This window comes from Takifugu flavidus, chromosome 12, assembly GCF_003711565.1.
Source record: "Takifugu flavidus isolate HTHZ2018 chromosome 12, ASM371156v2, whole genome shotgun sequence".
Taxonomy (NCBI): Eukaryota; Metazoa; Chordata; class Actinopteri; order Tetraodontiformes; family Tetraodontidae; genus Takifugu; species Takifugu flavidus.
In genome coordinates this window covers 3,765,489-4,228,235 of record NC_079531.1, presented here as the reverse complement: position 1 = coordinate 4,228,235, position 462,747 = coordinate 3,765,489, and the positions used below count along the sequence as shown (strand labels likewise).

At 43.1% G+C, this 462,747-nt stretch overlaps 29 protein-coding genes, 2 long non-coding RNA genes and 2 pseudogenes across 60 annotated transcripts; 17 read left to right on the top strand and 16 right to left on the bottom strand.

Annotated features, from left to right (window-relative positions):
- Window positions 1-10,288: 10,288 nt before the first annotated feature.
- LOC130535215 (uncharacterized) lies at window positions 10,289-12,490 on the bottom strand. The gene is made up of 3 exons (XR_008953062.1): window positions 12,162-12,490; window positions 11,890-11,982; window positions 10,289-10,969 (listed from the first exon to the last, which is right to left on the bottom strand). It is a non-coding gene; the product is annotated as an uncharacterized LOC130535215 (long non-coding RNA).
- Window positions 12,491-13,055: 565 nt separating this feature from the next.
- Window positions 13,056-18,271, bottom strand: LOC130534842 (protein sel-1 homolog 3). Its single transcript, XM_057049435.1, has 23 exons — window positions 18,098-18,271; window positions 17,551-18,016; window positions 17,307-17,433; window positions 17,098-17,219; window positions 16,906-17,018; window positions 16,770-16,831; window positions 16,567-16,696; window positions 16,317-16,449; window positions 16,079-16,216; window positions 15,754-15,956; window positions 15,481-15,660; window positions 15,261-15,380; window positions 15,032-15,172; window positions 14,882-14,944; window positions 14,625-14,798; window positions 14,420-14,547; window positions 14,263-14,346; window positions 14,095-14,185; window positions 13,923-14,010; window positions 13,754-13,851; window positions 13,537-13,664; window positions 13,346-13,448; window positions 13,056-13,264 (listed from the first exon to the last, which is right to left on the bottom strand). The coding sequence occupies exons 1-23, from the start codon at window positions 18,269-18,271 to the stop codon at window positions 13,187-13,189; spliced, it is 3,144 nt and encodes a 1,047-aa protein (XP_056905415.1). The 3' UTR covers window positions 13,056-13,186.
- A 142-nt stretch (window positions 18,272-18,413) lies between these two features.
- Window positions 18,414-36,710, bottom strand: stim1a (stromal interaction molecule 1a). 4 transcript variants are annotated; one of them, XM_057049436.1, is made up of 13 exons: window positions 36,504-36,710; window positions 35,686-35,818; window positions 33,373-33,503; window positions 30,959-31,073; window positions 30,243-30,354; window positions 29,807-29,922; window positions 27,455-27,632; window positions 24,424-24,601; window positions 23,388-23,555; window positions 23,153-23,253; window positions 22,727-22,956; window positions 21,081-21,492; window positions 18,414-20,673 (listed from the first exon to the last, which is right to left on the bottom strand). In XM_057049436.1, the coding sequence occupies exons 2-13, from the start codon at window positions 35,804-35,806 to the stop codon at window positions 20,172-20,174; spliced, it is 2,364 nt and encodes a 787-aa protein (XP_056905416.1). In that variant the 5' UTR covers window positions 35,807-35,818; window positions 36,504-36,710; the 3' UTR covers window positions 18,414-20,171. The 4 variants fall into 4 exon arrangements, with proteins under 4 accessions (XP_056905416.1, XP_056905418.1, XP_056905417.1 ...); XM_057049438.1 differs by having other exon boundaries at window positions 21,429-21,492; XM_057049437.1 differs by lacking the exon at window positions 36,504-36,710 and adding an exon at window positions 36,229-36,476.
- Window positions 36,711-37,597: 887 nt separating this feature from the next.
- Window positions 37,598-39,119, bottom strand: LOC130535213 (post-GPI attachment to proteins factor 2-like). Of its 4 annotated transcripts, none has more exons than XM_057050133.1 (5): window positions 38,678-39,113; window positions 38,422-38,617; window positions 38,170-38,276; window positions 37,993-38,101; window positions 37,742-37,907 (listed from the first exon to the last, which is right to left on the bottom strand). In XM_057050133.1, exons 1-5 carry the CDS (start codon window positions 38,840-38,842, stop codon window positions 37,777-37,779), a joined length of 708 nt encoding a protein of 235 aa, XP_056906113.1. In that variant the 5' UTR covers window positions 38,843-39,113; the 3' UTR covers window positions 37,742-37,776. The 4 variants fall into 4 exon arrangements, with proteins under 4 accessions (XP_056906115.1, XP_056906112.1, XP_056906113.1 ...); XM_057050131.1 differs by having other exon boundaries at window positions 38,368-38,617; window positions 38,678-39,110; XM_057050135.1 differs by lacking the exon at window positions 37,993-38,101 and having other exon boundaries at window positions 37,598-37,907; window positions 38,678-39,119.
- chrna10a (cholinergic receptor, nicotinic, alpha 10a) lies at window positions 39,012-42,929 on the top strand. Of its 2 annotated transcripts, none has more exons than XM_057050129.1 (5): window positions 39,012-39,130; window positions 39,351-40,617; window positions 40,882-41,036; window positions 41,379-41,911; window positions 41,989-42,929. In XM_057050129.1, exons 2-5 carry the CDS (start codon window positions 40,402-40,404, stop codon window positions 42,684-42,686), a joined length of 1,602 nt encoding a protein of 533 aa, XP_056906109.1. In that variant the 5' UTR covers window positions 39,012-39,130; window positions 39,351-40,401; the 3' UTR covers window positions 42,687-42,929. The 2 variants fall into 2 exon arrangements, with proteins under 2 accessions (XP_056906109.1, XP_056906110.1); XM_057050130.1 differs by lacking the exon at window positions 39,012-39,130 and having other exon boundaries at window positions 39,150-39,667; window positions 40,472-40,617.
- A 2,338-nt stretch (window positions 42,930-45,267) lies between these two features.
- LOC130535319 (olfactory receptor 52J3-like) lies at window positions 45,268-46,080 on the top strand. Its single transcript, XM_057050312.1, has 2 exons — window positions 45,268-45,549; window positions 45,631-46,080. The coding sequence occupies exons 1-2, from the start codon at window positions 45,268-45,270 to the stop codon at window positions 46,078-46,080; spliced, it is 732 nt and encodes a 243-aa protein (XP_056906292.1).
- Window positions 46,081-47,278: 1,198 nt separating this feature from the next.
- On the top strand, window positions 47,279-50,501 carry LOC130535060 (olfactory receptor 1-like; annotated as a pseudogene).
- Window positions 50,502-51,380: 879 nt separating this feature from the next.
- Window positions 51,381-52,318, top strand: LOC130534932 (olfactory receptor 24-like; annotated as a pseudogene).
- A 2,700-nt stretch (window positions 52,319-55,018) lies between these two features.
- Window positions 55,019-55,966, top strand: LOC130534931 (olfactory receptor 52D1-like). The gene has a single exon (XM_057049617.1). The coding sequence runs from the start codon at window positions 55,019-55,021 to the stop codon at window positions 55,964-55,966; it is 948 nt and encodes a 315-aa protein (XP_056905597.1).
- A 5,100-nt stretch (window positions 55,967-61,066) lies between these two features.
- LOC130534930 (olfactory receptor 52E8-like) lies at window positions 61,067-62,032 on the top strand. Its single transcript, XM_057049615.1, has one exon. It carries the CDS (start codon window positions 61,067-61,069, stop codon window positions 62,030-62,032), a length of 966 nt encoding a protein of 321 aa, XP_056905595.1.
- A 547-nt stretch (window positions 62,033-62,579) lies between these two features.
- On the top strand, window positions 62,580-63,998 carry LOC130535061 (olfactory receptor 52E8-like). Its single transcript, XM_057049881.1, has one exon. The coding sequence runs from the start codon at window positions 63,039-63,041 to the stop codon at window positions 63,996-63,998; it is 960 nt and encodes a 319-aa protein (XP_056905861.1). The 5' UTR covers window positions 62,580-63,038.
- A 2,038-nt stretch (window positions 63,999-66,036) lies between these two features.
- On the bottom strand, window positions 66,037-68,891 carry LOC130535318 (protocadherin Fat 4-like). The gene is made up of 7 exons (XM_057050311.1): window positions 68,637-68,891; window positions 68,482-68,561; window positions 68,213-68,389; window positions 67,979-68,106; window positions 67,682-67,899; window positions 67,349-67,604; window positions 66,037-67,247 (listed from the first exon to the last, which is right to left on the bottom strand). The coding sequence occupies exons 1-7, from the start codon at window positions 68,889-68,891 to the stop codon at window positions 66,037-66,039; spliced, it is 2,325 nt and encodes a 774-aa protein (XP_056906291.1).
- A 334-nt stretch (window positions 68,892-69,225) lies between these two features.
- On the bottom strand, window positions 69,226-73,564 carry LOC130535317 (protocadherin Fat 4). Its single transcript, XM_057050310.1, has one exon. It carries the CDS (start codon window positions 73,093-73,095, stop codon window positions 69,226-69,228), a length of 3,870 nt encoding a protein of 1,289 aa, XP_056906290.1. The 5' UTR covers window positions 73,096-73,564.
- A 4,395-nt stretch (window positions 73,565-77,959) lies between these two features.
- Window positions 77,960-80,615, bottom strand: hmgb1b (high mobility group box 1b). 2 transcript variants are annotated; one of them, XM_057049382.1, is made up of 5 exons: window positions 80,307-80,615; window positions 79,108-79,263; window positions 78,873-79,018; window positions 78,610-78,784; window positions 77,960-78,526 (listed from the first exon to the last, which is right to left on the bottom strand). In XM_057049382.1, the coding sequence occupies exons 2-5, from the start codon at window positions 79,252-79,254 to the stop codon at window positions 78,404-78,406; spliced, it is 591 nt and encodes a 196-aa protein (XP_056905362.1). In that variant the 5' UTR covers window positions 79,255-79,263; window positions 80,307-80,615; the 3' UTR covers window positions 77,960-78,403. The 2 variants fall into 2 exon arrangements, with proteins under 2 accessions (XP_056905362.1, XP_056905363.1); XM_057049383.1 differs by lacking the exon at window positions 80,307-80,615 and adding an exon at window positions 79,967-80,234.
- Window positions 80,616-81,179: 564 nt separating this feature from the next.
- Window positions 81,180-91,506, top strand: wdr95 (WD40 repeat domain 95). 2 transcript variants are annotated; one of them, XM_057049381.1, is made up of 30 exons: window positions 81,180-82,300; window positions 82,506-82,698; window positions 83,321-83,344; window positions 83,455-83,508; window positions 83,582-83,659; window positions 83,757-83,822; window positions 83,931-84,161; window positions 84,332-84,417; window positions 84,492-84,584; window positions 84,676-84,721; window positions 84,819-84,865; window positions 85,054-85,171; window positions 85,242-85,311; window positions 85,395-85,635; window positions 85,719-85,824; window positions 85,992-86,143; window positions 86,329-86,428; window positions 86,512-86,609; window positions 86,683-86,762; window positions 86,829-86,883; window positions 86,977-87,022; window positions 87,235-87,294; window positions 88,792-88,951; window positions 89,049-89,144; window positions 89,222-89,280; window positions 89,467-89,599; window positions 89,682-89,727; window positions 89,929-90,017; window positions 90,674-90,846; window positions 90,914-91,506. In XM_057049381.1, exons 1-30 carry the CDS (start codon window positions 82,233-82,235, stop codon window positions 90,929-90,931), a joined length of 2,886 nt encoding a protein of 961 aa, XP_056905361.1. In that variant the 5' UTR covers window positions 81,180-82,232; the 3' UTR covers window positions 90,932-91,506. The 2 variants fall into 2 exon arrangements, with proteins under 2 accessions (XP_056905361.1, XP_056905360.1); XM_057049380.1 differs by having other exon boundaries at window positions 88,789-88,951.
- Window positions 91,507-92,506: 1,000 nt separating this feature from the next.
- Window positions 92,507-126,374, top strand: b3glcta (beta 3-glucosyltransferase a). Of its 2 annotated transcripts, XM_057049378.1 has the most exons (15): window positions 92,508-92,734; window positions 97,495-97,538; window positions 103,512-103,551; window positions 109,277-109,386; window positions 112,318-112,394; window positions 112,724-112,835; window positions 113,708-113,844; window positions 113,933-113,996; window positions 114,575-114,709; window positions 116,608-116,677; window positions 117,409-117,522; window positions 121,363-121,462; window positions 121,704-121,823; window positions 122,404-122,548; window positions 123,434-126,374. In XM_057049378.1, exons 1-15 carry the CDS (start codon window positions 92,671-92,673, stop codon window positions 123,590-123,592), a joined length of 1,491 nt encoding a protein of 496 aa, XP_056905358.1. In that variant the 5' UTR covers window positions 92,508-92,670; the 3' UTR covers window positions 123,593-126,374. The 2 variants fall into 2 exon arrangements, with proteins under 2 accessions (XP_056905359.1, XP_056905358.1); XM_057049379.1 differs by lacking the exons at window positions 113,708-113,844; window positions 113,933-113,996 and having other exon boundaries at window positions 92,507-92,734.
- A 9,028-nt stretch (window positions 126,375-135,402) lies between these two features.
- Window positions 135,403-167,054, top strand: frya (furry homolog a (Drosophila)). Of its 3 annotated transcripts, none has more exons than XM_057049357.1 (62): window positions 135,403-135,771; window positions 141,792-141,991; window positions 143,902-143,955; window positions 144,689-144,828; window positions 145,343-145,433; window positions 145,667-145,746; window positions 145,825-145,905; window positions 146,474-146,642; window positions 146,921-147,013; window positions 147,098-147,196; window positions 147,560-147,661; window positions 147,910-148,013; window positions 148,219-148,327; window positions 148,411-148,497; window positions 148,629-148,800; window positions 148,912-149,044; window positions 149,154-149,261; window positions 149,379-149,634; window positions 149,783-149,965; window positions 150,048-150,134; window positions 150,258-150,517; window positions 150,599-150,785; window positions 151,005-151,129; window positions 151,208-151,265; window positions 151,384-151,475; window positions 151,592-151,764; window positions 152,091-152,251; window positions 152,579-152,689; window positions 153,072-153,226; window positions 153,313-153,412; window positions 153,489-153,660; window positions 153,791-154,047; window positions 154,118-154,264; window positions 154,347-154,515; window positions 154,603-154,693; window positions 154,777-154,859; window positions 155,158-155,308; window positions 155,434-155,537; window positions 155,715-155,900; window positions 156,343-156,544; window positions 156,699-156,820; window positions 156,899-157,086; window positions 157,183-157,277; window positions 157,363-157,943; window positions 158,028-158,125; window positions 158,207-158,377; window positions 158,476-158,616; window positions 159,190-159,369; window positions 160,141-160,305; window positions 160,443-160,517; window positions 160,610-160,780; window positions 161,477-161,677; window positions 162,539-162,679; window positions 163,447-163,607; window positions 163,679-163,886; window positions 163,980-164,129; window positions 164,211-164,309; window positions 164,399-164,482; window positions 165,144-165,161; window positions 165,379-165,489; window positions 165,575-165,780; window positions 165,870-167,054. In XM_057049357.1, exons 1-62 carry the CDS (start codon window positions 135,555-135,557, stop codon window positions 166,126-166,128), a joined length of 9,174 nt encoding a protein of 3,057 aa, XP_056905337.1. In that variant the 5' UTR covers window positions 135,403-135,554; the 3' UTR covers window positions 166,129-167,054. The 3 variants fall into 3 exon arrangements, with proteins under 3 accessions (XP_056905337.1, XP_056905336.1, XP_056905338.1); XM_057049356.1 differs by having other exon boundaries at window positions 153,310-153,412; XM_057049358.1 differs by lacking the exon at window positions 135,403-135,771 and adding an exon at window positions 137,969-138,343.
- Window positions 167,055-167,392: 338 nt separating this feature from the next.
- Window positions 167,393-178,023, top strand: brca2 (BRCA2 DNA repair associated). Its single transcript, XM_057050139.1, has 25 exons — window positions 167,393-167,537; window positions 167,695-167,790; window positions 167,977-168,195; window positions 168,360-168,417; window positions 168,497-168,548; window positions 168,657-168,762; window positions 168,840-168,895; window positions 169,005-169,095; window positions 169,175-173,413; window positions 173,493-173,588; window positions 173,664-173,733; window positions 173,817-174,274; window positions 174,357-174,547; window positions 174,620-174,807; window positions 174,881-175,051; window positions 175,132-175,501; window positions 175,573-175,728; window positions 175,809-175,956; window positions 176,035-176,144; window positions 176,223-176,421; window positions 176,522-176,688; window positions 176,805-176,943; window positions 177,031-177,287; window positions 177,368-177,505; window positions 177,601-178,023. The coding sequence occupies exons 1-25, from the start codon at window positions 167,510-167,512 to the stop codon at window positions 177,943-177,945; spliced, it is 8,148 nt and encodes a 2,715-aa protein (XP_056906119.1). The 5' UTR covers window positions 167,393-167,509; the 3' UTR covers window positions 177,946-178,023.
- Window positions 178,024-178,403: 380 nt separating this feature from the next.
- n4bp2l2 (NEDD4 binding protein 2-like 2) lies at window positions 178,404-181,208 on the top strand. 2 transcript variants are annotated; one of them, XM_057050138.1, is made up of 7 exons: window positions 178,404-178,522; window positions 179,034-179,334; window positions 179,368-180,019; window positions 180,129-180,253; window positions 180,419-180,507; window positions 180,575-180,651; window positions 180,838-181,208. In XM_057050138.1, the coding sequence occupies exons 2-7, from the start codon at window positions 179,034-179,036 to the stop codon at window positions 180,983-180,985; spliced, it is 1,392 nt and encodes a 463-aa protein (XP_056906118.1). In that variant the 5' UTR covers window positions 178,404-178,522; the 3' UTR covers window positions 180,986-181,208. The 2 variants fall into 2 exon arrangements, with proteins under 2 accessions (XP_056906118.1, XP_056906117.1); XM_057050137.1 differs by having other exon boundaries at window positions 179,034-180,019.
- A 2,220-nt stretch (window positions 181,209-183,428) lies between these two features.
- trmt9b (tRNA methyltransferase 9B) lies at window positions 183,429-188,611 on the top strand. Its single transcript, XM_057049389.1, has 4 exons — window positions 183,429-183,718; window positions 185,853-186,045; window positions 186,162-186,335; window positions 186,710-188,611. The coding sequence occupies exons 2-4, from the start codon at window positions 185,889-185,891 to the stop codon at window positions 187,636-187,638; spliced, it is 1,260 nt and encodes a 419-aa protein (XP_056905369.1). The 5' UTR covers window positions 183,429-183,718; window positions 185,853-185,888; the 3' UTR covers window positions 187,639-188,611.
- A 2-nt stretch (window positions 188,612-188,613) lies between these two features.
- hdac12 (histone deacetylase 12) lies at window positions 188,614-190,434 on the bottom strand. Its single transcript, XM_057049390.1, has 8 exons — window positions 190,239-190,434; window positions 190,015-190,158; window positions 189,687-189,846; window positions 189,429-189,619; window positions 189,197-189,347; window positions 188,983-189,099; window positions 188,779-188,921; window positions 188,614-188,706 (listed from the first exon to the last, which is right to left on the bottom strand). The coding sequence occupies exons 1-8, from the start codon at window positions 190,326-190,328 to the stop codon at window positions 188,683-188,685; spliced, it is 1,020 nt and encodes a 339-aa protein (XP_056905370.1). The 5' UTR covers window positions 190,329-190,434; the 3' UTR covers window positions 188,614-188,682.
- A 5,117-nt stretch (window positions 190,435-195,551) lies between these two features.
- On the top strand, window positions 195,552-237,512 carry stard13b (StAR-related lipid transfer (START) domain containing 13b). 5 transcript variants are annotated; one of them, XR_008952973.1, is made up of 18 exons: window positions 195,552-195,825; window positions 196,849-197,765; window positions 201,144-201,275; window positions 202,251-202,397; window positions 205,537-205,570; window positions 229,508-229,579; window positions 230,476-230,557; window positions 231,975-232,038; window positions 232,708-234,023; window positions 234,118-234,288; window positions 234,368-234,527; window positions 234,635-234,833; window positions 234,912-235,125; window positions 235,503-235,617; window positions 235,702-235,915; window positions 236,056-236,273; window positions 236,352-236,528; window positions 236,628-237,512. XR_008952973.1 is itself a non-coding variant. In XM_057049384.1 (18 exons), the coding sequence occupies exons 2-18, from the start codon at window positions 196,971-196,973 to the stop codon at window positions 236,743-236,745; spliced, it is 4,236 nt and encodes a 1,411-aa protein (XP_056905364.1). In that variant the 5' UTR covers window positions 195,553-195,825; window positions 196,849-196,970; the 3' UTR covers window positions 236,746-237,512. The 5 variants fall into 5 exon arrangements, 4 of the variants coding, with proteins under 4 accessions (XP_056905364.1, XP_056905365.1, XP_056905366.1 ...); XM_057049384.1 differs by having other exon boundaries at window positions 195,553-195,825; window positions 235,702-235,923; XM_057049385.1 differs by lacking the exons at window positions 195,552-195,825; window positions 196,849-197,765; window positions 201,144-201,275; window positions 202,251-202,397 and adding an exon at window positions 214,660-214,817 and having other exon boundaries at window positions 205,553-205,570; window positions 235,702-235,923.
- Window positions 237,513-238,680: 1,168 nt separating this feature from the next.
- On the top strand, window positions 238,681-355,233 carry LOC130534511 (neurobeachin-like). Of its 3 annotated transcripts, none has more exons than XM_057048673.1 (58): window positions 238,681-238,984; window positions 239,227-239,450; window positions 239,600-239,933; window positions 257,311-257,542; window positions 257,619-257,719; window positions 257,848-257,943; window positions 258,416-258,537; window positions 259,611-259,737; window positions 260,766-260,885; window positions 261,692-261,838; window positions 264,383-264,580; window positions 264,688-264,821; window positions 265,933-266,041; window positions 267,036-267,188; window positions 268,159-268,327; window positions 271,245-271,324; window positions 271,985-272,047; window positions 272,294-272,391; window positions 272,796-272,888; window positions 273,405-273,513; window positions 273,592-273,673; window positions 273,764-273,887; window positions 274,408-274,600; window positions 274,709-275,629; window positions 276,544-276,761; window positions 276,924-277,074; window positions 277,278-277,458; window positions 277,621-277,748; window positions 278,004-278,114; window positions 278,296-278,464; window positions 279,674-280,061; window positions 282,993-283,147; window positions 283,858-283,981; window positions 285,086-285,213; window positions 286,949-287,010; window positions 289,980-290,044; window positions 291,651-291,759; window positions 293,430-293,596; window positions 300,895-301,019; window positions 306,405-306,551; window positions 310,725-310,861; window positions 327,948-328,065; window positions 328,152-328,254; window positions 328,662-328,777; window positions 331,439-331,551; window positions 335,823-335,963; window positions 336,914-337,033; window positions 340,326-340,478; window positions 342,769-342,936; window positions 346,649-346,738; window positions 347,960-348,137; window positions 349,073-349,144; window positions 349,235-349,390; window positions 349,697-349,867; window positions 351,673-351,774; window positions 351,858-352,054; window positions 352,149-352,300; window positions 353,525-355,233. In XM_057048673.1, the coding sequence occupies exons 3-58, from the start codon at window positions 239,658-239,660 to the stop codon at window positions 353,613-353,615; spliced, it is 8,553 nt and encodes a 2,850-aa protein (XP_056904653.1). In that variant the 5' UTR covers window positions 238,681-238,984; window positions 239,227-239,450; window positions 239,600-239,657; the 3' UTR covers window positions 353,616-355,233. The 3 variants fall into 3 exon arrangements, with proteins under 3 accessions (XP_056904653.1, XP_056904652.1, XP_056904654.1); XM_057048672.1 differs by having other exon boundaries at window positions 239,224-239,450; XM_057048674.1 differs by lacking the exons at window positions 238,681-238,984; window positions 239,227-239,450; window positions 239,600-239,933 and adding an exon at window positions 253,861-254,013.
- On the bottom strand, window positions 311,307-313,623 carry mab21l1 (mab-21-like 1). Its single transcript, XM_057048681.1, has one exon. The coding sequence runs from the start codon at window positions 313,185-313,187 to the stop codon at window positions 312,108-312,110; it is 1,080 nt and encodes a 359-aa protein (XP_056904661.1). The 5' UTR covers window positions 313,188-313,623; the 3' UTR covers window positions 311,307-312,107.
- Window positions 355,217-367,288, bottom strand: dclk1b (doublecortin-like kinase 1b). The gene is given in 18 exon segments (XM_057048677.1): window positions 355,217-356,995; window positions 357,365-357,438; window positions 358,042-358,155; window positions 358,235-358,315; window positions 358,424-358,520; window positions 358,606-358,683; window positions 358,773-358,906; window positions 359,412-359,558; window positions 359,642-359,761; window positions 359,861-360,030; window positions 360,104-360,191; window positions 361,080-361,174; window positions 361,524-361,640; window positions 362,036-362,135; window positions 365,918-366,264; window positions 366,351-366,448; window positions 366,450-366,722; window positions 367,074-367,288. Coding segments are annotated over 18 exon segments (2,265 nt in total). The 5' UTR covers window positions 367,148-367,288; the 3' UTR covers window positions 355,217-356,937.
- Window positions 367,289-367,539: 251 nt separating this feature from the next.
- Window positions 367,540-368,197, top strand: LOC130534515 (uncharacterized). The gene is made up of 2 exons (XR_008952919.1): window positions 367,540-367,673; window positions 367,821-368,197. It is a non-coding gene; the product is annotated as an uncharacterized LOC130534515 (long non-coding RNA).
- Window positions 368,198-368,338: 141 nt separating this feature from the next.
- On the bottom strand, window positions 368,339-373,498 carry spartb (spartin b). 3 transcript variants are annotated; one of them, XM_057048680.1, is made up of 9 exons: window positions 373,296-373,498; window positions 372,112-372,930; window positions 371,078-371,272; window positions 369,979-370,135; window positions 369,691-369,885; window positions 369,454-369,612; window positions 369,283-369,373; window positions 369,094-369,140; window positions 368,339-368,729 (listed from the first exon to the last, which is right to left on the bottom strand). In XM_057048680.1, the coding sequence occupies exons 2-9, from the start codon at window positions 372,925-372,927 to the stop codon at window positions 368,623-368,625; spliced, it is 1,767 nt and encodes a 588-aa protein (XP_056904660.1). In that variant the 5' UTR covers window positions 372,928-372,930; window positions 373,296-373,498; the 3' UTR covers window positions 368,339-368,622. The 3 variants fall into 3 exon arrangements, with proteins under 3 accessions (XP_056904660.1, XP_056904658.1, XP_056904659.1); XM_057048678.1 differs by lacking the exon at window positions 369,094-369,140; XM_057048679.1 differs by lacking the exon at window positions 369,094-369,140 and having other exon boundaries at window positions 373,271-373,495.
- A 5,132-nt stretch (window positions 373,499-378,630) lies between these two features.
- postnb (periostin, osteoblast specific factor b) lies at window positions 378,631-386,378 on the bottom strand. The gene is made up of 21 exons (XM_057048789.1): window positions 386,240-386,378; window positions 385,965-386,060; window positions 384,225-384,289; window positions 383,912-384,069; window positions 383,671-383,835; window positions 383,443-383,589; window positions 383,173-383,314; window positions 382,365-382,577; window positions 382,142-382,276; window positions 381,763-381,911; window positions 381,474-381,610; window positions 381,222-381,352; window positions 381,013-381,143; window positions 380,753-380,855; window positions 380,606-380,673; window positions 380,330-380,375; window positions 380,195-380,224; window positions 379,988-380,107; window positions 379,860-379,907; window positions 379,721-379,754; window positions 378,631-379,263 (listed from the first exon to the last, which is right to left on the bottom strand). Exons 1-21 carry the CDS (start codon window positions 386,356-386,358, stop codon window positions 379,257-379,259), a joined length of 2,244 nt encoding a protein of 747 aa, XP_056904769.1. The 5' UTR covers window positions 386,359-386,378; the 3' UTR covers window positions 378,631-379,256.
- Window positions 386,379-388,485: 2,107 nt separating this feature from the next.
- trpc4b (transient receptor potential cation channel, subfamily C, member 4b) lies at window positions 388,486-394,634 on the bottom strand. Its single transcript, XM_057048781.1, has 11 exons — window positions 393,849-394,634; window positions 393,370-393,752; window positions 392,771-393,289; window positions 391,040-391,376; window positions 390,665-390,804; window positions 390,255-390,568; window positions 389,958-390,153; window positions 389,686-389,880; window positions 389,569-389,610; window positions 389,405-389,494; window positions 388,486-389,318 (listed from the first exon to the last, which is right to left on the bottom strand). The coding sequence occupies exons 2-11, from the start codon at window positions 393,745-393,747 to the stop codon at window positions 388,782-388,784; spliced, it is 2,748 nt and encodes a 915-aa protein (XP_056904761.1). The 5' UTR covers window positions 393,748-393,752; window positions 393,849-394,634; the 3' UTR covers window positions 388,486-388,781.
- A 6,271-nt stretch (window positions 394,635-400,905) lies between these two features.
- On the top strand, window positions 400,906-435,477 carry frem2b (FRAS1 related extracellular matrix 2b). Its single transcript, XM_057048780.1, has 24 exons — window positions 400,906-406,246; window positions 406,881-406,970; window positions 417,533-417,679; window positions 419,356-419,586; window positions 420,693-420,818; window positions 421,528-421,779; window positions 426,057-426,206; window positions 427,009-427,218; window positions 427,298-427,495; window positions 427,599-427,763; window positions 427,943-428,125; window positions 428,202-428,332; window positions 428,443-428,598; window positions 428,693-428,996; window positions 429,183-429,314; window positions 429,402-429,733; window positions 431,492-431,684; window positions 431,806-431,910; window positions 432,036-432,163; window positions 432,243-432,377; window positions 432,467-432,593; window positions 432,915-433,102; window positions 433,182-433,328; window positions 433,457-435,477. Exons 1-24 carry the CDS (start codon window positions 401,236-401,238, stop codon window positions 433,961-433,963), a joined length of 9,348 nt encoding a protein of 3,115 aa, XP_056904760.1. The 5' UTR covers window positions 400,906-401,235; the 3' UTR covers window positions 433,964-435,477.
- A 434-nt stretch (window positions 435,478-435,911) lies between these two features.
- LOC130534550 (tripartite motif-containing protein 3-like) lies at window positions 435,912-447,225 on the bottom strand. Of its 3 annotated transcripts, none has more exons than XM_057048786.1 (13): window positions 447,067-447,225; window positions 441,338-441,501; window positions 440,711-440,951; window positions 440,423-440,574; window positions 440,169-440,349; window positions 439,359-440,088; window positions 439,170-439,273; window positions 438,934-439,101; window positions 438,667-438,835; window positions 438,348-438,407; window positions 438,026-438,096; window positions 437,626-437,766; window positions 435,912-437,541 (listed from the first exon to the last, which is right to left on the bottom strand). In XM_057048786.1, the coding sequence occupies exons 2-13, from the start codon at window positions 441,481-441,483 to the stop codon at window positions 437,389-437,391; spliced, it is 2,316 nt and encodes a 771-aa protein (XP_056904766.1). In that variant the 5' UTR covers window positions 441,484-441,501; window positions 447,067-447,225; the 3' UTR covers window positions 435,912-437,388. The 3 variants fall into 3 exon arrangements, with proteins under 3 accessions (XP_056904766.1, XP_056904767.1, XP_056904768.1); XM_057048787.1 differs by lacking the exon at window positions 447,067-447,225 and adding an exon at window positions 442,828-443,163; XM_057048788.1 differs by lacking the exon at window positions 438,348-438,407.
- Window positions 447,226-448,510: 1,285 nt separating this feature from the next.
- LOC130534548 (FH2 domain-containing protein 1-like) lies at window positions 448,511-453,446 on the bottom strand. 4 transcript variants are annotated; one of them, XM_057048784.1, is made up of 13 exons: window positions 453,268-453,446; window positions 452,778-452,838; window positions 452,327-452,695; window positions 452,101-452,162; window positions 451,655-451,757; window positions 451,369-451,454; window positions 451,188-451,288; window positions 451,023-451,093; window positions 450,837-450,944; window positions 450,666-450,736; window positions 450,462-450,579; window positions 450,220-450,384; window positions 448,511-450,126 (listed from the first exon to the last, which is right to left on the bottom strand). In XM_057048784.1, exons 3-13 carry the CDS (start codon window positions 452,675-452,677, stop codon window positions 448,873-448,875), a joined length of 2,490 nt encoding a protein of 829 aa, XP_056904764.1. In that variant the 5' UTR covers window positions 452,678-452,695; window positions 452,778-452,838; window positions 453,268-453,446; the 3' UTR covers window positions 448,511-448,872. The 4 variants fall into 4 exon arrangements, with proteins under 4 accessions (XP_056904764.1, XP_056904765.1, XP_056904762.1 ...); XM_057048785.1 differs by having other exon boundaries at window positions 452,778-452,869; window positions 453,268-453,414; XM_057048782.1 differs by having other exon boundaries at window positions 452,327-452,838.
- A 512-nt stretch (window positions 453,447-453,958) lies between these two features.
- On the bottom strand, window positions 453,959-458,735 carry LOC130535197 (arfaptin-2-like). Of its 4 annotated transcripts, XM_057050106.1 has the most exons (10): window positions 458,446-458,735; window positions 458,229-458,349; window positions 457,746-457,854; window positions 457,269-457,331; window positions 456,711-456,797; window positions 456,491-456,594; window positions 455,988-456,209; window positions 455,759-455,916; window positions 455,506-455,680; window positions 453,959-455,279 (listed from the first exon to the last, which is right to left on the bottom strand). In XM_057050106.1, the coding sequence occupies exons 2-10, from the start codon at window positions 458,322-458,324 to the stop codon at window positions 455,124-455,126; spliced, it is 1,170 nt and encodes a 389-aa protein (XP_056906086.1). In that variant the 5' UTR covers window positions 458,325-458,349; window positions 458,446-458,735; the 3' UTR covers window positions 453,959-455,123. The 4 variants fall into 4 exon arrangements, with proteins under 4 accessions (XP_056906086.1, XP_056906088.1, XP_056906087.1 ...); XM_057050108.1 differs by lacking the exon at window positions 456,711-456,797 and having other exon boundaries at window positions 458,446-458,733; XM_057050107.1 differs by lacking the exon at window positions 457,269-457,331 and having other exon boundaries at window positions 458,446-458,733.
- Window positions 458,736-462,747: the final 4,012 nt, after the last annotated feature.

Genomic DNA, 462,747 nt, shown 5'->3' with positions numbered 1-462,747 from the left:
TTCCAAAAAGTGCCAATCTGACCCGTTCATTGTTAGAAAGGAAGGATAAACGACAAAAGGCAGGATAAATATTTAGAAATAAACTACCACAGTGGCCAATTCTTGCATAGCCTTCGCTCGCTGATGGGGACAAACAGAGTTCTAGGAGGAGGAATCTGGAGTCCCTGGACAAAATAAGTCCAGCCTTCAACAATCTCCACATGGAACATGTAACCAGAATATTCACGCTATGAGGCACCTGTGCTGACCATCACTTTGATAGCCTGCGAGCGCCAAAATGGCAGCAAAGCTCAAATGCATTGATTAATTAGCTAATCTGTAAACCCAAAAAGCAGAGACGAGGTGGATAGGAAGGTTTGCCAGCTGAAGGAACTTTCCCTGAAGGTTAGCCAAATTATTAATGGAAATATACTGGCACATCGATGGACAGAAGCATAACTTTGAACAATAGTACTTCCTTTGATTAACAAGGCAACCAGATGTGATTAAGACACTTTGATTGTGCTGTCAGTCTTCTAAATGGACAGGCCCTCAGTGCTCCCCTCTCCCACACTGCGGTCCAAATGGGTGGGCGTGGAGACGCGTCTCCCCTTTCCCAGCACTCAATCATTTAAAAGGCCGCTTCACTTATCACTAAATCTCCCTCGTCCCGTCTCCAGACAGGGTTTTATACGGGACAGAAGTCCACTTGGGCTAGCCATCACCTTTACGGCCTCTGCGGATACGCCGCGCCATTAGCATTAAAAACTACAAGCTCCAGGATCGAAGATGAGCCGACAATTCCAGATACAGCAGATATGGAAGATGGAGGCGGGGCGCTTTACTTGGCAAGCACGCCGTATTTTTAGGAAGTTCCCGTTGTGCCGTTCATTTCAGATTTTTTTTTTTTTCCCCATTTCAGTTTTCCAGTTGGAAATCTGATCCGCGCTGTCGAATTCAGCACAGCTGCCGACTGGACCGAGATCAAATCTGGCCGTCTTTTGCGCTTGAGAGGATATTTGAAGAAGATAAAGATGGCGGATTTGTTAATCGGCGCTTGTTTGTCCTCTGGGCAGATGTGTGGCGAGAGCAAACAGAGGCGGATCAATGTCGCCTCACACTTCAAAGCTGCTGCTTCAGATTTATAAGAAAGTGTGTGTTTGCTAAGACGGTAATCTTTTTATTACCAGATGTGGTTTTATTTTACGTCCCACCTTGACTTATAGGCAGGTGAATGTGATGTGGCCTGTTTTTAGAGGAGATTACAAAGCTGTAGTGAACAATTAAGGCGTGCTACTGCTAACAGCCCAGTGAAACCAACATATTGTCCAGTTATATACTTGACCCTGTGAAATATTTGCACTTTTCCACTAAAACCCGATCCCGGAATCTCAGAGAAAAGAAATTTGATGATTATGGATGCTACATGCATTAACGGAAACTCCCACAGCAGGCTAGCCCGGCTGTGTGATTGACATATTAGCACTGCGGCTGGTGACGGAGGCCTATAAGTAATCGAGAAGGGAAAAGTCGAAAGAGTGACAGCGGCGGAGCGAGGAGCGGGACAGAGGAAGTGTCAGCACAGCTTTGGAAGGCGAACAGAAAGCAGGGCTGACAGGTGAACCCGTGAGGATTGACCGGCCTACATCCAGCTGTCAGCGAGAACTCATCTGGCACCAGCAGAGCTTATATGTCAAACAGGGGAAAGGACAAGAGGATCCCCGCGTACAGTCGCAGGCGTGCAGCTGCATCCACGCCGTCCACGCCGGGCGGCTCTAATGAGCAACGCGCGACAACAACCGAGGACGCAGAGGTGATTATCGGCTCTGGTTCGCTAATGTTCGCGAGGCGGTTACGAGGCCACGGTGAATCATTTTTGACAGTGAGGTCCGCTTCAAACCGGCGTGCAATTCCAATTAACTGAGCTGCAGATTTAAAGGGCTGTTTGACATTTGGAGGGTTGATTATTAAAATACACTGGGATTAAATTTTAAATGCTCCATTTAGGAGTCATTCGGATTTGATGGTGTTATGCACGTGAGACGCGGCGAATCAGAACTTTACTCCTCACACGTGTGAAGGTCTGCGTCTGCCAGGGTCTCAGCCAGTGTTAATCGAACTCTCGAGGTGCAACGCTGCAGAGGCGGAATCGTAATCAACCGTTTCCTGTTTAGCTTCCTCTCTGACGCCAACAGAGGTGAAAGGACCACTGTCATCCGTTGGAGACGGACGGTTGGAAGAGCTTCATGCCACCATCAGACCTAAAGACTGTGGTGTTTAGAGTCGTCTTCGTGACGCTCCATTTGACAACGCACGGAAGCTAATCGGTTAGCCTGTTGTTCTGCTACCAGAGTGTCCAGCAGCCACCATCTCTGCTGCTCTTCCAGAGGCCGCGGTTGTGTTGCAGGATCAGCAACGCTAAGCTAAACTAAGCACAGCTCAGGGACCAGTGAGGGGGAGGAGGAGGTCCAGCACCACGCCGCTCCCTCCTAATGGGGAGAGTCCAGTTGTTCTCATAAGAATAACACAATTTAAATCCCTGGAAAACCAATTTAAAAGCAAAACTGTATGGAGAGCTAACATTAGCTCCTGTGTGATAAAGATGGATGGGCTGTTTTCAGAGAGCAGGTGGAGATCTGCCCTGTTGGTCAGTCTGCCATAATCAGAAACACAGACAGCCGGGAAGTAATTAGGCGACTAATGAGCAATGAAAATGGGCGATTCTCTGAGTATTTAGGCCGCGGTAGGATTCCCTGAGTGAATGCTATAGGACAGTATTTACAGTAAACACAGCAGCAGCGGGGAGGTGAAGCAGCTCCTGACTTCTGGGCTGATGTCATGCATGTCGGGAAGATTTAAATAATTAAGTTTCACAAGTGAACGAGCAGGTGCTGCGGGTCTGACCGGGAATACGCAGACGGAGAGGAAAACACACCTCTTCATCCCGTCGTCCCTTCATCTGTCATCTCTGCACATCCAGTCTCAAATAACCGCTTTTTCCATTTCCTGCCACTCTCAGCAAATCTGTTTACTTTGCTAAATTCGCCATCTGGCATTTAGTTTTAGATGCAGCAGGAGATGCTAGCGTGCTCATTTTAGGATAATCCATCAGTCAATTGTGGTAAATGTGGTTTTACTGTAAACAAACCAACGCCAAAGGCAGAAATTCTGAGTTTGACAGTGGCACCGTGTTGGTCCTTGACCCTGTGGTCTGACTGTCGTCCTCCCCTTCGGGCAAAAAGTCCAGAATATCCAAAATCCCATTCAGCTGAATGAATCTGCTGCACGTTTCAGATTTGGAGGAGCGTTTTGGCTGCTGGAGCTGAAGGGGAGCAGCAGGAGTGAGCTGGAACACATCAAAGTGGGTTTGTGATGCAAATCAGGCTTCTTTTTGTTTTGCTTTCGCAGGTTTTAATATGACATTCTCCCTACAGAACGGCAAGAACTGTAAAAATATCTCCACTGATCTTTTAATAGCCGCATCCATGATGTACCTGATGTGTCCCTGTTATCTGCAGCGCCGAAAATCCTGCCTGTCATGCTACATTTGGACCCGTCATGTGAAGTTGGGCGCAGACATTTTCAAGGTTCGGCTAAAATGCACGAAGGCGCAAACTCTTCAGCGCATCCTGGACTTTTAACGGGGGATTTAACCGCCAGAATTAATAAATATAACAAGAAAATTGGATTGCGTGAATTCTGCTGGAGTATGATTTCAGTCCAAATGAAAAAAGAATATGGTTTCATGGTAGCCGGCGTGCACATTAGACACAATTACATTTTTATTCCTCGCCTCGCTTCAGATTTCCCTTTGCGAATGACAGCGTATGCAAATGATGTAGAAGGGGGGATGAGTGACCATAACTGTCAGACTGTCAAGAGAATAATGCCGTTTGGGTCGCAGCCCGACCGGCCTCTGTGGCGGCGGGGGAGGAGGTCGCTAATTACAACACGGCCCTCAGACAAACGCATAAACCTGTGACACTGGGTTCTTATTGGGGGCACAAGTTATGACTTCTATAGGAAAACATGACACCGTTCATCACCGTTTTTCCTCATATTGAAATTTCAATAAGGCTGCGGCGATGCTCTCACGCCGTCACACTTCAAATGGCCGTTATCAGCTTAGCCGCCGGCTAGTCGGGCGATGGAAATGGCGGTGATATTGCGCATACCGGCCGCCTTATCGGGCCTCAAAAGCACTTACATGAGGAAATAATGCATTGAGTTTAGGACAAAAAAAAAAAACAAGAAGTAATATCTTCTGTTTGTTTCCAAGCAGAATCCATATGAAAAATGTAATATTCTGGATGCCATGAGGGTAAAAATAGCATGTACAAAAGCCCAAATTAATTCAAAAGGAAGCAGACGACAACATTTCCCAGCACTATTTTCACTTTCCTTATGTTTCAGAACGGAAGCTCTTTCCACTGCTGGCTGTGTAAAACGGTGAAAAGAGGCCATAAATGACACAACCTGGTAAAAGGAAGGTTACAAGAAGGACTTTTGGAGTGTTTAATCCTCTTTTAACCTGATGTGAAGGCTGGCTGCCACTGTGAGGCGAGTGTGTGTGGGTGGAGGCGCAGCTCTGACAACAGCCAGGTGTATCAGCTGCAGCTACAGTCATAATCCCTCTCACACTGCTGGGAGCCACTGCAGTTGTCAGAATACTGCTCCGCGTGCACTGGATTACTCGAGTGTACCCGGCAACAGCAAACAGATGTCACAGAACGCTGCACCGACTATTTTTGAGATGTGTGGAGACAAGGCTGGGGAGCGCCTTCTGCGGGATCCTCGGCTGAGCTGGACACATACGAGTCACGCTGGTACAAGATGTGACTGAAATATAGCCTGGACCCCCATTTCTGCACATTAGGAACTCTAAAGCGTGACACGATTGGTGCAGCTCTGCACCGTCGCAACGAGACAGGAGAGAAAACGGGGTTTGTTTCGGCTTGGAGAGCAAGCGAAAACATGGCCTGTCAGGCAGCTGATGCTAGCTGGAGCTAGCCTACGTTATACGTTTAGAGAATCAATGCTATTGACAAAAGTGAAGTGACTCAATACTGGACAACTCTGGACATTGATGGTGAAGAGACTGTAGATAAAGTGAATGGTTTTTTTTGTTGTCAGTTTTTTGACATTAAATGGAGAATATTGGAATTCTACACATGGAAAATCTTCCAAACCAAATATCCACATATCCTTAGTTGCATAAGAGCGTCAACTGCAGTGTGACGCAGAAAGCAATGATTCTTTATTCTAGTAATAACAACAAACCAGCACTGCAGTCAGCCTTCTGCAAACTTGATCACAGATATTCATATATAATTTAAAAACATGTGTAAAATGATGTATTTTGGTCCAACCTTCAGCTAATTAATCTCTTTCTCATTATACATGCAAATAAATAAAGTAGACTAAATCAATGTAAAAGTGGGACAAACTATTTAATGGCACGTGTGTTGTTTTGTGTGTGTATATGTGTGTAGCAATGGTTTTGGAACAGAAGTGCACACTCCTCAAACACATCACTATCAGCAACTACACAGAATCGCACGAGCCAATCAGAATCTGCGACAATGAGTTCTTGGCAAAAAATGTCGAGCTATTTTCCTTTCAATCCCCTTCTCTACCCCCCTTTTTATTTGGCTTGGCAGAGCATGAAATAAAGTCTAATTAAACAATCAAACTAAAGCAGCCCCCCAACCCCACCCCCACCCCCACCCCCACCCCACCGTGGTCACGGCACTCATCCTCTCCCCACTATCAACTCCCGTGTCTGAAGGCAGCCTGGGAGAAGGGGAACCGCCGTCACAGGCCGTTTGTTCCTCATCTCTCCCTTCATTTCTCCGAGCACACAAGTCGGCATCAAAGCAGCCGGCCTGCTGAGTTCTGAGAGAGACAAAAGCAAAGCTCTCAGAGTTTAGTCGGAGCTAAACTGCTGAGCACAAACACGAGTGAAGCCGGACTGGAGACGGCCTCTCACAAAAGTTTCTCAGAGGACTTTTGCTTGCGGTAAAAGTCACAAACGAACCATTCCAAGGATGCTCTTGAAGGCGTCAGGCTGGATGCTCAACCCTCCGTGAAGCATTCCAAGACACGGAAAGTCGAACCTCAAACACACCTTCGTAAAGCTTTTCACTGCTTCCTATTGTTTGTGCCTTTCTGTGAGCAAGTGTCAATCTTTTTTTCTTTAAGCTTTAGTAGCATTAGCATGGTCAAGCCTTTGCTTTTGTTTATTCCTGAGAAAAATATCACTATAAATATAGATGCAGGTGCCCGTTCATGGGCACTGGAATGCACCATTTTACTGTAGCCTGCATGAACTTGAATATGAACTCTAGTGTTTATCAATACTGTCTTTCAGCTATAGCCAATCACGTATTAGACCAAAGTTAAATTCCAGCTATGACTCCAGCAAACGTTTGTGAAGTCAATACAAGATTAATTTATTTATTATGGAAGGGGTGATGACAGGTGCAATTCGCAATGTCACCACGAGAGGCCGCCACATCGCACCAACGAATACAATTGTCAGTGGGTGACTTTTAAAGAAAATGAATTGATTTAGGAATTAATATTTACTTCCAACCCCATGATAGTTATACCTAGATAATTAGTAAATTAATGAAGTCTAGTGCACAGCTTGTGCTAGCTAGTTTTTCCTTGAATGATTGACGCTTGTGTGAAACACAGGTTGCATCTCATCAGGCAACGTTGCATCATCAGGTTTCCCAGTTCCAGCACATTTCTGCACTGGTGTTCTGTGCTGAACACATAGCTCTGTCACACGGCGTCTGCCTCAGCACACACAGGACCACACCCTCCCTTCCTCAGCTTGTGCGTGCCAGCCCCGGGCATCGGCAGAGAGACGATAGAGAAGCCTGAGCACAAAGTCATACCACTCAGGATGGATGTTTCCCATCAAGCAGCTCAATCAGCCACCCAGTGATTCATTTCACAGACACTTGGGTAATTATAGGAGTCTGCTCTTCACCTCTGGGGACCGAAACGCAGGGTGGGGAGGGGGAGCTGGGGGCTTTTTGGCTGGGAACAGGAAGTGAGGGAATGCAAAACAAAGCGACAGGAGTGACGAGAGTGAAGATGAAGGAGGGGATGTAATGAACTTAATTTAACTGCTGTCAGTGGTCTTGTTCAGGAGAGGCTACACTTTCATTGAGCCTATAAATCATCGGCGAGCGTGCGCGTAAACAGTGGCGGATAATGTGGGAAAACAAACGGAGCCGGTGAAAAGGCACGGGCACGTGACCTTTCAAGGAGTGGAGTAAAAGGAAATGTATCAAAAGCAGGATGCAGATGCATGATGGAGGGCTGAAGGGAGATGGCGTGCGTGCAGGCGCCCCCTAGCGGTGAACTAGAAACGGCGTTTCACACATATTCCAGAAATGATGGACTTGCAGCAAATGCTGGATCTATTTATCATCGATTAAACAAAAGTGCAGCATTTCTGGCAGTCAAAAAAGCTGCACACTCAATAGTTTTAGCTCCTTCAATTCATGAATGTTCTCTGATATTTATTGCGACAAGAAAAATCACGCACAAGAGGTGGAAAACTGATTACGGTAACAGAGCAAAGCAACGACGGGCTTTTCACTGCTGTAGGATAATCAGATCTTTGAATCCACAACTATTATGTTTATTTACCGTGTTTTCACATGTGTTCTCCAATGTAAAATGACACGTCCAGTAACGTGCTGGGGAGATGAATCCATTCCCCACGCGTAGGTTGGGTATTCCAACACAGTAAAATGCCTCTGTGGTAGCAGTTCCAATCAAATGACTTGCACTTTGAGTTGTAATTTGTGAAAATAGAGCTATAATTTGAACGTGTAGCGTCTGCCAACCGCTGTCACTGTACTCTCATCTGCTGTAATCATTGACTACAGCAGGATGGGCTAATAATGTTGTTAGCGGCGAGGCTGCTGGGCTCGCTGCCTGGATCATTGGAGCAGGCAGGGGAGCCCGCGCACTGCTGGAAACCAAGTTGGCTGCAGACGTGCCCCCCCAGGGACCACTGCAGGCCACTTCCACATCAGAGGATGCAAGACAGAGGTGATTCACAGCAGCGGAGTGGACGAGGAGACAGAAAGACAAGAGAAGAGGGGCGAAAATCAGACCTGGAATTGAATCGAAAGGAACCTTGAATTTATAGGGCACATTTGGGATGGAGGCAGGTGAAGCACATTGACTAAAGGAGGTTGTAAAACCTCAAATTTTCTTGTTTATCCCCAAGATCGATGGCGTGTCATCGCTGTTATGAGCGACGAAGCTGAAATTGCAGAGTGAGCTGCGAAATCAGACGATGTCGCTCACTTCCAACCCTTCCTGCTGCAGAGAGACAGTTCAAATCTTAGTTTTCCTTCCTGGTATATAGGAGGAAGGCTCATTGGCAGGCAGGGAGAGCAGCAGGCAGTTAGACATGATGTACAGCCCTGCATAATGAGCTATCTGCCCCATTAATCTGGGCAGACTACAACACTTGATCAGACTGCCACACATTCGGCGGAAGGCCCCTCCCTCAGATGTCACTTTGAAGAAGAGTGTCAAAGCTGCGGCCAGAGCGCGAGCCCGGCGACTCGGCCACGCCCCCTCCAGCACAACAGCATCACGCTCAGAGGACAAACACTCCAAGGACACTCTCCCCACTCCATCAGCACAGCTGCATCTATAATCACAGCGCTGAGCAACGAGGGGAAAAAAAAAACACTCCCCTGCACAGTCAGCATCGCCCAGCGGAAGCACGGGCGCTCATTACAAAAATGGAAAAATGAGAAAAAAAAAGAGCCTTTAATGATGGTGAGGCGCCTGCATCCAATCATGAAAGGACGGGGTGAGTGTGGAGGGTGATGGACGGCACTGGACGCGTCCCCCTCCTCAGGGCAGGTCACCTCACACGAGCACGCACCATTATAGTGACTTCTGTTAATCTCTCAAGCTTCAAATTAAACACGTGCTGCATTGCATTGTGGGTATGCAGGATCCTTTGTTGTCAGTGAGTCTGCAGCTACAATTCATATTCTGATCTCTTTACACTAATTTCTCCCACCTTGATGGTAGAATTGTAGGCCATGGAGTGTCAGCTAATGATGCTAACGGAAATTTTAGCTCTGAATTTTTTGGTTTTTCTTTGTGAAAGGAAATATCACAATATGTGGAGGAGGAGGAAAAATGCATTTCTCACCACTGTGGTGAACCCCCCAATGATGACAATCGAGACGATGCTCCTTGTTATATGAAGAGTTGTAAATGTGACAGATTAGCCGTTTTGTCCTGGGTGACAAATGTGCTGGAGTGTGTAATTGCTTTTATGGTCCTATAACATTTAATGACATGCATTGCTTACTGTATATCGGCCATTCCAAGGGAATTTTCTGAAAGCCGTGTAACGTGTAAAGTCTTTGCTTGTCGTAAGTCTGTTTAAATGTGAAGGGGCGAGAAAACAGTTTCCAGGATGATGAAAGTTGATCCAGAAAGTTGATCAAAGCAATGCAAACATTATAGATTATCTTGCAATTATCTTGTAATGAGAATATATCCTGCTGGTTTTTTTGTTTTGTTTTTTTAAAAGCCGACTGCAACAACAGGTTTAAGCTAATGAACCCTAAATGAGTTTTTCTCCCAACCTCCATTAGAAATGGAGCCAGAGAAGCCTCTGTGGAGGACATAAAAACACCCTCCTCCAAACAAGAATGTCTTGGAAATATTTTGTTGCAGAGTTAAATCAACATAATTTCACTGAAATTAATTATTATTTAGAAATGGAAAAAAGCCAAAGCTCACATGTGTCCCAGATTTATATACAAGCAAAACTGATTAGATCACATATCAATTAAATCCTTCTCTAAACCATGTGTTATGTTATTAAAATCCGAGTAAGAAAAAACAACACTGCCATCTAGCGGATAATACAGGACCGTAAAATAATCAGGCCGTTGTTTTGGCTTTACACATACATAAACACAAATCTGTTTGAGAAGATTCCTTGCGTTCAGCCTATATTTACATTACATTGAATAATACTGAGTCTCCTGTTTAAAATGATGGTTCATGCATTTCTCCAATCATTATCTCCACCACAATTGAATGCCTTCATAGATCACACTCGTTTGTATAGATTAGATTTTAGCGGAACTGCAGTGCAGATGCAGATTTTATACGATCGTAAAGGTTCTCTCTGAGGTCAACTTGGCAGTGACAACATGTCACATGTTGGCTGAGAATGGATAAATGCTTACAGAGGGTAAGTCAGGAATTATGGCAAGAAAAGGTGGGAATATCTCACTATAGTTTTTTCTTTATTGTGGTTGAGATGAAGAAACATGATGTCAGGTGTGGCAGGTTTTATATACTTTATAATAAACAGTCTTAAGCTTCACTTCACAACCTTTACACCTTCTTCCTCTATCGTGCCGCGTTCAATAACCCCAAACATAACTCACAAGCGCCGCCTTGTGGCCTCATGTGATAACAAACTGACTATCAGTACAATATGCGCTGTTAATTGATAAGAATGTTCTCCATGTTGTGTTTATTGGACCCTAATAGAATCAGCCTGCACTGTCAGACTGTACTTTCCCCACACTGGACTTAAAGCTACGCTTGTCTTGATTGCCAGGTCACTCTGTTGCTCTCCGATTCCATCTCCATCTATTCTGGGTAATAAACGTGGACGCTTGCTGGCAGCCTTCCACGGCTGCTGATAAAGCAAAGCCGTCTTTTGGCACAATACACTCTCCGGCTCTGTCGCCAGACTTGTGCACAAATTACACGGCCATCATTCACGTTGATTGTTTACTCAAAGATCCGCCGCTGGCGCACTGGCCGTAAACACAACGCGGGGAAGGTGCGTGGCAGCTTAAAACGACGCGCACATCACATGACGGGCCCTCAACGGCGCCGTTTATGGCAATTTTAGGCTGCTGTGTCTCCACCTGTAATATTCACACGATCAAAGGTAGCAAGAAACCTGAAAGAAATATAGAAATTTCAGTTTTCTATAGGAGTATGTCGAGAAATAGTTCGATAATTTGCGTTAAATGCTTTAAAAGGTGGAATTATAAAATACTTTTTTCAGCCTTAAGAGGCCTGAGGTTGCGTTTTGGACATGACATTTGCAGAATCATCATCATGGATTATTGGGTTTGTTCTTTACCATCTGCAACGTCCTCGTCTGGCACCAACCGTCTGCTGACATCTTGCACATTTCCAAGGCTGAGGCTCATTCATCAGAGCAGAGGCCAAACATGCTCACACTTCTGTATTAACCTTGGAGCCGCTCCCCCACCACCACCTTTGGAGTTTGGCACATGTGCTCTGTGTGTGTGGTGATGGTGTGTGTGACCCTGTCGCTTGTTCGTTACCTGCGTGCTATAAATAAAGGCCGTCACAGGCAGGGATGGGAGCCAGTGGCGTGCTCTGACAGCAGAGGGCACCTCGGCCTTGTGTCTACAGGAAATGAGTATTAAGTACAATCAGGATTTACCTGTCCTGTCCCAGAGGTCCTGTCCTCTTCTGTCCATTTAACGCCAACACAAAGTTTCTGTTCTATCAGCGACTGCTGAACGTCTTCGTCCTGTTTCACTGCTGTCAGAGTCTGACTTATTCTGTGACCTCCTCCTTTTTCTTCTTTAATTTCTTCATATTTCTCAGCGACTCTGTTTTTTAGCCTCTGTTAGTTGATTTGGCTTCTCATCATTCTCCATCCAGTTCGATACAGAAGCTGTTTATTGTTTTTAACTTTATTGATTTCTTCTCATTTTAGTGTTTGCCATGTCTTGTGGATTAATATTGTTTTCTACCTGAGCGTGGCTGCTGTGCTTTTCTGAAGAAGGTGAACATTTAAATGACTTAAATTTAAGAAGTCCTATCACATAACACCAAACATACCTGCAGCGTGTCTCTTCCCACGGCTGATTCCAGCTGCCTGAGCTTCTTTGCACTCACAAATGCCTGAATATCCACTTTCTGCTGCCAAACTGCCTGTTGGCCAATACAAAATGAAGCAAAATGAGGGAAACTGGGAAGGCAAAGCACATCATTTAGAAATAAAACATGCAGGCGTTGTCCTTTTCTGTTAGCAACATTTTCAAACACTGGTTCTTCCTCTGTATTTCTTCATCTTCCCGAGCAGCAAGCATCCTTCGGCTCTAACTTCTCACCTTGTTAATTGGTTTATCCAACTGCTGATCTTGTCGTTTGCACAGGATGGGATTGACCCCCCTTCAACAACCACATCCATTTAGTCTCTGAAGGTTCTCAGTCATCCAGGTCCTGCTAATTCTGGTAGTAGGATCACAGCAACTGGACTGTTTGAGTTCCATGAAGACATTCCACCTCTCATCCAAGAGGCTTCATCGGTTCTAACTGGTTGTTGGGGAGTTCCAGATACTTCCACTCCTCAGCAGACATGAGCACATTTGGAGCTCCAGTCACCTGGTTGTTGGTTGCTCCGCCCCTCCTTATGCAGGTGGTTGAAACCTCCCCTGACACAGTGGGGTTCGTTAGTAGCCATGTGTGAATGGCTTCTTCTCTTATGGTCTTTCCAGTTTGACATAGATGGCTTCTTTCACTCCTCCCTTGAACCATCTATCATCCCTGGTCAAAACCTGGATGTGATTATCCTCAAACGAGAGTCCTTTGTCCGTCAGATGCAGGTGAACTGCTGAGTCTTAGCCTGAGAAGTTCGGGCTCTGAAGAGGTGAAACGTCTCCATGAAACTCATACAGTCCAGTTGTTGTGATCCTACGACCAGAACTCCTTCATTAAGGTCACAAAGTTCCCCTACCATCACTTCCTGTGACCGTGTCCTCCCAGGTTCTGTCTTAATGTTCTTTATCCCAAATTAGAATAAGAAATGTTTTATGAAATTATAGTCGTATTTCTTATACCTGCAGAAATGTGATCATTTTGAGTGGATGTTGCTGTTTTCTGGTGATTTTTAGAGGATTAGAAAGAAGCCTCAGCACAGTGATGAGCACTGGCAGCAATCTTGGAAACTTTTGTTCTTTAATTAAACTTTAATTGTAACCTCACACTCAAAAATTAAACATATGTGATAAGCACAGCTCTTACAGTTGATTTATTAGAATTTATATAAAATCCATTTCAGAAAAAGATGAATTTCTTTTAAAAATCATAAATTATATTCACAATAAAAATATTATTTTACACTCAGTTTTCACAGTTAGCTGCGGGAAATGACGGATCTCCTTATGGCACCAAAGCTGCATAAAACTGCAACCACAGCGACAGCAACCGAGAACTGTGGGAGATATAAAGACAAACACATCAGCAACCTGACGCCACGCTTGCTGGCTGCTGTGTGCTGCATTCCCACACTGACCTTCATGGCAGCACCGTATTCCCTTTGAAAAGACTGAAGGTGCACGTTGAAAAGGGCGAGGCTGCAGGGCAAGTAGGAATCGGTATTTTCGGAGTCTCTGCATCTGTCAGGGCAATTGAGAGGGTTTTCTCCCAGACATTTTTGTGTTGAAAACAGTATTGTGCACTCACAAGGCTACATGAGGGACACACCTGGAGTACAAAGTGCTCAGGAGCAAACTCCTGTCTGCCAGATACAGCTCAGAGAGGCCGAGTTCAAGCAGGATTGACAACGGCAGGCTAAAGCCGTCTTCGATGAGGAGGCCGAGGCTGTACCACCCCTGAGGAAGAGCGAGATGATTCACACGTGCACACAAACACAAACAGCGGGGTGCGGAAACACACAGGCTGAAACAAGTGTGTAACAGACCTGTGGATCGTTCCTGAGCGCTGCCTTCGTGTACATCTCTGCAGCGGTAAAAGGGTCTTTGTGCCCCTCGTGCAGGAGGTCACCCATCCGGATCAGAGCTGGAGGCAGAAGAAAACGCCTCTCAGCTGTGAACATTCAACCTCCAGAACTCAAAGGACTTTATTTTTACCGTAAGTGTTGGGGTTTTGACCCTGGATGGTCAGGTTGTAATAGCGCCGCATGCAGCGGGATGCAGAGTCGTGATCCAGGAGTCCTCGCTGGACAGACGGGACACGGGAATGAATCTCCTCAGAATGAAAGAGCGACAGCAGCGCAGAGCCGTGGCTGCAGGGTGGACTCACCGCGTGTTGTTCGCACAGGTAGGCCGCGTTGAACTGGGCCGCCGCGTACCCCGACTCAGCCGCCATCATGTAAAATAACAACGACGGGAAGCTGTTGAACCATCGATGGCCAAATGGTTAAATTGCGAAACCACAGTGGCCCGATTGGTAAAATGGAATGTAAATTACATGTCACGCTCAAGATAGGAATTCAAGGCTTTACGCAGGAGGCCGCCGAGGTGCCCGTTGTGCTCTGCTGCCCACTTCACCCATCTGCAGGCAAAAGAAGGCATATTTCAGCCATGACGCGAGGGAGAATCGTGGCTTTTGGAGAAAATGAACTTACAAAACAGCGTCTGCTGGGTGTCTGCCGACACGTCCAGGGATGCCTGTGGTCCACACCTCAGCCAGGCTGATGGCTCCCCTGATGTGCCCCCTCTCTGCAGCTTTCTCGTAGTACTTGTACGCCATATACTGTCACAGAGACAAATTATTTGCCCGGAGGTGCTTGGAGAACACCTGACGGCGCGTCAGCGAGCACGTGAACGTACCTGGTCGGCAGCTTTCCCCGGATACAGACCCTGCGAGTGCACGACGCCCAGATTCAGGGCGGCATCTGGGGAGAGGAGGAGGTCGGCTTGCTCCCACAGCTCCACCGCACGCTTGTAGTCCTGCTCGAACTGCTCATAGTACCACGCGAGTGCATTGATGGCGGGAACAAAACCCTGCAGGAGGAGAGAAAAACAGAAGGAAAGTTCCACAGCAGCAGCTTGTTCATCGAGGAGTTATCAACGTGTCCCATTCAAACCTGGTCCATTGCTTTCTGCAGGAACGTGACAGCTTTTGGGATGTCCTTTTCAACTCCTTGTCCCTGCAGAACAGGGAATTAGAGGGCGTGAACTTGAATCCCTGTAGTAGGGAATGAGAACCGATCCAGCAAGGTGAGCAGAGCGTGTACCTGTAGGAGGACAATGCCGTAGTCATACATGGACACCGGGTCCTCCAGCTGGACGGCTCCTCTCTCATAGTGCCTGACAGCTTTCCGGATGTTTGGAGTCACTCCCTGGTAGCCCCAGTACAGCATGCGGGCAAGCGCTTGCTGCAAAATACAGGAAATCCTGTGATGTGCTTTCTGTTTTTGGAAGTGACTCTATGTTTCTTCTCATATGTCCTCTGCTTCTGGGTACCTCGGCTTCCACCGTACCCCGTCGCGCCTGAAGCCTGAGCCACTGGAAGATATGGTGCTTCTCATTGGTCTGCTGGTTCAGCGTCTCGTCATCGTTGAGGTAAACGGCCTCAACATATGTCTAAAAAAGAAAATAAAGAGTAGGCCCGCTCTTGGAGTACACACACATATAAACAACGGTATGATAGAAAACTACAGCAACAGTAGTAAGTCATACACACCTGCTCTGGGGTGGGATTTTGACGATCTAAAATTGTCTGTTGAGCAATATTTGCATAATATGCGTAGGCCAGGTCCGGATCCACAGTGAGGCCGTGGACCCCCCGGTGGTGCATGTGTCCAAGTTGCAGGAGTGCTAATCGATCATCTCTCTGGGCTGCCAGCAGGGCCAGAAGCCAAACCTAGGTCACACACAATGACACCAGAGAAGGGAAAAGAACATTGAGAACTGGTGTATAGTTTTACTATAGCTTACACGGACATATAAGCTGTACCTTCCAGGGCTGTTTCTTGACCCCAAGATCTGTGCTGTAGAGCACTGATGACATGTACAGAGCTTTGGATTCTCCTAAACAGCCAGCTTGTAGCAGCAGCGGTAATGTTCTGCAGATGGCAGCAATAGTGCCTGCTTCCTCCAGCTTCTGGCAGGATAAGGAGTACAATGCCCTCCCCACAGCTGGCAGGCTGGTTCGTCTCCCTGCAAGTCACAAAGTCAAATAAAGGATCATCAGTGAAAAACCTTTTTTTTCCCTAAAAAAATATTAGGTAGGTAAATACAATTAACTTGAAATTTTGTACTAAACGAGGATTTTGGCCTACCATGTTTAAGAGTCAGAAACTTGGCCAGTTTTGCAGCTTTCTTTCGCCGAGGTGCAGTTTCCTCCCACAAACCACACTGGGAGTTGAATGTCTGCCTGTCTTTCACCATCCACTCATGGAAGACGTCCAAACAAGAGTCTGAAAACATGAAAATAACGTTCCAGCTTTCCTCCCTTAACGCCACGGCAGAGCGCAGCTGATGTAGCTTTGGCGTCATCTAGTGGCCATTTGGACTTACTACCAGCCTCGTATTCGGCCATGAGGAAATAGCCACCGATCTTCACAGTCATCTCCAGCTGAAATGCTTGACAGCTCTGCACCCATCCTGTCAGGTTCACGATCCTAATCACATCTGGAATCACAGCTTCAGACTGTACACGAGGGAGTGTAAAGATATACATGTGGAATAAAAATTAACTACTGCGGTAATTATGTCGCTCTTTACTAATGCAAATAATGTGGATACTTGTTGAGGTGCAGTACAGTACCAGAGTGTCAGGTGGTATTCTGTTGCGGTAGTAAACCAATGGTCCAAAATAACCTTCCATGCCGTGTATATATTTCCCTCCACCAATCACAAAGTATCCCTCTGTGTCATCCAGGGTAACATGATCAAACCTGGAAGGTGTAAATCCTTAAGATGCAGGTTTATCCTGGATTCTGACCGGATTAGTTGGCTTTTCACACTTACGTGTGTTCCATAGAATGAAACGTTCTTTGAGTCTCATCCACACACAGCATGGAGACTGTCGCCTGCCAAACAGTGAAAATGATGGTTTTACCACCTGTGAGGATCCCGGACGTCTTATCAACACGCAGCCACTCACCGTGGCACCTTGCATCATCACACTGATCTGGCACCACCTGCTTAAAGGAACCCGGAAGGTTGAGGTAAATGCAGATTCTCCAGATTTCCCTTTCATCTGGACGTGCAGCTGACCTGCACACGTGGGGCACTTTCTGTGAGACCTTTTGACCTTTTCATAAGAGCATCGATGGAATTTGAACCATAAGCCCACCTGAAGCTGTAAGGAAGAGCGCTGGCGTGGCATAGTTATCCTCTGAATCTAGATGGTAAAACAATCCACACAGCCGATGCTGGCAGTGTCTGGTCATTAATACCCACACGGAGAACGTGCACCTGCAGACACAGCAATATTTGGTAGTTTCAAAAGCATGGATCGATGAATAAATCCCATATCAATCCAGCATGTCTGCCTGGGTTTACCATGGAAAAGTGACAGCTTTTAAACGGGTGTGCTCCAGATACGGGCTGGTGTAGGCCTCCAGAGTCTTTGTGATTCCAAAGCCTTCTCCAGTTGAAGCATATATTGAAGACAGCAAATGCACCGTTTCTGGGTGACAGGATTTGGGGATTTATCACAGTATTCAAAGCCAGGGTGATTTATTTTTGATACTTTTCCCAGCTCTGCTTGAGTGATCTCTGGTTTCAGGTTGCATTGCGCGCTTACCTCTCTCCACAGGGCAAAGTTTAATCCAATACCGATGAGTTAATCGAAGCATCTGGGTGCTCCAGGAAAAGCACAGCGGATGCTCTTTCACAGGTCGATCAAAATGAGACTGGAGCTGCAAACTCGCCACATCCTGAGCAGCGACAGACTCCTCCAATCCTCCGCGTCTGATCGATGCCAGCAGGATACAACTGAGCACCTCCTGGGAGGCAGGAACAATCCCATCAGCTCGATACACCAACCAATCAGGAAGCTTCAGCTCCAAAATGTGTATTTTAGGGTCGCTGGGGAGACACCGCCATCGTCTTAAGGTGTGGGTGGCGGTAACTCCAGTGTCAAAGGTCACCATACAGTCCAGCTGAACTGAAGCGGGCTTGTCACAAGAGAACAGGATTTTTAAGAAATGACCAGGGACCGGCTGCTGTGGTGGATTCAGGAGCTTCACCTGGTCGAGACCCCAAACCACCTGAAGGAGGCAGAGAACGTGTACGCTCAACACATACATGAAGAACCAGGGAAGCAGTGATGGGAAGAAACCTGATCCTACCTGCACACACAGGAAATACAGGAAAGAAAGAATTCTCACTGGTATCTCCATAATAAAGACGTTCAGGCTGGGAGAAAGATGTCTTGTGATCCGGATATGATCCTGCTCCACCTCACGTTGCTGCAGGTAAATATTTAAAGGCCTGCAGACTCCACCCAATGACAGCACACACATCTGTTAGGGTGGGGCTTTATAAACTGGTTATTTTCCACACAATATACAGCGCACCTGATGTGAGCAGGAGCAAAAAGGATGTGTCTTCTTTTAATTTAATAAATAACCCAACATGCAGTAAAGCCTGTCAAATCAGCCCAGCTTTCATTCAAAATAGTTTATTGCCATCATGCAGGAGTGCCATAAAAGTTTAGACCATCACAGAAGATGCAAAAGTATCACTTTCTCCGTACAAATATATGTGTTCAGATTAGAAGCCCAAAATAAAGTGATAAGGAGGGAAAAAAAGGTCAGGAGTAAAGATCTTGACCCAATGTAGGTTTCATCAGAGCAGTTGACATGCATCAACATTACAGTGCGTTATATGGACACGCGGCGTCGAACACGCTCAAACACACGCACGCTCGGATGGCATAGTCCATTTACAACTGTGTCGTGCAAAGAAGTACAAATGACACTTAAAAACAAGTAGGAAATCGACAGCTTTCTTTAAAAGTTGTGTTCTACATTAAACATGTCTTATTGAGCCAAACCACTTGTGATATCTTGAGGCTGGAGGCCAACTGTGTCTTTTGCAGCACTTTTTTGGTTGCTTGCCACGTCAACTTTGAATTCCTACGACTTTAACCGCCTACAACTACTGATGCATAGATTGTAGCTCACAGGAAGCTTCCAAAATACATTAAAACGGGACATTGTCCTTTGTCGCAGTAATCAGAGGGTGCGAATCCCCTGTGACACGTGTAAACATACTCAAGGGACTGTTTGTGTATCCATATCTTTGGACATTCTGCGTTTACACTGAAGATATCTGGGATTTGCGTCCCGTGGAAAGGGGGCCCTAAAGGTCAGACATGCTACGAATACAAAGGCCTCTGGCAGAAGCAGGAAATTGGCACTTTGATATAATTCATCGTCTGCTTCTGGGTTGCAACGGGAATATTTTTGCCTTATAGACAGCCGATTCTGCATCGGAACTATAGCCCTTACCCATTCAACACCGTCTGTTCAGCGCTAACTAAGCGTTAAAACACAAACAAGATCGGGGACATCAGGAGCCAAATTCAAATTAAAAGCCACGTGCACCTCATCTATCAAAGCCACCATCGGTAGAGGCTGTTGGATCAAAGTAAGATGCTAAAAAATAACAGATTCTGTGCGTTTAGCTCACATTTTACCTGTAAACGTGTTGAAAGTCAGAATAGATGATCAATTTGATAACTTTTTAAATGAATGATTTGTCATAAGTTCTGATTTGTAATATGCTAAATAAAGCCATGTTGAATCTAGCTGGTCATATATTCGGTTTTCTTTGAAAATATGCAAAACAAACTAAATATTTCTGGTGCTACTTGTTTTTTTCTGTCAAATTTGTAAAAACTGCCTACGAATGGAATCAGAAGTCAAGATACTGAGTGAACAAGGAATTGAGCATTTGCTTCGGACGTGTAGGATCGGCGGCTGGGTGGCAATTAAAGAATCAGGTGTTGTCAGAGATGTTTAACAACAGGAACCGAGCAAACACTAAGAGCATTCAGGTAACAGTCAAATGAAAGTGAAGACATGCAAAATGCTATCTTGTAGAACAATAAAGAAAAGTAAACTACAGGGAGACACGTCTCTCTCGGAGACTGGCACAATTTCCTGCAGAATAAATAATACTTTACAATCCAAATGTACAATCTGACCCTTTTCCCCACATATTCATGGTTGCCCATATAAGCAGATGAAACCAAAAGGAAAGTTGCTCCCAATAATCCAGTTCTTCAGATTTTGTACCTACAAAAAGATGCACTGGAGACGACGTGTGCCGCCGTTTTACAGAAACTCCTCGATTCTCCCCCCAAACAGAACGAAGCAGTAAAGTCAGAGACCTGGGACAGCCTGCAGGTCGGAGCCCTTATTTCTTCTGCTTCTTGAAGATCTTGAAGGTGTGTTTCTTGCGGCTAGCAGTGGAATCCGTGTCATCCCCTGTAGAGGCGCTGTCCTCCTCCAGGGGGCTCTTCTTGTAGGACAGCTGTGGGATGCGGCTGCTCTTCCCCCCCGGTTGCCCTCCTCCTGTAGGCGACGGTGTGTCCGGTTCGGTGGAATTCAGGCTGACCGAGCGTGACAATTCCGTCAGGCTGTTAATCTCTCCCAGGCTGGGCGACGTCTGCAGGCTCTGCATGTTCTTCGTGAGGATGGGGCCGTCGTCCACCAGCTCCATGGGACTGGACTCGTGAATGCGGTTCCCTCCGTTGGGGGTGTGACTGTGCAGCGACATGACATCTTCAGCGCGCCCGGGCAGGCCGTGCACCAGAGAGGTGGGCTTGATCAGGTGACCTTTGGAGCTGTAGGCAGACAGTCGGTCACCGACTTGAGAGAGTGACAGCGAAGAGTCGGAATCGGATCGGTTTAGGTCCCTGAGGTGGAAACACACCCAAAAGAGAAGTCAGAATAGACAACAATTAAAGCGCCAGATTCAAGCACAAGCCTCGCATGCAAAGGTTTATCTGCACAAAAGCCACAACAAGCAACTCCACACTGGTTAGTTGAGCAGAAAAGCCAAAGAAGGAAGAATTTCTCTAATATTTCTCTCCTGCTAGACATCTTGTTTTGGCTAAATATCTGTTTATACAGAGAGCAGCTTCATCAAATCCAGGGCCATAAAATCCAAACAAAACGGTGAAAAAAAAACCTGATGCATGATGATAAAAAAAATAATTGTGAGGGAAAGAACTCATAAGCACGTAGAACGGTGATATGAAATGGGTGCCAAAAACACACTCCACACGTGATGCGTGTGAGTAACTGAAAAGAAAATGGATACCCAAGACTGTCGCTGTGTGAGAGCTGGGAGACATCTGAGAAGGAAAAATCAGGTATGGGGTCCATAGGCTGGAAAGAATGATGATGCATATGTGAAGAATGAGGGACACCACCCACAGAGCTGGGCAAGCAGGAGGAAGAGTACGACAAATGGGAGACGGGCAGAGGGCTGGGGTTGGAGGAACAGATGATGGAGGGATGAGATACAGCCGAGGAAAGAGGAGGCAGGGAAAGACAGTCGAGATGCCCGAACGACTGGCTGCGCGTCGGCCTGAAGGCAGCCCTCGACCTGGGCTGGTGCGGGGTCCCCTCCCCCTGCTGCCCAGCCAGCAGGCAGCTCTCTACCAACCTCTGGGAGCCGATGGCCAGCTGGGGGTCAATATGGCGTTGGCGCAGTGACATCATACTGGGAGCTGTGGACACACACAGGAGGAATAAGGTAATCAACAACTCTTCCTGACAGAGTGAAGGACACACGGAGACCAACTGAGGGGGTTGGTAGAAAGATAATGAAGCGCTGGGATTTTCACAATTAAGTATCCAAATCAAACCCGTTGACTCCATATTTGAGACAATCCCAACAAGCTTTATCTTTCTGTACAGGCTAAAACAAATAATCACACAGAATGATATTCAAGAGATTAGATGCAGTAATTAAGAACCTGGCCGGTAAAAGTGAAAGTTAAAAAAAGTGATAACGAGGGGAAGGAAATGTGACAAGCAAGCATCTACGATGATTTTCCCATGAATGCGGTTTTGTTATCATAGAAGTGTTAATTTGCAGCACGCTGTCTGATATTTTAGCTCTGTGGAGCCTTGAGTCAAAGGGAAGTATGGGGAGGCCAAACTGAGGGCTGGACTGGGACAATGATAAACGGCCAACCAGGGTATTTCCGCAGGGGCTGACAGTCAGAAGTGATGGACCACAGGTCGCTGGCTCGCCGTTCCAACAGTCGAATGCCGTCTGCAGACGAGGCCAGTAAGGCAGCGGTGGAAAGCCAAATATCAGAGAGGTGGTGTTGGGGGGGTGGGGGAGAGAGAAAGTGAGATGGGGAGTGTAGTTAATGTTATGAGAATTACTCACTATTGCAGCCGGAAAGGGACTGAAGCAGCCTTCAGTGAGTCAAACCTGAACCTTACATGAGTTTTGCCATGAATAACAGGTCAAGTACAGAACCTATAAAAACATGGCTGCAGATTATGGTCACAAGAACGGCGTTAGTTTGCTGTTGATGAGATGCATTTACCTACAAACTGCTCATGAAAACTGGCTCCGAAGCATTTGCTGCACATTACAAACAGGTCAGCACAAAGGGTATTCTCTTTAAAAAGTATATTTTTTCTGGACAGTTCAGAGGAAACACAAGTCTTCAGTCTCCAAAAACTATGTGCTAATTTAGAAAAGGCATTAAACTGGAGCTGAATGTAGAACAAGACAATTATGAGAACAGGATACAAATGTAGACAATCAATCACAGTCATGACCAACACTTCTGACAAGACCAGAGCGGACACGAAGAAGCTTCCTTAAATGTAGCAGAAAAGGTCCAAATTCTCATGTGGGTGAATTTTTGGATTTTCCTGGTTGGGCCTTGGTGTGCTTAGCAGGTCGTTTGCTAATCCCAACGGACTCGGAGGAAGTCTTACATTGCAGAGTCCCGGGGACGATATCCTCGTCCAAGTCGTCCATGTCGTCAGACATGATGAAGTGCTGAGGCGTAGCTCTGCCGCCCATGAAGGTGGGGTCCAGGTTGAGGGAGGAGGCCAGGGATGGCAGGCCTGGGTTATTGACGATGGTAAAACCTGTGAGCAGCTCAATCTGCTGCCAGCGATTGAGCCTCTCCCGTAGGGCTGCTGTCACCTCGCCTAGGGCTTGTCTGTCAAAAAAGAGGTTATTAACACACCACAACAGTGGGCAACTGAGTACCAAAACAGGGGTAACTGGGTAACATAAGACATGGGGCATTTCCGACCACTAGATCAAAAACTACAATTAGCTCACTATTTATATCCCTGGTGCTTTTGTACTCAAAATTACAGAGACAACAGTTCCGATTACTATGTCTGACTTACTTGGCGGCTAGTATTTTGTGGTCCACATCATCCAAGGAACTACTGTGAGCCACGTGGAAGGTCCCAAACAGAGTGTTTCGCTTTTTCTTTATCTTCTCTGCCTGGAAACACCAAACATTTGCTTGTTGCTACGACACGATTATGATCATTCAATTAGGCTGACCTGAAAAAATGTCAATGCCGAAACAGTTTCCATAAATACCGCACAATTGTTTTCTTTCCTTTTCATACATACCCCTTCTTTAGCCACCAGGAGCTGGCGTTCAGCGTTCTGCTTCTTGATGTTGTAATACTGCACTTCCACCTCATGGGTGAGCTGCAACCACTTCTGCAGAGACTCTGGAGGTGACCAGCTACTTCGGGACTCCAGCTCCTTCTCAGCTTTCTTCAACGCCATCCGCACCTGCATGAAATGTCAAACAGTATGAGATGAATTAACAGAAAGGACAAACACACAGTGAAGGTATGAAGAGTAATACATTTTTGTGTGCGTGTCTTTTAGTGAATCTCACTGTCTGAAGTCCCTGACTTATTGTCTTTTGGTCTTTAGCGATTGTTGTAAAGTGTCCATTTCTAATTATCAAATTCACACCCTTTACTTATAAGTATGATGTCAGTTGTTGTTTTCCCCAAATTTGGCGCCGACACACACAGCATTGACTTCTACCCTGAAGGGACAGTATGGTAATGAGGGAGCCTGCAAAAAACTGAGCAGGTTAACATGCTGGAGTATTAAAAAAGACACTGTCCAAAAATAGTTGTGTTATGTGAGAGTGAGTTGCGACTGAAAGCCTTGCATAAATATAAGGAAACTCAAACAATAAAAGTCGGTTAGATAAATATAGAAATGATAAATACGGAAAATACTGATGATGCGTAGAATGCGATGACTATTGATTACCAAAATACTCTGCCTTGCAGTTGCTGATTTTGGCCTCTAGACAGCAGCATGATGTCATGTTGAAATACATTCTTTGTCAAGCGTTTTCTTCAAAGGCATTATAAATTATAACCAGATCACTGATACTGTAGATGTTCGGTGCTTGTGCCATCTGTATCAGGCTGTTTTCTTACAGTGGGTAATAAACCAGCCACGGACCTTCCACCGTGTAACCAGTCAGAATTTATTCCATTAATTGCTTTTAGACGGTATCCAAAATGGTGCCCCACAAATAAATGAATAATATAGGAAATGTGTGCACTGTAAGATTTAGAATGTCGGCTGAGCAACAATCGTGCAACTGCGTTTATTTAGTAAATATTTAAATCACCTGTTCGAGCTCTTCTTCAGCATACTTCTGTCGACTTAGTTCATTGACCGTGCCTTCACGAAGCTCCCTGAGCCGTTGGGCTTCCTGCTTGGCTGTGTTGATTTCGTCCCTCAGCTTTTGCTCGAGGTTCACCTTCTCCGATTCGACTGTTCGGTGCTCCTCCTGGGCGATTTGCAGCCTGCGAACAACAACAAGCATTGCAAGAGGAATCTTAAATCAGTCTTGGCAATCAGTCACCAGCTCAATATCATCATCAAAAGTCGGCTCTGGCGCCTGGGCAGGCCTGAGGTGGACATCCTGTGACTTTCAGGTATGTGCATTATTTGAGCATGACAGGAAATAATGGCTAATGTGTAGAGGCCAACGAGCTACAGTCAGCTGCTAGAACTCACAAACTGAGGAGCAGCGAGTTGAGAACAAGCACAGCTGCCAGAGGGCAGCTTCAGATCAGTACAGTCAACATTTCTGCAGTGTCCAGAACACATGTGTCGCATATTTTTAGAACAGTCTTTCACACAAAGTCTTCCAGAAAAGAAGCTTCGCACCTATGACATAATCGTTTGTGCCAAGACGTGCTCCCCTTAAGCAGCAGAGAAATGAAAGGTGATCCAAAAATTTGGTGATGGAAAATGTGTCTAGTGGGCCGTCCTGCTAATGTTTCGACCCTGACCTCTACCAGACTCTCGGTTTTGATCCAGAAGCAAAGGCAGAATTCCCAGGAAGAAGACGCCAAATGCCATTCCAGATTGACCTACACTGTAGGTCAGGTAGGGACACAGACACACCGTCTCTGGAACAAGACAATGACAATCTAATAGACTTTACAGAATACTCTTATACTAGTTGTATTTTAAATTAAATTTGTGTGGATATAAATTTGTGTGGACAGAAAGCTAAAGCTATCATGTGTTGACGCCACAATGTCATCATTCCTCTCCAGGCCCTTCCAGAGTGTCTGCACACTACAGCCCAGTCTAAATGTAGCTGAATTAACACCAGAGCCGACATGTTAATCAGTCATGCTTTACACCACCTCCCGACCAGTGAGGTAGAAGCTGGCTCAAACCACACTGTTAAAACAGGTTCTCCGGAAATCCAGATACAGTCGAAGCCTCCTCCCACTGCCTCCTAAAAAGGAAGCCACGGCTGAGGCCGGATACCTGACACCAGCGCAGGGTCTGCTCGAAGGTATGGAAAAAGAGCAGCTGGCTTTAGAGATCAGGAAGAAACGGAACGGCTAAAGCGAGAGGACACGCTCCCTCCTCCCCAACTCTTTAAAAACATGCACTGTACGAGCCTCGACCTGGTCACACTGACCTACAAACGCTAAATACAATCCTACAGTCAGTATGTATGAGTGCAGCAAGTATGACGAACCATTTCAATCAATCACGGGGTCACAAATATTCAGCTCATCAACAACAGAAACAATCCTCACATATTAAATTTATTTACAGATATTCGAGGCTAGATATGCAAAAGCCAGGTTGTAGAAAGAGAAAACTGCTGTGGGCAACGTTGGTATTAAAGTTGACTCCCACTTCAACAAACAGCTCATCTCTCCTTGGCTAATGTCCCTGAGCATCAAGGCAGGAATGACGGGCGGTCATGTGTCAGCGCCTGTCACTGCTCTGTGTTCTGGCTGGTGAATGGGACCGAGTTGGACCCTGGTTGCTAAACAAAACACTGTGTCCACTGAGGCAAAACACTTCCACTCTAAACACTCCGTGTGGTCTTCTTTTACCAGCAGCCCTGATGGCGTGAATGACTTCAAGACAGCAATCATCCATCCTTTATTGTGACTGCGCATAAACTGACAGCTGTATTTTCTGTAAACCTGACATGAGAAGATGATTTCAGAATCCTTTAAAGGATAAAGACAAGTCAGCCTGTTTAAAAAAGCACATTCTAAACATTCTTGAACGTATTAACCGTACCAAAATAGATTTATCCTTACAGATTACTTTTTTTGATGCCCTCTCACATTTGCTTGTTCAGTCTATTTAAGGTCCTTTATCAAAACAAAAAGGTTTAATAGAATATGAAAACTGCACGTGATGTACTGGGCTCTCATTCTTCTGCATGTTTGCAACACTGGTCATTAATGCGAACTGTCCTGCTGGGGCCTTTTTTGTGCTCTCCTCAAGGGACATCTAGGAAATATTTCAGGTAGGACAGAAAGGCAAGGAGGCAACACAACCCACCGAATATTATTGTCTATGTTTCTCTTGTCTGAGGGACAAAGAGTCAAAGTGCCCGATGCTTAACAGCAGTCAACGTTTTAATAGACTCCACATGACCTTTCTGGTTGATCGAACAAAGAATGCAGTCCTTCAAATCATTTCCAAGCACTTCACAGTTGCTCACTGTGGACTCTCTTTTTTTGAGTTTTAGAATAATGGGTGCTTCAAAACAGCCAACCAGGAAAAGGCCACAGCCGTCATTCGAATTTGTTTGCGTTCTCCAGAAAATTCATCATGGTTTCTTCACAGTGCCCAATTTCATGGTCAGTTTTAGTGTGTTCCGCTTGTTAGATCACACAAAACCAACAACCGAAAGGGGAAATTATATCTATGGTCTGTACATAAACTTTAAAGTGTGAACAAAATCTATCTTATGACTGAAACACCACGCTACATTATCTATTCAAGCAAAGTGCTAAAATCTGATAAAAATGACATCACAAGGTGCAGGCCAAATAGTTGTCAGTAGTTTAAATGTCATTTCAGCTGTTCAAACTATAACTTTATACTCTTATATAGATGCTACAAATCATTTTTAATTTGATGACTGATTTACTTTACTTGTTTAATGTTCTACAATCATTTATATAAAGCTGCTGACAGTTATTGCATCAGCGAGTTTTAAAGGGTCTGGTGAAGGCACTAGGTGCCAACCTGTTTCAGCTTGCACAAAAGAAATAAACTTTGACCTGAAGAGCAAGAGCTAATTTTATTAGAGAGTCAAATTAACAAGAAAGAAGGTGCCGCCAAACCACCTGTGAATGGGTCCAATGGGTGAGAGCCCTTACTTTTGTTGTAAGTCATGTAGACTCTGCTCAGCTCTCTGCAACCCCTCCAGGTCCTTCATCATCTTCTTCATGTGGTCCTTGGAGTAACGGTTCTGGATATAGGCGAACCAGCAGCCACCCATGCCGATGACGATGGACACGACCAGCATGAAGTCTTTCAAGTGGTTATGACGGTTCACTGTGAGGAGGAGCAAAGCACAGGGAACACGGCGATAACAGGTTACAACAGATCAGCACAATACAAGATTTATGCTTCTGATCTGCTACAGTTGTTTTCACATCTGTGGGTGAGGCCTGGGAAAAACTGCCACATAAAGACTGTTTGATCTGTACTGTTTTAGTTGTTCAACTAACCAAAAGACTGACTACTAAAACATGGCATACATTATGTAGCAGCCATCTAGGAAACATGAAGGGGTGTTAATCCCAGCATATAGTTCAGTGAATCACTCTTGTCAATGTCATTTATTCAACTATAAAGGTCACTGTACACGTCACATTTGTTCAGCCTTAGTTTAGATTCACTTTCAAGGGGGGAAAATCTTTTCAAGGCCATTTTAAAATGATTGTATTTGGAAATCTAGGTTCTAACAGTGTTTTTATATGCAGTGCAGGGATGGAGTAGAGGCCTAAATGTCTGCCTTAAAACCTCTATTATGGAAAGTTTATCTTGCAAAACTTGCACACATGAGCACAGTTCAAAAAAATGACTTCCTTCCTGGAGAGACAGAGCAGAGAGACAAGTGAAACTCACTGCAACCAACGTGTCAGAGCAAGAAATGAGAGTCAGTGCTCATTGACTAGACAAGAACATACACCTACCATTACAACAGTTTTATTTAAAGATCAAAAGATAAACAGGTTAAACTTGTGCTAAACTATCCCTCAAGATGGCTGTGAATATGTGTCTGACCTATGAAAGCTAATGGGGCGAGCTACTATCTTAACAACAGGTTTAAGTAAATCCTCCAACCTTTTAAGATCAATGTATTAAATTAAATACCCCTCAGGTACGTGGGCTCCAGTTTGATCGCCTGGGGTCAAATACAGAGAGATAATTGCCAATATAGATGATAACCACTGAGGGGAGCTTAATCTTGTAAATCCTTATCTGTCTGAAACAGACCTCTCCTTCTGGCCTTGATCAATAAAAGATAAAAAAAAGAACAATATATGGTCTTAGGAAAACACTTCATAACAGCATAAAGTGACATTTAATTAACATCTAAGCAGGGAATGACTGAACCCAATTGTCCTTGGGTTAATTATTATACAACTATTGGCTGAAACGTGTCTTCAAACGCTGCTGCTAGGCTTCAGCCTGACTGAACGGCCACTGTGGCTTTGAGAGGCTGTCAAAGCCAGACAGCACTCACTTCCTTTGGGTGTGACTGTGACTTTAACAAAACACGTCCATGATGACACATGCCAGACACAGACCTCAACACCAATGCCTTCCGTGGAGGTTAAAAAGACTGTCTCATTCGTGCAAGCATGAACTTTTCCAATTTAAGGCTACTTCATATTTGGTTGAAAATAACCGTCTGAAATCTGGAGTCTATGAGCATCAAATATCGAGTTCCGAGGTCATCGCACCTTCAATTGCATATTACCGGGTCTTTAGGTTTTATGTTCAGTAACTGAACAGCTGTTGGGTGGAGATCAGGTGACTTACTTGACCACTGAATTGTACCAGTGGTGTGCACCTTGTTGTAAATCCTCAGTATTTATAGTCATGCAGGCATGTCTCGACTGGAGTTTTGACAATGACACAGTTCTCAGTGGAGCAAACACTAACTCAACTTTGTCTCAGAGTTCCTGAGCTCACAAGGAACGACTATCTCAAGGATTAGAAGAATCTGAGAGCTTCTAATTTGAAGTGGCGACACTTGACAAGCAGGCGAGAATAGTTGGTGTTCTTGTTTCTGCTTCAATGCAGAGGGTGTGTGCTGCACTCTAGAATACAAAACGCTGTAGTCAAACCTAAGCCCACCTCTGTCTCTGAAGGAGATACACATGGGTAACACAAGTACACCTCAGGGACTCAACCCCAGAACCACTATTGTCTACGTCTGTGAGCTCAGCCTCGCCTATCTAACAAAGGTTTCCACTGACCCCACACTGATCAGGGAAAAATAACAGTTTTGTGTTTTGGGTTGCCTTTTCTTCTTCAAACTCTTTCAATTCTAACAGTGAAAATTAGCATTAATTTAATTAAAAGGACTACAACAAGTTTTTCATGCACTGTTGTCATCATTGTACTGTCAAACCCGCCTCCTGCTTGAGTTGACAGTCTACATCAGGTAACTTTGACATGAGTTACACACACTTTTAAAAACAAAGGTAACATACTGAGAGGTGCGCCAAAAAGCACAGTGTCCAAAGACTTGAGTTGCAACTTCTGAACGTGGCTGCGATCCTGAATCTTCAGAATAGACAGAGTGAAAGTGGTATTCTTCACAGCCAGCCTGAGAAACAGCAGACACAGTTGTTTTAAAAGAGGAAGGACAAGGTGACATGTTAATCTGGTTGAATTCCACCTGATAAGATCTAAAATTAAATATGAATCTTTGCATCAATTGAGCCATTTGAATAAGTGACCAGATAAAAGCTAAAATTTGGAACTAAAAACAAAAGAACAATACAATATTATACCCACCCAGAAGTAACAGTACATGGCTAGATTGGATTTGTGCTTTAAAAAGCATGTGACTCATTTTTTTTGTTCGCAGCAAATCCTTTTTACACTTTTTACATATGCTCATTTAATGGTTACTGGATCCAGTACCTTGGCATGACAGTTCCATTAAAATTCATTTTGCGAAACACCTCCGCATACTGTGGCAGTTCCACGTAAGTGATGAGCCATTCTACCACCTCGTCCACGGTCCAGTTATACACTAAAGGAAAGAAGGAATTGACATAGTAGGGTGAGATATTCAATAAATAAAACAGACCAGGATAAATACAATTGTCACTGTAGCAAATTTTAAACAATACAGAACCCATGAATATTCTACGAGCATTTAAACTGCATAAGATACCTACGTAGTTCCAAAGCATCGTCTATTAAAGCTTCTGCTTCAACACATTTTTGGTCGAATAAAGACCAACTTCCTGCCTCAACGCTACAGGATAAACCTCACGAAAACAGCAGGAAGGGGTGTGAAAAGGCCTCTGTGCCAGCACAACACAGCACCCAGAGAGCGCTCTCAGAGATTACTCAAGAGCAAACGAGCAAGAAGAGGTGAGGCTGTGGGGGCTCTTTAGTGTTGACAGACGAGACGATGTGAGTGAATAGAACTGATAACTGGGACCGCTGTTCAGCAACAAACAGTGCCAGCTGACTAAATGTTAAGTGAGTAATTGAACTGTTCAGACAGGGAAGGCGTGGGACGTGAAGGTGGTTAATCTGAAGCACAACATCGCACGGACCGGTTTATTCATGATCAATTCTGCAGCGTGTTGAACTAGATTTACAACCAGCACGCCTCAGTGGCGTACCTTCAGAGCCCTTCCATGCGTTCCACAGGTCCTCCACGCTGATTAACTGGTCGTCTCCATGGAAGCTGTTGTGCTTTGCCTTGGGATCGTGGTAATTTAGGTCTTCTCGAAGAAACTGCAGAACAAGAATGTCTTTTAATTTGAAGGCAAGAATCAGTCGTGCTGGTGTGTTAACCAAGTGATTCAATCTTACAGCTAATCTAATTTAACTGTCTTTGCTTATTCATGCAGTGGTTTGAAGGATTTCTTCTCAAATCACTGTACATTATTACACATTAGAAAACAAATGGACACACATTAAACAGGAGTCCGATATCTTGGTTCATGTGATGACATAAAATGTTGGACAAAAAGTAGTTGGACAAAGGAAACCTCTGGTGTTGCTGCCATTAAGGGGGATGTTGTTTAGTGAAAAGGCTGAGGCCAGGTTCTCTTTAGGTTTTATGATCCCAATAAAGGAAGAAAATGCAGTTCTTGTGGCTGGTGTGTGGTTGCATCACTCATGGCCAAAGGAACATTAAACACTCAACCATACGGACCTAAAAATTCAACTCTACAGCATTTAAAGGGCCAGAGGGCCAGATTTCCCCTCAGACATGTTGATTCCAAAGTTATTTGGATCATCAGTCATTACACCCTAGTGTGGAATGAACATTTTAAAAATGACACCAAATACAGATGAAATCCTTGAGTGAATTAATCGCAGACTTCTTCAAAATGCAATATCCTTATTGAGAAATGCTTCTACTGAATGTATGAAATAATTGGGGACTTTTTTGCAACGAGTTGCAAAATTCCAGTGTATTTGCTCAGAGTTTTGCTTCAGCTGCTTGTGTAAAGGTCTCGGCACAAAGAATTGCTTCCTCAATGAGGTCAGCAACCAACCACCCTGATAGCAGAAACTTTTGGATCTAAATATTCAACTTGGACTCCACGAAAAGTAACAAAACCATAATCAAAATCAAATAAATGTACTGCTTCACTACCTGCTAAAGAAAACACATACGGTAAGTTGCAGGTGCCTATAAACTGAAATCCTTCTGTTATGAGACTGGTGGAGGAAGATGAGTGAGGTCACAGTGCCTCTCTTTTTGACAGATTTGCTCGGTTTAAGTTAACACAAGAAAAGAGAATGTCTGGAGAGCAGACAGTCCTGAAAAGGAAGCAAACCCCCTCTGTCATTAAAGCCAGATGGAGACATAACTCTTGGTCATAAATGAATCAACCTCATCCCAGAATCTTCATCTTGTACAATAACAGGCCAGAGAGCTACATTGAAGTGTTATTAATCGTTATGGCCTTTGCATTTACTGGCACGGAGCCACAACAGTTGCGATGTGCATATTTAATGAACTGCAATGACTTCTGTGCCTCCGCCTGTTAGTTTGCAATATCCTCTTTAAAAAGAAAACTGTCGGTCTGACGGCAGGATGAATAAAGCCAAAGTGACTTTCTTAAGGGCACAAGTGTGTAATGTAGATATGCCATCTGCATTCATCACATCAGCAAAGGGGGGAAAACATCTAACAACACAGTGATGAATTGGTTACAAAACACACAGAAATATTCCATTAAGACGGGACAACTTTATGTGAGGTTCCTTTGTTGTAGCATGCGTACACACGCAGTCATGCTGCTCTCCAGTAAAAAAAAAAAAGCTGTCAGCTGATGTGAAATGTTGCATGTTTAAACGGCTGTCCTTCATTTCTTGTACTCTGCTGTTGCCTTATTTGAGAAATGTAGCCACACTCCATCATTTCCACATCTGGGGCGTGCACAAACTGGTTGCATGACAGCCTCATGTGCGAGCCACATGGCTGAGCATAAAAACCACATCCCTGCTTTTCCTGAATCCATCTACTGTCGCCAATATCTTCACAAACTACACACATTAGACCACTAGTGTATATCAGACACTGGTGGGCCACAGGAAGAAAATTTGGCATGAAAACGACTTTATGACCATTCGTGGTACAGATATGCAAACATTTTAGGGATTTTTAGGGTTTCTGCATTATATTGTTTCATACTGTGCTCCTATTCTATCACGAGGATTTTGATAGTCGTTTGCAATCAACTTCGCTCTTGCTTCGAACATCTCCGTGCACTCTGTGGTGGCATTAACGGTGGTTTGCCAGCTTTGGAGATGCTACGTGGCTTGCAGGCAGGATGCATGAGCGCATTCTCATGATATAACCATATAAACGGTTTGAAAAGAGCCAGGATTTAAAGTCTTTTCCAGAAGAAAAAGGAAAGAAACTCCTCCTTTCAAAAGACTCCCACAGCAACAGATCATGTTTTTGGAAACCCCAAACAATGCCACAGAGAGGGGCCTTAAAGAGTTGTGCTCGAAAGAAATCAGTTAAAAAGGGATTTTTCAAACCACTGTTGATGGTTCTTTTGCTTCTACTCACCCCATCTGTCTCAGCCACATCCACGTTGCCATTTGCATCATCATCCATCTGCTTGTGGATACTACGGATGGCTTCAAAGCTGAGAATGGCATTCTCATCGTTGCATAGCAGCTTATCGATGCGGCAGAAGTCTGGCAGAGACAGAGAGTCATGTGAAGATGATGTAAACCTGCAACTTTGTAAGTCGGAATGACTAAATTATACATCACAGCTGCTACAGAGTAGAAAGATGATAATTATAATATGCAAATATTGCAATTAGTCAGGCTGCAATTACGCATACAAAGATCACAAGTTTATTGTCTTCAGCTTTAGCCATTTTAACTTAATGTAGAATGTAAAGTCCTGTGTCACAAGACAGAAGCCATTCTCTTGTACGCTGGACTTATGTAAGGTCTTTCCCGCAATGTGGGGATGTTAACAGACACCAGACACTATGCAATGACTAAAAACAGGCCATATCATCAGGTCAATTTACATTTCATAGAATACATGTCATTATGGCCACTTTTATGTTATCCTATCCAGCTGACTGTTTGAACCGAAGTGCAACATTGTGCAGAACTTAAGATGGACATCTTTCAGACAAGTGCATTTCCTTGGCCAATGATTATGTAACTAAGGTCTAGTACCCTTGGTGTTTCCTCTGCTTCCTGAGGGATCAGAACTCTTCTGCCACAGCTCAGAGATAAAACCACCACTCCCTCAAAGAGGAAACCTCCTTTGACTGTTACTACAGATACTCCAAATTATAGAGAATTTGCACAGTGTAATTCATTTACAACTTGAAGGCAATATTATAATTATGTTAAAACTGTTATGACAAAATAAATAAGAAGAAGAACAATATTGACAGTGCAGGTGAGGAACCACATGTTATGACAAGTAGAGAGTGAATTGAGAGTTCATAATTGTTGTCTTTGGTATTTGGAAATTGTACCACATATGAAACAATAAGCCTTGATGATCAAGAACATGACAAACTTCTTTGCTCACCGGAAGGCGAGCATTTCCCATTAGACGACCCGCAAAACAACTGTTTCCTCTGCTGTACATGATAAACCCCTTAAACCTTCACTCCAGCAAAATCCCACCACCTGCAATGCTCTCATACGCCACACAAGACCCTCTTTCTCATTTGGATTGCAAACCTGCAGAGACGCCAGATAAGATATTTACATACCAGTCAGCCGGGCTTTTTTTAAGAGCTCCTGTTACACAAGTCATTCTGTGCTGCTGCATGTACATGAAAATACCTTTGTCACTTCGTAAGTAGGGCAGTTAACGCCATTAGGACTACCTGTTACGCATTGAAAAACCACTATCAAGAGCAAATTCTTTTCTTGGCACTGATAAGGCTCAGCACACATTAGAAAACATGTGTGCTAATTGGCAACATCATATAGTTCCTGTCAAACCACAACTTTAATGAGCACAAAGCACGGAATCACAAGCTCAATTGTGATGTGGTGTTCGGCAAGTCATTCCTTAAAATACCGAGGATAAAACAAACTGAAAGTGTGACGATGTAAATCATGTCAGTACTTTAAAATCCACACGTCACATGCTCTGGTACGTAGGTTTGGCCTTAGATACTGGCTAAAACGTGAAATATAGAATATTACTATATAAACCTGAGTTCACAGATATATATTTAACTACACTGCAATCGATGTGAACAAAAGACTGGTAAAGTAGGGGGAATGCTGAAAATTTCTGTTTCTGGCATTCCACAGGTGACGGGCAATAGTATCATAAATTGGAATGATAAAAGGTGTCAGAAATGTTTAGTAGTCCACGTGCCTGGGGGGGTCAAGGTTCACCGCGTGACACTATAAAGCGTGCTGCCTTGAGTTGAGAAGACTTTGTAAAATAGTTACTGAATAGTATCGCAGGTTGGAAATGAAGCCATTTTTCAACACATCTTTATTTGGCTTTATTCAACTACCTCTGGATTAAGGTAGTCTGAAACGTACAGCAGGAAAAGTTACAGGTCTGCAAACGTAGCTGCTAAATCAAGAGGTTTGCAGACACAGATGCTGCTACAATCAACATAACACAAATGATGAATCATCTACAGTAAGTTTGGGGGGTTAGGGTTAGGGTTAGGGTTAGGGTTAGGTTAGGGTTAGGGTTAGGGGGGGGGGAGCCAGCTGGACTATTCTCAGCAGGGCTACATATAGTGCCTGCACCATCAGAGATGTGGCACAAACATTCCCTGCCAAACTGTGGTGCGCCTGTGCTGAACTCAACAGGTGGATGAACCAAATACAACAGTAGGCTCTCACAGGACCAGAAAAATCAATAACTCACCTGAGACTCCATTTCCAGCAACCTGGATTTCGGGGCTGGATGAACTTGTTTTGTCAGTCCGACTTTTGTCAACGAGGCACAGGGAAAATATCCACAAGGTCATGAATTTGTTAAGCTCCATGTCTGGTGTGAACTAGAAGGAAGACAGATACAAAAAAAACCCTCAATACCCCACCATTGTGCAATTTTTGACAAGGCTAATGATTTAATCTTTGCTTATTAGTGGTGCAAGCAACTACCGAGGTAGCATAACATATTAATAAAGTAAGAAAACGGGGGGGGGGGGGGGGGGGGGGGGGGGGGGGGGGGGGTTGGGGCATGTTTAGAAATAATTAACTTTCATTCCAGACTTAATTGCTGACGCAATCCTGTATCTTCTCTGAATGAATGAATGTACACTTTCGTTAGCGGGCTTAAGCTAAGAAAGCCTTTAAAGCCTTATTAGGTGTGTTTAGCTGTGATGTGATGCACTGCTAACAGCATGCACACAAGCTCATGCGTCTTACAGGAGAAACATAACAAGATTAACTAATAGCTACGTACCTTAAAAGCGGACAGACCCCGATTAGCTGGCTAAACACCTCGGCTAAGTCGGAAATGAAGTGAAATACGCCAACAGAGGGGGAGTTGGGTTATAGAGCCTTCACTCTAACGCTTCCGTGTTTTATGTCTGCCGACAGCTTTTTTTGTCCGCAAGTCACTGAAGACGTCAAGTTAACAATACACCCCAACACACACGGGGCAATTAATAAAGTCGAGTTTCGGCTAAGCTTGAACGTCACCGCGTCGGGTTACTGCAAACTAAACCACAAAAATACCTGTCATGTGTCAGTGCCAGCAGATACGTAGCTTCAGCTCTGTGTGAGCATCGCACCAGAGAGCTTGTCACCTGGAGAGAGAGACCAGAGAGCCCCGCGTCCAGCAAAGACGTCGCGGTCTGTCCCTCGACCGACTGAACCTAAAAAAAAGCTCCGCAGAATGTGGACAGCTAGCGGGTCGATCTTCCTCTACACCAAATAAACCATTTTGGCATATTCTCACAGCGCCCCCTAACGCATGGAGTGTATATACAACGTATCACTTAATATATAACTTAAGCCGGACATCTAGTGGTCGTTATATGCCACTACACCAGGCGGCCCCCGATCTTCAAAATACATTTTTTGGAAGAAATATTAAATATTACTATATAATATTACATCCACCACATTCATTTAATGCAAGCTATAAACATCCAATAATGCATGGCCTATTGACGGTTTCATTGGACATTGACGGTTTCATTGGACATAATTATAGAGTTTGTGTTTAATGATTAATTTGCCCCAAAGACTGAGGTCGCAATCTAAACATTTGTCAAACAGTGTTGGAAGAAAAGGTGCAGGATATTGAAATTTGCATATTGGAGCATCCTATAGATAGTGTTGATCACTGAAATTCAATGTCTTGCAATGACTGAAGATTTTCATGAAAAAATAGAACCATTAGGAAAATATTCTAGAGGTTATGATTTCATTTGTCTTTTTAAATTTATGTTCACCACATGTGCACAGCTGTCATTAAGAACTCTGTAATTCTAAGAAGATATATTGTGTTCTTCCTTAGGAATGACCAAAGTGTTGTAGTGATTGAAACTGAAGAGGTAAAGAGAAAGACCCAGGTTTGAGAAGTTTTGGAATTAGAAATGCTGTGTTTGTTAAGTTAAGGGACACACTTTTAAAATAATTTAGCGTACATATAGAACTCATTATCATTATATCCTATTTTTATACTATACATTGTATTCTAATAGAATGAATTGCTTTAATTAGGAGTGTCTTTTGTTCATGTTTTATTTTTGATTAATGGGAAAAAGGTGACAACATTTTTTTAAAAAGTGAATGACAAATGTAGGACAAATTAAGAAAGTAGGTTCATAAATAAATAGGAAGTTTAAAATCATAAACTCCTGGCCTTATTTATTTGATCATTTAATGGATACATTTGCTCAGACTGACACCAACGCTGAAGCAATTACAAATATATTTTAAAAATCATCAAAGAAAAGAATCAAGGATGACACGACTGACTATTTTTATTTGTTTGTGGGTGTCAGAAGTTTTTGTCTTCGAAGGCTGAAGTGACCATGATTTCCCGGCTCCTAAAATCCCACACGGATGTGAGGTGGAAGGCCATGTTGGAGAAAACCACAAGATACTCGAACAGAGCAAAAAATGTGTAACCTGTGAGAAGAAGTGACTCTGATGAACAACACAACAAAAACACAGCCTGGACCAAAAAAAGTGACATTAATGATATAATACTTACTCCCTGGCTCACAGTACATGTTATGCTTCCAGAAAAATAATGCTGCTAACAGGCAGAACGATACATTAAGAAGTAAAAAGTGCACTTTCCAACGGTAGGACTTGGCATCCTGTCAAAAGTGGAGAAATTAACTATTATAGTGACATTTATTCAAGCGCCTGATTTGATATTTCTCACCTTTGGACTTAGAGAATGCTTTTTAATACTCTTCCATAAACGGCAGGTGGTCAGCATGTAGATGAAGGAGCTGATGATGAAGAGAACGAAACCTTCCTTATGAACAACTGAAAGGCAGAAGGACACAAAACAGGGGGAGAACTTTAAAATGGAAACAGTTTTAACAAATTTTTAAAAAAGAGCTTAAAATCCACCGACAGTATGTTTCGCTGGACGACACATATGTGAGGAGCAGCAGGCCCAGGTTCTCACAGACAGAGAAGGCCAGGGTCACACAGCTGAGGGGGCTCTCCGGGAACCTCGACGGAAAACACGCCTTGTAGAATCTGAAGTACGTAAATGCCACCAGGATCCTGGGAGCTGAGTGCAGTCCGATGCAGAACCTCCATATGTGGGACTCGGGGCTCAGGCTGATGGAGGCGCTGATGGATGGCAGGTAGTTGGGAACCTGGAGACAGATGAGCTTGATTTCACACCTTTGCAGGTTTATTTCAAATAAGCACATTACCTGGCAGTGAGTGCCGGTGGCGTCTTCAAAGTGAAAAACAGAAGAAATAAAGACACATGCGACCAGTCCAAAGAGGGGCAGGGAGAGAGTCCCCAGGATGTAGGTGGTGAACGACACCCTGACGAGCAGCGGCCTCTCATGGCTTGAATCTGGAAGCATCTTCATCCAAAACAGACTTTTAAAAAAGCTTTAATTTAAAATGGATCTAAGCGGCCAGTTTTTCCCAAACGCGCTTTAACGAATGATGCGCGTTGGGCTCAGAAATAACAAGAACATCGAGCGTAGCAACGATGATGCGCAAGAAGCTGGGGCGCATCCTGGAACCTTAGAATCCCTCTGATCATCAGAGGGTGATCATCCCTCTGTTGACCACCAGAAAAGAAGGCTGAGGTGAAGCATCGCTGCATCCTGCAGATGCGGGGCTAAAGGGACATCACCACCCGGAAGAGAAAAGTACGCGCATGCATGGTGTTCCTGTGGAGCTACATATTTAAATATATATATATATATATATTTAAGTTTTGCAGTATATTTAATGCCCATTTACGCATAGTGTGATTAACGACAATGGGAACATTATAAAATTGGATGCGTCCATTTGCGTGTGAAAAGTGTTTCAGCTCTCTTTGGTGTTACACATTTTCTATTATTAATATTATTATCTATGTTTTAGGAGCATCTATTTCCTGTACACGGAGCAGTTCCACCAAATGCCGTCTGTCAGATGCGTAAATGCAGCCTGACGCGGCTGCTCCGCCTCCATTGCGTCATCAGCTCTCGGGCGATCAGCTGCTTTCGCAAATATCCTCTCTCCTATTTTTTGCATTTCTTTTCGTTATTTTACTGTTTTCCCCCCTCGAATTAAATTTAACTAGTTTGGTGGTCTTTTGCACCGATGCACTTTGGATCGAAATAATATTTGAGGCAAAATGAAACGATGGACACGTGAAACTGTATTTCTCTTGACTTTGTGTCTCAGTGTTTTACCACGTAAGTTTTTATTTCTGTTGATTTTCTTTTCTTTTTTTAAATTAATTTATCTGTCTGATGTGGTCTAATATATTGCTGTGAGGAAAGCCGTCCCTTCTTTCTTCTGGAGATTTTATGAAATAGCCAAATCAGTCCACACTTGCACTTTAAACATCCAATCATTTATCGGTGTTTCGTATAACATTATTCATTATATTTCAAGCTGTTTACCAACGCTTGCCGTTGCTCCCATTGTAATCCAAACCTTTCTTTGCATCTGAGGCTTTAGTGACTGTGAAACAGCTTAAGGGTTAACATCTCCAAATCCATCACTGACACAAGAAGCTTGCAGATTAAATTGTTGCACTTTGATTTTTGAAAGTATGATCTCAAATTTAGGACAGTCGAAAGATGAGGAGAGAGCCCATGTTGCTGACCAAATGAAAGAATCCTAATTTCCAAAATGAATTTTTGGAGAATTTTTACAGAGAATTTTCCCCTCTTTGATTCATTTTGAGTCTCATGTGTTGTTTGTTCGAGGATTAATCTTTCCCCGTACTGTACGCTCACAGTCTGAACAGAGAATCACTGGTACATTACGGCCGATTTAGCTGATCTCTTTACATAGAAAGGGAATCTAGGCCTGACTCTGCCCTGTGCCATCTGTCATGCTTTTATATGTCACAAGAGAGATTTATGTCCAATTCCCTCTTTTCCATATTGTTGCGTAAGAATGTCAAATGGGAGCACTCTAAATGTGTTACTGCATGAAAAAGCTAAGCTCAACATCAATGTGGGTCTCTAAAATTCCCCTCTCTGTTGTAGCCTGTTGGACTGCTCATGGGAAATATGCTCAAAAGCTGCTGACTGACTTGTTTGCCAACTACACGAGTGCGCTGAGGCCTGTGGAGGACACAAACAACATTCTGAATGTGACCCTGCAGGTTACACTGTCGCAAATCATCGACATGGTAAAACAATGCAAAGTCTGTGCCTTTACCACACAGTGGTATTCTATAACTTACAGAAAGAAAAGAAATCTGCGTCAAGTGCGACCTCTAGCGGCCGCAAATGATATTACAATAACAGGTTACAGGCACAACTCGAAAATCTAACTAAAGAAAATGAATTTTTCAAAACGTATGTGGTTTTTTTTTTTGTTTTGGGGTGGGTTTGGGGGGGTCAGTGAAGGTGTTGCCACCAGTTATCATTTGCAATTTCCAATTTTGTTTCAGGATGAGAGAAACCAAATTTTGACAGCATATTTATGGATACGTCAAGTGTGGGTTGATGCATACTTAAAATGGAATAAGGATGAATACGATGGACTCGATACCATCCGCATACCTAGTAGTTATGTATGGAGACCCGATATAGTCCTATATAACAAGTAGGTCGGACTGGTATTGAGTGGCTGGTACCTGCTGGTCAGGGTTAAAGGCACAAGCTGAACATTCCTGGATGCCATTTTTCACAGGAGTGTCCAGACCTCCTTCTGCATTTCATCCAGCGGTTATAGACAGAATAAAAAGTGTTTTGATTTGAACTACTGGTAGAGAGACAGATGAAAGGCAGAGAGAAGAGAGAAGGATGAGTAACCTCTGCCGAAGGCGTTAACTCTTCTTCTCTTAACTGGTGTACTTGTGCCTTTATATTCTGACCAACTTCCTTCCTCCCATCTTTGTTTCTTGTGTACACATCTGCAGCTATACTCATATCTTTTATAATTTAGCGCCGATGACCATTTCACCGGCCCCATGGACACCAATGTGGTGATCCGACACGATGGCCAGATCACCTGGGACTCCCCGGCCATCACCAAGAGCTCCTGCAGGGTGGATGTGTCTTTCTTCCCCTTCGACGCTCAGCAGTGCAGGTTCACATATGGCTCCTGGACCTACAACGGCAACCAGCTGGACATCCTGAACGCTTTAGAGAGTGCTGACCTCGCTGACCTGGTGGAAAACGTGGAGTGGGAGATCCTAGGCATGCCTGCAAAGAAGAACATGATCCAGTACGGCTGCTGCGCCGACCCTTACCCCGATGTGACGTACACGCTGAAATTGAAGAGAAGAGCGTCCTTTTACGTCTTCAACTTGCTCATACCATGCGTGATGATCTCCTTCCTTGCGCCACTGGGCTTCTACTTGCCCGCTGACTCTGGAGAGAAGGTGTCATTGGGCGTCACTGTGATGCTGGCGCTCACCGTCTTCCAGCTGCTGGTTGCAGAGATCATGCCGCCCTCTGAGAATGTCCCACTTATCGGTAAAGGAGGTAAAATGGCTTCCTGTCTTAGCATGTGTTGTGTGATGCTGAGGTCTCTGTCTTGTTTTCTGCCGCAGGAAAATATTACATCGCAACCATGACGATGATCACTGCCTCCACTGCCCTGACCATCTTCATCATGAACATACACCACTGCGGCCCAGATGCCAAGCCTGTTCCCAAGTGGGCCAAAACGGTCATCCTGCAGTACATGGCCAGAATGTGCTTCGTTTATGAGGTCGGGGACAACTGCATGTCCCCACAGCCGGAGAAACCAGAGCCTCCCTATGTGAAGAACAGCAACTGCACCATGAATGGCCGGGCTGGACCATGCAGAGAGGACTGTGTCTTCAGGGTGGAGAAAGGACACGACCCAGCGGGCCCGGCGACGGCAGAAGAGAGGGAAGAGATGGATCAGATGATGAGCCCGATCGGCTCGATGGGGAAGAACCCGACGAATCGCTACAGCACGTGGAAGAACGGTGTGTTCCTCAGCACAGATGGTGGAGACGTGGGGGATCAAAGGAGGTGCAGGAAAGGAGGAGTGAGCGACGGCGAGAGAACAGGCCAGGCTCCCTGCAGCAGCCAGAGCAGCGAGAGGCAGCTGCTCCGCAACATCGAGTACATCGCAAACTGTTACAGAGACCAGAGGGCCACGCAGAAAAGGACCGGAGAGTGGAAGAAAGTGGCCAAAGTCTTAGACCGATTCTTCATGTGGATGTTTTTCATCATGGTGTTTTTCATGAGCCTGCTCATCATGGGAAAAGCCATATAACTGAAATAAGCCACAATGTGTATAAAAATACTATTATTTGTACAGAAAAATGAGGTAATGAAACAGAAATAAGAGAAAACTGCAATAAGGATAGAGGTGGTAATGCAGTGAGAGTTTTAAAAAAGTATCTCAATCTACACCAGCAGGGCAAAATGTATTTATTTATTCCGGAAATCTGTGTGTGAGCAATGTCCTCCTGGCATTTTTTACTGATAAAGTGATAATAAAGATTTTTCATTCAGATATTATGTCCATCAGGATATTTCTTTTAATATTCTTTTATTTGCCTTGTGTAATGTGACCCAGTTGTGCCCGGCGGAAGTAAAAGAGCAGCACAGTCTGAATGACCAGAAGCTGATGGCCACCAGTGTTACAGCTAAAATGTGCAGTCACGTTTGAGCCGTACATCACCACATATCTGTCTGTGGCATCATGTGGCGTGAAAAGACAGCTGGCAACACCAACAGTGGTCCAACAGTAGCAATACCAAGAGTGGCCGACCGGCCACATGGTGATGGGCCGCTCAGGTTTACTGGTTACTGTGGGGAGGGAAGGCTGGTCCGAGTGACCTCATTCATGGAGAAACCCAAACCCATAACTAACAGGACATAAGTGATCTGCTGCTAGCACCTTCAGTGTAAGAGTCCAGACCTCAATGGGGCAGGGCTGTTTTGGTAGCAAAGGCAGAACCACAAATTTTGGGCCAGTGGTCATAATGTTGTGCCTGATGGGTGTAAATGATCACAATATTTAAGGTACAAAATAAAGAAATATGATGTAAATACAAATCTACATGAAGCAAAATTTCCAATTATTCCACAAAAGAAATGCTGAAATCAATTATGGGTCCGACCGAAGGGTCCACTGTGTCCATTTCTCTTGGGTGAGATTAGTCCTGGCTGATGTCCTAATGTCCTGATGCCTCTTTTGTACGCACAAGTAAGTTCTTGGTTCCCAAAGGCTCAACATGACCACTTCATTACTTCATTAATTTCACTTAATCTTTTTCTACAGGGACTCTGAAACAAAAAGTAAGAGTGTTTCTACAGTTCCTGTTTGTTAAAGTGATTGGACTTTGATTAAAAAATGGTTTTAATTGATTAAAAATATTGAAAACTAGAAAGAATGTAACGATTGTTACTACAACTAAAACGTCTTTATCATTATATATTTTTTAGATGTTTATGACAGAGACACAGGATATCTGAGTCTTAATCTAAATGTTGTGAAATAACTGTTTATTTGTAATATCACATTTTAAGCCCCCCTTGGGTGTTATTAAGCGTTGTAACAAATAAGGCACAATCCGATTATCACCTGGAGGTTCATAGATCATCGGGGATTAATTACACTGTGACACACAACAACATTCACTCACATCTCAACGGGCCTCATTAATAAATGTGTTTTGACGAAGTATCGACGTGTGATGCAACTCTGCAATCTCTAGTACATTTTTGGATTATTCTTTTATCATGAATTTGAGTGCAGCCATGGTAACAGAGTACATTAATCAGACATAATCGATCTAAGTTAAGGGTATACCTGTTTACTAAAAATTACTGTCTATGCTATATTTGAAGATTTATTACGGGCATACATTGAATTTAATTTGCAGTTTCAGCCACTGCTGTAAAAACACTGTGTTATTTAAGAACTCTTATTATTTAATGTTATTTTTTGATGGTTTAGGGTCTCCATAAATCTGAGATAAAGAGCTTTAGTTTAATGTTAAAAGTTCCGCCTTTTTAGGTTGATTTTTAGACAGAAATAGAGGATTTTTTTCAATAACCACTAAACTTTGCATCTAAAAGTTAAGCATGGCTAACAACATAAACAAGTTTTATATTTTTTTATGTTTATGTTACTACAATTTGTCTTTATATCTACATTTGTCAATATTTAGTCTCTCTCTGGTGGTCGTAATGTTGCCTGATCAGCATAAATGATGGAGTATGACAAATATTTCATATAAAATTATGTTTCCGTGGGGGTCATATGTCAGATACTTCAATTGTTCACATATTTTTATTCATTGTTATCAAAAAAAATCCAACTCTGTGTGTCGTTGTGGAATGTTACTATAAATTATGGTGGAATCAAAAGTTTAGCTTTAATTTTCACTTTCATTTGTCCTTTCTCACATTATCTTTCCTCTTTCTTCAAAACTGTAGCCAGTTTATTTTCATCCATTGAAAAAATAAGTGAAACTCGTCACAGAAGAGGTCAAACTTTTGAGCCATCATCTCCTAATCAACTGTGCGGAACCAGTGATGGACCCAGGGGGCAAAAGGTGACATCACTGGGTTATTGTTACCGGTTATGGTACCAATAAATACAGCGTGTGGCCAGTCGCCACTCCACCCTCTCTGGGTGGTCCTGTGTGTGTTTAAGATCTTGACTGAAGTTCCAACAGTTATGTTTCAGCCTCTCTTCTCCTCTCATATGAGACAGAATGGAAAACAGATCGTTCGGCCTGAGCTCTGAGTTAACGCTGGACACATTTCTGATCCCGCCGCAAGGGAAGTATCTCATCTTTTTTCTCGGCGTGACCATTTATTGTTTTGGAGTTTTTTGCAACATGACCTTGCTGACCTTGATCATTCTGCAGAGGAATCTCCACAAGCCCATGTACTTCATCCTGTTCAGTCTGCCCCTCAATGACCTGATCGGCATCACCGCGATGCTGCCCAAAGTGCTGTCAGACATCGTTATGGAGACCAACAGGGTTCACTATGGACTCTGTGTCTTCCAAGCCTTCATACTCCACATGTACGGAGGGGGGATTCTCTTTATTCTCGCAGCCATGTCCTTCGATCGTTATGTTGCCATCTGCATGCCGTTGCACTACAACACCATCATGGTACCTAGAGTTGTTGTCTTCATCATTTCCTTAGTCTGGGGGGTGGATTTCAGCCTGATTCTGTTATTGTTCGTTTTGCAGATGAGGCTCCCCCGCTGCAAATCTGTCATTATGAATGTCTTCTGTGATAACCCGTCGCTGCTGAAGCTCACATGCGCGAACACTACTATCAATAATGTCGTGGGGTTGTTTAACACGGCTGTCATTCAGGCCGTCAGCCTGTCCGTGCAGGCCTTTTCCTACGTGAAGATACTGATCGCGTGCATGGTCTCACGCAGGTCAGAGGCCAAGATGAAGGCCATCAACACATGCCTCGCCCAGCTGATGATTCTGGCCATCTTTGAGTTTGTCGGCACCTTCACTATTTTATCCCACAGGTTCAACACCGTGTCGACCGACCTGCAGAAGATCATGGGCATGCTGATATTTCTCATACCGCCGCTGCTCAATCCCATAGTTTATGGACTGTACACGGGTGAAATCCGAAACGCTCTCCTGAGGATCATCAAAAAGAGGAGCATTTCTGTCTGAATGTTTCACGCGCTATCACACTTCACCCACCCTCGCGTGTTGGTGCGCATTTGTGTCTTTGTACGGCAGAAAAATAATGAAATGATTTCCCTGTCAGAGATTTGTTGTACCCAAGATTTGTCGCTGTCAAACACATCTGGATTGAGCTGTAGATACAGCTGTTGTGATACTCGGCTTGTTTTTCTCTGTCTCCACAAACACGTCACGTTCAGGCCAACACAAATGCGTACATGTGCTCCTTCCATCCTGAACTCATTGTCACGACTGTTTTCTGTGCTTTCCCCACTTTCTGAAGCTGCCAGGACCTGCGGCCTGTAACTCGCCCATAATAATCTGGTTTTCTGCAGATTTCTGGTTTCATTCCTGCGATGTGATTTTATATGTTCCTGTTTGAAATATATCCAAAAATACCATATCTTCAGATATACCACGTATGTGTGTGTTTTATAGAAACAAATCAAATATTAATAAATTGGGATTGTAACTGAACGTTCTGTGACTCTGATCCCCCAATTTTAGCTGCAAGAATTAAATGCTGACATGAAAAGGGTCCCGTATAATGATGGTCTGGTGTTGATGTGCCTGTTCATCTGTTGTTCATTAAAGACCATTGAATGAAAAAACAGCCCTTTGATTGATTTTTTTCTACACTATTTTGGTATGAAACTTTTTGAGGTTTATATCTGAATATCTGACACATTTAATCAGCTGAATCAGACCAAGGAGACAAAGTTAGTTTCAATGTGTAAAAATATATTAAAAATATGAACCCATCTTTTTCTCTCTTTTTGTTGGTGCTATTCAAATTGAGAGAACTGCTCGTGTCATCACTCTGTGATGTTTGTGAGAGTCAAACCTCTAAAAATAAGACTGAATAAACTGGAGCTGTATTAGGTTAGTAATGCAGATATTGTTATAGCATCAAAGACAAGAGACTGACATCAATGTTAATTTACTGTTATGTTCATTTAGTTTTGGAAATCAGGCCGACGCATTGGCATTTATCACTGAAGTTTTTTTTGGATGCAACTGTGGAATTTAGTTGGCTCAGCAGAGAGCCCTGCGTAGATGATTTATTTCATCTATTTTATTTGTGCTGTGGTTTCACAGTCGGCCGTTGTTTCTTAAGCTCCCGATTGGTGATTAAAAGAAAAGTTCAGTTCATTCTTTGAGGTGTTACAGGCTGTGTCATGACATCACACTGAATGTCAGTGCACTCTTGGGCAATGCCACAGGGTGCCCTGGTGCCTATATAAGGCAGAGTCATTTGCATTGTGTCTTATAGGAAGTGTCACCATAGTTGAGGTGAGATATGCAACACTGTTGATTCACTGAAGTTGTGATTTCATTTTTTCTTTTTTTTTCCCCAGCTCGCTGCTCTTTGGATGACATTAGTTGGCAGCCTGCGGAACGGAGGATTCAAAAGTGTGCCGTGCAGCATTATAGTGTGCGGTACTGAGAAGTGATGTATGCAAATATCTCGTTGCCTGTTAGCATGGTGCAGCTGGAAAATCTGAACCTCCCGCATATTTACGTCTACCCAACGCTCATCATTACAACTCTGTTATATATGGTGACGATGTTCTGTAATATGATGGTTTTGTTGGCTATTGCCTGTTGCAAAGAGCTGCACCAGCCCATGTTCATCCTGCTGTTCAGCCTTCCCATCAGTGACATGATAGGCACCACAGCTTTTTTGCCACAGCTTCTTTGGAGCATCGTGACACAGTACAGGAGCATCCCCTACACTGCATGCATCACTCAGGCTTTCCTCATCCACATGTATGGCACGGGCAACCTGTTGATCTTGAGCGTCATGGCGTATGACAGATATATTGCCATCTGTTTTCCTTTGAGGTACAATGAAATTATGAGTCCTTTAACCTTGGTTAAAATGATTCTTTCGGTGTGGATAGTAACTATCTCAGTCATTGCGACAATATTTTTATTGCACAGACAGTACGAAATCTGCAGGACAAACATTGTGGATTTTTACTGTAACAATCCATCATTGCTAAAAATAATGTGTGGGGAAACCACCGTGAGCAGCTACTATGGATTAGTGTTCATATTCCTAATCCAAGGAGTACCTCTGGTAATAATGATGTACACATACGCACAGATCTTGTATGTATGTATTATGACCAATAACGCTGATGCACGACAAAAAGCCATTCAAACATGCAGCTCACATTTGGTCGTTTACCTGTTCCTGCAAGTCAATACCTTGGTTACACTGATGGCTCACCGCAATGGCAAAGTGTCCCCTACTATAAGGAGGGCTCTCGGTGTGTCAATTTTAATATTCCCACCACTCTTGGACCCAATTATATATGGCCTTAGAGTCCAGAAACTCAAAATGGGCATTAAAATGCTTCTAAAAAGAAATGTCTTCCTCCAGTAGGGGTCTGTTCTGTAGTGGCTGTACTTTACTTTACAGTTTGCTTTAATGTTTTTTAAATATAGAAACCTGTTTATCTTGACTGTAATTTACTGTAATTTTCTGTACTGCTCAAATATAAACATGCTTTAAACTGATGAATAAAATAGTAATAAAGGAAAATGTGCTTATTATTGTATTTTTATGGGCTATCATGACATTGTTGTTGCCTGTATCAGGCCAGTGGCAACAGTTGCTATGTAATATTTGGCTCCTTTTTCTTTCTGTCTGTGATAATGAGAAACTCAGTGAAGGATGACAGAGATGTTGTGGAGAATAAGCTGGAGTGAGCCTGGGCTGAGAACATTTTAAACTCTTTTCATTTTTATGTGTTTATATATGGGATTCATCTCACCTGTCATTTTCCTGTTTGCATTAACACATACAGGTGATGCATTTAGTGAAGCGATGGTGTTATTTCTGGGGGATTTTACTCATGATGGCTCACAGCAATGATGCAATCTCAAGTTTAAAAAAAACACTTTCAGCAGTTTATGCAGGTTTGCTGGTTCTCCCTTCCTGACAGGAACCAGGAACTCGGGAGCTTCCTGGATCCAGTGAAAACAAACGAAAGCTTTTGCCCAGAATTCATCAGAGTCAGGAGACATTAAACCATCATCCTGAATGGAAGAATTCCAACAGGTTGTGTTTTGACCACTTCTTCACGCCTCTTCATGCTTACTCCACAACATGCTCGTATTGGGTTGAACCTCTTTTGCCTCTGCAGCTGCCTCAGTTTTTATGTGGCATAGATTCAACGGAGATTTTGGTTCATTTTGACCCGATAACTGTCACAGCTGCGGGCAACCCCGCCCAAGTCCTAGTTTGCCCCGCGCACCTGTGGCACATCTGCACCGTGACGAGCCCCCTTCTTAGTTCCCGGAGTTACGCTGCCTCCCTGCCAGATTGACCTCAGTGATTCTCATGACTCTCCAGCGTTGTCCTGCTCACCTGTCTGCCTGGTCTCGACCCTGCCTGTCCCCAACGATTCGATCCTGCCTGCTTGTTATTGTTCGTTTTGCAGATGAGGCTCCCCCGCTGCAAATCTGTCATTATGAATGTCTTCTGTGATAACCCATCGCTGCTGAAGCTCACATGCGTGAACACGACTATCAATAATGTCGTGGGGTTGTTTAACACGGCTGTCATTCAGGCCGTCAGCCTGTCCGTGCAGGCCTTTTCCTACGTGAAGATACTGATCGCGTGCATGGTCTCACGCAGGTCAGAGGCCAAGATGAAGGCCATCAACACATGCGCTCGCCCAGCTGATGATTCTGGCCATCTTTGAGTTTGTCGCCACCTTCACTATTTTATCCCACAGGTTCAACACCGTGTCGGCCGACCTGCAGAAGATCATGGGCATGCTGATATTTCTCATACCGCCGCTGCTCAATCCCATAGTTTATGGGCTGTACACGGGTGAAATCCGAAACGCTCCCCTGAGGATCATCAAAAAGAGGAGCATTTCTGTCTGAATGTTTCACGCTCTATCACACTTCACCCACCCTCGCGTGTCGTGCGCATTTGTGTCTTTGTACGGCAGAAAAATAATGAAATGATTTCCCTGTCAGAGATTTGTTATACCCAAGATTTGTCGCTGTCAAACACATCTGGATTGAGCTGTAGATACAGCTGTTGTGATACTCGGCTTGTTTTTCTCTGTCTCCACAAACACGTCACGTTCAGGCCAACACAAATGCGTACATGTGCTCCTTCCATCTTTAACTCATTGTCACGACTGTTTTCTGTGCTTTCCCCACTTTCTGAAGCTGCCAGGACCTGCGGCCTGTAACTCGCCCATAATAATCTGGTTTTCTGCAGATTTCTGGTTTCATTCCTGCGATGTGATTTTATATGTTGAAATATATCCAAAAATACTGTATCTTTGTGTGTATGTTTTATAGAAATGAATCAAATATTAAAGTTGGGATTATAACTGAACGTTCTGTGAATCTGATCCCCCGATTTTAGCTGCAAGAATTAAATGCTGACATGAAAATGGTCCCGTATAATGATGGTCTGGTGTTGATGTGCCTGTTCATCTGTTGTTCATTAAAGACCATTGAATGAAAAAACAGCCCTTTGATTGATTTTTTTCTACACTATTTTGGTATGAAACTTTTTGAGGTTTATATCTGAATATCTGACACATTTAATCAGCTGAATCAGACCAAGGAGACAAAGTTAGTTTCAATGTGTAAAAATATATTAAAAATATGAACCCATCTTTTTCTCTCTTTTTGTTGTTGCTATTCAAATTGAGAGAACTGCTCGTGTCATCACTCTGTGATGTTTGTGAGAGCCAAACCTCTAAAAATAAGACTGAATAAACTGGAGCTGTATTAAGTTAGTAATGCAGATATTGTTATAGCATCAAAGACAAGAGACTGATATCAATGTTAATTTACTGTTATGTTCATTTAGTTTGGCATTTAGTTAGGCATTTATCACTGAAGTTTTTTCTGGATGCAACTGTGGAACTTAGTTGGCTCAGCAGAGGGCCCTGAGGCCGTTGTTTCTTAAGTTCCCGATTGGTGATTAAAAGAAAAGTTCAGTTCATTCTTTGAGGTGTTACAGGCTGTGTCATGACATCACACTGAATGTCAGTGCACTCTTGGGCAATGCCACAGGGTGCCCTGGTGCCTATATAAGGCAGAGTCATTTGCATTGTGTCTTATAGGAAGTGTCACCATAGTTGAGGTGAGATATGCAACACTGTTGATTCACTGAAGTTGTGATTTCATTTTTTCTTTTTTTTTCCCCAGCTCGCTTCTCTTTGGATGACCTTAGTTGGCAGCCTGTGGAACGGGGTATTCAAAAATGTGTCGTGCAGCATTATAGTGTGCGGTACTGAGAAGTGATGTATGCAAATATCTCGTTGCCTGTTAGCATGGTGCAGCTGGAAAATCTGAACCTCCCGCATATTTACGTCTACCCAACGCTCATCATTGCAATCTGTTATATATGGTGACGATGTTCTGTAATATGATGGTTTTGTTGGCTATTGCCTGTTGCAAAGAGCTGCACCAGCCCATGTTCATCCTGCTGTTCAACCTTCCCATCAGTGACATGATAGGCACCACAGCTTTTTTGCCACAGCTTCTTTGGAGCATCGTGACACAGTACAGGAGCATCCCCTACACTGCATGCATCACTCAGGCTTTCCTCATCCACATGTATGGCACGGGCAACCTGTTGATCTTGAGCATCATGGCGTATGACAGATATATTGCCATCTGTTTTCCTTTGAGGTACAATGAAATTATGAGTCCTTTAACCTTGGTTAAAATGATTCTTTTGGTGTGGATAGTAACTATCTCAGTCATTGCGACAATATTTTTATTGCACAGACAGTACGAAATCTGCAGGACAAACATTGTGGATTTTTACTGTAACAATCCATCATTGCTAAAAATAATGTGTGGGGAAACCACCGTGAGCAGCAACTATGGATTAATGACCATATTCCTAATCCAAGGAGTACCTCTGGTAATAATGATGTACACATACGCACAGATCTTGTATGTATGTATTGTGACCAATAACGCCGATGCACGACAAAAAGCCATTCAAACATGCAGCTCACATTTGTTCGTTTACCTGTTCCTGCAAGTCAATACCTTGGTTACACTGATGGCTCACCGCAATGGCAAAGTGTCCCCTACTATAAGGAGGGCTCTCGGTGTGTCAATTTTAATATTCCCACCACTCTTGGACCCAATTATATATGGCCTTAGAGTCCAGAAACTCAAAATGGGCATTAAAATGCTTCTAAAAAGAAATGTCTTCCTCAAGTAGGGGTATGTTCTGTAGTGGCTGTACTTTACTTGACAGTTTGCTTTAATGTTTTTTAAATATAGAAACCTGTTTATCTTGACTGTAATTTTCTGTACCACATAAACATGCTTTAAACTGGATGAATAAAATAGTAAAAAATAAATAATAAAGGAAAATGTGCTTATTATTGCATTTTTATGGGCTATCATGACATTGTTGTTGCCTGTATCAGGCCAGTGGCAACAGTTGCTATGTAATATTTGGCTCCTTTTTCTTTCTGTCTGTGATAATGAGAAACTCAGTGAAGGATGACAGAGATGTTGTGGAGAATAAGCTGGAGTGAGCCTGGGCTGAGAACATTTTAAACTCTTTTTATTTTTATGTGTTTATATATGGGATTCATCTCACCTGTCATTTTCCTGTTTGCATTAACACATACAGGTGATGCATTTAGTGAAGCAATGGTGTTTTCTGGGGGATTTTACTCATGATGGCTCACAGCAATGATGCAATCTCAAGTTTAAAAAAAACACTTTCAGCAGTTTATGCAGGTTTGCTGGTTCTCCCTTCCTGACAGGAACCGGGAACTCGGGAGCTTCCTGGATCCAGTGAAAACAAACAAAAGTCAGGAGACATTAAACCATCATCCTGAATGGAAGAATTCCAACAGGTTGTGTTTTGACCACTTCTTCACGCCTCTTCATGCTTGGCAAATCTGCACCGTAACGAGCCCCCTTCTTAGTTCCCGGAGTTACGCTGCCTCCCTGCCAGATTGACCTCAGTGATTCTCATGACTCTCCAGCGTTTTCCTGCTTGCCTGTCTGCCTGGTCTCGATGGTTCAATCCTGCCCGCTTCCCTGGGAATCCTGTCTGCCTTCTGTTCCTGTAAATAAAACTGTGTTCAACCGAACTCTGGTGTCACTCTGGGGTTCTCATCTGGTCCCTGACAGATAACATTAAGATTAAGATTAAGATTAAGATTAAGATTAAGATGTACTTTATTCATCCCCGTAGGGAAATTGAATTGTAGTAGCAACCTATGCAAAGTATAGAAACAATAAATAAATACAACTAAGATTAGAACGTTATAAGCATATATACAGCATATATTATAAGTATATATATATACATATTATAAGCATTATATGCATATATATGCTTTTAAGCATTATAAGCATATATACATAAATATAGAATAAAATAGAATAAAATTACAAGATAAACATTACACAATTATTGTTGAGTAGGTTTGGGTGAATTATAGAGTTTAATGGCAGACGGCAGGAATGACTTCCTGTAGCGTTCCTTAGAGCAGCGAGGCTGCAGGAGTCTGCTGCTGAAGCTGCTCCTCAGTTTGTCCACTGTGTTATGGAGGGGGTGGGAGGGATTGTCCATGATTGTCCGCAGTTTCAACACCATCCTGTCCCTCACCACCTCGTCCAAGTTTGCAAGTATAAATCCAACAACAGACCCTGCCTTTTTAATGAGTTTGTTGAGTCTGTTGGCATCCTTTGCTTTAATGCCTGCACCCCAGCACACCACAGCAAAGAAGATGGTGCTAGCCATGACAGACTGGTAGAACATGTGGAGCATCCTGCTGCAAACACTGAAGGACCTGAGTCTCCTGAGGAAATAGTCTGCTCATGGCCTTCTTGTCATTAAACATCACACAGTAGCTGCCAAAGTCCATGATGCAAATCTGTCTGTCAAGTTGATCGGTTGGTTTGAGGTGTGTTTTGAGATCCTGTTCAAGAAACTTCTTTGAGAAGATTTGATACACAACTACTGGAAGTAGCCATCTGAAAACCTGCACACTATGGAAGGATGGGCATAGTCAGTAACGTGGCGACCCACGGAGAGGGATGGGGAGCACATTCAGTGTTTCCTGGTCCTGGTAAATGGCAAAGGCAGCGCTTGGTGGGGTCTTCTGCTGCTCTCGCCCATCTGTTGGTATTGTGTGTTCGCTGGTGCTCTTCTGTTAATCACCGTTCGCTGTTTTATCAGCTCAAAACCAGTCTGCTCAGTCTCCTCTGACCTCTGATGTCCTTGGTTTACATTTTCCCATCATCCTCTGTAAACCCTGGAGATGGCCCGGCAGAGCGAGTGGAGCAAAGTCAGATAAATCACTCTGGCGCTCGGTTCGAAGGGCAGCAGGTCGCCCTGATTATGTCTCTGTGCCTAATTGGCTGATTAGATATTTGCATTAACCCACATGTGTGCCTAATAAAGTGGCAGCTGAACACAATTGAGATCTTACTAGACAATCTTTTTATAGTATAAAATACAAAAAAACAAACAAACAAATCAACAGGAACCCACAGACACGCCTGAGTTTAATTCTAATTCTTCCATGTGTTTAATGATCAATACAAACGTTAACGGGTGGGTCCCACGAGAGCCTGCTGTGAACTTTTTGACAAGACCGCAGGGAGAATCCGTGCAAAAAAATCTGTAGTATAAATCTGCCAGTCCTTCTCCACAGCTTACCAGGTTTGTTCAGACGCATCATTGATCTGGTCCATTTGCTGGTTTTTTTAATATATTGACTCAGTTTCTTGATTAAATTTTCACATTTCCTGAACTTGAATGGACGCGGGCACGCTTTAAATTGGTAAGTGCTGCCAGTCAGCTCTGAAGATTCAATGATACTGTAATGTCGTCTCTTTAAAGCTGACCTCTCACTTATTTTTCAACAGTTCAGCACTGAAGAGCAGGAAAGAAATGGATGACCTGTACAACATCTCATCTGTTCTGGAGCTGAGAAGCTTTAATTTGCCTCCTGAAGCCGTCTTTCCTGCGTTTCTATTTGCCACATTGAGCTACATGGTCATCCTCTTCTGCAACCTTGTCCTGATTTCTGTGATTGTACTGAACAAATCGTTGCATCAGCCCATGTATATGATCCTGCTGAACCTCCCTGTCAATGACCTTATAGGCTCCTCAGCACTCTTCCTGCAGGTCATTAAGGACATCCTGACCAAAAGCCGGACCATCCACTACTCATCTTGTGTCACTCAGGCTTTTTTTATTCACATTTATGCAGGCGGGACGGTCTTCATTTTGACCGCCATGGCCTATGACAGGTACATTGCCATATGTAACCCCTTAAAATACAACACAATCATGACTCACGCTCATATTTTCAGAATAATCACATGTCTGTGGCTGACTAATGTAGCACTCATGAGCGTGCTCTTCTTTCTGCTGCTGCGTTTACCTCGCTGTCGGTCTGTGCTGACACACCCCTACTGCGACCAGCCGAGTCTGCTGGCTCTGGTCTGCGCCGATGTAACCGTCAACAACATTTACGGCCTTCTCACGGTTGCCCTCACACAAGTCATAGCCAACGTCATCATCATGTACACCTATCTGCAGATCCTGGTGGCCTGTTTTAGGTCCAAGCAGCCCGACACCAAACACAAAGCTCTCCAGACATGTGCCACGCATCTGATAGTCTTCCTCCTCTTAGAGTGCCTTGGCCTTTTCACCATCATATCGTACAGGCTGAAGGACATTTCTCCTCATTTGCGAAAATTCATGGGGATGTCGACGTTAATTTTCCCCCCAACGCTAAATCCAATCATTTACGGTCTGAAAACAAAAGAAATCAGAGATAAACTTGAAAGCTTTTGTAGAAACAAATGCAATTTATCAATTTCCAGTAGATAGTTAGTTTCCAGTAGTTTTTCTCCCGCAGTTTCATTTGCTCTGAAAGCTTTTCTTTAATCATGTGTATGAAATGTCCACATGCTCACACATTATTGAATGAGTGCTTCCCGAATTTGTGATGCACCGTGCATGAAAATCAAGTCATTTCCATTTTTAGTCTTTGAATACATCTGTCACTGTTTGTTTAAGAGTTTTTGTTTCAGAAGCTCTGCCATCTGGTTTTCACAAACAAGTAACCTTTTTTTTAAAGAAAAATATTGTCTGTTTGCATCTCTGTAGGAAAATGTGAATAAATGACTGATTAAATTATGGATGATCTAAATTTTTGTACATTTTGTAAAATGTCACCTATTTGATATATGATCATTTTTATGCCCTAATGTTTCACTGTCAGTGAGACAGTAAAAAGAAGCCAAGATGGAGATAATGCTCCTCTTATTTCATGTATGTAAATATCTAAACTTGCTGGAAATTTAAATACACTCATGATAAGATCATACTCATTTATCACTATTATATTACCATTATTATAGGAAAAAAATAGGATTGCCCTTTATTTTTCCTTAATTTCTTTCTGTATTCACAGCCTAAAGGCAACAGGGGGAGCCTTTGGAACACAGTTAAACAATCTTCGACAAAGGAAACAAATTTATTGACTATTTTCTCAACACAGTTCATGTTCATGATCATGTGCGCTTTACTGCCCTCATGTGGCTGCTCACTATAAAAGGATATTGTAATAGCGCTACGCAAAACTAAGACAACTTTATATAATAAAATATTTAGCTCTGCTTATCTTTATCTATTTATGTCGTGGCTATTCAAACCTACAGATCTGTAATGTAATCTCTGTATAAATGGCACAGACACAGAGTGAGTTTATAACACTAAATTTAAATAAATTTTATATGTGCTGGGTGTTTTACATTCAATTTGCATCCAAATTCCCTTCAGTATTGATAAAAAAAATAATAGTTTAGACGGTGCTTTCACTGTGTTAAAATATTACTTTTAACACAGTTTAATGACAATAAAAGTGAGGAAAATATTTTAGGGAACAGTTAAAGGTTAAAGGTGAGTTCACCATGTGATCCAACCTCTGTAAATTCCCTCCTTATCATGTCTTTCGGTGTGTTTGACCTCCAAAAGCTTGGATTCACTCCTACCACATCTGTGGTGAGATGATCTAATCCTGGACAGTGTTAAGTGTTGATCCAACAGATACGGGATGTCCCAGAGGTGCCTGAATGGTTTCACGTCTAGGGAACAGATGGGCCTGGCAATAGATCTGCGTCTTTGTTATCCAGGAACTGCTGACCCACTCCAGCCACCTGAGGTCAGGCGCTGACATGCAGCTGGAGGAGACTGCAGACTGCATGAGGGCCGTGTGCTCCTCCAGGGATGTCCCTCTTCATGCTGGAGGATGTTGCAGACAGACCTGTCAATTCTGGTGTTCTCCATGAGCACACGCAACATTTGTGTGTGTGTGTGTGTGTGTGTGTGTGTGTGTGTGTGTGTGTGTGTGTGTGTGTGTGGTGGGCCCTCATGCCGCCATCATGGAGTCTGCTTGGACAGAAAGATGCACATGGTGTCCTGCTGGAAACAATCAAGTCGGAGCCGATAGCGCCACTGCTGCTGGTTTGGTGGCCTCCTATCCCCCTATCACCTGTCTCCTGTTATTTCCACCACACTCTTTGCCCCATTCTTTTTTGAAACAGCGTATGATCAGACCTTTTATTTCAATGGGAAATGACTAAATCTGAAGATGAGTAAATATTTGCTCAGTACTAAAGTGCTCAACTTCACCAAGCAACTATAACTCTAAATTTTCTGAGAGCTGCACCCCTCATGGACGTCATGTAAGCCCTTTTACTTGATGGCTATTGATGTTGAAATGTCATTTTAAGTAAATCATTGTTGTCATTCATGCTGGTGATGTGCGTGTTGTTTTGATTGTTTTATGTTGATGATGCAAGACAGAAAGGTTCAAGCCATCAGGGCCAGTTCTCCCACTGAGCCTTGCTGCTCTAACCAAGGGATGACAATTCGCTGTTGTCATCCATTATATCAGAAACGTTTGGCTACTGTTTCCCTCATTAGTGTAACGACTTGTTTGTTTTCAGAGTGCGACGAATGAGTGACGTACCGCCCTCGTTTCCCTGGAGAGACCCCTTCCTCAGTGCTGCCTCCTGTAATGAACCTCACAGGGTTTGGCAACAGCGCAGTAAACAACCAATATGGCCATTTTCTTTTGTAATCTTTGAGTTTGTGAAAGTCTTCAGTCACTCAAAAAGTCTCTTTGAATGCCAAACGGCCTCGTTTTTCACTTTTTCACAGGATATCGCTGAGTATAAATGACATCGTTTGAATAAATCAGTGATTTGGAAGAGTTGGAAACTGATTAAGTAAATAGAGCCAAAGAAACAAGCATAACACAGAAAAGGGAAACTAATTCTCAGTTAAAAAGAGTCAAATCTCAGCATCAACAGGAAACACTGAGGCTTAAGTTTAAAATCCCAACCTGGACTGAGGGTCCGACGGGCCTCCTTCATCATCAGGTTCAGCCAAATCTGTTTTTAATTTTGGGGTGAGATGTGCGTATGTGGGGTCATTGTGTGTGTTCATGCATCATGAGGACCAAAATACACTTTTCATCAGCAAAGGGAGGACATTTTTGCTGGTCCTCACAGCATCGAAGGGCTGTTTGAGGGTTGACTTGTTTTTAGGTTTGAGGTTAAAGTTGGTTGTTAGAGTGATGGTCAGTGTTAGCGTTGCTGTGTGGCAATCAGTTGTGTTGCTTAGGATGAGGATAATGGTAAGGAGAGAGTCCTCATAAATGTGTGTGTGTGATTTTCCTTTTTTCTTCTATTTTTATAGATGCTAAATTATGAGGACCAAATAAAGAGAACTGCAACTGAGGATAGTTGCTGAACGTAAGGATATTTTGGCTGGACCTCACTCCTAAGGGCAATTAAAACAGAAATCAAAAAAATCAAATCAACTTTATTTATATAGCATCTGTTACAATCCAAATTGTCTATAGGCACTTTACAGGGGGAGGGGGGGGGGGGGGGGGGGCAGATAGAGAAGAGAATAGATTGAAGATTTAGATTTAAGTGATGCAAATGCATTAATTACAAGCTATCAATATAAGAGCTGAAGTGATAAAGAAGAAGTGATAAATGCGTTGTTTTCACACACACACACACACACACACACACACACACACACACACACACACAATAAATATTTAAAATAAATATGTCAATTGGGATGTTTGCTTAGTTTAAGCAGCGACAGGTATTTTTAGCTTTTGTAAAGAAACATATGGTAATGTCGTTTGTAGAATTATTGGCCACATTTGGATTTTATCTAACATTTTTAATCTCTTTCTCCTTCTACTTCTCTGGGCGAAAGAGGGGGCTGTTACATTTTACCGGTAGGCGGCAGCATTGGTATTATTACAAACTTTGATAGCGTATTTCTCAATGGGAGACCTGGTTCTTTTACCCCATTTATATCTTAACCATCCAAATGTTAGTGCTTAAGATGAAAATACAATACTTATGGAGAAAAGAATGAAAAATCTGTATTTAATTGGACGTTTTCCTTCTTTTTACTAGTTTCATTTGTTCCCCTGTATATTTAAATTCAATGATAAACGCAACCACAACTGCAGGTAAGATTTGTTTCAGCTTTAGTGTCTTCCTGGATTTTTTCCATTACTCTCATTGTCACAGACAGAGTAAATAACATTAAAAGAACAGATCTTACAAGAACAGGTTAAAACACAGACAAAACAACAATTAAAAAGTTTTCCATCAGAGACAAAGATCGTTGTTTGTTTTCAGTGACCGAAGAAGCACTAATGAGTTCCAAGAGGTTGATGGTAAAAGTCTCTTGTCAATAAGTCTCACATGTGTGATTAAGACATGCAGGTGATGAAAAACCTCCCTGTGCTCCTCTGTGAATTGTCCCCACAAATAAGCTTTATAGAAGTTGGTTTAAAATGTTACATATTACAGTTTTCAGTGGTATCTGTCACTTTTTTGTTGCACTAAACCACAAAATCCAGAGTTTTTTTTGTTTTGTTTTTTTTAATTTGCTTATTTGTAACATCATACAGATTAATATAGTATTAAAATAATAATAAAATGAAACATTTTGGAAATACTAAACAATCTTTATTATTGATTTTGATTCAAACATTTGAAAATCTATGAATTGCATGCATCAAATCATGGAAATTCAGCAAATACTCCTGATTACAAATTAACATTAATACTCCTGCCAGGAACAGAGAAACTCTGAGGGCAGGAAAAAGGAAATTTAGTGGTTTTGCTGTTTAAAATGCTGGTGCATGCTCACATTCAAGATTCCATGATTAAACACCAGGGATATTAACACACCTTTCCAAGTATCAGTTGTACGCTTCAGGGATTTATTGTTGATGTGACTCCCAGAAGGTTTATAATGCATTAGCATTATTAAATTATTGAATCCTCACCTGTTGTTCTTTATGCAGCCTGATAATATACAAATATTATTCTGTCTTTCCTTAAAACAGGGTGCAGAATAAGGGATCCCCATTACTGGCAAGGCTGGAGGCCTTCTCTCTCCCAGGATCCTCTGTATTATCTTGGTTTTCCTTCACTGTGCAACTCAAAAGTCCTTTATTGTGTTTAGATGAGTATTTTGTTATCTGATTTTTAAAAAGTTGTTATAAAAAAAAAAAAAGTTGAAAAAGTTTTAAAAAGTTCCATGTATTTTTTTGAGATTGATAAAGCTGTAATCAGATGACGTGACGTGACACGTTTGCCCCTTGTTGGGGACGATCCCTGGAGGTTGTGCGGGGTCAAGCGTGACGCTGTAGCTGATATTAAGAGCTGCTGCAACCGGCTTTTAATCAGTGCGATGATCGTAAGCCCTCGCCTGCAGCTGCTTTGTTGTGTGTGTTGTTGGCGTCTTATTTTATCAGGTTTCTAGTTGTAACGTGAACTGAGCAACTGATATACTGAAATGAAAGAATGCGTTTAATTCAAAGGCACTGGAGCAATAATTAATCTAATTCTTTTTTGCCGATTTTGCCTGAAACTGATCATGATCGACAATGTCACAGGGACAGAAAGCTTCTTTATTCTGGGCTTCCCCGGACTTGCCCCCGAGTACTACAGGCCTGTGTCAGCTCTCTTCCTGATCATCTACCTTGTTATAGCGTTCGGGAACGTTTTCATTTTAACCTTCGTCATGTGTCAGAAGTCCCTCCAGAAGCCCATGTATCTGGTCTTTTGCCACCTGGCTCTGATCGACCTGACGTTCAGCACCGTGACCATCCCGAAGATCATATCGAAATATTGGTTCAGCGGCGGCGACATTTCGTTTTACGGCTGTTTTGCTCAAATGTTCTTTGTCCATTATTTAGGATCGGTGACCTCTTTCATCCTGCTCGTAATGGCCCTGGACCGATTCATTTCAATCTGTTTTCCGCTGCGCTACACAGCCCTCGTCTCCAAAAAGGTCATATCGGCACTCTGCGGCATCGCCTGGTTCATACCCGTGTCTCTGCTGGTGGCTGTTATCGTCCAAGCCCTCGCTTTGCCTTACTGCAAGTCAAACGTCATCGTTCAGTGCTTCTGTGACCACATCTCCATTACTAACCTAGCGTGTGGCGAGGGGGTTCAAAGCGTCCGGGTCGGCACTCTCTGCATCGCCCTCTTATGTCTTCTGCTTCCTCTCACATTCATTGTGTTTTCTTATGTCACCATCATCGTGGTCATTGCGAAGATGTCCAGCACCGCGGGGCGCAGGAAGACCTTGTCGACCTGCACGCCGCAGTTGTTCGTCACCTGTCTCTTCTACCTGCCCAGGTGCTTCGTTTATGTGGCGAACACGGTGGGTTTCTACTTCAGCATAGACGTTCGCATTTTACTGACCCTGCTCTACAGTCTGGTCCCTCCGGCCGTCAACCCCTTCATTTATTGCTTCAAAACTCAGGACATCAAGAAGATCTTGATGAAAAAGCTGAGAAACACTGGATTTGGGATGAAGGTGAACATTTACTCCTAGGAATATACTGACAATTCCAGTCTGGATTCGTCTGCAGCCTCTTTGTTTCCTAATGAGCCTGAAGAATCTGTGACATTTTGTCAATTTCACTTATTATTGGGGGTTTTTTAATGGTGGTTTTAAACATTGTTTTTTATCCTCTGCAAGAGTGTTTTATATCTACTGGAAGTGAAGCAGATCAGTGAGGTGTGATCACATACTGCACATGTGTCCCTCTGTCATGTTTAATGTGTGTTTTCCCTTTAAGTTCCATAATACACAATAAACCAATGGTTCAACATCTGTAATGACATGAACGTACGTGATGATTTGAGGGGTCAAAGGTCACGATGAAAACTTCACACGTACTTTTAATAAGTATAAGTCAGTGGACTAATTTGTGACATTAATTAAGAGTAGTCTAAAGTATCAATCATGTAAAATCCCACAGCCATCCCAAATATCTTCCCCATGAACAGTATCAGTCTGTCAATCTCTCATCTCTCGTTCTAAACTCAAATCAAATTCTAATTCTCAAAATGACAGAGGTGCTGGGCTCGCTCACACACACACACACACACCTTTATGTAAAATATGAATTAATACAGATTCAATTAATATGTTAATTAATAACAGGTTATTAATTTAAATACATGAGTTAAAGGAGGTTCTCTCTGATGATTTGTAGACATGGACAACATTTCATCATTTAATGAGAACTGCTATAAAATATTATTAATGCCATCGTCCCATCTAAAGAGCAGCTCCAAGAAAATATATGTAGAACATTTTAATGAGTCCAGGAAGTGCTCCTACACAGATGTGATATGATGTTGCTGTAAGTTGGCCTCTTTTGGGACTGTAAGCATCAGGGATTTACCCATAAAAATATAAGATGAAGGCGATGGGCTTACATTAGGAGGTGCTAGGATCATTCCGTTCGATTGGTCCGAAGCATCATTTTACGGTTTCCTGAGTCAGGTTTTTAAGCTTTATGCAGTAAAGTCTGTTTTGTATTCAGGCGGTCATGTCGCTCACGAATGTAACCAGGATACAATATTTCTACATCGTCGGATTTCCGGGACTGTCACCAGACTATTACGGTCATGTTTCTGCCGCGCTTTTCCTAGTTTTATCCGCCATCGTTGTGGGGAATGTTTTCATCTTAGTCTTCGTTAAATGTGAGCGGTCGCTCCACAAGCCCACCTACCTGATCTTTTGCCACTTGGCGTCGACAGACTTGCTGTTCGGTTTGGTGACCCTGCCCAAAATAATATCCAAGTACTGGTTCGGCGACAGCCTTATCTCATTCGGCGGCTGCTTCGTGCAGATGTATTTTGTTCACTTTTTAGGAGCGACGCACTCGTTCGTCCTGATGGTGATGGCGCTGGATCGCTTCATTGCCGTCTGCGCGCCGCTGCGTTACACAGTTTTCATCACCAGCACCACTGTTTCGGTGCTTTGCGGGATATCTTGGTTTATGCCGATGTCGTGGATGGTGGGTATCGTCTTACACGCTCTCAGCCTCCCGTACTGCCGTTCTAACATCATTGTACAGTGCTACTGCGACCACATAGCCATAACGGCACTTGGATGTGAAAACGTCCGGGATGTTCAGGTGGTTGCCTTCGGTCTGGCTATGTTCAGTTTGCTGGTGCCGCTGAGTTGCATCATCCTCTCTTACCTGCTAATCATCGCAGTCGTGATCCGAATGTCTGACTCCAGCAGCCGCATCAGGACTCTGTCCACGTGCACGCCTCAGCTTCTGATCACGTGTCTGTATTACATGCCTCGATGCTTCGTGTACCTGGCAAACAACTTGGGCTTCACCTTCAGCGTCCCCATTCGCATCGTAGTTGTCATGATGTACAGTCTTATACCCGCCGCCATCAACCCACTCATATACTGTTTCAAAACCAAGGACATCAAGGAGAGTCTGAAAAAGAAAATTTTCAGCAGGATTAGTACAAACCTGAAACCTGGATAAGATGCAAAATCAGCACCGAATGCAGGGAAAAGTCTTCTGATGAGATCAAAAGTTCTCTTTGGCTGCTCTAAATGTGTGAAAACTGCCCGTTTTAGACATCACCTGCTGATAATGTGGTAACTGTCAGTACCCCCAGAATGACTTTAGGTCAAATTGTCTCTTTTTATTTTTACAAAATGAATATGTAATTAAAGTAAAAACTAAAAATCTAACATTTTAAATAGGTGATGCAGAAATATATATGTACCTAAAGAATTATTGTGAGGGAGGTAAATAATTAAGCATTTACTTATGTATGTACTGTTATGTGAAGAGACATTACTGTGTAAGGGTTTCATCGTTGTGATTGTTTCCATTTATTCATTTTCCTGGGATCTATTCCAGCATTCACTGGGAGAGAGGCAGGATGACATCCTGGATGGATGGAAACAACTGTTACGTCCCAAAGAAAATGCAAATCGGCCCAAAAATGATGTTTCACAACTGCTGCAGAGGCCTGCATTCACTGAGACACACACTGACTCGGGGGAACACACTGATGCCACCATGCTCACCCGCTGTTCCACAGGACAGTGAGATGAAGATTTCACCTCAACAGCTTCAACTACTGCAGTTAAATTGTGAAGAATGTTAGCTAGTGTCCCTGCAAATTACTGCTCTTTCTTAAAGACATCTCTGTAATAAACTCTCAACCACATAAAAGTCATATAATTTGGTATCTAATGTCTGTGGCAGCAAGTTTTATGTGTCCTATTCAACCCAATAATGGATTTTAAGTCTCTTATCATTCTTTATCCTCAGTGTAATGTTCAGCTTTTTATTTGTAAATTATTTAAGTTTCTTTTGGCATCTAATAAAACTAAACTACACAGAAAGACATTGCCTGACTTGATTTATTAAATAATTATTGAAACCTAAGATTTTAAAGAATGTGCATAATGAAAGACAAATTTAACCATTACTGAAATGTAACTGAGGCCTAAAGGACTGCTTTTTTCTTCCCACTGAAGATAAATTCTAGAATATCTTGGTTTGGGTTTTATTACGATTTATGACACATGAGCATGGGCGGAGAGAGTCGCATATGTCAGAAGGGTCACACTTTGGTCTCTCTCTTGGTTCCATTGATATTGATCATTTTTTCATACCCCTCCATACCGCTCTCTCATTACGACAGGCGTCACAAAGTTCCGTCCACGTGCGTGCCGCAGATCACGGACATTTGCCTCTGTTACGTGCCTAAGTGTTTCATTTACGTCACCTCTAACATGGGCGAGGCCTGCACCATCATCACCACCGTGTACAGTCTGATCCCCGCCATGCTCGATCCGCTCATATACTGTTAAGATGAAGGAGATCAAAGAAATGTTGATGAGGAGATTCTGAATGGGGAAATACATTTTTGGTAAATACTTGTGTTTATCACGCATTTAAAGTTGATCATCATTGCATTACAAATGAATTAGAAACTATATCGGCCTCTAAAATTCAGAGGCCTTTTACTGTGAGGCATCTGATTCGTGTTTGTGCCTTTTTTTGCAACTCACATATACATTCTTAAATCTTGTTGATGGATCTATTTATTTATCACAGTTGATTAATTTCTGTTCATTCCTGAGTGCTAATAAGCAAACTGGATGTGAAAAGTTTAAAGTTAACATGTTTACAAATGCGTCCCGAACTCTGTAAGCAAGACTTTTTATTGAATTTAGTGAATATCAACATGTATTGAGTCTCACTGCATGTAATTTCATGTAAATAGTGTTCTCCATTCATAATATTACATTTGAAGAGTTAAATGTGAAGAGACACAAGGAATAAAACTTGTCCTACATTCTGGTTAGATTTTTATAATGAACATAATTAAATAAAAAGACAAAGCTAGATATTTAGATACACCGTATGTAACCATATCCTTGCATTGAATGATTTCATCATTTCTATGTCTTAAGAAACTACTGAAAATATGTAAGCAAAATAATAAAAAAATTCTAGTAGCTGCATCTTGTTCATATGACCAAGCTTTAACCTTAGACTATTAAATTATTTCTTCGATGTCATTTTGAACATCACAGCTGAGACTGTTTTTTTCAGGTAAACCTGCAATATCCTCAAAAAGTGGGAGATAGCTTTTAAAGGGCAGGGGTGTGTTTAAAATACTGCCCCAGCCGTGCTCCTTAAAGGCAGCATTCTCTGCTTTCTCCTGACCTGATACAGAGACGTGCTCTGAAAATGAGCCGGCAAGCTGAAATGGTGCGAAGCCTGACGACACTGAGAGCTCATCGTATCTGTCCTTGATCGAAAACAGTTGAGGCTCAGCACTGGTTAGCATCTCCTTGTTGGATGACGGATGAGTGGCGCGCTCAGCATTTCCCAAGAACTGCACGGAAGTGCTTAATTTGAGAATTTCTTCAAAAGTGAGGTGCTGTGCAGGTCCCAGGAACCCTACCCGGAGCTGGGACTTCTCTGCATCAACATGTCCGTCTGCCTTCTCTTCACTCAAACATTCTTTTTTCAGTCCTGTCAAAAGCACCCTCAAATCTCCCCAGTTTAGGTTAGGTGTAGCTCTAATGAACCTTGTGGCGCGCCAACTGAGCTGCACTGAGGCAGCGTCTGAAAAAGACCCACTTGAGATCTCACAGTAGTCCAGTTCGCTGTTTGTTACAGGCTCAACATTGGATGGTCGGGCATCACAATAGCACTCCATGTTTGCACTACATTGATCAACTCCCACGGGGTCATAGTGGGTCCCTTTTTTCCCCTCATCATCAAAACAAATGCCTACATCGTCTCTTTCTGGCTCTTTCTGGGGGGAGCCTTCTCTCTGGGATTTTAAATTATGTCTCTTTATTCTATTAAACGCAACAAGCATTCCTGTTATCATCAGGATGGAGGTAAGAGGAAGTAACAGAGCTACAAGCCACAGTAACGCGCCGCCGCGAGACTCAGAGCATCGACCACGGCTGTCTGTAGCAGAAATACAGATGTCGCACGTGTGGCGGGACACGTTAAGGAAACAGAGGCAGGAGCTGTCCTCTGGAGTGGCCTCACACATCCTTTGGTTCTGACAGGGGGTGGGGGGGAGACAGCCGTAAGCATCAGTGCAGAACGATGAGAAGCAGACATCTGGAGAGATGCAGCTCGACTGGACAAGAGCAGAACCCAGCCGGACGTTTACCATTGCGCTGTGTCCGTTAACAGGCAGCGTGTAGCTGGACATGTTGAAATACTGCAGGCATCCAGTAAATCCTGTCAAATTCAGATGTATTTAGTCAACACATCCCTCAATTTGATGGCGCTTATAGAGATTTATTTATCATGCTCAGATAGTGTTTAGTCTGTGTATTCACCTAAATGCTGGAACAGTGGATCATCTGTCAGAGAAGCTCCGAAAACAATCTTTTTGACACCACCGGGGGTGAGATTGAGACTTTGGTGAGTGACGTTCAGGGCCGCCACACCATCCACGTTCAGGTAAGTGTCCTGTCCGTTGCTGAACAAGTCCAGGACATGCCAGTCTCCATCAGCCACAGGAGAGTCCACAGTCATCTCAAACAATCCCGAAGCTGCGGATTTGGTCATGTACACGAGCTTCCCGTCATTTACCTGAAAAAACAAAACAAAACAATGACTCCATTTGACTATAATCATTCTATATCAGGACACAAGCAAACAGTACCAACCTTGAGCAGAAGATATTGTGTATGTCCAGCAACAGAGACCAAGGCGCCATTATTTTGGGTCTTAAACTTGATGCTAATCCCAATTTGTTCTCTGTATCCATTTTCTTTTTTACCGTCCAGCAAGTCTTTCAACAAGAAGTCTCTTCTGGCTCGTTCCTTCACAATATACTCAATATATTCATCACCAGAGAAATGCAAAATAAGCTCTTCTGCCATTTCTATTTAAAGGGAAATAGCAAAGGAAGACATGTTATAGAAACACTGCAATGTCATCGGACCAGGACATTATTATGTTACCTTGAGAACACGTCTTTCCTGCAAAAGGGGTTTTGCATTCACAGATATAGTAAAACCAAAGGTCGTGGCAAATGCCGCCATTCTTGCAAGGGTTGCGGAGACAGGGTGACGTTGCTGCCCGAGGACAGCTTTATGATAAAGGTGAAGAGAGGATGTTCAAAAATGCGGGATTTAAAACACATATTGAGGATTACTCAGGGATTGAGGGGTGGGTTTGTGTTTTTAAAGACTCACCCATCAATGATGTTATACGCGGCGAGGGCCGTCGACGGCCTCAGAGGAATGCCGTTCACGCGAAGGTTTCGCATGCATCCGACGAAGTTGTGAGTATTTATTTGAACTGGAGGCCATAACGTTGCATCAAAGTTCCTCAGTCCTCCGACTGTCATGTTATGCCCTACATCTAATGTCCTGAACGTTAAAGATAGAAGGAAAATCTTCAGCTTCAACATATAAACAATTACACACAGAGACATAATTAAGTAGTGACAAAGTAGCAATACCTCTCTAAACTTTTGCCTTCTGCAAAACAAAATCCGTTGTTGTCAGTGTCTGTGCAGTTGTCCACACGCAGAGACCCCATCTATGGAGTTCATAAGTAATTATATCCAAATATACTCTATCTAAATTTGATCTGTGAACTTGGTTTTGAACTCACGTAACCAATCCTTCTGATAGTGACAGTATGAAAGTCTCCATCTGACACCTGGATGTTTGTCTGCAGCCTCTCAGGCCCTGAGCCCAGGTCATAAGAAAGATGCACAGCCCCATCTAGGATCTCCAGTGCCAAGAACTCCCTGCTGGAAGGTCCTCCAGGATTGTACAAAAGGAGAGAGTTCTTCTGCAATGTTGCAAACTCCAGAGAGACTAGGTTTATCCTGCGGTCCAGAGGGGGAAATTCGATGAAGGACATCTCTTGAAAGCCATAGCTGAGCTCATCGCAGTGGACTCCACTGACTCCTGAAATAACACATGTGAACAGGTGGAATGCTAGCGTAGCTTTGCTTAGCTTAATCAAGCTTAGCATAAAGGTGAAACCTTGCCAAATTGAATCTGCTGGCAAGAACGAATAATAATGTTCTCCTAAATTGTTGGTCATCGTACCAAAAGGACAATCACAAGAAAATCCTGTTTGGGAATTGATGCAGCTACCCTGGATGCAGGGCGAGGATCTACAGTGGTCTATGAACCGCTCACACATTTCCCCTGGAGAAAACCAAGCAGATTTCAGAGTACCGGTATAGTATCTAAAAGTAGCATTTGTGAATATACAAAATTGTACCTTCAAATCCAGAAACACACTGGCAGTGCTGTCCACCTGGACGGACCACACACGTTCCTCCATTTTGACAGATCAGATTTGTGCATCCATCGGTGGAGCAGACAGAGCCAGAGAATCCTCCGTGACACTCGCAGGAGAACCCTCCTACAGTATTCACACATGTTCCTTCGTCGCCACACGGGTTTACATCGCATTCATCGACATCACCCTCACAAAGCGTCCCAGTAAAAGCTGCGGGGCAGCTGCAGCTGAAAACCTCTGTCTGTGGCGACACGAAAATAACCAATTTGCTCTCCAGGACAGCGAAAGTGTGGCCGACAGAAAGGTTTTGGCTGCACATCGCCCCGTTTTGACAGGGACCCATCAGACATGAATCGCCACTGATTTGAGAAATTGTCACATTACTCTGAGTCTCCAGTAATTTCCTATGGGCTGCGGAGACACTCACGGCCACCTCTCTGCTCAAATATTGGCCATTGTAGTTCTTAGCAGCAGCCAACAGGAGGATTTCACTGCCCAGGTGTTTGATTCCAAACACATGTGTCTTCGAGGCCTGCAGGTTAAACAGACTGTCCAGAGCTTTTACAAATCTCAGATATTTATAAGACAGAAACTCCTCCCTTGAGGATGATGACACGTAGAAGAATATGCAGCTATTTACTGAGGCATTCGTGAAACCTTTGTAGTTAACATACACACTGTTGTTCACTGGGAGATGGAGTCGGTCTGTCACTTCGACTGTGAGATTAAAGGTCGCCTCGCCATGGAAAGGGGATGACCACAGCTCGCAGGTGTCATTAGCTGTGGTAAACATATTTAGAGGTCCACTTTTGATTAAGCAACTGAAGGTATCTGATTCGTCTGGATCTTCTGGATGGACGTTGCCTATCATGCCTCCAGGAAAGGAAGCGCCAAAATATTTTACCTCTATGGTGATATTTCTGGGCAGGGAGGGGTTATCGTTTTCATCCACAATCCTGATGTAAAGCATGGCTGTGGATGACAACTGAGGCATCCCTGCGTCCCTGACAACCACCAAGACTTGATACGCGGAAGTGTCCTCTCGATCAAGAGCGCGTGTGGTGGACAACTCTCCGTCAGGTGTTAGAGAGAAATCAGTGGGGGGATTTACCAGCCAGTAGGCGAAAGGTCCCTGGTTTGGGGGTAAATCAGGATCCAGTGCTGTTAATTTGGCAACTATGGTGCCTTGAGGCTGATTTTCTCTCACTTGAACTTCAGTGTACAAGAGTTGGGGAGGGTTGTCGTTAACGTCGACAACAGTCACAATCACGTTAGCGGTCTCAGCGTCCAGAGGAGAACCGCTAGGAGCAGCTTTGAGGGTCAAATTATAAAAAGACAATAGTTCTCTGTCCAGCTCAGAGTTTACTGAGATAACTCCACTGGATGGATCAACAACAAAAGCCAGGTCTGTGTTTCCGTTCTCAATACTGAAGATGACAGGAGATGAGTCCTGATCTAGAACACCCACGGTGATAACAGAGGACCCAGCACGACTGTCCTCTGTAATATTTGCAGAATAAATAGAAGAAGTAAAAACTGGTGCGTTAAATTCGGTCACACTAATGTGAACTGAAGTTTCATCCACATCCACGCCTGTGACAACACCCAGGTTTCTGGCTAGAACCTTTAAAAGGATGCGACTGTCGGCTTGTTCTCTCAAGCTGCCGCTAGTGTATATTTCACCAGAAATGTTATCAATTTCGAAGCCCTTTGTTTTGCTTTGTCCAAACATCGTGTAAAACACCTGACCTGCAGGGCCGCTGTCACCATCTGTAGCGGTTACTCTTCCGACCCGAGTTCCGATCCTCGCGTTTCGGAACACAATAAAGTGGTATTGATTTTTGTCGAATGTCGGCGTGAACTCATTGACATCCGTGATCTGAATGACAACACGCGCCACACTGAACAGCGGATGAGCACCGGCATTCATGGCTCTGACCGTCACCTCAAATACCCGCTCCTGCTCATAATCAAAGATGTCCGAGGTGGTGATCGTACCACTTCCTGGATCAATTGCAAATTTATCCATCCTGCCAGAAAAGAGAGAGTAGAGCATCTGTGCGTTTGAGCTTGAATCGGCATCATCGGCCTTCACGTCCAGGATGCTTGTTCCGATTTCTGAGTTTTCGGGCACTGAGATGGTGTACGAGGAGGATAAAAACACCGGGGGGTTGTCGTTCACATCCAGAACTATCACTGTGACATTTAAAGGGCTGCTTTTAGAGAACCAAGCACCGTCCTTGGCTTCCATTTGGAGATGATAAATGCGATCTGTTTCAAAGTCAAGCTCTTTGATCAGCGTTAGGATCCCAGAATGTTCTCCCACAGACAATGGTGAATCTTGATTTTCATGGGTAAAGCCATATGATATAGCACCATTGGTACCATAATCCCTGTCTTCTGCGTGTATTCTCCCAATAGGAGATCCCACCACCAAATCCTCGGGGACAGAGAAAGTCACATCTGGTTCTTGGAAGACCGGGGGGAATTGATTCCTTCCAGTAATTTCAAAGGTGACTTCAGTCAGTGAGAATAAAGGGGGGTAACCCTGATCAACTGCCTGAAGTGATAACGTGAAAAAAGAATTAATACTGCCCTCCACACTTTGTTCTAATATTACTTTACCACTTTCTTCCTGGAGCAAGAAGAAACTAGATGCATTACCCCCAATTAGAATGTATTTAATAGCAGAACTGCTGTTGTTTGTGTCCTGATCAATGGCTGTAAACTTGACCACCTCGGTTCCTACAGCCATGTGATACGGTGTTGGAATCAGACGCCGGTGAGGTAAAAAAGACGGTGGGTGAAAATTAATTGGTTCCAGTCTCACTGTCACAGTGGTGTTGCTGCGGAGCGGAGCATCACCACAATCAAAAGCAAAGACTGTAAACTGGTAGAGTTCAAAGGAAGAATTAGGTAATGTCAGCGGCTTCTTCGAAAAGATTTCCCCAGAGGGAGAGTTCACCCAAAACTCCTCATTTGATGGATCGATGACATAGAAAATCTGGCTATTTTGTCCCAGATCTGCGTCTGTGGCAACAAGCTGCACCACAAACACATCTTTATCTTTTGTTTCAGAGAGGACAGCGGAATAAACACTGTGGGAAAATAGGGGACTATTATCATTGGCATCTGTAACAACAACAGTAACATCCGTGCTTACGCTCCACGCGGAGTCATTTGCGCTCACTTTCAAGATGTACTGATCTCGAGTTTCCCTGTCCAGAGGTCTTTTGACAGTGATGAAACCGGTGATGAAGTTGATGGTAAATGGAACATTGCTGAGTTGGTCAATTATAAAGTAATTAATTACCGCGTTGGTGCCCAGATCGTCATCAGAGGAACTGATCTGAATAGCCGAGTGTCCAACAGGGGAATCCTCTGGTACTTCTATAGAGAAAATCTGAGAAAAACGAGGTGCATTGTCGTTTCTGTCCAACACAGAGACAATGACAGTTGCTCTGTCTCGATGTGAGGGGTTGTTTAGCTCTGCCGCCTCGATTGTCAGATTGAACGTGGAAATATCTTCCCTATCTAAAGCTGCAGTGGTGCTCAGCAAGCCGTTTTCATGGTCAAGCATGAAGTAATTATTGACATTTCCATCTATGATGTTATACAGGACCAGGCTCATATTGTCAAAATCGGCATCAACAGCGAGAACATCACAGATCCAGGAGGGTGGGTGGTTTTCAAAGACCTCACATCTGTACTCAGCCTGAGTAAACTGAGGGTAGTTGTCATTTATATCACTGATGCTTATGTGAATTTCTTCAAATGATGAGAAAGGGGGTGAGGCAGAGTCTCGCGCTTCCATCAATAAAGCAAACCCCTTCTTGTCCTCATAATCCAGAGGGTTGTCCACCGTCAGAGCTCCGCTCACTTGATCTACATGAAACTTGTTGTCAAGGTTCCCAGAAGCGAGATAAAAAGAAACGGGTTCGGCTCTGGTGCTAGCTGCAGAGACAACCGCCACTAATGTTCCAACTGGCACATTCTCAGGAATGGAACCATTTAGAATTTCTACGCTAATTTGAGGAAACTCTGCAATGTTCTGAAACCTGATACTAATGGTGCTGGTGTCAGATTTGGGAGTCTCTCCAGCATCCTCCACGTGCACGTTCAGTACAAGATCTTCTGCCCACTGGAGGACACCAGTCGTGTACACATTGCCACTGCGTGGATCGATGGAGAACAAATCAGAACCATGCCCATATAATGAATAATGCAGTTCTGCATTCAAGTCTATGTCTTCGTCTACGGCTCCTACAGCACAAACGACCGAACCTGCAGGAATTAAATACAATAAATATCAACAGAATGAAATTTCAAAGTTCGACCAATTAAATGGCAGTTAAAAATGCTCACCTGCAACCATCCCAGTGGGCACATAAGCCACGTAAGGGCCGTTCATAAACTGTGGCCAGTGGTCATTGACATCTCCAATGAGCACAGTAACAATCACAGAACTCGACAGAGGCCAAGTCAGATGTTTGTCGCTGCCAATCACCACCAGCCTGTAAATGGCTACCGTCTCCCTGTCCAGGAGATCGGTCGTAAAAAGCTCACCAGATGTTTCGTCAATGGCAAACGGCATGTCAAGACCCGCCAAGCGATAGCTAAAGACGTGTGAAAAGGTGAATAAACCTAGCACTAGACCTTCAAGAGTTACATCGAACCTTTAAAACTGTACCTCAGCTCTCCGTTCACACCCTCATCGATATCAGACGCTGTTACCATGGCAAAGACAGTGCCTGCAGGGCTGTCCTCAGATACAATAGTGTTGTAGGCTTCTCCAGTAAATGCAGGTCGATTATCATTGATGTCACCCACGATGATCTGGAGCGTTTGTGTTCCTGTTAGAGGAGGGGATCCTTAAAATGTTAAAGTAAGTCAGAAATGGTCAAATAGCTTGAAGTAAAACCAGCAGCAAAGCCTTTGCAAAACAAAATACTGTCAACTTGCTCGGAGACACCTGAATCAATAGCAATAATGGTAACGAAGTGCACTGCTTGGACTTCTCGGTCCAGGCTGTGTAAAATCTGAAAGGTGCCATTGAGAGTAATGGAGAAGTGACCATTATTTCCACTGAGAATAAAGTACTGAAGCTGGCTGTTGGTGCCAAAATCTTCATCCAAAGCTGAAACCTAAGTAAGAACATGAAAACAGAGTTATACAAATGAACGATGAAACTGAGCATCCATGAATTATTGGTAAAAAGGAGCACCTGATATGTGAGTTTAGAGAAATCCTCCTCATTCTCCATGACGTGTAAGGTCAGCAATTCAGGATTAAAGCTGGGAACAAAGTCATTGATATCCATCACTGTGATGTTGATAACAGCTATAGTGGATCTGGGTGGTTCCCCCAAATCTACAGCCGTTAGGGTTAAGGTGTACTCCGCATCACTCTCCCTGTCCAGTCGCTCCATGACCATAACAACCCCACGCACGGCATCCACGGAGAAAGGACGGGCCTTGTCCAGCATGTACCGCACTTCTCCGTTCATCCCGATGTCCCGGTCCAGAGCTGAAACCTGAAGCAGGCTTGTTCCTCCTCGGACATCCTCTCTGACCGCCACCTTATAGAGGTCTGTTGAGAACTCGGGGTCGTGATTGTTCACATCCTCGATAAGCACAGTGAGAGAGGAGCTGGTGGTCATCCTGGGTGAGCCCTCATCGATGGCGGTGACTGTCAGGATCAGGCTGTCGTGCAACTCTCTGTTCAACGTCTCCATCAGGCGTATTTCCCCACTGCTGCTATCAATGCTAAAAGTACCCTCAGCAGTGGTATTTAAATAGTATAAAACCAGAGCGTTGGATCCCTCGTCGTCATCCTCCGTGCGTATGGTCATTATGACTGAATGGAGGGCGGCGTCCTCTGTAATTTTGACCGTGTTGGCCGACACAAAGCGTGGAGCGTTGTCATTGACATCACCAACCGTCACATAAACCTGTGCTGTGCTGGTGAGCTGCAGCGCTGCCGGCTGGACGCGGTCGCTGGCGGTCACAGTCACATTGTAAAAGTTCTGCATCTCTCTGTCTAACTCTGCTTTTAGGCACAAACTGCTGGATGGGTTAATGAAAAAGACTTGATCTTCATCCTCACCATCCACGCTCAGTTTGACATCTCCGTTATCACCTGGCATTAAGGGGGGAAAAATAGACGACTGACTTTGCAATAATATCATAAATTATGTATTGGAATATTCTTAATGCTTCTGCACCCTATTCTTTAAAGATCCTTGTTAATATTTCAGTTCATTATAGGAGTACATAAACTATAAAACATGCATCTTAATCCTCAAACTATCATGAGGTCTTCAAATTGTATTTCCAGCTGAACAAAGTAATTATTATTAATTAGATTTTTTTTCCCATGTAATGTGATATATTGAACTGAATTTTAATGATCTGTGCAAAAATGGACTTCCTGGTGAATAGTTGAGGCTGATGTTCTCAGCTTACCACTCACCACATAAAAATAAATAATAAATATTTGAACAATAATTATGTTGGGACTCAAAGAGTAGAGTAGCATCTGCTGGCTGTTGGACGAAGGTTGTCATTCAGTTGTGTTTCTGTTCTTACCGCTGTCTTTATCTGACACATTCAAGGACAGGAAGCAAGTGCCAACCCTTGTGTCCTCCAGTAGAAAGGCAGAAAAGGTACCTCTGCTGAAAACGGGGGGGTTGTCGTTCACATCCAGCACATTGAAGTACACGCTGACACTGGATACCTGGGAATCCCCCTGCTGCACCATCACAGTGAGTATGTACAAGCTTTGTACTTCAAAATCCAGGCTGCGGGATAATAAGAACTCCCCTGAGAGGGGACTCAGGAGGAACAAGCTCTCCCCATCATCCTCCAGCACCGAGTACGTGATAGGCGTGGGAGTCTCTAGCACTGTGTCCACTTTTCCCACACATGTTCCTGTAAACACGTGGACAGAGCAAAATAATATTAATATGAAAAAGAGGAAAATGCTGAAAAAGGTTTTGCTGCTCTTTCTGACCTGGCGGCGTGTCTTCTTTCACTACAAACGAATGAACAGTTTTGGAGATGAAGGATATACTTGATTGCCATCTGGCACCAGGGGGTGAGCTGACTGTAGCATGTTGGGGTGCATCGTCAGTGAATGCATAACACCATAAAGGGTGCCTATGCTGCCCTGAGTCAGTACGTTTAAAGTGGCTTTTAGCGCTCACATTCATGCTATGTCCAGATAAAGCTTCATGAGAGCATGCACTGTTGAACATCTGAAGTTATAAAAAAAAGAAAAGAAAATATGATACATAACATACAATGCATAACATACAAAAAAAATATTTTTGGTCATTTTCCCATCAACAAATGTTGAATTCTACCCATCTCCCTGTAGTAGCACATAATAGAACTTACCAGGAATGCAAGCAACAACAGCGCACACTTTGTCCAGTGTCCACTGGAGTCCATTATAAAGTGCCTTTACTCTATCACAACTGGAAGAAAAATTGGGGGGGGGGAAAGTCCTGAAAAGTCTCTCTACACAACTGCAACAAGAAGACAAGTCAAACCCCTGCATCCACAGTGATTGCTGAGGGTTCTCAGGTTGTAATCCTGCCTGACACACCTCTTTGACTCCCCTCCAGAGTCCACACAAATGCTGCTGCCAAAGGGCCAAAAGCTGTGGACCTCCATGCAATGATGGGGTTTACTTAGTTTTGACAGTAAAAATAAAATTAATTAAATAAAAAACATGCTCTATAACCCTCTTATAAGTTTACAATAATTTATGTAATAACAATATTTGTGGTAGTTCTTCAAAGGAAGAAAATAGCAACAGGGAAAGTTTTGTTAGGTTTTATCAGCTCCTTTTACATTTTCTCCACAAATGCTCCTGTTGAGGGCCCATGAAGGCTGAAATTGAAAACTTGCTTGAAGCAACAGATCCAAAAGGAAGCTATTTGTAGGACTTGTAAATAGGACTTGCTGTCCTATTTAGAGACATTTTAATGAAAAGAGAAAGAACACTGTGGAATGCAACCCCATGCATACAGCATAGCATCTAGCTAGCACTGGCTAATGAACCTATTTTTATTTTATTTTATTTTAAATTAACTATTGATTTTGTGAGTATATGCCGAATTTTTGCTTTCTAAAAACATATTTTAAAAGGACACCAGTTACTATTCTTTCTTAAATGCTGTTTTAGTTCGAGGGCATTCTGGCTTGAGTTTAATTGTAGCTTCAGGGTGGATCTTTAAGAGGTCGAGTGCGTCACTAAATACAGACGCAGGAAACAGTAGCCAGAAAAGGAAAAAACACAAAATTAAAAGGTCCTGGATCCTTCTCACTGGGAGGACAAACATCACTTTCAGGACATTGGAAAAACACAAGAATATATGATTATTTAAAAATCAAATTGGATATTAATAAACCGATGACATGTTGATCTCCCGGAACCAAAAAGGTTACGGTATTTGTTTTTTCCGAAAGTATTTTGATTTGGACGTTTGTGTAGCCGCTTGGTGAACTACAGCGCCACCTGGTGGATCATTTAACAGCCTGGAAATATAAACGTCACAGCAGTTAAACCTGCCAACGTGGGAGCTGTCTAACCATACCCGGCAATAATTTTTATTATGCGTTTTTATTTTTAGATTTCAGAATAAATCTTCAGACCGAGAAGAAATCAAACACTTTAAGAAAAACGACCTTTATTGAAGACATTCTTGAATGTCGACAGCTGCATTTGATATTAGAGTGGTATTCAAAGAATAAAAAGACATTGGGACATCACATAAAAAAATATTTTTCAACATAATAGAAAACAAAATGCACTACCAACTCAGAAATCTCATTTTTGAGTTGTAACACCTAAAGACAAATTACTTCCATACTGATTTTTCAGTCCTAAATTGGTACATAATTATATGGCGAGGATAAAGAACTACCACTAGAAAAATCTCAAACTTAAGATATGTAGTGTTAACTTTACAAAAAAAGAGAATAACACTGTACATCTTAAAAACATTAAATATACACATGTTCTCGTTTAGTCTTACTTCGGTTTCAAGATGGTGAATTGAGTATATTAGGGTTATATGGCATAAACAAAACTTCCGGTTTCAACTCCTTTACAGTTTACTCATCATCCTCGTCGTCATCGTCTTCCTCCTCCTCTTCATCGTCTTCCTCCTCATCGTCATCTGCCGTGGCAGCTGATTCAGAGTCCACTTTGCCCTTCGTGCGGTACGCAACGATGTCCTGAGGATGACAGATGGGGGGTTTTTTGGTGCAAATAAAGAAAAGGATTATTTTTTTCTGGCGTTTGGACGGCGTGTTATTACCTTGTCGTACTTCTCCTTCAGCTTGGCGGCCTTCTTCTCGTATGGCTGCTTGTCCTCTGCAGTTTTGCTGTTCCACATCTCGCCCAGTTTCTTGGCCGTGTCGCCAATCGTGAGTCCGGGATTCTCACTCTTCACCTTGGGGCGTAATTCAGCGCAGAAGAGGAAGAATGCGGACCTGCAGGGGCCACACGTCAGGTATTTTATGCTGGGATGTAATTGTTGTGTTGCAAAAACACACTTTATAGTCATTATTTCAGACATACGGCGGTCTCTTCGGGGCATTGGGGTCCTTGAATCGCTTCTTCTTGTGGCCTTTCGGGGGCACGTAATTCTTCATTTCCCTCTCATAGCGCACCTTGTCTTGTTTTGCCATGTCTTCAAATTTGCCTTTCTCTTTTGGCGACATCGTCTAGTGGCGAGGGGGGAAATACAAGGAACCAGGGTTACGCAATATAATTGGTAAATATGTAAAAATGTGCAGACAGCAACAGATTTTACCTTCCAGCGCTCTGAGCATTTCTTGGAAAACTCTGCGAAGTTCACAGAAGCATCTGGGTGTTTCTTCTTATGCTCCTCTCGGCATGTTTGCACAAAGTAGGCATATGAGGACATTTTGCCTCTGGGCTTCTTTGGATCCTTACCCATCTTGTATTACTAAAACAGGAGAAAGGGAATTGTGCAATCTCAGGCGAATGCTTTGCATTCACATTGCTAATAGCCGTACTTTTTGCCATCCGTGTCTTTGTCAGTTGCATCTATTGTTTAAAATCGGGTGGTGGGGGGTGGGGGTAGTGATTGATAATTCACTGTACAAAGCAACATGATGCTCTTGTATAATACTCCCCAGCAGATGACTCTTACTTCTTGAAACTGCACTTCCACTTATTCACTTTGGAGCAGCAACATTCCAGAAAACAAATAAACCCCGTTCGATTTATCCTGGTCATATTTGCCTCCAAATGTAATGCATGGGGGGGGGGGTTCTGCTTGTATTAAAGCTACATGCATATATTAGCATTAGCCTCCATCGTCGGATAGTCCGCTAACAGTTAGCCAGTATGGCTCCTTTTTGCTTTGTGTCCCCTTCATTTAGCAGAGACGTGCTAGCCAGTTCTAGCTAGCCGGCACGCCACGGTTGTCTTTTCGTGGTGACGATTATTAAAATGGCTGATTAGACTGCTAACAAAGGGAGGTCGGACGCGCACACCAGTGGCTTTTAACGGCCTCCTGTGCGTTAATAAAAGCCCGCCTGGTTGCGTTTCGGTTTTACGGTGTGGATGGAAGAGACGCGGTCAGCCCCCGCGTCACTCCGCCGGGTCAAGCGCACAAAGTTGTCAGTTCGCAGCCCCACTCTCACCTTCTAGCCGCTAACGTTAGCTTTGATGACAGCAACATGGCCAGTCGAGGCTCCCACCATTGTCGGATTAACGCAGCAGCTTTAAACAGATGCCTCTGCGGGAACCGAGAGCTGGATTTAATTCCAGGCCGCTGCTTTTCAGCGATCGGGAATCGCTTAACGGAGTGAGCGGCGTTAAATGTCAGCAGAACCATTATGGTGTTAACGTCCTACCGCGCAGTCACGCCACCAAACAAGCGCAAACACGCGTAAAACCACTGCTCCCGATAAAGCAGCTTTTTCGTGCACGGTCGGTGCGCAACAGCCGCCCGGAGAGCGCGCTGCTGTGATGGATGCTTACCTCTACAACGCTACAAAAGGCCGGTTCTACGTCGGTGCGTCTCAAACAATGGGACGAGGAGCGCCGTCGGTGCGCGCTCTTTTGGCTATGAGGGTCCCTCCGTGTTTACCCCAGCGGTGGGCTCCGGCTGGCGGACATTGGCTGCCGGCGGCTCCTTGGAGGATCTAATTGGATATTGCGGGCCTCAGTCACGCTGGTTGTGCAGTTGGTTGTCCGAAAAGATTGTACGGGTGGATGGCGCTAAAATTGAATCGAGGGGAGAGGATGAAGAGAGGGCGATGAAGAGCTAAATGCTGCAGGGGAACGCTGAAAGAGTGTGACGGAAAGATTTCAAATTATCCACGCATGTGCGGGACAAATCGGGATTTATTTAGAATTGCGGTATGTTGTTAGTGGGTGCAGGGATAGGATGCAAATGGAATGTGTGTCTTGAATAAATGTACCGTATTTAACCAGCTTTTTTGGTAATTATTATAATTCCTTTCAGTTGAAATCATGAATATTTATACTTTGGAAAAAAAATGCACATTTTGCTAAAATATACAACAGAAGGGCCGCACGTATTAAAATAGATATTTATAGAACACTGGACTGGCAGCACTTTATGCATATTTCATAATTCTTTCATAACGCTTCTGCAGCTCACAAAATCCATCAAATCCCAGAATAAAAACTGCTTGCATGAGAGGAAGGTCTGTGTATTTGTATGCGTAATTGAAAACAGCTTGTTTATGAATCAATTTTACATTTATTGCACATTTGTGGTGCAATTAGCTGCATGAACAGCAAAATTTCATTAAGTAAATATGTTGAATCTTGTAAATAAGCTCTTTTTTTCTACTCCTAAAACACCTCTCAGTTTATCAGATTAGATTTGAACAGTGTCACTTTCTCCTGCAGCTCACTCATTAGTTTGAAAACCAGACTCGCATCTAAGAGATTTTAATGAAGTTAAAATATTCTGTTAAACACTGACAGTCGTTTCCTCTGAGATCATTATCTAGCATATTATTTTGTCTGAAACTCCAGAAGGGTCTCCCACTCTTCTCCCACTCTCCTGTCTTTAATCAAGGTTTTTTCCTGAAAACCTAAATCTTTTCAGGTTTACGTATGTGCTACTTTATACTTGCTCCAGCACTCTGCTCCACTCCGCTGTGGAAGTGTGGGACCTCACAGTCAACCTGCTTCCTCCCAGTCTGTCATGATGGGATGGTGAAGCAAACAGCTCCGACTGCCTCAACCAGTCCAATCGGTGTGAGGAGGCCGATAAACTGCACCGACACAGATGAGCAGGCTGCTTCCAGGATGTTTCCAGGCTGCTTCAAGGCAGGTTCCAGGCTGCTTCCAGGATGTTTCCAGTTTGCTTCCAGGATGTTTCCAGGTTGTTTCCAGTCTGCTTCCAGGTTGTTTCAAGGCTGCTTCCAGGCTTCTTCCATAATGTTTCCAGGTTGCTTCCAGGCTGCTGCCAGGCTGTTTCCAGGCAAACACTTGTGTCAAACACAAGGTTTAATGACACAAGCCACAATTTATGATTTCTGGTGACATCATAAAGTAAATGACACTGTGAGTGTGCCGTAAATCCCCTGAAATAACTAATCTTCATGTGTCATTTTTATGAGCAACCTGGGTGTTGTTTTGTTTATGTTTATTCTTTCTGGCTGTTCTTCAGACTTCATTTCATTATTTTTTCTGTGTTGTGGAAGTCTGGGATAACATCGTAGAATTAATAAGATAATAAAAAAGTGATTGAAAGCTGCAGCTACCTGTTTTACTGTAAACAAATAAAAGTTTTTACTGTCTGTATCTCGGTTGCCACGGGAGCACCTGCCCAGCTCAGGTGTGCTGCTGGTGTCAGGTGGAGCGTCGGTAGTCAGACGCACTGAAATCTGATTCATAGCTCAGCCTGTGAGACCGTCCAGCACCAGCATGCCTTCTGGAATGAAGGGCCGCTCTTCTTCAGCTTCGGGGAGGTTGGAACACCAGTCGGGGTCCAGGTAAAGTGCTTCTCAGTCCTCAGTTTATCAAATACGGAATGAGCTGTTGTCATGGTGACTGTGTTGCTGTCTTTCAGCTGGATGAAGCAGATGTTTGTGGTTTCATTTGTCTCTTCCTCTTGTGCACCTATTGGTCACATTTCCACACCCTGACAACATTTAAAAACAGCATATATCCGGGCTAAATTTACCTTCATCCCTTCAGCATCCTCTCTGAGCTGGGCCGGAACTGGTCTGGGGCTGGTCCAGGTGGTCGAGGTCAAAAGGTCATGCCAGAGTGGCTGGTCCGAGAGTTGCTTAAACGGGACAAGAGACGGCACTCAATCACGCTGGGAGATGAGCTTCAGGTCATCAGGCAACAAAGGCAACATGTTGCCGAGTCTGTCCGCAGCTTCCAGGTAGTTTTGACAACATCGCAGTACCGCTTGATTCCTCAAGAGGTCACTAGATCGCCGCCTTTCAGCTCTCTCCAGAGTGAATTATTGTACTGTCATCTTAAAATGCCCCCATAAATTAATCTGAAGATCGATTCATTTGTGACCAAGCAGTGCAGAACGTTGTATCCCTGAGCGGGAGGCCCCAGCCAAAGGAGAGCAAACACAGCTGAGGAGGCAACAATTTCAAAGCAGGCCTTTGTGTTTTCCTCCATGGCTGCAGTCCTGCAGGATTGTCGTCCCTGCAGCAACATCTCCATCACATATAAACCCTCTCCTGCTGTCAGGAGTGATGGAATGATCCAATATCAGGCACACTTGGAGAAGTTCTCTCCTGATCATCTCTCCTGATTCAGCAGGACCTCTGCGTTAGGAGACCCCGGTCTTCGCTTACATCCTGAAGCAATTAAGTTGTTATACATTAATGCAACAGAACAGCAGGACACGTGCAGCAGGGAAACCATGGAAACATGTCAGATCTGACCTGTAATTAGCACAGTTCTTGGTGGCGACCCTTCGATTGGGCTTTAATAACTGATCTTTACTGTTAATCTGCTGTCTCTCTAACCTCGGTTTGTATTTTTAGCAGTTGGACTCTATCAGCTGTCTGGTGAGTGCATTCAACTGGAATTTAAAAAAAATGAAATCTGCCACAGGGCGGCTTTTTTCCCTTTTTTTTGCTGATAATTGCTCAAGACAATCATTTCTTTTCCTCGTCAGACCGAAGAGACAGTTTCGCTTGACAGCCTGCAGAAGCTGAAATCAGCCTTTGAGGTGCCGTATGAGAGAGCACAAAGAGGAATATTCATTTTTAGCAGATGCAATTGTGCTGTTCTCTTTTTTTAAGGAATCTCGATGCTCGAGACCCATTAACGTGACGGAATTTGGACAAATACTCAGGAGGTGTTTGGATCTACCTAAAATAGTGAGACAGTGACTTTCAATTGTTTGCTTTTTGTCTTTCTTGATCCTTTAGACCTGCATTCATCACATTTTTGTTTCTTATTCTTTGAATTTCACAGAAAAGTTCACAAATTCAGGGTTTATTTAAGAAGATTGACTGTTTGGGCAAAGGGAGGATTTCATGGGTGAGCTGCACTGCACAGTTGTTTCTCTTGGAGTGTAAAATCTATTGAATTCATCTTTCCAGACTTGTACGACGTCTTCTCAGGCTAATCTGGCTTTTTGTGATGAAGGGCGACCTGTGCGCATACATGCTGCAAGAGTCCAGAGCCCGGGAAGACACCGCGCGCCGCAGGAAGCAGACGGCCTTTGCTCTGCCGGCTACACTGCACGTGCTAGTTCACGGCGTTCCGGTCGTCGGCGTCCATCCCATCCATGACAGCACCGCGGTCACGGTGGGAGAGGACGGGGTCATTTGCTGTTGGAGCTCTGAACTGAAGCCACAGAAGACCAAAGATGCATTTGTAGGTTTTCAGAGTCAAAGAACAGCTTAAAACAAGCAGAAAATACACAAAAGTTAGCCTATAGGATGCCCTCATGCAGAAATAGTTATTCTGGGTTAACAAACGTTTGGTTTGTTTGCTTTGTTCAAACTTTTTAACCGAATATCAAATTCCTGCTGATGTCCCTGCAGGACGGAGGGTCATTAAACAGGAAGTCAAAGTGGGCGAGCTGCTGCACGCTGATGACAGAGTGCAACAAACTGATGATTGGAACAGGGTAAAAGAAGAAACATGTAATAAAGGGACAAAGTCTAAAATGCCTACCGGTAATTGTTTTAAATGTGCTTGCAGAGACAGAGAGATCCAGTTTTATGACCTGTCCACTCTGGACCCCTACTGTCAGATCAATGCGCTGGAAACAATACCTTTGACTTTAAGTCACAGGTGGGCCCTACGTCTTTTATCCTTTATTGTAATTTGTACTTTGAGCTGAAAAAGAACGCCAGCAGGTGACAGTTTGTGCGTTTTCTCTCAGCTGCCTCAGTCTTGATAAATATTGTATTCTGTACGGCGACGCCGAGGTAAAGAGAGCATCAAACAGAATCCTTCATTAAAATGCAGTTTAGTGAATCCAGCAGGTTTTTTTTTTTTAAATATGTAATTTTTTTTACCTTTCAGGGATGCGTGACTGTCATTTTAATTTCTTGCTTTGGAGACACCCTCAGGTACGCTTCTGCTTCCTTCCCTTGTAGATTATGATAAGAACCGGCGGCCTCGGGAGAACGCCATCAAACGGTTGACGCGCAGCTTTGCATTGAGAAAAGCTGAAGCAGTAAAAGCCAGAAGACCGTGCACTCCCGTCTGACCGTCTCTCCGCTTTCCCGCCTGATATTTACCTTCTATTGTTTCACAGATTATGGAACAAGCTCCCAAAGATTGCAGGTGTTCCCAGCGTTCCGATGGACAGAGCGGTGATTTCTCCCAACGTGACGTTTGTCAGATGGAAAGTTCATCAGGACTGGGTGACGCACGTGAGGAGTGATCTGCTTTTGCTGTCCGTGCTGCGACAAATCCAGGCAGAACTAACCTTTGTCTCTTTAGGTCAAATATTACGCAGACTTTCAGGCGGTTGTCTCTTCATCCAATGAGGAGTCCTCCTCAGTTGTTTTAGGTAGTTTTTCTTTCCTAGTTTGCTCTTATCTCTCTTATTATTGTGATTAAAACATGTATTTAAGTCTCGCTCGCCCTCCGCAGGACGTGTGCTGCCTCTAACGGACCCGGAGCAGCGACTGACTGAGATCTGGGAGGCTTGTTACGGAGGGAAGATCAAAAAGGTTCAGCTGACCTGGACGCCGCAGCTGCGGGCGTCACATGACCAGACGGCATTCAGCATTAACAAAGGAGTCAAGACGTTTGACCTTTGCGGGAAGCACAGCTTGTTGGTCACCGGAGGCCTGGACAGTCTCGTGCGCATGTGGAACCCACATTTCTCAGGGTGGGGAATCGCACTAAATTCCTCAGGTTTGCCTCGAGCTCCCGGGAATGTCCAACGCTTTAATTTCCTTTTGCGTTCTCCAGGAAACCAGCTGGAATTTTGAGAGGCCACCAGGCTCCCGTCAGCTACCTCTGCATCTCCTCCGAGGACAGTCAGATCTTCTCCGTCTCCGTGGACAACGCCGTGAAAGTGACCCCCTCCTCATTTTATAAATCAGTCCTTAATGTTATTAACTCACTGTTGCCCATGTGTGTCAAAGTCAATGCCTAGATTTATATTTAAACAGGAAATTAAAGAATTATGAGCCTTTACGCTCCCCAAAAGCCTCCATCGTGGTTCACCTGTGCATGTTTCAGGTCTGGGACATTCAGGAGCAGCATTGCTTGCTAACGGTGGACTCCAAGGAAAGCGGGATCCGCGGTGACATAACCGCGTGCTCGTACTCCTCCTCCATGAAATCCCTTTATGTTGCCGCCGACAACATGGCTGTGCTCTCCCAGAAGACAAGGTCGGCGGCTGCGCCTCTGTGTTCTCTTCCTGAAAGAACCTTTCTCCTGTTCTCTGAATACATCTAAGAAAACCTCCCGATTGATCTATTTCTGTTCCCGTGTGATCATTTCCATAATAACCCGCCGCGGCGATCATTTTCACCGAGGTTTGCTCAAACCTCCGTTTTTCCGTCTCTTCTGAAAGGCCGCGCCGTCGCGGCCGACTCGTCTCTCACGAGGAGCCCGTGAAGTGCTGCGGCTACTGCGAGGAATTTCGTCAGGTTGTCAGCTGCAGCGAGGAATCGGTGCGTAACCCCCCCCCCCCCCCCCCCCCCGACGAGACCCGCAATATCATTTCAGCTATTTAATTAACTCCAAATGAGCGCAGGTTGTCAGAGTCTGGGACTTCGACACCGGACGGCTGGTTTTTGAGTTTGGCAGCACGCATGCCGTCACATGCATGACCTTTGACCTCTCGGGGAGAAGGTAGAGGCACAGCACAGAGGCTGCAGGTACATGTTGCTTTTGTTCAAACATCCAGTAAAGCTCGCCTTTACAGGCTCATCACGGGCGGGAGGGATGGTTGTTTAAGGATCTGGAACTACAGCAACGGCCAGTGTCTAAAGACGTTAAAGAAAGGTGAGTTTTTCTGTTTAAGTACAGACCCATAAGATCCAGAGTTGATGTCTGTGGTGCTTCCTGCAGAGGGCGAGTGCCGCGCCGTCCTTGACTGCATCTTTCTGAGAGTTCACAGTAACTTGTGAGTAAGGAGGGGGGCTTGGGCGGGGGGGTTCTTTTTTTGCAGGGTTTAAATCCGAACTCACACTAACTTTTTGAGTTTGCTTCCCCAAAGCTACGTGATGTCAGTCGGGCAGGACCGCAATGTCAGCATTTATTCAGTGAGTACAAAAGCAGAGACATTTATTGTTGGCCGAGCTTCAAAAAGTCCTTCGCTCAACTTCTGTTGTGTTCCTTTATGTTGCTGTTTCAAGCTAAAATTGCTCGAAAATTTGAAAAGAAGGGAAAAAAAGATTTCAGCTGCATAAATGTTTCTTTTTTGCTTGGCGCGGAGCGTTTATGAAAGGTTACCTTCTGCCTTTTGAATTCTCAGGACGTCCCCGCAGACTTCCGTCATGTCCAGAAGCCGAAGCCTTCATGGCAGGACGATCAGGTGAAACATGAACCAATAAAACAAACCGCTGTGAAGAAACAACAGAAGGCCACTGACCTGGAAGCTTAAATCCCTCATAAATCATTCCTGTCTACGCCGGTAGAAGCGTTCAGCCTTTAAAGAATTCCGGCCTCTTTTTAAACGCGATTATTTCAAATAAATGAAAATCATTGGAGGAGAGCAGAGTGCATTATGCAAGAGGGAGATCTGGCCAGTTTCCAGCCGCTGCCTGAGCTGATGGTGCAGATAAGCCTCGCCTGCTGGTTTGTGCATTCATTTTATATGCAGACACACAGGACTCGCTTTGGCCCTTCACTCCTTTGTATTCTTTTACTGGCAGGCTTTTAAAGCTCGGGAGGAAAATGGAAGAAAAGCATCTGGGCTTTTTAACCCGCTGCGTAGCATCGTCTTCAGTCCGGAAAATCCTCCCGTCCGCTTCATTCCAATTATTATTTAACCCATTTTCTCTTAATTTGCGGTTGTTCAAACACAAAGATTGGATTTCAGCAAACTGGTTTTGAAAACAGCTCTCACGTGGAGAGGTCAAAGGTCATGAAACTCAGCAGGATTCGTATTCGAAAGCCCGACACGTCTCGTTTCACATCCCATCACCATCTTAAGGTAAAAATTCCTAGTATAGTAATTAATGCGCCCTCATACCCAGCCTGGAGAAATGTATTGCACTTTCAGCATGTGACCTTATCTGGGAAAATCGATCATCAGACAGCGCCGCAGTCTCCCCACTGCGCCTTCTCTCTCCGACGGGCGCTCTCCTTCCCACCAACGTCGAGGATCTGAGGGCACAAGTGGCGCTCGGGGTGTTTCCTTTCATGTCTTTCATGGCAGCTGGTGGCTCCGTTCACTAAAGAGGCCCATTAAGCAGGAAGATTGAAAACAGTAGGAAAAAGACCCATTTGATTATCTCCAGAGACCCCTATTGGAGCTTTTTTATGGAGGAGATGGATGGCTTATTGCTCTCTGAGCCCCAGGTTCGCTCAGATTCTTTGTTGTTTTTCTTCGTGCGGATTGTTTTGGGACTCATAAAACATTTAAAAATGGCCACATACAGTTTAATATTTCTCTCTGCACTAAGTGGCAATCAAGTTAAAACCTTACAAACCCATCTGGAGTCACAAATGGCATTTTTTCCTTCAGGGTGTACGCCGTTTCGCACCGGCAGCGGCGCTCTGAGCAAAATTGCTGTTGAGCACAATAAATAAGATAAATTGCTTTGAATCTGTGTGAGGCACCATGGCAGCAGTCATTTTTGGCTTCGCTGCTTACTCAGGAGTTTGACGTCAATATTAAAAAAAGTGTTGCCCTCTTCTGAAATACTGCAAGCAAACAATGGTTTAATGACTTCTACTTAAATGAGCTCAGCCCTGTCTGACAGACCAATGCTAAGGTTCAACCGGTTAGCTTAAATAGCTAAAATGACGCTCAACACTCAAGTCCTTTTTTGATCATGCAGTATGTAACCGCGTCTCTTCTCAGAAGAAGGGACATAAGGAGGAAATTCTTTGCGTGGCTCACTGCCCCCCGTCCCTCCTGGCCACCGGCAGCTGTGATGGCGAGGTCATCGTGTGGGACGTGGTTTCTGGGCGTATGCAGTGTCGCTTCACCAGCCCTCCACCAGATGAGCAGCAACACACTGATGGTGATGTCAGCCCTTGAAAGTTAGCAACAGGTCTTTGGCTTGTTGTGCGATCAGCTCATTCACTCTTATTATTTCTTTATTTATTGTGGATGAACAGGAATTGACGCAAGTGTCACGAGCGCCATATTCCTAAAGAGCAGCGAGCTGCAGCAGTTCTCCATGGCGACGGCTCTTGTGACGTCTGGGGCCATGGGTTAGTGTGAGGTGGAGAGATTCTTTTACTATCATGGATGATTTCCACAGAATGCTTGATTCTACTCTCTTTTAAAGGTTACATTAACCTGTGGAGTGTGCACAGTGGAGGAGAACACGTGGGCGCTCTCAAAGCTGTGAGCTAAAGAAAATCCATTCTTGTTTCCCTCCCGTTCACATGAAGAACACTTTAAAATGTCTGAAAACGCCCCACTGTCCCGTCCGTTTCTTTGATTAGACGCAAATCTGATGCAGCTTTTTGCTTTCTAATGAGTTAGAGGATTAAATGACCGTTTGTTGCTTGTTTTCTTTCCTTTTTACAGTCTAGGACTCAAGGAAAGATTACAAAACTGGCCAAAACAGAGAAGACCTCCCGATTGTACGCTGCTGATCAGATGGGATACATCTACATTCATGACATTAAGAAATTTGCCCCCAGTCAAAAGTCACAGAAAGGTAAGTTTCTGCAGGTTTGTAGTTTTAAAATTAAAGAAAAGGTGTTTGTTTGAAGTGATTAAAGTGGGTTTTTTTTATATAGACTCAGCAGAAAACTTTTGGCGTGCTCACACCAGCAGGGTAACGGGGTACGTCACGTACACGTCACACCAAAAAAGTAGGATTTTTCTATTTCCTCATTTATTTTTACCTTTTCAAAGGGTACAAGGGGGAGGGGGGTTCTAAAGAGGATAGATCAGTAGAGCTGAAATGTTGGTTGCTGGGGTGCTCCGATGATTGAGGGCGCTCCTGCCAGGAACGCGGTCCTTCATCTCTTCATTCCCATCCAGCCTGCAGGTTGTTGCCGATGATCAAGTGGTGCTCACCTCATCCACCGACTGCAGCGTGCGCCTCTGGAGCGACCGCGGAGAATTTATAGGTGAATGTCAGGTTCATCCTTTTGATCTATATGAAATCAACATTAGCTGCCATTTGCCTCGTCACCTGTCGAGCGCAGAGCCTGAAACCTTTGAAAAGAATGCTTTGCAATATTCCAGGCTGCTTTAATGATAGCAGGAATCTTCTTTCTCTGCCAGGACTCCCCTCCTGGCATCTGATTCAGACTCATTAAACACTCCAGCCTGTCTCTCAGCCATCATCCAGCTGCACAACATGTCAACCACATTTATCAACACGAGCATTTCAGTATAAAAGGTTGTGCCGGGTGAATCTCAGCAAAAGAGCTCAGTCAATAAATAGTCTTGAATATTTGGTGTCTATTTTTCATTCGGCTCATGTGTTTGATAGAGAAAGCATAAAAAGTTCACTCCTACACATGTTGGCTCACCTACAGCGGGTTAATAAAAAGATCATTAAACCCCCTGAAATAAGGATTGCTTCACCCTGATTCCTCATATGTTGAGCAATAAAGATGAAATTCCTCTGTGGCTCTGCAGGAAGTGGCTGCGGCACCGCTGCAGAGGAGTGACTTCCAATGGAGTCCGACGTTGTGACATTTTAATAAGACGCGGTGTCACGTCCCCTCAGCGCAATTTGGCAAAAGATTAAAACGAAGAATTTGGTCTTGGTTGGCAGGGACCTTTGGGCAGAATGAGATCTGGAGCACCCGCCTGTCCTCTTCCTGGAAGCATCCTGCCGTTCCCTATGAGGTCCTGATTGATCCTCCGAGCGTGCCGAATCCGAAGATTTTGAATATGGAGACAAATGCAAATAATTCTGGAGAGACTCATCACAGAGGAGGCGTAAAGGTTAGCTGGTTGTGAGGCCTTGAGTTTCCAGATGCTGAACTAAATTGTTCCTGTGGTATATTTGCAGGCGCAGATGCTCAGTTAGTGTCGATGTCCCCCAACTCCATGAACCAGCGGGTGAGTCAGATCCTCCACAGCAGCACCACGAATCTGCAGACACAAAGTGCGACACCAGACTGGGCTGAAAACACCACAGAGTTACATTCAGGGCCGCTGAATCTGTCCTGCGTTCCAGGCTCTGCCAGGCTAACAGGTTATCGACCTCTGCTTCTCTCTGCTTTTCGATACTTGAGATTCACCAAACACCAGGAGTCTCGTCCGTATTGATTCGTCCCAGGAACTCTGAAGAAGTGAAGTCAGCTGACAAAGTTGAAACCGTATCGATCACCGTGGGGAATCTGGGTCAATGCAGCATCCACGGTGATGAAGAACTGGGAAAATGACTTATACGAGATAACTCCATCTGCACCCATCTGGCCTTTTTTAATACCAAACAACAGATAATCCAATCGGACAAATCTGAACCTGGAAGGGATTTTTCAGGCAAAAAAACCAACGGAATAACCTGCGTTGCAAAGCTGAATCACAAAATTACTGTGATTTGCATTCTGTACATCGTGGGCTCAGCGAAATAAACACAGCCTGTTTTGACCATAAGAAGAGATATGGCTTTTCTTTAGGTGGAATGACAACGTGCAAGTGCGAGAATGACCCGTGGAAGGAGATGTGATGAATATTTTCACAGTCCCTGAAGGGAATAGATAAACAGAATAAAATACACTCAATTCAGCAGCTCGCAGCAGCTATTAGCGCCTAACCCAGGATAATTATCCAGACACACTCCAAGAGCAGCACCTGTAAATTATTTACAGATCACCTTTAGCAAAATAAGTGAAGGCAGAAGAAAGATAGTCCACAAATACCACAAAATTGTGTTCACCCAGATCACCTAAAAGAAACAAATACCAGAGGGTTTAAATGGAAATCTACACAGGGATGTTAAAACCACAGAGCAGCAGGCTGCCAGCGAAGTGGCAGAGACATGCCAGCAGCCTGGAGTCAGTCAGTAAACCTGAGTCTGCCTTATATATATAAATCTTCTTGATTTCTACCTTTCTACCAAGACAGTGTTGGCAAGGGTAGTGTAAGACATCAGTTATAGCCTGCAGCTGTGACATTTATGGATCTGAGCACAAATCTCACACCAGCAGTTCAATTCTTTTGTTTTCTATAACTTATATTGTGCAGAGGTGTTTTCAACAAATGACAGTTTTTGCTGTGTCCTGTGTTGTGGCGTTCGACTTTTATTTTGCATTCTCTATATTTCTATGGAACCACTAATATTTTACCATGGGTGTCGTTCTATACAGTAAACAACCCCTGGGGTTTCTAATATGACCTCAAAGCTGCTCACTCGCCCCCTCTGGGTGTAGTTTATTTGTTTATTTGATATTTATTTTAGGTAAACTCCGGCAATACAAATGCATCTTTACCAGTAATTCTTTATCTTTAAGATACCACAAGCACAGGAATGATCAAAAGCATTTCCTCCATTTAAAAATGAAGAATTAAATTAGATTTTAAGTAACTTAGATGTTGGCTGCAAGCTTTCTTTATACATTCCCTACTTCCCAATCCGGCCCGCAGAGGGCGCCCGTGCGCCTCACAGCTGCGGATGCCTCCTCTCGGGGCTGGAACCCACTCCCCGTTCACTGACAATCTGAAGGAAGGGGAAGCCCTGTTGTGTGTTTTCCTCAACATTGTCAGAAAGCTCATGCTCTGCGAGCTCTCCGCGCCACCCTGACCGCCGGCTGGAGTCTCAGGATGCTGTCGGACAGACGTCTCCTCGGCGCTAAAGTGGCAGGCTGCTGGATTCTGCTCTCGCTGCGTAAGTACGCGCCTGACTTGGATCTTCCTGTGAGGGCAGCTGCGCGGAACAGTAAACAGTTTGTGCTGCTTTGCTGCGCTCGCTTCTGTGTTTGAGAAGAAGCGCAAAAAGCCGGTTCAAGCGCAGAAAGGCGAGCTGTTTCTCCCCCTAAAAAGTGCTGCAGAAGTGCGCAGCAGCGACACGCTTCAACTTCCTGAAGAGTTGAAACGCGACGTGTGCGGGTTCTTTGCTGACGTGTGAATTGGTGCAATTTAAAAACCGCAACTTTGCGTGGCAATAAGTCGTTGAATGAAGACTTGCATGCGTTCCTCGTTGGGAATTAAAGCGGCATTTCTATCGGGTATGTTCCCTTCCCGAAGAAGCGAGTCTTCCAACGCGCAAGTCAACGTTGCAGTCGGTGCCCCGGGGTGAACGCACCCCAGGCTGCCGGAGCTGAACGCAGCCCGGGCTCAGAAGAGCCCCGGGGGTCCCCCCCCCTCCCTTTTCCTACACCTGCACTGAGATTTAGGCAATAAAATAATCCAAACACAGGCGAAAAACCTCCAGATATTCACACATTTGTGAAATCTGTTGCAGATTATTGCAAAAAAGGGAAAAAAAGCTAAAGCTAAACAGTGCCCAGGACTTAAACTGCACAAGAAAGTCAGACTCAAATTGCTGTTCATGCTGCATAAAAGAGCAGAATGTGACTTGTTCACGTTTAAGACCTTGAGAAACAGGTCAGAGGTTATCTTTGATCCGTAATGCTGCACTAAATTATCCTTAGTCCTCTAATTTGCATGTTAATTGAATTGACCTCAGAACAGTTTTAGTCTGCTGGATTAAACGGACCTGCGCTGATGTGGTTTGATGAATTCTGTCACCTCAGAATCACGGTTAAAGTCCAGCAACAGCGGAGTCCGAGTGTGCCGCCGCCCCGGTCCTGATCCATGAACAAGTTGTGGCATTTGCCGTTGAGTGGAACACGTTAAGTTGTTATTCGGAGGCTGGCGTGACAGCCCGTCTACGGCTCCTCTATGTAATATTCATGGACCTCACATCAAGGTGACGCTGAGGTCCAGAGCTTGTCCACCTAGGTAAAGACAGGCCACCACTGCCGCTGGGTTTCAGTGGAGATCTCTGTGAGAGTCCTTCAAACAAACTCCCAAGCTCAAGGGAGGTGTGTGTGTGTATGTATGTGTGTGTGTATTTTGTGGGGGGAGGGGGTGGTGGCTGGAACAGTTGGTGGGATGACAAGCAGCAGATCCAGGCTCAGGATTGTGGCTGCAGCCCTGTTTGAGGGGCCCATTTCAGCTCGGCCATCAAATTGTGAAAGTTTTGGTTGCATTGCTTCAACTCAATTCCCGTTTTAGAGCAGAGGAACTTTTTCCACAGCTCTGAGAACTGTTCTTCCTGCTTCCTACTCTTCCCGCTGTGTTCAGAGGGACAATAAAAAGATGCGAGCTTCTGGATGGTGGTAGATACGTTTATGGTCCGTAAGTCTATTATAGAGCTCCTAAAGACAATTACAGCCACCACACTGAGCTCTAATTCTCAACCCATGGATGGAGATAAGTGCTTCTTCTGTACCTAATGCTTAGCAACATATAAGTAAAACTTATTCTGACTTTTATTAGCACAAATGAAGGTTGTCAGGGAACCTTTTGAGCCTCTACAGTTGCTCCATTGTTGCCTGGGGCGCCCCCTCGTGGCCACTCTTACTGTGTCGTTTCAAGTACTCTGTACAAGAGAAATGTAAATATGTTTGTATGTAATTTGTAAGCAATTACATCCGTCTTTGTTAGATAACATGAGAGCGTGGCTTTGCCTGGGCTCAAGGATGTCTAAACAAAAGCCATAGATGGTTGCTGATGGCCGGAATGAAAAGGTTAAATGACACAATGCCAGACGAAGCCGTGCTTCCTGCAGAGCTGTTTTTATAAAATACAAATGAGTTACATTATTACAGCTCTATGAGGAGAAGAGTGCGCCATCTGCGCCTCTTCTTTCAGGAACTTCTTTATTTATGATGCTGTTTACTGCCTCTGCCCATGTAATGTTATATATTTTTCATTTCTTTCAATTAGAGAAAAGGCAGGAGACCTTGTTAGGGATTGTTTTCCCCTCCCAAAAGGCTGGTTATTATTCCAGATAAAGAGTGAAATATGTTACTGCGTCTTCAACACACATCTGTGTGATGTCATTTTGAGTTTGGGGGGAAAACTTTGGAAACACAGTAGCCTCATCATGACGACCCATCCGACCTCTACATTTGGTAGTGTATACACGCACACACAAGCGCACATGAACAGCCCAGTAGCTGCAGCTAGCCAAGCTGGGTAGAATCTGGTCTTTGTTTATGCCTCCGTAGGTGTAGCCAGCGAAAAAACCTTCATCTAATATGTATGAACCAACCCAAATGACCTCCATGTTAAATTTTAACAAACCTTAATAGCAGCGGCTCGGCACCATGGCAATTTGGCTGCTCGCCGTTTCATTTAGATTTTTTTTCATTTGAATTGTTAAGGTAACTTTTTAGCTTTTATGAGACTAAATAACATTGATCGTGATCACATCTGCATTGTGGTCTCTTTGATAGTCTTTTTGCTGAGGCCTTCATTTAAGTTGAATAATCACATGTGGACAGCGAGATTACCGGACCGCTGAAAATAGACGTTAATAAACCAAGGAAAAAAGCTGCTCGGCCGTCATTTTTAAAAGCTGTCTTCATCGTATGTTTACCTGTCGTCTTCCTTCACCCACCTCTGCCTGTTAAACTCAGGATGAAATATAAAACCCCAACAGGCTGCTACTTAATTGCAGTGCTGTGTTTGCATCAAAGTATATTATAGCAAATGGTGAAATAAAAGAAAGAAAAAGGAATTCAGTTATTTCACTTAACATGACAAGTTAAATTACAGTAGGGAAAAAAACACTGAAGCAGCTCTGCATTTATTGAACTTCACTTGTACAGCAGAGCACCAGCATCAAGGCCGGAAACAAAGGAAAAGAGCTGAATAACTCCTACTTATTCCTGGCCAAATGTGAGACATGGTGTGATGATCAATGGGAGATGACGCATGTTACTTTGGACGCCACAGTAATTCATGGGGAACGGGAGATGAGATAGTAATTCAGAGCATATTTGTGAGTTTTTACAGCATCTATTAGCCTCGTTTACGCCACACCTGATCGAAGCAGACGTGTGGAATCAGACGGCGACGGTGTGATTTAGGTGCTTGTTGAAGATTCAGCTCTTGCGTGTCGCTCGGAGCTTTCTGCTGATGAAACCAGTCGCTTGGGAACGAGCAAAATCAGGGTCGGAGAGATCGTGCTTGATTGCGGAGGCCGAGCAGGTGGTAAGACAGGGTTCCTCCCATCAGCGGCGCCCTCCGCTCTCCTCCATCCTCCTCCTTCCTCTGCAAGTTGAGCAGATGTAGGGAAATGTGTCAGGGACTCAAACATATTCCTGCAGGAAGCTGCTTTCCTAGCCAAACGTTGCATCTTTAATGGCGACAGAAAGAGGGATGCAACACTTCCTCCTGCTCTCTCAGGATCAGACTTGATGTTTGCGACATGTACGAACGACTCTGGGCCATTGAAGCTCATGCAAATATGCCAATAATTTAGTTGTTTTTTTTGGGGGGGGGGGGGTGCTGATTAAAGATGAATACGCCACCAAACCGCATATCCCATTTTTGATTGTGACGCTGTTACTAGAGACGGAGGACAAATATCCCGTGTTTAGGGAGCAGCAGATAAAGAAGAAATAAAGCCAGGCGAGATTTATTTTTGGAAGTTTTGGAAACAAAGGATCCGTGTTTTCGTGTGGGGGGAAAAAGCTTGAGTGTCTACATGAGAGTTTGAAGGTATTTTAAACTTTAACGCGCAGATTCGTCTGAAATTCGTAATGATAGTAAGGCACAATTTAATCAGCATGAACAACGGCTGCAGTGTGTGTTACAGCTGACCTGTTTCTGTTGGACTGGCACATGCAGAAGCACCCTGGCTGTGGTTCAGTGCATGTGTCTGTGTCTGTGGAGCTGTTTCATCATGTGTTTATCATTCAAATATACGCACTTTATCGGATTTCTCTGCATAGTGCAAAAGATGGAACCTGAATGGAAACAAACTCGCTTCTCGGGTCTTCATTTTGCCTGAACCCAGCTGAAGTTGAAAACATGTGAAAAGAAAGCAATATTATTTGGTGCCGTCGTTACAGTTTCTCCATTTTTCATTTGGCCTTCATACCTTATAGATCATTTTTATTTTCTTTCCGTCATATTTTCTATATCAGCTGTCATTTTCTAACACGTGTCCCATGAAATCATTCTCAGCCTTTTTACATTTTTTAATAGCCTTTTAATAGCCTTTACTTCTCTTTTGGCTGATTGATCGCGCTCTTCTCCGATCTAAACTTTCATAAATCCGCCCGGTGACATTGTTCTGTTCTTTATGTATTGATCTGAAATAAGCGGGAATCTCGGCAAAGACTTTCTTACCTCAGAATCAATAGAAACGTGATTGGAGAGAAGGGTCTCCTGACTCTAATTAAAAACTTGGATGGATGAATAGCGCTCTCAGAAATCCAATATAAACGCCGCATGAAAGAGTTTGCTCCAGGTTTATCTTTTAAATATTTCATTACAGAACTTATGGGATCCCTTCAAAATCAAGCAGCCTGGATGGTGGCGCAGAGAATTACTATTTCTACCTGGGGAGAATGAGAAATGAAGTGTAAAGGCACTGTAATATTTTCTTCTATTTCTTTTTTTTTACAGTTTATATCAACTTTCCTGCTGGAAACTCAGGGGAAAGCACACAGGTAAGAAAACAAACTTTACAATCTGCATGCAAATTTACATTTCTCGACAATTTGGACAGCCACCCTAACCCAAAAGCGAAACTTTATATTTGCACTAATTACATACTTGTTGACTTCAGGAATTGATGAAGTCTAATTTGCACTTTATTGCAAACCCCATTTATCCTTCCTCATACACACACTTTCTCCTACCCCAGTTGCCGCCCGATAAAAGATTAACGTGCCCCGTTGCTCCACTTTGTCCCGGTGTGTGAAGATGTTGACAGTTGCCTCCTGGCAAAGATGCTTACCATCACACAAATGGGAAATAAACGCCTCCAGTTTCACTGATGTCAGCCACTTCAGAGTCGCTAATTTCAGCAAAAGCATGTGGGGCCAGAAAGAACAGAGGTTACAGTCACAAAAACCTTGACATGGAACCGTGTCTTTGGGAGCAGACACTAATTTACCATCCTTTTATTCCTGATTCCAGAGCGCGATTAGATAAAGCCTGGAATTAAATTAGCCAGCGACACACTTGACGTTAATAAAAAGAGGAGTGTTTACAAAAGATGCTGCGACATGCAACTGTTGCACCATAAATTTCAACCTTTTTTTCTCCCTCTACTGCAATGTGTCCAGGTTGTTGCAGCTTAAGCAAAGAAAAGTACAATTTTTTCAGTTCACCGACTGATTCAGACGCTTAACAAACGTGTTGCCTCTCCTATCGTCATTGTTGCTCAGAGCCGTTTTAAACATTTCCTCCATCCATCTTCTGCCGGTTTTCCCTCCGTGTCACATGGGCGGCCCCGGTGTCACGCTGAGAATGAACTCTGAGGATCTCGGCAGGTTCACCGGAGTTCAGCACGGTTTTTCTTGCCTGTTGCCGACCAAAATGACGATCGCCTCAGCCATTAATAGTCGTCTGGCTTATCTGACTCCAGAGAAGCTTTAAAAAATGGATTAAGAAGCCTCAGAAGGCGCACTATGCTAAACTGTTGACAGTGACGCCTGATGCATTATACATCTTTTAGATTTGAATGTAGTAAAACCAGCAGCCTAATCCTTTGATCCGGAGCTTATTTAACATGACTGCTGTGCCCATGATCAACATGGATGATCTTGCGGTGGATTCCAGTGGCTTTAAGCAGCTCCCTCCAGCTCCGCATATTCAGGCTAAATCTGCAGGAGCTGCAGCTTCTGATCTTCAGGTTTTATTAAAGTGACACAACCCGTCGCTCGTAACCTTGCAAGAACGGATTTGTTTCCGGTTTTTCTTACACCAGCTGCAACACTCAAACGGCTAGTAATGGTCCACAGCGTGATAGGTGTTATTTAGAGCAACTGTCTCGCCCGTATCTTTCATCCTTAGCATGGGTGAGCTTTGAAGATGGGTCGCGGCCTCGGAGGGCCAGCATCAGTTTGGATTGTAGGTACGGTGGCTCTCTGCAGCTATTGGCCGGGGGGCAGACAGTCCACAAGTCTGCACTGGGTCTGTAGTTAAGGGGCTATTTGCCTTTATAAAATGTACTGGAGTAGGAAGAGAGCCCATGAGAACTTCAAAATAGTCTGGAAATTTGCTGCTGAGGGTCTTCCAGGTCACTTCGGGTTCTGCCGGCATCGTCATTCAAAGACTGTAAACACTCAGTGTTGGAGTTTTGCCTGCAGGTCATCCTCTCCGCTCAAGAGACATACCCGTCTGATAAGATACTGCTATTGTTTTTTTTAGCCGTGATGTGGTCGGAAGCCATGGATTGAAAACATGTCAACGTTACCAACCTAAAAGGCCACTCTCCCTCTCGCTCTCTCCACTATTTACTGTGAATTTACTGAAACTAGTTTAGAAATCTAATTTTCTACTATGTTGAATGCATTCACAAAAAAAAACAAGTCAGAAATCCTGCACATCGATGGGCGCACACACACCTGCTAGCGTTTCAGTTGTCCTTTAAAAGCTGCACTCGGCAGTGGCTGGAGGTTGTTCCACCGCCTGAGGGGGCCACATTTGGACCACTGTCAACAGTTTTGCGCAGTCAGATCAGCTCAGTAGGCTAAAGTTGGGTTTTTTTTGTGTTGTTTTACTTTTCCTGTGCCAGAAAAACGACCCCACCATGTGAAATAATGGAGTCTGTCCCTCTGGAGCCCCCCAGCTGTACAAGAAATGAGAAACAAGCAGAAATATCTATGTCTTTGGTTTAGTGGTAATGGGGGAAGGGGGGGGGGGGGGGGGCGTCACTGTTGCCTTGATCAAGTAGGCCTACTTCCTGTACCTCACGCCCACATGTCACCGCTCTCATTCCCTGGATTGCCGACGTACTATGGCGCCACTCATGGGAAGCGTGAAGCTCTTGCCACTCCACGAGAGCCCGAGAGGGTTCTGACATAAATTAAACTGAAATTGATCTGATGGTGGGTGCAGTGGGTCCGCTCATGCTTGTGGGATACAGATCGGAAGTCAGATGTTAGCACAAATACTGTAGTATTCCCACCCCTTGACATCCAACCTTAACACATTTTTGTCGAATCTTGAATATCTATAGAATAGAATGTAAAGTAATCACGTTATAGATAGTGTATGTATGGAATCTACGGTCAGTTCCTTGAGACTGTCAGTCCTGTCCTTATTTTATTTTACATAGTTCTGCTGAAAAGAGGTGGTGGTAGCTCAGTCTGCTGAGAAGCGGCAGGTTCTTGGTTCGCGCCCCGGTGTGGGCAAACATGGAAGATGTTCTGGTTGTAGGGAAAAGTGCCTCAACACATTCAGAGCACTACCAAGGTACCCTTGAGCAAGGTACTAAAACCCCAAAGGCTGCAATGAGCTGGCCACTCATCCAGGGGAGGACCCTGTCTTCACCCATATGCAGCTGGGATAGGCTCCAGCATCTTCCCATGACCTCCAACGGGATTAAGCGCTCAAGAAAACAAAAGAAAAGTTCTGCTGGAACAGTTTTAATCATCATCTGATGTCTTTTATGGAATTAAGATGCATCATCGCCATAAATGATCATAGTCTTTGTTTCAGCACTGGCCGCTGGATTTATGACGACGCTTGTGGCTGAAGAGAAAACATTTAAATGCTGCAATAAATGAAACATGTCGTCTGATTGTCATTTTCAGGTCATGAAATGCTGATTTATTTTCAAGGAAACGGCATTCTGATGTCACGTCTCCCCCGAATTTGCTGCGTTTCGGAAGAAAAGCAGGTTTTCGGTGATAACTGACAAGTCGGAAATGAGAATTTGCCCTCGCAAATTGAAGCAATTCCGAAGAAACCTAAATACAACCATCAACTGTAGCAATCCTCTGGGATCACAAAAAAAAGTTGATTCACATTTAATGAAAGACGGCAGGAAGGAATTTATAAATGTTGTGTCTTCCACCTCCACAATTGAACCTTTTTCGTTAACTTGATATACCACATATACATTTTCTTCCCCTAAACTTATGCTAATGTGATTAGATGCTGTTTTTAATGAAACATGACGTGGGTTCACTTGTACGAGTGCAACTCCACGCTGTTTTGTGAGTCTCTACACGCCAGTAAGTATAAAAACCCCGTCTCTCTCCCACATGTCAGAACTCCTGCAACCTTGAATCATTCTTGCCATCAGTGGGGGCAGAGCTAATGCGAGCTGACGGGGCCCTCACTTCAGTGGAGAGCGTGCGCTTTCGGGGATTGCGAGGTATCGTCTGGGGGGAGGCATCATGTGTGCATGTGCACTGCTTCCAAATTAAAGGCAGATATCAAAGGATTGTCTTTGTAGTCGTCCTTGATTGCGTAACAATCTCATTAAGGGGTTCAGCGTCGTCCCAAAGGAGGCAGCAGCGCGTTCCCCCAGTCTGGATGGGTCGCTCCACGGTTCTGCCATTATTCTTCTGCAGCGGGCACAATCTTTGTCTGCCCGCATCAGTGATGTGGTGATCAAAAGCGCTCGGGGAGGGGGGGATGGAGTTGTGGAAACTAAGCCCTTCACACGGACAGTGTAGGTTTATTGCAGATTTATTTTTAACACCTATGGAAGGCTGATTCCAACCGCAAGTGGCTGACAGCCGGCTGTCAGGCGGGGTTAGGAGCATCACCTGCATGCTGACGCTTTGGAGGTCATAAAGTGACAGGTTCCATTGAGAAGATGGTAATTAGAGCTCAACCTGCTGCAGGATAATAGATCATTTAGTAGAAAACAATGAACCTTTATAGCATTAAATTGTAGAATAGTGGCAGCAGGCCAGTGTATGTATCTATTTTTTTAAATGGCAGAAGACTGCACACTCTAGTTGTTGTTTTTTTTCTAGTCTTTAATCGAATAAATGTAAAACATATAAAACCTGTTCATTGTTTATGCAGCCAGAATCTGATTAGAATAACACTTCAGAGCAAATATAGTGTGTTGTCAAACAATAGACTTAAAACATCTTTTACCTCCAAAACATGCCAAATATCCAAATTCTCTCCAGAGTGATTTAATATAAAGTGTCGGTGAAGCACGTTGCTGCAGACAGAAGCTACAGACGTGCTGGAAGATGAATCAATCCGTTCTTTTTAACTCTTCATCGTAACAGGGTTTTGCTCGTAATCACGTAGATCCCAATTTACTTCTGGAGAGGTGCTGGATTCAGGAATAAATCATGTGGCATGATGTTAGCATGATGCCCCACAAAACGTGTCCCGGCATACAATCAATGTAATTGGGAGCGTTGTACCGAGTCCTTTATTTCTGTGATTTATTTGATATTGAAGGAGTGCTGATTTACTGCCCCTCTCCCCTCTGCTCAAGTGCCAGTGAAGAACCTTCACAGGCTCTCAGGCACAGAGACAAGACTAGATTTGTTTCCTAGTTCCTTCTCAACATCAACCGCCCCCCCCACCGTTATGTAATACATTTTTATCTGATAACATGTCAGATTCCGCTGATTTAGGCAATGCGGATTTTCCTCGAGGTGTCTTCTCCGTTGGGTTAAGGAAACGATCTCAGAAGAGCAGCGTTTGATAAGATGAGATGAGATGCAAACAGTTTTTGGCATGACTAACGTGCTATTGAGTCCAATTAAGACGATGTCTCGTGCCCACTGAATTAAGTCACCCTGATATGATTTTGCTTGTCTGTGCATATATTTGCTTCCCCCTCTGATCGGCCCCGCCATCCACGTAACATTATTGTGCAGCTCCGTGTAAACTTTTTCTATTTTTATTTCTCCATCTGCAAACGCGGCCGCCCGATACTTGTCAGGAAGACTCCAGTCGCAGGTTTGTTGAACTGGAAAACCAGAGCGCGGAAAACAACCAAAATAATACTAATGACGATAACGATATCCAGGCCTGACAGCTGCAAAAACCCCTTCATGTGGAATGAACTCATTTGTTCAGACGATGAGGAGTGCACACTGTGCGGTCTGGTTTTTTCCCCCCCGGTCGCCACCAAACTGTTGCAGCTCGGTGTGAGCTTTTTACGACTTTGTTAAACTCTCTAAAGGCTGCAACGGCTTCCCTGGGTAGAGCAAAACCAAAACAGAAAGATTGTTAGTGTGGAGGAAGTCATCAATCGAAACGTCTGGATTTGTCGTTATCTATTAATAAGCTGCTGTGCTGGCAGCAGACAGGACCCTCGCAGTTTGCTAACTTCTTCTAAAGGATGGTGGAAACATGCAGCTTTTCAGAGTTTCAACCCTCCGTGCTCTGCCTCATGCATTGACAGCTCCGCAGTTGCATTGGAAGCCTTAACGGGGTCGAACGTGCAATGACGAAATCCTGCAGGCGGCAAACTCGCACGATCGGGAAGCACTAATAAAGTGGCACATTGCCCATTACTACTCCGAATAACCCGCAGGACTCCTCAGATGGAGCAGCGCTGCCTTAATTGGCTGGAAAACAGTGTGTTTAGTCAAACCTCAGCATCTTTGCTCAAGCAACAAAGGCCGTTTCTGCAATTTAGACACCTTAGGATGTGCAGTTGGGGTGTTTGAACAATAACGAGAAACTTTTCTGTCTGTTTGCAGAGCCGAAATGACGTGCACGCGATCCACCACAATGAGCTGGGTGAGTTTGAGGACATTTTCTCCCAGCATGCGTGAGCACGTGAGGGTCGGCTAAGGTGCCCTCATTTCCAGGGTGCGGGAGCCTAACGACCCCCGATCGTGCCGCCCGTGCGGAACACGGACCTATGTACAACAACACAATCATAAGTCGTCTCTCTCCTTAATGTTAGTCTATAAGTATGCTAATTAGCATAGACTTTGCTATCTTGATTAAATGCTGCTGGATCAGATACCACCTGTGATTGTTTGATATTTAAATCAGCCGGCATCAGCGTGACTTATTTACAGCTGGATGTCATTCAGAGGGGCGAACTGGGGCTTCAAACATCATCAAGGCATTATCACAGGACGCAATCATGAATTGTAAATTTCTCTTGGCTCGTGTGAAGTTCACATGGCAAAGATATGCGATGCGAATAATGAACAGGCTCTTGTCTGATGCCGTGGCTCTGATTTCTCCCTTTAATATTGTCCCCATCTGTTTTTCTGATGGGAGACCGATGAGGAATTTCATAAAGGGCGCAAATAATAAAAGAAAAACAGACCCCATGCATGCCTTTTATGCTTCAGGGCGCCGATACAATCACAGTCAGAGAGTGTTTTTCAGGCTGCTGCGGCGTTTCCAGCCAGTTTTCTGGACCTCTGCCTGTTGTTCATTCAACTGGGTCACCGTAGACACAAAAGCCCACAAAAGCAACTTCATAACCCTCTCATTTGGCACCTCAACACAGAGGGGAAACATATACAGACAGCTATCTGAAAAATGGAGCTCCGCTATCTGGCACAAACAGAGTAACTCCCTTTGTCATGGCAGCAAAGCTGCCCCTGTGTGCAGGGCACATCACATTTGTGCAGGAACTCAAGAGAGGAGCCGAGGCAGCTGACTTTCTGTTGTTTTATTAAAACATGAAACAAAGGTATTAGTATTAACTATTTAAGCTGTGTTTTCCAGGGCAATATGGACATCTGTAATAAATCATTTATTAAAAGAGAGCAGCACTATATCTGTCAGTCAAGCCGAAGGCAAAGCGTGTCGCCGGGATGTAGCGGTGCTTGTTTTGTAAATGGAGCATGCAGCAGTAACCCGTATGATCAGGAGATGTAAATGAGACCTGAACGTTTGCTGCTGTGGTTAAATGTTGGAGCAAAAATGGCGCTCGTGGCCACCAGGCCCCAGCGAAAATAACCTTTCATCGAGCGGTCGTTAAATCCAAAAAAAAGGTTCTTTTTTTCCCCTCCGCTTTTTTAAGAGATTGCTTGTGATTTGTCAACGCGTCTTTCCACAACTCCTGATTTACATGATTTGAAATGTGACTTAAAACCCAGCCTCCCTCTTCTGCTTTTATCTCAATCAGAGGGCTCACCTCAAACCCAGAATTATAATCAAAAAATGAATAAAACGAAATAATAAAGAAGCAGCCCGATGTTTAATATGCAGAATGTAACAGTGGAAGAGTGTCAGTTTTGAATACTAATGCCTGTGCATTTGGATTTGGGGGGGTAGAGCTTTTTTTAAGCGGTTTTGCAGAAAATTGTGGCTTTGCCTCCGTTTGCCGCAGCGTTTAAGCTTATGATCTATATGCACATGTGAGAATTCTGTGGAAAAACCAGTCGTGAGTCTGATGACTGGCAGCCATATGTAACCCTGTTATGGCGTTGCCATATACGCCTCCACGCTGTGACACATAAAGCCCTTTAGACTGAGCTTTCCTCTTCTTAGTTAGGGTTTTTCTCTGATTTTATGAATGCATCAGACTGTTGACTTGTTGGTTTAGCTGTCTTTATCTGACAGATTGGCATATTTGCCTCTTTACTTTTTTTGCCATTGTCAATAGCCTAATTCCACCTCATAAAGTCAACTTCAGACTTGTGTTAGATTGTGGAAAAAAGACAAATTTATAAACTCTAAAGAGCAACCTCATGAAAAGCTAACTCCAGTTTCTGTTTTATCGCAACATCTTTGTTCCATTTCATTATTATTTCATTATTCTTAACACGATTGATGATTATAACAAGGCGTTAAGTCTCAGAGGTGCCGTCAACACTGCTGGCGTGTTATGATTTAAAAGTATAAAGTACATATTATAAAGGGGAGTTCAACTTTTATGAAATTGGGGAGGAAAATTAAATTTCAATGGGTTTATTGTCCATTATCATAGATAATGTATGAGTTTAATAAGAAAAACCTGGAATCTGTTCTCCATTAATTGCCTCGACATCCTGAATTATTGATGCTAAGTGAGGTTTAAGGCTGGAGTTCAGCCCTCATTAGTCTTTGGCGGAGTTGTTCCACGGAGTGGTGAACTCCAGAGGAGCTCTAATGGCCGTGATTATCATAGCGCAACCTTTCTCATCTCTCGTCCTGCTTCCAGTCCATTGTTGTCCATCGCTTGTTGATATTTGCTTCCCAGTTTTACTTGGCGGCATTTACGAGAGCAACGTTTTCAGGAGTCCGGGAGATAAATATGCTCCAAAAAAAAAGCTGTGGTGATATAAGAACTAGACTGATCGGTGATCAGCGGCACTGTGGCCTCTGCCACACAGGATGTCGAGAATTTGAATTGCTTTGAGGCGATCCAATCAAACAGCCAACAGGCTTAAGAAAGTTGGGCCCATTGAATTTGCACTTCAAGATTAAAAATCATTGGGTGCCTGCAGATCTGCTATTAAAATCCGCGGGCTGTGTAGCGTGACGGTCATGCTTGGGTTCTTCTAACCCACTTCTCTTAGTATCCGGACGTGTGTGTGTGTGTATGCGTGTGTGAGAGCGAGAGGAGATTTTAGAGGGATGAGTCCAGGCCTCCAATGATGTGAGGTATTAGAGTGCAGCAGCAGTATAATCAGCTGCTCGATGGGACGCTGGGCTTTGCAGATATGGAAATGAGCTATTGACATCATCTGTCATCTCTGAATCCGTGGTGAAGATGAAGAGGACTGGATCTGTCACGACGGTTGCATTGTTCCTGCAGCAGCCTAATGGCCCCACTTAGAGACTCTTATCTCACCAGTCTTATGCGGCCATTCGTCACTGGGATTACACTATTGATCCGCCCTCCGTCCGCGTTCCCATCCCCCTTTTCTTCCCGAGCTGTGTTTAAAAGCTCAGTCCTCCCAAACGTATTGGCGCGTCCATCTCCGCCGTTTCGGCGATGGCGCACACCTGCTCCGTGACACTGATGGCGATGACGGGGACGCGGGAGCACCTGGAGGTCGCGGCGCTCGCAGTCCCTCTGCCACTTGGTGACGTCGGACATCCGAGCTCCGAGGAAGTGTCGCTGTCGATTTGTGCCACCGAGATGACGCGGCCGCGGGGCCAGACCTCTCCCAAAACACAATCTATGTGCATTCACGAACAGATGATAACCGCAACCTGTTCTCCGCCTGTAATTACCAGGATTTATGACTGCCCGTTTAATCTTCGACTCTTTAATCAGTCTCATTATCTACATTCTTCCTCATAACAGTGGCACCAAATATTGGAAGGAGCACAAGATCAGAGGGAGGGAAGGACTATTCTCTTGTGCCTCCTTTTATCCAATATATTCCAAGACTGCCACAATCTTTTCTTTTTCTCTATGGGGTGACCTCCATGGAATGCTGAATGAGCGTGGGGAGATAAACACCAGACTCCCGCTTTCTGGTCGCTCAGCCAGCAAAATAAATCTGTTCCGAGGTGACCGGAGCTTTTGCCTCATCTCCCCGGGACCCTGAAAATCTCTCTGCTTTTGAGTTCTTTTATTAGCAGGCAAAAGGCAGCCTTTGTATTTCAACTTAACCACAGCAGATGAAGACAAACACAGGGTAAAAGGAGCGCCAGCGTGCTCCAAACTCTGCTCAGCCATTAAAAATCTTAATAGATTACTCCAATTTCCAGGGTTACCAACATTTGCTCAACTGGAGCAGAGATTTCTGTCAAGACCCAGCCTGCAACCTGTATTTTCACCTGGCAACAGCAGGGTGATGGAATCCTGTGTAAACATAATGAAGGAGAGGCTATGGTGCCATTCTGCTGCCTACCACCAGATGGTGCTAGTGATACATCGGTTACATTTTCATGTAGCCCATAACAATAATTAAATGTAATTATAAAAATGATATGTTATGCTAATTATCATTTGAACAATGCTTGAAATTAAACATTTTCCTTAAATTTTTTAAACGCATTCCAGAGATTCCAGGCATTTGTTCACAACAAATAAAACCTCGCAGTTCCAACCAGCCTCATTTCGCTTGTCTTTTTCCCCCTGAAAATTCTGTTTTCATGTTGAGCTTTTCGAGAAAATGTTACTATCGTGCGCCGGACAAAACCAGTGACTTCTGCGTGTGTTTCTGAGCTAGTAGCAACGTTTTCCACACACCCACGCTGAAGAAGGCACCACTGCTGCTGGAGGCCACTGAGGCTTTGACGCCCTGGTTGTGTTGCTGGTGTAATTTTTAAAATCTTGATTTTGGTCACGTATTTTTAAACGATCTCGAGCGTTAGCACGTGTGTGTTTTTGGCAGGGAAGGACGACGCTGTTAAAGACGGCACTGTAACAGCATTTTTTTCTTAGTCGCCTTTACTTTCTGTTGTCTCATGATTAATCCAAACCCATTGATGTGAAGACAAGCCGCCTGAATTCAGTCTTAATTAGTTTCTTTTTTTATCCCATCATTGTCCTTCGCTTTGGCACGGGTTACGCATTATCTGCACCGCCACGGATCAGAAAGGCGCTTATCTAATTCCGCCGTTAAATTCAGCCTGCTGCTGTTATTGCTGCATCGTGCAGTCTTGCCGCTCTGCGACATCAGTGCCTTACCTGAGGCTGAGGAAAGCACGGCTTCATGGATAAAATGGGATGCACACGCACGTTCACAGCCGTTCATTGAGCTAACTCAGCAGAAGGACATGCCGAGGTGTGATAGCCTAACTACCTTCATGAGCTTTGACGGCGATGCCATTTAATCGGTGCATGCTCCTCTCAGCTGGACCCTAGTATCAACAGAATCTTTATTTTGGGCAGCAGCGTCCAGCAACGACCTAACTTTATTTAAAAGTGCTACTACTTGTAATCTGTCCGCCACACCCTCGCTGCCCTCGCGTGATCTTGCGGTCCACTCGCAATCCTCACTTTTGTTGAAATCGCATTTACTCCTTGACTTTAAGGTTGTAGTCCCTTCAAATCCTGCAAATGGCAAGTAGAAGTGTGTGTGTGTGTGTGTGTGTGTGTGTGTGTGTGTGTGTGTGGGTCTGTTCGAACACTGAAGAAGCTGCATTTCTGCTGGCCTCGACTGTCTCCTTCACGTCTCAGCTCTTGATGTCAACGATTTTGCTGTTGCCTCTCCAGCCAGCTGTGACAGATATCTCTCTGGTTTGGAGCGATTGCACGACATAGAAGAATGTTTTTAATACAAATATTTCACCCCATTTGCTTGGATTTAATTGTACCGGCAGTCTGAGAGACAGGTTTGCATCTGCAGCTAATATCGCGCTGTCACACTTGATTTCACGTGAAGGCGTGCTGCTGCTAGTTTCACGCACATGAGAAGATGTGCACTTTTTTAATCATGAACAACAACGACTGTTTTTGAAGCTAATTATGCTTCTAATTACCTGGGATTTATAACCAGGCTGGTAATGGAGCTTCCAAACCCACTTAATAGCACGCTATTGCATCACCCATCGCTATAATCCTCTTTCAGGGGTCGTGAGAAGTCTTACGTCTTTGTCCTTTGTGCTCCTCCAGACCTGCGGGAGATAGTGTTTGTCCTCCAGAGTCAGAGCAACTCCCACCATGCGAAGCAGGCCGAGCGGAAGAGGGCGGATCTGCTGGCGCAGGCGCGCGCCGTCACAGAGGTACGGTTCCAGAAGGTGCCAATCAAAACACTGATTTCTGAAATGAAAACTCGAGAACGGACGGAAACGCATTCGGGATTTTGTAGACAAAGATGGGAAGTAGGACTTGCTGGATTCTCATGGTTTTAAATATTCAGCGATTTTGTAGTATGAGGAATTATTCATGGCTTCCTCCAAATGAAGCTTTTTCAAAACAGACCAAGTCCGTAATCTGAAAGTGCGTCCTAAAGCCAATCACACGCTGGCTTTTCCCTGCGTGCATTTATTGAATAAAGACATTCCTGCAGCTTTAATGTTTCAATAACAAATCTTTTTTCTTTCCCGTATCTGGCCTCGTTTCTGTGTTGAGATCGTCCAAAGGCAGATATTCATATTAATGAACACTGTAACTTCTGGTTAGAATTCAGTTATACCACAAAAAGAGCTCCAGAAAAGGAAAGAGAGAGGAACCGATGTTTTCTTCTGGGACTCTAGCTCGTTTTTTTGACGTAATTTGTAAAGTTCCACAAAGCACGTCACCCCGATGTCAGGACGCGGAGCACATTTCCAAGTTTACATGCATTTCCCTGTTTTTTTCAATGTCTCCAGAGTCAATTTCTTTTTTTTTGCATTTAGTTTTTCATAATTTCAGCGGTTTGCTCTTGCTCAATTGCTTCTGACGTGTCTAACACATAGATCTTGCCTCCAACTCCGCATCTCATTTGACGTAATTTAATTTTAAACCTTCTACGTTTCTTTACTGCCAATGAAAGTTTAAAATTGAGGCTTCTATCGGTGAAAGTACCTCATGAGTAACAATCACATCAGTATTCCTGTATCCGAGCCTTGACTGACCTCAGTAAATGATTCTATTTTAATGTTCTCGAACATTTTTGACACGCACAGACACACTGTGTTAATGTTCCTGCTGTCTGGCAACATCTCCTCCGGGAAGAGTTAAATTAATTAGAGTAAAAATGAACTCCAAAGCCTCCATCGGGTTTTATTTACGTTCTCGTCTCAAACACCTCTGGAGCGGACTTTCTCTCCGGTTAGATGTTTCGCTCTCACTTAATTGACCAATCAAACGCTCAACCTTTCACTGCAGCTCCTCGCTGAATCGGCTTTGACAGGTGGCTGCTCTGAACTCCAGTCGCCCCTTCCAGCTTCTCCCCTGGTGAACTGGTGGCTTCCTGTCCTTCCGTGAAAACCAGGTCAGGCCCCCCTCCTCCGTCTCCTCTAGAGTCCCCGAGCAATCAGCGTCCTGTTGAGGTCAAACAGGTCGAAGAATCGCTCTCATCGCGTGATTAGCCACCCCCTCCTCCTGCCGCCGGTTCCCTTCTACAAAATCTTCTTCTGCTCCATCACATGAATGTTAGTAGAGCTCTGATTTACCTTTGGAGAAGCCAGTCGCCAGCGTGTGAAAGTCCAGTCGGCTTGCAATTAAGTGAACCAGTGCACGTTGATCGAGATGTTACGAGCTTAAATGTGAGTTCGCTGTACGACAGAACGGCTCCAGAGGGTGTTGTTCCCCCTGACTTCCAGCGTGATGACTGTGTAGCACTAAACCGCAGGGTTTTTATGCTCTGCTGCCTTGTTTTACTCTCACAGACTCTCACAGAATCCCAACACAAAATTCTTTGTGTCTGGATTCTCCAAACAAAGCCCAACCTGAGAAAAGGGTCATATAAATATTCATCTTCAGCAAACTTTTGACACAACCGAAGCCCCTTTCACACTCCCGGATTGTCCCACAACCCTGCAAGCGACCTGGGGAATATGCGGCTCGCCTCACATCACCTACAAATACGAAAAACATCCCATGTCGGTCCTCCAAAACACCTGATGCCGTTAATATACCTGCCCGTCGCGTCCTGACTTTGTCAGTGGGCAGTCTGTCAACAGGCTGCCATTGTGGAAGCTCCAGGGATGCCAGAGTGTAGAGCTGCCGCCCGTCCATTAAAATAAGGAATGAGAAATGATACTAAACTGATAAGGGATGCACTTTGTTCTGTATTTTTGAAAGTCCATGTTGGTATTCTAATGGAAAAGGGAAGTTCTTGACTGCTGTTGCTGATTCTGCCTGTCTGGAATCAGCAACAGCAGAATGATTTCCCATTGACCAGTGAGACACGGTTGTGTTGCTGTGTCACTGTTGCTATGAGAATGCGGATCTCTTGCCTAATAGAATGCACTGTCAGTGTTGCTAAGATATGCCCCCGACGCTGCTCACTCACGAGTTACGTGCCCAGCGTCACTGCATTAGCGGTCGGACGGTGTTCAGGCTGCGCCGAGCTTGTAAACTTTACAAAAAGTACAAAAGTGTAAAGTACATAACGTCCATTCTGTCCATTGCTCACCTCACAGTGTTCTAGCCCACTGAAACGTGTGATCATGACATCCGTGCGATGACGTACGACGGCGGGTCGATCCGCGTTCCAAAATCAACGTGCTATTTCAGTGTGGCACAAGTGGCACAAGTAGAAAAAGCTGAGTAACCGTTTGAATGTCACCGTCTGGTGATGAGTAATGACATGATGCAAGACTCCTCGTCTTCCTCCCACTGTAGAAAAGCAAAGTCAATGGGAGGAGACGAGCGCTGCCTCTGTGCTCCAATGGTTCAGACTCGCCATTGTCGCTGCCAGCTAATGCTGGACTAATGGAGCGCTGTCATGACAACCGTATTTATTCGATTCTCAGGAGCAATGCAACAAAGGAATTTGCTTTAATGCGAGACATCAGTCACCCGCTGTGCAAACGGGGGCAAATTCATAAAAGGCGGCAGGTCTTTTACAGATGCCTTAAAAGTGCAGCATAACACAGAAGTGCAACAATAGATTTGATCACAAATGACCTTTTTCATCCACTGTAACACTGGTCACACTGCCCTTAGTGTTGTGGTGTGACGGTGCTGTCTGAAATCATCTCTGAGTTTGTGGGTGTTTCTTTCAGAACCCCCCACTGGTCTTGTTCCTTCACACCTTATCAGACAACGAGGGAGACTGGAGTATCCTCCCCCTGCTGCCTTAGTAAGTAGCCCTTGACTCTGAGGACCGGATGCGTGTGATTGGCTGAGGTTTTGCATGCTAAAGCAACAGCATGACAGTACACCGCTACCGGTTTAGTAAGGTTTAGTAAGGTTTGATGTCATCCAGGCCAGTTTGGTTGTTTCATAGAGATTCAACATGTTTTTGTTCTTTTGCCTTTGGGGAAAAGCCTGTGTCGCCTTAATCTGACCGGGTCCGGTGGCTCGGTTAGAGTCTCTGATAGAATCGTTTTTGGAAAGTTTGGTGTATAGCGGAGTTCTGATTTGACCTCTGTCTCTGTCTTTCTCTCTTCCTGCCTCTCTCGCTCTCAGCTTATCACACTCCTTTGGAAAGAACTCATCCTGGATTGTATTTCTCGAGGAGCAAACAAACGTGAGGGTGAAGAAGCTCGTTCAAGTCCTCGCAAAGTACGATAAGAATGAAGTGAGTCTCCCTCCCTCCCTGTTTGCCTCCCCCTCCCTCTCTTTTGCTCTGTCTCACCCGATCATTGCCTGGGATGGACAATAAAGCACAGTTTTGGCTCCAGCCACACTCGGCTCTGCCAGCTCCCGCTGTAATCTATCTGTCATGTCATCCTAGTCGCTGCCGCGGTTTTTATATAAGATCTTTCTCCCTCGTAAAATTACTCTTCTTGCATATGGGTCATGGACAGGTTGAATATAAATATTTGATTAGCAACGCAGCCGGAATATCATATGTAGGCATGTGTGGAAAAGCTTTCCAGTTATTGTTTCTATTCCAGGGACTATGATATATTTTAATCTAATAATTCTTATAATAGGCTACTAATGGGGAATAAATTGCACTTCAGTGGCGAGCCACTTCCTTGTCTCACTGGTGTTTCTCAGCATCTCATCTACAAGTATTTCCAGGGTTTTTTAGATATATTTGAAATTGGGAACAGTGAAAGATAAGGGCTAAAACTTATAACGTCAATCTATTTCTGCTGCTCTCAAAGTAGCAAAGCAAAAGCCCAGCTCCCACTCAGGGCCAGTTGTGGTGGTAGTTATTATACTCCTAATTAAACATAACGCCATTTAGAATGCGAAGGTTTGTTTTCTTCCAGTAAATTCCTGAGAAACTGTTAAGCTGATTGATGTAAATATTCCGACCTTCAGACATGCATCAAAGTCCATTGAAGCATTCACGGATGATCTCTCCATCTACGTAAAAACAACAAAGAAAAGAAACAATATTCCACTGATTTCACATCAGTATTCTGGTGGAATGGAAAATGGAATGAAAAGTAAAGAAAAGACCTGCAATCATCCTGTCACGTGTTTCTGGCTTGTCAGGAGTGGTTCCTCGGTAAGCCCCTCCATGATGAGGAGTCGACCATCATCCATCACTACGCCTTTGCAGAGAACCCCTCCACCTTTAAATACCCAGACTTTTCTGCTGCCTGGGCCCTCAGCGTCCCCCTCGTTGCTCGGTAAATGCGTGTCTGTTTCGGGAATTGTTTGACGGCCGCGGTGTTCCCTGTGTTGGCTCCTGCCAAAGCTCTGTCATTTCTTTTTCAGCCTTGCCAGCAAAGTGAGGGATGAGCCGCTTAAATCTGACTTCACCATTGACCTGAAGCACGAGGTGCGTCGCGCGCTTTCGCTCAGATCTATTTTGTGTGAGAGCGATGATGCACGTACGTCGGCTACCTGACTTCCTGTTTGTCATACCCCTGTAAAGCCAATCTGCAATAAGTCACGGAACAAACAGAAGGCGTGAAATCCATCTAACCTTAAATGTAAAATTGTATTCCTCTGCAGGATTGTTTTGCTTCCGAATTTAGAAGGAAAATAGTCCGATATTTCAGCCTGCAGAAGGTGAATTAGTTAAAGTTTAGATAGAATTATAATGCGGAACAGATACTGTATATGCTGTATGTTTATATACATGTGGCAATTTTCTATATATGCAGCACTATAGACAGGCAGCACATATTTGACTGAGTCTTCCTCTGCAGAACCGGTGACATAAATACTTCATAAAAAGTTCAAATCTACCCCCTTCCCACTTTTCTCTTTTATTTGTCATCTTAAATATTAACTGCTCGCTGCGGTCCTTTCAAGCCCACAACAACAAAGGCAAATGTGCAGAATCCCATTTGATGTGTTCATAATTGAAGTCGGGACGATTCCTCTTTGATGTGCTCATTTACGCGGTTGCAGGTGGCCCTGTACATCTGGGACGAGGGGAACGGTCCCACGCTCACCGCTGTCCCCGAGCTGTGCAGCGAGGAGGAGGATTCTCCCCAGGCCCTCGAACGCTGCGCCACCACTCTAAGCAGGGAGCTCCCAGCATGTGTGAGTGTCTGCTGTGTGCGGCGGTTTAAGTGTCCTTGATTTCCATTAAATGGCGACAGAGTTGAACAGCAGCACAAAACAAGGGTCTCTGCAGAAACCAAAGCGGCGAAGCATCTGATATCCTACTCTTTATATGTTTCAAGTGAACCTCGGTCTAAAGTGAATGAAGTCTTGGGTTTATTCAAAGCAAAATGTGGATAAAATTCCAGCCTGAATAGAAAAAGTCCTCTGTGAAGCACCATTCCTCTTAGCACTATTTATTCAGTACTTTATCCTTCTAGCACCCGGTATCCATCAGTACATAACGGGAAGTGTTTGCAACAGTCCTTTCCTGGTTCCTGCTTCATAGCTGGATCAGAAAAGGAAGAATTTACATGCAAATTGTCTCCAGCCACCAGTGACTCACCAGCTTTCAGCAGATGCGTCTCCTTTATACGTTCACATTTATCTCCCGTGTAAGCTATATTTGCACGCTCACTGGAATTCTATGAATTTGTTCGTATAAGACAGACATATTTATCACACCCCCCCTTTCTCCAATATTTAGGAAAACATTTTTAAAAAGAGCTTTATATTAGCTTTATATCATAACAGGAACCTCCTGTTATCTAATGTTATGACAACATGTTATGGAATTGAGATTCATTTACTGCATATGAGAAAAACAACATACTTGGGTCACAATACTCTCAACTTCTCATGACCTCTTGTTGGATTGTGATCACGTTTTCCAAACTACAACTGAAGATGTCGTCCGTCTTCTGTGGCTGGAGGAAATCGGAGACTTCAACCAAAAGGTCAGCTGACCTTTAGCCTTTCTCCATGTCTGGAAACGATCAATAATGTCTGAGAAAAGTGATTGTGTTGTGTGGATCCATACGTGGCTGACGTTTTGAAGTGCAGCTGCCAGAGGGGTCAGTTCCTGCTTCTTCTCGCCACCTCTAGAATTCCCGTCCGATCTTTTCAGATCACGTGCCTTCTCGTTTGGTCGTCCGCGACATGCTTGCTGCCGTCAGGTTAATAATCCTGTTATTTTTGTCTGCCCGAGCATCTATCTTGTAACCATTTTCATGCAGAGACAGCAGACGAATACGAAGGACGTGCATTTGATTGTTGAAGTATTCAGGGAGAGGTTTCCATGAAGAAAACAAGAGTGGACGTATTATTATCCTCCATGTACAGAACATTGTTGCGCTTCAACAAGGTCTCATGAGCCTCCAGAGGCATGTTCAAGGAGAAGGATCAGCATCCAAACATGTACTATTTTTAATGAGTTGTGTCAGGCGGTCGAGGACAAAGGCTTCAATTTTGTGTCCCTCATAAATCATTTTTCTCTTTTATGTTTGAGGTCATGGCACCCATTAGCCTTTAAAAGTTGGATCGGTTGTTTCTGTCTGGCGGACTGTCCAGCAGTGGATAACAGTTTTATCACAATCAATATTGCCTCATTGCCTTATCTTAAAGATAAGTACTGCCAGAGCGGAGGGAGGTTGCACCCCCATATTTTGGCACCAGCAAACATTTATGTAAGCTAATATTGTTAGTGTGGTGGGCTATTAACACATATGCAGTTCCTTTGGAGAACAAAAGCCTATTTTTATTGTCAATGTGCATGTTTGAACAGGTTTGTATTCAATTGATGATTCGTATGATACAGTTTTGAAAGGTGGTGTGAAAAGTCCTTTCTGTCCTTATACATGAAGGCAAGACAAAAATGACCTTTAACATTCAAACCTAATGCCTTCTCCATCCTAAAACTATGTGAATTACCTATTAATGTGTATCGTAATAGAGGTCAATATCCCTTTAATCATTTGTATATATAATTCAAGCTAGATGCTAATTAGTAGGACCTGGTTATGTGGGTATTTGATCCATCTTTTTTCTAATGTTTTCAGGGGGATCCTGTGAAGAAAGAAGATCTATTTGTTGCTGTAAAAACCTGTAAGAAGTTTCACAGTGAAAGAGGTGCGTCCCCCCCCCACTCTTACTACAAAAACACTTTTCTGTCTGCAGATTTCTCTTGAAGTGCTTTTGTCGTCTTTGTTTTTTTGTTGTTTTTTTTTAATAATGGATGGTTTTCATTTGTCATTCTTGTCTGCCTAAAATAATGTTAAACCATGGCGGGTTTAAAATGGAAAATGGTGCAACAACAGATGGTTAGAAGGAGTGATCTATACTTAATCTGCCTCTCTTTGAAAGTAATGTAAAATGCAGGAGCCGCAGTCGGCAGATCAAATAGAAGATTAATCTCACAAGAATGTGACACTTGTGCTCCACGTCCTCACGTATCGCTTGAAGCGATTCCACCATAATTGCCTTAATTACGGGTTTCTCTGCCAAGCTGCCACAACAGGTTTCCAGTATACATAGAAGTAAAAGGAATATTAGATGAATACATCCACGGCTAACGTAGGCCTACCATAGTAAACAGCCCCGGCTTTCATTTGTGGGTTACAGTTGTTGTTGAGTTGGGCCTTTTAAATAAGTTGAATTTGCAATGAACTAGATTGGAATAGTCACTGTTCTTTCAAATTCCTCTTCCTTATAGTTAATTTGATGATTCATTTAGAGGATTTCTCAGTTATTTATCCACAAATGGGCAGAAATAGATGTTCCTTCTGTTGGTACCACATGGTGGCAGGGCAACGCTTGTTTAATGCCATATTCATTTTTGTTTTCTGTCCATTTTCTTCAAGTCCCTGTGATAAAGAAGACTTGGGAAAAGGATGCATTATTTTTAGAGTACTACAGTGACCACGCTGATCCGTCAATACCGACCACCGATATCGGAGTACCAAACACGGAGAGAGGTAAGCGGGTCGCTTTGGGTTCAGCTGCATGTAAATGTTCAGGTGCATGAACGATTCAATGGAAGATGCTGAAATAGCTGCTGAAATGTCACCCTGTGGAGAATGTTTGTGCGTATGAGAGCGACTCGCATCTAAAAATGAAAAAAGAAATCCCCTTTTCAGTCATTTTTCATCGATCTTCACATAATTATGCAAAGATTGCCTGTTTTCTAAGCGTCGTTGTTTGGCCGAGAGCCATCGACTCGCCAGAAACATCGCAAACACAAACTATTGATTTCTCCTGACTGTTCAGCAAATGACTGAAACACTTTTCTGCTCAGAATTTATTTGCCTTACTGTTTCAGTTTCATTTTAACAAACTTAATATTTGGGTTTTTGGCTTCTCAGCCATGTACAGATGTTAAAAAATAATGTTACTTTTTGTAAATATAAAGCGTAAAAATGATGCTTTACATAAGAGTTCCACAACAAGTTTGTCCAAAGCGCCTCTATCGCCCCCTTGTGACAGGTTGCGGGAGAGGAGGGAGCCGAGTTTGATGTGGATTAGCTGTTTGACGGCGTAAATACAATCACACTCAACATCATGATTGACTGCCGGGCTCTGCTTCTGACAGAGTTTTAGCATAAGTGGCGTCTCATCCTTCAAGCTAGCATTTAAACCTGCCTCTAAAATTTGAAGTTGCAGATCTGAAGAGTAGAAAAGGTTGCCGCTGTCCATTTTTCCCCCTCCTCGCTAAGTTAAACCAAATAGCTCTTTGAAGTCTTCCTCTTTTATATCCGAGGCGCAGATGTGACAGTATTTTCACGGCTAACTGCCTTCAAGAAAGCCTGTAATCTTCGCACCTCTAAAACGTCAATTAAAAATATTGCGATAAGATCCCAGAGGTTCTCAAAGATATCGCAATGTCAACGCTGCCGAGTTTTATGGCGTCGGCTGGCGGGCCTCATAAACTCCGCGCTAATTCTGCGAGCGGTGGGAGAGCCCGCTGATCACAGAGGAGATCCTTGAACAACACCCTCCAGCCTCACGCAGAACGGCGATGCATAATGCATGACGATCAGAACACACGCACGAGCAGCCGTGCAAAAAAGGCCTCGTAGAGAATCCCAGGATTCTCCTGGGATGGAAAGACATCAGCAGCTTTCTACATTTCAGCATCCCACCGCTTGCCTTAAGCCATTTGGGCGGAAATCGTGTTACGTGCTACCAGCAGCTACAACCTCTCAGGTAGCACGTTAATGGCCTAATGCATCAGGGTAGAAGGTTGTGGGTGTTGAAAAGAGTCTGGATTTCTACCTCTCTAACTGGGATGTCTCTTGTTGTGTCAGTCAAGGATATAAGCTACCGCTGGCTACTCCCTGGAGAAAGCCTGTTTCTTAGCGCAGTCCAAAGCCATGAATATCAAAGTGATATGACCCTCTGTGAATGGTGTGCGTGTCACAGGGATTAAGCGGTGTGGGTGTATTCCAGTCCCCCCCTCCAGCATTCCGGCAAGAAGGAATAAACAGCAGTTAATAGAAGGTCGATGGGCGATCAGATTAAAGAGCTTTTATTGTCTCATTTCTGAAGCCCAGCCGCTCACATCCAGTTACAAATAATTACAGAGGGTTTAATGGGAAGCAAACATCGATGTCACATGCTAATCCTGCCGGATAAACTACAGGCGGCAGCGAGAGTCCACGGTGATGGAGGACTTTCACGCTGCGTCAAGATGTGGATCTATGAAGACGCCATCTGTCTCTTCGCTGCGTTTACTGCGTTTCCCTTTTTTTACTGTTGAAACTGACTAATGCAGACGAGTTTGTAGCTTAATCAAACATCGCAATCAACATTGTTCAACTCCCTCACATTTGATATTTTTTTAAATAAAAGGAAAAAGTTTAGAGACAATGGAGTTAAAGCTGGATGTTTGTCTGCATGCTGTCACAGCTTTAGTTAACTGGGGGAAAGGGGGGGGCTCATAAGCCCGTAAATCTTGTTAAAATGAGCGTAGTTTGATAAAGACTCTCCATCAATCATCTGGTAAATAAGTGTCTCTGACCCTTCAATTTGCCTTCCGCTGCATGCCAGCTTCCTTCTTCTTTTTTAACTTTGGGTAACAACATTGGCAGTGATTCACAGTGCATCATTAATGGTCTTTCTCTACTCTGGTCAGCAGCCAGCTATTGAAAGCTATTTAGTCGCCTTTATTTAAATGTTTCAGCAAGACTTTTGTTTCCAACTCTGATTCTAGTCTATACGGCGTTTTAGTTGACTCACTGTCTAGTCAGAACAGAAAAAGTACAAAAGTTCAAGAGCAGTGCCGCGTCATTAGACAGGCAGCATCATCACGCGTCATCACGTAAACATTCTACCCCGGCAGTTAAGCGGCGCGCCACCGAAAGGTTAAGTAGGATTCAGTTTCCTCTTTTTGTGAGCCTATGTCAACCTCCCCATGGAGCCTCTCTCTCACTGTGTTTCTGAACCCTGCTACACCTGACAATCCAATACATCATCCTACCACATATTTTTACATAAAGGGATCCAGAACATCCGGGCCTGCCCCCCCCAACCCACTAACGTCAAAAGGAAATATATGTGGCATTTATCCCCCTGATTATGAAACTTCATGAGATTACCATCCTGTTCCCTTCCTAACCAGTTTAAAATTACAAACAAATGCGAGCGTGTCCATATTTCTGTTCACCTTAGCAGCTGTCGGGATGCTCCTGTGTGTGTCTATCGCAAAGAAAAGGTCATATATATTTGGACCCCAATAAAAGGAGTCAGGATATTGCAATAACACCATGGGACATGGGACGGAAGCTCGCATGATGTTGGGGCAGCACTAAAACCTCGTGAGATGGCCAATGTTTGAGTGTTAGTTTTACTTTCTCAGCAGTTCAAGGTGTCCTCACTCATTCTCTATTCACATACTCCAGGGAGGAAAAAGTAGGTGCCTTATAAATAAAACAACAGGCCCTCAGTATTCTTTGCGTTGCCTTCCACCTCGTATTTCCATATCTTAGATCGCAGACCCGGTGGCACGCAGATATTTGGAATTTGATGGGTTTACCGCGTACTCGCTGGTTATTGTGCCTCGCAAGTTTGGCAGAACAGTTTGTTCCCCGTGGCAGCCGTGTCAGACACGCCAAGGAGTTGTCACATCATACCAAACACGCAGTCCTGTATGTGTCAGAGATATCAGGATATAGAAACTTTTGAACCTCCTGCAACTGCAGGGCTGCAGATTTCTCTGCTTTCAGATTTTTTTTGCTCTTAAAAAGATGATAATTGTATCACAATAAGGATCAAAGTTTCTTTTTTTAATTTTCTGCTGACCAGGCTCTTTTACGGCTTCTCAGCTCCACGTTATTGTTAAAGATTCTGAAAAATCAATTATAAATTATTGTATAGATTGCTCCCTCAGGGTATCTGGAAAAAAAAAGCTAACCTTTAGTTCTGCTGATGCTACACACGCGTATAGATGCCAGTATAATAGATTATAGAATGCAGAGCAACCGAATTATAGCTGTAGAGTCTTCATTAGACGCAACGTTAGCATAATGGGAGTGCATGAAGAGTTTATTTTTAGACTTTGCACAATGCTCCCTCCAAAATATAATAGATTTTATAGTCGTTCGTCACCATCCACGTCTGTTTGCATAAGTAAAATTTATGAGTGTAACACTGATTTGAGCTGCTGGGCTGTTATTTATGCACCTGCAGGTGTGTGTGTGTGTGTGTGTTTGTGTACCTACTTGTGCTGTTTGCCGTGCTAATTTATCTCCGTAAACAGGAATAGAGCACCTATTCATCCATTAGAAGATGGCATCCTACAGGCTTGTCTCTGTTTGCAGGACACTGTGGCAAAACATTTGCGATCCTCCAAAGATTCCTCAGCGGCTCTGCACCAAAGACCCGGTGGCTGGTCGTCGTGGACGATGACACGCTCATCAGGTGCATTTTTCTTTTCTCCTAAAAGCCATCCATTAACCATAAACCCCATATCTTATCGCTCTCCTGAGCCTGAGCAGTAAAGGTGAATAATACCAAGAACAGGAGTGTTACAGAAATAAAATGCCAGTGTGAGGGAACCTTTGCCTGAGGGAGAGCAGCTATTTCATCCTCTTAACTGGACAGTTTTGTATGTGCGCGATGATGAGGATGATGATGATGAGGCTGGGATGATTCTCTGCAGCCTCCCCAGGCTCCGAGCGCTGCTGAGCTGTTACGACCCCTCCGAACCGGTGTGCCTCGGGGAGAGGTACGGCTATGGCCTGAGCCAGGGCGGATACAGCTACATCACGGGAGGTGGAGGGTGAGTCTCGCACGCTCGGGGGAACAATAACCAACGACATCGATTCGGCGCCGCGTCTGTAAAAGCAGTAATGGAAAATCTGTTATTTACAGATCAGCCATTTCTAGGGCAGCGTGGTTTAAAGGGCACATTAAAAATGGAAGAAGACAAAATAACAAGTGGTCAACAGGCTAAAGAGGCCAGATGATGTTTTAATACACACATTCGTCAAAGATGTTGGACAAAAATAAATGTAATCCGTTCAGATTGAAAGTTATCTGCGAGGCGCGCTGCAGCCCTGGTGCGTAACCTGCCAGTTCTCTTTAAAAACCCACTTTTGGATGTCAGCCTGAGATTTGTTTTCTCATCTGTGATTGTCTCTATTTTCAAAGTGATTGCCGAGAGTTGCGCTCATTCAGACATCATCTGCCTTCCAGCTTGAATCGCCGCTTTCATTTTTTTCTTTTCCCCGTCTGTCACAACAAGCAGCCCGCGATTGACAGCGATGTGTAACAGTATTATTATTTTTACAGCGTTATGACTTTTGTACTCATTATCTCTGCCCACCGTGTACGTTTGTGTGTCTCTGGTGTCGCTGCAGCATGGTGTTCAGCAGAGAGGCTGTGGCGCGGCTCCTCGACAGCGGCTGCAGGTGCTACAGTAATGATGCGCCGGACGACATGGTGCTGGGAATGTGCCTGAATGCTCTTGGACTTCCTGTCACGCACAGCCCGCTGTTCCACCAGGTTGTGTTTGCAGACATCCCCCGAACGTCTCTATGTGCTGTTTTGTTTCCTGGAGATTCTATTTATTAATTCATTTATTTTCACTGTAGAGGATCTGAAATATACAAAGTTAATTAAGTGTCTTATGTTGACAAGAGGCTATGAATTTTAAACAAAAGAAGAAGAAGAAAAAGCGCCTGGATGGTTTAAAACACCCTTCGACGTGGGTATTTCGAGGCCATCACAGAGGCTTCCAGGCAGCTGAAGGGAAAAATCCCATCAATCTGTGTTCTTGTACCTCCGAGTGACATATATCTGCAGTCCTCTCGCCCAGTGACCGCTGGGACGAGCTCCTCCTCCCCCCCCCGCAACCCTGGCTAGGGCCTTAAGGCTGTTAGCAGGGGAGATACATCAGCCCAAGTGTCTGCCATTCATCAAGTCATTCAAGTAAAGGAAGCCGGCCTTCATCTGCCGTGTTTCAGTTTGTCTTGTCACATTCTCGCCATATGGGATGGATGTGAGTGGATAAGAGTGCAGAAATCGTCATGGGTATAGCTGCAGTAGTTAAAGTAGGACTCCAGATGGCTGCACAATAGGATTTGATAAAGTGCGAGTGCAATTAAACACGATATATCAGCAAATGTTGGAGTTCTTGTTTGTTCCTCATGTACTTTTAAATTACCTGAGCTTAGCGTTATTTAAACAGTAAAGTCCACATAAACAAACTAGGTTTTGGGGTTTTTGCTCTGTAAAAAAACAAACCAGTGAAACAAGCCAACACTGCAGAAATGACGGCACAATTAACTTGATCTATGTGGCCCATCTCGACGAAAACGCGCATTTTCACGTCTCTTGAGGCGGTTTCCAAATTTAAACAACCGTACTTAATCTCTTATGTTTTTTCAGGCGCGCCCGGAGGACTACGCTCGAGACTTCCTCGCTCATCAGGTGCCGATCTCTTTCCATAAACACTGGAACATCGACCCAGTTGCTGTTTTCAACAAATGGCTCAAGGACGACTTGGTGACAAGAAGGTCTGAGAGGGAGGACAAGACGGAGCTATAGGAGTCGTGCTCATTTTAAGTGCACTAGATCGCTTGAGTATGGTTGTGTGTGTGTGTGTATGTGTGTGTGAAAGTGTATGCCCATGATGTCATAAGTGAGTCTTTTTTCATCATTTTCAATATGGGTGTGTGTGTTTGTGTGTGTGTATTTATATCATTGATACGAACTGTAGAATCTTCCTTTGAGGGAGATGATTCAGAAAATATCGCTAATGCTGTACATTGTGCTCTATTTTGACATAAAATTATGAGTATTTGAAAGAAAAAACGATTTTCTCCTTCATTTGACACTGTTTAATAGGGGAAATAGCCATTTGTCAGTGTTGAAACAAAGTTTAAAAAGGATTAACACCTCCGCAAGGCCAGGCGGTGATACAGGAAGTGGGTAAAGGTTAAAACAACCTCCAGATCTGACCCAGCAAACATTTCATTTTAGATTCATATGATCTGTTGAGGTTCATTTTGACCTGATTTACTGAGGCAAAACGAGCATAATTTTGCAGCTTTTACAGAGCGTGTAATAACCCGATGGCTTCAAATGCAATGTTAATTGCAAACACAATTTTTCACTGTCTTTATTCCGATGCAATGCTAATTTCTGACCGTTACCCTCAGTCACTCCTGGCTCCATGCCAGAGAACAGAGATGTGAACGTGTGCTGAACGTTTTCTTTTCAGAGTAGTCAAAAAAGGCTCCTTTTATGCAGGAAATTACTGGGAACTAATTAAAAACTGAAACGTTATTATGGGGGGACCTCATTACGGTCCATGAAAAGAATTCTTCAATCAGATTGGGATGTTGTGGTGCTGGATTCATCGGTCCTGACAGCAAACTGGGCCGGCCAGAAGCTCAGGAAGAGTGTGTTTCAGGTGTGTGAGGCAGAGCAGGTGTGTGAGGAAACACCATTTTGCAGGCATAAAGGAGACGCCTAACGGTCCTTTGCATTGTAGAAAACCCCTCCTATAGAATCCAGAGTCGGCGTACATGATTTTTAGCTCTCAAAGATCAAACTTGCTGACATTAATATGCTAATTCTGGCATGATTTTATATAGCAGATAAAAGGAGATTTTAAAGCTGGAAGGTTACCCTGATGATGATGTGCAAAAGAAAGCCGTTTTGGCCGATATTCAACGCCATAACTTTAGAATTGAAGCGGATATCCTGGCCATATTTCACGTCCGGTCAGCTCCAGGACTGACGGCATTAATCTCGAACAGCCGCCTTGAAAATGTGCTGATTGTGCTGCGCTGATCTGGGTTCAAGGTGTGTGTGAAGCGCCGCAAAGAATCGCTTCTGTCCAAGGACACATTGATGATGCTCATTGATGATGACTACAACGTAAATCATTTTTCTCACCATATTCACTGTATTTAACGCTTTTGTTGCCTTTTTATTATGATGATTTAGGTGAGCGTAAACTAAATCTGATGCAGCCCATGAAATCGCCATCAGACAGTTAATAAAATAGTGTTGTATTGAGTAGGATTCTTGATAAGTGGAAAGAAAATTGAAAGACTCCTTCACCACAAAGAGCTGCTTGTTTTGACTATGATTAGTGAGGTTGGTGTCCTTTGAGGACGGCGCTACTCTGAATACGGCTTTGATTCCAGTCACTGAAGCAAATTTGAATCCTACAGTCTCCAGTACATGAGATTAATCTAGATATTTCCTTTTTTCTTCATTTGTGCATGTAATTACATTGTATTTACTTGTTTTGTTTTTTAGCTGGGGAAGTGTACGACTTGTATTTTCCATTTTTTCCCTTCTATGATTTAAGTGTCTCAGCCTTTGCACATACGACCACGTGTGAGCCCGGATGAGGGATGGCTGCAGAGCAGTGGGAGGGTTTTTGTTTGAATTGCTCCTCGGAGAAGTCTCCAGCATCATCAGGAGTCGGGAAATGAGGCAGAGAGGAGCAGCAGTCAGTCAGTCAGTCAGTCAATTCTCTGGCGCAGTCGGCAGAACTCTTTCATCGTGGCTGTTTCCTCACTTGTTGCCAATCTGTTTGTCTTACCCCCAGGAAACAGCAGCAACTGCAAACAATTAATTATCCCCCCGTTACCCTCCCATTTAAAAAAAATAAATCATTTCTAACATGTTAAAATGATCAAATTCCTGCTGCTGCAATTACAGCTTGCTTGTGTTGCATCTAAATAAGGACAGCATCTGACAGTCATTTCCATCATTTTCCCAGTTTGGCGTAACATAATCAGAAAAGTGAGTAAAGAAGCAGTTTGCACCAGGCCAAGGACAAACTGGAACATAAAAAAAAGTAAATATGAGTATTTCAGTGTCCGCTCTGGGTTGGTGAATATCAGATATCTCTTAAAGATTTCCTTCTTCCATGTGCGCAAACCAAGAGATTAGATAAGATCAAATACGGAGAGTTACTGGAAAATCTGCCTTGGATATAGAGGTCCCAGCGGAGATGGCAAGAAAAGGGACAAACATGAACAAATAGTGTAAGAGGAAGGGACTGAGGACAAGAACGGAATGGTGCATTAGAGACCCAGACGATCATTTTTATTGGCAGGAGCTCGACAGACAGCATTAGCGGCACAAGCTGGGCCCAGATTGGTTTGGTACAATAATGAGTCACCATTAGCTTCACGGCAAGACAGAAAAAAATAAATAAAAATGGATAAATGGCCCCTTTTATTTGGCTTCACGACTTCCATCCTCAGAAAAAGTCACCCAGATGCCGAGGTTGTGACTCCGAACACAAGTGATTGTGAATCAATTTCACCTGATTTGGTGCAAATTAAAGTGACAACAGGCACAGCGACATTTGTTCCGTCTTTATTCGTCCTCACTGGCTCTTCTGGTCCCCTAATTTCTTCATCAACGCTCACAGCGTGAGGCGGAGGACAACACAATCAGATTTCAGAGGCTCCTCCGTGATTGCAAAGAAGGGCCAGTCCATCTGCATCGCTGGAAAAGGCAGCTTTCTGAATATGTTAGCTCACCTGAATTGAGAAAAGAGTTGCAGCACATGTGTGGAGGTGTGATCCAGCTGCAGGATTAGAGGGACGTTCCCTCACGCTGTCGTTCAGGAATGCACTGAACAGTCGCTTTTGACTGCAGGCTGATGAAGCGCCCTCCTGCTAAATTCCAGCCTCCAACACCGGCTGGACGCTGCGTCTCTGCGATGAAGCCTCCCACACTCGTGAACCTTCATTTATCTTCCAGACCCAGAAAGCAACAAAGAATCGCCACCTGTCCCCCGCCAGCTTTGTGGGAGATTGAATTATTCTGAGAGGCGTGGGCAGGTCAGAGCCACCTCGACTACAGTAACAGCTGCAGAACACGTCTGAAGTATTTAACTGGTTGGCTTTTGGAGTATTTTCTGTTGATGCAGTGCGACGGTTACATTTAACAGGTTTGAAGGGGCAGTTAATGCTGCTAAAACAAGTGAGGTGATTTATTTGCAGGGGGTAAAGTCCAGGCAAATAGACCGCAGATTCTAGATATTATGTAAGGCTGCATAAAGCATGCTAATGCCTGCTAGCCCCAGCAAAAGATGTACTGATAACAGCAACAAAAGGTAAAGAAAAAATATTGATTTCTACTATACAGGTTCTGATTTGACAAGTTTTATTATTTTCAAGGAAATTCTCTTCCTCACACAAGTGTGCAAGAACTGCAGTACTGTTAGTTTTAAGATTTAAAGCAGCAGGAGAAGAACAGCATTTAACTAAAATACATCATTCTCGTATTTATTTTTTTATTGACTTAACTGAATTCCACCCAGGACATCTGTTTAATAGCCTGCATTGATTAGTTTCTCACAGTAAATGTGTAGAATGAATATTGAAAACATTATTTTCCTTCCTGTTGTAATTTATCAGGTCCTGTTTTCCACACGTTTAGTTCCACCCTGGACTGTAGATGTGGGCGCCATGAGCCAGCTCACTCTTCCACATCTGGAATGTTGCGTGGTTGCAGTTAATGGATAGTTTGTTCCGTCTTTACAGGTTTTTATTCTATTGTGACTTTTACTTTAAAGGTTTTGTGTCTCTATTATTATTATTATTATTATTATGGAACTATCATCATCATCCTCATCGTCAGCATCACTCTACCCTTCTGGAACTAAGACATTATGCAAATAGAGCAGCAGGGAATCCTGACAGAACTCCACAAAAAGACATTTCTATATCCGTATCTCCGTATCCGTATCATATACTCACACTATAACACCCACACATGGGGTAAAGTGGCTTCAAGTAAAAGCCTTCTATTTCCCCCCCAGCTCTTGACACATGACAACCATGACAGAATCATTTCATCCTCTGCAACATTTAGACTATTTTGGAATCTGTGAGCCTAATTGGAATAATGTGCTTCTGGGCAAATATCTCTCTCTGATTATTGCTTTTAATTAGGCCTGTGTTAAAGATTTATTGTCGCCCAGAGAGGCTTTAATTGAAGCTGTCCAATGCAGTTACGCGAGACAGATTGCTGTAAAACACAAAAGGGCGATATTAAACGAGTCGATGTCGTTGCCCTTCACGCTTTCAATTTGTAAGCGAGGCCGCTGGATCTGTCGGTGTCCACAAAGTGTGCAGAAGATCTCCTGGATCCAATAGAGTGGTCTCCAGAGGGACGTTACAGCAGATGAGACATGGGCGAATGGTGGATAAAATGGGGTGCAGGCGAGGTTTTTGCACATGCGAGAAAATTGGTTGGCTTCCTTGAGTCTCTGAATGGTTCAAAAGTTATTAGTTCCCTCTTTTTTATTACAGAGGCAAAGATGTTTGATAAAATCGTTTGGAAGCGAACTGGTTTTAATGCAGCGCCCCCTTGACTGAGCAATAAAAACAAGCAGCAGGCTTTTGGCAGATTGTTGCCTCTTCTTTCGTGGATATTAACAGAGGAGGACGGATTCATATCAGGCATAAAGAGGATGATGCATTGGAGCATCAGTTCCATGGAAATGATGCACTTTTCCTTGTGAGATTGATGCTTTTCATATCCACAGACGTGGCAGCTGCTTTTAGGGTTTTCTCTATAAATCCATGCAGCACGGTGAAGAAAATCTGTATTATAGCAGTGGAACAATGATGACAGACTGTTTTACACATGGAGCAATTACACCCCCAATGGACAAAGGGTCATATTAATTTAAAGTAATCACGTAAGCTTGACAGCAGAGAAGAGGCAGCGTTTTATTATCTCTCATGTTTGTTGTTCCGGTTAAAACTATAGAGAACCAATTAGCCTGAAATGCCTTTTTAATACGTTTAATCACCCCTTAAATAAGATTGCATCAATAGTTTGATGCCCCCTGGCTCATATCTTTAACAATGTCCACAGTTACCAGTAGAAAAGATGAAGATTGAACAGATCCATCACAGCAACATACGGACAATGTAATAAGAGCAACTTAAAGATTGAGGCGCAGCGCCAAAAGCTGCGAGCTGAAATGCCAGCGGCAGAAATGTACCCGAACGCATCGGGTCACACTCCATTGCTGTGTCCGTAGGCATCCCCGCCAAAGCTAAAGTAGAAAGAGAAACCCATTAATGCCACCTTGGCTGCACTGAGCAGAGCAGTGCAGCATGTGAGCAGCTGTGCATGAAAATTCGTAATTGTGGCTTTGTATCGACTCCGGGTTTGCACCTCGTCCAATTCTGCCTGAATAATAAACTGTTTTCTCTCTCAGTTTCACGCATTTTGTGTTCCTTGGCCTCTCTATGTAAATTTATGGCCGATGAGAATTTAACCCCTGACCACAGATGTGAAAGAGAAGAAAATTAATATGGAAGGCAGGTTTTGCTTTCCACAGTTCCATTGCAATTCACAGAATTTTAACTTTTCTGATGTGCAGATGCACTCTACACGTGCTTTTGCCATGATGCCCATAATAAGTGAGGTAGACTAGAATAAAAAGAAAAAAAACAAGACTCTGTAATATTGGTAAAACACCAGGAATAGTTATTTGTACAGTGGAAGTCCTTTTTTCTGTATCTTTTGTTGCTATTATCAGTGCACTATCTTTTGCCAGGGCTAGCCAGCATTAGCATGCTTTATGCAGCCTTACATAAATTCTGGCTAGAACCTATAATTTCCCCCGCTGCCACTCAGAGCTGTCAGCTCGCTAAGCGAGGCTTTCAAAAGGCTTCAGAGATTGGAGAACGCCGTCATTATACCGGCGAGGTTTTATACAAAATGTGTGGAATCTCGGGCACTTTGGAATGGGCTAGCAGGCATTAATCAGAGAGTGCAGCTGTTTTTTCAGACATAAAAACAAGCATAAATCTCTGGGGTTGTCCACGTGGCCTTTCTCCTTTATATCCACCGTCATCGTATTTTCAAACGCACAATTCACAACATTGTCAGCGATTGTCCCAATGACACAATGACGCTCATTCATATTCTACCCTCTTATCTGCTTTCATGTCACTGTTTAATCGATGATATCTCAAATACGAAGGAACGCAACAGTTCATTCATCAACCCAACAAACTTTTAGTGCCTCATTGCTCAGCTCCCTTGAGTTTTTGTCCACCTTGCGGTTCGGCCTGCTGGGCCTATCAACAAATCGGGTCCATTTGTTGCACTGAGGCTAGAGAAATGTTTAACAAATTACTTGAAATCATCAGTCAGAGACAAGCTGTGTGACATATTTAGGACTTATTTTATATTATTGCACAAAATCACCAAATACTGGAATGTCAGCTTCCAGCGAATGGCCCTAGAAAATGTCAAAAGGCAACCCACACACCCACCCACACACACACACATACACACACACACACACAATAAAAGAAAGAGAAGCTTCCTTTGAAGTAGACTAATGTGATTTCTCATGTCTGTGTGGGTCACGGCTTTCACGAGTGGTCTGTGCAATCGCTTTTTAATTGGTGTGTGGCCTTTTCTGAGCTGATAAGTACCTGCAAGTGCATCGGGGTGTTGCACTCACAGTCGTCCCCGTGCTCTTTCATCCCCAGTTGAGAAGAAACAGAAAAGTGGCCGCCGTCTCACATTAGCAGAGCGGCGCTGAGCTGTTCAACTGTCTTTGTTAATGGCTCCCCTCATAGCTGGAGCAGAAGCATGAAGTACTGCCAGAAACATTCACTTGTGAAGGGAAAAATAAATCTGTAGCTCGGTTTAAATTCAATGTGAGTGCTTGATTTTCTTTGGTGTTCTGGGACAGGTGCCCCCTAAAACCAGCACTGTGGCTCTCCGCTGTCATCCGCACGTCTGTAATGCTGTTGTTCCGTGACGGACAGAGCTCCCGGGTGTTCCATCACCTGGAATCAGAAGCTCTCGGTTCTCAGCACAGCAACTTTACAGAAGGGTTGATGGCTACCCGGTGAATTTCATCCATCTCTGTCAGGGTATCTGCTTGCAGCAGCCGCAGCAGCGTCCTCCTGGTGCTTTAAGCTCCTCCATAACAACCATCAGACTGTCACAGGCCTCATAAACTCTCCCTTCTACACTGGCTGAGTGACTGTTCATCTATTTTGTGTGCGTGTGCAGCGTAACAGGTTTGAAAACACATCCTTTCCGTTTTTTTGTTCAGTTGAGTTTTAACTCACATTTCATTCCAGGTCTTTCATTTTTCAAAGCTCTACTAATCAGCTTTAGTGTTTGGTGCTGTCTGATCTCATCAGACTTTAATCAGAGATTACTTGTAGTAGTAGTAGTAGTAGTAGTAGTAGTAGTAGTAGTAGTAGTAGTAGCAGCAGTAGCAGTAGTAGTAGTAGTTGTAATAGTAGTGTGGGTTTACTCTTGAATTGACCGATACATTTTTCGCGTTTGTCTTTGCTATTATTCTAAATTTTCTCCCTTTCATGCAACTATTCTTTGACTTTTCAGGTACATTAAGTCGTGTTCTCTGTCGCCCTCTGCTGGAACTGTATAAATTTATTTTCACCGGAAGTACACTTTCAGATTTTGTTCCCCTTCTTCATCTTTCTTCTTCTTTGTACTACTACTACTACTACTATTATTATTATTATTATTATTATTATTATTATTATTACGGTATTATTATTATTATTATTATTATTATTATTAGTAGTAGTAGTAGTAGTAGTAGTAGTAGTAGTAGTAGTAGTAGTAGTAGTATGTTGTTATAGATCTGTGCTCGTGACTTTATTTGATTATTTTTCCTCTTCTTTTTATCTTCTTATCACTGCATTGTATTCTTGTAACACATTTACTTATATCCATAATTCACAATATCCCATATGGGCAGTGGTAGCTCAGTCTGTTGGGAACTGGGCTGAGAAGGGGAGGGTTCTTGGCTGGAGCCCCAGTGCAGACAACAACAACTTCAGAGCACTGCCAAGGTACCCTGGAGCAAGGTACCGAACCCACAAATCCTCAAATAGGGCCCTGCGATAAACTGATGACCCATCCAGGGTCATTGTGTACCTTCCCTGTGACCCCCAAAAGGGATTAAGTGGTTAAGAGGACAAGATGAGATATTATACCATAATAATTTCATTAGAGAATAGCTTTAAAATTTCAGCATATTTGGTCACAGCCTGGGTCACTCGGGCATGTTTTTAGGATTATTTATGTGTATTATTGTCATTCCTGGGCTGTGATTGTGATCCAGTTTGTGCAACTAACCACAGAGCAGCAGGTGCGCGCGTGTGCGCGGACGCGCTCCCTGAAGCAGCTCCTCGGGCATTCTGCAGAAGGACATCTCTCCTCGCCATGTTTTTTATTATTCAGGAGGACGTTAGATGCGCTGGTGGTGGAGGAGGAGGAGGAGGAGGAGGAGGAGGAGGAGGAGGAGGAGGAGGAGGAGTCTGTCCCTGCAGGGCTGATGGAGAGCAGAAAGTGCGTCTGAACAAGTGGATCGCCTGGAGTGACGCTGGAGCTCAAAGTTGGACTGACTTCGCATGCTGGAGACAGCAGTGAGGGCGCATCTGCAGCTCCTGTCAAAGGTATTTACTCTAACAGCGATGCGCTGAGCTCCTGCCGCGGTCTTCGTAGAAAAGACAGGTAACCGAACCGAAGTTCTTCAAAACATCCGAATCAGAAAGTTGGGAGTTCATGCGTGATGTTACTGGTGTCTTGACAGGGGAAGCCCCAAACAGATTATTGGTGGTTTGGAGCTTCGTTTAGTGCGTGTGTGCGAGGTTTATTGGCTGAAACCCGAGTCAGGTTTTAAAATGGTGCCAGGGTTTATATGTTACAGTAGCAATCTGTTGGAAAGAAATACGCTAAAAAAGGAGGCCGCAGCACAGAAAGAAATGTCTATAAATGCAGCCAAATTCGACGTGTAACAGAGAAAGTAGGTTAAGTTAATTATTTAAGCCATATTGAATTTATTTCGTTTTTGATAGGAAAAAAGGTAGTGCTTTATGCATTTTTGTCTTTTGTGGATTAACTCACCTTAATTATGAATCCACTGTATTTATTAATAATATGTAATAATCATAAGAAAGACCCTTAAAACAAGATGAAAGAGATCTCTGCATTTTTACACTTTTCTCAGGACATGTCATAAATTTGAGATGTTGCTGACACACTCCGGCGTCATCATTTCCATGGATTTGTTCTTATTTTGGTTTCCACCAAAGCTGAATAAACAGAACAGACTTATTTTTAAACTCTCACAAACACCAACCTGAACAAAGCTGCCAGTCATTCGGGCAAACTTGTAATGCTCTCGTGAGATCTAATGAACAGAACCCAATCGCCTCTCTGCAACTGGAGCCGTGTGTCTGTTCAGGATGGATCTCCCCCCACCACAGGTAGATAATGGGCTGGTGGAGCCTCCAACAGGTGCTGGTGCACTCCGGCTAACACCTTGTCAGTGCCCATGCTGAGCTCTGAGGCAGCCAGTAAAGGTCGGGGCGAAACAACGGGCAATCATCCATCACCCCGGCCATATAAAATATGCAAAACACAGCAATATTTTATTCAAACCTGGAGCATTGCATCTCAGAAACACATCAATGACATGTTCTTCAGCAGTGCCTTCACACGTGTTACATAACAGGTTCCTGCGCCTACATACCATCTGTTCCCTCTGTTCTGTGTGTCCTCGCCTACCTGTTGCGTGTGGGTGGAATCAGCTGTCCAACTGTCTGACTATAGTGTCTGACGCCTCTCAATTATTCATCAGGTCCTCTTCTGCCTTCCTTCTTCAAACGTAAACGTGTCTCACCATGGAAACAGACCGGTATGTCCACCAGGGGGCGTTGAATTCAGTGTCTCCAAACCTGACATTAGCGTGATAAAAAATAATCTGTTTAAGTGACAAAAAAAATTAGCCAAGCCAAAGCAAACTTTGTTTTAAAACAGGCTGATAAAATAAGGGCATAAATAAAGTTTAGAGGGTTCCATTTGCATGAGAAGTGACGTATCCGGATGGCAGCTTATTTCTTAGTCAGGTCACTAATTGACCCAGCAAGCGGCCGTTTATGTGAATTTATTGTAAATGAACACCAGAGGGAGCCCCGTTACTGTTGATGCTCCTCACAAGGTCTTTACTTTGACAGAGGTCATTACTTAGTAATGAAAACTTGGATTCATATGTCCTCATTACTTCGTTCATGTCACCAGGAAGTGCATCTCAATGACACAGTCAATTCGGCTAAAAGTTAATGTTTATCATTATAACTAATTCATATGGTGGCACAATAGTGTCAAAGAGTCTATTCATGGCTACAGTGAATGAAGTGATTTCACTTTCAGTTGGGTTTTTATATAAGAGTGCCTTGTTTTGTTTTTTATGATGCTCCATGAAGCTTATTGGGGTTGATCTGTCAGAAGTCATATCAGATCTAATGTCATGAAGAGCTCACGGTATGACAGCAATACTCATAGCTCTAGTTTGTGAATATCATTAACAAACTGTGACTTTCACCACCACCATGAGTGACGCTTTCAGGTTGAACCAGTTTATAGCTAATTGTTATTGAGGTTGGAAGTAGCATGTGGAACGTGGCTCTTTGTTTTTGGCACTTTTATTTGCTGCTCCTGAAGCATTCCTCCCAACGGACATTCTTTAGGCTAACTCTTTTTTCTCCCTCTTTTGTCACGTGCCCGAAAAGTGAAATTACTACTCGGCTTGTTCGAGAAAAATGTGCGGCCAGAGGGCCCCTGTTATGTGGTCTTCCTCATCTTTTTTTAAGATTTTGGCAACATTATTCTCCAATTCCTTAAAATAAAGGGCCGGACATGCTGGTGACCCCAACCATGCTTTTCTCCTAAAAACAGAAAAACGCCTTCACTTCATCTACATGCACAGCGTGTTTGTGTTGCTGATGTAGGTCAGACTTGGAAAAACTGGTTCATGTGGTAGGTGTGTCCAGTCAGTGTTTGCTTCAGTAGTTAAAAAAGAATTAAATGGAGCATAAGCTGCAGGCTGTGTGACTGTTTCCTACTGATTTCACACCTCTCCCTCGTTTCCTTCGCCACTTTAAAGAACTGGCCTCAGAAGTGGAGGAGCGGAAGCGCCGAAGACCTTCCAAAGTTATCTGTCAGTCATAGCTCAGCTATCCCCGGGAGGCTTTGAATGCTTCATTTTTATTTTTTTTAATGAGTTTGTGTCTTATTAGAAGTGCCAGGGGCGAGTCATATCTGTTTGGACTGTGATGAGCTGACTCCAAGACAAATACAGGATATTTATTCAGGAATGCCTCGTGGGCATACAGTAGGCGGGGATGTTGTTGCTGTCAGAGCGGCCTCTTTCGCCCTCCCTCCTCCCTCCCTGAGTTATGACTTTGCCCCTCTCTTCTCTGCCTCTTGCCTTTTTTTTCCTTTTGCTGAAAAGAGGAGGGGCTGAATTAGTAATCTAATACCTGCCCAATTCATGAATGTTACTGTAACTTGCTGAACTGCCCTGACAAGTGCAGAGGTTAATGCACATCAGCAGACAGCGTTGGCTGCATCACCGCACGGTCCTGCTCCTGCGAGGGAAAGAGGGGAGAGATTAAACAGCACATTTAAACCAAAAGAGGGGGAGACTGGCACCGTTTCAGATGGAAGAATGAGAGAAATAGCAGTGGGCTCCCTGCCATCCGACACGTCCTTAGGCGAGCGAGCCGTGAGAGACATGACAGAGAGCGAGACGGACTGCTCTGAGGTTCTGGACGAGGTTGTCCTGGGGCGCATCGCCAGCTTACCCCTGGAACCTTTCCCACCCAGGGACTTCAGAGGGAAGTTTAAAAAGATGCGCCACAAGAAGAGGCCCACCATTCTTGAAAGTAGGTGTCACTTTGATTCCACACAGCTGTAACGATCACCCTGAGATTTTTTTTTCTATTTCCTAAAATGTCACCTCAGGAAAGAACTTTTTCTTTTTTTCGCCATTTGTGTCTCATGTAGAAATGATGGATGTGGCACAAATGTTTTGATATATTTGAGCCAAATGTTGGGAGGGGGAAAAAATTAATGAGAGACATTGGGGCTGCCTGGGCGCCATGAGGAAGAGTATGAGGGAGTCAAGTGTTTGAGAGTGATTATCACAAAGATGGCTGAAGTCGACAGGCATGCCTCACATTCCTGACCTTCATCAGAGCCTGATAATGCTTTTAATAAGTCCTAAATGTGTCAGAGCCCTTCACCCACTCAGGACTTCATTAAGGGAAACCACATTTACTCTTTGTTTACTTCGGAATTGTTGAAATTTTACAAATTCAGTTCATAATAAAGAGAGCTTCTGGTTCTGTGAGTATTCCTGGAGTGGATGGATCCTGTCCAGGCTGCCGGAGGACTGTCAGTGTTTTACTTCAGTGTCTGGCAACAGATATGCAGATTGTGATGGGAGCATGAAAGGCTTCTGTGTTATAAATGCAATATTAACATACTAAAGTTTCCCCTAAGAGGCTGTTTTTATTTTTATTTAAATACTGACAAGTTACATTCTTATGCTATGATCATGAGGCACCTTTCCATTGCTCAGTCACTGACGTTTAACAGTTTAGGAGCCTCAGCGCCCATAAATGTGGACCTTTTCAGCAGGGGAATTGCATAATCCTTTGCCCCTCCGAAGGCCTCTCACTGGACAAGTCAGACTGACCAGATAATAAGTTCAAATCGTTTCAGTCTAAAGGTAAAAAAAACATTATAGTTTGTTTCAGCACTCAAGCGTACCGGTAGTTGCTGTATCCACAACAGTCTGAGCAATTGTCCATAATTAACCAGATTTGCCGTGATTATAAGCTCCAATGTTTATGTTTTTTTAGTGGTCTCGTTTGTCAGGGATGAGACAACATATATTAACATTGCTGCAATCATTTTCTGACAGTTCAGATATTTATAGACTGAATGTTGCAAAGACAAACAGAAAACCCCCCCAAAAAAACCTTCACAGATTACGTTATACTCCTGAGTGTGTGTGTGTGTGTGTGTGTGTGTGTGTGTGTGCGTGTGTGTGTGTTGGCACACGTCACAACAGAACTTTTGTGCAAGGTGGTTTATTTAGCACTGCTAAAATAAAGTGACTGCTGTGGAAAAGAAGGTGGGAACACACACAAACAGGCTGTCCTCTGTGTCACGGTGCATAAAACCAAATGTCCAGAGCAACTTTGGCGAAGCCACAGCTTCGCAGTGCCGAGCGAACGTGCAAACTGCCGGAATTTGTGTTTACAATCCACCGGCAGCTTCTCCGTCGCAGCGCGTCTTATGTAATGAAGGTCAAGTGGCCGTCACTTGATGGAGAGGCAGAGTTCTGTCAGGATTATGCTGAGAGCTCAAAGAGGAGGGGGTTTGAAGAAGGGTCCATATGGCTGACCACATGCATGTGTTTCTACACTGACATTTGTGGAATATACATTCGAAGGAATTGACAAAATCAGAGAGCCAATAATATAAATAATGGGATAAAATCATGCATGTGTCCTGATTCAAATCTCAAATCATGTTAGGAATTGGACATGGATTTTGGATTGATCAGTTTTCAAACCTACACACACAGAGTTTAAAAAAAAAGTGCTAAATTCGCACTTCACTTTGACAAAAGTTCATTTTTCAATAGTTGTCATGCAGATGCAGCAGTGACTCTTTGGCTGCTGTATTAGTTAGGACATAAAGATGCTCAGGAATAAAACAAATATTCAAAGATAACCAGAAAAAGCCTTTGCTTTTGTTATTGCTGTTGCATGCAGGCTACAGGTTCCGGTTAAAAGCCAAAAGTAAACCACAGCTCTCATCCTGTGTGTGCACTTAATCTCAACTGTTTGCCCTCATTGTCATTGAACTACTTTTCAAGATGTTGTTCATTTCCCACGTTCAGTGCGTCATGTTTCTGAGGTTCTTCGTCTTCTCTCTCAATGGTGGGGAGCTGTCAGATGCTCCCGGTCGTGCTGGAAGATGAACAGGCCCAGCACTACCGTCGCTATCAGGCCTTGCATGCAGACAAACAGTGGTTATTATTAACTGCACTCTGGTAAGAGGATTGCTTCTGCACTCTCAGCCTCAACGCAGTTATTTAAAGGGAGCCCGAATGCTGCCCGCTCACTGCCACAGCTTTGAGAGAGAGAGGCAGAGAGACAGAGAGCGAGAGCTGCAAGCCAAGGACAGGACACGGAGGAGGGGTAAAGCAGCACTAGCGTGCTTTCACAGGATCTCGTCAGCACAGCACTGTGTGCGTCACGGTCATAGAGAGGTGACAGCAGGAGCTACCTGCTGATCCCAGATCAGCTGTTGCTGCTGCTGTTGGAGGGAAACACAGCCGACGGGAGGACTACAAGCAGGAAGCTGCAGCCATGGCCAGCCAGCAGGACTCGGGCTTCTTTGAAATCAGCATCAAGTCTTTGCTGAAATCGTGGAGCAGCTGTGAGTAGATAGTTAGACTCGTTGTGGATCTTGTGCTCAGCTGACCGGGCTGCAGCTCCCCCGGGAGCCTGAAGTCATAGCCCCGCTGTCCTGTCATAAACTGTGATAAGAGTGTGCTGTTGCTTCTTGCAGTCGGTTCTGCTGCAAACTAATAAGCATCCCACTTTTAATTTGACAGTTCTTCACGTACAATCGGAGAATTACCGTAACTGCTGTGCATTTTACTGCAGTAACCTACAGAATTATCACATAGATCATACCGTGCACCATAAGTTTATACACAAGTCTTATTTTACTCTAGTCTGTGATACAGTCTAAATAGCTCTAATAGGATTAGTGGGGGTTCTGCGCTGTTGCATATTCTGTCCAGAGCTCCTCCAGCTTCCATGAGGCCCATGAGGCCAGCTTGGGATGTCCGTCTACAGCAGGATATGAGATTCCTTTGGATGTAAAACCGAAAGAAAAAGAAGCCACTTCCTGACCAGTAAATGGCATCTTTATGAAACACCTGCAATCAAATCCATATTATGGATTCATCGTTACAGTAAAAGCTAAAGCAAATGCCAGTGAATTAGAACCCTTTATATATTTATAAGATCTAAATGTAAACTATTACAGTAGAACGTGCTGACCTTCATCATACATTAACCAGTGAGCCATCTCCTGATAATGTTGCATAATCCTCAGAGTGGTTCTGTGGCCTGATAAAGGCTATCATTTTGCCCTGTCAACAGAGACCTACTGCTGCGCAGATATAACGTTTTCATTAAATAATGAAATTATTGTCCTCCTGTTTACACAAGAGTCACAAGAGAAGGGCAGATGCTGCAGTTAATAGAACATCTCAGCTTCTCTTTTTTAACAGGTGACAATGATTGAGGGATTTTTGGAGTCCCTTAGATGGAAACACGGCTGTGTGTTTTCCCCCTTTTCTCATGTTTTTGCACTGTAAGTGCAGAGTAAACAGACTGTAGGCCCCCTCAGACATTTACTCATAAATCAATGTGGCCCTGCTGTAATGCAACAGCGGCTGTCTGCAGCATGGTGTGTGCCTGAAGGCCAGTGAGCTGTCAGCCAATCAGAGGAGCAGGTGGACGGCGGGAAATCTGATCGTTAATCTGATGTGCATTTAGTGGCAATTCATTTACTAAGACGTTAAATATGACCATCAAATCAATTATGTCACGCATTTTAAGCTCTCTGCTTTGCATATGATGTGTCATGTTCCAAAGTGGGAACATAATCTGAGAAATTCTGCTTTAATCCTGAGCTGCACAGTAGGGATGCAGGATTTTTTTTTTTTTTAATCAATAGTGTCGTTCTTATAATGTAGCTTCTGCTGCTCTTTTACGGTGTGCAGCTCCCGTGTCAAGACTAGATAATAATCATATTTAATTTAAATATGGAAATTTTATGATCTTGGCTCATTATGTTCCAGCTATTTTACACAGTTTTTCATGTACTGTGATGTAAATACTGGGCCAGCGTGACCCACTCTGAAAAATGCACAGTCAATGTTTCTGACAGCAGTGGGAGACAATGCCCCCAAAGGTCTGTTGGAATTGGCAATGGAGATACTGGAGTTTCGGATCTATTTTTGGAGGTCAGTCGGATCTGAAAACCCACCCACACTGTTCACAAATCACACAACCGACACAATGGCTTATGCGGATTCCGTAGGGAAAGTCCTTCATCTTCCTTTATATGTGTGTGTGTATGTGTGTGTGTGTGTGTGTGTGTGTGTGTGTGTGTGTGTGTGTGTGTGTGTGTGCATTGTCCTCTGGAGAAGCACCACCATGCTCAGGGTGTTTCCAGCACTCTGATGATGTAATGCGCACTGTGCCCGAGCTCCCTGTTTACAGGGTCACATGTCATTTCTGAAACTGTGAACAACGCCCACGGCAACAGCAACAGTTTATTATGTGTACTGGTTACTGTCTTTGCCCCATTATTGTCCATTTAAAGACAACAAATAGATTTAAGTTTGAATGTTGCGTTCGACGAGTTAAGTCAAATTGGATATTATGTAACTAAAATGGTCCTTTGTGGTCTAAAATAATGTTTATAACATGGGGGACAGTGGCTTGTGCCACCCTGGTTGAAGGAAAGGGGAGGACTGCTTCGTCATAGACTGATCCCCAGGGATAAAAATAGTCCCACAACTATGCCTCCATAGCATGTTGGACCACACCACACTGCCGTGCCTCAGCTAAAAATTCCTGCCTGACCTTCACTCTTGGACGGCACCGACTGGTCACAAGGGGGGCTGTAGCAGGCGCAGTGCAGACAGTAAGCGAGTGTGTGAGATCCGGCAAACACTACTCCCACTTTTTAAAACACACGCACCCGCCTTTGGCTCAGCGCACCACGGAAACTATGCCCAGGTGGACTGAGCCAGCTGAGGCTCAAGTCCTGGACTTGGGTGGCGGATCGTACTAGCAAGCTTTTGTCGGGATTCGGGACAAATCTGGACACAATATTCCTCCTTTAAAACCATGGATGGGATGGCTGTGTGTTGGAGTAAGGCCAGTGTCATCAGCTTCATTAAGGGCCTCGGTAGGTGCGGCGGTGTGGGAGGACTTCCTGGTGTCACAGCATGATTTTAAGCATTTCTAAAACCAAGTTCCTTTTTAACGTAAAGACACAAAAAGTCACAAATGTTTTTGGAAAGCCTCTATTTGTAGTCTCCCAGAAATATGCCAATGTTTGTGTTTATATTTGAGCAAAACACAGGAAAAATGTGGGCTGATCAATGTTTAGTGACAACAGACCAAGTATAAGGTGGAACTTTCTTCTCGACAAGAAGATCTTTTCTTCGTATTTCTTAACTTACTCAACCACTCAGCTAATAGGTAGCTGCAGAAAATAAGGCTGTTTCACCAATTTTGTGGCATGCACTCAGGTTGTAGAGTTACAGGCTGAATAAAAATGTCACGGTTTTAATGAGATGTTTGTGTGCTGGGCCGCACTATATTTAGCACTTTTGTGTCAGAAAGCAGCAGAGCGTGACGCTGTGGGTAAACTTTAACTGCAGTCCAGTCATCCGATGAGGATACTGTCCACGTGGTATCGAGGGTGGCCCTGTGCACAGGAGTTTAGATCCCCTTGACGGTTCATGACATCTTGGCTACAAAAGGAAAACACCCGCTCGCGGCTGTGGTGTTTTCATTTCTACACGCTCTGTTTGGTGTTGCACTAGGAAAGAAAGAGCAGACCCAGGGCAAGCTGGTGCCCTTTGGACAGTCTCTCTCAGGAATGTTCAACATGTTGGGAACTTTATGTCCATGTTTGGAAACGTCTCAGTAATTCTGTATTGGCTGATTTGTCTGTGGCTCAGCCTGTCCCGTGTGCGATTTGTCAGTGTTTGACCCAACAGAGCTGTTTTCCATCTTGTTTTTCTTTCTCTCTCTCGTTTTTCTTTTTTTTTTTTTGCATGCTGCTTCTGTAGCCTCGCCCGTGGGGAACGGATACAGCAAACCCCCGGTCCCTCCAGTCTGCTGTCCTCAGGGAGAGAAGGGTCCCCCAGCCATGATACCCATCAGCATTGACCCGGAGAGCAAACCCGGGGAGTACGTCCTCAAGAGCCTGTTTGCCAACTTCACCACGGCATCGGAGCGCAAGATCCGTATCATCATGGCTGAACCGCTGGTGAGTCTGGAGAGGGGTGTCTCCTCTCTGCAGATTGGCTGTCACTGCTAAATACAGTTATGGTTAAACATGTGAATAATTAGCGTGGCTAAGACAACAAAACTTCCCTTCCCTGATAGTCTTATCTGATTTGCTGTTATTTATCCAGTGACCCTACGTGTGTTTCCTGACCCTCAGGTTGTGAACCCCTTTAAGGCCAGACAGGCCCAAATATCTTATATTAGTGTGTTATTGCGTGTAATGTGTTTTTCTACATTACACATCATCAACACAGCACTGCGTCAACTTTAAATATACATTTGGAATTTTATCTGTTTTAGTGTATGTGTTTTTGTGGGGTCTAGTGGTTATAAGTGGTCACAGCCACAGTAATGTAGTAGAACTGAGAAGTGACAAGATTAACGAATAGAAAAACAACCCTGTTTAGATGAGGAGCTTTCCAAGAAACAATATTGCAGTGGAAACTGCAATATTGCTCTAAATTGTTGCTAAAAGTGACAGGAAGCAAGAAAGCTAACTGATATAAGCTGTTTATATTGTGCTGCAGGAGAATTTTCTGCTAATGAGGTTTGGCTGTTGGAGCAGCCTTGTCATATGGCCCTCATCCTTTTAAATAAACATCAAAATTTATGATCACAGCTCAATGAAATGCCTATTTCATTTGCTTTTTGTAAATTTGTATACTTTGCCGGGTTCATCTTGATTGATTTTGCCTCTTTTATTTTTTTCACTGTATATTATTAGGAGCGGCTTCTTGTGCAGTAAAGGTCGATGCTGGCCAGCAGCACCAGCAGCAGCCATCATAAATAACTCAGACAGTCAGGCAGACGGTGTAGGGTGCCTGTCTGTCAGCGTGAGCGCCAGTAAATTACCAGTGAAAGTGCATAGTTGTAATAAAATCACACACTCTAATTATGTGATAAAGCCCAGCTGCTAAAGAGCTGAAAATATTTATTTCTCTCTGCAGTAGCGGATACATGCAAGATGTTTAATCTAATAACTTGCTGACATATTTAGGAGTGGATGGCCATCTCCAGTTAAAGGCTTGTGATTTACAAGAAGCTTGCGAGTTAGTGAGTAGCTCCGGTCTGCAGGGAAGTGTTAATTACCACGGGGAGAGTGTGCAAGCCCCTGATTCAGCGTAACTCCCCCCCTGAGGACAGCAGGGAGGATGTGTGTTTGTTTTTCCTCTAAGTGGAAGGCTGGCTGAGTAATTGCATCCTGTTGTGTGTGTAGTGGCGGACAGTTGTTTCTCCCCTTCATCCTCATTATTGAGGTGAACTTGTTTAACCGAATCCACCATCTTCGCCCAAGTCGTCCAAACAAACAGCAACAGGGACGAATGTTGCATGAATCATGGTTTATGTGAACTCGGTCCACATCAAAAAGAGGTGCGATATTTTCTTTGGATGGACTCCAGAAGTCGACATCCTCTAAACGACGTGTTTGCACTTCAGATTGAGTCGTTGTCACCTGCATAAACAAGACGGTATTTATCTGTGGGATGCGTGCGGGAGCAGGGTGCGGTAGATGCAAACAGAACTTTCTTGTTTGCAATTTTAATTGATTCATTTATCAGGCTGAAGATAAACAGCAGCACTGCAGGGGTTGTGGAGTTGCTATATTTGGATAATAAAGTCCCAGGTTTGTTATATTGAGATGCCTGCTTCTGTGTGCCGGCCTGGGTGCGTATCCTGGATCCGAGCCCCTCCCTTTGGCCCTTTTATGTCTCAGATGATAGAATCCTGTAATGAAGCCCGCTGTCATGATGATCCTGACTGCCTGTTCCTGCCCAGCAAGTCACTGACTGATGTTTCTCTCATTTGCTGGACATTGAGGGCAGAAATACCCCTCCTACATATGTGACAGAGCCGACAGAATCACAAATCATATTTTCTGTTTGATTTCAGGAAAAGCCATTAACAAAATCACTCCAGAGGGGAGAAGATCCTCATTTTGACCAAGTAAGTGAAGAAAAGTGTGGCCAAATGTTCAAAATGTATTCAAAACTGTGGCGAAATGATGACATAACAGTTTGTGGTTGTGAAAGATTGAAAATTGAAGTTGTCACCGCGACATTAAAAGAGCCGAAGGCAGTGAAAGCCTCTCGCGTCCTCATAAAGACCTTTCAGATCCAGTGAAGGACGGGGTGTTTACCTTAAACGCTGGCTCTGGGTCTGTGTTAGGTGTGTCCAGCAGGTCTGCAGCTCGACACAGAAGGCCCTGTCCCAGCCACAGGGGTGTGTTTGTGCTGCTGCGTGAGGCCATTCAAACAGCCGCACAGAGCGGGGATTCTTCTCCAGCCCCGGTGCTGAATGAAGGGTCCGCTGTGTTCCCCTGGCCCGACCAGAGTCCCCACCCTTCCTGTGTGCCCAACCCATCCCACCCATTCCTTCCTTTTTCTCTCTTTCCCCCAAAACCAAGGGAGACTGGCCCATTAGCAGTCAGTAGAGTTGCATTAGGGCCAGAACCCCCTTTCGTTTGCTCTCCATCCTTTATTGCAGCTCTAGAGATTCTATTAAAATGTGCTTATTTCATCATGTGCATTCTTCAAATGCACTCAGGTTTAAAATCAAATGCAGACTCGGCTGCAATTAGATTTTGGGGTTTAAATTGGCGTTCGCATAAACACAGGAAGCACCGATGGTTATCTCTCCCTCTGGTATGTTAACTGTGCTGTACGTCTGACTCCCACAGCTGATAAGCACCATGAGCTCTTTGGCTGAGTACTGTCTCCCCTCCATCCTGCGCACTTTGTTTGACTGGTACAAAAGACAGAATGGACTGGAAGAGGATGTGCACGAGTACAGACCAAGAGCGAACACCAAGTCCAAAAAGTGAGTCAGGAAATTCATCACAAAGAATCATCAGCACATGTGTTAATCTGAGTAATGATGGGTCATCTGAGACTGTAACAGTACAGTTTTCTGCTTCTTTGAACATTTTGCATGATGATATCATGCTTTTATTGCCACAACGTGGCTCCAGAATAGCTATTGCAGCTCAAATTCACTCTTTTGAGTGTTCGTGACACAAACTTTAAGCCATGCCGAATGCTGCTTCCGATCACGGGCGAGCAGCAGAAAGTTTTGGTGCCAAAAAGGCTGCAGCTAACATGAGACATGGAGGTGGGAATGTTGATGAGGAGAGGCTGTTTTTTCAGTGCAGTTGTTCCTGATGGCCATTGCTCTTAATCAGACTTAAACATGGTGCACAAATGGTTAATCTGAAATCAGGAATCTGGTGAAAAGCTGTACCAGGCATAAAGCAACCATTTTGGCTGTTTCGTAATACTGAGTGGCTTTTTATTTTTTTTGAGATTGACTCTTATCTTTTCTTTTTTTGTAATAGTGATGAACAGCAGAGAGATTATTTACTTGAAAGGAGAGATTTGGCCATCGACTTCATCTTCTCTCTTGTGCTTATTGAAGTTTTGAAACAGGTGAGATCTTCGGTCTACATTAAACTCCTCAGTGCTGCTCACATTGAACCCAACAGATAATGGCAATGATTAGCAGGTGAATGCTAACACATCTTATCAAACCTGACTGATAATCATCGCCTTTGGAAACACAACACACAACAATGATTGTAAATGATTGAAGGAACCTGCTCCTTCTGGTAAATTCACTCATTTGTGGATGTTTATTCGGCTGTCTCTTGTCTCTTATCTAGATTCCGCTCCACCCAGTCCTGGATAGCTTGGTCAATGAAGTCATTACTTTAGCCTTTAAGCACTTTAGATACAAAGAGGGGTAAGCTCTGTCTGGCTCTACACTGCTCCCTTTGGTGTAACCTGATCCTTCTTCAAGACATATTGTGTTATTGTGTAGGTATCATGGTCCAAACACTGGCAACATGCACACTGTAGCAGACCTGTATGCTGAAGTCATTGGAGTATTGGCTCAGTCCAAGTAAGTGGCAAATACCGTACAGTCTCATATATTTGGATATTTTTGTTGTAAAGCTGTTAGGTCACCGTCCCCTGCTCTGCTCTGCTGGGTTTTGGTGTGATTAGCATTCCTCGCAACTCCCCGTTCGTGAGACTGGAAGCGTCAGATGACTAGCTTGCGGACAGGTTTCCTTCACACCAAACTTGGACTGGAAATTGATGTCTGTTTCAGATCATGGTAGCAGAGCAGATCACGTCACAGAGATATGGTTGCTGAGCACGCTGCACACATTCATCCTTTCCAAACAAAACTCTGCTTTATTCCACGCTACAGGTTCTTTTTTTTAAGTCATGATTTGATCAGTTCGGGCACTGAAGCAGAGGTTAAGAGATGCTTGCATGAGCCCCCATGATGAATTAGCAGTTATATTTAGCAGCCGAAGAATCCTATCACTGGGTCAATTTGGGGCGAGGGATCAGCTTCTAGATGAACAGCACCGCTCATGTCTGCATTTTGAGATTACGATGAGGGGATGGTATTTTTAGAAGTCACGCTCCCAGAGTCACATCAGAATCTTATATTTTTTCAGGTTTCCTGCTGTGAAAAAGAAGTTTCTGACTGAGCTAAAGGAGCTGCGGCAGAAAGAGCAGAGTCCAGCCGTGGTCCAGAGCACCATTAGTCTCATCATGGGGCTCAAGTTTTTCCGAATCAAGATGTATCCCGTCGAAGATTTTGAAGCTTCCTTTCAGTTCATGCAGGTATAGCAGAGTCCTTGGAATAGGTCAGAAATGATATTATCATGCTTTTGCACTGGGTTAGCTTAATATGATTGTGTGTAATATGAAGTGTTTCCAACTCCTCACCATAGATTTCATTAAATGCCACTTATCGGTGTATAATGTAGTTTAAGATACTATTTTCAGGAACATCGTCTCATAAGCCTGCAGGGGGAAGAGTGGAATTTCAGAGATACATATACAATATAAATTATGTTTTATGCTGAATGTTGAACTCTTGTCTGCATTCTTTTAAACAGGAATGTGCCCAATATTTCCTGGAAGTCAAGGATAAGGACATCAAACACGCTTTGGCTGGACTCTTTGTTGAAATTCTGGTTCCTGTTGCAGCAGTATGTCATTTCATACACTATGCAAGCGTTCGTGATCATTTACTTTAAAAGAGAAGTTGATAAAATCGCTTTGTGTCTTCCCAGGCTGTGAAGAACGAGGTGAATGTGCCGTGCCTGAGGAACTTCGTGGACAGCTTATACGACACAACCCTGGACTTGTCGTCCAGGAAGAAACACTCACTGGTGAGTTATGCAAGCAGATGTTTGGCATTCTTGGTGTTTTTTACTCATCACTTTGACACTCTGGTCGCAATCTTTTCCTGCCGTTCTCATTTTCAGATCCAGAAATAGGGGAGACATGCTGCCCTTTCCAAGTATAATACCAAGCCTAAAAGTGTATATCCACCCTTCCCTGTAAACACTGTTTACATTTGACTCATGCTCGATTAAATTCACTTGATAGTGCAGAGACAGTCACATAATCCTGAAATAGTTTATTTGAAGGGTGTAAATCAAAATAGTCGTTACAATGCTGTTATGGGAATGCTATATATATATGATATGATATGATATAAGAGCTCTAAATGTTGAGTGTTCTACTTTCAGGCATTTTATCCTCTGGTGACTTGCCTACTGTGTGTCAGCCAGAAACAGTTCTTCCTCAACAGATGGCATGTTTTCCTTAACAACTGCCTCTCAAATCTGAAGGTAATATAATAAGAACGCTTGCTGTCTGCTTATTTTTACTGCATAATTTTTAGAGTATTTTAGAGTAGTTTTAGAGTATTCTTACAATGTTGGGACCAGAATATAGAGAATATTGTATCTAAAAGCTCTTTCTAACAGCTTTATATAGTGGAGGACATTAAACCTTATTTTCTGGGGCGATTAGGTGTTTTTACTCTTTTGTCACATCTTTTTTTGTCACAGCAATTTCTAATGTAATCTCTTCACAGAGTCGAGACCCTAAAATGGCTCGCGTTGCACTTGAATCCCTCTATCGATTGTTGTGGGTTTACATGATCAGAATCAAGTGTGAAAGCAACACTGCAACGCAGAGGTAAATCACGATGAATCGAATGAAAAACAGCAAAATCATTATATGTGTTGTATGGGTTTATTTGCTGTTGTGACTGAATAAAAGAATCAAAGTATAAATACACATTCGCATAACTGATGATGCTGCTGCACCAGGTCTCATTATTTTGCAGGGTTTTAGATATTTGTCAAAGAAAACCTCAGCATCTTTTTTATTCTTTCCACAGTCGCCTCAACACGATTGTAACAACGCTTTTCCCCAAAGGATCTCGCAGTGTGGTACCCAGAGACATGCCTCTCAATATCTTTGTCAAAATCATCCAGTTTATTGCACAGGTGATTACCACATTTTGTTTATTTCAATGACACTAATGGGATGTGCAGTCCTGACACGTCATTTACTTTTCTCTTTTTGACAGGAAAGACTTGATTTCGCCATGAGAGAGATTATATTTGACCTTCTTTGTGTTGGAAAACCTGCTAAAGCCTTCAGTCTTAACCCAGAGGTACACATGTATCAACCGATCATGATCAAAATATGACCCAAAACAATCCAAAAACTGCCTGTACAGTTGATTTTTCTGCTCCAGTGCTGTGTTATGCATTATTGGTTATTGTTTGGTTGCGGTCTGTGCAGAGAATGAATATCGGTCTGAGAGCATTCCTGGTCATCGCTGATAAACGCCAGCAGAAGGACGGCGAGCCACCCATGCCGAACACTGGCTGCACTTTACCCTCCGGGCACACTCTACGAGTGAAGAAGACATATCTGAGCAAAACACTGACCGACGAGGAGGCTAAAGTCATTGGTGAGTGAAAGAACCCATCGTTAGCAATGTAGAAATTGGTCAGAGACATTAAGCTTGGAATCGCTTTCACAACAAGAACTGGCAAAATTAGCGGGTGTTTGTTTTCTCCAGGAATGTCACAGTATTATTTTCATGTGAGAAAAGCTATCGACAACATCCTCCGACACCTGGACAAAGAGGTGGGCCGCTGCATGATGATGACTAATGCTCAGATGCTCAACAAAGAGCCGGAGGATATGATTACGTAAGCCCTCACTCAAACACTGCAAAAAACAGCAGAATCACGATGGAACACTGTTGTTACACTATAGAAGTGAGTTTTGATGCTCAACGTCAAATCTTTATTTTTTTAGAGGTGAAAGGAAGCCCAAAATCGATTTATTCAGGACGTGTGTTGCTGCCATTCCTCGCATCCTGCCTGATGGGATGTCCAAACCAGAACTCATAGACCTACTGTCACGGTGAGTATACTTCCTGTTAAGGACTGATGGCTCAAGGAGGCATCCATTTGTCAGATTTACGATGTTAATATCATCCCAAACTCATGTGTTAATCGTCATTTTGGTCCTTTTACCCAGGTTGACGATCCACATGGATGATGAGCTGCGGCTCATAGCCCAGAATTCCTTGCAGAGTCTGTTGGTGGATTTCTCTGACTGGCGTGATGACGTTCTGTTTGGATTCACAAACTTCCTGTTACGTGAGGTCCAAGACACCCACCAGGGACTGTTAGATACATCCCTCAAATTACTACTGCAACTGCTCACGCAGTGGAAAATAACAGCGGCCGCCCCAGGGAAGAAGCACGACGGTGCTAAAGTACACACTTGTGAGGTACACAACTCAGTGTTTGACATATTTCTGTGTGTAGGAAGAGGGATAGTCTGATTACATGTCAATCCAATCCACATTTCTAACAAAGGTCATCAATAGTTTACATATTTTCACAAATAATTGTTTTCTGTTGATGTTTTCATCCCAGTTGCTGCAGAGCAGCTCCAGTCTCAAGGTACCTGCAGAACGTGGTCCCCACTCCACTGTGCTGCATGCTGTGGAGGGCCTGTCGCTTGTTCTGCTCTGCTCCTGTCAACTCACCACCCGCAGACTCGCCGTTTCCATTCTCAAAGAGATACGAAGCCTTTTCATGGCCATTAAACCATCTGAGGTAGAACAGGAATTAAGTCGGGCTGCATGACAAAGAGTTGTTGAATGCCTGAGTGCACGGGCTGTGATTTTGTGGTTTGCAGGATGACGACAAACCGATGATAGAGATCATGGACCAGCTCAGCCCTGTGATCCTGGAAAGCTTTGTCGGTGTTGCCATCTCTGACACAGTAAATTGGAATTTGCCTTTCTCTTTAAGTGACTTCTGGAGTTCAATTGCTTGTGTGAAAGTCCTTGCAGCGTCTGTTGTGATTTCAGAATTCTTCTTTAACCTCCCACTTGTTTGTGTGCAGGCTTCTCTGCCGGTTGGCCACCACATAGATCTCCAGTGGCTGGTGGAGTGGAACGCCCTGCTTGTCAACAGTCAATATGACATTAGGAGTCCCTCTCATGTGTGGATCTTTGCACAGTCTGTGAAAGACCCCTGGGTGCTTTGCCTTTACAGTCTCCTCCGACAGGACAACCTGCCCAAACACTGCTCCACAGCTCTCAGCTACGCCTGGCCTTACGCCTTCACTCGAATGCAGATGCTCATGCCCCTTGTTGATCCAAAGTAAGGATTGTTGAACACAACATTGAGCTCAGGAGGAACCGTGAAACCTAAGGGATCTTTTTTTTTCTTGAATTTCAACAGTACTCCACTGTACGCTAAGAAGACCGGCACTTCAGGCAGTGGAGACAATTACATAACCCTGTGGAGAAACTACCTAATCCTTTGTTTTGGGGTTGCCAAGCCAAGTATCATGAGCCCTGGCCATCTGAGAGCATCGACACCTGAGATCTCGGCCACACCCGATGGCACCAGCAGCTACGATAACAAGGTAGCTGTCTTTAGCATTATTAATTCCCTCAGTGCCTCCAGGATCAGGTGTTCATTTGGAGCTTTTTGAAATTCAGGATCCGAGTGTCAGATTACACCGAGCCTACCGAACATGAATGGAACAGGAAGCTGATCCATCTCTTCCTAACTGTGCCGCCATTGATCTCAGTACAGACCTGTGTAATTAGCTGTGTATGTTTGACTGTGCTGGCTGTTTCAGGTTATCGGGAGCCCATCTGTAGCTTGGCTTCTGAAGCAGCTGGTTCCACTGATGAGGGCAGAGGGCATTGAGTTGACAGAGTCATTAGTTCTGGGGTTTGGTTCTGCCAACTCCCTTGTATTCAGGTATATTTTCCGGTGTTTCATGTAGTAATTATAATAACTGATGCCCACATTTGAGAATTAATAAAGCTTTTGGTACAGGGAACTTGTGGAAGAGCTACATCCCCTCATGAAAGAAGCTTTAGAAAGAAGGCCGGAGGTTTGTTAATTGCATTTGTGACACAGATATCACATTAAGGACAAATATCATTAGTTGCATACAGTGATGTATTTTCCAGACAGGCTTATTAATGTTTTTATTAATGATTGTTTCACAGAACAAGAAGCGTCGCGAACGACGAGACCTGTTGAGACTCCAGCTTCTGCGCATCTTTGAGCTGCTGGCTGATGCAGGCGTCGTCAGTGACAGGTAAGGCATTTTGTAATAGACTCAGGAGGTCATGGGATCAAAAAACAAAATGTTTGATTTGGATTTGCATGTTAGCATATGTTGATAAAGCACCTGTTTGCTGTCTCACCATGTAGCACCAACGGAGCTCTGGAACGTGACAGTCTCGCCATGGGCGCTCTGTTCCTGGAATACATGGATCTGACGCGGCTGCACTTGGAAGTTGAGAATGACAAAGATGCCGAAATCCTCAAGGATATAAGGGCTCACTTCAGCGCCATGGTGGCGAATCTCATCCAATGCGTTCCAGGTAGCTTTAAAACATTCTGGATGGGAAGAATTTGGAACTTATATTCCTCATCAGTGTGAGGATTTGACAGAATATATGAAGATTGGTCTTGGTTGGCCCAGCACGTGGAGCTTTTTGGTACTCATCCTGGTTTGGCTACAGCAAGCTGTCAAAAGCTGCAGGAAATAGAACTAGTTGCCCCTCAAAAAAACTCAGATTAAATGGATGCATATGAATCATATCATAACAGTTTACTGGCATAATGTAAAGTCTATCTTTAAGCTTGAATCTTTTGCTGACTTTTCACCATTCGGGACTTTAATAAAATCTGTCTTGTTCATTTCCAGTGCACCAGAGACGCTTCCTGTTTCCACAGCAGAGCCTGCGACATCACCTCTTCATTCTCTTCAGCCAATGGGCCGGCCCCTTCAGCATCATGTTCACCCCTCTGGACCGCTATAGTGACAGGAATCACCAGATCACAAGATATCAATACTGCGCCCTAAAGGTAAGCATGTGATCTTCATACTGGACAATTACCTGAGCATCAAAATAGCCCATGATGACCTTGAGAATGTGTCCTTGAATATGAGCCACTTGTTCTTAACTTTAAATCAGACCAAAAATAAATAGGTCAATATCTAATTGTAAATGTTCTGTAAAATTACAGTAAACCCCACAAAGCCTGACTGACAGAATGAAGTGCTTTTGTTTGATCGGCGACCTGGGGATTATAGTTTTTATTGATTGCTATTTCCCCACATGATTAAGGGAACCTCTCCCACATATTAAATCCCATGACACATGATTTTTTTATTTTTAAATGTTCTTCCAGGCAATGTCTGCTGTGCTGTGCTGCGGGCCTGTCTTTGATAATGTCGGCCTGACTCCAGATGGATACCTCTATAAGTGGCTGGATAATATATTAGCCTGCCAGGATGTTCGGGTATGTTCTCCAATTCCCTGGCCCGGAACCTCTTTCTAATAACTTGCAGAACCCTGCCTTTTAAAAAAAAAACTCAGCCCTTCGACTTAGATTAATGCTCCACATCATCTTACTATCTCTCGGAAGGTTTGAAAGAGTTTGGGTTGAAAGTAAATTTGTCAGATGTCATCTTGAAATCAGGTCATGATGTAATGTTTCACGCATTATCCTCCCTTAAAGCCAATGTTTTCCTGACCTTTTCATTCTGTGTTTGTAAAGATCCTGGAAGCAATCTCCCAGAATCAATAAATCTTTCAAAAAGCCCAGGCTCTTCAGATATTCCTGATCGTCATCATGACGTGAAATACAGCATTTCCCGTCTGATTCTCCGTTTACGATTCAGGTTCATCAGCTTGGCTGTGAAGTCGTCATCCTCCTCTTGGAGCTCAACGCCGACCAGATCAACCTTTTCAACTGGGCTGTGGATCGCTGCTACACAGGCTCCAAACAGCTCGCCTCGGGCTGCTTCAAGGCAATCGCAGCAGTCTGTAGCAGCAGGTATAACAGCTGTCAGCTCACTCTCTCATTTCTGTTTTTTCCCATTTCTTCTCTATTGCCATGTTTTTCTTCTCTTTCACCAGCAGGAACTACGCAAGTGACATCGTCACACTGCTGAATCTGGTCCTCTTCAAGGCATCGGACACCAACAGAGAAACTTACGAGATTTCAATGCAGCTTATGCAGGTAAGGCCAATGAAGCTTTCTTTGCTTCCCCTTTGCTATTCTGTAATGGATATCACGCTTCTTATCCTTTAAACAGATCCTGGAAGCTAAACTGTTTGCACACTCTAAGAGGGTTGCAGAGCAGAAGCCAAGCTGCATCCTGTATGGCACTCACGGACCCCTGCCTCCTCTGTATAGCGTGTCTCTGCCACAGCTTTCCAGCCAACTGGCAACAATGTATCCTGAACTCACACTTCCGCTATTCTCAGGTAGATGTGTGTTGCGTGGTTAAACATCTTACAACAGCTAATTAGTCTGACTTAAAGTAAACTGAAAAACTCAGCTGAATTGTGCCAGAGTTCTTATATTAACTGCTTATTCCTCTTTTCTTTTACCCAGAGATTAGCCAGCGCTTCCCCACCTCTCACACCAATGGGAGGCAGATCATGCTGACTTACCTCCTGCCTTGGCTCAGCAACATCGAGCTCGTGGAAAGTGGCCTGCTGCTGCCGGCCTTCCCGCCATCCCACTCAGATTACAACCCCTCTTCCCACACCTTTGATACAGGTTCATCCCACCAGCTGAAAGGCAACGGCTGGGGCTCCTTACAGGCCACATCTCTGGTGCTCAATAACCTCATGTTCATGACAGCCAAGGTAAAAGTTGGGTAAAATGAAACGTGACTTATTTAATGTAACTGCTGCTAAAATTTCACAACCTTGTCAGTATGGAGACGACCTTCCCGGTCCAGAGATGGAGAACGCCTGGAATGCTTTGGTCTCTAATCAGAAGTGGAGCAACAACTTGAGAACCACGCTGCAGTTTCTCATAAGTTTATGCGGTGTGAGCAGCGACACCACCCTCCTACCATACGTAAGATACGTCATTTAAGTCAACTGGCAAATGTTAGGTAGTTTTGTGTACAGTTTGACTCAGATATTTTATATTTTTTCAGATCAAGAAGGTGGTTATCTATCTGTGCCGGAACAACACTATGCAAACTATGGAGGAGTTGATATTCGAGCTACAACAAACAGATCCTGTCAACCCAGTTGTGCAACACTGTGATAGTCCTCCCTTCTACCGCTTCACAGCAACAAACAAGGTCACCATAGCAGCTTCTGGTGAGAATAATCAAGACCATTACCAGCATTTTCATGAACAAATAGGCCTTAAAGCAATTTTTTTTTCTTTTTTTGGCTGGATTTAAGGTACCACATCCAGCAGCAATACAGTCGTTGCAGGTCAGGAGAACTTTCTTGGCACAGATGATGTCAAGATTGTAAAGGAGAATGAGGAGAGGTAAAAACAGCAATATCTTGAAGCTTCTCTTTGAAGAAATCCCCATCCATATCAAGACTGAAGATCTTTTTGTCTGACCCCAGGCTAAGCCACATGATGCGAGCCCACAACCGCCTCGAGTCACGCTACAGCAACAGCTCAGGGGGATCGTACGATGAAGAGAAGAGTGAGTACATCTTGGTTGGAAATCTTGGTTGTCATAGTTCTGCGAGGCGAGGCTGGTGGGTCAGATGGTGACCGACATGGAGCCATTGATAATGCATGAGCACTGCAGTGTGGCCTGGGGTTCTTGAAAGCTTCTGTGGAAACTGACTGAGGAATAAATGCGGTCAAGCTCAGAGGCTCTGAGCTGCTGACATCTTTTCCATACTGACAGCTGTTGGCTTGTCATTCCTGCATGTGTTATTTAATCTTTCCCGGTTTCCATGGATAACCACGTTATCTTGATTTTATGCAACCCTCAGGTGAACCGCTCCCTCCTTATGCCGATTGGCTGATGCGTGTGATCGAAACCAACCAACCTCAGCCGCTGCCCATGCCCCTGAATGGAGGATGCTGGGCTCCACTGGTGGACTTTTTGCCAGAGACGGCTGCTCCCAGAGGACCACTGCATAGGTTATTCACATCCATTTGCAGTCACATTTAAAATATCAAGACAAAAGCTGCAGCTCATCACATACCTCACACGAAACCAAAACTGCTCTATCTCTTCACGTGCTTTCTTTATTTCTTTGCTATAGATGCAATATAGCGGTCATCTTCATGACAGAGATGGTGGTGGACCATGGCGTGAGAGAGGACTGGACCATGCATTTACCTTTACTGTTACATGCACTATTTTTGGGTGAGGTTATAGATTTGAATGATGTGTGACCGTTAAATCCTACCAGATATCCTTGGTCCCCATTAGTATTTTTTTTGCTCCAGGTTATACTGAGGTACAAAGATAAATGTGTGGCCATGAGAAAGGAACTCACAAAGGAATAAAAGGCCCTGATATAAGCTTTGATTCCTTCTTCAGGCATGGATCACTACCGTCCAGAGGTTTTCGAACACTGTAAGCGTCTTCTTCTCCACCTGCTCATCACATTGTCATGCAATAACAACCTCCAGGCCATCGCCTCCGTCTTGCTGCAGACACGTGAGGTCAATGGCACAAAGACTTTGACCTGCAAGCCAGGTCCTCAGCTGGACTACCTATCCTCAGGTAAAAATATCAGTACAGTATTCACGCTGCAGATTGTTTCCCCCTCTCCAACATAAACATGTGATTATACTGTTTGGGGGGATGTTGTTTCTTATCTCAGGAGAGCATGTTTGGTCACCGAGCCAAAAACAATACTGAGCACAAAGGACATCAGAAGTCATGATTAAAGCATTCCATTCTGCTATTTTTAACCTCTTGCTTTAACTGGAGCCATCTGCTCCCACTTACTTAGGCTGGTCTGATTACAGTCACTCCTACCAATAATTGCTCCTGCAAATGTCAAGGCATCACGAAATGGCAAGATTGTTTAAATATCGTGTTACAATAATACATTTAACAAATTAATGCTGAGCAGTAGAAGGGAATGACATCACCCATCCATTGTTACAATTTAAACCAAGCGTGCAAATAAACCAGCCAACTCCTCTTTTTTTGTGCTCAGGCGGAACCTTCGATTTTCTGCGGGAGTGTCAGGCATCTCCTGTGCCAGATTCTGGCCTGAGTTCTTCCTCCACGTCGTCCAGCCTGAGTCTAGGAGGCAGCATCAACAACCTGCCCGAGATCACGCACGAGGTGGATGAGCTCGTTAGCCCCAATAAGATTGATGAAAAGACGAACAAGCTCATTGAATTTTTAACCACAAGGTACAGTGACTGAAACAAAACCTTAATATTAGAGAGAATATCTGGATGAATAAATGTCATCCGTGTCAGCAGATCTCATTTTTCTGGTACATCTGGAACATGAAGCACTTCTTAATGTCAAGTCTTAATGGCAAACTGATGCACTTTTTAGCAGAACGTATGGACCACTGTGGTGCCATGAAGACATTTCACCAAAGAACCAGACCTCAAAGAGCACCGGGCAGCTGACAAATTTTCTGCGACATGTCGTGTCCGTTTTTAAAGAGTCCAAGTCAGGTAACACTCACACACACATGCACCCTTCGACTGAACTTCTTCATGTTCGTCGGCTCACTTCTGCCTCTGATTGGTCAGATTTCAACCTGGAGCAGCAGCTCAGTGACGTGGCTCTGCAGACGGCTCTGTGTAGTTCTTCGCGTCACTACGCTGGACGCTCTTTCCAGGTGTTCCGAGCCCTCCGTCAGCCCATGTGCGCCCACGCCGTCTCTGTCTTGCTGTCAAGACTTGTTGAAGTGGTGGGTGAACATGGAGAAGAAGTGCAGGTCAGTATCACTGCCTTTTCAAGAAATCCCTCACGGAAAATTGGGTTGAAGCTAATTTTCAGCTGGAAGTGAAAACAATTGTTATTATTTTTGCAGGGCTATGTGCTGGAATTATTACTAACTCTAGAATTTGTGGTGGACAACTTGGCAGAATGCCTCAAGAACAATGACCTAATGGCTGCATTGACAAGGTTTGTATCTCCATTACACACACTTTTGTTTACATTTCTATTTTGTGGCAGTAACACTGTATAATTTCATGTTGTTTGGTTTCAGGGCAACTTCTCCAGATTTTCTCACCAGCGTTAAGATGCTTTCCAACAGGGAGAGCACAGGACAGCTCGGTCTGAGAAGAGAGGACAGGAGTGGACATCAGAGAAGCTCTTCTGTCCCAAAGAAGTTTGGACGGGCAGACCGAGGTTCTGATCCCCCTCGCAGTGCAACACTGGACCGTATCCAAGTGTGCGAGCAGCAGGTTTTGTTGGCCAAGTCGCACAGTTCCTCCTCCTCCAAAGACAATGTAAGTGACCCTGCCAGTGTCAACCACCCCAGCAACCTGCTGGCAACTATCTTCTGGGTGGCAGTGTCGCTGATGGAGTCAGACTTTGAGTTTGAGTACCAGATGTCTCTGAGGCTTTTGAATAAGTTGCTTGGTCACATGACGCTGGATAAAGCAGAGAACAGGGAAAAGCTGGAGAAACTCCAGAACCAGCTCAAGTGGAGCAGCTTCACTGGGCTCCAGCAGCTGCTGCTCAAAGGCTTCACCTCCGTGTCAACCACCGACCTGACGCTGCAGCTCCTCTGCCAACTCACACCCGTGTCTCGAGTGCCTGTAGTGGACACGTCACAAGTCATTGGTTGGTTACAGTGATATAAATGTTTAAGTCATGCTTTTAATTCAAAGCGGGAAATATTTGCTTACAAATTATTTCCTTCTTCAGGTTTTCCCTTGAATGTTCTTTGCCTGCTACCTCATCTTGTGCAGAACTTTGACAGCCCCTCACAGTTCTGTCAGGATGCTGCTGAGAGGATAGCTCAGGTTTGCCTCAGTTTACAGATGCATCCTTCTACTGGCTGAAAATCCGTTCTGCTTTTATGACAAACTTTTTTCCAAGTGCAGGTTTGCCTGGAGGAGAAGAACGCCAAGCTCTCCAACCTTGCCCATGTCATGACACTCTATAAAACCCACTCCTACACGCGGGACTGCTCGTCTTGGGTCAACGTAGTGTGTCGCTATCTTCACGAAGCTTTTTCAGATATCACCCTCAGCCTGGTCACATACATGGCAGAGGTTTGTGCATCTTATTTGTTTCGTTAAATAGTTGTGTAGTATTTAATTACTAATTAATCCCTCTAATGGTGTTTAATTATTTCCCCATGCTGTACCAGCTGCTGGACAAAGGTCTCCCCAGTATGCAGCAGACCTTATTACAAATCATCTACAGCCTATTAAGTCATATGGACCTTAGTGGGATTCAAGCCAAAACATTCAACATGGAGGTGCTCAAGACAATAGAGAAATATGTCCAAGTGAGTAAAAAGATCCTGCAGATAATTACAATAAAGCTCCCTTTGTTGATGACTGCTTATAATTATGCAATTTAACATGAGTGTATTGAAAAGGGCATGTGGGAAATTAATTACATTGACAATAATGACGCTATAACATCGCATTTCCCTGTTTAGTGCAACAGAATGTATTTTAACGTATTTTTGTTAATATTCACTAAATTGAAATTTACATCATCCACATTAGATGTGATCATTGGAAATCTTTAGCTCTGAGCACAAATGTTTCCTGTTCTTTTCACAAGCATTCGTGGAAAAAAAGAAAAAAACATCTTGTGTCAGCACAGTAAATTTGTAGACACACCCAAACCATAAACAGTCTGCCATTCTGCTGCAGGCTAGTCCTCTGCTCATTCTCATACTGCATCCATTTTCCTTCAGCTTCCCACTGTGAGCCAAGTGCCAGAACTCTTACCTCTAAAAATAGAACTGTGTTAAAACCACACAGAAAGACGTGTGTGGCTGCTTGTTTCTAAACCTGTGCTTGTGCGTCTGTGTGCCTGGCTGAATTTATGTGTTGACGTCTGACTGCAGACTGTCCATTGGGGGGAAGCGCTCAACATCCTGAAGCTGGTGGTGTCTCGATCGGCCAGTCTGGTACAGCCATCAGCTCCACAGAGTGACCTTTCCTATGAGGACGTCAGCCGTGTCTGGGACCGTTGCTCAAAGGCCTTGCCTGGGAAAACACTCGATTTCCACTTTGACATATCTGAGGTCAGAGTCAGATTTCCTTTTTATCTTGTGTGAACGTTCTGGGATTGAAATTCTCTGCAGCATGGGCAGAAAACACTGCTTGTATGTTTTCTCCAGTATTTTTTCCTGTATTTTCCAGGGTGTGGTGCTTATTGAGGTTGTAAGGAATCCTGTTATGCCTTTTGGAAAGGAAACATTTCTTCCTTTTCCTTAATGGCGATATTTGTTTTTGGCCAAACCCTTTCAGATTAGCTTTAAACTTTAAAAGGTTAACACACGTAGCCATGCAGTGCAGAGCTGGAAAATGATGTAACAGACTGAGATGGGCGCATGGGTGTGTGTGTGTGTGTGTGTGTGTGTGTGTGTGTGTGTGTGTGTGTGTGTGTGTGTGTGTGTGTGTGTGTGTGTGCGTGTGTGTGTGTGTGTGCGTGCGTGCGTGTGTGTGTGTGGTTGTGGGAACTGAACAGGGAGTTATTTGTGTAATTCATGAATGGCAGGAAATGATGTCAGTTCTTTTCTGCTGCCTATTTGTATGTGAACCATCGAGTGAACAGCATGTTTTCAAACTGGAGTCACCAAGGCATTTTAGGCTAATGCAAACGATGTTTTTAAATAATGAGATTTTTTTTTTAGCTTATGGAAAGAATCTCAAGTAATATATGTTCACAAGAGGTAAAAAGCAGTTTCAGCTCATGAGGATATTACAAAAACTGACTTAAAAGTCTTAAAGAAACTTCACTAGAGTCTGTATCACTGTCAAACAGCATGTTTCTTTTTGTGTCTGCACTGTAGACACCCGTGATTGGACGTCGTTATGATGAGCTGCAACGTGCTGCTGGCCAAGACGTGAGGAGCAGGACCACAGAAGTGACCCGTAGCACCTCCTCCACCTCCTCTGGATCCACCACAAACAACGTCCTGGTACCGGTCAGCTGGAAGAGGCCTCAGTCCTCCCAGGTGAGTTTTTCCTCACATTCTGTTACAGAAGTGTGCCTCATAATTTAATAATATGGAACAGACCTTTTAGTTGGAGGGTAAAATGAATTTCAGTAACTGTACTGATTTGTTTTTACATTTTCTCGTGCCATTTGCAGAAAAGAACACGGGAAAAACTGGTCAATGTTTTGTCTTTGTGTGGACAAGAAGTAGGACTCACAAAAAATCCTTCAGTAAGATACCTTTCAAATTAAAAGCCCAGTGAATTTCAAGACCCTCTCAGAAAGAAGCCAGTCCTTTGTAATTCTGTGATTTCTCTGTTTAGGTTATATTCTCCAGCTGTGGGGAACTGGATCTCATGGAACACCAGCCCAGCCTGGTGTCCTCTGATGAGGGGACCCGGGATCCAGACACCATGGATGACAACACCTCCGAGCAGCAGTTCCGTGTTTTCAGGGACTTTGACTTCCTGGATGTAGAGCTTGAAGATGGGGAGGTGAGTCTGAATAAGGAAGGTGTTCTTTTTCCTGGAAAGAGACCAATTACTCATTTGTGGGTTTGGTCTGACTGCCCTTTGTAATGCACTTTCTTTTTTCTGTCTTCATCATCTGTGCTTTGAAGGAGCTGCAGGTATGTTTAGTTGTGTTGCACCACACTTGCTGTGTTCTTTAATAGTGTGATTGCTTGTGAGCATAATTTAGTCAACACTCCCATGTTTACACTGACACACAATGATGGAAAATATGGGTGTATACGCTATGTGATTTGAAACGCACAGCAATCATCATGCTTCTCATGTTTCCTATGGCCTCTTTTAAATTTTTGTATAATCTTGTAGACCTCAAATATGGACAAATGTTTCCCAGTTAGGAAATTGAGATTTTATTTTTATATTTTTTGCTCCATTTGTCAGAGCTCCATTGTTCAGTAACTATCATCACCATGAGCTATCCTGTTATTTGATTTGTTCATGTGAGGGTTTGTTGTAATGTGGAAACTGGTTGACATCTCTATTAAGGACCATTAAAGTTAACTTTGTGTTGAAGGTGTAAGGAAAGGAAGCCCCCTTGGCTCTCCAAATGTGCACTGCATGGCTGCATGATATAAATAGGTGTGCATGTGTTGGCATTGCGAGGAGAGAGACTGTCCTTGACTTAAATTTGGACTGATGAAAATCTCTTCTTTTCCGCAGGGAGAGACAATGGACAATTTCAACTGGGGGGTGCGCAGACACTCAGTGGACAGCCTGGACCGCAGCGACCTGTTGCCTCTGGACGAGAATCAGCTCTCCAGCAGTTTGCCGATTCTCAGCAAACTCACCCATGAAGACTCAGACGAGTCTTCTGAGGAGGATTCCCTGTCTGCTAGTCAGATACTCTCGAACTCACAGCTTGTAAATATACCCTTTATTGTACCTCAATGGTTCCATAATGCACACAAGCAGAGTATAACCTTTATTTATTTTATCTATAAATAAGATAGAGAAAAGAGAAATAGAGAAATTGAAAAGCCCATATTGAATTAGCATAGTTTTCTGCCACTTCAACCTTTACATAGTTCTTTTGTATCTCTTGCGTGGGGAAAAAAATATTTTGATCCATATGTAAGAATTATTTAGGTAAATTGCTTAATATTTTGTTGGTATTTAAAAACACTGAATTCAGGTGGTGTATTTTAACTAACAAGTCTTGAATTATCCACTTAGTAGTTGTAAATATTTTGAGTGCAGTGGCAAATATTTACTGTCAATGCTCAGCTCAGAATTTGGCCACTTGTGCCCCCTACAGGCTGAAACAAGAGTGGATTTTCAGCCATGAATCTAGCATCCTACCAACAAACCCCAAAAAGATCCACTCAATTCCAATCTTTTTAGAAAGTAAAAAAGAATCTTACCCTGGGATGACTTCTGTTCCCTCCCACTCATTTGTTATTGAATGACTGGGACCCTCCCTTTCAGAAAAAATGCTAGGAATTCTGGGGGGGTGGGGGTCCACCGTGATTCATGTTGATTCACTTTTCTATTGTCACTCAAGTGTTAGTAAAATATCTCATATTTGGCATTCATCATAATTCTCTGGATGCCTGTGGGAGTACATTCTGTCATCTTCTGGCTTGAGATCGAGTTATACACAGTTGGTTGCCATGTGGTATCAGACAAGCGCTTGCTGATTGAAAGCCCATGTGTCCATCCAGCTGTCGATGCCGACTGCCGTTTAGAGAAGATTCCAACAAGTCTCTCTCTGTGCCCCCACAGACTGTCAGCCTTTCTCCGACAGCAGACATCAGCGTGGACTCTCCCTCCTCTCTTTATGACACAACTTCAGCTGAATCCACTCCTCTGAACACCAAACATCCCAGTTTCGAGGTCCAACTGCCAGAGAACTCGAAGCAACGGGTGAATAAGGGCTTCAGAGTATCTGAGATTTTGGAAAATACTAATTCTTATCGCAATTCCATACTAGAATTCTTTACTAATTTTGCCAAGTAGGAGCTTTTCTGTTGCTTAAAAAATTGCCTTGGGTATTTATGTATGTGTTCTGGGTTTAGTCTTATGTGGTTGTGTCTTATATGTTTCCTGTCTGTCTTGTAGAATTTGACAGGGCTTTTTTTGACATTTCATTGGTTGCATGCTGTGGAATGAACTAAAACTTGCAAGCAGGCAGTTCGTAATGCTTTGGGCTGTGGGTTTTATCATGGCAGAGATTTCCTGGTGATGGTAGCAGGTCATAGCTAGCCAAAAAAACAAAAACTCTCTTTCTTTGTTTTTTGAAGGCAATGTGTATACCTATTGTGCCTGTGTGGGTGGCTATAAGCGACAACTAAAACCTCTTGGCATGTGGGAGCTTATTAAAGGTTTACACATTGCCTGTGCCAAAACAAGTGTGCAAAAGTGTGAATAAAAATTGAGCTTTTAAAATTACTGTAATTGGGATGACGTATGCGCACTAAAATTAGTAAAACAATAACAAAAGAAATAACGGAAGGCCAGAAGGAGTGCCCTTAGGGTCCTGTACCAAGGTTAGTGTGTACACTTTACAGTAATATATTAATTGTACCATAGGTAACATGTATTAATTAATAACTAGCCCTTTATGCATGCTGCCTCACCATGTCATTGCTGCACGTAACACTAACATTCACTGAACGTTTGCTTCTTTTTAGCGTGTGTCCCAAGAAGACGGAGACACCAGCGCTCAAGAGGATGATTTGTCTCTCTCTATCAGTGAGCTGCAACTTGAATTTCACTGTAGTGATGCGCTAACCATGGATTTAGTTCACGCCGACCACAGGGCAGAGTTGGACATCGACAACTGCATGCCCAGGTAGCTCATGGCAACATTACTCCCACTCAAACTGCACAAAGACATTAGTAAAATTATCTCTTTTCTCTCAGTCTGGCCGAGGAGGAGAGAGACGACTTGCTTGAGTCCCGTTCTTCCCCACCGCCCTCGCCCTTTTTCTCTGCCATCCTGGCAGCTTTCCAACCGACGGTATGCGACGACGCAGAGGAGGCCTGGCGGAGCCACATCAACCAGCTCGTGGCTGACTCAGATGGATCCTGCGCTGTCTACACTTTCCACGTGTTTTCTTCACTCTTTCAGGTATAAGCAAAGCATTCCAGACAGTCTGCCCCAAAAACAGCCACATTGAGTCATTCAACTGAATGATCACACCCACTCTTTTTTTCATTGCAGTCTATTCAAAAGAAGTTTTACTCCTTGACCTCTGATGCTGTGAGTTATCTCGGGGATGGCCTGAGAGGGTTGGGCTCGAAACTTCTGAGGTCTTCTCAGATGCTGGCATCATGCTCGGAATGCCCGACACTCTTTATTGATGCAGACACGGTGAGAGGCTTCACATTTTCCAGCTCATGCAATCTTTGTGATTCTAACAGAGATGTCTGACTTCAACACTTATTTTCACAGATTATGTCTTATGGACTCCTGGAAAAAATGAAATTCAGTGCGCTGGAACTTCAAGAGTACCTCGATACCTATAACAACAGAAAGGATGCAGCTCTCTCTGTAAGACCACTAAATATTGCGTTTCCCTGTTTGGATATCAGTCGAAACTCATCTGCGGATGTTATCGTGATGATTCCTGTCATTCACAGTGGCTGAATAACTGCAAGGCCACATTTCCCAGAAGTCCCGGAGGCACTGTGATGGCATGTCATTCAGTAGCGCAGGAAGAGAAGGTAACGTTTTAGATAATGCGTCAGCCACTGTGCAAACAGATTAAGTTTGCATGGTTGTGTTACAAAAGATAATTACTCTCTGAATAATACTATTAGAATTTTTTAAAAGAAGATCATCTTCAACTGACCTATCATTCTGCCTTTTATGCATTTCGATTTCTGTGTGGTACTGTAGCTCTGTGAGTGTTGCCTCTCCTTCTCTCACACTCTGTAGAGGTTTGTGAGTTGCTGCACGTCATGTGGATTATCTCATTTTAAAGTGCATTGTGATTATTTCAAGCACTGCTGGGCATGAGGAACAGTTCTTTTAAAATCACACTTGATCTTGTACCCAATCTAAACTGAAATTGAAATGGTTTTCTGTTCAAACTTGAGGTACAAAGGCTAAGCGATGCTCACTCACGTGGGCATGCTACAGTTAACTGCCTGGAAAAACTGTGCTTGGCTTGTTTTATGTCACTTTTTAATTAGTTCATGAGATATTCCAGCCCAACTTTCAGTTTTACATATCCACCCTTATATTACTTCCTGTCTGCATGAAAATAATACAACTTCTGCACCTTTATACCCTCTTTCATGTCAATATTGAAGGATTGCCTGTCCTTTTCATCATCTGCTTTCCTTACCTCTTTTCTGTCCCATAACACGCTTTCTGTTGTAGCAAATGGAATCTCTTGCTGTAAGTTAAAAAGACCTGTTGCTGATGTTAAAACTTGTATAAGTCTGATTTAAGCACCTATAAAGTCTTGTGCATACCTTTAGGCAGCCTATCTGTAGTAATAGTTCAACAGCAGTTGAACAGCAGTTTATGTAGACATAAAAATATACAGATGTTTTGATTTGTTAACCATTCCACCATGTAAAAATGTTTGTGCTTTTTTTAACTTCTTTTTCAGCAACTGGAACTCTGTCAAAGACTCTACAAACTCCACTTTCAACTGCTCCTGCTTTTTCAGTCATACTGTAAACTGATTGAACACATCCATGCAATAAGCTCTATTCCTGAGGTGGGAACTTGATTATTGTTTTTTAGCTGTATGGTTCCTCTCCAAGCCAATCTAACTATTGTCTATTGTCTCTCAATTGCTTTAGTTGACAAATATGTCCAGAGAGCTAAGTGAGCTAAAGAGCAACCTGAGGCTAGCAGCAGCTTCACTGGCAAACAATGACATTGATACCCATGAGAGTTCCTGCCCTGAGCCCACCTTCACCTCTGCCGAGGCCGCTGTCCAGGCCATACTGGAGTGTCTAAAGAACGATGGGCTTCTGATGGCTGTTCACTACATTCGTGAGTGCAGGTAATGAAAGAAGATCCTTCCTTCTGAGCACTATTAAATACCAGCAGTAACACACTCAAAAAAATGAAAAAACTTCTGTCTGATTGCAGGACAGTATGGCCTAATGACATCTTCGGCAGTTGCTCTGACGACGAGGCCCAGACCTTACTCCACATCTACTTCCGACATCAAACTTTAGGTCACACAGGAACTTTTGCTCTGGTGGGCCCAAAACAGGACCTGACAGAAATATCCATCAAGTTGATGGAACTTAATGGAGAGATACGAGACATGATCCGACGGGCCCAGGGCTACAAAGCCATCACAGCTTTCCTGCCAGACTCCAGAGTTTCAGGATCTACTCTCTGATGTCCATGTTGGACAAGTGTCTGTCTGGGGTTGCTGCTATCATCTCAGTGGTTAACATGCAGGAACAGCACATCCAAATGTCAAATTATCAGATGTGTGACTATATTTTTTTTTTGAAAGACTGTTTTTGCAAAATTTATTGCACTACTGTTACAAATAGTCATATAATGACCATTTGCTACTGAGGTCAACAAGTTTCACACAAATATACCAAAGCAAAAATAATTCTTCCAGTTATGTTGTTTTCATTGTTTTTAAGGGAAATGTGCAATTTGTGAGTGAAGTGCAAGTATTTTACTGTACCATAAGGAATGTATTAGAGCATCAGCATTAGAATTCCTAAACACATTTACAAGTTAAGGGATGCTTCATCTTGGTTTGAATAAGTTGTATTTAGGGTGTTTTTACGGGGGTGTGTTTGTTTGTGGGTGTTTATGACTCTGACGACTGTCACAGATGGAATTATTGATAGTGTATATAAATGGTTATAATTTACTGTAAGTACATCAACAAGCTGCAATCTACTGTAATATCTCCTAAACCTACATGCTGCATGAGTTGGTGAGCTTAACAATGTAGCTTTTATCCATTTTAACTAAATTATATATAATATCTGAAAAATGAAATTGTGCTTTTATTAAACTAAAGTTATAGTAAAATTTTGAAAGAAAAACCCTTTGTTAAACCTGCCAATTTTGCAGATTTTGTGTAACTAGTAATGTTAATGAGGGAATATTGGAAACACTTATCAGTAGGTGTAAATAGCGCCGTGGAGGCTTTACCGGGACTCCTGTGTGATTTGAATGTAGAGATATAATGTCTTGATCAAGCCTCTCGCCTTGTAAATACAATTGCCTTTGCAATTTGCTGTATTTTTGTGCTCTGCATACAGATGCAAAGAAGAAAATTAAACTTCCATTTGTTAATTGTGTCTTGTTTCTTTTTGGCATAGGCCTATGTGCTATTTTGCAACAGTGACTGACACATCTGACAGTGGATCTCTGAGCTCGACTAATTTCCCCTGGCAAAAGAATTCCGACTTTCTGGCGAAAACTTCAAAATAATTGAATTTGAAAAAGTGTCAGGAAACCATTTATTGACTGGTGACCATCTGGTCTACACAGAACCGTCACAAAATGTAATAAACATAAATTTATGTTATCAGCCAGCCATTTTGATGAAGTTATTGGACGTTTTGGAGAGAGTATTTTCTGCAAAACTTTTATTTTGAAGCGTCATTGAGTTCCGCTGTGCGGCGCGCGAGGTTTGTTTGGTGCTAAGGAGAAAGTAGCTAGCGTAGCTTGATGTAGCGCTATATTCAACTCGTATAAAGTCGTGTTTTTTGGTTTGTCTTAAATTTTGTCAAGAGGACAATGGAGGAATGAGAGTAAACACCGCGCACCGACATGGTGAGTGAGAGTCATTTATCCAGAAAATGATTTAACTTCTGGTTCGTTATGTGATGTGGTTTGGCTCAAGTTCACTGAACACAACTCACGCTACGAGTCCATTTTTTTTAATAATTAAATTTCTAACATGAATCGTCGCAATAATCTGGCTTTTCAGACGGACATCCAACTACATTTTCGACATTACTTACGTCTGGAATGGATTTCCCCTCAAAGAACCTTTACGAAGTTTTTAAAGATGAAATCTGGAAAGGTAGGGTGAAACGTACTCTGAATGTGTTTTTTAAAATATGATTTTGTGGACGTCGCCGTATGTCAGGCTCTTGTAAATCATGGCAATGCTACAATGTCTATGACAGGGCAAATAATGTCGGTAATGACATGTTTTGAAATGAATTACTCGTTGAATTCTTAACATGTATGTACATTTTCCCCTCAGATTTGGGACCGCTGGATCCAGACTGGTTTCAAGTACTGACATTGCAAGCTTTAACAAATGAGGGAAATATTTCCTTTCAAGATGACCTCTGTCCTAACCAAGAGGGACATTTTAAACCTGCCATAGATAGCCAGTTGTTTTCAACCCCCAAATTGTTCAGACACTGTCAAGTATTGTCCCCAGAAACCGAGAGGGAGCAGTCATTGGCTGATGGACACGGTAACATTGATTAAAAGTTTGTTAATGCATAGTTATAGTCATATAAACCACACATTTGAAGCATGTGTAATATGTTCCAGAAATAAGTTATACTTTCATGTTGATATGTAGAAAATTGTTGCTGTTGTACTTCTAATAAAATATTTCTGTGTTGAACAACCTAGAAAACGACAGGTTGCCATGGATGCCAACGCAAAGTCCATGTCTGTTACCAAAAGATGGGTGAGTTCAAATACAATTAAGACTGCTGCGACTGATTCTGATTCACTTATGTCTCCCCCACCCACCGTATTCTTTGTAGCATTCATTGTCCAGTGTATGGCGGTATCCTGGGGGCTTCACAACATTTTCCAGTAAGTTTCCCATGGTAAAAATGTTATAGAGTCTCCATTGATAAACCTTATTTAAATGTGCCTGAGTGGAAACTAATAAAATGGATACTGATATATTTCATTATACAGTCCAGTCATGTCAAACGTATATCTGAAAGCCTTGGTGCAGAGATTCATCCTGATATTTCATGGACCAGTTCTTTGAATACCCCTCCACCATCCACCCTGATTTTACGTGAGTTAGTACTATTAGGATTTCATAATGTATTTTGTACCATTTCCTTTATTGAGCGTGTTCTCTCAAACGTCTAGCTAAACCCGATGAGAGTCCCTGCCCAGTCAGTTTGTCTGAAGAGAGAAATGTTGTGGTGAGTACACAATGAAGCCACAAAATAGTTTTTATTTTTTATTCCTAAGGATGAAAATTATCTCAACATCCCTATGAAAATTTGATTGGGCACCTTATGTCTTCCCCAGCTTGTTCGGAAGCTTTTTCCTTCTCTTTCAAATCCCTCCAGAGCTGTAGTGGCATCACCCAAAAACAACAACTTGACTACTGTTCATAAAGGTAATGTGTTTTCTTTTAAACATCAGCTGATATAGATGGTGATGCTGCGAGAATCTGATTGCTGGTCTGTGGTCAACAGGTGATTACCATGGAGGTAATGATAATCCAGAAGGTCCTAATAACTCTCAGGGCACCTGTGATTGGAAACAAAAGCTACCGGATGCTATTGAGGACCAAGAACTTCGCAGCACTGTGGCAAGTGTTCTGGAAGGAGCAGAAGATGTCCTCACAAACCCTAGTTCAACATTGAAAAAAGTCAAAACTGACCGAGTCAAAGGGAAGGAAATGGCTCAAAAAACAAAAGATAACAGCATCCCCACTGATATTGGAACATCAGAGCATCCTGTATCCAGTGATGAAACAACTGCACATCGGGAAACGGAAGGGCATTCACCGACTGCACCTCTAAAAGCTGGAGATGTTAGAGTCACCCAGTGGTCTCCATTGAGTTTATCTGAAATCCTGGTTTCCACTGGCCATACGTATGAGCAGAACACTTCTTCAAAAGAAGAGGTAAAAAATTCGAGAGCTCCAGAAGAACTGCAGTGTGACTTTGATATTGGTAAGCAAGAGAGGCCACGCGTAAACACCAGACACATTGGTTTGACTAAGAAAAAGAGGACATTTGTTTACACTGTTGAGACTCCGAAACGCCAAAATCTAGCTGGCATCCAGTCTCAGAAAGAGGAACCGTTTCCAGTGATTCAGCAAGACGTATATGTGACAACAATGGCTAAAGAACAAGTTAGCGGATGCAGTGTGAAGGAGAATGATGCCAAGTGTCAGGCAGATCTTACTGAAAAAAGCCTTCATCCCTCTGTCAAAGCAAAGCTCCAGGACCTTGACATATCACAGCTTTCCAAAGATTTTGCACAGGACTTCAGTCAAATGCCAGAGCCGGATTTTGGCAAGGATACGTCTGATGTCTTCTCTCCATCAGCTTGTCTGTCAGCGTTGAAACGAGCAAATAAGAAAAGTCAAGCAGATATTTCCACTGAACGTGACGTCGGTAACAGGTCTGTCATTGCATCAAATCAGAAGAGTCTAATCGATGAGAGCACAATAAGTGACAGTGGATTTCAGTCCGCTGTTGGCAATGGCACTCATATTACTGCATCATCTCTCTGTGAAACTGACATTCACAAGGCTGCTTCGAATGAAGAAACTGGAAATAACTGTCTGGGGAGTAAGAGTATCATCCCAGTCATGAAGAATGAGGAGTGCACGAGTGCCAAAAGAAACATTCATCGGATGTCGCTTTATGAAAAAGATCTGGGCACTAAGGAGAAAACGTATGCTTCTACTGTTGCATCAGGATTCAAAACTGCATCTAATAAAGGAATACATGTTTTATCTGACAACCTGGAGAGAGCTAAACATGTCTTTGAAGAGTCTGTGAGTGAGCCGAGCAGCAAAGGCATCTGCCTTTCTAAGGATGAACTTGGATTGATTCATAAATCGGCAAAGAATACAACCTGTAATTCAAACCGGACTCTTTCTTTAAGCGGTCCTCATTTAACTGCTTCACAAAAAGCTGACATGACGGAGCTGTGCACACTTTTGGAAGAAGCAGACAGTCAGTTTGAGTTTACACAATTCCGGACTGCAGAGACAAAAGAGCCTTGGCAAGAAAATACCACCAGCTCTAAAAAAGAGCTCGATGCTGATCTTCTCACAGGTATAAATTTTGATGACAGCTTCAGTTCAGATGCTGAGAAACACTTGATGCAAGACAAGAAGAGTGACATTTCATCTAAATTATCCCAGACATGTAAATCTACCAGTTTCTCATGTGATGCTGTCAAAGTAGGAAAATGTTCTGAAGATGTTTTAAGGATCTCTCACGGCACAAGTAGTGCTGTTTCCACTGAACAGCATGCTCTGGACAGGGAAAATAATTTGATGCTTGGGTTTAAAACTGCAGGAGGAAATATTTTAAAAGTCTCAAAACAGTGCCTGAGCAAAGCTAAAGATTTGTTTGCAGATCTGGAGCCACATTTTCAATGTGGAACATCCCAAAGTCAGCAAAGAAGCAGAATGGACTCTAAAATGCATAATGCCAGTACAGACAGTCATGCTAGGCTTCTGAATGAGGAGCAACATAATTCAGCAGCTTCAAACAGGCGTGTAATGGGTGGTAGAGATGGGACAAAAAACAGCAACATGCATGCAAGCAAGTGTCAGAATGGGTTCCAGTTGGCCAGTGGGAAAGTCATTTCTGTTTCTGAAAAAGCCCTCCAGGATGCAGCTGCTTTCTTTAGTGATTGTGGCACTGTTGATAATAACTCTGACACTTCTGTGAGACACAAAGAGGGAGCACAACCTGTTGGCAATCACAAGTCAAGCTTTCAGAAATGTAAAAATGTACAAGGGTTTAAAGAAAAATGCCTGAATAGAGATATCCCTGAGTTTAAAAAAGGGAATGTCAGTCCAACTACAGGCCACACTGACTTGGAAGATGGAACCTGTGGAACTTCCCCTTCAAAAGCAGTTTCATCTCCTTTCACATCCACAGCTTCAAGACACATTGCCTCCTCTTCCCTCAGTGCCACAAACCCTGGACCAGGATTCTGCAGTGACGTAGACATGTCCGAAGACACTAATCGGCTTGCTGCCACTCAAAAACTGGTGCCTTCGTTGGAAAAATGTGGTTTTCAGACAGCCAGCGGTAAAGGAGTTTCCATTTCACATGAAGCCCTCAGAAAGGCAAAGACATTATTGCAAGATTGTGGTGAAGATGAAGGGAAAATAAGGAAAGAGCAAATCCACTTCAAGATGCCCTTTGCTGAGCCACCAGCAAGGAGTTCTGGGTTCCATACAGCCAGTGGAAAGGCAACAGCCTGCTCTTCTGAAGCTCTTCAGAAGGCTAAAGCTCTTTTTAGTGACATCAGTTCTAATGTTGAGACTCTACAAACAAACCAAGATGACCCGAAACAAGACCACATTGAAAATGAGCCAAAAATCCATTGTGGTTTCTCAACTGCAGGCGGAGGAAAAGTCCACATTTCACAGAAAAGTCTTTTAAAAGCCAAAAACCTTTTTAAAGAGTTTGATTCTGCAACAGAGAACCAAGAACCTGATGATTCATTTAAAGGCTGTGATATTGTGGACGATCGGGATGACTTTTCAGCAAAGCAGAGGGAAACGCTTGCAGTTGTGAGCAGATTTCATGAGATGAATCGAACTAATGTTTGTACCAACGTCCCACCCGCTGGCCACGGATTCCATATGGCCAGTGGCAGAAAGGTGTCTGTGTCAGATGAAGCAATGGTGAAAGCAAAGTCTTTGATGGATGAAAGCGTGACATTGGAGGGTCGAACAGAATACCAGAAACCCAAAATCGACACTTTCCCTTCACAGAATGGTGGATTTCAGACGGCCAGCGGAAGAAAGGTGTCTGTGTCGGATGAAGCAATGATGAAAGCAAAGTCTTTGCTGAATGAATATGTGAAATTGGAGGGTATAGAGGAAGACCAAAAACCCAAAATTGACACTTTCCCTGCACAGAATGGTGGATTTCAGATGGCCGGTGGCAAAGGATACAACATTTTATCTGGAGCCTTGCAAAAGGCCAAGCCTCTCTTTAGCGAAAGTGAACATGTTGAGGATAAGCCAAACCATTCCAAGATTCCATGTCTTGCAGACAGTGGCAAGGAGATTTCATTTTCATCTGTGGCCCCTCGGGAGGAAAAAGCTGTAAGTGTGAGTGCAGAGTTCTCAGACTCAAAGCAGGGTGAACATGAGGATGCTCTTAAGAATAAAGAGATTATTCATCATGCTTTCACCACTGCAGGGGGAGCCAGAGTTCATGTGTCTCAGAAAAGTCTATTGAAAGCAAAAAGCCTTTTGAATGACATTGCTGATGGGCAAACTTCTTTTTCAAACTCCTGTTCAACAAGCCAGCATGACTCCGAAAACCTGTTAAAATCAAGAAATCTCTCAAAAGCCAGTAACAAAGATGTCTTTAGTGGAGTTCACTCTTCCAACTCTTTGCTCATGACTAAACAGAAAGGACAAAATACCCAATCCGGGGTGAGTCCCTCCTCTGTTGGCGCTGGTGCTAACATGTCAAGGACATTGAAGACTGAACTGTCTAATGTCGCAATAGCAGACAAGTCCTCACTTCTCTGCTTTCAGTCATTTGACATAAATGACTGCAGTGAAACCCAACAGGCGTTTCTTGCCCAAGAAGCTCTGGACTGCACTAAAGCTTTGCTGGAAGATGAAAGTCTGTTGCTGGATGATGACCCTCGACCTGCTGACAGATCTGCTGATGACAGAAAAAGGAAAAGGCTTGTTGAGGACTCAGATTTAACCAGTAAGTGTTTGCATGGATGACTTCCGTTGACTTTTGTTGATTTTGTCTGTAAGATGTTGCATTGCTCTTTTAATTCTAGACCACCCTCCCCTGAAAAGAAGACTACTAGAAGAATTTGACAGAACTGATGGTTCTAGAGGTTCAACGCTCATTCCAGAGAAATGCAGTCCCAACGGTAGATTGCTTAAACAACCTAATATTTTACACATTTTTTTGTCGAAATAAATGATGATTCATTGTTTTTATGAAGGCATCATGAAAGACAGGAGGGTTTTCAACTACAACAGGTCATTTTGTCCCACCATCACCACCCCACACAGGTAAGGTTCCTCCTGAATGTGTTCTCAGATGGCTGAAGCAGGTTTTTTATCTTATCGTCCTCTTTCTTTATATCGTACACTAGTGGGGAAAATTTCAAGGAAACCCGTCTGCAAATTACCACACCGACAAAAGCTTCAACTCTGAGCGACATCAATGAGGCACCTCTCCAGGAATCCACTTTCATTCCACCATTTTTAAAGAACACAAGGTCAGGGAGTCCTAAGGGTGCAGTGCTGAAGGATAATATAACAACTCCATCTGCACTTATCCCTCCGTTCAAAAAACTAAAAAAATCTTCCAAAACAGAGGAAGAGGACAAACATCACTTTTTAACACCCATAACCAACCAACCTGCTGCACCTTCCAGTAAAAAGTGCACAGTCAGTTTAACTAGTAACAAACCCGCAGAAGATAGTCCACAAGTGGCCTTAGCGGAGACTGGAAATGATGAACTGGTGATGAGTCCACGTTGTCAGGCTGCCCGTGGTTCAGAAAACCCTGCTGCTGAGGCAGAGTGTGTGAGAGGGACACTGTCCAGAGGTAAACAGGCTGCATGTTGTCAGAATAATAAAGCCCACATTTCATAACAGAGGTGTCATAATGGTGTATTTGTGGTTTACAGTCCCGTTTCAGCACCTGCACCATTTTCAGCTGGCACGGGATATGCAGGAGATGCGAATCAGAAAGAAGAAACGCCAGACCATTCGTCCATTACCGGGAAGTTTGTTTCAGAGGAAGTCCTCTGGAGTCGCCAGGATTCCATTTAAAGCTGCAGTAAACGGAAAGCCACCTGCACGCTACACTGCCAGACCGGCAAGTCCTTGACTGTTTAATGTGAACGTGTGAAAGAGACAGTTTTGACATGTTTGAACTGTTGGTTTTCAGCTGTGTGGCCTCGGGGTTCCTCTGAATGTGTTGGAGATCACCAGTGAGACTGCAGAATCTTTTCGCTTCAGCTTGCAGCACTTTGTTAAGCTGGAGTCTCTCATGGATAAAGGTGGCATACAGCTCGCTGATGGAGGATGGCTGATTCCCACGAATGACGGGACAGCGGGAAAAGAAGAGTTTTATCGGTATTTTGGAATTGAGGTGCAAAAGTTTAATGGTATGAATGTAAAATCCCAACACAATCTACATCTTACGCAGAGCATTGTGTGATACCCCGGGGGTTGATCCTAAACTAATGAGTGAGGAGTGGGTGTATAATCACTACCGATGGATTGTATGGAAACAAGCTTCCATGGAAAGGTCATTTCCAGAAGAGATGGGCAGCCTCTGTCTCACCCCAGAGCAGGTTCTCCTACAACTTAAGTACAGGTATCTACCAGAATGTGAACTACTTTTAAAATGTATTTTTGTACTTGAAATGCTAAAACAACATGTTTTCAACCTTTTAGATATGACATAGAGGTTGACCACAGTCGCAGACCAGCTCTCAGAAAAATTATGGAAAAGGATGACACGGCAGCTAAAACCCTGGTCCTCTGTGTTTGTGGGGTTGTCTTCAGAGGCAGCTCCCCAAAAAACAAGAGTTTTGGGGACATCAGTACTCCAGGAGCTGACCCAAAGGTTGAAAACCCCTGTGCTGTGGTTTGGCTGACCGATGGATGGTATTCAATTAAAGCACAACTGGATGGACCGTTGACCTCAATGCTTCACAGAGGTCGACTACCAGTCGGCGGGAAGCTGATTATCCATGGTGCTCAGCTAGTCGGATCAGAGAATGCTTGTTCCCCCCTGGAGGCCCCTGTGTCTTTAATGCTGAAGGTACTGTAAGAGAGAGACACGAGTGTTGGTGTTTTTAAACGGCCACCAAGTAACAATCTTTCATGTATTAGATTTGCGCCAACAGCAGCAGACCAGCTCGATGGGATTCTAAACTAGGATTTCACAGGGACCCGCGGCCGTTCCTGCTTCCTGTCTCTTCTTTGTACAGCAGTGGAGGACCAGTAGGATGTGTGGATATTATTATACTGAGAAGCTATCCCATATTGGTAAGTGTAGTTGCGTACGCAGCTTTATATACTGTGTCGTCTCTCCTGGAACTGTCTTTTTTACTTGTTGTATATTTTAGTGGATGGAGAGGAAACCAGAAGGAGGCACTGTGTTCCGTTCAGGCAGAGCAGAAGAGAAGGAGGCGAGACGATACAACATTCACAAAGAAAAAGCTATGGAAATCCTGTTTGACAAGATTAAAGCAGAATTTGAAAAGGAAGAAAAAGGTAAGAACAAAAAAGCGGGAACTAGAGATTATAAACAGGTTTGAAATACAATCTGGTGTGACATGCTGTCCTTTTTAGGTAACAGGAAACCGCAGCGCAGAAGGACAATCAATGGTCAAAATATTACAAGTCTTCAAGATGGAGAGGAGCTGTACGAAGCAGTGGGCGATGACCCAGCTTTCCTTGAGGTGGATTTTCATTTACAGAAAGCAAAATCCACTTTAATTCGTGTTTTAACTTGAGCTCTGTGGTAAATGTGTCTCAAGGCGCATCTGACTGAGAAGCAGGTGGAGGTTCTTCAGAACTACAAACGTCTGGTGATGGAGAAGCAGCAGGCAGAGCTGCAGGATCGCTACCGGCGAGCTGTAGAAAGTGCAGAGGACGGCGTGGGGGGCTGCCCCAAGCGAGATGTCGCACCTGTGTGGAGACTGTGCATTGCTGACTCCATGGGCCATTCTGGCCGTGGTCTGTCTTTATTTTTTATTGAATTATACTTTTTTTACACTTAACTAAGCATATGAATTTATTTAGATGTGTATTTGAAATTGTGCTTTTTTCTGTGTAGTTTACCAGCTGAGTCTTTGGCGGCCCCCCTCAGAGCTCCAGGCATTACTGAAGGAAGGCTGTCGTTATAAAGTGTATAATCTCACCACTTTAGATTCAAAGAAACAGGGTGGAAATGCAACGGTTCAGCTAACTGCAACAAAAAAAACACAGTTTGAGCACCTACAGGTGAGGAAGCTATAATGGCTATATTCACTATTCATATAGTATTTATAGATGTCGCTTTAGTACAATAGCTGTGGTACATATTGATTGTATATTTCAATAATTTTTTTTTAATGTAGGCATCTGAGGAGTGGTTATCAAAACATTTTCAGCCGAGGGTTGCAACCAATTTTGTGAGACTCCAAGATCCAGAATTCAATCCATTGTGTAGCGAGGTTGATCTCACAGGATATGTCATTACTATAATAGATGGGCAAGGTTGGTGTTTCTTTTTTTAATGACTGATTCTAAAATATTTTCTCTGTGCTGGTAACTAAATGATTGTGTCCATGGTCTTGATCACAGGTTTCTCTCCTGCATTTTACCTGGCTGATGGGAAACAGAATTTTGTAAAAGTTCGGTGTTTCAGCAGCTTCGCCCAATCTGGCTTGGAAGATGTAATAAAGCCACGTGTCCTTTTGGCCCTAAGCAACCTGCAGCTGAGGGGTCAGTCGACATCACCTACTCCAGTCGTGTATGCTGGAGATTTAACCGTCTTCTCCACAAACCCCAAAGAGGTTCATCTGCAGGAATCCTTCAGCCAGCTCAAAACTCTGGTTCAGGTAGAGTGATATTCCAAACCTGTAAAGCTACCCACAAGCTGTTCTGTTGCTGTAACCAAATCATTCTGAAATGTTTTAAGGGCCAGGAGAACTTTTTTGTGCACGCTGAAGAGAAGCTTTCTCAGTTGATGTCTGATGGCCTGAGCGCCATCGCTTCTCCAGCTGGGCAAATACAAACCCCAGCTTCCACAGTAAAGAGAAGAGGAGACATGACAGATGTGAGTTTAATTACTGTGGTATCTTTAGCTCAAATATAATGGTTATTAACAAGACTTCTAAGGAGTGAAAAACTAAAATGCTTCCATTAATTCAGGTCACATGTCAGCAGCCAGGCAGAAGCCACAGATTCTCAACGCCTATAAACAGGAACTCTACTGCTCACAGTTCAGCAGAGAGAAACCCAAGCACTATTAAGAAGAGGAAAGCTCTCGACTATCTGTCCCACATCCCGTCTCCACCGCCTCTGTCCTGTCTGAGTACACTATCTTCTCCCAGCGTAAAAAAGATATTTATTCCGCCTCGCCGAACTGAAACACCTGGCACTTTAAAAACTGTAAAGACTCCAAATCAAAAACCTTCCAATACACCTGTGGATGATCAGTGGGTGAATGATGAGGAACTGGCTATGATCGACACTCAGGCATTACATGTTGGTTAAGACTGTAAAGGTTAAATGCTGCTTATGTACAGTTTTAGATTTTAGAACTCATTAAAGAAGTGATTGCAGTAAAATATACATCCTGATCTCCAGTCTATGTTGTTTATAACAGTAAACATTAAACAGTCTTATGGTAGTGATCAGCAGTAAATTAAGCAGTTGATTTAGATTCCTGGAATACTTAGAATCCTTGAATTGAATCTAAATGATCTGAATTTGTTGCCTACTAAATGTTCATGTCACATCAAAACCACAATTTGATGGGGAAAAAACATCTGAAAACCCTCCAACCTTAATGATCACTCAGTGATGATTGAAGACCAACAAAATCGTGATGCTTATCAATTCAACAAATGTTAGTTAATTCTTTCGGCGTCCGCTTCACCAGTAGTGCCACTATAATCACATATGTTGTAACTGGCTCCTGTCCGCCTGGTGGCGCTATGACTAACCGTAGCCTGTAACAATCAATGAGGAAGATTACGTCACTTCCACAACAACAAGACCGGATTGCTGAATTTCCTTATTGTATTTTTATTGATTTTTTTTTTAAATTAATGCATTTCAGCTTTACACGGTAAGTATTCAGGAACAGTAGAATTATACTCAAATTTACAGCCTTCTACTGGTTTTAGCTACCTACATAGTTTTCAAATATTGGTTCAGTCCTTAACCTTACTTACAATATAGTCAACATAAATATACATTAAGTTGCAGTTCATAGGCGAAAATGCTGGATACTTGACTTCCACGGTACCTTAATTGAGCAATATCACACGAGACGGAGGGCTGTTAGGTGCGACAGATAATCACACGGATATTCGGGACGTGTTATTACTTTTATACAGAAGTTCTACAAGCGTATTTTATTAGTTAGCAATAAGCGAGACAAGATTATGATTTGTTTATTTAATCATTTATGTGGCAACGCCAACACAAATAGTTCCGTATCTTTGGTAACGGTAATCGATTATTAGAACGCCTGTAAAGCGGAGTGATAATGTCTGTAAAAAGTCCCAATGGTGTTGTACTCTGTCAGAAAGTCCACTCAGTGCAAACTTAAATAATGTTTAACTGATTTTCAACAGATGTCTGTTACCAATTCATCCGACAGTGAGAAGCCTTGTGTGGATGCTCATGAGCGGCAAGAAGTTGTTAAAGATGATGATGAAAAGAAAGATTCCAGCTTCCTGAGCGGTAGTAGTCCAGACAAAAGTGCAATTAAGCGTGCTTTAAAGGAGGTAGGGCTCACCAGCACCACCTTCATTGGTCCAGAATTTCCTACGGACTCAGCCAAGTCTAACATAGATGATACGCTGGAGGAGTTTTACAAGGAGATTGAGATGATAGATAAACCGAAGGCTGCTGAAGATAACTCAGAGAAAAAAGTAAATTTTGTTCAACCACAGCCACCTCCTCTAGCATCTACCGCCAAAAAATGCAAAGATAGAAACATGGGAAATAAACCATTCGATAACCAGCAACATGAAGGGAGGAGACCCTCATCATGGCCCCACTGGTATCAAAATGAGCCATACTTCCACAGAGGACCAAGGGACCATATGGACCTGGTGCACAGTGCAGCTTCTAATCAAAGTCACTTTGATCATCCTGAAATGATCAACAGACCAAGACCAAGAGACTCCAGACACCCCATTCCACCATTTCATCATCTAACAGCATTCCCCTATCCTCAAAACCCATCACATGAGAATTACAGAGGGGGTGCTTCAACAGAGACCGTGCCACATCCTCATTTTCCAAGACCTCAAAATATCCCACCTCCACACATAAGATGTCACTCCTCTCAGCTTCCTTTTCGAGATTCTCCGCAAGATTGCAGCTTTTTTACACATGCAGGTGATAATGGAAATACTGGACTGCCAACATTCAGAAAGCAAGAGTGGTGTCACGGGTATGAGGGTTATGACCTCAGAGGCTACAGCCGAGATTCAGAGAATCAGCTGTGGAATCGTCACCGCCAAACACCTGATGATGTTAATGGATACCACTCTAAACTGGTGCTCATCTTGATGAGGGGGCTTCCAGGCTCTGGAAAATCAACACTGGCCAGGTAACCTTGAGTATCAGTAATTAATGCATTCATACTTTACATACATTTACACTTTCAAGCCTAAATTGTGTATTTTCATAAGGAATTTGTGTACCATTTTTCCCACCAGGGAGATGATTTTTAGTTGTCCCGATGGACTAATATTCAGCACAGATGACTACTTTGCTCACAGAGATGGCTACTGTTATGACCCAGGGCTTCTTGGAGAAGCACATGAATGGAACCAGACTAGAGGTTGTTATACATCATCAGACCTTTTTATTTATAGTTGTTACTGTTCAGTCTGAGCGGATGCCTCGTCACATCAGGGATGTTTTCAGGCATTTATGATGATTTGTAGCAGCTGGATTAGGGCCATGTCCACTCCATTTCATCATCTCAATGTTGACCCTCTTTCAGCTGGAAAGGCCATGCAGCAAGGCCGATCACCAATCATTATTGATAACACAAATATCCAAGCCTGGGAAATGAAGCCATATGTCAGCATGGTGAGTATTTGATTTTACACAAGTGTATATCAGCGATGATGCAACCCTCCTTCACATTTCTGAGCAGGCTTTGGATTTTGGATACAGCGTAGACTTCTGTGAGCCCAAAACCAACTGGAAGTTTGAACCCCGCGAGCTTGAAAAGTATGATTTTTTTTTAAAAGTATGATTGTTAATAATGAGTTAATAATGTAATAGACAAATTGATTATCATGATAGAAGGTTTCTTCATTTTGAATCTAATCTACAGCCAATCCTGGCTGACTCTGCATATGACCAGTCAGTGGTTTAAAATAATACCAACAACAGCATCCGCTTTGTTCCTTCTAGGAGGAACAAACATGGTGTTTCACAACAGAAGATCGCACAGATGATGGAGCGTTTCACATTCCCCATATCTATAGACATCGTCATGAGTTCACAAGAGCCACTCCACATGAACCAGAGAATGACACAGCAAAAATCAGATTTCTATTAGTTTTGTTTATTCAGACCATTTTCTACCCAACTAATTTTCCTTCAAGGAAAAAAAAAAAGGTAAAATCATTTGATGCTGTGGGATTTTATTGTGTGATTATTTTTCTGTCATGAGAACAACTTTATTTTCAAGAATTTTTTCAGATTAAATATTGATGTCTTAAATTATTTTTATTATTAAGTGAAATCTTTGTAATTTTGTATTAAATCTGGAGTTTACCAAATGTGTAAGTTTTTTTTAAACAAACTGCAACAACACATTTGAATTTCAGTCATTTAGCAGAAGCTTTTGTCCAAAGCAATTTAAAGCAAATGAAAACAAAATAAAATATCTCAGAATCGTGTTCTTTTGAGACAATTTTGCCCTGACAAATGGTAGAACTGTCAATATTTTCTGGGTCTGCATGAAGTCTGCATTGCCTCTCATGCAGGGGTGTCCAAATCCAGTCATCAAGGGCTGCAAACATTCAGTGATTTCTGTCCTACCAGCCAGAAAAATAAGGAACATTATATCCCAGGGGAAAGCACAGTCTTCCTGCTAGGACAAAAATCCCAGTGGGATTACAGTCCTCGAGGACTCTGTCTAAACTCCCCAGGTCCACGGTGATCTACAGGTGGCAAAAAGAGCCAAAATTCTGATGAAACAACTTCACCTTCAAAGCACTTAACGAAAAATGCTTGTAATTCTACCCATCCACAAAAAAACCCCAAATACACCTCATCATCATAAAGGCTGCTAAACACATTTACTGCAGTAAATGGAGAAGACTGGCAGTGGGGAACATTCACAGTAAAAGCTGGAACACAGAGAAGGTTATGGTCAAGTCTGGAGAGCTGAGTGCATTCATTATAAAAGCGTCTCACAGGAAATTACACTCTGACTGGATGTATTCCCTCTGGTGTTTGTTAAGTCGGTTGGCAGAGGTGTGCTCTGCTCCTCTCTGTTTACATTCACACGAGGGAAGTTAAGTGAAAGTTTCTCTGACCGGTGATGTTGCCTTTTACACAGGGACTGTTTCTACTGTCAGCAATATTTGTTCAGACATTATCATAGATAATCTAAACAACTCCAAACTGAAGGAGGCTCATGTTCTCAGCTATGCAGAGGGAGTATTCTTCCAGGTTTAGGGCGTGTTATAGTGACGTGAGGCACAAACTCAGCATATGTGTTGTCAGTGATGAACATGATGATGCTGAGCACATTGAGCAGAGATTAGCCGCAATTAATTCACAGTCGTTAACCTTGTGGAAGACAGAAAAGGTGAGGGAAATAAGAGCTGAGTGGAAGGAGGAAGGACCACAAGACTAGAGGCTGATGTCCGAGTTGCTCTGGTTTATTTCACTTTATCATACACATGCACGGGGCTGTGTGACTGCATGAAGGCTGTTAATGTTTGAATTAAGCAAAAACTTTTAGATTTGCTGCCTTAGAATGCATCATAGACAACAAAAATGACTTACTTTCAGCAAATGCATGTCCTTCTGCAGCAGATTTTTGATAATATAGAAAATAGGGGCAAGATTATAGAATTAGGGGCAAGATTATAGTTTAAAATTATAGTTTCTTTTTTTCAACATTAAGAGTAATGTCTTCCTTCATCCTATGTGTCACTCACATTACTACTATTTCCCTGACGGATGTGGAAAATCAAGATGAACAGGAAACCGTTGGAGTTAATTTTGGACCTTTGTCTTTGCTTAAGGCCATTTAATTAGTCATGTTTGCCATAACTGCTTAAATACCCAGGCCGTTCTTGACATTGACGACAAAACTCAGAATACTGATGATAACGTATGATTGTGTTCTGTGTCTGGGAGTACATAAATGTACACATTAAAATGAAAACAAAGATGATATTTGCAGAGCATGGTGAATTTTAATATATGTCCGTTGTCTGCATTTCCTCTGAAAAACAATTTCTTGCAACAGAAAAAAGGGACGTTGCCTCTGGCCACCCCGCATTGTTTATTATGGTTGTCACGTGGTTTTGGGCAGCCAATAATCGCCTTGTTCTCCAGTAGCACATCGTGTCATCGTTTTACAAACGACCACCCGAAGTCATCAAGTTAGCTTTGGTGAAACAAAAACCGGAAACTTGACATCACTAAGAAAATAAAAGCACCGTCGCGAGGCTATCGCTGTAAAAACAGTTAAGCATGCAAATATTTTGTAACATTACCTGCGACAAAACATTGGTGACTCGAAATAAACGATTGGGATTCTGTGAAATGATAAATCTGCACTCTAGTGTTAAAATAGAAGTTAAATACAAAACCAACCCTAACCTAAGAGGTAAAAACGTGCTATGCTTTTATTGTATTCAGATGGCCATTTCAAGCTAGCATTTGGTTGCTCTTTTTTTAAATCAGAACCCTCGCTGTGCCGGTCTCGCTACTATGTTGCAGCTTACTTTGAAAGGCTTTTCCGGAAAACACATTTGCGTCCTTACAGCCGCTTTGACAGGTGTAGAGTTCACCATGGTGCTACTGGTTCTGATACCATACAGCGGCGGGTAGATGCCCGGAGTTCTCACTCACGGCGGGTGTTGCCTTTCGCTTCACGTTGTCCACCATCGGGATGCCGCCGATGACTTCCAGGCTGCCGCCGTGTCGACTGAGCGGCTGTGATCCCGCCGGCAGCCCGGTGAATTGAGCCGACGGTTCGCATGTGTGGAGAGCGAAGTTTGCTGCAGCTTCGGCGTCCTGAGGGGAGACACGGGCGGAACATCTCACGGTGAGGGTTTCTGCTTTTTTAGAGGAGTCACAATGTCGCACAAACATCGATATAAATGCATCTCTGGTTTAAAGTTAAACGAACTGATTAAAAAAAATCAGTTGGGCACATTGCAGGACACGTTAGATACTTTATTGTCTATTGATGAGTTAAAACAGTATGCAGACTATGCATCCATTTTGTTGCACGACTTCATTGATTTGGCTCTTTAAAAACGGTGCTTGACATTGCTGTGTGAGGTAACTAAATGGTGGAAGCAGTGATGGGAGTCTATTAGAGTCCCTCTCGCCTAATGCTGCTATTGATTATCCGCAGCCTTGATGGGTAAACCTGTGGTTTTTAGTAATAATAGTCATTCTAACCAGCAGTTAAAGGCTGCAGGCAGAATGACTGGGCAGCTCGGTCTCCTCGTAATAAACTGCAGTAATCTCATTAAAGCTGCTAAGGTGTGACCTGGAGGCTTATGGTCCAGGAACATTCATATCCATCTATCCTCCCTTTTCCAAACTGACTTGTTCATATTCATCCGTGAATGATTTTATTGTCAGTTTTTAGGTGAATGTTGCCAGGCAAAGGTCTGATTTGATTTAAGTTCCTATTGTCAGTCAGAGAGAGACAGTTCTCCCTGCCTCCCCAGCTACAGCTTACATAATGTCAGGACTGCCATAAAACGGAGATGAGAGGGGGAACTTGCATGGAAATGAGCACAAATAAAGCAGGGGGAGGCCAATTTGCATTGTTACATAAGCCATGTTTTCCTTCCTCTCTGCTGGGATGAGGTCCAGAAATAGGTCTGGACAGAGAAAAGCTGGGATGCTGCATTTACTGCGGGTAGAGCAGCGTGAGGGTAGAGCTGCGACCATTAGGTTAGAGCGATAGATGTCGTGCAACAGAGGTTGGGTTGTTAAACACTTCCTGTTGTAAAATAATAACTGCACAGGGCAGATTGTGTTGCCTTCAAGGACAAATCCGTGTATTGTTTTTTTTAGAGGAGTGGACAGAATTGTGACAGGCTGGAGAGTGGCTGATGAAAGATGAGGACAAGGGGAGACTCTGAAAGCGGTCGGAGGAGGAAGGTCGTTATGTAACGCAACTGGAGATGGACTTTCCTCTTGAATCTGCTGCTGGAGAGCCGCCTTTGGAATCCATATACTGTAGAGGCTGTCGGCTCCAGCCTGCACTGACAGCTCTCCATCCATCGTGATTCCATGCAACACGCTGCGCCTCTTAATAAATCCATACCAGAGCGTGAAGAGAGTTTTGTGGCTTCGTCATTGAGGCTTTAAAGGACAGATTCACTTGCATTGGTGCAGAATAGAGGGCAAAAAGCAGAACTACTTTATTAGTCAATTGGAAATATATATATTTAGAATGCCACAATCTGACCTCCTTAAATGGAGAAAGTAACAAAGATGGTTGTGTTAAAATCCTTTTTTTTTTTTTAATTAAAATGTCACAGTGGTTAGCATGTGATAAAACTGAACCTTTCCATGAAACTGATTTCTAGACAAGGATATGTTAGGAATCAGGAAGACCCAGTGACATCCACATGCCATTATTTTAGATAACATCATCATTGCAATGTGTGAAATCGCTCTTGGTACATGTGCTCGAGGGAGCCGCAGCAGCACTGCAGGAGCTGTGGGTTGCATCCTAATAATCTCAGATAACTGCAGTGGGAGCTGCGGAAGCCAGACATAACAATTTTACAACAAAAAGATTAGCGGGCTGAAACTGTGCAATTGTAGAAATGATTACTTATTTCAAAATACAGAAATGACACGCGTGCTGCTCTGCATGCCCATCACAAGGTGATGCTTTATAACAGGAAAATTCACTCCGCTGTGATGGATGTTGTTTGTTTGTCTTGTTGCTGATAAAAATGGTTTTCGTGTTTATCTGCTGCATCAGCTTGATGCTGAAGAGTGAAGGCGCTGTCTCCTTTTTTGGTTGGGAGATGGATATTCAAATCTCTCTGCTGTTAAGGGCTTTCATCTGAATATAATTGTGCAGAAGCACCACTGTGATACTCCCACCGGGGGGGTCGTCACTGCTTCTTTTTTCCTAATGAAATGAAGCAACCATCAGAGAGCATGATGGATGGAGATGTGTGTATGTGTGTGTGTCCATTCAGGAGCGACTCTGTGAGGTCCCTGCATGAGGCTCAAACATGATGGAAGAGGCTGCCAGCCAGCTCGAGAGAGACCACGTCCACAGCGTCTATGAAAAGATAGCTCCGTATTTCAATGACAGCCGCTACAGAGCCTGGCCGAAGGTCCGGCAGTTCCTGGTGGACCTGGAGCCTGGGAGCATTGTCGCTGACATTGGTAAGCGTCCACTGACCAACACTCAGATTTCAATTGTATTTTTTTTTAAATAGAGAGGACACAGGGTTTGATTCTTCCCAGTAGCTCACCGGTGTTGTTTCACTGGTGTTTGGCAGGCTGCGGCAATGGCAAGTATCTTCACATCAACAGGGACGTGTTCAAGCTGGGCTGCGACGTTTGTCGCCCCCTTGTGGACTTTGCCTGGAGCCAAGGGCACGAGGTTCAAGTGTGTGACGGGCTGCATCTGCCTTACAGAGATGGCTGCTTTGACGCTGTTCTCTCTATTGCAGGTAATGGACAAACCCGCACACATGAGGGCGCTTTTAGTGCTGTTGACGTGTCCCACTTTGCAAGAAGTAACTCATTTAATATGCATGAAACTGCTGCAGCTGCCACTTAATTACCTCTGTAATGATAAATGTTGTCAAACCACCCAAATATGTGCCAACAGAAGCCTATTGGGGACCAAAGACAGAAAAAAACAGCTAATATATTCAAATACTATTTCAATATTTTTTCACTTTTTAATGAAATTAAAACTAATATTTCAGTTGCTGATATTGTACTTTAATATCTCTTATCTTTAAAGTTCACTGTCATCCCCAGGCTTTTAAATACTTGATGTGAAACGTTGATCAATACTAAGTGAATGTTTTTGTCGCAGTCATCCACCATTTCTCCACCAAAGAGCGCCGTATTAGAGCAATAAAGGAGATGGCTCGCACCCTTCGAGTGGGTGGACGCATCATGATCTACGTGTGGGCCATGGAGCAGAAACGCCGAAAGTTCGAGAAGCAGGATATCTTTGTTCCATGGAACCCCAACCTTCATTCTGTCTCCAGCTTCAACAGACCCAGACGGAGGGCCGCGGCTCAGAGCGTGAGCGAGGCCGTGGACAACGCCGACAAGCACAGGAAGGTCAGAAGCACATCGTCTGTGTTGGATGAAGAGGACCTGGGCTGCGCAGCCCCGCAGCAGAGGACGCAGAGGTTGTGGTTCTTCTCCAGGTCTCTAGATTCGGTGCTCGACTTTGGGAGCCTGGCCATCTCTCGCTCCTTCTCCAGAGACGCCAGCGCTCTCTCTCCGGGGGAGAACGAGGGGAGCAAAGCCGCCCTGCGAGGGCGTAAAGGCGGCCTCATCAAGCAGGTGTCGAGCTTCTTTTCACCCTCGTCCATGATCGGATCGGAGGAAGACGTCTTTGAATCGGACACAGACCTGCACAAGGGACAGAACAGTCCTGGGTATGGCATCCCTGCCCAGAACCACAACGGCACAGAAAACCAGAGCATCTCACTATCTATAGCCCAGGGGTTCGACTCTGTGGCCCTCCCAGATCTGGTTCCACTCCAGAACGTCAAGCAGCCTGGAAAGGAAGGGGACGGAGGGCAGAGCGAGAAGCAGGAAAGCACAAGTCCTCAGGGCACGGAGGAGCAGGTGGACGGCTCCTGCTTGAGGTACTACCATGTCTTCAGGGAGGGGGAGCTGGCACAGCTGATCCAGAACCACGTCGAGGAGCTTCACGTCAAACACGCTTATTTTGATCACGCCAACTGGTGTGTGGTGGCAGAGAAGGTCCAGCTGTGGAAAATCTAATTTATTTTTTAAGCCTTTTCCTTCCTTTTAAGCCTTGAGTTTTAGCACTGAAACACATTTGATGATGATTGACCTTGCTGCATTTTATTGTCTTAAAAGATTTTCAAAATTGAGTCCATATCCAGCAGTAAAATATCCTGAAAATGGTTTTAAAGCAACAGCCGACGCACAGACGACAGTGTAGCCCATGTGCTCCTGAAGTATTTTTTAATTTTTCTGGCAAGACACGCAGCAGCCAGATTAGCTGATGTGCTCTTTTTATTGTGAAATAGTTCTTAAATGAGTTGACGTTGATCTTAACTAGATTCCTGCAGGAGATGTGTGGTGAAACATACCATTTGTCTTGTCGGCTAGTGGAACCTTATGAGTCAGGGATTCGCTCATGTTAAACACTCTGCAACTGTTTAATGAGGACTTGATCCTGTCAAACGCTACTGCAATTAGTAATATCATCCTACAGGAACTGAACTCCAAGAAGTACTTCTGTTTGCATCGGCTCGTCTGTGTTTGGAAGGTTGTTCCCATTGTGTGCGCTTGTTCTGCTGGTGTCCTGTCTTGTGTTGACGAGCTGAACGTCAGTACGCCGCTGGCGTATCGCTGCGGACACAACTGCCTCATATACTGTGAAGTAACATTGCACTGTAACATGATTACGTGGCTGCTTGATGTCAGTGGATGACACGAAATATTGTTGAAACTTGAAACTTGCTGGATTTTAACTGTACCTGTTGTGCCAAGGACGGTTTCCATCCCATTCGGTACACGTGTGGACCAAATCTGTTCTGGTACCTTTTTTTTGTGACTTTTTATGTGTGTGTGTTCTTTTTATTCACTTATTAAACATTTGCATTCATGTTTGTTGCATTTGCCGTCGCAATTGTAGGAAATCTGTCAGTTTGAGCCCATTTGAGGTACTGGTGAGTTCCTCGGATAATCATATGTAATATAAATAAACAATAAACGATCACACTGATCACCTGTTGGATTCTTTATTTAAAAACCTATTATGATCTTCAGATGGAGTTCTTCTTGTGAATAAAGGTTTTATAAGTCACGCTCCTTCCAAACCTAAAATATAGTTTTTTTTTTTCAGATTCAAATTCAGTCATTCTAATTCTATAAAGTCCTCATGTGCTTCACCTGTGTTGCTGCTCTGTGGACGATGGAGTGTCTGATGGCCAGTTTGTCGATGTCTCTGGAGTATCCCCCTCCGATAACCGTGGCAACAGGAACACCTTTTCCCACCACAGTCTGCATCACGTACAGATCTCTCTGATACAGCCCTGGGATGCACAAGAAATTCAGAAATTGACGAATGGAGGTTCAGGTCAATAATCGGCTCACCTTGGTCAGTCAGACACAGCTTCCCGAGCTCATCTTCCCGATGAGGGTCGACGCCTGCGTCATACAGAACCAAGTCTGGACGGAAAGTGTCCAGCAGCCAGGGAAGGTGATCCTCCACTGTGGATTGTCCAACACGTCGGTTAGTTCAAGGACCACTGGTTACCTTTGAATGCAAATTGAATAAAAAATGTCGCCTATGTCCTTTTAAACCCACCTGTGGCGAGGTAGTCCTTGTCCTCCAGTCCATCGTCCACGCTGATGTCTAGATCACTCTGTTGTTTACGGAGGGGGAAATTTTTCCCACAGTGCACTGAGAACGTAAACACCCGCGGCTCCTCTTTGAAAATAAAAGCAGTGCCATCACCCTGTTGGATATTATAGTCGGACTTTTAAATGAAAACAAAGTTTAACCAAACACATGCCGCACCGTTTTGTCGATGTACTACCTGATGGACATCTAGATCCACGATCAGAACCTTTCTCTTGAGTGATGCGCTCACGTATTTGGCTGCAACCGCCAAGTCATTAAGCAGACAAAACCCCGACCCAAAGCCCGGGAAGGCGTGGTGTGTCCCTCCGGCTGTGCTGCACGCTAAACCCCTCTGCAGGGCGAGTTCAGCAGCAAGCAGAGTCCCGCCTGTAAAGGGGGGAAGGAATGAGAGGCTCGTATGGCTGTAATATAATCAGCAGGTTCTTCACCTCACCGGTTTCATAACGACAGCGCGTCACTATGCCTTCACTCCAGGGGAACCCCGTCCTCCTTTGTTCCTGCTCATTTATTCTCCCATTCATGAAGTTGTTCAAGTATTCCTCTGTGTGCACACAGCTCAGTAAATCTGAAGAGGCAATTTCAGGGACCCACACCTACTGTGGAGAAGTGCAATCAAGTGAACAGGGTCTTCAAACACAAGAAAGAAAGAATGTTTTTATCCTCAATTACTGTCTGCATGTTTTATTACCCACTTAAAATAAATGAAATGCTTTCCCTATTAAAATCCACGCCTATATATTGCATTTTGCAATCATACCCACCTGGTTTTCTGTAATCACTTGATCTTTAAATAGAAAATGTAGAACCCGGGGGAACTTTCCCATCGGGAATCTGTGATTGGTCGGGAGGTCGCACACGTACTTGCTGTGGTGAATTATGGGAAGTCCGCAGGATTCGTGCCTTACCTGCCAGGTGAGCGAGAAGACACTTGTGACGTTTCCCTCAGTGAAACTCAAGCGTGTACTTAAGGAAAACACGTTCTCACGAGTTCAGCGTGGAAACACCTGCAGGAGCCGAGCAGATGCCGGGCTGCGAACCCAGCTCTCCGCCCAAGTGCATGTCTGATACAGGTCATTGTCCTCAATCGCTGGCTCCGATACGGAGAAACAATGGCCGAGCTCTGTGAAATGTTATGGAACTGGCCTACAGAGGTGGGCCCGGTTGTGTACGGAAGTTGTGGGTATCTCCGTATTTGCCCTTTGGTGCCACCTTCTGTCTCGGAAGACAAACATACTATTATTATTATTTTTTGTTTTAAAAAAACATCTTCCTGTAAATACCGCAAAATTGTATTTTTAGGTAATCGTTCTGGCTGGTTATTTACACAATGAAGCTTAATTATATTTTTATTATAATTGCTACAGTTATTTTTAGAGCTCTAAGTGCATTGCTCTTCTATTAATTAATTATAGATATTATGTGGCTCATCTTGTGTTCTTTGTTAGCGAATGGTCACCTTTTTCAATCTGTCCTTCAGCACTGACAAAAGCTCAGTCTTTGTGGTATTATTGATGTACACATGAGCTGCAGGTTTATCTCTGATTGTAATCTGTAGTCAGACATTCTCCATCCTCCCTTGCTGCTAACGCTCCTCTTGACAAGCGAAGCGTGCAGCATCTGATGTGACTAATCACTGTGGCAGCAAATCAGTGGTGTCAGAGACTCAAGCAGTGGAAAAGATACAAAGCTCATGCATAACTAGTCAAGGTCTTCTGCTTTTTACATGACTGTTCCATATCCTCACATATTTTTTGCTTATTCTTGTTATTCCTTTAAAATGCAGCCCTTTGTTTGATGTTTCTCCATCTGGCTCTGGTGCTAGCAGGCTGCTCTGGGCACTCTGTTACACAGTTGGCTGTAGGTTCTCCCATGAGATTGTGTGTGTTTGTGGATGAAGAGTCTCATGGATACGGATTAGAACATCCCCCACTGGGCTGGTGTAGTTCACTCATGGGCAGATAAGAGGAGGGATAGTGTGCCCGGGGGTTCAGAGGATAGAGCTCCTCATCAAAAATAGAAGACCTTTGGGAGCTAGAATCAATTGCAACTCTGTTGATGCTTTTTAGCAAACATTTTCAGGACAGAAGAAAGGGTAACATATCATGTTTTTCTATTAAATTTAATTAAATCTAATTCCCTTAAAATTAAATGAGCCCATGTTTAATTTGTATTATCCTCAACTAATAAAAAAAAGGCAAAGATCCAACAAAAATCCACCACTGATGTGAAATCAATAAAAGCAGGAGCCACAAAACAAAATGTTCACGACGCAGAAGGAGTTCAAACAGGCACTATCGAGCTTCTTTCATGTTTGGCGCTAATGGGGAGAAACTACTGCCGGGGTTCAGCTGGGAGTGAGTAGTAGTGTCCTTCACAGCATCTGTTCTCACCTCTGCAGCTCATTCCTGTCAGAACCATTGGAAGAAGCTGCCACCGCTCCTGTTTAATGGCACATGCTGCATCTTTAATGGGGATAAGAGTGACGAGCTAAGTTAAGCAAGTTGCACGGAGCCATTTCATAGCCATTAATTGAAGCCAAACCATCAATTGGCTCATGACCTTATTTCTTTTTCTGGCAGCAAGGAAAGTGTGTGAGCTAATTGAAATAGAAAAGCCACATAGACTTGATTTATGACACTTTGGAATGTGTGTTTAGTGTACACACATACTTATATAAATGGGATCAGTGTTTTTCCTGCGCACAGTGTGTTGGAACAAATGAGTAACCCATCTTCTGTGGACAGGCCTGTCATCTCGACGTGTAGTTTCATGTTGGCGGGAAGAGACACGTGTTATCTGACCTCGGTTTGGGAAGTGGGAGATGTGATACTCACCTCGGCCGGTGGATTGAAACACACCTGCCAATTACACCATCTTGAAATCACAACGCTGAGCCAGCCTCTGTCCGCGGGAGGAATTTGCCGCTCAATTGCGGGTGCGCATGGAGCATGTTGCAGCAGGCGAGAACAGGAGCTGTTGTTGAAGTGAATTAATTTGTAGCTGCTCTTCGGAGTGCGATGGCGGGGAACCCTCGGGGTAACGTTGCGGTCACATTAAAGACTAAGCTGATTCACCTCCCAGGCATCCTTGTGTTGTTTTCTAATCTGGTACATGCATTTGCTCTGTGGCTGTCCAGCATTGCTCATTGTCTATATTTTGTTAGATGCAGCAAAGCGGTAAAGCGGACCTTCTCGTGATCTGTGGTATGCCGGGAATCTGTCGGTGAGTCAAAAGCTGCAAAAATATTGAGTAAGACTGTGGAATTACTGGAATGTTTTCTAATAATGTTTATGTTTGCCATAATCCTCGTCTGTTGCCCACAGCTGGCTGCGGTTCAGGAAACACAAGATCCACGTTGACTTTACTCTAACCTAAGCTCTAAATACACTTTTTTTTTTTTTTAGTATTGTTGATGCTAAAGAAGAGAGAAAAGGATCAACAATAGACTGTGTTTCTTCTTGGACTTTGTAAACCTTTATCTGGAGTCATAAACTGTTCAGTGGGTGATGGTAAAGATACTGCCGAGAGTCAAAATCGAGGTTTCCAGTTATCTGACTGTAAAAGCAAAAAGACCGTTGTTGAAGGACCTATATTTACCTATATTATACTGTTCTTACAATTATTTAACATAAAACTCATTGCACTTGTGATAAATTCTAAAATCAAAATACGAAAGTATTCAAATCTGTGTTCCTAAGCTAGTTTGAAATTCTCCATTCTTCTCGGGAGCTATTGCACCCTCAGGTGCTGCAATTCCTCTCTGAATGGGTCGTGAACTCTGTCAGTTTCGATCCTTGAGCTTGAGAAATGAATTCTTTTGTTTCTCTTGCAAACAGACAGAAACGGTAATATCCTACCCTCTGGAGGGATTGGCACACAGCCCCGATACGATGGTGCACCTGCCATCTCTTTCGGGTTTCACACGCGCCACTCCTCTTTCGACACAGTTGTGTAGGCGCAATATCTTTCTGTTGAACTGTTCCATGCCACCTTGACGTGGGGGGGGGGGATCATTCAATGCGTTGGAGGTGAATGGAGGAGGTCTGGGAAGGAGGTCGTGCTGCTTCGGTGACAACAAGAGCAAGTTCCTAAACCAACGTTATAACCAGAGTATCAGGTCAGGAATGCGCATAAATCCAAAAAGAGGTATCGGCTGAGTTCCAAAACACAAAATGAGAACATCGGTGCAAAAACTAGAGGGGAGCATTAGGACTTACTGTCATACCAACTTGATAACATCAGCAGACTACACAGCTGGTCTTCCACGTTCTGTTCAGACCCAATGGCAAGGCTTCACTGAACTCTCTTATTTACCCTCCCCCGCCAATCAAATCACCAACACCGATTTAGACTCTAGGCAAGTCGCTGTGGCATTTAATCGGGCCTGACTCATGGTCGGACAGTCTAAATTGGCAGAAAATGAGACATGGTCTGCCTTCTATCCATTAAAAATGTCAATGTTTTCGTTACAGTTGCACAGATCCTGGTCTATTTTTGTAAGGCCGAGGCCTCACAACTGTGAGAACATCCAGCTGTGTTTGAGACCAGCTCTTCTCACTCCCACTGGCCTTGGACTGTTTGCTCACCTCCAGCCCTTATAGTCCAGACAGGGAAAAAGGCAGCTTTTCACAAAGTTTAGCCAATCATTGGCTCACTGTTTTTACTGTATCTGGTCGGTGTGTGTTTACACCATATCGACACACACGCACCAAAGTCCTCATTCGACTTGCAAATCGGGGCAATGGCAGCAGCATTTTGCTGGTCCCCACAACTTCAAAGGATTGTTTAAGGGTTAAGAGATGTTTTTAAGTTTGAGGTTAGAGATGGGTTTAGGTCAGGGTAAGAGTAAGTGTTGGGGTCAGGGGGTTAGTTGGGATGGTTCTGACAAGGGTAGGGGGTTGGCCAATGTACTAGGTCCAGGAAATTCCCCACAAAGATAGAAATGTAAGGATGTGTGTGCATGTGTGTGTCTGAGTACAGTCTCACTGACAGTATATATATATATATAAAAAAAAAAATAATCCAGTTTTCTTCCAGAGAAAGTTGAGTTTAGTTCAAACCATTTACATTTTTCCTAATTTCTTGATGAAAGCCAATTGTCTTTAGTGACTTTTCCATGTAACCATTCCGACAGTAGGAGAAATGCAAACACAGATATCCAACAAGGACATCAGCTATGTTGTTCACTGTGAACAAAAGATGACTAAACATTTAAAGTTTGCACAAATGCCTTATCAGGCCAGACTGTGGACTTTATGGCTGTGGCACGGCCTCTGTGCGTGGAACGGCTTTGAGTATTACAAACAGAATATGTGACCGTTCGTGGTCTCGGGTCATTTTTGGTTACAGTTTAGATGTTTTTTTATGCTGACCAGATCTTTAATCTCGCAAACACGGAACGCCAGTATTTGATGATCTCGGAATGCAACGCTACAAGTTGCCCCTTTAGCGATAGAGAGACCGCGCTCGGTTGATAAGGATCTCCAAGCCTATGTTTCCACAGCACATGCTGGAAGGTAACCTGTACGAAACCATAAAAGAAAGTCAGAAGGCACGCCGAGAGCCAAAGGGTATACAGCAAAGTGTTTTATGAATGAAAGAGATCAGTCAGGGCTCGTTTTCTCAAGAGGTCAAACAGACGCCAAGCATTTAGTGTGAAGGATGAATATTTTTAATGTTGGTGTAGTAATAGTATTTTATTATAAAATCAGAGACCACTTTTGGAGTTCACTCAGACGCCGACATGTTTCAGAAGCCAGCAGATGCTTGATTATGCCCATCTTGGCCATGTTCTTACTCACTAGAGACAGCCTGAATAAAAGGAAACTTGTTTTGATGCATTTTGTAAAGCTTTTAAGGCTGGAAGGAGTCAGGAGTTTGTATTTAATTCAGCTTCCTGCCAGTTTGGGACTGATAGTGCGCGAATCATGTAACGCAGACGTGTCAAAGACAAATAGTGTGGAGTACAATACTTGACAGGTAATATGGCTTCAACTCCTCAACCTGTCCTCTCCTGCAGATATCATATTTGATTTAAAGATCAGTAAATCTGTCCTCTTCCACATGAAAGCATTCCCCGACGGGTGGTTTTAGAGCCTGGGTCACGGCTCCTGTGCATCTCCAGGACGGTGAAGTTGGCCATTCCCCCCAGCCTGCTTGTGATGGCCCCAGACCTTATATTACCTTGTTCTTTTACAGTGCCAACTCCCTCAATCATCCACCCTCCTACTCCCCCCTCCCTCTTCCTCTCCTTTCTCCTCCTCCTTCCATTTCACAACAAGAACACATTCGGTCTACTCTTATGCATATTCTGAATGGTTAAGTCCTTCCTCACTGAGCTCTCCTGCAGCCCCCCGGGGAAACACAGGCTTGGGCGGGGAGGGGGGGGGGGCAAATAGCTACAATGACAAGCTCGCTTTTTCGCAGAACAGTCCTACAGGGACATAAGTGCCGCTCTGCGAGAGGCTGTCCCACCCTCTGGGCTCCTACAGAATCGAGCCTCACTGTCACTGTTTTGCCATGATCTCACTGACAGTTTTTGGGACACAGAAAAGCCTTTTTTCCCACTACAGGTAAGACTTTCTCATGTCTTTGTAAATGTCATCTGGTGGTGATTTATTTGTTTTTGACAAAGTTGACAAGGTTTGACTGTGAGCTGCATTTGATTTAAACCTCAGCATTAATAATCCACAATTCCTCGTTCAAACTTTTTTGTTTAAAGTTGTGCTGCAGTCATCCCGTGCCATTCAGTACCAGTTCATATTTATTCAGTGACTTCTTTGCTCTTTGTAAATCTCCTCTATGAATACCATTATTTAAAAGAGGAGTCTCTTGGAAGAGACTCTAATCTCTTGTACACTCAGTGCAAATTCACATTGTGAGGACAGGCTTACATTTAGCTTTGAATTTACTGGGCATTCGGTGTCGATAACTTATGCGCGCTGCATTGCAGATCACTGTCAGATTCCCAAACCGTTAGAGGATTTCTCTCTACAGTCCGTTAGTTCTCCTCGTGTTCTTAAAGAGTGCATTTGCATTTTCGTGTGTGTCAAGTGTCTCAAGGCCACGGTGGAGACGCTGGCAACTTTCTCACACAAAATGTCAGAGACCTGCACAAGCTGCTGCATCCAGACAAATTTCCGGGTTTATAAATATGGGATTTTCTCTTCTTGATTTAAGAATATCAATGTATAACACAACACTAATAGGTTTTAGAGAATCCTGTCAAAAGTGTGTTTTGGAGAAAAGCTTTAAACAAGGATCGGGGGGATGTTAATTGCGGATGACCAGAGCCATCGTCTGCCTTGATGAATGGTGTAGCACCTAGTAAATTACCTGGTGGGGAACAGAAGTCAGATTCCTCCGGGTGGTGATGTCACCACTATCATGTGTGAAACAGATCCCAGCATGATCAGTCCATCCTGAGACAGATGTTGGATTTCAAAGCGAACATCTCTCAGGACTTAAAGGAGTTATGTAGTCTATATGCAATGTAGTCGAGTATCAAAGCTTGTCCCCTATTTTTAGACTCTACTTTCTGTTGGAGTTTGTCAGATGTGCCACATACCGTTCATATTTACTTTCCTTTTTTTCAGATTAGCTGCTGTGTGGCTTAACTGAGCATCCTAGATTAAAAGAATGGCTGACCGATGCATCCAGCACAAGTACCTGTGGATTTACGTTGACTCCCTGAAAGCGTAGGACTCTTTCTGGAATCATGGAGATTCCATCTGTTGTGGATTCAGTGGGGCATTCAGCTTCTGGATCACAAACACTTGCAGCGCAGGAGCTGAACCCAGAAAGCTCTACTCTCTCAGAGAAAGAGGATTACTGTGACCATGATTTGCCCCCTCAGGAGCAAAAGTCATTGTTTGGGAATGACAAGGAGATACAAATCCAGAACAAATGTTTGGATTTTGTCTGTCAAGGTAACACTGAAAGCTCCCGAGAGCCTGAATCCGCATTCCTCACTTCCAATGAAGCACCCATGGGGGCCAGACCTCCGCCTCCACCTTCATCTGAAGTTCATGATGCCGATATGGTGTCATACAACGATGTAGCACTTCCTGTCTCTGCTCCAGAAGGCCGGTCAGACCATGCGGATCAAAATATCACGGGTCAGATATTGTCATGCGAGCCAAAAGGATATGTACGCAGTTTGGAATCTAGTCTGACCCTTGTTGCTCATCCCAACGGTCTCGATGCAGCCCAGAATTTTCCACCCGTCCCACGGATTGTGAATCACAAACAAAGCTCAATCACTTTCTTGGCTCATACTAAGTCTTCTGATGCTGAAGACCAAAGTTTAGGCAACACAGGCTCTGAAAATGGTGAGAAGGAATGTGTCCTGTTACACGATGCTGTCGAGAATGACGACTACGAGGATGATGTGTTCAATGAGCTCCCAGCGAGAGGAGAGTTCTTCCTCAACCACGGAAGCATTCGCAGTGAGATGAGGGGCGTCAGGAGTGTGGAGGCCAACAGAAACTGTGGATGGGAAGCAGAAGAGGAGGTTTGTTGCCCTTTATTCATTTTATACACAAGTATTCAAAATACCTGTACACACAATACAAAAGCACGTCATGTCATATTAGGCAGGTAGTTAGCGACCCCACAGCGCTTAAAAGCACGCGAACAGCAGAGGTGGTAAACTCGAATGTTTAGCTGTTTTTTGCTGTATTTTTTTAAATCTTTTGCCAGCATTATCTTTGACATTGCTACGCTGTGAGATAATGCATAGCTGGTCCAAGTGTGTGTCAGAGTACACCGACTTCACATTGAAAGCCAGTGTCAGAAAGAATGCAAACAGCCTCGGCCTTCTCCGACCCCCCCGCACACACACACCCAGCGCAGTAGCGTTGTGTCGTCGAGAGGGAGGACCATCACGGGCCGCCTTCACGCTGAGCGGCCGCCATCTTCAACAAGTTGAGGCACATTTTTCACACAGCCTTGACACTGACCTCGGTTGTAACAGTCGTGTAGCCCTTAATCTCCGTTGTTTTTATTAGCCTTTAAAGCCTCACATGGACATACGTATCAGTGACATAACTGTCTCTTAAATCTTAGCACACATCCAAACAAAGCACAGTGCAAGGCTGAGAGTGGGTCAGTTACTGTTTTTATTTCTAGTTGGGCAATGGTGCACCGACTTTGGAGAATGCCCCAAAACTAAAAACAGTGCCCCTAAGGAAAATCTTTTAATGCAAACATATGTTTCTGCTGTCAACATTTATCTGGATGTTTCACATTTCACAATATTTGGAGTCACATTTAGACCAAATTGGAGATGTATTTTTCACCATCAGCCATGTGAGGGCACTCTCTGCAAAGCATTCCTGTCAGTCACCTCATGAGTTCATTATTTCGCTCTAATCTGTCTAAAATACACATTTCTTAATTCTGTGAACCCCACGAACACGGTCACTGCTCTCTTCCCTGGCTATTTTGCGTCCCAGAAAATTAAGTCGGTAATTTATTCCTCCGAGCAGCCAGGTAGCTGTTGCCCTTTCGCATGACCGGCTGCTACATTTGGACACCTCCATGGTGATCTCTGGCAGTCTCTGTGGGTGGCGTAGACTAGGCACCAAGCCCAGAGCTCACACACTTAACTCCTCATTTCCATGTCAAAGCCGCAGTGTTCGGTTACACAATGTGGCCAATTTGCGCTGATAAAGTTATAGTCAGCTCACATTTTGTTGTCCCCAGAAGATAACATTAATGCATTTATTTAGAGGACTGACTCATACCAGCTCAGTTGCCATGGTGTGAGGACTTCACACAATCGCCGGGGCCAGATCGAGGGGAGAGACACCGGGAGATGAATCAAGAGTAGTGTCTCATTTTGAGCGTCAGGCCCTCTCTGGAATTTGTCTCATTCTGAGTGCAAGTGCCCGCATTCCTGAACAGCACCTTCTGGGGATGTCACTGAAAAGAGACAAGTGTGAATACGTTCCAGATTTGGCTCCAGTATATGTCAGAATGGGGCATCTGTTTCATGCATTTCTGTTTGTGTGACCCCTGGGGCTAATTAAGAATCCAACGGAAGCTTCTTTCACTTCCCTATTTTCAAATCAATAAAATGTATTTTCTTAAATAGTCTCTTAAATGGTTGCACAAGAAAAGCCCCTTTGTCTTGATTTAAAGACAAAGTTATTCATCATTTTTGAAATCGCATATTTAACTTGGATATGCAAAAACCTACTGCACAAGATGAACATTTTGTTCTCAACGCATACAACGGGAGTTTAAATAATGGGAGGAAAAATCAATGGATGCGTCCCATACTTAATTTTTTTAATTTAATCTTTAAAAAAATTTTTTTAACTTCCATTAGGGCTTAAAGCTTAAATATAGTCAGGAGAAGCATGGTCCACAGGACATTTTTCCTTTTTATAGCAGTTTCATAGAAAGGACAAAAAATTCTCATTCTCAGCATCATTATTCACATTAATGTTCAAACCTCTGAAATTTTTATGTCTGTGCGTCCGCTAAAAGTGCATTTTGTCATTAAACTGCACTTTAAAGGACTGTTCCTGTTGCTCACAGAGAAACTGAAATGTCAAACATCATGTTTCCATTTTAAACCTTTTATATTACCTGGTTAGAACCTTTAATTTTTCCTCTCCGTGACCCCAGGTGATCCTCTAGGGCCTCAGAGGTCAGCGGGGGGATTGACCAGATTTAGGTCATTCCTCAGGGATTGAGGGGAAAGAGGCACTTTCTCCTGCTGGGCCAGTCAGCTGACACTGGGTGGTCAGCAGTGTGAGTGGCCCGTCTGGTGTCTGGTCCCTTAATTCCTCCCAATTCAAAGGGAATATAGCAAATGTTTGTCAGTAACATTTCCATATCAGGGGACTTCATTCAAACTGACGGAAACAGGAACTGCACAATTAATTCCAGTTCAATCCCTGAATGTTTTTCTTTTCCACTAAAGCCTTAATAGTTTCCTTATTGAATCTGACTATAAGTGTAACTTATCCCTCTAACACTGCCGAAACGACCCCCCCTCACCCCCCGTGCTCACCTTTTCAAAGTTGCTTTCTAGTATTTTAGTGGCACTCCAGTCGGGGTTGAAAGCTGGCCGACTGACTAAAATCTGTTAGTCTTCCTGCTGTGGTAAATCAAAAGTGGAGTCCCCCTCAATATCCTCCATTGTGGCTATTTGTGAGTCATGTGACAGTCGCCCTGGGCAGCTTGCCCACAGTTGAAAAGCAGCATAGAGATTCCTTAGGCTCAGAAAGTCACTGTCGCACCTATCTGTTGTCATCGCCATGTTTCTTCCAGACCAACTTTCAAATTCAAGAACAAAAAAATAAAAAAAAGCCGACAGAAAAATGTGCCACAGCGGAGATTCTCCCCTACACTTGTGGAAAGGGGTCAAAAGTGATTCTGCCAGCTTTTAGACCCTCTCCAAGCAACACTTACGTGCAGACATATTTCATTACACCCAGACTGACACTGTGCTCGGATTGCAAAGCATCAACCTTAATTTATGTTTTGGTGACTGATGTGCATCATCCTGATTTATGAGGCTCAATGATCAGGCCAGGTTTCTGTCTGGGACGTGAGAACGTGGTCTATTTATAAACACGGCGTGTGCTTGGGGTAGTGAAAGCTAACACAGGGAATTCCATCGTGCTCTGTATGGCACGCATGTCTGGAGCCCTGCTCCTTTACCCTTTGACCCTGAAACAGGGCCAAGGAGATCACATTTCCATGTGTGGCTGCATTGTCGTCCACTGAAGCAGCCTGCACAGGTTACAAGATACCTCTTTTTTCATGTCCTTACCCAGTACTTCACATATATTTAATGTCATGTGTAAAATAAACTATCTAAATATCAGACCTGCATGATTCAGTAATTCTCTCATGCCTCTCCGGACTTCCGCAGGTCAGCTCTCCGTGGTCAGAATCAATGAGCCGGCTGATGATGAAACTAGACCAGCTGAATCTCGACATCGAGGAGGCTCTGAGTGAAAACTCCTCCCCATGCGGCACACCTGGCACCGTGCGCAAGAAGCAGGTGAGTGCACTGACAGGTTCTGTCACACATGGTTATCCTCTATATGCTGTATATACCATAAGGCAGCGTGCAGATCGGCGGCCACGGTCTATACTGTACACATTCCTGTCAAGCATGTGCTGCATACTTGGTCATGCTTGGAGATTTCCTGAAATCAATTTACTTTGCTCTGGGGATCGAGAGACCCAGTGGGTCCAGTATTTGAACAGATGCTCTCGATTCCAACGAGCTCTGGTCCCCTGCGAGCCATAACTCAATGACTGGTCCCTACAACCTGCCTCTGAGGCTATATAGGCCTCGTCCAGGCTAGCATCACGCCAATATGAGTCTGTTTTATGGTGGATGTCTGATATTTTTGATATCACACTGCTGTGCGCAGGGCGTCTGCTGGGTCAGGATGGCGTGGCAGGAACAGGCTGCTATTGTGCTTATGGGGTTGTGACGAGGATCGTGCATCCCCGTTCCTGAAAAGGGCTCCTCTCATGGTTGCATGTTTCGTGAAATATCCCACAAGAGTTAGCACTAAGGAACAAAAGTGCTCTTTCGGGTTCCGTATGTATGTACGGCACAGAGAGGCTATTGTATGGACGGCAGTTTGTATGATTTGGTCCATTAGGAATGGTGCAAAGAGGCTCCCATGCCTCCCAGGCATCTGCATAACCATCTCAGGCATCCAGTGTTACTTGCTTTAACTAATGACAGGCGAGTGGGCAAGACAAGACATCTTTACTGGGATATCTGACAAGGTCATAATCTCTCTCCTCTCCAAAGACGAGCCGTGCATACAGGCTGCTTTGTGTACCACTGTCAAGCTGCATTTAGAGTGGGGATTTCACTTTCCCAGCAGTTGACCTCAGCCTCTTGTTTTCTTTCTCCCCCGGCCACCGCTGAGCCCGTCCCGTCCGAGCCCGTTCGGCCACACACGCACACACATACGGGTCCACAAGCTTGACCGCCTCTGTGATGTTTTTGCAGTCTGATGCTGTTTCAAAGTCCACATCAGACCAAAGCCCGCAGGACCACCGCCGTCCAAGAGGGGACCGCGGGGAATGTCCGAGCCAGGAAGAGTCTTCTGCCCCTCTCAGGATGTCGGAGGGAACAAGCACAACGGTCAAGAGGACGGTAAGCTTCACTGAGGACCACAGCTTCCTGTAGTTTTAGCATGTAGCATAGGAATACAGAGATGTTTGCAGTGTTCAATGTCCAACTTTCACTGTGTGCAAATCCTTCTTATTTTGCATGCCAAAAAATATTAATCCAGGTGTTAGGGTCAATCAGTCAAGGCGAATCAGCGGAGCAGCATCTTTCTGGAATCGTTCTTTCTTTCTGGCGTCTTTGGCTTTTGTCTCCACGCCATTATTCACCAGCGATGCAGAGATCTGCATGACGTTTCACCGCCATGTCAGCTGCTACATTCGCAGAATAAACTGCTCAAATCAAGCAGTGACAGGGCACATCATGTCTCCTAAGACAAGATCCTGCAAAGATTAGTTACAAAATCAGTGTCGATGACTAAAGAGTTCAACAGTACTATTTCAATATTTTCTTCTTTTCTCTTCTCTTATTCATTCCTGTTTTAAATATTGAGTGGTTGCCACCTGCACATAAAAATATTTTTCCCAGGCATTCTTATCGGTTGTAAATACCGAGGTACTCTGCTAAACCCAAATTGCCCAATCACATAAATTACTCCATAATGATCTCTCTCTTTTGACACATTATGTTTTTCCAGATATGGAATTTTCTCTCTCAAATAAATCCATCATCAGTGGAGTGAAATTCTGACACTCCCTTCTGCGCTGCTGCTCTTTCCTCTACATCTGTAAATATTTGGGCTTTGTGTTGGGAATAAGGCCAGCGAGACGCTCTCAGACTCACTCCTGCTGGACAAAGTATATAAACCTCACCATTCAGCGACCCTAAAGGAAACAGACAAGTGAGAGATTTGCAGAATCAGGCAAAAGTTTCAATTCAAAGGCCTTCAGCTCGTGCTTTGTGCCTTTGTGCCGGCACTCCTGCAACACGATGACAAACAACCTTCTTAAATGAGCAAACTGTTGTTGCTGTGTGGTTTCTTTTACTGATGTCACATCTCATTTGGCAGCCGTTTTTATGTGATACTTTGGAGAGGAGTGGTGTGATAAACCGGAGACTCATCTAGGGTCAACCAGGGATGGAACGAAGGCCAAAAAAATATTATTTTGTCTGCAGACGGGGGTCTCCTCAGATGAAAATGATTTTAGCTCCCGCAGGTGCCACCTGTTGTTTTGGGGAACCAATAACTGCTCCTTGAATGTGACAGGATTGTGGGGTAAAACTTGGCTTCCCGACAGCTGGGAATGTTACTGTGGGTGTTATGTGATCTCATGTTGTTCAATGGCAACATTTCTCAAGGTGTTTGCTAAGTATATACAATTATCACAGTATTAAACTGCAGCTACAGTAAAGTATATTCAGGATCCTTAGGGATTTAGAGTCAACAAGACTAGTTTAGCATAAAGACCAGAAACACTAACTGCAATAAACAAGTGGCTTTTGTCATATTCCTGTTTGTCAGTCCACAACTATGACTGTGTAACGCTTACAAAAACAGCGAAATGTCATCTCCACCAGCGCTGCACTTGCATCTATGTCCCCTCTGTGTCTTACATAAGAGTTCTGGATCTCAGTTTGAACTGTGTGACTCCAGAGATCGAGAATGTGATTCAGATTGAGCCACGATCTGACTTAAAGAGACCCACCGCGTGAAGCACCGGAACAATGGGGCGATTATGATGTTGTTTACCAGCAGATGTTCTATGAAATTATCTCTAAAGTGTTTTTTGGCACCTACCTGGAAAACCTTGACTCCCCCTGCACTTGTTTTATGATCTTTAACATCTGGAATGCACCCCCGTATCTCCCTCAGTCTGCTGCGCATCATGCAGGTTGAGATAATCTCATCTGGAATGTGTTGATTTTGCCCTGCTGGAGGGATAGGTGTATATATTTTTAAATCCTTCTTATCATTGCTCACACAAAGAGTTTGAAAGGAGAGGTATGCCTCTTTTGTGAGAGCCATTGACCTCAAACACAACCCCCAGCTTGTCTTTACTTATATTATGGAAAGGAATACCCCCCCCCCCACCCCCCCATCTGCTTTTAGACACTAAAACATATTTGTACAAATAATGAAAATGTGACTGAATAAATTGATTTTCGCCGTCCAAAGCGTGTCAGCGTTCTTGATCCCGCCGTTTGCAGCCGGGGTCAGAGATGTATTTGGGTTGAAGATTCCTCCTTTTAATTGGTGTTGACAGAGACGGGCAGAACAGAGGGACCGGCCACTCCTGTGGCCATCCTGTTGACTCTCGGACAGGGTGTCATTTGTGCTCAGACAGCGGCCATCAATCACACAGACACAGCCCTGTCACTCCCCGTGAATGTCCGTGTTGATATAGGAAAAGGAAGATTCCCCTCGAACAAACAGACGCCGCTGCTTCTGTGTGACCTGCAACCTTCTACCTCGTGTTCGCCGTCCCTGAATGGACTGAACTGGGGCAGTGTGTGTTTAAAGTGGGTCAAAGCTCAGGATACACACAGATGAAATACTTTCTCCTGGCTGTCAGAAGAGGATGATGCATTTAGGGCTTTGAAGCCTTCAAAGTCAAAACTGGCACGTCTCTGCTGGAGCCCCTCTGGATTTGTGGAGGACTCATTTTCATGACTTTGTATCGGAAGCTGGGTATAAAATCGGTGCTCAGAGACCAATGTAAGTGATCTTTTTTAGCATTAACAGAAGGCCGCCTCATCTCCTCCTCTTCACAGACATGGTTTATCAGTTCAGAGGGCTGGGACTAATGCTCCGCTGTATTTTTTAAACATTAACCACAGCCTTTGAACCGCAATGTGTGATGGAATTCTGCCAGACTGTACCAAATCTCACAGTCAACAACGAGGGATACCGCAGTGGTCCCACCTAAGGACTTTTCAGAGGCCCGTTTGTGCGCTTCCTCGTGTAAACACAAGTTGAAATGCATACGTGTACGTGTCACTCACTGATCTGTTTACCTTTTTTTTTTCTTTTCTGTTGAGTCATCAGTAATTTTTTTTTTCCTCCCCTGCTGATTCCAGTCTGGTTGAGCTTTACACCCCTGGTGGTGTGTTGCAGGAACTACTTTTTTAAATTGCCTATAAAAAGATGTATTGATAGGTGTATTATCAAACTCAATGGTGAAGAATGTAGTTCAAATGGTGATTTTCATTTCTTTTTTAATCTTAGGCGGTGAATAAGATGACCAGTGCAGCCAGAGCAGGTAAGAAATTCTTTATATTTGTCATATCCTGATTGTCTGTGTTGTGCCTGCTCAGTGCATGCTGTTTCCTGATGTTGCACGGACGACCTGAACGCAGCGCACTTTAACCACATATTTATATTTTATTGAATTAAATGCAGAGATAATCACATTAACATTCCAGGAGTGTCCACTCAAGGACGTCCTTGTCTCGAAAAACGAGTTCCTTTTGCAGAAGGAAAATTAGATCTTCCTGTGAGTCACATGATTAGCAAAAATTAAAAACTTTATACTCACAGTAAAAACAAAGAAGGACAAACTTCTTTAAAGGCCTTTTTTGGAGTGTGGTCCCCCCAAGAGGTAAATTTAGAGTTCCCCACCATTGTGTTTTGCTGAGGAGGAACACTTAGCCCGGAATGATGTGGCCCTTTGGGGGGGCAGCTGCAGGATTTTAGTAGATGCCATTGCTCAGGCTCATGTTGCGCTCTCACATGACCTCCATTGTGGACAATGGTACCGCACAAGTGGACACGATGGCGTGGAAAAATTCCACGCCACTTCTTTGCAGTTAAGTAATGTGTGGTCTCCGAGAATGTCCCAACTATGCGCTGTGACCGATCACCTTTCATTCCTTGCTGGAGCCCTTGGAAACCTGAACGCCTCGCCCTCATGAATAATGTCAAGACGTTTGTCAACAAGGCCTTAAAGTTTTCTTCAGATACATTTATTATCCTGCGTGTTTTTCCACCACGTGACTTTCGTAGCAATTTGTAGATTCAGCTTTTTTCTATTTAACTACCTTGGCTTCAAGCAGCCATTCAGAAAAAAAAAATCTGTTGTTTGCATTAAAGGGGGAAAAAACTTGGCTGAGAGTCAGACACATGAGGTGTGATATTCCCTGTTTGTATTTTACAGCCGGGCTGAGGAGACCTCTGTGATGACACGGATACGAGGTGGCCAGATGGCTCCTCGTATCCACCATAACAACACTGTCCACCTCATTAAAATGACACTGTCCAGGACAGCAAAGCACATTCTTCGGGCCCCGGTCCAAAATAGCAAAGCAGCAGTGAGAACAGTTTTTTTTTTTTATTTTTTTTTACATTTTTTATTATTTTCTGTGGATGTGCAGTGACCTTTTATAGATCTCTCAAAGTGCTGAATTCTCTACAACCACTCTGGTTTTTGGACTTTATTTAGTCCTGTTGCCCTTTTCTTGAGTAATTTCCCCTTTTTGAAACAATGATTTCAGTTGTTTTGCTAACTTGGCCATTCAGATCACACAGTTGCAAACAGAAGCCCCCCCAAAAGCCCGAATGAGATAATGGAAAGAGGTTTAAAAAATAGCGTTGGAAATTGGAAATTTTCTACTTGTTTTTATTTATATGTGAACATAAGGGGATTTTCTTTTCCCCTCCTGGGGCTAAAAACAAAACCCAGAGCTCCGTCCTGGAACCGCAGATGGATGTGCTCAGAGAACCTTCGCTCCGTGGAGAGAAGGGGAAAAAACATGCTCACCGCCACTAATCCTCCCTCTCAAATGTTTATTTTTTAAGGCATCGTTCATTGATTTTTCAGAGCATTTATCAAATCCCGCGAAAGACGACGGGCCAAAAGTGACTTATCCCCTCTGACGCGACGTAAATTGGATTTTAAAATCTGCTCCCTGCAGCCTCTTTAATTGCAGTGTGGAAAACTAATGGTTTCCTTTGTGGAGAGGAGGGACCCCGCGTTCACGTCGTCCATCACGGGATTAATGAATCCGCAGCGAGGCCGACCTTTGTCAGAGATACAGTGTGGGTTTGGGGAGAGGCTGTCTGCTGTAAAACATGCAACCTTATAACTGCGGGCAGAGTTTAAGTCCCACACGGTTCAAACTTTGTAAAGAATTGTGTTCGTGTGCTTTTTGTTCTGTTCAATACAAATTTCGCTGGCCTTTATTTTATGCTGAAGGGGAAAAAAAGCATTAAACAGGCTCTATTTTTCTCATAACTGAGTCTAGACGACTGCTAATGTTTCTAATTGAATGAAAGTGAATCTGTGATACTGATCTATGGAATACATTTGTTTTGGATGTCGTCAGCGACGTGAGACGTGAGGCTTTTCCTGCAATTATCTCCTGATGAAGTTAAAGGTTCCGTCAGCGGTTGTTTTGCCAGGGGGTTTACGTGGCGTTTGTTTGCTCTTTCTGCTACTTCCAGTAACTTAAGCCTTAATTGGAGAATTTTCCCCTCTGATGTTTTGATGAGGATGCACAGTAAAACCTTTTATTGGTTGGTTCTGATTCTGGATATATTTTAATGACAGAAAGATGGAAAATAAGTATTAAAAAAAAGTAGGCATTGAATGTCAGTGAATGCACGTCAACATACGTGCAGGCAATTTCTGTAGTTCTACATTCACTGCTGCGCTTATACCAAACCGACTGAGACCCCACTGGGTCTTATATAATGTTAAAGGCTGCTCATGTTTTACTGTGCTGTATGTTTTTCTCCATGGATCTACTTCAGCTGTTGTTCAAATCCAGGCCTCCAGCCTAACCCGGGGTCACTGCCTGCCGGTGGAGGCGGACCGTCACCCCAGACAGCTGCAGTCCCTCCGCAGTGTCTCTTTGTCTCTCCGGAGGTCTGTTAGGGATCATAACATACACATCACAAGGGTTTATTCAAACAACGGGGACATATGAAACGCTCCGTCGCCGTCACGTTGCTGCAGTCAGAGCGTGTGTAAAAAGAGCTTTGGCAGGCGGGATATTGAAATCATGTGAAATGTTGTTTCCATTTGTAAGCAGGGTGATAGTTCTTGTTCACTGGACTCATGAGGGATTCTTACCTCACTTCTGTTTTTATTATGAAAATGTGTGTGTGTGTGTGTGTGTGTGTAGGGTTGTTTCTTCCTTTTTTAAAAGCGCGTCTCTGTTGTGTGCAGTAATGGTGGGAGTTTGACTGCTGATGAGAGTTCCCAAGCCCCACAAGTACCACAAGTATTCACAACATATGCCGAGAGTCCTTCATGTGGGGGGGCCGCAGACGTTTGCATTATGCATCAGAGTTGAGACGTGAGGGGATTATGATTCTATTTATCCTGACAGGAAAGTTTACATACAGTTCGCCGATGGATATCCTTCTTTTATTTTTTTCCAAAAAGATTTGTTTTACATGTGGCTCTACACCTGGTGAGCTATATGTCTACCTGTCCATTGCATCAGAAAATGTGTGAATGAACTGTGTACCTCTAAATGCAATGGTATGGGGGGAGCAAACTCTGTTGTGTTTCAAAATAGCCCAGTGTTTTCCTTTGCAACACAGACCAATGTGTAGAGCTTTAATTGCAAGCAAACACTGGCTTTAACGGCGGCGGGAAAATCCATTTTTTTGGGAGATTGCCCTTTGCTTTGCTCCCCATCGTCGTCGTCTAACAGGTGCCAGATCGGTGACATCATGCGCTAAATTTATAACTCATTCGTCATTCGTGGATCCAGCCCAGACTATAAAGGGTGCTGCTGGCATGACGAGCACATGAAAAATTCCACACATGGAAAGATGGAAAATGACTTGTGGTTTCCTGTGTGCAGAGGCCAACTCGGCTTTCTGACAGAGAACGGGGGGTGGGGGTGGGGGGGGGGGGGGGGGGGGAAGCACCAAAGTTGTATTTCGGGACTTCTTATTGTATATACAGTAATTTGTCAAACCTCTGAAAAGTTGCTCTGAAAGATTTGAAAGCTTGTGTTGCAGTTCTCAGTATTTCTGTTGCAATTATGGTTCCATATGCAAACCTGGGTTTAAAGAAACCTTCAAGGCTGTGTGTCTGTGTGTGTTCTTGACCTTGCTACATACTAAACTTCTGGGAAGTCCTCACAACTCAGAGGACTGGTTTAGGTTGGAAACTTGGTTTTAAGGTTGGCATTAGAATTGGGTTTGGGATTGGGTATGGTTTAGGGTTAGGGTTAGGAATTTAGCTGTGATTGTCAGAGTTAGTGTCAGGGGCTAAGGAAAGCATTATGAAAGTCCTCACAAAGATAGAAGTGCAAGAATGTGTGTAAGAGTCGAGTGTGTTGTGAATGTATAATTATCTCCTGCGAAGAAAAGCCCTGTAACAACAACAACAACAACAATATCCAAAAAGTTATTTCTGTTACGTACTCACACAATCACAGAATCACACACACACACACACACACAGTCCAGGGCAGGACTTTTCACAGGGTCAGCTTAGATAGTAACCACATTGTCAGTGTTTTCCCACATAAACCGCAGAGATTCCAGATGTTTTAGAGTCTGCGTGCATGTCGGACCTGCAGGCCTCTCCTCTCTTAGGTTAGCCCCACACGTGACTGGACTCACACCAAACACTTTGTCCTGCGGCACAGTAGCGAAGCTGTGGGTCACCAGGCGACAGCAGATTCACATGGCTGTGCCCTTCCACCTGTACCCAGACAACGAAACCTGCGGGCTGCCATCAAAAGCGGCTCTGTCCGGGGGCAGTGTAGCACTACGGCTTTCTTGTGGTTTCAGACCCGATTAAACAATTTGGCTGGGCAATCAAAGCACAACAGTGGGTAGAGGCAGGCCAGACTTCCTGCATCCTCCGGCCCATCAACTTTAAAAGCCAAAGGACTGGTTTGTGGTTCTGGTTTGGGGACAATGCAGCCACTGTATTAGCAGCTTATCGCACCTGATCAGTGGAGCCAACATTTCAAAAGCCCACACATGTATCAAAACAGTAAACCCGACTTCGGAAAGAGCACGTTTCAGGAATAAATCCGTTATTTTCCATTTAGTTAAAAGAAAAAAAACCTCTGTGTTGCTGAAGCAACTGTGGATGTTGATATAAACATCGTTTTCCTTCATGAATTTGTTCCGTGGGGGCTAAGATCGAGCTACAACCAAATTTTGAGGCGCAATTCCGACGGACCCAGCTGCATTTGACATTGAAGGAATGCCTCCACTAATGTCCGGTTCACACAATCAAGATGCTGGGAATTAAAAGGGCTTTCGGAGAAAATAAGAGACATAAAACACGTCGACGGCCTGTTGAAATGGCTCGCAATCGATAAAACATGAGCTTATATGACATCTGCTACCTCTGAGAGAGCGGGAGAAGGCGAAAGTGATTGAGTGAGAAATCTGCCCCCGTGATTAGATCCTGGTTGCTGTAATCGGGACCAGGTGCCGGACAGTGGTGCAAATGTTTTCCCATGCATTTTTTGAGGGCATTGGAGCCCCTGACCTGACAGCATTACATGCTTTGTCATTCAATGAAACAATAAGCATGAATGCTTGTCATGACAGCTTTACGTTCTCGGAGCCTTTTTATACAAACTCTGACCCCTGCGAGCTCTCACGTTTGCACAGGTGTCATGATAATTAAACATACTTCAGGGCTTCCTTCTATTTTTAGCCCTCCCTATGCGGTTTAATAGCCATTATGCAATAACCTGAAGATGTGGATAAACATGAGGGGTGAGTGATGTGGAAATGAGCACTTTAATGTTTCATAGCGTACTTGTGGAAACTGATGATCATTTTGATTCTGTAAAGAAAGAAGAAAAAAAGTAACCAGCCTTTTGGAAAGAAACTATGATGTTACAAAAGAAAATAGAATTAGTGGCCACTTTAATGGATTAGGACTGAAGCCGGTTCCTCCTTCCCCAGCTCATCATCTAAACCCAGATATACACCACATGTGTGGCTCTCTGGAAAAATGAACTCGGCTGGGGAATATATGGTCAGGAAATTTATAGCACATGCCTGGGACGAGCCCTCGGGGGCCTCGGTGGAAGTGGAGGTGGAGGGGCGATCTTCCCCCACTCCACAGGCCCTGTTTCCATTATACTGGGAAGAACAGTCTCCCAGAATATTCAAGTGGGCCTCCAGGCCTCCTCAGTGTCATCACATCTAGGATCCGTCCACCGCCATAGCAAAATTGTCCAAATCAGTCCACGGACATCAACACAACTTGAATGTAGACGACTTGTGTAGAAACGATGAGCAATTCCGATTGCTTATTTGTATAAAAAACTGGGGAGCTGGACAGTGAGTGGGGGCAGACATAAAGGAGACCCGACGGTGCGCCAGTTTTGTTCAGGAAAACGGGAAAGCAGCTGCTTTCTAAGAGCTGCCCGGCCAAAACAAACAAGAGGTTGAGTCAGTGAAGAGAAAACATTCTCAGGCTGAGTGATGTTTCCTCTCTTTGCATCTGCTATTACTTCCACTGCCAAGGACCACTCCAGCGGCGAAGTCTTCGTCCAGCCACAATAGTCCTCGCTGCGATAATGCACTCCTTTGTGGTGCTAATTTTATTTTTAGACTGGGAGCTTGATGTGTTCATGCCACCGGTGAGTGAGGGAACCTAAAACCTTCTTCCATCACTTCTTTTTTCCCTGTCAGGCGCTGACAGGGACGGTATTGTCGGTCAATCATCCTGGAGATTGATACCCTGCTTGCAGCTCTGACAGTGAGAGCGCTCATTCTTTATCCTGTTTTTAACCCACGTCAAAATGTATCAGTCAGCGGATTTGTGAGGTGACGGACAGAAAGGTCTATGCGATGTTTTTGAAGGGTCTCGTCGCGAAGAACTCCTTCGATTCCATCTTATCTCTTTGCTCAGCACTAACGGGCTGCAGAAATAACGAACTGCCAACGTCGTCCTGAATTCAGGAAGACTCTGTGGCCTCTTTTGTGTCCAGTTGACAGAACTGTTGCACATATTTGTCTCTATCAGTTCCTGCTTTGTAGGACCAGCTGGAAAATAAACTGCTCAGTTCGACCTAACAGAGACAGAGACAGAGACAGAGACAGAGACAGAGACAGAGACAGAGACAGAGACACAGACAGAGACACAGGCAGAGACAGAGACACAGAGACAGAGACACAGACAGAGACACAGACAGAGACAGAGGCAGAGGCAGAGGCAGAGACACAGGCAGAGACAGAGACACAGGCAGAGACACAGGCAGAGAGACAGAGACACAGGCAGAGACAGAGACACAGGCAGAGACACAGGCAGAGACAGAGACACAGGCAGAGACACAGGCAGAGAGACACAGGCAGAGACAGAGACAGAGACAGAAACAGAGACACAGACAGAGACACAGACACAGGCAGAGAGACACAGGCAGAGACAGAGACACAGGCAGAGACACAGGCAGAGACAGAGACACAGGCAGAGACACAGGCAGAGACACAGGCAGAGACACAGACAGAGACAGAGACACAGGCAGAGACACAGGCAGAGGACACAGGCAGAGACACAGACAGAGACAGAGACACAGGCAGAGACACAGGCAGAGACAGAGACAGAGACAGAGACACAGGCAGAGACACAGGCAGAGACAGAGACACAGGCAGAGACACAGGCAGAGAGACACAGGCAGAGACAGAGACACAGGCAGAGACAGAGACAGAGACACAGACAGAGACACAGGCAGAGACAGAGACAGAAACAGAGACACAGACAGAGACACAGGCAGAGACAGAGACAGAGACACAGGCAGAGACACAGGCAGAGACACAGGCAGACAGAGACACAGGCAGAGACACAGGCAGAGGCAGAGACACAGGCAGAGACAGAGACACAGGCAGAGACAGAGACAGAGACAGAGACAGAGAGAGTTATGCCCAACAAGTTTCTTTGCAGCCTGAGGTCTGACCGAGTGGGGATAAAATAGCCACTTGCTGATCCCTTTGACCTATGCTGAACCAAAAAAAGACTCCGTGCGCTCCTGCATATTTTTCATTCCTTTGACTTGTCAATAATGGTGATTGACTTGGTTCGACTCACACACGTTCAACAGACTAAATAAAAACAAGAAAGGTCTTACATAGCCAAATGTGCTAATTCCACTGTTTGCAATACTCTTCGACTTCAGTGAATTTGATTTCAGGTCAGCAGAACTCTGTTTGCTGCTCAGAGCTGAACTGAATCAGCCACAACAATATGTCCCCACCTGCAAAAACAGAAGAAATTCCTAAAATAATTAGGAAGAGATGACATCTAGCCAACCTGTTAATACTCTTATGTTTATTCTTTCTAGTATCTGTTGGGGAAGATTGTTTTAAATGAAAACAAAATCAAAGAGTTCTGACTGAGCTTTTTTTTAATTATACAACTGGAAAGAATTGGCTAAATCTGATCAGGTTTTTGAATTAAACAATTCAACCTGTTAAAATCCTGTCTTAAACTCATCAAGTGTTCACCGTATTGTAAGTCTAGGTTTTTCTTTAATTGTCTTAAATTGTTCCTTGTGATGCGATTTTTGAACACTTTTTCCTCCTTTGTTTTGGGGATTCCAACAGACTGACGGGAGAAAGTGATTGCTCAAGTCATTTGAGAACTGGTGTGCGTGTGTTTGTAGTGGTCGTGGTGGTGATGGTGGTGGGTTCAGGGGCTGCAGCTTGTGATGCCTTCAAGTGCTTTATGTAGAGTGCTCGATTTTCTGTTTAAAAATTATAATTGTAACTAAAGTAGGTGTAAACATTTTTTAAAAACTGGATAGAAAAACGATTTATGGTTAAAACGGGCATGGTTAAAACATGGAAACCAGACATTTGTGTGTCATTACAACAAAATTACAACCCATCTATAGGCAAAGTAAATTGTTGAAATAAAAAAACAAAAACAAAAAAACAATTGAAATCATTCACTTCAATTAATATTCCGAATCGTGCATTCCTTTCTTTATTCTTCTATTCGGGTTCACTCATCACTATCCCTGTGTTTATGTTTAAATTTAACTAGTCAGCATATACTGTTTCAGCTCTCCATGATCTTTGTTTTTCCTGCAGCACTTGAAGGTATCACATCCCTGCGCCCGTTGCGCCCGGGTCCCTTCACACACACACACGCAGACGTACGTACACACACATCTGCTGTGAGATGTGAAAGACAAGCTTGATTCTAACTGTTCTTACTTTTAACAGTGTCGTTATTTTCACTTTCCGGTGTGAATAATTTGATGCAAATTTCCCCCCAAAATGTTGACAAGCGCGTGTGTGAGCCGGGAGCCAAACTGATTTTTGCTGCTGTGATTATAAGGACAAGTCACACGCCGAGAAGAGTTGGCTTCATATCGGATAATCAATCCCAGCCTTGTTTTTTGGCACTAATAGGACGTCGTTATTATGAAAGAGTGGAGGATTTGCGATGTCATCTAGAAGAAACTCCGTGAGACTGAAGCTCCGGCGGTCCTTCAGCGAGCAGCTGCGGAGCTCCACATCCAAAGCTTGGGATTTACTCTGGAGGAATGTCAGGGAGCGGAGACTGGCAGGTCAGTGGTCCACTGAAGGGGCAACCGTTGCACTGAAAGTTGGGTCAGCTTCTATTCCTTCATGGCAATAATTGGAAAGATTCCATTGCCGGTGTTTGCACAGGAACAGGGAGTTTTCACCAATGATGATTAGTGAAGTCGATTAGCTTCTAACACTTATAACATTTTTTTTCTGTTCGGTTGATTAATTCAAAAGACTGAAAATATGACGTCTGTCATGTTTGTTTTGGATTTTGCAAGTGCTGAAATTCTCGGTCTTATTCAGCCCATTAAGTGATGAACTTTATTAATAATATTAGTCTCCACAAGGTGGTGCTAATGGGTAATATTCACGTTGTGGCTCTATCTATCTATCTATCTATCTATCTATCTATCTATCTATCTATCTATCTATCTATCTATCTATCTATCTATCTATCTATCTATCTATCTATCTATCTATCTATCTATCTATCTATTATAATAACAATAATAATAACAATAATAATAGCAATATTAATCCCACAAATGCTTCTCTTTTTTCTATTTTGCAGTTTTAAATATAATTTGATTATTGTAGAAGGATCAAACGTTTGTCTCTCACTCTTTGCTTATATGACCACCTAGCTCCAAATAACTGGGGTAATTCCATACAGCAACTATTAATATATTTGCTCTTAACTGTCTTTCGCGAGTCTCACTAGAAAAGTTTCACATCCCAGGCTAAATATATATTGTCGTTGTGCACACTGGCTCTTTAGTTATTCACCTGATAGTGGAGTTAGATTTTATCCTTCTGAACTGGAGCGCGCCGTTAGTGTGTAGTAACTCAGATCCACCACTAGGTGAGGTGAATTGACCGCTGCAGCTTCTCGTAATAAATCCACAGGGGGCACAGAACAGTTCTCTCAGAAGCCTGCCTTCTGGATGTCGTACAGTACACACAGCTTTGTTTAGTCGACCCAGATCTGATGTTTTCATGTTTTTACTCATGAACTTTGATACACATTGGTTTCAGCTGTGCTTCCTGCAGAGGCACGTTTCTGATGCAGCAGCTGATTGCTGCATCGCCTGGATACTTGACATCTTACATTCTTTTCCATGTGCTGCAAGTGTCTTAGAGATGTGTGCCACGCACAGGGAAGTGTTCTGTGTTCTTAAGCTGCTGATGAAGATTTGATTAGGACATAAACATACTGATTAGAGGATTAAAAGTAACTGTAATTAGTATTGTGCACTGAGGTTATTAGTTCTTGATATAGGTGTATTGCAGTATTTCTTGCATTTTTAAAGATTAGGCAAATTTAATCAGGCTGTTTCTGAATGTAGAAATCTACAGGGAAAAGGAGATCTTTTGTTTTCTTTGGTTGGAAACTATATCGATTTGTACCAAATCAGACTCTGAATCATTTGGTATGATTAATTGGGAATTTCTACTGTCAATGGTTTGTAAGATAATGAGATAAACATAATAGATAATAGATGGTTCTTCTGGCTTCTCCAGTGTGACCAGTTTGTGACAAAAAGCATCAAATGAACCACCAAATATTCCTAGAAACAAGCTGGGGGAGTACTTATGAGTGAACCTCCCTGTGTGGAGTCACAGGTTCTCCAGCATCAACCAACCACACCATTAAGTTATCAAATGCTTCAGGTTTGCTGCGGCACAATTGCTCTTACAGTATTAAGGTGTGATTTACTCCCAGACTTGGGCTTAAGATTCAGACATTTGGTGGCTGGCGAAGTGGAAACCTTCTGTCATACTGCTACTATTCTTAAGCCTCAACCACAGGAAATATGGCCACAGCAGAGTCAGAACTGGCCAGCACAGATTACATGTGACTCCCTCAGACTTAAACCACATTAAAGTTGCCTCGAAAAACCACCAAACTGCCTCCCTACTCATCATCAGGTTCAAGTCTAAATATAAGACTACAGTATATGTTATATATTGCACATGCTAGATTAAAATCCCACCTGTGCTACAGCAGAGGAGTAGCGAGTGTGTTGCGCTTGTCATGACACAATGACAAAAGCGTGTTTTGTAATGTGAGCGATGCAAAGCCTGGATTCCTGTTAGCGTCCTGTGTCGTGGCTGGGCTCCAAAAACCCAGACAGAAGCGTGTTGGAACAGGTCTGATTAGGGCTGGAGTCACTGCTCCTGACACACAAGACTCCCACAGTGGGCACGCCACATTTACTCCTTCATGGCGACTTCAACCCCCCCACCCCCCAAAGCATTCGAGAGGCAGTGGGGAGAAAAGCGGCATTAAGCTCATTCATGATGGTGCTGAGCGGCAGCAGGGGATTCATTCTGCAACCCGATCCCTGTGATGTGCTCTGTGTCTAGACAGAGCAGGAAGAAAACAGTAAAAATAGGTCCAGGGTGATTGTGCTGTTGCTAACATCTGACACCTGAAGTGATCCTCAGCGTGAATGAACGCAGGCGTTGGCCTCTAAACCACGGAGCCCCTGCCCACTGAAGTCATCAGAATACTGTCACAGCACCACCTTATAAAGCAACAATCACATATTTAAATAGCTTCACCTGCGGGCGCGTGAAGAGGGTCGTTAAACCCAAAAGAGGTTTCATGAAAACGTGTTTCGGGCCCTGAAGGGTGCCGCTGAATTGTGGTCTTTGTGAGCCTGGGCGAGGGTGGATATTGCCGGCTGGGAAGCCGAACAGACAGGGGCTGTGTTTGAGTTGGTTGCCTGCCCATTTGTGCTGTGTTCCACTGCACGGCGCCACGCTTTTACCGCACAAACGAGTCTGTATTCAGACAGGTCGTGTCAGAAGGAGAGTGGCAGGGGCCCTGATTGGCGCTGGGCGGGTCGGCGTGCACGGATGTGGGCTTTCCATAAGGTGTGAGGAGATTGTTGTTCCGTGTTGTAAGCAGGGAAGCATTATATCTGGTTATGAGCACTGAGTACACCTACGTGCACAGTTTAGCGTACGCTAAATTGGTCCGGTAAAAATGACTCGTCATTTTATGGCCCCCCTATTCCACATGACTGTATGTGTTCCACGGAAAGAAGTGGATGCCGCGATGGCGTGGGGATTCGTGGGTAATGTGGTCACAGGTGGGGAGTTTGCACATCTGTCCTTGCGACTGTGGGTTTTCCCCTTTCCTTCTCGCTCCCTTCGAGCCCCCCAGGCAGATTACGCCTCTTTTTTCCTGGTTCTAAGAACAGTTTTCCCACAGCATTTCAAAGCGGATTCTTTGGCCTTGCAAGTAGCGGATTTATTCCGAAGTGCTGGGGAACGTGACTGGTTGTTGACCACATTTTGAAACGGTGCTGTTAATGAACAGCCACCAGAGCTCTGGCCTCCTCCGTTTGTGTTGCGTTGGTGGATATAAGTCACTCATATGCATTCAAGCTAAAAGGTCTTCTTCCCCTCCTGAGGAGCCGACAGTGAGGAAGCCTGCTGTGAGGCCTTCCTGTGGCTGGAAGCGGTTGTGTGGTGGGGGTGGGCTACAAATTAGCATTCTCCACCCAAGAAAACAACTTCGGCCCCTCTTTCTCTCCTTACGCTCTCTAAAATTGCACCGGCTACTCACTCTTTCCCAGTAAACTTGGCACCTGTGTGACTGGCAACAGCAGAGGAGTTGTTGTAGCGCAGGGCGGGTCCAAACCCACTATTTTTGTAAGCCCTCCCACGCCCAGCTCGCTGCCACTACTGCACTCCTTAGTCAGTGCAAAGGCATTCCATTGGTATTTATATTTCCCTCCATAGCAGGGGGAAGTGTTTCAAGCACGTGAGCTTTCACACAGACACTGGATTCTACTCAGCAAGGTGGGCCGTACTCCCACCCCTTCCTTCGACATTGGTTGCATGCAGTCACATGGCCCACGGGGATGTTTTTGCACTCCTCCCCCTCAACTCTGCTGCCCTGTCTGCTCACTTAAACATTTTTGCGCCTGTATGTGAAGTTTTTTGTTGCCTGCAGAGTGTGTGGGTGTTAGCCATCCAGCTTGGGGCTTATTCCGGGGTACACTGTTTCAGTTATGCTCAGGAGCTCCCGTAGCATCAAGGCGGCGGGTGTTTTAGGATTATGACCCTAGAGTCTCGGGATATCTACCTGAGAATGGATCACCGCAGACGCTCTGGGTACAGGTTGGGCAGGATCATTGCCAGGCAGCAGCTACTCAAGAAAATTGCTGGAGGTAGGGGAAGTGACAGTGCGAACCATGTCTGATGGTAGAGCCTTCTACACTCATGTGCTGCTCTTTTGTGATCTTTGAAATTACAAGGTGTAACTCCAGGCTTGGGGAGGAGGGTAGTAGTGAACCAGAAAGGGAGTTAAGGCCGTTTGGTCTGGCGGCAGCTGTTTATTTAGTCTCGGGCAAATGAGGACCGGAGTTGTGGAGTGATCTGTTCATCACTGTGAGTCCATGAATATTTGCACCACTGCAGGGAAAAACAAGGGAAACTTGACCTTCAGCCATTATGTAGTCAACGGTGCAAAGGTGGCAGATAGTTAGTACTGACTAATGAGCTGTGGTAGGTGATACGCTGGAGCTTCTGTTACATGTTCAGCCCATATTGTAAACAAGCGAAGGTCGATCGTGACAGCTTTACAAGCCCTCCGCTCATTTGGGGATTGCTCTATGGCACCAGGAGAGCGATAGAGGAGCTTCAGAACAACACGGCTTGACCTTTCATTCATCTCTGTAAAGCTTAGAACCTACCTGGTCACTCCAAAGTGGGGGCAGGGCAGCATAACAATAGAGGACAAAGCGCTTGTCCTGCAGGTGTGAGCACCCCGACGGTGTCGTGTTTAGCCATTCAAAGGATGAGCCTGTCGTGTGATTGGCGATGAACACATCCTGGAGCTGTGTTTATGTTTTGCTGGTTCTTGGCAACAAATCTTTATAATCTGATGTTGACATTCATGTAACTGGGCATGTAATCCCTGATTACATATGGCTGCTTAACAACAAAACCCATAATTTGGTTGATCTGTGAGTATTTATACATGTGAAGTGAGTCTCAGGAGTATGTTCTCTCTTTAACAGCTAAAAGTGCAGGTTTGTGATGGACATGACATTTATTTGAATACAAAGTGCATTTTGATTGGACCGTGGGGGATTTATCGAATATTTACTTTTAATTGCACCATTTTCCATTGCCTATTTTGTTGAAATTGTCTCCAAAGTGTCTGCTGAAGAATTAAAAACACATCCCTGCCAAAAACAAGGCACTGTGAGACGGGCTTTCTCATGGCTGTGATTTTTGGCTGTTAAACACCGTGATTATGCCTCATTTTGGTAATTGCATTTTTAAAATCTAACCAGCCTTAAATAGCATAATTGCACCCTTTTATAGCGTGCCATTGTTCCTCGGCAGCGTCTCAGCCCCGGATGAGTCTTGTGCTTGTTTCACTGGGCTGAAATGTGAGAGATGACCCGGAGTATTTTAAGGGACTGATTTCAGAGCGAGCAGCGCTGCAGGCCTGGCGCTGCCATGACTCGTGCATTCCAGCCAGCCGTCCTTGTTGACTTAGCTGGTTAAAAGTGAGTGGGGAGCCTTGGTGATCAGCAGTTTTTCAGTACTGTTTGATTCCGAATTCCGGGGGAACTCAGCCGCTGTCGTGGATTTGATTTAAGTGGCTTTTTCAAAACGACGTGTGAATTTTCATTCATTCCATCGCAATGTCTCAGAATAAAAGTTTAAATAAAACTTTATCCCGTCAGCTGCCGGAGTCGATGGAAGTGAATGCACAGCTGCGTGACCAAAGATGGGAAGAAACATCTGACTGTTGCACAGTGGCATGGATTTGCGATGGTTTTTATTGTGAAGGAATGTCTCTCCTGCTACACTCCATCACTCTGGAAGCGCTACTAGAGCTTTCTCCTCCCAGCTCAGCCCATCTGGAGTCCAGATTTCTGGGTTCGGTTCCTACTTCTGACAGAGCGTTAATGGTGACGTGTCAGACGAGGGAGTCCTTACAGTAGCAGCGACACCGTGAGACAAATTGCGGAGTGAATTCTGATTAGTGCATGATTTGTCACCACCTCAGATTAGAATCATCCACATTAGATCTACCAGCCATTGATGATGTCACAATCCCCAACCATTCATCATATTCTAGCATCACGTCATAGTTCCAGCTTGATTCCCCCAAACTACATTTTCTCGTAATCCTGAATAATTTTGTATAATTCTCTATAAACTGTATAATTCCTGCAGTTCTGGGTCTACCACATGGACAATCTTTGACAATATGACTATATGATATTGTAATTTGAAGTAAGCTATTACATAACAATAGCATAATAATATATCAAACTGAACGATTATAGAATGTAACTTCCAAATACACTCTGATATTTGTGCTCTCGCATTTAGACAATAATTTTTTTCTGATTTGGCAACTCTTTGTGAAGCTTTACCGCGAAATGTTCAGGCAAGCACATGTGACGGAGGATTCAACAGGGTTTCCAGTTGGAAAAGTTGAGCAGCTGAAGGCTGCACCGTGACTAACCGCCTGCTCGCTGACTGGCTGTTTTCCTCCTCGCTGAAGAGTTGTTGTGATGTGGATAAGAGTCTCAGTCCAGTCTGACCTCTCAATGGTCCTTCATGCTCCGAGTGCAGCTGGCAGGCACCATTCCTTGGACAGGCTAGCTACTTCTGCCATTTTTGAGGTAAACAATGTGGATGTTATTTCACTCCTCAGTCTTTACGGCCATCAGCCATGTTTGTCTGAGCTTGCAGCCGTTCATACACAAGTATCCTTTGCAAATGTACGGTAATTGTTTGTCTTTACCTCCTCAAACTGAAATTTGATCGGCAAACAAAACCTATTGGATGGAAGAAAAACCATCATAATGATGCCCTTAATGCAAGAGGACAGGGGCCCTTAAGCTAGTCGAGAGGGGAAAAGCCCTTTCTTTTCCCTTCTTTTGTATTTTTTTCAGAAGTTCTCATCGTTAAGCCCTTCAGAGTGATGAAGCTAGTTAGACTTTGCCCTCTCCTGCGCCAAACTTCTCTTCTGCAGGGCCTGAATAATTCATCGGCGGTCTGCTACAACATGTGGCACGTTAGATCTTCAGTGTGCGAAACAAATACGACCCCCCCGTGATTCAAATGACGGTTTGATGATAAGCGAAGGTGCACCCTGATGTCGTTAACTTAGTTCGCACAAAGCCAGTTTGTCTTTTATTCATGAACCACCCCGTCGTTGCATGTGATTATTATGCAGATTGTGTTTGCGGCCTTCAGAGGGCTGTAAATAACACTGTCAGGGAGCTGAAAGTGAGTTGGACATTGTTGCTCCCCGCCATTTTCAGCTCGGTATACAACTCTGAGTTTTATCCTTGGGCTGAGGCCTGCGTCATTAAATTTCATACACAGATGCCACATATATGATCGAATAATACAAAAGTTTGGCACCAGAAAAATAACAAGAATGTGCATTGTAAGCCTTTAGTTAATTAAATATTCACTATACTAGCATTAAACAAGTTCTTTTAGGTAATACAGTCAGAGAACAGCAGCACAAAGGCATTAATTGAATCCTAATGTTGCATTTATAGGAATAATTACCTTTTATGAGCAACAATTATGTCGGTGAACAGATTGTATAGATATGCAGCAGGGGTTTGCCACGGGACTATGTTCTGCCGCTGTAATTATACGATGGAATGATTATCCAAATGCAACTGTAATAATACAGCGGGGACATGTGTGTCATAGGTGGCTAATGTCTATCATTACAGTCAAATGCTCTTTTTGGGGGGTTAGGACTTCGGTTATATCAGTCTGTAATGTATCAATAATCTGTTGGAAGCCGTTGCTCATTTCCTTCTCCGCTGATAAGGAATGAATAATGCTATCATGTTTGCCTGCAGGTGGCAGCCAGTGTGTGTGTGTGTGTGTGTGTGTGTGTGTGTGTGTGGTGTGTGTGTGTGTGTGTGTGTGTGTGGTGTGTGTGTGTGTGTGTGTGTAGCTGACAGCTGCCACATGTGCAGGGCTAATCATTTACTAAGAGATTGGAGAAATGCCTCCACTTCACTGTAACAGGAACGGCTGGTCACATATTAACAAAGCCACGATGGAAAACTTCTGTTCAGCTTTTACATTCCCCAGATACGACACTGCTCATTCACCACAAAAAAACCTGTCTGGTTTCACAAGCAGCAATAGTGCTGCTTAACAATAATCAGTATTTTGCACTCAGGCTGTGTCCATTATGGGGATAAGTAAAATGTGCCTTGATCAGAAGCAGCAGGATAATTAGTTAGCAGTTATTATTGAATAATGCTTTCCTTTGTGCTTCATAAAAAGCCTTTGCTGCGCTCGGGAAGTGTTCAGAGCGTGGCTGCTCTCTGGTGGTAGAAATGTACGTTGGATGTGCTCAAATGGAAAAAGTGACCAAAGGAAAAGAGCATAAAGACATGTTCTGTGGCCGCTTTGTATTTTTTTTCTTTAATTTCCTCACATCGTCACTGAAAACAACACAAACTGCCAGTGTTAGCATCTCACGCCTGCTGCAGAGATGCCTTCAGACCCCTGGGACGACTTTGGTGCCACTAATTAGGACTCCAATGTCTCTGGTTCAGCTCCATGCTTTTATTGTGAAAGCTCCGAGAGGGCTTTCTCACGGTAGGGGGCCCTTGTTCTGACATTGGCCCACTGCTTCCCGTTTGACTCTCACGGGCCAGTTAGAGAAGAAGGGACGCCCAAGTAGTCTCCTCTGGGATCCTGTCCAAATAAGGAGGATGTAAGGGCTCTCTGCGGGACTCCGCTTTAGAGGAGTTTTGGTTTTAATGTTTATCTTCCACTTTATCCTCATCATATCCTTTACAGAGCTGCAGCTAAACATCAAACACCACACGTTAATTTGTTAACCTCATTAATGTCTTTATTAAAAATCACAACACACATGTGTTGCTAACTTACAGTCACGTTTTCCATCCTTGAACTGAAATTTCAGATTAGCTCAATGGAACTTATGTCAATAATTCACAGCCACCCCCTTTTTTTTTACTCCTGTTATACAGCTCGTGGAAAAACCAAATTACAGTGTTTACACAGGATATCAAAGGGATGTGGGAACAACAGCGCCATAACCGTATATTATGAGTCACAAAAGAGCATAACATGGAAAGGCATGCAGCTGACTGCGCTTTGCTTAGAGAAAGACAAAAAAAGTCACTCCTGCATCAATTTATTAGTTTAGTAGGATTAAGAATGACTGTTGGAGACGTAAGAATTCACAGTTGAATCACAGTTTTTTGTTCAGGCTTTGCCCTTATTTGGTTGCTTCCTGTTTTTAAATCTCCAGAAATTAGATTACAATCTGGTCAGTGGGTTTATAATTTGACCAGTGACGCATCTCTGGTGTTAGTATTGATTAAAACCTGCGTTGTACCAGAATCCAAACTGTAGAAACGCGGCGCCACCTAGCGGACCAAAATTCAAACATTGTAATTTCAATTCCTTTTTGAAACGTGTCTTTCTATTTTTATTTAATCAAAAAATAACAATCATAAATGGTAGAAAGACAGTAAAGCCAAGAGGGAGAAAGAAATATGATAGGTGATGTCCACCATCATTAGGTGTTTATTTGAATTAGAGACGTCACTACAGCATGTAATTTATAGAAAACTCTGCTGACTGGTTACTGGAAGACCGTCATTTATGAGTTTATGGGAGTTTAGCAGAAATCTTTGGCTTGTTTTGTAAAGAGGGACATTTAACTTGACATTGTGAACAAAAGGGAAGAGAGCATTTGAGGGGGAAAGCACTCAACTTAAAGACTTCCAGGACACTGTGAGCAAAATCAAGTGAATCTATTTTCCCCTAAATTAGTTTTAAAAAATGATAACGAGAGAAAGGAGCCTGGGAAAATGCAGTTCAAGTGAGATTTTTGGTGTTATTGGTGAGTGGCAGAGAGAATCTGGAGTAAATCTGGTGCTTGAATCCTTCCCTTAAAAGTCCATGAAACACCAATGCAGTTGTGAAACCCAACAAGAAGTTTGGGTCTGGGCTGATTCAGAATTCCCTAAAAACCCATTTGTGAGGAGTTGAGACAATATGACTCCACATAATCTTTCCAAAGTCTCTCTCAGGCTGTTGTTTGTCGACTTGGGAACCGCGTAATATCTGCCTTAGGAAACAGGCAATTGATTTTCCACAACATCCTGCTGACCCCGCTTGGTTTTAACTGTGGAATCCACATTTAAGCAGCCATCTGTCACGATCTCATGTTCTCAGCCAGGAGAGAAGAACAACGCGGTGCGGAAATAAACACACACGAATGAATGTTTGTTGGCGTTTTAATGGTGCATTGTAGTATTATGGTTGGTAGCATGAATGAAGGCTGTGCGTGGTGTAATCAGACCTGAGGGAGACAGACAGAGAGGGGGAAAAAAAGACTTTATGGGCCATTACGCCGGCAGATGAAAGAACCTTCTCTCTGGGTGTCCTTCAGAGTTGAAGGAGAGTGTTACCACAGCTGTGCTGTTCTTGTTTAAATTCAATACACAACGTCAAGAGGAAAACACGGCTCGGATCACCTCTGACCCCACAGACTCTGGCACCGATCAACAACAGCAGCTTCCTCGCTCACACAGTCATGCTGTTTACACTAAGAATCAATAAGCTTCATGGATTTCCAGGGGATATTTGCTCTCAACAGGTCATGGTGGGACCAGTGAGCGAACCCAAGGCTGGGATCCACTTCCTCATTTGTATTTGTAGGGAAATGTGTTTTGTTGCCCCAGTAACAGGATCCAGCGTTGTGGATTTTAAACCCGTGGCTCGCGTCACCAGCAGGGAAACGGGTTCCCCGTGTGGTCCGCACAGCACTGAAGCAGCTGATGATTCAGCGCAGGATCTCTGTAATTATCTCTCAGCTCATCTGCCAGTCAGAGCAGAGAGGTTAGGGTAAAAAAAGCCCATCATATCCAGAGATGTGATGCATTCTTACTCACCTTTGTAGACAGTTAATCTCTTAATTTGGCTTTTGTCCTTTATCCTAAGACCAGACATGTTTTGGTATTAGCATGTGCTCCTCCTGTCAGGCTAACTGAGGGCTTTATCAAGTTAATCTGTGCACGAGAATGACACGGACACCTTCAGATAAACCAGACCGGATTGATTAAAATCGCTGTAAATTGTTGATGAATCGGGCAAAAAGGAAACGAAAACTGTGTTTTAACTGGAGTTTTTAAGAACAAGGAAGGTGAAGTCCACCGATGACTGATTGTGTTCTCTCCATTATACACAGTTGCCAGCTGGAGAGCAGAAGGAAATGTGAGTCTATTTTGAGCATGAGACATCAAGTTTTTGTGGTTTCCGAGCAGACTGGAAGAGGGGGCATTGTGTGTTTCCCCTGGCTGTCTGTCTGGAGCAACTTTTACAGTAAGGCTGACTGCACTGTAAGTGTGTGTCTGTATACAATTAGCATCATAATGGAGGGAGAAGGGCCTCTCCTCCACGCCTCCCCCCTGTGTGACAACACCTCTTAGCCAGCCAGTCTGTGATCTTTTTTTTTTTTCATTCATTACTCAGGCCGGCTGTTTTTCCGCCAGGTGTGTGTCGATACAGACGAGGTCAGTGCGTTCTTGACTGTTCCATTCATCTGCCTGATTCATTCATTCGCCTCCATGGTGGTTATGCGCATGTACAGTATATTGTTCAATTTGTTACGGCACACTGACGTCATGCTGTCTGTGTTTGCAACCCGTCCTGGCTCCAGCCAGTCACAAGAATTTTACAAGAGGAAATGGCAGAATGTGGACGCGACAGCCTGTCGTCACATATGGAATTCTGCTTTGGGCTATAGGAAATTAAGGAATAGTAAATGGGTTACATCAAACACCAGTCTAAATAACTTCAGAGTAGAATTATAAGTTGTGGATTGAAAGTTATCCCTGTGTCCTCCAACTGGCCAAATAAGGTAAATGTGGAGACATGAGGGTTTTATCAGTATGGCCAGTCTTGATGTCATTTGAGGGTAATGCTGGTGTGTTTAAATAAGTCCAAATATTTATGCAGTCGTAAATTAGTTCATTTATAATGTTAAAATCGACCTTTTCGGTCGCTTTTAAACAACCTTCCCTTTGTTTTGAGTCAAGTGATACAGGAACAGGGCGACAATTCACCCCATTCATTGATTTTCTCCTCTGACAGACAGACAGAGGTAAAACACAGCCACGCATCACTACGGTGAAGTTAGCACTGGGTCTTGTGATTGCATGATTCACTGCTGCTGGTGATTGCTGACAGTTTATGTCATGGTTTTTCCACAGTTCTGCTGCCTACAGTTTTCCGTTTTGCCGCTCGGCTGGAACATCTCCACTCTGCAAAACCGCATTTTCCCCTCTTGTTTGTTTAAGTTACGTTTTTCCCACCAACTTTAATGCCTCTAAAGCAGACGCTGTGTGATTTGGCTGAAATGATCCCAAACAAAGAAATGCTAAATGCTCCTCATCCTTGAAAGCCGGATCTTCCACCATTGTATGACTTTTAGGGGAATGCTTGGAAAAACCTTTGCCAAAAATGTGCTGAGTGGGGTGTAAAAGAGTTGTCATGGGCAGAGCCAGGCGGGAGGGCTGGGCACAAGGAGCCAGAGGAGGAGAGGGGGGTTAACATTTAGGGAGAATGCCACAGAAAGGGGTGGGTTAAAGGAGAGATTTAGTGTTGGGATAGGTCCATGGGGGTTGGGGACAGATGCGAGGGGAAGGAGGAAAGCCGCGGCTGTGGGTCTGACTTCAAACTGCATGCTGTGTTCAGAGGGAGTAGGAATGTGGCTCAGGGAGGGAATGAAGATGCTGTGACTTGTTGAGAGACGCTCTCTTATTCTTGACGGATATATGAACCGCTCCTGCCATATGATGAAAATATCGGGTGAGTACACAATGATTTATCACCCGAAACAAACAGGCAGACACAGCTCGGGGGCAAAGGGGATCATAAAACCCTCACAACATTTCGCCCATGTTGTTGACTGCATTATGATCCGGTGGAATGCGAATGAGCCTTTAAAGCTGTCATAACTCTGGCAGCGCTCGTCTGCGTCCCACCAGCGTTCCGTCCCATGTGGGCCACTTCTCTAACCCGCGGCACTTTTTAACATCTCATATCTCAGTAATCAATTACATAACTGGGATTCTTGGTAGGGGCTGTTGCATAATGAAGGAGAGGAATATCCTTTTGTCACAGTTGCTTAAGTCCAGCACAGCTTCTGACATTCGGGGGGGGCATTGTGCGGCAGACAAACCAGGTTTCCTGTCTTTGTGAACTGTAATTCCATACTGTTCTAAAGCCGCAGGTCGTGGAGAGCAAACGCAGACTCTCGTTCACTGGCACGATGCCCGCCCAGCTTTTTATTCACAAGAGATTTCCTTAGAGAGGGAACGTGGGGACAAAATGTTTCGGCGTCATGTTACAGAATGCCAAACAGCAAGGAATTCCCAGCTCATGTTACTGGCTCCCAGCAGAGTGACTATGGGGACACAAAGCTGACCCGGTGGCTCTCTCACTACCCGCTGCGGTTGGATAATACGGAGCTGATGTCGTGCATCTGGGAGGCAAGACTCGCTGAGCAGAGGGCAGTTCGCTGGTGATACAGGTGGGAACAGAGTGCAGAGGCTCCAGGCGACCTACACATGTTGACTCAACTGGTGGTGCATAATCAGTGGGAGACCTTTTTTTTTTGTCGTCCAAGGACAGAGTGAACTGCTAATATTTATTCAGTTGCTGGTCAGGCTGAAGAGCATAGTCAGTTTTCATTGATTTTTCTTTGGGGCAGCACAGGTGAGTCCTAGTCTTTGGAAACGGGGTCACATCCTGGGTCTTCTGTGCACAAATCGCAGTTACTGTAGCAGCGTATTGTGCAAAAGAACGGCTCGCGTTTCACCTCTAGTGTGACAGACGCAGAGACAGAGGAGCTGAGGCCACAGATGTGTGACGGCAGGGCGCTTTTATCTGCCGGTGCAGACTAGGTACGACACGGTTGCAGACGGGCATTGAGTAAAACTGAAAGCCAGATGTGTGTGAGATTAGACAGAAGGAAAAATGGTATCTTAGTGTTTAATGAGGCATCAGGACTGGTAAGAATATTCATGAGACTGTGTTTGTCACAGGGTGAATTCTAATTCTGCTTGATGTGTTGATGTAATAAGGTAGTTAAAGCTAAAATGAGTAACTGAGCTTTTATAACAAATATTGCTTTTACTGTTTAATGCAATTTTCTTTTAAATGAAATTCCTCTATATGGAGCTGCAGCTTATTGTCTTATTTGGTACATTCTTCTGTTGTCAGTCTCATGCTTTATTAGTTGAATATGGCCTGTCTGTATGTTTAATGCAGTAGCAGAGTTTGAAATGAATCTCATGTCTGTTGAAGTTTACTAAATCAAGACTCCTTTGGGTGTTTATCAAACACAGCTATATATGTTGTCTGCTAATGTAAAGCTGAGGGTCTGCTGTGACACTCGCATGTAAACGACACCCAACTCTATTAGCATTGTTAGAAAGGTGCCAAAAGTCTGCTTCCTCCACTGTTATCAGCGCCTCTGGAGCCTGCAGACCGCCGGGCTCATTTGGTTTCTCAGAAAGTTGATGCGATTCCTCAGAGTCTGCAGTCGCCCCAGGCAGAAAAACCCAGGGAATGTTGTATCTGTACTCAGGCTCTGTTGCTTGTTTTTCTGTTTCGCATTTTTGTCCCGCTTTGTAACACACACTTTCTTTTGTTTCAGAAATCGAAGCGAAAGAGGCATGTGACTGGCTGCGGGCAGCAGGATTTCCCCAGTACGCTCAACTCTTTGAAGGTAATAATTTATTACAGAGGCAAGACATCTTGCTTGATTTAAAACAAACAAATAATAAATAATAAGGACGGTCAAAGCAAAAAATTTTATTGTTAAACTCCCCAATGCAGCGAGGCAGCACACAGTGACTCTAGTTCACAACAGTGGGCACAAAAACTTGGATTTACCAAGTGAGCAACTTGTCCTCAGGCAGCCTCTTGGAGCCCCAAAACAAGCAGGACATCAGCTGCTTTCAAGGTCTAATCTGTTCCAAGCCGTTACTACATAAACATGTCTTCTGTGCTGAAGTCATGGGAAGAAATGAGGTTTTATCTGGGCTTAATGTTGCTCTACTCCCACAGTTCTTTGCACGGAGGCCAGGCTTTTGAAATGCTTCGGTGTCCTGTGTTTGTTTGCTGTTGCTCCTCTTGCACAGCTCAGGCTGTCCGTCCACCGATGGCAGCTGGAGAAAAACACCCTGATGGAGGACGTCATGTGTTAAAAATGAAATTTATCGGAATCGCGTTTCAAAGCCCACAGCGCATCTAAATAGGCTGTAGGCGGAACAGACAGAGCCTTGTGGAGATCTGAGCCTTGGCTGCCGCTTCTGCTTTTCATAAAAAAGTTAACGGCTCCTCATGAATGCAGTGGAATGTTCATTTCAAATGGTCTGGACTGAGTCTCCACTTATGTAAGTGCCATACCCAAAGCAAGACGTAATGCTTGCAAAAGCCCCAGTGCTGTTATTTGGGCAAATTCTGTCTCATCTCGTTAGCATCACTTATAAGACAAGTTGGACCCCCCCAAGTCCTCCTGTACTGACGAGGGAGGAATGCAGTTTTCAGATGTTTCTTTCCATTCATTATCTTCAGATAGATCTACTAAAATGTCACCCTTTTATGATTTCCTCCACCCAGACTCCCAGTTCCCTATTGACATTACGCCAGTGAAAAAAGATCACGACTTTCTGGACAAAGATCTCGTGGAACCTCTTTGCAGGTAAACACGTTTCTTTCTGTGTAAACATGAATCAGCTCCATCAATCAATGTCATGAGTAACTTCCGTTGCGCGTGCCTTGATCTCGGGGTTAGGATTCAACAAGCCGCAGCGTCCAAAAGAACCCGGACTTTCACCTATTAATGTAGTAAATCACATGCTCTATCTAGATGTAAAAATTCTTGTGATTTAATTATTAAAAGGAATTCTGTGGTCCTTCCTATTCCAGTTGCCTTTGTCGTAATAAATCCTGTTTTGATAAAGGACTTTGAAAACTTAAAAAGATTATATATTCAGCTGCAGTAGAACACTGGATCTACAGTTTATCTCTGTTTTTGCAGTTGCTCTGAAATTAATAATGAAGTATAAATTGATAAAACAGCAACTGATGGCTCTTTATCAGCCCCTATTAGTAATTTTGTTTTGTACAAGCCAAAATGAAAACAGAACTTCAGTCGCCATGGTCACCATGGCAACCGGCCTGAGAGAAAAGCGGGAGGAGAGCTCAATACGCCGTGACTCCAAACAACCCCTAACGCAACTCATCGAAATTCCAAACTAGCCACGGGATAAATGGAAGACAATTGGAAACAGTTCCACCTCCAATTGATTTGGCCCGTGACTTCCTACCATTTCTATGGTAACACGAGAATGGCCGTGCGGGCAGTTACACATTCTAACATGGAAAACTGAAGACGCTGTGGGGGTCTAGGGGAGAACTGATATTTATCAGTCTCCATTTTTAGGAGCCGCATTTAAAACCCTTAACACCGCTGAAAAAAAACCCAAGGCCCTGAGTTTAGGTCTGCTTTCTTCAGCTGCGTCCTGTTATCGAAGGTAAAGCCATGAGAACTTTTTGTAGGACCAGCTTCTCTCATTAACGTCATTTGGATACATCTATAAGCTTCATCTGAGCCTTTTAAAGCACAGTTTAGCTTGTAGCATTTGCCACAAATGACTCATTGTGTAAGGCCAACACACAGCAGACAGAGGGACATTATGTTATGCCAGAATGAACCCCAGTGGCTTAATAATTAAATACATACATCAATGGATAAAGGTTGTCATCCTGCTGTTCGGCATAATAATACATGCATTTATGTGCAGATCTCTCCTACACGGACACACACACCCCTCATATTAAGCCCTTTGCCTCTGTTCGAGTGACACAACAATTAGATCCAATGTTGCGAGAAAGAGAACAGCGCTGAAATTACCGGTGTTCATTAAGTTTAAGTAATCACGGTGCAAACTAATTGCCCTCTTGTTCTGGTCATGCTGACAGACCAACGGAGCGAGAGGTAAATAGCTAATGTAATTAAGTTTATTCATGGAGAACTACATAAGGAACCTTTGTTGTATTTACACATTCAGATCAGGTTTCGTCCTAAATCTTCTTTCTTTTTGGGTGTGTTTCAGACGACTCAACACCTTAAATAAGTGTGCCTCTATGAAACTTGACGTGAACCTTCCCAAGAAGAAAGTAAGTGTTGGATTTCCGTGTCTTACGTATAATCCAATCGTGTTATCTTGCAAATCCATCCCTGCCTCAAGCTGCACCTAAGAAACGGGGAGAGAGATTCTATAACATTTGTTTAATTTTGTCAACGCTATATTCAGCTAACCTTCCAACTTTGGAATGTAGTCTGTCAGGCAAATTTGGGCTTCATGGGTTTCGCCGTGGCCTATTTATGGAAAAGTCTACAAGTCAATGGAATCATGTGTCTGGTGTTATATCACAACTGGCTGTATAATGTTATTAATTCAGAACAGATCCCATCCTCCAGCTATTTCCTGTATTTCCTGTTTAACTGCTCTTGGAGGCATAGATTATATGTTGGATGACATGTGTAACTCTGTAAGCCATCTTTTAATGATTTGGGATGTGCCTAAAGAGAAAAATATATATACAGTATATGTATATTTGACTGTTAAAAAAATACTTTTAATTTGTTTGGCGTATTGGGTACAGCGGGTTTTTATTAGTACCAGTTATTTAATTCAGTCTTTATAATCGCTTTGAACCATGCTTTAGATATTTTTGAGAAATTTAATTACTGTATAATAATATGCGCAGATCATCTATAGATATCGAATCATTTAGTTTAAATCGTATAGTTCGACCAAATTGTCATCAAATCTGTCCTTGCAGAGTGAAGACTCTGATGAAGAAGACCTTTTTGCCATCAGTGACAAATGGACCTTTGAGTGGAGTAGCCGTCGTTGGTCCAGATTACAGGACATCGACTGTCTGCTGGAAAACCATGAGGACGGTCAGCCCTGCAGGGATGGCGTGCCTCTGAGAAATACCACCAGCAGTGAAAGTGTTTTGACGGACCTCAGTGAGCCGGAGGTCTCCTCCCTGCACAGCGAGAGCAGCGGCGGCAGCGGCCAGAGGGGCCTCAGTGCCGAGGACTCTGAATCTACTGCCATGCCAGAACCGACATCTCTCACAGTGCCTCACAACCCCAACACGCACTACGGTCCCCTGTCCAATAGGCACAACAAGACAACTCGCATCCGTACCAAAGACTTCCTGAAGCGCATAGAGACGCTGCGCATGCGGGGAACGACAGGGAGGGGCGGTAAGGCGTTGGTCATCAGCACTCCCGTCCTACAGGAGCAGGCCCCGTGTCTGAAGACGCTGCAGTGTGTTGACATCATCAACGGGGACGGCGGGGCTCCAGACAACGTCAAAACAACACCGTCCCATTCCAGCAGTGAGGGCAGCAGCAATTCTAGCGGGAGCGCTGTCAGCACACCCAGCCTTAAAGAACGCAAGCCTCACCATGCCGATTACAAGCGCAGCGGCATGTATCTGGAGGACGTAGACATTTTCTCAGGTACCCAAGCACACAAAGTCACGGAGCAAAACCGTAGGAATGAATTCTGCTCGTATGAAGACCTGGTGGTCCACATTCCCAAAGACCACAAACCAGGAACTTTCCCCAAAGCATTATCTATAGAAAGCTTGTCCCCAACCAATGGAGCCTCCATTAACTGGCACACAGGCAGCATGCACCTTGACTCCCCCATGATTGCATGCACAAAGGAATCCAGGCCTGTCACTCAGTGCTGCACCAGGGGCAGCCGCATCAGCGTATACGACAATGTCCCCGGCTCACATCTGTATGCCAGCACAGGAGACCTCATGGATCTAGAGAAAGAGGACCTGTTCCCCCACCTGGATGATATCCTGCTGCACGTCAATGGCCTACAGCAGATTGTGGACCACTGGAGCAAGAATGTGCTGCATGTGGGTGAAGGGCTGGCACAGGTGGGTAGCGAGAAGGACAACTCAGTGGGCAATCAGTCCTCCAGCCAGATCACGTTAGACTTGGTAGCCGAAGGACACACCCCATCAAGTTATGCAGACAAAGACCAAGTCTCACTCGCTGAGACAGAATCCACAAGGCTCAGAGAAAGGAGGGACTCTGGAGTTGGTGCTTCTCTCACGAGACCCAATCGGTAGGGACCAAACAAGAATGTGAAAATATTTTAACTATGAGATGATTTTTATTTAACGTAACGTTTATCTCATTTTCTCCCTTTATGACGTTAGGTTACGGTGGCCCAGCTTTCAGATATCTCATCGCCTGAGTCACTCAGCAGCCTCCCTGCAGATTACCAACCAGACGGCGGGCCAGCTGAGCTTGTTACAGAAGTTTTCTCTGCTGCGCCTGACTGCAATCATGGAGAAGTATTCCCTGTCCAACAAGCACGGCTGGACTTGGTATGCATTATTGTTCATTTATCATTTTAGTTTTTTCCCAACTTAATATATGCAACAACCATGAGGATTTGTCTTCCAGGTCTGTGCCAAAGTTCATGAAGAGAATGAAGGTGCCGGATTATAAGGATAAGAATGTGTTTGGAGTGCCTCTCATAGTGCACGTGCAGCGGTCTGGGCATCCTTTACCTCTTGGTTTGCAAAAGGCTCTGCGGTACCTGAGAAGTCAGTGTCTGGACCAGGTCAGTCATGGCACACATACACTCACTTTGATTCCATTCATATTTTTGCAAGTGATTTAACTCCATTACACAGTTGGGTTGATTTAAAGCTTCTGTTTTCCCTTCAGGTGGGTCTCTTTCGTAAGTCAGGTGTGAAGTCTCGAATTCAAGCTCTACGGCAGATGAATGAGAGTTCTCCAGACAATGTGAACTATGACGATCAGTCTGCTTACGATGTCGCCGACATGGTCAAACAGTTCTTCAGGGATTTACCCGAGCCTCTGCTAACCAGCAAGCTGGGGGAGACTTTTCTTCATATCTACCAATGTAAGGACGCTGACATAATTTATTTTGGTCTTGTTTAACCAAAATCCAATCTAAATCTGTCCTTTCACTTTTTTTTAGATGTACCGAAGGACCAAAGGCTGCAAGCTGTGCAGGCAGCTATCATGCTGATGTCGGACGAAAATCGGGAGGCCCTGCAGACATTGCTCTGCTTCCTTAGTGACGTCACATCCTCTGTGGAGGAGAATCAAATGACACCAATGAACATCGCCGTTTGCCTTGCCCCCTCTCTTTTTCACCTCAACATCCTCAAGAAAGACAATCTCTCCCCAAAGTAATTCCATTTCAGTGGCTTAAATGTTTCAGTTACCTGCATTTCAATGATAATGAACATCCACAGAGGCACTGTATTAACTCAGGCACAATTATCTTCACCTATGACTCCATTAAGGCAGACATAAAATGGATTATCGTGTGTTTTCCCCCCTCGGGGTGCAGTATATTACTCTCTTTTGAGCTAGTTTATTTTTTTATTGCTCGGTTTTTTCCAGACGCCATGCTGTGTACCAACTCATCTATCTAATCAAGCATGTTAAAGTGATGCTAAAGAGATCAGTGGGGCACCCAGCAGGGTGAAGGAAGGATTTATTTGCTGTGTTGACCATTTGACTGTTGTGGTTCTAACAAGTTTTCATGTCCTACCATCCTCAGGGCCATGCGGAAGAAGTATGCCACAGGGAGACCAGACCAGAAGGACTTGAATGAAAACTTAGCAGCAACACAGGGTCTCGCTCACATGATCACAGAGTGCAACCGTCTCTTTGAGGTAGAACTTTGCGACGTTGAAACGATCCACCTTCCAACTTCTGTCAGCCGTCACTCTCCCCTGATGCTTTTATACCTCCATTAGATTCCTCATGAGATGATTACTCAGTCGCGCAATTCCTATGTGGAGGCCAATTTGCACGCGCCCACAATTGGCGAGCTGTGCAAGCAACTGGAAGATGATGATGGAACGTACCAGACACACATGGAAGGGAGACTTCAGAATCTCCTCAAAGAGGCCCGGGAAAAGTCCAAATACTGGATATCCTGCAGCAGCTCTGATAACACGGAGCTTTACTGTAAGAAGGTCGGTGATATATAGAAATGACCCCAAAGTGCCAGTTTCAGATGATGAAATTCTAATCAAAACTATTAACAATTTGATGAACAAAAACTGACTGTTCGCGAAACAACACGGTTGTGTGGGTTTCTTTTCCAGGTCGGGGATGGGAATCCTTTGAGACGTTGGCGGGTGTCAGTAGAGGTGGAAGCGCCACCGTCTGTCGTGCTCAACCGCGTGCTGCGAGAGCGCCACCTGTGGGATGTGGATCTGCTGCAGTGGAAAGTGTGCGAGACGCTCGACAAGCAGTCAGAAGTGTTTCAGTATGCACTCAGTTGCATGCCTCCTCACCCCAGCAGGGACTTTTTAGTTCTCAGGTTAGTTGAAATTTCATCCAGGATCAAAATCACTTTTTCTGGAAGGTCATGAATCAAACATTTTTCTGTTATTTTAAGATCGTGGAGGACAGACTTGCCCAAGGGTGCCTGCTCCCTGGTATCTGTGTCTATAGAGACTGAGGATTGTCCTCCTCTTGGAGGTGTACGAGCTATAGTGCTGGAGTCCAACTACCTACTGGAGCCCTGCGGTTCAGGGAAGTCCAGACTGACCCACATCAGCAGAGTGGACATGAAGTAAGCCTCGTTAGCATCCTAAACACATGTGGTTTCATATCAAATTTTGGAATGGTTGTGGTGCCTTAATGTGGAGCAAATATGCGTTTTTGATTTTAGGGGAAGGACGCCCGATTGGTACAACAAGGCCTTCGGTCACCTGTGTGCCGCAGAAGCTGCTCGGATTCGCAACTCTTTTCAGCCGCTGATCACAGATGGACCAGAGACTAAAATCTGACTTTATTTAACCATCTGCGGCCGCCAAGCCTGGAAATCAAGATGTAGATAGAGACTCACAGATCATTCTAAGAACCAGGCACAATACAGACACAGCACCACAGAGTTGAAGCACCAGAGCACAACTATCGGTTCTTAGACTCATTTTGAGCTTCTTTGTACTTGCACAATGAAAAATAAGCAGCCGTCTAACAGGTGATGAGTGTAACTTGATAAGATTATCATCCTGCCAATTTTCTATTAGTATTTTATTTACCCTTTTATGGTTAAACGTAAATAACTTAATAACGATGCTAACCGGTGACTTTAATAATGTATTACTGATGTTTAATATTTAATGTCTAGGACATTTAAGCTCTTGAACGCTTCTGGGAAGCATATATTTGTTATTCATTTCAGATAATTATTATCATTTAGACCCACATTTCTGTATATACGTGAGCGAGTGTGAATATTTTGTACATGCAAACAAGATATATATATTGTATATATATTGGAAAAGATATATCGTACATATGTTAATATTCTGTATATTGATTATTTCTCTATCACCTTTCCGGAACATATACATGGTACAAAATTGTAAGCTGGTTTTACTCTGCTTCAGTATTGCCATTATTGAATGGATGTAATATGATTCAACTTTGACCTCCTGTGGTTGTGAACAGAACGACTTAAGGTTTGACTTGCTCATACCTGCGTAATCATACTGAATTGTACTGTAAAGTACAAGAGATGTTTTAAAAAAAAATAAAACTATAAACATGGCTATGCGTACTAATTCTTTACCCTATTGCCCCTTTTCCTCGTCATCTGGGGGAAGAGGAACCTCTACTGGTCGTTCACTAGAAACACTGGTGACAGCAGAAATTGTACATTTTAGTGTTAAATGGATTTTCTAGCACCTTGTGAAAACAATACATATTAAAAACATTTACATTTTACTTAAATATATATAATTTCATTCCAATTTAATTCACGTTATCAGTCCACTAGATGGCTCCTGTGACAATTGTCACGTTTAGTTTTCCCCTGTGTAAGAATGAATGAATTTAAATTATCCACGATCAATGTTGTCCACCATTTTTTCTTTACCAGCAGTAAAAATATTCAGTTTTTAAATGTAACAGAAGACATTGACTATGTTGTTTGTTTGTTGGGTTGCAAATTTTTCTAGTATTTATCAAGCAGAGCTGAGTTCATGATATAGTTCACTTTCAGCATGAGTGATGGGTGAGTGAGCATATTCTCTTTATTGAATTTCAATGGTCTCTCTTCACTGTTGTTTATTTCATGATGGGGACCAAACACTTCAAAGAAAGTGAGAGGACCGTATCTGGAGAAGCTTGCACCGACACCAAAAGAAGAGCAGAGATGAACTCAAGGATTGTGTTTATTAACGAATAAATGTTTTATGAAAGAATGTCTTATTTCAAAAGGCATATTTATGAACTTAAGATGCTAACTTTATACAGTACTTTGCTTACTGCTTACTTGTATGATTTGTGCACTGAATTGAGTCTCCAAACATGCTACTTGATGATACTTATTTCTATAGAAACTGACATTATGTGTGTTTTAGAACCAGGCTGACACAAATCAGCCTAATGAGGCCATGAAAGGCAGGCCTCTGCTGTCGCTCAGGATGATGCTGTGGACCGCTGGCAAGCCGTCACTGTCAGTCTCAATTATGCAGCTCTGCCCCCCCCCCCCCCAAAAAAAACCAAAACATGAAATGGAAGAGCATTTTGTAAATCATTTTTTTAAGAGTTTAGAGAGAGAGATTAAAATAATGCTTTAGACCAGGAAAGTGTATTTTTGAGTTTATTATCAACTTGAACTGATCTTTAAAGCCATGACGTCTCCTTACTAGAAAAAGGTTTGTCTTTTTGGAATATGCAAACTTGAAATTCTAAAGAAACAGGACAATGCGTCTTTGTTTTCTGGAAACACCAGGTGCTTAAAACATCAATAAACAACCAACAGTTATCCTTAGAGTCGGTTATTAAACACACATATTACTTGGATTTGAAAGGCGGCCGGCCCGATTCAAAATTAAGTCGTCCCCCATGGCGCCGTCCCATTTAGTGTAACAGCTTTTCTAGCGAAGCCGTACACGTTCATGTGATCGTCGCGATACTTGCAGTGCACCTGAATGGAACGCAGCCTTAATTAGTCACGTAGAACAGCTGCGCTTCCGACTGATGTTTGCTGCTGCGTCGACAAAACCCGAATTACAGGTGAAGTTTATATGTTGAGAACATTTACCTATTTAGACTCACAACGACAAACACCAATAAATATCTATTTTTGAACATCCTGCCATCACGCATAGTTTACCCCAAAATGTTTTTTTCTCCACCAATAAAGGAAAATAGCTAGAAAGTACGAATGACCTCCAGTAAACTTTATTAAGCAGTCTTGTATAGCTGTAGAAATGACTTGTGTGTTTTATTTATTTATTTATTTTATCTCATAGCAGCAGTCATATTCAGCCTCAGCGGACCGTAAACGCACCTGGCTGGCTGATAGCGCGCAGCAGCGCCTGGGACGACACAGTCAATCTGCGGCTCCGTGACCGCGGCAGCGGCAGCGGCAGCAGCGCAGGCGTGCTGATGGAACCGCAGGCGGCAGGGGGCGGCATCATGGCTGCACAGACGCGCACCCAGAGCGACAGAAACGCACCAAAACGTGCACATACCGCAGGTCAGTCCGCTGCGTTAACCGACTGGCACCGACATTACAGCGCAAGTGGAAGTCCGGAAAACGATTTTATCTAACGGGGTGCTTCTTTTCTGTCTCTTGTTGTTTTCACTGGGTTGATTATTCTGTTTTTTCTGTTTTGGACGCTTCAGAGCATTGACTGAGTTTCTTGCTGTGGTGAACATCAGAAGCTGTCCGATTTGCCTGGAAATGTCAAGCGAGGCTGCGGTGACGATGCCGGTCGAGGTGTCTCTCTCGGACCGACAACCCGCTTCGGGTCATCGGCAGCACGCCGCTGCAGCCTCTGCTGGAGCCGCCGCCGAGACGACGGTGACGTGCGGCTCAGGTTCAGTGGTCCTCCCGGTTGGGATTATGAATCCATCGGTTCCAATACGGAATATCAAAACGAAATTCGCAGTTCTTACCGGCCTGATCCAGGTGGGACAAGTTGGCAACCGGGATATTGTAGAGACGGTGCTGAATTTGGTAAGTTTGCCTTTTAAGACACCCAGAATGTCACCCAGAATGTCATAAGAAACATGACATTCTGATCTGCAAATGAACAATTTGCACCAGTTTAAGACCATGTGTCTGAATGAACTTCATTAAAGTTCCAACCTTCAGTCCTTACAGTTCATTCATCCTGGGTTAGAAATGTAATGCAGGGTTAAGCTCTGTGTTCTGCATAATATGCTGGAGCAGAGTGGCAGCAGTGGCATCCTGAATGTAAGAACGGGAAAGGCAACAGGACCTAAACAGGAGAGTTTTCATCAGGCTGCATCTACATTTGCAGCACTAATTGGATAGTTTAAAATGTGGTTAGTATTTTTTTATAACCTGTTTTGGGACGGTCTTCAGGCGCAGTTAATTGAAATGTGAGACTCTCAATGGTTGTGGGGCTGCTGCCCTGGAAGTGATCACAGAGAGCAAGCAAATAACTTTACTTCCACCATCTGCAGGGGCAACTACAGCCAGAGGCTGCCCTCTCTTGTCCTTTTAAGCACACTAGAGATTAATTACGACCTCTTCTGGCAAAACAGAAATCCACTTCGTGGAACTGGACAAATTGTAGCCTTTGGCGTGACAGGACTGGAGTAGTGCTCACTCTCTTACACTTTGCAGGTTCAAGTGATTAATGATTAAAACACTGTCATTTGTGCTTAATGGGATCAATGTTGACTGTCAAATAGAATATTTATGTGTGAATTCCAGACAATGACCTTGTCTTAGTCATTTTTGTCCCCATTTGAATTTGTTGCAGAGCATCATTGTCACATCTGTCTCGGCTCCTCCTCATTTCTTCACCTCTATTACTGCTTATTTCACATTCATGAATGGCAGCTTCAATTAACACTGTGCTTCCTTCTATTTTCCTCTCAGTTCGTTTGTGAAGTGTGAGTCTCTGGCAAAATGGAATTTCTGTACAGGAGATGGTAAAAACGTTAAAACGGCATCACATCTGCGTAACGGAGTAAAAGTGGGAGTAAAGTTGTCAACCAACATCCTTGCTGCCTGTAAAATTCCGCCTTTTTAATGTATGCCAATGTAGATTACTTCTGAAATATGAGGGGAATCTAAGATCTTCAAGGTTGCTTTAAGCAGTTCTCAAGGGGCCTAATTTGTGCATTAATAATTTTCTCACCCCACCCACAATTCCTGGTTGAGATGTATTGCATGCCGTAGAGCTCTTATTGAACTGCCAAATGGGAACATTTTTATAATGACATGGGTCCAATATGACTGCTACCATAGTGGAGATGTACAAAACTAAGGCTATTACAGAAGGAAGCGCACATATCCTTAAGTAAATATCAATTGGGAATTTACAGATAATTTTAATGAATTAATGCCGTCAGGTTTGGTGTGCAGCTCTGATATGGAGTTAAACCGCACTCCCCCACCGCCCTGAGTAATTAGGGTTGGTGTGGAGGGACGCGGCAGTATTTACACCCGGGTGCTGGTCAGAACAGGGTAATCAGAAGACTCGATATGTAGGCTTTCTTTGTTTTCACTTGTAGATACGCAGGGAATTCCATGAATTTGTATTTTGGTCACAAAATAACGGTAAATCTATTAAATTTGGAAGCTGGACTCCCCTCAGTACTCTGGTTTCAACAGATCTAAACCATGTTGAGCCAAGACTGTCGTTAGTCTTTATTGGTAATACATTTTATTTTGAAGCAGCTCAGGAGAGAACAATATAATCAGCAAACTATTCCCTCCCAGAGGTTTTAACTGAAATGTAATATTAACTCCAACAGCAAGGATTATTAATCGCACAATCGTATTTGGCAGGAACAATATTGTCAGCATGTGAGTGGAATTTTCAACTGCAGGGGCTGTAACGAGTCTTTAAATGATGTTTTCCCCTTTTATTGCTTTTATATGTGCAGTCTGAATTATTTAGCTTTAATCACTGCAGAACTCTGATGTTGGACAGATTAAAAAGATTCATATGATTTCACTGATGACCACTAGGATGGACTACAAACCTCACAGCCCTGATTGCAAAAACACTTATACATACAACATAAATGAAGGAATTTAATTTTTTATTTTTTGTATATTTACCATCTTCACACAGTTTGTAGATGCACTGCTCCTGTGCAGACATAGTAGCCCAGATCAGAACATAGCTGTATAAGAAATATCCATCTGTCAGCCAAGCTGTAGAGTGAGTAACACTCTGATCATTACCTCCCCCACGCTTGAATGACTCATTATAGTCAAGTGATACTTTATTTATACCAATCAAGAACCTGGTGGTATTAAAATATTGAGCATTACTCAAGTGTTTTCAGATTTTATACTCTGTTTTTGCTCATAGTCGAGACTCTGAAAGACGTCAAAACCATTATAAGTAAAGATGTCCATGTATCCCATATGATGAAGCGCTACAATACTGTAGGACATCATATTTTATGTCAGAAGGTACACTGGGGCACGTGTATGGAGTGCTTCTCATTATTTTTTTTATATAGAGCACCTTTACATATTATAAGTTTACCAAATACTGATCAAATGCTGTCAAATTAATTACTTTCATCAGCCTGAGTTGATGCATGCATGCATTGCATTTCACTCTATACTGCCTGTTAAAAACAACTTCATTCATGTTGAATTATGATTAGTAATCCATGCTGTTTTTTAATTATAATAGCTTTTAAAAGCCATTTCTGCTCACCAAAACAAACTTATTTGATTAGCTAAGTTATTGTTGACAATTAAAAGAATGTAGGAATTGGTGCTTCCTTTAAGAAGCTAGTACATGTGTTGATTTATTTTATTATTTTGAGATAATTTGGTTCTTATAATGTAGCAGAAATTAAATTCCAGTTCTGCTGTGTGACGTAATATAAAAGCTAGATAAGATATTTATAGTTGGCTTCCTTTTTTATATTCCAAGGAGTTTCCTCCCATCTACCGTTGTCATCTCTGCTATTAAAGAACAATTAATATATCTGTAAGTGCCGTATGAGTTAGAGCGGAGGGTTGTGATTGGTGCGAGCGCTGGGCTGCAGCTCATAGTTGGCCTTCACAGTGAACATTTTGGCTGCTGTTGGATCAATTGTACCCTTTGATTTATCTGCAATCGATGTCACAGCTGGAGTCTGGGGCGGTTTGGCGAATGCCAAATTCTATTATTTTAAAACACATTAGTTTTGCACTCTTGAAACAATCTAAATCTTTCTTTTGGCCTTTGTCCTGTCCAGCTTCATAATGCCAATAATATTAGTCTTCTATAAAATTGAGTTACAGCGAGTGAAAGGCGCTGAAAATATTACGCTGCCATTTTGTTGCAATTGGTATAACAGTCGAAGAGCAGTTGTAAAACAGCTTGTGACCCTCAAACTCATCTTTGTTTTCTATTTCATTTTTCAGCTTGTTTTACTTTTTGTTGTCAGTCACTTTATGAACAGGATTCAAACTGACAGCAATGAAATTTTAGCTGCTAGCCCCTGTAGTTCAGACTAGAGGAACACGGCTGTTGTATCCTGTGAATGAAAACATGAATCCTTGGTTTGACAAGAGTGGGACGTGTTGGTTGTAGTAAGCACCGATGTCTTCCTTCCACTGCTCAGAGCCTGAGATGGTGGGTGTGTGTGGGCAGGGGCGCTAACGTCGGAGGTGCTTCTGTGAAACAAGATGTTATTCTGAATAAATGCTTGTTACTTAATTGCTCAACTTTGTCAAAATCAGATTTCCCATGGAATGCAAAAACCATGTGTTTTATTTTTATTTATTTCCACGTTGGCCTTACTCTGCTGTGGATCAGCTCCTCTTTATTGGCTCAGTTATCCCAAAGTGGTTCTGATGGGATGTTATTTGGCGGTTGCCTGAACTGTGTCAGGATGCATTTGGTGATGGATCTCCCAGCTCTGTGGGACTCTTTGCCAGGAGAATATCTGCCATCTGCTTTTAGCAAATATCGAGCGACACCGTATTTTAGGGGACGCCTTGATATAATTATGTTGCTGTGCTGAAGTATGATGAGAAAAGAGTGTGACAGTGTCTCACTTAAGTCGTCTGTGTGTGCGACAACCAGACCTTGAGCTCAGCAGTTTCACGGTGTCACAGCTTCCTCAGAAAATATTTTTATGACCGAGCCTCAACATTAGACCGTGTTAAACTGATGATTTGTCCTGAGTTATCCAAGATTTACGGCCCTTTTTTATTACTAAATCCACTCAATTTCATTTTCATCGGCCATGTTTTCTGAGCATGTAACTGGGATGCCTCTAAAAGGACGCGGAGTCACCAACGAACAAGTGCACCACCATCGTGGGCAGCAATGTGTTATTCTCCCAGGTGGAACTGGTTTTGGCAACCACTCCAAATCCAGTGGTCGTTAACACATCTGCCCTTTGGGGACGAGGCCCAGCATGTCCGTACTCATTTCTATGGAGATGAGCTGCATCTCTGACCACACATGTAAAGTCGCATCACTTGCTGCTGCAAAAAGCTTTCAGTCGGCTGGTGCGAAGGCGTAGTTTCAAATAAAATGTGATGGCTGTTTTTATCACAATGTGGAAAAAGTCCTGCTTGAATATGCAAATAATCGTTTAATTGTTATATTTCTAGAAGGTGGGAGACATGCTGTGCTATTTTAGTGCGACACTGTGCCATTAAAATGCGTTAAATATTAGAGGTGTGTAAAAAGGACGGTATTAACACAGAGCCAATTCATCTAGAATCAGTGGTGTAGGTGATTTCTGCTGCTGCAGGACTGCTCCAGTCAAGAGTTTCTCAGTGGGTGGATGAAAATGAATAGTCGTATAAATAACACCTGTGGTGGCTCCTTTAGTACAGTAGCTTGGCTTTATTGGAAAACTGCATTATGTGTTTCCAGGCCAGTCCTATGTTCTGTCATTTGCAGTAGAGGTTTGGGATCTATAAATCATCCCAGTTCAGGTTTATACACATTATGGATCCCAAAAAATATTAATTGGATTTCTGATCCCACTGAAGCAGTGCACTACGTCTCTGATGCATTTCGCTGGGTTTTAATGGTGCGTGGAACAGGGGTTTCTATGCTGCAAAAATCCTCGTCTGGCTAAATTAATACTTGCCCTGTAAATAAAAACGCTAGTGCAAAGAGTAGATATCGTAAAAGATATTGAAAGGGTAAATTTTCCCTATTCGTATAGTGTGTCCACATACTGTGCTTCTACATTATTATATTTCCTTTAAGCAATAACTCTGATGTCCAGCCCCAATTTCTGTCATCAATGTCAGGGTACAACCAACCATATTGTCAATAACATGGTCATTTTAATGGAAGTAGCTGATTTTATTATCCCCTCATGATCTACTAGTAAGTGAAATATGATCTGTGAATATGCAAAAAAAACTGTCATTTTTAAAGGGAAGCTTCTCATTCCATGTTGTCGTTTAGTCTTCATTGTGCTGCTGCAGCTTTGTTCCCTGCAGTGTTCCACTGTACAGCTGAGACCAGGGTGCTGTGTTCATCCTGCTCTCCAGGTTCTTTACAAAACCACAGAGGCCTCGTTATTGATAAAGGCTAGTGTAATCAATCACCTAGAGGTGTATATATTGCTCCATTACGGCTTGGATGTTTCCATTACCTTTGGAAGCACAAAGAACTTGCACACCTATTTTCATGTGTGCAAAGTGGAGGGGAAATAACAAGGGGCTTAGTGAGAGTTAGGGTTTTGGATTACAATTAATACTAAGGGATCAGCCTAATGAAGGAAGACGGCATCCATTTTTATGGTTCATTATGTTCCGTGCCATACTTTAATTGGATCTTTTTTATAATTAGACACTTGGACATACTTGGCTGCCAGTCTGTTTTTCACTCTTGTTCTACATTAGCTTTAAAAAATGAATGTTATTCACCATTTGTCTTGGATATTTATTTTAGTTATTGTTTAATGATACACCAGTGTCTGATATCTGATTTAAGTGCCACTTTTGATTTAGGACCACTTCTGTGCCAATAGCACAAGCCAATCAAGTGGTTGAATAAAATAAAACATCTGCTTTAATGCTGATTGATTTTTAAGTTGCTCTTTGTTTCCTTTGAAAACAGAAAAGATGACACCACAGATCTAACAGATTGGTTCATTTATTTGTGCATTAAAGCCAAACTGGCAACTGTGCAGAGATATTGTGAAGTGATTATGTGGAGACTTTGTTGCTTTTACCTGTCGCAGACTACTTTTCCGATCTGTTTTGTGCTGTTGGAGGAGGAATAATGCCTCCGCATGTGGTTTGCCTCTGGTCACGTTTTAGGCAAAGGATAAATCCGAAATGCGCATTTCTGGCTAATACCATTAGTTGTGACTTGGACTGCTTTGAAAGGAACATCTGGCTGAAAAGTCTCAAACAGTGAAGGATTACTGCACTGGCATTTGGTTGAAGATGATTCAGCATGGAATTAGATGGCCTATATGGAACACTGCCTGGGCCAGTGTGACAGTCTTATTCCTCTTGCTAATATGAATACAGGGTGTTAGGAGTGCTAAGTGGAGGCTGCTGAATCCCAGCATCAGGCTGCTGAGAGATAATTCTTTTTCTGATTAATGTTTAACTACTTTATCTCCCCGGATTTGCACAGAACGCCCCTCTGACACTGCTCATATTTGCTATTACTATAAAATGTGTTCGCCGTATTTGAGTTTGCTTCAAATCTGTTTCTCTCTCCATTCCAGTTATCACTTATGTAGGCCAGAGGAATGGCAGTGTGTCTGGCATGTGCATGCTGGGATCTAATTTTGGTGATCAGAAGTCCATTTAAAAAAAATAAAAATTGCATAACGTGTTTCAGGATATATGTTGGGCGTGTCGGATTTATGTCATCAGTTTTGTTTCAAATAAACACTGCAGAGTTAGGAGGAAGGATGGGCAGGTTTGTCTACATCTTTACTATAGAATACAGAAAAATGGCCAAAAAAACTGCTCCTTCTCATTAGGTTTGCTAAATAAAGGCATTAACACTTCTTAAATTTGTCCAAGTCTTTCTTTCTATGTAACAATAGAAGCCTCCTCTGGAAACGGCCCTGCAGCTGTCAGCGTTGGTATTTCCAATCATCTGTGTCGCTGTGTCCTGCACACACACTTGTGCATGCATCTGTCCTAAAATTCTCCCTAAAGGAGTGTTTGGGCTTCCAGAATAAATTGGGTTCTTTTTTCCCATATAATATATTTTTTCTCATCTATGTCTCTCACACTGTCTGAGGAAATATCTTTGCAACTGAGTTTCATGCAACAAAACTGTAATATTTATAGTTTTCCTTTCGGTAAACAGTCTTTTTTTTCCTCTGGTTAGCAGTTAGCCGCTGCACTATCACTTTTTATCTGCCTACTTTTTTTTTACTAAGGTTTTAAAAACAAAATTTAAAATAGTGAAAAATTTGTCTTGCCCCAAAAAGCAGTCTTTACTGAGAATTCATATCTTACATTAAATCTTTAATTCCAAACTTGTTAAAACTGAACCCTCCTGCCAGACAAACTTATTCATGCTAATAGTCAGGTGTCTCTTCATTATAATTGCATGCGTTATTTTTGGTTGAATCTTTGCTCGTAGATTTCCTTGATCTGTGCAATTAAACTAAACTTGTCCTCCTGATAGACTTGTTTGTTTAGCTGAGAAGTCCAGTTTCCTCATGTTTTGTCCTGATTGAGCAATTCGCCCCTTCATCACTATTGATGCTTTTAATGATCATTGTCCCGTTGGAACGGAACGCACAACTCCAGGGTCGCCAGTGTCATTCAAAAATGGCTGAATCCAAATCATTTAGAAATATACTATCTATGTCCTTAAGGCTGCATGATAAAAATGTAAAGACTCCAACATTTAGTGCACTTTGTTTGAAATGAAATCCCAACACAGCAGCCAGCATTTGTGAATATTGAAGCTGCTGTTTTAGGTGTGTAGTCACTGTCTCTGAGAGCTGCCATTTACATTAATGAGAGGGAATCATTTTTAGTTGCTGCAGTCGGGCCTGACTCAGGTTTTGACCAGCGTTCTGCTCTGGCGCTGATTTAGAAGATTGAGTGTGTGACCTCCGTCTTTATGTGGTACCGTAAAAATGAACGAAAAATTGAGTAAGCTAAAGAGAAAATGTGCTCTACAGTCTTCATTAGCCAATCATTATCCTCAGGAATCCACCTATACATAGCCAAATGCTCATTATGGAACTTAGATATAATTCATGGTTATTTTAAAGCTATGGCATTAAGCACAAAAAAATCCAATTACTTCTAATTATCTGGAGTGAAAAATGTCCACATGTCAAAGTGAAAGCTGATATAATGAAACTTTTCCTCTTAACGCTCACTTCAACTTTAAATTGGCACTTTGTCTCTATGACAGCTTCACATTGACACGTTATCGGAGGGACGCATTTGTCTTCCTCAGTAATTCAACCTTGATCACAGGTCATGTGGTGCTTCTAGGTCCCCGTCACTGATGTTGAGAATAGATTTCCTGCCTGTTTGTGCGGTCAGCCCGCTGACTACCATCACCTCTCATTGTCAAGTCTCAACCACGCGTCACACTACAAGTCGCTGTGTGTCTGTTTTCTTTGACTTTGGAGATGGCAGGCATTCTAAATGTAGGATTAATTAGTGTAAAAACATTTAGTTACACCAGTTGCATATTTACCTAAATGTTTTTGTGGCTGATATGGTCCAGCTTGAGTTTTAAATGGCATAATTAACATTCTTTTTCTCAGTGTCCCAATTATAAAAGCACTCAAGACTTGATTTCCTCTTCATTTCCTGAGGTAATTATGTACTTTTTGGCTACAGAAGAGGTGTAGCGCTTCTTGTTTAAATGCGCACGGTCCAATTTTAGTCACTTGTTTCCAGTCTTGGATGAGTGTATTTCTGCAGATTCTGCATAGTTGTATTGTGGAAACAGTCAAGGGAAATAAGATGCATTGTTATCAGTTGCAGGGAACACGGTTATGTGCAACAGCTTGTGATATTGAGCAGATGGAAGCTGACAAGTTGTGTTTATGCAAGTAATTACACAGCACATAAAATGAGACTCTAATAAAGGCCTCAGTGATTGAGATAATATATGAATAATATTCTTGCATGCACCCTACAAAAGATAGGTTCATCATTTCTGATCTGTTTTGTGTCAGTTCAACTGCAGCCTGTTTCTCCTTTCTTTTCTAATTATTTTACACTCTCAGTCCGAAGTATGTCGTTCAATGTTTAATGAAGACATAGTCAATATTGTTTTTACATGCACTTGATTTTCCTACATTTTTTTTCCATGTTAAAGCTCTCCTTTTCTGCCCACTTACTGTGGAGGTGCCATTAAGGGCTGTTGTTGAATGTAACTGTAAACCAATCATATGTACAAGATTATGAATCATTATAGTCTTTCCATAGCTTCAACAGATGCTTTATAAATAAAGTTGAATTCAATTGTTTTTTCTTCAGTCCTTTTTCTTGGTTGATATTTTACGTTTTAAATGATAATTTGATGCTGATAAAATCCTGATCCTTATTTCCTTTGGTCTTTAGTTTTTATAGTGTCACTGTTTTTGTAACTTCTCTTTGTAGTACAGTTAATTGTACATTCAGCTCAACCACCCTAGCCTTTTTTTTTTTTAAAAGTGTTTTATTTCAAGTTATCGTTTCTAGTTACTACTATCTTTAAAAGACTTCTTTCCTTTGGTGTGATCTGTTCTTATTCATCAGTTTTAAATTATATACTGCAGTGAAAAAATGCATGTAATCTGAGATATGTCCCGCAGCTTCAGTAAAATGTATTTGATCAGTTGGGAATGTCCACCATTTTATTGAATCTTGGGAAAGCTCTGATACCGGGAGAACTACCCTGGGACTTAATTTGAACAGAAGTTCTAATGATGGAAAAGGACAAAGTTCCTTCAAAGTTCACTGCTGAAAGTTTTCTTTGACAAGCAGCAAAGTATTAATAAATCTTTTAAATACAATAGCTATCAAAGTATTTAGATGTCAGTTGAACATTGGATGTTAGTTATAGCTCATGTCCACGTGGCAGCAGCTTCTCACACACCTCCACAGCCTTTTGAAGTTCCCTTACAGCTTTTCTCCCTATAAGTGAGGTGTCAGTCTTGTGTTGAATATGAAGGGTTCATTCTCAGCAACCATGGCAGTCTTAACGAGCCCAAAGAGTAATTGTTCTACAGTGTTCTGAATAAGAGTGAATAATGTGAGTAACATCCAGTGTCCTGCACTAAAGCTTGTGTCAGCTGAAGTCTTAATGTGTTAATGTTAAGGTTTATCTTATATATATTAAAAACAAAAAAATGGCGTGGATGTTTGGCTTCAGTCGATCACATCTGTTGAATGGCTGAACTGTTTCCATCATTTGTAATCAGGATGTGCAGCCCGCCTACAGCGAATCTCCTGATATGACTTGTTGTTAGTGTTGCGATGGTACCGTAAGTGTTGTTGTCAGATAGAGGAAATGGGGATTTGCTGCAGTAAACACTGTGGACTCTCCTTCCTGACTTGTGTGACCTGCATACTGATCAATGTTGGGATCTAAGTCCTGTATGAGAAGTGACACTTCTTCCTCTTCCATGATCTGGAAGGAAACAGAATGATGAGCCCCCCACCTGCCATCTCCCCTCCTCATTTATCACTGTTGTGGGTTCCATTTATTTGAGTCTCCTACTTGTTTGTGGTATTGTAGCATCCTGGGCAGAGCTTTATGTTGGGGTAAGCAGGGTTAATAACGGCTGTCAACGGTTAATCTCTGGGGATTTCTGACCAGTTTATCTGCATCCCTGAGTTTTGAGAAGATGCTTGTGTTTGACTGCATCAGCACAGGTCAATAGCAGAATACTGCAGTGCAGAGTAATGTCAAGGTGACAGTGAGTCTATAGGACCTTTTATCCAAGTTTTTCCTTCTCTTTTGTATTAATGGGATGCTGTATTCCGTGATGGAAGTTAATTGTTTGCGTTTGGCTTATTTGATATCTGTGCTTGTCCATGTCTTCTGGAGATTGGACAGTTCACAGTCTCTGTGCAGTCCCAGGATTGCCTCTCAGATTTGATAATGCCTCTTCTGTGCCTCTTGGTATGATTCTTTCAGTTTTTGGGATAAATGTGTTCACACAGCACACACACACACTGAACACACTCATTTATTTCTTGCAAGATTGCCTTTTAATTTCCTCCCTCTTCCCTTTTGGAGAGATGAGCATTTCTGTTGTTTGACTCTTCCAGGCTTTTCAAGGGATTAGAGGAAGGGCCACATGATACAGCCCAACAGAATAGTAAACAGGCCAGTGTTGCCACACAGTCAGCTGTGAATGTGTGATAGGGAAATCATTGTGGCTTGAACATTTTTGTTTATAATGATTATATGCGAGGGACTTTTTTTTTTCCTCCTCCATTTGTGGATGGAGCCGGAAAGGCAGAATCAAACAGCAAAAACAAACAGTCGGGTGGGCTGCTTTGCTGCATCTGTTCTTTGTCACTCACATGCAGGGTAGCACATCCAGGGTGGAGGGTAATTCAGAGCAGCGTAAGTCATTAAATATCAATTTGCACAAAGGTCCTGCTACGATGGCCAACAGCCCCCTCTACCCAACAAAAATGGCCATTGTGAGTAAGTAAACAGCTGGAAAACAAGCAGAAAACATCTTGCAGAAAGGGTCACCTGTATCACTCTGCATGCAGACGCTCTTTGTGATTCATATCCTGTTTAGCATTATAAAGTCTTTATACTGACCCTGTACTTATAATATCCTCATTCTTTATCAGATGCACATTTAAAATCATACTCATTTGCACCAATACTAATCTTACAATTTTGCTAATGAAATCTCTCGACCACTGATTATATGATAAGGAATAAAATTATAAAATTACATTCTGTCACTTTCCCAAGAGTGTGGTCTTGGTGTCACTGGTTATCAGAGTGGAACAAAGACCAACTTAACTCAAGTGTGTTTTTCAATGTCTTATTTAAAAGTGAGGGTAGTTTAAATTCCAAGATTGACCACAGACGAAGGACATCACTTTTATGACTGCGGAGGAAGAAAGTGATACGAAGTGATAACATTTAGAAAATTATTCCTCTCGGTTTCAGTGACACAAAACCCACCTGACTTGTCAAAACTAGTAGAGGTTTTTCACTGAGTGTCTTTCTGCATGCTCTGGGCTGGAAACCATCTTATCTTTAGGCTCTTTGCTCCACCATAACAGCTCATTTTGCCTCCTTGTCTTTCCGTGAAATGTTTTTTTTCTGCCACAGTTTTGTGAAAAGCAGAAGTGACCGTAAATCTCAAACTCTACCAGCTAATAACCGGTCTCACAGCAGAGCATATGAGCATTTTCCAAACTGGTGCCATCTCTTATTTCCATAACCTGGGTGTGTTAGGGCATGTGTCACTCACTGGGTGGAACATTTAGTTTCTAATAAATCTTAGCTTTTATCTTAGTATATATAGAATTCATCTCTGTTACTTGTCTATTTATCTAAAAGCAAATCTAAAATCTAAATCTAAAAGCAAAATGTACTTTTAGGTTTGAGTTTACATCAGGATTTAATATCAGAATAATCTGGAATATTCCACAGATCAATTTGATGTATTGTGATTGTGAAGAAGAGGCTGGGCAAACAATGCATCAAACATGCATATGTTCAAAGACGGATCACATGTAATTTTTCGGAAAACCCAACACTGGTTCTCACTCGCCATATCTGTATGCTGCCAGCATCTGGCTCAGTGAGGCATATATGCCATAATCTTTAAAGCTTGAGCAGTGTTCCCACAAACAATACACCAGCATCCTGATGGTGTAGTCCCATGTAGGGTTTTAGGCTCTGATGCAGGTCACATTTTCACCACACCTGCTTGTGCTTCGGCTGGTTTTACCTTAATCTCTATTTAAATGAAGCCCAACAGGCAGCAGTGCTGTTTGGCTTTTGTGAGTAAACACTACTGAGATCCTCTACTCTTTTGGAAAAAACATAATTAAAAGTGTTTGCATGGATACCATCGTTGTCAAGAATTATAGTCTGTGATTTAATTATGTATTTAATTCACACAAGCATAATGAACTATTTGTCATTTAAAACAAAAAAATAGGTTGATGCCAAAGGACGTATAAGGTATTTTTCTCAATGCCAGGTGATCCACCCACACTACCTTTGTGAGTGACAGGTCCACCTGTGGGCACCCTGTGGTAGCCCAGGTGGAATGGGCCAACTCAACAGAACAGATTTAAAACTACCTCCGTTGAGGTCACTAAACTGCTCCTAAGCTGAGTAGAACAAGATAATTGGTTTTTGAGTCGATGTTATTGGATCTGATTAGAATCAGTTAATGGTCAAACTGAAATGACTACAGGCCAAATTCTCACCAATGTTTGAAAAAAGTAGAAAAAATATCATGAATATGACCAAAAATCATCCTATGAGCCTAAACAATGCTCCGCTCCAACCCTGAACCACATGTGCAATTTAATAAAAAAAACAAACAAGTATTTTTCGTCTCAATATTATTGCACAGACAAAAATACCCACTTGTACCGTTACGATAATACATTAGTGAATTAATTGCCAGGGCTTTTGATGTTTGGTTATTAGACTAGTTTCATTGTTTATTTGAAAAGCTATTAATAAAGCTTAATAGAATAATATTGTGAGTTTGACACACTCCCCTTAACATTTCAACCCCTGTCCCATTAATGCCTTGACCTTTATTTCGATGACATTTTTAAATTACACAAAGCATAGCCTTGGGCTGGTTTCTCACGCCACTGTTGAGGACCCCCCCCCCCCCCCCCCCCCCCCGAGAGGCTGTGCCATTTTGTGTCAGTGTAGATTTGTGTATGTATAATATGGCGTCATCTGTATTCATTTTGCACGATCATTTAGACATTAAGGATTTCATGCAGTGATGCGTCCACCATCTTGGTTGGGAATCTTGTTGAGAATTCTATCAATTCGGCAGCAGCTGGGTGAACGGGTTGTGGCTTTTACTTATTAGATTAGATCATTTTTTAAGCTTATCTAGCTTCCCAAATTGGTTCTATTTTCACCCACTTCTGCATGTCAGATGTGCAGTAAAAGGCTGCTGAGGTGAATTATTTTCCTTGTACATGGCTTGTTTGCTTGCATACACACATTTTTACAATATGCCTCCAGAATATCAATGATAGGAGCACAAGGGTATTGTAAGATCAAAGTTTTATACATCTGCTTGTCACTACAAGAAATAAACATGGTCAAATTTAGAAAATTGGCAGGCGGATGTTTTAATTTACCTAAAGTGTTTCTTTGAAATCCCCAAATTCTCTTTTGATTTTCACTATAATTTTCTGTTCCAGTCATAAATTTCTAAATTAAAGAATCGTCGTTTTGGAAGGATCATTTTTCCATTGATTTTTTTTCTTTTTTCTTTTGGTTTGTTTTTCTTAACAAATTCACTGAATTGTGGACCAACTTTAGACAGTTCAGAAACATTTATCCTTTGTGCCTGAAAATGCATTTAGAGGCTCTGAAATGACTGATGCATAATATTTTGCATTGTACTGTTGCTGCTTTGCACTCGGCTCTGAAAACATTTATTTCATTGTTTCCTCATGTTTACTTCCTGCATACCCTGTTTTGGCATTATTCTTTATCCTTTCAACTGCGTTGCTTTTCAAAGTCAGCTGCGGGCTTTTCTGATGCTGCATCACAACTGTTATTCTGTCTCCTCTGATAAAGGTTACAAGGAAAGGGACAAGCTTGTGGTTATATTGTTACCTTGTTTGTTTTTTGATGGTCCCTCTTTTTTTATTTTGCATGTGACAGAGCGATGTTTGCAGGCAATACTGTGTTTTGGTTGGATCCGGGGTAGCACACAGACTTCATTGCAGCAGCCTCTGTCTGCAGCTGTCACAAATGGGAAATGGGAATGACATTTATCCATTCTCACGTCACGCGCACAAAACTTACTTAACCATATTAACGCTAAGTGAAAACGTGTGGCTTCTAAGGCTCAGTACTGCAACAGAAAAAAGAACTTGGCTGTCACTCACTTGTGCAATATGCTGGCCAGTTTGAGCTGCATAGTTTAAGCTTAATTAAAGTTGTATTAGTGTTCTGCCTCATATTGCAGTCTTGTTTCTATAACCTTTGTCTTCCATTAGCAAATCATCAACCCTCAGCTCTCCTGAGCTTCTCAGGTTTTAATTATTCAAAAGAGATATTCTTAATTGAAATTCCGCAATTAGACAAAGCTGCAGGAGGCAGGATTTCTTCTTTCATGGGTCTTTTGAGGAACAGGCAAATGGGGTGACATTACCTCCAACTGTAAAATGGTGATTTAAACCAGTGCCTTTATCGCAGAGTATCTGCTGAATTTACCATTTTTCCATTTACAATGAAAAGAAATTTTTGCTACTCTAATTTAGCACTGTGCTTTAATGCATTCTCACCCTTCTGCACTTCCATCATGTAGAAATAATGGTGCTATCAAAGAAATGCTGTATGAAATAATTACATATGTGTGTTGGGAGAACAATCTGAATGTGCATTAGGGTAGAGTGTGTGTGAGCCAGTTACATGGCCACGCTCTGCTGATTATCTGCTGGATTATTGGTGTGTTTCATTCCCAAAGCAGAAGTGTTATTGGGCAGATTGTTTGATAGTGTTATCATCTCATGTGTCTCGGTAAGAAGGGATTTACTGTCGACCACATTAAACACACCAAGGATCGCATTATTTAATCACTGCAAGCCATCAGGAGTAAAAGCTGGAGATAGGTTCAAAATAAATGCGTGCTTACCCTTTCCTGCTGTCATAGTACTATACAGCCAGAAAGTTCTGGCTCCTGGAGCGCCAGGGGAGAATCTGAAAAAAATTAAACCTTAATGTTGTAAGAGGAGTTTGAAACGACTGAAAATACAGGCCCAGCAACTTGTGAATGCCTTATAGTGCTGCAACAGGATAGCTTTTTTCCAGATGACTTATACTGAAACATTCCTAGTCAGTCGACTTTTGTTGATTATACCACAGACTTGCAAAGAAATAACGAACATGTAGGGAAAATGTGACATCTTAAGAGCGCTATACAGTTGCTCTTCAGCCACGAAGCTAAATAGAGATGAATTATTTAGATTTAAGGGACACAAGATTATCAATTTGTAGGTAAAAATTACATTTTTCTGCACTTTCACTTGGAGCTTTTCGAACTTAATGTAAAAATGGGCTCTGGCAGGATTTTAGCCGATTCGATTTTGCACGACCCAGCAAACTGAGACTCTCCAGGAAACATAACACCCAATGAAACCACCCAATTAGTCTCAGCCTAATTTCACATGTTTTACCTGACAAAGTGATTACGCAACACAATGCACGCTTAATTGCTTTTGGACTCTGTGATATCCGCAGTGGCATTAGCTTGTAGTAGGAGGAGTTGACGGTTAGCTTTGAGGATTATCTGCAGGCCTACAACAACCCCTCCACCAGTTTAATTTCCAGAAGAGTGTAGGCTATGTTACTGCCACTAAGACACATTTTGGCCACTGATACAATGAATGCATTTTCTCCCACTCTATAATATTTCAGGCTGTGCTACTTTTAGTTTCTCCCTGGTATCTGTTCTCATTGATAAAGGTATTTGGATTGCAGGGTGTTTTCTGCATTTGCAGAGCTTTCATGTAGCATTTTGGCAAACCTTTTTCCCCCCCTTCCAGAACAAAATGCCCGTGAAGGGTTGCGAACCTCTTAACAGCAGATTAATGCAAAGACTGGAAAGAGGCACAGCGCTGACATGATTTTAATTCTTTCACGAACGTGTCAAATACATAACGCTCATTTCCCCCAGTTTTCATCTACATTATTTTCAAGGAACAATTAAAAGAATAGAATGAATCAGAGCTTCTGCTGGGATTTGCACAACAGCTGCGCTCGGCGGAATGATTATCCCCTCATAATGCTTTGGTTTACAGGATCGTGGACTGGTCTCTCGACACGTTTTAGGCTGCTCTTGATCACACCTTCATATTACCTGTCAGTCACAGTAATGTGCTGTAGGTTTCTAGACCCATTTTCCTGCCTTTTCTAAAGCCTCTAGCAAGTTGTCAGTTTGTACTGTGCACTCGTTCAGCTCATTTCATGCTTGATGAACTGCGTTACTGGTTTGTTTTCTACATTGATGGAGATTGTGTGTTTTAATGTAAAATCTTTTTTGTGGATGGTTAGATTTCGATTTAAAGTGTGCTTCAGGTTGGTGGTCAGTGAATTGATGAGAGCTTCAACCATTGGTGGTTGGTGAAAAGCTGTGCCAACCTGAAATATTCATGAACATGCTAAGGTTCTCCTCACCAGAACAGCAGGTGAATGGCAGGAGGAGCTCATCTTGGCTCTCCGTCTCATCTCACTTTTTAGTTGGTGGGGGGCGAGTTTGATCTGGAGACAAACTTCATTATCCAGGATGTGCGAAGTATCGGCTGCATGGTGGAGCTGTTGGAGCACTGCAACATCACCTGCCAGGCTGAAATCTGGACTATGTTCACCGCCATCCTCAGAAAAAGTGTTCGAAACCTGCAAATGAGCACCGAGGTGGGTCTCATCCAGCAGGTGCTGCAAAGATGGAGCTCAGTGGATGACGTTATTGCAGGTAATGTACCTGGGAATCGTTAATGAACTATGCAGTACATTAAATGAAAAACATTGATGCTGTCTCTGCCTAATAGACTTGCTAGTGGACATGTTGGGAGTCCTGGCCAGCTACAGCATCACGGTGAAGGAACTGAAGTTGCTTTTCAACATGTTGCAAGGGGAAGGAGGTCTTTGGGTAAGAGACAGCGGTGACCACATGTCACCCATGAAATTGTTGCTCTGAGGTAACCTGTACTGTGATCGTGATCTGTGTAAGAGACTCCTTATTGATCTTGTCATTGTTTTTTTTTTCCATCTGTACAGCCCAAATATGGTGTCAAAATGTTGTCTGTGCTGAATCAAATGCCACAGAGACATGGTCCAGATGCCTTCTTCAACTTCCCTGGTCGCAGCGCAGCAGTAAGCTTTCATATTGATGTAGCCATCAACAACACCACAGCTATTGTGAAGGAAGATATACAGTCAGTTAGTACAGTACCAGTAATTATAATCATATCTAACTCTGTAATAAAACTCTAGATGTAAATGCTGCATGAAGAGAAATACAGTACAGTATGCTCTCATACCTTTTTAAGCATGTATGAGAGCCTTTCATGTAGCTCTGTGGAAATGGCCCAAGACACATAGCTGGCGTTTAAATCATACGGTTAATACGACATTATTATGATGCCATTTAAACTCCAGTACATGATGCACATTATGATTCCTGTGAGCCTGTTCCTGGCTGCAGATGAGAGGATACTGTGAAGATATTCCAGAGAGGCCACATGTGCTTCCTGTCTATTTGTTTTTCTGCTGTATTGTTTTAGCTTGAAATGGTGCAATTTCTGTAACAATATGTTCTGTAATATTTCTTGTATTTTGTGCCCAGGCCATTGCTTTACCTCCTATTGCCAAGTGGCCTTATCAGAATGGATTTACATTCAGCACCTGGTTCAGAATGGATCCTTTAAATAACATCAATCTTGACAAAGACAAACCGTATCTTTATTGGTGAGTCACAATTATACATTTATGCTCTTGGCTGTGTTTGCTATGTGTGGTACCTGCTGTCCTGGCTAATGTGAATCATAAAAAAGAGACTTTTCATGATAATAATCTTGAGTTATTGTGCAGAAAAGGGTGGAAACTGTGTGTGATTATTGAGCTCAAAAACCATGAAAGTATGAAGTGTGGTAGTTGGTGCTGGCTGTTACAGAGGCTGACTGCTGTAGTGGGAGGCACTGTGCAGGTATTAAATTAAGATTTGAATATCTACCACCGAACACGAGCATACCAGCCACAGGATCCAGGGTTTTGTGTATTTTGTACGAACATCCCCAATGTGAAATTGCTGCGTGACGGTCAGATGCTTAGAGGTGTTTGGAGGGGATGAGGAGATTTAGGAGGAAACCCTGGAATGTGTTGAATATTTAAGAGCTGGAAGTGTGGCCCTGTGTGCTATTGCTCTACCTCCACTGAATTTTACAAGATAGAATCTACTCTCCAGCCTTGTTTCACAACTGTGACACCAAAAATTTAAATAAAAAAAAAATACTGTGTAAACTAGGCCACTGGTATTCATGTGCAAGACTCATCAAAGGCTAAGATACTCTTAGTCCTGTTAATGCACTGCTCTATGAAGCTGCAAGCTTGGTGACCAGGCAGGTATGTAGGCTGCTGACTCTCTCGCTCTGTCCTTGCAGCCACCCTCACTATTCAGGTCCAGGTTGTCTTTATCAGCCATGACAAAGAAGGCTGTTTATATCAGAAGATACCAGTTGGTGGTGGTGTGGTGCTTTGATGGTGGTATAACTGTAAATGAAATGGCTGCAAAATGGCGAAAGGATATTCATTCCAAGTATGTAGGGTTAAAAAAAAAAGCAACCGAACCTAGTTGATCTGATCTGCAAATGGCCTGTTCATGCTGCACTCTGTCATAATTTAACAGTTAGAGTTGGACTATTGGGATCATACCAACCTTTTATTGAGCAGCAAAAGGCATTTAAAATTGTATTTTTTATGTTTAAAATACTGTGTCTTCAAAATACTTTTTTTTTTTTTTTTTTTAAATTTTGTTATGACAGCTTTCGTACCAGCAAAGGCATCGGGTACTCTGCCCATTTTGTGGGCAACTGCTTGATCGTAACATCCCTCAAATCAAAAGGCAAAGGCTTCCAGCATTGTGTGAAGTACGATTTTCAGCCCAGAAAGGTAAGTTTGGCTTTCACTGGTGAGTCGCGTGTTGTTCCAAACTTGTGTTGATAAATAGCACATCTGATGCTTTTCAAGTTCACAGAACGATGACCTTCATGTAATTACAGTCTGGGATCAGAAGCTCAGTCTTATTACCGGCACATGGCTGGAATTACATGGCTTCTTCCCTGCAGTTTAGTAGATGAGCTCACAAGTATCACCTGCTCTTTTTCATCATCACAAATGCTCACATGTGCACATAGAATCCAAATGTATAAGACACCCAGAGGAGGCTTATGAGGCTAATTGGATGTAAAATGATGAGAAAATTAAGTGTAATTTATCATAGAATGCAGTGAGGTGTAGCCTTCCCCGTTGTAAAGGAAGCAAGCCCAAAGCTTGTGTCAAGCAATTACCATCTTTCGCTAGGGAGTACGTGTTTATGCCAGTTCTCTTGCCACAGAACAGATTTCCTTTTGCAGACGATCGCTGAGGCTAAAAACACTGAATTGAGTTTTTAATTGATTGTAAATTCAAGCATCTATGGATAAGTGACTCTCTATTATCTGCCAGCTGCTTACGCACCCCCTTCAGCCTCAAATCCTGTTTAAGTGTCTTTATTTTTGAGTAATACAACTGCACTGCTCATTGTGCCCTTCATGGGTCAGACTAATAAACAGTGAGCGGAGCCCTCTGACCACTGCTGTGATTGTCTGAATCACTGAATTTTTGTCAAGAGCTAAAGTCTTTGGCAAACGAATGAGTGACTCTCACTTTTTGCATTTTTGAAACGTACAGTGGCTGCAAATTACTAGTTTTCATATCAATAAATATGTCTACTCTTGAAAATAAAAGCTTTCTATTGCCTTATTTATGACACATATTCACTAATGGACTGACACCTTATCAAGTCTTGATTTTTACGTCCTCAACCCATTACTTTAATGGCTGTCAAATGTTTTAAATTTTTTGTCTGCACACCTCTGAGGTCGAGTTGCGTAATTAGCCACTAAATCCTCTCAATCTGACTCCTTCCTCTTCTTCAGTGGTACATGATCAGCATTGTTCACATCTACAGTCGCTGGAGAAACAGCGAGATCAGATGCTACGTGAATGGACAGCTCGTGTCTTATGGTGACATGGCGTGGCACGTCAACACAAACGACGTGAGCCTTTACCTGCCTATTTCATCTCTCTGCTGTCATCTTTTGTCCTGCTTTTGTATGCTTTTTTGTGACACGACACCCATCAAGCCTGTCAAGCTGTATCTGTTGTGGCTTCAAATTCCGAGAGGAATATAAATATAGGGGAAAAAATACAGTGAGAAATATTTTTTGTAACACTGCCTTGATATCCACATCTGCCACACAGGGCAGCAGTACATGAGGGGGCGGGGGAGCACACCGGGCGTGTGTAGAGCACATTTATGTAGAGGATGATTGTACTTTTTGTGTAAAGAAAAAATAAAATCCAAGATATATGGCATAAATAACGATGTAACAGACTGAGCCAGAATTAAACTTTCAAACATGTCTTTTTAAAAAAACAAAACAAATTACGCTTTCAAATACGTCAGCAGTTCAAAACTTTGCTTTTCTTGTCTGGAGTTGTATACATGAAGGAAGAGACACAAAAATACTAGCTTGGGAAAGAAGCATTTGTAACTGCTGCCTCAGTTTGTGATGAATAACACCCATTCGTGTTTTTACTGCATGACTCTGATCACCACCCTGAAACCAGTATTTTGTAACTGTATGTGGATTTTTTTTAGGGCAACGGGTGGGAAATCTTTTTCCCTAATTTTACTCTTTTTTTTCTCCATCTATTATAGCACCTTAAATAGTCATATGATAAAAGTGTTGTTTTTTTTATCTGTTATACTCCCCCCCCCCCCCCCCCATTTCCTGTAGTGGTGTATTTTTCTTTCTTACTATCAAATAAACCGGTGTTTTACTCTTGTGTCCTCTTGCAGAGCTATGATAAATGCTTCCTCGGGTCCTCTGAGACAGCAGATGCCAACAGAGTGTTCTGTGGGCAGCTAGCTGCCGTGTACGTGTTCAGTGAAGCTCTCAATCCTGCACAGATCTTTGCAATGCATCAACTCGGACCTGGCTATAAGGTATGTGATTAAAGGGTGACTAAAGTTGGCCACAGGAACACAGCCTGTATCAACAGCCAATCTGAAAAGTCAGTCCCTGGTGGACCCTTGATTTACTGTCCTGGGAGCAGTGTATTCCCACAAATAAAAAGCCTTATAAATTCTCAGAAATAATGGCCAAGCCGCTGAGGCCAACAGCTAGGCTGAGAGACCTCAGGAAATGTTTTATTCAATAAGGCATTCCAATTTTTAGAAAATGTGAATAAACCGAGATACTACGTTCATTGTGACATTATTTTCTGATTTACAAAGTTTGTTCTTTTCATTTACTTTACCCCATCACTTTGTCTCCTCACTCTGTGAGATGGAGGTTATTTATCTTGACCTGATCTCTATTGCCCGGTGTGTAGACTCGCATGATAATTAAGATCTTTTCTCTAATGGGGAAAATGTCTCATTCACTTGTTTGATTGTTGTCAAATTTCTATTAAAAATCTACAGTGCAGAAGAGCGATCATTTAGATTTCTCAAAATAATGAAATTCTGTCCAGAAGAGGTGATTACTGATGAAGTGGTGAATGATATGGATAATGATAAGTATGAGCGAGCCAGCCAGGTGTGATTAGTATGATAGTCGTAGTTGTCAGTCTGGCTGATTGGTTGTAGTAATTGAAGTGCTGTCTAGGGGAAGACGGCCCAGGAAGGTTCCGAGTGCTTATCACAGCATGCGCCCGTTTTCTACATCTCATCCTGTCTGTTTTTGCTGCTGCAGAGCGCCGAAATCTGTGGAAAACATCAGAGCTGATGCATGATTTATTTCCTAAGTCCAGTCATGTCTGAATTTTTACACCTTTTTCCTTATACACGCATTAATGTAAATGCAACTTTGTAGTTGGAGGACGTTTAGAGCTCATGCTCCCCACATTAATTGCAGTATCTCCACTATTTTCGTTGATTTACGGTCACAGCAGTATCGGTCTCATAACCTTTTCAATTTGTTGTAAGTAGAACTTCAGCTGTGTCTTAGGTGTTTAATTTAAAATGGCATTTATGCTCATCATTTTACTTTATTTTCAGCTGTGAACAGACTTTCTGGCTTTGGTGTCCACTTTGAAATTCATTTTTTTCTTGAAGACATCTTTCATGCGAGCAAATTAGGCATCCTGGATGTTCAAGGGAATCTAATCATTTTCCCAACTATTCGCTGCAATGGCAAATGGCACACTGATTCAATCTTCATCACTGATTCCTCCTCTTCCTCAAGTGTTCTGTGGATGCAGGGTTTTGTTCGTGGGAAGAATAACAATTACACGGTTTAACGGCCTTTAAAAAGATGCCATTATATTACCCATTCTTACTGTAACTGTAGCTTGTCTGACATCACTGATTAATGCTGCTGCTGCAGCGCTCGTGCTCAGCTTGTTAGTTCTCCTTCCATAGGTTCCCTAAGCAGGAACTTTTGAAGATGTTGGAGACTTTGTGATGAGGAGCGCGCTCGCTGCTGTGAAGACTTTGATCAGAACCAACGAACAGAATGCTGCGTTTTCAGCATCCCATTGAAAGGAGACACACCATGCGTAAAGAATGGGTGGCACCGTTTAAACCGTTCCTCAACCCTTTGTGCATTTTTCTTTCATATGCTTTTAACAACTTCATCCAGATTAGTTTTTGATCCATTCCTTTTAGACAGGTAGGTGCACGAACATTTTTGTCAATGCTGCACATCATCTGTAGTCTCTCAATAACCAGATGGTTCTTTCCTCACTGGCACTTGAGTTCTGTCTTTCTTTATCTGATCTCCATCTGCTCGTTGCCCATTAATGAAAGACGGAAGGGAAAACATCCCTCCCATTCATTAATGATTTACTGCTACTGATGGGGTGACTTAATTTGCTTATTAAACATTTTAGTCACATTTTGTTGACCAATTAATTCGAGGGATGTGTCATTACCTAATTAGGTGAAATAAGAATATAGTAGCTGCATCAGTCTGTTGGTCTTTTTTTCAGTTTTTTGTTTTAGCAGGCATCAAGTGGATATAGGTGCTGCAGTGCATAGTAATCAGGCAATAAATCACAGTCAGCTTGTTTAGCAGCTATGAGAAATATAAAGGGTCAGGAGTGCTTGGCCAGAGTAAATGTTCATTTTGATGGAGGGAAACAAAGATTTGTGTTTTTCTGATGCTTGTCATCATTATCTGCCCCCCCCCCCCGGGTCATTGTTATCAGTGTTTCCACAGAGATAAGTTAAAGCCTCGAGCACAAATGAATTCATCCTGATGGAAAAAACGGTGTCGCCATATAATGTCATCTCGCCCCTGTCTTGCACTGTAATTGAGGTTTTTATGCAATAGAACATACATTCATTAAGTTGCCAGAAGTCTTAATTGACTAACAAACAAATATACTGTTGCATTATGTTGTAATTGAGGCATCCTATAGAAAGAGATGGCAAGAAGGGCTTTTAGTCAGTTGTTTCCAACTGAGAAAACAACTTAAAAAAAACTAATCACATGCACGGAAACAAATTTTTGACGTTGGTTATTTTTATCTCTTTTTCTCTCAGAGTACGTTCAAGTTTAAGTCAGAGAGTGACATCTACTTAGCTGAGCATCACAAGCAGGTGTTATATGATGGCAAGTTGGCCAGCTCCATCGCCTTCGCCTATAACGCCAAAGCCACCGATGCTCAGCTCTGCCTGGAGTCCTCTCCTAAGGAAAATGGCTCCATCTTTGTGCACTCACCTCACGCCCTCATGCTGCAGGTCAGCCCTACTCAATCCAACCTCAAACTCTCCGCACATTCTTCCAGTTTTTGACGCTTTGACTTGATTATTTATTTCTCTGTCTGGTCTCTTGTTGTTCCTCACAGGACGTGAAAGCCACATTGACTCACTCCATCCACAGTGCCATTCATTCTATTGGTGGAATCCAGGTGCTCTTTCCACTCTTTGCTCAACTAGACGACCATCAGCTGAACAACAGTCAGACGGAGGACACAGTGTGGTAAGTTATTGTAAATTTGATCGACCGTTTCAACTTTATTCTGTTTGAATACATTTAACACGGCTATTTTGAGAATACACCAATTTTTAATGACTTAGGTTAGACATTGTAAGAACATTGTGGTGATGGTCAACATGTATGTCAATGTAATAAAGCAGTCGCTGATCATAATATCAGCCTTTGGTCCAGCTGCCCTCCAGTTTTCTTTGTTGGTTTGATCCTCTTGGCGTGACTGCTGTCATCTTTAAATTGGTCAGTCCCAACTTCCTCACTGTGCTTTGGATGAATTCTCTGCTCTAATCCTGTGTTCAGCAAGTGTATTACAGCGAGATGAATGCAGCATTGGCCACATAAGACCACAACTCACCCTCATGCCCAGAGCTCTCTGTTTCTTTTATCTGCACTCCATACCTCTGTCTCTCTTGCCAGCCTGTCTGAATCTTCTGGTCACACTGTTTCTCTCTCCAACTTGGGCTTTTTGTCCTCGCTTTGGATGTTCAGGCTGAGTCCTTTTAAAGCCTGCTGAGCAGAGAGGTTCAAAGCTTCTGCAGCATTTATTTCTGTGTTATGCCCGTGGAGCCACTGTGGGTTTTCTCAGCAACTCCTTCAAGCAGTAAACGCGACAATGTGTCTATTAATTTGCTGCGACCGTGGCATGACTTCACTGTGTCGCTGCACTGTCAGGACAAAGGTTTTTATTTAGAAATGGCCACATGAAGTGTAAAGAGACACTCCAACCGACTTGTGTTCTTGTGATTTTTGTCGTGGAGTGGAGACCACTCGAGGATGCCAGAGAAAGCCGATTAAGAAGTGTCATCGAGCGCCATTGTTACTCGGCCAACAGCTTCAACTGGAAAGCTCCGCATTAGAGAAAATACACTCGAGCGGAAACACACACGACCACCTTGGATCACAGCAGCACAGTTCTTTGTACTGACATTAAGGGGTACCAGAATTCTCAGCTTGATTGATGACCTCTTCTGAAAATGACCTTGGTTTCTCTCTCTCTCTCCTCTCTCTCTCTCTGATCAAAGGTTTCCCCATGCAGCTGTTTATTGATATGCAAGATTAGAATGATTGTATAGCTGTTTGAGAGCCTTTTGTTTTACAGTGCTTCTCTTCTGGCCTTCCTGGTGGAGCTGCTGAAGAGCTCTGTGGTGATGCAGGAACAGATGTTGGGAGGGAAGGGCTTCCTGGTGATTGGTTACCTGCTCCAGAAGGTATAGCAGAACTTCCATAGCAATATTAAAAATATCCACTTCTGATGGATTTACAATCTGAATACAGCAAATTTTACTGCGTTATCCCAATAGAAGGAAAAGTGATACTGATGTGTGGAGGGTTCTTGTCATACAGTAGTGTAGTTTGGTAACCTCACTGGCTGTCAGTGTATTTTTCCTCCTAATATGTTTTTCAAAGGAAAACAAAATGTGAGTTGTTCTTTTCCCATTTCCCACCCTTGGTTCTTATTCTCTCTCTCTCTCTGCATCAGTCTTTTATTTAATCATTTTCTGATGTTTCTTCAGCAGCTTGCCAGTCTCTCCAGGCTACCAGTTCTTTCAGAGCCTGAAAAAAAAGATTCCTCTTTGTCACTCCGTCACTTGCCTACCCGCTGGCTTCAGCTGCTGTTAACTAAGTGCCAGGCAGAGTCGACACCTGAGATTTCCATTTTTTCCCTCCCCACTGCCAGGTTTCATACCTCCACATATGGCACCATCTGTTCGTGATCTGTTTATGCCACACCTTCTCGTCCCCTTGTCTTTCATTTCCCCCTCTCTCCTGCCCACACAAAGCCTCCACCTGGGCACTAAGCAGGTGCTAGACAGCAGCCCTTAATGTGTTTTTGCAGAGAAATTCTGTACAAAGTCAAACCTACTCTTAATCGCATTGAAATATTTGACTTCTCTCAACTTGACCATTAAATTAGATCTATGTACCTCCTATTACATGCTAATTTCAACAAAATAATAGAGATGCATAAATCTAAGTGATCCTTTAACTGAAACTACATGAATAGAATTGTAGAACATTATTACTCGTCTCTTCAAATCCCTGCCACTGATTCTTGCATCATCCTTTAATGTCTTCAAGTTGCGACACTGTTGTGATATCCATCATTGTGCGCACCCACGGAGAAAGAACGGTAGGGTGCAATGTCACAGTTAGACTACGTGACACGTGGATTGAACATTGTCTATGCATTGCTTTTGGCAGTCATCACGGGCGCACATCACCAGAGCAGTTCTGGAGCAATTACTTTCCTTCGCAAAGTATTTGGATGGTCTGACGCATGGAGCGCCACTACTGAAGCAGCTGTGTGACCACATCTTGTTCAATGCTGCTATCTGGATCCACACCCCCACCAAGGTGAGCTCCTGCATGTGCCTCACCCCCAGAATAGTTGCTCATTTGTTCTAAAACCTGACACCCTTTGCCTCTTTGAATATATGCTTTTGTTTTTCCCCCCAACATGATGTTTCTGCAGGTCATTTAAGGACTGAATACACTGAATATTTATGGAGTTTATTTACTTGGTACTGCTGTCCTCCTCTCATACCAACCACTTTTCAAACGCTGGAGATTCTTTTCCCAGCTCACTTTATAAATGATCCATGAAAAATTGGATGAGGCTGCGTGGCTAATACAGCCCCAGCACTGCAACTGTTGGGCCAGATCATTAATAAATACATTCCAAACTGAAGCGTAGAGAAGGGGGAGTGAAAATGATGCAAGGAGGTAATGAAGTGGGTTAGAACACACTTGCTACAATAGTCTGGAGGGCTTTACTGGCTCCTTCCTCTAGGAAATACTGCAAAGGCTGTCCATTATTTTTGTTCAACCCTGCTACAAGGGGTATCAGGAGCCTGCTGAGTGAATGAGTGGTGCATGGAATGCATCCATCATTACATGGGCCCATTGACCTTGTCCCAGTACACGGATGTGCTTTTTTTATTTCTCCATTAATACTACTCTGTTGTCTCTATTCTGAAAATTACAAGACAGTGTTCATTTTTCACTTTTGCTCTTTTTATTGCATTAAGGTTATGCCACAGTTCCTGCATTGTAGCTCCATTTAATGAATATATTTGTTCATGTCCCGTGATTCATGACAGGATCTGTTTATTATAGTATATATTTAGACAGATGTGTTGTTTTTGCTAATTGCAGAGACTAATTATCTCTATGCAGAGTGGCGCTGCATGAATTTTTAGATTGAGTAATGCATTGTGGCCTGTTGCCATTCCTGCCATTAACCTACAAGCATAATGAGCTGAGCTGGAGCTTTGCACCACAGTAAAACTATACTTCCACTGGAATACATTTGTCTCCTCTCCAGATCCAGCTCTCGCTGTACACGTATCTTTCTGCTGAATTTATTGGCACGGCAACCATCTACAACGCAATCCGTCGAGTGGGCACAGTGCTTCAGTTAATGCACATGTTGAAGTACTACTACTGGGTCATCAACCCCGCAGAGAGCAGTGGCATCACACCAGAGGGGCTTGGTGAGTCATTATTTTCTTCTTGGATATGTTGTCGGCTTTAAAAAAAAAAGTTTCATCATGCTGCTAAAGGTCACTAAAGGAAGTCAATGGGAGTGTACCAGGCATTGTGTGGTTTCATGAGCTTGCTATCAAAGTGTCCCCCTGAAATGACAACCATTCCAGCTTGTTTGGAACGATCTCTGATTGAAGCACTTGCCTGTCAGTTTTCAGGCTTGAAGCCATTCGCTGGAGATGACAGTGAGACAGACACAACACATCAATAATTTCATCACCTGAGGGTGCTGGTGTTAGTGCTGGCTTTCTAAACCTTACAGCATGGCTGACATTCACAGGGGAATTAGTAGCAAGAGAGGTTCTTGAGTTGTAATTTCCAATATTGTAGCTTCTTTGTTATAGAACCGTAGCATATGTTTCCAGAGGAAACATCAGTTATTGGCGCTGCGATGCCAAAGGACGTCACCTTCCATTATCCTTTACACTGGGCAACAAAGTGTATCAAGCTATTAAAATGTTTTTAGTGCTTTAAATTATGAATAAAGAAAACTCAAGAAAGGAATCCATCATTTTCACCATGTATTTTGTTACTCTTGAGTCAGTTTTGAGTTTGAAAATTAGAATTTATGTTGGAAGTTTGGTCTGCGTTGCCTCGGGCTCGACATCGCTCGTGTGTTTTTATTTGATCACCGTCTGCTCTGATTTACAATAGAAATTGTCAACATCAGCTGAGAAACTACCAGAAGAATAGCATTCACCCTGAAGTGTAGGCTGCCAATCTGGCCCAACAGTGGAAGCACCTTTTCATTGTTGTCCTGTTTGTAATGAGTCCTTTTTAAATTAAAGTTGTGCATCATTCTGTTATATTCTGTTCATTTTTCTATTCTGTTATATCTGCACCCAGAAGCTAACACATATTCTGCCTGTATTTGCCCCCCCCCCCCTTTATCATCTGTGCTGTCTGTTGTGATAGATAATTGGTCATGAGATGGGTCGTTAGCAAAGCTGGCCAGAAGCCTTTTTTTCCAATTCAGCTCAAACTGGTTATGTTTTGTTGTCACCACAAGAGAAAATCATTGGTGACAGACGTGGAAGTGCTTCACATGAATAATTTGGGCATGGATTGTGAGTGATTTGAGTTTAGCTGGGGCCTTTTATTTACCTGAATTAATTTGATAATTAATATAACTTAAAATTGCAATGGGAAATAATTTGACACATGAACACTTCTGTAGTTTTACTCTTAAATGAAAGCTAAACTAGACGAACCAAGAAGCAGAATGAACATTCCATCTGCAGCTGCTTCACACAGTATTTAAGCACTCCAAATTCAAAACAAAGTTGGAGCAGTAAATGGATGATTGTAACTAAAAATGAGTAAAATGACTCTATATTGAGTTCCTGCATGTTTTATAGCATCACTGTTGCCATTCTATCAACATAAAATTCCTCTGCATAGCTGTCAAAATAGCTTAGCATCTGTAGTAAGCAATCCATCTCAAAAGGGTATAAATGGTAATTACAAATCACTGGGGGGTGGCCGCAATTCAAAACACTTCATATTTTATTGTCACCATGTTATTTCTGCAATTTTTTCAAAGAAGTCTGTTTAGTGGAATAAGGCAGAGCTGTTCAGGGATCTACAGTGACTGAAATTGATTTTTCAGTCGGCTATTTCAGTGTGATTTCTAGAAATCCATTGTAGTGGTAATTATTTGTGATTGATGTCTGGAGGTTTGTATTCATGACACACGCTATTGCGCATGTAGCGATTTTATTATCATCACCATCATAATCTCAAGTAATTCCATCTGTTTGCCTTTGTGCCCTTGGATCGCTGCAGTAAAGCATCATGTGAATGACAAAGACGAGATGTGGAGAGCTGTTGAGTGTAATTGGTTGTGAATAACTAGGACGCAGGGGCTGCTGCAATGATGTTCTTATCAGTCCCTCCGTGCCAGGCTCTGTCCTGACACTGGGCTTTCCTCTCTCACTCTATTAATCAATGTTGGGATGCAGCAGCTCTCGCCGTCCTCCTTCAACCCCTGGAACAAGATGAGTCATCATTGACCACATGTCCACTGAATGGCCAGGGGGGCGGGCTGCCATTGCATCTGTTATCGCGGAGTCCTCCCCATTTCAAGTAAACATGTGTCCTGCCAAGGTGCAAGTGCACTTTATCTGGGCTGACAGGAGAGGAGAAAAATTGGGGAAAAGGCATATTTGCGGCTACGTTCTCAGCAGTTGGCGCCATCTTATACCTCTGTGGCTGAAAGAATTTGTCTGTTCTACCTTTCTGGCTGTTCAAGGGGAACAGGAAATGAATGAATGCCTGCCAGGTTTTACTGCCAGGCTGGAACCTTTGTGCGACACTGTGTGCCTTGCTAATCTTGAGGGGACTTGTACTGGTATTGTTAAGAGAATAATGTATGCTGCATTTCCCCCGCATCTCACTGAGAAGCTCTTTGTTGTGTTAATCTGCCTGTTGCTGCAGTCCATTAGCGTGTTCACTCAGTCTACAAATTCTTTTTTTTTTTAAAAAATGAAGTCTTTGAATATAAAGTAGCAAGTGACTATGAATATTTAGGCTAAGAAACACTAGTACGGCAGTGGCAGGCCTTATCTGACAGGTAATCAATGCTTTCTGCCACATCCCATCACTCTTTATTTGCACAGTACACGGGGGCTCTGCCTGCCACATATGGATGCCATTAATGATGGGAATGGATTTCTGTGTGACAGACATTGTGGACTGAGTTGGCCTGAGTGTTATGGGTAATTTTCTGATGAGATGCTTGCCAGTGCGTGACCTTGGACTGGCTGCTGGAGCCGTGCATCCTGGGATGGACAGAACCTCTGAAGCCAGAATAAACTGTAAACTGTGGGTCATGTGGTTTATTACTCTCACTTTCTCCACCTGCAGATGGTCCAAGACCAGACCAGAAAGACATCATTTCCCTGCGGGCATTAATCCTTCTCTTCCTCAAGCTACTCATCCTCAAGGTACATCCTGTGTTTATGGCTGGGACATCTTGAAGCTTAGCCATAGTTTGGACATAAGTGTTTTCCTGCTTCACCATCATGATTATTATTTCATTTCTTCCGGAGGATTTGTATTCTAAAAAGAAGACTATCTTTTCTGGAATGAAACCAATGAAAGAACAAGTGAGGTGAAAATTACAGTGGTTAATTAAGTATTTAGACACCAATTTTAACTAGATATTGGCGTCTGGTTTTGGTTAATGACGATCTGATTCATTTAGAAGGAATCCCCATTGTGTGACTCGTATCTGATAAAGTTGATACTTTGCATACTGGACATGTTTTGTAACTGTCTGAGGTTTGAACAACAGGCACTTTTAGCCTGGACAGGAAGATGCTTGTCAGCCCAGATGTAGCCTCTGGTTGTTCAGGCTGTTTTATTGTTGAAACCTAAATTTGCAGAAACTGCACACCTAATCGAAGCACCAGACTCTGCTCTAAACTTGGAGAGAAAAAATATTCAGTTCGGGTCCTCCAGCCTCAGGTTTTGTTCTCTGGTTTTGATTAGTCCCAAATGCAAAACTACTCTGACCTTCTTTGTGAGAACTTGTAAATTTGTGTTGCAAATTACTTCGCCTTGTCTCCCACTTGAATAGACAGTCTCGATTTAACCTCTTTTAGGACCAAGGCGTGAAGGAAGACGAGCTGCAGGGCATCCTGAACTATTTGTTAACAATACATGAGGTACGTGGAACTCTTCCTTCTTCAAGTCAAATGATCCATTATATTCTGCTTCTGTTGCTTTTGATACAGGACTAAATCACTTTTCATCTTTTATAGTCAATATTTTAGCAGTATTTTGGGTATCCAATATATAAACTGCAGGAATCTATGCAGTTGGCAGATTTCTTCGCTGCAGTTAATATTTGAAATACTTTATTTATTCCTTTTAAGTTTTCCTTTGATTAGTTTCCTTTTGCTTCCCTGCAGGATGAGAATCTACAGGATGTGCTGCACCTGGTTGTCGCGCTCATGTCTGAGCATCCAACCTCCATGATCCCTGCTTTTGACCAGAGAAATGGGATCCGGTAAGCCCCACAGCAAGAAGTAAATCCCTTTGCTGTTCAGGAACAACATGAATGAGTGATTTCACCGGAGGGGAAAAAAAGTGCACGTGGCACTTGTGCCGCTATTGTGTGCCTCATGAATAATGCAGGTGCTCACTGAGCAGATGCATGCATGGAAAACCAATTATTAACATATTGATTTCACAATGTGACAGGGATGAGCCTGCTGACGGTTTGTGATCCACTGCAATCTTCATGCACACAGTAGCAGGAGCACGCTGGAGGAATCCAATGTGGAAAAGCCGTTTTCATTTGAACATTTATTTAACGCTGTTATAAAATCAAGCATTTGGGATGTGGTTGTGGGCTAAGCAGAGTAGAGCTGAGATGAGATGGTGTAGCTTCTGCTGCTTGTGTCTATCCAGGGTAATCTATAAGCTGGTGGCCTGTAAAAGTGAAAGCATTCGCGTGCAGTCCCTCAAAGTCCTTGGATACTTTCTCAAGCACCTCGGCCACAAGTGAGTAACTGATTCCACTAAAAGTGTAATTAAAAACCTTGAGATTTATCTACCTGCTGCATATGTTTCTGTCACCTTTTTAGCAACACAAACTGGTGGAAAAGTTCCACCTAATCTGCAGTCTGACCTTTTTTATAATCAGGCTTTTGTTAGAACGGCTGCTTTTGCAATAGTAACCTAAACCCTGATGTTGAGGCAGCGGGTGCAGCTTGAGACTGGAATTATGACAGCAGCCCTATTCAGCTATTTGTCACTGTTGAACCCCTACAGTCGTGGTATCTCTCGCTTGTATCTGCGCTCGTGACAGGCAAACTTTGTTATCTGCTAAACCTCAAAAAAAAAAAAAAAAATCCCCAAATTTATGACAGCAGGATGTTCCAGACACTTGTCTCCAGAGTCGAGTTCCCTGTGGGTGAGACTATGAAAGCCAGCTGCAGGCACTCGCTGATCTGTCAGTGGCTTATAGATCTCTAAAGAAGTCACTTAACCACAACATCTATGTTGGTGCATCCACAGGAGGAAGGTGGAGATCATGCACACACACAGCCTCTTTACTCTTCTGGGAGAGAAGCTCATGCTGAACACCAGCACTGTGACCGTGACAACTTACAATGCTCTGTATGAGGTAACAAATCGTTTCCTCTCTACTGTAGTGGTTTTTTGTGTGCCAAGTGTGTGACGGGTGTCTGTCCACCTCCCCCAGATCCTGACAGAGCAGGTGTGCACTCAGGTAGTTCACACCCCTCATCTTGATCCCGACTCCACAGTGAAGATTCAGAACCCAAGTAAACCTCGGTTCCTTTTTGAAATATGCAGTAGATAGAAAAATTGGCATTCACTTGTGTGTTTTACCTGTATCTTGTGTCTGATATTAGTGATTCTTAAGGTGATTGCCACTTTGCTGAAGAACTCGGCCCCCAGTACTGAGTTAATGGAGGTGCGGCGGCTCTTCCTGTCAGACATGATCAAACTGTTCAGTAACAGCAGAGAGAACAGAAGGTGAGCGGAGCTTAACCTGCCTTTGATTTCTCTCACTTTTTAATGTGTAAACCTGAAGGAATTAGGAGCCTTCCTCCTCTTCCTCCTTGCAGTGTATTTAATAAGATCACATGATGTTGCGTCAGACAAGTGCTAAATTTGACTCTGCTTTCTGAGCTTTGTCACTTTGACACAGCAGCTCTTTTTATTTTTTATTTTGCAGAAACACTTTCATTGACACTGTAATTAGATTTCAAGTCTCGAGAATTTGATCTAAATCTTTGACTAATTGGCTTAAAATGAATCCTGATTGGAATGTGTTTATGTAACTGAAAGCCAGAACCTTTGTAAATTTGTTTTTTCCTCGACTGTCGCTTTGCTTGATAACTTGGGAACAGTGTCAGGCAGAGCCTGGTTCCTCTGAGACAAGACAAGATCCAAATGGAACTGTCTTAAAACAATTGTCATCCTGATTGAAATGAAAACCAAAGGAACTTCTCGGGGAACCTCTGTGAGGATTGTTTTATTGTCTTTTTTGAAGGTGCCTGCTTCAGTGCTCAGTATGGCAGGACTGGATGCTCTCTCTTAGCTATTTAAACCCCAAAAACCCCGACGAGCAGAAGATCACTGAGATGGTGTACAACATTTTTCGCATTCTCCTCTACCACGCAATAAAGCACGAGTGGGGAGGCTGGCGCGTGTGGGTGGACACGCTCTCCATAGCCCACTCAAAGGTAAGGACCGTTTAATGCAACCGAAATGAAAGCCTGACCCCTGCTGTTCAAGGGCAGCTTTAACTGTTGGAGCTGGACCTGTCTAAAATGTTTTAATGGTTTTCATAGGTGACATATGAGGCACATAAGGAGTATTTGGCTCAGATGTATGAAGAGTATCAGCGTCAGGAGGAGGAGAACATTAAGAAAGGGAAGAAGGGTTTCGTCAGCACCATTTCTGGTTTGTCCGCACAGCCCTCGGGCATCAAGGGCAGTGTTGAGCTCAGAGAACCAGATGATAACTCCCAGACACCAGAGAGCGAGGAGTACGAGAGCGCAGACAACCTGTTGGCAGAGAGGAAGAGGTGTGAAGAACATCTCAAAGGCACAGAGATGGCAGATGAGGTCATGGTCGATGTTGGTGATCTTCTTGTGGACATCAAGGCAGAAAAGGTGGAGGCCACAGAAGTTAAACTTAATGATCTGGAGTCTGAATCGCTGGGAGTGTCTCAGAACGGAGCACTGGTGGGGATGGGCTCCCTTTTAGATAATGTTTATTGTGCTGCTGTGGAAAAACTGAACAGTAATGTTAGCGGAGTGTTAGAGGATCAAAATTCATGCCCACTCATCGGACTGGATGATGAAAAGGAGCCCATCGGGAATGGCAATGACTTCCTGTTTGGAAAGGTAACAGCCAGAATGGAAGAGAAGCTGCTGTCAGGACTCAGTCCAGCTAAGCCACTGGTCACGCCCCACCCGGAGCGTCCAGTCCATATGAACACCAGTGAGGAACTGGGCCGTCTTGTCTGTATGAGAGGGTCTGACTTTGGTTCCCTACCCAGTATTTTGGAAAAGGAAGAGTCTGAACCACAGCCATCGTCACAGGGTGCCAGATCTGCTGAAGTCCCGCTTAAAACACCCAAAGATCCTGACGGTAAAGCTGCGTCCAGAGAAGATGCCCCAGCAAAAACGATAAACTTCAGCTCTGACACGGAGAGGCCGAGTGATGGCCAAGAAAAGGAGAAAAAGATCCAAACATCCTCCACACAGGTTGGTCTGCAGCTCAGTTCTAATGTTCAATTATATCGATTTCTCAGATAAACGCTGTTCATCTGCCACGCTGCAGCAACTGAATTTAAGTGTGATGTATTCACCTAATCCTGTGATTTTTATCCAGCATGACAGCAAAATGAATAAGAAAGAGGCCCCAGATGTGAAAAACACAATGGTGTTTTTGTTCCATTCTGCTTTACTGTGGCACCTTTCTTCCTGATGGGAAGAGAAAAACAAATTTGTAATCTTTTTATGTATAATAAGCTGCTTCTATAAACTGTAAGGAACAAATTGGACAAAATTAGAGATCCTCACATCTTGGTAATAGTTTCTTTTGAGGTGTCATATGTATTGGTATGTATTCACTGAATCATTGTGTACTACTGGTACAATTAATTCCCCCACGCCCTCAGAGGTGATGGCGGCCTCCTGCAGGTCAGGCAGTTTCTCGGACAAGGACAGTAGGTTGGAAGACTGACATAAACACAAGGTTATTCGGCAGCATTTCCTGGGAGTTATTTACGTCTGCCCTTATCCCGAATACCATGCTCTTCTGCAGAGACTGGGTCACTGGTGGAGATTTGGTGGGCGGTGGGGTTTATTTTCGAACAGTTCTCTGCTGCTATAATTGCTCGTGTTCCAGTTAACGGCTGCTGTTTTAAACATCCTTGCAGGACCCAGTTGGCTCATTTATCTCATATTTAGAATTGCATTAACTTCTCCTCACCTAAGAAGGTGGTGGATGGAAGAGTTTCTTTGTTGCTCATTTATCATTCTCAGTGTACAATATGATGGTCGCATTAAATCCCATCAAGGCAGAGACCATCAATCTCAAATGTTGAATATGATTAGCAACTAGTCTGAAGTGTCTCACGATGCCACTATATAATGATTAATTGGTCTCCTCCTAGAGTCTACATGGCTGCCTTGGCACTCAGACAGATGGAGATGTACGAGTGGACCTGGGTTTCAGGGGGGTGCCCATGATGGAGGAACAGAGGCATCAGTTCAGCCCTGGCCCACGCACCACAATGTTCCGTATACCTGAGTTCAAATGGTCAGTCGTGCACCAGAGATTACTCACTGACCTGCTATTTGCACTGGAGGGGGACATCCATGTCTGGAGGAGGTGTGTGAAGTGATTTCTGTATATTACAAAAGATGAAAGAGCTGGCACGTGTGTGTTTATGTAACAGTACATTAATTATTAATTATTAGATATGCAAGTTTTTTAAGCACCTCTTCACTTGGAAAAAAGTAACAATTTAATGATTTCCTTCACCTTCTGCAGCCACTCATCCAAAACCACCATGGACTTTGTCAATAGCAACGAGAACATTATTTTTGTCCATAATACTATACACCTCATCTCCCAAATGGTCGACAACATTATTATTGCCTGTGGTGGGATCTTGCCTCTTCTATCAGCGGCCACCTCACCTGTAAGTGCACTCCTTTCTGTGAGAGAATACTGCCATCTAGTGGCTAATTATACGAACTGCTGTCGAAGTTCTCTACTATTGAATAAGGATAATTGAGTGTTTACATTGCTTTATTTAAACATTTTACCATTCAAAAAAGTCTATGTTTGGTTTTAGTATTATATTTTTATTAACTACTGATTTTTTTTTTTTAATCCATCCAGATGGAGTTGGACAGCATGGAAGCAACACAGGGCATGTCTTCAAGAACAGCCATCAATTTCCTCTCCCGTCTCATGGTTCTTGTAGATGTCTTGGTCTTCTCAAGCTCCCTAAACTTTGCTGAGATTGAAGCAGAGAAGAACATGTCCTCAGGTGGCCTGATGCGTCAGTGCCTCAGACTTGGTGAGCTCACAATTGTTTTCTGTCGTAGACCATATTCCACCACAAGAAAAAGTAAATGGTAATCAGAGATTATCAATTACACTCAGACATTGTACAGCAGCAGGTATTTTCAATCATCTCTAAAACTACGGTCTTTCTGATGTGTTTTTGTTTTGTTTGTAGTCTGTTGTGTGGCTGTTAAGAACTGTCTGGAGTGCAGGCAGAGATACAGAAATGAAGGAAAGAAGTCATTCATTCTCAACAACCACAAGACGCAGGAAATCATGCTCGGCGCAGTGAATTCCAGCAAGGTATGAAATGATGAATCAACTTTAACGTTACCTCATAGTCCATCTAAATAAATTCTGTGTTCACTGTGCATCAGTGCAAATAATGGAACATGTGAGATCTACTGTTCCAGTTGATTATTCATCTAAGCTATTACATTTGTCTTTTTATGCTACAGTCGGTCTGTGCGTGTTTGCTAGTCACTTTGATACCATAAATGATTTTACTATGGGTTTCAGCTGAGCACACTCAATGTCATCCTCTCTTCTCTGATATAGAGTAGCATAGAAGCTGCTGTCCCCAGCAACATGTCCCCCATCAAAGACCCTGATCGCCTGCTACAGGATGAGGACATTAATCGTCTTCGAGCTGTGGTTTTCCGTGATGTGGTGGGTGTAGGTCTACATGCGTTATGTGACTGTGTGGAAGATTCAGAGATTATCTGAGACATCTTTCAATTCACAGATGAAACACCCAGACTGCTCATTTTAACACAAATGTTAAACCAGGATTAGAATAATGTTGGTGTTGGTGCTGGTGTGTTACTGTATTGTGACCCCTTTCCCACAGGATGACAGTAAGCAGGCTCAGTTCCTAGCATTAGCTGTGGTGTACTTCATCTCTGTCCTGATGGTCTCCAAGTACCGGGACATCCTGGAGCCCCAACGGGAGAGCGACAGAAAAACCAGCCAGTCAGAACACAGCAGGCATCAAGAGATCAGCTCACCAACCAGCAAAGGTGTTGACAACTAGACTCTGTATTAAATTTCCATTGTTCTTTCTAGCTAATCATAAATGCATTTGTCAGACATTTATGTGCTGTTTGTCCTTTCTGCTACCTGCTTTCACTCACATTTAATTCAGAATAATTACAGGGCTTCCCTGCATGCACTGCACTGATTACATATGTGTTATTCATCAGCTCTGCAATTTGCACTGCAAAAAAATAAGCGTGGAAGCAATTGACGACTGGGTATGTGGTCGCTGCTATGAACATTAAAAGCCTTTGTCTTAATTAAATGCAAGTCATCAATGGTACAGTATGTTAAAGCACATCAAAGGAAATTGGTATTCTTATAGCACTCTGCCGCACAGCCTTTGTGCAGTCGGAAGCCTTTGTGAGATGCATGAGAGAACATTCATCAACTTCTATTCAGACAAAAGGAGAGGCGCAGAAAAGATACTGAAATAGGCGAGGTATAGAGGTATGAAAGCACAATATTAAAGAGCTCGGATCACACAGAATAAGGCATCAGAAAGCGGCAGCATTGACCAACCTCTATGGCTGTTTGGCGCAGTGGAGCCAGACCTGCTATTTTCAGCATCATCTGTCAGTGTCCATTAGGCAAGCAATCCACCAGAGGAGAATGGGATCATAGAGGGCTGCTGCAGAAAAAAGGCACACTGCTGCTTTCATAAATTTCACTGGAAAATAGGGGAATTTTTCAAACGGGATGTGGCAGACAATCGCCTGATGGTTCAGGAAGCCAGAGGACTGCCTGGCAACATCAGGCTTTGCTGACCTTGTTTGGGGGGCATGTGATAAATATTAATATGGCCACTCTACATGCAGGTAACCATCGCATCAGGATAAAATAACCAGACTACCGAACAAAAGAACACTTGCTCTTTGAATCTCAGCGTTTTTTTGGGGGGGTCAAGCGAATAATTTCATGCTGAGGCAGTATGCATATTTGTTATGAAAGAGGCAGAATTTACTCCGTATGAGACAGTGCAGCTCAGTTTAGCACGAGATGGTGAAATCATTCGCCAGTGATCTTCACCTTGTGACAAATGCGGAAGAAAAGTCTGAAACAGTGAAAACATCTCATCCCCTTTCAGAATGTTGCTGTTTTGTTTGCTGGAAGTAAAATGAATGTCGAAATTCCAGCTTATGGACTTGCATGATAATTATAGGTGTGTGTGTGTGTCTGTGTTTGTTTTGCAGAAACCATAACACTGTTTGATAATGGGCTAAACCCGACATCAAACTCGGGAACTGGAGAGGAGCAAGGATCCAATGTTCTAAACGGGTCCGACTTAGATCACAGCGTGGGGGGGCCAGATACCACGAATGAGCTCATACTTGCACTATCGTCTGAGGTGAAGGATTCCACGGAGATTCTCTCTGAGTGTCCCAGCGCGGAGCAGCTGAAATCCTCCCCTGACATCAGTATGAGCCAGACCAAAAGGGGCATCAATGTCAAGGAGATCCTGAAAAGTTTGGTGGCATCTCCAGTGGAGGGCCTGGAGCTGGAGCCCGAGTCTCACCCAGATCCTGCTGCCAAGGTCCAAGCCCAGCGCGTGCTGCCGGTGCAGTTTCACTCCTTTGACAGGTGAGACGGACCCGTCTGTTCTTCTTTGTTGTTTCTCTGCTGGATGGGAACCAGTGAAGCATCGAAGGTGAACGCTGGGGCATTCTGAGTTCAAGAACTTGGGCTTTTATATTCAACTTCAGTCACCAGAGGACAGTGTAATACAGGAGATTGGATTGCAATCATCTCAGTCTTGATTCATTCTAATTTCTCCACCTGTTTAGGAACCTGGATCTCGAGACCTGTAGTGTTTTTAAGGATCGTTTGTCTTCATCTTCACTCTCTGTGCCCCATCAATCAGGCCACTATAATGTATTTCTGTTAATCCCAAGGTTTATCTTGGTTATCCAGGATACCAGTAACGGTTTCTTAACAACGTGCAACACATTATTCACTTGTCAGTTGTAAACTTCTCATATCCGAAGGCAGAAAAAAAAAAAGTCTCTGTGTTTGAAAAGTTCTCTGAAGCATGGTGGCACTGCTGTGCCTTATTTACATTCCTGGATTAGATAAAACTACACAGTAATCTATCTGGATTTGAGAGTTTACAAACCTGTGCCTCCAGGGATTTCCAGCCTCAGATCCCTCCTCATTTTTAATCTCTGTGTTTGGTGAAGTTTAAAAAAAAAAAAGCTGGCGTAAACTTCCTTTCCGGACCTCTTTGATTTGCACCAGTTTTTGGATCAGGAGATTCAATGGTCCCCTCATTTCCTTCTATTCGTTCTGCTGCCGTTGAGCTGGACTGATGTACGTCCATGAATAGTGAGGAAGATGGAGGAGTGTGCAGGGAGAGGGCAGCTGAGTGGGTGGGGGTCTCCAGGGTGTTGATGACAGATTAAACAGAAGCGGCCTCGCGCCCCAGCACACCCAGCCCTGTCACCCTCACCGCTCAAACCCATAATAGGACCTGGCAGGCTGAAATGAGTCGCCACAGTAAAGTGTATTATTTTTGAAATGCTTTCACACACACCCCCCACAATCACATATACAACTTAGTCCTGCTCTTTTCGCGTCACTCCTCTGTCAGCCTCCATTTTCTGTGTCTAATTGTTTGCCACCTGCCAGTGAAATGAGCTGCCAGACGTGGAAAAGCCTTTCATTTGTCTGTCATGGCAGCGATAGATTAGGAGTGACAACATCAAAAAAAAAGGAAAAGAGAGAAACAATGGATTGAAGCAGGCCGTGCGGGAGCAGTCAGTAAAGTGGCCCTCTCCACCAGTGGGGAGACCTGAGTTTACACTTAAGGCTCAACTTCCTTCCGTCCCCCAAATTTACTAAAGATTATAAAACATAAAAACGTCAAATGTTTCACCACCGTGTGCGCCTGGATATGAGCACTGCATTCCCAATTAAATCACTACCGGATTAGATTCCGTTTGTCGGGTTTATAAAGGAAATCTCTTTGGTTTTATGCTAGGGTGCTTCCGAAGCCACAACCTCATTAATATTCATTCTAAGATTAATCCCTGCTATATTTTCCACAACTCAATTAAGACAATCCTATTAATAAAGTATGTGCTAGATAATCTATACATGATTCATGAGCGCTCTGTAAATGAATTATTCATTAAAAAGAGGTTCATGTTTTATCAACATCCTGTAGATAGATTGTAATGGTGCTGCAGCACTAGCTATACAGGCTCAGAGGCTTCTACAGGGGCACAAACATGGAAACAAGATCAGATGAGGGCCAGTTTTTTGTGTGGTATTGCTAGATTTTTGCAGAATTATTACTCTTTGCCTATTAAACTACAAACATTGAGGATTTAAAGACATTTGTGCTTCATAATTCTCACCAGGAGACAGAGAAACCTGAGAAATTAGGGTTAAGGTGGAACACCCCCATGCTTCCGAGCCATGGTTTGTGTCCCACAGATCCCAGGATGTTTTACTTCATCTGTATGATGGAGTGTGAGCATAATGGCAAAACAAACGGGTCAAAGTCTGTGTTGTTTTGTGAGGCTAGGATTTCTGGGGATTTGCTTCAGATGACAGAAGGCTTAGCTTGTGACAGAGTGAAGACCTGGCCTGTGTCCCCTGGAGTTACTGTTGGAGGCTGGAAAAGACATTATCTGGCTGCCTCGCCAACCTCAAGGCCAACTGTAGACCTGATAAGGACAGACTTTCCTTCTGTCTCCTAACAAGGAGCTCTTGCAGACCCAGGTTCGCGACATCCTCTTTATTCCTTGACCAATCAGGTCACATGAGAACAAATGTGTCGAGGGTTAGGGGGATCCTCTGAGGTCAGAAGTGTATCTTCTATCTCCTGTCATGACAAGCTTTCCTTCCCCATGATTAATTCATGAACATGTCCCTTTTTGAAAACACCAAGTGATGTTTTGTATAGCAAATTTAGGGGCACTCCAGTAATTCCATTTATAAGTAAAAAATATTCAGAATAAATTAGGACGGACTGAATATGTATTATATATTCCTTTTTTAAATGCTTTAATATATGAACATGAACCTCCTAGAGTAGGACGGATAATTCATGCATTTACGGAATCTTTTTTTTTCTATTTATAAAACACGAATAAATTGAAATGTTTCCATTATGGCCTTTGTTTATTTAAGAGAAAAAGAACTGTCGAGGACAGTTGACACAAATCCCAAAGAAAAACGTTGTTGTTCTAAAGGTAGAGCTCTGACTAACCTCTGCTGGATTCTGGCTTTTGTCAAATTCAGTTTTATTATGAAAAGCATCATGACTAACACACGATGTGGCTCCCTAATTTAATCTTCCTGTTTGGACTGGGTTTTTTTGGAGTCTCACAGTATTTCTGAACTGTGGCCATCATGAAGTCAAGTAATATTTTTTCTTTGCATTATCTCACTGTACTACTCACATTTTTTTTCATTTCACTCCATCTGCAATTTTTTTTCTTTCTATAATATATCTACTGTTTGCTATGTGGATGCAAATCCAAGGATATTATGATGGTTTCTCTGCAGGAGTGTGGTGGTGCCGATAAAGAAAGCCTCCCCCGGCAGCCTGTCAGTGAGCACAGTGGGGAACAGCAACACCTCGGTTGGCCTGACAGCTGGCAGCATCCCAAACATCTTTGCCGCTGCCTCTGCAACCCCAAAAACCATGATCAATACTACGGGTAAGTGTTGCAGGTCAGTGCCTACAGTCGATAGGCATAGATAGACATTACAATTACAATCATAATGCCAGTGTATGTCATTATTTTTACATTTAAAGAGTCAGATAATGTTTTGCCCTTCTTTGTCTCTATTCCAAAAATGGAAACAAAGCCCCCTTATGATTATTGGACCTGTGCAGAGCCCCATTCTTGCCACTAGATGGCCCCATTGATATTACTATCACCGCCAGTCATGACGGACAGCATTCTATATGATTTCTTTCTGATCTCTGACCTGCTTCGTGCCTTGAGCTACCGTAACAGTAGTGATAACAATCCAAACATGTGACTTTTCTGTGTGGTGTACATTTTTGTCTCATTAAATGTAAGTGCTCCCACCCACATTGGGCCTGCCTCCCCACTGCTGCATTGAGCTCGTTTTAAGGTTCTTTTTGTCTCATCCTTTAAAATATCGTTGTCATCAAGAACAGTTAACAGCTGCTGCATTTAGTTAAAAATATGTGGAAAATAGGAAAATCTCTCCCCGCTGACCTTCTAAACTGTAAAATTTACCATTTCCATTGTGTTTTTGGGTATCCAAGTTGTCTCTGCTATTCTCTTTGTGTTGGTTTTGAATAAAATGCTCTACTTTTTTCTTATTGTGAAGAATATAATTCATTTGATCATCTGTGAGGAAAGGTGGGCCTAATTAGATGTTATTTCCCTTGCAGGAGCCCCTGATGCAGCCCACTCTGCTACCTCTTCATCAAATTTTGTTAACGGAGCCACCAGCAAGAACCTGCCAGCTGTGCAGACTGTGGCCCCGATGCCTGAAGATACAGAGGAAAGCATGAGGTACAGCTGTCCCACTTCAGGGAATTTTAATGGTCTATTCATGAAAGAAAAATAAATTTCATCATTGCGTTTAGTTTGGTCCGATTGATTTTTGGTTTTTGTACATTGTGAAGCAAAATAATGCTCCTGAATCATTTTTTGTGGGGAACGTTGGGCCTAATTCTTCATGTAGGTTTTGTGCATTTGCACATCTTCGCCGTGACCTTGAGTCTCTTCCTCAGTTGTGCTAATAGTTTGTGACAGAGATCATTAGTCTTGCTTTCCCACTGTCTACTGACAGAGTTTACCTCTTCTCCCTCTCTCTCTTATTTCAGCCTGTTATGCTCGAGGAATAAAGATTCTATTTTGTTGCCATGGCAGCATACCCATGTTACTTGGTGTATCTCTGAAGAGTGTGGCCATACTATGAGACTGCAAAGCCTGTAAAGATCTTACCATTTGTTTTACTTTAAAATAAAAGGACATTTTTTAAATTCTGGTTAATGGTATAGAAATGACTGATTTTGAATTTCGTGAATGAGCTTATTGGACTATGACGTAACAGTAGAAATTCTTCCTTCCCTGAGCTGCCTTTCAGAGGTGCAGGACAGTGTCTGTACCTCCCAAATCACATACAGTCTGTGCTTCATGCGAGCCTGTCATCCCACTGCCAGTGTTGAAGGGTAGATTACACTAAAAGAACACTCTGGAGCACACTTGCTGCTCCTTAGCTACAAAAACAATCCTCCTCCTCCTCCAGTCGAGTACCAGTGCTCCACTGTCGGCACCACAGTTTCTCAGAGCAGCAAGTCTGTAGAAAGAACTTGTGTGTGCAACAACTGTGATCCCATTTGCTACCATGGTAACTTGTCACATCAAAGGATGCAAACAGCTGCTGAGGAATATATGTCAATATGTGTCAGCGGTGGCTTTTATCAAGATAGACCTTCACATTTCCTGTAGCCCTTGCTGTCATACATATCATCTGCTCTTTGCCTTTGTTTTTATCCTCTAGATTAACTAGAACCAGGTATGAATTGCTTTACGCAGTGTATTTATTTGTTCCAGTTTCACTTCAAGTGTCTCATTTTCTTCTTTCCGTTATGGTTTTATTTGCTTTGTCAGTATTACAACAAAGCTGGAACAAGCCTTGGAGAAGGTGGCCCCCCTGCTAAGAGAGACCTTTGTAGACTTTGCACCCTTCCTGTCTCGCACCCTGCTGGGCAGCCATGGCCAGGAGCTGCTCATCGAAGGTACAGATATTAAGAAATTGTTGCCTTTACAGTATACTTGGAATATGTCGAGATCTCAAATCTCTTATGTTTGATGGGTTTTTTGGGTTTGTTTTGGATTTCATATTTCCTGGAAGTTTTATAAAAACTCTTTCTGACCTTCATGGACAGCAGACTTGCAGTCTGGACTTTCTTCAGTAGTCGGCCATGAAATTAATTATTTGCACTTTTAAAATTTGGATGTGATTATAATAATTGAAGCTTGTCATGTCATGTTTATTCATCTGCAGGGTCTAACCGTATAAACCGTCAGACCAGAAACTATAGACTGTGTAAACATTCCGACGGGTGCGTCACGCACACGTGGCTCTAGCTACTGCAGAAGCTCAGGGAAAGAATGAAAAATCAGGTAGCAAAGGCTTGACAAGTGTGAATATGTGTGGTACCTCTTCACTCAAAGTCTGTCAGCAGACTGACCAGGCTGACGAACCTGATCTGAAAGCCCAACCCCACAAACAAGGGGATAGATCGGCAGCCTCGGCTATGTTTAACTGTCTGCTCCCAAAAAAGTACTGTGCGTTCAACATTAACATTGATTATAGAAGCTTTATTATACAGGGTCAATACAGGTTTAAATAATTGCAGATTTAATTTTGTGTGTGTTAATCTGATTGTTTTTCCATTGGCCTCTCTTCCTCTTCTGGCACTCTTCAGGCTCACAGTTGAAATACTGTGCTCTAGTGCAAAGGCGCTCCATTTACCAGTAATTACCAACCATCCATCACTCCCTAGATTGTTCAGGGTCGTGCCCCCGGTGCCCCTGTGCTTCACCCTGTCCCTTCACCCCTCTGCAGACATGTGGTCATTATGTTGAGTGCACCCTGAGCTTTACACTTGGAGTCGGTGGCTACGGTCTGTGTGTGAACAGTGCTGCTGTTGTGATGTCTGCCGCCTGTTCCTCACTGCCCCCTGAGCGGCCCAGGCTGCCGGCACATTGCCCAACAATGCCACATTCACCCGTGCTTTAACCCTGCCCTGTTTACTGGAAAGGACTGGCAGGCCATGTTTAAATAGAATGCATTTAGTTTGTCTACCAGCGCAAGGCCAGGGTCAGTCGGCTACCTGACTTCTGTGTCAGGCTGGACTGACTTATGGCTCAGCATGTCACAGCTATAACAAGAGGTCAGCTGTGGCACTTTGTGTACAACAGCAGGGTCACATCCTCTCTGAGTATTTACAATAGTCCGGCTCGACCGTTCTCCCCTCACGAATGGAGAAGGATGTAGATCCCTGTGTGTCTCCCTCTGTGTGGAATATCACACATTAGCATGTAAAATATAACAACCTGTAGGTATTTTATGGTCATGTTAGGATGATTAAACTGGAGGTTTTATTTTAACCCATCTATGTTGTTTTTGATTTGTATTTCAGTGTTCAGGCTGCAATATTTTATGTTTGGCAGAAGGTGCAGAAAGCACGAGTGAGCTGAAGGATTGGGTTGAATGGGTTGCTCGAATTATCTTTTCACCCCCCCCAACTTGTGCTTCGCACCGTTCTTGAGATGAGGAAAGCTGTGAATCTTCCTGCATCTGTTCTTCCTGTGTTTTATGAAGGGGAAATCAATGCATTTGGGGGGTTTAGATATTGTCAGTCTTGAATGTTTTCACTTGTGTCCTGCAGTCTACCATCTGTGTGGAACCTGTCATAAGCTTTAACATTGGAGCTGTGTACACACTGGTGTGGTTTGACTCCACAGGTCTCGTGTGCATGAAGTCAAGCACCTCAGTGGTGGAGCTCGTCATGCTGCTCTGTTCTCAGGTGAGATTTTGTGTCTCTTGCTCTTCACACAAATTTTCTCTCACTTTTCACTCTGTTTTCAAGCGCAAACTCGGCGTTTCACACTTTTGAGCGAACGAGCCCCACCTCATGTAAATCAGGCAAGGAATAATTGACTCTCGTTAGGTCCTTGTTTTAAATGAGGTCACAGCTCTGATAGTAGTCTGAACAGGAGATATTTACCATACCTTAACATCAGCTCATCAGTCTTGTGTCAGGAGCCCATAAGGAAACCATTACCAGGTGCCTCTTTCTGGATCCAGACTGCGGGACCGAAGCCTTGACAATGTGGGCTGGGCTGCCACTTAATGTTCTCTCTGGTATCTGCTGGCAGAAACATTTTCCTGCTGCAGCTCAGTCTCTGTTATATGATGATGGTTTTACAAAAAAAATACACAGCGTCTGTGTAAAGTTGCTTTTTGCAGCTGTGGGACTGGTTGCGAAGAGCATCAAGTTGTTTTCCATCCCTCCTGTAGCTCCGGAGGTTTGGGCTGTTAGAGTTGCTAGGATTAAAGCTAGGCTGAGATATCAATCATACACAAGGCTTTGAAATTAGATCTTCATACTTGATACTCTCAACCCTTCAGATACAGTTTACCCATGAATCTTGTTGACCATCCAGCTAATATGATTTATTTAATAATCACACAGATGAATAATTGATTGTCACCTTCTTTCACATATACCACTTTAAGCCAAAAGATGTAGCCTTTTCCCTTTAAGTGGACATTAAAGTTTAAGCATGTTCTTTGAGTTACAAGTTTAAAATGTCTAAACTTTGGAGCAATCTAATCAATAACTGATGCCTATTGGCGTCATGCTTTCAGTTTTCTAAAGCTTGGTTTCTCATCTAAAACGCCATCGTTGATGAATCACTGACATATTTCAACATTAAGGTTTTCGGACAGTACAAATGGCACTAAGCTGACCTATAGACCCTTTCTGTTTTGTGACCTGTCAGTTTTATGAAGGAATTAGTGGTAATGATCTGCCATCTCATATTTAAGCATACTAATCACAGCAGTCATCGTGTGGCTGGCTGGAGACACCGCGCGTCTCTCCACTCAGCCTGGGCAGATGAATGAAAAGGTCAGGAAGCTCTGTTTCTTGTAACTTTTTTGGGGGGGGGTTATATAATGGAGCCGCAGAAATTTGTGGATGGAAGGTCTCCAGATGTGCAGAGTCTACCGGAGCAAAGCTGGGCAGATAAAAGCAAAGGCTCCTGCTCACTGACAGGTCGGATTGAAACACCACAAATACTTAGTGCCCTGCTGAATTTCAGAAAGATGAAAGTTGGGAGTTGTTTTTTTTTTTTTTAAGATAAATGGAAGAATGTGTCATTGCCTCATGTTAACCTGATGTAAACCTTGAGTAACTTTGCAAGAATTAACTGTTTTTTTTTGGTGTTGCCTTTTTGTTATGTGACCTAAGGTTAGCAAAGGCTACGATGCAGTGAGCCTAGATGTGTGCACGTCAAAGACTTTATTGTTTCAACGACACATTTTCAGGTGATTAATAAGATTAATGGTAATAAAACTGGTCTTTTTCCACATCATTGCCGCCATGTTGACGGTCTTCCCAGCTTGCAGCAGCTGTGTTCTTCATGTCTTTGCTTCTTACCAGATGTTCTTCCACCACTTACACAGTTGCAAAGTGTAGGCTTTTAAAGTAATGAAAGCCAATCCCAATCTTACTTAAAGCTAAAATTGGTCTATTTGATAGAGAAAATTCTTGAAAATATTCTCAGGACAACTATCACACATGCCTTATATCTTCCATTGATGTGAGATGTGCACTGCTGATTATCGGCTGCAGGGGTCACATCAGTTTTTTAAACAGCTGCACATCACTCTTAATTCCTTTTAAGTAGGCAGCAGTGGACTTAAAAAAATCTGCAATCAAAGGCAGACTCCTCTGGGAGTTGTGCACTCCAGTAAAAATGCAGACAAGAGAAAGCAGAGCCTGTGAAATGTTATCATAGCTGTCAGCACGCAGACTTTACACAAGATGGCAAATTTGACTTGTTGTTGCCACACCTCCACCGACCTGCTGCCACTCCTCAGGCACTGCCCCAATGTCACATCTGCCTCGATTTCTATAGTTATTTTTGTCACGTGAGCGCGGTGCAAGTGAAACCACGGAAGACTGGCTGTACATGATCCCTGTCCAAATCAACAACGGCTTATTCCAGGCAGATACTGTTGCAGAGAAAGGGGGTCACGGGGACCATTTGGAGACCAGATGCTCCGCCGTTTGTCAGCACCCTCTCTCTGATTTAAAGCATTGCAGGGTCAGACTGTGCGCTCTTGCATGAACCAGTATGTGTCAGAAACAACAGCAGTGTACAAAAACACATGCCCATATGTAATGATGTCAGTGTCAGTTTTTCTGGTACACAATAACTGCTGCTTCTCTGTCAGGACTTTGACATAAAGGCGACAAACACTGCATTACAATATGTGGTCTTTTGTACTCACTGTGAATTGAAGTTAATTGTGCTGCACTTTAAATGATCACATTCAAATGATTCTTTTATCTGCATGCAGCCTTTATTTGCATATTCTGAAGCCTTTGAAATAAAAACCTTTGATATTTCAAGTTTTCCACCTCGTTCAAACTTTTTAATCATTTCCAGAGCAGGTTGTGAGACAGCAAGTGGCCCAGGGCTGGGATCGCTTGCAGGAGTTGACTGCAGGGTTCAGTGATCTGTCACTGGAAGGGACAGGGGAAATAGCTGCGTTAAAGTGAGAGGATACGATTTCATCCCACAATTACATCTCTGTGTTTACAGAGCTTTTCACCAAGAAAAGAAAGAGTCACGCATGTTGCGCAAGTTTTTCCTTTGGGTGTTGTCGACATGATATTTGTAATAAAAGCTTTCTTTACCTTGTTGGATTGTAAACACTGAAAAGCTTTTGATACGGTATAAACGGTGCATGTGTTTATTTCAGGAATGGCAGAACTCCATTCAGAAGAATGCGGGCCTGGCCTTCATTGAGCTCATCAACGAAGGAAGGTGAAGGTTACTCCACTAATCAGTAGAAATCTTTTGTTTATTTTTTGCTTTCAAATGTGTATTTTGTAACCCATTGTGGGACACAGATGTGACTGTAGATTAGCTCCAAGCCTCTTGTTGGCCATTGTAGGCATAACGGTAAAAAATAACTTGATGATAAAAGGAATATTAGTGCGTGCCTGTCCTATTGTTTTTTCCCTCCCTCCTCTGTCTCTACAACTTTACTGTCTTTCTCTGGGTGTGGTCAGACTCCTGGTTATTTTTTCGTGGAGCAGATCAGCAGCTCAGCCGACTGGTCCATCTGCTAACCCATCTGGTCAGCCCCTTTTCTCTGGCTGCAGCCTTGCTCGGCTTTTCTGGGTCCCCCGCTGGCCCTAGAACAAAGCTTTTTAGTCAGAAGGGCCACACGGCGCTGTCCAGGGTACTGCTGACAGACCCAGTCCCTTGTCTTTGTCAAGTTAGTGCACACCTGCTAGGCTTAATTGGACCAATCTAAAAGTCGCCAGTCCTGGTAGATCTAATGTTGTCAAGGTGTGAGTGACAGAGCATCCTATTAACACATCCCATGTTAGTGTGCAACATATACTGTACATACAGTGCTATCACGGTTAAACACCGACCTTTAAAGGGGCAGGCTCCCTCCCAGGGTCCTGGCTATGAAAGCAAACTTTATGCCATGCACCTCAGTTTTTTCATGAATTTCACACATTGGTGTAAATTCAGTAACTATTCAATGTCTGTCACACACACCATCATAAAAATGTATTTAATTCACAGGACAACTATTTTGGCAATAACAGAAGTATAATTGTAGCTGTGTGACACCACTATTTAAATAAAAGCAATAGAATTCCTAAATGGCAATTACAAAATCCTATATTGTTAAAGACTTTTGTCCCAAAACTGCCCCTGTTGTTGTTTTCAACAAATTTAAGCATTCAAAGATGTTACTGCGGCCTCTTAATGAAAGATTAATTCAGCATGCATACATTTGTCCCTCTTCAGACATCGCACCAAACTTGCCTTCTTCTCTACAGCGATCTCGGTATAATATTAATGCGTGACGTGCCGTTCCTCTGCCTGAGAAGACCGAACGTCTGTCTCTTAATAAGAGCCTGTCAGAAACTAAAGAGGCTTCAACAGCTGATGGATGCAGCTCCTGGATTCCTGCCTCTGATTGGAACAGAAGGGAAATTACAGTTTTTATCAAACACTTGAAAACACAGGAGAGGCTTTAATTAAAACAATGCTGGCCTAATGGTGTGTAAAATGGCGTGTAATAAACACACAATTGTCAGGATGATTTCCTTCATTTACTCTAGGTATTGGAATTTAAATGAGACCCCCCTTCCCCATATGTCAGCCAGTTGACAAGTTGTTCTTGTTAAACTTGTCAAGCATGATGGTCAGTAGGATGGAATGTTTGGTCAGTCAGTAGGATGCCAGCCTTGGATTTTGTCATGATTCTGATCCTCCAAAGTGATTTTTCACTAATTTTCTTCTCCACATCATAGCACAGACTGTCTGTTTTACAAATCAGAAACCTCCAAAGCTGCCAGTTTTCACTAATTCTCTTGGCTCTTTAACCCTCTATATTACCATAAAGGTTACTCTGCTATGCCATGAAAGACCACATCGTCCGGGTTGCCAACGAGGCCGAGTTCATCCTCAACAGACAGCGAGCGGAGGACGTCCACAAACATGCAGATTTTGAGGTATGAATCATGATGGTTACCGATCAAACTAGTGATGAAATAAAACCCAGTATCCATGCTGGTGGCTACTATTAACAAAAAATAAATAAATCAAACTGTTGTGATATGAAGACAGTGTAGTGATGAAGTTCCTGTTTACTGAGGACTAACTCATCACCACACTTTCTCAGAAATAATTTCAAATGCCATTAAAAATGAATCTAAATTTTGTTTATCCACCTAATAATTCCTCAAGTTTATATATACTATATCATCCCTGTTTCCCACTATTACTGTGTCAGACATACAAAAAAACAATGTGGTGTAGACAGTATTTCTTTGGCTCAGATTGATAGTCAAGTTTGGGTAAGTATGTGAGGTTTTTTTTCTTATTGCATGTAGAAGGTATAAACTCTAAAATCTGTGTGTGTGTGTGTGTGTGTGAGAGAGAGCTCACACACCCCCGTGCATACACCACCTCCTCTGTTAGCAGCTTGTACATGTGAGGAGTGATGAGTTTCTTATCAGTGGAAAGCAGCCATCCTCAAACAGCTGCTTGATATACAGTCCTCAAGCATCCTTGACCTGCTAGATAAACTGGAAGAGACGGCTGGATACGCAGTGTCAGACGCGGGGGGAAGTGTACCTGGCCCCATCCCTTCTGTCTGCCAGCTCCTGACACTCCACACTTCTCATCCAGGTCTGACACTACTGTATTACCCCCTCTCCTAGATTGAAGATAGAGGGTGCAGATAAGACATTTTTACAATTAAATTGGTGTCAGGGCGAAGCTTCATAAGCTTTAAAGTGATAAATAACATTTCATATGTGTCAGGACATCAGAGTGATTCAAGGTGACAAGCAAAGATGGAGTTATCTCCCTCGTGAAGAATATTTCAAATCACAAAATCTGACGGAATTCAAATTTTTAGGAGGAAATCCAATTAACTCCCATCGTCTGTTAGTAAATTAGATTTTGAATATTATCAAGAATTCCCCCCAGGGTAGGCACGGAAAAATGATCTTGTTTAACCAGTGGATATGGTCTAATATGCTTTTCTGCTTTTATCAGGCTTGAATTCCTACACAACTAGATCAGTAATGGGATTTTATGTTTCCATTTTTCTTTTAAACGTTCTCTTTATGAATTATGAGATGTAAAACTCAATGACTTTTTAATTCATTCTATTTTTATATATATTTCATATGAAATGTGTTCCCTTGAAAGAGGTCATTTAAAAGAAAGGTGGCACATTTGCATGTTATTCCAGAGAAAAAATGGCATCGTCTATGATAACGGTGCCATAGCTTTAACCATGACAGCCTGTGTTCTTTGAGGAACTGTTGGTGTGTTTTCCCCTCTCATTTAATAGCACAGTCCAAGGCTACCTTGCAGGGAGCCTCATCTGCCCCCAGTTAGAAGGCACATGACTGCAGTCTACTCACTGTGATTTACTACACCGCTCAAAGGGAGTAGAAACATCTCTCAGCTGTCCACTAATATCTTTTACGCGCTGAAGTGTGTTGAATGAAACCATAACATTCTCCACTGTGACAAATGCTCTATTAGAGACTATATATTATTCCTTTCTTTGTTCAAGTTAAACAGTCCCAAATGACGCTACAGTAATGATGTAGTGAAACCATAAATGTACAATGAGGTTTGTGCTCTGCTTTCTCCCCCCCTTTAGTCCAACTGTGCCCAGTACGCTGCTGACAGAAAGGAAGAGGAGAAGATGTGTGACCACCTGATCAGTGCTACTAAACACAGGGACCATGTGACAGCCAACCAGTTAAAGCAGAAAATTGTCAACATCCTCACCAATAAGCATGGTGCCTGGGGCGCACAGGCCCAGAGGTGAGCCCTCACCCATATACACATTCGCATCGGACCACGGGGAGCCGTGTTAGGTCTCCAACATGAGTTGTAGCTGCTCTGGCAAAGGACAGTAAAGTTACCTGTTCACAGAGCTCTGCTGTGGCTGGATTGGGCCACCAGTTAATGCCATTTTCCCAGGATCCAATAGGGTCAGTGAGCGGGTCAGCAAACGCAATTACAGTGTGGAGTGGCTTAATCCCCCGGAGAGGACTGATTGGCCAGTGGCTGGAGGGGGGGAGGGGGGTGTTGCTGCAGCGTTGTCCAGGCATCCATTGACCCTCCCAGGAAACACAGACCAGCACCTGGTAGTGGTTTCACAGTTCCTCATCTTCCCCATGGGCCTTGTTAAAATAGCCGTCGGCTGTCCCGCTTCGCCTCCCACATCTCACTCGCGTCCACATGGTGCCTCGTTTACAGAGGAGCGGCAAAATCAAGAGCTTTACTTTTACCAAACACACAGCTGTTGCAACATGTAATTTGTGCAAAACACACAGCTGTAACATTTCAGCTGCATGCATGTGTGGGGTTAAGTTTAATCAGATGCAGAAATGGGCAGCGCAATCACACAAAATACTTTTGTTCATAAAAGAGAACTTTTAGACACGTACTCCATAATGTAAACTGTATTCTTTGCCCTGAGCCTTATCTTTATTCATCATTAACATAGTTGTGCACATTTTTAAACAGCAATTGTGGTGGGGGGAAAAAATCCCTTGCAATATTATTTTTACGACTGCATTTCACGTCTTTTACATGCAATAAAGTTTTAAATTCTTTCCATTCCAAGCAGCCAGTATCATTAGCAGCTATGTGGTGTATTCTATGGATCTTATAGTGCACTTTTACACTTACATTTACAATACATTTATATTGGCATTATTCACTTATGATGATAAAGGGAAATCTACAGTCATATTTCATAAATACGCCTGAAACATAATGGCAGATGTATTGGATTGACTTCTGGGCTATTCTTTCATATTAACAGAGCCATACCATTCCCTACACATTAAAGGAAAAGGTTATTGAGTGTGGGTGTGTTGTAAATTACACTGCAAAACTTCCAACAAATTCAAATTTAATGGTAACCTGCTGGTGAAGAAAAATGATGCAATATGCTCCCAAGCTTAAGGCGGTGTTGCAGTTGAGCAGCTTAGTCTTATTCAATGCTACATTAACTTTCCCATTTATGCTGCTCTTGTAAAATATAAAGGCCTCGAGCATTTCTGAGTGTGTGTGTGTGTGTGTGTGAGTGTGAGTGAGAGAGACTTGTTAATGTTTGTTTTCACCCTGATGCACAGAGATTGCTGTGCCTGAAGGCTTGCTTAAGGACATTTATCATTTTCGCACAATGTACCATTTTTTTCTGTGGGTAGTCGGGACAAAGAAACTGGTATAAATTATTGTATGCATATTTGATTTCTCCGGTCTCTTTTAAACTCATCAGAGTGCCATAATGATCAGGCCAGTGCTTGCTTGTATGTTTCAAATACAAATCATCTACATACCTTTAAACTTCCCAATTCTGAGTTGCACATAAACAGCAAATAAGGAAATAACTGCAATGGGAGTGACGAACGAGCAGATCTCAGATCCTGGGGTGTCCCTTCAGATCATACTATGCTTGCCTGATGATGAATGTCCCCCTGTATAGACTCGGCATTGAAAAATCAATACTCCTCAAATTGAAACAGTATAGGGTCGTATTGATCTGCTGCGCTAAATCAAAATGAGGAGGCTTTGATGCATCTCTCCAAGACAGCTCCCTGCCCAGTAATGACACACTATCAATTTTAGCTTTACACTGATAAATCAAGTTGAAAATTGGATGTCAGGGGTTTTTTTCCTGGGGGAGAGTGATTTTCCGAGCCCTCCGGTCCCCTCTGCTGTTGACCTCTGAACCCTGCCAGTGGATTATAAAGTTCAGGCTCATCTAAAGTAAAAGTACATGTCAAAGCAAGGTTGATGAATCCTTTGAAGAATAATGTGTGCTATTTTACAGAAGGGAATGACCTCACTGTGACCATACTGCAAACTGTTGTTTCCTGTCACGGTTGATGGGTCATTCTCAATTTGACAATAAAATGAATTGGAAGTATCCCTGAAATGCTTGTTTTAATGTTTTTATTGTCATCGGAGCTGTCTTGTATCTTATTCAATCCGTCCATATTTTTATAAAAGGTTCATTTTATGATTTTAGTAAACTGAGCAGCATCTGCAGGCTCCTACTAACAGACCTCAGCCTTGCCTGACGACAGAAATGCTATTGATTGTCAGCATTTCTAGTGTATAATTACTTTTTTGAAGCAGAGGAAAGAGAGGGAGGAAGATGGCGGCAAATATCGATCTATGGTGATGCAGTGGAACGGCCATTCCCCTCGACTAACAATGAGTTTCATCTCCCTCGTGATGAATGGTAACGCTGCGTCTGCGGATAATAACTTTGTGATGGAGTGAAGCTTTATGCCCCAGTCGTTGCTGTCACTTGACATTGTTATCAATTATAATAGAGGTCTGGAAGCACCTTCAGAGGTCCTTCAATCTCTGCAGAATTAGAAATTTGATGTCCCACCTGAGGCTGATGCCTAAGACCAAGGACTCTTGTTGAGCCTGACACCGTAAACAAAACTCTGCTTGACAATATATTCTGTATAATCAGGATGCAGGTGTATGCATGTATTTGTCATTAACTTTACACAGATCAACTCATCATCACATCCTGAAGGCTTGTTTCATTTAATGCATTTAACCAGAGTATATAATAAACCGGTAGATGAAGAGAGAAATCTGCAACCATAGATAAAGAAATAATGAAGCAGGCAACTACATACATTAAGGGGTGAATAGCTCCCTTACAGTAGTCTCATGTGTTGTTATTCATTTTATCCATGCATCTTGCATTTTCAGTCCACTATGAAGACAAAGAAAATGTGTTTGCGTTTAAAATGGGCAGCACCTTAACTCTATTTAGATCTTCAAGTGCATATTTTTTTCCAACTCTTGACCTATACCAGTGTTGGTTCCTTGGGGACATTCTTAACCTTGAACGCCGAGCTAATTTCCTCTGGAAACTGGCCCGTATCACTCATTCATCAATTTCATCTGCAGCTGAACCGGAGTTGGGCACTACCTGACTGCGTGCCCAGGCTCTGATGAAGGATGGCTTATCTGTGAATCTGGCGATGCAGCAGAGTTCACCTACAGTAAAGAGGCTTCTCATCCTTCATTTGATCTCATACGTCCGTCTCCATTGCACCATATGACCTGGAGGCAGCCCTGTTGCTGCTGCGTTGGTTCCCTTTTGTCTTTGTCTAGTACCCTTTCCCCATTCATCAGGGCTCTATCTTTAAATCTAGGAAAGTCAAATAACTGGAAGCGTTTAGAGCTTTGTTTGGTGTCCTCTCGATTTTAACTCTGAGTTCAGCAATGATGAGAAATGGTGTAATCAGAGAGATGAAAGACTTATGTCGAATCTGTGGTAATCTGATCATGATGTTGGCTGTACAGCCTCATACCTCTTGACATTTGACAGATATATGATCAAACTAAATGTGTTTTTATGGAAGACGTTATTGTTATTCTCCATCCTTATCATTTATAGGTTACTTTGAAAGCGGTGGGCTGGGAAATTCTGATCACCATATGCTTGCCAGTCATCACCTTCTGATTCACGCATTGTCTCATTCGCTGTTTTTAGCAGCAACATGTCGAAGACATTAGTGTAAAAATGCTCACACAAAAGAACGCACGGCTGACAGGCAGTCTCTTAGCATTTCCTTACTTTGGGTTTCAGAGTTAAGACTGCTCGATGGTTCCCATGTCGAGGGCCCTGCAAAGCAATAGAACCATACGTGGCCATTTTAGCAGGATCAAAAGAGTGGTTGATTTAAGCAAAGCGATGTATATTTTTATGTCTGCAACACTTGCAACTTGTTTATAAGGGAGAAAAAGCTCGTCAACTCGGAGTCAAAGATTGTTAGGATAACGGAAACCCGAAGAAAAGAGCAGTTGTCCTCAGAGTTGCACTTAAAAAGTGCAGCAGGCATTGAGTGTATGATAGAAACCAGCCACTGTTCCTTTGAATAGAATTGTCAGTGATTGCAGACATTTATTATAATTACCCCTCTCATCATGTCACCAATGGAAGCTTTTAAAAGGAGTATAATGGTGTCTTATTGAATCAGTGTGTCATTGTCCTTCCTCTTGACCGCCACACACAAATCTTCTGAGCATAAATAGAATGAAAAGGAGATTTTTAACCATGAGATCCTCATCTGTCTGCGATCCAGCTGTGCTTAAGTCATTCTGGTCTAGCTGATATGAAAATCATAAAGGTAATTATTGTCTTTCACTGCACATCTGTGAAACATCTCCATTTCAGGCATTGTATTTTGATTGTGTTGAATTTGATCTGTCCCTCTTAGGTAAATGGGACATCGAAAGTGTTCCTTAACCTGGGTAACTGTGCACCAATACTGTGCAAATAACAAGAGAATGAGGGTACAAACCAAAAATGGCAGCAGCACTAATAATATCTCAGACTCTAATCCAGTGTAAATCCTTGTCATCCATCAACAGTAGCTCTCTATTTTAGGCTGACATTAAGTTTTCCAATAAAACACATATCCATCCTTTTATTTCCCCCATCTTATTTTGGATCGTGGCTGTCATATTTTCCTTTTCTAACAAGCAATGAATCTGGCAAGTCAAACACCTCCTGAGAAGAAGAGACCTTTAGATACTGATTGCAGGGAAAATAGGATGCTTCTCTTACACATTTATCGTAGCGCAGTTAGCAAACCTGAAAGCATTCATAAATAATGTTGCTCCCGTTTCCTGTAGCGTATCAGTGCAGGAAAATTAGCTTTTAAAATGCAGTTTGAGGTCAATTTGGGTGATTGATGTGTGATGGGACTAATAAATTTTACCCATTTTTAGGAGGCTAGCTCACAGCCATTCTTTACAGCTGTCATGGAGCCAGACACATTTGATGTGGAAAATAGTCTCAAACCAACTCTGCTTAATTAGGAACGCTATTGGACAATTTGTTATTGTTACACAGCCAATACAGGCAAAGCTTTGCATTAATTATTCAGATAGCAGGGACTGGGCGTCATGGTTGCCTCACACACCTTACTGTTTCCAGCGGCACCGATTTGTGCATGTCTGCTGATTCCCTGACGTTTTTTTAACCATCATGAGTGAAATCAATGTAGCTGACTCAATTAGGACATTTATTTTTGCATCGTTAGCCGCCACATTTAAATACATGGCTGTCTTGTTTATTCCATTATGTGGGAGCTTATTAGCTCAAGGTTACAGTAAGAGGAATGATCTGGAAAACTTCACGGACGTCTTTCAAAGAGGTGGTTTGTTTAGTATATCTAGATTTCACATTATTGTAATACTGGAGAATATCAGCTCCTGCTGGAGCCAGTCACCAGCTGCATCAGAAAAGCACAAGTGTACAGCAATTAAACCGTCCAGGGATTGAGTTTTGGTATTTTTCATCATGGTTGAAGACCATAAGTCTGCATAAGTAAATGAAAAATGGTGTTTCTACAGCCAAGAGATCCACTCAAAAGCTTATGTGTCCATCCGATGATGTCACCGGGGGCCACCTGGAGGGATGACCGTTCGGGATCGAGTATCTTGTTCAAGGACAATTCGGCATATGATGTCCATGACTGGGACTAAGCGACGTTTCGATCGATGCAACAAATGCTCTGTCACCTGAGCCACAGCCGCTTCCAGTTATGCCGAAATAAACATTCCAACAGATCAAATAAACCATCAAATTGTGTTAATACTCTTATAGCGGAATCTTCAAAGGGGCAAATTTATCCCTCACTGGCATCTGCTGTTGGCACTGGGAATTAAGGGGACCTAATCTTCTGCTGTAATCGCCTAGTTGCCTGCAGTGGATTTACATTTTTCACACTGTGTAATCACACATTTACAATATCATTTACGTGGGTTTCTCTTTTCAACCTGCTGACATCTCTCTTTTTCTCTGCTAAGCTTTGGGGAAGATTGACAGGGGACAAGCTCAAGGCGCTCAGGCTTGCTTTGCATGTGGCGCCTCACGATACTTCGAGAACACAATGAGTGCACGCTTACATGCATGCTCAATTTTGATTGATACTTAACTGAAACTGAGCTCTTGTTGCTGTCAGAGCCCACGGCCCGAGTCTCCTGAGCCCTCTGATTCTTGACATTTGCAGAGATTGTGTTCATGGAGCAGACAAGTAGTGTTTTTGATGTGAACCCCTGTAACACTTTAATCTATGTAGACTGCAGGGAAGGGGGCAATACTAACACAGCAATGGCGGCTGCCTGCCAGCGTCTTAATGTATCACTCGCGCAAAAATCAAGAAACCAGGTTTTTATTTGACTAGGCATCTACTGGATATGCATTTTATAATAATAAGGCTAAAATAAATGTTCAAGCATGCACGGTGTTCTTGTATTGGACTGCCTGTTAAAGGTGAATTAAAGAGATTTTTCTTCCCTTTTCCTTCTGAAGAACAGGCTTTTACTGAGCAGCAGCCAGGGCACAGTTGGAATCAGCAGCAGTCGGCAACCTAATGCTGGTCCTGGTACTTAATGGTCTGCATTAGCTGCAAGCAATATAATTATCCCAGGTCCTCATTAATGTTAGAATAATCATTTACAAAGATGGTAACCACACACTGGAACTGTTTTTCTTCTTCCTCTTTTTTTTTGCGACCCTAATTCACTGTTATTAATAATGAATAAAAACGCAATTTTCTGTCGGGTTGCTCGAGGGCTGTGGGAATCATTTCGATGAATATTTCAGCACATTATTTTAATCATGGCTCTGCGTATGCAAGGAGGGGCCTTGGTTTGCTACACTCATGCTTCAGCGGCCCCAAGATCCTAATCATTAAACCTCATGCTGTCTGCTATGAGGTCCCTACCTTTGATTTACAAGTCTTGTTAAAAAACATTGTAAAGAAGGAGGCGAGCTGCGCCATTTATACTTGTAATTTGATGCTGCATTTGCTAATGGGAGTGTCTGTGATTTATGTGTGCAGCCGTGGCTGCAGCTCCCCGCAGTTCTGATGCTATAGTTTTCAGCACAACATTACCAGGCCTCTCCAGAGCGTGCCACTTCTCCGTCTAATAAATCTACTATTGCTGCCCTCCCCCCATCCCCCTATATGATGTTCCACCCTGATAAGAAAAGGCTGCTGTCATCAGACCTTCAGAGTCATGTGCTTCACCTAACCTACTCACTTTCTTGTCTCTCTTAGTCAGACCCACGATTTCTGGCGTCTAGACTACTGGGAGGATGATCTTCGGAGGAGGCGGAGATTTGTCAGGAACCCTTTTGGCTCCGCCCACTCAGATGTCACACACAAGTCAATGCTGGAATATGGTAAATTCATCATCTCTTAGTGATTCTGGATGTCTGGGGAAAAAATCAAGAACAATTATATGTAGCCCCATATTAAATCTAAATATTGCATTTAAAGCTATGAATAAATGCATTACTGTTATTTTTATTGTCAATTTATTTGAACGACTATTGAAGTTGACATGTCCATTTTATTGCAACTCATTATATTCCATAGCACATATTTAAAAAAAGAAAGAATTGGACACCCTCTTTTGTTTCATGTTTTTCCATGAAACCTTTCTCATTTTCTCTCATCGTTAACATTCATTGTTGCCTCCTGCCTTGTGTCAGTTAAAACTAACTTTTGCAAGAAAAGCAGCTTAGTATTAAGCAATCTTAGTTTTCTCTTCTGCCAGTGTTTATGTTTAAAATAAGCAGTAGAGAATAGATTGTCTCCCAAAGCGATAAAGCAAATGTTTTTAACATCGTTCATATAAAATGGTTGATGCCTTTATGCTCAGGATAGCCTTATAAAAATAGTCATCAGTGCTCACTGACCCCTGGCTGTCCCAATGTGAAGCTACTGAATCGGACCATTGAGGGTTCAAACTGTTTTCTGGCTGCTTTCAGCACTGCCTGTAGCGTGGTATGTATGAAAACCATAGCAAGAGTGTGGACAAACACACGGCAGCTGCTGCCTCAGCTGCAGGTGGTCCATATATGAGGCAGACTAGCACTGCAATAATTACACTGATTTAATTATTTGCAGCCATTAAAACTGGCTTGTGGGAGACCTCAAATAAAAAATCCTATATATATATATATAATATATATATATATATATATATATATATATATATATATATATATATATATACGGTAATACTGAATTTCAGTATTTATCATCTGTATAGAAAAAGAATAAAAGTGATTATTTTAGAGCATATTGAGTATTAAAAAACCTCAAGATACAGTATTCCATTTACATTTATAGTGCTTTGTTATTCATAATAATAAACTAACTCCAGCACTACCATGCTAATGGTACTAACGGTAACTATAGCTCCCAGCCAAAGATGACACAAGTAATTTCCAAAAATATATGCCATTCCTGGCAGATCTGAACTGTGAACAATAGTGCCAACGCAGCGTGTCCGTTATCTTCATTACTTAGACACGATGACTGTTTTGTTTGTTGTTTTAGACTATTTTTGTTTTTTACTGAGCTGTTGTTGAACCTTTGCTGGCATGTGGTGGTACTAATGAGTAGAATAATGTGTAAAGTTGTCAAGGGGAGGGCTCACCGGTGGTCAGATGGCTTGCTGAGAGGTGAGGGGAGCTGCATTTTCAGGTTTCCAAGTGCTTTGCACAGCAGGGGCCAACTTTTGTTTTGAGTGAAAAATGAAAATAATCTTTTGTTCTTCTGCCATGACTTCAATAAGCTGTCAGCTCTGAAGCTTTTTTAAAAAAAGATGTATTTAAATTTAGTATGACAGCTTCTTTTTTTCTCTTATGAGTATTTTTAGTGTTGAAGCTCATCGCTGTCTTTATGAAGTCATTTTAGAGCAAAGGCTTAGAGGTTAGAGATCATTTAATCATCATTTCTGGAATGGTGCAGACTCTAGGAACTGCTGCTTGTCTCGGAATAACCAGAAATAATAACAGCCTAGTTGGCTCATGTGTCATTACTACTGCTCTGAAATCTTGTACTTTTATGATTGTTCAACCTTGAAACGAGATTTTGGGCTTTACAGCGAATTGTAACAATAAAAAACATGAACGGGCCCTTGATGCCATTCTCCACCCAAACATTTCACCGAGGCTCGCTGCAGCTGAATCAAGACTGTTTTCACAGTAATATCACCTCACCTTATCTCCGCTTGTATGCGTGTGTGTCATTAGTATCATTGACATCTTAGCCAGCACATTCTGTGTCTGCCCTCTGCCTGTAATAACCTGCCCTGTTACAGCCAACCATAGCCCAGTATCACACTATATTGTTAGGTGATTGGAACTGGGCAAGCATGAAATGGAAGTCACGTTAATATTGATCCAAGTGTTTAACGGGGTGTTTTACCTCCGGGTGTCCTTGCTGTCTCATTTCAGGTGAGCAGTTTCCCTGAAAGCTGATTCGCTTTCGGCGGCGGTTGTGCTAATGCGCTGCTACAGCAGAGGCAGCCGCCTCGTGATGTCATATTAGCCCGCCTTTATGATCACAGATATAAAACAATGGTAAATTTCATTAAGGAATTACTATCATCTACATCCGGATATTTAAATGCTTAATATCTAGATGTGAGGATATTAAACCCCTGTCAACAGCATGAGCGAGAGAAAATGAGGTTGTTTGTAACCACTAGATGCACACGGAACATCCTCAGATACAGAAGAGTTCAGCAGGAGCGTCTGCACTGTATAAACTCTCTACAGATCAGAATTATGACGTTTATTTTTACGCTCTCTTGTACATTCTTTGCAAAATGGACGACTTGCATCACAGGAAGCCAGAAACCGTCACATGTTCCCCCTCATTTAATCTTTCAGTGCAGGGTAAATAAAAGTGAGAAGACAGAGGGCAGAATTGCTTTGCACTAGCAGTAATCTAATCCCACAGACTGGACTTTTTCCTCTCCTTGTGGAATGTGGGGCCTGTGGAGAGAGCGCGTAGGAGGGCAGGATCAGAAACAGTCTGGGGAAAAAAGAGATGGAGTTTGTTTAAATATAAAAAGATTCTTTCGGGTACACTGTATGTATTAGAATAAATTATCACATATTTGTCAAATAATAGCAGGGTACCGTGAGTTAACCGGCAGATTAGCATGGACCATTTCTGACAGAGTTTAACCTGTTGCTTTATTTTGTGCTTTTAAACTAACACAACTTCCTTTCCTTCTTAACAAGAGTATATGTGGTCGTTTTTTTGTTTTCTTTTACCTTCTCATGAGGAGATGTACCCGTATACTCATGTGGAACCTTAAGTGAAACATGATGTTGTGGATTTCTATTTGAGGAGTGGCAGTGAAGAGTTTAAGAAGGGTCTGTAATACATAGAAGACGTTAAAAGAAAACCCGAATGCAGCTTGGAGCCTGTAAAAATAAAAGCCTAGTGCTACAAAGCTCTCGAGTGTTATATTTGAAATGTGGATCTTTGGCACCAATATTATAGTTTTTGTGTTTTATTTTCCAACTGTTATCTATTCCAGGAAGTCAGTGGCGAACAAAGAAATGTTTTCCAGAAGACTGTGTCCAATATGTACATTTTCTCTGACCAAAAATAGAGATTAGTTGTCTAAAAAATAAGATTCTGTGAAATATTATTTTCGTGACTTTTGAATTGGTAATGAAGAGAATTTTTTTTTTTTTTTTTTTTATTCACTGTTTCACACTTCATAAAGACCATAAAGGAGGCATTTTCTGGAATCCATTAAATGATTGCTTTCTCAAATCTACCACGGTTATGTATTTTTAAACAAGTCAGATATTTTGTGACAACTTTTTAATCTATTTGCTTTCTTTTAAATTCAGAATAAAATACTTAAATCTTTTGCGCTTTGCCTGGAATCACTGATTCAACTTGTAATGGAGTTTGTCCAAACAGCTCCAACAATTTATGGGAATATCAGGACAACAGAGGGAAAATCCAGACTGGTAAACCGCAGCCATGGGAAGGGGGTCTTTATTTGGCCACAGCTGGCAGATCTTTGGCATCCTCCAGTAGGATCACGAAACCTCTGTTGCGCTTTACAGAGTGTAATTAGCGCACTCTGAAGCACTTTCAAGTCAGTGATTGAACAAGAGGACCCAGGAGACCAGTGATTGGTGGCTTCTCCTGGACCTGCAGGGCTCCACAGCAAGAAACAAAACTGCCGTTTGGGGAGAAACAGACCGGGATATTTATCGACTGTTGATCTTGCTTCTCGGTTTAGCATCATCACGCAGTCACACTTTCTCCCCGATCCAATATCACAATTTTGGAGACGGCTTCATGTCCTTTAACGTAGTCCTTGCGGCCTATATGAGATATTCAGAGTCTTTATTATTGCTCTTGAGTTCTCTTTACCCAGAGAGCCAAGTTGCACTCTGGGTACAGTCGCATTCCGATGGTCTGCTCTGCACCGGTGCCCCTCCTCACAACCGTTTATCATTTGCGTGTAGAAATCAGCACGGTTTATTTGGTTTACTCAGCCATGCGCACAGTTGCCAATCAGTAGATCAACCTGTCCATTGAGATTTCCCTCATTTACTGGGAGCATAATGATGGTTTACAGAATTACAGTTTTAAGTTTCCTTCATCCTGCTTTGATGTCTGACCCACTGGCTGCTTTCAGCCTTTAACGTTGCACAGAATTCATTTCCGAAAGGGGCAGACCTCTCTCCCCCCGCCCGATGAAAGCGCTCCAGATACGAGGCAGAGCAGGAAGCAGAGGTTTTTTTCTCAGTAGCAGCGTTGACAACAGTCAAATGTAACCTCTTCAAAACGAGGTACACGTTCCTCAGGGGAGGGAGAGGCGAATTAAACCCAGCGCTGAAAGGAAACATGTCACAGGGGTGTCAGGCTTCTTTGCATGTATTCTTTCTTTCACATCTGCGTGTTATTTCTCTGCTTTTCCTCACGAATTCCAACATTCCCTGTTCTCGAGGAGAAATTCACGTAAACGCTCTGAGCGGTTTGTGGCGGGCGCATGTTGGCGAGGCTGATTTAAGCTGATAAATGCATTGTGAGACCTCTTTGTTTTTGCTGGATGTATGAACGCACCCCGTTCAGCGAGCGTGATTGGCCGCTGCCATGTGATGGAAATCCTGGTCGACCAGCCTCCTAATTGTGCTGTCTGCTCACTTTCAGCCTTGTCAGGGCTCCAAAAGCAGCTCATGGTACCTCTAATCGGCTGCGAGCCGGATGCATCCCGCGACTCAGTTGTTGCTCTGTAAAGAAACAGATAGCTTTTCTTTGTTGACCTTGTCTAAAAGTAAAGGCTGAAACGCCTCTGATGTTCAACCATCTAAAACACATTCAGTCAGAGAACACCTTGACATTCTTTCATACGCGTTGGCAAGTACATAAGTGAGCATTTCACATCAGGTTCATCATGTCATGCAGAAACTCTCAACGCTTTATGCATTTTTATGTTTCCTCCTTTTAAGATTAGATACGCTCTATTGAAAGCACGCTGGTCTTAATATCAACAATATGGCTGAGCATTTTTTATTTATTTTTTTAGAAATACAGAAGTTATTTGTTGTGTTTTCTACTAGGTTTGTAGGGCTTAGGCAGTTAAACATAATCTTGCCTTCGTTCAGCAGCTCACCCTTCTTCAATTTGTATTGAAATATCGCAGAGCCAAAACACTTTGACATATGCTCAGAACCACAGAGGGCAGAGTGCAGCTTTGAGTCGTTTCCCTTCTGCTCTGCATCTGTTGACAGTTAATAATGAGGACGACGCGATCAAGCTGAAGAAAGTTTTCCGCAGCCACACTGTGCCCAGCCAGAACCCCGAGCCGGAGCTGGTACTGGATGGAGAGGACGATGGAGTCAGCTTGCTGCAGGAGAAGGAGATGGACAGCCTGGGTGGTAAGTCAGCACACTGACACGTCCATTAACCCCGAGTCAACACCAAATCTGCAGGAACATCAGCACGTCTGTTGGCTGTCTTCCGCCCTATAGGCGTAGTTAACAGGCTACATTTAAAACATCAGTAAATCAGATGATAATGAATCATTCAAATTGTCTTATTTTAGCTTTTATTGACCATTTTAGTGACTAGTGTATATAAGCATAAATACAGACACATGTATCATTCTGGTTTGTTTTGGATCTTTGTCAGCAAGGTTCCATCCTCGAGTCTTTGTCTCCAGAGGAAGGTCATCCTCACTTAAACTTAGAAACAATAATGATAAAACCAGATATCCTATGACTCCAGCTTTTCTCATTTCTCATCCAGTTCATGATAAGTATCAACTGACTTGCCAAACCCTCACCTTAAAATATAGCCTATAACCTTTTTTTTTTTTTTAATTATTATTCCACTAATGCTTTTAAACCTATGTGAAAGTTTTCAAGTCAGTTGTTACAAACATTGGAGCCCTGTAATAGACATCATCAGACTCTCTGTGAATATGCTCTGGCATATGGTAACTTTTCTACAAAACACAAATGCGCTGGATAAGGTCCATAACAGAATTCTCAATTTTACTCACTAAAACGCCACAACAGCTTTTCTTTGATTGAGTGATGGTATAATTAAAGTAATCTTTAAAAATAAATCTTTAAAAAATAAATTCATTTAAAACCTTGCAGTAGCAGAAATATTCATAAATGTTCATATGAAATGTTCATATGGTTCTCAAATAACTACAAAATACTTAATTCTTAATTGTGATTCTTTTCCTTTGTTGTATGTGTTTTTTGCATTTCAGGGTGTGTGCAGCATAATACAGCATTGGCAGAGATATAAAATGTCAGTCTTTGTATACTGCATGCTTTTAGAAGTTTTTAAGAGATGCCCTTGCCTTTTCTCTTACAATACTACATTTCCCAGTATGCATTGCACACAAACAGCTCTACTACTGTAACTTCGTAGTACAGTTTTGTTTTTGCTGTCTTCCTAGGCTGGTTGCCAAAGATGCTAATTTTGGATTATTTGCATGTTTTAATGAAAATACAAAATCAAGTAGTGGTAGAAATAAAATTGTTGCAAACTTAATATTTTTTTTCAGTAAACGGATAGTAGTAGTTAGTAGTTAAAGTTTGAAAAAGTAAACAAAAACGTTCTCCTTATACTGACAAACTATATTTTTAGACTATGTTTTGAAATGTTTTATTTTACTAATTGTCTAATAAATATTAATTATGACATTCTTATGCAGATATACATGTAAGTTCCCTTGAAATTAGCTTGTAAAAATAACACAGTAAATCAGGATTAATGCATCTTGTGCACAATGATTTAGTCTGAAGCTCTCTAGTCTTTATCAGGTGAGTACCTCAGTGACTGAACTCTCAGATCTGCTTGTTTTATATATTTAGATGTGATATCAATATAACGTGACCTATGTTCACTGATGCTAAACCTGGGCTGTGACTGAAACACGTGTGGAACAACACATTTGAATGTATGTACAGAATGGATTATTTCCAGATACAATCTGTAATAGAACCTCTACCCCCGAGGCTCTACATGTCCATAAATTACAATAACAACACCAGGTTCATTGTATACATTATCCCAAGCTCACTATATAAAATTCTGTTTGAACTAGGGTACTGCTGAGTGGTGAAATTCTCCAAGGTTTTTTCCCCCAGCCTGCCAGCTGAACCCTGGACTGCCCCATCAAATGACCTACAAAGCTCTGAAATCTATTCTATTCCCATCATTCCATATTATAAACACACTGGGAGTGACCATTTAAGTTAGATTTATAATGTGTGAGACCGTTTCTGTTGAATGTTTCAGCAAAGTTGTTTTCATTTTCTTACCAGTAGAGGAGCTTTGGTCTGCATCTAATCTCAAGCTTGAACTGCTTTAATGAGCGATCTGGGAGCAGACGCCTGTCAACAACAGTGTTCGTGGTGCCAGTCTTTGGGTCAGTCCCTGCTGCTGCTGCTGCCAAGAGCAAGGCTGTTACACTCAGGGGTCCAGGCATCTGTGGTTACTGAACCTATGTTTAGCTTTCCTACCCAGCAAACACTGAAAATGTTTTCCCTCCCTAAAATGGTGGTGGGTTTTTTGAAACCAAATTTGTGTAATAGAATAGACACCGGAATCTAGAGAGACAAGGAGTATCAGCCTGTCAAGTACGATCTATTTGTTTGAATGGTTGCCTGGCATACTGTGTGTAGCATTGTTTATGAGCCAAAATCGGTTTGCTGTGCCATAATTTAGCATCTCTGTCCCCGTGCTAGTCTTTATTTACAATACTGATCCTTTGAACAATGGCTTGTTTATGGAACAATAAATCAAACGTTAAATTCCTGAGAGTCGAGAGAAGATGGTTCCACTGTCAGCATTTGCAGTTTTTCGCAGGCTTTCTTAATATAAACAATTAAAGTGTTGTCAGTCATATAAAAATTAAATAAAAAAGGAAGTGTAACTGCAGCCTTGTTAATGAATTATGAAAACGATTCAAGTTTATATGTTGATATGGGGCGGGGGGGGGGGGGGGGGGCAATGCTTAATGACTTGTATGAACACTTTATCGCAAATACTTACAGTACATGTTATGGCTGCATGCGCATGTGTATTCAGTGCATGAGCACAGTGGTAGCTCTCAGCTACATGGATTTAGACATTAGTACAAAATTAAGCATTCTGACTTATATCTATTCCATTCTATCCTATTCCAGTAAATTCCTGATAAATTAAAACTATCTTCATAAGTTTTCCCTAATTACTGCTGCAGAGAAAAGGGACTTTGTGTCACTTTTAAATCTATTTTTGTTGTATGAAAAAAATAACCTTAACTTGCATTTTATTAAAAATTAAGAGGCAGATAATAATTAACGTTTTTAGCTTTTATAGTGCACCACTCATCGTGTAACTTGGCCTTAATTTCATTATTCTCCTGTAAACATTTTAATGCCATATAGTCTAATTATAGAAGGATCCCTGAGGGGATTATAGCTAATCCTCTTCCTCCACATGAGCAGTAGATGCTGCAGCTAAATGCTTCAGGCATTGTCTCTCTCTCTCTCGGTGGAGTCCTTTTGGGCCATAATGCCTAGCGTTAGGTTTTAGATTGAATTGTATCTAAAGAATGTTTATTTAACTGCAGGAGTTAATGCATTAAAAGGGTTATCTGATGATGTACGTGATAAATAATAACGATAATAATCATACCGTTCCACTGAATGTGCAATGCGGACTAAATTTTATGCAAATATAATATAAATGGAGTATTTATTCCTCTGTAAGCATGCAGAATACAGCCTTACGTCTAGTGGCTGGTCGCATCAGCAGATTGAATCACCATTAATGGTCTCATACAAGGGGGGAAGAAAGATCCAGACAGTGCGCTTTGCTGTGCAGCCTGGAAGAGCGATGAAGGGGCGCCCTGGGAGTTGAGACCGAAATCCACTTGTATTCCTGTAACCCTATCGGCCATAATTGGCCTAGGAACGCAGATTAAGATTGATGAGACATTAAAGTGGCTCTTTGGAGTTTAAGGGATCGATAAATATCCCGATTTCAAGAGCTTTCGTTGGAGAGCAGACAAATCACTGTAACGGCGCACCGCAGTGACACTGATCTGAGAACATGGAGGATGAGGGAGGGAGGAGACTGGAATAAAGATGTGATCACTATCAGCTGCCAGGGTCACAAACGCATCTCAAAATCAACCGTGATTTTGAATTATGAATAAAGATATGCCTTCTATTTTCTGACCATTTAAAAAAAACAAAACAAAAAAAAACCTCTGTGTTTGTAATTAAGCCTGGGCTATTCATGGTAATTGCCCGCGTCACCGGATCGCTGCATTTTATTGTGCATCACTGATTTACAAGATGGCACACAAATACGACCACAGATGTTAAGAGGGTGGAAAGAACTGTATTATTTGCTTGTAAAAAAAAAAAAAAAATTCGACTTGGTTAAAATTGAATATTTTCATTGTTTTGTCATTTCCTAATTGCTGCCCGCGTGAGTCTCCGTTAGTTGTTTTCAGTCTCAGAAAAGCCCCGATTTATTCTGTATAAATCTTAATATTTTACGCGTTACTGATAATGCGCGGCGGTGCCCCTCTGCAGGCCCGGTGGTCCTGAGCAGCCCAGCCCAGCTCGTTGCCCCTGTGCTGGTGGCCCGGGGGACTTTGTCCATCACCACCAGCGAAATGTACTTCGAGGTGGATGAAGATGATCCTGCGTTCAAAAGGGCCGACGCAAAGGTAAGAATACAGGGGGAAGGTTGGAAGAGGTTTCCTTCTTTAACTCTACCACCTCTGACTTTAGTTAAGCATTTTTGAATAAACCCTTATAAACGCCAATTTTACACATCTTTTCCACACGCGACAATAAAATCGTCTGCATTGGCCACCCTAGTTTAATTTCAGTCATGGTATTTTCTTTTTGAGAATTCATCTTAGATTTTGCCCGCTATTTTTGTATTTCCCCACTTTTATGAACATGTAAAATTGCCAAAAATCTGTCAGGTCTCTAGTTATTTTTAACTAAAATTGCGAATGTAAGTTATTTCACATACGTTTGTCTCAGCATGCCAAACTAACTATATAACAAAAGGAAAGCGTCAGACCGTGAAATTAAGGATTATATTCTTGGTATGTTACGCCTGATGGCTCAAACACGTTTAATAAAATCATAATGGGACACAAGTATAAAACAGGTCGTTTTATTAGCTCTTTAAATTAGATCAGAGACAAAGATTTAAAAAAAAAATCAGGTCACAGATGTTATACTCCAGTGTATTTCAAGTGCATTTTTTTTCAAAACTGTAATATATATATACTTTATATTCATTTTTTTATCATGTAGGCTTACTCATGATAGTGGAAAAACAGTCAAAATATGCGCGTGGTTTAAATAATTCAAGTAAATTTGGTGGAATGATTTCAATGTAACAAATGTCGCCTATCAAAATGTAAACTTTCAAAAAGATGAGTGAAACAGACGAGTCAGACTCCCACTGATGCAAATATAAATTAATACAGATTCTAGCAGATAAAGAAAAGGGTCCAGGAGGAGATTTAAGGAGGTGGATCCTATTAACGTGTCACAGAACAACATCCACAATTTCAGACCACTTGAATCACAAGCTATGAATGTATTTACAGTATAAAATGTACAGATGTTTTTCGTTTTATTTCCTTTTCCAAATGCTGTCGCGGGGCTTTGTTTTAAATCTGGGATTTAGGCAACCGTGTTGCAGTAGACTGCTTTGTAGCCAATAATTTATTTATTTTTTTACACCACCAAAGAGGGCAGAATATAAAAACTAACTTGTCATAAAAAAATCATCCTGTAACAGACGAAGCCAAAACATATTCAACAACAGAGGACAGCCACACTTCACAAGACTGGAAACTGATTGGCAATATTCTTTTATGTCCGTGTTTATGGAGTGCTTGTCAGGCCTTTTACGCATTTTTTGTACCAAGTGAACTTGCACATTTTACCTCAGAGTTTCTCCAAGCTTTTGGGGTTGGTCAGTATTTCTCTTGCCAGTCGCCAAGTCTGTTTGGCCGCGTTCTCAAGAGCAGAGTGAGGCTTTCCTTGAAACAGGTCTAAATTGGGCAGGAAATAATGCGGGCACCTTCTGCACTGCAAACACGAAATAAGCTGCAATAATATCCCGTTCAGGCGGTCACCGAGGCAGTTCTCATCCCAGTCCGACTCCCTGGGATGCTTCTCACACTCGTAGGAAAGCAAAGTTTTCATGTGGTAGTTGTTCAGAGGTGTCCCGGGCAGTTCCAGGTGACGGTCGCGCAACGCTTTGAGGACTGACAAACATTTCTTTCGGCATCCCCCCAAGAGGAGCCGGTTCTCGGCCTCTGCGAACTGCAAGACCCAGGCGTCACTCTCCGCCGAGCTCTGTTTGCCGTTCAGAGAGTAACACTCTTTGGATAAAAGATTGAAGCCTTCTGCTTTCACTTCTGCCACTCGGTTTGGTCCCGGCCAGGGGATGTGCGGCAGAGGCCAGTGCGCTGCGCTTCGCGGCCAGATCCCGGTGCACTTGAACGCCGGCGTGATTTGCACCACGTATCTGTCTCTAATGCGCAACTTGACTTCACTCGTGTCAGCGACCATTTTGACAACATCTCTGTAGCTGCATTTATCCACAGCCTGAGCGACCAGCGTCTGGAATCTGGAGCGGATCTTGCGCGCAGAGAGGTAACCGGAGGCTGTGATGAATTCTACCCACAGAGACATGCTTCTCTTGCGGCCGTCGCTGAGTTTCAGCACGGCGCAGCCCGGCAGAGACCCGTCATCCACGAAGTTGAATACTCCCATCTGGTTCAGATAGAGCACCACCTCGAACTCGGTGGGCGAAATGACCTCCAGTCCCTCGAAACGATTATCCATTTCGCTGAGAGAGCTGATGAAGCGGGGTTCCTGCACCTCGACCTCCTTCAGGACATCCGATACCACCTTGCATACCTCCCGGATGGTCTTGGAGATGGCGGCTTTGCGTGCCTGGCATTTCTCGTTGTAATATTTGTTTAGATGATAGACCAGTTTCGCCTGGGCGGCTATCATATTAGGGCAGAGATCCGGGTTATACACCGGAGTCTCGCAGTAAGCCGAGGGATCCAACGCGGCTGTTTGTACGGGAGCCAATTTTAGAGAAGAAAGAAAACTGGTTAGAAAGAAAAAAAATGTCAACAAGACGGGTTTTTTAAAAGTGCGCTCCGGGCACTGGCGTAAAAATAATGTCACAACATTCAGCACCGTTGTTTCTCAAACTGCAATGAAGTGCTCGAAGCAAATCCTCGATTTTAGCAGGGTTGGAATGATTAAAAGTCCATTTCGGGCTTGTGAGCGCTCAGTAGTTCAAAAATGTCTTCAGCTTTTGCTCTGATCACTGTGCCTGTTAGGTGTCCGTGTAATTGCGCAGAGCGGACTGTGCCCTCCTGACGCAGACGTCCGGTGTTGCTGTGTTTTACAACACGCAGACGTACACACACTCACACACACACACACACACACACACACTCACACTCATTATTGCAAGGGAGGAGTTGAAGCCAAGGCGGCCAATCCCGGGGTGGTGCGTCATCGCTTCCCAGATTATCGACAACAAATTTGGCGTTTCATACAAGTAAAAAGCAGGTTGCGGAATATCGAGAAGCAGAGAGACACACACGCATTTTCAGAGGACAAAATATTTTTGTTGCCTTCCTCGGGTTTTTTTCTTTGTTGCTCAGAATCTGTTGCTTTTAAAAGAGCCACATTAGGCCTATTAAAGAGACGGCGTAGCGATTGTTTAAGGTCGCAGTTTTAGAGCAAAACGAAATATTTAATTCATGTATGTTAATTCAACGACTGCTCTTATTCTATACAAGGTGCTGCATGTCGGTTAAAATTATAATAAAGTGAGGTTTTAGTAGAGTTTGAAAATTGTTTTTATGCCATTTTTAGTAAATTCTACATGACTAAAATAATTGGACATTTATTATGTTTAATAGCGAGTTACTGGGTTTTCTTTCCCAATTGGAGGAAATGCGCGTTTATTTATCTATTTTATTGTGTCATTGCATTTAAGACAAGTTAAGTTTTGGTCACGTCTGAAAATAAAAGCAGACCATGTTAGCCGCAGTCTGTAACGCGTTTTTCCAGGAGACAAATTTAAATATTAGTCAAAATGTAATAGCGAAAATTCTTTATGTGCGTATATTTTCAAAAAGTTAAAATTAACCACCTAACCCTACTAATGCTGGTTTAAGTCTTTTTTTTAAATGTATGCCTTTCTTACAATTACAATTATAACTCTTTAAAATGTAATTAAGTTACCTAAAGTTATTTTCGACATTGCTAACAACAGCAAAAATCTATTTTTTCTGCAGTAAAGTTTTATTTTCTTTTTTTCAATGATATTATAATAACAGCCTATACAATAATAATGAATTCACTCACTTCACTGGCACTTCATCTCACATGATACAGTGTAGTCTTTGAAGAGGACTTCAAAAAGATAATGTGGTGCAGATCAGATAAGGAACACAAAGGCATTTACACTCTGCTCCACCAGTCAGAACTGCAGAAGACCAGACATTATGAGGGCAAACCAGCACACGTCAGCTCTGACTTTACATGGATACAAATGAGCAGGAAGGAACCTGATAGACAGGTGACTCCAATTATTAGGAGTTTTAAAAAAATAAAATATATATATATAATAATAATAAAAATCACTTCTGTATTGTATGGGACATTTTGCTGTGGTGAGAGGGAGCTAAAAGCCACTTCCCTTCCCATGCTTTTCTCCTCCTCTGGCCCAGCAGGTACTACTTGTCTTTATTGAAACCAGATTGGCCTGAAATCTTGCAGTTTCTTGCTTCATGTCACCTCACGAGTTTGGGCTTCAGCTTTTGGTCGTCCATATGCGTGATAGAAGGGGGGATTTTCATTGAGATTATCACCTCTTAATCTAAAGCATGTGTCTGTGCAGATCTCACAGTAACTCAACCTGCTTTGCTGTTCAAAGGCTCCACAGTTGCCAGGTCCAGCACGAGACAATGCAGTCTTTAGTCATATCTTTACCATTACAACATTGAAAGCTGTGTTGCTTTAGTCACCTTCCTGTTTGGCTATTAGAGGCCTCCCAATTATGATAGATGGAAGTGAGATTCCATCAAGGCCTGTTTCTGACCAAATGAAATTCATGCATGATGGCGTAAATCAATACAGTGGCTCCTACTTTCCCCAGTTTTGCATGAGCATGTGACCCTGCTTTGAAGAGCTCTTTTTTTCCCATTTATTCTCTCATCCATTTTCCCCTCTGTCCTCTTTTTTGGTGGGATTGATCATCCTGCTAATATGGTTGATGGTCAGTAGATGTCTGGTGGCTGAAAATGTCCTTCTGATGAAGGAACTCGCGCTCCAAGTTATTCAAATTGGCTGTGTACCTTGTTATAAACCAGGTCACACATGTAAACATTTTATTATTTCAGAATATGCTGTAATTTTACAAATAATACTCTAACTATCTTAAAGATAGGATGCAATTTACTAACAGTAGAATTTAGTGTATTAAAGTAAAACTAAAAAAAAACTGATATGATTTATATTGAAACAATACAGTTAATCACATTTACATAAGATCTTTTGCATGTTTTCAATAATTGACTGCACTCTTTTATTTGTAGGAAATATAATCAAAAGTCATATCCCATGTGAAGGGAATTTTTCAGCCTGCCCCAAGCTTGTATGCAGATTAATCCAAGTGGCTTTAATAGGATGACATTTCTATATAAATCAGATTAAAAGCAGAGACACGTCAAGACTGACATTAACACTGCCTCTCAAACTGTGAGAATAATATCCTTTAATCTCTGATCGCTGCTGATGCTGACACATTTCCTGTAATTTTATTACTGGCAAAATTAAATTGTCATTGAGATTTTCAATAACAAAACATTATTATTCCAAGCAATATGGGCTCTCGGTAGGAGGCAAGTTAATTTTTGGACGCAGAGCTGCACTGAAGACCCCCTTTGGATGGTGTCCATTCATTTGTTTTGTTCTCTGCCATGTATTAGTCATGTCCCTGGAAGAAATCAGAAGGCTGAGACACATTGCCAGAGGCTCCCAGAGTTGCTCAAGTGAACAGCTCACCAGGATCTCTTCACAGTAAACACTCAAAAAAAGGACAGAAATAAAAACCAAGCCAAAATCATTACCATTAATATTTACAAAAAACAAAAACAAAGATGGAGGCGCACAAGTTACCAAATCTAATTGATTGCCTCAGTTTCATTTCCCCCCCCCCCCCCCATTCTGCAATATGGTACTCGTGTCAACCTTTGTGATGAATTACAGCATGAATTTGCATGAATTTAGGCTGACTACAATCCAGTTATTTTTGCTAGAACTACCAATAACAAAACTCTCACAAAACAAAAATACAGCTGTGGATTGTGATCAGTAAAGATTTTTAGTCCTGCAGATGTGGCAGATACGTGCAGTAATCAGGCACACTCACCCCCCCAGGGTTTAGGATTGCTTTATTCAGCAGGCTTTGTTCGGTTATTTTTCGCACTGATGCAGACTCAAATAATTGACTAGTTTATTTACAAATCTTCCTGTCCACGTGCATTCATCAGCAAAACTATATGTCTGGTTTCCATCTTGCCTGGGTCCAAGGCAACAACCGGGCAGCAGGAACGACGTGATTAATCATAATGTCCGCAAGATGTTTGACATCTAAAAGTGGGCGCTGTAATCATCTGCCTACTGACCCCATGATGCTCATCTACTGTCCTCTCTCCTGTCCTTTTTCAGTAATTTTAAAAGGCAGTTTAAGCGCGCCGTCTACACCCACATATCTATGGGATGCCTGAGTAGGTCATTGCACTGGAACAAAGAGTGGTGGGTTGGTAGCTTATTGTATACTCGGGGATGTTGGTAATCAAACGACGCCGGTCACGAAATTAGGCAACGTCGCCTAAATAAGGGATGAAGGGTTCATAATTGCCAGTCCTACAGATCTGAAGTGCCGGGTGCCAACTGTCAGAGCCGGGCTAATGATGACAAATGTCTCTGTATGCAGATTGCTGTAGCAGCGCTGGTGCATGGCTGAGAAAGAGCAGGAAAATACAGAAGACCTCATAACAGAAAGCTTTTGCGCACATATTTAATGACCTACATGGAAATGTTGTGACCAAACTGATGAGTTTCCTTTGGAATTAGTGCATCTGGAAGCTGCTTTCAAATGAAAGAACCATATAACACATAAACTATTAAAAATATGTAATAGCATTGGCTTCCTTAACTTCATGGAGCTACAATCTTCTGCTTTCAGTAATAAAACTTATTCATAGCAATATGCATGCATGGATCAGCTTTGTTCCATTTAGGTATTTCTTTTATAGATTTTTTTTTTTTTTTTTTTTTTTAAAACCCTTTCATGGCTGTTCAAGATGTGTGATGCAGAATTGCCCTTGCTGTTACTCTGACTGCAAAATCTGCGGCTGTTCCTACTTAACATTGTTGCTAAACTGTTGTTGGTTAACATGGGTTCAGAAAAAAGTTTTTAAAGTGCGTTTGATTCCAACCACATTTTGTAGCAGAGAGCCATAAATCTGATTTCACTTACTGTGACGCAAGACTCACGCTAATAAAAGAGCAAACACAGAGTGTTGCTGGGCCAGATTTCCCCAATTTGTTGCATGAATGGCTTTTGAAAGGGGTGCCTCTTTGTACAAAAGGAGTCTCGTCTTTGTTTGCTTTTGCCCCATCTGTGTCATCTGGTGGTCTGTGCAAGTGGGTGGTGTCTCGGGGTGCTCCCCAGCAGCGATGCCAGTTGTTTTATGGACTCGGTGGAGTGGTGCGGGGAGTTCATAAGTTGGCTGGCCCATTGTGTTCCGAGCCCAGCTGACACGTGTGAATTGACTCCAGCATATTGACAGATCATTTCCATTAATGAATCAGAGGAGTCTGCCTTGTTTTGCTCTGTGATTTATGCCCTTGTTTCATCGTCCTCTTAGCTCGGGGTTAGCGATCGACCTTTTGAATGACTCAGCCAGAATGGAAGAGGAGGGAAGTTGAGTTCAGGTCTTTTTCTTGCATATTGGACATGGTTTAAGACGTTCAACATGATGTTTTAGGAGTTTTTCTACAAATGTTTTTAGTTATAGTAATCACAATATTGATTTAGTTTAGATGATCCTTGTCACTAAAAATAGTTTAGATAATTCTTGTCACTATAAATGCTTTTATTAGGCTTCTCTTCCCAGGCTGCTAAATATTAAAGGGTTTATAGTGTCTTAATTGGTCGTGGTGCTGCACGTCTGCATCATCAGTTCAAGGTGATGGTCTCATACTGGTCACAGTGGTACCATCAACTCCACCACTGCTTCCACATGGAAGGCACATTTGCTCACTACCATTTCATGCTGCTGTCACCCTCCCTTCAAAGACGGAGGAGAAAGCGGGGAGGTGATAAGTAAAGGAGGGAAAGAGGGAGGCTCGCCCTGAGCGGATGCGAGACAAAGATGGCAGTAAAGACATTTTGTCTACTTTCATTAGTTCTGGTGGTGGTGAGCGTCGCTGAATATTAGCCTATTACTGGCAAAGCCTCACATTATGGCGAACAGACGGCGAGCATGTCACAATCAAATCAAGCCCACCTCATTTCCATCTTCCTCAGTGAGGAAGAGGGACATATGGGGCAGGGTGCCAATTGCTTATTTTATATGGTAATTATTAACATCCTTGAAACCATGTTATGCGGTAGGTGTGTCTCAGCTGTCACAAAGTTTATTTCGTGTCTCAGCTGTCACAAAGTTTATTTCGCATTTGCACATGCTGGATCTTCAGTAAGGATAAGATATAATGTAAGATTTAATGTTCAGTCATAGTGACGGTGTAATAGTTTTGACCAAGTGATTGTCTTTTGATAAACTTGAGGTTTGTTTTGCTGTTTTGCCACGAAAAGCACATTGTTAGAGCTAACCTGAGACTAGCGCTAATGCCACTGTGAGTGTTGTTTTGTCCCGCTGAGCTTTCATCTGTTGGACTCATTACGGCAGTCATCTCGCTGGGCACCAGCAGAGCAGCACAAGAGATGGGCTCCCCATGAAAGAGCCATGATGGATGAAAAAGTGCTGATGTGCTGTTTTCTTGCCTCCAGGCTTTCACCTGCTCAGGAACAGCCCCAAGGCAGGAGGAAGCAGGATGCTCTAATCAACTACTGCGAGACTGGAGTGCTGAAGTCAGGCTGTATTGCTTATTCACTGCTGCTATACAGCAGATGGTTAAAAAAAAAAAAGAGGAAAACATTAATTTTTAGTGAATAGTCTCAAAGTAATTGATTTCAAAGTGTAAAGGGTAAATAAAGCCACTGGAAATTGATGGATCCATTTAAACTGTACACTGTTCTAAATTATTAATTTGGAATATTTTCGATTTGAGCCACTTTCTCTGTCTTGGCGGGCGCGGGAGGTGTCTAAGCAGGGAGCGCAGTAGTGGGGCAAGAGCGCGTCTGCTGCTGACACCATCTAACGAAGGGAGGATTAGGAGTTTACAGAGGCAGTAATATGATAGGTCAAAAAGAGGAGGCACTCCTCCGCAGCGCTTGGCTCTGTAATGAATGATTGACTGGAAAAGGAGAAGCTGCCACTCGCTGGCTGAGTGCTCATCTTGACGCCTGCCGCACCGCTCCACAGCTCCCCTTGATCACGTTTCGCTGCTCCCTTCTCATCTAAGGCACCAGTCTGTGGGGAAAAGCTGCTTTCCCTCTTATTTTCCTCCCTAATTTACACATTTAAGACATTTTTGTTTGCTTATTTTCAATTCCTTCCTTTTTGGTCGTTGAGCCTCTTTCGTCCCACACGCGCGTGCACACACACACACACACACACACACGCACACACCCCATCACCGTCATTTACAACCCTCCTTTCTCCTGTGTGCCTCCAGGCAGTGAACTAATTTCAGGTTCCATAATTGCAGTGTGTTGTACACCTGTCTGCTATTAATTCTCCCCTGACTCTCATTCGCCTCCTTAATGAGATATTATTGTAATTATTGTCATTATGGTATTTTCTGTAATGAACTTGATTGATATTTTTGTTATGGCACTGTTTACTCTCTATAATTATAGTGTAAATGCATCGAGGACTTTCCTAATTGTTGATAGTCTGAGGCTGTGATTAGGAGGGATTCTGGTTCACCCCTCAGGTGACCTCAGACCCTGTGTGTGCAGACTTTGTCTCGGGTGTAGACCAGTGAGCCCGGCAGCCTGCTCCCTGCTGAATGGATCCCGCTTGTAGCCATTTTAAAACGGCAACAAAAGGCAACACAATGGCCAACAGTGGACGTTGTTTCAGCCTGTCTGTGAAAAACAAATAACATTTTGGTTAACGCACAAGGTGGAAAAGGTTTTGCCTACCCTCAATATTCTCTGGTTATGGAAAAAAAAAGCTTTAATTTATGTTATTATATACTCTTAGGAATGTTAAAATCTCAGCTGAATGAAGGGTTCTTTTTCCCTCTTTGTAGCTCACAATCCAATTAAGACTTTAATAAGGGTCATGCACAGGAACTTCACACTGCAGGTCCGTTTCTTTTGGGTGCTTTTGGAGAATAGCACGGGGCTAAGGTCGGAAAGTGTCTTGTGCCCTGGCCAGTCACTGAAGCCGTCTGGGGAGCAAAGCTGATCTCTGTTACTCTGAAAGAAAAGTCGGAAGATATTCTGACACTGTTAGCCCAGTTGCCCAGCTGGCAACAATTATCAAAGCTTCAACTTTCCCCCCTCCCCCCCCAATTTACTCCACTTAATCATTCTGCAATTTTATCCCAGAATTTCTGGTGTAGTATCTTACCTGAAAAATGGGGCACAGTAGAACCCATTTGGCTCCAAGAACCCAAAAGGGCTTTATGTCTATGTTTCTCACTCGATCTTAAATCTTATCCTATAAGAAAACGTCGGTAGGAGAGCCTTAAACACGGACCCATCCAGCCTTTGTGTGTTTGTTCACATGCTGGGGTGCTTTGAGTGTTTGACAGCCGTTTAACTCCACACGACCCGGTTCTCAAGTGCCATCATTTGGGCGCTCTCGAATCCTGTTAGGAGCCATGATTACAATTCATGCACTCACTGCACTTCTTTGAAGAGGCATTGAAGGGAGCAAAGAAGGGTGCAGAGAGCCTGAGAGCGCCTTAGCGATACTGGCTCCTCCTCGGCGTGGAATCGGAGGCTTTCAGTAAGCGACCTGAATAGCACGACCAGCTTCCTCCAAATAAACTTGGAAACAACTGTGCTTCTAAATATCTGCAAAATCCTAAATGATATTAAATGTTTATTAATAACATCTTATGGCAATATTTTTTTTTCATCTTTACAAATTCTTAAAAATGTAAACAGCTTATTGATTGAGGTGCGAATAAAGCAAATTCAATGACTTTCAGGGAAAAAAAAGAGAAGACCAGCGGGCCTAAAGCCTAATAGGTGCTTTAGTAATTTCTGAGTTTTCATTGCTTAATCCGTTCTGAAAAGCTGAGGAGAAGAAAGGCTGCAAATGGTTCTCAGTATTAATTTGATGTGACTTCTGTACAATAAGGGCTGTGGATCCCAGAAGCCCATTTCCAAGCTTACTTTCTTTCATCATCTCCAGCCCTTGGAACTTTTGCCTAAATGTTTCATGAAACCAAGGCTTTAAGCCTCTTTGGTATTCTGTCTTTATAACACTTAGTTTAAGACTATTATTACACCATGTTCAAGGCAAAGAAGCACATACAAACAGCGAAGCTGCCACTCCATTGTGTGAAACTTAAATTGATTTGGTACAACTGGGAGAGCACTTGTGTTAAAACACCCATTCTATGGCTCATTTGGCCCTGTTCATTGTGGAGGCTTGCAGATGCTAATGATGGTTGCTTTTCCTCCTTTTTAAAGACTTTAGCGCTTTCACTGCATTTACATGTTTCCATTATTTGTCCTCAGTATTATCAGTTGTGTATTTAGAAAGAGCTCCATAGCATATATGCGTGTACAATGACATAAAAATAACTTGAGAAAATTAACTTTTATTAACTCCTGACTGGATTTAGTTTATTAGTGCCACTTGTTTGCTTACTTTTAAACTCCTCAGTCCCTTATTTCAATCTGGGTGTATTGAAGAAAAGGAACTCGGTTCAGGCAGATTTGTGAAAAACCTTGTTGTGTTGTCGGCTGAGTGATGAGAGAGGCAAGACTTGGTTCTTTATCAAAGAATCCTGTGATAATTTGCCTCTGGAAATTGTTGTCTTCCAGCTTTTGCTGCTGCTACTTTTGGGGCTTCCCCTACCCCCTTCCCTGATTTAAAAACTAATGTTAGGGGCATAAATGAAGTCAGCTGACTGCAGGACACACTGGGTCAGTGATCCTAGGGAAAACATCCTGCATTAATATGGTCTAATCCACTGCAATTAGTTAAATTACAGTAATCCGAGCAGCTTGTCAGAAACCTGGTCTTCCCCTGAAGAGCAAAGGTCCATAAAGCTACCCCACTGTTCCTTTCAACTAAATTTTGCAAGCTCTTCCATCTTTTTGATGATTGGATGGGCTCTTTCAATGATGTTCAGTGTTTTCCCCTTATCTGAGGTGTCTTCTGCGCCCCCGGGCTTTTCGCCTCCCTGCTAAGGTGGATCAGAATGATGTGAGAAATCGTAGCATGGGATAGATCCGTGCTGCACTCCTACGTGATTTTTATGAGAGAATATGATGCACGCTTACCATTGCTGGTTTCCCTATGCCGTAGGATTAGCAGTAGTGAAAAGATTTAAACTATATAATTACATGAGGATAAAGGACAAATTATCTTGTGTACTCAACAGCCAGATTATCATACTCGAGACTCTGTTCTGCCCCAAGGGAAGCGCTCTGGATGACAAAGGGCCTTCATTAGCATAAATTTACAAGTGCTCTCATACTCAAGAGCTGATAAGAACCTGTTCCACCTTTGCTTTGGCCTTGAATGGCTTGTTGTGCTTTTGGCAATGACAGATAAGTCAGGGTAATTTCACTTTATGCCTGAAAATATGATGCTCCAGATTCTGGCTGTGTCTCGGAGGTGTCACCCGTGATAATCCTCAAAGAGCGTCCAGCAGAAAGGAGGTTGTGTGTTTTCTAGATGATATACAGCAAATGACAGAAGGAATTATTTAAAGGAGGACAAATCTGTAACATACTATTAAGCAATTTCCAGGGAATAACTGTAGATAAAAGGATAATGGATGGGGGTGTTGTTATTAGGCTGCTGATACGGAAATGCCACAGTAAAGGTAGAAAGACAAGATTAATTGAGGACGAGAGAGGCGCTCATTGCTCATCAGGCCCTTGAGTCCAACCACTCGCTATTTCGGTCCCTCTGCTCCTCTGTCTCTCCACCTTTCCATCCTCATTCCTTTTTTTTCAATTCCCTGTTTTGCTTTGAACCCCACCCCCCACACCACCCCCACACCACCAAAAGGATTTAAGGCGATCATCTTGGGGCGCTCAGTGTCGGCTCGAGGAAGTTAGTACTGAGGCCAGGAAGATTTCAGTCATCTTAGGGCTGACAAGTCTAAGAAAAAAGTCCCATTAAGAAAAGCTTGCAGAAAAGACCCCATCCCAAATGACTGCATCCCTCCCCACAAGCTCCTTAGTGACGGCATCTTCAAGCTGTTTATCTGGATGATGTACTCAATAAGTGTCTTCATGTTTATGTCTGAGTGCGCCTGTATGTGGGTCAGTACTGTTTGCTTTCCTGTCAAATCGTTATGGTCTTTCTGAGGTGGAAATGCTGGAAGAATTATCGCCAATTTTCCAGCATTTGTAGAGCAATCGTACCTGTGGTGGCCTAAAAGTTTCTGTGTTTGGATATCATTTGGAACATTGTTGCTCTTCATGCAATAGACAAACAAACTCTGTGTGTGTGTGTGCGTGTGTGTGTGTGTGTGTGTGTGCGCGCGCACGCGCATTTTTTATCCTCAATAAAATCGTTTCCAATGAGTACTTAGATTTGTCCTTAACTGAAGGGAAAACAGAAACAAATGTGGGCCTGATAATGGGCCTGTGTGCACCTCAGCTAGCTATTCATTGGAGTTAGACACCTTTACCTGTTTTATTTTTATTACACCACAGAAAAGAGGGCAAATCACTAAAAAGTACTTGCAGATGTTTTAGGCAATAGTTCATATTAGCTCAGCTTAAAAAAAAAGAAACCTAAATCTTTCCTGTTGCTACTTTATCGTCACATTTTCCAAGGCTTTAGATTTGAACATAGGCAGAATAAAGCCCTGACTCTTTAAGGAAAGGGGCATCTGAGGAAAGTGGCTCCTCCCACCTGTCCTACCGCGCCAGCGTTGAAGACGGCACCACAGGGCGGCTAATGTGCGTGAAATACCATCCATGACATAAACGTTATTGACAAACTTGGCTGGACATCTGGGGCAGTGAACTGCCAGGATATTTAATGCATATTCATCTCCTTTATCCCACTGGTCTCACCAGAGCACCCAAGCTGTGTCATCTTGCCACACTCCAGCTCCCACCCAAATGTATAGTGACACTGATTATGCAAATCTGTATCTTGTTCTCCCCAATACCTGCATTAGGAGGCTGCTACTTTATTAAGGGTGAGATACGGGTACCGGAGGAACCGAGTGGAATGCTGAAGCTTGCTTCCACTCCTCCTTTTTTCTTTCCCACCCTTCTATCTTATTTTTCATAGCCCGTAACAGTTGTCACATTAAGAGCAGATCAGATGAGAGCCATGTTTGATGCTTGAGCATATACTGTAAATCTTGGCAGAGTGTGAACTGGATTAAAATTTTATGTGAATATAAACAGGCAGCGAAAAGTTTGTACGATAAAAGTTAATATCACAGTCGCTGCTTCTCTTCTACAGCAACATGGAATACATTAACTTTGATTTTAGTTATTCATTTTATGTTTATATGATATGTTTTTCTCCCTTTCTCCTTGTTTTTGAGATACTTTAGATAATACGTGAGCTGAGAAAACAATAGCTACCGGTATGTATCTGTATCTATATACGCTGACCTACTTTACCCCAGTGTTGTTATGGCGATCCTCTCACTCATTCTAACGGCGCTTTATTCCTTTTTATTTGCCGTCTTCTGCTCGCCCTCTTCACCGACTTGGCCAATATTGCCTGGGGTCAGCCATTGAATACAGTATATGCAGTGTGTGCTGATCCTCCAAATTGCCGTGTGTGAAATCCATCCCACTTGCTCCTGGGGGAGTAGTCATATCACTCAAAATGAAACTGCCCCTCATATCCTCCCCTTATTCTTCCACCGCACCGTTTTCTGGCCGCCTGGGACCCTGCAGTTGTGGGGCTTTATGGCGGAAGCCTATTAGACAAATCTTTGAAGAATGCACTGAAGGTGCTGTGATACCAGGTTGTCAAGAGGGTTCCACACTTTCATATAAATATATCAGTCATGCCGGCTTGGAGGTCACACCGAATTGCATTATTTTTCTGTTTTGGTAAAAATTCAGAGCAGGGGGGTTTTATTGCACCTTATGGGAGAAAATAGCATCAGGTTCCAGAAAATGCTTCATTAGATTTATTAATATCATCTGTCATAGTGTCTCCACCAATGTGGGGTTAAATTTATTGAGAAGTCAGACATCATTAATATCTATTTTCGCACATAAACTGGCTTCTTTTTTCTTTCAAGTATGTGCTCCATTTGAGCGTGAGCACGTTATTATATGTGAGTTTCTGCCTAAACACTCGTGTCACCTGTGCCTGTCCTTATCTCTTCTGCCACAATCATTTTCCTGTTTTCCAACTGTGATGTTCTACAGAGAAGATGTAGCCTGCCCTCTGTCAAGTCAGCCATGAACGGAAGAGGAATAAAACGAAGGGAGGACAGAGATGTTAAATTTCATTATGGCTATTATGCGTTGGGGAGAGCTCTCCCTGCAGCTGGCTGATTCGACGCATGCGCTTGTGGCTCCTAATGAGCCTGCATGGAGAGGGACCTGCGTGGAAACAAAAGGCTGTGCTTGTTGGTCGCACAGAGACCCCCCTCCACCCATCCCCTCCTAGCTCCCTCAGCCCCGAGCGTGACAGACCAAGAGCAGAGTGCCGGTCCCGTCCTGGTGGCGTGATTAGATTGGGGCCGAAGTCTCCAGCTGGCAGGCCTGTCTGTGACTGGAGGCGGCGGTCCCAAGCGCTTGTCACTGGCTGACACCTCTGACAGGCAGGGGACAGCTTCAGCAGACAGGTTCATTAAATGGCATTTTTTACAGCTGGGCCTCCAAAAATGAGGGCTGGGCTTTGTCAAATCCTCAAGTCTGCCGGGGCCGCTGTGTGTTGGTTTAGACCAAAGCTTTGTTGTTGTGACAAATTTTTTGATCTGGGCTGTTTGAAATTGGCCCTTTTTTTCCCTCTTTAGCCTGTCTTTTGCTGACAGCTAGCCCCTTGGCCTGTACTTTGTCATAGCAACAAATGCTATATACACTGGCTGGTTACAATAAACCACCAGTGCTAAAATGCACTAAAAGGCTCCAGAAAATGTGAAATATCCCTACTGTAGACTCTTTTTGTGGTAGTTTCTTTTCTGTATTTTATAAATGTTACAAATAATTTAAGCCACAGATTTAATACAAAAAAACAACCTGGTATCAACTGTAAAATAAGTAAAAAATAAGTAATTTCAAAATAATGTCTGCTTCCTAGTTGTGTGATGGTGTAACTGGGCCTCATAGTATCACACTCAAGACTACTGGAACAACTGGCACATCTGGCTACAGAGCAGAAGAGGGGTAAATGCTATCCAGCATCCTACTGAGCTGCTGCTGGCCTTCAACACTGTGCCCACAGCTCCATATCCTTCCCTCCCACTCTACCTCCCAACTCCCACCCCAGTCAGCTCTGGGCTGTGCTGTCTCTATGACAACTGTTTGAGTTGGGGGTTGCAGAGATGTCAGGCAGGGGCATTACCGGGAGGAGAGCACCAGAGATGCCGCGCTGCACACCCAGCATCTCCACCTAATCCAATTTTAATTGAACTCTAGAGATTCCGGTTGTGGCACAGAGGTCGGGCATGAGCTATTCCAGGGAGAAATTAAAGCAGCACGGGTTGCGCTGCACTCTTCCAGCCTGTCACTATTTTAAATGAGCATTAGCATCAAACCTAACCCAGCTGAACATCTCACTCCAGCTACCCTCCCTCTGCACCTTCTCCACCTCACATTAATGCACTGTAGGGCCTCACCCCTTTGTTGTCTTGTAATATCTTTATTCTCTCACACTTAATGTATGTGTGATTATAACCTGGGGAGTTGATGAGGTTGCTCGTGGGCTCGTACTCTTGGACAAAATTGTTAAGTCAAAGAGAAGTGAGAGGGGAAGTGAAAGCGATGGGGGGTGGGGAGTGTTATGGGGACTATTCTCACCTGTCAGAACAAGTATCTTTGTTTTGTACGTGTGGGTCTGCAGCCCCACTGGTGCTACTTACACTGATCCTTTGTATGCAGCCTGCCCTGCACAACATGATGCTTTTTATTGATTATTTATGTGTTATTAGCCCGAGGGATATTTTCTTTTTCTTATTTTACATACATCTTAATCTAATGAACCAATGACACAGGGGAACTCTGTAGAAAAACTAATTTTAAAGTCTTTCATACATGTAAAAGTTTGGATTGGCCTGGTACTGGTGTCCTAAGACTGAGCTAACTTGCTATGCTTAGCCTGACATATTTAATGTGTATTTTTGTGACTAATAACCTGATATAACAGCCTATAAAGGTATTACAACCAATTCTACCCCCCATCCCCACCCTATCTGTTGTAGGTCTTGGCATACACCGAGGGTTTACATGGGAAGTGGATGTTCAGTGAGATTCGGGCAATTTTCTCTAGACGCTACCTCCTGCAGAACACGGCCATGGAGGTCTTTATGGCCAACAGAAGTAAGAGGAAGCGTCCATTAAAGCACTGACGAGAAATATTGAGTCTGCGCTTCTCTGTTATAGTTGATTATTTGACTTTTTTACAGCCTCGGTCATGTTCAACTTTCCTGACCAGGCCACAGTTAAGAAAGTGGTCAACAGTCTTCCTCGAGTGGGAGTGGGCACCAGCTACGGACTTCCACAAGCCAGGTGGGGCACAGTTGATCCAGTGACATTGATAAATATGTGTCGTATTGTAACTCCTCTGTGGCGATTGTTAACTCTGCTGCGTCGGGGCTCTGTGCAGCGCGGCCTGCAGCACACTCAAATCTCACTGCTACGGTCACTGAAGTGAATGTGCGCTGACCCCAACTGAACCGACCTAATTCTCTGAGAAGACTATATAGAGCAGGGCTGCAACCAGGCCGCTGACCTCCGAGGAAAACACAGATTCCCTTTAGACTGTTAAAGTGCTAAAAGCATCACGTAAACTGTTAGAAAACAAGCACCCTGTAAGCACTGTTTCCCTCCAGTTTTTGTTGTTGAGTTGCTTTTCTCCTTTTCTTATTATCTGGTGTTTTAAGCATTAATAGGCCTCTTTTTAACAATTGTCACAGGCGCATTTCCCTGGCAACGCCTCGGCAGCTTTTCAAATCTTCTAACATGACCCAGCGTTGGCAGAGGAGGGAGATCTCTAACTTCGAGTACCTCATGTTTCTCAACACCATTGCAGGTAAATATTCCTAAATGCAAACTTTGTTTTATTTATTTTTTTCTGAAGTTGGCCAAGATTGGTAAATAACATATTCTCTTTACCGCAGCCGTCAGTTACGTAGATAGGTTCTGATTTGTTTTTTTCCTCATCCACCAAAACATAGAACTAGTGAAAGTGTTGAGTTTTAATCTATTATCTGTATGAATATCTGCACCATTAGAATCTTGTGACATTATATTTAGCTGTCAGAATCAATAAACTATATGCGCCAGCACTTGTGGAAACGTGTTATAAATGGCCTCAGGTATGTCAAACTTGCTTAAGAATCCCCAGTAACCATAAGCGGTGCTCAACTTCCCTGTATGGTGTATGGTGTTTGAAACAAAGAGCCCCAACGCATATTCTGCAAGATAATTAGTGCCTGGCTTTTTTTGTGAGTGTGCGCACGTGTCTGCAGAGTTGAGAGGTTCTGTTGTCGACTCTCTGATCTGAACTGCAACTAACAGGCGAAGGCGAGAGCGATAGCGCACCACTCTGTTCTGAAAAGTGTCATCCTCTCGCTCCCACAGAATATTCATGCATATTTATATTAAGCCCGCGCCTCAGTTCGATACATTATTGTCAGCTAATTAGATGTAAGGCAGGCTGAAAAACATGCCCAAAATTCATTAAAACTCCATGGTAATGACCTGGGCTGACAGCAGTGTCAGAGGAGTAGGGAGGCAGGCAGGCGGCGAGGGGGGGGGATTAGGTGCAGGGAAGAGGTGCGAACAGGAAACAGTCTTCTAATTAAACACTATTCCACAGTTATTAACATCCTGCCAGTTGAGATCAGGCCTCAGACGCAGTGAGTTCAAGCACGCAAGCATCATCGACTCTTCCACAGCCCTCATCCTCTGCTTCCTCTTCATTCTGCGGCGTTAACCTGTATAATTACGCTTTCTGGCTTCCCACAGACTAAATGTGCCGCAACATCCTTCTGGCTGACTAATCAGTCACACATTATCACTCCGTTATCTGGATTAGACAAGATAGACACACCACTGCTATGTGAATTCTCAGAGAGAATTGATGTAACCCAAGTCCAAATCTAGTTTGCTTCCTCCTACTGCCACACATTGACCCCTTGACCTTGGATAGTATAAAGGTTTCCTACCAAAGAAAATCTTCTGGTTTAGCCAAAGGACAAAGTTGGCCGACGTGTTCCCCCGAGTGTTTTTTCGAATATACCGAGCTCTAATTCAGATGCTGCTATAATCACCTGGCGGCGTTATTTGCAGCTGCAATCAGTTACAGAGAGCAGCCACGGTATCGAATTATGTAAGCTGAGCTCTTTAGTAAAGCCGTCGGTCATTCAGCCTATTTCACGATCAAACGCGTGATGAAGATATTCAAATATTTCACCCAGCATGCACATAAATCCCATATTCAACTGTATGCCTGCAGTGCTTCTTACAAAAAGGCATTATTTATTAACACAAATACCTGCAAATCCCCAACAGATGTGATGGGCAGCCAACTCGCAGCGTGGCGTATCAGGTGATGTCACACATCAGAGGGTGATGGTGATCCATTGGCTTCATTTTTGAAGCGCTTCGGTCCAACATGAGAATGTGAAGAATGGCCTGACCACATTCTTCCTGCTTTTGAAGAGCGGAACCTTTGTGAAACTTCACATTTTTGACAGCTTTTTTCCCCCCTATGTTGGTGTAAATTAGTCCTGTTTTGTTCATTAAACCGTAGCCTTTTAAATCCAAACTAATATGTATCTCTGCCGCTACACTATATAATTCTGCAGTATTGTGTAACTTTGAAGAATCCATTCATCTCCAGATTAAAAGATTTCTTTTTTACATTATGTAGTAGGTTCTATTTTTCTTTTGATCCTTAACATTGGAATGGAATAAAAGCAGGTTTTTTTAGTTGGAGGGCAAATGTGTTAACTTTCATTATATTAAGAATGCATGTCGCAGGAATGTAATCGGAGCAGAACAAACAATGCCTCCTGCTGCAAATTATTTCAGCAATCAAAAAATATTTGAGCCTACATGTTATTCTTGATTTATCCTCAGCAATAAATTTAACGACAAAAATCATCCACGCAGGCCTACCCCAATCCCACATTACAAGTGGTCACCACCTGAAATTACAGCTGTAGCAGTGTCATCTTCAAAAGATCCTTGTGTTTCCCTTGTGTTTGGATTTCATTTGACACGTTTTTCCATCTGAAAACCATATCCTTTCTGTCAGAGCACAGAGGAAATTACCATCTGGCCAATCAGGCTAGCAGGCCTGCAGTGACATTTCAGGAGTCCTGGCCTATGAAATTCATTTCCCCTTCATTACATCCACTGTATACAACTTAGAGATGTGTACGCACTGCGTTCGGGCCGCGAGTAACCACCACAGTCCATTGATGATGCACGTGTAACAGGAACAGACACGGGAGAGAAAACATTCCCCCAAAGCAGACGCGGCTTGCCGTTAGCGTATCGTTGCTCTCAGACGAGCGAGACAGGAAGTGTGTGATTGAGGGGCTCTGAGATCGGAGGCTTGTTGGAATGTTACACGCTGATCCCCTAAAGTAACTGAAGTCTCGAGTGTACTCTGCCCCATGTTCAACCCCTCCGCTTCCTTCGAAGTCTTCCACTCACACATTTCTGTCTGCTGTGTGTCTAGGGAGGACCTACAACGATCTGAACCAGTACCCCGTCTTTCCCTGGGTCCTCACCAACTATGACTCGGAAGAGCTGGATCTGACCTTGCCGGGAAACTTCAGAGATCTCTCCAAGGTACCGAGGTCTAATCGCCATGCACAGGATGGCGGTGGGAGGAGCTGATGTGGCAGCTAGCCCTGATGGCAGGGGATTTCCTTCCTGTGAAACAATATCATGTTTGATCGCTAAGAAGTCATGTGGAGATTCTAAACTCATGACATTAAGGCAAAAATGGAAAATCCAGAACTCAAAAACTCTTTCTGACTTTTTGATCTTTATGCAATTTATGTAATTGTATGTTAAGTCCCTTGACCACAAAACAAGAGGGATGAGGATTTGTTTGTCTTCATAAAATAGTGGGTGCATATAGATGTAAAAGTTTCAGGAACACAATGTTTTTCCATGAGTGAAGTGCAATCCTGATCAGATTTTATATATATTTATATTCATATTTCCATGCCCTCACAAATGTTCAAGCCTGCTTGTTAAAGCAAATGGTTGAATTCATTAAATATATGATTCTGCCTGACTGTGAGTGGATGACGAGATTCAAAAGAGGCCGTTTTTCCAAGTTTTACAGGTGAAATAACACTTGACCCAGTGCAGCTGAGTGAGCTGACAATAGTCTGGCAGCCCTGAAAGTTCAGCCTTATTTTTGCCAGATCTCTACTCCAAACTGGTCTGTTTTCCTTTTTCACCATCCTCATTCAGCCCATGTCTGTCTGTCTGTCTGTCTCTCTCTCTCTCACTGCAATTCACTGACCTGAAAACAGCCGCATTCCTCAATGAGTTCTCACGTTATCGCTCCCACGTTCCCTCTAGTTTTCCCTTAAAGCGTCAGAATTCTATAAACCCCTGCCCACCAGTTTAAAACATTTTGTCTAATTTTTCAGCCTCATGACCAAAACTAACTAAATAAGCAGCGCTGCTGTGACTGAGTGAGAGGGGGAATTTGGCCGTCCCATTTCAGAATATTTTAGTAAAACACATCTGTTGCGTGTTTTCTTCCTCAGTAATGTCAGCAATTGTCTCCTGTTGAAGACTATAGCGTGTGATGATATCCAGGTGGACTGGGGGAGCCACTGTGTGTGCGTGTGTGTGCGTGCGTCTGCATCTGGTTATGGTGGCAGGGCTGAACCATGTACACTCCTCCTGCCCTGGGGAGACAGTTATGTATTGTAATGTATTCCAGTGACATCTTCTCATGCTGTTTACAGGGTTGAGCTGCCTTCATTAGCATGAGTTCACAGCCCATGTCTCCTGACAGTTGTCCTTGGAACCCCGGGGCTCTTACCTCCAAAAGTTCACAGCTAGCATAGCAGGGAGGGACAGTGGGGCCACACTCCTCCCTGCGTGGCCGTGCTTTTGTTCAATAATGGATCACAGGCAGCACCACCATCTCTAGAGACTCTTTCATTGCATAAAGAAGTGTGTGTATGCATGGGTGTGAGCTGGTTGGAATGATCCACGGGTTAGATTGTGTTTAAATATTTATTTACAATAATCAATTATTGTGATATTTAGTATCTAGATATGCACTATTATGCGCACACGTGAAAGAAGTTTTAGTACCACTTCAGTAATTGTGAATGATCTAAAAGGAACCAGTCCACATCCTGTCACTGTAGAAAGCAGCAAAATGGGAAAATGAAGAGCATAAAATGTCATATATTTCCTTCAGGTGAATATATATATATGTGTGTGTGTGTGTGTGTGTGTGTGTGTATATATATATATATATCTATTCAAATGGCAGCTTAATTATAGCCAATACTGCATTTCACAAACACATTGGGAGACTTTCTTTCCCACAGTTTGAAGAGATCAGGCGCGCTCAGCGACAGCTGACTGCCACATGATTGACAGCAGTGTTTAAACCGTGTTCCACTGCCAAATAACATCCCCACAAACCTGCTGTGCACACCTACAATTACCTGCTGGTTGGGCATCCAGTCAGCTGTGAACAGTGCTATTGAGCAGAGCGCTGCTCTCCCCCAGGGCCTTCGTTCTGCATATTTTGATGTCAGGTATATTCACGCACCCAAATGATTCATTAGATTCTAATGATTATTTCTTGATGGGTTGACAAATGGATGACGGATAGGCGGAAATGAATCCACCTCATAATGTTAAAGAATGCCGTGGACAGATAATTGAATCATGTGATGAGAATGACGATGCTTTACTACCACTATATCACTTTATGTAATTACTGTAAAAAAAGAGCCGCCCTCATCCGTCCCAAAGAAGATACCTCGGTTCCTGGGCCATGTTCAGTTTTACAACCTGATTTTTTACACATTTGAGGAACATTAAAAAACATCTTCAGGACATGTGTGATGGAGTAATAATAATAATAAGAAAAATAATACACATTGTCTGTAGTCCATTTAGTGTAACATATCACATTCCTTTAAATTGAGGTATCTCATACGTGGTGCCATTAATCATATCACCATTTTCCCTTCCCCCTTTGTAACTTATTTGGTGAAGCTCAGTCAATGAATATTGACTACTGATCTGCCTCTGAGGCACTTCTGTTGGGAGGATGATGAAAATGCAGAGAAAGCAATGTAACAGCTGAGCGTCAGTGTAACAAGGGCCATTTTGTTGACTATAGCATGTGAAAATGGAACCAACAAAAGCTAAAACTCCATGCGAGTATGTTCTCCATGAGAATTTCAAATATTACACAGGCTTTGGTTCAGTCATGAAGCTTATGATCCAAAGGAATGGTTAATTTCTTTTCCTTGATCATTTGAAATAAATATGGCAGCATCTTTACAAGCGGAATGACTGAAGTAATGTGACTGGTTATTCAACCAACCGGGGAAACTCTGAGTTGTTTATCACGCTAGTTTAAAAAGTGTTTTCAGTGTTTTGGCATGTGAGAATGAGGCACGATGGTTTCCTGCTTCTATCCAACACTTTTCAGTTTCAGACATGTTTCAATGGTGATTCACCTCTACTGATGGTTATTTTATGTACCAGTAGCTCGCCAGCAGCAGCAGGTCTATGAATGCAACCAGAAGTAGCAGCGCTGAGTGAATGTTTGTGTGAGTGTGTTGGGTGTAAACCGGGTCAGCCAGGGTTAATCCAGGAGGATTAGCCACAACATTTAGCAGGAGATGCTCACCCCCCCCCCCCATCAGTGCACCATCCTGCTTACCCTCGCCTCCATACCTCAGTAAATTTCAGACAGCGCAACAGGAACTTTTAGCGTTCAGGAGAATTAATGAGTTCTGACAGACAAATCCCAGAGTAAAGCTCCTTGTCTGCCCTGAACTCTCCCCCTGCCTCACCATGTGTAGCTAATGTGCAACTACTACAAAGTTCTCTCTGTTAATTAGGAGTGTTTGTGTGGCTACTTTTTTTTTTTTAGCCCAACAAAGTCAAGCACTTTTGAGAACCCTAAAACAATCCTGTTTCATTCTGAGGATCAAATGAATACAGTAAAGCTGAAGCACTGAAGATACTTGCAGTTGTTTGGAACAGCACATCAGGAGCTATGTGACGACAACACGGGCCGCAGCCTGTGTCTGTGTCCTGGAAAATCCCCGACTGATCCACATGTTGCTCCCGTCTACTTCGCCATACAACAGTGTATCCACCAAAATAATAACGTGTGTAAAAAATGTATTATGTATATTACAGAAAATTCTATGTGCATGCTGTGAAGTTCGGTGAATCCATCTTACAAATCTTAAGGAATATTTAGGTTTTTCCCCTCATTATTTTTTGCAAAACATGGATTTGGATCATCAAAATTTAATTTAGATGGAAGGGTTGGTCATAAGATCTGCTATTTCTGTGAGCAGCCAAACTTTATGGATGAAACAGTTCATGCATTAGATCATGCATGAGAAACAATGTAAGGGGGATTCCTGTGACTCACAGTGGTGCCTCACTGAGCAGGAGATTATATAAAACAGCCAAACTATATTAAGATTAGAAACGTTTTCCCCCCCCCAAAGAAAGTTCTGAGGGTGATTAAGTATTTAGCCGTTTAGGCTAAAGAACAAAAGGCCGTAATACGGCTTCATAGCAAAGAATGCAATTTCTATATTGTTTTAAAATAGCTACAACGCTTCCACTGCATCTCTGACATAAAGCATCCGTGCTAAAGTGGGTTGGGTTGGACTTTGTGACGAGTCAGAAACAGAGAATCTGGGGCAAGTCTAAAGATTTAAAAGCCTCCATTTTCTCATGGGTCTTATTTCAGGAAGACATTTGATTAAGCCGATCAGGGCATTAATCAGAACGAAGACGAGTGAATTTCCTTCTGTGAAATTCAACAAACTTAAAGGTAAAGTACTCATCTGCTTTTTTTTGTTTGTTTTTTGCAGCCTGTTGGGGCTCTGAATCCAAAGCGGGCAGCGTTCTATGCCGAACGCTACGAGAACTGGGAAAATGAGCAGACGCCACCCTATCATTACAGCTGCCACTACTCCACCGCTGCCTCCACGTTGCATTGGCTGGTCAGGATAGTGAGTAAAATCACTCCCTCTAGCACCCTGGCTAGATACGTGCACTCCGCTAGGAATCCCTGGATTAGTCAAGCGGCTGAATTTGAACGCAGCTTCTCATTTTTGCATCTGCACCAGCTGATTGTCACTTGTCAGACGTGATGATGTTGTTACTCTGAGCTCTCAGGAAGCCGCTCCACATCTCAATTTGATTGGGCCCAAGTTCGACCGAAAACACATTTCACAGGCCAGTAAACCGGCATATGTGAACTAAATAAAGAGTGGCTGGGTAATGATTTACAGAGGCTGCTGTGACGGGTTTATGTGTTTGAGGCAGCCCAGTGAGTGCCGGAGAAATGTCCATCAAGGTTACTGAGCACTGTCCCCATTTGCTCTGCAAAAAAAAATCACACAATGCTCTGCAAATCTCACAAAACATACATCTGTAATCTGCTTCTCTCAGTAGCTGTATGGTTGATTCCAAAGCAACCTTATTAATTTTAAAGAGCTTTATGAGGAGCCGATACTGTACTTCTCCTCCCCCAACATTAGTAGAGAGGGGCTGATGAACTAAGGGCCCTCCGTTGACAGCAGTTAGATTGGCCTCCCCGGGTTTGTTTCCAAAATCCCTTTCTTCCTCTGGTGAGTGATCCATCCGCCCCAACTGGCGATGGGCTCCATCTCAGACTGAGAATACCAAATTTGAGCCAATTATCATTGTGCTTTACTGTACTCCAGGAAGAACACTAATTAATTCTCCCCCAGGCTTAGAGAGAACAAATGAATAACTGATCTCCAGAGGAATATCTTACTTTATTACATTGTTACGTATAATGCTATTATTCTAATAATAAGTCATTATATGGATTTATCAACGGGATTATTCACATGTATGTTCCACAGCATTCCAGTTATTTCAAAGCATTTTTTTCTGTAACCATGAGGGTCTGTTTCATTTGTTTTCTCTGCAGGAACCTTACACCACTTTCTTCCTTTGTGCCAATAACCACAAATTTGACCATCCAGATCGTTCCTTTTCCAGCATTAGCCGTTCCTGGAGAAACTGTCAAAGAGACACTTCTGATGTCAAGGTACAAATGCAATTAATGTCTTCAGGTTTCCATGGATACAGGGTTATTTTGTGTTTATATCTGAAAAATGATACCTTTTATAGAAGTGAAATCTTTCTTATTTACCTCATTAATGTGTAGGTCAATTAGTAAAAGAAATGATGTTAAAAGCCACAAATCTTGAAGCAGAATTTTAATATATTATTGGAATAAACTGTCATGTAGATCATAACAAACCTCCTGACTGTCATCCTCTGCAAGTGTACTAAAATATAAATATAACATTAATTATAAATGCCTTATCAAGAATGACTCAAAGCTCCCGTGCACACGTATCCCGAGCACTTACAAAAGCATATTTTAATCTGTCTCGTGCAGAGAAAAAGCAGAGGTAGAACGGTCTTGTATCTTGTGCACACGCAAGCACGCATGAGTCGGAACAAAGGCTGCATCTGAGAGAGAGACAAAGCCCTCCCTCAGTCTGCAAATTCACCGAGCAGTTACCAAAAACTGCAGAACCCTCCCGATTTGCCTCCATTTTGCCCGCCGCCCACCACACGGCAGGAGTACGCACTGACCTCAAAGTGTCATATTTCTAGCACACTCTGCATCAGGCAATGTTGCCTCAGGCAATTAATAAAGCATTAATGACAAAAGCTATTTAAAATGTAGTTTTTATGTACGGACAGGGCTTTTACTCACCAGGATCTGGGGGGAAGCAGCTAACAATGGCATTGAGATGCAGGCAGAAAGCTAAGAGCTGTTAACAAATACAAGCTACTTTAGAATACTTGTATGTCTGCACATATTTGATTTTACACACATAAGATGGTTACTGATCTATTAGGAGAGCCACATGAACGCTGCTGGACAACGCTGCTGGAATTTTGTAACATTTAAGAAGTAATAGTTTGTATTATGCAACAATTTGAATTATTCAGAGTACAACATAAGTAAACGTCTCTTCAAAGAATTACAGGATGAAGCCGTATATCATTAAAGCACGTGAAAAAATAGCCATGGTAAAAATACAAAGAGGCTTTGACACTTTTCTGCTAACAAAATATCGTTTTTATTGTGCATTCAAGTTTACATAAAACTTGAAAACATGCGAGTACAAGAAATGAAGGCATAGCAGGCAACATAATAGAGAAACCATGTGCCCTGTGGCCCAGTACACTGAGCAGGCCATCAGACCTCTGATTAAAAGGCAGCTTTTTCCTTTTCTCTTTTTTTAACTGGGGTCTTTCCTTCATTAACCCCGGCCTCCTCTTGCAGTAATGACGACAGGAGTGAGGGAGCCTGAACCCCTGATGGGGATGACCTCCTAAAAGAGCAAGTCAAATGGAAACAAGGCTGTTCCGAGCAGGCCCCTCGCCACCTCGACCACCCCTCATCATTATTGTGTATACTTCTCATTTATTCCTGGGCACACAGTTGTGTTATGATGGCTAAGCTACATGAGCAGAGAGAAACATTTATTGTTGTTGGAAGCACTGGGTGCGCACACACACACACACACACACACCCCATGCTGTCTGTAGGAATCCAGTGGCACTCCATCGGTGGCAGATTTTGACGAACGTGTCATTAAGGTGACACAGTGTAAAGCAATGGAGGCTTGTGTGATTGACTTGTTAGCCCATTACGATGCTGTTGCAGAATTAATGGCTGCCATGGGAGGATGGCTTGAAAACAGAGCTGGCAGTTTTAACAGCTTGGTGGTGAATTACGGCAGGAAGTTTTCAGACGATAAAGTGGAAGGAAAGTGTAGTTGTGTGGGAAAAGGAGAGGAATGGTGGGTTTACTCGCTCCCTGTCGTGTGCAGAGGGTGAAATGTGACCAAGTGCAGACCTGCGGTGTTATGGCCTGTACCGTGTCCTGCTAAGTCACTCTCTGGAAAAACCAACAGATTTATGGTGGCATAAAGACTGTGCACGTTATGTTTCCCATAGGAAAAATAAAGCTGAATAGTACCACTGAATCCGACAAGCACACCCTTCATGAAATGCATCTGACACAAAGAGTTAAAACACCATCTTACAGCCTCCTTGATAAGATCAGCTGGAAAGACAGAAAACATTTTTAATTGGTGTGTGTGCGTGTGTGTGAGTGTGTATTTGTGTTCTCATGAGGACGGTGCAGTATCTGCATTCCTCATGTGCATGTGCCTGATTAAACAAAAGTTTCACAAGCTCGGCCTCGCTGTAGTTCTGTAGTCTTGAGGACAGTTGATAGAAAATGTCCACTGAAGATTTTGCATTGCAAAAAATCTTAGGCATTAGCTCATTTATCACTGGCCACTTCACCTGTCCATCAGACTATATAAAAATCAGAAATAAAATGTATAATCTCAAAAGATGCAGATGTTTGAAATGAGTGGTAGGTATCCTCTAACAGTTAGGATACCTACCACTCATTTTCCTAACCTAACCCTAACTGTTCCATATGGCTGTTCCATAAATTTACCACATTTGATGGACGGAATAGTCTGGCCCAAAGTTAACATACCTCACACCTGCCAGGTACATCATGATCACCTGTATCGGGGCCACTGCTGAGTCTCTATTTGACAAATTCAGTTAGTGGCAGAGGTGCTGCGATGTGCCGCTATTCAGAAACCCGATGAGCTACTCTAAGATAACTTCTGAATGTGTTTTTTTTTAAAATCAGGATATCTCAGTGAATATATTCTAAAGACTAATACAGAATAAGTTAGTTGAATATGAAATGTGTTCACTGCCTGATTATAAAGCAAGTAGCAATCTAGACAAATATGGTGTGTAAATGATGATAATTTAGCAATTTTGCACACGTTAATAGAGCGGGAGATTAGAAGAAAAACATGTGGACTAAAGGGATTGAAAATATGAAGAAATTTGAAGTATGTTCTTGAACTGTTCCAGTCTGAAACATGTTTCCATATTTGCCTTCCTGACGTGAGACATCACACTGGGCCTCAGGGGTGTTGTGTACCAAGCTGGTTTACCCTCCTCTGCAGGGTCCTGACCTCATCACAAGCATCTAGCGACCAGAGAGAAAAGCTCAGCTCAGCTCCACTTTCATTTAACATACCTCACACCTCTGCCTGGAATAACTGCAGCAACACCTCTCACTGCCTTCTCTTGGCCTGCTGTTTGGTTTGTTTATCTTACCTTTTGCCTTGAAATCTCCCTTCACCTCATTGCGGTTCAGAGCCCTTCTCACACGCTACTGCCGAGTTACTGTCGATTGCGCGGCAAAGGCGGCACAGCTGGACGTGATCAGAGTGTGAGCTCGAGTTAACGTCCCGCCTCTTCTTTTTAAAATGCAGGAACTGATACCCGAGTTCTTCTACCTCCCAGAGATGTTTGTCAACAGCAATGGCTACCATCTGGGGATGAGGGAAGACGGGGCCAAGGTTTGTGACGTGGAACTGCCCGCCTGGGCCAAGAAACCCGAAGACCTGGTCAGGATCAACAGGATGGTAAATTTCACGGCTCATGTCTATTTATTCTATGTCAAGTTCCATTAAATTAGCTCCAGAGAACAGAAGAGCCAGGCGGTGTTCAGGAGTGAATAAGTGATGATTTTACCATCATCATGAAGATCCAGTGTGTTCGGATTGTCACTGGAAGATAAGTTTTAAAAAGAAATCATTTACATTTAACCTTTTTGTTCCACAGCAGTATATCTTCCCTTCTCTTCTTTGTAACCTTTTCACGTGTCTCTGTCTGCTTGTCATTTTCATGAAGCATCTAATAAAGTTCACCCTTCAGTTCTGGCACCGTACCCCTCTGACCCCGGTGATGTCACCAAAGGACGGAGTACACGATTCCCTCCATGTTTTTACCGTTTCTACTGGGCCTCATGATTTTGGCTGCTCGTGTGTGTGAGCGTGTGTGTGTGTACGTGTGTTTAATACAGACAGCCTATCAACATGTGGTCCATGATTCCCAGCATGTTTTAGGAGCAACACAGAGACTGAAATCACGATCGGCACGGTCTCCTGCCGTCATATAAACTCCGTTCCGCCTTAAATCTGGAATCATTTACTGTACAACCACAGCTCTCCTCCCCACCATGACAAAAAAAAAGAAAAATCACACAAAAATTTACATGATGGATGGCAATTGCCTCTACTTACATGAATGCAGATGCATTTTGAACACATTTTTCCCAACACAATAGAATCTTCAAAACACAGAAAGCCAATATATCAGTGTCAGTATACCGTCCACAAGGTACTGATGTTTCCCAGATTTGTTACTACTACTGCCCTTTAAAAATGCCCACAAGGGGAAATCAAGTAGTCTGTGTTACTTTTATTGTTGTAATTAAAGTTCCACATAATCCAGATTTACAATTAAACTGTGACATGCTTCACAATAGATTTGTGCAAACACTTTACATACAAGCCTTTTGTTGTGCACGTAGGGTGTGTGTAGTGGTGTGCAACTTTGTTTTGAGTTTACTTTTGAAGTTCGGCTCTTTAAAATCCAGAAAAACTTCCCTATTTCTGTTGAAAATTCCAGGACCTCCGTGTACCTGTGCATCATAAGGTTTTGCCGTCGCAGTGTTTTTTGGCGATGGAAAGCAACACTTGACCTTTTCAGCTGGAATGACAGAGCTGGGCTGGTCTCATGGCAGCGACCTTTTAGCGTGCACGCAATACACGCCGCCCGGCCGAGCTCCATCAGGCTGGTGTACAGGCGGAATATGGGGAGTCAGGGAGTTGTTTTGGGCATGTCTGCAACTGGAAAACAAGGGGAGAGGATGACAAAAGGATTACAGTGGAAATATTCACACTGTTGAAGGAAGCACACGTGATGTTGCCTCACATTGTTACATCCACAGACCAGTGTCTGTCCCAGAAAATCACAGTCTTCTGCCTGCAGTTTTCCATCCTTTTGTTTGGCTCCCTCACTTGCCCACTCTCTTGCTTCCTTTATTATTTCATTGCTGTCAGTGAATCTCGCCCCCTGCCTCCCCCTCTGTCTCTTTTTTCCCTCCCTATCCTTCTTCTCCATCCCTTCCTCCCTCCCACTTCCCATCTTTGCATGTGCCACTTTCAATTGTAGTGATATGCCCTGTGGCAAACTCTGCCTCTGTGTGCTCGAGCAGGCTTTGTTGGTAATGGCTGTTGTTCCTGATGTGAGGGGAGGAGTGTAAATTCCTCCAGCAAAGCCTTATAGCGGGGTGTATGGGAATTATATTTCACTCTGTCTTGCAGCAATATATTGAGACCTGCTCTGTGGCTTCTATGGGAAGAATTAGTTGATCCAAAAATACTCAGTAACATTCCACGAGAAATCATGTTCAAACCCAAACAAACAGGCTGTGGCTGGGATTGCATGCATAAGATGACTGAGGAGTATTACATTCTGATATTAAATTAACACTTTAAGTAGCTCATTTTCAGAACCAGAATACATTTTAACTGTTAATCAATACCCTGTCCTGGATTTGATGATATACTTAGATTAATTTTAACATAAGCAAAAAAGGCTTGTCTGGTCCCTGCAGGCACAGCCGCGACTGCATTTTGCCGGTGTTAGTGATTACTCAGTCATGTTTTTGCTTTTTAAGCTGTATATGATTTATGATCAGAATATCCCAGCTGTTTTAGGAACATTTCTTAATTGGGTTTATGACACTTGGTGCAGTGAAGGCTCTTTTTAAAGTGAAATGCTACTTTTAATTTTATTTTTTTGCCGTCTGGTCCACATGCTGCTGGTGTCCCTCTCACCTCCACTTGCCCTGCAATCCTCTGACAGGCCCTGGAAAGCGAGTTTGTGTCGAGTCAGCTGCATCAGTGGATTGACCTTATTTTTGGCTACAAGCAGCGAGGCCCTGAAGCGGCGCGTGCCCTCAACGTCTTCCACTACCTGACTTACGAGGGCGCCACCAGGCTGGACAGCATCACAGACCCTTTGCTCAGAGAGGTACGGCACACACGCATCACCATGGAGACAAAAGCCAATTGCGATTTTATTTTCTTGAAGGTGAGGCAACAACTTCCTGTCTGTATTTGTCCCGACATGTGCTGCAGCTCTGGGAACATTCACATCATGCCAATGAAACTCAGATTTGATCAGAGTTGGAGGGTTCACTGTTGTTATTTTGGGATCATTTGGTTTACTTTTACTTGCCTGAACAGCGTTTTTCCTCCACCTTCACTCCCTTTCAGCTGTCAAAGGTCAAACAGTATATAGGTGATGAAGTGAGATATCTTTTTCTTGACTAATTAGCTGCATATCTATTAGAGAGATGCATAACTCCTTTATAGCCTAATTGCAAAGAGGGGAAAGGGGACCAGAGACTGCAGCAGCTGGCGTGCATTGTGGTACTTTCCAGTGCGAGCTTGTCTCCTCCTGTGATATCCACCATCTGCTGTCTGCAAAACAAGTCATTTATATACTGTCACTTCCAGGGGCGCCTTTATTTATCAAGTGACCACTATGCAAATCACCTGCAGAAGATTTGGCTGATCTAATTACTAAAACATATTGTGTTCAGTTTTCATCACTTTTTGAAAAGGTTTTGACATTGGCTCTTTTTTTTTTCAATTTCCATCAGGCTGAAGGCTTTTAGCTGTCATCCACCTGATTGTTGCCCTGAGACAGGACAGTATCGTTGAACGTTAAGAAGTCCGTTTCTCAGACACTCTAATTGTACCCAGATGATGGTATTGTGACATATGATTGTTTTTATTTATTTATTTTTGGAGGAAACAGGAATTGGCCCGCTAATTGCAACCGATGTAATGTTGATATGATGAGCGCTAATTAAGACAAGCCTTCATCCCTTCAGTTGTTACTAATTTCATGTTACACTCTTTCTGTCACAAATATAACCTTGTGTAGAGAAACGCCGCCATATTCTGGAAATTGTATTATTGTAACGGCTCACACGCATATAATTTCAAGTATTTCAATTTGGCTATAAATCTGCATGTGGCAGTTTTGTGGCAGTAGCTGTGGTGATTTCCTGAAAGAACAGAATTCCCACCACTGTTGGCTGTTTGACACAGGCTGGTCTGAGTCAGTGAGGTGCAGCACGGAAAAGTGCCATATAAATGTCTTGGTGAGACGTGCTGAAACGTGACGATTGACTCCAGGGTATTGATTCATTCAAGGCCTGACAGGTAAGGCTATGGATCTGGCATTAGGCACAACAATTAAGCCATTTGAAATGTCACGAGAGATGGGTCCCGCCCATGCTTCAGGTAGAAACGATGACACACTCTGATGTGTCGCCAGGCCCGAGTACAATGACAGCTAGCCTGGGAACGATGCCCAAACAGCAGTCCTCCTTTGTGGCGTTCCTCCTGACAGCCCCCTCTTATGGAAAAACATGACAGCAACCCCTCGATTCAGACCCCAGTGTGTCACTCAGAAATCAACAGACAAATTATTCATCAGTGGGACATCGTTCCTCCTCTACTGCCCCCTCTGCAACAAAGATGGAGTGGGTTTTTTTCAGCCACTGAAGGGCTTTGAAGCAACATTAATCTCACCGTAATATTCACAGCTTCGTTAAAATATGGGTGTTTTTTACTTGACCTCAATGACGAGAAGAATTCTTTCAGATGTTCAGCGTGTCACGAGTGTTTGGTAATCGCTGAACACACTGCACTTCATACCTGTCAATCAAAAAACACCCTGAGGATAATTCTTTGTTAGCATTTAACCCGCGATAAGATCGGTTTAAGCACCGTTTTATTGGCGTGGGGAGAATTTCTGTTTTTCAACTCGAATTAGAATGTATATGACTGAATAAGTTCAGTGTGGTTTTTGTTTGATCATAAACTAAAAGCAGGAATGCTTCATGAAATAATTTGGCGTCGGTAGGTTTACTCGTGCTGAACTCGGGTGTCATGAGTCAAGGCTGATCCCACAGGGCTTCGTGGTTCACTGACGGGCCACGTTTGCATTCTCGGTGACGCGGCTGCATTTCTGATCATGCTGTTTGGGGATGGTTCTCTCCTGCGCTCATTTGACCAAAGAAGAAATGATGCCCACACGTGCACACATGAGGGCTTGTGCTGACTTTTAGCTGCTCAATCAAGCCTCTCAATGTTGCTTCCACATTGGTTTGGCGGTCAGTGTTCTTTGCAATAAAACCAAAGGGGAGATGACATAAAGCCATCAACTGCCAGCTCAATGGTTTCCATAAGATACTTCTCTGACAAACCTTTGAAAGGATTATGGTTGAGGCACCTGAGATATATTGGCTTGTTTTGAACCTTATAACGTTAATACGAAACAAATATATCTGGACAAAATCTTCCCTTTTCCATCACAGAAAAAAACCTGGTATCCAGGTTACTACTAGGATGTTCCTTTTGTAATACAACCATCACATGATGATTTGATGGTGATGATTTCCACATGGACCTGGTCTTTCTCTTCTTTGTATCAAATTTCCAAACCCGCGCCGACGTCGTGACCCTCATCTTAAACCTAACCTTAAATAGCCACGTTGTCAGTCGCTTATGACTTGACAGACTGGCTTGTAAAACAAAAAGAGGACGAGCACTTAATGGTTGCCAAATGTGCTCACCAACTCGCATGAAAGTTTGGCTGCTGCGCGGTGGCACTCGGCTGCGTGCACAGACTTTTTTGGTGGTGTAGAAAATAGGAAGTGACCGAGGGGTGTTGGGGTGACTACTTGGCTTGCAGGTGGCCTGTCCCAATCCAGTATCACCTCTAAACTTCCTGCGCCACATCTTCCCATGTGACATGTGCTTCCCAATAGGCCCCTTTGATAGTGAGTAGTGTGTACAGGCAGAGGAAAATGAAGGCTAGTCACCCCAGCAGTCAGAAGGGCGGGCGTTAGGCTGACTGATGTGTGTTCCATTGTGCACGGTGGCATTGACAGACATCTACAAGCTCCCCTCTGATGGTGGAAGTGGCTCCAGTCACATCAATCACTGCGAACATCAAGTGCCCCATTTCAGTCAAGCTCCGCGGCTCCTGCTGCTTATTTTTTTCACCACTTACTGAAGTCAAAGGACATTTTTTTTCCCTTTTAAAAAGAAATGTATTTGCTAATAATAGCAAAAGCGTCCTTTGTGTGTTTTTTTTCCTCTGCTCAGTGTGACTTTTGCTGGTTTTACTTTAGTAACACAGGCAGTCAGATTCTCTGCTCATATTCCATCGTGCGCCCTTCATCAAGGCACCCACAGGCAAATCATCCTGGGCTGCCTGTGTGATTTCGTGGCTCTGCCTCACATGGATGTGTGTGCACGGAAAGACTTTTTTCCCCTTTGTTTCAAGCACAATAACATCTAAAAACGGGCCAGTCTGCCGCACTCCTGGCTGCATGTCACTCCAGGTTAACGTTTATGCAGCCGGGGCCCCGCGACTGGAAATGGGAATGGTTAACTGAAGCATGTTAATAGGAAAAGGCTTGTCTCTTCCATACTAACACTTGGATGACTCTGCAGGCTGAGGGGGGGAGGGGGAACACAAGGGGGATTGGGAGAGCTCCCCTTTCCCCCGTTGCCTCCCCCCACCCCCCCTCTAAGAGAGCCATGGCTGAGTTAGGATTTGCTTGCATTGTCAAGTAACGCATTGACCCATCACTTTGATGCATATTGATTGTGACAGCCCCCCCCCTCTCTCCCCCCTTCCCTCTCTCCCTTTCCTGCAGGCCACAGAGGCACAGATCCAGCACTTTGGACAGACGCCATCTCAGTTGCTTATTGAGCCACATCCTCCACGCAGCTCCGCCATGCACCTGGTGAGCACACCGAGCATGCTGGGAAAATCCGCCAGTAACTCTATTGGTGGTGGTGGTGGTGCACAAATATGAATTGTGCGTGCCTGTGTTTTTTAATGAAGGCTTTGGGATTTTGTACATTTTACTCTTATTTTCCTCTCAAACCAAAGAACCAAAGCTAAATATTTTAGATGGTTTGTCTCATGTAGGTCACAGTCCTGCAGTATAGGGACACTTTCTCAGTTCCAGCATGTTTTACAAGTGTCCCTGCGCTCCAACAGTGTGGCCTAAAGGGAAGAGTGATCCCTACTGGCTTAGAAGCTCCATTTTTCTGCCTAAAGATGAGATTCTTGTAATAGCCAGCCTGGCCCTTATTATCTCCACATGTTTCTTCTTCTCCACTAAAAAGTTTGTGAGTTCATCTTTTGCTTTTCTATTTTTTTTTCTTCCTGCTTTTACAACAGATACAGCTTCTTTTATCCGCTTCTGTCCAGACATGAAACATGTGAACTAGAGCTGAAACTTTTTAAAGATTCCCAGACTTCCTCCTCTGATTCAGTAATTACACACTGCTGAACTTATCTCACCTTTAAGAACGTGTGCACTGTCTTCATTGTTTTTGATTTAAAAAACACATTGCCTTTACTTTATAATAAATCTAACATACATTTTTTGAAATGCACACACATTGATCATATAAACATGAAAGGGAGGCTTAAATCATATGAAATAAAACTGCCACATACACAGAAGTTAAACAGGCACTTACCTGACCAGACTTTCTTTTTATTCTGACATTTCCCGTTCAGACTTGAGCAGTTTCTAGATCACTGACTCATGTTTAATGAACATTTCTTATTGGAGTTTTACATTGTTTAGATTAAAATATGGATAAATGCCCAGCGTCATAAAATATAAACAAGAAAATTGAATTTGCTGTATTTTTTTTTCACCTAATAATGTGGTTCCACATAACACACTACATATTATTCCAGAGCTTGTTTAAAAACTTTATTTCAAATCTTTCAGTGCATGAAAATCAATATACCATCTCATGTGGAGAACCTTCTGTGTTCTGTCCTTTCCACTTCACTTGTCTGAACCTAGTTTTTACTCTGCACCACTCTAATTGCCTCCTTCCTTTAATTCCTCCTCACATGTTGCTACATACTTTATCTCCATTTTAAAGCTCTTGCTCTCCTCTTTGTCTTTTACCAAATTTTCTGTCTTGTCCTCCTTCAGAGTCCTCTCATGTTCAAGGATCAGCTGCAGCAGGACGTCATCATGGTTTTGAAGTTTCCATCTAATTCACCAGTAACTCACGTGGCGGCAAACACCCTCCCCCACCTCACCATACCCGCCGTGGTCACCGTCACCTGCAGTCGCCTATTCGCCGTTAACAGATGGAACAACACTGTCGGTGAGCAGAGCCTTGAAGCAGCATCAAGACTTAAGGTCTGGTTCATAATTGTGGAATGTACCACTGCAGGGGTCCGTGAGGTACAAAAGAGCGGTGCCTTCTAAAAGGCCAAGGGCTGTAGTTTATTGTCCCGCCAACTAGACTCAAATTTGATGAAACATGGAGCTGAAAAAATTGAAACGGTATCTTTGACACGTCCAGAAATGAAAATATATAACCTTGTAAAAATGAGCTCTGTCACACGTGTTACCTACCACAGCAGTAGTCCTCAAAAATCACTTCATCATGATCACACACAAAGCTGCCCTCCCCTCATAATGGAGCTGTAGCCAGCTGGCTGTGTGAAAGCCTAGTACCTCCTAGGTAAGTTGACCGTGAGTGTTTCCACATGTTCCGTTTCAGACGTGTGCGAGCAACATTACCCACAGAGCCCCTCCCTGGGAACCGGCTTCACCTAAGGGTCAGAGGGCCAATGCATTGGTTACTCGGAAATTAGGTCGCAACTGCACCACATTCTCCTCACACGTCCCCATCTGTCTCAGGAGAAACACACGGCGCTCGGGACCAAAGAGTCCAGCCATACCGAGTGGCTGCACCCACGCTAATGAATGCAGCTGGAGCCGCTCGCCGTCCCGTCAGAGGGGAGGGGAGAGCGTCTCACAGTAATGATGATGCAGCCTTCATAGCAGCACCCAGTTTTTAAGCTAAAAATGGCTCCAGATGCAGATACCCCCCCCCCCATTCAAATGCCCCTACATTCCGTTTGAGCTATGATGAAAACAAGAGGCCAGGAATACCCTCAAATGCTGGAAGAGAATTAGGTTTGGCACTGAAGGGAACAGGTGTGCGCACACACACACACACACACACACACGTGCAGAGATTACAAACAGCCTCACTGATGCATTTCTGCATGTATTCCTGCCTGAATGGAGGTCTCCGAGGAGCACCTGGCTACTCTCTGGATCAAGCCCATCACCTCCCCATAGAAATGGATTGTTTAGTTGGTGAGTAAATCCATCTATTTTCTCCGTTGGTCAAAACTCATTTCAATCAAATCTTCTAAAGGCTGCCCCCCCCCCCCCCACTTGTTACAGCCAACAATACTGGAAGCAACAAGCGTCAGATCACAGACTTAGTGGACCAAAGCATCCAGATCACCTCGCACTGTTTTGTGGTGACAGCTGACAACCGCTACATCCTGGTGTGTGGCTTCTGGGACAAGAGCTTTCGCGTGTACTCCTCAGAGACAGGTAGGCTGAAGTGTAAACTCCATTTTCTATAAAGCTGTGTGCTGATGTGAGGAGGACTGAACACTATAAGGGCTGTTATACCACTAACACATAAGACTTTATTGGGATATTTTAATTTGCTCCTTTGCTGGTGAAACAGATGCAAACATGTCTGATTTAATGCAACTAAATAGTTTTAGGCCATTGTCACATTTTCTCCTAAGTACTGGATATACTTCACTTTTCCAGAATACCTTTAACAACCTTTAAAATATGACCCAATGAATCTCAAACTCAAAAGTGTTTATTGTGTGTTTATTTCTTTAGGCAAGCTGACACAGATTATTTTTGGCCACTGGGATGTGGTGACGTGTCTGGCCAGATCAGAATCTTACATCGGAGGAGACTGCTACATTGTTTCTGGCTCCAGGGATGCAACGCTCCTGCTGTGGTACTGGAGTGGGAGACACCATATCATCGGCGACAACACCAGTAATGGTTAGCAGAGAACACACAACCATCCAAATCTGAATTTTCTAGTGACACATACTGAATATTGAAACACTTATTGGTTTAATTTAGGGTACTCAAACAAAGACCTATAGCAATAGTACCTAGAAAACCAAATGTGAGGCAAAGGGGAGATAATTATCTGCATCCGGGCTGCACTAAATTAGCGTGATTCATTCTATTGACGTGCCGCTCGGAAATGTAAGACTTTGGATTTCCTTCCTGTCAAAACGGCTGAAGTCTGTGCACGATTTTGACTCTTGTCATTGATTATTTCTGCTCTTAATGCATCAAGATAGACGGTAGCAGATGCAGCATAATGGTGCAAATAAGAAGCCCCCGATAGTGCGAGAGGTGTTTGTGCCCGTTTGTGTGGCTACAAGGAGAGCTTGTTTTCAGCTGTCATCCATTTTCATATCTGAAAATTTGTTGTGAATTTTCTCCAATTAACTTCACTGGAACTCAAACAGTTAATTAAGAGTTTCAGCTTGGCTGCCTCCAATTAGCAAGGGGCAATCGCACTTGCGTTGCTGCTGCAGGAGAACAGTATTCCCTTGACATTCCCAACACCATTCAGTATGTACGGCAGAATGGACAAAAGCTGCATAGATGGTTGGGAGGAACTGAGCGAGTGTCTGTTCACCAAATCAAATCCCTTGTCAATATGGGATCAATAGACGTCTCTCTAAGCAACACTTTGGGAGTAGGGAATGTTTAACGTTATTTGATGCAGAATTGTTTAAGTAACAGCAATAATTAGCAGGAAGCATTTTTCATGCATTCCTTAACCTCTTATTTAACCCGGTCTGCTGATTTCAGTCTTTTATACGTCCTCTAATGTTAACGGCAGAAGGTGTGAACATGTCGTACCAGCCACCAACACCCCACGAGGGCGTCGCACGTGTGTAGTAATTAAAACGGCATCGAACTCAATCACAGTCCAGCCTCTCTGGCTGCTCCCATCACGCTTTGTAAGGGGATATTTTCACCAGGTAATTGTGGTGGCTGACTTCAGCTCGTCCCAGGGGCTGGAAGAGGGTGAGGGGTGGCGCAGGGAAGGCTGATTGAATCTTTTGTCGGGTAGGTGAGCTGCACAAGGTTCTTTCTCCCTCTGGAGATTTTTTTTGACACGTGTCCTATTCAGCTTCCCTCAACCTGGGGTGCTGGGGCTGACAGCCTGCTCAGGTCCGGGTCTCTGGGGGACCCAACGGCATCGATCACAGTCCAGCTTCCCTGACTGGACCCAAGCAGCTGAGCTGGAGGAGGAGGAAGCAAAGATGATAGTGGAGAGGGTGGGGGGTCTAACATGTCCCCACCATCAAGCAGGACAAAAGTGTCATCTGGTTGGCAGTAAAACTTTCACAATATTCACCAAATGTCACCGAGGGACTGGAAATAGCAAGGACCCATATTTTTCCCCACTTTTACCTAAATTATTGTACCTTTCTCCATTATATCTGCATTTTAGCACTTGATTATATTCTGACCTAAGGACTCAGAGAACATTTAGCAATGATTGGGGCTTATTTCCCATTAGTGGTGCCGCTGCTGCACAATAATTTAGGCAGTATTTGTGTTTGGCTGCTGGGAGCCTCCCCTCACTAACCTCTCCCCTGGCCATCATCAATCATGTGACACGTGGGGGGAAATCAAATGGTTTGATGATCAGTAAGCATTGCTGCATTTGCATGACAATTCAGAGACGTCACGGTGAGCAGACGTGTGGCTCGTCTCGCTGCCCGGCGTTGATATTTCGAGTCAAACTAACTTTTGTGGTATGTCTGGCTTTGAAGGAGACTACCCAGCACCTCGAGCCGTTCTGACGGGCCACGACCAGGAAGTTGTGTGTGTGTCGGTGTGTGCAGAGCTTGGCCTGGTCATCAGTGGAGCCAAAGGTTAGTCCAATAATAGAATTAAAACTGCTCTCTCAACATGTTGAGACCACAATATTCAGACTTCTGTGTGGTTGCTTTGGCAGAGGGTCCATGTCTGGTCCACACCATCACAGGAGACCTTCTGCGGGCTCTGGAGGCTCCAGAGCTCTTTCAGCGGCCCCGGGTCATCTCTGTGTCCAGCGAGGGCCATTGCATCATCTGCTATGAAAGAGGTCGCTTCTGCAACTTCAGCATCAATGGAAAACTGCTGGCACAGATGGAGGTCAAAGACTCCACCCGGGTGAGGTGGCAACACACAAAAAGAGATGGAGCCAAGCCTTTTGTCGGGTTGTTGGCTACTTTATATGCTCACTTCTTCTCTTCTCTACCTTCAGGCCATTGTCCTGAGCAGTGATGGCCACAACCTGGTCACAGGTGGTGATAACGGTGTGGTGGAGGTGTGGCAGGCCTGTGACTTCAAACAGCTCTACGTCTACCCTGGCTGTGATGCAGGCATCCGGGCCATGGACCTGTCACATGACCAAAGGTCAGCGCAGTATGTCACGTGTGTAAACATGTGGTTGGTTCTTCTCAAACAGCTGACCCAAATAACTGTTTGGATTGGTCTTGAGCTCAAGTATATACAGACATATTTCATTACACCTTTATGGACTAATGAGAGAATATTGGTGGAGCCAGAAGACATGACCTCAGAACTAATGTATTTTTTTAAAAAAAGGCAATCAGTCATCCCAGAACATCAATAACCAGCCAGAAAATATACTCAGACACCTTTATTACATTAACCTATTTTTACAGACTAAATATACGTGCAAATATGGGGATATCTGTTCCATTTTATTTACAGAATCTTTAGGTGGGCATATGTGTTTGGACGCATTACTTGGCAAAGCCATGTATGTTTGTGTAGGCTCATAAAAAAAACATGGTTTCAAGGATGTCATGCATTTTAGTTGGGCGTCCACCAGCCTTTTCCATGTTGCCATAGCGACAGTCGTCTTCTGCAAATGCATCAATTTTGCAGAAAGAGGCAGCGTGCACGCATACAGCAAAAGGCCGTTGGCAGGTCAGCGACATGTTTTTCTCCTTCATATTTGCACTCTGTGGGATTCGTCAGGAGTCATTAAAGTTGGCAGCAGAGACGTGACAGTGCTCGCTCCAGGGCGAGAGGCCTGACGTCATCTTGTGACCCTGGCAGTCAAGAGTGGTTAAAGAATCTGAACATTCAAGGCACACTTTACAGCCACAGGGTAAACCTCTCGCAGGGACTTCCAGGGTGACCCAGGAGTGAGGCCTTTCTCTTAAACAAGTCAGCCATCGCAACCAGGCAACAGCATGTAAATAAAATTAACACACATTTTCAGTTTAGCTTAACAAGTCCTCCATGCTAAACATTTTGAAACCAGTTAAGATGACTTAGGTAAGAAGTGAACTCGGCTCAGGCCGGCCTGCTTCAGCTGCTCATTGTGTATTGAGAACTGAAGCCCTGGGGGTGCAACAGTACAAGATGACCCTGTGAAATCAGCTGCTTTCCCTACATACTTGAGGGAAAGAGGCAAAGTTCACAGACGGATTCTGCAGAGGGGGATTTGATATTTTACGGTTGCAGCTCTGATGACCCGCGTATCATTCACCATGACACAACTTAACTCATTCATGGAACCGTCTCTTACACTCATTCCATCCTGCTGCTGCTCAGGTCCTTGAGGAATTCTCTTTGTAATTCAGGATTTGTTCCCCCTCTCCACAGGACATTGATCACGGGCATGGTCTCCGGCAGCATTGTGGCATTCAACATTGATTTCAATCGGTGGCACTACGAGCATCAGAACAGGTACTGAGCAGAAGAGCATCAAACCAATGCCTTAGCCATGCTGGAGGGCTGGAAAACAACCATGGTACCATCATTGGGTTTTTTTTCCGCATAAGCATGTGAAGAGGGTCTTTGGTGAACCACTACTGGGATGCTTTTTACTGCCGGTTTCAGCGAGACCAGCAGTAAAGTGAGCCTGTTCAGTTCAAACGGGGACTGGAAACAGGTTCAAAACACAATGTAGCTTTTAAGGTCTTGATTGAAACTGTGAACATTCAAAATGAGTGATTTTCTGTTGGAACATTTATATGTTTATACGGGGCGGGAAAAACATGTTCATTGATACTTTTATATGAAAAAAGAATCTAAATGGAAGATACGCATACACTGTTAGGTGAACCAGCTTGGCCGCAGTTTAAATCCCATCTAAATGTTTAAAATGTCTCCATTGCATCTCAGAGAATAGTTGGTTAGGTGTGTAGGCTTTTTGTTTGCTCATTGTTCGTGATCAGATGTTTGTGACTAAACAGAATTGTTGCATTATTTGTTGTGACAAAAGTAATTTAATCTGAATTTCAACCTGAGCACTTACTGAGGGATTATGAAATATGTACTGGAACAACTTTAAATGATGGTTCAGATGCTTCCAATAACAAATCCAGAGGCCAAAATCATGGAGGTTCTGGTGTGAAATGCTAAATATGCAAATTTGAAGTTTGCATTATGATTTTCTAAAAGATGCTACCTTGTCTGTAGTTCTAGAGCCACATTGTGCATTGACAGCAGCTAAAATAAGGGTTGTGTGTGTCACCATTTTTCCCCACAATAGTCCATCCGTACAAAAAAAAAAACATGTAATTTAACAGTGACCCTCACTGATGATGCTTCAAGATGTCTCCTGCATGGAGAAAGTAGCCACATGCATTGCTCAGGTGTGATTTTGGCACATTCTTCCACACAAAAAATCTTAAACTTTCTGCATCCACCCTGGTTTTGTCTTCAGCTTCCTGGTAGAAGGCAGCAGGTTTTTATCCAATTTATTCAGCACCAAACGCGGAAAAACAGCCCGACGCCATGGTGTATATTATAGCACGTGATTCCCATTTTGGCCCTTAGCAAAGTCTTCTAATACTAACTTCACTCTTCTGTCAAATCTCATGAGGAGCACCAGGTCATGGCAGGTTTATAGTGATTACGGCCCTAAAGGTGCTAACTGAAAGAGTTTCTTTTGTAACCAGCGTCTTTTGCAATGATGAGCTTGAGAGCTCTTTGGGACACGAGGCATCCTCAGAATTTAGCCATTTTTGCATCTCCCTTTCTTTGTGTTTGATATTTTCTTGATGTCATTACTCTACATGCAACAATTTCTGAACTCAATTGTGTTGATTGCTTATGGTGCAGATTACTTTGTCACAAACTGGTGACATTCTCATGCCAATAGCACCTTCAGAATCATGTTTGTGGGGAAAATGGTGACATGTTCAATCATTCAACTACAGTAAATCTACCCATTAGGTTTGATTTTGTAATTGTTTGCATCAAATGCATTTTTGTTTCAAACTTTATAAAGATGTGAATTGTTTAGCAGAAATTTGCAGCTGTGTTGTAAAAAAATAAATAAATGGTTAATTGCTTTTTCAGGAAAAGTGAATTTATTGTGTCACAATATTTAACATTTTATCTGTGCGGTCACAATTTATTAATGTAATCCACATTAATAAATTGCAATTAGCATGCTTAAGCACGCATGAGTGAGAAGGTGGAATTTTAGGGAAGAAGACTGTACAAGCTTTTTGTTTGTCTATACTGCCATCTACTGTCACACTGCGAGACTGCACAAAATGTGCCTAAATTACGTTTCGGAAACAGACGTTCTAGTCTTGATCTCCACATTTCTTCTCAGACTACACTAGAATTTTCCATCCACACATTATGGGACTATTTTCACATAAAACATTCATCCATGATCACATAACACTGCAATTTTTCTTTGAATGCCACTACTTCAACACAACTTTTGCAGCTACTAAAAGCAAACACATTCCAAAATCAGCCCATCAACATGCTGTCTTTGTGCTTTTTGGTTTAACACAAGTCAAAAACTGAACAGCCCTTTTACAACAAAAAAATTGTGATTTTACATTTCTAAAAATGTTCATACACATTTATGTACAAGTCTTAACCATAGTATCAGTAGTCTTCCACTGCAATAGCACATACCTGTAGCTGTGTAGCAGGTTAGAGGACAGGCGTGTCAAACGGAGGACAAAGGATGCTTTAAATACACATGCAGGTTAAATGTGAGGAAAGATCTTCTCACTTCATGTACAGCAGCCAGAAGATGTGGCTTATAGATCATTGAGTTAACTGTTTGAATCATGCTGCAATTAAAAAGTAATCATGAATCTTAAAATAACTGGAAGCACTATTGTTTTCCTGTGTTTCTTCAGTAGAAAAAAAAAGACAAAACTAATTGCCATTAAGACGTTAATTGCTGTCTGCAAACACCTGCAACACATTCTGACTGTTTCCAGCATTTGGAAGGAAAATGTTAAAGTACTGTGCTTATTGGGCAATAAACCTAATTGCACTTAAATCAAAATCTGCACAAAAAGAAGGCTGCACAACGCGGCACCAACATTCATCTGTATCACCCAAGCATACAGCTTCACCATTCATAGTCAAACATTGCTGTCCTCAATGCTGTAAGACATAAGCTACCAGATAGCAGGGCAAATTTTACCCCCACACCAAAATGTGCTCGGTCAGGGTTGTGGTACAATTTAGCAGCATTTGTCATTTTGTGTCTTTTCCAGGTAATGCACCAGGAGTCTGGAGTACTACAGTTAAATCCTGATACTATATGTAATGTGCCTGAACCCGCTGAACCAACCATTTGTATTTTCAGAATTATTAAGGTCTTTAGAGATTAAGGAAGCAGAAGTCATGTCTGCAGTACACAACAATGACCGCGGGAGGGCACTAGAATACTATTAATCAGTACTTGCTGATTAAGAAATAAGGCTTACGCAATTTGGCGACACATGAAAATATCTTCATAAACAGTTGCATGCTCAATAAGTTTTCAATAAACCTCATAGTAGATGAATTTTAAAAAATGGGTATACATTGAATATCAAGTCAGCACACTGAATTCAACCTTCACTCCACCCACTTCTCCATTAAATGCTGAACAGTGCTGTGGCCTCAAAATGGAGAGATTGGTGAACGCACGGTGTCTGCTGAACTTGGTGAATAGTCCTCAGACTCAGGGTTGGACTCAGACGGGGTGAAATTAGCACTGTGGGAGACACCAGCACCCACAGAGTGTGGGAGCTGAGGGACAAGCTTCACATCCTGGTTGCGTCTTCGTCTGAAAACTTGCCTCTCTTTATCAAGTGGCGTGGTCTGGGAAAGGGTGACATAGCATCTACCGTTACTCCAGTCTACAAGACAGCATTTGCTACACTACAGTGGCCTTGTGAAGAAATAAAACTCAAAGTTTCATGCTTCACATGCACCCTCAAATGCAGTAAATGTCCTCAGATATGGAATGGATTAAAAGCAAGAAAATACATGACCAGGCATAAGCAAATGGCGGCAGCACCAATTTAAGTCATGTTATGAACTAATGGGATTAATGTGGGGGAAAAAAAGGGTGAACAGTGATAAAGGGTGGGGGCGGGCAGAAACACTGGCTCAAAGACCTCAGAGGAAATGGGACTGCCAGCAATTTTCTATGGAAGCCCTGATAGTTAGCACTACACTGTACCATACCTTATCCAGTACATTCCTGGATGCTGGTTGTGGTTCAAAGAGCCTGACCGCTGCTGGGTAAAGTCCTGGTCCAGCTGAGCAGAAACAGATCAGCGCAATCCTGAGATTCACCTTGAACTCACCGCGTTACTGAGCGGACTCGAGCTAAAGCACACTGCTCAATGATGTGAAAGGAAAGAGGCGTCAAAATGGGTCGCTTTAATCTGACTATTTCAACCGTCACAAATATTTTGGAACCGTTACGGACTGCTTCAATTGCCTACAATCTAAAAATTATGAAACAGCAGTGCAACCAATCCAATTCCTCCATCACAAGTTGCTAAAAATGTATTCCTTTCTACAATACTTCAAACACCAGAATTTAAAGATTTCCATACAACAGTACTGACAGTCCGTTTTAAAAAAGGGTTGAATGGTCAGTAAATGAGAAACAAAGCATGGATGATGCAAGGTCAAAGATGGATGATTTGGCTGATTTTTTTGCTGCCTTTCAAGAGCGGCAACAAACGTCAACACAGAAATGCAGAAGTTATTTGCATGCAGAAGCAGCAGACAGATATGAAGCCCATTTAAAAAGCAGATGTTGTTGCCATTCAAAGGAGCTGTGATAAAGCAGAATCATCTAAAAGCACGACACAGCCTTCTGCTCCAGAGCCGCGCACGGTGTAAGAGCTTACCGTGATGACGGACACTCCTGCCGAGGTATTGCTGAGCTTGGGCCCTGTGTTGAAGTGCTTCTTGATCTTCCCAGCCACAGATAACTGGTTGTCATTTTCCGACACGCCATCATCCTGGGAAATGCAAACAAAAAGTCAGTGTCCAATCTGTTTACATGCATGTTCCCACCTAATTCTGCCATGCTGAACTCACATTGACCCATGGATGATCGAGCACCTGCATGGCTGTATATCTCTGATCCATCTCCACCTGTAGCATCCCAGTGATCAGAGCCTAGAAAACACAGCATGTTCGCTATAATCATGTTCTCCAAGACACCACAGGCATGAACCAATGATATAGTCACGGGGAGAATAATGGAATGAACTTCCAAGCTCCAACCTTGGCGCTGTCAGACACATTGTCCCAGTAAGGTTTCGGGAAATCGAGAAGGCCCTGCAAAATCTGCTGGAAGAGCGCTTCCTGGTCATCGCCGCTGCTGGACAAATGAATTCAGAGTCTTTTGTAAGTAATGATGTCAGTGTGGAGTCTTTGAGTGGTTCTTTTACGACACATGTGCGTACCCACGGAACGGAGGAAAGCCACAGAGCAGAATGTACGTAATCACACCAGCTGCCCAGATGTCAACCTTGAGGCCATATCTATGAAAGGTAGACATCATGTATTAGACTACACACATTTGAGAAGGAAAAAGGAGGAATCCGTGGAAAAAAGGAACCATGTGACTCACCCCGTCTCAGCAATGATCTCTGGTGCAACATAAGTGGGCGTGCCACACACCGTATGGAGAGGCCCGTTGACCACTGTAGCCAAGCCAAAGTCACCGAGCTTCAGTGATTTACTGCCATCTTGATGCTCATAAACCTGAGAAACAACAAGTTAACCTGAGGAAAAGCAGAACCAGCAGCTGCAGTCGCCAGTGAGGCAGGTTTAAAGCCGACCTTGATACCTTCAGGTAGAAAGAGAAAAGAGCATCTAAGCTCATTCAGTATAAAACAACATCTACTACTGCTGTTTTAAAATTAGAGCAGAAAAATTAGATCAGAAAAACTGGATAGAAGGCGAAACGTCTTCAAGAGAAACCCAGTCCAGTTGACATAGAAAACTACCTTGGATACAATGACCTGGATGATTGAGAATCTACACAGACATCAGAAAAACTGTAAATAAACACTAATTTAAAAAAAAAAAAGTTCCATTCACTTGTAAATTTCAGGTAACCTTTTAGGTTCAAATCCTCACTGATGGTGAAGGTTGCAGGACTCTTCAGGCTTTTATTTCTCACTCTAAGTTACTAATCATTCCAAGTTAATCATACTAATACTAATCATACTAAGTTCCATTCCCCCCTCTGCAGGGGGGTACTCACCAACAGGTTTTCTGGTTTTATGTCTCTGTGGACAATATTGAGGCTGTGCAGGTACTTGATGGCGCTGGCCAGGTTGAAGAGCATGCAGCTGGCATCTCGCTCTGTGTATTTGTTAGAGGAGATGATTGCGTCAAAGAGATCGCCGCCCTGGAGAAACAGCAGTGTTGCATGACTGACACAACCGGCATCACACCAATGTCTCCTGAAATTCTATGTTAAATACAAAGTACCTTTACTAACTCCATGATGAGGTAAAGCTCATTGTGAGCATCAATCTCTTCAATCAGAAGCACAATGTTGGGATGTTTCACACGTCGAAGGATGGATACTTCACTCTGGATCATGTGCTCCTGGACAATAGAGAGAAGTCAGTCAAACAACAACACAATGCTGGTTATGCAGAGGACACTTTAGTTTCACCAAATTCGTGCGAACATGAGCATGCCGACCTTTCCCCTGCATTTATTCTTGCTGATGACCTTCAGAGCATATTCTCTCCCTGTGGATCGCTCCACACACTCTCGGACGACGGCAAAGTTTCCGTCCCCCAAAGTCCTCCCAACTTTGTACCTCTCTGCTATGGAGACGGGGATGGGGGGGTGCTCATCCATCAGCTCCGCTGTGGAGTAACACGAGATAAGGTTGGGAAGGTAAAAATAGAAACGCGTCCAAAAATTGTGATTAGATCCTACCTTCACTGCCGGGACCATCGCCCTCATCCATGGAGCTGCAAACCTTCGTGGAGGCTAAAGAAAGTGAAGAACCACTGTGCTGGGATCCCTGAAGGGAAGAAAGAATTGTAGAGAGTGAAAATACTGATGCACTGGTCAGGAAATCAGGACTGAGGAAGAAAGATGTTAAGAGCCTCCTTATACCTTAAAGGAAACCCCGACTATGAAGACATTTAAGCCTTGTTAGATTGCTTTCAGGGCACAATTGTGTAGGTCCTGCCTGTTTGATTCCACACTAGGTGAAATACATTCACCTGAATGACTGGCAGTGAATTGCTAATAATAGCAAGCACAATTATGGCTGTGGCTATCATGCCTTTTCAATTCAAGGCTGAAAGCAACCAAAGTCAGGATGGCAGTGAGGGATCTAATGGATAACCTGGGAGGCCAGAGTGGGAGTTGTTTATGAGCACAGTGCATTCCCATCCCTACTGATGGGGAATCAGTCTGCTGCAAAGAGATGCTGGTCTGTCTACATGCACTTTCCCCACTCAGTCCATTTTCTATTGCCTGGAAACTGCGACTAATGTCACACCCTTATTTGCCTTTCGACTGGAAACTACACCCAAAAGTGGTGCAGAGCAGCATTTTGACCCACTGCAGTGTGAGTTGCAGAGCAAGAACAACTTTGGCAAAGTTGGCCCCAGAATGTAATGCACAATTAGGTATCATGGTGGACTAACAGAAAAAAACAGAATCTAGCTCTAAATTATTCAAAACCACAACACTATTAGTGTTTTTAATGCTTGTTTATAAATTGGGCCCCAAAAGCAATCCAATGTGGCTTAAATGTCTTCATAGTCGGGGTTCCCTTTAAATAACCCACAGCACTTGATGGTGATGTGGGACAATTTATGCTGATAAACCATGAGGGAAAAAAGCCCATCAAACCAACAGATCTATCAGGAGTTAACATGGAGAATAATCCTTTCATTACCCGCCGTCTTCTCAGGCTGGCTGGACTGGTGGGAGATGGACTGGGAGACTTTCCAGAGCGAGGAGTGGACAGCTGACTGCCTGCAGTGCCATTGGCTGTGGATAGAGTTTATTTGAGAGTAAGACTGGAGTGGTTGCTGGATGAGGAGCTAGATTATGGACTATGATTCCAGTTAGAGAATCAAGTTGCTTCTGTGAGAAGTGCGGAGGGATCCGACTGGGTTTTATACATTTTATTCTAAAATTGAGCTTGGAAAGGAGGCTTATAGCGTTACAGGTTCCAGAGGTGATGAACTTATAGTTGCTATCTAAGGTTGCATGCATATAGGCTTGTACATGTGCTAATATATTGTAAGTATATGCAGCTATAACTAAGGTTACAACTCATTTTTCTAAAAAAGACTATGTGCCACTGACTTGTTTGTCTTTCAGGACACACATGTACCTGAACTAGTGGATGATGGCGATTTACTCCTGCGAGACATTCCTCCACCTCGGGGAGAACCACGGCCCTGCAAAGAGGGGAGGCGGCCGTACGATGCAGACTTTGACACTCTGCATTCTGCAGAAAGAATAATAGCGGACCGTTATCAGCGAGTTATCTGTTGGACTGACGGTAATTATAAGGGTGCAGACAAAAAGAAGCTTCTTTTAAAACCAGGTGCACATAAAAGTCTCAGTATTGAGCAGTGTAACCGGTGGCTGTTTTTAGCAAAATCTCAGAGCCACAGATCATGAGAGAGATAACGGTGTTGTGCACATTCATCAAAATGAATCTAGGTCAGGAGAGAGAATAGCGATAATGGTGAGTCCATCTGTATTCAGTGGAAAATAAAATCTGTTTTAACCTTCTCACTAGGTAATACAAAGGACAAAAGCCTTCAAAGCTTTCCTCAACATGGGCCATGACGGGAATGATTCCAGCTCAGTTTTGCATCCATTCCATAAAACACTCACCATTTTCATCCAGGTTAAAGTCGTCCTGATAACGGAACTTCTCAGGTCCACAGGCAAAGAATATATCATCTTCTGCAAAGAAGTCCTGAAGACAGGTGACCTGTGGAGATAGAGGCTTTTGTGAACTCACTAGAGTGGCACCAGACAGACATCAGTAGCATCAAAAAGCCATTAAATATTAAAAATGAGCTCTCAGTCATTAAAAAGATCAGTATGACACATATTACCTCCTGAACCCTGGTCTAATGCCATTTATGAGGACTATAAACTATAGTCGTGTGTGTACATTTATGCATAAAAAAACTTTACCAAGGTTTTCTCAGTTCTGCCGTCCTAAAAACTCTAAAATATGATAACAATAAAACTAAATATGGATGTGGATTAAATGACATTTTGATGCTTTTGTTAAAATAGTCTCTGCATAAATTTGATGGCGGAGATTCACACAAATTACACATTACATTTCGGCCCAGATAACATGCGTTGGATGATGAAGCTGCTTCTGCTCCTGATGACTGTGCACGCAGCCTCATGAATAATTGAGAATGCTTATGGACAGTCCTGACCTTCTCCTCAAGGATAATAATGTGCTGAACTGAGGCTCCATCCAAAAGCTTTTTTTAATTAAAATGGTTTTTAGGATTAATTTACTAAAATCCTAAATTAGCCATTAGATTAAATATATTGTGCTAAATCATTGGAGTTGATGGATGAAAATAAGTTATAGTGAAGATAGTTAAAATCAGAATGATCTGATAAGGAGTCACAAGGAGCTTTAAGGGAACTAAAAACTTTAGAGAGCTGAACATCTAATGTGGACATACATTATTCATCGTCTTCTCATTATGGGGGAGAGAGTTCAGCAGGAGTCTAATGAGAGCACTTAAATACTTAGAGATCTCGGCCAGAAAAGGCCACCGCGACCGACCGTAGATTAAACACCACAACACCATCTTCCTTTAGTTATGACCAAAATCTCTCTTAATAAATACAGTTTCAAAAGGTTGGTAACAGAAGGGAAATTACTACAACTACTCCAAAGAGCCAAAGCATTAAAAACAGGGGGCTTAGCATTGTCTTTCTCTGAGCATCTCTGCCCCTCCCCACTGCTTCCAGGGGGAGGAGAGCTGCACAGCCATTTCCTAGGCAACCAGTCAAATCAGGGGGAGCATGGCTGAGTAATAATGAGGTGTCAGATCTGATGCGGAGCTGTGTCGAAGCTTTAGCTAACAACAGCGTCAACGTTCAGGTCTGTGGGAAAGAATTAAGGACCACCTGACATCAGGATTGAAAACATCTCATTCTGAGCAGAGAAGTTTCATCACCGAATCAAAACAGATGATTTTTGCCAAAGGCTAAAAACCATTAATCAATGGCCCATGTCCTCTTCACAGCAGCTGTGTCCAGAGTAGTGTGATAAAACATGCGCGTGCGTGTGTGGCTCACAGGTTTCATTATGGACAAGTTATTCATGATGTGTTGCTTTAATATACATGTACAAATTACAAATTTACCATCTTACTTGTAAACCTGGAAAGCATCAGTGTGATGCTTTTTATCGATTACTCATGTCTTCTGGCTCAGTGACACAGCAGCTTCCACCCCCAACAACACACACCCACGCACACGTGATCGATGTGTTTCTGTCAAAGCACTGATTTTTTTTAACCTGCAATTTCCAAAGACATTATCTAAAAAAAAAAAAAGAACTTGGCATGAGGTAGGTCAACACCATTAACATGAATTTAGAATTAAATGGTGAAAAACCAGATCTGTTCTCGTGGATAACTGGAGCTCTCCAGGGTTCTGAACCTCTAACTGGAGGAAAAGGGCCAGGGGAAGGCCTCTATATCATTTAGTCTTTTTCTAATACAGTTACAAGACATGGCACATGCAGAGTAAAATATATTATTGTACATCATATTTATGGTACTTTTTGTACATGACGTACAAAATTAGTGTGTTCTGACCTTAACACACACATGCCACATTTTCTTTAGATCTTATCTTCCACATAAGTGATGAAAAGGTGTATTTATTTTGTAAGCCAACAGTCTCAAATCAGGTTTGTTTTCAACAGCCAGTTCACAGCGGTCAGTGCTAAAGCAGCCAGACATCCCCTTTGATCACAGTAAGAGGTTTCAAAATGTCAGTTAATCGTTACTCCCGTTACTGGGGAAACGGCAGATGACACTTTTAAAATGTAGATAGAAAATGTGCGATAGGTCTCTTGAAATCAAGAAATATTATACATGTATTCCAATATTGCTGAACTGCAGGAGAAACTTAAATCATTTATAAAACATGTATTCTCAAGAGTGGAAACAGAACAGATACAGGCGCTCGCTATGTTAGCATATTTTTCAAAAAGATGTTGACGAGCGCGAAACCCACGATCGATGATCTAAGGTTCAGAAACTGCAGGACAAAGACAGACAGTCCAAGGATTGGGCATCGAATACATGATTCATCCTCCAGATCCACTAATAGAAAGATTTTAAAAATACCAGCATTCCGCATTATGCTGTGTAAAAAAAAAATCTTAGGAATCTTCCATCCAACCATCTGTTCACTGCCTTTTAAAAAAAGAATAAAGAGGAAAAAACACCTCAAAATCAAGAAATTTTAAAAATTAATACACACATTGAAAGACTTACAGTTAACATGAATATATAAAAACTGTCCTAGATAACCAGATTTGACACTTTCACAGTAGAAATAGACGATGGAACACGTTTCATGGCAAAGGGAATACTTTTTGCCACCTGGAGCTGTAACATGGCAACAACTACAAAAAAGTAGAGCACAAAGCTAAAGGCATACATGAATTATTACCTTTTTGCCAGATGGCACGAATAACTTCAAAACGGGGAATTAAAGCAATGATACCTGGCTGTGAGTGCTTGCAGAAATACAGTATATAAACACAAATCTTGATTCAACCAGCCTTTATGAGGGTTGGTGATGTGCAGCATCAGAACTGATATGTGAGCAGACTTGCACGTGCACCGTGGTCAGGCTGAACTTTCATCTTAACATATGAACCCTCACAACTACAGTCCCAACACCACTGCTGCACCAATGGGCTGCAGAGGCTGTTCCTTAGCAACCAGCCTGGGGAGAAAAATAAATACATATAAATAATGGGGGGGGGGGGGGGGGTGCAGTGGACAAAACCAGCAGGAGGGATGAAAAACTTTTGGATAAAGAAGGATGATCATGATCATCAAGATGGGGGGGGGGGGGGCACTATAATGAAGATGATCTACTCAACATTCAAAAATGTTTCACCAGGAATATGATACGGAGCCCTAAAAACCCACTTTGCTTCATACATTTAGCAAATATTCCCAGTTGATTTAAGGTTCACTCTGAGGAGATTCTTAAAGCCACAACTGCCTCAAAGTTCAAAAGCAGATTTCTGTCACCCCCCCCCCCCCCCCCCCCCCCCCCCCAAAGCCTTTAAATGGTCACCTTAAATAACCAAGTGTCATGAACAAGACAGGTTAAAAAAAATGCCATGAAGAGTCCAGCAAAAGCAGCTGGAGTGACAGTGCAGTGATGCACACAGGTCAGCGTTAACCACACCATAAACAGGGTACGAGCCACTTTATTCAGACACAAATGCAGCTGAACTGACATATGAAGCTTCTATTAAAGCAGGTTTGCCTCATGCCTATGATGCTGGATGTGACCTTGGTAACTATGATGAGTGAATATTCACCATTAAAGGTTAAGCCACCACCGTAGTGCCATGAGACCATGTACCATGAAAGCACTGTAACACATCAAAACAACGTGCCACACGTGTAGGCTTCCAAAAACATGCTAAGCACGAGAGAACCATTCAAGCAATTGGATTGGCCCCTGCTGAGCACCTACCAGCTTCCCGTCGACGGTGTACAGCCTCTTGACGGCTCCAGAATCCAGCTTGATGGCATCCGTGATATCAGTCAGGACCTGGTCGAACGAGTGTGCGGTCTTCTTGTTGAGCAGGATCCGGACGGCCTTGCGAGGCTTCACTCCACTGCGGATGATGGTCACCAGTTTGGGCTTGATGAAGTCTCTGCCGTCTTTGCCTTCTGGGCACACAGATTTGGCACTACCGAGAGAGCAGGGGTCACGGGTGGCCATGGCCATCCTGGCACCGACGGACCAGTTGGGATTTACATTCTTTGTGTAGTCCACCCTCTTATAGGGCTCAATGGAGGCGCAGACGTAGCTCTCACCTGCGAGAAATACAGACAAAATCCTATTTGCATTCACAAACACACAAATAATTCATTAGAAACTTTGCATGATTCTTACTCCTCACCCTCCACCAGCTGGTCTATGCTAGTGATCTTTGTCCGTCCATCAACGCTGTATATGGTCCGCACACCTTGTGGCAAGTTAACGTTATCAGACAAAGATAACGAGTAGCGCTTCCAAGCAGCCAAACCTCTCCTGAGAAATGGCGTACAAGATCCCTTTAAAGTACCGGTCACCATTACGGTAGAAATGGACCTTCTTGGCCTTCTTCTCGGAGATCAGGGCTTGTAACGTCCTGGTTCTGTACAGGCTGCAGTGAGCACTGTGTGTGGGGCTGGGGAGCCCATTCCCTCTGGAACCCCTCCGTGTGTACCTCTGAGCTTTGTCCCGCTCGTCAAAGTGCTCCAGCTCCATGATGGCGCAGCGCTGCAATACCCTGACATGAAATAAAACAAGAGGGAGGATATTTACTACAGGAATAAGATCTTGAACTTGTACCTGCATAAAACGAGAGGAATTAAGCTCACTGTCAGTGTAGTCTACACTCCAGATGCTGCCGCTCACACACACACACACAAACATACACACACACACACACAGATGGAGTAACACGTCACACCCATTTCATTCTCCACGTCTCATTAAAGCGTTACAGCAACTAAACACACATTTATCTGGACTGCACAGGAGGATGCGTCTTTTACGATATCCTGGCTGAATCCTCATTATAATGGCTTCAGGATTTGAATCCATTATCTGCTGCGTGGTCGTGCGCGATCGCGCTTACCTTTGAGGCGAGGACGGGACGGAGGCTGCAGGACGTCTGTCTGAACGCGCAACTTCTGTCGATGAATGATTCATACATCTGATGCCTCAGATGAACCAGGCGTCCCTTTGTTGGCCCTGAGGATGGAGAAGCCTGCCGGTGTGTGTGCGTGCGAGTGTGCGCGTGTTCACATGCAGAGAGGAGGCAGGGCTACCGCCGGTGTGCTCCCCCACCCTCCCCCGCCTCAGCGCGACCATTGCAGTGGTTTCATGCCGGCGTTCTGGCCGAACAGCAAAGCGCGACATTGCCCATGAATCCATCATGGACTCGCTTCAAAGAACCCCATTTAGACCGTAGGAGGCTGAAGATATCGACGCCATAATTGGCAGTGAATAAACTTTCTCTCCCTCTCTTTTCTCGTACAATTTAACCAGCAGAAGCTGGAATCGAACGCAGTCTAACGACGCGTCGTCACCTGCGGCGTCCACACAGGTGTGATAATTGTATTTGATTGACGCCGGTGTGGAGACGAAGGGGGTTCTGAGCAGCCCTGTGACGTCATCCACACAGGACCGATCGGATGTCACGTGGCCATGTAGGCGCTGCTTTTATTGTGAATCCGTACGTGTTCTTTATTATTGCAATTTAACAGTTTCTAAAAGTGTGAAAGGGTTTTGTTTTAGTCAGACTAGGGTTTGCAGATGTTTGTTTCAGGATAGTGCTGGTTTGACATCATCTTTTGTGAATTTTATGACTCACATCCTACAGCAGAAGATGGGGAGCTTTGACCTCTGACATGAAAAGCCTCCTCCAGCAGAGAGTCTGACCACCACATGCCCCAGACAAATCTGCTGCTCTCTGAGGGGCAGATGCTGCCAGCGTGCCAAGATCGATTTCTCTTGTGCTTCAGCTGGTGGAGTCTCCAGACACATTCACAGAACCAAAAAAATGTCCGTGACAGGTTTGAGATGGCATCTAAATTCCAGAGGATGCTTGGAATAAATTAAAATAAAACAAACTTGTATTAACAGCATAGAAATATATTTATTAAAGATATTTTTATAGTATTTATATGTCATTTTTAAAGCTCTGCACAGTTCAAACCATTTGATTGGTCAGTTGTTAAAATTCTGAGAAAGAAAACAGGTAATATGCATCTTTAAAGTCTTTCCTATTTGTATTTTAATCCACACGTATATTAAACATGACAGACTTTAGTGTATTGACTATCCCAGTACATGAAGCCCAGTTTAATGTAATTGCCTACTAACGACAGGTCGACGGTAGTGTGTAAGCAACAAAATGTTTTAATTTGACTCATATAATCTTAATCAGAGCATAATCAAAGTGCTGAAGTGAATTAATGTATCAAGATTAGATATCTTCTCATAAATAGTGTTTATAAATTAAATTCAAACTGATGGGATACAATCATTTAGGCTTTAAGGCATTGCTGAGGGAATGAGGCAGATTACTGGCTACTTGTCAGATTTCTCCACTTGTTTGCCTGGTTTTTCCTGGATCTTGTAGTCTTCTAAAAGGGCCTTTGCCGTCTGCTTGCCAGTCCGTTTCACCACAGCTTTGACACCCAGGTTGTCAACGTTGAAGGCAGTGATTCCAACATTAATGGCAGAGTTGACAGCGTGGTCTGTGGCTTGTCCTGCTGCTGCTCCGTACCTTCATCAGATGTCAGATTGGATGATAGATCGGGACAGGGGAAGGGGGGAGACAGAGCATTTGGGGGATCGATTAACAAGAAGGATTATGAGGTCATGCTCTACGCGACAAAGATTACACCCATGCATGTGCTCAGTTTGAAACCAAGTCATTTCTGGTAGGTAGAATGGGAAATTATATTCAGCTCAAATTGTGACATCCTAATCCCAATACAGTAATCTGCATCATTTTTTCCCCAATAAAAGCAACGAAAGAATTAATGACAGGCAGGATGATGTGTTTGGCTACACAGGGAAGAGCCAGTTAAAGAGACTTTAGTCATGCTTGTGATTAGTGATAGTTGAGTATAATCAGAGAAAATTACTTTTCTCCTCATTAGCTGGGTCAAAGGCCTTTTGAAGGCCCCTAAATCTGCAAAAGTAAAGTAGGAAAGTGAGACTATGTGGTTTTGTTATGCGTAATGCCTGAGATTTGCATGTAACACATATAAAACCTTCCCAACATGATCTACATTGTCTCTGTCCAGTCTTTTGGCCCTCACAGGAAGACTTACTTGTGTTTAACAGTGGTCACGGTCTCTGCTGCTACACTAGTGGTTATGTTCTTTGCTGCAACTTCCAAACCCGTCCAAACTGCTGCAAATCCTGGCCAAATGTGTCAAATAAAATTTGTTAAGCAAAGTTTAGCGCTCCTCTTCAACACTAAAACTGCAAACTGACTCTACCTTCTACTCCGCTGGCAGCCACAACCATGGCTCCGTCCATGTTAGAGCGTCCATCTTTGTCCTTCTTCATCGACTCTGGGATGAGCTTACCTCCGTGTTTTTTCACATGTGGCGCCAACTCCTTGCCCACGTGGCCAGCTATTGCACACACCCCATCCACTGATATGACAAAGCATTAGTAAATTACAGGGCTCAATGTGAAAGACTGCACCATTATAAACATGCTGACTGTGTCACCTAGAAACTGGCTGACTTTGACAGCTCCTCCTGTTGCCTGCTTGGCAACATGGAGGCTTTTGGTCACCGTGGGGCTGACGTGAGTGGGTTTATCTTCTGGAGTGATGTGTTCTCGGAGTTTGGATGCCCCTTTGTGGATGGCCACACCTGTATACTCTGCTCCTTTAACCAGGCCCCATTTAAGCCAGGACGCGCCTGTTAAGGATGCCAGGTTTGACAGACGATTCTTAAACATGCCACAGTAAAAATGGAAGCATATTTTTGGTGCAAGATCCAGTGTGACCTCACCTGTCAGAATCCCACTTGCCACCTTTTCACTCCACTCAGGTAGGTTCTTTTCCTCCTCTGTCTCCTCAGGTACCGTCTCCTCTGGCACCGTCTCCTCGGGTGTGGCAACAGACACTGATTGACTGAGATTAATACTTTCTGCAGCTTCATCTGGAGCCTGAAGATACAGACACATCAGTTAGCTACTGTAAAAATAAACCTAGACAACCTGGCCTGAAAATGAGACCCTACTCTCAGTCAAACTCTTTTAACCCTTCTTTCTTCTAGCCGAGCTGTCTCCATTCAGATGTTTGCCTTTGAGTAACCTTCAAACAAGAGCTCCAGTTGTTATTCTCTCTTTCTCATTACAGCACTCCTTTTGTTGTCCCCAAACACGGCGCCATTCTAAAATGTTTCAGAGCACAACCTCCCTTTATGCTGTGAGCATTGTATCTCCCGAAGACCCAGAACTCGAAACACTAATTCTGCAATAGGGAATTACATCCATCAGAGGTGGTAACTAGCTAACTGCCTCCGTCAGAAATGAGCTTGTTCTGCGTAGGTCTGACCCAGCAACTGTACCTGCATCACGGTCTTTGTCATTATGCTGAAAGTATAAGGTTGCCCTGCTTTGGCTGCAGGTAAGCGCATTAAGACTGATTAAATCTCCACTGCTGCCCATCTCAAATCCCCACAGTGCTGAGGCTGAAGGAACTTAAAGATGTGTGCCAGCAGAGGCACACCGGTGCTTTCACAACAGACAAAATTCTGGTTGAAACCTCTCAAGCAACAGCTACAGAGGTGCTGCATATTAATACTCTGGATTCTGCTTAAAAAACCCAAACAGCACACGAGATTAGACACAGCTGAACCATTTAGGCATTAACTCTTACCTTGGATTGTATCCCAGCACTAAATCTAAAAACTGTTTACGTGAATAGGGCACTCAGGTGGCTAATAAAAGTGTCTCTTGGCCGCAATGGCACAAGTGGCTTAGCCAAAAAGCCCACTACATGTTGGCTTTTTTGGGTTACAATGTTCAGGGGAATTCGCTCATCAAAGTTTAATGAAATGAAATGTTTAGTGCATGATTTTGATTGAACTATTCACTGAAACCGACCTGAACCCTGAAATCCGTCATCTGGGTGAGCAGGTCCTGGAACAGCCTTCTGTCTGCTGCAGGTAGCTCAGCGGAGAGCACAACCCCCAAATAATAGCCTGGGGCCGGCGCCATCATATCCGGAAACATGAACACCCCGGTGTTACACAGCAACACCGGAAAGGTTTTCATGAGAGGGTAGAGCCAGTCACACACCTGCCGGAAGGCAAATTAGGTTAAAATAAATAATTCTGATAGTAATATGGCAAATGTGATAATGCAATTCAAAAGTGGTGCTGCATATGGAGATTAAAACATTGCGTCCGCACAACATTTTCAGTGTATTTCATAGGGGGAAATTGGGAAGAGCTATATTAGATCTGATTAAAATCTGATTGAAAAAAAAAAACAAAATGAAAGATTCTTTCATTTCGCTTTGGGTGAAAAAGACTGATTGGTACAGCATAGCAGGCCGTCTAACGGAAAACAAACCGGACGACTGTCTCTTCCGACTTGTTTGTATCTAACTGGATTAAGGTCACACTGCGTGCAGGGTGTAGCTAATCACATGCACTCAATGGAAATGGCTGATGTCATCTTCTTTCAACATCACCCAGGAAAGTCCCTGATAATGATTCAAATCTCAGTCTTATGATCCTGCAGGGCAAACAATCATTTCAACAATGCAAACAAACCTGCTAAAAACGGCACACTCTGGACAGATTAGCCTGTCGTGAATAATGGGGACACGGATGCCTTGTGTAATTTGTAATCTTATCACTCGAAGCCTTTCTATGTGGTGGTTGATATAGCGTGCAAACAACGTCCGTACATGAGCTGAGGGCAAAGTGCCAAACATGGTGATTTATTTGTTTGCAGATGAGCACTTCAAACACATGTGGTGCACATGTTATTTAACTCTGCAGCTGATATTACCATGAACAGACCAAAGGAGTTTGTTTTGGGTTTTTTTTAACTATTGCACAGTGTTAGCGACAACGCTTTGGAGAGACTTCTGTTTCATTTATTGATTCATATGATCAGTAACATCCTACCTGCAGAAATGCTGGTGGTCGGTTGGGCATTCTGTCGGAGTGATCGCTAGTAAACCTCACAAGTCGCAGGTAGCCTGGGTATGACGGGGCACTCACTTGACCTTCAGGGGTGACAAAGAATATCTGGACACCACGAGGGATGTAAAGCAGCTCCTCTCCATCTTCAGACAAACTTTGGGGAGATGGCGTTGAGTTAGATGTATGGCTGAAGAACTCATTTCCAACCAGTGGCATTTCCCCTGTGTTTGTTCCGTATGAAATGGACAGGTGCCCGTCTGCAGCCTGAGGGGAGTACACTGGGGGCTGCTCAGCCAGACCCAACGGATGTCTGGTGGTTGAAGGACCTTTGGTGCTTCCTCCTACAGCTCCGGCTGGCTGGCTACTTGGGGACAGTAGGTTTGGTGGCACCGGCCTCTCCGGCATTGCTTTTGAGGGGAATGTTGGGTAGAGACTCTCTGCAGACATGTCAGGGGCACTTGGGTGAGAGACACCGCTCGCACCTGTTGCACCCACCTCCACGCTGGTCTCCAAACGAGCCAGACGAGTTGTAATGTTGTTCAGCGTCTCCTGCATCTTCTGCTGCATCTGTCTGGCTGATTCCCAGGAGCTACCAACGCATTCTTCCCCCCGAGAAGGCACAGAGATGGCTCTGAGAAGGTGCTGCCGCCCTCGTTTGTAGAGGCCCAGAGCCCGTGTCTTGTCCCCGGCTTCATCTGCGGTCAGTGCTTTATTAATGCACTCAAAAGCCCGGTCATAACCATCTTTGATCACCTCAAGTCTGGCATTGTCAAAGGCATCTTGTTTGGCTTGCTCCATTACCTATGGAATGAGACATTAAACGAATCTACAAGTTAAATACATTGCGCAATACTGGCATTTATAAGCAAAATTACTACTTTAAAAGTAGTGTAATAGTGTAATATAATATAGTGTATGGATTCTCTTTCCAGACAGTAACCTCAATTATGTCCGTATTTCTCGAATGACAAACTGAACAGTTCAAGACAGATTAAGTTTGTTTCGAAGAATACATCTTTGTTCACGACCTGACGCTAAAGTCCTTGTGTTACAGTCTAATTCGGAGTAATTATTCTGAGAGGGATTAAATCGAAATCATTCTGAGAACGCACGTATTGTTACGTAGTTAGCATTAGCTCACTTTAGCTAGGGGTAAGTGCGCTTACCCCACTGAACGACAGAACTCCGAGGTCAGTTTGCTGTGTTTTGGCTGCCAAACAAGATAGTTCGATGCCCCCTTTTAAAACAAATCTGGGAGTGCATTCAGCAACCGTCTCTAAATAAGGCTGTGTTCCGTTCGTGGTGGATAACGCCTCTCATAGCTCCCCAGCACTGTCTGTTAGAAGTTGTAGGACTTTAAACAGGATGTTTTCATGTTGAATTTCAAAATAAAATTCGCATAGCTTTATTTTATTAAAAGAAAAGCGGAAGCGCTGAAAGTTATCATACTGCAACTTGATCTGTTGTAATTTCACATTTTGACCGCCAGAGAACAGTCAATATTCATGTTAAAAGTCAACAGCAACTTACGATACTTTAAAACTTTAAAACTGCAACGCCTTATTAAACGAACTAATTATTCACAAGATTATACAATCACCTTATTGCAGTAGAAGATTATGAGGATTTTGTTCTATCTATCTATCTATAGCTGAAACCCTTTCAGCTGTCATAAGGCACACATTTAAACTCAGATTATGAAAGTAATTACAAATACACAGAGGGAGAAATGTTGTATTACGTTTGCCTATTTCTGCTCATGGGCCTAAGTGAAAATGAAAACAGAAAATAAAAATCAGCACTGCAAATCCTCTCACGAAATCATCCTTTTATCATCGTCCATATCCTAATTTATTCTTTTTAAGTGTTGTCAGTTCCTGCATCATGTCCTGTTTGTCTATGACCCTGAGGAAAGGCATGTGATAACCAAGAGCAGCGTCACCAATTTCCTGCTTTGGCAACTTCCTCAGCCAAGTTATCATGTTCATCCATTTCTTAAGAAAACAGGCCAAATGAATTCAACACACGCACATCTACAGATGTTTATGAAACATATGTTCAATTTTAATCCATGTGTCGGAGTGTATCATCGTGACAGGGACGATTACGGTATAACAAAACATCTCCTGTTTGAAACCAGGTCAGCTGTCCTGTCTTACTAATGGAAACCAGTCTGAATTACTGCAGACAGACATGTGTCTGTCCGACATGTGTCTGTCTGCTCAGGCCGAAAAATCTGTACATGGAAGTTAGACAATTGAGTCAGTTTTTCCTCCAGGCACCAGCGTTTTCTCCTCTAAGATGGAAAATGTTGCCACTCAGATGATCTTTTGTATATGTCTCAATGCTGTGTGCGGTCTCATGCTCAGAACTCACCTTTAATTCAAAGAGAAATTTAAAAACAAAGCAATCATGCAGCACATTTAATCAAGCACTGTTAATGGAACATTTCTGTTTATCCAGAGCTTCACTGAATATCAACTTCATGACCAAATTCACATTTTGATATTAGCATGAAAATGATCACATTTCGCGACTGTCATCATCATCATTAGTTACAGGAAGCTGAAGAACAAAGTTGCCTCCCACTGATAGATGAACGGAGCAGGACTGGGATCAGAGTCACCAGTAAAACTTTCCATGCCCTGTGATTTATGAGCAGAGACATCCTGCTCTCTTCTAAGTCCAGGACCCTTGACAGCTCATGTGACACGAGGCCGTGATATCTGGAAAAACACTCTGCCCTCACTTTTATAGCAGCATCTGTTTGAAAGTTTACTAAATATGGAAAGGGGAAGGGGGAAAGGGGGGTAAATGGTGGGGGTGAAACATGAAGGTAGTTTTAAAGTGCCCTCTATTACTGTTTTTTGGTTGTTGTTTTTAAATTGTCTCCAATAAATCACCCGGCCGTAAAAACCTCTTCGCCTGAAGCAATCGAGGACCACCTCCCCCCACGCCCCCACCTCCCCCCACGCCCCCACCTCCCCCCACGCCCCACCTTTGTTACCTGACGGCGCTGCGTGTATCAGCTTTTCACCTCCGGAGACTTTTGCAAATGACATCACATGCTTTTAACTTTGGTATGTTTCCCATAAACTCATGGAAGTACCGTAATTGAGCAGACATCGGAGTTTCCGTAGGAATTCCAAAATGAGGATGAAACCTTGGGTTTGATCTCTGCCTGTTTTCACATGCTCTGCACATACAGATCACTTCAGAGCTGCAGAACCAGAAGAATGGATTTATCAGATGGCCAAAAGCACACATATAGTCAGACATACCTCGTACATTTGTATTCTTTCTTTCAAGGACTGGAACTGCACAAACATAGAATCATCTCATTACTGCAATACTTGCTTCCATCTCATCCCAACAGCCACATTTCCAGCTTGAATCCGAAATGTTCCCTCGAGTCACGACAAAAACAACCCTCCCCTCAAATATAGTGTGTTTCTTCTGAGTGCCAGACCATCCTGAATCGTCTGGATGAGGGATTAGAATTTCAGTTTGAACGCAGCATCTTTATGTGATCCACCACCATATTCGGGGGGGCAAAAACCCCAATTGAGCCTTTTGTAATTATGGAGACATAAAAACCTCAGTGGTATGGTTTTCATTGTTAAATACGTGGCAGCGGAGTGTTTACATGCCGGTTTCAGCCCTTGCCTTAGCGCAGCACAGACAAAGAAATTCATCAACTCCATTTCTCATCTCAGCATTAAATGAAATAGCCTGTACAAGATTATAGTGATCTACGGTTGCTGTAACCACTCACCCGTGCACTGAGAAAATACTCCAATGGAAAGAGAAACATTTATTTGGAAGCATTTTGTCTCATGAAGTTAGTGAACATCTTGTAGTTAATCCTCTTCAAACTCTGCCGGCTGACGACTTCCAAAACGAGAGATATTAATACTAATGACATAATTTAGCTTTGAAACCAAAACCCGGTGAGGTTGATTCACGTTTATTAACATGTTTTCATGCACTTGGCCCCTGAATTTATGCAGCACTTGCAGCAGCTTGTAGAGAATCCCCCAAATACCTGTATTTTAAAATAGAATAGTTGAAATGAGCTTTCTCTCGCATGAGTGATTACAAGCACTGGTCCAAGTCAGCAGCTGTGCCGACCGGAAAACTACACCGTGAAAACAGGGAATCCCTTCCACGTGGCTCCTGACTCCCACAAAAAGGCATAAAGAAGTCCAACTGGCCACCAGCGAACTGATCCTCCAGGATCCAAGGAATAGTGTCTTCAAACTTCTGCACCAGATGTATATCATCTCAGTCTTCTTGGCAGATTGCCTAAAAACCAGCGTTCTATGTTTTTATGTACTGAACATTCTGTACATTTGGAATAAGCAAAATGAATGAAGAATAAACCCTGTCCCTGTAATCAAAACACATCTCTTTAATACATAATATTGCAGATTTTCCAAGCCATGACTCAAGCCGAGAGCTAAGCTCAATAAATGTCCAGTTAAAATACAACGTTATGACACCGCTGGCCAATAAAAGTGTTCACAGGGATGGTAAAAGAAGAATGTTCAGTTTAAGATCATACCAGAACTCCTTGAGACCACAGAGAAAGTAAAACAACGTCATGCAGCTCATGTCAAAATCAGCAAGACATAATGCCATTTTTGTTCTGTGCAGGAAAAAGTCAAACAAACTGACGCACTACCTTGAAAGAGGAAACACTGAGAATCACATTTCATCATCATTCTCTAAAATCCACATTCCCGTGGTAGATAAACTATTTTTTTTCAGTGTTATAGATCCCTGGTTGGCCCACACATCAAGCATCTCTCTGCAGCTTCTTAGAAAAATAGTTTAATTCAACACCAAAAACCATTTATCTCTATTTAATGTGCTTTTATTTTATTTATATTACTCTGCTTATTTACTTCTAGTAAACACCATTTTGTTCATCATGAAATTCAGCAGACATTAATAGAATTTTCTCCATAATAAATGTACTGTGAGTCTAGTGAAATGTAATTATTGTATAAACTTTATAAATCCAGTTGATGCTTGTAAGCAGCATGAAGCCCCTTTTTTAATGTCAGCAATTTAAAAGTCAGATATCTTTATTACTAATACAGTAATAATAAGAAAAAAAGTGTTGTCACCTAACGTCCTTGGCTTAGGTAAAAACGCTTTAGGCACTTAATACTGTATAAACTTAATATTCTCTGACAGTCCAGACTGACACAGGCAGACAAACAAATTAAAATATGTGAGATGTTATTTCTCACTTGTGTGAGCGAATAAAATGCTGAGTCTGCAAGTTTTGGGGAAGCTAAATAACTGAGGTTTTATTCATTACATAGGAATATTGTGAATCAATAAAAAACCTGGCCAAAACAGCAAATAAACTGGCTGATGAACATATTATTATTACTGAGTGTGCAATAAAAATGATCCCTGGGGATTCTGTCAGTTTGTGGCATCACAACTTATGAATCAGCCCGTCTGTATGGCGGCGGGGGGGGGGGGGGGGGGGGGGTGTTTTACAGCAAAAAAACAGGATTAGATGCTGGTTATTAAAGCGTTTCAAAAGCAAATATTACCTCAATAAGGGAGGGGATCATTTGGTCTTTACTGAACAACTTAGCTGATGTTTTGGGGGAAAACTCTTTGCTGAGTTTGTCTCAGGGCTGAAAAAAATGTCTGTTCTAGATTCACAGCTGCCTTTAAAGAGCGTGTCCTGACAACTGCATCAGAAGCTTTTATTCATGTGCCTCCAAAACCAGACAGGTATAAGTCCCTACAAGAACAACTCAGGCAACATAAAATCAGGATGTATTTAGAAAACTCTGGCAAAGAACGGCTCCCCCTGCGCTAATGGACAACGAATGTCTGAAGTCCATTTATTGGTTTAAGAACCAGTATTAAAGCCCGAAACGCTGATACAGTGCATACTGATGGGAGGATGGGGGTTACGTGGGGTCACATCTTTTTATAAAGCAGTATATTCATTATGTAGTGCACAAATGAATCTGTCAAAACAAGCCTGTCATTTTTAAATCAGCACTGGCGTTTACTAAATAGTTGTTTGGCTACTAAACACCAAAGTGCTTACTGAATTGTGGAATGTGTTTATTGATGCAGACATTGCTGCAATGCAAGTTAGTGTAATTATGGATAACAAAACGGGAAGGTTACATCAATAATTGCTCAGTTAACATGATAATATTGTAGCCAGAATGGTGCGAGCGACCAACAGGAAACTAGGAAATTAAACACTGTGAACTGCAGTCTATTATTGACAGTTGCTAAATGATTGTCATTTAACTCTGCAGTGCCCATGAAAATGGAGAAAGTGTTTTACATTTTCAGTGAAAACCTTCAGCATGGTAATTATGTTCTGCTGTATACAGTCATTTTTTTTAAAATTTGTAATGTTTTTGAATACGCCAGTTCCTAAAATATTAAACTACTGCTGGACTTCAAACCACAGATATGCACATTGTATTTACTTTAACGAATAAAAAAAAATGAAACATCAAATCAGTTAGACTTTAATTAAAACCATACATTGTCCATAAGAAAAGAACAGCATGATTTTGAAAACTATTGAATTTGAGAGAAAATGTCAGATGAACAAGGAAATGTGTACTGTACCTAACTGTGACTACACACTCTAAAATGCATCTCCCCAAATAGCTGAAGTAAAGTATAAAAACAGAACTCCTCTACTGTGAATAGATTGTACTAAACACTGGAGCATCAAGGTCCACACAAACACTTGAATTTATACAGTAGTAGGAAAAATCTGAACTACCTTTCCTATATTTTAGCATGCTAAGCTAGTAAAATTTCTTAACATTTAACTCAAGCAGAAATAAGAATAGCAGAAATGGATGTTTTATTGCTACTTAACTGGTGCACATTAAAAGGATTATCTGTCTGTTTGTTCCTTAAAGACTGCTGAAATGTTCCTTTTTACAAGCGTCTTTTTAGACAACGTACACAAGAGATACATTCAGAGCACCATTGAGTTTTATTTATTTCAGATGAATTTATTACAGTTCAATTCATCTTCTGTAATGTATCACTAGAACGAGTCTCTCTGGGTGTTTGCAGTGGTCACATTTCCTGCTGATTCCATCACTCTCCTCATGTTACCATCTGGGGGGGTAAAAAAAGAAAAGATGAACATGCAGACGGATCAATATGCGACACAACAGAGGCCTAAACTCAGCATAGCAGACAGTGATGATAAGTTACACACTGGGAGCCAACAGGTGGCTGCTGGGATGGAAAAGAGAGTTGAAATATTATCCACATGAGCGGCTGCTGCAGGCGTATCAAGAGCGAATGCGACGTTCACTCGAGCGTTGTCACAGCAGACACATGCATGGGAAGTCGTAGGACTCCCCTTCCAAGACAGCAGGCGTTAAATCTTTCCTCTGACACATTTTACACATGCAGAGATGATGGCTGCTGCATGACTACTGTGAAAAAAAAACTGCTCTGCTTGTGGGGAGGCCCAAAAGATCTGAGGCATTTTGCTCTGGAGCTTTGGCCTCCTGGGTTACTATCATTAAAGTAGTGTTGTGTTACTGCAGAAGGGTATATGATTTACCTGGTTCGGGTACTAGTTCTGCTTGAGCTGCGATCTACAATGATTAGAAATAAAATAGTTTATACTCTATAAGCCCGGAAAAAAACAATAAATAGGAATATCCTCAGATTTAATTTCATAATTATATTCTTAGTCTAACCTTCCACTTTGACTGTGGAGATACCAGCACTGGATGAATACTGGGGCCCTGTAAATGACACCATTATTAAAAATGCAGAATGATAAATCATCTTACGGGGAATTGTAATTATCTAAATAAACACATACCTTGGACGAGCCTGGTGATCTCAGTGATGGATGGTTCTTCGATCCCTTCGATGGTCAACTTGGTGAAAGTGGGCTTTGATTGAACAACTCTCGTGAATTTGGTTACCGGTACATCAGGAACTGCCAAAGAAGACGAGATCCATTGTACAACAAGCCACCATTTTCTTATTAGCTAATATAAAGCAGTAGAATGCACTTAAACTGTACCTTCCTGGACGAACCGAGTGACGGTCCTCTCTAGTTATAACCACAGGAAAAAACAGTTGTTAATGACAGTGAGGGACATAATGGTGATCAAAACACAAGTATGATAATACCAGAATATACATAATTATTACTTACTTAAAAAGGTAAGCGGAATTTCTTGATATTTGTAACCAGAAATGTACTGAAAGAAATGAGGGGGTAAGGATTCATGTCAACTAAATTGTGGAATCAATAGGAAAGCTGCAATTAATACATGTGGGAGGCTAAATGGAAAAATAAAAGATGACTTTTGTGGGTGACGACATCATCTGTTCCATGGGTTTTAGGAATAGACCGAGGGAAATAAATTGTGTGTTTAAACAAAAGTGACAATTAAATCTGTTGACGTTTTGTGGTCAAGTTTTGTTGTACCTTGATTTGTATGTTGGTGATCATCTTCCTCAGCAGACTGAGGAGACTCTGGCTTCCAACGGGGATATCTGGAAGGAAGCATGGTCAGTTTGGGTTTTAATAATTGCAAGGCAATACATTTATAATCACAGAGATGGAAACATTTACCCCCTGGATATAAGATGTGGTTCACAAAATGGATGACACCATTTTTTCCCATTATATCTGATTCTGGGATTTGAAGAGAATTCACTTGCATTGTCTTGTTTGCCTGAGGGATAAAAAGGCCAAAAAAGGTCAAAATGAGGGTTTGCAAACCACAATCAGAGCGGAGAATCAGCGATTTTTGTTTTTTAGGGACTATCCCTTTAAGCACAGCTGAAAGAATGCTGCTGGATGTGAGTGATGGCTGGTCTTGCTCCACTTACGAAGATTACTTTAATGTTGTTGCCCTGGAGAGACTTGAAAAGGTTTGTAACCCCATTTTCCAAACCTCCTCCGATGAAAATCCCTTTGTTGAAGTGATACAGAAGGATGGTTCTGAGGGCAGTTATGTCACCTAAAAACAATTAATAAAAATGACATTAAATAATTAAACTATTTAAAGAAACATGCTAAGAGAAGAAAGAGCACCTACTCTTCAACAAGGTTAAATCACTCTGTGTTAAGCTAGCAAAAGCCTCATCGCTTGGGGCAAACAGGGTGAAATCCCCCTCCTGTTTCAGCAGGTCAGTCATTTCAGCGGCTTCCATCAGGGACAAAAAGATCCTGCAACACAGACAAAGTAAATGCTGGGTTTGGTGACAGAAACATGACAAGAACCTACAGAATGTTGAAAATCTGGCTTTGGATACCAACATTTTTAACTACAGCATATCAGGGGACTTACTTGAACCTCCCGTTCTCCATCAGAATCTCATAGATGGTTTTTTCGGATGGTTTCAGCAGAGTCTTTGTGATGTGAAGGGCTCCATTGATTCCCTCTTTACTGCCCCTGATCAGACAGGAGTTCTCGATGCACACAGCCTGCCGTAATAAATGCCAAGTTAATGCCAAAGCCATCAAACGCCATAGCTGAATTGCATGATGACAAGTGTGGCGGCAAGTAATGGACGGAGCATGTGTTTCCCTGGAGCCTGTCATCGTTTCTGGGCAGGACTTGAGAGGAGCGGACGTACTGTGCGATAGATGAAGACCCTCAAAAGTTTGCCTCCAATTGTCTCCAGATGCTGGCCATTGTACAACTCTCCCAGGACAACTTTATTTTTCAGGATGTGGTTCTCCAGGAGAATCCTGAGCAGCCTCTGATCCTTGGACATGACCTCATCTAAAGAGTTAACAGTGGTTTTATTGGTAACACTATAATATGTAAATGCCTATATTGGCTTTGTAATATTTATTCCTATTGTTAACTTTATACGGAGTTACAAAATGACTTCAGAATCCATTAAAATTCATTCCACTTGTGAGTGGACATGTAAGCCATCATGATTAATGTTGAGGTGGTGGGGAGGGAAAGAAAAGGCTGACTTTCAATGGTTTAATGATTAGACCTACCAGTGAAGGCATCGTTGTGGGGAGCCAGTAAAGTATACTCAGCCTTTGGTCTCATTGCACTAGAAAGGCCCAACTGAGCCACCATGTCACGGAAAGTCGACTGGGAATCTCCCACTAGTTCCATCACTTGCTTAGCTGAAATGGTACAGAAAATATTGAAACCATTGAAATCTGGACTCCATGAAAATTCATATAAATACCTAAAAGGTGAACAATATCCAACCTGAGTCTGGCATGAGCACTTTGTCAATGAGGTGGATGACTCCATTGGTGGTGACAATGTCCTTTTTCAGCACCATCTTGATGCCATTCACAGTTAAGCTTTCGCCATCACAGCCAATTATAACATTGCTGCCCTCCATAGTCTCGTAAGAGGTCCCGCTCATGATGGCCTCGGAGCACTGGACTGAGTCCAGGAGGTGGAAATTAACAAGAGCTGAAAATGAAAACAAGAGAATGTTTCAACCACAGTTGTTTAGGTACAATGTACGAAGGAAACTTTGTTGGTTTGGATTGGACACCAGTCAGTCTCTTGCAAGGGTGACACATAAAATATAATATACTTTTATTCTTTAAGGTTCTTTCTCGAATTACAATACGCGGGGGGGCTATTACAACCTTCCAACCTCAAGATCCTTTGGATCCTGTGGGTCCTTGAGAAGACTTGAGTTTAAAGGTTTTGTTTGTCTTGGAAGGGATATGTTGTCGTAACATATGCAAGCTGTTAGCTAACACTGAAGGAGATGCGTCACGTTGACTGTGTTACACTATAAAGTAGCTGTTTCCTGCCTTCAATTTCAGCCTTCTGGGATCAACAGATTCCAGTTTGTGTTTCTTGCAGAAGTTATGACCTGTGAAGTTTATAACATGAAACACAAAACACTTCTGCTGAAATGGTCAATGATTATCCAACACAACATGTAAACACACAAACTCATGAGTCGCTCAATTTGTTGATGAGTGTGCTATAATGTCTTCGGGCTGCCAAGTTCTAAAGGTCATCTGGTAATCTTTTTGACCGCTTGTTTTACCTTTGAGAGCGCCCTTGTCGCCCCGAAGTCGCTCCAAAACTTCCCGGCCCAAACCCTCGAAGGCCTTGTTGGTGGGGGCGAATAGAGTGTAATGTCCCGGTTGACCCAACTTCTCCAAGACGCCAGCGCTTTGAGCCACGTCCTATATTTTTACCCCAATAAGTGGAATAAGCTTTAATATGCACACAGAAACCACCGAGACTCTTCAAGTCAGTCAAAAATAATTAATCTTCCCCTCTAACCCTGAATGGGCAGGTAATTCATACTCACGCTCAAGGTTGAAAGTTCATCGTCATTTTCGATAACATCCTGGATCGTGTTTCCAACAGCGCCGATAACACGGTCAATCACATGCACGACTCCATTGGTTGCAACCTGGTTGCCGTGGATAATCCTGGCACAGTTGACTGTCACCACCTGCGTGTATCGATCATTACAGCACAAACGAGGGTAACACTACAGTGGAATTACTGCGATAATAAGAGTGAGTGTACCCACCCCGTTGGGGTAATGGTTGATGTAGAGGTCAAGGTCCAGGTTCATCGAAGGGACCGTCATTCCGTTCTTCAGATCTTTGGTTAAAAGACGTTTTTTGGACATGTGATAATGCAGCGCGTTGTAGAGCTCCACGTTCACGTTGCTGACCAGTGCATTTTTCATTGTCTGTTCGGAAAAATTGAGATATTGCAACCACACAAACATGACGTATCGATTCAGTGTTGCCTTGTTCTTGACTCACGTCATCTAAAGAGTCCCAGGCCTCATTAGATGGGGCAAAGAAAGTGTAGGAGCCGGACCCCTCGATCTCCGGCCTTAGCTTGGAAATTTCAGAGTACCTTTGGGTTGATGTGGCTTTCACCACACCCAGAGTGCCGTAGACATCGTCGATTGGGGCCACTGAGACATTACGAAAATAAGAATTATTATATGTCTGTCTGCACGTCAATATATTGCCGTTTTTAAAGTGTGCAGGTAAAAAGAGTTTAATGTGGTCCCACAGCTGCTCGACAGCTGGAGGATGTGACCACATTGTTGCTCTTTATGCAACATACCTGCAGGGCATCCATGCATGCCCTCCAGCTTCATGTACCCGGGGCAGCATTCATAAAGCACCGTCCTGTGAAACACAGCCGTCACCACTGTAAGTATGATCTCAAATAAGCATTAAACAGTAATACTTTCAATAAAGCTGTCAAAGTGTGATTTAATCATTTTTCTTTTTTGCTGAATTGTTTTCTGGCCTCACTCTCAGGCATTCAGTGGTTCCAGATGTCAGCTATTATCTCATCTCATTTCCCAAAGAAACCGTTTAATCCAGCATTGTAAACCAAACCTTAATGGAAGGAGTGCCTGGATTATTTTAGCGAACTACCATTTCAGTAGTAGATTTATATCACCAAGACCTCCACTTTGAAGCTCAATTAGAACTTTATTTGGCATCTACTTGTGCACAGAAACACCAGGATTCTGGCCTGGGGACCTGTTGACACAATGCATGTGGTTTTATGGTCTGTTGAACTAATCTGGAAACAATTTGTATAATTCAGAGAATAGATTGTTGTGATTGTGTTTAGATAAATTAGACACAAATGACGGCGATGCGGTTGATGCTGTTTAGGATAAACATGCAGGAAGTATAGTCTTCCCCAGGCCTGCAGAGGATAGTAAAACTCTGAGTATTCAAATAAAAGGGTTCCTACCACCCCAGTCAGTCAACTTAAACACCCCTAAAAGGTGTTATTTCCATTTTCCAGCACTTGCACACATTTTTGACATTTCACCTCAAATGGTCTAACATCCGTGCACCACTGAAAAGCCTCCAAAGGATTATTGTTCTTTTCAGACAGAGCAGAGGCAGATGGAGGCATCTGGGCCGTGGCTAACTACACCCCCCACCCACCTACCCCACCGCCCTAACAACAGCTGTATCCAAATGGAGGTTGAATGGGGTTGGAGGGATTGCGATGAGATCAACTGGGTCCCACTGGAGCAGAGTCAGCAGAACCATTGCTCCACTGCCCTCCCACATTGAGGGTTTGTGTCTGGCCATGTCATTGGAAACATTTGACTCGTCAGCGCCTTCATAAAATCAGGTTTTCCACTTAGAATTATGGCAACTTGGTTTCAATTATATAATGAACTTGTAAGCAAGATTGATTGATCTTAACCCCCCCCCCCCCCCCCCAAAAAAAACAACTTTGTTCATATAATCTGGAATGTTATATCCTCATTTATACAAGCACATGTGGGCGTTAATCACGTAATCCAGTATCCTCGACTCAGCTCTCTTATGATTGATTCTACGGTCATATATATGAGCTGTGTGCATTCATGATTAATAGTCTGTTTACGCAAGTTACACTTGGGAAGATAAATTTCTGTATGAGAGGGAGACAGTCTGTACTGTTGGCATGTCTCAACACAAAAGTGCTGAGCGCGCTGAAACAATGGCAGAAAAAAAAGAGCTGGTCCAGAAAGATTGGGGTTGAGCATTTTTCCATGCATTCACATCATTTCCTGAAACCAGTGGTTCACCACTGTGGCGTTCACTGACAAAAGTCTTTCTGAGTTAGGAAAACCAGAGGCCTGAACTGGGTTTTTAGAGGTTTCCATATGTTAGTTTTTCCTTAATTATTAACATCATATGTTTCACTGAAAGCACCACACGTTAGACACAAAAAGATTCAAATAAAAAACACGAATGCATCTAAAACATTGAAAATTGTGGCTAATTATAACGTTTGTTCTTCCTTTCGAATAAGCCAAATGAAATGAAAAAACAACAGACTTACGCTTTTCTTCCACAGATGGACTTATTGTACCAGTTACGACAGGTACTAAAGTACTTCTTGGTTCCCATGACTTGCTGAAGCGCACAGACATTTGGTCTGAGGGACAAAAGCAAGATGAACAAATTATAATTATGCAAAATAGGTAAGCTTACAGGAAAATAAGAAAAAAATAAGTGCATCCATTCAAATGAGGTACCAAAAACATACCCTCATCCCAAGAATAAATACAAAATCCAAATAATAATTAGGTAAGTGTAAAATATTTGTGAGCTTACCCTTCTTTCCTTGCCCTGATGCGACTGTGGGCAACTATTTTATCATAAGCTGATGAGTCGGCCTTGTCAAACACGGAAAGCACAAAGAGTGCAAAAGCAGCTATGAAAAAGAGCTTCATCTCTTATTTCTCAGCTACACTCTCAGTCTCAGAGTAACGGGACAAGACCCAGAGGGGGAGTTTTTATAGTTCGCACCCACCACTCAAGGAGGATCGCAGCATCTTGTGAGTACAGCGGACCACCCAATGCCTCCTGGAACCCTCACTCTGCATACATTACATCACACTGCAACATTGACATTCTCCTACAACTCATTAGGGTTATATATACAGTATGCACATTTTGTTTAACTTACTTTCAAAATATTTTTACTTTTCACTGTGAAAAATTAAAGAATTTCCATATCATTTACATGCAGCTTTAAATATGTAAGATGTGCCTTTTGATATATATACTGTATGTGTGTGTGTGTGTGTGTGTGGGTGTGTGTATAAAATGTTGCATAACTCAGATTTGATTGTACTTCTAATTAGCCATGGCCTTATTTGATGAATAACTGATTATTTGTGTTATTATGCACATCATCAGACTGTGTAAATATTCATTTGAAAGTTCGAGAGGCTTTACAGCTGGAGAGGGAACCAGTCCAGCTATGAGGATCAAACAAATGTCAAACATACAGATATTTCAGGATGTATATGTTGCTCCACCCAGTGGTAGGAGGGAGGCCAAACTCATAGTCCCCCCGGCATTCATAATTCTCTGATAAGGAGACGAGCCAACAGTCAGACACCTCCATCACAATGTCCAAACTCTGATGCGTGTGGGACCCATAAAGTTGTATTTCTTGTGTGTACTTGTTGTTCTAAATCACTTTGGATTAATCATCCAGCTATATCACACAAATCATTCTTGATGTTCAGCCCCATAACTAAAACAAATAAAATAATACAAATAAAATGACAAACAATGTAGAGCATCCAAAATGCACATTTGATCATTTGGGCTAAATGCTAGTGCACCAATTATACACTTAAATATTGAAATTAGACACATTTAAACTATTGGAAAACAAGCTGTTCAGCAAGCCATATTTCCATTTTAGGGCAACACTTTCAGAGCAGCTGGATATCATGAACTCTATTAGGCAAGAGCTTTAGAAAATAATTTAAGCTTCCGGCCTTTTCATTTCTACTAAAACCCCACAGTCTGGATAACATTAACTTAAGAATCCCAACTTTACAATTGTCGGCCAATTTCCAAATGAAAAACACGTGGAACTAATGTTTCTTGTGAACTGACAAAAGTGTCAATGAAATGCATCATGGCTTTTCAGTTTGTCTGAGTCAGTGACTCTCATACTGCATCAACTGGAGTCACTGATCAAAAAAAGGTTTTGGGTCTCTTGCATTTCCCAGAAGCTCTTTAAAGTGGTTATAGGCTGGAAACAAAAGTGACATTGATTCCCGTCAAATGGGATCTTATATATAATGCAAACGCGTGTTTAAGGACATGTGACTTCATCTCTGCTGCCATGGTAGCGGAGGCTGCCAAACTCGATGCACCGATGGTGGATTTCATTTACAGATGGTGAGGACAAGATTCCAAACATCTATCTAAAATATGTATTTGGCTGATTATGATCACTTAAAGACCCACAGCTGCAAGCATGTAGTCTGACGATTTTAATTCGATTTAATTGCTTCATGTCATTCGAACTGCTATTCCCCTCATTTAACGCTAGAGGGCGAAAATAGCAGCTTTTTTCAATGAACGTTGTCTAGCGGTAACTGGGTCTTCTTTCCTGTTTAATATTCAGGGACAAATATCAATGTAATTTAATTGTTTTAGTCGTAGATACAGGTTATAATAATAATAATAATAATGACGCATTTATGTATAATAATGATAGTAAACTAAATTTATTGCACAGGCACACGTCGTGCTTCCTAAAGGCTAAAAACTGGGAGTGGGGGGGATTTGGCAGCGTTGTTTTATTTATTTTCCACTGTATTTACTGCGTTCTCTGTACAAAAGACCATAAGGTATACAAATGTGTTGTGGGAATGTGTTTCAAAATAAAAGATTCTGTTTCAGCACGGGGGGGGGGGGGGGGGGGGGGTCTTGTAACGATCTTGTAAAGATTTATTGGTGTTCTTTTTTAAAAAAACAAACAAATGTATGCATGGACTCACATGATTGCCTGTACGTGCACGTGTGAGTAATAAACAAAGAAAAATACACCATTTGAAATTCGGGTTTTTATTCGATTAGAAGAGACTGTAATTAGTTCACAGAGCACAGTGTACATTAATGAGCACATCATAAGATATAAGATGACTAACGCATGCGAGGTATAGATATAGCCTGTCTGAAAACACATGATTGGTGTTCAATATGACTTGTTGGCTTCAAATAGGAAGCTTAAATATATACCGGTAGATATAAACCTAAGTCATTAGGGATGTCTTTCAGGTTTGTTTTGATCAAGCATTCACTATACTTTGAATATATGTTAAGGACTGGGTTAAGGCTAGGAGTTTTAATATTTTTGGGGACCGCTTTCCACTTTCTGGCCAAGCTGCATGGAAAAAAGTTCAATTTCCCGAATGTTGCTCTCCACTTTCTGTAAGATGTCCTCGATCTCCTTGGGCTGATGTTGTTCCTGGTCTTCTTTGGCAGAAGCGGATGCATCCTGCACCGGTGGGGAAGAGATTTCATCACATTCCTGGGAGGAAGTTTTGCTTTGTCTCGAGAGCTGGTCAAAATCAAACACCTCTTTCTGCCGTTTCCGGTGCATTTGTCCTTTCTTCCTGGACGTAGGACCAGAATCACTGACTTCCTTCTGAGAGAAGGTGGTGGTGTGAGCGGCTGTGCTCTCTGCGGGTGCAGAGGTGGTCCCGTCTATGTCTGGTTTCTGCATGGGTGCATCATTGGGTAATAGCGGTGAATATTTAAATGAGTTTCCAGGATAAGCCAAGGTGGAGCTGGCCACTTTGCTTGAAACTCCACCTCTGCGTTTACTCTTCATCATTCCCAGGACTTCATAGCGGAAGCTGGAGATGTCCTGCTTCAGCTCCTATGTTGAGGGATGGAAATGAGACGGCAGCAGTGATTAGACCACAATAAAATGGCTATTTCAAAGTAAAATATTCGAGGGAACACCTTGAAATTCTCTTCCGTCAGGCTTCTCTCAGTTTTGCCATCTCGGATCATCGCAGCTACATATCGCTTTACAAGGTTCTTCAAGACTTCCTAAAAAAATAAACACAACTGCCAGTGATTCACCTGTAGAAAACATACACTAACAAATTTCAATAAACAAATACCTGATATTCGTGGTTTAATCTCACATTTTCAGCCGCACGTCTCTGAAATGAAGGAATAAGGTAACAGTGTTACATCATTAGTATTTACAACTCTGAACTAAATAAACCATCACTTACCCCTAAAGTTTCAAAGGTTTCGAGCCTCTTAACACTCTGCCTCTTCAGCAAATGTTTCTTTATCCATGCAAAAAGGTAATAAACAGATTTTGGACTGGGTATTATATTAAATGGTGACGGTAAAGTCCCCCCTTCTTCAAAATAGCTCATCCACAGTTTTGTTCTTGCAAATTTCCACTCAATATCCGCATGGTCCTATAAAGCAAAGCAAATTTTATTTATCCAAAACCAAAATGCAGGGGGAGGTAATGTGGTAAAGCGGTACCACTCACAGCAATATGCTGGTAGGAGTTGTTCATCATTGCAATTAGCATGTTCAGAAGCACGACAAGGGAGATGATATTATACGTGCCAAACATGGTAGAGCCCACAAACTCAGTGAATTCATGTTCTGGTTCCACATTAGTCACATAGAGGGAAATCAGGCCAAATATGGACCAAAATAAGGACTGCAGTGTCTCAAAGAGCCTGAGAAGGACACAACCATGTATCACAAAGAGTGGAAAGCACATAATAATTAATTACTTAGAACCAGTTTTGCTGCGGCTAATCTATTAGCCTGAACTTACGTTGAGAAGGCATTGTTCTGCTGATTACACCGAATACCTTTGCAGTTGTTACTCCCCTCGGTTTCATAATAAAAGTAGAGCTGGTTGAGCCCATTGGCAAAGGCTAACAGCACCAGCCAGTAGATGAAAAGGAACTTAAGGATGTCCAAGAGCATGCGGCCCAGTGAGATCTGCAGTGGGCCCAGATGTGAATTGGCAGTGAAGAGGCAGATGAGCCGCAGCGAGCTAAAGATGTTGGCAATGGCAAACAAAGACTCTGCCACCAAGGTGGGGTGCCACATTTCCCAGTTGCATCTGGGTTTCTGCGCACTGTACTGTGAAACAAAACACATTGTGCAGTTATTTTGAATACATAAATTCATGCACAAACACAATTGACATATAACTCTCCCTTCGAAGTGGTATAGTACCTTCACATAGGCAAGGATCTTCAGAGAAATGGTTGCAATATACAGAGAATTCATGATGAAGTCCATTAGGTTCCACCAGTCATCTATGTAGCCTTGGAAGCCACTGTCCCACATTTGCTTTATCTCATTCCAAATAAAACCTGATACCAGACAGAGCAAAACGAGTCAGATTTGCAAATGGAAAACCACCACCATCATCATCCTCATCCTCATCATCATCAGGAAACAGACTGGACAAACACTCAATGAGTGGTGGGAACAGCTGTTTACAGTCATGATCGCAGCCTGTTTATCAGTGCTCAGATGTTTGTTACTGGTGTACAAATGGCCGGACTTGTTGTGGTTCGTTTATAGCATGAGTGTGCTGCAGATTACCGAGGACCCAGGGCAGGATCATCCATTCCACAGTGGTGGGAGGGGGGCCCTGCAAGTTGGGCAGGGGAGAGGCTATGTGCTGTGAGGCCAAGAAGAGCAGGAAGAGGAAAGTCAGGTAGGAGGCAGTGTGACAGATGAACTTGATGAAGGGCTTACGGATGAACAAGCCATAGCGACTCTTTGGGGAGATCAGGTAGCCGATGGACAGCAGCGGAAAGATAAGGCCGATGAAGATGCATGTGAGGAGCTTTACTGCCCAGTGGCGCCTCCTCCAGCCCGGGAACTCATCGTACCACCGAGATGCCAACAGTTGCTGACAGTTGGGCTGAGCAACAAACTGAGTGAAAGAGAAAGACAAATCTGGCCAAAATTAGAGACGTAACATAAGAAAGCAACTACAAGACAACAAATCTTTTTCATGCCTGTAAATAAGGATATCTGTTTCCCATTAACATCTGGAGATCTGTTGTAAGCGTCAGTTGGACGACTGCAGATGTGGATGGATGTTAATTCAACTGTAACCACGTTAGTACCAAATGGATTCCCATCACAGTATGCATCGATTTGTTGCAGATGAGCTCATCTGTCAGCGCAGAATCTGACATTTTTAATGTTTCCTGCCACTCCTCCCTTGTTGTGGTGTGACTGGTGACAGAAGGTGGCGTCGGGTGGGATCAGATGTTGTCTGAGGACCATCCTGGAACGTAATATCTCAAAATCCTTTCCGTCCCTTATTTGAGGCTTCAAAAACCAGAATGAATTGCACCTTAACGCACTAGATTCGGCTTCTTTTTAGCTAATTCTGTGTTAGTAATGAAGAAAACAATAATTTTATGAATGCACTTTAGAAGAAACCACATTTATCACCCATTAAAACGTTGAACGGCCAAGCATAAGCGGGAAGGCGATAGCATTCTTTGCACCACCACATCCCAAACATGCACTTTGACAAGCTCTTACAGGTCACTGGGGAGCGTCCCATTATAACTTAACAGTTCTGCGAAGTTTTAAGACTTTTTCTTCAGACCTTTCATTTGCAAAGGTGAGGACACCACAGACCAGTTGATAAGATCAGCTCTGCTGGAAAAGCAAGGTGACTCTATAAAATAAAACAATGCTTGATTTGAAATTGGTAAAGAAATGTTAAATGTGGGCTGTACATAAGTTATATTGCTTTCTTAAATGGAAGTCTCTGTTTCTAACTAATTTTACTGCAGTCTGACTGTACACAAACTGGAACAAACTGGTATAAAAGTCAATTGGTGCAAAGGTGCAGAGTGAGAAATATGATTATAGTTTAGTACAATGTAGAGTTTTAAAAAATCCTACTGTATAATTTTATAGTGTTTCCAAAAAATGACTGAACACTGACAATATTAAGTGGATAGATGTCCCCGAGAAGACAATGAGGCTGTAAAATGGTCCCTCCCTAATAAAAATATTATCAGTTTTTATCTGAGGGAAATGACCAACACTTATTCCATCATTATGGCCAATTATCCATTTCTCCTGGGGCTGTCTGAAAGCGTGACTGTAATGCATCGCTAAAAGCCATCCTGTCAATTACATGTTGTTCCAGCCTCCCAGAGGAGATCTCCACCCATTTAAGACGTTTACAGCTTTCTTTTAATGTTCTCGCACTTCTGCTCCTAATGCACTAAAATGGGTCTTTGAAGAAAAGACACACAACAACACACCACGTCATAGTAGCCAACAGAAGTCAGCTCGTACCTCTTTCTGGCTGTATTTGATGGCCAGCTTCAGTCGGGCCAGGTCGTTGGTGTTCTCATCCATCAGAGGGTTGATGTCATCGCGGTAGTTGAGGATAATCTCCAGCTCCTTGGAGCTCCGGGTCTGGTCCAAGAGGTCCTTTGCAAATTGTTTACACATGCGAGAGAGCTCTTCGTACTCCGACTTGAACTCGTTCTCCACCGTGCTGAGCTCCTTCAGCTCCCAGCTCAGCTTAAAAGCCGTGAGGAAAGGATCCTCGCTGGAGAGGGCGATGAGCGACGGGCTGGCGAGGGCCTTGTAGATGTTGAGGCGGGAGCGCGAGTGCCGGAGGCTGTCCACGTCTGAGCAGGACACGCACTCCATGCAGTTGCAGTGCACGGCGTGAGGCTGGGGTATGGAGACGCCTCGCTGGAGGAGCAGCTTGATGATCTCGTAGTTGTTGGTGTGAGCCGCGAGGATGATCGGGGTGATATCTGGGGTGAAATCTGAAAACTGTCTATCCAGCAGAACCGGCAGCACCTTTTCCAGGGACACACAAAGAAATTCAGCTAAGGAAACCGAGCTGTCAGGAATCTCTGTGTAAAATAGGTTTAAACTACCTGTTTTTCCCCTCTTGGCTTCTTGTGGTTGAGGAGCAGCTCCACGGCACCCACCACTTGTTTCCGGATGGCGTGCAACAGGGCATCTCCCACGTAGACATTATAGCTGAGCAGCAGCTCAATGATCTCCAGGTTCTCATTTTCAATGGCGATGAGCAGGGCCGTGCGCCCCAGAGGGTCGATGCAGTTGATGTTGATCCTGAAATAGATCTCAGCCTCTTCTAAGGCCTGTTTCACACTGGAATAGTCCCCCTTCTCGACGGCCCCCAGGTAGGCCCTCTCCAGGGCAGAGAGCTCGGATTCAGCCCTAATGATCCGCAAAGCGATGCGATCTCTGTAGGAGGAGTTGTTGGATTTCCTGTAGTACAGCTGGGACATGGTGGCTACAGACAGACAACACAGGACAATCGTCTGAGTTGATCTTTGAGGCGAGACAAAGAGTTTGACACGTATCAGAAAACAAAACAAACCCAACTCACCTTCTGAGGTGGGATTTCGAATCAGATAGGAAACCAGCGTGGCCGAGACTTCGTCCTATCCCTGAAGTGTCCACAGGAAAGAACGAATCTGTCATGAGATCCTCTGCCCACCCTTTTTCTCCCTCTCTCTCTCTCTCTCTCTGGGCCATTTAGGATAAACTACTGACCCGCGCATTTTCCGGAAAAACACGTGTCCGCAACAGCGACAACGTGCACAAACACCATTCAAAAACACCCTCTTTTGTTCTGCGATGTTGTGGCCCAAATAAAAGCTTTTTTACTTTTCTTTTTTTCCAGAGGAAATGACAGCTACGACATAGAATACATAATACCAGTTTATTGTGGGTTACATAAGGTAAACATCAATCTGGTTCTGCCAGGAGAAACAAATATGGTTCGATGTATGTGGTCAACCTGATTACAACAATATGATTTATTAAGGCTACAATGTGGCACCAGTGTAAGAGTCCATCATGTGTTCCAGAAACTTGTACCATAACCAAATAATGTTCACAATCCTCTGGGTTAACAAGGAAAGCCTTAAATGGACTGAAAACCTCCCAGTAATTACGTGCACATCCTTTCCCCATTAAGCTTTCAGACACTGCTGCAATTACTGTGGCTTGGTAAACAACTATTCAAGATCTTTGTATGTATGTCTTTCTATAATGTGACTCAGTCACTTAGAAACCCTTTTAATGTCCATTACATGTGTGAGTGTTGTTTCCTCCATTTGGTCCAAAGAAGGAGACGTTTGTCAATGACTGCTTCATGTTTTTAATTTGGATCCTATGAAATGATAAAGAATGGAACAATTTTGTAATCTGGAACTTTATATCAGAAAATAAGTTTTTATTGGATTAGAGGTGATCTAATCAAAGAAATAATAAAATAAAAATAAAAAAAATAATCATTGACCGCTGATTTAAAGATTTGTTGTGTAATGGTTTCAATTGTTCAGGTTTTAGTTTTGAGTCAAATTGCGGCAGGAACTGCGCATTCACATCCAGCGCGTCCTCCTTCATCTTCTGGCCTTGGCAAATGTGCGTTTTCTTGCAGATTGTGTGCGTGTGAGACAGCGTGTGCGTTCCCTTCTCCCTGAATCAACAGGATGTCTCACTTACAGGACTTGTGGTCGTTACAATCATCTCCAGAGCTATTATCTCATCACGCTCATTGCAGGGCATCTGTGAGCCAATCTGGTTTGTGCACTTGCTAATATGATTACACCAGCACCATCTTATCTGGCAGCACAGCGGGGAGGGGGGGGCGTTTCAAGACCAAATCCAATACTGGTTATTTTTCATATGTTGCGCATGCAGCGCAACCTTCTATTCAGATCCTACTGAACTACATTTGCACGACATGGAAAAATGCCCATTGTTTAGCGTTTGGTAGCTCTGCTAGCAATTACCTTTTGACAGTTGCCCAATCACTTGCAACTGCATGAGCTAAAACAGCCGCTGGCCATATACTAGGTGCAACAGCAGCTGCTGCATTTCCATTTATAGTCCCGTGTTGAGTTTTAGTAATACAGCTGCTGCATGGTTTGCTGCTTGTTTCTACCCGGAGGAGAGCTGGAACTTTGACAAGAATAACAGGGTCTTTATAAATACCTGTTTATGTTAAACTGGCTGCCAGTACAGCTGTCTCGGCCATCAAAGCCAGTGGCGCGGGACTGGTTTATGTACTGTCGTTTTATTGTGTACAGGATAGATCAGATTTGCATCGTAGCTTAAAGGTACATAATCCGTATGAAAATACTTTATCTCCGAATGCAGAATGTTTTAGCCATGAAAGTGTCACAGAGCGGTGAGAAATACTGAAACCTGAGACTTGGTCACCACTGGAGGGCAGACCCATTTCAGTGAGCAGATGCCACAGCTCCATTTCTGTTCAGTTAATTACAAGAAAACTGAAGAAAGAAGAAGAAAACATCCAACAAAAGTCAATGTTCACTGAGGCTTAGCAAATCTGGGCCAAATGTTTGTTACTACAGACCCCCCTGACCTACTTCCAGCATGGTGATAACTGCTTTCCCTTAAATATGCAAAGACTCTCTTTTTCCTTTACCAGTACTTGGTGTTTGTGTCTTTAATTTTTTACGATAAAAAACATACGCACACTTTGAAAAGTAAGAATTCTCACCAAAAACCTTCTCGCTTAAGTTGCAGCGGTGAGGCCTGAAAGCAATTCCTGCAGACATTTCCAGGATTTAGTATAAACTGGGGAGAAAGTCTGTTCTAAAATATTTAAGAGGCACCATAACAGAGCTTGAGCTGGGGTTAATAACAATGATTTCAACTGAGATCAAATACATTTTCATTTTTCAATGCACCTTTTCTGAGCCACGAGAGGCTAAAACACTAATAATAAAAACATCTGACCCTTTTAAAGTCACTATTGTTACATGTACTGAGTCCTACGTTCTGTCAATTAGACTATGTGTCGGCCAGGTTTTGACCTTGTGCGTCAGCCAGCGGCTCTGTGACAGCATCATGAACTGGATCATTAGATCTGGTAAGAAACGTGTCAGTTTGAACCTCCGCTGACCCGTCGAATCAAGCTTGAACTATAAAATTAGTGTCTGGAATAATTATTTTAATGGTCATTTTATGCCATTTCCATGTAATCAGACTTGATAGTAAGATTCCTCTTTATTACTCCAATGATATGATGGAAGAAATAACAGGAATTAAAAGCCAGTGATGCTCCCCAATTTTAAATTTAAGAAAGAACAAGCTACCATGAAAGTCTTATTTTGTTGTCTAATCATTAGCTTCTGGCAAAGACACTGAATTTATGATGGATTACACTGGCTCTGACCTTTATCTACAACTGAAACTCAATAAATCTATTTTTTCCCCTTCAGAATGATGTAGTTTGACGTGCTGTAGATTGTCTTCCAGGACTCAGCGGGAATCAGCAGGCGATGATGTCCGGAGGTTATAGGTTCTGTTTGTGTCTGCAGGTGTATTTACCAAACTCTGGGCAACATCCCATCATCTGACACAAGTCAGCGTGAGTCTGTCAGTTTATGTACAGGTGCTTATTAGAGTTGTCAGAGGGAGGCATGTGTGTGTGTGTGTGTGTGTGTGTGTGTGTGTTTTCTTGTACTTGCCACATACCTAATAACAAAATACTCACTCTCCAAGCAAAGTGAGGACATTTTGACTGGTCTTCACAACTTAAAAGGGCTGTTAGGACTCAGGTGAGGTTGGAGTTGGGTGTAGGTGAGGGTTAGGGAGTAATTCGGGATGGTTGGGGTGAATATCTTATGTCTATGCAAGTCCTCACAAAGATAGAAGTGCAGGTATGAATGTGTGTGAGTGGGTGGGGTGGGTGCGGGGGTTGGTCACGGCTGAAACTTCCAACATAAAAAGCACCTTGTTACAACAGTTAACTCTGACAGATGACAGCTGACTTTAGCGACTTGCGAGTAATGGAAAGATTAAGTCAATTACAGCCTGGCGGGGGGACTTCGAAATATTTCAGACATCCTACAGAACGGCAGAACAATAGGAGCACACACGGACACACGAGGCCGTCAGTTTTATCGTGTCAGAGTAAATCTAATCAAATACATTCTGAAATGCACTTGCTTCCTTTGTGGGGAGATTACTCTTGATATTAAAACAATAACGGTGGATTCGAGCGCGTGAGGAGGCCTTTTAATGCTGTTTTATGTTTTACGATATTGTTGCTGATTTATTCAGCAACTGCAGATCAAGCAAAGCAGGGAGAATGCTTTTCAGCTAATGGAGGCAGAATTAAAGTCCCTCTTCATGAAGGAATGCATCATTCATTTTAATAGAACAATGTGGAGAGCATCGCCAGGCGTGTTATTTTTATTGCATCTGCTTCTTATTTATATGTGTGATTTCCTCAAGAAAAAGACAAAAACAACAAAAAAACACATTTCCCCTGGGGGTCATAAGCAATTTGCACTCTTGTTTTCTAATAATCCCAACAGAAATCTCTCAATCAAATTTTTTCCTGTTGATAATGTGACAGCCCGCCGATGTCCCACAGTGTCTCTCACCAGGTTTCTCCACTTATTTCTCCTTGTGCAGCATAAATGAGCTCGGTCTGCAGGGTAGCGTGCATGCTAAGTGTCTTATAGCCTCAAAACTAATCAGGAATAGGAAGGCTTTAGCCGGGGCATCTGGCTAAAGTCCAATTAAACCATGCACCCTTTGGCCTCTGGGTGACCACTCCTCTGTAGGAAGCTCGGGAATTTCATTTTTTAAATAAAAATTTAAAGCCTGAAGCACAAATTGCAATTTTCTGTTAAGGACGGATGGTTAAACATCTGCTGAGCTTTAATTGCGCCCTCAGCTGCTGCCACGTCATTTAGGATAGAATAGTGAAAACCATTTTGACACTAGACTGGGGGCCCACAATGGCTTGCCCTCTTAGAGGGTTGTGAGCAGAGCATTCCATTCAGTACTTTAATAGTCTTTAAAATTACATTGTGCCTTTAAAGGCCCAACAGTCTCCCACAATCAACCATTATAGATAGATGGATTTATAGTATTTTAATCTCATGTCTTGTCATGTTTTGATAAATGTGTATTATTGAGTCAGGTGCGTCACAGATAAGGATTCTTGTCCTAGTTCTTAGAACCTCTTGTTTCCTGTTGGGCCCTTTTCCTCTATTTTGGTCATATATCTTTTTTGTGAAGCAGAAGAATGAACCTATTTGTTAAGAGCGTGCTCTAAATAACCTGGGCCTGTTTTCTAAGAAGTGCTATCGCTTTATCACTTTACACTATCGCCGCACCACACACACCTGGCTTTTTTTTTTTAGAAGAAGAAATAAATAATATAATTAAACTTCAGTGGTTCTGGGGTCTTTCTAGTTCTGTGGTCTCCCGAGAGGGAAATAAAACAGGGATGACTGCTCTGGCTGCAGGATTGGTTAGACTTCAGAGAAGCTGATGTCACCAATCTGGAATCAACCATCAAAAGAACTGTTGCTGAAAGGAATGTAATGAACTAAAAAAGCACTAATGAGCTCAGTGTTGCAGAGGCTTTGCAGTTTAAAGGGGAGCTACAGGTGTGAATAAACCTGATACATTTACGCCACAGGAATAGATTTAACCAAAGCCAATAGCAGGTCACAAAAACGCAATAAGAGGAACCTTAGTATTGTTTAGGGTTAAGAATCGACATTAATAAATGATTTCTAGCCACATTTGTCATAATGACAAGGTGGTGTTAACTTCAGGGACCTAACGTGATATATACATCTGTTAACATGATTACAGGGTGAAGACAGGACAGGAAAGAGGACGAAGGAAGGAATTTAACCCCATAAATATCAGGAAATTAGATACATTTAAATGAATTTGTTTTCTGTCAGCACAGGAAAATGATCCTCTAAATAAATGAGCATCAATGACATAAAAACAATGAAATAAATGAGGACTTAAGCAAATGGAAAGTTGGTCATTTGCTGTGGGTGTTCTGCAGGGAGAAACTGCTTAATGGATAAAAGAAAAGAAAAAACCTGACATGAAGAAAAGAAGTGATGTGCAATGTTGCGTGGCAACCTGCATAACATTCTATAAGACACCTGCACATATGGATAGTGATTGGAATCCCACGTTATTAACTGGCAGCTCCATTTAGTTCATCTTTAGCGAAGCCTTTGCTGTTTCCAGTAAATTTGATGTAAACCTGATATGACAGAATATAATCCAACTTCCCCCTTGCCTCAAAAATAAATCTGAAGTTTTGGGTGTGATCCAATTCCCTCTCACCATCGCCGCTGTCAGAAGTTTCTATTCATTTTCTTTTTCATTTTCTCGTGTAACTAGGAGCTGTCAAGGCCTCGGGGCTATGCCTTGGAGTTTACTTGGCTATATTTATAATTGGAGTCTGTCAACAGGATCCAGCGCATCTTGGCTGGCACGCTTTGTTACGGCAGCTCCCGTGTATTGATTTCAACACGTTCCAGCCGAGAGGGGTTTGTATGTTATTAATGCCCACCCATAGGCAGGTGTGGACACAATGGCTGCACAAATATATTTATGGATAGAATAAAAATCAAATGAAAAGGATCAGAGGGCACCGGGCAAAATTCCTCCAGGCAATATTGAGCTCCAGGCATGCTATACATCAGCATAGGAAAAGCTTATTGGTGTTGATCTCTGTGCAAAGACTGTGATTTATAATGTATGATGACAAATGGATGTAGTTATGGGCCTGCTTCTGTTGTTTCTTTAAAAAAAAGACTATACATATATATACACATTAAATACATTAAATTTTATTGGTTTTATTTTTTCATTTTAACTAGGGTATTTTTTTTTATTTCGTTTTTTGTTTTTAATTGAAGATTGCGTCACTCTCCAACAGATATAAATCTCATTATATCAAAAATGCAATGTCCCTGTCTGAACGCTCACAAAAATCAAAGCCACCTTTCATCTTGAGAAGACAGGGTGACCTGGCCTTGTGCTGCCTTTCACAATGGCTGCGTGGGTGTCCTAATTGACACCGGATTCAAAGATGAGCAGTAGCAGAGCGGGAGGCAGGCTTCATCATGACTGGGCTTGTGAGCAGTAAGGGGAGACTGCCGGAGGGGGTGGTTTCTGAGACACAGAGGACCTATGCGTTGACAGAACAGTGGAACAAGAACTAGGCCAAAGCAACCGAGCAACTGCAAGAACTTTTGAGCTCAGCAGTTGGTTTAACAGAAGAATTACAGGTGATTAATACCCCCTTGACCGTGGACGCAGTCTTAATTGTGATGGGCTTTCTGTGCACAGGAGCTGCACTTTGTCTGCAGCCCTACCGTGATTCCTAACTTGGAGCATCCTCTGCAGCACAAACCACGAGAGGGAGACAAAAGCCTTTCCCCGATAAAGCTTCCAGACATTGCTGTGCTTCACACTTGTCTCGGGGAGCATTTAAGAACATTCAAGAAACTCTGAGCGCAATTAATCATTGAGTCGTTCGGGAAAGCGATATTCCTGGTCCCTCAGCAGGTTATGAATCTCTCTACGTGCCTCCTCTTTACTTTTCTCTTCTCCTGGTCTCGCTTTTTTCATCACGAGGAGGTCCAGCCTACGCGACATCGTTTTTTGTCTGCCCAGAATGGCACAAGGCACGGCCATTTAAAGCTCTGCAAGACGCATTCCAGCGGAGATCTTAGCCAATCGGCTGGAAGGAGGGCGTAACGCACGGTACTCTGGCAAAGCAGGAGTATGAAGTTCAGGTTATCGGTGTGTCGCTGCTGTGACAGAATGGTGCGCCTCGCCGTCCGCGGATGCACGATCCTCTCCGATTCTACATTTCTCCAACTTTAACCTGCCACTTTTGTTTTACGCGGCTGCATGCGCAAAGTTCCACGAGTGTTTTCTGAGGCTCTGCGCTCCAGATGGCTTGGATTAATCCTCCGCATCTGCACGGGACTGGCGCCGCTTTCTTCATGATTGCCGTGATTCTGACAGGTGATGCACTTGCGCAGGATTTGAACAGTTATGGGTTATTCTACGCCTTGAGGTCCGAGCTGTCGGAGGACACGATATTGGTTGCCAATAATGGGATCCGTGTGCCTTTTGGGAGATCAGTGTCCATTGATCCCGTCAACGATCTGGTTACCCAAGTTCAGCCCGGAGATAAATGTACCATAACAGTCTTGGACAACGATCCCTTGTCTCAACGGCCCGGACACCTGTCTCCAAAAAAGTTTCCCTGTGAATTTGGCCCGAATGACGTGAAATATTCTCACTTTGGCTCCAGGAGTCCTTCGAGGGATAGAGTGAGATTGCAGCTCAGGTATGACACTCATACTGATACCATTATCATACCTTTTATGATGGAGATAGAAGTAATTTTCACACAGCTGGAAGTGCTAACCAAAAATATGCCACTCACAGTCGAGAAACTGCTCGGCACCAGTAACGCTATTGATAGAAGGATTTTAGAATTCACCTACGATAGAAGTGCACAGCAGTGTAAAATAGCTCCTCTGTCCAATGGGAATGTGCTGCCAAGGTATGGAAAACTTGTGGATGAGCACAGCGTTGGAACAATGATGGACTGTGACGAGTTTATTAAAATGAACGTCCGGTATCAGCACACGTTTCCTGTGAAGTCACCGAACAGAGATTACATTCCGATGCTGGTAGAGCTGCACGATAAGGAGGGTAATATGCTCAAGCAGGAGTTTTTCCAAATTTTGGTGAGGATCAGGGAGGGAGAGGAGAACACTGCGCCGAAGCCCAGCTTTGTTGCCATGATGATGATGGAAGTGGATCAGTTCGTAATGACAGCAATAACCACTGACATGCTGGCTGCCGAGGATGTCGAGTCTAATCCCGATGAATTAATATTCAACATCACATCCCCTCTGTCGATTGAGGAAGGCTACATAGTGAGCACGGATGATAGAAATTTACCAATAACCTCATTTTACCAAGGAGACCTCAAAGACTTGAAAATTGCCTACAAGCCCCCTGCTGTGGACTCAGACACTGAGCGGATTTTCCAGATTGAGTTTGAGGCTGTGGACACAGAGGGGGCTGTGTCGGACCCCTTCGCTTTCATGATTGTCGTAAAGCCGATGAACACGTTGGCCCCAGTGGTGACTAAAAACACTGGCTTGTTACTGTACGAGGGTCAGTCCAGGCCTCTGTCCACTTCGCAGAATCTGGAAATCAGCGACGAGGACAATTTAGACAAAGTCAGAATCACTGTAATTGATGGACTGAGGCACGGAGACCTGACTGTTCTGAGCTCCAGAAGGAAATTCTTCACCCCAGGTGACCTAGATGCTGGAGTTGTTATTTATCAGCACGATGGCAGCGACACCTACAGTGATAACATAATTTTCCGGATGACAGATGGCACAAATGAGGTGGAGTTTCTCTTTCCAATCACCGTTGTTCCAACTGATGACGAGCCCCCTATAATCAACGCCAACACCGGCCTGGTTTTATTCAAAAATCAAATGATGCCAATCTCCTTACTCGCTCTTAGCGCAGCAGACATCGACTCAGAAGATTCCTCAATCAAATTCACCATAGTACCCCCCTTTTCCACAGTCGGGCAGGTGTTGCTGCGTCAGTCCGAGGCCCCAGAGGACCCGTCCACCTGGAAATTTAACACAGAGGACGAATTATATGAGAAAGTAGTCATGGAATGGCTGCAGCAGGATATTATTGACGGTAAACTTTTTTACAAGCATATCGGCCCTCACAGCACCAGCACGGTCATGGATCAGTTTTCATTTAAAGTTCAAGATGACAACGACCCTCCGAACCAGTCCGGTGAGAGCTCTTTCATTATCAAAATTATCCCCGTCGACGATCTCCCACCCGAGCTCTACCCAGGCACGACGCTACAAATGACCGTGCAGGAGTATCAGCTTACCTACTTCCGGAAGAAATTCCTCCGTTACACTGACCTGGATACGGAGGACCGTGATCTGAAATACACTGTCATCCAACCACCAACAGACACGGATGAGAACAGCCCTGTTGTGTTGGGAGCTCTGGTATTATCTGAAAACCCAAATAAGAAAATCACCTCTTTTACCCAGGCACAGATTAACCACCACAAAATAGCGTACAAACCACCGGATCTTGAGCTCGGAATTACCACTCATGTTCTGCAGTTTAGGTACACCGTGGAGGATGTGTCAGGAAATAAAGCAGATGGAGTTTTTACCATATTGTTAAAGCCCGTGGACAATAAACCACCTCAGATCACAAACTCTGGATTCACTGTTCTTGAAAGCAACACGCACGTCATCACGAGTGCGGAGCTGGACACTTCCGATACAGACACAGAACGCGCGCAGATATCTTTCATTGTCACCCAGCCTCCCGTGCACGGACACTTGCGGCTTACATTTAACTACATGAGAAAAGGAGACACGTTCAGCCTGGAGGATATCAAAAACGGCAGAATTTCCTACATTCACAACGGGGACGAATCCGCTGGCGATACAATACAGATTGATGTTAGCGACGGGGTCCACGTTGTCCCGATTACGATAAAGGTTAATGTGAAGCCAGTGGATGATGAAACGCCAACAATCAGTCTGCCTGCTGGCACACTTGGCTCCTACATAGACGTACAGGAAAATGGATCCACGGAAATCACAAGTAATGTAATTCAGGGAAGAGACGAGGACACGGATGATCTCCGTCTGACCTTCATTGTCGAGGACCCGCCATCGCTTGGTGAAATTCTGGTGAGAGGTGTCCCATCTGGCACATTCAGCCAAGCTGATATCATTAATGGCTATGTGGTATATGCTCATACTAGTGGGGAGATAGGCTTCACCACAAAGGAGGACTTTTTCAATCTCACTTTAACGGACATGTCTGATGAGTGGACTGTCGGAGGAAATAGGGTTACAGGGGTCAGAGTTCATGTAACTATTCTTCCGATGGACAATCAAGCACCAGAGGTCTTTGTGGGGCCACAGTTCACCGTTAAGGAGGGCGAGAAGAATGTGATTCAAAATCTTCATATCTTCGCACATGATGCAGACACGCCCCTCGATGACCTCCACTGTACCATCATTGTGCAGCCCACTTCAGGCTACGTGGAAAATATCTCCCCAGCCCCAGGCTCTGAGAAATCCAGGTCCGGGACAGCCATTAGTGCTTTCACCATTAAGGATATCAGGCACAATCACATTTATTATGTTCAAAGCATTCACAAAGGAGTGGAGCCTGTGGAGGACAGGTTTACTTTCAGATGCTCTGATGGCATCAATTTCTCTCAAAAGCACTTTTTCCCAATCTCCATAATCCCCTCCAATGATGAAAAGCCGGATATTTTCATGAGGGAGTTTGTCGTTATGGAGGGGATGAACATCGTCATTGACACTCCCATCCTGAATGGAGCCGATGCAGATTTTCCCCCAGATCCGCTCACATTTGTTGTCAGCAAACCTCCCAAGCATGGATTTATCCTCAATCAGCTCACCACCGGCACTGTTCCTGTCACCAACTTCACCTTGGATCAGATCAGGGAGGCCTCCAGCATTGTTTACGAGCACGATGACTCTGAGACCTCAGAAGACAGTTTCGATATAATCCTGACGGACGGAAAATTCACCGTAGAGAAGACAGTAATTGTTATGATTATCCCCGTAGATGACGAGACCCCAAGAATGGCAATCAATGATGGCCTTGAAATAGAGATAGGTGACGTGAAAGTCATCACCGGCAATGTTTTAAAGGCTACTGATCTGGACTCCGAAGACGACACGCTAACATATATTATTCGGTATGGACCCGGTCAGGGCTTTTTACAGAGAACGACGCCTCTTGGGACATTGGAAAATATCACGGTTGGAATGAACTTCACACAAAATGAAGTGAATCAGGGTTTAATTGTATACATCCACAATGGCCAAGAAGGGATCCGTGACCTTGTCAAATTTGATGTGACGGATGGCATCAACCCTTTGATTGACAGGTACTTCTATATTACCGTGGGTGGAATAGATATGGTTTTCCCCGATGTTGTTAGTAAAGGTGTATCCCTCAAAGAAGGAGGCAGGGTTACGCTGACAACGGACCTGCTCAGCACCAGTGATCTCAACAGCCCGGATGAACACTTGGTGTTCACAATCACCAGAGCACCGATGAGAGGACACTTAGAATGCACAGATTCGCCAGGGACTCCCATCTCATCCTTCACACAGCTGCAGCTGGCTGGCAGCAAAATCTACTACATCCACACTGCCGACGACGAAGTGAAAATGGATAGCTTTGAATTCGAGGTGACCGACGGCTATAATCCCGTGTTCCGCACATTTCGCATTTCAATAAGTGACGTGGACAACAAAAAACCCGTGGTGACGATACACGGCCTGGTGGTGACTGAGGGAGATTACAAGCTAATTACCCCCTTTGAGCTGACAGTGGAAGACAGAGATACTGTTGACCGCCTCTTGAAGTTCACAGTCACTCAAGTCCCAGTTCATGGCCGCCTGCTTTTTAACAGCACACGGCCCGTCACCTCCTTCACCAAACAGGATCTGAATGACAACATGATCAGCTACAGGCACGATGGTACAGAGAGCTCAGAGGACAGCTTCTCCTTCACTGTCACCGACGGCACTCACACGGACTTCTACGTATTCCCTGACACCGTTTTTGAGACCCGAAAGCCTCAAATGATGAAGATTACAGTACTGCCAGTGGATAACGGAGTACCTCAGATTGTGGTCAACAAAGGTGCACCGACACTGCGGGTTCTGGACAGCGGCCGCCTGGGGGTCGTGATCACCAGAAAGTCACTGAAAGCAGAAGACAACGACAACATTCAGGAAACTGTCACCTTCAGGATTACTCATGCGCCGAAGTACGGCTACCTGATCAACCTCGGCAAAGGCAACTCAACCATCAACACTTTCACCCAAGGTAACAGCATTTTATTTTACATTACTGTGTCGCACTGTTAGATTTGGGAAGCACTCTGCAGGGAAGGTCGTTATGTGCTGTTTTCTTTTGAGCCCACACTGTAGCTCATTTTTGCTGCTGAGCAAAAAATATATAGTTTTGAAAGTCAAGTCTGTTTATGGAGCTGGAGTATGCCAGTGCCTCGGGCTCACAAGACCCAACTCGAGGAGTGCATTTTTCAAGTGTGCCTAATGTGTTTGGCTTTAGGAGAGGACTTGAGGTGATTTACAGATTACCAAAGTCACACAGTACGAGGGAATTAGAGGCATGTTCTGTGCCTCTATTTACCAAGCCACTGTCAGCTTTCCCCTAAGTGGCTTGTTAGTATTTGAACATTTGTCACACAGTTAAACAGACCGTAAATAAAGCAATAGGCTGGGCATTTGGTAAGTGCTGCTTAGGTAGGCCCTCACACACATACATACATACATACATACACACACACTGATCCTCAAAAACACAGCTATCTCGTCTTGTCACCATCACAGTTGTCAGTTTTTATTATTCTTTGGCTCATCAGTTTAGATTCCCACTCAGCATGCAGGCATACTAATTAATAAAGATTAATATTTACGCAAATACTTCTGCTTTTCAGCTGACATTGATGATATGAACGTATGCTACATCCTGAGGGACAGAGCCAATGCCACAAATGACATCTTCTCCTTCTCGATTGAAGACAGCGGTAAGCGAACACGTCCTCTCTAAATTGGGCTCCGTGGCACACCTTCACGCCTGAAATGAATCCGTTTCAGCCCAACTCTTGAAGATGGAAATATTGAATTTTTCTCTCCATGAATTTCTGAAACTTCACTCTTCTTTAAGAAGGAACTACTGAGACTTTCGTGGCTAATCTGTTTATGTAACTTTAGAAAAATCTCCATTTACTGCTACATTTTTAAAAAATTCACTTTGCAAGTTGTTTCATTCTCCAGAAAAGTGTGGCAGGTTTTAGAAAAATATAATGCTAATCTTATCAGTCCGAAAGTAGTTTGCCCATTTTGTATTCATATGGGTTTATGCATATGTAACGAGTATAACATTTAAACGAGAGCCTCCCACCACTGTAGATGTGTACCCAGACTGAGACCGTCGTGCTGGTGTTGCTGATTAGAAGAAGCAGTGTGCTTGACTGTGTCCTATTTGATACCACTCAGAGTGAACACAGTCATTTTCTGATAGGGTTGCTCTTTTCCTATAATCCCTTCAGTGGCCCTTACACATTTTCCCATCTCTCTTTCGGGAATAATTTGAGGCTTTCGCTATAGATCCTCATGATAACATCAATATGTGCATGGGTTTCTAGCAAGTGATGACTAAAATGGTGAGGGTAAAGATGGCTAGGAGACATAGTGAGGGGTTTATTTGGTTCATTTATAACTCTCTCAGTTAGGTTATTTGTCATAGGATATCTCTCTTGTCCCCATTTTAGCCTTTCTAGTTTGCTCACTGACATAGTTGCATCCAGTGTTGTGCTAGTGGGGTTTTAACTTCCAAAAATAGAGCTTATCTTTCCATGTCTTTTAGTTTAGGAAGCAAACATGTGTCATCCTCGACAATAGGCAACATTGAAATAAAACACTTGATTTAAAACTTGATTTAATTACCTAAATCAAGAAAGGTCTCATTGCATGACCCTTCCATATGGGCTAGACACACTCTGCACTGCAGCGTACGAAGCAGTCTATGAACATTTTTTTAATAAGGATCAAGCGGTACTGGTGGCTGCTCTAAATCCCCAGACAGCGCCTCCAGCACTTTGAAGAGTCTTGTTAGGGAGGAGCTGAATACTGTAGACTGGCATAGAGCTGCTCTCTGTCATGTTCAGTCATGGAAAACACTTCTCTTGTGGCGGCTCCATATTTGGATTACAGGTTATTCTATAATCAAATTTTATAATTAAACATAAAAAATGTACAGTACATTGATCAATTGATCAGTTTTATGTTCAGCAGCACCCAGTGAGATGTTCCATTTGTTCACTGGAAACAAGAGAAGACCTGAAGTTGCACTTCAGGTTGAAAAGGGCAAACCAACGTCTTTCATTATGTATGTTTTAAATAATTCATACTGACTGCAAGATGGCTCTTTGTCCTTTAATCTATGACTTTAATTGCAGTTCAGGATGTGATTTGGACTTTAGTGTGTTCCCACAACGGTACAGTAAAGTGAAATTTATTATGTACCATCCAAGTAGCAGATTTATCTGTTGGAGCAGAGATGAACAGGCTCTTGGGTGATGGATTGTCTTGGTATAAGAGCTGAGTTCTTCAGCTGAGTAGAGTTTAGTGCCAGCTAAACTTTAAATAGAATATATGTGAACTAGGAGAAGCTTTAGGAGTAAAGAATAATATGAAAATTCTGGCAAATTTACAAATACCACAATGCTGCCAAATGTTAATGTTAATTTACTTCCTTCCTTTTTAGCAAGGAATTATGGTCCTTTTATTAAGGTGGGTTTACGGGTGTTATATTTTCAGCTGTCTTTCTTGTCAGACTTGAGTGAATAATCACAGTGTGCTGAAATTACACACACTGCTGCGTTTTCAGAGAAATCGGGACACCAAATTCAATAACGGAGAATGTGTTCTTATTTTCTTTACAAGGCTGGTATCTGTATGTTTTGGGGTGCTTGTTGTCAGGTGAGTTAACCTGGCAACACAAACTCACACATACACACACGCGCGCGCACACACAAACACACTGACAGTTGTGTGTGGAACTTAATCCCTGTCTGACTCGACCAAATCTGTCGACATCAAGGGCGATGGTGTTGGCAGACACACTACTGGGCTCCTTTGTTATTCTTCATCCAGGCGTTTGCCACCATCCTTTTTTATGCTTTGCTGTCAAAAAATAAACTGCAAAAAAAGTTAGATCTAGATTATGAAATTAATTATGTGTGTCATTTTTTTCCCCCCATGGAAATTTGCAGTTCTCTCCTAAACAAGCTCATTCCATTTGTTATTTTGCTACAAATAATCAAATATCAGTTCTGATCGCTCTTGGCGAACATCATCTTTGTGAACAAGCATTTTGTGTCAGTGGTAAATCACCGTTTTTCTGTGAATTCACCCTCTTATTTAGGAAGACTTTTTTTTAAGCCAAATCCTCTCTCTGTGGATCCTCGATTTAAAATCTAATGCAGTATAATTTAAACTTTCATCAAATCACCATTTTTTCTTTTGAAAGAGCGATGGATGGATGGATGGATGGATGGATGGATGGATGGATGGATGGATGGATGGATGGATGGATGGATAGATAGACAGATAGACAGATAGATACTATAGATAGACACATACTATAGATAGATAGATAGATACTATAGATAGATACGATAGATAGATGGATAGATAGATGGATAGATAGATAGATAGATGTGCTAGTCTTATGCTGCTAAAGTATGAGTCTGGATCCTCAGTTAGCAAAGCAAACATCCCCCAAACGCCACCCCATGCCCAGACTTGTTCCCTGGATGAGGATGCGTGTCATCATACCTGCCTCAGGTTATCAGTCTAGCAGAACCAAGGTTATTCAAGCACCGAGTTTGTAGAAATACCATCTTTTTCAAGGAGAGAAGCTTGTTGGCTGAGTGAGTTTTAAAGGAAGATTTCTCGCCGTTCAAACCCGTTTGACGACATTGCGCTTTTACACGACTACCATTTCCCAAAACCAGCAAGAACTCAGAAGAGTCGGTGCTGTATATGTTATGCACTTAACCTTTTTATAGAAGCAGAGCTTTTGTTGAGTTTTGCTGAATTAATTTGGAAAATGTGTATTGTGGCCTCTGAGTCCTGGCAGCAGGGCATGAATACTTTCCTCAGCCCTGCTGCCTGACAGTCCTGCGACAGCTGGGCTGCAGGCTGCCCAGTCAAGACTTCAGCATTGGAACCTACAGAATTCACCTCTTTTGTATGCAGATTACACACACACACACACGCGCACGCACACACACACACACACAGGGCAGCACCCAGATCCAATAATCAGAGAAGAATCTGGCTAAATGTTGCATTAAGATGCCAGACATCAGCTGCAACTTAATTGGTAACTGCTTTGTCTTTGATTTCAAGCTGCTTTTCCCTTTGATTAGAATGCAATCATCTATGCCAAGAAAAACAGCCTCTCCTTTCACTCTGATATAATCAGTGTTTCAGGAAACCCAGAAAATATATACAGAAAAAGCGGTAATTGAAAATGCCACGCACTTTGAAGCAGGCTCCCGGGAGATGGTTTGCGTTTCATACATTCGGAATGTTTTCCAAGAGCAATCTTATATGGTGTGGAGAGAAGCCTTTTGGGGATTATGTGTGGGGGATCAAACTCCTCCTCACCCCCACCTTAACCAGTGTTTTCCCCTGTAAATTGAGCCTGATATGCAAGATAATCATGACAAGATATGATAAGTCACCTGCGGTAGCCGAGGACCAGGAGGGAAGAGGAGATGAAGGAAAGAAGTGCTCTCGAGCTCTCCAGATTGGTGGGGGCAAGGCTCTCTGTTGCCTGTAGTGATGGCTCAAATGTGCTGACATGCACTTCCCTCTTTAAATAAGCGGGATTGATGTTGACAAGTTATGAATGAAGTAGGTAACTGTGCATATGCAGCCTCATCTGCATATGCATAGAAACAGTGATGTAATTACTTGTAAGGCCTACAGGAATAATACCTCATCTTTTTTTCCACCGTGTTGCTTCGTGCAGAATAAAAACAGGCGAAATAATGTGTTCAGAGGAACCCTTCCCCCAATGAAGATACTGAGGAATCTCTTGAACTTGACTTGCTTGGGCGTATCTTCCACAACAACTACTGTACTCAGGGTTGGGATGCAGAATTGGAGAGGCTGCAAGTTTAGCCTGCTGAGCTACCTGAACAGATAGCATTTAAAATCCCTAACCTATTGACTGAAGCTCTTCCCAGCAGCATCAAAGCTATTTTAGGGTGTCTTTCAATATTCTAACGGTTATGGCTGGTCAAAGAGTCACAAATAATAGCCTTTTTGAGAAGAGAACATTCAGTGCTCCTGGCGCCGTGTGACATCTTCAGGGTGACCTGCTAACAGGTTTAATTTTAATTTCCGCTTAACTTCTAAGGAGAGCTGATCATTATTCAAAAATGCATTTATTTCAAACACAGGGCTGAGGGCGAGTGTGCCTCTCATTCCTCATCTCTTTTGACATTTACCTTTATATTCAGCTGTAATATTTCTTTATGTGTTTGAAGTAAACCTCATTACATCCGTGGAGCGAGCTGCTCCTCGGGTCAGAATCAAAGCTGCTTTTTCAGGTTTCTTTGGGTAGATAGATTTTAATAACTGCATCTAGTTCCAATTGTCGTGTGCTGCTGACTTTGACTGGATAATTCTTTTTAAATTAACATGTTTCTTACCTGGCTGTGCTTGAAAATCAAAGAAATACAAGAAGAGTAGAGGGAACTGCCTTTGAACATACCTTTTCAGGTTCAAAACTTTAGTTTGTTTCATTACACGGAGTAAATAATAATTAGGGAGACAGCGGTGTAAGTCCTTAGACATGCTCTCCCTTCTTTACATGCACCCCAACATGGTTATCTTTAAAAAGCAGCATATACTTAAAGTCAGTGATTCCTCCAATCGTGAACAACAAAGCAAAGACTTCTTAGAGAATTAGCATTCAGCTTTTCTGGTAGCTCTTTCCTCTCAGGCGTAAAACCCCTTTCGTATGCAAGGATTTGCAGGTAACAAGTTTGAACCGCAGCAGAATCCCGTTTTAAAACGGTTGCGAGCCGATGCGTCTGAGAACATCCTCGTCAAACAGCCGCCTCTATTAGTATGGAGCTGGTGAGTCTGTGGGACTGGGTTTTATATTCTATGGCCTCACACGGCTGCTTTCAGCAAACAGTCCACCATTATTCGGTCTGACAAGAGAGCAAACACTGTGCATTCACATGGGTCAAGAAACGCCCCCCCCCACACACACACACACACACACACACACCTCTTTTTGTTAAGTCCCCGCACTGCGTCCTTATCTCGCCTTGTTTCCCCCTTTTTCTTGCTTCCCTGTGCATGTTGGTGTTGTTTCACCCCCTCTCTTCCATTCTGTCACCAGCAGCATCGCGGTCTGGACCCATATTTAACACAGACATTCAGCAGTGCAACTTCATACTTGGATTCCAGAATCACAATCAATTATCTGCTACCTCAGCCCCAAGGTAGCACATTTTCAAATAAATCGCTATTTATTGGCAGTCTAAGTGGTCCACGAACATCAAATTTAATAAGAATTTACTATTTCCTCTTATCTCTTTCAGCGATCTCCAGACTTGCTGAAATTGTAGTCAAAGGACAAACTTGGGCTCTCACGACCTTCAGGGTGTTTAAGCTGTGCATAATTTAGTAGCGATGAGGAAGAAACCCTTGATTTTTAAATCCACACTGACCTTAACGAGAGAATGGAGCCGCTAACTCAGCCTTTTGTTGGTATTTCCACTGTTATTAAGAGTTCAGGCTCTGTTCTGTAAACCGCGTAGCGAGCTTTTAATTAGGACACTTGAGGCTGGGCGCTCTTTGACAGGCAGGAATGCCATTCAAGGACAATTACAGAACACTTTTTCAGATCTAACCTATGTGATCGGAAACACATTGGCAGCCGCGACTTTAAGAAGTCTTGATGGGCTTGAAACTCTTTGATCTGAAAGTGCGTCCCAGTTGGGATGGAAAAGCAGCCGTGCACTTTTGAATCACGACAGCGTAACCATAACACGCAATAAGACAAACTCACCCAGGTCTGCGTTCCGTCCTGGATGATACAGATATGAGCAGCGCTTAAGCCGACGCTTGGCAGCAGTAAACCCTGTGCCCCCTGTTTGAAACTGGTAACTCACAGCTGAGAACATCTTCTGCAGAGTTGCAGGCGGCTTTATAATCCTTGAGGTGTTTAGAAGTATTTTGTTTGGACTAATATTTCCAGGCGGATCTAATAGGATTATCCTTAAAAGCATAAACTTTGTATCTCTTCCCCGTATTTGTGCCCGTAGCTGCACATAGAGTCTGACCCTGGAAATATCCCAAAAAAAGTTCAGTGTTTATCAGATGAATGTGCTCTGAGTCAGAATAAGTTAGATTATGTACTCTGATCTCTGCAGGCACAGTTTGGGTTTTGGGTTCACCGTTGACAGATGACATCATTTGTGGCAACGTGGGGGGAATCTGGAGCGTAACACAGACTGCAGGGACACATGTGACCTTGCCCCTGTAATTACAATGTACAGTATCTCTCTGATACACGTGTGCCCTGGACCACAAAGAGAGGAGTGCCTACTGGAATCAGAGCACTGGGACTTCCTCTGGTGAGGTGGTCAAAGACCCGGAGAGCAACTCAAAGAGGGGTTTCCTCGGCAACATTTGCTACAGTCATGAAAGCGCATGGACACAAGATGAAATAGGTTTAATATTAGACTATTATCTAGTAGACTGTGAAGAACAGTGAGAAGGTGTAGAAATGCCACACAGTTTTACCGTAAATCACAATTTGCTGCTTTAGCAAAACAATATATTGTGTCTCAAGTTTGATTTGATTGATTTTTAAAAAAAAATAAAAACACCTCATATCTCAAATTAGTGAATAATCTTTCTTTCTTCTAAAAGAAAACCAAGAGCTACATCAGAGTTTTTTTTTTAAACTACACGTAACCTAATATTAGCTCAGCTTTTTCCTTGGTTAAACACACACGCACACACACACAAAATGATAATAAACAGGAGAGTCCTGTCAGCACTTCTGCTTAATACCTTTCTAAATACCTTCTATTCAGTTTCATCAAAGCTTAATCTTGGTATAATCACTGAAATGTAAAGACAACAAAAATAATTCCTCTCTTTGTGTTCCGAATTACAATACCAGGTTTAGATGTTAAGCTGCAGAACCTTTCCCCACTGAGAGCAAAGCGCTGCGTCCTTTAAACCTGGCACGGCTCGCTGACCCAGCGCTTTTGTTCAGAGGTGGCTTTAGTCTTTCTTTAAGGCCCCTTAAATGTCACCTTGGAGTGACCAATTTGACCGAGAGGACTCGGAAGCAACGGCGCCCAGAGAGGGCGGCCAAACCTCTGCCTAACCAGGCCTTTGGAAAAGTTTGCTTGAAGAAAGGGGATTAGGGCCTGTGAAATCATAAGAGTTCTAAATCTTTCAAGCCACAGCCAAGTCATTACTGCTGATACCAGCTTAAGGTGATTAGACCATCTCTCTCTCTCTCTCTCTCTCTCTCTCTCTCTCTGTCTGTCTCTGTCTCTCTCTCTCTCTCTCTCTTTCTCGCTCTCTCTCTACCACATACTTTCTGTGTTTCAGTGCTTACATCTCTTTTCCGTAATTGGAGGGATGAAGGTTTTCTGCCCTCGCCTGGTGCATTGTGTGAACCCAAAGACAGCTTCCTAAAGTTAATTTAAGTTGTTATGGAGGAATGTGTTTAATTAGTGCTGCAAACATTGTGCATGATGAAACATGATGTGAGAGTAGCCCGGTGCCAGACATGTCAAACAAAATATTACACAGCACAATTTCACATTAATGAGATTAATAGACTAAATGCCTGCTTACGGCCCCCAGAGACTGCAGCATTCATCACACAGTGCACCATTAGATATGACTGCCTGCGAACCTCTTTCCTCTGTTAATGATCTGAATAGACACTCTGTGCATTTTTATGAATAGATGTTTAAAAATAACACGTGAGCAAATTCCCGTCCTAGGTGAAATGGAGGAACCTGTGGGCATGTTGCCGTTAGCACAATTACTGATAAATCAGTAAAAACACCACAGCTTTTTTCCTGCTGTTTGCCCCTTCAATGAATTTTGGTTCCCAACTTTATCCGTTCTCGTCACTGGAGCACTGGCTCTGTGGGCCGCCTGTCTGTCTGCCTGGCTGAGTGTACGGATGAGGGTCCACAGGGTTCTGTGGCCCCGCGATGTCTGATGGTGACCAAATAAGGTCTGCAACATGGAGGCAGGGAGGAGACTGGGTCTGCGAGTTGGCACCGTGCAGCCTGACATTCTTTGGCTGAAAAGCCTTCCGTCCCTCATCACATATCAACTAAGCGAGCTGAGAGGACCCGTGTAGAACGGTGTAGTTACAGGATGCGTAGACCAGGCCTCTTCTGGAAGCCTCTTTGTGTCACGTCTTAAAAATACCCTGCAAATTTCTTCTTTAAAAAAAAATAAAAATAAAAAAAGTGTGTGTGTGTGTGGGGGGGGGGTCACGGTGATCCAAAGAGTTTATAAGAATGCAGCTTGAATAATGTGATTTCGATTAGAAATGGAAAAAGAGGCCAGTATGATACACGTTCTGGTGAAATGATGGTAACTGATGAATTTGTGGTTTAGGTCTCTCCACTAAAGTGCAGCGCTGCATCCTGATCATGAGATCCCTCTTCTCTGAATTCTTTCTCAGTGCTCCGAGTGCTGGTTAAAGATTAACTTGGGTGTTTTCCTCGGGGCCTCTTTGAAGTGGACTTACTCCAACCGTTGGTTTATCTTAATTGGAAAGAAATCTGGAGGAGTGAAGTCGTCCTCTGGAAATGAGCACCTCGACTTCACGGCTCCCTGAAGGCTGCACTGCAGCTTTTGCTGGACTGAAAAATCTCCAAAACTCAGTATTTTTTACTTGCTATGGCAGGATTTTATATGGACTCTGAAGAAGAATAGATTTGTTTAAAAGTAGGGGATTGGATGTGTTTTCAGTTAGAATTACATAAAGAATTCTGAAATACCAGTTTATTATTACTATTATTCTTGCATCCAGTAAAACCAGTAAAACATTTAGATTACAGAAAGGTGCTTCATATTACCACCGTACACCCCATTTTCTAGATTAAGCTCCGGATCAGGAGTATCAACTGTGTAATAATGTTATGGAGCCTATGCCAATAAATGAAGTCAGATAATTGTGGAGTTTCCAATACCTCAGCGAGGGTGGTGGTGGTGGGGGGGGGGTTTGGGGGATGGGGTTATTCACAACTCAGAGATCAGACATGCAGTCTTTATGGGTGGCATGCATGCAATGCTGCTAGCTTTAATCCAACTGGGGCGGAAAGGTCATGTCATGGACGGGGCTCGACTCCAAATGAAAGATGTGGAACACACAGGAAGAAAAAAAGTAACACTCATAGATGTTGTTTTTGTTGCTATAACCGTATTATACCATGCATACATGCATATATCACTTTACATCATGAATGAATCATGCATTCAATAATCTGCACTAGAGATGACTATGAACCACCAGTTTATGGTGTTTTGTCTGGGTACCAAAGAGAAGAATCTTCCCTGAGCCAATTCAGAACTGCAAATCAAATTATTAAAAAAACAACCTTCTTTTAGCAGCAATTGTGAATGTATCATAATAGTGTGTGTGGGGGGGGAAATCATATTCTCCTGACAGAGGCGTCTAGAAAGTCATTTTCTGGAAATAAATACAAGTATATCTGGGTTATTTTGCAGCCTGGAGAGCTGTTTCTTTTACTGTTTTACACAAACTTCAGCTTGCAGGTGTGGAAGAACCTCCTGTAACATTGTCCACTAATATCAGCGTTACTGTGTGCGAGGACATTTGTCTCTCAGCCCGATCTCTGGGCAGGTGCAGAGGCCATATCGCATTTCACACGCCATGACACACACAGTTGTAAAGTAGGCGCTCTCACACCTCCAACGTGTGACTGTGACCAGGAAGGAAACGGACACTGTGGGGGCGCTCAGCTGTGCGTAACAGATTTACTGACATTAACAGCCGGGGTTGGAAAGGTCGCAGACTCATTGGTGCCTAACACAAACAACAGCAACACTCCGAAACCCCCAACAAAGGAGTAGTAAACCCACCCCAACAGTTTCACTTGTGTTCTCCCATTTTGCTTGATGTTTAGTGGCCCAGTTATCTTCATCCCTGCACAGTAACAGGCACGCTCATTGCCGCGTGCAATGGCCTCCGGAACTGCACTCTCGAATCCAGCTTCAAAAGACGATGATGGATTAGTTCATCTAGGACAAAGACACCGTTATCTTAATTGAAAACAAAGCAATTAGCAGGAGAGCCACACAGCCCTCCTGTCGCCCTCTGAGAGTCGACATCGTGTCCTAAAGCTGCACTCGAAAACTTTTACAGATGGGATTATTGTTCCAGTTGAGCCATTTGATCTTTTATCGCTCCTATTTTGGACGGTGAGGTTTTTCTCGACAGTTTGAACCATTTCACTGAGCTAGCTTATGTGTTTGTCTCCAGGAGGGAATACCCTGAAGAACCAGGAGTTCCATCTGAACTGGGCTTGGATCTCTTTGGAGAAGGAACACTACGTGGTAGACGAGGAGGTGAAGTTCCTGGAGGTGGTGCTGAAACGGCGTGGTTACCTGGGGGAAACCTCCTTCGTTAGTAAGTCAACATCAACTCTGATTTCAGTTCCACGGAGTGAGAAAACATGTTTTCTCAAAGTTGTCCTAAATATGCAACATTTTTATTCACCATTCGTATTTTAGTTGAGCAAATCTTGAGTATCTAGTATCTTTCTTTTAGTAATTAGTAACTAAAGATGAAACAATGGGCCAACTTGAAGGAAAGTGTAGACACCCTTTAGGGCCACACATGTCCCACCTTTGACCTGCTTCTTCGGAAAAGTATTTACATTCCTATAACACAATAAACCAGACAAGCCCTGAAAGAGTGGCTGCACACACCAAGGTCACCCAAAGTTGGTGGTCAAGAAAGGAGCTTTTCTACTCCAGGCAGTTTATTGGCTGGAACTAAATGAACCAAAAAATGGGATTTGTGCCAAGCAGAAATTCTTACTACTAGAGCCGTATATTTTAATTTGAGTTTTTCACAGCAGTTTATTATGACTGTTTGAGGCGAAGAGATCGAAAACATGCCTTAGCTGACAAGCTGTTTTTCAAACTGAGACCCTTTTTGCTTCACGTGTCCCTCTCACCCTCATTTTCAAAGTCCGCACAGTGGAATGTGCGATGCAATTTGCATCCGCCAGCAAATAAGAACACACTTACAACCTCGGGCATTCTTCTGGGATAATACACGACCTTCTATTTAATGGCTTTTTAAACAGATTCTTTCCAAAACACCGCCAAGAAAAAAAAAAAAAATTAAATTGGATTTTCTTGAACACCTTCACGCATTGACATGTCTTATTTGTCAAGATCATTTACATAAAGATAGACGTGTTTCCTTTAAGGAAAAGCAGTACAAATTGTTACAAAAAGGCAACATTTTTATCAATTGCGCGCTCTCTGTGAGACGCTCATCCGCCTGGTGATTCTGATGCCATTTGCTCTCATCTCAGTCTGATCTTAGACCACGCTGGAGATGTTTTATTTCCCAACCCGCCTGAGTGAAGAGTGATCAGACGAGCCTTCTGGCACGTTGCTGCTTCACTGCGCGACACACGCGGTACAGGTGGCACGAGTCTGGAGGCAGCAGCGAGTCCACCTGCTCACAGCCGTCTCACAGTGTCGATCCAATCAAGACGCTGTGCAAATGAAAAAGTGTGTGGAGGGAAAATCAGTCCCTCTCTCCTTCCCGGGCTTTAAAGCGTGCTGTTTTTTCAGGTTCAGATGGGCCCGGACATCTTTTCTCAACGCATATGTGCAGGAAGTGGGCTTTCCTTCCCCTGCACTTGCATATCAAAGCCCACTTTTTATTTCTATCAAAGGACTGAATGGTAATTTTCCTGCAAAGCAGAAATCCAACATTCCTCTATTTGTGGCCTTTTGAAGATGCATCTGCTGCCCTTCAGCTTTCCTCCACAAAGACGCCCGTTAGCTGGTGCCAGAGCATCGCTCATACCTGACGCAGGACACATTTTTTGACATCTAAAAGACAGCCAGTCCTCTTGCCTCGGGTTGGGGTGTCCGTGGGAGAATAGACTTCCTTGTGGAGCATCTTGAACACCGTGCAACATCGAGAAAATGTTCTTTTCCTGGGGTTAGTTAGTTGACCAGCAAAAGAACCAAAACTTTCTCGAGGAACACTGGAAATATTGGTATTTGTCAAAGTTGACCAAAGTTTATGTGAATAACTCAGTTTTGTTTATGTTCCAGGCATAGACACAAAGGATGGCACTGCACTAAAGGACAAAGATTTCCGAGGAAAATCTCAGAAACAGGTGCAGTTCAACCCAGGTCAAACCACAGCGACCTGGAGGGTCCGAATTCTGCCAGACAGCGAGTATGAGGTGTCAGAAACCTTCCAGATTGTTGTGTCCGAGCCGGTAATGGCAGCTCTCGAATTTCCAGATGTGGCTACTGTGGAAATCTTGGACCCTGCTGATGGTAAGAAGGCTGTATTTTATTAATTTTTTTACTTACGCTTCATTTGAATGAATTTACGTATATGTTTGAATCCTAGTGGAGGAAGAAAATGCTTTCAATCATGCAGATGTTATAAAACAGCACGCTGAACCTAGCTGCAGTAGGTAGGCAATTGAAAATGGCAATTTAATGAGGAAATTTATGAACAGTGCCCCCCCCCACACACACACTTCCTGCAAGTGTATATGGGCAAGGTTATATGGGTATGAAAATGATTAAGTTGACCTCCCTCGCATGTGAAATGAGCAGCACAAAGCAGATGAACAGTATTCCTGAAAACGGCCTCCCAGCCGTCTTGCTACGATGTGATTATTGGAATCACTTTCTCTCATCCCAGGCTTTTCCAGATGAAAAATCAAGGATTCAAATTAATTTTTTTTTAAATTATGCCTTTTAATGTAGTTTGTTTAAATCAAATAACTTCAAAATGTTCTTCATATTTCAGCCAGTGGGAGGCAAATTAGAAATGCAATTGATCTGGAAGGGATTCTGTTGCTGTCTCCTGAGTTGTAGCTTCTCAAGGTTAAAAATGCTTGAAAAGGATTCTTAAACATGGCTTTCTTTCTTTCATTCTTACTTATGGGATTGTAATAGTTAAAGTTACGTGGTCGACTCCTATTGTTGTCTTGCAGGCACCTTAAATGTGGGTGATTATGACTAAGGGAAATCCAGAGCGCCTGCCTGAGGTTTCTGGCAGAAATGCAGCAAAATTCCAAGATTTGTCATTTTCAACTACACAAAAAGGCGCTTCAGTGAAACAATTTCATGTGCTGCAGCTCACAAACGCGCAAACCAGCTTAACTCACCTTGTTCTATCCAGCTTATATGGGGGGAAAACACTCAAAGGAAGGGAAATAATGACTCCACAGTGAGACCTTGCTTTGCCCTGATCTCGTGCAATTCTGTCCTTTCTTCAATATTCCAGTTTATTTTTTTTAAAGCCAGGCACGTTTATCTACCGAGAACCTTCTGCAACTTTAATTAGCTGCCAAAAAAAATTATTTCTACGTGTGCTAACATCAGTTGACACCTGGCTATCTGTCTTGATGTATGACTCTTCTTCACAGAGTCAACAGTTTTTATACCGTCGGCTGAATACAAAATAGATGAAGACATTGGCGAGCTGCTCGTCCCAGTGCACAGGAGTGGAGATGTCAGTCAGGAGCTGATGGTCATCTGCTACACACAACAAGGTAATAGCAGCTTCACGCAAAAGTACATTTTTATGGATATAAATATATCCATATACTCATGAGAATATATTTAGTTGTTAGTAACCCCGGTTCTTAGCTATCGCACTGATCCGCTGATCATATTTGCGTGTATGGATATTTATGCTTGTTTCTTCTTTATAAATGCACGGACTGCTTCAATTTACTCTCCAGGAGCAGATCCGTGCTTCTAAAGGGCCCCTCCGTGTTTTCCCTCTTCCCACCTCTGCATGAGAAGTGCTGCCACTTTCGTTTGCGTGCTCTGCATTCCTCGCAGCACGTCAGTCACCAACAAACAAAGAAGAACAATGTGACACCACCGCCAGAAACACAAACGGCTCCAAATTGTCTGAGACCACCATTATAATCCATTGTGTATTACGCTTTTTTTTGTCATGCCCAGGTGTTGATTCTCCCATGACACATTACTTCTTGCAGTGCGCAGAAACGCCTGTTCTCTGTCACCGTTCTCGGTACCACGAGCGTGGAAAAGTGACACAGTATGGATTAACTATGTCTCAACCTTTGACAGGAACACAAAGATAATCGCCGACTGTAGAAAGCCAAACTAGATTGTGCTGAAAGAAGATAACATTTAAAGTGTTGTTATTATCATATATGGAGCGGGGAGTGTCACGCTGTAATCCCTCGCAGGTTTGATTACTGACTTTTGCTATTGTGTGTCCTTCAGTTTCAGCCACAGGCACCGTCCCCACTACAGTGCTGTCTTACTCCGATTACATCTCCAGGCCAGATGACCATCACAGCGTCCTGCGCTTCGACAAAGGAGAGACGGAGAAATCCTGCCGGGTTGTGATAATTGACGACTCCTTGTACGAAGATGAGGAAAGCTTCAACGTCTCCCTCAGCATGCCCATGGGGGGCCGTCTGGGCTCAGAGTTCCCCACAGCCAGAATCACCATTGTTCCTGATATGGATGACAGTAAGATAACATTTCACTGGTCTTAAGTGTTAATGTATTATATCCTTTAAAGCATTAAAAGGTTTTCATTTGTATTAACTGAGTCAAGGCGGGTCTGCAGGAGGAAGGAAAGGTGTAACCCTCTTGTTTAGAACACGTCCCTGCGAACGCCTGCCTGTTTGTGTTTTGCAAAACACCTGACAAAAGGGTTTGAGTGCACCACCATAGCTCCCGGAGGCGAAGAATTTATCTCCTAGCTGCAGACTTAGACTGGCGGGCTGATAAGCTCCAGTTTCTTCCTGACGCCTCTTTAGTTCCCCAACACCTGACAGCAATTCCTCAGTTCCGTATCACCCCTGATGATCTCTGAAAACACTGCTGCGAATCCAAGGCTGTGTGATTGTAGGCAGCCAACCCTGGAGCTGCAAACCTCAGCGTGAATTCGGAAGCATCTTCAAGGCCTTTAATCAAAACCCATTTGAAGCAAGATAATTGTGACGATGATGTAATCTTTAATTTATCGCTCTATCAAATTACACGGACTAAATAGTTTGGGGAAAAAACATGGCTATTGGGAGTTGGGATTTCTTTCATCTTATTGAGGATTTGATGATTTATATCCTTTTATTTTGTCCAAACTGCTCCAATTAGATGGCTAAAAATTAGGAGTTTTCCTGTAGGGAATTCCTTTGTAGAGAAAATTGTACAAAAAGTGCTAGAAAATCTGGGTGTTTTCATCAATCCTCGTGTAACACACTGCAAATTCAGTGGGAGTGGATTAGATTGATCTGTGCAGTGGTTGAAGTGTTGCTGGAATGTTTTCTTTCCTTTTTTACTGTAGCAGCTTCCAGAGTAACCAGACAGAATGTGGGTACGAGGCCTTTTGACCGAATGGTTCTAATGAAGTGCTGCGGTGACACACACTTTAATGAGGCTCCCTGGTCTGCCCTTACAGCACTGACCCTGATTTCACAAACAAGGTGTTTTCCATTCCAACTGTAGCAATTCCAAAGCGTCTAGACGTCATAGATCTCTTGCGTTGTGGACTACAAAACCGGAAGCATTTGCATTTTTGTTTTGTGAATTTTAAGGGGAATGTTATTGTTGCATGTCAGAGAGGACCAGTTTTCATGTAGCCTTTTTTTCATGGCCTTTTGTGGTGACATGGAGATCAGCGGAGCTTTGAGCTGATGCCTGACAAATTGGCCCCCTCTGACACCTGCCTCTCAGATGCTGTGTATGCAGACTTGCATGGATGAGGCTACCTTCATAATCGAACTTTTTTTTGTCGTGCTGAAGTTCTTTTAGTTTGAAGCCTGCAAGTACATTAAATATGAGTAATGAGAGTAACTTTGGTGTCAGAGCTTTGTCACTCCCTGCCGGAGGTAATAACGAAATGACATGATGACTAATGGTGACATAAATTAGAAATAGCTTTAAGATAAAAATAAAAAGGAGAGACTTAGCACTAGTCTGAAATTAAGTCATTAATATTCTTTTCTTAAAATTGGGAAAAACATTTGGGCTCCATATTCGTCTTTACCCTTTATTTTACAGCAGCAGTTCTCAAACAGTTGTTGCAGAGTGGATGAAAGAGTCAGCGTGATTGAGCACCTGTTCCTGCCTGTGAGAGCTCTGTGCTGGGCTTCCCGGAGGGTTTCCTTTGTCTGCACAGTTATGAGCTTGTGTAGTTCTTAGAAGCGCGCGGTACTGATATCAGCAGCAAATGCATGGCAGCAGTGCTTCACTCCGACAATATAGTGCAACTTAACCTGAAATTACAAATACACATTACAGACATGCATTAGCAATTTCAAGGACCAAGTTGATGTGTGATTGTGATGTCTATTGGTACCAAAGGCACAATTCAGCTGCATATATTCCATAATGTAGTGTTCCATTATAAGAATGTTTTCTTAAAAGGCAGGTATTCTTGCCCCAAACCGATCACGGTGGTAAATATTCTGGTGACTTGACATTTAAGACTAAAGTTTTCAGCTGTCTGGGGTGTTTTACAGTAGTGTGCATGGACAGCTGTTATCCTTCAAATCCTCGCTATTTTCCCAGCGGCGGTGCATCTGCACATAAATGGCCTCATCCCCGCAGTTTCCAGGTCGGAAGAAACCTGTCCTTTCTTGCACAGGTAATTGGTGTTTGATACTGAGTCTGCATCCGGGAAAATAGTCTGACTGGGCTTGCATGTTTATAGACTCGCACAAGTTTGTTGTAAATTTCTCCGGTGCTCTGAAGGTGTGATTATGAGCTGTTTTAAAGATGGGCGGATTCTGCGTGTGTGCGCATTATATCCTGGATGGGAATAAATCGAAGGGGAGCCGACAAACCCTTTCATTACATCCCACCTGGATTCCCGCTCATTCTGAAATAAACAGATGTCTTTAAGTATTTAAGCAGAGAGGTGGTGACTCTCTGTCCAGCTTTTGAACGAGCCGACATTCCGGTGTTTCTCACAGTGCGTAAAGCTGTAGATTTGTCTGGACTAAACATGGTGTGCTTCTTGTGTGTTGCTGCTGTGCCAGAGCCCAGATGAAGCTGGCCATTAAATAAGCACCGTGGGAATGTCATGCAAAGTTCAAGTGGAATCACATAGTCAGTGGGAGTGTAATGATTTTCTTGGGGTCACCCGTGTCTCACTATGTGTCTATTTTGAATATTGTGTTTGGGCACAAAAGGTTGGTGTGATAGCAAACTACAAGATCCCCCTATAGTCTTTGGAGCTGTAATTTTCTTTATGCATTTTACTATTACTTTAGAAGCAGACCAAAATATACAGACTATATAAAAGATTCTGTTTTATCCAAAGTTAAAGTAGATGTGCTGTTGATGTCTGGAAGGGCTGCTGGATTCTGTGAAGCTAGTGGTTTACTTTTCACTTAATGGACCATAACCCTTTGAAGCACGGTGTTTTTCTGCTCCTCCAGCCTGATCTGATTACTGGACTAGTACAACAGGAGCTGAGTCCCTGCTTGGCTGCCAACCTTAGGCGTCGAGATCTGATTACTCCTCCACCTCAGCACCCGGTACAGGCAGCCAAAGCCGTCATTGTTTGGGTTCTGTGTGGGGTGAAATACTGGCAAGTGTCCTGGTTACCCTCATAGGAGAGACTAAGCATGAAGGTTTTCCCATCCCTGCACCCTTTTATTAGAATAGCTACTGTACTTCAGCATCCAAGATGCCCCCTTTTGAAACACAAATCCATTTAAGGATTGCCTTTTAGAACTGACCTTATCTTGTTACGGCTGTTATTGCCCGAGAAGACCGCGAAAAAAAAGGCTCATTTTGCTGAGAATAAAAATAATGGTCGATCAGTAGTTTTGCCTGGCAGCACCCCCCCACCCCCCACCCCCCTTCCCCTTTTTTTATCCCACTTGTGGGTTTATCAGAAAACACAAACACCTCAGTACAGATTAGTATGGGTTCACCGGGGCAGGTCTTAGCTCATTTTGATTTAGTGTGAAAAGAAAAAACTACAATCTTGCAGGTACAGACTTCCATTGTCATGGAAATGGCAGCAGTCGAGACTTAACTTAATCTCTTCATTATCTGCCATGTAATTAAGAGCAGTGTAATCAGAAAAGCAGCATTTCTTTCACATTGTATCCAAGAAAATTGCTTGAGTCAGTTTCATTCGTTCAGTTCTTGATTTCCCCTTTTGTGTAACTGATTTCACACACTCAGAGTCTATATATTAACTCTTTGTCACAATAGCTCTTCCCGTTTGACAGCATCAGCCACAGGCAACGTATGTAGAAGCCAAAACCCCTAATCTCTTCTGTCACAGGCAGCATATGTTTTCCATTGTTGACAGGAAACAGATTCTGAAGTAGTTAAATGGAATAACATTGGATGGATGTGGCAGCAGAGGAATCTCGGCACATAGAGACAGTAATTGCAGTCAGGCAGGCCTGGGCTGGCAAACGTCCCTCAGAACTCCAGCTAGGCAGCCTGTTTTGCCGCTTATCCTCACTGACATTGGCCGATCACTCAAAGCTAAACCAGGGTCTGCTTTCAACTTTGTTTTTTTCCGTAATGCAGATATAGAATTCCCCATTTCCAACTATAGCTACAGGAAATGAGCCTTGTTCAGTATTGTTCAAAGAACTCCTGACCTGCTGATGTTTGACAGAATCACTGTCGCAATATCTCACGCCAGATATTACAGATTATTGCAGAAAACAAGTATCCTGTTGTGAATGAGCTGCAGCTTAGTAATGAATTATCACCATGGGTGTGGATGTGTTCATTATCTCCTCCACTCTTTCCTCTGTTATTCTTCCCAGTTCCTGTCTTCTACTTTGGCAACACGGACTACCACGTGGATGAAAGCGATGGCTTTGTGGAGGTGCAGGTGTGGAGGACAGGTACTGATCTCTCCAAAGGAGGAACCGTCACCGTGCGTTCCAGGAAGACAGATCCTGTTTCAGCTGAGGGTACGTGGAAGCACCAAGTATCTTCTGAGAGTGATGAGTAACTCGCAGACTATAACAAACATCAGCCCGCCACTTTTCTGTTTACCTGAGCTGGAGAATCCAAGGAAAGGTTAATGCTGAATATCTTGGTCGGATGAACTGAGGAATGTAAATATTGTTCTAGGTTGGGGGGGAAACGAGGTAATGGGGCTGTTGTCTTTTAGGCGTAAACACTGCTGCGAGGATAATGGTGATTTGAGTCAGGAGAAAGCTTTTGGAATGCCTACAGATTGTTCACCACATTGGCAAGCGCTTTATATTCTAAGACGGGTTGCTATCTCTTCCAGCCTTCCCCACAGCTTCTCTTATCTTGTACCCCCAGGCAGTCCTCCCCGCCCCTCAAACTCACACTCTAAAAGACTGCATTGTAACTATAAGCAGACTAATCATATGCGGTATAACAGCAATGCAAGTTCCCTCACACATATACAGTAACTGGGTCATAAGTGTGTAAAGGGAGGGTTGAGATTGACAAGTAAATAACCTGTTGGTGCTCTCGGAGCTATCTTGTTTCTTTTAACCCTACTTCACCCAGTTAGCCTTTTATCACGCATACATTGATGTGATAGTATCACTTTATCTTTGCTCACGGCACTTATTCTATCATTAGAATGGCTGTCTGCCAGTTTCACACAATTCTAAGGTAACATGAGATCCCGTGAAAGAAGATTGAGTGCTATTGTCCATTTGTGCTTTATCCATTGTATCCCATAAGCGCTCGATTCTGAGAAACACACCTGATTTACATTGTGTTGTGGAGCAGCTGGGGCGGATTATGTCGGGATCAGTCGGAATCTGGACTTTGCACCGGGGGTCACGATGCAGACATTTCGTGTGACCATACTGGATGACCTGGGCCAGCCGGTGTTGGAGGGGCCAGAGAGGTTTGAACTGGTTCTGCGAATGCCGATGAACGGGATCCTTGGGGAGCCAAGCAAGACAAGCATCCTCATCAACGACTCGGTCTCTGACTGTGAGTGACAGCCTCGGTCACTATTGCAATCCTCTGTATTTGCCATGGAGATTTGGAATTGGCTCTCTTTTCACTGCAGTGCCAAAAGTGCAGTTCCGCGATGCCGTCTATGTGGGAAAGGAAAACTCTGGCGAGATCTCAGCTATCGTGTATCGGAGTGGGGATATCAGCTACAAGTCTACGGTTCGCTGCTACAGCAGGCAGGGGACGGCCCAGGTCATGATGGACTTCCACGAGAGGCCCAACACAGACGCCTCCGTCATCACCTTCCTACCAGGTAGTGTCACAAAATCATTCCATTGCATTACTTCTCAGCCTGTTAAAAACTAGTTACAAACATTTTAAATGATGTCTTTTGACTTTTTTCCCTTCTTTTTCAGGAGAGACTGAAAAGCCTTGCACGCTTATACTTGTCGATGACACCGAACATGAAGAAGAAGAAGAACTGCGCCTCGTGTTGGGAAGCCCTAAGAGTGAATCTCCATTTGGGGCATCAGTAGGAGGACAGAATGAAACACTCCTCAAGATAAAAGATGATGCAGACAGTAAGAGCACTGTCTTCAAGTCTGTCTCATGTTATCAGTCAATTACCAATCCGGGACTTCAGCCTGGCAGCATCTTTTAGGATTTTTATTTTTTTTTGACAGTTTAATTACTCTGCACATTTCTTTTGTTTCCTGTTAAAAAGCTGCTTCACAGAGGTGTCTTTTTTCTATTTTCCCAGAGCCAATTATAATGTTCGGAGAGGCCAAATTTAGTGTGAATGAGCCAAATGAAAATGGACAAGTTTCTGTCTTGAAGATCCCCGTGCTTCGTGTTGGAGACCCCTCAAAAGTCTCTATTGTCCGGGTTCATACCAAGGATGGATCTGCTACCTCTGGAGAGGACTATCATCCGATATCTGAGGGTAAACAAAGGATGCACGTCTTTGAAGATAAATTGTCTTGAAATTTGCCTTGAAATACATGTCTATTTTGGCATAGAAATTGTCTTTAAGGAGGGTGACACAGAACACTACGTAGAGGTGGAGATTTTATATGACAGTCTCAGAGAAATGAGAGAGGCCTTCACCGTGCACCTGAAGCCCGATGAGAACATGGTTGCAGAAACAAAGGTGAAAATTGAGTCAAATTAGTGTTTCATTTAACTGTCAAATATGCAGCCGCCTGCAAAAAGGCAATTTATCCTCACCTAACAGAGTTGCCTTTTCCTTTTATTCAACAGATGAGCAAAGCTATTATCTATATTGAGGAGACCAACAGCATGGCAGATGTCACTTTCCCATCAGTGCCAATTGTGGTTTCTCTGCTGCACTATGATGAAATAGACAAGAACACAGACTCACTTCCTGTGTCTGGATATCCTGTTATCTGTGTGACTGTATGTCCCAGGGATTGTTTATTACAACCGTTTTAAGCATGCAAATACTGTTCAAGCGGAATCAATGAGTGTGAATCATTTTCCCTCTTTCTAGGCATGTAATCCTAAATACCCAGATTATGAAAAAACAGGCTCCATCTGCAAAAGCGAGAACATCAACAACACCCTAACGCGCTACCGTTGGATAGTCAGTGCCCCCGCCAGCCCTGACGGTGTCACCAGCCCCATGAGGGAAGTCGACTTCAATACTTTCTTCACTTCCTCCAAGCTCATCACCCTGGACTCCGTCTACTTTCAGGCTGGATCCAGAGTCCAGTGTGCAGCAAGGTGTGTGAACTCAAATGGGGATGAAGGTCTGGAGCTCAGTAGCCCAATAGTGTCCATCAGCATGGATGAGGGTGAGTTCAGCTCAGCTCTGCAGCTTTAAATGTTTCATACTCGTGGAATTGCTTCAGCATCATTCCCCATAATTCTCTTCTGCCACGGAGTTCTAATCTGCTCTGACAGGAAATCAAAACATAAAAGAATTTTCTGCAGTGGGAGCCAAATTGTTTGATGTTTGTTGGGTTTTGCCTGGGTTGCAGGAGTTTGCCAGCCTCGTGTCACAGGCACCGTGGGGGCCGAGCCCTTCTCTGCCAAGCTGCGTTATACCGGAACAGAGAACACGGACTATCCCAACCTCATCAAAGTGACTGTCACAATGCCTCACATTGATGGTAAGAACGGCATGTCATCAACCGAGTGTGTAAACAGCTGTGTGATTTGTAACTGCCGATCTGAATAATGACTGCGCCTGCCCTCAGGTATGTTGCCTGTAGTTTCGACGCGGCCTCTGTCTAACTTTGAGCTGACGCTGAGCCCAGATGGTACCCGTGTTGGCAACCATCGCTGTTCCAATTTGTTGGATTATACTGAGGTTAAGACTCACCACGGCTTCCTCACCGACGCCACCAAAAACCCCGAGGTGATCGGCGAGACGGCTCCATACCAATATAGCGCTTCTCTCAGGGGATCCAGTGCACTGCGGTTCTACAGAAACCTAAATTTGGAGGCTTGTTTGTGGGAGTTCACCAGCTACTATGATATGTCTGAGCTGCTCAATGACTGCGGTGGGACCATCGGGACTGATGGACAGGTAAGCATCTCCACCTTTGAGCTTTGGTTCATCTCTTACCCACTCATGACATTTAAATTGTAATGGTAAGGCTAAAAAAGAGAGGACAGTCCTTATTCTGCACTATAGTTCCTCTCTCCCTGATTTTTGATTCCTCATTAATCATTTACAGACGTGTTGAGTTCCTTCCTTCCTACTTGGTTTAAAACGCTCGGTTGTTCATTATCGTCTGTAGACCCACGTTAACCTCTGTAGCAATGACTAACCCGACATTCCACTTCCTTCAATTTGTCAAAGTGGCAACATAATAACTGTTTAACAAAAATCTCTCTTCGTCTCTGAGAACAGGTGCAAAAGTGGGTTCACAGTAGCAGAAGCAGCAAATGCGGCAGCACTTCTTTTTGCAGTTAAAAGGAGTAGAATTCATGTCCTTAGATGCCTTGCACTCAAAATTTGCATTCACTTTGGAGACCCATACTTTGCAATTAATTAAGGTGTGAAGTCTTGGTTAAGAAGGTTGGAAGAGGACAGACAGGAAAACCTCTTTTCTTCCCTCTTTTATAAGTTAAACCCCAACCAGATTCACAAAGACTATATTGACTATTTATTCAAAATGTTCTAAAACTCATTGTTTTAAATTGTCAATTGTTTTATTCATGCCGTTGAGTTTAATAACAACGGTGATAACAATCGTTCTCGGTGAGCTGAACTTAATGGCCTGTGGCTGCAGGATTTCTGCATGAATGAGGTGGTAACAAACATGTCTTGACAAGTAATCACACATCGGCTTTTAATACGATCCTCACCTTATAAAGGGCTGAGTGGTGAAGTCCATGTAAGAGTGCTTTATCAGAAATGTTCATCAAATATGCATTCTTATTAGGCTTATGTGTGGTCTGTCTGTCTGTCTGTCTGTCTGTCTGTCTGTCTGTCTGTCTGTCTGTCTGTCTGTCTGTCTGTCTGTCTGTCTGTCTGTCTGTCTGTCTGTCTATTAAATTCATTTAGTGAGAAAAAGACAAGCATCTTCTGCTAATAACATTTCCCTGTTGATATCACATCAAGGAGAAGTGACTTTGTAAGTTCATTTTGTTGCTATGGTAACTGCCCTAAAGATGGTATGTAGATGGACGATAGACTGAAACATTCGGGATTTTCAATTTTAGGATCTTCATGGCATAAAGGGACTGCATTTGTTTGTCGTGGATTGTGCCCTGCATAAGTGGGCAGAAAGTCCGAGCAGAGACAGCTTTGTGCAGGCTGGGACCAGTATCCTGTCACAGTGCATAGCCTCAGTGCCCGGCTTAACACCAGCACAGAAATCTATTTAGTCCCAGTAGAATGTGTCAAAAGGCAACTCTGCAAATCATTTGCTTGAGCGCTTAGCACCCAGAGGCACAAAGGCACGTCTCCACATGAGCACGGAACAGGCAGGCAGCACACGCAGGACCGGGGGAAGTGCAGATGCCTGAGAGAAGTCTCGCTTTCACCACTTGTGGTGTCCTTTGGGACAACTTTTTCCACATCATGGAGGAATTCTCTCTTTTCTGCGGTCGGACATCTACATCCTTAAATGTTCGGAAGATGAAAGAGGGCAATTTCTACAGCAACAGCAACATATCTCTGTATCTATACTTGTTATCTTTTTATCTATGCATTAACAATAATGACACATTTCACCACACATAAATTAATATGTCAGCACAATCGTGTATTATTATCTGCAGAGGGGCTATGTACATGCAGTATGTTTCAGACTTTATCTCCACATCTACGCCGCAGGTGTTGAACCTGATCCAGTCTTACGTGACCCTGCGAGTCCCTCTCCATGTCTCCTACGTCTTTCACTCCCCTGTGGGGGCAGGAGGATGGCAACACTTTGATTTGCAGTCGGAGCTGAGGCTTACATTTGTGTACGACACTGCCATCTTATGGAGGGATGGTATCGGCAGCCCACCAGAGGCTGAACTCCAAGGCAAGAGTTGATTAGTGATTGTTGATTTAGAATATATAGTTTAGAAACACTGAAAAATATACCCTTATCATGGTGTTATATATCTGGGAGTACCTGAATTAAGCTGTTTATGTATTCGCAGGTGCTCTGTACCCAACCAGCATGCGTATAAACGGTCAGGGAAGACTTGTGGTCAACTTCCGCACGGAGGCCCGATTCAGAGGCTTGTTTGTATCAACACATCCAGGTACAGTTTATAATGCATATTTCTATTAATATGTTTAGGTTAGGCAGTCGTTATTTCACAGTTTTAAAAAGTTGCGATTCCTTTCACTAATCACTATATATAACATACATGCATTTTGCTATCAGCTGCAGCACTCAGGTCAATGGTCATGTGTCCGGAACACTCGGGTTTGACCTTTAACCTCAGCCTTGTGAGGACTGAGCCCACCTATAACCAGCCCATTCAACAGTGGACGTTTGTCTCTGATTTTGCCGTGAGTGAAGCTTATTTTTGCTGTAGAAAAATAACAAATTGATTTCCATCCATTCTAAATAAATAGCTTAACCCCTCAGGTGCGTGACTACTCTGGCACATACACGGTGAAACTGCTGCCATGCACGTCCCCTCCAGGCCTGGAGTACACCATCCCTCCCGTCTGCAATCCCAGAGAGCCACTTACTTTCGACATGGACATCCGCTTTCAGCAGGTAAGGCTATATTTAGCTGCGCTCTTTGGAGGACTGTTGTAAATAAAGCAGTGTTTGGATGTGAGATGTGTGTCTTCTTTGTGTTTTAGGTTAGCGATCCCGTCGCTACTGAGTTCAGCCTGAACACACAGATGATCTTACTGTCTAAAAGGATGCTCTGGCTCTCGGATGGCTCGATGGGCTTTGGACAGGAGAGTGACATGGCATTCTCGAAGGGTAAGAACCAATATTAGTGGAAACAGTCCTTGAAAGTAAAAAATAGATATATATTTGTGATGCAACTCTTTGTTTAGCAGATCCAAGGGGATGAAAAATAAATCTAATCTAGGCTTTGAGAGTCATCTTAATGACCGCCCTTTCCTAGGCTAAGCTCATTACATTATTGATGATTATTAGAGGGATTTGTTTCTTCCAGAAAGTTCTTCAAAGTGCATCAAAGCTGTTGTGATTGTGGCAAGCTGCGTAATAAGAGATTTAACAATTGCATCAGAAACTGGTCTGAAGCGTATGATGAAAACTGTGTTTCCCTTTCTGCAGGGGATACAGTTTATGGCCGAGTCATGGTGGATCCAGTGCAGAACCTGGGAGACTCATTTATTTGTAGCATAGAGAAAGTGTTTTTGTGCACTGGAACGGATGGATACGTTCCAAAATACAACCCCAGCAACTTTGAATTCGGCTGTCTGGCCGATGCTCCATCACTGCTATACAGATTTAAAATAATTGTAAGGAATAAAATTATTTTCGTCATTTTGGTGGATTCGGCCCCAGACTCACGTTCTTTGATTCCCTCTCTTCTTCTAGGACAAGGCGCAGCCAGAAACCCAGGCAAGGTCATTCGGCAGTGTAGCCTTCAAAGCATTCCTGGCTGTGGATGATCCTGGTGCTTTAGCTCTCGTGAGACAGCCGGGCTCAGACGGCTTCAGAATGGACTCCTCCGCCCTGTTCCAGGTTAGTGAGCTGGAAATATCACGAGTGGTCTAAAAGAAAGACGATAGACGTGATGAAATCAAAAAGCAGAAAGTGGAAATGTCATGATCAAGATTCCTACACAGTGGGTCAACTGTTGATCCTTGCAGGTGTCTGCGGGTAGAGAATGGTACATCCACACCATCTACACCGTGCGTTCCCGCGACAACGCCAACCGCGGCATCGGGAAAAGGAGCGTGGAGTACCACGCGATGAGCCGAGCCGCTGACATGCTTCCGAAGAACAGGCCTCGCCCCAGAAGGTCGGCCAATGATGTGCCAGACATAGTAGAGGATATCGGGGTGGATAACAATCGCGGGACCAACATCCTCCACATCGCGCTGGACCGCAGCAGCCAGCGGAAGACAAGTCCTGAGGCTGGGATCTTCACCAAAGGGGTCATCCCCCGGGAGCTCAACCAGAGGGACAACAGCGATGAGAGTCTCGTGTTGATCATTGGCCTCTTTGTCGGACTCCTCCTCACGGTGCTCCTCATCATCGTGGTGGTGGTCCTCCTCCGGTCGAAGCGAGAGAAGAAAGACGCACCCAAAAAGTCCAGCAGCGGAGAGCCCATGGTGACGGGGGGCCTCAGTAACAGTGACAGTTCAGAGGTCTAACAAACAGACTGCAATCTGAGAGGTTTGGTCAATATTTTTTTCTTTTGTAAGTGCCTCATACTTTAGATGAAAGCCCAAGATTGTGAGTGGAACAACACGAACTTTAAGAGCTTTGATTCCCTCTACTTGAAAAACTGTTCCGTGGGGTTTCCATGGCAACAGGAAGTACCCTGGACACTCGGAGATTAATTTTGTCAGCATCTGTTTCAAGGCACTTGTCCGGTTCTCAGCATTCACGTATTCATTTGCTTTTGCTGCTCATGATCCCAAAAAGGTGCTTTCGAAGATGCCTTCATACTTGAACGGCGTTTGGTGTGAACGTGCAGAGAAGCTCGTGCTGATTGTTTTTTGTTTGTTTTTCTACTGCTGTGCTCTTTGTATTTGATTTAGAAGCCGCATGTTACGTTTCTTAACGTTTCTTTTATCAGTTTGATCAGTGAAAGATTCCGTTCTGCTCATCATGTTGCATGAATTCAGTTTTGTAGTTAACACTGTTTGCTCATAAAAAGGGTCCATTTGAATGGTAAATGTAATGCCTCGATGCCTTGTTTTGCATTGTTAAATACAGGCCTAAGGAGGTTTTCGAAAAAACCCGAAGCACTGCATTAGAGACTGCGTTACTGATTTAAAGACAGCTGGTCTGCGATGTACAGTGTTGTATAGTAGCACTTCTACATTTAGATTTCAACAGGAACTCCTTTTGACATTTAGAACAACAGGTAAACTGAAGTTGTCAGTGTTGACTACTGCATCTCTGTATAAATAGTTCAAAGCAGTCTCATGACAGGACTATGTATTTATCATCTTGTTAATCCTTTAAATGTCAAACCAATGAGTAGATTTAAAAGGGATGGCACTTTTAAACAAACAAACAAACAAACAAATCCGCAATCATTGTCTTTATACAGAGCTCATTATTTCATTAGTTTTAAATGTATTTATTTATTTCCCTCACAGTGTGCACATTATTAAACAGCTATAATCTCCAAGAGCTTTCATTTCCTGTATTCACATGTGCTGTAATCTCATTACCTCATATAACTGTGTTCTGATGAGCAACATTATAATCGCTACGTTAAAGTGTCGGGTTTATTTTGTGATTTCTGTTGAAGTGGAAAATAATTCTATGCAACCGGCGACATCAAACTGTCACAAGATGTTTACTCCAAGTCGGATTTTGTTGGTGCGGAATTTGCTTTGCTGATCTACTTTCAACGCCGTACTGCTGTTTTGTGAGTCTTTGCTTTAACTCCAAAAGTTTGGGTTCATTCTGGGCTTTTTCAGGCACGTGTGTAGGTACGTATATGTGTGTTTGTATGTCTGTATTTTTATCATAAATTTGTCATTTGGATGTCTTTGGGGGTTGGTTATTGTTAAAATCACAGCTGTAAACCATTTTCTAAATAATATTACCATCATCGGGACTGTCTCTGTAAACTTGGACACAGTCAAATCTCTGTACAAATTCTCACATCTTCTCTTCCAAGAGTTTGAATAAAACTAATTACCCATCAGCCTTTGTGCATAGTACTGTAGCCTTGTCTTGTCTCCTTAACTGCTTTATCCCTAGCAGGGTCATGGGGAGGGTACACAATGTGCAAAGATTCTTCACAGGGCATTTGTGGACTCGTTTCTCTGCTCAAAGGTACCTCAGCAGTGTTCTGACACCTTCCCCTACTACTGGGACACCCTCCATGTTTTGTCTGCACTGGAGCTCCAACTGACAACCTTCCGATTCTCAGCCCACCACCCTCAGTCTGTAGCATCAGCGTTAATTTATGCCTCTTCTACAGATATTTTTAGGTAAATTATTAGTTTTGAAACTTAAATATGTGATCCAAGTCAGCCCAACCACTGGTGCTCCACTGATGCCCCAAATCACCATCAATCAAGACATCAAACAAATTTTAAAAAGCAAAAAAATGAGTCAGAGGGAAAAAAACAGAAACCCAGTAAACCATGTGCTTTTATTACCAGTGCATATTCAACAAAACTGACTGTTGGTGTGACCATGAAATGCTTTAAAAAGTCTTAAAGAAGACTCCTGTTTGGCAGCGAAGGTGAAGAAGACAAACGAGAGCGGTGCATGAAAAACAGCAGCTTCGAGGAGGCCGACTTCACCCATGGAATCGATCCACATTCAGCCCAGAAACCCTTTAACTGGTGAATGTGGACGTTTAAAAGAACGCTAAGGGTCATTACATCGGCCCAGGAAGTTGCTGTCCCTCTACCCCTATGTATCCCCCCCGACAGCTGTGACTTTACACACGCATGTACACCAGGGGGGGCGTTCTAGTGTTACAGGTTTGTCCACATTAAGGCAGAATGCAGGATGTGTTTTGCGAGTTAGTTACAGCGATATCATAGGCAAGTGTATTCAACGGCACGGATGAGATCGTTAATAATTCCCATAAAATAAGTTCTGTGTAACCACGTGAAACACAAAAGCAACAACAGAATTGATGGTCCAGACAGTCTTCTGAGAAATCTACTCTAACCCAAACTAATATCCGGAGTTATTTTATGATCTGTATGGGATGTATTGGCTGTATTTCCTGAGAAATAATTCTTTGTAGCTTGTACCGGTTAGCTCGATGTGGGTGAGAGTGAATTTGGCTCCAAGTATTATTTCCCAATGGAGAGAATATTAAGCTTGGAGCTTTAAAAGAAGAGAAAATAATTTGCAAAGGCTGAAGTACATAAAAGAAAAATAAATTAGCGTTTTAAAAATGTTGCCTATTTCAGATTATTGTGCTGCTTACATTAAGAATAAATATGACACTCTTTGTCTTTTAGGCATGTGCTGGATAAGTGTAAAATGCAGCTGCCATACTTTCCCCCCAAATTAAGGAATCCTTGAATGCTGCTCTTGGAATAGTCAAATGGCTGTTTTAAATCATAGTAAGTACATACCAAGTGATCTATACACAATATACAATTATGTACATACATAACATTCAGTAAATAGTGTCGACATCTGTGTTGGTGTCAGTACATGAGAGGTTTTACATTTCCTAGCTGCAGAAGCATTGCACATCATTTCACTGAAAGCATTGACTAATTCATGAGGAAAATCAAGGGATAGGTACATTGTGGTGTGGCTTAGGAATTAAGATACAGTATACATGCATTTAGACACATTATGGCTCCTCAGTCTATCCCCATCCAGAATTAACTATTTTATTCCATCAAAAGACTCAAAAACTAGTCCCCAGTGTCCAATAGTCTTGTCCCCAAAATTGCTACAGTACCCAACTCTGAAATAACCACTCGATGCACATTTTGAAGGTGTTAAAATTGACTTTAGACACTGTGTCATCCAGGAGATTAGCTTGTGTGCACATTGAAAGGCTGTATTGGAAAGTTCTCTGCACCCTGTGGAATCCATCAGTTGTCGCAGCGGTGAAGGTGGCTGCTTCAAACCTCTACTGCAGGTAGCGGTACACTTTGAAGCAGTGATTTCCCGAGTCTGCCACTGCCACGTGACCATCGGCTGTAAGGGCCAGCCCCTGCGGTCCATAAAGAGGGTCTGCTGACGTGTTGATGTAGGACAGGAAGGAACCAGAGCTGTCGAACACCTTTCCACATGGCACAGTTAACAGTGTTAGTCGAGTGAGAACTGTAGCTCTAAAAGATGCTCAGTTTAGTTTTCTGGAGCTAACCTGAATCCGGCTGTTGCCCCAGTCGGCGACAATGATGTTTCCATTGGTGTCCACGGCCACGCCCGTTGGAGCGTTGAACTGGCCATTACCCTCTCCGTGGGAGCCAAACTTAAACAGGAACTCCCCGTCTGCATTGTACACCTGCAGGAAAGATTAAACAGGAAAAATAAATGACCAATTACCTGTTTGTCACACAGAAACTGTTTCTGTGACAGGAAAAACTATTATTCTTAAACAACAGGAAACTCCTTTTTAATAAGTGTAATAGTTTCTGCATAACGCCATTCAATAAAAGCCCAATATATCATTTTAGACCTGCAAATTGGTTTGCTAATTAAGATGTTTCAGCGCAGCTTTAGCATCTTAAAAAATGTATGCACAAAGTTTCTGCCAGCCCCACCTTGACCGAGTGGTTGTGGAAGTCTGTGACCACGATTTCATTTTTGTTATTCACAGCCACAAAGTGTGGACCTGGGATCAGCAGAGGAGACAAAAAAGGAGGGAGAGAGAGAGGAAAGATGAGTCATCCCGTATTTTTCACTGCACAACAGGAAGTACCACGCTATTTTTGGGCTGGACTGAAAAATGCACAACACGGCGGTGACAGAGAGACTCCTTGATGTGGAAGGGCGTGCGAGATAAGACAGAAGCTGAAGTGTGTGGAGAGGAGGAGGAAAAAAGAACAAGGACTTGTCACACTCACGGGGGAAACATTTACTTACTGAAGGCAGGGCCAGATTTACTAAGCTTTTGTTCCAGTGCAATGTTTGCACCGCTCTTTTCTACGAGAAAAGAAAAGTTCCAAGTGAGAGATGATAGGATGAGTTTCAGAGCTGCGTCTGTGCAACAAACGATGCACATGGAAGCATTCCTGTACGGCAGGCATGTTCCACATTTACTGAGTGACAGTCAAAGGCAGGAAGACCGTACACGTCTTCGTGCATTAGTCGGTAAACGGAAGGTTTAGGAGCGTGCTGACCAAAAGAAATCAATGTTCCCGTAAATAATTCATTAATGGAATGAAATCGCCGGTTTAGATACCTGCAAAGTGTCTGTCGGACGTTCCTCTGGCTCCAAACTTTGTCACCAGCTTCCCGTTGGACTGGAAGATGAAGACGCAGCAGGCCTTGTTGTCGGCGGTGATGATGTGTCCGTTCTTATCAACAGCCACACCTTTAGGTCCCATCAGTCGTCCAGCACCAATCTTGTTCTGAGGGGGTCGGAGGGTTGAGAGGCTGATGCGTCACTCAGAAACTCCAGATTTTCATTTCAATTTTTTTTTTAATTACTCCCTGAAAAAAAGGTCACCTTGAACTTGCCGTCGGAGGAGAAAATGCTAATCCATCTGTTGTCGTAATCGGCCACGATGATGTCACCATTCATGTCTACCGTGACCCCTGTGGGACGCTGCAGCTGCCCTGGTGAACGACCTCTGACCCCGAACCTCATTTTAAACTGGCCGTCATTTGAAAATACCTAAGACAGAGAGGTGATTGATCCAAATGGTGTGAGGTTTAATCACAGCGGAGCAGCAGGGCACTCACCTGTATGCACTGGTTGTTGCTGTCTGCCACAACAATTCGTCCATTGCTGGATGCTGAGATGCCTTGTATGTTAGTGAATTCTCCTTTGTCTCGTCCTCGTGTTCCTGTTGGGTCAATAGGACATCACGACACGTGTCTCAGGCAGCATGCAGCACACTGACCAGCAGAACTGGCTATTTAATTACGTACCAACTCTGTAAATGAGCTCGTCCTCGATGGGGTTCTCCTTCTTCTTGGTGGTGCTGTACATGCTGGAGGGCCTTCGCACGGCCTTCTGACGAACATGACCTCCTCCCCCGCTCGGGGACTTCACCCTCCTCTTCACATCATCAGGTGACTGGAGCACATCTGAGGGTTTGACGGCGCGCAAACGGAACGGGCTTCCCCTCACGGGCTGCTCATACAGCAGCAAAGAGAAGGTAAATTCTCCCTCCGAGCGGACCGTGTAGCCCACCTCATAGGTGCCGTTCTTGTTGTCCACCACTTCAGCTTCGGTGCAGGTTCCGTCCGCGGAGAGGATCTCCGCCCTGAGCGCAGCGTTGCCCGTCTTCACCAGTTCTCCAGCCTTGTCTTTAGTTGTGACAGTGACAGTGGTGTGCTGGTTGACCAGTGCGTGTCGCAGGCCTTCGCCGGTGGCAACACTTGTGTGGCCCACTGCTCCTGTCGTGATCAGGACTCCGAGGTTCTGGATGGAGCGCCGCAGTCCGTCGGTCTCAACCTGGCATTCCAGATGTCCGTTTTCATGGGGATGTTCGGGGAAGCTGTGTCGTGCCAGAGCACTGACCCGCTCGCCCATTTGTTTCTGGACCAGTAGGACCTCAGTGGCGCTGCCGTGGCTCAGGGCCTGTTCTGTGAAGTTGCAGCTACTCTGAATGTTCTCTTTGCCCTGAAGCAAAGTGCTCAGCTGATCTTGAAGCACCTACAAATGTACAAAGAAGCAGACAGTGTTGTCACATCCCATCAGAAATGTACAGCGTCTCATGTAGAAGACCCTCTGACCTTCTGCTTGGTGTTGCAGATGTTTTCCACCTCAGTAATGAGAGCAGTCTTGCGTTGGTGTAAGGCCTTCTCCAGCTCATCAAATGTATGACTGATTTCTGTTACTGCCTGGTTTTTCCGCTCTGTGAGCTGCTTCGAGATCTCATTTACAAGCTCAATGGCTGCTGTGAGCTGAGGTAATCTGTCAAAGCCAAACAATGTTAGAATTCTTGTATTTACAAGATTTCTAAATTCAGCCGTGTATTTCTTTATACCTGTTGCGCACGGTGTCCAGCTGGTTTTTCAGGACTGATTTGTGCTGTTCCAGCACATCTCGAAGCGGAACCGTCACGTGTTCCCTGTGTTCTCCTTCTGTGCATTCCAGACACATCGCTGTTTCACATGACTCGCAGTAAAATTCCATCACCTGAAGGTGGCGCCGTGGAGCAACACACGACAGACATGCATAAAAATGTTGGTAAAATTGGTCTCGAAGTTTAAAAAAATAGTTGGACGCTGGATGTATTAAATGTGATCTGCTATGTGCTACACACCACTCCTACCTTGCCTTCGTGGTTAGGGCAGGAGAGGGGCTGACATGCCGTGGCTGCACTGGCAGATTCCAAAACATTGCAAGCTTCAGGTCGGCTGCACTCCGGGTCTCTCTGTAACACCTCCATCAGATTTGTTATGAAGAAATTGTTCTGCAGTGCCGCCACACCCTTTTCAGGCAAGATGGAGGTCTGTCTACATACTGGGCAGGACAAAGTCAAAGACTGTGGGGGGATGTAGTTTTGTAGACACCTACACACAAAGACAAAGGTAAAACATATATTACTGAATAAATAACAGTTGTTATCGAACGTAAATGATTTCAGTTTGAACTATCCTAAGTGGGTGTGGTCGAGCTGTGGAAACCACTGCTTGTTTCCACTGTGCTGAGCTGTCTGTCATGGTTTAACTCATAGTAGATATCTAGCAGATATCTAATCTCACACAATATGTAAAATATAAAAATGCTCTAATTCATCAACACCTCAAATGTACTCTTAACATTATTATTATCCTCTGTTAGCCTTTATTACCTGCCAGTCTTAAACCTATTAAAGGTTATTTAACAGTCAAGGCAGACTGTAAAGCATTATTAAGAACAATAACTGAAAGATAATATATAATTGTTGACAGCTTACTTCTCACAGAAGGTGTGCAGACAGGGCAGGACCTTGGGGTTGTGATAATGGTCCAAACAAATGCTGCAGACCAGAAACTGCTTGTCTATCTGCCTGACCACTGGGCTGCTGCTGGTGGACTCACGCTTAGCCATGGTGGCGGACATTCACGGGGACCGTTTAACCTGTGTGGGCAAGACAAAAAAAACAGGAGGCACCTTTAGGAACAGTCACAGCGCGTCCTCTTTTGGAAAAATTAATCGCCCCATCTGAGTAGTAGTAAAGAAAAAAATCACTAAAACTGGGTGTTAAATTATGTGTTTACTATGGTGTCTTGTTTACTGTCTTTTCAGTTGTATTGTTTCCAATACCAGATGAGTGAATCCCTACTGGCTCAGTAATCAGATGGAAGTCGGTGTTACTTCTAACACTGGGTCACAGATAGATTATCTCCGTGTGCCAGTGACATGTACATCTGTTATATTGTACATAAGAACTTAAAGGATGAGATGAGCACAATTTAACAAGGCTAACAACCCACTTCAGTCTGCACGTTACATATGTTCGAGGCTCCACATCCATAAGGTCTCTCTTGTTTGTACAATTAAAGCTAATTTCAGGAAAATAGAATACAGTGTTTTGTGCGTTCAGCCCGCAGTGTTCTTGAAGACCAGAACCATCGCAGATTTGACACAGCGTGCAACAATGTAGTGAGAGAGTGACAGCACTATCAAAGAACTCTTGTATTTTCAATTCATTTCATATGCTGACATGAGGGTTGCATCCCACCCAATAAAAACTTTTGAAATGCATTATGCTTGTGTTAAAATCAGGCATTAAAACAGATATTCCATGGGGGATTAACCTACTTGCAGGAAAATCCAAGAGTTCTGCCACACTGAAATAAGGCCTTTGTAAGAGGAATTGCAGGACAACACAGCACATCACGACATGCTCAAATTTGGAAATGCATAAAACTGTGAAATGTTATTACAGTTAGTCAAAACACTGGCGTCACAAAGCTGCTACCATGTGCCGAGAGTGAGCATGTGGACCTTTGACCTATCACTGAGACATTTTAGCAAGTCAGAAAAAAAACTAAAACTAACTCTTATAACTCTTGTTGACTTTTGCAGAGGTTGGCAAGCACAGATGCTGAACAATCACAGAAGCATAAACATTTACACTTTACATTCTTTATGTCATAACCGGCCCTGCAAAAGGTCATTGACATGCTTTAATAAGGTACATAAAATACCTACACACTGTATATAAACACTGACCATTGAGTTGTATGGGTTGTATCCCTAATTTAACTGTATAGATCAGACGAATGAATACTAATAACACTACATTTATCACTGAAAGACAAAAACAGGTACTAACTGAAAGAATGTTAGGTTCAATAGAAAAATCACTATTTAGTCTGACTTTTACAGAGCAGTGATGAGTAAAAGCCATTTCTTATTAATTATTGCCTAGAACACACCCTCCAAGCCCTGGTCACTCACCCATCACCTCATTGTGCGTCAAACCCGTCTGTAATATTTATCAGCCTCGCCTCATCCTTCCTCCACTAGTTCAGCAACAGTATTTCCTCCTTGGGTGTTTCATTTAAGCAGCAGAGCTCTCCGAGCCTGGCGCAGGACTGGGCTAACATTAGGCAGCATTCAGCTGTAAGCAGTATACTGATATATCAAACTGGGCCCCTTTATGTCTTAACGTCCAAGGAAGAAAGGGGAAGTTTTAATAAGGCCACTCCCCAAATTCCTGCCAGAGCTTTCCCTTGACTCCCAGCTGCCTGAGTTCAGGCTCCACCTGTCTGCCTCAGTGGAGAGATCGGGGTGAAACTCGCGGCAAAATGTCGGTCTCACATGAGTGAACATGGCTCCAAAGCAGCTGTCCCTTTCTGAACCAGCACATGGCTCTATCAGCTCCATTATAGTTCCGCTCAGCTCGGCTCCCGGCCCACATCTTCTTCCCTCCCACCCTCTTCATTCTTTAGTTTGACATTTTTCTCATATTTTTCTGCCTTGGCCACAAAAATGCTTCAGCCCTGACCAGATCCACAGACATTTGCTCCAGGCAGGGCTTATTGTAGCCTCTTCCTAGTGTTTACACAGCCTACTAAAGTCCTATTACTGTCCACACATTCAACCCTTTGCCCTCTCCCCCCTCCCCCGGCTACTCTCAGAAGCCCTTCCTGCCGAGGGCTGTCTTCCCGTCTCATGAGCTGCAGCAGCTGAATGGTGACATCAGGAGGAAGGCTGAGGAGCCAAAGCCCTCAGGGCTCCTCCCCTGTGGTGACTGGGCACCGCCTTTAGGGTCATAACAACCCCCACCTCCACCACCACCTTCCCTCCACGTCCTCCCATTCAGTCCATAACCCCCCCCCCCAATCCCCCCACTGTGAGATCCTGCTTTCAAAACAACATCTTCCTGAGAGTAAACCTGACATTTAGAGGAGCAGGAAAAGGATGCTCTTCAGAGCTCTTCATGACCAGCACTTCTATCACATGAGGTCATTCAGTGACTTTTTTTAAAATAAAATTCTATTCTCTCTCTGGAACATGTGACCTGCAGGACACCCAACAACTATATTTGTGAATTCGGCATTACTGCCACTCTCACCCTGATCTTCAGTTAAGTGGATTAATGTCCTCGTGCAGGATCACTTACTGTCTGCCATCTGGATTACAGTTTCTCTCACACTGTAATGACCCCATCCCACCCAGTCATCTCGGTTCTGAATCAAAACACACACTGCACATGCACAATGCACGTTATTCTGACCCGGCACGCGACTTGTGTAGATTAATGACGGTCCGGACCAGACACTGGGGAGGAATTTAAAGTGCACTGTTGCTGTTCTAGTTCTACTGGTGCATTAAATTATTATCTGTCATCCCTAATAAAAGACTCATTAATTAGGATCACTATGGTGCTTTTCACTACCATCACAATTGAAATGATACATGCATAATTGGATACAGTTTGCATTATGAGAGCTTGGTTAAGGTCACCCAAAAGAGGCTAGATTGGAATTTATAAATCAGAAATTGGCCATAAACTGGCATGACTCACCTATTTATATTTACTAGATATTTCTTTTAGTTGTTTGGTTTTCTGATATTCTTATTTTTGCTGATACGGTGCTGTGGAAACATTTTAGGCAGGTGCATAAATGCTGTGGAAGATGGTTTGATGTCACACACATGGTCACACACTATTGCAAGACCGAGCACAGTAACAAGACAGGAGGTAGTTAGACTGCATCAGAAATGTCTCTCCCAGACACTTCAAAGCAGACTGTGGTGTTTCAAGATGTGCCATTCAAGCTCTTTTTAAAAAAAGGCACAAAGAATCGTGCAGCACTTAGGATCGTAGCCGCGGTGGTCGGCCATAGAAACGTAGCGCAGCAGATGAAAAGCACATCAAGCTTATTTCCCTTTCACCAGCTCAGAACTAACAGAGAGCAGTGGGACCCCGATTCGCCCATCTTCTGTCCGGAGAAGTTTGGCCAGACAGGTCTTCATGGAAGAGGCCTTGTTTCCATGTTGGAGTTTGTGGTTTCTTTGTGTTTGTCTGGATGCCGCTGATGCAGTATAACCACCTCCTGTCTTGTTTTTGTGCTCAGGCTCGCTATAGTGTGTGACACTGACATGAAACTGTCTTCCTTTACACACCCGCTGAAAACCTTTGCACGGCCATGTGTATGCACAAAGAGAAGACTTTATTTCATTATCAGAGGAATCTTGATTTTGAAACGAAAACATTACAATGGGAGGACTGTTTTAGGGTTTTGCATGGGCAGATATATGCAAGTCAGATATCTGACACCATCAAATTGTGTCCGGGGAAACTAAAGAACATTAGCGGTTGTGCGTCCTAAACATCAGCCTTTGTCTGCAGACACACATGACCAATCATGACCAATCAGAGCCAACTCTTCAGCACTGAGGAGAGGAAAAACGTGCCCACGTCATGTCAGGTAGAGTAATCAAAGCCAATGAATCAACAGTGACACAAAAACGGAGTCAGCAGACGAGCGCGCAATCCTGAAGATTAACAAAGACAATAAAGCCCAAAGTCTGCATGTCTGCAGATTTTATAAAAGGTCAACCAAAAGGCGGGCAGCCGCAGAGGGGCTGAGGCCCCACTGACAATCATTCAGAGCCCTTTAATACGTAATAATACTGCTTTACACTAAAGATCAGAAGTTCATTTAGGTATAAATAATATGAATATGTGCAAACTAAAAAAGGTTATCCTCCATCACATCATAGTGGAAATTTTGAGCATGTTGCTTTCATACTTTAATGATTTTCTGTTGAGAAAATGGAATTCGTAGTTTCCATACATGTGTTTAATCATTAGACTGTCATGCACATTCTGCATGTTATACACATGCATCCACATGTTGATTTAGCTTGATATACATTATACATATACAAGTTGATGAAGATATCTAGAAATGAAAATAAGAGTTAATGAAATTGCTGAGGATTTAGGGAGGAAAGAAATCAGTACTTTAAATTTCATCTACTGAAAATCTAAAAAATAAAATTATTATTATCAAGACATAATTATTAATACATAATTAAATAATACTACAATCTTTTCAAATGAAAATAATGCATCCAGTTATTGTCTATGGCTCCTCCTTACATTACACAAGTGAGATGTAACCTGAAGATGTACATCATTAAAATAAAGATATGTATATACTGCAGACCAATTATGGCCAACTGTCAGTACACAAACAGATTTATTTAGATTAATCTGTGACTGTTTTAAAGGAAATCAGTCATTTGCAAGCATAAATTAGCGGGGTTTTATTAGCAGCCTGCCTTTTGACCATCTTTATTTATAAAGATTTACAGAGCAAAGGGATGATTATAAAGAATCCAACCTCATAGCAAACTAAAGTCTGGGCCGGTAATGGCCCCGAGGCTCAGCATCCGGCTCCGTCTGCAGCCTCCTTGTGTGACAGTGCAGGCAGCCAGAAGAGCACAACCAGCACGACCCTTCAGCTGCCCTCTTTGCCAACATGTGACTCCTGGGATAATTGAGACGCTGATGAGCCATTCCTCACAGCACAACACTAATCAATGAGGGGCCATCTGCTCCCACTGTAGGCCCCCCCGTTATGAAAATGATGCGCTGGCTCCCAGCATTGCTGCAGTCCAGTGCAACACAAGGCGTCGCACAATGACATAAGCAAACAACGTGCTGATTCACATGTGGCTCACATCGACTCCCTCCAATTCCCCCCCATACAAATTCAAATCACAAAACCAGTGGACGATCTCTAATCCCCCACACAAAAGAGGATGCACGCCTGAACACAAAGCCCAGCCCTAAAACTGCAGCAGAGATGCCCACCTGCTTCAGAGCCAGCAGCCAGGGCCGCTGAGGACATAAAATGGAGAAGTGTGTGGGTAGGATGAGGAAGCAATAATCAGAGCAGATGGGAGGTTCGGTGCAACAGTTACAACAACCACAGGCTGAATCTTCTCATTTTCTGTTTTACATGAGAAAATAAAGATGGAATTCATCACAACAGAGTAAATGGTGAAAAATAATGATGCTCCATCCAGTGACTGCCAAATCACAGATGCTTAATGATATGAAGCAATCAATAATTGATCTGCTCTCACTCCAGTTGTCTTAGTGAGGACAGAATTAATGGAACACAACGTGAGGAAGGAATGCTATAACATCAATGCGAATGCTGAGACTGTACTCACAGGAATTCCCAGCAGGAGGGAGAGGAGTGTCAACATTGCAAGCCATGGAGAACGCTTCCCATTGTCGGGGACCCAGTCCCGCACACCAAATCCAGACAGGGCGACAGAAAGAAAAGGGCAGAGTCTGTCTGGTGGAAGAAGAGGACAGTAAGGAAGCAGAGAAGGGAAAGGAGCAGACTCAGGGAGTGGCTTACACGCAGCATTGGTCAGACGGTGGATGGGAGGAGCTGAAGAATCCAATAACATTGGGAGGGGGCAGGGAATATGCTAAGCAGTGGAAACCTCAGGAACCAGACATTCAGCCTGCCTGGTGCAAAGGGGTTTGGCTCCCTTATAGATACCACCCAGTGCCCTTAAAACGACAATGGATTGGTTTATTACCTCCAGTGTTTGATTGTAAAGAAATCCATATAAAATCAGTGTTATTTTGTATGAGCACTTGATTAATGCACACATAAATGCAAATAGCTGGCAAAAAGGCTAAAATGGTGCTCAACGGGTCACAGTGATGCATCCAGTTTTATTTGAAAGGGAGGCGGAGGTGCTCTGGATTATTATTAAAAATGTTATTGATGACACAGGAGAAGGTGTGAGCGGTGTCATGGGTGCACCGTGTGAGGCTGCAGAAACTGAGCTGGCAGTAAAATAATATTAATATTGGTGGGGGTGGGGCTTAGGTGAGACTCCTTCGGGTATCGTTCCGAGATGTGGGGTTGCCATGGAGACTGCCCTCATTGTAGCTTAACCAAGATGGCTCCTGCAGTGTAGCAGCGGGTCAAAGACTGCAGCATTATCAGCATATCTCTGCTACAGACACTCCAACCAATATTTTTATGTCGGAACCGTCTGGTTTTGTTCTTTGTAGGAAGTAGGAGTCATGTGCAGCATTGGCATGTGAGTTTCCTGTTTGACTCCTGAAAACAATAACATGGGATCTCAATAGGTCACATGACTGTAATAGGCAGACATTAGACAATGCTGCCACACAGTATTGCACTGTATATGATAATTATAGTGTTTGTGTGACTTCTAATTAAAGGAAAAGTTTTACCAATTCTCATAAGAACTCATTATATCCACCGATGACCAAAAGGCCATCAGCTGAGCTACAAACACTCCATGGAGTCACTAGCTAAGAGATGTTGTTTCCTTTGGCTCTTGAGCCACATTACTTTAACCTTAGGTTCAATGGAGATCAGAATCCAAAACATTGCAGTTTACAGTCAATGATCAGCTCTAAACAGATAGACTGCCTTTGTTCCACTGACCCATTTAAGGCCCAAACAATGGCTGGATTGAGCAAGAATCCCAAACAGATAGGTTGACGCTATACAGCAACAGAAGCGGAAAACAGGCATAGATGATGACTATGAAGTAAACATATTTAAGAATTTAACATTTGTTTGAAGCGTTCATTTAATCAAATCGCCTTATGAAATATTGGTTTCTTGCTGACTCGTACGCAGTGTGCATTTATTTACCTTGACAATGCATTATCAAGACTGAAACAATAAACATATGGATTTACATACATTCTCCTTGAAGTGGGGTTGTATCAAGACAATATTTAGATGTACCTTTAAAAAAAAAAAGATAAAATATTGTGTGTACCACCATCCTCCCTTTGTTCAGACAACATGCCGACTGCTGCTAAACCTGCGACCCTCCTACCTTCCTTCACAAACGAATTCTGCCATCTAGTGGAAGCTCTCGTCAACCGCTTGCTATTTTCTTGGTATCCTGGATGTATTTTGCTAATTACATTCTGCCGCTTGTATCTACTACAGTGCCAACAGTTTTCAAAGTTTATGTGCTAGAATCAGAGCCTTTTTGCACTGTCTCCTTGCTGCTTTGTGGTTTGCTCATATCCCCAAGACGTTTGAAAAAGTTAAAAATTTTTCCAGAGGGTTCATTTTTAATCCATGTACCCTTGAGGGGAGGATTTTCACCATTTCTCTGCATGCGGCCATCTGTGGGCTTCACTGATGTACTCTCTTGATTTGGCTCCACAAGCCCTTCATCTGGAATGTGGTTTGTGCTGGGTTTCATCTCTGCCAATGGGGAGTTTGGGCCTTGCGAATCGCAGTTTTTGTAAGCGTTTGTTACATTACTAAAGTCAAACACATGGTCTGAATGATTGTTTCTAGCACCATCTGTTTGCAGTGTCTCATGTCGGTCCGCTGCAGCAGATTTGGGGCTTTTGACAGCATGTTGAGCCCGCTGGTCACCTTGCTCTTTTTCAGTTTTAGGGACCTTTGAGGGGAGAGTATTGCGGCGGCGAGGGTTCCGTTTGGAGGAGGGTTGTGAACCAAAGAAAAGGTCCAAATCCTCACTGGATGGGTCTTCAGGATACATCTGCGTCTCTTCATCAAAGGTGTGCTGACGAAGCAATGTGATGCGAGGGGATTTCTGAGTCTCCAGCTCTACAGAGGAGACACTGCCACGACTGTTCTGAAAACGCAACACTTTTCTGGAGGCTTCCCGCAACTTTTGAGCCTCCTCCTCATTATTGTCCTGCAGGTCATCATCATCATCATCACTGGTGGCTGAGAAAGATCTACCCGAGGAGGAAATAGTGGCCAATCTATTAACAAATGGCGATGAACCTCTAGAGTTTTCGTTTGAGGTCGCTGTCATCTTTTCTTCATTAGAATGAGTACATTGGTCCTTTAAGTCCACAGTATTAGGCAGAGGTTTCTTTTGCAAACACTTCTCTGTGAGCTCCCCTGAAGAATTCCGTTCATTTTTTCCAATCGCCAAACGTCTAAAAAGGGCATCTTTGCTTTGATTTTCAGGGGGATTTCCCTGAGCAGGGATTTCTGAAAGACTTCCGTTTTTAGGGCTGCCACCGGTGGGGCTTCCATGGGAAGACGACGACCTTCCAGATCTCCTCCGATAGATTCGCTTGGTGAGGAAGCTTTGCAGGACAGATTCTAATGCAACTCCCTCTATTTCCTTGTCTCGACTGGAGCAGGTTGCTGTGGACCTCCGCTTGGCAGCACAGTGCAGTCTTTCCCTGTGTCTCCGCTGCACCTCTGCCACCTCCCGAGCTTTGTTTTCCTGCAAACAAATAAACACAAAACATTTTAAAAAAGAGACTTTGAATGGATTTGATTTTTTGAAAAATGTTAGCTTTGCATGATCAACACTTACCTGCATCGCACGCAGAAATTTCTTGCAAAACTCATTGAAAATGGAGCAACAATCATCCAGTTTGAATTTGCTTGGATCCTCACAGAAGTACTCAGCCACCAAGTCACTGACCATCTGCAGTTCTTTAAGATCACCCTCTATTTCTACCAAGTAGTCCTCCGCCTCCTAAATTACAGCAAATGACCAGTTAATTATTGCTAAAATTGCCACAGACGATACTCCCTGATAAAAGTCCTGCTCACCTGTAAGAAGTTTTCCATTTGTGCTTTTAGTTCCTCTTGCTTCAGCGTGTCATCTTTGGCCTCCTGTATTCTCTTAACCTGTCTTTCATACTCTGCCTCAATGTCGCCTTTGTTGATTCTAAGATATTTTCAAACGCAAGAATAAATTAGGATGCAGAGTTAGTATAAAGAACATGAAATATGAGGAGCTTTTTTATTTTTTACTTCGACGCAGCTTCTATGTGTTTGAGCTCTTCTGGAAATGTAAGAAGGGTCAAATCTGCCTTCTGGGATTGCTGTGATAAAAAACACATAAAAATGTATACAGTAATTAAAAAACTGACTGAAGATTTTTGGATATGCGAATAAAACCATAAAGTGACAAAATGCATGTACCATCACAACATAATGCATAAGATTCATTCCTGGTTTGTTTGCTTTGGTGTCTGCCAACTTCAACAAAGAAGCCATTCGGAAGCCGACTGCACTGCCTGCGTACCCACCCTGTGATCAAATACACTGAATAAGCCTCCAAGATTTTCAAACATGGAACATTTCACGTACCTTGTATTGAATACTCACTGCATTCATGTAATTTCCAGTTTTCAGCACAAGCCGGATGACTGAATGAAGATTGTCAGACTCCAGGAGTTCTAACAAACAGAAATATTTGCAGAAGTGGTTTTTCTGTGCTAAATCTCCTTCAAAAAGAGATTTGGTGTTTTATTACGCGTTCCATAAAAATACCTTTTCCCGCAAATGTCAAAGTGCTGATGTAGCCTTTGATTTCCCCCATGAGGGGGAAAAATTCCTCTTTGAGCACCAAGCTGCGGAGACGTTCTTCATAACTGACAGGGGGAAAAGGTTAATAAGATGAGAAACCTCTCCACGGGTCTGGTTTATAAGGAATTACATTCAGCAGACCCACTTTGGAATGTTGGCCAGCATTAACATAAACAGATCTGCATCAGGAAGTCCACAGCTCTCACCCTTAAACCTGAGCAGCTCCTTCTCCTACATTTGTGGACCAGACAAACCAGAGTAACAACACACAAACATCATGATAATGTTATCTTTAACACCTATAAATCATACTGTGTGATAGGACTAACTAGAAAAACATGAAGTCAAATTGAGTGAGGTAAAACAAAAGGAAAAGTGCAACAGGATTTAGGGAGGATGCATTACAAAAACAGCAAAGCTGTGACAAGAACCTCTCCTTCATCAGGCAGCAGCTTGCACAGCTCCCGCAGTTTTCCAGAGCCAAAACTGAGCCCACTTCCTGATTTGATTTCTTCAACCATGTCTCTTACAGGCCTGCGGATGCAAGTAAAGACAGATTCAGGGTTTAGTCATCGACATGGTTTTACAGTTAAATTCAAGTAATTGTTTTACGGAGAAATGATCATGACTGATTTTCATCTGTATCCTTATGATGTGCAGCCTTAAGCAATAAATATGTTTGAGTAACAGCAGTGACGCAACCTGTTGGAGCAGTACAACAATGTGGATCAGGCCTGCCCAGACACGCAACCTTTTGAGGTTTCTCCCAAACCAGGCGGCTGAGTATTCCAACTCAGTTCTGCGCCGCTCTTTTCAGTGAAATGCGAGGAGTGTGGTGAAAAACCAGTACACCTTCGGAGTACCACCACTGACTCACCGCTTGAATTGTTTCAGAAAAATTCCAATGTTCATGCTCCTCTTGGAACTGAGGATGGAAACCTGGGATCAGTTAGTAAAAAAAAAAAAAAAAAAAACATGGTTAAAAAGTTTCCTGTCAACTGTGTTCCTGAAATAAAAATCAGAGCAAACAAGTAATCACAACAACCAATGAGACTTCAGTGTTTGAAGTGTGGCATCTTCAATCTGGGGCTGCAGGTACTCACCATCTCCCCTCCTGGAGTGGTGGGCAGGCCCCTCAGACTCTGGCGATTGAGGGGTTTGATTTGTTGTTGCTCCCGCTTGTGACTAAACAGCTCTTCCATGCGATCGGTGTCCAGCTCATATTCTCCGTCGGTCCTATCTGCTGTCCAGATGTTGTGCTTCCCAACCACGCTGTGCTTGGGGAGGGTTTCCCAGTTGAAATTGCGCAAACCTCTGGAGATGAGGCCCGGTCCCTTCCCAGAGAGAGGGAGGCCAGGAGGAGGTGGCGGAGGAGGAGGAGGAGGAGGAGGTGGCGGAGGAGGAGGAGGAGGTGGGGGTGGTGGCGGCACGGCGGGCGGACCCTCTGATTGCATCTTTAAACAAGAGGCTCTCTGCAGATTTGGGGTCCAATCTTGGGTCTCAATCATACACCCAAGAGGGATTAAAATGAATTTAAATAAATAAAAAGCTTACAGTGAAGCAGCTGGTTGGAATGAATAGAGACCTTGGACAAAAACCTGGTCAGGATGAGTAACTGAAAAGAAACAGAGCAGGGTGGAGACAGGCTGATATCTGTCAGTGAGCAACAATGTTGACAATTGACAACGTTCACTTTCTCACTCAGTCAACACAAATGCTGTAATGGCTGCACAGTGAACTATTACATTATGTACAAATATATATAAAAAGTTATCTTAAATTTCTTCCAGTATGCTAGTCACTGTTTGTATGTCACTAAAAATGGCAAAAAGCTGAATCCCTTAACTAAAATAAGTTAAGGGGTTTAAATAGGGAGTTCACTTTTGTGACAAGTGACACTTACAATAAGATCGGTTCAGATCTAGAACACTTAATAACTTAAAAGGTTTGGATTTGGGATTTTCCACTTATAGTCATGTTGCGCTGGTAACTTTTTTACTTGAACGCACCACGCGCTAACGAAGAAGGAAAATAGCAAACACACCTGGATTTTGGATTCCGTTGCTCCATTATCTTATTATTTCATTTTCTCTCTATCCCTTCGTTCGTCGGTGAACTCTCATGAGAAAATGAGCGACAACACGGCTGCAAACTCAACCTGAGTGGGGAAACAGTCTTATAATGGCACACCCAGGTGAACCCACGCAGATGCGCGTCTGACGTCAAACATCCGGATCAAAAGGAAACTGCGGGGTTCCTGGCCGGGTTATTGGCTAATTAGCTGAAGGATTTCTTTTTTCTGGGACATTTTAATGAGATTAGAACAATTTAGCTGTCAGAACCTTATACAGTATCGTATTTAAAACGACTTGAATAAACTTAATTCTGGTTTTGTAAATGCGTGCGTGATGCCGAGGATAAGTCAAACTACTACTTTACTGCCAGTTTGTTGTAAAGTTATCAATCTCCTGATATCATCCTCTGTATCAACCATATTGAGGATTTTTGTTCAGTCAAAATCTTAATTGTTGCAGCCCTAATTTCTAGTGTGATGGTTGCAATATTCATCAATTTTGCACTGGCTCACAGTGAGTCATTAAGTATCATCGATTTCATTACTATTTTTATCATAAAAGGAACCTTTAATGGTAATTTTACTTTGTACATGTGTCTCTTGCTTGTTTCCTTCATGAGGGATATCATTCCTGCAATGAGCACAAACAATACTTCAGCTATTTACATATTTACACATTTTAATATTTCAGGTGCACTGTTGAAGAGAATCAAATGGCAACATAAAGACCAACACTCAGTTTGAAATTCTGATGATGCAGCAACCTGAGCTTTGCCATTTTGGCCACTGTAGACACACTGTTCACTCAAAGAAATCACCCCAACTGATTAAGAGGGATTCCAACTGTAATTTTTATGTTCCCCAGCAGATTCTAACTCATGATCCACACAACAACAACTTCAACCATTCCTTTACATAGTCAATGTACCAGCTAACATTTGTGAACCAAGTCATGTAAAACATGTCAGACTGTATTATCATTTACAGAAATACTAACACACATACATACGATTTTTCTATGTACATCATCTGCTAGCGTCGTGTATCAATGTGACAGCGTAAATTAACACATCCAGCAAGTTTTATTGGTAATGCAGAACAAGACAACAGCTATCAGCTGACTGGAAATGATATAGGACGAATAATGCTAAGTACACACAGACTGGTAAACTAATAACACTTTTTTTTAAAAAAACAACTCAAATTCTCTCCCATACCGATTGTGAACTGATAATAATGTGATGTAATTGTCAGGACCAAGGTGACTGTGATTATGAGGTTTTAGGAATGTCATTAGAAATATTCTATGCTGTTAAACCTGACCTGAACATTCATCAGGTTCTCCACAGAATGATATGCGAAACCAAGTCGAACAACTGCTAGTCATGATATAGCCTCATCTTTTCCATGAATGAAGCTGAATTTTAAGAGGGTAGTCATCATGCTGTTTGGGATTGTGGCATTTCGTATTCCTCCATTATAATATATGCTGAAATATATATACCACTTAATGCTTTTGCAAAACTGCCATGAAGCATCTCCACAATAAAATACCGTCTACATAAATAGCTATGCAACAGATTGTGCTACCTAAAGTGAAAGGAAGAAAGAAAGAAATGAACATTTTGCGCCATAACAAAAGTATAAGCGAAAGTGATGTGTGCTATTTGTGTAATAGCTGATTTTAAAAAAATTACAAAAAGGGTTCCTTTGCAGTTTCCTTTATGGCTGGCGCCTGCTGCCTCTACAGCACACTCTTTAATTCAATGGATTCTAGTCCATCTAACAGCAATCATCTGCCCAAAGTGCTGACCCCTGTGCAATCTTTACTGCTCCTCCAGCCAGGACGGCTTCTGTGATCCTGGAGGCTTTAACTTCACATTGAACTGTAATAGAGTTTGTTCCAACTGCTGCTGGTTTCCAGCGAAATAGGCTGAGATGGCATTATGGAAGAGGAGCAGCTGCTTGTGCATCACCTTCACCTGGGAGTGAAAAGAAGAGACGTTACATAAAAGCACTGCTGGCAAAATGAGCTACAACGTTTTTGAAAAATCCCGTCCTCTTAACCCCTTTATCCCCTTTTGGGGGTCACAGGGAAGGTACCTTTCCCTACTACCGGAACACCGTCCATGTTTTGTCTGCACTGGGGCCCTCTGCTTCTCAGCCCAGTTCCCAACTGACTGAGTGACCACTGCCCAAATGACGAACCTTGTTTTCCTCCAGGAATTTCAGTTTGATGGTGACATCACTACGCAGCCTCTCATATTTGTCTCGATGGATCTGATAGTCATGCTGAGCCATCTCGATGCGGACCATGGCAGCTGCATCTCTGGGGCCCAGACTCAGCTCTTCCAGATCGGACCGATAGGCATCAAATTCAAGCCTGCGTGTGAAACAAGAGCTCAAGATTATCACACTACCACCTAATCTCCCAACAAGAAATTTGATCAGGAATTATTACCTCGCGTTTTCATACAGCCTAATGGTCATCAGGGTATCCTCCATGGTTTTGTTGACCAGCGTGTCGACGCTGGAGACGAAGAAGCTTATGGCGCCTAGCAGGGCTTCACCATTCTTACACAGCAACTTCTGTGTCTCTGCATTATAACCAAACTCATCCTGCAAAGCGAGACTGAAGTTTCAGGTTCTGGTTTCCTTTTGATGTGACGTCACAGCGAAGTTTTACTCACCTGTAACTCTGGAGACTTTTGGCTCAGGTCAGTGAAGGTGTCTCCCAGAGCCTGCTGTGTCTGCACCATACTTTGGAAATGGCTGATCAACGCTGTGGCCAGTCTTAAGATGTTTTCATACTTGCTCTTAGTGTCCTTCAACAACTCGATCTGAGCCTCCAGTTCCAGGTCTACTGTTCGTGAACCTCGTCCAAACTTCTCCGAGAACATCTGCTTTGTGCACTGTGAAGAGGACATAAGGTAACAACAAAGAAATAACACAGCAACAAGGCCGTTTTTTTTAAGTATTGCATAGCTAAGGCCCTGGAATCACAAAACATGAACACCTGAGGGATCAACGATAGACAATAAACAAGAGCTCAACGGCCTCTCACGCAAAAGCAGGTAAGCTAGGAAGAATTTTAAACAATAAGCAGGCTGATTCTTCCTCCTTATAAAGTTGGATTCTATATAATATTCTGGTAAACAAAGTCAGATAAATAACAGACCCATTGGCAAAATACCTTGTAGGTGTTTATGCCCCATTTCTTCACACTATCCAGTTTCTCCACTGCCACACCACGCGGAACCTCTTCAGCTGAATTGGAAGTGTTATGATTTGATGACCCTAACAAAAGGAGGCAAGACGAAACCACGTTCATTCGATGCTATTCTACATGGGAATGTCTTGGTTAATGGCATTGAGTCAGGATATTGTGAAAATGGAGATGGGAATGGCGATACCTGGATGTTGATCTCTGTGGTGGCCATGCTGGCTTATGGAAGATTGGATATTGGGCATGCTAACACCCCTGGATTTCATGCGAATGTCTGGAATGAGCGTGATGTGGTCAAACTGTGAGGATGTATGAATTCATGCATCAACATAGCTGAAATGCTGAAAAGAGGAGGTTTAGTCAGAGTGAAGTACATGTGAGGTTGGAGTTAAAAAGGATTTGCCAAAACCCGCCATGCAAGTTTCTCGTGCATAAAAAGAAAGATTAATGACAAAAGATGAAAATGGACTCTTCGGAGGGATGGAAAGTAATCTCAAGCAATGTAAAACCATCGAAACTGCATATCACAGTACAAAGAGGAAGATCTCATAAAACAGCCTTCAATATCATGTCAGTGTATACCTAATTCTGGAAAATGCCCAAAAAATGTCTTCCAACTTGAAGAAGTAAAAGCAAGGCTGCATACATCTTGGTCAAGCAACACCAAAACATCTTGTTAGGGGCCATAACATACCAACATATCAAGATTAGATTAAACAAAAACGTCAGCAAAATACACAGCCACCTGGTCCTGACGCAGGGGCTCGCCGTCTGTCGAGATACTCAGGGTTGAAGCAAATTCCAGGCCCTGTGGGATACGAATGTTCGACATATGAACCATAAGCCCAACAGTCAGCAGCTCTCTTCTGTCATTTCAGAACACGCAGCAGAAAAGCTCTCAGCGTGACAGCATGGGAGCTTTTCAGTGTATTAAAGGGCATCGTTGGAAATTTTGGCTTTTCCAGAGGCCTAAGGACTGAAAACACTGGCATGTGGTTTAAGATGAATGTGGTAAGATGCTGATGACAAAAGGTAGATCCGTCTGTGTGCCAATGGGACCCAACAAAGTAACTGCAGTATCGGTCAGCCACTTTAAAACGTTAATGTGTCTGAAATAGGGTACACCACTCTGGAATAATAACCTATAAATGTCAGGTCATTGTGGACAATGGGGAATAAGACAAAACTGGTAAAGCATGGAGCCTAAAGTTTCCAGCAGTACCTTTAATGCTGCTGGTGGGAATTATGCCCCCTGCAGGTCCTCCGTAACCTCCAGAAACGATGCTGGTTTCATTCAGGTTGGGTCCAGACACCATCACCTGCTGTAAATCCTGATGAATTACCAGATACATAGATCTGATAAATAGTGTGTCACTTGCAGCCATGTTTTCCATCTTATAAAAAAAACTCTTCACAGTGAAAAAATATAAATAACGAGACATGGAGAAGAATTCTTGCACAAAAGAAAAATACTATATGTTCAGTATGTTCCTTCTCAGCATAAATTTCTCAGTTCTATCAGGAGTCGATTAAGTATATAAGATTATGGCAGGCATGCTGAGCTACTTCCTATAGTTGCAGGCCTGTACATGATTACCAGCTGGCCAGACTTGACTAAGACTGTATTGTCACGTAAAAAAAGACATGACATACATGTATATACACTAAAGATACAACCACACCTGGGAGAAAAGTGACCACTGACCTGCTCCAGGCTGTCATCTTCTGGAGTACCCGTGTCTCCATTGCTATTAATGGGGATCTCCATGGTGGCAGCCTTACTCATGATACTGTCTGCCATGATGCAGTATATAAAGTGCCAACCACTGAAACAAAAGATGGCATCAGAACAATAGCTAGAAGAAAACAGTAAGATATTAGCCGCTCTAGCCCACAACCAAACAGAATAACCACTTGCTTACGGTGATGCTAGCGTGGCTGGCTAATGTCACTGGTGCTGATGTGGCTCGCTAGAGGGTTGCTGCTTGACAGCTAACCTAGCTTCCGCTCTCACGTAGCAACCTGAAACGGAGGCTAACACCAAGCGTCCCAGGCTTGATTTGTATAGTCCAACGAAAGCCGCGTTGTCTTTATTGATCATCCAACGCTACATCCATAACTGCGTTTGCTGTAACGCGCAGGTAAACCGTCTGCTCCCATAACATACTGAAAATCCTTGCATCCTGCAAGCTCATAGGTTTACAAGTACCATTTCGAAATAAAAGCTTACACGTATTATAAACGATCTTCCAAGTCATGGAGTTGGACTTTGAGTTCAAAATTACACTTTAAAATACTTTTCTTGTGCTGTCTACAGAATGCTGTTTCATGAATAAGCACTTGAACGCCTGTACTGAAAGTTGGTGCTCTTATTGTGAAAGTAAACGGACAGCCAGACCCCGCCCCTCGTCCGTTCCATCTTTCTTGGCGTGAAGTGCTGACGTAGCGTTATCCCTGGGCTGCAGTACCAGCGGCATCCTGAAGATGTCGTCAATGACTCATCGACGCGTGACTAATCAGCGCTTCTGCTCCTGGAAGATTCTTAGGAGACAGCAACTAAACTGAGGTTCAGACTTCTCAGTTGTCAGATGCATAAATCATTACTAGAGTGGTTCCTGCCTAACGTATGTTACGTTGATTGCGATATCTATTGAAATCAACTGTTTAAATACAGTAGTTTATTTTGAGATGTGAAAAGCCCCGAGATACTCCCCCCACTGTAAAACCAACTGCACTTCCAATTATTTGCCTCATTTGTTTCAATCAGAGATGCAAAGGAAGTGCATATGGCCTCCAAATGTCAACCTAATGTTCCTAACTCTGAGCAGATTAGCATATTCTCACCAATTTTAGTAAATTCTTACCTTTTAAATTCCTTCTATGTTGTTATTTTTCTGGACACAACTTTTTTGCTGTCTTTTGGTACACAAATCCAAATGCTGTGTGCTCTGGACAGACTGTTCTAAAGTTGTTGCAAAGAGATTTTCCATTGGAACAGCTGAACTGCTTCTCATCCCGTGCTATGGCGGCAAGCCATTCAAAACAGGTACAGGTATGTTTGCTTTTACATTGTTTTCAATGACACTTTAAACAAGCCTTAAGATATGGACACATTAGCTGTCCATGCAAGGGAATGGCACTGCGTTCAGCTCTGGAAAAGTACGTAAAGTCTGCAGGCATGAATAAATATTAGCAAGATTTAAGAGGAAATATAAACTAAACAGGTGACTGAAGAGGATTGCAGTCTGGAATAGTGTGATAGACTCAAGACATTAATGTGCATCTTCCAATAATGTATATCAATGTTAATTATATTCTGTCAGAGAATCAGTTTGAACAGAAAATATATTATCCAGTTTGTCTACTTTGAGTTAAAACACAAGGCACCTTAAATATGTTGATTGTATACACTTCGGGTTATTGTAAAACACTTTGTTTTACAGCAGATTTAATGTCACACTGTCTTTGGCCTTTGTGTTTCCTATTCAGCAATACATCAATTCAACATACAGAGAAAAAAGAAAAAGATTTTATTGTGAACATACGTAACCCAGCCGCTAACTAATTTCTGGTCAAAATGCAGGCCCTTTCTCTAATGTATTTTACACTTCTTACACAGGAGAGTGTGAATTTAGAGTCACCTGTAAATTTAGAACAAGTCCAATTAAAATTTAAAGCTTTCAGGCGGGGTCTCCTCTGAGACTTCAGTGCATGTCACACTGCCAGCATGTGAGGGGAGACCTGGGCCACCGGGTGGCCCCTCCCCCTGTCATTTTGGAGCGTTGTGCACTCTGTTTTTTAATGATCATTAAGCTCAATTCCAGATGTTGGGCGGGAAATTCATCCTCGAGCGGTTCCTGCGCTCCCGAGCTGAGCAAACAAGCGCATGAGATGGGAAACTCCAAGAGATGATGACAAGGTGGCACTGTCTCCATCTTCTGCTGCCTGGGAATTACAAACAGCCCCCAGTTTTTACATTTCAGTCCATGTGGAAGCAATTTTCCAGTGTCTTTAATGCACAATTTCAGCCAGTCAATCTCTTCCCACTGCAGTTGGTGGCTCGATCAACCAGTGAAGCAATTTATCATCATCATCATCCTAATGAATCCTTGCAAGCTGCAAATGCCGATATGTTGGTTATATGTGACTTGTTCGAAAATTGCTTTGCAAATGTGGTGGATCTGTATCAAACGATTAAAGCGGATGTCTGATTGATGGGGTAATAACCTTCGGCACTTGCCGTTGCCCCCCACCAAAAAAACAAAATTTTCTGCCGTTGCTTTGTTGTTTTCACTGAAATTCCCTCCACAGACACTCTGTTTCTATCTACAAAAACACTAAGGGGACAATTTAAGAATTGTAATGTCAGTAAAAAATGAAGTTTACCATCAACAATTTTGACAAACAAGCAAATAGTGGAAGGAGCAATGCAGTCCGAGAACAGTCTACCAACAGCTGCGCAGAATTTTGTTAAACAAACCAGTCTCCCTTGTTTCTCATTATAATGGGTTGACAGACAACATGTCGGCAGATCTGCAGCCTTTGGCTGGTTAAAAGGAGACGGTTTATTTATTGGTGGGCACTTCCCCACAGCCTGTTTAGGAACAGATATGAAGTAAATCCTTTGAACATCAGAATTTAAAACCGTGAATTCTGAAGATGAAACTGATTTTGGTCTTCGTTTTGTGATCTAAATTTGAAAGACCTGAACTCACTGGCTCCTTTATTGGGTCCACCTGTTCAGTTGGCAACATAAATAGCTAATCAGCCAATCGCATCATAGCCACTCAACGCATTTGTGTGTGCAGAGGCGGTGAAGACAACCAGCTGATGCTCAAACCGAACATCAGGATGGGGAAGAAAAGGGATTTAAGTGACTTTAAACGTAGCCTGGTTGTTGGTGCCAGACGAGCTGGTCTCAGCCTTTCAGAAACTGCTGATCTACTGGGATTCACAGAATTTGGCGTAAAGAACATGAAATCGTCAGTTCAGGTTGGTGTTGATCTTGTAATGGTGTGGTATGGGGGGACATTTTCTTGGCCCACTTTGGGTCCCTCAGTACCAACGGAGCATCAATTAAATGCCACCGCCTGCCTGAGTATTGTTGCTGGTCATGTCTATCCCTTCATGACCACGGTGGACCGTCTACTTCCAGGAGGTTACTGCACCGTGTCACAAAGCTCTGATCATCCCAAACTGGTATCTGGAGCATGACAATGAATTCACTGTACTCCAACAGCCTTCATACTCACCAGATCTAAATCCAATAGAGCACCTTTGACGCTATCACGTCACTATGGACTGAAATCCCCGAGGACCATTTCCAACAACATGTTGAAAGTACTGTATGAACAATTCAGGCAGTTCTGAAGGCAAAATTGGGTCCAACCATTTCCCAGTGATACATAGGCAACAAATGAACTTTATTCCATGTGGGAGCATCAGGTATGGGGGGGTGGGTGTGGGATAAGCCTGTTTAGTGTTGGTGTCTTGTCCCTCTACTGTTTCAGGACTGCATAAAAGCTCAGTGAATATTACAGTGAGGCACTTCAGCACTTCAATAGGCGCTTTCAAAAGACTCCTGCTATAAAAGCATAATTGCATCTATTAACTGTTTTTCCCTGAATGGGTGTGAGTGCTTCACGTTTTCCCGTTCCAGCGCTCCCTTTCCAAAAGTCGCGTCGCGCCGATGAGAGATTTACGACATCCAGCAATATCCATAAAACATTTAAGATCAGCTCTCGTTAGTGCGGACCTTTTGGGGACATCTGCAAAGGAAATGTGTTCAGGCCCCCCTCGATGTTCCTGCCTGGCCTCCGCCGCTGAAAACATGCCCTTTGGATGTGACTTCAGAAATATCTTGTTGTGTTTTATTACCTGAAAGAACATTAGCAGATGTGGTTCCTGCGGTTTTAAGTTTCTAATCCGCCTTTTTATTTATTTTTTTCAAATCCACTATTGTTCTAGGCTCTGTACACAAGGATAGTACAGCATCCTACATGTCTTATGAGTTTGCCTGCTCTAACTCAACTCAACAAATTCAGTATTTTCACTTTCTAATTTTAACAACATATCCAATCCCTGAAGTGTTATTGCCTTTATCCTTAAAACATATACATGTTGCAGACACACCACTGCACAGTAGGCCTCTGTTATACTTTTCTTAATCACATGGGACATGATTCCTCTGGCATTCAATAAGTGGAACAGCACCTGTAGGCGTC

Bases quoted from the DNA above. Each gene is read 5' to 3' on its own strand.
- brca2 (XM_057050139.1), top strand. From the start codon at position 167,510: ATGAGAGTAAACACCGCGCACCGACATG. The intron at 167,538-167,694 runs GTGAGTGAGAGT...CTGGCTTTTCAG, and splicing joins AAACACCGCGCACCGACATG to ACGGACATCCAACTACATTT. The intron at 176,422-176,521 runs GTCTGTCTTTAT...TTTTCTGTGTAG, and splicing joins CATGGGCCATTCTGGCCGTG to TTTACCAGCTGAGTCTTTGG.
- LOC130535319 (XM_057050312.1), top strand. From the start codon at position 45,268: ATGACCTTGCTGACCTTGATCATTCTGCAGAGGAATCTCCACAAGCCC. The intron at 45,550-45,630 runs GTACCTAGAGTT...TTCGTTTTGCAG, and splicing joins TGCACTACAACACCATCATG to ATGAGGCTCCCCCGCTGCAA.
- stim1a (XM_057049436.1), bottom strand. From the start codon at position 35,806: ATGGAGCTTAACAAATTCATGACCTTGTGGATATTTTCCCTGTGCCTC. The intron at 33,504-35,685 runs GTGAGTTATTGA...TGTCTCTGCCAG, and splicing joins TGCTGGAAATGGAGTCTCAG to ACTTCTGCCGCATCGATAAG. The intron at 30,355-30,958 runs GTACGCCACTGA...TCTTTCCTTTAG, and splicing joins CGCATGGAAGGGCTCTGAAG to TGTATAACTGGACCGTGGAC.
- hmgb1b (XM_057049382.1), bottom strand. From the start codon at position 79,254: ATGGGTAAGGATCCAAAGAAGCCCAGAGGCAAAATGTCCTCATATGCC. The intron at 79,019-79,107 runs GTAAAATCTGTT...CCTCGCCACTAG, and splicing joins AATGCTCAGAGCGCTGGAAG to ACGATGTCGCCAAAAGAGAA. The intron at 78,527-78,609 runs GTAATAACACGC...TGTCATCCTCAG, and splicing joins TGAAGGAGAAGTACGACAAG to GACATCGTTGCGTACCGCAC.
- LOC130534930 (XM_057049615.1), top strand. From the start codon at position 61,067: ATGATCGACAATGTCACAGGGACAGAAAGCTTCTTTATTCTGGGCTTC.
- LOC130535317 (XM_057050310.1), bottom strand. From the start codon at position 73,095: ATGGAAGCGCGAGACTCTGCCTCACCCCCTTTCTCATCATTTGAAGAA.
- chrna10a (XM_057050129.1), top strand. From the start codon at position 40,402: ATGTGTTACTGCATGAAAAAGCTAAGCTCAACATCAATGTGGGTCTCT. The intron at 41,037-41,378 runs GTAGGTCGGACT...TTTATAATTTAG, and splicing joins GATATAGTCCTATATAACAA to CGCCGATGACCATTTCACCG. The intron at 41,912-41,988 runs GTAAAGGAGGTA...TTTCTGCCGCAG, and splicing joins TGAGAATGTCCCACTTATCG to GAAAATATTACATCGCAACC.
- trmt9b (XM_057049389.1), top strand. From the start codon at position 185,889: ATGATGGAAGAGGCTGCCAGCCAGCTCGAGAGAGACCACGTCCACAGC. The intron at 186,046-186,161 runs GTAAGCGTCCAC...GGTGTTTGGCAG, and splicing joins GAGCATTGTCGCTGACATTG to GCTGCGGCAATGGCAAGTAT. The intron at 186,336-186,709 runs GTAATGGACAAA...TTTTTGTCGCAG, and splicing joins CGCTGTTCTCTCTATTGCAG to TCATCCACCATTTCTCCACC.
- LOC130534842 (XM_057049435.1), bottom strand. From the start codon at position 18,271: ATGTGTGTGCTGTCATTGGGTGGAGTCTGCAGGCCTTTAAATATTTAC. The intron at 17,019-17,097 runs GTGGGCTTATGG...CCACGTGTGCAG, and splicing joins GCTCTTCCTTACAGCTTCAG to GTCAGCTGCACGTCCAGATG. The intron at 13,665-13,753 runs GTCTGTTACACA...GCTCTTCCTCAG, and splicing joins CGCTCAGGAACGATCCACAG to GGGTGGTACAGCCTCGGCCT.
- LOC130535318 (XM_057050311.1), bottom strand. From the start codon at position 68,891: ATGTCCTTCATCGAATTTCCCCCTCTGGACCGCAGGATAAACCTAGTC. The intron at 67,900-67,978 runs GTAACATAATAA...CCCTTTAAATAG, and splicing joins AGGAAAGACGTGTTCTCAAG to AAATGGCAGAAGAGCTTATT. The intron at 67,605-67,681 runs GTTGGTACTGTT...TTGTTTTTTCAG, and splicing joins CACAATATCTTCTGCTCAAG to GTAAATGACGGGAAGCTCGT.
- wdr95 (XM_057049380.1), top strand. From the start codon at position 82,233: ATGCCTTCTGGAATGAAGGGCCGCTCTTCTTCAGCTTCGGGGAGGTTG. The intron at 82,699-83,320 runs GTAGTTTTGACA...TTGTATTTTTAG, and splicing joins AGTCTGTCCGCAGCTTCCAG to CAGTTGGACTCTATCAGCTG. The intron at 87,295-88,788 runs GTGAAACATGAA...GTCTCTTCTCAG, and splicing joins CTTCATGGCAGGACGATCAG to AAGAAGGGACATAAGGAGGA.
- LOC130535213 (XM_057050131.1), bottom strand. From the start codon at position 38,842: ATGAAGATGCTTCCAGATTCAAGCCATGAGAGGCCGCTGCTCGTCAGG. The intron at 38,618-38,677 runs GTAATGTGCTTA...ATCTGTCTCCAG, and splicing joins CCACCGGCACTCACTGCCAG to GTTCCCAACTACCTGCCATC. The intron at 38,102-38,169 runs GTGAGAAATATC...CACTTTTGACAG, and splicing joins AGCATTCTCTAAGTCCAAAG to GATGCCAAGTCCTACCGTTG.
- LOC130534548 (XM_057048782.1), bottom strand. From the start codon at position 452,731: ATGATTGAGACCCAAGATTGGACCCCAAATCTGCAGAGAGCCTCTTGT. The intron at 450,580-450,665 runs GTAAAAAATAAA...AAAATATCTTAG, and splicing joins CACATAGAAGCTGCGTCGAA to AATCAACAAAGGCGACATTG. The intron at 450,127-450,219 runs GTAAGTGTTGAT...ATTTGTTTGCAG, and splicing joins AATTTCTGCGTGCGATGCAG to GAAAACAAAGCTCGGGAGGT.
- LOC130534931 (XM_057049617.1), top strand. From the start codon at position 55,019: ATGGATGACCTGTACAACATCTCATCTGTTCTGGAGCTGAGAAGCTTT.
- hdac12 (XM_057049390.1), bottom strand. From the start codon at position 190,328: ATGACCTGTATCAGACATGCACTTGGGCGGAGAGCTGGGTTCGCAGCC. The intron at 190,159-190,238 runs GTGAGAACGTGT...CTCACCTGGCAG, and splicing joins GGTGTTTCCACGCTGAACTC to GTAAGGCACGAATCCTGCGG. The intron at 189,620-189,686 runs GTGAGGTGAAGA...CCCCCTTTACAG, and splicing joins GCGCTGTCGTTATGAAACCG to GCGGGACTCTGCTTGCTGCT.
- frya (XM_057049356.1), top strand. From the start codon at position 135,555: ATGAGAGAAATAGCAGTGGGCTCCCTGCCATCCGACACGTCCTTAGGC. The intron at 156,545-156,698 runs GTACAGTGACTG...ACTTTTTAGCAG, and splicing joins ATTGAATTTTTAACCACAAG to AACGTATGGACCACTGTGGT. The intron at 159,370-160,140 runs GTCAGAGTCAGA...TCTGCACTGTAG, and splicing joins TCCACTTTGACATATCTGAG to ACACCCGTGATTGGACGTCG.
- n4bp2l2 (XM_057050137.1), top strand. From the start codon at position 179,034: ATGTCTGTTACCAATTCATCCGACAGTGAGAAGCCTTGTGTGGATGCT. The intron at 180,254-180,418 runs GTTGTTATACAT...ACCCTCTTTCAG, and splicing joins TGAATGGAACCAGACTAGAG to CTGGAAAGGCCATGCAGCAA. The intron at 180,652-180,837 runs GTATGATTTTTT...TGTTCCTTCTAG, and splicing joins GAACCCCGCGAGCTTGAAAA to GAGGAACAAACATGGTGTTT.
- mab21l1 (XM_057048681.1), bottom strand. From the start codon at position 313,187: ATGATAGCCGCCCAGGCGAAACTGGTCTATCATCTAAACAAATATTAC.
- LOC130535197 (XM_057050106.1), bottom strand. From the start codon at position 458,324: ATGGCAGACAGTATCATGAGTAAGGCTGCCACCATGGAGATCCCCATT. The intron at 457,855-458,228 runs GTCAGTGGTCAC...GTAATTCATCAG, and splicing joins AAGATGACAGCCTGGAGCAG to GATTTACAGCAGGTGATGGT. The intron at 455,917-455,987 runs GTGAGTAAAACT...CTCGCTTTGCAG, and splicing joins AAAAGTCTCCAGAGTTACAG to GATGAGTTTGGTTATAATGC.
- trpc4b (XM_057048781.1), bottom strand. From the start codon at position 393,747: ATGTCCCAGCTGTACTACAGGAAATCCAACAACTCCTCCTACAGAGAT. The intron at 393,290-393,369 runs GTAGTTTAAACC...TCCCTGGAAAAG, and splicing joins AGCCAAGAGGGGAAAAACAG to GTGCTGCCGGTTCTGCTGGA. The intron at 390,154-390,254 runs GTAAGTTCAGGC...TGTCCTTCTCAG, and splicing joins CAGAACAATGCCTTCTCAAC to GCTCTTTGAGACACTGCAGT.
- stard13b (XM_057049384.1), top strand. From the start codon at position 196,971: ATGGAGATTCCATCTGTTGTGGATTCAGTGGGGCATTCAGCTTCTGGA. The intron at 229,580-230,475 runs GTAATAATTTAT...TCCTCCACCCAG, and splicing joins GTACGCTCAACTCTTTGAAG to ACTCCCAGTTCCCTATTGAC. The intron at 234,024-234,117 runs GTAGGGACCAAA...TTATGACGTTAG, and splicing joins TCTCTCACGAGACCCAATCG to GTTACGGTGGCCCAGCTTTC.
- LOC130535061 (XM_057049881.1), top strand. From the start codon at position 63,039: ATGTCGCTCACGAATGTAACCAGGATACAATATTTCTACATCGTCGGA.
- b3glcta (XM_057049378.1), top strand. From the start codon at position 92,671: ATGCTGTCGGACAGACGTCTCCTCGGCGCTAAAGTGGCAGGCTGCTGG. The intron at 97,539-103,511 runs GTAAGAAAACAA...GTCTGTTTGCAG, and splicing joins ACTCAGGGGAAAGCACACAG to AGCCGAAATGACGTGCACGC. The intron at 121,824-122,403 runs GTGAGTCTCGCA...GTGTCGCTGCAG, and splicing joins TACATCACGGGAGGTGGAGG to CATGGTGTTCAGCAGAGAGG.
- spartb (XM_057048678.1), bottom strand. From the start codon at position 372,927: ATGGAGCAAGCCAAACAAGATGCCTTTGACAATGCCAGACTTGAGGTG. The intron at 369,613-369,690 runs GTGACACAGTCA...TTGTCATATCAG, and splicing joins CAAAGTCAGCCAGTTTCTAG to TGGATGGGGTGTGTGCAATA. The intron at 369,374-369,453 runs GTAGAGTCAGTT...ACATTTGGCCAG, and splicing joins GGCTGCCAGCGGAGTAGAAG to GATTTGCAGCAGTTTGGACG.
- postnb (XM_057048789.1), bottom strand. From the start codon at position 386,358: ATGAAGCTCTTTTTCATAGCTGCTTTTGCACTCTTTGTGCTTTCCGTG. The intron at 381,611-381,762 runs GTACGTCCGCTC...TTATTACGGCAG, and splicing joins GGGTCTTCATCTATCGCACA to GCTGTGTGCATCGAGAACTC. The intron at 380,108-380,194 runs GTACAGTTTAAG...CTTCTTTGGCAG, and splicing joins CACTCGGTTCGTCCAGGAAG to TTCCTGATGTACCGGTAACC.
- LOC130534511 (XM_057048673.1), top strand. From the start codon at position 239,658: ATGTCAAGCGAGGCTGCGGTGACGATGCCGGTCGAGGTGTCTCTCTCG. The intron at 257,944-258,415 runs GTAAGCTTTCAT...TTTTGTGCCCAG, and splicing joins TCCCTGGTCGCAGCGCAGCA to GCCATTGCTTTACCTCCTAT. The intron at 276,762-276,923 runs GTGTGTGAAGTG...CACCTTCTGCAG, and splicing joins GACATCCATGTCTGGAGGAG to CCACTCATCCAAAACCACCA.
- LOC130534550 (XM_057048786.1), bottom strand. From the start codon at position 441,483: ATGTCCGCCACCATGGCTAAGCGTGAGTCCACCAGCAGCAGCCCAGTG. The intron at 440,089-440,168 runs GTCAGAGGGTCT...GTACATTTGTAG, and splicing joins TCTGCAACACCAAGCAGAAG to GTGCTTCAAGATCAGCTGAG. The intron at 439,102-439,169 runs GTGAGTGCCCTG...TCTCTGTCTTAG, and splicing joins GCAACAACCAGTGCATACAG to GTATTTTCAAATGACGGCCA.
- frem2b (XM_057048780.1), top strand. From the start codon at position 401,236: ATGGCTTGGATTAATCCTCCGCATCTGCACGGGACTGGCGCCGCTTTC. The intron at 427,219-427,297 runs GTGAGTGACAGC...TTTTCACTGCAG, and splicing joins CAACGACTCGGTCTCTGACT to TGCCAAAAGTGCAGTTCCGC. The intron at 428,599-428,692 runs GTATGTCCCAGG...CCCTCTTTCTAG, and splicing joins ATCCTGTTATCTGTGTGACT to GCATGTAATCCTAAATACCC.